Below are 460,671 nucleotides of genomic sequence, written 5' to 3' on the forward strand. Positions count from 1 at the left end.
ATATTGAACTCTGCTTCTTAGTCTCCTGAAAGCAGCAGGTTCTACTGAGTTCAGAGAAGCGGTTACCACGGAACTCGCAACAGTTGGTGGGGGGGCAATACGTAGGATAGAAGTGATAAATGGGGCTAGTTTAAGACACAAAAAGTCCCGGGAAGGGAGAGAAAGGGGCAGCGGTGGCCTTGGGACACAGAGTGAAGGCGGCGCAGGATCGGGGGTCCAGGCGAGCTTCTGCCCCGCGAAGGCGCCTTCCCGCGTGGCCAGAGCTGGCAGCGGCCGCGGACGAGAAACGTGGGGACCGCGGTTGAGCGGCCTCTCGAGGCCGAGCGCCGAGGCGGCGCACGCCCAGGCAGCCGCCGGGACCACGCCGGGGCCACCGCGAGGTGAGGCCGGCCCTGCCCCCGCGCCGCCCCCGGCGGGAGGTGCGACGCCCAGGCCGCGGGTGCGTGCGCGGCCCCGGGCGACGCGGCTGGGCGTGCGCGGGGCCGCGGAGGAGGCAGGGCTGGGCGGGCGGCAGAAGATGGCGAGGGTGTGTAGGCGGCAGCAATGCTCCGTTGAGAGACGCGGCTTTCGGCAAGAACTGGACTCGTGGCGCCACAAGCTCATTCACTGTGTAGGTGAGACCCTCCCCCGGCCGCTTCCGGCCCTCGGGCCGCCCCGCCACCGCCTGCCCCGGACAAGGGAGGGAGCCGGGGCAGAGGCAATTGCTGCTCCGGCCCGCCCGCCCTCTTTGGCTCGGGCGTCCCCCTCCCCCACCCCCCGGAGTGCGGGCGCGCGCAACCTCCGGGCGGGCTCTCCCCTGTCTGGCCTGAGCACGCGCGTCGGCCCCTCCCCTCCGCGCGCCTTCCCCGGGGCGGGCTCTCGGGCGGGAGCGCGTGCCCCTTCCTTCCCCCGCTTCTCCACCCCCCACCAGCCCGGCGGCCCGGCGTCGCCGCCGGCTTATTGTGGAGACTCGCCCCGCGGTGCTGCCACTTGACCGGGGGCGCCGCCTCCGGTTCCGGGGAGCTGGGGGCGGGAGTGGGGGGACCTGCTCAGCCCCTTCTACACGGAGCCTTTCCCCTCCCGCGCCTCCCCTCCCCCACGCGCGGCGACGCGCGCCCCAATCCCTGCGTGCACGCGCGGCGGCGGGCGGGCGGACGCCCGGCGCTCGGGCGTGTGCGAGGCGTGAGGTGGAGATGGGGGCGGAGGGAGCCGGAGCTGTCACAGGCCCCGGGTCCGCCTGACCGAGCCAAGTAGGGTGTCATGGCCGCGGGGGGCAGCGGCTGCACTTCCTCTGCTGGCGGCGGCAGCGGCGGCCGGGGAGTTAATCCTCGACGCTCGGGTCGGTGTGTGCGTATTTGTGTTCGGTGTGTGCGCGTCGGGGAGGATGGGGGGTGGAACTGGGTCCGACCGAGAAACCGGAGCGGGGGGTCCCTCTTGTCCCCTCTCGGGGGATTTGTCGGAGCCGCCGCCTCGCCGAGAGCCTCGACCCCCCCGCCCCCAATCCTCCCAGCCTACGGGGCCTCGGGTGGCTTTTTCCCCACGGGCAGAAGGGAGTGTGGACGGGGGCGCCCCGGGAGGGGCCGGGCGGCCGAGCTGCGCCTCTCACACTGTGTGTTTTGTCTGTTTTTCTCTCCCAAGGTCCCGTTTCCCTCTGTGCGGCGGCCGGCGGGACCATAAGGGCTTAACTCATATATTTAACCCCCCTCCAAAAAGTAAGTGGCCCGTGTGGTGTCTCCGCTCCGCCCGCCGCCCCCTAGCCCCAGTCCATCCTTGTGTCTGACTCTCCTGTCCTCCAGCATTGTTATTTCCCCATCTTTGCTTCGGTGCTGCTGCTCTGTGGGGAAATGCTTTTCCTGCTCCTCTGTTCCCCAGGCCCAGTCTTGGGGAGGCGTAGAATTCCAGCCCCTTTCCCCCTTCCGTCCCCCCCCCCCCCCCCCGTAGGGAATATTCTTGGGAACCAGGTCTTCCCCAGCAGAATCTAGGAGATTCTATCCATTACGCTTGGGCCCCTCATCCCCTCCTTCCCGACAGGGTTTCGTTGGAAGGAATTATGCAAATCCTGCTTTCTGGTGTCCATTCAGCGGCAATTTCATGCGGTGAGAAGTTCTCTTTGTTGTGCGAGGGGGAGAACAGACACTGATTTAATAGACATATCTGTTGGGGGGAAGGGTGGAGGGGGTGTGGAGAGGCTCAGTTTGGAAGAATTACAGCACTTGGTTAGCTCTGTGTCTTTGTGTTTGAGCTTTCTGGCTTGACAGGAGGGTATGCCCTTTACAATGTCCCACAAGAGATGTCTTCTGTAATAGATTAAAAAGCAAAACTGAAACTTTAAGTAAGTGAAACATAAGGTAACCTTTACCTAGAGAATATAAGCCTTTCCATTTTTGCAGTGTTTCATTTTGAAAATATATGTGAATTTTGTTAAGGATTAAGACTGTAACATCAAAATTAACATAGACAACAATGCTTTAAGGTATCTGGTATCATTTTGGTTGTCCACAGGTTAAAAGTACATTTTTAAAACATGCTTGTGTAAGTAATAAAGGCATGAAACAATTTTTGGTGTAAGTTGACTTGTGGATAAATTTTAAAATTTCCCTCCTGCCAATCCAAGCTCAGCTCTGCCTTCCAGAAAGCCTTTTGGCTATCAGTTATCATTTACTCTGTCTCAGCTTGTATTGTTTTCAAATCTACCCTACATTTGCTAAAATGTTACATCAGATTAAGCTCTTTTTGAATTATTAGTTGTAACCATCATATGAAAGAGTTTATGAAGGTGTGCAGGTTTTGCACAGTGTGAAATTAATGAGTTTTCAGAATTAAGACTATAAAATCCTGAAATTTGAAGAATTTTTAGTTCTTGTATTTGGTTCACTTTTTTTTGAGATTTTTTTTTTGGTAGGGCTTTTTAGTTTTTAAAAGGTTTTTAAATTGACTGTAACCCTGTAGGTTTGGAAAGTTGCTCTTTAGTTCAGATGGTTTTAATGAGTTGTTTATCTTATTCTATTTGTTTGCTTTGAATCCTTGCCTTCTGCCTCAGGCCCCCTTTTTATCAGTCATTGCTAGTGTTAGTAGTAACTTAGTGCTGCTTGACAAGGTGGTGGTCCCCCCCCTTCCCTTGATGACTAACAAAATTCTGTAAATAACTTAATTGAATATCAAATTTTGATTCGTTTTATGAAGGGGGATTTTAATCTGGTTATCAGTTTCTTTAGCGTACTTTTAACTCCAAATTTCAACTTTGAAGGTAGGAAAGTTCAGGAAATCTAGAGTGCAGATCAGTAATACATAGTAATTGATAGTCTTGCAGCTAAAATCAATTTGGTTTCCTATTTTCTCTTTTGTTACATGTAATTTCTTTAAGAGGAAAGTTCTAAATAAATCAGTAGTAGTGTTAACTTTCTATACTTAAAAAGGCTGGTAATGATTCTGATAAAATGCAAAAGGCAACTATGTTTGTCCCTGGCAAACATAATAATTCCTCATTTATTTTAATGAGATTGGTTCTGAACAGTTAACCTATTTGATTCTGTTGACTGATTATCTTAGTACTTTAGGGTCATTTGGTTTCTAAATGATACTTAATTTATAGCAGTCTTTGTGTTAAAAATGAATTCTCATTTATTTCCAAAATCTGATTCTATTTTGGGGGACTGTGTGGTGGGGTGCATCAGGATTGTGGAGGTGTTTGTGTTTCCATTATTATATTTTAGTTGAATTGGAGACAGGAGCAGTTTCAGACCGTGATTGTGATCAAGATGGGTGTTTGGTACCCCGGTGATTATTGAGGTGTCCTCTGGGACTCTGGCGGTCCATATTCCAGGAAGATCGAGGTTCTTGATCTTGGTGTGATGTGACCTATTGCTTGGCTGCTCCTCATCCTTGCTGTATTCTCAAAAAGCTCTTCCCAAAGTAGGGAAAGTTGTGTTGATTTCAGCTTACTCAACTTGGCTGAAATAGAGCACAGTAAGTCTTTTTGACTTAACACAGAGTTATTTCAAATTTCCTTGATTCCCTCAAATGTGCTTGTAGCCAGAGCACTTCTAGGAAGCCTCTGAATAATGCCTTTTTTTTTTTTCCCCTGCCTTATGGCTATACTGGATGGCCTGTAATTTCTTTCAGTGAGGATTAGGTGTTCAGAGTCTGTGGAGACTTGCCACTTCAGAGCATCCATCTAATTATTTAGCTACTTGTATTAGTGTTGTTTTTAGAAAGGAAAGGCAGTTAGGTAAGTACTTCATTTAAATTTGTACCTGGCATTGTGGGCAGACAAAAGCTATGCTAACCTTTAAGAACTTTTAGTACTTAGAGAAGATACAGTGCATTCATTTATAGTACAAGGCAAAATGTGCCATGCTGTGGTGCACGCAGGTGCTAGGCATATTTAGAAGTGAAAGAAATCCTTTGAAATGATGTAGGAAGGCTTCATGAACAAGGAGGCAGATTTTTGCTTAATTTTGATGAATACGTAAGAGGCATTCCTGTCATGAGAAACAAATAAAAGTGGCAAAGGACAAGAATGAGTTGAAACTGTTTAAACTGCAGACCATGATTCTTGTAGGAGATGGATAGATGATAGGTTTGCAAAGATAGGCTATAGGATTTTCTTTTCTTTTGTCTTTTCTTTCTTTTTTTTTTTTTTTAAGATTTTATTTATTTATTTGGCAGGCAGAGATCACAAGTAGTCAGAGAGGCAGGCAGAGAGAGAGAGGGATAAGCAGGCTCCCCTCCAAGCAGAGAGCCTGATGCTGGGCTCTACCCCAGGACCCTGACCTGAGCCGAAGGCAGAGGCTTAACCCACTGAGCCACCCAGGTGCCCCAGGCTGTAGGATTTTCTAACATAGGTTGAAAAGTGGGGTCTCTTTGTTAGCCACCTTGGGGTTTCCAGTGCATTTCTCTCCTTAGGAGAGGAATGTTTCCTTTATTTGACGATTTCATTGTGGAGCTCAACAGTGACACATACTTTTTTTCACATAGTCTTGACAGGAATGATGTTGTTATCCAAAAACAGTATCTCTTTTAGGTAAACTCTCTGGAGGCTATACTATATTCCATTGCACAAAATGTATTTTTGGAATTGCCTAAAATCAGTGGCATATGTATTCTTTGAATATCCTTAATATTGACAAATTTTCATCCTTAGAGGTCGCATTTGGTATTTGGAAACAGCTGGAAAGTATCTTTTGTGGCAAATAAAAGTATATGTTAAATAATGAGATTGAGTTTTTTTCCTGTTTTGCAAACTGGCTAAGAAGCCTCAGAATCTCTTTCTTTATGTCTACCCATCTGCTGTATGGAATCTGGATATTGGGTAGATGTGAATAAACAAAGCTGTTGTTTTTGTAGTTTCAGGTTAAAAACTTACACCGTCACTACCCTCTAAATTACTCTGCGGACATTTAAAAAATTCTTTTACTGCTCCTTACAGTTGCACGTTGTTTTGGGGATAATTCCAATGTGAACTTTTAGTTCATTTTATTGTCTCTTGCATGCAGGAAGTATCCCAAGTACAGTGATCAATACCCTGAAGTTTTTCTTTTCTCAATTGAAATACAGTTTACATGCCATAAAATTCACCCTTTTAAAATATACAATTCAGTGATTTTAGTTTATTCGCTATATTGTTCAAACATCACTGTATAATTCCAGAACACTCATTGCCGGAAAAAGAAACCCCAAACCCGTTAGCAGTCATTTCCCATTCCGTCTGCACCTGGACATTGGCATCCCCAGTCTGCTTTCTGTTTCTGTGGATTTGTCAACCTTCAGTATTTCATATAGATGTAATCATACAATACATCGTCTTTTGTATCTGCCTTCTTAGCATGTTTTCAAGATTCATCCATGTTGTAGCATTTATCAGCACTTAGTGTTTTCATGGCTAAATAATACTGTATTGTATAGACATACTATGTTTTGTTTATCCATTAGTTGATGGGCATTTGGATTGTTTCCCTTTTTGCCTATTGGGATTACGTTGCTATGAACATTTGTTTTCACTTTTCTTGGATATATATACCTAAGAGAAATTGCTGGGTCCCATGATAACTTTTAACTTTTTGAGGAAATGTTAAACTGTTTTCCAAAGCAGCTGCAGTATTTTATATTCCCACCAGCAATGAATGAGGATTCCATTTTCTCTACTCCCTTGCCAACATTTGTTATTGTCGATGTCTTTTTGATGGTAGCTGTTTTACTGGGTAGGTCTGAAGTGGTATCTCATTGTGGTTTTTATTTTCATTTCCCTAATGACCAGTGATGTTGAGCACTTTTTCACATGCTTTTTGGGGATTTGTGTATCTTCTTTGGAGAAATGTGTATTCAGATCCCTAACTAATTTTAAAATTGAGTTGTTTGTTTGTTTTTAAAGATTATTTATTTATTTATTTGATGGAGATTACAGGTAGGCAGAGAGGCAGGCAGAGAGAGAGGGAGAAGCAGGTTTCCTACTGAGCAGAGAGCCCGATGTGGGGCTCCATCCCAGGACCCTGAGATTATGACCTGAGCCAAAGGCAGAGGCTTCAACCTACTGAGCCACCCAGGCGCCCCTGAGTTATTTGTTTTTTTATTGTTGAGATGTGAGAGTATATTCTGGTCACTAGAACCACATCAGTGTATGATTTACAAATATTTTTCTTAAACTCTCAATTTAAAAATAATTACAGACCAGAAGGAAACTTCAAAATACCTTGTAAAAGGAGTAATGTGTATAGTAGTGGATGATAGGCGAGAACTATCTTTAATATCTAACTATAATAACTATCTTTAATATCTTTTATATGAATTATGAAAATTGTGGTTTTTAAAAAAATACCGTATTTAGAGAGAGCACACGGAGTTTTGCAGAGGGAGGGGGAGAGAATCTCATCCAGACTCTGTGATAAGCACAGAGCCCCATGCAGGACTTGATCTCAAGACCTTGAGATGATGACCTGAGCCAAAATCAAAAGTTGGAAGCTTAACCGACTGAGTTCCCAGTCAGGAACTCCTCTGTGTTTTTGTGGTTTTGTTTGTTTGTTTTTGTTTCTTAAGATTTTATTTATTTATTTGACAGATGGAGATCACAAGTAGGCAGAGAAGCAGGCAGAGAGAGGAGGAAGTAGGCTCCCTGCTGAGCAGAGAGCCCCATGCAGGGCTCAATCTCAGGACTCTGGGATCATGACCTGAGCCGAAGGCAGAGGCTTTAACCCACTGAGCCACCCAGGCGCCCCAGTGTTGTTGTTGTTTTAAAGTAGTCTTTCTACCCATTATAGGGCTTGAACTCACAACCCCAAGATCTGGAGTTGCATACTCTACTGACTGAGCCAGCCAGGGACCCCAAATGATAAGAGTTGTGTGTCACAGCACAGATAGACTTTGCTATCCAGGTCTTTGAAATTCTTGCCTTTCTATAGTGAGGGTTCATATATCAAATTCAGATAATGTGGCAAACCACATTATTTAAATCTGTTCTATGCTTGAGTTTTGAATAGTAAATAACAAAAGTTTGAGTACAGAGGGATACCTTTATGTAGACATTTTGTCTGACTCATCCAGATTTGAGTAGTGAGAGAAATTTAAATAATAGTATTTTTGAAATTTAAGATTGTATCTTTTGGTTGCATTTTATGAAACTCAGATATTTGATAGTTTATATTTACTCATTACAAGTTACTGTATGAATTTATTTTCTGGTGCTAAACTATACTGTTTTAAAAGACTTGGTTCTTGTGAGTTTCTCAGATTTTTGAATTAGATTTGGTGTTACATATCAGGTGTAATGATGTCTTAAGGATGAAATTGAGACTCTTAGGAGGTAGGTGGGAGAATTAGTCTGAGAATCCTTAATGGATTCTGAGGGGTATTTTAGGAAGGCTGTATATGGTTGACACCTTATAATGATTTTTTGTATTTTTTTCCTTTTGTTCCACATTTTTTTGTTAGAGACAAATATGTGTTCTTTTGATTTATCACATAATCATTTTTCTGAATGTTATGTGGTCCAAGGAAGTTACATGTGCAAAGCCAGTTTTTGTTGAGTAACTGAATGATAATGAAGTTCTAATTATAATCCAGTTTTGGGTAATTTGTATTTTTGAATTGTAAGAGCAGGATAAGTCATAGGGAATGGCTACAAGAAAAAAAAGTGTGAACAGTAATTTATGGACTTCTATTTGAAGTTTTGGTATTTGGAAGCTATGTTTGAGATGTTTTTTGTTTTTTTTTTTTAAAGATTTTATTTATTTATTTGACAGAGAGAGATCACAAGTAGACAGAGAGGCAGGCAGAGAGAGAGAGAGAGAGAGAGGGAAGCAGGCTCCCTGCTGAGCAGAGAGCCCGATGCGGGCCTCGATCCCAGGACCCTGAGATCATGACCTGAGCCGAAGGCAGCGGCTTAACCCACTGAGCCACCCAGGTGCCCCGTTTGAGATGTTTTATACTAAAGAGGAAAAAAGTACTCAATTGTATCTCTCAGTTGTATTCAAAAACTTGTAATTGTACTTTACCATTTGAAATAAGGGAGTATTATAACTTCTAAATCATTAGAAGTTAGGAGGTTAGTCCATCACAGGTTTCTTTGTGTGTGTTTTTTTGTTTATTTTTTTTTACAAAGTTTGACCTGGATCCTGTAGAAACAAAGTTGTCTCATAAGATTTTTGGTGAGTGTAATAAGGTAGGGGAGTAAACAAATTGTCCAAAACTTGACATATAGAAAGCTTGGGGAAAATCTAAATTACTGGTGTCACCATCTTATATCTACATAGAACATTTTATACTTTAAAAAAAAAAAAACCCACCCTTTCACATGCACTGTTTTATTGCCTTTATTTAGGAATGTAGGAAGATAAGATGATTATTAAAAAAAATAATTGGTCAGTTGGGAAACATTGAGTAATAACTCTTATTGAAGCAATCAGGGGATTTCCCTTACCATAAATGCTTCCTCTTATCCACAGAAATAATTGTGTGATATTTTTAACGTTTGAAATATTTACCTAACTTATCAGGTAAAAGTAAAACACAGAATTGAACTCTTCCAGAGCAAACTTTTTATTTAACTTCCTGCAATTGCTGTATGAAGTTACATAGTAGTTTTCCACCACTGTTAAATATGTTAACACATCAGTACTTACGTTTAGGTTAGAAGATGTGAACACTAGTATTAACCTATGAGAGCTGCTGTTACTGGAAAACTGTTGTGTGATGAGCATTTTCATTCTCATTAGTAATACTAGTCTGTGACTGTTACTTGATTTTACTGTTAGCATAATATCAATCATTTTATCATCATTAATAAGTGATTATTGTGTATGTTTCTCTTACTCTTCTCTTCTAAACTCATTCTCTTCTCCCTCTTCTAAACTCATATTGTGAACAGGAAGAAAAACTAATTTTAAAAGGACCTATAAGGTATATTTTGCTTGGTGAAAGAAAATCCCACTTGTGAAAATGTGAAATATATGTATTTTTTATAACTGAATTCACATGTAATTTATTTATTTTTAGAAGAGATTTTATTTATTTATTTGCCAGAGAGAGCACAAGTAGGTAGAGCAGTGGGCAGAGAGGTAAAGGGAGAAGCAGGTGCCCCGCTGAGAAGAAAGCTAGGTGTGGGACGGGATCCCAGGAGCCTGGGATCATGACCTGAGCCCAAGGCAGACGTTTAACTGACTGAGTCACCCATGTACCCCCACATCTAATTTAATATAAGAAGCATCTCTGCTCATATGTTTAGAATTAATGGTTTAGGGGTATCTGGCTGGCTGAGTCAGGAGCGTGCGATTTTTGATCTTGGGCTCATGAGTTTGAGCCCCATGTTGGGTGTAGAGATTACATACATACATACATACATACATAAATATTGGTTTATATGAATTTCAAAAATAAGGGAACACTGTATGTAGAAGAATTGTTGACTTTGTTAAACTGAGACCTGTTATGAGCACTTTGATGCACGCTGGTTTTTCATGGGCTTTTTTTTGTTTTTGTTTTTGTTTTTTTGTCTCCATTACATGGGAATTTGTAGGCTCCTGCCTGGATGCTTTCCTTCCTCAAAATCAATGTAGGCATATTTTCTAGGTCATTTGTAGGCATTTGTCTGTATACCTCTATTCTCTCTTTTTAGATTCATGATTTCGCAAAGGTATAAAGCGTGCTAGGACTTGTTTACTTTTTCAACTGTATTAATTAAAGAGAAAGGAATTTTTTTTTTTAAAGATTTTATTTATTTATTTGTCATAGAGAGAGAAGCTAGAGTGAGCACAGGCAGACAGAGTGGCAGGCAGAGGCAGAGGGAGAAGCAGGCTCCCCGCCAAGCAAGGAGCCCGATGTGGGACCCGATCCCAGGACGCCGGGATCATGACCTGAGCCGAAGGCAGCTGCTTAACCAACTGAGCCACCCAGGCGTCCCAAGAGAAAGGAATTTTTAAAAACACCTTTCATTTTGGAAAATTTCAAACATACACGAAAATAGAAAGAATGAGAAATAATGGCCAATATTTTATTCCCACTGGATTATTTTGATAAAAATTCCAGGTATCATATTTACTATTGAATCTCTCTTAGCAGACTTTCGTATAGTATGGTTTCCTCCTTGCCACCACCTATCCCCATTGTAAATTTAAAGAAATAAATTCCCTATGAAGAAGACAAGTTTTTGTTGTTTTACTAATTCTTTAAAAAGCTAACAGATACTGAGCTTTTCTGCAGTGCCAAACGAGATCCCTTTGATATCACTATCTGTTATACAGGTGGAGGAACAGATTTGGGAAGATTAAAGATTTTATTCATGATCACTGAGCTAAAGAGTGGTAGACCCAGGAGTGGAATTCAAAAGCCTGTGCTCTTTAATCTTAAACATTCAAGCATATGCCCTCCTTTTAGACTTTTCTATTTGGTTCTATCACATTGCTCCTTTTTTCTTTGTTTATAACTTCTAATTGCTTATTTGATTTATATTAAAGAATTTTGCTTTCTCTCCCCATTATCTTACCATAAATCGTAAGTAACATAATTACTCTTTCAATTCTCTATCCTGAATGCCTTGCCCCTTTCTCTTTAGCATTATCATCCTGTTTGGCTTTCTTTATTCTTCTTGGTTTTTTAATTTTGTGGGTGGTATTCAGAGCTAAGTAGGTTTCTGAGCTGAATATTTCCACTGGCTTAGTTTTTCTTCTTATGTTGCTAGACTGGCCTTTCTTCTAATCATTGGCTGAGAATTGAGCATAGGCTGACAGAGGAAAGGCTGTCTGAGTGATACTCATTCTGGGCCTTAAGCTTGATGAGCCTTCCATGTGGACTGGCCTAGTCCAAGGCACTTTGAAGTTTGTAACAAAAGCCTTTTAATAACAGTGTATAGGTGCCTGGCCTTTTCTTCTATTCATATCCTTCTCAGAGAGCTCAGAGGTTGGGGGTGAGGGTGGAGGGGCAAGCAGAGTAAAGCAGACTAGGGGTCAGGATTTAGGATTCCTGGACTTTAGCCAAATGCCTTCTCAGTTTTAACATTCTGTGACTTAGATTTGGTGAAGTTGGCAATAAATATTTTTAAATGTGTTAAAAAGGGAAGTTGAGTTGTGTGTGACTACTGAGAAAAGGAAGGAGCGATTTGGCAAATTTTAAAAATAATACACAGTTTTGGGGGCACCTGGTTGGCTCAGTTGGAAGTGCATGCGACTGTTGATCGTGGGGTTGTAAGTTCGAGCCCCATGTTGGGTGTAGAGAATACTTAAAAGGAATCTTTAAGGAAAACATGCTGTTTGGTAATTCAGATATCACTGATCTTGATAAAATGCTTCAGTAATAGATACAGGAAGATTGTGACAAAAGTAATGGGGAGAAATTCCCATCAAAATAAAATGTGAAGTTCCTTGCCTTTACTAAGAATAAAAACATGAGAGGAACATATATGTTTGTCTATGTGCTGTGTTGAAATGAGGCTTTTTTAGTGAATGATTAATGATATAAATAATTTAATCACAAGTGTTAGGTTATGTGAATTTTCATTCAACTAGTAAGGAAGTGGAGAAAGTTCATTTTGTATAAATGAGTATTGAGTAGCTTATCCTGATCACAGTACAGTGATACTTTAATTATGGGCAGGCATTAAGCAGTCCATAAATCTTTGGGAATGTTTAAAAAACCCTTTAAGCTGGTTATTTTTCTGTGAGTGTTTAATACAACTGACACATCTTCTAAAATGATTTGCTTAACATATCACCTATGTTCAATGGCCAGTATACTAAAATTTTACTTATTTACCTATTGGTAAATTGCCTATGGCAATAATATTTTTATGATACTGTGTTAACTACTTTATCTAGATTGGTTTCTATTCTAGAAAGAGAATATGTCAAGATAAAAATAAATAATATGCGTTAATTTCCAACAGTTTTTTAGGAGATACTAGAATTATTGCTTTATTGACCTTTTTAAAAGAAGTGTGATTGAAGTGATAAAGTTATTTTCCATGTGAGACTTGTACAACTAATTTTCTTGTGTATATTACTATATATAACTGCTTGGGTTTATTAAAATAGATTTTGGCATGTTAAAATAGACATGCAGAGAGTCAGAAATCCACATGTATATCTGTTAAAAATCGTTTCAAGACCCATTGCTATGGCTACCAATATATAATCTTACCTAAATGATGCTCCTTTTGGTCCCTTTCTCCTTAGGCAAAGAACTTCTGTTTAATCTTAACATATCTTTATATCAAAGATTAGTACATGTTATTGGTGCAAGGCAAGAGTACATTCATAAAGGGACAAAAGACAAAGAAGAGAAATTAGAATTTTCCGTATTAGGTGAGAAAACTAGGTAGGAGTTGTCAGGAGCTATAAAACGGTGGGACTTAATTTTTCTGTTAAGATAGTAGGCCACATAGTTTACAGTCTAACCTTGAGTGAGTTGTGTTGATCAAGATTGTTAAACTACTAAGAAGATTAAATTATCTACAGATTTCGATCTTTTAAAAGCAAGGAAATGGGATGCATGGGTGGCTCAGTCAGTTAAGCATCTGCCTTCAGCTCAGGTCATGATCCCAAGATCCTGGGATCCAGTCCCACATCTGCCTTCCTGCTCAGCAGGGAGTCTGATTCTCTGTCTGCCCCACTGCCTCGCTTGCGCTTTCTCTCAAATAATTTTTTTAAAGGCAAGAAAATGTGTATTAATGCAGAAGAGTTATTCTAATGTAGCTACATTGGTTAAAATAAATAAATAAACTGAAATTGTGGCAAAGATGGGGTGAGAGTTGTTGATGACCCAGGCATTTTTTTACCTTTTTTCTCCTTTTATAAGGATTTAAGCTTTACTTTGGAAAAAAATGGTAAGTTTGCTCTTGTTAAATGGTTAATGTTTATTACCTCTCAGACATTGAACAATTATTTTTAAAACTGTATAAAGATGTTTAGGTAAAAATACCTAATCCATATTTTGTCAGATACTGTTTAACAAGTAATCCAGATGAAATCCGCTGTTTTGAGGAATATGAATATCCACTTGCAGGTAAAGAATAAGTGCTGTATTAAGAAAAAGAAAAAAGAGGGGCACCTGAGTGGCTCAGTCCGTTAAGCGTCTGCTTTCAGCTCAGGGCATGATCCCAGATCATGATTGGAGTCCTGGGGTCAAGCCCTGCTTCAGGCTCTCCACTCATAGGGAATCCTGCCGCCGCCCCCCCCCCCCCCCCCCCGCCTACCTCTCTGCCTACTTGTGATATCTCTCTCTGTCAAATAAATAAATAAAATCTTAAAAACAAAAAAGGAAAAACAGAAAGGAAGGATCTGTTGTCAAATTGTGTTGCTATCAGTGTCTGATTTTTGTGACTCAAGAACAGAAGTATAAGCAATAACATTAATGGTACTGTTGCTATTATGTTTGACTGGAGTATGAAATAAGTAGTACACTTTAAAACTTGATGCTTAAAGGATACTTGCTCTCAGATGGCAAAATATGCAGAATCTTCGGATGTTTGGTCCAGTAATGCAGCCTAGGATTCTGCCAAGAATGTTCTTTTAGGAATGAGTAAATTGTATTTTTCATGATACAGTTTTTACTCATCTTTCTTCTCAGCTCTATACAGCTCCATCTCTTATGTTTCTTTTTTTTTTCTTTTTGTGTGTGTAAAATGATATATGTTTGGAAATGCATCAAATTAAGAAGGAAACGGAATTAACTTTTAAAATGAATGTATGCATAGGCAGGTTTCCCTCTCTTACCTGAAAGTAGAGCGTTACTATGAAACCTTCAGTGAGCTGAAATGGTGTAGAGCAAAGAAGCAATTACCTATTATTTATATGGAGAATATTCTGCTCATTCCCAGACCCAAGAAATAAGCTGTCCTAGGTTTTTCTGATACCCTGGGACTCATCTTGTTAATGGATGCAAGAAATAAGTTGAGATAAAGTACAGCTGCTAACCGACAAATTCAAAGTTAGGGTGGCTTGATGCTGAGTGTAGTTTAAGGGAAGGAGCTTGGTGTTGCCACTCTAGCTGCTCAGGGTGCACACTCCTCCCTCTGTACCAGCCTGCTGTGAAACAGATGCTGACCGCTGTTTCACTTTTTGCCATTTTTCATAAAAGCAAGACGGTGTAATGCAAACTTCAGAAAAGTGGGAGATACCTGTATTTTAGTCCGGGGGAAAACAGATATCTTCAGAAGCCCATGGAGATAAGAATGACTTCAGAAGTTGAAATAATCGTGGTCATATTAAAAGATTGATATTAACTAGACAGTTCAGTAGTGAAGCATACATGTTCAATGAAGTCTTTTTCCTTTCTAGTGAATGTTTTTTTGCTCTGTTTGCATCATTGTTTACATTAAATCTAGAAAACAATTTTATTTTGATATAATGCAAATAGTTTTGTCTCTTCTGGCTTTTGTCCATTTATGAATTTTAAAAAATTAAAAGTTGCAACTTTTCTTGAAGTTAACCATTGAGTCTCTCTTTTCTTTTTAAAACACCAGGTTACATGAGGAACATTTTTACTTCCAGAGAAATGCATAATGTACAAAAATAATTTTAGACATGAATTTGCATGCTTTTCAGATAGTACCAAAGAGTAGCTAACCCTTTAAAGATTTTATCTTGATAGGATGGAAGAGGTTGTTAAATATATTTTGAATTCACAAGTTTAATTCCTCTCATCATTTCTCCAATTGTTCATCACATTTTTAAGGCCCATTCTAGAAGCACTTGAATATAACAACAAAAATGTGACTTTGGATCAGGCAGACCTGGGTACAAATTTTATCTTCACACTTTGCCAGCTGTGAGATGTAGAGAGAACTAATTTTAGTTCATTATTATATGAAGTATTAATAGTAAATACTGTTTAGGAGGGTTGTGAGAAATGACTAAGAAACAAAGACCTTCATGTTGGCTTAATAAATAATAGATCCCTTGAAAAAAATCTTGAAGCTGAGTCACAGAATTTGTTTTTTAGATGTAATCTTAAAATTATAACATAGTTTCTTTTAAATATTTTTGTAATAAAGAATGTTGATTTTACACTCTGGAATTTAAATTGCATTGTATTTGGTCTGTTCAAAACTTTTATATATTTACAGCTTCTTTGTGTAATGGTGTGGGTGATGGCAATTTACACATTACCACATTTATTGCTACATTCTGTAGGATAGGGTGGCAGAAATACTCGTTTGTATGCTTTTTGCCAACAGCACTACCAAATACTTTGTCTTAGAAAAAATAGACTGATCTTAGGCAGTGTGTGCAGTAGGAAAAACCCTGGGGGAGGAGCACTGGTTCTAGTACTAGGTTCTAGTACACGTATGACTCTGTGTGGTTTGAGTAAACATACTTAATCGCTACATCTCGGTTTCCATATCTGTAAAATAAAAAGGTTTTGGAGAGCCTTCTAATTATGATATTTTGAGAAAAACTTGTGTTGATTTTCATTGTTGAATAGACATGCATTTCAGGACAGAAAAGGTGACATGATATTAGGAAATACTGTATATATTGGGGTATGAAAACTAAAATAATGTACTCAAAGTTGGTTTCCTTATAAAATGTTCATGAGAATAAGGGCCATTTATTTATCTTTAGGACAAAGCAGGATATGTAAAGAATGGGCAGTAGCTCCCTAAACTCATGTAAAAATACATAACTCATTTTTCTCATGAAGAAGATGTAGCTGTGGTGGGAGAAAGTTTGCCTCATTCCGCTAATGATAATTGTATCTGTATGTTTCATATGATGTAAATGTGGTTTCTCCCCCCACCCATACTGTTTCCATGGTGGCTGCACCAGTTTACATTTCCACCAAGAGTGCATAGGAGTTCCTTTTCTCCCCATCCTTGCCAATACTTTCTACATTTCTAGTTGGTAATAGCTATTCTAATAGGTATGAAGTGATAGCTGATTGTGGATTTGCATTTCCCTGATGATTAATGATGTAGAACATTTTTTCATATAACCATCTATGTATCTTCTTTGGAAGAATGTCTCTCTAGATTTTCTGCCCGTTTTCTAATTGGATTATTTGGGGGGATTTTTTTGCTTTTGTGAGTTCTTTATATATTTTGGATATTAGCCCATTTTCAGACACATCATTTGCAAATATTTTCTCCCATTCAGTAAGTTGCCTTTTCACTTTGTTGATGGTATCCTTTGCTCTGCAGAGGCTTTTTAGTTTGATGTAGTCCAACTTGTTTATTTTTGCTTTTTGTTGTTTTGTTCTTGATGTCAGGTTTAAAAAAAAGATTACCAAGTCCGATGTCAAGGAGCTTATTGCCTTTGTTTACTTGTAGGAGTTTTGTGGTTCAGATCTTATATTCGGATCTTTAATCCATTTTGAGTTAATTTTTGTGTATGGTTTAGGATGGTGTCAAGTTTGATTTTTTGCATGAGGCCATCCAGTTTTTCTTTCCTTTTTTTTTTTAAAAGATTTTATTTTAAGATTTTATTTATTTATTTGACAGATAGAGATCACAAGTAGGCAGAGAGGCAGGCAGAGAGAGAGGAGGAAGCAGGCTCCCCGCTGAGCAGAGAGCCCGATGTGGGGCTCGATCCCAGGACCCTGGGATCATGACCTGAGCCGAAGGCAGAGGCTTTAACCCACTGAGCCACCCAGGCGCCCCCCCATCCAGTTTTTCTAATAACACTTACTGATGAGACTGTCCTTTCCCCGTTGTATATTCTTGGCTCCTTGTCACAAATTAACTGATCGTATATACATACGTTTATTTCTGGGCTCTCCTGTTCCTCTGATCTGTGTCTGTTTTTATGCCAATACAGTACTGTCTTAATCACTAATAGCTTTGTAGTATAGTTTGAAATCAAGGAGCATGATGTCTCCAGCTGTATTCTTTCTCAGGATTGCTTTGGCTCTTAAGGTTTTTTTTTTGTTTGTTTTGTTTTTTTAGATTTTTTATTTATTTGACAGAGAGAGAGAGATCACAAATAGGCAGAGAGGCAGGCAGAGAGAGAGAGGGGAGGAAGCAGGCTCCCCGCTGAGCAGAGAGCCCGATGTGGGGCTCGATCCCAGGACCCTGGGATCATGACCTGAGCCGAAGGCAGAAGCTTTAACCCACTGAACCACCCAGGTGCCCCTCTTAAGGGTTTTTTATGCTTCCATACACATTTAAGGATTATTCTGTTTTTTGTTTTGTTTTGTTTTGTTTTTTTCCTTCTGGTGTCTTTTTAGTCTCTATTTCATTAATTTCAGCTCCAATCTCTGTTAATTCCTTCCTTCTACTAACTGTGGGTTTTGTTCTCTTTATCTTCTTTTGAGTGTACAGTAGGTGGTTTTCTTGTTTCTTGAGGTAGGCATTTGTCACTGTGAACTTCCCTCTTAAAATTTCTTTTACTGCATCTCATAAATTTTGGCTTATTACATTTTCATTTCCTCTTTCTCAAGGTATTTTTTTATTTTTATTTTTTTAACATTTTATTTATTTGAGCGGGAGAGAGAAAGCGTGTGCACTTGTGCATACAGAAAGGGAGAGGGGCAGAGGGAAAGGAGAAACAGACTCCTAACTGAGCAGGGAGCCCACTGTGGGGCTTGGTTCCTGGACTCTGGGATCGTGACCTGAGCTGAAGGCAGATGCTTAACTGACTGAGCCACCCAGGTGCCCCGGTTCCTCTTGATTTCTTCTTTGACCTATTTGTTGTTCAGTAGCATGTGGTTTAATTTCCACATTTTTGTGAATTTTCCAGTTTTCTTGTGTAATTAGTTCCTGGTATACCATGTGGTTGGAAATGTTGCTTGATATGATTTCAGTGCTCTTAAATATATTAGGAATTGTTTTGTGGTTTATCTTGGGAAATGATGTGTTATGTAATCTATCTTGGATCTGTTTGTACTTGAAAAGAATGTATATTTTGTTGGGGTGCCTGGGTGGCTCAGTGGGTTAAGCCTCTGCTTTCGACTCAGGTCATGTTCTCAGGGTCCTGGGATCGAGCCCCACATCGGGCTCTCTGCTCAGCAGGGGGCCTGCTTCTCTGCCTACTTGTGATATCTCTCCCTCTCTCTGTCAAATAAATAAATAAAAATCTTTAATAAAAAATGTATATTTTGTTGCTTTTGGATGGTATGTTCTTTAAAAATCTGTTAAGCCCATCTGGTCTAATATTTGCTCTCAGACTAGGGTTTCCTTATTGATTTTGTGTGGATGATCTATCATCCATTGATGTAAGTAGGTTATTAAAGTCCCCTGTCATTGTGTTGCTGTTTATTTTTCAATTTAAGTGTGTTAGTATTTGGTTTATATATTTAGGTGCTCCTATGTTGAGCTCATCAATTTTTTAAAAAAAAATTTTATTTAGAGAGAGAGAGAGGGTGTGTGCATGAGTTGGGGGAGGGGGAAGGGGAGAGGGTGAGAATCTCAAGCACATTCTATGCTGCGTGTGGAGCTGCCTGTGGGGCTTAATCTCAGGACCCTGAGATTATGACTTTAGCTGAAACCGAGAGAGGGACACTAAACTGACTGAACCAGCCAGGCAGTCCAAGTACATAAATATTTAAAATGTTTATCTTCCTGTTGGATTGACCCTTTTATCATTCTGTAGCATTCTTCTTTGTCTCTTAGCACAGTCTTTGTTTTAAAGTGTTTTGTCTGATGTAAGTATAGCTACTCCGCTTTCTTTTGGTTTCCATTTGCATAGAGTATCTTGTTCCATCTCTTCATTTTGTGTGTGTGTGTGTGTGTGTGTGTGTGTGTGTGTGTGTGTGTGTGAAGTGAATCTTTTGTCCATAGTTTAGAGATGGGTCTCCTCCCCCATTCAGCCACTCTTTGTCTTTTGATAGGAGAATTTAGTCCATTTATATTTAAAGCAGTTACCAATAGGTTATGTGCTTGTTAACATTTTGTTAGTCATTTTCTGGCTATTTTTGTAGTTCCTCTCTTCCTTTTTTCTTCTCTGGCTCTCTTGTGGTTTCATGTCTTTAGTGATATGCTTATATTCTTTTCTCTTTATATCTTGTGCATTTACTATAAGATTTTGCTTTGTAGTTACCATGAGGCTTGCATATAATAACTTACAAGTTTATTTTAAATTGATAGCTTAAGTTTAATCTCATTTTAAAGCTCAGTGTTTTTATTCCTCTTGAACATTTTTTTAAAAGGTTTTATTTATTTATTGTTTGAGTGAGGGCATACACAAGCAGGGGGGAAAGAGAAGACGGAGAGGGACAAGGAGGCTTCTTGTTGAGCTCAGAGCCTGATAGAGGACTCGATCTCACAACCCTGAGATCATGACCTGAGCCAAAATCAAGAGTCAGGACACTCAACCTACTGAGCCACTGAGAATCCCCCAACATTTTATTTTTGATGTCGCATTTTACATCTTTTTTTTTCCTTGTTTATCTTTTAATTATTGTAGTATTAGTTCTTTTCACAGGTTCTGCCTTTTAATCTTTGTATTAGCTTTAAAAGTGATTAGTCCAGGGGCACCTGGGTGGCTCAGTGGGTTGAGCCGCTGCCTTCGGCTCAGGTCATGATCTCAGGGTCCTGGGATCGAGCCCCGCATCGGGCTCTCTGCTCGGCAGGGAGCCTGCTTCCTCCTCTCTGTCTCTGCCTGCCTCTCTGCCTGGTTGTGATCTCTCTCTGTCAAATAAATAAATAAATCCTTTTAAAAAAAAGTGATTAGTCCATTACATTTATTATATATTTGCCTTTCCAGTGAGATTTATCCTTTCATATGTGCTCTTGTTATTCATTAGCACCTGTTCTTTTCAGTTTAAAGAAATTCCTTTAGCAATTCCTATAAGGCCATTTGAGTGGTAAACTCCATTAGCTTTGGCTTGTCTGAAAAACTCTTAATCTCTCCTTCACTTCTGAACAATAACTTTGCTGGGTAGAGTATTTTTGGTTCAGAGTTTTTTCTTTCAGCACTTTGAATACATCATGCTGCTTTCTTCTAGTCTGTAAAGTTTCTGCTGAGAAATCTGCTGGGAGTTGCCTGTATGTTTCTTGCTGCTTTTAATAGTTTCTCTTTTTTGCTTTAACTTCTGACATTTCGATTATAATATGTCTTGGTGTGGGTCTCTTTCAGTTTCTCTCATTTGGAACTCCCTGAGTTTCCTGGATGTGGATGTTAATTTCCTTCCCCAGGTTAGGGAAGTTTACAGCCAATGATTTCATCAATTAAAATTTCTGCTCCTTTGTTTCTTCTTCTGGGAGCTCTGTGATGTGAATGTTAGTCCATTTGATTATTATTCCATAAGTCACTTGTGCCATTCACTTTTTGTTTGTTTGTTTGTTTTCTTTTTGCTGCTCTGGTTGGTGAGTTACACTGCTTTGTCTTCAGATTGAGTTTTCCATGCTTCTGCTTCATTTAGTTTGCTGTTGAGTCTTGTGGTATATATATATATTTTTTAAAAGATTTTTATTTATTTATTTATTTGACAGACAGAAATCACAAGTAGGCAGAGAGGCAGGCAGAGAGAGAGAGGGAGAAGCAGGCTTCCCGCTGAGGAGAGAGCCCGATGCGGGGCTCGATCCCAGAACCCTGGGATCATGACCTGAGCCGAAGGCAGAGGCTTTAACCCACTGAGCCACCCAGGCGCCCCTTGTGGTATATTTTTTTACTTCAACTCTTTGTATTCTTCAGCTCTGTAATTTCTATTTTCTTGTTTTCATTGATGTTCTCACTGTGTTCTTTCTTCTCCCCAGTTCAGTGAGTGTCTATGACTATTACTTTGAAATCTCTATCACATAAATATTACTTATCTCTGTTTAAGCTTTTTTCTGAGGTTTTACCTGTTGTTTTGTTTGGAACATGTTCCTCTTTGTCTTCATTTTGCTTGACTCTGTTTTTGGGTTTTTGTTTAAGATTTTATTTATTTGAGAGAAACTGAGTGAGAGTATAAGCAGGAAGGGGGTACAGAGGGAGAAAGATTCCCATCTGAACAGGGAGCCCAGTGTGGGACTTGATCCCAGGATGTTGGGATCATGACCTGACCCAAAGGCAGATGCTGAGCCAGCCAGACACCCCTCTCTGTGGTTTTTATACACAGCTGAGCCACCCAGACACCCCTCTGTGTGGTTTTTATACATTACATGAAAAATCCACATCTCCTAGTTTTGAAGGAGCCTCATGTAGGAGATGAACCCTATTGTACAATCCTGTCTCAGCTCTTGGATGTCTCCCAAATCTTTGTGCTTATCCAAGCAGCCTGTCGTGTTTTTCTCCCATTTCCAACAGTTTAAAAGTATGTTTGGATAGTAAATTCAAAATTTGGAGTCCTATTCCATCTGCTGATTCCAAATCTTAGGGATGGCATGGGAATCTGTATTTCTAACATGTCTCAGGTGATTCTTGGACACATTGAAGTTTGAAAATGACAGACATAAAAGATAAGGTTGCTTTAACCAGTATGTAAGACACTCCAAGATATCTGATCCAGCCTACTACTTTAGTCTCAACTTTCTATATTCTGCCCATCCTCCACCCTAATACCTCAAGTCCTCTTACCACAAAATACAAGTCACTTTTTCTAGTGTGCAAGTATTACTATACTTCTTTATCTCCTTCCCTTTCTTTTTCCAATCGTACCTCTTCTAGTTTGAGAGATGAATTCAGCAACCATGTCATGTTTTTCTTTATATTTTGAGTACTAGGCAGAGTGACTGGCACACAGTGGATGCCCAGTAAAGATTTGTGGAAAGGTAGAAAACAGAAATAAGGAAGCACTTTTTCAAGCTACTACTTGCGTAATGTCTGCTAATATTTCATTGGCTAAAGCAGGTTACACAACTGAGCCCAGAGTCATGGTGGGGAGGGTATTACAAACTTAACCTGACAAAAGGACTACATATAGAGGGATGAAGAATTGGAGCCAAAATAGAAAGCATGAATTTTCACGTGAATATTTGTGGTAATAGGTATTTGTCAAGCACACAGTATGTGCCTAACAGCTGTTTTTCTCACTTAATATATACAGTTAATCTGCAAAGAGTGTGGTATCCTTTTTTTTTTGGGTACTATGAAGAAATAATTAGAATGATTAATGACGGGGCACCTGGGTGGCTCAGTTGGTTAAGCATCTGCTTTCGGCTTAGGTCATGATCCCAGGGGCTGGGATTAGGCCCTGCCTCAAGCTCCCTGCTCTGCAGGGGGCCTTCTTCTTTCTCTCCCTGTCATTCTCCCTGCTTTTGCTCCTTGGTTCTCTGTATCCCTCTGTCAAATAAAATCATAAAAAAAGGTTTAATGATTAAATAATTAACAAATGTGATGGAACTGGTGGTTTGAATTTGAGATTGTCTGACTTCAGAGTCTGTATGCTTTCACATAGTTATAAACATGTAAGTTATGTTTTTAATTCCCCCCCGCATAAGTTTTTTCTCCCTTATTTTTGGGAAGTAGATATTTCGGACACAGTATGGTGTACCCTTAATGGCTTCAACACAGTGATTTTTTTAAAGGAGATTGGGTGGGAGAATTTGCCCCTTTGAGAACCACTGTATTTATTATGTGAGATATAAAGAACTAGTTTTCTGTGTTTGTTGAGTTATGTGGAGTAGCTAGTGATACCCAGCCTTTAATAGATGAAACATATTTTTAAATTTCGTCTTGTCTTATTTCAAAATGTAATTTTTTTTCTTTTTGCTCAGAACGTGTGTTTTTGGAATTTCTGAAATTATCAGCAAAAGCGATAGGAAAGGGCTGGAAATTTCCCAGAGATAAATGTGTAAAAGTTGGAGGTGGGCTCTAGGTGAAGAGAGTGTTTAGATTATATAAGAATATAAGGTGTTGATGATTTTTCCAGTAACCTGGGAACATATATTAACATAATATGTGTGTGACACAGTTTGCTTGAGATAGAAGCAAAGAAAACATGGACAATGATAGCCATAATAAAGGGCAAGACTGTCACAAATGTTGTGAAAGCGGTGATATGGAGAGAGAAAGAGATACTTCAGTATGACTTTGTCATTACGTTGATCTATGACATAAGCTTTAGGGATGGTGGTGATGTGCAGTGGCATTAAGGAGGAAAAGATTTTACTAATGCTTTTTTTTTTTTAAGATATTGGTACTTTGGTTTTTTGTGATTCTGGGAAGGTTTTTTTTAAAGTTTTGTTTTGTTTTAAATTAGTTTAACAGAGAGAGACATTGGGAGAGGGAACACAAGCAGGGGGAGTGGTAGAAGGAGACACAAACTCCCTGCTGAGCAGGGAACCTGATGCTTTGACCCCAGCCAAAGGCAGAGGCTTAACAATGGAGCCACCCAGGTGCCCCCTGAGAGTTCTTTATATTGTTCAGATTTTGCTATAAGGAGCTCACAGATCCACACTTTATTTAACAAGCATGATGAATTTCTTTGTAACTTTTAAATTGTACAACTTTTTTTTTTTTTTTTTTTTATGTGACAGACAGAGATCACAAGTAGGCAGAGAGGCAGGCTGAGAGAGAGAGGGAGAAGCAGGCTTGGGAGATGCCCTGGTGGATAGGGAATGGAAATGTATACAAACTATTTTTTTCTATTGGCTCTTCCTATCTCTTTGCAGTTAGAGAAAATAACCTGAAAAAAAATGAAGCCTTTTTTTCAATCCTATGGTATTTTGCTGTGTTCTGCTATATCTATCAGGACTCTTTCTATTGCAAGTTCAGAAAACCAATTATTAATTAATTAATAAGTCAGAAGGTCATTTTGTAGGCTTATGAACTGGGAAGTTCACAGGATAAAGCTGTAGGTAGGATTTTAATGTAAGTGGAATCAAAGGTTTGATGTCATCAGGAATGTATCCTTATCTCCCTTTCTGAGCATTCCTTTTCAGATTTTGTGTGAAAGAGAGCAAGTGCAAGCAGAGCACAATAGCAGGGGGAGGGAGAAGCATACACCCATCCCAGGATGCTGGGATCATGACCCGAATGGAAAGTAGCTGCTTAGCCCACTGAGCTACCCAGACGCTCTCTCAGCATTCTTTTTCAGTTTTGGTTTCCTTTGTCAGGTATGGTGGTAAAGATGATCAGTAGCAGCTCTCTAGACTTTGTAATTCTTAAGCGTCCACCTGTGTTTCCCTGTATAGCCCCAGTCAAATTGGTGGATGGAAGGCCAGGCCTGGGTTGTGTGGCCTATCCCTGAACTAGTCACTGTAAGGCTAGAGGAGTGTGATCCTCTGACCTGACCAAGGACATGTGCCTGGTTTTGGAGAGAGGCTTAAGGTCAGCCCTCTCTTGAGGCTTAAGGGAGGAACCTATTGATTCTTCAAAAAAAATCAGATGCTATTCCTTAAGAAAGAAACATGGGTTCGGGTTAGGCAAAATCTATAAATATTCCATGTATGAATCTAGATCTGCTTTTGAAGTTGATTGATATGGACTGTGTTGAGTTAAATTGTGTTCTCTGCAAAAAGATGTTGAAGTCCTAACTTGCAGTATCTTTGAATATGACTTTACTTGGAAATAGGGTCTTTATAGTTGGGTTCAAGTTAAGATGAGGTCATACTAGATTAGAGTGGGACCTAATCCAATAACTGGTGTTTTTTATAGAAAGGGGGAAATTTGGACATAGGTCCAAATGGGAGGAATGCCAAGGATTGCTCACAACCACCAGAAGGTACAAAGAGGCAAAGAAGGAGTCTTCTCTAGAAGAAGGAGGGAGAATTGCCCTGCCAACACCTTGATTTCTGCCTCATCAGTCTCCAAAACTACAAGAGAATATATTTCTGTTGTTTTAAGCCATCTAGTTTGTGGCAGTATGTGATAAAATTCACCAGCTCTAGAAAACGAATATAGACCATATTTGGTACTTAAAAAATTTTTTTATTCATCCCATCTTTTTGTTTTGTTTCGTTTGTATAAGTAATCTCTGTACCTAACATGGGGCTTGAACTCATGACCCCAGGACTGAATTGAATGCTCTTCTGATTGAGCCAGCCAGATGCTCCTCAGCCCATCTTCTTAAAATAAAATGCTGACCATAAGTTTTCCCTGTGAATACCTTTTACATTTTAAAAATGGCTTTAATGGGGATTTAGGATGCCTTTGGAATGTATAGGTTTGGCATTTGAAAATATATTTTGTTAGAGTTTTATTGTGTCCATAATGATGTGAGATGGTACTTTGTGATTGATTTTTTGACCTCTACTTTTTTTTTTTTTAAGATTTTATTTATTTACTTGACAGAGAGAGATCACAAGTAGACAGAGAGGCAGGCAGAGAGAGAGAGAGAGAGAGGTAAGCAGGCTCCCTGCCGAGCAGAGAGCCTGATGCGGGACTTGATCCCAGGACCCTGAGATCATGACCTGAGCTGAAGGCAGCGGCTTAACCCACTGAGCCACCCAGGCGCCCCTGACCTCTACGTTTTACAGAGTCTGTAGTTGTGGTTTAGCTGAAGCCATTGTCCTTATTGATGTACAGCTATATTTCTCAACGTGTTTGACTCCCATATAGCACAGTGCCATGTGAGAATCAGGAGTGGTAATAATTAAAGTGAAACACCCAGAGTAAATACGTTCTAGTAGCTTGAATATGGAAGAAAGAATATGTCTTAAGGCAACTGGTTATCAAGGTGGGAATAGTTAGTATTTTAGTGATACTAAAAAAAACATAAGAGTAGCTTGAACAGTATTTCTGGACTCTTGTTCATTTTCTGCAAACTGGGAGAGTCAGGTAATACCTCCAAAGTTTGGTTAAACTTTTCTTCACTTATTGTTCCTATCTTAAACTAATAATGTTGCATGTAATACAGTTATTATTTTTTAAAGATTTTACTTATTTATTTGCCAGAGAGAGAGCAAGGTAGGGCAAGAATATAAGCAGGGGCAGCAGCAGGCAGAAAGAGAAGCAGGCTCCTCGCTGAGCAAGGAGCCCAAGGTGGGACTCAATCCCAGGACCCTGGGATCATGATGTGAGCTGAAGGCAGATGCTTAACTGAGCCACCCAGGCATCCCAGATTTTTAAAAATAAATTATCTATCTCTATTTACTTAAAGTAAGCTATACACCATTTAATGTGGGTCTTAAACTTACGACCCCCCCCACCCCAGATGAAGCGTAGCATGCTGTACCGACTCAGCCAGTTGGGCACCCCATAATTTTCATTATAAATATTTTTGACAGAGATACCTTATATTAAGTTTAGTAATATTTTCTCAATTCAAAACTCACATACTAAGTATGTAATGCCAAGTATTGCTCTGCCATGTTCCATCTACTATAGATTTACTTTCTCTAACCATTTTTATTATGTATTCTTTCAGCATTTTTTATAAAAATAAAAGCAGATGTTAATTTTTTTTTTTACTTTTTCTGTTTTCTTACATACAACAGTATATAAGAAATACTTTGTACTTTGCTTTTTTTCACTTTATATGTTTTAGTTACCTTTCTGTGGCAGTATGTAGAGAGCATTCTCATTCCTTTTCACAGTTGCATTGGATTCCATTGTGCGGATATGCTGTAATATATTTAACTTGATGGTTATTGAACGTTGGAGTTTTCACTTGTTGCTAACCATCCTTCAGTGAATAATACATTTTTTTTTAAAGATTTTATTTATTTGACAGAGAGAAATCACAAGTAGGCAGAGAAGCAGGCAGAGAGAGAGAGGAGGAAGCAGGCTCCCTGCTGAGCAGAAAGCCCGATGTGGGGCTTGAACCCAGGACCTGGGATCATGACCTGAGCCGAAGGCAGCGGCTTAACCCACTGAGCCACCCAGGCGCCCCGAATAATACATTTTTTAAAGATTTTATTTATTTGACAGGGAGAGAGATCACAAGTAGGTGGAGAGGCAGGTGAGGGGCGGGGGGCAGGGAGGAGGGGAGCAGGCCCCCTGCTGAGGAGAGAGGCCGATGCTGGACTCATGCTGGACTCGATCCCAGGACCTTGAGATCATGACCTGAGCGGAAGGCAGAGGCTTAACCCACTGAGCCACCCAGGTGCCCCTTCAGTGAATAATACCGTACATAAGTTTTTTGTGTGCTGATAGCTGTAGGATACGTTCCCAGAAATGGTACTGTTGAGTTGAGGGGTAAAATATATTTGTAATTTTTCTAGATATTGCCAAATTGCCCTCTACCTGGGTGATAGAACTTTGTAGTTCCTCCATTATTGTAGGAGAGTACCCATTAGGAGAATGTTTATATCCCCACAGCCTTACCAATGTAGTAGTGTGTCTGATTTGTGGATTTTTGCAAATTTGATAGGTAAAAAATACTCTCAGTATTGTTTTCGTTAGCATTTCCTTTATGACTGAGGTTGAGCCTCTTATTTTTAAGGAAATTTCTATTTACATCTGATCTTGAACTGATTTCTTGCAGTGATGATTATGACGTTGCCAGTGGTGAAAGTAATAATAATGTTTTAATAGGGGAGGAAAGGGAGGAGATGATTGTTCTTAGAAGAAAGATTTCTGGGTCCTTTTTCTCCAAACTCAGGAATTTTCACATATTCAGAATTGGTTTTTAAAGAATTGATTCTGAAAGTTCAGTTGCTTTGTTATTGCTTTAGGAGCCCTGCAGTGTGTAATTGGCACAGCATGGCCATCCGGGTTTTTCTGAGTGTGCCTTCTCCACCCTTTCAAGAAAGCGTAGATTGATGTTACACAGTTTCTTTAAACTGCTTCAAAGGATGGTAGAAAAATATTCAAATTTGCTGAAGACCTTTTGTATTTCCCGTGGACATTTGCTAAAGTATAGTTCTAATCTAGTTGGCGTAAGTAGATTTCTATAAATGTTTTTGCTTTTTTTTTTTTTTAAGATTTTTATTTATTTATTTGAGAGAGAGAGACAGAGAGAGCATGAGCAAGAAGAAGGTCAGAGAGAGAAGCAGACTCCCCGTGGAGCTGGGAGCCCGATGTGGGACTCGATCCTGGAACTCCGGGATCATGACCTGAGCCGAAGGCAGTCGTCCAACCAACTGAGCCACCTAGGCGTCCCATGTTTTTGCTTTTATTTAGAGTATCTATAAAATGTTATTTGCCGCCCTTCATGATGCTGTTTTCATCTCCAGCTTGCCTATTGTTTATCTTTTTTTCTTTTTTTTTTTTTTTTTTTTTTTTTTCTCGGCATTTCATTCTTTCTGTGTTGATATTTTGTTTACTTAAATGTTAGAAGAACTGTTCTGAGCTTTTGGGTGGTAATGTCACTTTGCATTCTGAACTGAAACCCCTGTCCGTAAAAGTTACGGTTGTTTCTACAGCTATTAATACCATTTAGATATGGTCTTGACAGTAGTTTATGAAAATTGTTTAATGTCTAAAAATTTAACATCTTGGAAAATACAGAAGAAACGGTAAAACACACAACAGAAATTGAACATCAGAATACATGTGCTCAGTTAAGGGATCAACAGGTGAAATAAGCATAGAAACCAATGACTCAGTGGAAAACTTATACTCTGAGAGCCAAGATGAGAAGGAAGTAGATATTCAGTGACTCACAGGTATTGATCCAAAATAAATATCTCTGTCAAATAAATGTATATTGACTTATAATGGCTTTCTCAGGCAAGGATAGCCTTTGCTTTGGGGACAATCTCTGTTTAGGTGGTTTGGTTGAATTGTGTTTTTAACTTACTCTAGTAGACTATTCCTGTTGCGTGTGGCACTTAGACTCTAATGGGAGAAAAGGGACATTAATCATACGGAGAACCTCTAACTACACAAGATAAGAGCTCTGAAAGGAGTTGTGGTTGTGTGTATGTGTGTGTGTGTGTAATTGTGTTTCTAGAGTTGGGCAGAGAATTTCTAAGAAAATTTTCATTTGAGAGGTGAAAGTGAATATGAGTTAACTGCGGAAGGAAGAGAAAGGTGGTAGGTAGAGAGGATTCTTCTAGACAGGGTATCAAAATATGTTTTCAGAAGACAGGAAAAGAAAAAGTAGACCTTGGTTTTCCTCTTAGGATCTGGTTTATGTAAATACATTTCTTTCTTGCCACTTGGTGGCACTTAAACATGATTAGGCTTAGTTTGGGCTGTGGAATATTCTGTGAGTATTTTTTAAAAGTTAAGGAAACTGCTATGTGAAAATTAGAGGGGTGTGGAGCACCAGATGAAGTTACTATTAAAATTTATGGGAAGAAAAGTGTACGGAGGCTCTGTGTATTTCCGTAATGGACATCTGTACAATCCACTCCTACTGGGGAAGGGTGAAGACATTCTTTGTCATGTACTCTTAGTTTTTTAGCCTCTTTTCTTTCCAGGTTCAAATAGGAGTGATTTTTTTTTGCTAATTGAGATATAATTAAAATTTAGAAGTCTTTATACCCCTGGATCTCCATTCAAAATGAGGTATAGAATATTTCAAGCCTCATAAAAGGTTTACTTCTGTTCTGTTCCAGCCAGTTGCTCATTACTGCAGTAACTGTTTTCTGTCACCATAAGTTAGTTTTGCCAGCATGTGCATTTCTTATTAAAGGAATCATACAGTATGTACTTTTTTGTGTCTGGCTTCCTTTGCTTACACATAATGTTTGCGTGTGTTATGTTATTAATAGTTTATTCTTTTTTAAGTGGATTTACTGAAATAATATAGCAAACAGTATGCCCATTTAAAGTATAAAAGTCAGTGATTTTTACTATATTCACAGAGTTGTGCAGCCATTAATATAATCAGATTTTAGACCATTTTCTTCACCCCAATGGGTATCATCATATTCCATTTAGAGATGAGAACCCATACCAGTTAGCAGTCACTCCTTGTCTTGTCCCCCTCTCCTTCCATTCCCCAACAGTGGACAATGACAAATTTATTTTGTTTGTAGAGATCTGCCTATTTTGGACATAAGTTCATTCTTTTTTATTGCTGAGTAGCATTCCATTGCATGGAAACACTACCATTTGTTTAATCTGTTCATTGCTGATGGACATTTGAGTTGTTCCCAGTTTAAGGTTATAAATATGGCTACTCCATAAACATTTTTATATAAGTCTGTTTTCATTTCCCTTGGGTGAATACCTAGGAATGGAGTTACCAGGTTACAGGGTAGAGATGTACATTCACACTATGTAAGAAACTGCCAAACAACTCTCCAAAGAGGTGTTATCTCCACTTTACATTACTCTCTAACAGTGTATGGAGGGATCACTTACTCTGCATCTTCACAAATATTTGGTGTTTGTCAGTCTTTTCTATTTTGACTAGTCTAGCATTTGTGAAGTTTTATTTCATTGTTTCGTTTTATTTTAATTTCCCTGAGGACTAAAGATTGCTTTTCATATGCCAGTCGGGCTTTCTTATATGTTTTATTTTGAAGGATCTAAGTCTTTTGCCCATTTAAAAAAAAACTGAGTTAATCTTTTTGTTGATTTGTGAGAATTTTTTGTATAAGTAATGTATAACTATATAATTGATATTTGTTCTTCAATAAGTGTAAAGATAGAAATATCTATGTAGGATTTATTGTAACATGGGGTTTTTTAGTCTCAGATTTTTCTAAAGAATCAGTAGAAAAAGGTCACTTTATTTAGACTTTTTCTAAGTAGATTTTCTTTACAGTAGTTTTCTTTTTTTTTCTCTTTGAAATTTAAAGAAAAAATTTATTGAGGATCTGAAAAACAATTCCTAAAAGATTGACTTTTCCAGAAAACTGTAGCTACACAATGCATTGCGTCTATTATGTTAAAACGTGCAGTTTTTTCTTGCTCTTTGAAATTTAAAGAAAAAATTTATTGAGGATCTGAAAAACAATTCCTAAAAGATTGACTTTTCCAGAAAACTGTAGCTACACAATGCATTGCGTCTATTATGTTAAAACGTGCATTTTTAAAATTTTATTATTATTATTTTTTTGCTCTTTAAATTTAAAGAAAAAATTTATTGAGGATCTGAAAAACAATTCCTAAAAGATTGACTTTTCCAGAAAACTCTTTACAGCAGTTTTCTTACTGAACCATGAAATGATTCCTTGCAGGTGGGGAAGAACAACAGCTTTAAAAATAACAAATAAACCAATTCAGTAACTTCAGTCACAGTACCTGTACTCCATAGAGTTCGGAGTGGAACCATGGTCTTGGGTTCACCTCCATAGGAGGTTTTTTTCACTTTTGGTGGAGTCCCCAGTGGACCCAAGTAGTCCATGCCACATAAAAGCAATCCTTCTGACCTCTAAAACACCTGAGAACTGCCAGTAAATTGCCTCTGTAGTTTGCCCTCCAGAAGTTGTCCCACATTCTCTGTAGCTAACTCACATTCCACGTCTGTTAGTCCACATAGCTGGGATTAGATGTGAACTCTGTTGTTAGAGCACGTGTGGCTCACACCATTACTGTAGCGTCAGTAGAAAGTATTGATGAGCCTGCACACATTTTAGAGATGCTGTGCCAGTATACCCGCAGAAGCGACAGCCGTAATTTAGCTTTTGGTGTTACATCATGGAGTCTTTGGAAACCCAGCCTTCTGAGAGACTTTCATGAACTTTCATCAGTCAGTCTTGCTTGTGGAAAAGAGAACATGGGGCATTTTATGATTCTGAAATGATTTTGTTGAAAATGATTTACTTAACTAGATATGTCTTTACCGAAATGGAACGCATTACAGGCAGTCCAAGAATATACTATTAAATGTTTATATCTTTATACATGCTATTAGATACCTGATACCTTTTAGTAAAAGTCAGTATGCTGACTTTTTAGGTCTTGCAAGAGGTTTGCAGATTTCCCTCTCTTTATAGAGGTTTTTTTGTGTGTTTTTTTTTTTTTTAATGGGGGAGGGAGGGGTAAAGGGAGGGAGAGAATTTTAAGCAGGCTCCATGCCCAGCACATAGCCTGATGTGGGGCTTAATCCCACAACCCTGAGATCATGACCTGAGTTGAAATCCAGAGTCAGACGCTTAACCAACTGAGCCACCCAGGCACCCCTGAAAGTTTTTTTTTTTTTAATCATTTTTGCATTCGAGATTCTTTATGATTCTTGCCTGTCTGTATTCCATCCAGTCTTTGATTCACACTGTCAGTGTAATTTTTCTAACACTTGCACTGTCCTGTCAAAAGTCTTTCATTGCTCCCATTGTCTTCAGGATAAAATTTAAACTTTAGCTGGCTTTCCAGGAGCATCTTTAGCCTATATCTTAACAATTTTACCTAATTTATCTGCATTTCCCAATAATCAGCATAATAAGAGCAAATGTTTATTTATATAGTACTTCTCTATATGCCAAGCACAGGCCTAGGCATTAATAATAAATTTCTTATAATTTTTTAAAAATTAATTATTATTTTTTTAGAGATGGAGAGAGTGTGGGGGTGAATGGGTAGAGGGAGAGGGAGAGAGAGAATCTCAAGCACACTCCACACTGGAGCCCGATGTAGGGCTCAGTCTGATGACCCCGAGATCATGATTTGAGCTGAAATCAAGAATCGGATGCTTAACCAACGGAGCCACTCAGGAGCCCCTAAACTTCTTGTAATTCTGCAAATAGATCATGTACCCCCACTTTCTGTACTCTTTGGCGTGTCCTATGCTCGTATGACTAGAGTACTGGCTCAGTCTCTTTATTTAATACCTACTTCTTCTTTTTGAGCCCATTCAGACATCACTTCTTGGAAGCTGAATCCTGTATTCACTTTCTGTGCCCCACCCCTTTCCTCATTTCTTAAAGTTGTAGTGAGCTGTCAGAGCAGTGCACGTATCATCTAGTATAAAGTACAACACAGTTTTTCTCTCTCTTCCAGCCTTTCTCCTGAAGTACGGACAGTTCAGTAGGGATGAGTTGCCCTAGTTTAAGAACAGAAAAGATTTGTGGCTGTTAATCATTACCACCACCTGCCTCTAACCCTGTATTTGAAAACACATGGGTTCACAGGCAAGATGCTTAGTCTGGTAACAAAATGAGTAAGATAGTCCTTGCCTGAGAACACGGCAAATTCTAGTGGGATAGACATACTTAGAAGCACCTAATTATATCTTGCTGGGTCAAAGATGTAAACACTAAAATAAATAAAAAATAAACCATAAAAGAATTAGGAGAAGGTTAGGCTTTTTTTTTTTTCCCCCTCAATCATATTGAAGTGGAAAGTCCTTTCTGTAGGGCAGGCAGGGGTCCTGGGATCATCTGCCAGGTTCTGGAATGGAGCCTGCTGGGTAGGGAGCCTGCTTTTTCCTCTCTCTGTCCCTCCCCCTCCTTCTATGCATGCACACTCTCAAATAAATAAATAAGAATTTTAAAAAAGAAAATAGGGAATTCAGAGATCAATAAATACATGAAAATTGTCTGATCTTCATTATAATGGAGGAATTGCAAATTTAAACTGCAAGTTAAAATCTTTGGCCTGTCAGGTTGGCTAAGATATTTGAAGTGTCTAAAGTTCATAGAGGCCGTCTAAGGTATTTCCACTGGCCTCAGATGGAAAATTTGAATATAAAAAGAATTACTCCAATATATTAAACTATATTGAAATTAAAATCTAGACATCCATAATGATACTTTTTAAAACAGAGTAACTATTGGGACGCCTGGGTGGCTCATTGGGTTAAAGCCTCTGCCTTCGGCTCAGGTCATGATCCCAGGCTCCTGGGATTGAGCCCCATATTGGGCTCTCTGCTCAGCGGGGAGCCTGCTTCCTCCTCTCTCTCTGCCTGCCTCTCTGCCTACTTGTCATCTCTGTCTGTCAAATAAATAAATAAAATCTTTAAAAAAAAACATTAACTATTGATCACTTTTGGAGGTTTCAAGGTTGTCACTTCATTGTTCTGAAAACTTTCGTATAGAGAGAAGAGGCACTTACACTGCATTTCATTGTGACATGTTTTAAGGTAGCCAAATAGTTGATGGTAGAAATCTCTCTTCCTTGAAGAATTCCAGGTAATAAGTAAAGAAAGAATGAAAATTATTAGAGAAGTCACTATTTTGTGCTCACAGCACGGTAATAGAACTAGGCATATACTTGATGTTTGCTAAAATTATTAGGTGAAAGGTGATTATTGGCTATAATGGTGGGATCAAGTTGATACAATGAATTCACTGATCAGTGTTATTAGCATCATTAAAAGTTGAAAAGGAAGGCATATATCTCCTGACTGATGAAATAGGAAGGACCCAGGTCTCTCCTGTATTCTCTAAGAAACGATCAGATTCAATTGAGAAAAGTAACAGCAGATGGATCATATAAGGTGTATAGATTATGGTGCTTTGTTTTGTGTGCGTGTGTATGCATATGTTGGGTGTGGGATATGTCTCTAATGGTCTTTTTTCCTTTGTAGCATACTTAATACTTTGAGGAAAGCTCAGCTGCATTTTGTCACTTTAAACCTTCTTTTCATTCTTTTTTTAAATTAAGACCTTTTTTAGAGTTTAAGGTACAGAGCAAAATTGAGGGAAAGGTAAAATTTTATGATTAAAATAAGGAATATTACAAGTGTTTGATAAAGAGTGATGGTCTGGTTTAGTTTTAACACAGTAACACTGCTGTGTCAAGAATGGGTGGGGAGGGCACCTGGGTGGCTCAGTGGGTTAAGCCTCTGCTTTATGCTCAGGTCATGGTCTCAGGGTCCTGGGATGGAGGCCTGCTCAACAGGGAGCCTGCTTCCCTTCTCTCTGTGCCTGCCTCTGCCTACTTTTGTGATCTCTCTCTCTCTGTCAAATAAATAAATCTTAAAAAAAAAAAAAAAAAAGAATGGGTGGGGAGCAGGAGAGCAGGAGTATTTGCACCAATGTCAAGATGGAAGCTGTTGCATTGGTCCATGCGGGAGGTGAAGGTTGCTTGTACTGGTTGTCATAAAGGAAGGGAGAAGTGGTTAGGACTGTGAATATATTAGATTGATACAAAACTGGTTAGGATTGATAGATCTAGCATAATTTAATGTGGAGAGTAAGAGAAATAAGATAAGGAGGATTATAAAGTTTTGGGTTAAAGCAGCTTGGTGCAGAGCTGTCTTTAACCAAGATAGTAGAGGCTGTGGGTGGAGCAGGTTTGGAGGAGAAAATAAATAATTTCGTTTTGCATATCTTTCACATAGTAGGTACTCATTGTGAATATAGTACTGCTGAATATTAAGAACCAAGAATAGGGGCACCTGGGTGGCTCAGTCGGTTGAGTGGGTGCCTTTGGCTTAGGTCATGATCCTGGGGTCCTGGGATCGAGCCCCGCATCCGGCTCTCTGCTCAGTGAAGAGTCTGCTTCTCCCTCTCCCTCTGCCTGCCGCTCTACTTATGCTCTTTCTCTCTCTCTCTCTCTCTCTCTCTCTCTCTGTCAAATAAATAAACATCTTAAAAACAAACAAACAAAAAACCAAGGATATGAGACAGCAGCCACGAGAAGGCATATTGTCAGTCTTTAATATTCATTAACTATGTGAGTTCTCCTTGACTTGTTGTTTCTGTGTTGTGTATTTGTTTTGTTTTTCCATGTAGGATGTGTATATAGTACCTACCTACTTTATGTGAGATACTGTTCTAATTTTTCAAATACTAACTCACTTAGTCCTCATAAAAACTTTATGAGGTAGGAGTGTTATTACCAGGTGCCTGGGTGGCTCTGTTGTTGGGCATCTGCCTTCAGCTCAGGTCATGATCCCAGGGTCCTGGGATCCAGCCCTGCATTGGGCTCCCTCTCCCACTCCCCCTGCTTGTGTTCCCTCTCTCGCTGTCTCTCTTTCTTTCAAATAAATAAATAAAATCTTTTTTAAAAGAAAGTGTTATTACCATGCCTGTTATACTGAAGAGTCACTGAGAAATTAAGGCATTTATCTGAGGTCACAGAGCTAGAAAAGGGAGAATTAATTAGGACTCAAACTCACACATTTAGGTTGCAGAGTCTGTGTTCTAAACCACTGTAGAATTCTGCTTCCCTTTTTATTATCCCACATGCTGATTGATTGATTAGATTGATTTAATTGAAGTGTAGTTGACAATGCTACAGTAGTTTCAGGCCCCTGTGATTTTATTGTAGTTAAGGATGGAGAGTGAGGATTCAAGCAAAGGACCAGAAGCTTATTTCAAGTCATCTGTGTGGAGGTTATGGCTAATGGCTATTTCCATAGCTTTAAGAATTATAGTTATTTTCATAATAGAAAATAAAGTCAATTTGAGAGGCTGCAAGTTCTCATTACAAAAGCCCTAGAAATTATATCCTGAGGTGTTCTTAAACTGTGGTGGTTTTTATGTGAGACTTTTTGGAGTGTCATAGTTATTTAAGTTCAGAAATATCTATCAGTATTGCATCCTTATGATTCTGTTTACATCTCTGACATATTGCAAGAAGTACTGATTTGGAGTCGTGGACTGTTGGTATTCTGGGTGCTCCCTGTATTCTGTTTGATAAATGTTGCTTTCAGTTGCTTGACTGTTAATGTTGCAAATCCTTAAGGAGTTGACTTTTTTTTTTATTCAGGTATTGGTTATGCTCTCTTTGGCTTAAATTGTCATTGTCCCCAAAAGGCAGTGTAGCTTTTTAGTTCAGATTCCTCTTTAATATCCTCAGTGACCTTTATAGGTGTCGGTTTGAAATCATACAACTTTGCCAAGTGTTTTATATCATTTGTTTTTCCTTGAGGGTATAATCAGACTCTACAAGGTGATGATGTTGGTAGGTGACCTTCAAGCATTGAGAAAATGTATTTTAAGGCCATCTTTTTTAGGTTATCAGGTTTTTTGTTTTGTTTTCTTAAGGTTATCAGTATCCTTAATGAGGACCATATAAAGGTGAAACAACACTGTGAGATTTAGTTCTGCTTCTCTTTGTTAGCATTAGTGAGCTATCATACACAGTTTTTTAAATTTTTCCTTATTTTTCCAGATGGAGAAAACATAACAGAACTTTTTTTTTTTATTGAATGCAGGTGAACCAGTTGAATGCAGGTAAACCACTGGACACAGATGATTATTTAACTGTCTAAATTCTTCTGATTCTCCTGAAGGTTATATTAATGGGTGAATCCCATTCTCCACCTAGAAAGAGCAGCAAATTTGTTACATACAAGGATGCTATAGGGCATTTGTGGTTAATTCTTTCAGGGAACCTGTTGAGAAATGCTGATCTGGGCTGTGGTCTGTTTAAGGCTCAAGAACTAAGGATGATTAAAAAAAAAAAAAAAAAAGGAACAGAGACTGTATATGGCCTGCAACAGCTAAAATATTTACCATCTGGTCTTTTTATAGAGAAGGTTTGTTTACTGTTCTCTAAGAAGATAATACTTAAATTTGAACGCCAGTTTCTCTCTCTCTCTCTTTTTTAGCTCTTTGTCCTCAGTATCTGACTCTATAAATGGGGGATAGTAATAGTACTTATCTCAGAGTTGTGAAGAGTGTGTAAAATAATGTCAAGTTTTAGAATACAGCTTAATGAATGTTAGCTGCTATTATTAGAGTACTTAACATGAACTATAAAATGGCATGTATTTGTTGTTTCCTAATATGGTGTATAGCAGTTACCAAATTCATTCTTTTTTGTTGTTGTTAAAGATTTTATTTATTTGACAGACAGAGATCACAAATAGGCAGAGAGGCAGGCTGAGAGGGAGAGAGGGGGGAAGCAGGCTCCCTGCTGAGCAGAAAGCCTGATTCCGGGCTCCATCCCAGGACCCTGGGATCATGACCTGAGCGGAAGGCAGAGGCTTTAACCCACTGAACCACCCAGGCACCCTTCAAATTCATTCTTATGTTGTGATATGAAGCAGTAGTATTTCAGTTAAGAATATTAGCCAGTATCTGTGGTGCCATGATATTTTACAGATTCTTACATAGGAATGTTCTCTTAAAAACTATCTAATCTGTTACACATTAAGTGTTACCACATTTTGGTGTTTGATAATTCAGTCTTTTTCAAGGTAGTGTGTCTCTTTGGATAGCACAATAATGTACTGACTCTCCCTTTTGAGTTTTGATGCCTTAAAGAAGCAGTTTTCAAACTTTCTGGTCTTGAGATCCCTTAACACTTAAAATCTCTTAAAACTTACTGAGCTTTTCAAAGAGTTATTGTATTAATAATTTATTTTAAAATAACAGCAAACAGCCCATTACATGTTAAGCAGCATTTTAGTGAAAATCATTGTTTTTATATTTTACAGATTTCTTTAACATCTGGGTTAATAGAAGATAGCTGTCTCAGTATACCTACTTTTTCGTTCAGCTGTTGCATAATATTATTTTGTTTGAAGTATATGAAGAAAATCCAGCCTCATATATAGAAAGATTGTTGGAAAGGGGAAAACATTTTAATAGTCTCTCAAATAATTGTGGATATTTTTCATGGATTAACACCAAAACTTGGTAACTGGTGTGTGTGTGTTTAATATGAGTTTAATTAATAAACTTTATTTTTTAGAGTAGTTTTGGATTCACAGCAAAATTGAGCAGGGAAATTACAGCGTTCCCATATAAGCATAACCGCCCTACTATCCACACCATGGCACCACGGTGGTACCTTTATTACATGGATGAACCTACATTGATCCATCATTATCACTCAAAGTCCATGTTACATTGTGGTTCACTCTTGGTGTTGTACATTCTATGGGTTTGACACACGTCTCCACCATTGTAGTGACATACAGAATTGTTTCACTGCTTTAAGATCTTCTGTGCTGTGATTGTTCATTCCTCCTTCCCTTTCCACAATCCCTGGCTGTACATTTTACATTCCTCTTAGCAATGAATGATTTGCTCCACAGCTTCCACAGCATTCTGTGTTAGTGGTCCTGATTTTGGCCCTTTTAATAGGTGTGTAGTGGTATCTTGTTTTAATTTGCAGTTCTCTAATGACATTGTGATGTTGAACATCTTTTCATATGCATTCTTGCTATCTGTATTTTTTCATATGCTTACTTCCATCCATATTTCTTCTTTGGTGGGGTGTCCAGGTCTTTTGTCCATTTTTAAATCAGGTGTCTCATTTTCTAATTGTTGAGTCTTAGAAGTTCTTTGCATATTTTGCATAAGTCCTTTATCAGATGTGTCTATAAATTTTAAAACAGTGGTATATGTAGCTCACATATAAAGTAGTAAAATACATATATATATATATACATATATATATATATATATACTATGATTAGTTTGTAATAACTTTTAAAAACAATCATAACAGGGGCGCCTGGGTGGCTCAGTGGGTTAGGCCGCTGCCTTCGGCTCAGGTCATGATCCCAGGTCCTGGGTTCGAGCCCCACATCGGGCTTTCTGCTCAGCAGGGAGCCTGCTTCCTCCTCTCTCTCTGCCTGCCTCTCTGCTTACTTGTGATTTCTCTCTGTCAAATGAATAAATAAAATCTTTAAAAAAAAAAAAAAGAAAAAAAAAGAAAAACAGTCATAACATTTTAAGTTCTTGGGGCTTTCATCCTTCTGTTTACTGTCTACTTATTCTTTTGATAAATTCTTTTCTCTGATTTTATGTTTGTTTGTTTGTTTTTTCATTGTGGGTGGGCTTATGTTTGATATCCGCCCCCCCCCCCCCCCCCCCAAGAATCTTGTGTGGGCAGATCCTGAGAACTTTTCTCTAGGGAAGGTCTGCCTGCATTTCTTTCTGCTAACTGTCCCCCACCCCAACCCCTTTCAGTAACCTAGAGAACCAGTTTTATGTTAATTTTATAATTAGGGGATTCCTAGATAATTCAGACAGTGCAGTGGTTCTCAAAGTGTGGTCCAGAGACTCCTGGGGGGTCCTGGAGGTCCGAGTATTTTCATAATAATACTGAGATGTTATTTGCCTTTTTTTTTTTTTTAAGATTTTATTTATTTATTTGACAGAGATCACAAGTAGACAGAGAGGCAGGCAGAGAGAGAGAGGGAAGCAGGCTCCCTGCTGAGCAGAGAGCCCGATGCGGGACTCGATCCCAGGACCCTGGGATCATGACCTGAGCCGAAGGCAGCGGCTTAACCCACTGAGCCACCCAGGCACCCTGTTATTTGCCTTTTAATTATTTTCTCTCTCTCTAGTGGAGTTTTCCAGGGGTTATCAAAGATGGTATCATTACTCTGATAGGTAAGAGTATGAGTCTTGTCTGTGTTCTTGGAGTTTTAAATTTTTGTTTTAATTTGTTTTTATTTTAAGTAAACTCTGTACCCAGTGTGGGGCTTGAACTCACAGCTCTTGAGATCAAGAGTTGCGAGTCCTCAATGATTTTTGACTATAGAGTGATCCTGGAACGAAAATGTTTGAAAACTGCTAAAGTAGTGTGTTTGAATTCCAACCTATGCAAGTCACAAGCATGGGATTCAGTTTCTCTAGGGAGATTCCCTTATAGTCTCTCTACCTAGGAGGAGAAGAAGATCCCTGAGCGCTATTTGCAGAGATTCTGATTCAGTAGGTCTGGTTTGGGATCTAAGGAATTTTATTTCTACGGAACAAGTGTTTCAGATGTTGTCATGGACCACACTTTGAGTAGCAGTGCTTTAGCGTCCTCAGTTTCAACTCACTTTCCTTAAGGCCTCTCTTCTCTTGTCCCTGCATCAGTGTTAAAACTCAAGTTACCCATACTTAATCATCATCACCTATTCTGTGTGTCAGCACACTCAGCTCTGTCTTCCAGATTCTCATTCATTTTTAGCACTTAAGGACTTTCTTTTTTATTTTTTTTTTAAGATTTTATTTATTTGACAGAGAGATCACAAGCAGGCAGAGAGGCAGGCAGAGAGAGAGGAGGAAGCAGGCTCCCCGCTGAGCAGAGAGCCCGACATGGGGCTCGATCCCAGGACTCTGAGATCATGACCTGAGCCGAAGGCAGCGGCCTAACCCACTGAGCCACCCAGGCGCCCCAAGGACTTTCTTGCCAACCTTTTGAGCTTAGCTATGCATTGAGAGAGAATGTTTATGTTTTGAGAGCAGGAGAGAGAAAGAGGAATATAGTCCTTATACAGATTTTATTCATTATAAATAAAGTATCCATGTATTTTATCTAGGAGTTTATAATAACAGGACTTTTAAATTATTTTGACATGTTTCCTGGAATTTTTTGGTCCAATCTATAGATCTATCACTGAGCAACTAGAAGTTTCCGATAGATCTTTATAGGCCTTTGGGGGAAACTTTCTTAAATACTGCCTTGGTTAAGGATGTGAAATGCTTTAGAGTTACTTAGAATATCATTTTTCATTTGAATATCCATATAGTTATGTAAAGCTTTCCAAATTGGACTCAGTGTGTTTTGAGCTTAGTATATAATTATAAATCTTTCTAAAATTACATTTTTTTTAAAGATTTTATTTATTTATTTGACAGAGAGATCACAAGTAGGCAGAGAGGCAGGCAGAGAGAGAGGAAGGGAAGCAGGCTCCCTGCTGAGCAGAGAGCCTGATGTGGGACTTGATCCCAGGTCCCTGGGATCATGACTTGAGCCGAAAGCAGAGGCTTTAACCCACTGAGCCAACCAGGTGCTTTAAAATTATATTTTTAATAGTTTATTGACTGGTCATTTGTTTCTCTTTTAGCATTAGAATGTTAAGTGTTTTTTTTTTTTTTAAGATTTTATTTATTTATTTGACTGAGAGAGATCACAAGTAGATGGAGAGGCAGGCAGAGAGAGAGAGGGAAGCATGATCTCTGCTGAGCAGAGAACCCGATGCGGGACTCGATCCCAGGACCCTGAGATCATGACCTGAGCCGAAGGCAGCGGCTTAACCCACTGAGCCACCCAGGCGCCCCTTAAGTGTTTCTTTCTTTTTAAAGATTTTATTTATTTATTTGACAGAGAGATCACAAGCAGGCAGAGAGGCAGGCAGAGAGAGAGGAGGAAGCAGGCTCCCCGCTGAGCAGAGAGCCCGATGCGGGGCTCGATCCCAGGACTCTGAGATCATGACCCGAGCCGAAGGCAGCGGCTTAACCCACTGAGCCACCCAGGCGCCCCCCCTTAAGTGTTTTTTAAAAGGCATTCAAGTTGAGAATTTGGCTTGATTGGGTTCTATTTACCCTTGTACTTTGTGGTATTTTTAAAGTTTATTCTGTATTTTTGTCAAAAGGAATGCCTCATTAAAATATTTCTTGATATTATATGTTCCTCTTAATGATTATAAAGACTGTCATATATTGTTTTAGTCCTTTGTATTTGCTCTTCTTGAACTATATACATACATAATTTCAAGAATGAATTTATCACTATGTAGTAAGGATACTATTTAACGTAGAATAGTCTTCCCAAAGACATCCAGGAGTTTTGGTGTGCTCTTTTAACTGTAATAACACAGTTATTTTTAGTAAATATAGATACAGAGAAGAATTTACAGTGATACCTAGTACTCACTGATTACCCAGGGTCAGTCATTATGTAAATAAATATACTTTGGGTTTTTTTCTTTAAAACATTTTAATTTGCACTTACTCAAAGTACTAATTTCTCTTCTGCACAGCTTTTACTGCTTTTCTGCAGAGATTTTACTGGTCTGTTTATCTAGTCTTGGGTACCATTTGTAAACTGTCCATTCTGCATCTCTGTGAACATTTGTAATAATTAGACTAAATGCTGAATTATGCTACTGCTTACACTTCTCTAGTCAAAAGTGCCCATTTGTTTCCAACTTTTAAACCAGTCCTCTAGCCAAATCACCTTATATTTTTTCTTGAGCATACTGAGAACTAAAGAAATGTTACAGTATTCTGAAACTACAACTGTTATTCCAACTATAATAAGTAGGGCAAGAAAACTGTGCAAAGATGGATTGATTTGGTCATTGCAATTCTCAAAGTGTGACCCCCCCCCCCACCACCAATGGTTCCTGAGACTTTCTGAGATCTGCTTGGTCAAAACTATTTGCATACTTAACACTAAGATGTTATTTGCCCTCTACACTGTATTGATATCTGTACTTAATTCAGGAGTATGGTGGCTAAACAGCTGGTGCACAGATCAAGTTAGTGGCACCAAACTATTATAGTAGTCTCTGTAGTTTTTCACTGTCACACACAAAGAAAAAAGTGCCCTTGATGAGGCCGTGAGAAATGCTGCTTTTACTAAGTCTTCTCCCTAAGTACATGTTTTGGTAGTGCTGTGTGTGATGAAGGGGCAAGTATGCATAAAGCACTTACGTGACTCAGTTGTAAGCTGAACTAGATACTTTTTTCATGGAACACAACTTTGAGGAATGTCTGACAGTGGTTTTTCAGACTTCAGTATTTGACAGACATTTTCTCAAAAATGAAGTGAGCCTGTCACATCAAGGAAAAAAAAGTAACAGTATTTGTTGCTAGTGATAACATTCCAGATTTCAAGAGAAAATTTGGAATATTAGAATATGTTTTATCCTCCACCGTGAGGCTGACAACTTCACTTAAAAAAAAAAAACCTTTCTGTTGAGATTGGTGGTGATGCTAAGAAACATTTTTTGTGAGATATTGTACAATGAAATATGTCATTTGGAAGATCCCACATAACTCAGTGAATTAATACTTTCTAGATGGTCAGTACCTGATGTTTAAAAATCAAGCATTGGTTAAAGATCCTTTCCACATGCAAAACAGACCAGTGTGTTTTTTGTAACACAATTTTATTTTCAGATTATCAGGTAGAAAACTTGACATTTTTGTGTACAGTTCTGGGAATTGTACTATGTGTGTAAATTTGCATAGGCACCACCTCAGTCAAGATACAGAATAGTTCTATTACCCCAAACAGCTCCCTTGTGCTCTTCTGTTGTAATCACCCTTCCCCAAACCTCTGGCAACTCTCATCTGTTCTTCACTATAGTTTTGTCTTTTTGAGAATGTCATAGAAATGGAATCATAGAATTATACCATTTGAGACTGGCTTCACTAACTCACCATAATGCTGTGAAAGTCATACAGGTTGCATGAATATTCATTTTTTGGAAAGATTTTATTTATTTATTTGACAGAGAGCGCACATGCATAAGCAGTGGGGAGAGGCAGAGGGAGAGGGAGAAGCAAGGCTCCCTGCTGAGCAAGGAGCCCTATGAGGGGCTCAATCGCAGCACCCTGGGAACATGACCTGAGCTGAAGGCAGACACTGAACTGAGCCATCCAGGGATCCCTCATTTTTAAAAAATTACAGTAGAATTTGTCATACATACAATGAAATATTAGTCATCAAAAAAATGAAATCTTATATTTGTAATGACATGGATAGAACTAGAGGGTATTATGCTAAGCAAACAAAGTCAAACAGAGAAAGACAATTATACGATTTTACTCACATGCGGAATTTAAGAAACAAAATAGAGGATCATAGGGAAAGGGAGGGAAAAATAAAATAAGATGAAATTAGAGAGGGAGACAAACCGCAACAGACTCTTAACTATAGGAAACAAACTGAGGGTTGTTGGAGGGGGGATGGGTGGAGGATGAGGAGGGGTAATAACTAGGTGATGGACATTAAGGAGGGTTCTTGATGCAATGAGCACTGGCTATTATATGACTGATGAATCACTTACCTCTGCCTCTGAAACTAATAGTAGACTGTTAATTGAATTTAAATAAAATAAAAGTAAACAGTCATATAAGGCCTTTTGTGTCTGGCTTCTTTAATTTAGCATTATATTTTTGAGATTCCATGTTATAGTACATTATCAGTATTTCATTCCTGTATTAGCACAGGCTGCCATAACAAAGCTTTGGATGGCTTAAACAGATACTGATCTTCTTATAATTCTGGAGGCTGGAGGCCCCAGATCAGTATTCAGCAGGGTCATTTCTGATGTGTACTCTTTTCCTGCCTTGAGATGCCCATCTTTTCACTGTGTCTTCACATGGCCTTTCCACTGTGCTGGAGTGTGAAGGAGTGGGGAGCTCTCTCTGCTGTCTCTTTTTATTAGACACTAATCCTATTGGATCAGGCCCCTTTCTCTTAAAACCTCAATTAACCTTAATTATACATTTATGTTGGCAGTTAGAACTTTCAGCATATGAACGGAGGGGACAATCATTCTGGCCATAATAATTCCCTTTTTTTCACTGAATATTATTCCGTTATATACTTATGCCCCATTTTGTATGATCATTCACCAGCTGATGACATTTGGGTATTTTTGCTTTTTGGCTCTTATGAGTAATGCATGTCTGAACATTCGTGTACAGATTTTTGAACACCTGTTTTCATTCTCTTAGATTTGTGCTTGGGAGTGGAATTGTTAGGAGACATGATAATTCTCTTTTAACTTTTTGGGGAACCACCAGACTCTTTTCCACAGCGTCTGCACTATTTTGCATTCCTATCAAGTGTGTAAGAATCCAGTTTCTCCATATCTTCACCAGTGCTTCTTACTTTTCCTTTTTTTGTTTTTCAAATAACTATCCTAGTGAGTATGAAGTGGTATCTCGTTTTAATTTGCATTTCCCTAGTGACTAATGATATTGAGCATCATTTCCTGTACTTGTTGGCCATTTGTAAATCTTCTTTGGAGAAACATGAATTCAAGTCCTTTACCTATTTTTAAATTGGGTTATTTGGAGGTTTTGTTTTGTTTTGCTTTTTTTAGATTGATTTTATTTGTTTATTTATTTATTTGTCAGAGAGAGAGAGAGCGCGCGCGCAAGTGAGTGTGCGTGCGCTCACAAGTAGGCAGAGTGTCAGGCAGAGGTGGAGAGAGAAGCAGGCTCCCTGCCGAGCAAGGAGCCCCATGTATGGGACTGGATCCCAGGACCCTGGTGTCAGGACCTGAGCTGAAGGCAGCGGCTTAACCAACTGAGCCACCCAGGCGTCCTGGGTTATTTGGAGTTTTGTTGAGTTTTAAGAATTCTTCACATATTCTACATATTAGACCCTTATTAAAAATATGATTTCAAAAATTTTCTCCTACTTTGTGGGTTTTTTCACTTCATAATATTCTTTAAATAGTAGTAGAAGCTTTTAATTTTAATGAAGTTTAAAATTTTGAAATTTTTGTTGCTTGTACTTTTGATGTCATCTAAGAATCCATTGCTACATCCATAGTCACATAGATTTACCCCTATGTTTTCTCCTTAGAATTTTATCATTTTCTCTCTTGTATTTAGATCTTTGGTACTTTTGGAGTTTGTTTTTGTTTTTGTTTTTAAGATTTTATTTATTTGACAGACAGAGATCACAAGTAGGCAGAGAGGCAGGCAGAGAGAGAGGGGAAGAAGCAAGCTCCCCGCTGGCAGAGAGCCTGATGTGGGGCTCGATCCCAAGTCTCTGGGATCATGACCTGAGCCGAAGGCAGAGGCTTTAACCCACTGAGCCACCCAGGTGCCCCTGGAGTTTTTAATGTATGGTATGAGGTAAGAGTCCAACTTGATACTTTTGCACATGGCTGTCAGTAGTCCCTGCACTGTTTGTTGAAAAGGCGATTCTTTCCCCCACTGAATAGTCCTAACATCCTTGTCAGAAATCAATTGACCATTGATATGTGGTTTATATCTGGACACTGAGTTCTGTTCTCTTGGTCTATATGTCTATTTCTGTGCCAACACAGTGGCTTTGTAATAATTTTTGAAATCAGGATATCTGAATCCTCCAACTTTGTTTTCATTTTTTTTTTTTTTTTCCAGCTTTCTTCAAAACCAGACTGTTTTGGCTCTTTGGGCTCCCTTGCAATTCTGTTTGAATTTCAGGATCAGCCTGTCAGTTTTGTAAAAAACATAAGATAGATAATGCATTAAATCTGTAGATCAGTTTTGTAGGGTGTGTGTGGGGGTGTATTGCCATCTAAACAATATTAGGTTTTCAAATTCAAGAACATGGGATATCTTTCCATTGATTTAGGTCTTTAGTTTCTTCCAACATTTCATGTTTTGTAGGTGTTTTTTTTTTTTTTTAAGATTTATTTATTTGACAGAGATCACAAGTAGGCAGAGAGGCAGGCAGAGAGGAAGAAGCATGCTTCCCACTGAGCAGAGAGCCCGATGTGGGACTCGATCCCAGGACCCTGAGATCATGACCTGAGCCGAAGGCAGCGGCTTAACCCACTGAGCCACCCAGGCGCCCTGTGTTTTGTAGTTTTTACTGTGCAAGTCTTTCACCTCCTTGGTTAAGTTTATTTCTAAGTATTTTATTCTTTTTGATACTCTTTCCTTAATTTCAGATTGTTCATTGTTAGTGTGTAGAAATACAACTGATTTTTGGATGTTTCTCATGTATCCTGCAACTTTACTGAACTTGTTTATTAGGTCTAGTATAATTTTTGTGTGGATTCTTTAGGATTTTCTAAAGTTTTTTGTTTTTTGTTTTTTAGATTTTATTTATTTGTCAGAGAGAGAGGAGAGCAAGCGAGCACAGGCAGACAGAATGGCAGGCAGAGGCAGAGGGAGAAGCAGGCTCCCCGCCAAGCAAGGAGCCCGATGCGGGACTCGATCCCAGGACGCTGGGATCATGACCTGAGCCGAAGGCAGCTGCTTAACCAACTGAGCCACCCAGGCGTCCCTCTTTAGGATTTTCTGTGTGTAAGATCCTGTCTGTGAAAAGAGATATTACTTCTTCCTTTCAATTTGGATGCCATTTATTTACCTAATTGCCTGGCTAGAACTTCCAAAAGTGTTGAGGGAAGTGGCAAGAAGGAACATCCTTGTCTTGTTCTTCATCTTAATGGGAAGCTTTCAGTCTTTTGCCATTAAGTATGTTCATTGTGAGTTTTTCATAGATGCCCTTTATCAGGTTGTGAAAGCTCCATTGAGTGTTAGCATGAAAGTGTGTTTGAATTTGTCAAATGTTTTTTTCTGTGTCAATTGAGGTGATCATGTTATTTATCCCCCCTTCACTCTATTACTATGGTGATTGATTTTTGAAAAATCGATTGAGCCACCATGCATTCCTGGGATAAATCCATGGTGTATAGTCCTCTTAGTATGCTGCTGAGTTTGGTTTGCTAGTGTTTTGTTGAGGATTCTTAGATCTGTGTTCATGAGAGATTGTGGTCTGTAGTTTTCTTGTGAAGTCTTTTTCTATGGTATCAGGGAAGTACCAACCTTATGCAGTGAATTAGGAAGTATTCTTTTTTCTTCCATTTTTTGAAGAGTGAAGAGCATTGGAATTAATTCTTCTTTAAATATTTGGGAAAATTTATCATTGAAGCCATATGGGTCTTGGCCTTTCTTTGTCAAGGTTTTGGGGTATTGTTTTGTTTTGTTTTTTTGCTGTTTTAATCTCATTATAGATTTACCAGATTTTTTATTTCTTCTTGAGTCATCTTTGGTAGTTTGTAGGAATTTGTCCATTTTATCTGTGTTATCTATTTGTTGGCATACAGTTGTTCATAGTATTGTCTTATGATTTTTTTTTTTCTTTCTGTAAAGTCAGTTGTGGTATCCCTACTTTTGTTCCAGGTTTTAGTAAATTGAGTCTTCTCTCTTCTATTTCTTGGTCACTCTAACGGTTTGTTGGTATTGTTAATCTTCACAAAGAAGTTTTGGTTTCACTGATTTTTTTTTTTCTTTTCTTTTTAAAACCTCTGCCTTTTATTATTGCCTTTCTCCTGCTTGCTTTGTATTTAGTTTCTTCATCTTTTTCTAGTTCCTTAAACTGTAAGGTTATTGATTTTTGATAATTCTTTTTTAATATAGATGTTCACAGTTGTAGATTTCCTTCAGTACTGCTTTTTTTTTTTTTTTAAAGATTTTATTTATTTATTTAACAGAGAGAAATCACAAGTAGGCAGAGAGGCAGGCAGAGAGAGAGGAGGAAGCAGGCTCCCTGCTGAGCAGAAAGCCCGATGTGGGGCTCGAACCCAGGACCTGGGATCATGACCTGAGCCGAAGGCAGCGGCTTAACCCACTGAGCCACCCAGGCGCCCCTCCTTCAGTACTGCTTTTGAAGCATCCCATATGTTTTGGTATGTTTTGGGTATTTTTAGTTCTTTTCAGTGTATTTTCCAATTTCCATTGTGATTACTTTTTTTGACTCATTGATTAAGAATGTGTTGTTTAATTTCCACATACTTGTGAAATTTCCAATTTCCCCATCCTTTCTAATTGCATTGCATTATTGCTGAAGAAGTTACTTTCTATGATTTTCAACTTTTTAAATTTATCGATAATTGTTTTTGGCGACCTAACATATGGCCTACCATGGAGAATGTCCCATGTGCACTTGAGACAAATGTATATTCTGCTTTTTTGGGGTGCAGTGTTCTTTGTATGTCTTTTAGGTCTAGTTGATTCATGGTGTTAAGTCCTCTTTCCTTTGTATCTTTTACCTAATTGTTTGATCCTTTATTGCAAGTGAGGTGCTGAAGTCTACAATTACTGTTGAGCTGTTTCTCCCTTCAGTTCTGTGTTTTTTTTTTTTTTTTTTTTTTTTTGCTTCGTATATTCTGAGCTCTGTTAGGTGCATTTGTGTTTTTAATTGTCAAATCTTGATAGATGACTCTTTCATCATGTGTCTGTCTATTGTAACAAGTTTTAACATGTATTTTGTCTGATATCAGTGTATACACTCTTATTTCTCTTTCAGTTGCTATTTTTATGTATTCTCTTTTCTTTCACTTTCAGCCTTTGTCCTCAGAGCTAAAGTGAGTCTCATGTAGACAGCATTTAGTTGGATCATGTTTCTTTTATCCATTCTGTCCATCTCTGCCTTTTAATTGGAGGGTTTAACCCAACCATTTACATTTAATGTAATTACTGTTAAGGATCTTTGTCGTTTTGCTATTTGTTTTCTACATGTCATATATCAGTTTGTTCTTAAAGCCCTCCATTTTTACCTTCTTTTGTGTTATATAAGTATTTTCTAGTGTAACATTTTAATTCCCTTTTTATTTATTTTTTTAATGTACAACTAGTTTTATAGTGATTTTCTTAGTGCTTGCCCTGGGGATATATAATTAACATCTTAATTTATAAAATTCTATTTCAGATTAATAACAACTTAGTTACAATAGTATACAAAATATTTTCCCCCTGTGTGGTTCTGTTCCTTTATTCTGTTATTGTCTTAAATTACATTTTTGTATATTATATGCCCTTTAACATAAATTTTTTTTTCCAAAGGAAAAAGAGTTAATATAAAGATTCAGGATTCACATCATGACAAATCATAAAATTGAATACACTTCTCTCTCTCTCTTTTTTTTTTTTAATATTTTATTTATTTGTCAGAGAGAGAGTGAACAAGCAGGGGGAGTGGCCAGCAGAGGGAGAAGCAGGCCCCCCCCTCCCCCTGGGCAAGGAGCCTGATGTGGGACTCCATCCCAGGACCTTTGGATCATGGCCAGAGCTGAAGCAGACTCTTAACTGACTGGACTACCCAGGTGTCCTTTGAATACCCTTCTCTTGATAAAAGTTCAACTTTTGCATTCTTTTTTTCTGTTTAACTTATCTGCCATCTTTTTTCTTGTGCTTTGCTATTACTTTCACCCCACCTCTTCCTGTCTGTGGTTACATTGACAGATTCCCTCCCTTTTCCCAGTAATTTAGAAAGTCTACTCATATATAGGCTATGATGATTAATATTATTATTTTTTTAGGATTTTATTTATTATTTGAGAGAGAGAGGGAGAGAGCATGAGTGGAGAAAGATCAATGGGGGAAGCAGACTCCCTGTCAAGCAGGGAGCCAGATGTGGGACTCGATCCTGGGACTCCAGGATCATGACCTGAGCTGAAGGCAGTTGCTTAACCAACTGAGCCACCCAGGCACCCGGTTAACATTAATTTTAATACCCTCTTTAACTTCACCACCATCTAAGTAGTATCTGTAACCTTCCTTTCCCCCACTTCCCAAGTACAATTAGCTGCCCATCCTCCTGGGTAGAAATGTGGCATTTTATTTTCCAGCTTTCCTTGTTGATTTTCACACCCCCAACATCAACTTACTGTTACATGTAGTCTTTTATTTTTATTATTTTTTTTTAAAGATTTTATTTATTTATTTGACAGAGAGAAATCACAAGTAAGCAGAGAGGCAGGCAGAGAGAGGAGGAAGCAGGCTCCCCGCTGAGCAGTAAGCCCGATGTGGGGCTCGACCCAGGACCTGGGATCATGACCTGAGCCGAAGGCAGCGGCCTAACCCACTGAGCCACCCAGGCGCCCCACATGTAGTCTTTTAAATCAGAAGGAAAAGAACAGGAATTACCAAACACAACCTCCTTCCTCGAACACTTCATAATACAGTGCTTCCATTATAGTTTCAGATACTATTTCAAACAGTTTGAAAATATTGAATTACCTTAAGTTTTTAAAAAAGATTTTACTTATTTATTTGGCAGAGATCACAAGTAGACAGGCAAGCAGAAGTGGGGGAGGGGAAGCAGGCACCTTGCTGAGCAGTTAGCTTGATGTGGGGTTCCATCCCAGGACCCTGAGTTCATGACCTGGGCCAAAGGCAGAGGCTTAACCGACTGAGCCACCCCGGTGCCCCAGAATTACCTTAATTTTTAAAGATCAATACAATTTTATAGCCAAGGAAAGTGAGGAATAAATAAGACAATTTACCTAAGACTATAGAACTGTTAAAAGGCAAAGTCAGAAATTTGAACCTAGGTTATTTGGCCCCACAGTCCTTGCTGTTAATCACTAGTCTGTTACTCCCTAAGTACTAGTGTTCATTCTATTACATTATAACACTAAGTATAGAATTCAGTTGGATACATAAAACATGCATTCATGTTGAAAATTCAGGACAGATAAAGTGAAGGTTTGGGGAGTCAATTGAAAGGAAAGATAACAGTTGGGAAGAGCTTTTGATCTATGGCCTTGAAGACAAAGCAGGATCAAGACTATTGAGATTTGAGAGAAGGCTTTTTAGATGAAGGAACGGGGTGAGGGAAAGGAATTAAGACAAGCAAAAGCAAGTTGATTCAAGAAACAGAACAGTTGGGGCGCCTGGGTGGCTCAGTGGGTTAAGCCGCTGCCTTCGGCTCAGGTCATGATCTCAGGGTCCTGGGATCGAGTTCCGCATCGGGCTCTCTGCTCAGCGGGGAGCCTGCTTCCCTCTCTCTCTCTCTGCCTGCCTCTCTGTCTACTTGTGATCTCTATCAAATAAATAAATAAAATCTTAAAAAAAAAAAAAAAAAAGAAACAGAACAGTTGAGTGTGCTTGAAGGAAATTGGGAGAGAGTGTTGAGGAATGGTTCATATTGGAATGATTTAAAAGCCACACTTCATAGTTTGGATTTTATTCTCCAGGCAGTAGGTAGTCATTGAACATTATTAAAAATTTACTTTATATGTAAATGTGTATAAAAAATCTGAAGGCTAACTCGAATTTTGGGTGTAATTTAAGATTTTCTAAAACATGTGGAAACTTATTTCAATAGGGACCAGATTAAAGTTTGATCTTTTGTACTGCCATATATCAAGGTCTCTTGGAGATGTGTTATAAAGTAGTGATTTTTTAAAACATAGATATTAGAGATATTTAAAGAAATGTGTTTGATTATATTGAAAAAGATGTGGTTCCCTTTCAAGATGATCTTGTATGTGAGGTTGAGAGGTAGGATATGCATTTATTTTAATTACATGCCATATGCTAGTTCAGATCAACTGTAGTATTTGTTGAGTCTTTACAACTAACTTGTTTGCCAGATGCTGGAAATAGAACCATAAATAAGACCTGGTCATATTTTCAGTCTGGTTTTTTTTTTTTTTTTTAAATATTTTATTTATTTATTTGACAGACAGAGATTATAAACAGGCAGAGAGGCAGGCAGAGAAAGAGGAGGAAGCAGGCTCCCTGCCATGCAGAGAGCCTGATGTGGGGCTTGATCCAGTATCCCGGGATCATGACCTGAGCCGAAGGCTGAGGCTTTAACCCACTGAGCCACCCAGGTGCCCCTTCAGTCTGTTTTTTGTCCTAATTGGTAAACATTGGAATCCTTCAGTGTCCAGTCCTCTTTCCTCTTTTCATTTTATCTGCCCTCATTAACCGAATGTGATCTTGTCTAGTTCTAAGACCTTAAATTCTGTCTATATTTTAATGATTTCCAGTTTTATATCCTTGATGCCAGTGTATCCTTTTAAATTCAAACCCACCTATCCAGTTGTCTCCTGCACATACCCTCTTTGATTTCTAAAAGGCATCTCAGATTTACCATGTCCAAAACTATTTGGACTAGATTTCTCTCTGCTTAAGTTTTTTTTTCCTTTAGTACTCTCCATCTTAGAAAGTTACATTACCATTAACCCAGTTCTCAAACCAAAAGCCCAAGTATTGTCTTTAACACTGTTCCTTCCTGTTCCATATCATCGAAGCAAACTGGTTTTATCTTCAAAATATACTCTTATGTCCAGCCACTCCTCTCTACCTTCATGACTCCCATACTAGTTCAAGCCACCATCATCTCTTGCCAAAGCTGTAGTTATAATAGTCCTTTAATAATGTTCTCCTCTTGGGACGGGTGGGTCAGTCAGTTAAGCGTCTGCTTTGGCTCAGGTCATGATCCCAGGGTTCTGGCATCAAGTCCTGCATTGCATCAGGCTCCTTGCTAGGCAGGGAACCTGCTTCTTCCTCTGCCTGCCACTCCCCCTGCTTGTGTGTGCTCAGGTGCACCAGTGGTCTCCCTTTCTCCCTCTCTTTCTCACAAATGGATAAATTTTAAAAAATCTTAAAGTATGTTTTCCTCATAATCAGTTATCTGTGCCTCCACCTGGGAATCTTAACATAAATCTGATCATGTTACACCTCCACCAGTACCCAAATGTAAAATTAGTTGATTTCTATTAAATTCAAAATCCTCACCATGGTCTATAGGATCTTGCCTCTAGATTTCTGACTTCATCTCCTACTTTCTATCTTATTCCCTTTGCTGAAACCGTATCCTCTTTCTTGCTCCTTCTCAGATATACCATAGCTCATACTACATGCTGCTTTAGCACTGTTCCCTCTGCTTAGAATGTTCCTATCTTGGTTATCTGTGTGGCTTGCTCCCTCACTTCATTCAGTGCTCAAAAATGTTGGCGCTTAAAGTTTTTTCCTGACCTCTCTAAAGATTCTCCTTCCTAAGTCCCTGCCCAATATTTCTCAATGTTAACTATCAGGGTTTATCAGGGCTTAGCTGTTATCCCCTTAACTCTGCTATTTTCTTCTTCAACCATTACTTCTTTTACTTACCCTTATCATACATCCTCATGATCCTCCTCATCATTTATATCATTTGTCTTCCTAGTCAGAATTTAAAAGTTCCATGATAGGAACTATTGTCCTATTCACAGCTGCATTCCTAGTGTCTGATTCTTAGTAGACACTCAATATTTATATAGTTCACCAAGAAAAGGAGGCCCCAAAACAGTAGAAAACCTCTTTAGTTCATTTAATCTAAAAAAAAAAAAAAAAAAGGCAAAAGAAATTGCCAGTCTCCCACCTTCTATTATATTTTTAATGTTTGAGAAAATATGTAATAACAGAAGGTTATTATGAATTCAGTAATCCTTTTTAAGGAAATATGTATTTTGTTTACAGCAAAATGGCATTTGGACAAATAGCGGCTGTATATACAAGCACATTTTTATTTAATTTACAAACAGTGCTCATATGGATTTACTGACCTTGTAATGATGGAGTTCCTCTAAGGAATTGTGGCCCACAAATTGTGAACTCCTGGTGTAATTGACTCATTCCTAATCAACTTCAGATTTGCATTTAAATGGCTTCTTTTTAGCATAATTACGCTACCCAAGACAGTTTGATATAACAGAAAAAAATGAACCCAAACTGCCTTTGGATTTCCAAAGAATTAAATTCATCTGACCTAGCTACTTACTACCTTTGTGCTTTTGGTTACTTAACATCTTGGAATCTCACTTAATGACATTATGTATGTAAATATAATTAGGAAATTATTTTGGTAATGTTGCAGCTACTCAATACATATTCTTTTACTATATTAATACCATTATTTTTTTAGGACCTCATCTTTCTCAATTTATTTCTGTCTTTGCTGTGATTACAGCTTTGTACAAAAAAAAAAAAAAAAAGAAGAAGAAGAAGTCTCTGTCATCTCTCTTCATGACCAGCAAAGCAAGCTATTAATTATGTTCTGGTTTTAGTTCATAGATACAGGGAACTTAGTTGAGCTCAAGTAGAAAAATCATCCTTTTTTCCCATCCAATATCAGTTACCCTTCTGTTTTATTTACTTTATTTAACTATTTCTTTGGGGCTTCAACATACCAGACACAAAATGGAGTCATTCTAAAATCTCAGACCACTCAAGTGAGTATAAGCATATAGGCATTAAAAAGAGTGTGTTTGCATTCATTCAACAAACATTGCAGCTTAAGGAACAGGCTGATATTAAGAGAAACATAATAGACTCCAGTTCTTCGCTCAAAATCTGGTGGATAGAATGCTAAAAAATAACTGTAGAATAGTTTATAAGTAGTAATATAAGCTGCACTGATGAGGATGTTCCTAGCTTTGCCTAGGGCTTGAGGGATGAGATAAAGGAGGCCTTAAAACAAACTAGATTGAGGGTTGCAGGAGAACATTCTAGGCAGAGGACTTCCTGTGCTTAAAAGGCATGGAAGCATTGACATGTATATAGTGATTGATAAATCAGTCTAACTAGAGCACAGTGTATATAAACAGAAAATGGTGTCATGGGAGATTGAAAAGGTAGTTTGAAACTAGACAGGCCCTCAGTTCTATTGGATATCATCCAGGAATTTGAAGTCTTCACTAGTATTACTGGAAACCATCAGAGGTTTTTATTTATTTATTTTTTAATTTTTATTTTTTTTAAAGATTTTATTTATTTGACAGAGACCACAAGTAGACAGAGAGAGGCAGGCAGAGAGAGAGAGAGAGGAGGAAGCAGGCTCCCTGCCGAGCAGAGAGCCCGATTTGAGGCTCGATCCCAGGATCCTGGGATCATGACCCGAGCGGAAGGCAGAGGCTGTAACCCACTGAGCCACCCAGGTGCCCCATCAAAGGTTTTTAAAACAGAGAAACGATGGAAGAAGTTTGGCAGCAGTGTGAAGGATGGATAGTGTTGAAAATGGTCATATAGGGGATGCTGATATAGTAAAATTAATGAAAAGTTAGAATCCACTAGTGGGCAGTGGATTAATTCCAAAGAGCCTGAGTTTTAAATCTAGGCTCTGCCTCTCTATAGTTATATGAAAAAATGAGCTGCTTCAATGTTTAGCTTTCTTACCTGTACTAGGTAGTAATTTACAGTGTTCCTCTGAAGATTCGTTAGAGTGGGTGTGAAGTACCTGATACAGGGCTTGCCTTATGCCAGCTAAGGACTCAATGATAACATGAACAGCATGTAATTATTAAGGTAAAAAATGGTGAAGACCTGAATTTAGGGGTAGAAAAGAGAATAGATTTGGATGGATCTTTCTGAATTAGAATGAGTAGGACTCACTGACTAGAAGAGTTGATGACTGATTTAGGGAACGAATGAAATCAGACAGACTTAGATTTGTAATCTGAATGATTTAGGGTGAAGGGTTTCGGGATGTTATTTTCCTAGTAAGGAATACAGAAGGAATCACTGAGATGAGGTAAAAGGAATGAAATTATTTTGATTTGGACTTTTTGAGGTATTTGGGATATCTTGGTGATGATGTGAATGAAGCAGGCAGTTAGAAATAAGGTCTGGGACAAGAGATAAGAGATTGGAGTTATCAGGATATGCATGGTAGCAGACATGTGTGTAAGTCTTAATGGCAGGGCATATATTTTAAATACATCCTCTATTCCCACACTGCTGGGCTCTGTAATAACACTTGATTGGTTCTTGTTATTAAATGTGAGATTTAAAAAATACTCTTTAGGTTGGCTTTGTATATAAAAGATAATGCATACTTTGATTCCTAATTTAATGTTCACTTTAAAGTTGCAAATATAAAACCTAGTTTCTTAAAAAACAGATCTTACTCTAATTTTGAGCTTGTAATAAATATTTTAGTTTAACTTTTTATTTTATTTATTTTTAAAGATTTTATTTATTTATTTGAGAGAGAGAATGAGAAAGAGCATGAGAAGAGGGAGGGTCAGAGGGAGAACCGGACTCCCTGCCAATCAGGGAGCCTGATGAGGGACTTGATCCCAGGATCATGACCTGAGCTGAAGGCAGTTGCTTAACCAACTGAGCCACCCACGCACCCTAGTTTAACTTTTTAAAAAGTTTCAATCTGTAACTATGAATTATAACTTTTATATTTTCTCTTTAGATATTTTACAAAATCTCCCTAAGTACTTAAGTAAATCTAATTAATCTAATAATTTATAGTTATAAACCTGATTGTTCTTAAGTTGTACAAGTATCTAAATATAGTATGCAAACTTAATAAGATTTCAGCCTAAAACCACATGTCTAAATCAGCTGTTCACTTGTACATTTTTTTTTTAAACATGATTTTATTTATTTATTTGACAGACAGAGATCACAAGTAGGTAGAGAAGCAGGCAGAGAGAGAGGAAGGAAAGCAGGCTCCCTGCTGAGCAGAGAGCCCGATTCGAGGCTCGATCCCAGGACGCTGAGATCATGACCTGAGCCGAAGGCGGAGGCTTAACCCACTGAGCCACCCAGGTGTCCCTCACTTGTACATTTTAAATTAGAATTACAAAGTTATCTCTGTAATAGGCAGCATTTCTTTCTTTTTGTTTTTTTAACGATTTTATTACTTATTTGACAGAGGGAGCACAAGTCGGGGGGAGGAGTGGGAGAGGGAGAAGCAGGCTTCCCTAGATGTGGGGCATGTTCCTAGGACCCTGGAACCATGACCTGAACTAAAGGCAGATGTTTAACTGGTTGAGCAACCCAGGTGCCCCTAGGCAGCATTTTCTTAAAACATTACAAAACATGCATACTTATTTTAACGGCTTTACTGAGAAATAATTTACACATCTTATAATTCACCCATTTTAAATGATTTTTATTGTATTTACGGAGTTGTGCAGCAATCACGAACTTCAAATTTTATAATGTTTCCATCACTTCAGAAAGAAATGTGGTGTTCTTTTGCAGTCATTGCTATTTTCACTCCTACCTGTAGGAAACCACTAATCTCCTTTCTGTTTATATAGATTTGTCTTTTCTGGACATTTCATATAAATGGAATCATATAGTATTGTGGTCTTTTATTTCTGGCCTTTTTCACTTAGCATAGTGTTTTGAAGTCCATTCATCCATACTATAATATTCTATTGTATGGATACATATAGTACATTGTATTTATGCTAGATTACTTCTTTAAAAAAAAAAAGATTTTACTTATTGGACATAGAGAGAGACACAGTGAGAGAGGGAACACAAGCAGGGGAAGTGGGAGAGGGAGAAGGAGGCTTCTGGCTGAGCAGGGAGCCCAGTGTGGGGATCTGTGCCAGGACGCTGAGATCATGACCTGAGCCCAAGGTAGATGCTTAACAACTGAGCCACCCACGTGCCCCACTAGATTACTTCTTAATACAAAATAAAGGTTTAGTTCTCTAAATCCATTCTTATACTTAATACTTTGTTTTAAAAAACAAAACAAAACAGGAAAACCCTGAAAATAAATATAAGAAAAAAAATCCTGAAAAAAAGTGAACCAAGCTTCTGTCATTAATTAGAAAAAGAACAACAGAATAAACCCATAAAGATAATGAAACTTGGAGTGAAAATTAATGAACCAGAAAGCAAAGATAGGATAGAGAATATAAAAAAAAGTCAGAGGTGGGCAATGGGGAATAAGAAAATCTGATAAGAATGAGCAAGGAATAAAAGACACAAATAATATTACAAAAATGAAGGCTAACTAGAGATAACGTAAAAGATTTAAAAGTTAAGAGATTTATAGCATTATTTGCAATAGCAAAAGTTGAAAGCATCCTAAGTGTCCATAGATGGATGAACAGATTAAGAAAATACATAATTTGTGTATCAGTGAAATATTATGCAGCCTTAAAAGGGAAGGAAATCCTGTCTCATGGTGCAGTATCCACGAACCTTGAAGACATTATGCTACGTGAAACAAGCCAGTCACAAAACGACAAATACTGTGAGATCTACTTCAGAGGTACACAGAGTAGTTGCATTTCACAGAAATAGAAAATAGAATGGTGGTTGGCAGGGCTGGGGTAGAGGGAATAGGGAGTAATTGTTTAATAGTGTTTCAGTTTTGCAAATGAAAAAAGTTCTACAGATGGATGATGTAAAAACTATAAATATATTTAGTGGTACACTTAATTTTATATTATGTATATTTTGCAAGTACAAAAACAATGAAGAATACTATCAAAAATCTTTGCCAATAATTTTGAAATTAAAGAAAAATAATTTTCCAAAACCGACTCAAGAAGGAAATGCAAAGCTTGAATGGTTCTGTAACTATTAAATAAATTTTATAGAGCTCTTCTTTCAAAACACCTTGATGGTTTTAGATGTGGGTGCGGCTCAGCTTTTAAGGAAGAGAGTGTCTGTCACCTCTTCCAAAAAATAGAAAAAGAGTGTATCTCAGTTCTTTCTATGAAGTCAGATACCAAGCGCAAATAGAGATATTATGAGAAAAATTAGTGGTCCATTTTACTTACGAAACAGATTACCCTTGGGGTGCCTGGGTGGCTCAGTGGTTAAGCGTCCGACTCTTGATTTCTGCTCAGGTCCTCATCTTAGGGTCGTGGGATCGAGCCCCGATTAGGCTCCTCGCTCAGTAGGAGTCTGCTGGAGCTTCCTTTCCCCAAGCCCCATGCACTCATTCGTGCTCTCTCTCTCCCCCAAATAAATCTTTAAAACAAACAAACAAACAAACAAAAAAACCCCACAAATCCAGTCAATATTTATTGTAATAAGTACCTGTTTGGTATTATTCCTGAAATTGTTTCTTGTGTTTCTTGTTTAGTATGCTTGCTTTTTTTTTTTTTTTTTTAAGGTTTTATTTATTTATTTGACAGAGATCATAAGTAGGCAGAGAGGCAGGCGTGGGGGGGCGGGGACAGAGAGCCTGATGTGGGGCTCGATCCCAGGACCCTGAGATCATGACCCAAGCCGAAGGCAGAGGCTTAACCCACTAAGCCACTCAGGTGCCCCAGTATGCTTGCTTTTTGTTTAATTTTTAATATTTACTTTAATAGTTGACGTTTTTTGTTATTCTTTATTTCCTCCAGTGGTTTGGAAATTCTTCAGCTTTACTCATACATTTTAAGCAAATTTATCTTAAGCCTGCATTTCCTTAACATCAAAGGTTAATGACTTATAAATTGCTCCCTTATCCCTATACACACTTGATTTTAACATACTTTACTTAAGCATATCTTATTCTTCTTTGCCTAAAATTTTGTTGTAGTAATTTGGGACGTTATTCCCAAGTCATTCATTTTAAAAATTATATTGTGTTCATCTATTTAAAGAGTTCTTTTTTTTATCCATTATAGTAAACTGAACCCCTGTGTTAGTAACCGTTACTTACACTGGACTATTAATTTTATTGGTATATTGCTTACATAATTTTTTATATAAACATTGTTTTCTTAGGAGGTCCTTGGTCTGAATCATTTTTTATTTGCTGAACTACTTACTTTAAGTAACTCTTACTCCAGAGTGAATGTTGTCCTGCTTTTCAAATCAGAGCATATCTGGTAATTTTCTTTTACCCATATCTTTGAATAATAGACTGACTAAAAAAGGGTTCTGTTTTTGTTTTTGTTTTATACTCAGAATTTTGTAAATGTACCTCCGTTGCCTTTAGCATTTACTTTTACTGATGAAATGACTGGCAGCCTAAATCTCTTTTCTCTTATTCTAAGTAAAAAGAAAATCTTTTCCATATTTGGAGCTTTTAAACTTTATTCTTGAAATTGAGATACTTTACCAGGAAAGCATTATGTATACATGCTTTCCCTACCCCCTGAGTATTCTGCGTATATATTTCTCAGAGCCCATTTGATACGAAGACTCAAGATAGTATTCAACATTGCAAAGTTTTCTTGTTGTTCTCCTTCTGCTTTCCTTTTTAAAAAAAAACTTTTTAAAAATTTATATTTGATTTTTTTCTTGTTCTGGAAATTGTGTTTTACATTATTAAACGTCTTGACCACCTCATGATTTCTGTGTCTTCAGGTTCACTATACATTATGAGGACATTTCTTTAGTTTTTAAATCACTAATTTTTCTACATAATACCTCTGTTTGGTTATTTTGACAGTTTTGTTTTTCTTTTTTTCCTTCTCTCCTAAGCACATATTATCTACTTTTTTCAAAGTAGCATGCTCTTTTTAAGATGCTATTCTTTCCTGTCTCAATAGAAATAGTTTATATTTTTTCTTCATTAATTCTAGTTTAGTTTGGGCCATTAGTTGTAATTAGATTATCGTTTCTCTTCATTGTATCTGGTTAGGTTTTAACATCAGTTCTTGTGCTGGGTAATTTAGAGGGTGATAAGTGGGCCACCAAATGGGCTCTTCAGAGTACATGAACCGGGAGCAGATGCTCAGGGAGAAAGGAAGAACTCTTAGTGAACATAGTTGTCCAGTACTGGGCAGATTGCTTTAAGCAATGAAAAAGGAACCTGGTTTTTATTATGTGTGGAAGTCCATCCACATTTCTTTGGTTAAATGATACACTGGGAAAGCTGGAACATAGTAAAAAAGGGATTCTTTACCTTATATTACCTTGGATAAAATATAAAAGATTATATAATCTGGTGCTTTTCAATTGTTTGGTAGCTCCCTTATCATGGAGTTCAGTGTGGTTGTGGCAACTTCTACACCTGAGTTTTAAGCAAAGGAACTCCGGACACTGTCAGTCTCCTTTTTACCAGGGTATGAGTTGATGATTGTTACCAGCAAGCACCTCTGAAGTGGTATTTTATAAAAGATTATGCTTTGTTGGGGAGTGAGCTCTTACACCAAACACCAAGTTTTACAAGATACCCAAGGACCTTGATGTAAAAATTGCTAATTTTCTGATGTGCTCCTACTTTTCCTTTAGTACCTTTTTGTCTCTCAAACTGCTAATCTCCAGTTATACTGGTTTCCTCAGACGAAAGGTTCCCAGGACTCATGGAACCCTTTTTTCATTCCATCCAAAATATTTTCTGTATTTCTTAAGTACACACTATATTGCTTACTGAAGTTGGCTCTGGACTTGATACGTTCCTGTCCTGCTATTTTTCATAACCTTTTCCCCTTTTGGTTACAAATAAAGAGGTAGCAAGTATGATTTAGATTGAAGAGGGAATATGTGAAAAATTTTAATCTTCTATCTTTTGTTTTTGAGAGCTATATGATTATTTAATCAGAAGCTTAAAACTAGGCATGTAGAGTCCTGGTGTAAGAAAAGAAATGTGGCTGGGGGCTCCTGAGTGGCTCAGTCGGTTAAGCATCTGCCTTCGGCTCGGATCATGGATCCTGAAGTCCTGGGATCGAGCCCCGCATCAGGCTATCTGCCTGGAGGGAAGCCTACTTCTTTCCCTCCCTCTGCCTGCCTCTCTCCCTACTCGTGTTCTCTCTCTCTGTCAAATAAATAAATAAAATATATTTTTTTTAAATGTGGGAAACAGGAAGACCTACGTAGCCTTCCCAGAGCATTAAATCTCCTTGAGCAGATAAGACATAAATGTATGAAAAGAAAAGGAAAAAAAAGGCTTAGATAGCCTATTACAAATTTTATTTGACAGAATACTTGCATAGACAGGGCTTTGCATGTGCAGAAAACAAAACATAAACAATTGACATTTAAAAAGGGAGAGTGATAAATGAATTCTGAGGATCAGGAAACTAGAAACCCAAGCTTCATGAGGGCGGGTACCATGTCTGTTCACCATTGCCTGCTCAGTGCCTGCCACTGTCCTGGGTGTAGGCTGTCAGTATATATTGAGTAAACAAATATGTATTTGTTGAACAAACTGAAGAGTCTGAAGAGTGCTTTGAGGGAGGTAATTTATGTGGGCCGAGGTGAAATGGAAAGGCTTGAGAAAATACTAGGAGGTGTAAGTGATGACTAAATACATCAGAATACCAATGTGATTGGAGCTGTGAGAATGAGTGCGAAGTTCTGGGACATAAGGCTGCTTATGGTAGCTTGGAACCAAATTATAAGCAGCTTTGATTGTTGAACTTAAGATTTTGGGATTTGTTTTTTTAAACAAAGTAGAGTTTCTCTGAATGGATAGTAGCATTGTCAAAAAGCAGTGTTTTAGGAATAGTTTGAAAACATAGTGAAGGTTGTGGTGAGGAAAAGACTGGAGACCAACATTGAGACCATTTGTGATGTTGGATAGGAATTCTTGAGACACTAAATAGGTCCTTTAAGATTATTAATATTTCCTTATATGTAATATATTACATAAAGATGCTTTTTAAGCCCTAGTGTTTGAACATAATGACATGGCTGTCTTTTTCAGTATTTATTTAATTTTCCTTGGCATTTTATTATTGATCTCATGGCTTTTCTGTGAGATCATGGTATAAATTTTGAATACATTTGTTCTTACTTGCTTTTTGTTAATGTCAAGCATAGCACATGAGGCATTTCTTGTTGCTGTGCAGCTGCTAAATTCAATACTTAATAAAACTGAATAGCATTAAATTCAGCTAATAGAGGGTAGCAAAATATGGCTTTATAGCTTCTAATTGATAATATTTGTAAGGTTTAACATATGTTACAGATATGAGCAAAATAGGGGTGACCTGTTTACAGCACTTTGATCAGAATTTGGTTAAAGCACCAGATTTTTTCTTGTTTGATTTCCTTTTGGCCTTTTCCCTTTCGTGGTTTTTTGATATGTGGTTCAGTTTTTGTTAGTGTCTATGTGTTATTGATGAAGTTTTTATTTTCTTATTTCAGATTCTGTTATCTTTTGTAATTTTAAAAAATTTCTTTCTCAAAGCTTTTGCCTTTTTTTTGTTCTGAGTATTCTTGATATATTTACATTTTTCCTTTTCAAGAATTTATGCTTAGTATACAAGTTTGGAATTTGTTATAATTTCATACAAATCAAGTGAAAGCGTAGTAGATGTGCTCTTTGGGACAAGAGCCACCTGTAATCTCCTTTAGCTAATTGCATTGTGTGCTTGGTACTTCAGGTTATTAAAATGTTTTCCTTAGTATTTGTATAATAGAGTTTTACAGTTGGAGACAGACTATAGGATTCATTTAAGGGAAGAAAAAAAAAACAACCAGTGTTGAGAATATCTAGTTTGTAGGCCCAAGATAGCAATTCCTTTTTCCTTCTCTTACCACATCTACCTAACCTCTAAACCCCCAGTTCAACCCTTTCTCCTCCCTAATGTGGGGAGGAGAGGCCATAGTAAATCAGTGGGAAAAGTTCTGATTATAGTAGGCAGATAGTAAAAGGCACAGATAACTCTAATTTGGTTGAACGGGTAGCTTGATTTTGTTAATGTCCTTGGAATAACTTTGATGGGAAGAAATTAAGGAGAGTTGAAAAACAGTTGCTTCTTGATAACAAATGAAAAATCGAGAGTCTAGAAAATAGTATAGAAAAATTAGCTCTAGCTACAATGTTGATAATGCAAACTCTGCAGATTACTCTATTGAAAACAGTGGTTTTAATATTGTGGACCAAAAAAAAAAAAAATCCTTTACACTGCATTATTCTTAAATTTCAGTCTTTTTATTTATTTATTTTTTTATGATCTTATTTCTAAGAAATCTCTACACCCAGCGAGGGCCTCAAGCCTACAAACCTGAGATCAAGAGTCTCATGCTCCACTGACTGAGCTTTCTAGGTTCTCCTGTGTTATTTAATGAAATAAAATACTCTTTCTAAGGACCATCCTTCTACCCCTTTGTCTTCAGAACCCTTTATGGTGATTGTGATAAAGAAATGCTAACTGTGTGTGTGGACTTCATATATCCACCTGGGTATAGTATTTTAAATTAGTGGGTCTCCCTTTCTTTTGACAATAAGAGTACTTTTTTTTTTTAATTTAAGTTTTATTCAGGTAACATACAGTCCAATATTGATATCTGGAATAGAATTCAATGATTTATTGCTTACATACAAAACCCAGTGCTCAATCACAAAATGTGCCCTCCTTAATACCCTTCACCCATTCCCCCACCCATATCACTCCATCAACCTTCCATTTGTTCTCTCTTTAAGATTTTCTTATGGTTTATTTCCCTCTCTCCTTTCCCTCCCTCCGTCCCATATGTTTATCTGTTTTCATAAATTCCACATGAGTGAGATCATAGGATATTTGTCTTTCTCTGACTGACTTTTTTCACTTAGTGTAGTAATATACTCTAGCTCCACCCACATCCTTACAAATGGCAAGATTTCATTCTTTATGCTGGCTGAGTAATATTCCATTGTAACTTTTTTGTTTTTAATTATAAACCTGTAACTGATAGTAGACTATGTGACAGGATACTTAGTGCCACAAAATACATAGTACATACTAGAAATTCAGTAACACTTTTTGTATTTTCTTGATTACAGTAGCATTTTTATGCATTTGAAAAGTACTATGTATACTGAATGTACAAGACATATTCTTTCTGAAGCTCATGCTTTAAGTTTATATGGATTCATGGACCCTTTGTAACTGTTTGAGCTCCCAGTAAGGTCCATAGTTTGGGAACCACTACTCTTAACCCATTATTTCTTTTATGTTATATAAAGGTACAGTCTGATTCCTTTCTTCTTTTCACTCCTTTTTCTCTTAATGAACCATAGGAAACAGCAAGATGGCCAAGATTTTAAAATTGTTTTCATTGAGTTGATCAGCAGTGTTTGAGGTAATAAATGAGAAAAGTTTTTATATACTGGTAAAAGGTGATAGATAATATTTTAAATATTGATGTATAGGTATATATGAATTTTTTGTGTGTATAGCTAGTGGGTTCTACCTTCATAAAAGAACCAGCAAGTAGTTACTGTGGCAATGTGGAATAATTACAACGTCGTTTTCTTTTAAAATACTATGTTGTGACCTTTTTCTTTAGTGATAAAGGTGTTCTCAGTGAGAATTTTGCTTCTTCAAAAACTGTTAGCTTGAAAAACCTATGACCTCAGTTGATATTCAGAAACATGCTATTTAGATTAATGTAGAATACTGTGGAAATTTGAGACAATTTGACCTTTTATTGGGAAAGGTGCCTTTTTAAAAATGGAGTTTGGGCATTTATGTAGGGAGGTATTGGGATTTTTGTAAAATGATAAGAGAACCCACGGATTTCCATTCATTCTTTGGTTATTTCTAGTGGTATCTGTTTTGTATTGTTCTTGAATGTGCTTTGAATTGGTATTGAATGTTAATCATGGACAGAACTGCAAATGCTTCTTTTAAATTTGTCATTGACACTCTTTCCTCAGCATCCTTTCAATAATCTGGGGATCCTTGAGAACTGGCAGAATACACTATCATTTTTTCAGCAACAGATTGATATTACATTACCATAGGGAGTATTATTGTAATTTGGATTTTTTCTTATCCTTTCAGGGTTTGAAAGTATTCTTGAAGGGCTGTTTGGACCTGCATTATTAAAAGATCTCAGTTTATTTAAAGGTATTCAAATTCTTTTTTTTTTTTTCTTTTGGTATTTCAAATTCTTCCTCGTGACATGATATTTTTGTGATTTAAGCCTCCATCTCCTTTTTATTCAATTTTATGTGAGTTAAAGCTGTATCCTTGTAAACATCTTTTTGTGTTGATAATGCAAATACATGTATTAAGATACATATACCAGTGAGCAGTTATTAAGAATTTTAAGACAAATAAGGAAACCGTCTACTATTTAGGGTTTTTGTTCTTGTTGTTAAAATAAATATTTTTTATATTCTCATTTGTTTCCTAAAAAATTCCTTTTCTTGACTGTTAATTAGTATTCCCACTATTTTTGCAGACTGTGAACCTGAAAACATTTCCGATTGGACTTTTGATGAAAATTGTCTATTCTGTTGCTTGAGAAGAGATAAAGTAAAGGTAACCAAAAAACTTGTGGAACTTCCCTAGAGTGGTGTTTTATAGTTTTTATTTTTTCAAAATTTGATTACTTTGTTGGAAGATTTATAGGAAAAGGAAGATGTGATTCCATATTTATTTATAAAAGATTTGATAGTAACTCAGTTTTGGTATTTAGACTGCTTCTAGTATGTTGATTAGCCTCTTGAGAAATCTGTATCCCACCATGCATTGCTTTATTTGTATAGTTCACTAGGCAGAATAATTAGCTAGATCTCAAACTGTTGGTTTATTTTAAATATGAAGTACATGATAATTCAAGCACTGGGAGTCATTTGTACTAAAAGCAGTAGCATGGATATGGGTCAAGTAGTTACAGTTCATGTAGCTTTATGACAAACTATGGTTTATGCTTTAGTATAAGATGTTACTTTATACTATTTGAGCATGAATGCTGTTTAATTGTAAAAATCAGCTATACCTTTGGGTTTCTGTTTTTATTGCTCTGTGTTAAATATTAATGGAGTTTTGGTTTAGAAACATATTTCAGTTGTTGGAAATATTTATTAATAATGGTTTCTTATCTTACTTTTTTTTTTAATGGTACTTCTGGTCCCTGTTTTGTTTTATTTTATTTTATTTTTTTAAGTAGGCTCCACATCTAGCTTGGATCCCAGTGGTAGGCTTGCACTCATAACCCTGAGATCAAAACCTGAGCTAATATCAAGAGTCAAATGCTTAACCGACTAAGCCACCCAGGTGCCTCTGTTCCCTGTTTTATTTATTTTTTATTTGTCAGAGTAAGAATGAGAGGGAGCAGGGGATAGGGGTAGAGGGAGAAGCAGACTCCCCACTGAGCAGGGAGCCCAATGTGGGATTCAGTCCCGGGACCCTGGGATCGTGACCTGAGCTGAAGGCAGACACTTTACCACCCAGGCACCCCCCTGTTCCCTGTTTTAAAGCTTCGGAAATGTTTTTAATTTCTCACCCTGCCTCGTAGGCTTCTAACAGAATCATTGACCAGATTCCATAAATTCTTCCCTCATATGGAGTTTTATTCTTTTTTTTTCCCCCACAGTCATTACTGTAGTTCATACCATTAGCATTATTTCTAGACTACTGAAATAACATGATTGGTCTTTTTTAGTTTTCTTCAGTCTTTTAAACACTGCTACAAGTTTAAACTCCTTCCCCCCAGCCCTCATCCCTCAAATAGTGTGGAAACATTATCCCATGCTCCGTTTCCAGTGACTTTTTTCATTGTATTCTGGTTCATTAGCCTAATGTTCTCTGCCTCAGTACTCTCCACAGGTCAGTCCACTTGTCTTTCTACTGCTGCCCTCTTTTTAATGATACCCCACAAGTCTTCTGTACAGTTTTCTTTCAGATAAACTGGTGCAGTCGTTTGTAGTAAACAACATGCTTTTACTACTTAGACTGTAGCATTGCATACCAATTGTTCTTTATAGCTTAAATTCTTCTGCCCTTAACTCTTAGCTTAAGCGTTCAACCTCCTATCCATATCAGTGGTATACTTCTGCTCTTACTGCTGTCTCGGCCTTTCACACTGTTGTAGTATTAATAACAATTATTTGTCAATTAAAAGTCTGCCTTTTTTTGTTCCTCGTTTTCCGTGTTTGTGTCTTATGTTCTGAAGTACATTGTCAACCTCTGAACACTGAACCGTGTTGTGTATTCTTTGTTACCCCTCCTTGTAACCACTGTACCATTATTTACCATTGTTAGCAAATTACTTTAAAATCTGAAAGCCAATTTAAGAGCTTTTCAGTGTGGTTTCCTTTTCTAGCTTACTACATGAAAAGTTGTTACTTTGGCTATCCAGGATGGTCTGTTATCACTGAATTAATGTGAACAGTGTTTTGAAATTCAGTGTGGTTTGAGAAAGACCATAAATTAAGTATCAGTGAAGTTGTAATTGATCACTTTAAACTGTGTGTGCATGCATATGCATGCATGTTGTGGCTATTGAACAAGTCATTTAAGAGGCATTTTCGTGGAATAGAAGGAGCAGCTATTAATTACCTTTTTTAGGGTAGGGTTGGGAAGAAAGCCCTTCTGTGTTCAGTAATTGAGTACAGTATATTCTTGTAATATGATTGAGTTTTCCATTGCTATGTGAGGTAGACTATTGTATGAGTATTTTTAGAAGACAGAAATAGCAAGGCATGGAACCATGTAGCATTTAGAACAGCTGTTCTTATTATTTTTATTCCTCAATTTCTAGTTGCTTTTCTAATTAGAAAGAATATTTCCATTTGACAATTTAGCTAGTTCTCGGAAAGCTGATATTTTCCGTTAGACACTTCACTATTTATCTTTAGCATTTATTTTTTTCAGACACAGCGAAAACATCTATAGCGGAAAATAGGAAAAGTAGAAAGCTTATTAGAAGATGTAAGTTATCAGCTATGTATCTCTAATTGTGTTAGACTTAAAGTGATTGAACTAAAACTTTTTGAAGGCACTTGGAGCATCTCATCTGAAAAGAACTAGAATGTGGAAGTAAATATATCCAGTGGGTTAAAGCTTGTGCTTTTTAAGTTTGGCTTTAAGAATCCAAGAGGAGGAAATCTCTGCAGAGTATGGTAATAGCCAATAGGTGGCAGCATAGAGCATAATAGTGGAATCTTGAGTTTGAAGGTGGCATGATGAGATATCCAGATATTTGGAAAAGCTGTTAGAAATATTGGTCTGATAGTTGGGAAAGAAATGGAGGTTATGCATGTTTTTTCTTTTGGACTTTTGTGTATATACAGGAGCTGTTAAAATGGATAGAGTAAATGCGTACCATTTTTTATACTTACATCATAAAATGTATAGGTAAAAAATACAGAGTAATCTCTTTGGAAAATAGAACAGGGGTTCACCTGGAGATAAGTAAAACAATTGTTGATCTACCCTTCAAGATTCTATAGTGGTTAGAAAATGAAATTTTTAAGGGATATGAAAGTAACATTTTTTGAATACTATGTGCCAGTTACTTTTACTTGTTCTTATTTAAATCCTCACAAGAATTGTATAAAGTTGGTTAAGGGCATCCCAGTTTTTTTTTTTTTAAAGATATTACTTATTTATTTGACAGACAGAGACCACAAGTAGGCAGAGAGGCAGGCAGAGAGAGAGAGAGGAGGAAGCAGGCTCCCTGCAGAGCAGAGAGCCCGATGTGGGGCTCGATCCCAGGACACTGGGATCATGACCTGAGCCGAAGGCAGAGGCTCTAACCCACTGAGCCACCCAGGCGAAGGGCATCCCAGTTTTAAAAATAAGAAATTTGAAGGATTTGAGAGACTATTATAGGCAACGTCATATGGCTAGAATTTGATCCATGTTTTTAGAATACATGCATTTTGATAACTAGGAACAGGGTCATTAACAGCAGGAATTAAACTAGAACTTGGAATGACTCAGTTTGAAAGAGAGAAGAGAAACAGAATGTAAATGGACATGAGTGTATTTGAAATAGCCAATCTCAGCTATGCCTAGGAATCTACTAGTGAGTACATGCCCCACTGGCTGCTTTCTTTCTTTTCTGTTGGACACATACTGGGCACTCTGTAAAATATTTAGTAAATGAGTAACTTTACTAAATAAGGTTTAATATACTTGACTTATATTAATAGCTAATTTTTGAGTGCTTACATGTGACAAGCATATACACACAGTTATGTTATATATGTACACACTCATCAGGCTTTTACACTTTTTTTAGCTTCTTTTTAAAAATAATTTTAGACTTACAAAAGTTGCAAAAACAGTAAAAAGAGCTAATGTATACCCTTTGCCCAAACTTTCCAAATGTTACCATCTTATATAACCACAATACAGTTATAAAAATCAAAAGAAATTAACATTGATGCCATATTATTTAATCTATAAACCTTTCACAGTTAGCCAGTGATCTCAGTAACATTATGTTTCTGGTCTAGGATCCAATCTAGGATCACACTTTATGTTTAATTGTCATGTATTCTTGGTCTCCTTTAGTTTGGAATAGTATTTTTTGCTTTGCCTTTCATAAATTCTGAACAATACTGACATTGGTTTATACAGTGTTGCTTCGATTTAGGTTTGTCTGATGATTCCTCATGATTGATTTTAGGTTATGCTTTTTTGGCAAGAATTCCACAGAATAACACATGATCCTTAGTGCACCCTATTGGGAAGCACCTGGTGATGTTTTCCTTGATCAGTTAGTTAAGGTGATGTCTGCCAGTTTTCTCTATTGTAAGGTTTTTATTTTTTTTCCACTTTCAGACTTAATAGGTATCTTGTGGAGAGGTACTTTGAGATTTTGTAAATATCTTTTTCATCATACTAGTTTCTCATCGAGTACTAATTTTGGCACCCATTGGTGAATGTTGCTTGAAAAATTACTACCTAGTGTTTATCAAATGATGATTTTCTATTATTCTGCTTCTCTTAGTTGGAATTCTACTCTAAGGAAGACCTTTCCCTTTTCTATATTTATGTATTTATTTACCTATCAATACGGAATCATGGATTCTTACTCTATGAATTATAATTCATTACAATCATTTTTATAGTTCAGTGTCCTAGATTTGGCCATTAAGAGTTCTTTCAAGATGGTTCCTCATCTTTTTTTTTTTACAAGTTTCTATAATTTTTTTTTTTTTTTTAAATAGCACCTCTTTTCTCTTTTGGTACCAGAAAATATCCCAGACTTACTTTTGCTTTCTCTGTCTCAGCTCTGGATTTCCCCAAGGAACTTTAGTTTCTTCTATTTAGAAAATTGTATAAGAAAGCAAGGTCTAGGCACTAGGTATCTTTACTGATAGGCTACTAGGTATCTTTACTGATACTAGAGGATCATTACTAGATCATACTAGAGGCTTTTATTAATTGTGTTGGTAGTATGAAGAGTCAGTTGAGAATTGTGAGAGGGGGTTCGAGAGATAAGAATAAAACATTGCTTTCAGTACTTATTGTCCCTAAAAATGGACTAACTCTAAGTGATAAATAAATCTATTGTATAGCTGTGCTTGTTTTGCTGAAGTAGAGTAGAGATAGCGCTTGTAGAGTAAAGAGCATGGATATTTTACTAACTAGGGGTAATAGGAGAGAAGATGTTATACCAAAATCTAAAATAATTGTGCTCTAAGGAAATTTGTTATAAGACTGTTAGTAAGTTTAGTATTTGACTAGCATTTTAGGACAGTGTTTTAAGAAGGCAGGTCTTGAGCTGTATTTTTGAAAAATACATAGGCAGAGGTGAGAGGGGCATGTCATAGGTGGAGCAGAACATTTATTTTTGGATTTAAACAGAGATAAGTTTAGAGCCAGATCACACAGATACCCTTCGTTGCCCAGCTAGCTGAGGAATCACATATTGAGATTCTTTTCATATTTATCATTAGTCTGTCATGTTGCATTTAGTCTGAACATTTTATAATTTCCTCTGGTTCATGAGTGTATATTAATTAGAAGTTTAGATACATCCTTTTAACATTTTACTTTTATTGCTACTTTAGCACATTGAAAGTTTACAGTAAGAGCAAATGATGAATCTTCTTACTGTTTTCTCATAGTATTCTACAACACGTATTTATTTCCAATATATTAGTTTGGGTATACTCATTGGTACTTGATATAACTTGTCTGTCATCTTGTCCCAGAGTACCACAGATCATTAAATATTCATAGTATGTACTATATGAAAGGAACATTGGGAAAAAAATATAGTGCATATCTATTAGGGATGAGAAAGAAATATGAGAGTTTTAAAGTTTACTTATTTATGAGATTTAAATAGACACAGGGCAGAGTTAAATGGATACCACAAGTTAGTACATGATGAATTAATTTCTTCATTAACTCTGTGGGTTTAAATTGTGAGACTTAACCTTGTACTTCAGAGGCCTTTTATATAGATTATTTTAAAAGATTAAGGAAACCCAGTTGACTCAGTGTATCAGTGCTCAGTGCAGGATCCCGTTAAATACCAAAGTGGAGTTTTTTTTTTAACTCCTACTCACCTGTAGATTTTTCCCTATAACAAAAGGCCTCAATAAACCTGTAGTCAGTGGTTATCTCTATTGTGTTAAATTTTATGTGGTCAGAGTGAACCAACAGACTAATGATTTGGCACATTTATTAAGTGTCTGGATCTGTGGTAGGCCAGAGGGTATACCATAGAAGTAAAACACTGATTCCTCCTTATGGACTGTTGGTGAGACCATGGATAACTAAACTAATGCTATTAAAGGAGATTTAAATTAGGGAGAGTTAAATAGGTAGGAAAATTGAGAGTAAAATCCCCTTCATTCTACTATATAATATTCTAAAAGATAGTATATACAAGAAAATTTAAGTACTAAAACACTTGAGAGGGGAAGTGGATGACACTTCATCAAGGAAATAGAACGCATCCTGAACCCTAAAAGGCTCTCTGTTTAGAGTGATTGGCTTGGTAGTCATTTTTAGGTTGTAATGTAGAGGAATTTATAATGAGAAAATTAGAGAAAGCTCTTGTAATAAACAGCAAATGACCTGAATTAAGGTTGTTGCTGTGAAGATACATAAGGAAGATGTGTATGTAAGGAATCTAGAATAAAGAAGTGTTGAAACTTAGTGATTAATGAGTTTATAAATAAGGACGAGAGAAATGATACTGACATTAAGCTTTCCAAGCAAGGATGACTTAGCATGGTGAATTAATAGAAGTTGAGAACTGAGAAGGGGACAGGTGTGGTGGCCAATTTTTATAGCGAGGATAATGAGGTTATTAGCAAAAGCAGTTTGTGGTGAAAGCAAACATTTAATTGGAAATGTCCAACAGACAAGGAGTTGAAATAAGAGGTCTGAGCTGAATACTTATTTGTAGGGTTTCTGAATACATGTGGTGATTGGAATACTTGAGCAGATCAATCTTTGATGAGGGATAAAATGCAAAATACTAAGAGCTAAAGACCTTCATTTTAGGAAGTAGAAGAATCAGATTGAAAGGAAGATAGAATCATAGAATGAATGAGTTGCCCATCTTGGATCAGATACCTCCCTGGCCCCTACTGTGTGATGAGTATGAGTTGTGTTTGTTGTACCAATATGGGCTCCTATGCAGTTTCCCCAAATGGGCCCTAAATGTGTTGACAGGGACCCCCAAACATACTGCAGTGGGGTTTGAGAGAATAGCTTCTCAAGAATATTGGCTGTAGGAGCCACACTATAAGTCTGACAGGGTTAATGAATAATTAGATGTTGTGGGAGTTAAGAAATGGGTAATAGTTTACTAGTTTCAAAAGTTGTCACTGACAGGAATGAGAGGAGAGAACAGGACCAGAGAAAGAATGGGCTGTTGGTTTAAGTAAAGGTTTTATGGGGAGCAGGAGAAAACTTACGTAATGTTTATACCCTTGGAAGAAAAGGATCTGGAATAAAGGAAGAGGTTAAGGTTATTAAAAGGTGGGAACAGTTGAAGAAAGCAAGATTGTAAGAAAATCAACAAAGGTATACCTGGGTGGCTTAGTTGGTTGTCTGCCTTTGGCTCAGCTCATGATCCCAGGGTCCTTGAATCATGTCCTGCATTGCACTCCTTGCTCATTGAAGAGCCCAGTCCTGCATTGCTCTCCTAGCTCAATGGAGAGCCTGCTTCTCCCCTGCCCCTCTCCCACATGTGCGTTTGCTTGCTCACTCTCTGACAAATGAATAAATAAAATCTTAAAAAAAAAAAAATTGACAAATTAGTTACTGAATAATAGTGGGAGATTCCTGTTGAAATAAGAATACAGTCAGTGTAATTATAGGAGTTAACAGTTGGCAGGAAATAAATGAGGCAAGAATACCTAAGTATAAGAACCCTGGCTAACTGCCTTGCTCACAGTGAGGTCAAAGAAAAGTGAGGAGGGGCAGAGGGAGAGGGTGAGAAAGTCTTAATGATGTTTAAAAAAACAATAAGGGAGAAATAGGCTTTAGTAACCGTACTCCTCATTTGATCGGCTACTTGCAGTTTTCTAGTTACACGAGCAGAAAAAAAAGATACTTTGAAAATTAGTAAAATTGCCTCTTCTGGCAGTGACATTTTTTAACCATTTTGTTGTTGTTTTTATTTTTTTTTTAATCAGAGATATAATTGACATATAACATTAGTTTTATATATATAACAATGATTCAGTATTTATATATATTGCAAAATGATCACCACACAATTACATAGTTAACATCCATCACCACACATAGTTACAGTTTTTTTCTTTTAATCAGGACTTTTAGGATTTACTCTCTTAGCAACTTGCAGATATGTAATACAGTATTACTAACTATAGTCACTATGCTGTACATTACCTTCCCAGGATTTATAAATGTAATTGGAATTTTGTCCCTTTTCCATTGTGTGTAGATAAATAGACCATATTCTTTTCTTCTTTTTTTTTTTTAAATAAATATTTATTTGAGAGAGAACTTGAGCATGGTGGGGAGGGGCAGAGGGAGAGGGTGAGAAAGTCTTAAGCGGACCCTGCGCTGAGCATGAATTCTGACATGGGGCTCAATCCCATGAGCCCAAGATCACTATCTGAACTGTTAACCAAGTGCATCACCCAGGCATCCCTAGACCACATTTTCTTTATATATTTCATCCGTCAACCCAGGTTGCTTCCATATCATGGCTATTGTAAATAATATAATGACCATAGGAGTGCATAAATCTTTTCAAGTTAGTTTTTTAATTTTCTTTGGGTACATACCCAGAAGTGGAATTGCTGGATCATATAGTTCTATTTTTTATTTTTGGGGGAACATCCATACTGTATTCCATAGTGGTTGTACCAGTTTACATTCCTACCGACAGTGCATAAGGATCCCCTTTTCTCCACATTCTCACCAACACTTGTTTCTTGCCTTTTTTGATAATAGTCATTCTAGCAGGTGTGAGGTGATACCTCCTTCTAGTTGTGATTTGCATTTCCCTGATGGTTCATGATGCTTAGCATCTTTTCAGGTACCTGTTGTCCATCCGTATGTTGTGGGAGAAATGTCTTTTCAGATCCTCTGCCCATTTTTAATCAATTTTTTATCCCTTACAGATACGTGATTTGCAAATATTTTCTCCCATTCAGCCAGTTGCCTTTTTACTTAGTTGATAGTTTCCTTTCTGAGCAGAAGCTTTATAGTTTGATGAAGCCTATTTGATACAGTTTTTTGGTTTGTTTGTTTTGTTTTGTTTTGCATTTGTTACCTTTGCTCTTGGTGTTAAATCTAAAAAATGATCCCAAAGACTGATGTCAAGGGACTTTACTGCCTATATTTTCTTCTGGGAGTTACACAGTTTTAGGACTTAACCTACAAGTCTTTAATCTGTTTTGAGATTTGTATGTATGGTGTAAGACAGTGGTCTAGTTTCATTTATTTGTAATGTGGGCTGTTCAGTCTTCCCAGCACCATTTATTGGAGAGACGGGCCTTTCCCCGTGGTACATTCTTGGCCTCTTTGTTGTAAATTAATTGCCTATATATGCATGGGTTTATTTCTGGGCTTTCTGTTCTGTTGTGTCTGTTTTTATGCCAATACCATACTGTTTTGATTGCTGTGCATTTGTGATATCATTTGTAATCAGGAAGTGTGAGGTCTCCAGTTTTGTTCTCTTTCCCAACAATGAATTTTTTTTTTTAAAGATTTTTTATTTATTTATTTGACAGAGAGAGATCACAAGTAGACGGAGAGGCAGGCAGAGAGAGAGAGAGAGGGAAGCAGGCTCCACGCTGAGCAGAGAGCCCGATGCGGGCCTCGATCCCAGGACTGAGATCATGACCTGAGCCGAAGGCAGCGGCTTAACCCACTGAGCCACCCAGGCGCCCCCAACAATGAATTTTTTAAAAATATTTTTATTTATTTATTTGACAGAGATCACAAGTAGGCAGAGAGGCAGGCACAGAGAGAGGGGGAAGCAGGCTCCCTGCTGAGCAGAGAGCCCGATGAGGGGCTCTATCCCAGGACCCTGGGATAATGACCTGAGCCAAAAGCAGAGGCTTTAACCCACTGAGCCACCCAGGTGCCCCCCAGCAATGCATTTTTAAGTAGGAAATTACTAAATCACTAAATGAAGTCTAGATTTTTTTTAATCTTATTTTTGTCAGTGTCATTTACATTTTGTCAGTGTAAAAACACAGGTTTTTTTCAGGTATTTAAATAGATCTTGAGGGGCGCCTGGGTGGCTCAGAGGGTTAAAGCCTCTGCCTTCGGCTCCGGTCATGATCCCAGGGTCCTGGGATCGAGCCCCACTTCGGGCTCTTTCTTTGGTGGGGAGCCTGCTTCCTCCTCTCTCTCTCTGCCTGCCTCTCTGCCTACTTGTGATCTCTCTCTGTCCAATAAATAAATAAAATCATTAAAAAAAAATAGATCTTGAGTTACTTTCCAACTCTAAAATATTATGATTCTCTGAAAAATCTATTTTGAAATATTGCTTGAGGTTTAGTTTGGTTTTATTGAGGAGAAGATTCTTAAAATTTATCAAAGCCCCAGACAATTTAGAATGTTCCTGGTTTTACAAAAATTTAGGTTAGAAAGAGTCATTTTAGGTGGAGCCCCCCTCAGGTTTTCATTTGAATGTCTTGTGCTGAGTCAGTTTTTCTTTCTGGCCTTTGGTGTAGGTGTGTCTTCTTTTTTCCTTTCAATTCTTAGGAACTGGTATTTGCATATTAGGCTTTCCTTGTGTTTTTTCACCTCTTAGAGCATGTTTGTCCTGCTTCTCTCCCCCCCCCCCTTTTTGCAAGATTTTATTTATTTATTCATTTATTTGAGAGAGAAAGCACATGAGCAAGGGAGAAGGGGAGGGGCGAAGGAGGAGGGAGAGAATCTGGAGCAGACCCTGTGCTGAGTGCAAAACCTGACACGCTTCCCCTGTTCTTTATCAGATTTCTGTCCTTTGCATTTAGATTGTGCCTTTTGTATTTCTTTTTATTTTGTATTTTGCTAAAATGTACATTAATATAATGTTTACTGTCTTAACCATTTTTAAGTGTTCAGTTCAGTAGTGTTAAGTATATTCGCAGGGGTTTTTTTTGCAGCCAAACACCAGAATTTGTTTGATCTTACAATTGCAGCTATGTCCATTAAATAATTCCCCATTTCCCTTCTCCCAGCCCCTGGCAATCGCTATTTACTTTTTGTGCCAGAGTTTAACTGCTGTGGGTACCTCATAAGTGAAATCAAGAGATATTTGTCATTCCCTGACTGGCTTATTTATTTACTTAGTATAATGTCTTCAGGGTTTCCTGTATTGCAGCTTTTGTCAGAAATTCCTTCTTTTTAAAGGCAGTGTAATATCCTGTTGTGTATATATACCACATTTTCTCTTCTCATCCAACAATGGACATGTGGGTTTGTTCCACCAGTAGTAGACACTTGGATGCTTCCACCTTTTGTAAATAATGCCACTGTGAACATTAGTGTACAAATATTTCTTCAAGACTGTGCTTTCAATTCTTTTGGGTATATACCAAAAGTGAAATTGCTGGATCATGTGGTAGTTCTATTTTTAATTTTTTGAGGGACGACCAAACTCTTCTTCCACATTGGCTGCAACATCTTACATTCTTACCAATAGTGCATAAAAATTCTAATGTATCCACATCCTAACGCTGGTTATTTCCTGTTTATTTGTTGTTTTTTTATAGTAGCCATTCTAATGGATGTGAAGTGGTATCTTATTGTAGTTTTGATTTGCATTCCCTTATGATCAGTAACATTGAGCATCTCTTCATGTGCTTGTTGGCCATTTATACATGTTCTTTGGAGAAATATCTATCAAGTCTTTTTTTGCCCATTTTAAAATTAAGTTGGGTTTTTGTTGTTGTTGAGTTGTAGACGTTCTTTCTAAATATTAAGCCCTTATCAGAATTGATTTGCAAGTATTTTCTCCTGTTTTGTTGGTTACCTTTTTACACCCTTGATGGATGGAAGCTTTTCGAATTTGATGTCCAGTTTATCTATTTTTACCTTTTTTTTGCCTGTTCTTTTGGTTTCATTTAAAAAATCATTACCAAATCCAGTGTTATGAAGCCTTTCCTCTATATTTTCTTCTAAGGGTTTATAGTTTTAAGTCATTGATCCATTTTGAGTTAATATTTGTGTATGCTATAAGGGAAGAATTTACTTTCATGCTTTTGCATGTGTGTATCCCATTTTCCCTATACCATTTGTTGAACAGAAGAGTGTCTTTTTCTCCCACTAAGTGGCACTCTGTCGTTTATATCTGGGCATGCGCTCTATTTTTTTTTTTTTTTTTTTAAGATTTTATCTATTTGAGAGAGCCCATGTGAGCGCAGGAGAGGGAGAAGCAGACTCTCCACTGAGCAGGGAGCCCAACGCGGGGCTCAGTCTCAGGACCCTGACATCGTGACCTGAGCCAGAGGCAGACATTTAACTGGCTAAGCCACCCAGGCACCCTGGGCTCTCTCTTTTATTCCATTATTTTATGTGTCTGTCTTTATCCCAGTACCATACTGGCTCTGTTTGTCAAAGAGCACACAAGCAGGGGGAGTGGCAGGCCAAGGGAGAAGCAGGCTCCCCACCAAGCAAGGAGCCCTACATGGGACGCAGTCCCAGGACTCTGGGATCATGACCTGAGCCAAACACATACATTTAAGCAACTGAGCCACCCAGGCATCCTAGTACCATATTGTTTTGATTACTGTAGCTTTATATTAGGTTTTGAAATTAGGAAGTGTGATACCTCCAACTTTCTTCCTTTTCAAGATTGTTTTGGCTCTTTGGGGTCCCTTGAGTTTCCATAGGAATTTTAGGATGGATTTTTGTATTTCTGCAAAAAAAAAAAAAAAAAATGCCATTGGGATTTTGATAATGGTTATGTTTTAAATCTATAGATAGTTTAGGTAGTATTGACATCTTAATATTAGTCTGCTTTTTTCTTTCTTTCAAAAAAAATTGTTTTTAAAGATTTTACTTATTTTATTTGACAGAGAGATATCACAAGCAGGCAGAGAAGCAGGCAGAGAGAGGGGGGGAAGCAGGCTCCCTGCTGAGCAGAGAGCCTGATGCGGGGCTAGATCCCAGGACCCTGAGATCATGACCTGAGCCGAAGGCAGAGGCTTAACTCACTGAGCCGCACAGGTGCCCCTCTTTCAAAAAATTTTGTCAGTTCCTTATTTCTAAAGTTAAAATCAGTAGCTATGTATTTTATTTTTTTATTTTTTATTTTTTTTTTTTAAAAGACACATTTATTCAGCGTCATGATTAGACTATTACATTTAGCAATCAACAGCATGGGTGCAAAAAAAAAATCTACATTAAAACCCTTTGTTGGAATGCTTTACACTTTCCACAGAACAGAAACTAAAATAACCTGTTATACAATTAGTCACAAATACAGTCCTCGGGTTTTTTTTGCCCATACACATGAGTATTGTCTAAAACATGTCTTCTTTGTAGCAGCTAGGCCCTGCCACCACTGTGCTTGGCTGAGTTCACAAATCTGTTGTAACCTGTAGCTTCCCTGTCACTTCTCTGGCTCTCCTCTCCTGCTAAGCTTTGTTTCCTGGCAGTAATTAAAACCTTCTGCCACTGCTGTAGCTGCTGCTGCTGCTGGAACCACCATAGCCACTTTGGTTTCGTGGTTTGGCGAAGTATTAGCCTCCACCACCATAAGGGCCAGAGCTTCTACCTCCAAAATTGCCTCCTTTCATGGGTCCAAAATTTGAGGATTGATTGTTGTAATTGCCAAAATCATTATAGCTTCCGCCACCTCCAAAGTTGCTTCCATCATTAACAAATCCGTTATAGCCATCCCCACTGCCACCATATCCACCACCACCTCGACTGCCACCAAAGCCACCTCGACCACTGAAGTTTCCTCCGCGACCAAAGTTGTCATTCCCACCAAAACCACCTCCACGACCACCACCAAAGTTTCCAGAACCATTTCGACCTCTTTGGCTGGATGAAGCACTAGCCATCTCTTGCTTAGAGAGCGCTTTCCTTACTTCACAGTTGTGGCCATTCACAGTATGGTATTTTTGAATGACAATCTTGTCTACAGAATCATGGTCATCAAATGTTACAAAAGCAAAACTCCTCTTTTTGCCACTGCCTCGGTCAGTCATGATCTCAATCACTTCGATTTTCCCATACTGTTTGAAATAATCTCTTAGATGATGTTCTTCAGTGTCTTCTTTAATGCCACCAACAAAAATCCTTTTCACAGTTAAGTGGGCACCAGGTCTTTGAGAATCTTCTCTTGAGACAGCCCTCTTTGGTTCCACAACTCTTCCATCCACCTTGTGTGGCCTTGCATTCATGGCTGCATCCACCTCCTCCACAGTGGCATATGTGACAAACCCAAAGCCTCTGGAGCGCTTGGTGTTTGGGTCTCTCATTACCACACAGTCCGTAAGTGTTCCCCATTGCTCAAAATGGCTCCTCAGACTCTCATCGGTTGTTTCAAAGCTCAGACCTCCGATGAAGAGCTTCCGCAGCTGTTCAGGCTCTTTGGGAGACTCTGACTTAGACATGATGGCGGTGGGAGGGGAGACTTTAACGATGCTTACTCGGCGGCGTCCACGGGCAGAAAGGCTGTATTTTATTTTTATTATGCCAAAAATTCCAGCTACTATGATTGAAATAAAGGTACTGTTAATAATTAAAAAGTAGTTTTAGCTTCAGATTCTATTTTCAAGAAATTTATAGTCTAGTGGAGGTGGTGAGGTAAGAAATATATACACACACAAAAATAATTGTTGTTTTTTTTTTTTTTTTTTTTAAGATTTTTATTTGTCAGAAAGAGAGAGAGTGTGCAGAATCAGGGAGAGTGGCAGACAGAGGGAGAAGAAGGCCCTGCTGAGCAAGGAGCCAGATGCGGAACTCAATCTCAGGGTCCTGGGATCATGACCTGGGCCAAATGCAGATGCTTAACCAACTGAGTCACTTAGGTGTCCCCACACATAAATAATTATAATACAGGTTATAAAACTAGTACTGTCAGAGTAGTATATAGATAATGTGCTGTAAGAGTTCAGAAAAAGGAAAAATTACCCTTAGCTAGGCTTTTATATTACTGCTCCAAATATTCAGTTGGTATCCTTCTGTTTATAATGGTCTTGGGCATCTAGGGACATCCATAGTCATAATGGAGAACAAATTGAAATTCAGAAGTTTTCTGATTGAATTGTGGATGATAATGGGGATAGTATAAATTTTTAATTTTCAGCCAGTGGAAGGATATAAGAAACCTTTGGTATTGACTGTGGATGTGGTTTACATTTGTCTTTTAATATTTTTAATGACTGTACAGGTATAAGGGAAGGAAAGCTATAACTGCAAATGCTGAATGGATACTGGTGAATTAAGTGTAGTGGTAATAATAGTCATTTGCCACTTATATTTTAGGCTTAATTTCCATAAAAAGTAGTAACAATATGATAAATGGATAAGAATCATTCATGGTAGGTTTGTTGTATATTTTGAATACCATATTTAATTCCTGATGTGTAGTCAAACTTCAGACTTTGTTTTTCCTATTCTTTAGCTTGATGGTTTGCGTAACAAAATTGACATATAGTAAGAATTGCAGCATTTTTTATCTTATTAGTGTAAAAAGCAATAATTTACATGAAGTAAGGTTTCTTTTTAGATAACTGACCTTAAAGAGTATGAGCATTTAAAATGGTGGAGCCATTTTCCTTAGACTTGCTGGCATTTAAAATAATAAGATGTAGGAGAGTGGCATTTAAATCAGTGAGTTGCATCTTGTCAGCTCTTTTTAGTTCATTGCTTGAAATGTCAGTAAGCCATAGGTAGCAGACATGGCTGCAGCTATAGGCCCATGATCTACTAGGGTGAGCTTGCTAACATAATTATTACAAAACTTTGCATGCACGCACATGCTTCTAAAATTCCTAGGTTTTTTATACCATATAGTATGATTTTTAAAAAAATTATTTAAATTTGGAGAACACCTGTAGAGAGCAAAGAATGGTCTTGAATTTAGATAGGGATGGTCCTAAAATGTTACCCCTCAGTTTTGTATCAGTATTCCTGAACTCTAGGCTCTCCTATCTTTTCCAAGTGAAATTTGTCATTATTTTTTCAGTTTCCTTTCCTGAAGTGTTATCTCTCATAAAGAAAATCAGCAACTATGTAAGTGTCCTTCCTCATTCTTACCCTCCAAAATACCAAAACTTGTAAGGTGACAAATGTCAGAGTTATGAAACAAACTTAAGGAAATGTTAATCTTTATATTTTGTTTAAAGTTTAATTTTATTAACTATTGCCCTAAGAACGAACTTCCATGTTGACATACTTTTGTTCCTTTATTTATTTGGTAATATCCTTGCTATTTCAGGGACTAGTGAAACTACTTTTGTTACAGTTTTTGGGGAAATCTAATAATTGGGTCAGGGGTCAGCAAACTATGGTATGTCTCCAAGTCCAGCCCATAGCCTGTTTTTGTAATAACCACAGGCTAAAGAGTTGGTTTATTTAAAAAAGGGGTGGGGGAGATGCAATAGAGACTGTATATGTCCTTCAGATACTAAAATATTTACTATGTGGCCCTTGGTAGCAAATGTCTTCCTCTCTTTTGAATGTCTTCTTCAGGTTGTTGAGATATTAAGAGAAGCCTGAAAGCTGTTAACTTCCATGTCTTATTTTTCTCTTTGCTTTTCTTCTGTGTATTGTAGCAGCTCATAACATAAGCAAACACAATTTAATGGCGAGAGAGCTGGGCTTATGAAGGAGATGATGGGAGAGACAAGGGAGACCTTGGCTTGTGGGAGAAAAATATGGCTTAGCATTTATCCACCTTACCTTTTTTACCTTTTTCCTTTGAAATAACTTCACTTTTTAAAAAATTTTTTATTAAGTAGGCTCCATGCCCAGTGTGGAGCCCAGTGTGGGTTGAATGCATGATCCTGAGGTGAGATCAAGAGTTGGATGCTTAACTAGCTGAGCTCCCCACATGCCCCAGAAATAATTTCACATTTATTGAAAAGTTGTAAGAATAGTATAAAAACTTTTTTCTTTAAAGATTTTATTTATTTGAGGGAAAGTGAGGGAGAGAGAAGGCACAAAGTGAGGGGGGTGGCAAGAGGGAGGGAGAAACAGACTCCCTCACTGAGTAGTTGGACCCTAGGATCATGACCTGAGCCAAAGCCGGATGCTTAACCAACTGAGCCACCTGAGTGCCCCAAGAATAGTATAAAAACTTTTAAGTACCCTTCACCTAGATTTACCAGTTGTTAACATTTTGCCACATTTGCCTTAATACTCATTTTCAGTCTTTCCTTCTGAATTAATACATAAAACATTTTCCTGAACCATATCAGAAGTTACAGACCTCATACCCCTCATACCTGTCTCTTCCTCCATATTTCCTTATACACTTCCCTATTTCCTAAGAATAAGGGTATCCACCTACTAAACTACACAGTACATTTACCAAAAATCAGTCAAGGTAACTTTAATACGGTATTTAATCTGTGACTCTCATTCAGATTTTACCAGTTGTCCCAGTGACTTTATAGTTTCAAAATTAATTCAAAATTCAATTTAGGATCACTAATTGAATTTGATTTTCTATTCTTCAGTCTCCTTTAATCTAGAATGGTTCTTCAGACCGATTTATTATTTATTTTAATTTTTAAAAATTCAATTTAGTTAACATATACTGTTAGTTTCAGGGGTAGAATTTGGTGATTCATCAGTTGCATAGAACACCCAATGCTCATTACATCAAGTGCCCTCCTTAATGCCCATTACCCAGTTACCCCACCCCATCACCCCTATCCCCTCCAGCAACCCTTAGTTTGTTTCCTATAGTTAAGAATCTCTTATGGTTTGTCTCCTTTCCTGTTTTCCTCTTATTTTATTTTTCCAGATTTACTTTTTTTTATTCCCCAGATTTACTTAATTTTTAATGACACTTGACATATTGGAAGAGTACGGGTCATTTGTTTTGTGGAATATCTTTCAGTTTAGGTTTTGAGATGTTTCTTCATGATTAAATTCATGTGATGATCTTAGCAGGGTATTAAATAAGTGCTGTTGTATCCTTGTCAGTGCATTACATCATGAAGCACACAATGTTAGTTTATTTTTTCAATTTATTTTTTAAGATTTTAATTACTTATTTGACAGAGAGAGACAAAGCGAGAGAGGAACACAAGCAGGGGGAGTGGGTGAGGGAAATAGGGGGAGCCCTATGTGGGCCTCCATCCCAGGACCCTGAGATCATGACCTGAGCTAAAGCCAGATGCTTAACGACTGAGCCTCCCAGGCGTCCCACAATGTTAATTTATTTAAAGATTTTATTTATTTATTTACAGACAGAGATCACAAGTAGGCAGAGAGACAGGCATAGAGAGAGGGAGAAGCAGGTTCCCCACTGAGCGGAGAGCCCGATGCGGGGCTCGATCCCAGGACCCTGAGATCATGACCTTGAGCCGAAGGCAGAAGCTTTAACCCACTGAGCCACCCAGGTGCCCCCACAATGTCAGTTTGGTAGGTGTTATTTACTTTGATCATTTGACAGGGTTGATGTTCACTAGGTTTCTCCATGGAAGTGGTTCTTCTTCTTCCTTGTAATTAATATAATTTGTGAAGAGATACTTTGAGATTACGTAAATCTTTCTTCTTTACTAAACTTTCATCCACTTTAGTTTTAGTATTGGTGGTAATTTCTTGCTGGAATCAGTCATTTTTCTGATGACTTGAAAATTGTTATTTTTCTATTATTCCTCTACATTTTTTCATTCTCTTTAGGCTGTGAAGAAGAGCTTTCCCATTCCCTCTGTCAGTTTGAAGTCAAAATTCCCAGATTTGATTAGTGGGAGCCCATTCAAGCCCATCTACTGTGTCCTTCTGACATGTCTCCATAATTTTTTTAGCTTTAATACTTTCTGGTACAGCAAGATAGTCTACATTCATCTCATCTTTTCCCTGCTCCAGTATTGGGGTTTTTTTGGTTGGGGGGGGTTCTGGTTCTTTTGGTGATGCACATACCCCTTTTTGGGGGAGTTTAGCCAAACTCCTCAAAAGTTTGGCTAGTCTGCATACAATCTCCTTAACAGAGACCAGCTTTTGGGCAAGACTCAGCCTACTTATCCTGCTTTATATCTTAAGATACAGCAAAAATAGTGAAAAGCCAACAGTTCATGGTGACTGACAGTATATCCAGATTACTATGCAAAAAGTAGGTGGCAAGTAAAAAATACTGTTTTTCAACCTAAAAATATGCTTGCTTGAGAAGGAGGTTTATATGAGGTTTTGAAAATAAGTGTCACATTTCTTCATGACTCTAAAAATGTCATTGAGTATCATTTGTTTGATTTCAAGTGCCAGAAATCAGTGATACGTTCACTGTCTTGTATCTTTAATACCATATACCTGTTTTTAATGATTTTTATGAGGTAATATTCATATAGCAAAATTAATCCATTTAAGATTTCAGATTAATAGATTTTGGTAAATGTATACAGTTGTATAACTACCAGCACAGTCAAGATCAGGACATTTCCCTCACCCTGAAAAGCTTTCTCATGTCCCTTTGTAGTCAGTCCCTTTCCTGGACCCTCCAGCTCAGTCACTCAAGTTTTACCTTTTCTAGATAGAATTTTATATAACAGGAGTCATACAGTATGTTGTCTTTTTTTTGACTGCTTTCATTTAGTATAATTTTTTGATATATTTTTATATATACTCTTATTCCTTTTTATTGCTGAGTAGGTCTCCATAGCATATATTTGCAACTATTTGTTTATCTGTTCACCTTTTTATGGACTTCTGAATTGTTTCCAGATTTTGGCTGTTAGACTTACGTATAAGCCTTTGGATATATATTTTCATCTGTCTTGGATAAATACCTAGAATCGGAATTACCTTGGTAGTATTCTAATTGTATATTTAACCTTATACTACCATATGGTTCACCAAATTAATTCAGCAGTTTTGTGATTCCATCAGCAATGTATGAGAGTTCTAATGTTCTCCATTTTGCCAACATTTGATATTGTTAGTCTGTTTTAACTTTAAACATTCTGGTGGGTCTGTAATGGTGTCTCACTGTGATTTTAATTTTCATTTCCTTGATTAGTGACGTTGGACGTCTTTATACATATGGTATGTGGAACATTTGCTTGAATCTTTTGTCCATTTTTCAAAAACTTAACTAAGTGGTAAAAGTCCTTTCTACATTCTATATAAGACTTTCTGTCATTTTTTTCTTTTAAAATTCATGTTCTTTATGTCCTGTTCAAGAAAATCTCATGCTTGTTTTTAGAAGCTTGTTAGTGGTGACTCTTATATTTTGATATCGGATCCATTTCTAGTTAATTTTTCTGTATGCTGTGACTTAATTTAAATGTTGAGGTTTATTATTTTTTGTAAGATAATCCAGTTCTGATACCATTTGTTGGGAAGACATTCTTTCTCCCTATTAAATTCCTTGGTACTTTTGTGTGTCAGTTGACAATATATCTGTGGGTATGTTTCTGGGCTCTGTTATTTGCCATAGAACTATAGGTCTATTTTTATACCAATACCACAGTGTCTTGATTAGTGTATCTTTATGTCTGAAAATCAAATAGTACAAGTTCTCCAGCTTTGTTTTTCTTTCTCAGGCTTGTTCTGCTAATCTAGGTCTTTCTGCATAAATTTTAGAATCAATATATCAGTTTTTGAAAAAGCTTTTTAGAATTTTGGTTAGGATTCCATTGAATCTGTAGAGCAATTTTAAGAAGATTACCATATTAGCAACATTGAGTCTTCCAAGTTTATGATCATAGTTTATATCATCTTTGTATCATCTTTAATTTCCCTCAGAAGTGGTTTATAGTATTGCTTCCCTTTAGCCTAAAGAATTTCCTTTGAGCATTTCTAGTAGTACAAAGACATAGCAACTCTTAAGTTGTAGGGGAAAGTATAAACTTATTTGAAAATATCTTTTGGATATTTGTTTCATTGCCATTCCCAAAAAAGGTAGTAAAAGATAATAAAAAAGTATATTGTATGGATTGTGTAGGTGGAGATAATGAAAAACTTAATAAAGAACTTGAGGTCTTTTCTATTGAAAATCCCAGTCCATTGGGTATTAAGTCTCCTTTTTGTACTTTGGGTGGTGGATCATCATACCACACAGTGTTGGCTTCTATACCTCTCTATTCCTCTGCCTCTCCTTATCATCTTCACAGCTCCCTTAAAAGAAATAACCTTAAAAGGACATTGGAAAAATTGGGGCGCCTGGGTGGCTCAGTGGGTTAAGCCTCTGCCTTCGGCTCAGGTCATGATCCCGGTGTCCTGGGATCGGGCCCCGCATCGGGCTCTCTGCTCCGCGGGGAGCCTGCCTCCACCTCTCTCTTTCTGCCTGCCTCTCTGCCTACTTGTGATCTCTGTCTGTCAAATAAATAAATAAAATCTTTAAAAAAAAAGGGGGGGGGGGGACATTGGAAAATTGACACAAACTTGTGAGGCTGCCAGGAAACATAGCAATTGAAAATAGATGACCAGTCTTTCCCTGAAAGCTGCATACAGAATTAACTTTTATACACACATACACATTTTTCTTCATTTATGGCAGCACTAGCAGTTAGAAAATAAAGGAAACATCCTTTTCATAATGACAGTAAAAATGTAAAATAAATATGTGGGAACTGTGTCAATAAACAACAAAATTTTAATTGAGATCCGTTAAAACCCACTTGGATAAATGTAAAGCAGCTCCTAAAAGAGAAGACTGAATATTTTTAAGGGTGTTACATTATTCCTGGAATACTTCCTACGTATTATGCTATTCATATCAAAACCACAGTGTCTTCTTTGGGGAGCTGGTGGTAGTGGGAAAAGAGTTGGCTAAGTTTTTTAAAATATAATCTGAAAAAATAAAGCTAGGCCAAGACATTTTGGAAAATATGAATAATGAGTAGGGATTTGCCTTCCCAAATACTAAGACTTATTATAAATACGTAATAATTTTTAAAATATAATAGTGATGGGGCGCCTGAGTGGCTCATTGGGTTAAGCCTCTGCCTTCGGCTCAGGTCATGATCTCAGGGTCCTGGGATCGAGTCCCGCATCGGACTCTCTGCTCAGCGGGGAGCCTGCTTCCTCCTCTCTCTGCCTACCTCTCTGCCTACTTGTGATCTCTTTCTCTCTCTCTCTGTCAAATAAATAAATAAAATCTTTAAAAAAATATATAGTGATGATGCTTTTTTTAGTTCTTTATTAAGGAGAGACCTTTTAAAAAACATGACTTCTCCCTACTATAGAGCTACAGAATCAAACACTTTGACAATATGTTCTAGGCCTATATGCTTTTAAGAAGCTCACAGTAGGGAAAAAAAAAGGAACAACATCTCAGAGCAGATTCTGACAGAATCACCTGTAGCTGTGAACAAACTAGTCTAGGGGGACCAATTCCTGAATTCTGAAGGAAGCAGTTCCTAGGGGATATAAGTTCCAATTCATATCTCCAACTTTATTCCTGTTAGATTCTGAGCCAGCAACTTGTTCTTTAATAATTAGGGATAATAACTGGCTTTTTATTTACAGAAAAGTATGTCACATCATTTTTTTTTTTTTTGCCATACCATAATGACTCGTTTTCTTTTTTTTCTTCTTTTTTAAAGAATTTTTTAAAAGATTTTATTTATTTATTTGACAGAGATCACAGGTAGGCAGAGAGGCAGGCGGTGGGGGTGGGAGCAGGCTCTCTGCCAAGCAGAGAGCCTGATGCAAGATTTGATTCCAGGACTCTGAGATCATGACCTGAGCCAAAGGCAGAGGCTTAACCCACTGAGCTACCCAGGTGCCCCCATAATGACTCTTTTTAAAATTCAGATATGAGGGAAGGGAAATGGCATTAATTTACTCTTCGTATCTCCCGGCTATTGTGTTAACTTTATTAGTTCTGTGTCATAGGAACTTTTTTGTTCTTGATGGTTCATTTAATTTTGGTATATAGTATGTATAGTGAAGGAGGATGACCTATATTTTATTTGTATATCATTGCTATAAATCTGGTTTTAAGATTTTATTTATTTATACAAGGTAGAGAGAGCAGGTGGGAGCACAGGGAGAGGAAGGAGAAAAGAATCTCAAGCAGACTCTAGTAATCATGGAGCCTGATGCAAGCTCAATATCATGACCTGAGCTGAAACCAAGAGTTGGACACTCGGAGAGGAAGGAGAAAAGAATCTGAAGCTGACTGCTGATAATGGAGCCTGATGCAAGCTCAGTATCATGAGCCACCCCAGAGCCCCACATCACTGCTATAAATTTTTAACTTGCTGATCAGATGCAGTCAAAAAAATTATGTGATATTGTGTTATATTTTTCCTCTTTGGTTATTATTCTGGATAATAATAAGCGAAATAACCATTTGACTGGTGAAAATTATTTTAAAACAACCATTTAAACTCTGGAAATAACTATTTTTTTTTAAAGATTTTATTTATTTATTTGACAGAGAGAGATCACAAGTAGACGGAGAGGCAGGCAGAGAGAGAGAGAGGGAAGCAGGATCTCTGCCGAGCAGAGAACCCGATGCGGGACTCGATCCCAGGACGCTGAGATCATGACGTGAGCCGAAGGCAGCGGCCCAACCCACTGAGCCACCCAGGCGCCCCTGGAAATAACTATCTTAAGGGCATACAGCAAATGGAGAATCATTTGTTCAAAAAAATCTAGATATCAGTAGGAACAATGGGACTCTGGCATTTGACCCGTGACCCACTCCCACCCACCTTACTGAGCTCAGCTTGAGGGAAGTGCTGCTGTGAGCAGGAGGAGCAGACTGTGGGCTTCTCTCGTACCTTTTAGCTTCATGTTGCAGATGCTTGCTTTCATGCAGCTGGGGTCAAAAAGCCTAGCACTCCCTTCATTCATTCATCCTTTACCCAGAGTAGGACATCTACTCCAGGTGGAACAGATTGAGAATACTGAGCTTTGGGCCAGGCATCATTCATAAGGTGGAAGTTCTGTGCCAGGAGAGGCAAGTCATCCAGCACCCCCCTCATAAAGCACAGATGTCATTCTGAGAGAAGTGGGTCATTGTCCCAGTCCCCCTTTTCTGTGTATTGGCGCAAAGTTTCTTCCAAAAGGAAAGGCAGGCTTTGAGACTGAGAACTCTGTAGCTCTCTTAAGGGAACTGACTTCATTTGGAATAGAGCTTACAAAAAGTTGTTGAAAATGGTGAAGATTTTTGTGGTGAACAATTAATACGACGCTGTTAGGTAAATGGTTCTAGTAGCAACAAGTGAAATGGCAGAGCAGTGAGAATTTTCACCAGAAAAGAGAGAACCAGAAAAAAAAGATAGCTAAAAGAGCCCTCCTGGGATTGGAGTAAGCCTCAAAGACTGGCAAAGAGAGCCTGCTTTTATTGGAATAGAGAGTAGTACATTTCATGCGTCATGGTATTGCAGAAACACACCAGTGAAACAAACTAGTAGAGGCTAACAGCTGGATGTGTGATACCACTACAGGCAGATCAGCAAGAAGCTTGTAAAGGGAAAACTTGAGAAACTGCCAGAGAGTCTGACTGAACCCACAGTCATTCCTGGTGGACAGGGAGACTGCATGCTCAAGACAGCATCCCCTGAGAAGTCATATCAGAGGCTGCACAGTGCTAGTGATATAGAGTTCAATGGACCTCAAGATAAAGAAGGACATTTTTTAATGATAAAAAGGTAAATCTATGAGGAAGACATAATTATATCCTTGCATAACAACAGAGCCCCAAAACGCATGAAGTGGAATGTGACAGAAGTGAGGGGAGAAATAGTTCTACAGTAATAGTTGGATATATTAATATTGCACTTTCAGTAATGGATAAAGCATCTAGGCACAAGATCAACAAAGAAGAAAGACTTGAACAACACTATGTATCAACTAGACCTAACATGATATTTATGTAGAAAACTCCAACCAAAAAAGAACAAATACTCATTCTTCTCAACTGTACATTGAATATTCTCCAGGAAAAACTTCCTGCTAGTCTTAAAAAATTAAAGGTTATAATCATATAAAATGTTTTCGCACTACCGAGGAATGATATCAGAAATCAGTTACAGAGGAAATAATGAGAATTCACAAACATGTGGAAATTAAATACCACTTCTGATATCAGTAGATCAAAGAAAAAATCACAAAGAAAATTAGAAAATATTTTGAGATAAATTAAAACAAAGCCAAAACATACCAGAACTTGGGAGATGTAGCCAATGGCACCTAGACCAGAATTTATAGCTGCAGATGCCTGTATTTAAGATTTCAGTCAATACCCTTCCTTAAAAGACTAGAAAAAGAACATACTAAATCCAAAGAAAGTGGAAAGAAGGAAATAATAATGATTAGAGCAGAAATCGATGAAATAGTATGGGAAAATAGAGAAATCAACAAAATCAAAGATTGGCTCATTGAAAAGATCTAACAAAATTGATAAAGGTTTTATCTAGGGCTGATCAAGAGAAGACTCAAATTACTAAATCACAAATGATAGAGGAAATTACTAGAAATAGAAAGAATTTAAGGAATAATGTCTATATTAGCAGATTAGATAATTTCGATGAAATAAGCAAATGCCTAGAAAGACACAAACTACTGAAACTGACCTAAGGAGAAATGGAAAATCTGAACCAAGCTGTGTTATGGGTTGAAATGTCTCCTCCACCCCAGTCACCCCCAAAAAAGATATGTTGAAATTCTCATCCCTGGTACTTCTGAACATGACCTTATTTGGAAATAGGATCTTTGCAAATTAATCAGATTAAAATGAAGTTATACTGGATTAGAGTGGGTCCTAAATCCAATGACTGGTATCTTTATAAGAGGAGAGATTTGGAGATTGAGACACACACAGGGAAGAAGGCCATGTAAAGATGGAAGTAGAAATTGGATTTATGCTGTCACAAGCCAGGAAATGCCAGATAGTTGGAAACTATCAGAACCTAGGAGAAAGCAGGGGAAGAATTCATTCATAGAGCCTTCAGAGGGAACATGGCTCTGTTGACACCTTGATTGGAGATTTCTAGATTCCAGAGTTGTGAGAGAAGAAGTTTTTGTGGTTCCTAAGCCATTCTGTTTGTGGTCATACAGTAGCCCGAGGAAATTAATGCAACCTAGAACAAGTAAAGAGATCAAATTTATAATTTTAAAAAACTTTGATCAAAGAAAAGTCCATGGCCAGATATCTTCACTGGTGATTTCTTTCAGATATTTCTAAAGAATTAATACCAGTTCTTCACAAGCTTATCTAAAATATAGAGGAAGACTTACTTATTTTATGAGGCCAGTATTATTTGAATACCAAAACCAGACAGAGAAATCACAAGAAAAGAACACGTCAGATAAGTATCGCTTATTTATACCAACAAGACCAATAAAATTCTCAGCAAAATATTAGCAAACCAAATCAAGGAACATATGAAAACTGTTATACACCCTTACCAAGTGAATTTATCTCAGGAATGCAAGGTTGGTTTACATCACAAAATCAATTAATGTAGTACAGTGCACATTAATGGGATAAGTGATAGGAATCATATGATCGTTACAGTGGATGTCCCCCCAAAAGTGACCAGATTCAGCACCTTTTCCTGATAAAAACATGCAACAAACTAGGAATAGAAGAGAAATTCCTTAGCTTGACTTTACAAAAGTACATAGCTATAGTGGAAAGCTGAACAGTTTTCCCCCTAAGATTAGAACAAGACAAGGTTGTCCACTCTTAGTACTTCTGTGCAGTATTGTACCTGAGGCTCTAGACTTGGCAATTAGGCAGTAAAAAAAAGAAACCGAAGTTACCCAGATTACAAAAAGTGTATTTGTAGATGACATGATGTTGTATATGGAAAATCCTAAAGAATCTACAGAACACTATTAGAATTAGTAAGTTCAGCAAGGTTGTAGAATACAGCATTAAAAAAAATGGTGATATTTCTAGACAAATAGCAATGAACAATCTGAACGTGAAAATTAAAACAGTTCCATTTACAGTAGCATCGAAAAGAATAAAACACTTAAGAATAATTTTTTAAGATTTTATTTATTTGACAGATCACAAGTAGGCAGAGAGGCGGGCAGGGGTGGGGGGTTGGGGAGTACAGGCTCCCTGCTGAGCAGAGAGCCCAATGCAGGACTTGATCCTAGGACCCTGAGATCATGACCTAAGCCGAAGGCAGAGGCTTAACCCACTGAGCCACCCAGGTGCCCCACTTAAGAATAATTTTAAGATGTTTAAGACTTGTACATCGTAAATTTAAAAAAATGTTGAAATAAAGAAGGTCTGAATAAACTGAAAGATCTCTCAATGCTCATGAATTGGAACATACTTAATGTTAAAAAGATAGCATTGCTTCCCAAAATAGCTTGTAGATTCATTGTATTCTCTATCAAGACCTCTGCTGCCTTCTTTGCAGAAATTGAGAAATTGATCTTAAAATTCATACGGAAATTCAAGAGATGCATGACAAGCCAGAGCAGTCTTCTACAAGAAGAGAGGACTTACACTTCCCAGTTTCAAAACTGTCTACAAAACTACTGTGATCAACGTACTGTATTACTGGCTTACAGATGGGAAATGTAAATCAGTAGAATAGAATTGGGTATCCAGAAGTAAGATTTATGGCTAGTAATTCATTTCTTTTCAAAGATGTTTTATTTCTTAGGGAGTGAGTGAGAAAGAGTATAAGCAGGAGAGAGAGGCAGGGGGAGAGGGAGAAGCAGACTGCCTGCTGAGCAGGGAGCCCAATGTGAGACTCGATCCCAGGACCTTGGGATCATGACCTGAGCCAAAGGCAAACACGTAACCAATTGAACCACCCAGGCACCCACAGCTAGTGATTCTTGACAAAAGAATTTGGACCTCTTCTAATACCGTACACAAAAGTTTACTTGAAATGGATCATATACCTAAAAGTAAGTTCTAAAACTATACAACATTTAGAAGAAAACATAAGAGTAAATCTTCATGACCTTGGGTTAGCCACCAGTTTTTTAGATAAAATACCAAAGCACAAATGACCAAAAAAAAAAAGATAAATTGAAATGTATTAAAATTAAATAATTTTGGGGGTGCCTGGGTGGCTTAGTTAGGCATCTGCCTTCAGCTTAGGTCATGATCCCAGGGTGCTGGGATCATGTCCGGCATCAGGTTCCCTGTTTCTCCCCCTCCATCTCCCTACTGCTCCCCTGCTTGTGCTCTCTATAATTAATTAATTAAATCGATCCTTAAAAAATTTTTTTTAGCTTTTATACTGCTGACAGTAGCATCAATGAAATGATAAGTTCACTGATGGCAGGAAATATTTGCAAATCTTACATTTGTTAATGGACTTATATCCAGAATATGAAGAAGTCTTAACCTCCCTGGTGGTCTAGTGGTTAGGATTCGGCGCTCTCAGAATATGAAGAAGTCTTAAAACTCAACATTAAAAAGGTATAGCCCAATTAAACACTGGGCAAAACTTATGAATAGACATTTCTCCAAAGAAGGTATTTAAATGCAGTTAGATGTTCAACATCAGTAGTCATTCGGGAAATAAATCTGAACCATGAGACACCACTTCTTGTGGACTAGAATAGATGTAATGAAAAGATAACAAGTGTTCTTGAGTATGTGAAGAAGTCAGAACCCTCATTGCTGTTGAGAATATGAAATGGTGTACCTGCTTTGGAAGATAGTTTTGGTTTGTTTTTTTTTTTTTAACTTCCTCAGGATGGTAAACATAATTAAGACATCCAGAAATTCCGCTCTGAAATATATATCCAAGAGAGATGAAAATATACATCCATACAAAAACTTGCCCACAAATATTAAAGGCAGTGTTATTTATTTCATAATAGCCAAAAAGTAGAAACCCAAATGGTACTCAACTGATGATTGGGTAAAACGGGCTATCTCCATACAATGGGATATTTTTTGAAGCTAGAAAGGAAAGAAGTACTGGTACATGCTACAACATGGTGAACCTTGAAAACATTCCAGGAGGAAGAAGTCATTCATATATATATATATATATATACACACACACACACACACACACACACATACATACACACATACACACACACACATACACACACACACGGATATTGCCCAATTCCATTTATATGAAATGCCTAGAATAAGCAGGTCTGTAGAAACAAAAGGTAATAAAGTGGTTGCCCAGGGTTGGGAGAATGGGGAGTAGCTGACTTAATTTATGGGTTTACTTCTGGGGTACAGAAGTGTTCTAAAATTTATTATGGTGATGGTCCCACACCTCTGTGAACCTACCAAAAAAAAATTTAATTTTACACTAAAAATGGGCGAATCGTATGGTATGTGCATTATATCTCAGTAAAACCATTAAAAAACAAAACAAATAGGTGTGACTAATTAATGTGAACCAGTTGAAAGTTATCTATATGTTTCAGTGTCCAGGTTGATTAAATTGGTTAAAACTGTTTAATTGAAGAAAAAACAGGTAGCACCTCCTTTACTGAGTGCTCTTAGTTGCTGTGAGTTGATTTAAATAAGACAGTAGCCTGAATGCAACATTAAACATGGTTGAAATGTAGATATTCTGTGCTCGCTTGGGCAGCACATACACTAAAATTGGAACAATACAGAGAAGATTAGCATGCCCCTGTGTACGGGTGACACACAGATTCATGAGGTGTTCCATATTTTTTGATGAGCACCAGGTGGTGTTTGTAAGTGTTGAATCACTAAATTCTACACCTGAAACGAATATTACACTGTATATTAACGAGCAGGAATTTAAATTAAAACTTGGGGGGAAAAATACACATTTTTGTAAACATGTATGTAGAATCACTCACTGGAACTACCCTGTGTACAATTCATCCTTCAACTAACATCTTCTCTAAGATACAAGTGTTCTAAACATGAAAAATAAACATAGATATTCTGCTCAAGGTCTAACTGAACACTGAATGCAGGACTATGGAGTTAAGTACAGTTCATGCCATGTAATGTCTCATTTTAAAAATCACTAAACAATGAAATGGCATTAAAGTGTAATGCAATTGAGGATTTTATTGGACTCTTTAATACCTATTCCTAATACCTTTTAGATGTTAAATCTGTATCAAAATCACCTTATTTTGTGATTCATTTTCAAAAGTTAATAAAAAGAATGTTGGCAAATAAAACGATAATAAACGTTTTTATAATGATTTATAACAATATTTTCTTTATGTGGCAGACTTAGTATGTCTAATACAGAAATTATGTGGCATGATTTTAGTTTGATTATGCAAGAGAGTTCTTTATGTGAAACTATTTGTAATGTATAATTGATGCTAAATGTGGTGTCAACACAGTTTGGATGTTGCGGGAATCATAACAAGCTGGTTTCAAATATCATTGGGTGTATTTGAAATCTTTAAGAAAACTGTGAATTATAATAGTCTCCAGTGTCTTGCTTACTACTTACTTTTCATTGTGTCAAGGCATGTCCTTATTTTCTTATTTAGAGTACTTTTAGTTTTCCATGACATAAGTAAATGCACATGGTGATACATTGCAATAACTTATATATGCTGGAACTTAAGGAACACTTAAAACATGTACTTTGCTTTTCTTTACACTTTTATTTTCTATTATCATAGTTCCCTATTTATTAGCTACAAGAGTGAAAGTAAGTGCAAAGGATTAATAACCTAGTCTAGTGCTCCTGCAGTCTAAGAACAGATTCTGGGAATGTTTGGGATGAGTCTAGTTCAGCATTTTGAAACTTTGTGATCAGGACTTAAATTTTTATATAAACATTTTTAAGCATAAATAGAAATGTTTACCTTTAGAACATGTAGTGTACTTTTATTTTTGAATTATTTTTTCTAGAGCCAGTTTTAACCTATTAATTTCACAACTCTAAATATTTGAAAGCTGTAGTTTATGAAATAGTATTCTAAGGACAGAATTATAAATTTAGATAACTTTCTCTTTGAGTTTTCCCTTATGGCTCTTTTAAAAATGTTTGTTTTGTGTCTGGAAAAAACATCTTGAACTTGGAGAGCAAACATGATTCTCAAATATTTAGGGTTTAAGGTATCTTTTTATCTGAGTTGAATTGTGTGTGAACTATTGCTATGTAGTATAATAAGAACTGATATATTTGAATGCTCAAGAAAAATTTTCCTTTAGTAGTATTAGAGTTTATCTTTAAATTTTAAACAATTCATAAAATAAATAAAAACCACCAAAGTGTATTTTTACATTCACTTTGCTTTTATACTTTTGTGGAGATAAGTTTTATTCTGATTTGTAGTTTTTAAAATATTTTAATTGTATTAAACTGATTTGTCTTATCTGTTACTAACATTTGTCTTTGATTTTGCATCTGTGCTTTTGATACTGAATGGGGAAAGATTTCTCTGCAAATATTTCACCAAATATTTTTACAGGGACACTTAGTCGGTCTGGATGAACCAGCTTCGGGAGCTGGGCAAGAAGCTCTGCTTAAACAAGAGCAAGCAAAAATCATTCGATTCGAGAGACAAGCAGAAGAGTTCCTCAATGCAGTCTTTTATAGAAAAGGTTGGTTCTAGTGAAGAATGACATTTTAGTATCTGCTTGTCTTATATTAATTTCCTTAATTTTAATGTCATTTTTAAAAAGTCACTTTAAAACATTTTTCTTTATTGATGATATACACTTAATATTCCTTTGGTCAAGTTAAATTTGGAATAGGTAAGGCAGCCCCTCTCCCTCATTTTCATTCTGAAGTGATGGTGTCATATAAGTTTTTGTTAGTAAGATAGTTCCCGAAAGTATTATGAACATCTGAAAAGTCTAAGGTTTCAGGAGTACAGTATTTTATCAGACAAATATTCTTTTTTTTTTTTTTTTTTTTAGGATTTTATTTATTTTTTTTGACAGACAGAGATCACAAGTAGGCAGAGAGACAGGCAGAGAGAGAGGAGGAAGCAGGCTCCCCGCTGAGCGGAGAGCCCGATATGTGGGGCTCCATCCCAGGACCCCGGGGTCATGACCCGAGCCAAAGGCAGAGGCTTTAACCCACTGAGCCACCCAGGTGCCCCCAGACAAATATTCTTACATGGTTATAATTTTAATCACAAATAACCATAAAACCAACTGTATAAAATTTTAGTAATTCCTGAGTGAAATTCATTTGGAAAAAAGATGCGAAGTTATATCTTAAAATTAGATTTGCAAGCATCTTTTCCTTGGTACAATCTTGTTTCACTAAAATTTCATTGAATTATTAAAATTGGAGAAAGAAACTCATTATTACATAGTAAAACTTATACCCCATATAATAGCTCCATCTCTTAGATTTTTCCATTTTTCTTTCTCCTTGAAATTATTGTAGACAGGTTTTACATCTCTTTTCTCTGCCCACAAAGCACAATTGTCATTAGCTAAGACCTTCAGAAAGTTTCTCTCCATTTTCCATTCTAATGAAGTCTTTACCTTCAGGAAACTCTGAATGGATTTGTATTCCTTAGTTATTTCTTTCCTCTAGTTCCAAGATGGAGGTTACTATGAGAGGTTCTTAAAAAAAGTTTCCTACAAACTCCTCATAATCCTGAATATTCCTTATTTAATCTTCCAGCAGACTCAATGATTTATACATTCCAGTTTACACCTCTTGTTCTTCTGGGAATTCCCTCCAGAGTTACAAGGGTGATTTTTCCCTGTATACTGGTTTAAAGTCTGATAAATGCTATTCTAATTGGTTGTTTACAGTTGGAGAGCAGCTGATGTTCTGCTTAATGTGGTCAATATTTTCAAAATGGAGTATGAAGTCAGGCCTCATATAAAATTAAGGAGTGAAGATTTTTGTTTTCTGTGGCACTTTTTTCCCTTCCATCCTCACTTCTCTTTTCATCCTCTCAAGTACCCTCTGACCTAAAGCTCCCAACTGAGGCTCCCATGCCCACTTTATCTTCCCTTTAAAGTATGCTGAGTTCTAAAATTATGTTCAAAATAGTAATTGACTTAGTTTTACAAACATTTGATTGTTTTATTAAAGTAATTCACATTTAAAGTATAAATGATAGATCAGTTCTGTCAGTTTATTAACAAAATAAAACATCTTTACAGTTCCTCTGTTGTTCTCTACTTTAGGATGTGTACTGAGTCATGGGTCTAATTCTGCACCAAACTTCATTATTTGAAAAGAGCAGCTCCTGTCCCTAATATACGTGGAGAAAGAACTTTTCATGCAATCATAAGCATATTCTGAAAGAGAATTCTAGCCGCTTTCTCTGCTAGTCCTATCCCTTTGTCATGTAGGAATAACTTAAAGTTCTTAAAAGTTTTCTTACTTAAACATTAAACTTTTGGGCACATGAGGGAATTTTTACCTCAGAGTCATTCTTAGGGTAGACTTTAAGAGATGGGAATCCTCTGAAATTGTATGTATACAAAGTTTTGTATTTGTATACTGGTGCATGATGCTCAGAAAAAAGGAGTATTGCTTTGTTATTGGAAGTTCCTTCCTCCTTGTTTTATGCATTAATATTGTTATTTTTAGATAGTATATTAATCTTCATGAAAATGTCTCAAAGGTGACCATTAGTACTCTTCAGGTTAAACCAAAAATGTGCTAACATGAAGAGAATGACAGGCAATTTAGTCTGAAGGGGATTTTTTTTTTTTTTTAAGATTTTATTTATTTATTTGACAGAGATCACAGGTAGGCAGAGAGGCAGGCAGAGAGGAGGAAGCAGGCTCCCTGCTGAGCAGAGAGCCCGATTCGGGGCTCGATCCCAGGACCCTGGGATCATGACCTGAGCCGAAGGCAGAGGCTTTAACCCACTGAGCCACCCAGGCGCCTGAAGGGGATTTTTTTTTTTAAATAAATAGTTCAGAGATTTGGATTTAGTTGTTACTAAATATTGCAAATGAATGTTTTTTGTTTGTTTGTTTTTTCCTCGGGAGGAAGGAGGAAGGACAGAGGGAGAAAGAACATCTTAAGTAGGCTTTATCCCCAGCTTAAGATCCATGAGATCATGACTTGAGCTGAAATCAGAAGTTGGATGCTGACTGAGCCACCCGGCCACCCCCAAAATTTTGTTTTAAAATAATTGAGCATGGAAAGGTACTGTAAGCTAAGTAGGAACATAGATGTAATAAAAGTAGGCTTTTGTGGTGTGGACTCTATAATAAATTCCAGCTTATGAACAGTATATCTTCTAAAGTTGTCATATTCTTTCAGCTTGCTTTGTCACTTGTGTTAGAAAATTTGACACTTTCCTGAAAGTTTTTTCAATTTTTAAAATTTTTATTTTTAAGTTTAAGATTTTGAGAGAGAGCACGTGTGCACATGCATGCACACAAGAGTGGGCTTGGGGGAGGAAGAGTCAGATGATCAATCAACTGACTCTGAACCACCCAGGCACCCCAGATTTGCAGTTTTAAAACACACAGGTGGCTGGCGATGTAGCATTTACTTGTTTTCCTGTTGTTTTAATTGTGACTTGATTTGTTGTTTTTATTTGACTCAGTTGTGCATGTCCCTCAAGGCATATCTAGGTTTATAGAAGTTGTGTTTTAAGTAAGTGAGGGAATGAAATGTGTTCAGGAAACTTCAAAAGATATAAAAATTCACATGCCAGAGATGTCATCAATCTGTGAATATGAATTGTGCTTTATGATTATGTTCTTCATTCAAAAAAGAGGCAAGACAGACTGCAGCCATTTAAAGCTCAGAGATAGCAATTTATGGTCTTTATCCTAAAATCTCTTGACTCTTCACAAATCTGTTAATTACATTTATGAATCTGATTGACCAGATATCTCATAAATTCATTTTGCTTCCTATTTGGACACTTTGTTCTTCGAGTGTTACTGGGGATAGGAAGATACACTAATATATTAAAACTTGAAATTATATGCAGTCTTTCATTTGGAGGATGGATCTTAAGTGGAAAGTTAAATGAATATGAATATGAATATTTAGTGGATAGAGAGATTTAAACAGTGTGTGGCTAAATATTTATTAAAACATTTAAGGAACTCGTCAGTGGTTGCAGTAATTTCTGAACTTTACCTAATTGAACACCTCAATTAAACCGTGTAGCATACTCTATAGAGAAGAAACGTAGGGTTAGAAATACTTGTTAGTAGAACAGAAATGTTACTGTTGGTAAAGCAAACCTCATTAGACTTCAGAGAATTAAATATTCTGATTTTAGACTATCTTCTGGTATTGAATGTTATCGTTCAGGGAAACAATTGTTCTTAGGAGTCCCATGAGGTTTTGATATTGTGTGTGTGTTTGTTTGTGTGTGTGTGTGTGTTTTTACTGTAGAGATTTTAGATTTTAATTGTAATAAGTCATATTTCTCTAAATTTACAAAGCAACCTAATTCCCTTCCAGCTCCAGCTGTATTATGGGTAAAGTAATTTACTTTCTGTAGTTAAATCTTTAAAAGACCAAGGAAACTCAGGTTTTCTGAGAACTGTCTTCTAAAACTTCTGAAGTATGGTGGGGAAGTAGAGATCACAGGTGGAACATTAAGATCACGGGGAGAGTTTTAATCAGGGGTCTATACCACTAACCATCTATACAAATTTGAAGAGGCCACTTATTCTTTAGAACATTAATTTCATTTGTCTAAAGAAAAACAAAACCTGATGAGGATTGATTGATTGAACTGATCCATTTATTACTCAACTAATATGAATGCATTCTTTATGTCAGGCAAGATTAGGTGCTGAGTGTACAGAGGTAAACAAACATAATCTCTGCTCTTGACAAGCTTAGTCTCCCTGAGAGTATGGTAACAGTGGAGATGTGATGACATAGTCATACCAAACATTTTCCCTTTGATTTTTTCCCCTATTTGACCTTCAAGGTGTCCCTTCCAGTGCTAAAAGTTCTATGATTTAATGAATTCATGTTTTTAAAATTAACATTGATTAGAAATTGATAACTTAGGTGTTTATTTCATTATTTCACTAGCTGTTCTGTTTAATGATTGATAGAGTATTTTTAAGGAGCTCATGGAAAATATATGGGCTTAAGCTTTTGAGATTTGGCATTTAAACTCCTAGCCTAGGGGTTCTAAAATTGTGGTCCCTCAACCAGTTGCATCTAAAAACTTACTAGAAATGCCAGTCCTTGAGCTCACCCTAGAACTGCTGAATGAGTGACTCTGGGGATAGGGTCCCGCAATCTGTTTTTATAAGCCCTCAAAGTGATTCTAATGAGCCTGATAATGGGAGGCTATTGCCCCAGTCTACCATGGATCTTATATTAAGGATCTCCTTTTATAATTTTGATATGCCTTCAGTTTTGAACAGAAAGTAAATTAAACACTCATGAACTGAGTAATCCATTCTTCAACAATTCAGGAAGAAGTAGCTGAGGAAAGGTCTAGGAGAAACCAAAAATGATCTATAGGTAGTAAACAGAGGGGTAATTATCTCATAAAAGAAAGGTTTGAGATTTCTGTATCAGGTAAGTGATTCTTGCCCGTAAGATACACTATTTGTTGTCCCTTTATTTAATTTCATAATATTGAGGGGGTGGTGTTTAGAAATGATTTTATGAAAATTTCATTTTTAAAAATTTGAAACTCAAGCTTAGAGATTAAAAATACAATTCTGAGAGGGAATACTACTTTTAGGGTATTGCATTATAAGAAAAAAGATAAAATGAAATTTTATGTTTGCTTGAAAGCTGTCTTTTTTTTTTTTTTTTTTTAAAGTACATTGTCCCAATTTAAAAGTAAATAAATCTTTGTTTACAGACAGTCCCTGGGTCTCCGACCCCAATATTCCCCTAGTGGCCCGTGAGATCATGCAGCGAATGATCCAACAATTTGCTGCTGAATATACCTCAAAAAATAGCTCTACTCAGGACCCCAGCCAGCCCAATAGCACAAAGAACCAAAGCCTGCCGAAAGCATCTCCAGTCACCACCTCTCCCACGGCTGCAACTACTCAGAACCCTGTGCTCAGCAAACTTCTCATGGCTGACCAAGACTCACCTCTGGACCTTACTGTCAGAAAGTCTCAGTCAGAACCTAGCGAACAAGGTATGGTTTGATGTCAAGGTCTCCTCTGTCCAATCAGAATACTTTAATTTGGGGAGAAAAAAATTATTGGCAATTAGGGCACCAATAACAATAATAGGATAAAAACTAATGTGATTCTTAAATTATTCCTGACTCTGCAGTAATAGAGAAGAAGTACAGATAAAATGGCTACGTTATGTATCAATAGTTCGTAGTCATGATTAATGTACCACCCAGGAAAGTTAGGTGGTTACAGTTGTTGCTGATCTTTTTTTTTTTTTTTTTTTTTTTAAGATTTTATTTATTTATTTGACAGAGAGAGACACAGCAAGAGAGGGAACACAGATGGGGAGTGGGAGAGGGAGAAGCAGGCTTCCCGCTGAGTAGGGAGCCCGATACGGGGCTCGATCCCAGGACCCTGCGATCATGACCTGAGCCAAAGGCAGACGCTTAACTACTGAGCCACCCTGGCACCCCATTGTAATCTTTAATTTACTTGATATTTATATGAGTATTTTATGCCTCCAAACCTTTGCCATATCCCTTGTTTTTAAAACCCCTATGAAAAATGAAGTTTTCCCCCATCCATCAGTGTTCTAGGATTAGCACCTGAGAAATAAGTATGTCTTATTCGGCAGAAGTTATACTGTGCAAATGAAATTATAAGGCGAGACTATGTATTGTTTGCATTTTTTTTAACTTTTATTTATTTTTTATTTATTTATTTGACAGAGATCACAGGTAGGCAGAGAGGCAGGCAGAGAGAGAGGAGGAAGCAGGCTCCCTGCGGAGCAGAGAGCCCGATGTGGGGCTCGATCACAGAACCCTGGGATCATGACCTGAGCTGAAGGCAGAGGCTTTAACCCACTGAGCCACCCAGGCGCCCCTTGTTTGCATTTTTTAAAAAAAGAAACTTCTGGGATTAGATACAATGAGGAAGACATTAGACATACCAGGTGGTTCAGTGTATTCAGTATTTTATAAATACACAAACACATCCGTGTGTGTATATACTGTATTATGAGCTAACCTTAGAATATTTCCAAAAGGTAATTTTAATTGATGAGGATCCTGATTAAGGGAAAAGGTTTAGAAGTTACCAGTTTTGCTTAGCACATATTTCTTGAATTTATGAAAAGTTTACTCTCTTAAATAGATTTAATATTTTTGTTGCTTTATGATCTCATTTTACCTTTAATTTCACGAAGATGAAATGAGTATTTGAATTCTGCCGTTGGTGATATCTATTCTAATAAGACTTCCTTGTCATAGAAATCTCTTAAGAGTGTGCAGAAAGTTATGAGATGTGTAGATTTATTGGTGAGAAATACAAGTTCATTTTGCAAAAAGTTTAATGCATTGTAAAAATCTCTGCAAGGACTTTCTTCTGCTTATTGTAAGTAATTTAAGAGGGATTTATACTTAATGGACCAGCTTTAGTTTATTAAAGAATGTATTTTTGAATTAGTTTTTATTTTTTTTTTTTAACTGGTTATGGGTAATGAATAGCAATCACAATCTTAAAATTCTGAGAGATTTCCTGGTAGAATTCCTCATTGTCATATGTTCACATCAGTCAGTGTACTTTTACTTTCGGTTACCAAAAACCAAATTGTGCTTTTCTGTGCTTTTTATTTCTGTTGAAGATTATCTTTACCAAAGATTGGTAGCTTTCATTAAAAAACTCTTTGCCCAGAATATTGCCTTAAAAACTTCAGTTGAGAAGAATGACAGTGTAGAGGTTGTATTTAAAGTATTAATGGTGGAGATTAACATAAAAAGATACCACCTAGTCTAATTTAACTTCTAGTTGGTGCTATGCTTAAGAGATATGTTGTACTAATGGTATGCTCTTGTCAACAGAAATTGAAGCTAGATGACGGGATTATAGTGCATAGTCTTTAAGTGAAACAAAATTTTAGAAATGATATTTCCCAAAAGAATTTTCAAATGTTTCCAATGAAATCACAGTATATTTAGTATATTTAAGTAGACTTAAAATACATTGCCTGTTTGATTAGACAGACTTGGATGTCTTAAATAATAGTGTCTTTGGTTGGAAATATTTTAAGCAGTGTATTTACTTGTTAGATGTCTCACTGGGTTAAGATGTCTAAAAGGACACTTGGTTCTATAAGATTACAGTTATATTTTTAGAAATATTAGTAACTCTAAAGGACAACACTTACTCTGTATGAGTGTGGGATTTTTGGTGTATTTATTTCTCACACCATGAAATCAGGAGTGACAGTGTCCTCAGACACAAGTCCTATGTAGATTCTATATTGGAGCAGTTTTTAACATAACTGGATAGAAAGTCCTCTCTGCTGACCAACTGAAAATCAAAGGCATGGAGTATTAGCTTGCTTTGTTAATTTTGAACAGAATGGCGGCTTTAAAAGTTGTCCAGATGATGAGTTTTCCTTTTTAGACATGTCTTTTCGGGGAAAAAAGTCTTTGTGGGAAAAGAAGGTCTTCTAATTTTTTGTTTTATAGTGTAAATTTGTTATGTGGTCTAGCTTCAGTTAAAAAAAAAAATGGCTAAAACATCTAGGTTGTCATCAGTATCGAGACTGTTTCATTCTTTCTTTCCCTAAAATTTGCTCACTAGTTTGTAATGGCTTATTAATTGAAAAACCTTGATTTTATAGATACCAAGAGTTTCTGCAGATTTTTTCCAAAAGATTGTCCATATACAGAATTTTTTTGCAGATGTGTCTAAACAGTAATTAGGACACATGAAAATTATAAACAGTTAATATCTGATTCATTTTATAGACTATTTTGTATTATATGTAATTTAACCATATAAACTTATATTTTAAAATGATTTGTGTTATAAAATTTTCTAAATCCAACTTTTATATACTTACAATGTTTTGGGTAGACTTAGCTCTTAAGGAATTTGGTTTTATAATTTGTATGATGTGGCATTAAAACTCACATGCTTTGATGAAGGTGAATTTAGAAAATGGAGTCTAACAGTTCTGTTACAGAACTTAATACAATGTAAACTGCGATTTCTGTTACCTCACTATATCCTAACATGTTCAGTAATATGCTGTACCTTTTCTTTTGCCCTACTAATAAAATATTTAACCCTTGGAGATATTAGCTCAAGCTTTGCTAAATGTATGTCACTGTAGGAGGAAAAATAGTCCTGATTCTTTAATGAATTGACTTCATAACTTCATATATGGCTAGTGTATTGGCATGGTTGACTGGGCCTATTTGTCATTTTTGGTCTATTCAGTCCACATTTGTTCGTAGTTTTTAATATCCTCAGGTGTTTGTTTGTGTCTCTACAGACGGTGTACTTGATCTGTCCACTAAGAAAAGTCCATGTGCTGGCAGCACTTCCCTGAGCCATTCTCCAGGCTGCTCCAGTACTCAAGGGAACGGGTAAGGGAAAATATTTGTAGCCTTCCACAGTTTTATAGGGGGGGAATTTATCAAAGATTGGTACTAATCTCCATTGTATGTTTTAAAAATTAAGTCTTCAAAGTAACACTCTTGTAAGTGGGCCTTTAGTAAATTACTTGGTCCATCTCTCAAGTAAAAGCTCAGTCTGTGAAGTCCAGAATTGACTAGGGTAGATGAGTTTTGCCCAGTCACTTCAAGTAGTGAGTGAATAAAAATATGGCAAGAATGTCTTTGGCCTTTTTGTTGTTGAATGTTTGAGAGTGGGAAACCCAACCTAAATAACTCCAAGGTTCAGATGTAAGGCAGTATTACGTGTGCTGAAGTTGTTGAATGAAAATTGGGCTCCAGTACTTAACTGGGTATCTCTAATGGAGTGCGTGGGTATGTGGGAGCTGTTCGTTTTTTTTCTTGTTTGTTTTGGTTTGATTTGGTTTGGTTTGGTTTCATTTGTTGATTTGAACTGCAGTTTTAATACTGTGGCAGTTCAGAAAATGTAATTGTATGTATTTTTTGTTTTTTAAGTGGTTAAAACTATAGATGTTGGGATAACCATCGTATGGTACCAAGAGATTATTACATGCTCAGTTTTGATAACTCTTAGCAAATTAAAGTGAATTTTCTGACCACCTAATTTTCTAGTGTAAGAATTGTCTAAATTCTCTCTGCATGTACATAGAAGCCATTTAGAAAAGTCAGGTGTTAATGAAGACATTTAAATACCATATTGGGAAGGATTTCCATAAAATTGTACTGTAACCAAAAATCAACTTCATATATGAAAAGTAACTTTGGTAAGTTAAATTAGTTAATATGTAGGTTTATTTAACTTTCAGAGTACCAACGTAGGAAAGTTATTTAGATGTTAAAGGAATAAGTACATACTAAATGGGCTAACCTTTTTCAACTTACTCTTAATTACCTTCAAATTGAAGAATTCCTTTACTGACTCCTAAAATGCTGCCTTTATTTTCTCTAAAATTCCATCATTTTCTTTTTTCTCTCCTCCTCTATTCAGTCTAAAAGTAACTTACTGATTTAATACAATTTGCATAGTTTACTAATCTTTTTTTCTTAAGCCCTTCTTTTCACTATAGTTTATATTAGATACAATTCATTATGGTCCCAAATCATTGGGTTCCGTTTATAGATCAGAAAACGTGAATTGTGTGATTAAGGACACATGTAGAAGAATCCTAAGTGTGGTGTGCATAAATGAATCCCTTGCTTAAGATTTACTTTAAACTTGGCCACCAAGTTCCATGCATAATGTGGTTGAAGTTGCTGTGGTTTACCCCTCTGAATGGAAAGTGTTTTTTGTGTGGTATTGTTTTCTGGAAGACATAAGACTGCCCATCTTTTAGTTGAATATTCATTGTTATCTTTATTATGTTATTTACTGATAACAGCACAGAATCCCTGTAGACTTTTGGAGAACATAGCTGGTTTATCATTATTTCTTCAGAGTTCCACTTTTGTGCCTAGTAAATGTAATTATTACCCTTGGGCATGCTTTACCAGTCACCAGTTTTATCATTGATAATACTTAACTATTGTGAAAATGGAAACCTTATGAATTAACTTTGTGTAAGTAGTAGTTGACTTTTTAAAATTATTTGAAAGCTATCCACTTAAAATTTCAAAATTGATGCTTAATATTTTGAGAAGAGACACTTTTAACTAAAGAAAACTGCTATAAATTGCTTGCATACCTCTGACAGTAATTACTTTGAGTAGAATTTAAGGAACAAAGTTTGGGGAAAATAAAGGGCAGTTTCTTTAAAGATTGGATTACTTCAAATGGAAAATTAGTGGTACTCATGTCTGCAACTAATAGTGTTTTAAAATGAAGAAGTGTGGTAAGTTATAATGTGATGGGTATTTTGATTTGTTTTGGTTTGGGTTTTCCCCCCCTTGGGGCTGGTAGCCATATTTTTTTTTCCCAAGCAAAATAAGAAATGTTATTTGAACATGTTTGGTTTTTGATAATGAACATCAACTTGTTTGTGGGATAAATGAGCATTTATCTATGGGTTCCACCACTGTAAATGGTTCCAGTTTTATAGCTGGTTGTCATGAATGTTGAATATGTTGCATTAAAATAAATAATTTGGCTTACTCTTTTATTACTGTACTTGTTTAGTGGTAACGTCACATTGGTAACACAATTCTGTGTAGATCTTTGGAGACTTGATGATTACTTTGTAATTAATAATTAAGGTGCTATTTTCAGACAGTTGCGCGAAACTTTTTCTCCGAAAATTTGTGAACCCAACCAGAGACCAGCTGACAGGTTTAATTTTTCTTTGCCCAAAAAGCTCCTGGTTTTTTTTCTTTTTTCCTTTTTCTTTTTTTGTGAACAAGTTCTAAAACTAACTGCCGAGACAATTTTTTTTTTAATTTTAGAGAAAAATAAATAAATAACACAAAGTGATGTTACCCAAGCAAGGCCTTCTAATAAAGGAGTGGTCCCCTCACCCATCCCTCCCTACCTGTGCAAGTCCTGCTCACATCAGTTTCCTTCCATCCAATTAGGCGACCTGGGAGACCCAGCCAGTACCGCCCAGACGGACTTCGGAGTGGTGATGGGGTACCTCCAAGAAGCTTACAGGATGGAACCAGGGAAGGTTTTGGACACTCCACATCTCTCAAAGTTCCATTGGCTCGATCCCTGCAGATTAGTGAAGAACTACTGAGCAGAAACCAATTGTCCACAGCTGCCAGCCTTGGGCCATCTGGATTACAGAATCATGGACAACACTTAATATTATCCAGGGAAGCCTCTTGGGCAAAACCACATTATGAGTTCAACCTCAGCCGTATGAAGTTCAGGGGAAATGGTGCACTCAGCAACATCAGTGACCTTCCTTTTCTTGCAGAAAACTCTGCCTTTCCAAAAATGGCACTTCAAGCAAAACAAGATGGAAAAAAGGATGCGAGCCATGCATCGCCTGTAGATTTAAAGATACCACAAGTTCGAGGAATGGATCTTTCTTGGGAGTCTCGCACTGGTGATCAGTACAGCTATAGCTCTTTGGTAATGGGTTCACAAACGGAGAGCGCGCTTAGTAAAAAGTTAAGGGCTATTCTTCCAAAACAAAATAGAAAAAGCATGTTAGATGCTGGACCCGATTCTTGGGGCTCAGATGCTGAGCAGTCTACCTCTGGACAGCCATATCCCACATCGGATCAAGAAGGAGACCCTGGCTCCAAGCAGCCTCGGAAGAAAAGAGGGCGTTACAGACAGTACAACAGTGAGATACTGGAGGAAGCAATCTCAGTGGTTATGAGTGGAAAAATGAGTGTTTCCAAAGCTCAGAGTATTTATGGGATTCCCCACAGTACACTGGAGTACAAAGTAAAGGAGAGGCTGGGCACTTTGAAAAACCCTCCAAAGAAAAAGATGAAATTAATGAGGTCGGAGGGGCCAGATGTTTCTGTAAAGATTGAATTAGATCCCCAGGGAGAGGCAGCACAAAGTGCAAATGAATCAAAAAATGAGTAGGAATACTGTAGAGTGCCAATTACTGTACAAACTGGGTGAGCACTACTGCATTGTTCAGCTATCATTGCTTACACCTAACTTCATTCACTGTGACACTTGTTTCTTTGCAGAATTTGCATTGACTTGTGTATACAGAGGTGAAAGGTGCATTCTGAATGTTGCATATTTTAAAATTTTCATGTGCAGTATGGCTCGGGATATTGTTTGGCCTTTTTGCATGTTTCTCTACAAAAGAGAATTGAGTTACCTCACAGAGAACAGATACATGGAAGTGGACTCCTTGCCTGTAGAGCCTGCATGCTTTTCTTTTCTTTTTTCTTTTTTTTTTTTTTAAGTTATATTTGCCTTTATTTAAAAAAAAAAAGAAAAAAAAAGGAAAAAAGCCCCCTTTTAGAAACCACCTCTGTCATACTGGGAGCTTTATCATTACAAATTGGAAAGCCATCTTATAAAATCATTTATGTTACTCTTCTGCATTTCACCTAATTGAAGGATTAAACTAAAGAAAAAAGTCCTAGGAGCAATGAACCTTGGAATTAAAAAAATCTGGTTATTCAGTGATATGTAATTATTTAGGTCAATTTACATTTTATGATTTTCTTCTATTAAATTTACTTAACAAATCAGCAATCTGTTTAGTGCTCACCCAGTAGGAGAGGAGGTGGAAAATGTGCACACACTACCTTCAGAAATGCTTCGGTTAATTACTTTGTAACACTACCTTTGCTGTAATTTTATTTGGTATTTTCTAAGGGTAGAATTTGGTCTCACCAACAAGTGAGGATATAGCCTTATCTCATGGAGGACGAGCTCCGTTCTTACTCAGGAGCAGTCAGGGTACATTACATAAAACAATAGAGGATGCCTCATTTTAACAAACTAAGTTTCTTTGTATTTTTAAAACCTTTTACAGATTTGATCATGTACTAACGACTGGATATCATTGCAGCAACTAGTTTAAAATGTTCAAGATCTTTTTATTGGGAAAAGGGAGAAGTAAGGAAAGAAGTGTGTTTAAGTAATTATAATATTGCAGAAATGGTATCTAGATTTTTACAGCCTCAGTAGTCTGCCCAAATATCCACACAAATGAAGGATACATGTTTGTGGTGAGAGAAAAAAAGAACCCGAAGGTAACCTAATATAATTTAGGTTGCATTTCACATCTAATGATAGTTCAATCAGCAATTGAGCTCAGTAGAATTTCTTTTTTAATTAATTCAGATACTAGATCGGGGGGGAAGTGTTGTTTTTTAGTTTTTATTTAATTTGTTGCTTTCAACATTTCCATCCCTCCCTCCTTCCCTCCTTTCCTCCCTTCCTTCCTTTTTGGCATCCTGTATTCTATCCCCTTCTTAACTTTTTCTGATATTTAGGTGATTTTTATGGTTGTTTAGCACACAATTCAGGACTTTCCAGATCATGTTTATATAAGCACTCCTTTGAAAAGCATCTAAACTTTTTTTGAGATGGACTTTTCAAATAACAGTAATCAAATTCAGAATATTTATTTCCTACAATTTTTTGCCAGATAAATAAAGCCCATGAAATTTAATTTTGCCTTGTGACCAAATTAAAATTACTTTTGGTACAAAAACAAAATCCACACCACACATACCCTATCTAATCTGCTGAGAAAGGTGGTCAGGCCCTTCTAAATGCTTAACCAAAACCAAACAAAAAGTCATTGGAGTTTTTGTGTAAAATAAAATAAGACTTGGAGCATTAAATTGAGGCTGATGATTTCAGATAGATACTAAGAGTTTGAAGAGAAGTAGGTCCAGATATTCCCAAGGCATAAATTCTTGCCTAGCAACTTTGGAGCAGTTAATTAGGTTAAGGATAGTTTTCCCTCCGCAGCCTGTGTTTTCAAAGGTTAGGCACACCATTGCTGTTATTGAAATACATGCACTGCTCATTCTTGACATAGCCTGGGCTTGGGTTCCTCTTTTGGTTTGGTTATTTTGTGTAGCAGTTTAATCTGTGGATGACTGAGCCTGTTTCCTCTTAGCTTTCTAGTCTCAACAGAAAAAGCAGCTTAGGTTCAGAGCAGTATATGACTCTGCAATATTTTCTAGCCTAGCTAGAAGTTGCAATAAAAATATTTTATGAAATATATGGTTTTCATCTGCAGTTGAAGGAAGTTATAGAAAGTTTGCTGAAAGCAAAGGGCTAAGCTTGTGAAGGAATGCCTCCTTTGTTCCACACTCAGTAATTTGACACACACAATTAATTGCAACCATGGTATCTTTTTGCCTGATGTTTGGGGTATTTGGTAGCCCAAATTGCTGCAGAAAGGTCCTTTGAGCAATTAATTTGTGCTTGCTTTTATCCCCTCTCAGAAAGGCATCATTAAAGGCCCATTTAAAAATCTGGCCCTAAAAGTTCAACTTTTGTAGTTTTACTGTTCAGAGAGGTTTAATCCTGTGTGGTAGTCTATAAAGTGATGTATGAGTTGAGTTATGTAAATTTTGTCATTGTAGTGTACATGGAGTGATCATTTTACTAACATAAATATTTTCTATGTGTGTTTCAGTGGATGACAATCGAGCAGCAGAAGAATGGTGTGCCTACCCTTTAATGCTGCAGTTTAAATAAGAGAACTTGTATTGTGTCATTTCAGATTGTAGGCTGAGACTTGTAAATAGTGAAAATTTGAGTACTTCTATTATTTGTTTTGGTTAGAAAGTGAATTTAAAAACAAACCAAACTCTAAACTTTCTCAGATTAAAAGTCCTGAGACCTGAAGATTGTAATATTCATGTCTGTGAAGCTTTTAAACATTACACTTGAGATCAGTCATGACTTGATATTCAGGTAAATTTTCTTTTCCAAGAAGCTTTTGAATAAGCATATTTCCTCCAAAGGTCGGTCGGTCTCTTTTTTTTTTTTTCTTTTTTCTTTTTTGAGTGTAGATTATTTTAAAGCACTAATTGCATTACATTGGTAACTGCAATATAAAATAGCCATTATTGTTTTGTGAAGCATGGTTGAAATTAGATAGTGGTCCCTTTTAAATTTCATGAGCCTCTCAGAAAAAAAAAAATCTTTAAAAAAAAAAACAGAAAGCTGCTGAATATTTCAAAAGATATATATTTTACCTTATTGTAGGTTTTGTAAAGTTAGTTGGTAATATTCAGGTGCACTTTTAATGTTAAATTTTGTGTTCAGAGTTCCATTATACCATGTATTTCTTGGAGGTGGCTCATCACATGGCTGGCTGTCAGTCTTGGTGCCGCAGTGATCTTTTAATATTTGATTTCTCTCTTGATTTGCCACTGTTCTGTATTGGCACTTTCAGTGTAGATATTCTAGTTTGGGGACGTCCTCATAAATGTGTAATAGAGATTGGTCTATTCGCATGCTTAATTTCTGCTAATCAGAGTTTTGCGTGGCCCAAACAACAGTTGACCATTTTTATGGTATTGGAAGGTATAGTTCACAGCTATCTTTGTCACAAAGCCTTTTCTCCTCTCATTTTCCAGTAGGCAGATGATGACATTACTCACACTAATGTTAGGAGATAACGTGTTGAAAATCAGTTCTTGCGGGTTTGTTTGTTTGTTTGTTTGTTTTTAAATGAGAGAACATTGATATTATAGAGTAGATATGGCACTGTAAAGTCAAAAATACTGAATGATCCTATGGAAGGATATCTAGTTGGTATTTTTATCGTTAGCTTTCTTATTTTTCAGAGAGTTGGGTCATGAAACTTGACAGTAATGTAATGTACTATATTTCTTAGTTCAGGAGGCTTTCAAGTGACTCTGAACTGTATGATGAGCTATATACTTTTTTCTGCTCCCCAAATACCATGAAGGACAAGGTCTCTCTTTCAAGAAACATAATTTATATTTGTGTAAAATACTTTTTAATACTAAGTTTGTTGTTACTCTGAAGTTTAGGTGTTGCTTGATAAACCTTTGCTGCAGCACATCATGAATATGAGTAAGGCTTTGTGTGATAATAGGGGTCCTTATGTGAAGTTAATTACTGTTCAGTTCTGGTGAGCAAGCTCAACAAGTGTGAAGTGTGTATTAGCTTTATGTGGTACACTTTTACTTTACAATATTGAAGTGCTTTTAGAACTCTGGTTATCTTATAAACCATTACCTCATCCAATTGGCATTTTCATTCCCCAGCATTTTACCTGAGCTATAATATGAGCTATATGGGATCAGATAGTAAAACAATAAGGCACAATGAGACGTTTCGTTCCCAATTTTCTGGAGAGAACTCTAAATTAGACTAAAAATGACTACCTGCAAAGGCCCATATCATAACTACCTTCTGTCATTAGGCAGTACTTAGCAACCTTTGAGCTTCTAGTGAGCTATGTGTTCTCCCCCTGCCCAAGTAAGCACATGGTGCAAGGCCTGGTTCTAAGCCTTTGTGATTCTCTTACATTTCACTGACCCGTAATAGTGAAACTTGGATTCATTTAGTTATTTTTACAAAACAAATTAATGAGTCAGCCCAGTGGCAGAACCTGAAACTATTTTGAGTAGTTATGGAGGATAAATGACTGGTGGGTGTCATTTTCTTTAATAGCCATTGTCCCTGTAGATTTAATTTTGAAACCACCTATTTTTTCATTTGTAATTATTCTTTCTTTAAATGTTAGAGGTTGTCTTGTATGAGCCATCCTTTTCTATATATTCAGGTTGCTGTCATTGGTGGTAGAATATGACAATAGACTGAATTGCTCCACTTAATCTTTTATGGAAGACATTGAAAGTTATAGGTTAAATTTTGACCTTCATTGAAGATAACAAAAATTGTTTTCCTTGTTACCTTTCCATTGTAATTAGGTCTTCATTAATACTGTGGTCAGGCCAGAGTTATTAGAAACGTAATGGCTTTAGCCAAATGGCCCATTTAGGAGACTATTAAAGCTATATAGGGGCTTAAAAAATTGATTGCTTTCCAGCTCTGCTGAAAAGGAAAGAAGTATAATTCTGGTACAAGGAATGCAGACCTCCAAAATCCTCTTAGTTTTTTGTTTGTTTGCTTTTGTTTTTGATTCATTCTGTCCTGGAGACACAGGATTTGTGAACATGGTGACTGAAGGGAAAATAGAGGAAATTCTCTGCTTGTCCTCTCTCTTGTTCCCAAATAAACTCACAGTTGCCTTTTGAAAAAGCAGACATTAGCCCTGTAGCTGTGTGCCCTAAATGTTATGAAGGAGATTGGGGGGGGGGGTGTTGGTAAGGAGTAGGAGGGGAAAGTATATAGACTTGAGAAGAGGCTAAAGATTCTGTACTACGATACTAACAATGAATCACAGGATAGATAATGTGGTGAAGTTGGGCCACCTTCATTTTGATAGAAAAATCTTTTAGATAGTTTGAAAATGAGAATCAAGGCTAATTAATGTTGATTTGACAATAAAACATGAGTTAATGAGTTAATTCTGCAACTATTTGGGGGGTAATTTTAAGGTTTCCAGTTCATTTAGAGCTGTATCGATAAACACTAAAAAACAAGCACTTTTAGTTAATCATCGATTTATTGGATGTAGCAAATATTATAATCATAATATTTAATCCTTATAGTTTGACTATGGAAATGAACTATTTACCCCATCTTGAACTGTCTTTGAACAGACTCAAGGTGATCTTTTCAACACTGGAAATGACCCTACACACATACCAAAAAAATCTAAAGCAGTAAAACGTATTTGAAGATCCATACCTCTTAGACTTTTTAGATTTGTCTTGGGAAAGAATTTATGAACCTATAACCAGTATTAGTGCAGTCTTGGGTTCCTTGTTCTGCATAATTGCACCCTTTCTCAGGTATGTCCTGAAAACATAAATTTTAAAATAATCTCTTTAGAGATTAGATTCTCAGTGGATAGTGTGTAAGGGGACTGGGGGAGGGGGGTGGGGGGTTGGCCACAGGACACTGACACAGTAGAGCAGGGATTTTTAACATTCAATAGCCAAATAGAATTTCAATCTAGAATATTTTTACCCCCTCAGAGTAAGTGAAACAACATCTGTTATTTGGTAAATACCCGGTGCTACACTCCTAAAAGTCTTTTCTTTCATCCAGGTAACTTTTTTTTTCCTGCTTGGTGGAAGGGTATATAGTAAACTTTACTGTCACTAGGAAAGCACTTGTCCGAAATGTTTAAAGTACTAGAAAAGGGATAATTCAGCACTTTTTCTGTTACAACACTAAAGTCTTAATTTATCTTCAGAGTCTTAGGTACTGTAAGTTTAGCGTGATTATTTAAAAATATAAAACATAACTACATTACACGGGGTCAGATCACATTTATATAAATAATTCTTATTAAAAAAAAAAAAGACAACTTTCTGTACCTTTCAAGCAATTCCAAATGATTGCCTCATGTTTCCCATTTCATTAAGCATTTCAGGTTTAAGAATTTGGAATTTGAGAGGAGGTGAGGGGAAAATTCCCCAACATGAAAAATTGTGTCAGACCATTTTAGAAAAATAAATCACTAGGAAAATGGGTAGGGATTCTCTCTCCCTTTAAGTCTTCAGGGAATGAGCAGTATTTAGAATCTTTGGCTGAAATTCAAGCCTTTTTACTGTGTAAATTTTTAATATTAATTCACTGACATGCTTTTTACATCAGAGGACTGAAAATGGATCTTAATGTTTTTAAGTTGTGGAAGGGTATATTTCTAAAATGAGGGGGGATAATTAACTAGGTTAGTATACCAGCATTAGTAAGTTTAAGGAATTTTAGTATGTAATAGCAAAGTGTTTGATTAAAAGTCTAATCCTATATTGCTAGTCGAAATTAGTTACCTTCTGATATTAGGAAAGATAATAGTCATTGGATATTGATATGCTGTGCTGTCAGAAAACCAGGCTAAGGTAGAAACCTTTATCTGACTCCCACATGTTGCTTGTTCTGATGGGATGTATACTTTACAGCAGCTTATTGCTGCTTTGAGAAGAAATGTATAAACTATCCATTTGGAGTGTTTGCATATAATTCTTTATAACCTCCTCTTTAAACTGTCAGACATTGGTATTTTATCAGTCCACACTGTTAAATAAAACTAATGTTCTTAGGAATCCAGCTTGTACACACTGTTTAAAAACCCTCAGGGACAGTTTACACACTATTCTCACTCAATTCAGGTACTTTGATGCTATTCTTAAACCTAACAGTGACTTGTATTTTTCTGTTTTGCTTTTATTTCGACGTGCTGGTAGCACATCCTTGATGAATGTCAACTTAAAAACTCAGTTCAGGTATCCAGGTATAACTCAGCCAAACAGATTTTAAAGCTGCATATAACTCTCCAGCACACGGTGCCTCACACTCTTATAGTGGCATTCTATATATTCAGTTATTACTACTGAGCAGATAATGTGGGGGTTCCTGTTAACAGTGTATTTAAAGAAACAAAATGTGCATAAGTGTATAACCAGCACACATGTAACACACACACACACACACACACACACACACACACACACAAACTATATGTTTTTAAATGCCACTAATAGCCAGCACAATTAAATGACATTCCTTGCTGCTTCTGTCAACTATAACAGATGCGGTTACTCCTCGATGTGGCTCTTGCTTCTTCACCACACTACTACTAAATTCAAGCACTGGTCCTTGGGTGTCTGACCTCTACATTCTAGTTTATGCAATGTCTTTAGAAAATTCTGTGCACTGGCCACTGTGATGGAACCGTTGGGCCAGTAGTGCTCTGAGTTTATTAGTAGTGATTCTGCCAAAGGTGGTGTTGTAACATGAGTATGTAAATGTCAAAAAATTAGCAGAGGTCTAGGTCTGCATATCAGCAGACAATTTTGTCAGTATGTTTTGTAGCCTTGAAGTCCTCAGTGACAAGTTTCTAATGATGTGAAGTTCTAATTCCAGTGTGTTAGCCCTTTGCATCTTTACTGTTAAGACTTGTCTCCTAGAGGTCTTTATTCTTTACGACGACTCCATTTGTTTTCTACAGTACTATCTGTGGTTAACAAAATAGATTATTCCTCTGCTTTAATATTTGATATCTTACATCTAAAAGGAACTCTCCATATATAAAACCCATAGCCTTTGAAGATAATGGAAAATGGCATCTTTCAGATTTCTAGAAGTTCAAGTGTCATGCGACAAAACAGGAACCCCCTTTACTCTTATGGACCTCATTTCAATATACTGTTTACAGTTTGACGGAATTGTATAATTTAATATTTCTCTTGTACTGTAGTTTATATTTATTTACAGATTTTTTTTGTACTGTGTGATTTGAACTTTTTGTTTCTTGCTATGATCAATGTTTATGTAGTAGAGCACTTATGATCACAAATTAAGTTTTTTGGTTTGATTGCACTACATTAAATTTTTTAATGCAGTTCTGATTTTTGACTGGACTAAAATAAGCTGTGTCTTAATGTATGTGATGAGTACTTAAATCTTTAATCCATGTGGTCCCCTTTTTTTTGCATTGTATGTCAGAAGCGCTAGTTCTTTCGTGCATGTGTAAGATTTAATGGTTCCATTGTATTATTTGACCATGACATTTTGGAGAAACATTCCCAGCTGTAATGTTGTGTATGGTAGTTCTCACTGGATGCTAGACTTTTCAAAACCACTATTCTTCTAATAAATTTTGTTGTGAAAAGCTGTTTTAAAAGCTTGGTTTCTACTTCTTAAGATTTCAGTGCATTTTTAAAAAATCCACAGAAGGGGTGAGATTTCTGGGTGTACTGTAAATGTATGTGGTAATTGACGTTGGTAATTTTTTAATGGTAAAGTCTCTCCAGATGACCTCTTAGATAACTAGAAGCTGATGTTTCGAAATTGTGCTTCAGTATTTGGGTGCCACACTGCCTTGTAACCCTGTGCCTTTACTAATTTGATGCTCTCTACCTCGATTTTACTTGTTTGGACTATTCTCTTTAAAAAGTTTTTTTTAGCTAGACAAGATATGTATTGATATTTTCGTAATACCTGTTTGCTGGGCTTTTGTAATTATTTTCTGAAAAATCATTTCCACAGAGTAAAACTTTATGCTTAGTTGCTTGCTAAAATAATGTCTTACTGAGTTTTGTTTGCTCTTTTCTTAAAGCACAAATATGAAAGCAACACTGTCAAGTAGTTGAGGTTATTATAGTTGTTCTGATTCTTGGGAAGGTACTGGCATTTTCTTTTACTTGGACAAATAAAGAGCAGCCTATATGTTGCTCAATTGTGGTTTTTAGAAACTAGGTGTATAAAGAAGTTTTGGATTATAAAGTGATTCCTGTTGTAAAGTGGTAAAGGGAATAGCTGAATTACAGTGATAAAGATTAGAAATGGTATAGCAAAGTATTAGAGGAAGCTTTTTCAAGCTTTTGAAGTATGTAATTAATTGATAGATGTGTAATTAGTGTCCATTGAAGTGATTTCTGATCATTTCTAATGGCATTTTATATTAAAAAGTGAGGCTATTTTTGGTAGTTGCTCCAGATTATCTTTAAGTTAGTATCTTTGTCTGTTTTCTTTGGCTATCTATTTATGCCTTTTGGTCCAGTGTTTATAATTTTGGAAATTTTGTTGGTACTGTAGGCTTGTTTATTGGCTTCCTTTGTTCCCCTTACTCAGTCATGCCACGTTTTTATAGAACATTTTTCTGGAAACCTAATTACTGCTACTTTGTAAATTTCAAAGCTATAATTACTGTTTTTGCCATTAATCCATTCTAAACTGGTGGCCGGATCAATATAGTAGGTTTATAATTTGGCATCTCATAAATGATTCATTTTAATGGTCCGTTTTTGAATTGATACTTAGTTCTCCAGTTATTATAACTTTAAAAAGGACTTACTCCTGCTAATCCAGGATTTTCTTCTCTGATTCTGTTGATACTTTGGAATTAATTCAAAGACTTTCTGTGTTAACAAGGTGTCAGAGTCAGGGAAATTGCATAAGGGAAATGGAGTGGGAAAATGGGAAATGTGTTAGCTTTCTGCCATTTCTCGAGTTGTATAGTTCTTATTTTCCTCAAGAACTGTCCTTTTCTCTCACCATTCACTTGTATTGAAATGTAAAAACATACCTACATCATATGGTGTTAGATTTTGTCGCTGAAAAGAGTGCAAAATCTTTTTTTCTTAATAGAATTTACTAAGTAGTGCGGTAGATAATGGTTCTTGTATTCCGAGTGTACACGTTATCATCTGCTTCCACTGGTAAGCATTTAGCACAGGATTTTATTAATCCTATTCAATTTACAAGTTATTGGACTTTTTGCTGTTTTTGGAGGAAGTGATATATCAAGCTAGAAATGTACCAAGTGGTATTTACAATTGAAGTAGAAAGGCTTTTTTCAGACATTAGTGGAAAAGAAATGTTCTAGAAGAATAATTAATAGTTTAAGTCATGATTTGGTTGGAGTACAGCTTGGAAGGAATGAACCTAGGAAGTCAGCAAAAATATATATAAAACTCATAAAAATTAAATCTTGAGTCTGAAGCTTTTTTATAGGCATGTAAAAACACTGTTGTTTATTGACTAGTAGTTTCAAGATGTTAATTATACTCTCGGCCAGCCTTATTTAATCAGCAGTGTTGGAGCGATAAGGGATTATTTGGTACTTTAAAATTCTGTCAAGTTGGTTTTCTAGCTAGATCACTCATGTTTTCATCTGGAAAATCATAGTAGCAGCCTGAATGCCGTTTAGGCCTCATTTCACCCCTGAGTCTATTAAATGCAATTTCCTATTAACTGTGAAACAAATACACTATAATTATATCTGTTCTAACATTGGGAAATAAAGTAGAAAGCCTTTATTGAATAATAAGGTATAAACCTTAGGTCTCCCCTTTGCATTGTAGCATTTTCTAAAGGAAAAACAAATAGATTTGGGTCTCATTTTTTTAGTTGGCTTTTATTTAAAACAAGTCTGCTTTTTAAAGTTTGTATTATGAACTGTATGAATGTGATGATACTTCTGTAAAAATTATAAGGTATGTTAACTTTAAAGTATGTTGTTTATAATGTCTATTTCAGTTGTGTGCAGGCTAGTTCTGTCTTTAATGTTGGAGCAACAAAGAGTCTTGGGGGGATCATTGGATGTAATCAGTCTCAGTTAGAATCAGTCTTTAAGAATGCAGATGCTGGGGGGCCTGGGTGGCTTAGTGGGTTAAAGCCTCTGCCTTTGGCTCAGGTCATGATCCCGGGATCCTGGGATGGAGCCCCGTGTAGGGTTCCCTGCTCAGCAGGAAGCCTGCTTCCCTTCCTCTCTCTCTCCCTGCCTCTCTGCCTACTTGTGATCTCTGTCAAATAAATAAATAGATAGATAGATAGATAGATAGATAATCAATCTTAAAAAAAAAAAAAAAAAAGAATGCAGATGCCTGGGTCCTATACCAGATCCACTGAATCAGTTTATAAGCGTGAGGCCTGTACATGCTGTATATTTTCAAAATGTAACAGGAGGTTTTTTGTTTTGTTTTGTTTGTCTTTTTTCTTTTCATATTTTTAAAGTTTATTCAGTAGATCTTTTTCTAGTTGTAGCAGAGACATAAAATTTACCATCTCGGGCGCCTGGGTGGCTCAGTGGGTTAAGCCGCTGCCTTCGGCTCAGGTCATGATCTCAGGGTCCTGGGATGGAGGCCCGCATCGGGTTCTCTGCTCAGCAGGAAGCCTGCTTCCCTCTCTCTCTCTCTCTCTCTCTGCCTGCCTCTCTGTCTACTTGTGATCTCTCTCTGTCAAATAAATAAATAAAATCTTAAAAAAAAAAAAAATTTACCATCTCAACCATTTTTAAGTATCCAGTTCAGTAATGTTAGGTATATTCACATTGTTGTGACCACAGGAACTTTTTGATTAGCTCCCCCTTATTGATTAAATACTGTCCCATTCTAATCTTTCATTTTTTCAAAATGAAAACCATGGAATGTGGGGAGTTTAAGGGACTTGCCCTCCTCACATAGTATGAGTTTTTCTTTAATATTCATGATTCCAAGCCATTATACTTATCTCTGTACCACTTTGGCACTCATGATTCAACCTTAGAATGAGAGGTTTAATAATTTTCTTTTAGGTTCACTTATAACTTAATTAAATCTGTCACCTGAAATTACCAGTTAAGAAATCATATTAGAAGCTTATAAACTTTATTGTTAAATAGAAGTTGGGGTTGTTGACTCGGTGGTAGAGGAAATGAATCTTGAAGAGTAGGTAAGGCATAGAGAGGAGAGACTATCCCAGGTTTAAGAGACAGAATTTTGGGGCACCTGGGTGGCTCAGTGGGTTAAGCCTCTGCCTTCAGCTCAGGTCATGATCTCTCAGGGTCCTGGGATCGAGCCCCGCATCGGGCTCTCTGCTCAGTGGGGAGCCTGCTTCCCCCTCTCTCTCTGCCTGTCTCTCTGCCTACTTGTGATCTCTCCCTGTCAAATAAATAAATAAAATTTAAAAAAATAAAATTTAAAAAAACGTAAAAAAAAAAAGAGAATTTGATGGGCCTCGTTTAAAATCCCAGCCCTTCTAATTTCTTTGTACATGATCTTGAACAAGTTATTGAAACTTTCTGAGCCTGGATTTCTTATCTGTAAAAGGAGGCTTGTACCCACCTGCCTCAGAGATTTGCTGTGAGGCTCAAATGAGATTCTGTATATAAAGATACTTAGTGCTGTGCTGGGCTCTTTGCAGATGCTCAAAAAATGCAAGGAGTGAAAGCATCTGGCAGGAGTTAATTTAGTGTGAGGGATAGGGAAGGTGAGAAAATCAGATTGAAAGCTGTAGAGGGAGTCATTTGTATTGATTAGAATTTTGAAAGAGGCAGGTGAGTTTGTATTAGGGACACTGCAGTCAGAAACCTAAAAGTGTTGGAACTGTGATTAAAACCTGGAATGCTGCTTTTCTGCATTTCTTGGTCCTGTTCCACAGGCATATTATCAAACTTTGTTTCTTTTCAAAGACTAGACTAACAGTTGTTTAGAAAGTAGATGTTTAAGATTAAAAATTACAAAGTTGGGTAGAATTTATCTGCATTTCTGTTGTACACTGGGTTTTTTGTATAGTCAAGGTTGAAGTTTTACGTGCTTTGAAGACTTCTCTTTTTACGTGGTAGTAGTTTGAATAACAAAATATAAGAGCTAAGTGTGAGAGTGGTCATGTGAGCATGCGTGTGTTTAATCAGCAGACCATTAGTTTTCCAGTGAAAGAATTTGGGAACTCTTCTGCCAGTGATTTAGTGATTTTAGCTATACTCTTATCGAGGTTCTGAGCATTTCAAACAGATCATAGCCAGCACAGTTTAATGTTCATTCCAGTACCTATTAAATCGACTAGAAACATTTTGCCAGGAGAACCTGGCAGTGTAGCATTAGCTAGATAAAGATGAATTAAGAAGAAAATAACCAGTATAGCAGATTCTTAAGAGGTGCTAGGAATTGGTAAGTCTTTGTAGACCAGTTTTTCAAACTGGATCAACCAGTTGAAACCCTTAGTTGTAAGCTTAGTGGGGCCTAACCAACATTTTAAAAAGAAAAAAAAAGCACATAGCATATAATAAGGATAAAAACTGTTTCATTGAAATGTGTGTGTCATCATAGATAATGCAAACTGAGATGTGTACTTTGTCATTTTGTAAAAGGTATTTCTTGTTCTGGTTTGCAGTCAAAGCTCTAATGTAAACCATACCTTTTCATCCCAGTAATTCTGGTACCTTGGAGAGCATGCTAGCAACTTCCTATGTGCCTTCAGTTAAGAACCTACACCTTTTACTGTCTGATCTTCAAAACTCCCTTTTTCCTTTCCCTGCCTCATTGGTTTGAATTCATGTTCATTGGAAGATTATTCTTTTTTCCTATGTTTTCTTTTTTTTTTTTTAAGGGTTTTTTTTTTTTTTAAGATTTTATTTATTTATTTGACAGACAGAGATCACAAGTAGGCAGAGAGGAAGGCAGAGAGAGAGGAGGAAGCAGGCTCCCCGCTGAGCAGAGAGCCCGATGCGGGACTCGATCCCAGGACACTGGGATCATGACCTGAGCTGAAGGCAGAGGCTTTAACCCGCTGAGCCACCCAGGCGCCCCCTATGTTTTCTGTTCCCTTGAAAAATGTCTTAGGGAAATTATTTTCACTACATAGTAATTTATTTGGTTAGGTTATTTATTGCTTACTTACACCTGAAATTATCTGAGCCCCATGTGTTAGGCAGTGATGCTGTTGAGTTAAAAAGGACAAAGTCCTGTCCTGTACCTAGAGAAGGTTTAGAAACCAGTGGAGAAGATAGCCATGTCAGCCATTACAATACGACGCCACATAAGTGCTATTTAATAAAAGGTAGAAACAAACCGCGGGAGTAGAGTAAGAAATTCTGACACAGCCCCCAGGGAGAAGGTGCTAAGGAGGATGGAGTATGAGCAGTGGGAAGTTGACAGGTTTTAGAGGTTTTATGCACCCCCCCCCAAAAGTAAAATTGGGTGCACGGGTGGCTCAGTCAATTAAGTGCCTGACTCTTGATCTGAGGGTCATGAGTACAGGCCCTGTGTTGGGCTCCACGCTGGGCATCAAGCCTACTTTATTTTTTACTTCTTTAAAAGGTTTTTATTTATTTGACAGATCGCAAGTAGGCAGAGAGGCAGGCAGAGAGAGGAGGAAGCAGGCTCCCTGCAGAGCAGAGAGCCTGATGCGGGGCTCCATCCCAGGACCCTGGGATCATGACTTGAGCTGAAGGCAGAGGCTTTAGCCCACTGAGCCCAGGTGCCCCTGGAGCCTACTTTAAAAAAAGAAAAAAGTTAAGATCGCATTTGGACTTTAAGAAGACGGCAGTTGGGTAATGTGAAGCAAACTCTAAAATGAGGAGAAACTAGTGGCAGGGAGCTTAAAATACAGTATTCCCCAAGGAAAGTTGGGTCTGTTTAGTTGAGCTGGATAGTGATGGGAAGCAAGAGGAAACAGGGAACCTTGGGATAGGGAGTGAGGTAAAATACCTAAGTTGAGTATGTTGTGTGTGAGTGTGTACATTTAGTTACATTTTTGTCTTCAATGTTCCTGAGCAAAGACTTGAATATACAGATGATTCTGCTTAGTTCATCCCACTCCAGCACATCTCCCAACAGTAGACTTGAGTTTCCAGAGAGGTGGAGTGGAGAATGATGATAAAGGACTTCATTCCAAGAGTGCCCCAGAATGGTAGATACAAAAATGCTTTGCTTATCCCTATGCTTTAAATTTTTAAATATTTTACCTCCTCTAATATTCACCTCATGAATTAAGTGACAGTAAATTAAGAATCCCTTTTTAAGGTTTTAAAGTGATCTAGTCTTCAAGTGATTACAGTTAATTAGGAATGCCTTCATGATTTACTATATGACAAAAGTAGAATTTTCCACTTTTAAGGCTTACACTGCAGATTTGTATGGTTTCGAGAATGGAGATTAAGAACCTCAAGAGAACATGAGAAAAGTTAGGATCTAGAAGATCCCCTAACAATCACGAAAACTTGAGGATACTATCAAATATTTATCTGCTGCTTATTATAATCTGCTAGTCTCCCTCTTCCTTTCACCCAAAAAGAAAGAGAGTATCTGTCAAAAACATACCACCCTGTTTCTGGAGAGGAAAAAACATTTTTGTTGCTGGGATCTGTCATGTGAGCTGTTGAGTGTCCTCTTGTTTGTTTCTGTGTCAGCCCCCCACGCCTCCTTTAGAGCCCCCTGTCCATACACACTGCCTGGCAAAGTGGTGGTATGGGTATTGAGTTGATGGTTGTTGTTACCACTCTTACTAAAGAGGACATACACCCCCTCCTAATGGAGTCTTGTCTGGGTGCCAGGGAAGCCATGCACAGTTCTTGGCTTCTCCTGGGCCTTGACAAATGCTTCTTTCCCCTTGCCCAATGATGAGGGGATTTGAAAGAGCCCCACAATACAGTGTATTTCCTCTCGTGGGGAATGAGCACCTGGTTTCTGCTTAAGCAGTGGCATTTTTCTAGTCCATCATTGTCCTGGTCATTTAAACTGGGAATGAAAGGGCAGTTATCCCCCAAAAAGCAACATAGATTTTAATCCTCTGACTAAAATTAAAAAGAGAAATAGGTCAGTCAGCTGTCTGGTCACGAGCTCTCATGTAATCCTGACCTCCTAAATGTCAGTTAGGCTTGTACTCTCTCTCTCCACTCTGGCTTTATAACTCAGGCCAGTGATAAACTTTTTTTTCAGTTCAAAGTAGCCTGAGACAGCGGTCTGTCCTCTTGGTCTGAAATTATTATATTATTTCCTAAAGTCTATTTTAAAGTGTTTTCTAAGAATTCTTTCTTTTTTTTCCCTAAGATTTTATTTATTTATTTAACAGAGAGAGAGAGAGAGAGAGAGAGAAATCACAAGTAGGCAGAGAGAGAGGGCGAAGCAGGCTACCTGCTGAGCAGAGAGCCTGAGGTGGGGCTCAATCCCAGGCCCACTGGGATCATGACCTGAGCTGAAGGCAGAGGCTTAACCCACTGAGCCACCCAGGCGCCCCGGATTCTTAAAGTACTCATTAGATGAATAATTTAGGTTAGTGCTCTCACCAAACCAGTATTTAGCAATATCACTTAGGGATATTTCTTCCCTCACTTCCAGGAACTATCACTTTTTAATTTATGTCCTCTGGTCCAAAATCCTATGTCTTTCATAGCCTATGAACCTTCCCTCCTTTTATGTAAATTAACGTCGAGATTTCATGTATTTGGTCTTACATGCATAGTCTTACCTGAGATGATAGAAACAAAAATCAATCTGGTAGAAAAAAAAAACTATCAGCTATAAATGGTTTGGCAGAAGCATCTGTGAACTCATATTCCTAGAAAGGAGACAAAGGCATTGGGCTGTGGTGCTTATGACCCCTTGCTCTGACTTCTATTCACCAAGTAACCTTTCGATTGTATTTTGGCTTCCAGGGTACATTTGCCTGTAAGGTGAAAATATGTTAAATAAGAATTTCCTTGGTATTTATATTTTTATTGTAATTTAAGAAATTTGACAATTTGGTTAAGTTGAAAAGAAATAGGAGCTACAAGCCTTAAAAGGCTTCTATCTTTAGATCTACTCTGAATAATAGACTTTTATCAGAGGTATTAAGCCCTGAGATACAGAAAAACTAGCAAATTACGGCTTCATGCTTGGTAAGCAGCCCCGGATGCATTTCTCCTTTCCCCCAGTTTAGATTATTCATGGTTTTTGGAATCTTTGTTCTGCCCTGCTTCTAGTAAACTTGGCTAGGAACATAGTAGACTTAGAAAGCTCTTACTCAGGGATTGCATGTCTTGTTTTAGATCAGTAGTTCTTCACTATTTTTCTACTTTGCACCTGAACAAGGTGCTATCAGCAATCACCCAGGGTTTGAAAACCCACACACACCCCTCCTCTGTGTTTTTCATCTCTAAGGGAATGATCATTCTCCTTAACTGCAGTTTTGAGAAGTGCTTTTTCTAAATCCAAATCCATCTAAATTCTATTTTGGATTTCAGCCACCTGCAAGTCAGGTATTAAACTGCCTGATTTTAAGAGGTCACTTTCTGTTCTGTGATCTTATGATCTCATTTCTCACATTTCTTTGTTGCCTTTGTCTACTGTACCCTCTTATGGTTTCTCCTCGTTCAGTCTGTGGAAGGAAAACTTGGCCATTCCGTAGTTTAGAGGTTCAACTAAACTATATATGGCTTTTGGAAAATCACCATACTCCATACTGCCCACCTTCTCCACTCCACACACACGTACACACAGTGGATGTTGTCATAGTACTTGGAATATTCCTGTATCCAAGTATGTGACCCGCAGATGTGAAACAGCCAGCCAAGGGTAGATACATTTCCCAGTGCAGAACAAGGACTTGTCAGCTGACCTATCCAAGCCCTTGAAACACATTTTCTGTGTTCAGAAGACCAGAAAATAAGGAATTAGGGAACATAATTTCAGATTATTGTCTAGCAAAAAATACAGCTCTTCTTGCCTTGAGGGGAACTGATGATGCATTTTTATGTTTTCTTGTATTTAAGTAGAAAAATCAAGCCAAATTAATCTACATCTCTTAACTATTCGGTCTGCTCTGTCAGGGTTTGTCTCGACCTTTCTATCCCTTTCTGTTTTCCCAGGACTGCCCTTCTCTGATGATCCAGACATCATGCAGTGTCTTCATTGATCAGTCATCATTGATGGTGCATTTGCCATCATGAGTTTTGTTGGAAGTTAGTAGATATTCGAGAGACTACCTGAAACCATCAATCCCAGAGTCTAGACTCTTAAAATTGTCCTTTCAGCTCTCTGCCATCCCTCTTCTAATTTTACTTCTTTTAATTTATTTATTCTTTAAATTTATTTTTATTTATTTGACAGAGTATAGAAATGGGGAGCAGCAGAGGGAAGGGGAGAAGTAGGACACTGGGATCATACCTGAAGTGAAGGCAGACACTTAACTGACTGAGCCGCCCAGGCACCCCTCATTTTATTCTTTTACCCTAAGATAAGCGTTGACAATCCACCATTTACATTAACCATAGGAATGCTTTTCTTTGGGGACTTAAGTATTGCAGTATTGACCAAGTAGGTGAGTTCAACTGTGTCTAACCTCTGATCTGGAAAAACATCATTGAGTAAATCATTATAGACAGGGTTGTGAAACAACACATCACTCTTAAACTGTACCTTTCAGAGTTGTTATGAATATTATCTTATCCTTTGACCACACCCTTAAGACTTAGGCATTGAGCTGGGGATAGAAAGACAGAGTCAAAGTCATGCAAGCGATTTCTCTCCAAGGAGAGACACTCAGAACTAATCCAGGCAGTTGGAAGACAAGTTTCCCTCTTTTTATACAGCCCTACCTCCCGTTTCCCAGTCCCTGGGAGCTTACAGCTCTCTAGTGGTGAAGTATTTCTGATTGATAAATCATTTACTTAACTGTTACAGACTCCTGTTGTTGAGCAGGAAGAACATGAAATCAAACGAGCGATTTTGAAATCTGTGATGAATTATTGTTCTTGTAAAGATCTTACCTCGTCAGGTGTGAGGGACATAACATCCTACCAGCTGTAGTCACTGAGGTACTACAGTGCTCCCCCTTCAGTCGAGTTGAGGGAATGGGCTGCAGGAAAGAAGCTTGACCCTCTCTTACTTACCTTCTTAGTGCCTGAGAGTGTTCTAAATCAGGGCAAATACATATTTGGGCTCTTTCAAAGGCCTGAGACTATAGGAAAAAATGGAATAACTGGAAGCAAAGGTAAAGACTAGCTGTTTAAAACTCAGGCAGAAACTAGCTGGTTTTTAAAAAACTTCACCCCCCCTTTAAAAAAAAAAAAAAACGAAAAAATTATAATAGCATTAAATTTCAAGAAGTTGAGGTTAACTTAAAATTAAATATTCAAATTGTCTGAAATTAAAATTCATCTAAACCTAAGATCTTACTGAAAAATTTCTAGAGAAAAGGTAGGAAGCTTGACAAGTTAGAGGCACAGTCAAAAGCGATTTTATTACTGTAGTTTAAAGTTAGCTATTACAACAAGACCATTTAATGACACTTGGACAAAGGTTAGTATTAATGTGAAGGTTTTCAGATCCAAGTGAAGCTACCGGTCCAGTTGCCTTCCAGAACATCTCAGATTCAGAATTTTAGAAACAACTCCGTCTGTAAGAAAAGGAACTCATGAGACACATACCTATTGTAACAATCTCCAGCCCCCTGCTTCATTCCCTGTGTTCCTGTCTCAGCAAATGAAGCTGCCCAGGAAGAAAACCCAGGAAGCATTCTTGATGCTTTTTCTCTCCCCTCATTTTTGCTCAGAAAACCCAGAAGAGCATGAAATGTGATCCCTGCCTGTTCCTTACATCTCAAGTAGCTCAGGTAGCTTAACATTTGCTTGGAAAGCTAAGACAAAGACAAGTCAGGGGCGCCTGGGTGGCTCAGTGGGTTAAGCCGCTGCCTTCCGCTCAGGTCATGATCTCGGAGTCCTGGGATCGAGTCCCGCATCGGGCTCTCTGCTCAGCAGGGAGCCTGCTTCCTCCTGTCTCTCTGCCTGCCTCTCTGCCTGCTTGTGATCTCTCTCTGTCAAATATATAAATAAAATCTTAAAAAAAAAAAAAGACAAGTCAGTAAAAGAGACAAGATACAAGATGTATAGAATAAATATACATGATTCCCTATGATTGCCAATGTAGTTTGCAAACCACTATGGCGTAAGATTTCAGGAAAAGGTGCAGTCACTCCAGGTGGAGTTTGTTTTGAGGTGGCCCAGGACCTAACTGATGAAGAGCTCCCTACTTCTTGCTCTGATGACCTGTGGCTCACCAGTATGTTCTCCCTGATCCTTTTTGCCAGGAAAACGCACCTACAAATGACCCTTTGTTAATGTCTCTTTCTTTTACACAAGGTTGCCATTTGCAGTTTTAATCTTCTTGTCTCTTGGACTCCCTCTCTGATGCTGTTTTTCAGCACCCGAATGCTATACCGCTGTTCTAGGTTTGGTGGGTGCTGATGTTTCTGCAGTGCGTGTGCCTTGGTTGTGAAGACCCCATTTCCCCTTTCCGTAGTGCTGTGAAACAGATTCATACCTACCTGTAGTTGTCTGTTCTGTCTTCTGGGACTAGCTCAGCCATATTGCCACAACCATTGCTTCAGGGGTGGTTTCATGGCCCTTTGGAAATTTTACTTAGTTGAGACTAATTAAAATACTGAAGCACTATTAAATTATTAAAATATAGAACAGTAGCACATGTCTCACGACCATAAAAGAGGTTAGATCTCACCTGTGGATTCTTTATTACTCAGTTTTTTATTCCGTGTGAGCATCACTTTAGAAGAAAGTACTTTCTCAGTTTCTTTCAGAGCATTCTGTCCTCTTATTGAGTATACATCTTGATTTCATTAATCTGTAAGCATATTGTTAACCCCAAATACTAAAACCTACTTTCCAGAGCAAAGCCATAGGCATGGAGCAGTGTCCAGATTTTCACACTTTGTGATAATTGTGCTTCTTAAGTTAGAGGGAAACATTTATCTCTAGTTTTTTTCTGCAGTAAGATACCAGAATATTTCTTTATCTTTTTTGTAAACCTTGATCAACCTTTTTTTTACCTTTTTTCATGTATTGCTAACGTACTTTTTTCATGCATTGAAAAGGCAGTGATATCCCACTTTATTTATAGTCGCCTCTCTCAGAGACATCAGGAACACCTCCAAAAACCAAAAACTGAGAAATAAAGGGCATTGAGCAGTTGAAATTGTTAGAAAATCCATGTACTTTACTCATAAAACTGTTCCTGAAGCCTCCATTCAGAATCTTTTTTACCTAAAGTACCAGTCTAGTTCTTGAAGTAAGGCTCCTAAACACAGCTGCTATTTCGCAGCCAATTATAAGAAAGATTTTAATAACATACAGACTGCCAGTGTGACTTTTTTGTATTAAGGGAGTCAGATTTACTTAATTGAATAGCCCCCAAAGCTATCTATATATTTTAGTTCAGTATAATAAAACTTACAGCTATGGCACACGTAGGTGGCTCAGTAGGTTAAGCATCCAAGTTTTGATTTCAGCTCAGGTCATGATCTCGGGTTATGAGGTCAAGCCCTGTGTCCAGCTCCACACTGGGTGTGGAACCTGCTTAAGATTCTCTCTCGGGGTGCCTGGGTGGCTCAGTTGTTAAGCGTCTGCCTTCAGCTCGGTTCATGATCCCAGGGTCCTGGAATCGAGTCCCATATCAGGCTCCCTGCTCAGCGGGAGGCCTGCCTCTCCCTCTCCCACTCCCCTTGCCTGTGTTCCCTCTCTCACTGTCTCTCTCTCTCTGTTAAATAAATAAAATCTTAAAAAAAAAAAAAAGATTCTCTCCCACTGCCCCTCTCCCCACCCCACTCACACATGCCCTCTCTCTCTCTCTCTCTCTGTCAAAAAAAACCCACAACAGCTAAACTTTAATAATAGTGAACATGGTAACAACCCTGAGTCATTAAGAAAGAATAAACTATGTACAGAGGAGGATATAATTTTTAAAAAACTTCCATCAAAAGTACTTTTTAGAATTTTAAATGTTTGGTACTTGAAGTGTAAACTTTATGTGGAAAATTCACTTTAGGTTGTGAGAAAGCATTAATGCACATCTCTGAGTTATTTTTTTATTCAAGTATGTTTAACGTGACTGGCTGACAGTAATGGTAACTGATAACTTTGTAGGTTTTCCTTTGTACTAATCCTAAGTGGAAGAGAGGGCACCTCTGTTAAGACCAAAAATAGTTAAGTGTTCTGGCCAAGTTTACACAACTAGTAAGTGGCAGAACACTCACTACTGTCTTACAATACTGTATCCTGTTACACATATTATGCTGTTGGTACCACCTGACAGACATAGCAATAAGGGGGATGAGGAAGGCAGGAGACCAGTGTAGGCTGTCTAAGGTAAGCTTTCCTGGAAAGGCACCTCATGGCTGGGAGATAAAGTCAGACTTTGAAGGAAAAGGAGAATTAGCTGGAAGATACTATCAAGTAACATCTGTATAACACATGTTTACTAAGCTGCCTTCAGTGCCCCGACAGTTTCATAGTCAGATAATAGTCTTCTTAGGGAGACTCAGGAAGACAGAGAGAGATTGACAAGTTGTATAAAACTCCAGAAAACTGGATGGGGTCCCTGAGTGTCTCAGTCGGTTAAGCCTCTGCCTTCAGCTCTGGTCCATGATCTTGGGGTCTTGGGATCGAGCCCTGGGTCAGGCTCCCTACTCAGTAAGGAACCCGCTTTTCCCTCTCCCTCTGTCCTTCCCCCTGGCTTGGGCTTGCTTGCACTCTCTCTCAAATGAATCATCTAAAAAACAACAAACCAAAAAAACCCCAGAAAATTGGAGCTCTCCAACTGCTTGAATTTAGTAAAACCAAGACATCCAGAAACACTGAGCAGTCCTTGACAACCCTCAGCTGTCTGAGTGGGACTTGCTTTTAGCTTATTTTGAGTCTAGTATCATCCTTGCCCGCCACCGCCTACTGTCCAGGTTAAACTTCAGAGTTGTCCTGGATAACTTACGGAAGTGGTTGTCTGATGAAGAATGATGTCTTGTGAAGTACTGTAAAATGCTTGTTGAAGGTCTAGGAGAATGTAGCAGGCGGGGCTTGACTGAGAAGACATCCGGCTGCCTCCTTGCAGTGACAGAACCTTGCAGTTTACAGTGGGATTTCCGGTTTCCTTGTTTAGAGCCTAGGAAATCAGCAATTGCTTGTAACTCCATCTGTCATTGTGTCTGAAATGTGAAATTACCGATCTTAATTCTCATTGCCCCAGGAAGGGGGCAGAAGAATTCCTGTATTACTGTTTGCAGAATTATAAGTCCAGCCAATTAGTCATGCTGAGAAACCATGTTAAAACTATAATTTCTCTAAGTCCAAAGTTTGTGATGTAGTGCGTCTGAATTTTTGTCAGTGTGGTGGACTTATAAATCAATGACTTTTTAATAACAGGAATACCCAGGCCTAAAACGAAAGTATATGTTAACTGACTAGAGTTAATAATGTGGCCAAAATTTTATTTTCGGAAAAATTCTTATCAATGATATTTCTTCTCTATAAGATAAAAATTATTATGAATGATCACTTAAAAAGTATGAAGGATGTTACTAAAATTTGGGAATATATCAGGGCTGGCCTTATTTTAATTAGGTAAATACTTATTAAATGAAATTTATATGGGCGCTTAGAAACAGTTTTAGAGTGTCTGTTCATTCTCTTTATAGCATGAGTAAAATCTGGTGAATTTCATAATGTAAAAATGTTCTTCAGAAAATGACCATACTAATTTCTCCTTTCTCTTTGTCCGTCTAGTGAGAACTCAGCAGAGGCGATAGCAGTAGATTCTAACAATCAGTCGAAGTCCCCACTGGAGAAGTTTATGGTCAAACTGTGCACTCATCACCAGAAGCAGTTCATCCGCGTCCTGAACGATCTGTACACTGAATCCCAGCCGGGCACGGAGGACCCGTGGCTTGATTCTGGAGCGATGGATGCATCCAATTGCAATGCTGGCTGTGCCCAGCTAGGCGCCAGACATAAGGAAAAAGATGCTGCGTGTCTCGATATGAAGTCTCATCCTTCTGTAGATTTGTTCGTAGACTCATCAGACCCGCACAGCCCTCCACACTTGACAGAACAGGCCCTGAAGGAGCCTCCTCCTGAGATAAACTCTGCAGATGGAAGAGAGAATGCCTTGACTATTATCCAGAAAGCTTCCTCTGAACATCCAACCACTAAACCTAATTCTGGTAGTTCAACGGATAGTTCCACTCTGGGATACCTCACCGCATCTAATTCTTCCTCATTAAGCTTCCACCACACCTCTAAGAGCTTGGAGGGGCAAACCACTGGACAGGAGCAAGACACAAATGTGAAAATATGTGAGGATGGGAAAGACCATATGCAGAGCTCAGCTTTAGTAGAAAGTCTGATTGCAGTGAAAGTGGCACCTGAGAATAGTGAGGAGAGCAACAGCTGTATTGTTTCTCAAAGAAATTCATTCAAAGCTTTATCAGAAGAGGCTTGGGACTCAGGGTTTACTGGGAATTCACCTAGAACTGCTGACAAAGAGAATGCTTTACTCTGTAGCTCAAAAACACCTCTGCGCCAAGAGTTAGAGTCCAGTGAACAAGATTCAAGGCCAAAGCAAGAGAACCATCTTCACTCACTAGGAAGAAATAAGGTGAGTTATCACTTACATCCCAGCGATAAGGGTCAGTTCGACCATTCCAAAGATGGTTGGTTAGCCTCCAGCCCCATGCCAGCTATCCACAAAGCATCTAATGGACATTCGCGAACCAAGATGATATCAACCTCCATTAAGACAGCTCGGAAGAGTAAGAGGGCATCAGGGCTGCGGATAAACGATTATGATAACCAGTGTGATGTCGTTTATATCAGTCAGCCAATAACAGAGTGCCACTTGGAGAATCAAAGATCAATATTATCTTCTCGGAAAACAGCCAGGAAGAGTACTCGAGGATACTTCTTCAATGGTGATTGTTGTGAGCTGCCAACTGTTCGCACGCTGGCCAGAAATTTACACTCTCAAGAGAAAGCGGGCTGTTCAACAGTGGAGCCAGAGGCAGTGGTCACTCCCAAGCAGACCCTCATACTTTCCCCCCCTGGACCTGCTGTGGATGTGCAGTGTCCCAGAGAAGACGACCATGAAGAACCTAGTAAAGAAATAACCTCCTTCAAGGAAGGAGAAAGAGAAGCTTCCTCTGAAAAGGAATCTCAGGAGCCTGAGGTTTGCCCCATGACAAATAAACCAAATCCGAGCAGCTCTCCCAGGTCAGAGGAAACGACAGCCTCCAGCTTGGTGTCGCCTCTCCCTGCTCACCTTCCCGAAGAGGACACGCCAGAAGGCAGCTCCATGGTCTCAACTCCCACAGCAAGTGGGGTGGCTTTCCCGGAACAAGATCAACAACCAGTCCAACTGCTGGATATCAAGGAGGGGACTGTCATCCAAGACGGTCACCTGGTTTCCTCTGCTGAGAGCATTTCTGAGGGAGGCAGTGACGATGTGGTTTCTAGGCCTCATTCTTCTCCTGAAACAGTCAGCAGAGAGGAAGGTCCTCTGGGCTCAGAAAGTCAGAGTCCGCCCGTGGGTTTGGAGCCTCCCCTGAGCCTGGGAAAAGCTGAAGACAACCAAAGCATCAGTACTGAGGCCAAGACTGAAGAAGACACTCAGGAGCTGGATACCTGCCCACCCTTGAAGGAAAGCAGCACTTTTACTAATGAAAACCCTGGAGAAATTGAGGACAGTGAGGCAGCAGGTGGTACAGGAAAATCAGAGGGACAGAGCAGTGATGTAAAACTTTGTTCAGAAAAAGATACATGCGATCAAAACATTGATTCACCTGAAGAGAATGTGGACAAGAAGAAAAAAAGTAAAAAACTCCCTGAGGCCTCTGACAGGTGCCTAAGGAGTCAGCTTTCAGATCCTTCGTCTGCCGATAGGTGCCTGAGAAGTCAAAGTTCAGATTCTTCCTCTGCTTGTCCTGAGATCAAGATTTCTAAAAATCCTGGTATGAAACGTTCTAAAAAAGAAGGGTGCCCTGGGGAGACAGCATCTGAGGGCCTTCTGGCTGACGGCTTCCATACAAAAGGTCTGGAGGACACTGAAAACCCAGGTGTTGATGAAAATCTCTCTGAGAAAGACACTGAGCAGGAGGGTGAAGGAGGTGGGATCATCACCAGGCAGACTTTTAAAAACATGCTGGCAAAAGAAGTCAAGGGGGAAGAAGGAGATATTTTCCCCAGCAATGATCCCATAACCACAGTGGGACAGCCCCTGCCTGGAGAAAGACTGGAAATCTATGTGCAGTCTAAGTTAGGGGAGAAAAATGCTCATGACCCCTCAGAAAATATTCCTTGTACTTTCCCAGAACAATCAAAAGAGAAGCCAGAACGAATTCCCACACAAGATCTGGAGGAGGTTGTGAATGAGGTCGGCACTGAAAACACCCAGTGTAAAGATGGTGAAAATGACCTGCCGTCCAGTGCACTGGGCTTGTCAAGTAGTGGAAGTGGTGATGCTGCTGGGCCCCCAAAATGGGTACCGAGGCTTACAAGACTGACCTCTTCAACCTACAACCTAAGACATGCTCATTCTCTGGACTCCTCAGACACTGCAAGAGTGACTTCAGAAAAGGAAGCAGCACAAGCAAACCCAATGCCAAAGGAAGATGAAGCTTCGGAGAGTGGAGATCCCTTAGAAGAGGAGGATTTGGACCCTGTGGTGGACGACCAGCCAAAGTTTGTGGAATGGTGTGCAGAGGAGGAGAACCAAGAGCTTATTGCCAACTTCAATGCCCAGTACATGAGAGTTCAGAAAGGCTGGATCCAGTTGGAGAAAGAAGCCCAGCCAACACCAAGATCAAGGAACAAGTCAGATAAACTGAAGGAGATTTGGAAAAGCAAGAAAAGGTCACGGAAATGTAGAGGTTCATTGGAGGTTCAAAAGTTTTCTCCTGTTCAGATGCTGTTTATGACAAACTTTAAATTATCTAATGTTTGCAAATGGTTCTTAGAGACTACTGAAACCCGGTCACTGGTGATCGTGAAGAAGCTCAACACTCGTCTTCCGGGAGACATCCCCCCCGTCAAGCATCCTCTTCAGAAGTACTCTCCTTCCAGCTTGTACCCCAGTTCACTACAGGCTGAGCGCTTGAAAAAGCACTTGAAGAAATTTCCTGGAGCTACTCCTGCTAGGAACAATTGGAAAACACAGAAGCTCTGGGCCAAATTTCGAGAAAATCCTGACCAGGTGGAGCTGGAGGACACCAGTGATGTCAGCCTCGGTCCCAGTTCTGAAGACAGAGTAGAGGAAGTCAAGGAAGGACGAAGTAGCCATCCTCCCACAAACTCACCTACCCCAGCCAGTACCCGGATCCTCAGAAAATATTCCAATATTCGAGGAAAGCTGAGAGCCCAGCAATGTTTGATCAAGAATGAGAACACGGAAAGCCCGTTTGGGCAGGCTGTGGAAAGTAAACAGAGTTGTAAGAGCGTATGCATCAACCCTCTGATGTCCCCCAAGCTTGCCCTGCAGGTGGATGCAGATGGGTTTCCTCTTAAGCCCAAGAGCACTGACGGAACGAAGGGAAGGAAAGGGAAGCAGATGGCTGAAGTCTTGCCGAAAGCAGAAGTGCAGAATAAACGCAAGAGGACAGAAGGCGGCAGCACTCAGGACAGGAAGGACAAGGGACCGGTGGTGAAAGCCAGCAAAGACAAGCGTCCTGATGGAACCGCCAAAACCCCTGCTGCTAAGAAGCCAGCTGCCAGGGACAGGATCAGCCAGCTGCCCAGAAAGACGTCCTTAAAAGAGAATAAAGTGAAGATCCCTAAAAAGTCTCCCGGGAAGAACTGCCCTCCCTCTAGAAGGGAAAAAGAGAATACAAACAAAAGACCCACACAGCCCCCTGCCTCGGAGGCAGGGACGAAACCTGCAAAGCAAAAGGGGGCAGGTGAGTCCTCTTCAAGGCCACAGAAAGCCACCAACAGGAAGCAGAGCAGTGGAAAGACTCGGGCCAGACCCTTGACAAAAACCCCAGAGAGCAGTGCAGCCCAGAGAAAGCGAAAACTAAAGGCAAAGCTGGACTCTTCTCACAGCAAACGGAGACGGCTGGATGCAAAGTGATCAGAAGGCTGGCAGCCATGAGTTAAAACTGTCCTGCAGAAGTAACCCTGCATTGTGCATTAACTAACTCTGCTTTTATAAGCTTATCCAGCCTTTCAAAGCTGCAGGTAATGGAGAACACCACAACTGAAGATGCCAGAAAATGCATCTCAAGTGGAGAAGGGAACTTGCAGAGTCTTTCTCTGAGGCTGAGTAAGGGAAGTTATATATTATATTCTGGTTGTTCCTTGGGTTTTAAACTTGGAACCAAGCAGTTTTAGTTTTTAAAAGTACAGTGCCTTATTTATCCTTTTTGTTTTTAAATTTACGAAAGCTAAAAAGCTGATCTATGTGATAAAGGCTTGTATTTTATACTTGATGCACAAGCACTTGTAGCCAAGAAGATCACCATCATGCACAGAAAAGTAGCTTTTCAGCAGCCGCCCTGCAGCGTCTGTCCATGAGCAGACGCTCCTCTTTGCAAACCCAAGCAGTGAACTTCCCTCTCTGTCTTGTTTGTTTGTTTAAATGATATTCGAAAGCTAAACCAAATCATTTTTATGGTATGTGGAGATTGCAGAGGGAATTTATAATTATTATGAAAGACGAGTATTTCTGTTACTCCTTTTTAAAAAAATCAGATTCATTGTTAGTCACTCCTCCCACTTTTGACTTTATGTCATTTAAAAAAATGTATTCTAAATGATGCACCCATGGGACAAAAGATGGGTCACAAGGTGTTACTATTGGGTTAGGACCTCTAAAAATTATTTACATCCCCCAGGTGATTCACATAACTGATTCTTACCATCCTTTTCATTTTTGGCCTTGCAAGCTTGCTGGCATTCGACTAAGGCTTTCACCTGACTTCGGGGGGGAGGTGGGGAATGTAGGATTTTTTTTTTTCATCCTGTAACTGTAACTTGACAATTAGGATGAGAGTGACGTTCTAATCTTCTTTCTTACCCTGAATATTTCCATATTTGAAGAAAGCCAAGTTGTTATTTCCAGTAATAGAAAAGTTTAGGAGTTTGTGTGTGCATGTACATTTGGGTGCATTTGCCTGTGGTTATCAGCCACAGATGTCTCCCAGCCCCAGTACAGTAAAATTCTTTCTTCCCCATGCATTGTGCTAGGGTGTTCATGAGCTGCATAAGTAGCACAGGCCAGATGGTTCAAATGTGGCCCAGGGTCTCTACATGAGTATCCGCAAAACCAGTTTGGCGCCAGACTCAGAAAGGTCTAAACAGCGCTGAGTCACGTGAAGGTCAAAGCAACCTTGCAGTTGGAGGAAGCAGCTCAGCATCTTGTAGCTGGGCCCACGTCCCTCCTCCCACCTGGAGCTGATGTTCAGTTGGCTTGTCCCAATGTGAATGTACGTGTTTCGAGTGGGTGTTAGCATTCTGACTGATGAGCACTGTACTGGTACTTAACGCTTAGAGTATCACTCTTGCCTCTCTCACGGCAGGTTCTGTTCCTTGGCTCAAAGGTGAGAGCTGCAGTGTTTGTAACTAATGTTGTTTGCCTTTCCCGAATGACGCCTGAGGTGGTTGCATTGGTTTTTACCTTGGTGCCTGTAACTTTGCTCCATTACAACGCAGTGTGTACTCAGCATTTCCACTGGTCCACTCTGCAAAGCAGGCTTGGTTGTGAGAGCTCCTCTGCTCTGTGCTGTCACAGAAGTAGGCTTGTATGGACAGGGGCTCCTCTTTTTTACTAAAACGTTTCCATTTAGATTGTTCAGATCTGTTTAGGTAAACCCAGATGGACTTTTTTCATGCATAGTTCCATCAAATCATGATAAAACAGGGCTTCTACCATTCTGTTAAAGGTTTGCTGTATATAATGAGAACTTCTGCTGACTGGATAGGACTGGAGAGAAAGTTCGATTCATGGGAAATTGAGAATTGTGTTGAATTTCATAGACTATCTTCAATGAAGCCTTGACTTTCTTTCCCTTTATGTCTCCTCTATCCCATGAGTCTCTTTTTTTTTTTCGTTTTAATATCTTTGACTTTGGCCATTCAAGAGCTACCTATATGAATGAAACTGCTGAGTGTGTATGTTGGGCAGCCCTTTCTCAGCATTAAATTGCACAGAAGCATTAGTATGTTTTGAGTAGGTTCGGTTAATCTTTGAAAGTGGTTTTGAAGTTTTTAAAAAATATTCTCATATAGTCGTCACTGGATCCTGTTTTTGTGGTGACTTAAACAGCTGAGGTTTGCTGAGGCCACATGTGCTAACTCCAGGTGCCCCCCTTAGCGGCACGCAGATGCCTTGTAGCGCTGCTTGGGTGAGGTTAGGGAGAGGTGTGAGGCAGTGAGCAGGGGCAACCCGTCCAGTTCCAGGCTTATAATGCATTCCATTACCTTCCTAAGTTCTTTTTCATTTTAAAAAGCGTGCTTCAAGGTAATAGCCTTTCCTGTCATTTTAGGCCGCAGCTGAGAAAAGGTATCCGTGTGGATATGCATTTTTTTATATATACATACACTGCAGTGGTCATCCTTAAAATCAACATTTTATAGTAGTAACAACACTTCAATAGACTGAGATTCTACATAATTAGAACACTTAAAAGTTTAGAGGTATTTTTATATTTGTTGAATCTCATTTTTGCTGATTCAGTTAATTTTGCTAATAGAAGAAGGGGCGGGGGGAAATGAACTTGAGGGCTGGCTCTGAAATGCCCTTTTACACTTACAGCCAATGCTGTCTAGCCGCTCCTAGACACCTCCAAGCCAGACCTGCAGCTGACTCAAGTCTTCCCTGGTTTTCCCTTGTCTTGCAAAGATGTCCTCTTTATAGCTATCGTCACAGTATGGCTGGCCGCCAGATGCAAAGGAAGTCTGTCCCACATTCCAGATTCCAAATCACGAAAGAATTCTTCTCCTGGGGCTAGCACCATGACTGACCCAGCACCAGAGCTGAAGTTGCTGATCAGAGAACACTGGTATTACCTCTGAGCTTCTGGGAGAGCTCCAGGGAAGCAGTCTCGGAAGCTCTACCTTAGCTCCCCAGAGCTGGGCTCTCTTTGGGAGACCCCATCTTCTGGCTCCCACTTCCTGGCCTCTAAGGCTCCCTGGGTTTGGGAGGACAACATGCAGACCCTCCCTAGTCAGGGCCCAGAGCCTCACCACAGCACTCCCTCAGACCCCAAACAAGCTACAGCACACAGGGAGGCAGCCACCCTTTATTCTGCTCTTAAGGCTTCCTGCACAGGAACGTCACTGCTGTCAGTCTGCAGTTGCTAGATCCTTGGGTCCCATAGGTAGGCCAGTTCTGTCACATGTGTATTTCAGTAAAGATGTCTACACAAGCCTTCTCTGAAAACAATAAAAATCTTGGGCTGTGGGTTTGGTTCTTGTGGTAGTATGGATAGGAGAGGTGCATGTCGCATCCCTTCACAGATGTGGTGCTCCTGACGGGCTCCTCTGTGCGCTTCTCACTGTTCATGTAGGATATCAGTGGAACATGTCACTTCAAGACAGTTGCTTTGAACTGAAGTTTGGTCTCTTTCCTGCCTTGTGATGGGTTGTGTAGTAAGGGCTGTAGCTGTTACTTTCCTCTTTGGGCGGCGTCTTGCTGATTGAAGGACCTGAGAGCTAAGTAGGAAAGGACAGCATGTGACACAATGCAGACATCACCATCCGTGAGTCTGGTGGCTTGTCACCACACCTCGGACTGTCTTGGAATTTCCCAGGGTGCTGCGTCCAGGAGCCACCCCCGTTCCTTTTGGTTTCCTGTCAGGCCACACAAGCCATCTTTTTTACAGACACCCTATCAAGGGTCTGTAGAATATGGGCTGGTCGCTCTTTTGTAAATAAAAGTTTATTGGAACATAGCCATGCCCGTTTGTTTATGTATCTTTCATGGCTGCTTTCCAGCACAGCGGAGTATCTACAACAGAGACCATATGGTCTGCAAAGCTGGAAAGATTTACTGTCTGGGCTTTTCAGAAAAAATTTGCCAACCCTCCTTGCTTAAGAAAATAATCCTTTTTCAAGAACAAACTTTGCATGGTTGATCTTGGTTTTGCATCCCCGTCCTTCTTTTCTTTTCTTCTTTCTCCTCCTTATCTTCCCTCAGTTTTGTTCTTCCTTTTAGATTTCCTTCTTTCTACTTGCTGCAGAAGAGACACGGTGTGTTGTTACAGCACACTGAATACGTCTCCTAACACTTGAGCTACCGCAGCCTCCCATCTGCCTTCTCCAAGCTGCCCACAGTGAGGCCTCTGGCAGCCTCCAGAGTCAGGCCCCACAGGCAAGGAGGGCTTCAGAGTTCTTCGTGCAGCCCAGGCCTCTCATTTCACTCGGTCCTTATCTTAGACCTGACTCTGGCTTCACATCTTGAGTGTTACTCAGACAAGCTAAGATTTGGGTTTTGTTTGTTTGTTTTCAAAATTGAGAATACTTCAATTAGAGGCTCAGTTTTCTGAGCCCCATGTTTAGGGAAAATATGGAAAAAGCCTTTTCACAGAAGGAAAACAAAGTGCAGTCACTAACCCAAAGTATTCATTATGTAATGTTTTTGACCAACTTCTAGGAAAATAAAAATGTATCAGTACTGATATTTTTTTAGTCACATTCTCTCCTTTCAAAATAACTTCATTAAAGGCAAGCCAACAAATAAAAAAATAGGGGCTTGCTTGAACATGCTCTTAGGAAAGAATAGGAAATTGGAGCACATTAGAACCTGAGTATGACTGCGAAGTTGTCCATTGTGTCTTTGGATCAAATCCAGTCAGCCTCCAAGCTGTTGGTCTTTCCTCTCCCCAACAAGTCAAGGATAAGCTTCTATACTGTTCTGCAAATGAGTTGAATGCCGTGTTAATGAAAAAATTTCTGTCAGTGGCTCCAGAACAGTGATGATTTCAATTATTTTGAAACAGTTAATTATTATTTTGACTTCTCAGCTATTAATTTTTGTTTTCTTATGGCTTGATGTCCACTGAAATGCTGGAATTTTTTCCTACAAGTTTGAAATTGTGTCTATGTATATCTCATTGGGAAGGCAGTCCTCACATCCCCAGCAGTAAGCATTCTTCCCCCGGCTTGCTCCCACATCCTTTTTCAGGGAAGAAATGAAAATTAAAAAAATTATTATATTTAAAACAAGCAGAATTGTGGAAAGCCTTTTGAGGTAACCTTCAATACAGTTCATCCCTTGACATGTCAGAACAAACTGCTGTTCTACAGTGGACAGATTGGAAGACTTGAAGGTCTGACCTCTCTCCTTTAACGATATTAAGTCATCCTCAGGCAGAAACCCAGAGCTCTCTGATGCTGCTTCCGACTTCAGGCTTTGCCATGTTGTGCCGGGGGACCCAGAGGACCACCCGGGGCACTTCTGCAGACGGTATGCTTGCTCATGCCTTTGCTCTTGGAATTGAGGCAGCGCTGGTCAGTCCCTTCCATTACCTCCCGTCTGCCTGATCTTCCCTTTCCCAGAGCACTGGTGGTGTACTGCTCGGTGCTCAGGAGACATCCTCGACTTCGGTGTTCAGCGGGGCAGCTGTGTGGTTATGCCCACCTGGCAAGCACAGTGACGCACAGAGGCTTTCTCCCCTGCCTGAGACCAGTCCACGTCACACAAGGTACTCAGCAGTAGGCAAGGTACGTGAAAGAACAGGTTGCCCACGAAACAGCCAGCAACAGCAGCAAAAAACAGGTGCTTGAGGTTTTATAATATACCAGAGGTTGGAGGAATGCATTTTACCTTTTTTTTTTTTTTTTAGAAAGGATTGTATTAAAAGAAAATAAATTACCGGGACCTACTGTGTAGCTGACACATCCTTAAATAGAAAATATCCACCACCTGGCTATTTACAAAAAAGGTTTCCTGGCCCTTGTAGTGTGTCATTCGAGGTCAGTTGTGCAGTTAGGCACAAACGTTTTTCCTGCATTCCAGCCTCGCACCGTCTCTGTCCTTTCAGACAGACGGGAGGGCATCTTGCCACGCCGTCTCAGCACACAGCTGTTGTTGCACGTTACTTCTGAGTAATGCTTGTGCACTAAAGAAAAAGAAAATATTCCCCTTCGTTGATTGAATATTTGTTGAATCATGATCTCATCTAGTAGGATAAGTAGTTAAAACTAGAAGTACAATGTCTTTTAAGTCTTCCTCTGTGGCAAACAAATTTAGTAATGGACCTGAAGCTGAAATAGTGCCTCTCCTGGCCAGCCCTAGTGGGCTCCTTTTCTTTTCCATGTATAGTATATTTGCAAGCTCGCTCCCCAAGCTTTGGTCACTATTTGCGAATATAACTGGCCGGGCTGGGCCTGTTTGAACCTCGAATCCAGCCTAGCCGTTCTCAGCTCTCCTAGAAACACCAGCATGTTGATGGCCCTGGTTGGCACACCAGCAGCTGTAGCTTGAAGCAGCTCAGAGCTCTCCGGCCTGGCTCGGCTCGTGTGGGGGAGCCGTCCTAGACACCTCACCTCTTCCCTCTTCTGCTTAGGCCACCCCGCCCCCTTCCAGGAGGTGTCTTCTCGGAGATGGTCTCCCATCTCCTGAGCACGTCATTGACCACAGACGTGTCATACTAGAAGCGTCTTCCTCTCCGTAACTCTTTATTTTCCTTCTAGAATTTAGCCATTGGGTCCGGATGCTCTTCAGTTTATCAGCTTTTTCAGCCCACTTGTTTTCTACAATCTGCACTTCATGCTTCTTGCTGCTGAAGCTATATGTAGTATTTGGGAGGTCGTGTGTGGGAAAGATGCTCTACAGACAAGATCCGCATAATTTTGTATATTTATACCACAGATAGGGATTCGTTTTAGAGCCGCTGTAGCTTAAGGCTATTAGTTTCACCAGTGTTCTAGGAGACTGTGATATGGACTATGGTTTCAAATACGTTATATAATACATAGTTATACACACCACCGTGGAATTTATTTCACTGTGTAAATAGTGATATTTTCCTGTTCAAATGCTTCTATAGAAAATATTTATTTTAACAACAAAAAATTAACTGTCAAAAGGGCTTTCCAAAAAAGTGTTCTTTCTAGCCTCTCATCTTCCCCAATTACCATGCTCATCCATTAAACCCCCAAACAACAGCGTGAAGGCAGAGGGTGCAGCCTTGAAACCTTCCCTCTGTTTGGGCATATGCAATGTGGATTGGGAACCTGAGTGGTTCCCCCCACTGTCATCCCATCCCAGAACAAAGTGGGTCTCCCACCACCGGTATGACTGTGCCAGGCATGGCACCAGGGCTCGCCTCAAGCAGCCCACGTTTTGCATACACAGTTAATATCTTCCGACTGTCCAACAGCCTGTAGAGGGAAATGAGCCTTAGTTGTAACCCCAAGGAAATCCAAACCCATACCTGTGGGATATGGAGAAACCACTGGCTGCCTAAAGAAAGCATTAAGATAGGTTTTAGTCTTTCTCATGTTTGTGAAAGACACACACCTATTCACATTCATTAACCATGGGAGATAAGCGTGTTTCCTTCTGCACCTTGGCAGCACTCACGGGCACCTCAACTCTCCTCCTCCTCGTCCTCCTCCCTGTCTCAGCAAGCATCTGTGCAGACGTGGGCCAGTCCCACCCGTAACCCGTGGTTACAGAAGGAGACCGTCTGTTCTAAGATGTGTGCAGCTTTTACTTCTCAGGAGTCTTGGTCTGCGATTCACAGCACCCCTAGGTGTAAAGGAACTGATGGCTTTATGATCATGTTCCTCTTCCCTGTGCCCCATTCCTGGGCACCTCTGTCTGAGTCATGATTCTCGTTCCGCCCAGCGGCTGGACTGGGAACCGAGGCTCTGGGACCGCAGAATGCTTGGGACTGGACACAAGGGGGGGGGGTTTGTCCTCCAATTGAATTGTAATTTGCATGTTTTCTAATGGCCTCTCTTTTTTCTAACAAATGAGGAGGACACTTGAACAGTAATGCTGGAGAATGTTTTTTCTAAGTTACTATTTGTAAGCAAATCTGATTTTAAGATGAAATGTGAAAGGGTAACCAGGTGCCAGGGAATTTAGCACTGAACTAAACAGTCAACACTTTTTTAACCTTTGCAGGAGGAAATAGATTTTGCTCTCATCTAATGTTCACAAGAAGTAATGTTGTAAATAGTTTTTAAAAAATATTTATTACGTGTGCTGTATACAGATTCACGTTCTGAGTGGTGTTGGTCTGCACTGTAGTATTGTAGAAGGATATATTTTGAGCAGTGGACTTACTTTCATAACACAGTTCACACATGGAGAAAGAACAGAAACCAGCAGGTTGAGAGCTGTTTGGGGCATTTGATCTGTAATGCTACATCAGTCCAAGCTTTAACTGCCCCCTCTTCTCTTCTGGTTATGTTATATGTTATATATATTATACATACATATATGTATGTATAATATATATGATAAACTGGTCAGTTCCCAGATCTGCAGAGCAGATTTCCAGGTGTTCTTTCTGATGTGTTGCACATAAGCAATAAGATCCTAGGAAATAACATTTATTCTGGGCTCTGCGTTGGCCCTTGTCTCAGAGGATAGGGTGGGGGTAGAACAGCTCTTGCTAAGACCTCTTGCCTTTGCCGGAGAGGTGGCTATACTTGAATTGTTGCTTCTGTTTGTCTGCACGCTTCTTCATGTCATACAACTCTAGCAATGGATGAGAAATCTGCCAGCACCAGACACATCAAAATTTGGGCATGGAGATTGAAAAATGGTCATTTTTCCATGAATTTGTAGGGCTTCTCGAATCTAGTTGAGGCAAAGCTCATTTGGCTGTAAACATAAGAATTTTTTATGTTAGGAATTTAAATTGCCAGCTAAAAGTCCTTTGAGTCTATCTGCCCTGCCTTTGAAGACTAAGCCCATTTCCTGGGGTCCTCCTCTGTGCCTGGGTTTGAAATGTCTGGGGTAAAAACCCTTTAGAGCTGAGCGAGGCAGGCAGTCCCTCTTCCATGGCTTCCAGCGTGTCCAGTTCCACAGCTTTCTGAGCTGTTGAGCAGCCTCTCCTGTGACCGTCCTAAACTTTATGAAAAATACCCCACACCCCAATAACCATGAATAGAATAATGTAGTTTTTTAGGCTTTTGGGATATGTCTTCTCTTTTGTATTTATGATGGTGTTTGGAATTTTTCACTAGTGTTTTTTTAGATTGAAGTGGGTGCGTTAGGATAAAACTTTCCTTTGCTGAGCCTGAAAGCAAGCAAGAGGAAAGAAACTGACCTATATTGTGTCATTGGGAAGGTGACTACTCGTGGTGGTGGGAGGGCAGGGAGGGGGCATTGTAGATTATGTGGGAGTAAAATAGAACTATGGCCTGAGGCTCCCCAAGTATTATTACCTTGTAATAAATAATCCCCTTATTAGCCTCACTTAATCTCAACAGAAGCCTGCTGTTTACCCTCAGGGAACAAGTAGTTTTCAAAATTGAGCTCCTCCAAGGTCACTGGCCAGTGCCTGTGTGGAGGCACTGGTCGTCTTTGTGAACTCATGGCATTATTTTCCCATATGCATTATGATACTAAGAAATTCAACCCCAACCTGTATGAAAAGCACAGCCCAGGGTCCTACTTCAGGCTAGAGTCAATGCCTTTCAGGGGCCAGGGGGGCATAGGAGGCCCATGCAATTTAACTGAAGCTCAGGTGCCGTGTTGGGTTTTTATTCTTTTTAGGCCACGACCCTTCAGAATGAGATTAGGGCAGGGGCTGCTGATCCGGCTGTGGATCCAGGGAGCTCTAAGATGAATCTCTACCGTTCCTTTAAGGTCTTTCTGGTTCCTCCCAGTGTTTTCATTGCCGAGGTCAATCTTGTAGTTGTTCAGATGTGCTCCTTTTTGCTGTCTTGTGAGTCTTAGCCAGTGATCCAGATGCCCAAGGAGAGAGTCTCCGGAGGGACTAGCCCCTGTCTGGTACCAAGCGTGTGCTCCTAACCTATGTGAGGGTGGTCTTTCCAAGAGCAGTGAATTGAGAAATTCTACAGATGGTAATCTGGATGATCAGCGTGTATCTCTTGGGCCTGGATTTCCATGATGTTAGTGAGTGTAGGAAAATACTGTGTCTTTAATGGATGAAAATTCAATGTATGCTGTGAATTTGTTGGTTTGAAACATTGAAAAATTTTCATTAGACAATGTTTACATACCTCACCTGAAGAACCTTTGAGAGTGTATATATGAAATTTAAAAATATATTAAGTTGCTTTAAAACAATATGTATAGCTATAAAAGTTGGAGTTATTTTAACTTTGAATATGTACCACGTCTCTTAAATATTGGAATCTGTGGATTTTTTGTGCTTCTGTGTTTTACTTTCCTATTAGGCCATATAGGAAACTGTGTTCTTGTTACTGGTAAAGGGGCCCTCACTGAAATCCAAGCTTGGAAGGATTTCCTTTGTTGTTTCAGATTTTCTTGTTTGGGTTTGAGGGATGGGGTATGGAGCTAGAGGATGTGTGGGAGGGATTTCTCTAACATTGAATCTATTCCATGAGCTTTTTCTAGGCGCTTATTTTATTGCAGCGTATTAAACTTCTTTGATATTAAAGTGTGTTTGTGTAGTTACTGGAGAGGGAGCAGAACACATGGAAGCCCGGTATTCCACTTGCAGCCTCTGGCGAAGTTGAGAAGTTGCCAGAAGGAACAAAAAACAGTACTTCTTTGTACTTTTGCCTCAACCGCGGTGTCGGGACTTAACGGAGCACTGTTCGGTAGATCTGTGGCCATTTTGTGAGGTATGCCTAACTTCAGGGGCAAGAGAACACCATGGACGAATCCTTGGGAATTCCCACCGCAGACTTGGAAAGGCGCCCGTGCTTCATCCTAGGGGCAGAGAGCAGCTGAACCAGGTAAGCCACTGTTAAATTTGGGGGTGATCCGTACAGCCCCCGAGGAGGGCTGCCCCCATTCCCTAGAGTCCATGTTGGGGCCTGGCAGAAAGCTGGAAGGAAATTCTTGCATTTCCTAGCCTTGTGACCTGTTCCACTGTATTCTTTCAGTTCTGCTTGAGCAGGGTCCGTGTAAGCATCCAGGGGGCCATTGATTTCTGTGGAATCAGCCATGATTTCATTAATAAGTTAGAGGACGGTGGCCACTGACACCCAGAACTATATCCAGTAAACATAACCCTGCAGCTGACAATTGGGCTACCTCCCAATCTGGATTAGGAGAGACATCTTGTTCCATGTTAGGACTTTTCATTGTTAAAAGAGACTTCTTTTCCTCCCATACTGATCCTACGGTAGAATAACTAGACTTTATCTCAGAGGTGCACACTGACTGGCTGGGGGTAAGAGACCATCTGGAGAATTCTCTCTTGAGAGCGCAGGGCATCGGGACAATAGGGATGCATTAGCGCCGATCTCAGGAAAACTAGGCAACGCTAGTTGGAAGCATGGTCATTCATTCTTTCTGTTGCTTCCACTCCCCAGCCAAGCCCTGCTATGCCCATTTCCTTGGCTGGGGATTTCCTTTGAACTGTTAAATTTGCTCCTTACTTCACTTTAACTCAGAGGTTGTAAACTGGTGGCTCACAGATGTGTTTTATTTAGCCTAGTGTTTAAAAAATTATACACTATGAGTGTTGACATAAAATTTTGGTTTCTGGCTTCTCTTTTAGAAAATGATAGTGAAGATCTGGTAAAGTTAGTGCATGGTAAGAATCTGCTGGAGCTCAGTAGATTGGGAAGTGTGCCTTTAAGGTCACCACAGTCCCTTTTTTCCCTTTTTAACAGTAGGGAAACAGGTCTCTTTATCAGAAGATACAAACAGGGGCACCTGGGTGGCTCAGTGGGTTAAGGCCTCTGCTTTCGGCTCAGGTCATGATCCCAGGGTCCTGGGATGGAGTCCCGCATCGGGCTCTCTGCTCAGCAGGGAGCCTGCTTCCCCCTCTCTCTCTGCCTGCCTCTCTGCCTACTTGTGATCTCTGTCAAATAAATAAATAAAATCTTAAAAAAAAAAAAAAAAAAAGAAGGGACGCCTGGGTGGCTCAGTTGGTTAAGCGGCTGCCTTCGGCTTGGGTCATGGTCCCGGCGTCCTGGGATCGAGTCCCATATCGGGTTCCTTGCTCGGCAGGGAACCTGCTTCTCCCTCTGTCTCTGCCTGCCTCTCTGCCTACTTGTGATCTCTCTCTCTCTCTGACAAATAAATAATAAAAGAAAAAAAAAAGATACAAACAAGGGGCCAGATGGGCATGTAGCTGATTGACTTACTTAGGTAACCCACTGTCCAGACACCTGAGCTTACAACCGTATTTTAACCCATTTTCTCTCTTATACCCAGGTCATTACATTGCTTCCCAAATGGCTAATTGCTTTGCAGGCACTGCTGTTAACCATCACTGCCCACTTTCAAGGTGACCACGTGCTGTTAAGGTATGACTTGGGCAACCATCATTATGATCTAGTGGGAAATCAGTCTGTAGTTGTGGCAACAGAGGAGGGCCAGCTGGGTTCCCTTGGTGTAAGGGCCTTGCCCCGCCTGACTACCAGGGCTCAGTCTCCCCTAGACGCTCATATCACGTATCCTACAAAACTCCCAAGAGCAATTTTGCAGTCTGAAATCATAGTGGAACTACCATAGAAGTATGTTTGCCTTCTTTCTCCTCTGATCCCTATGTACCACTGGTTCATGGTGACAGGTTAACCTTATAGGACAGTTTCAGAAGCCACATTGCTTTCTAATCTGTAGCCCTGATGAACTGAAACCTTCAAAGCCAGGTCAAATGTGGGTGTGGCTCTGGTGGCAAACACAAAATGTGGGTGTGGGAAACACTTGAAGGGAAATAAGGCTGAGTAGCCTCTCCATGTCTCTGTGTGTGCTGTGCTGTGCCATGCCAGGGTCTGCCTGTCCTGACATCCCCAGGGAGCTCTGACCCGTCCTGACATCCCCAGGGAGCTCTGACCCAGCCATCCCCTGGAACTCCCCTTCCTCCTTCAGGAGGAACCCATCTCCTCTGCCATTTCAGGAAGACCAGAGAGTTCCAAGGGCAGATGTCCTATATGTGCTGCATCTGAGGGCCATCTCTGGATTATGGCCAGTGTGTGGGCAGCTCAGAAACCCCCAAGCCCTGGGAGGCAGCCATGTCAGCAGCCCCGGGCTCATCCTTGGTGCAGAAAAAGAGATCAACAAGGCAGAACCTGAGTGAATCAATGTCATGTTCACATGGAAGACAACAGACAATATCCAGCACGTTCTAGAACAATTCTAGGGAAAGGGTAGGTGTGGCTCCCTCATGGGCCTGTTCTAAACCAGTCTCTCTAAAAGAGTGACAAGACTACAGAAACCCCTAAACAAAATGTCACAACCACACCGCATCTGAAAAGCAAAACGAGACACTAGATATTGACTTTAACATATAAAAATACTGTAACAAAATGAAATACAAATATATATATTAGAATCTGTTAAGTATTCTGTATAAAGAGATACTTTCGTGGTTAGGCTAATAGCAGGCAAAAAGGAGACGAGTCTGGCCTTTTCCTGACATCTTCACAGGAAGCCAGGGCTGCCGTGGCCAGCAGTGGCAGCAGCAACCCCAGGACTTGTCCTGCTTGTGTCTCTTCAGCGCGTGTTTAATGGAGAGAGCCAGTGGCGACATCAAAGCGATCGAAGGTCTTTAGTGAAGGGGTGACCAGGTATGGAGGTGGTTTAGCAGAGATGATCTGGCCAGAACCTTCTGGGCCTCAGTGTGAACAGGCAAGCGGAGTGCTGATCTGGCTCCTTAGCAACTTGCAGATTGGTGGGTAAGCTAAGGAAATGTGGATCTGGGCCATGGAGCTCGGCCCCCTGCTGCCTGCACAGCTGTGGCAGAGCCCAGCCTTCCAGCTTGACAGAGGGTGAGCGTGGGGCCAGGCGGCCAGGCTGGGATGTGGGGTGTCATGGAGGGGTGGGTGAGGGCCATGGCCAGCTCACAGGGCACTCCCTGTGAACAGACCCCCCCCAGACCCCCTGGCATTTGGGAGTGCAGGACTCCTGGCAGCCGTCACCTATCTGCAGGTGAAGAGGCTGCTGTCAGTCGGTGCCCCTCAAGCCCAAGGAGCCTCATCTACTCCAGGGCAATGGGGAACAGTGATGGCCAAAGGCAGGTAAGTGTCTCGGGGCCGGTGGTCCCAGAATGCCTGTCTTCCACACAAAGTGAGCTAGCTACACTTGAGCTTTCGTCCATAGATCAGCACCTGCCTCGTGCTAGAGCTGCTCGCCGCAGTCCCCCAGGGGCCCAGAAACTGTAGGTAACAGAGGGATGACATGCAGGCCTAGGAGAAGCCTCTCAAAGCCCCCACTGCTGTGCATGGAGGGGAGGGGCACCGCAGCCTTGCTCAGAACTACAGTAGAGCCCTGTCCCTGGTGAAAAGCTGAGCCCGCCATGAGAACACCTCTGCACTTGGGCAGGACAGATCCCCTTTGCGTTATAGGACTTCTGGGACTCAAACTCACTGGCCGGAGTCCCAGTGTAGTGGAACATGCCAGGTTTCCCCAGTTGTAAGGGGCTCCAGCCCTCTGCTGTTCAGCATCCAGAGCTCCTGCTTCTCCTCCCCTCCCCACCATGGTGGCTAAGGATATGGGCACAAGACCACCTCAACCACACCACAGCCTGCTCCCCCAGCCCTGTCTTCTGGTTGTAGATGGAAGGGGCCAGGAAAGGGACATGCTCACTCCCCTTGCCCACTGCGGTCCCCTGGGGCCACACACTCTTGGGGAGACATCTGGGCAGGAGAGTGACCTATCTTCTAGCCAGTTTGCTATTTAAAGATAAGCTTTTTGTGTTTTCTGCATGGAAAAGAAGGATTTGTGGTCACGTGGCCATTCAGTGACTCTTCAAAGAGTCATTCCTTGCAAATGCCTAAGTGAGCAGCTCTAGGTGGGCCAGTGTCTGTGGTTGGTGGTTGGAGCCTTCAGCTCCTCTCTTCCCAGGCATCCTATTTACTCCTGGGATGCGCTACATTCATTCATATCTGTCCAGTAGAGCAGCCCTGTACCAGCAGCCCTTAGGCAGGTAAACACTTGTTGATGTGATTAATGACAGTGGATCTTCTGGCTCCTCCAGCCTCCCTTCTGGAGCCACAGTGGGAGGGTCTACATTGCTCCTATGTTCAGTCAAACCACGTCACCATCTGATGGCTGAGGAGATGGAGGCCCAAAGTCACAGAGTCAGCAGAGGTTTCATGGTGCCTGTACTGCTGCTCCCTACTGGTCTGCACTGTGAGGGATCTGAGCCCTGTGTCCATGGGAGCAGACCCCTCCCTGGCTAGGGGCTAGGAGAGCACAGGACCAATACCCCTTTGGTGGTCAGTGTCTGGATGGGGTGGTTATTCAGCTGGAGCCAAGAACTAACCTCCCCTCACTTCCCCGCCCCCCATTCTCTCTGGTGGGATCACCACCCCAAACAGACCCAGGGGACACTGCCTCCACCTTCCTTGAAGCTACTGTGGTCAACCCCTAACTTTAGGATTTAGAGGACTGATCCTAAGACCCACCTCCCTCCCCAGCCTCCTTCCCCATGGAGCAGTGGCTTCAGGGCTCCTCAGCCCAGGGGGCAAGGGTCAGTCCCTTCCTGGCCAGCAGGAGGGGCCCTTTCCCTCTGCAGCCTGGCCTACTGCTAGCGGATGCTGCAGCAGCAAGTGGAGCAGAGAGCCAGGCTGGCTACCCCAGGGGAGGCTTCCAGGTCATCCGCAGGGGGCAAGGGCCTTCTGAGGCCAGTATGGGCCACAGGTGAGAAGGAAAAGCTGGTTTGGGAAGGGGCCAGTCCCTTCTTCAGACCCAAGTAGTAAGCAAGCAGGGGGTGTCACCATTCTGCACTCTTGGCCTGACCTCAAGCACACATTCATTCAACAAATATTTATTAAGCGCCTATTTGTGCAAGGCACTTCCGGAGAGGGCAGCCTGCAGCCCGGGCCGCGCCCACCCATCCCACCCCCAGTGCTGTTGCTCCGGGAGGTCGGCCCAGGAGCTGCTCCGCTGGCCCACACCCCCAGCCCAGCTGCAGGCCACCGGGCTCCGCTGCTGCCGTGTCCCCTTGCCCACCTCACCCCTCCCTGTCCAGCCAGGCACTACACGCAGACAGCACAGCCACACTTGGTGGGCTTCTCCACCTCCTCCGCAAAAGAGGTCCCGTCGCTGCACTCAAAGGTGAACTTCCTCCGCTTCAGCCGCAGGCCCTGGCAGCAGCCCTGACCTGGGCATGAGCCCCGGCACTCCACCCACGACAGCGGACGCGTGGTCTGGCAGATGGCATAGCCCCTCTGGACCTGGTGAAAGTCCCGGACAGGGTCCCCCCGGCACTCGGACTCTGGATAGGACAGACACCAAGAGAGAGCCTCAGGGCCCACCCGTGGGCCAAGGCCGGCCCAGGGGGAGGGCAAGAGGAGGAGGAGAGGCAGCCTCCAAGGACCAGATCCTCCAGCGCTCAGACTCCACCTCCGTCCCCACCAGACATGCACATGCACGGTCTTCCTCCTGGGCCCACAGTCCAGTGAGTAGGAAGGAAGAACTTTCTAGCTGCCAGGACCCTCCAGGACAGCGTGGGCTGCCAGGTAAGTGGGCTCCGTGCAAGAGGAGGCTGGCAGCTGGGAAAGCAAGAATAGAGAAGGAAATTGTGCCAGGAGCAGGGGGTCTGCGGGACCCTGAAGGTGCTTGCGTTCTGGACTTCCCTCTGCCCAGCCTCAGCAGTCTCTATTCCAGCAGAAGCATCTTGGTCACAGGGGCCTGGGAAAGAGTTCCCAACCCTCAGGCTTCTGCTGCTCCCAGGGGCCCAAGATAACAGAGCCAAGATGTGGAGGTTTGGATAGGAGCTGTTACCCTGGGCAGTCTCTTCTGTAAGGGGAGACCCCCCACCCAGCTACAGGGGTCATGGGTAAGGGGGTACATGCCCTGGGTAAGGGGGCTTCAGGGCAAGCTGGGCCATGTATCTGGTGGTGGGGCTCAAAGCCCAGAGGTACTACAGTCCAAGAGCAGTCCAGGGTGCAGGAGAGGGGAGGGGGCACAGAAGGGGATGCCAGGTTTGGAAGAGGAAAAGTCAAGTCACTACTGCAAGTTGTGGAAAGGGCATGTCAGGAGGGGGGCCCCTGACCTTGCTCACACAGCTCGCCTGAAAAGCCAGGGTCACACACACAGTGTGCCCCCTTGGTGGCCAAGGCCTGGCAGTGGCCGTGGAGGCACCGCAGGCCCCCACAGGGGTCCACAAGTGCCCCGGCCTGGTTGCACAGAGCCCCCGAGTACCCATCCTGGCACTGGCAGTTGTAGGAAAGAGCATCGAGGGGCACACACTTCCCGTGGACACACCTAGAGGGAACGGAGAAAAGGTACTATGAGAATAGGCTGCAGTCAGTCCAGTCCTAGGGCACCCCACAATCCCAATCATGGTGTCAGGGGATGTTCTACTGTACCCAAGAGCAAAAGGGAGCAAAATGGGATTCTGTCACCCCTGGCCACCCCTAGGGCCCTCTTCCTATTAATAAAAACTGGAAACTAGAAAAAATCATTTGTTGGGCCACATGTTCCAGTTTGGAAGGGTTTAATACAGTCCATACAGCAGCCCTCACCCTGGGGATAGGAGCTGGCAGGCAAGGGAAGGGAACCTGCAGGTGGGGCAGGGGGCCAGAGCTCACTTGTGGCCATGGCAGGGCCCGTCCGCTGGTTGGTCACAGTGTAGGCCCCCCCAGCCGGCCTCACAATGGCACACGGGCCCCGGGGTGGCGTTGGGCTGGCAGATGCCATGGAGGCAGTAGAGCTTCCGGCAGGGCTCACAGCCCGGCACCACGCCTGGCTTCATCCGTGTCTTGGTGAAGTCCTGCAGCTCATTGTTGATGTAGAGGTTTCGGATGCAGCCATGGAAGCTGGTGCCATTGAGGATCTGCCACAGGCGGAAGGCGGCGGAGTTCACATCCACAGGCATCCCTGGGGGGGTGGGGGGCAGGAGGGGACAGAGCTGGGCTGAGGCAGGCTCAGACCATGCCTGGCACTCATGACTGAGGTCTGCTGGGCATCTGCACAGGGTTCCCTCCTGCCCTCAGCCTCTGTCCTTTGGCCTTTGCAACCCTGGGCCAAGGTCCTTGCCACCTTGGAGGGTCCAGACTCCTTTCCCGGAAGAAAAAGAAAACCTGCGCCCTCTAGGACTAGAGCCCAGGGGCGCCAAGCCTGTAGCAGCCAGCTGACAAAGAGCCCCGGGTGCCTAAGCTCAGGCTGCCCTCACCCAAAGCTCCTTCCTGCACTGCAGGACACCAGCTCTTACCTCCTTACTCCAAGAGCAGCCAGAGGACCTGGGTCTAGAGCTTTGTCACCTGCTTTTGTGGTCGTTGCAGCAACCCTCTGAGGTCGGAATTGCTAAACCCCATCTGGTACTCAGTGACTTGCCTGAAGTTGTACAACTAATAAACCACAGAGCTGGAATGAGAACTCAGGGTTCTCTCCTCCCTTCCTGCTCAAGAGTCTCACCAAGGCCCTCCACAGCACCGAGAAAACCCCACTATTGCAGAAACCTGACTTATCTGCACCTGGAAATGTTTGCAGGTATAAAGCATGGAAAGCCAGCTGGAGCACCCCAGCTGATGCGGGGACTCTGTGCTGGAGCCTCATGCAGCAGCTCTGGGCCACAGAGAGCTCTGAGGACCTGAACACTTGACAAGCTCCTGGTGGTCCAGAGCCAAGAGGAAAGGTGCCCACTTTGGAAAACAACTGGGAAAGCTCCAGGCTCCCCAGACCAAACCCAAGGTACCTGTCCTTGGTCAGCCTGGACTCCAGACGGGAAGGGCCATCCACCAGTGGGCTGGAATACCCCCCAGTCCAGTGGCCTGGGTATCAGCCCTCCTGGCAAGCCTTAGGCCAGAGAGCAACAGAGGCCCCACCTGGAATGGCTGTCGCTATCACCTAAGTGAGCCTCAGCCTCTCCCTGGGCCAGGTCCTTACCTCCCACATAGAGGGGGGCCTCGCTGTTCAGCGTGTAGTGTTTGCCAAAATTGTCCATGGTCATGGGACTGCCTCCATCGATGGAGAGATTCACCATCTGGTCAAACGTGACCAGCTCAACGGTATGGAACTGCCCATCATTGATTGTCTCGGCACTGGAAGAAGATGGGGTGCCCCCACCCCAGGGAATGGGCTTCAGTTTGGCCCATCTCTGCCTGGGCCCTTTCCCAGAAAGGCCACTGGTACGCAGCTGCTTCCCAAGGAATAACATCTCTAAGGAAGGAGGGTGTGTAGACTGTGGCCTAGGGCCTAGTCCCTCCTGCTTCCCTCCTTGGAACTCCCTGGGCAAAGCTGAGCAGTTTGGGACAGGGGTTTCCAACTTACCATCTCTCCCTTCCCCCTAAAGAAACCCCAGTGAGAAGATGGGATAGGGAAGGGTGGGCCCACTGCTCGGGCCTCAGCTCCAAGGTGGGGCTGCACTAGATGGTTCAAAGGCCCTTCCCACTGGAGCAGCCCAGTTCTGGTGGTCCCGATAACTGCCTGCTCTTGAACCAGGAGACCCTGAGGGAGGGCAGTGGGCATGATGGACCCTTACCTGTAGATGGCAGAGCTGGGGTAGCTACCTGGGTCATAGCTGACACGCACATGACCCTGGTATAGCTCCACTGCAATGTGGTCATTGTCCCCATTGTACAGCAAGATCCCATTGTCCTCTGCCGTGGAGACCTGTGGGGCAAGGGCACTTTCTCTCCCACGTAGCAGTGGCCCAGGGAGGTGGGGCAGATGGGGGATCCACATTTGGAAGACGAGTGCTATGTGCAGAGCAGTGGCCCCTGACAACCCAGCCTACCCAGGGGACACATCCTCCAAGGGATGCTGACAGAAGCTAGTAGCCCCTGGTTCACATGCCATCCACTGCCAGTAGAAGGCAGATGGACCAGCTGAGGCCTGGAAACTGTGCTAGGAGGGGCAGGTAAGAGACCGAAGGGCATCTGCCCAGAGAGGAAAGTCCAATGGACGTGAGGTAGCCCATTCTGTGGACCTCTGGGAGCCACCAAGAGGACAAGTAAACAAAGGCTCTTAACAACCATGACCACCCCAAGCCGGAAGGAGCCATTCAGGAGGTAGTACCTGTCTCCGGAGCCATGCATGCAAAAGCTGGAGCTATCTTGGGAGGGAGAGCGCTCTACAGTGCTGTAGGGGCCGTGATCCTGCCTTGTCCCTCTTCCCCCACCACTTCTTGGTAAAGTGGTAAAGCGACTCCCTGGTCGCATAGGGCTGGCACAGGGCCCAGGCTGGACCCAACATAGCACCCCATCTGGCTGGACTTCATGGCTGGGCCAGAGACAGGCAAGTGACTGAAGGCAGGCCAGTCAGAGATCTTCCCTGAGGTCGGTGACTGCTGTCCAACCAGCTGGCAGGGCAGAGCCCACAACAGGACAGCAGGGCAGACCCACCTCTCTGTGGAGGTGCCGAGGACGTGGGGGAATTTATTTTATCGAACAGTTAGGCTAGCTGTGTTCTTGTAGTGCAGACAGTGAACGTGGGTGGGATGTGGGAGAGGTGATGAAGTGGGGGAGCACAGTGAGCATGTTGGGAGGCTTAGGGGCTCTGGGAGCAAAGGAGGAACACGTGGCTGCTGGGGTGGGGAGTGCAGCTGGAGGGAGAGAGCTGGCCAAGGAGGACATGTGGACTTTGATCATTTCATCATGCACCATTCCCTCTTCTCCGTCCCCAAGAACTGCTGGGCAAACAGTGCCGTTCAAGTGGGATGTGCTTTTAGGCCTCCACAAACTGACCTTGGGAGATGAAATTCAAGACATGGAATGACAAAGTAAGGGCCCCAGGGCCAGGAGGCTAAAAATACAGGGCCAGAGCTGAAGCCCAGAGCCAACTCTGGCTGTGTTGCAGCCATATGGAGAGTGTGCAGTGCTGGAGACTGGTGCTGAGGAGCAGGCGAGACAGGGTGGCGAGAGGACCCGGAGACCACTTCCCCTGTTCCCTCCTTCCCTGATCGGTGATTGCTTTTGTGACCCAGTAACCTTCCCACATCTGCTTTACCCACATCCAAAGGGTTTTAATTAACACAGGCTCCTCCCAGTTCTCCCAGGCAGGGATGCCCCTCACTGCTCTGACCTGCCTGACTCCCTTCTCTGACCGGGCACCCTGGGCATGACGCACCTGCAGCGTGATGTTGGCTCGGGGCCAGTTCTGCAGGTCCGTGAACTGCAGGTAGGTGTCCCGATCCACGAAGTTGACACTGAGCAGCTTCTCACATTCAGGGCCGCCGAAGCCTGGGAGGCACTGGCACACGGGCCCGCTGCCCTGGTCCACACAGTTGGCCCCATTCTGGCACTCAGTCCCCTCACAGGGGCTTCTGGGGGTGGGAGCGGGGGAAGGTACCTCACAGAACTGCCCACTGAAAGGGGAAAGATACAGGTCAGAGAAGGCTGAGCTAAGGGGCAAGGGGACAGCTTTCTCTCCCATGGTCCTGGAGAGAAATACTAAACATCATGGGAAATAGAAGATGCTCCTAATGAACATTTTTCCCGAGAGAACTAGGAGCCAGAAGGATACTGAGAACAAGGTGAGAAACAAGTGTGGTCCCTGGAACAGCATCATCGCTCTCCCCTGGGCATCTGTCAGAATAGAAAACCTGAATCTGCTTAATAAGGTCGTGTGCATATTAAAGTTTGAGAAACACTCACGACTCAGGGCAGTCAAGTCTGCCGGCAAAATTTACTATTGCCACAGGAGAAAAAACAGACACAAGCAAGAGAGAGAAGACTCAAATGACTAAAGAAATAAAAGGGGACAGGACCACCAGCAGGGAGTTCTGACCCACGCTACATGCCCAGCACCAGGACTCACGGCCTCCGAGAGCGGAAACGACTCAAAGGTCTCTCTGCGGAGGAACGGATCCACAACTGTGGTCTGTCCATACAGTGGAATACTAGCCGGCCACAAAAAGAAAGGCAGTTCTAATGCATGCTGCCACGCAGATGAAGCCCAAAACCATGATGCCAAGGGAAAGAAGCCAGTCACAGAAGACCACAGATGGTGTGATCCCACTTATAGGAAACATCCCGGACAAGCAACTCTATAGACACAAGTAATAGATTATTGGCTGCCTGGAGCAGAGACTGGGGTGGAGGGTGACAGATAGGAACAGCGTTTCTTCCTGGAGTAATGAAAGTGTTGATTATGGTTAATAGATGCTCAATCCTGATAGTATACTACCAGCCACTGAATTATATACAGAAACTGGGTGAATTATAGCTCAATAAAACCGTAAAAAAAAAAAAAAAAAGACTCAAGGAGAGCATGGGAGGTAGGTGGCCAGAAGGAGGGGAGGGATGCCCCACCCCTTCTCTTTCAGAGAAGCCACCTTTATGCCAGGACGGGTCTTCATTGGCTCACTGGACAGATACGTGGCAGGCACTGGCCAGTACTCTGTACCCACTTCCCAGTCCCTCCACCAAACAGTTTAGGGACCCTGTGCTTACAATCTCAGTGACTGGGGAACTTTCCCAGGTCACACACCTGGGGAGGGCATAGCCACAGTTGGACCCCCAGGATCCAACTTCCAGGCTCGGACCCTTACTCCCTCCCACCAGCTGTGCTTGGGCGCTCCTGCCAGCTCTGGGGCTGGAGGCTAGGAGGCCTCAGTTGCTCACGGTGCCCTGGGGCCACTCACCTGTAGCCCTCAGAACAGAGGCAAGAGTAGCTGTTGACTTCGTCCACACACTGGGCCCCGTGCTGGCAGCGGTGGTCCCTGCAGTCATCCTCCTCCTCACTGCAGCTGTCACCTGCATAACCTGGTGCACACTCACACCTGGGAGCCGAACGGGGTTGGGGGGATGGGTGGAGGGGTGAACAGGAGTAAGGGGCAAACAGGTGAGGGAGAGGATTGGGGGGGGGCGGTCAGGTCTTCAGAAACCTGTGGGGCCTGGGGGCCATGTGTGTGACCGAGAACCTTAAGGCCCATGCATCTGTGGGACAACCAGGAGGTCAAACAGAGCCCTAGAGAGAAAGATGTCCCCCAGCGCATCCTGGGACCCTTTTCTGGTACAGGGAGAGGCTTGTGGGGGCAGATTCTGGGCTGGGAGGTTGGCTATGCAGTGGCAGGAGAAGGGGATCTTGTCATGGAGGACCCACCCTGACCACTGACAGCACATCCAAGACCAAACTTCAGCCCCTCTCAACCCGCTCAGCAGAACAAGGCCCCGCATCGTAGGGCTCAACTAGCTCTCTTCAGCCTCCCCGAATCCACTGGACCAGCCTCCTAGCCCTGCCCCAGCAAACCTAGCGCCCCCGCTCAGGGATGCCAGGCCAGTCCCCAGCCCCCAGCTCTGCTGTGCTGCTCCCATCATCTGGAGAGCAGCCATTTGCCTGTCACAGACAGAGCACACTCCACCTAACTTCAGTCACAGCCTTGCAAGACACCCCATGTCCTGCCCCACCCCAATTAGGCCCACCCTGTGGTCAGACCTGTCTCCACTGGCAGCAATCCCCACCCCACCAGCACTTCCCTGCCTTCATGCCTATTGATTCTCGCACATCCTCTTCTCTCTCCCTGCCTCAGTCCAACCTGGGCAACACCACACCTCCTCCAGGAAGCCCTCCCAGCTGCCATCAAGAGATCCTTGTGGGAAACTCCTCCAAACTAAACTGCAAACTCCACAGCTCAATCACACAACCTGGCAGGCAGATGCTCTGCTCCCGCCTGGATGTTTTTATTCCCAGTTTTTCAAGCTGTTAAATACTTTTCTACCCAAATAATACATATACGTACATATATGTACACACACACACACACACACACACACACCCCTAAAGCCAGTTTACACCATAATGCTACTCCTTACTACATAAAATGGCATGATTTTCAGATAGTTTCTCTATTTTTGTTTTGTTTTATTTTTTTATTCCTGAGAGAGAGCACGAGCAGGGGCAAGAGCATAGGGAGAGGGACAAGCAGACTCCGCCCTGAGCACTAAGCCTGAGATCACAACCTGAGCCACCAGATACCCCTCTATTTTAGTTTTTAATGTTCATCTTGACCCACCGTTTGGCTCACAGGCCACGACTAGGGCTTGTGCTGCAGTCTGAACAATGCTGCGGTAGCTAAGCCTCTGCCCACGTTCACCTTTACTCACTCGCTCAGTGAATGTACTGAATGCCCGCTGAGCCCCAGGCGCAGTGGAGTGAGGCCCGTCCTCCCTCCAGAGGGGAGGGAGGGGGTCAGTCCTGCTTTAGTCCACTGCCTGAGGTCCAGCCCCTCATCTGAGCAGCCGGTGAACCCCTTGGTCTGCCCCTGCTGCTCGGTCTGCCGTGCCAACTCCACCCCAGCAGCTCACCGGCAAGCGCGGCAGCTTCGGCTCCCGTGCACCCCCTCGGTCTCCGACCAGGCCTCAGGAACCCTGCTCTCTTGCTTCCTGCCCCTGTCTGTGGGTGGCCCCAGCGGGACTGTGGGCTCCGTGGGAGGCTCCACTCCCCACCCTCGCCTGAGTGCCTGGGGTTTGGTCCCTCAGCCACAGGCTTTCAACCCCAGCCACCTGTGCTGTCCTGACTGGTGGAACGGGTCCCATAAATGGGACTGTGTTTACAAAACTGCAGTTGGAAACATTTTAAAAGCCCATGACCTTCATGTAGTCTTCTTCTTGTGACCGTACACTTCCATATAAGCCAGTAACAAAGAAGGCGACAACAGTCAAAGACCTCTTATTCAGACAGGTTTTGCAATTCTGAAATTTTGGGATTTTAGAAAGGTTATACAAGGCCTAAAGCATTATGTAACACAGCAATGGGATCTGGGGCAGCCCCTTAGTTAAACATGTTCACATTTCTGCAGCAAATTCTATGAACGTTCAAACTACATGGCAAGTATAGTGACCCTAAGTAGCTTTGTGAGTGTGCGGGTCAGGTCTCACTACCACGTCTGGTCTGGTCAGACCAGATTTTGCTATCAAATGGGCTTTTGCCTTTCAGAGTTTTTTTTTTTTAAGATTTTATTTATTTATTTGTCAGAGAGAGAGAGGGAGAGAGAGCGAGCACAGGCAGACAGAGTGGCAGGCAGAGGCAGAGGGAGAAGCAGGCTCCCCGCCGAGCAAGGAGCCCGATGTGGGACTCGATCCCAGGACGCTGGGATCATGACCTGAGCCGAAGGCAGCTGCTTAACCAACTGAGCCACCCAGGCGTCCCACCTTTCAGAGTTTTGTGCATTTTGTATTTGGGGAGGAGAAATGGTGGGTCTGGAAAGCTAAGAGCCCTTTACAGAGCACCTACCAGATGTCAGCCTTGGAGCAAAGCACTTTCCACGCGTTTGCTCATCTGACCCTCGCAACCACCCCAGGAGGAAGCCACAGGGGGGCCCACTTTGCAGAGGGGAAGACAGGCTCAGAGCAGTCAAGGCATCCACCACTACCCTGTCCCCACACTGACTCACAGGGACCCTGTGTAGCCAGGACCAAACCCACTTGACAAGTAAGGAAATAAAACAGGGAGAACAGAGATGAGGGGACTTCAAGGCCCATGCCCTTGTCTGGCCCTGAAAACCCGCAACACTGACCTGGGCCCGTCTGGAGTACCCACACACCGGGCCTCGTGCTGACATGGGTTCAAATCTGGGGAGCAGAAGTCCACCAGCTGCTCACAGGCCCTTCCTGGGGAAGAAGGAGGAAGGGGGAGAGAAGCTGCTGCCATGCTCTGCCAGGCAGCTGGGCCAGCAGAAACCTGCCGCGGCCCTTCCACAGCCAGGAACAGGCTCAGGGCATGAAACCCACCGCACTTACCGGTGTACTGCAGGGGGCACCTGCAGCTGTGGTTGCCCACACCGTCCACACACACGCCCCCGTTGGCACAGGCGTGTTCCCCACAGTCGTCCGTATTCACCTCACAGGTTGGTCCTTCAAAGCCGGTGGGACAGGAACACCTGAGGGCAGCGGGTGAGGAGAGAGCGCACCAGGTGGGCCGGAGCCAGGCCAGCAGCATTCCTGAGGCACTGGTGGAAGCCCATGTCCCCCGGGGACCATCCTCATCCCAGAGCTCTGGTCCCCACCTCGGGCCAGGCCCTCACTAGGTGCTGGGGTTAGAGTGAATCAAACAGCCCTGGATTCTGGGGGCTCACTCACAATCTAGTTGGAGAGACAATGAGGAGATAGGCAACCACACGAGAGTTGGGAAGTACTGGGATGGTACCACACGGAGGCTGGGAAGGGTGGACAGAGGCCGGGGACACTTAGCTCATACATCAGGGATGAGGGGAGAACAGGGCTGGAGGGGGAGCAGGAGTCAGCTCGTGGAGACTTCCCCCAGGGAGCACCTGGGGTCTTCCAAGTGACAGGTGGGTCAGAGAGGTCTGAGAATTTTCCAGATCCTTCAAGTTCTGCACAGAACTTGAACTGTTGCCTGAAAAGACCTACTCCAGAGCTTCAGAAATGCACACACACCTCCCCAGCCTGAGTGTGAGCTGGGACTGCTGGAGCCTAAAACCGTTGCGCACCAAATAAAGGGACAATTAAGAAGACAGAGGTTTCCCGACAGGACAAACACTTTTGCGAGACATTCCAGTTCTGTGTATTTAAAAAAAAAAAAAAAAATCACTGACTGGTCAGCTGACCGAGCATTAAAAACTTTTTTTTTTTTAATTTGTCAGACAGAGATCACAAGTAGGTAGAAGGGCAGGCAGAGAGAGAGAGAGAGGAGGAAGCAGGCTCCCCGCTGAGCAGAGAGCCCGATGTGGGGCTTGATCCCAGAACCCTGGGATCATGACCTGAGCCGAAGGCAGAGGCTTTAACCCACTGAGCCACCCAGGCATCCCCAAGCATTAAAAACTTTTGATGACAGATCAGTCTGGGGTTTGGGCATATAAACTCGGAAGGGTTTCAAATAATTGAGTGACATGCTACAATAAAACTTCTAATCCCAGTGATTTATGTGCACAAACTTTCCAACATTTCTAGCTGTACACATAGATAAAAAAAAGGAACATGTTGGATGCTGAGCCTTCTCTCATTCTGTCCCATTCATCCTGAGACACAGGAACCAGTTAGAAGAAAAGCACACACAAAAAGCCCCCCATCTAGCTCATTACAAGTCGTAACATTTTCCTTTCATGTGTAACAATTACCGAAGTTTGTGGAGTTGGGTTCCGATTGTTGCTGTCAATGTCATTACAATTGTTGACAATTGTAATGACAACTCTGCAAAGGATACTTTTCAGAGGTTGACGGTGACAAGAAACAAAAATCTATAAACTTACATCCCCACATGGGTGGCAGAGAAGTAGGGCAGCGGGTTAAGAACAGACTTGAGCATCAGAACATAGACATTGGAAGAGAAATGGAGGTGGGGGTGAGGAGTAAAATCGAAATACTAGTTCGAGGAGAAAAGGAAGGCGATAACAGGTTTAAGCTGTTAAATGAGCTTGTTGGGGTGATTTTTAAAAAATGGGATCAAATGGCTGTGTTCATCAGATTCCACTGGAAAATGATAAAAGTGAACTAAAAAGGGAGATTTTTAAAGGTTCATATTTACAGTATCTTGGAAATTAACTCTTTTATAATAAACAGTTCAACTTACACTGAAAAATGCTGGCTGTCACTCTAAGAACGTACAAGAGGAAATGTAGTTTAAACACCTGTTTGGCGCGGTGAGTGTGCACAAAGGTAAGAAGCTCAGAGTTCCAGCTTGGAGGGGGCTACCCCAGCTGCACCCGTCCTGTGCAGAGGGGTCCTCTCAGCCGCCCAAGCTCCATAGAACACCCCTCCCCAAGAGTCCAGCGGAGTGGGGGGGTGGGCTGGATGGAGTGGTTGCCAAAGCCCAGAGAAGGAGGGAGACGATTGTAAGGACGAGGTTTCCAAGGTGATGACCTGTGAGAGCCTATTTTACGTTTTATTTTTTACATTGGGCCATTCGGGTTTGCAAGGCAGGTTTGGCCATATTGCCAAGTAGATTCAACATCATTTTCCAGAGAGCAGATTTGTTCACTTGGCAGTTTATTTTCAGCAACTAAACACTATATATTCCTCTGGAAAAACTCTGGGTCCAGGAGAGCTCTGGGGGTGGGGGTGGGGGGGGCTCCTTGAAGGGGCCTGGGGGAAATCCGTGGTGGGGGCGTTTACGTGGGAAGGTCAGACAGGAGTCAGGAGGGCTGGCCCTTCACGAAGTCCAAGGCAGGGTAGGCATCGGCTACCCAGGTGTGACCAGTGGGACCCAGATCATGGGGAGAGGCCACGGATGGTGCGCCTGGGACTTGCTCCCACCTCTGGGAAGGCCTCCCCACCTGTCTGGCAGGCTGCCTGATACCAAGCAGCGGGTGAGGGGCCCTGCCTTCAGGCAACATGGGCACAGCAAGCAGCTGTTTGACTTCAGGTCAGAGGCCTTGGGAGTTAGTGAAGATTAAGGGGGTTTAAAACACCCCTGCACTGCCCCTCAGCATTGCCACCACATATGCCCTTAGCAACGGATTGCCAGGACCATCAGAAGACCCTCTGGCCCCTGGCACGAGCAGGGAGAGACCTGGGGCAGGGATGGGCATGCCACACAGCTCTGAGCCCCAGCCCTCTGTGCTGCTGAGACTCAGCAGGCCCCCATCTCTCCGGGCAACAGGGGTCCGGCCTGGCATGGAGGGGTCTCTAGCTACCCTCCCCAGCACAGCCCCACCTCCTCCTCCAACACAGGGAGCGCGGGGCCATCCCACTTGGAGGAGGGAAGTACCCAGGCTTGGGTGCTAGAGCCGTCAGTACCCCTCCCACCAGGTTCTGGCCCCCACCAGGCAACTCACATGAAGCCAGCATCCTCGCCCTCTTGTGGATGGCAGGTCCCTCCGTTCCCACAGGGGCTGCTGGAACAGCTGTCCAGGGACACCTCACAGTTTCGGCCCTGGGGGGCAAAGTGAGTGATGAGGACCTCAGAGACACCCAGGGATTGCTGTGAGCCAACAGAAACAGCCAGCCCCGGGATTGCTGTGAGCCAACAGAAACAGCCAGCCCCGCAGCAGCAAGCCGCCCTGGCCCAGGAGTTACCTCTTCCTTCCTTCCTTCCTTCATTCATTCACTCGTTCACATGCTGGGTCATTGATTAAACACTCCCTCACGTGCCTGCCCTGGACACGGTGGGCAAAGCGGTGAACAAGCCAGCCCAACCCCGTCTTTCCTGGAAAGAGCAGCCCTCCTCCCCGGGCCCAGCCTCCACTCACCTTATAGCCGCTGGAGCAGGCGCACCTGTAGCCCTCAAGGGGGTCATTATGGCAGGTGCCCTCGTTCTGGCATGGACTGGACAAGCAGGGATCACACTTGGCCTGGACAGCCAGGGTTGGGGGACCTGAGGCAGGGGGGAGGTATTAGGGCAGAAGGGAAAGGAGGGCAGGACAGCCCTCAGGGAGAGCGGCGGAAGTCCTCTCCCCAAGGAAATTTTGGGCCCTCCCTCTATTTCCTCTGGGTCACGCTCATGCTCTCTCTTCTCAGCCCGCCTCCCCTCGGCCTCTATAAAGTGAGGTTAGTCACAGCACCTGCCTCGGGGGCCATGAGGACTAAATATGCTAATTGGAATGTACTCAATGGGCGGGCACTGGATGCCCATGGAGCCCCCACATAGTGGTCAGGGCAAAGCCATCAGTGTGAGGGCGTCACAATCACAATGACCGAGGTGGGCTCTGGCTCCCCACCCCAGCCCCATCCCAAGGAGCAGAAGTCCGCAGGCAGCCACCTCGGCAGGGAGGGGCACGGCTCTGCGAGGGGCTATGCTTAGGAGGAAAAAGTACATTTGCCTTCAAGTTGTTTCTCTCCAAGGCTGAATGGGGGGTGGGGGGGGGACTCTGTCCCATTACCACAGGCAAGACCTTCTCCAGCCCCTGCAGGACTCACGCGTCCTCTTCCCTGAACTTGGAAGTGGGCTAGGAGCCAGCAGCCAGGCTGCCTGGGGCACCACCTGTGAGGGGAATGAGGACCTCACAAGAATAAAACTCAGGTTTCCACTCAGGTCTCCTTCTAGAAATGGAGAAATATTGGTCCTGCTGAAGAGGCATGAGCCTTAAAAGAGACAAACACTTTTCACTGGAAGGAAGCATGAGTGGATTTCCCAGGTACTGGGATTCTGTTCCTTCCTCTGGGTGCTATTTCCCTGGTGTGTTCAGTCTGAGAAAATCCAGGGAATTCCCCCACCCCCCCGCCCCCACTTATGATCTGCGTACCTTGATGTTATGCATGTTATATTTCAACAAAAAGTTTTCTTAACTTACCAATACCATCTAATAACCACTAGTTAAATACCGAACCAATGTTTCGCTGCCAATCAGGGCCCTCTGAAAGGTTACCCCCGTGACAGCAGCCTGCACGCCAGGTGACCGTGAACCCAGGGCTGTCAGTTTCATTTCCGATGGAGGGCTGTGAGCTTGCAGAGCGCAGGGGCTGGGCCCCCTGCTGGCCCCCGGCGCACACAGCTGGACCTGGGGCAACCCTCAGCCCCCTCCCTCGGCTCAGCTGGGCTCCCGGGCCATCAGTCAATCAGCCAATCCACCTCTGAAGGAGAATTTCCAGACACCCCAGGTGAGGCAGCTTCAGGGCAAAGTGTGTGGAGTCTCCAATCACACTGGGGCCCTGTGTTTCTGCAAATGTCAGGAGAGTGGCATCGGGGTCCAGTGGCTTGGGGTGGGGAGGGGGGGATCAGGGCCAAGCACAATTTCTACCAAAGGGAGCCCTGAGCCCTCCTGCTGCTGAGAGGCTGGGAGTGTCGGGAAACGCTGCTACTATTTTTATTTTCCTTACGTAACCCCAGGGAGAGGGATTAAGGCCCTCACAGCCTGAGCCGTTCTACCCAGCTTTTCTCGTTCGCTGGACATCAAGAATAGAAAGAAGGTAGCCATGCTAACAAGCAGCAGGCCCATCATTCCTACCACCTGACACCCCACTCGGATAGTCACCATGGGGACACAGGAGACCCTGGAAGGCCCCAACAGAATTAGGTCCCGTAGGCCCCTGGCAGCAGGTGGTGGGGACGCAACCGTGTACCTGCAGCCCCGCCCCAGCCCCTGCTCTCGTGCTCCTGGGCTCACCTTGGCATTCAAACTTCTTGGCAGGCGTGGTGAGGAGCAGCTTGCCCTCCATGTCTGGGGGCCCCGCACAGCGGGCAATGCCCGGTTCCTTATAGCCTGTCTTCACCCAGCCGGACAGCCAGCGGAGGTGGCAGTCGCAGTACAGAGGGTTGGCCCCAATGGCCCTGCATCAGAGAGCAGAGGGCAGCAGTCATCCCGAATGGGGTCCTTCACCCAGCAGGCACTGAGCTTGCCAGGCACTCAGCCAGGGGCTGCCAAAAATCCTAATGGTCCCCATGGTGTGAGTCTTTACTGCACAGTCGGCACTGCTCTAAAAACTTCCTATGTGTTATCTTCTTTTTTCTTTTTTTTTAAGATTTCATTTATTTCTTTGACAGAGCACAAGCAGGGGGAGAGGGAGAGGGAGAGGGAGAAGCAGACTCCCCGCCGAGTAGGGAGCCTGAGGAGGGACTCGATCCCAGGATCTTGGGATCATGACCTGAGCCCAAGGCAGACAACTAACGGACAGAGCCACCCAGGCGCCCCCTTTGTGTTATCTTCTCAGTCCTCCCCACAGCCTGCTCTTCTCATGGCATATGTTGAAACAGGCTCGAAAAGGTTGGGCACTTGCCTACGATGGCACAGAGGAAAGGGGGAGGTGGCATTTGAACCAGGGCTGTTGAGGACAGGGCCGCCTCCAGAGTGCATGGGGGGCAGGGAGCCACTTTTACTGCTGAGAGGAACCAGCTGCTTTCCCATGGCCCCACATCGAATCTTCTCATTAGCCCCACGGTGTGAGCTTTCTTCTCCGTCTCCAGCAGGGGGAACTGAGCCTCACGTGGACCGAGTAAATTCCCTGGGGTCACACAACAGTGAAGAAGGGCAGCCCCCAGCTCCAGACCCAGAGCCGTCTGACTCTGAAGCCCATACTCTTGCATTTTTCTTTTCATTTTTAATTAAACAAGGAGTCATGAACGCATTCTCAGTGTTAACCCCTTCCAAGTACTGCAAACAAAGTCCCCACCTCGTGGCGAACGTACTAAATGCCACTGAATTGTACACATTAAAATGATTCATTTTATCTTACGTGAACGTCCCCTTAGTTTTCTTCAAAAAGGCTCATTCCTATGACTGGTGGAAGAGCAAAATGGCATTAACTGCGACAGAGGGGGTTTTGTGATGTCTATCAAATCACCCATGCAGTGGCCTTTTGACCTAGCGATTCTGTTTTTGGGAGTTTCTTTCATAGATACACCTGCCTAGGTGTGTAAAGTCATCTGTGCAGCGGTACTAATCACGGCACTGTTTGCAATAGAAAGAAACTACAATACATCCACGATGCAAAGAAAGGCTGCCCACCAACCCCCCCAAACCCATCACTACCAAGCACAGAAGGACCCGTGTCACAAGGTCACCATGCCCAGGCCTGTAGCCTTCCGGTTTCTCCCAGACTTACACTTAGGGCTCTTTTTAAAAAAATTATTTTAATCCAATTAATTAATTTATAATGTGTTATTGGTTTCAGAGGTCCGGGTCTGTGATTCATCAGTCTTCTGTAATAGCCAGTGCTCATTACATCACGTACCCTCCTGAATCCCCATCCCCCAACACCTAGGGCTCAAAGTATATCCACCTCCTGGATCATCACCAGGCAGCTTCTTGTCACTAAGTGGCACGTCTTGGAGATCTTCCCAGGTCGGCACAAAGGGACCCCCCCCCTTCATTTTATCAAAGCACTTCATAGCATCCCAAAGGAATGGATAGCTCTTAGCTTACTGAGCAATTTCCCTACTGCCAGACATTCTGGTGGCTTCCAATGGCGTGAGCATTTCTCTAGAACAGGTGCCTAGAAGTGGGCTTCGTGTCACAGAGGAAGCTCAGGCAGGATGTTCAGAGCTGCTCTTCCAAACAAGTAGCAGCTCATGCTGGCCGGCAGCAGCGTCAGGCCAGGCCTGCCCCCTCACCCCGACCCAACCCAGCACCCCCAGCCCTGCAGTGTTCACCAACCAGCCGCCACACTCAACACCTCCCTGACAAACAGTGGGAGATTTAGAGAAGAGTGAGAGCCGGCTTTGGGAGAATGCAGGGGCCAGAGCTCCTGGGTCCAGCAAAGAGAAAAATCAGAGCTTTGGGCCTGCCGTTCATTGATATCAACACTATTTTCTAAGTATAAGGCTGTGGGATGATAATGAGAATGGGCACATTATTAAATAACGGCTGCGCTGCCCTTTTCCACCTGTTTCTGGGTGATAGAGAGGAAGCGGCTCCCCCGAGGTATGTTTGGTCTGATGAAAACAGCAGCAGCTCTGAGCAGGAATTCCCCAAAATAGGCCAGCGGATGACTGCACAGTGTGACAAGGCGGCTGGGCAAGACTTGGCCTCGGGCCCCAGCGCGGCTGCTCCCTGCCCGCTGACCTTGAGCAAGCCGCGTCCCCTCTCTGGGGCTCACTTTACGACTCGATAAAGAGCCTGCAATCTGAGGGGGGCAGGAAGACAAGCACAAATAACCTAAGATGGGCACCAAGGGAATAACGCAGCATGGAAAAGAAGGCCAGTTCAACCTCAACGTGTGTTTCATTTTTTCTGTCCTGATTTGCTGACAGCATCCCTCCTGGCTAATGGGACAGGGGGTGACACCTTCCTTTCTCCACTGAACAGAGCCATGGCTGCCAGAGGTCAAGGAAGCTCAGAGGCTCTGATTTTTCTGAAGCTGTGTGTGTTTAAAATTAAAAAAAACTTTTTGTGAATAACAGGAATACAAAAATTGTGCTATATTTAAAATGTTTATGTTAACCAGATTAATATTTTTAACATAAAAAGTGCAAGGTGATGTGATTACGTTATTCAAAATATCAATACAGACTTTAAAAAATTTCTTTTGTAGTGCACTTGCAGGAATGTGGTTGCTAATGAGCCATGAGCTGAAAGTTTATTATGAATGACTTCTTCTTTCAGTCCTGTAGCTAGCTCATTTCGAGAAAATGCCCCAGAGACTGAAGCCACTGTGAATGTGGAGACCTTGACAGGTCAGGACTGTCACAACACTGAGTCCCCCTATGTCTACCCGCCCCCCATAAAGGGCAGCAAAAGGGCACCTCAAATCTTTTCTTCAGGTTTTTTATTATTTATAAGTCATCTCCACAGCCAAAGTGGGGCTCAACCCTCAGCCCCGAGATCAAGAGTCACGATCTCCACGCACTGAGCCAGCCAGGCGCCCCGTGTGCCCCTCCGGTCTAAGTGTCCCCTTCTGACTCTTTACGTAAAAATAACAGTAAAGAATAATAAAAACTCCCAAAGTCAATACTGCTATTCTAAAGTTAAGTCGGGGTTGACACACGCGTTTTCTTTGTTCGTCTACAGAGCCAGCTCTGAGCCACACCTGGTTTCAACCACTCACCCTCTCCACTACCCGCAGGCTGAGGTTTCGAGACCCCTTCACTTTCGCCTGGGGCCATTTTTCCCATCCAAAGTGACTGAGAGCTTGGGGTGGAGTGGAGAGTCACTGGCCCAGCCAAGGCGCAGTGGTGGGGACAGTAGGCAGGCTGCCTGTCAAGCCAGAAGGGCTGTGATTCAGGTTTACACCCTCGCCAGGGTGTAAATAATCCCGTGTTGTTGATCGTCGGTGTAACCTGGAAATCGCTGAAACAGCAGACACTCGGTGTGTCCACGCCAAGACCCTGATGGGCTTCGGCTAATGTAACTGCGGCCAAAATAGCTCTCCCATGGCTGTTTCCCAGATTTAGCACGTACTAGAACTTCAGAATTGCCTCCACCCGAGCCGTACCTCCTCTGCCTGTTCTCTTCTCAGGCAACGTCCTCATGCCCTGCACTGTCTCCTTCTCCTGCCCTGAAGCTTCCTGACACCAGTAGGCAGCCCAGGAGTGCCCGTGAAGCAGCCTAACCCTAACCCTGCCCAAAAGCATGAGGAACGCACGGAGCTCGGTGTGAAAGCAAAGCAAATTCACAAAGAAAAGAATCCTCCATTGTCCCATAAATGTAACTAATTTAATTTTTGTGTATTCCCTTCCAGGTCTTGTGTTCACACATGTGTGTCCGTGAAATCCGAGTGTCGGGTCTTCCTTATGCCGTGTTTTCATCAAATAGTAAATTACAGTACCATAATGCTCTAACTACTTGCTATGCTGTCCTGTGGGCATGCCATGATCTAGTTCATCAGTCCGTATTTACTTTTCACACTGAATTCTTTTTTTTTTTAAGATTTTATTTATTTATTTGACAGAGAGAGAGAGATCACAAGTAGGCAGAGAGGCAGGCTGGGGGCGGGGAGCAGGCTCCCCGCTGAGCAGAGAGCCCGATGCGGGGCTCGATCCCAGGACCCTGAAATCATGACCTGAGCTGAAGAGGCTTAACCCACTGAGCCACCAAGGTGCCCCTTCACACTGAATTCTTAATGAATTCGGAATCTAGCTTCCTGACATGCAGTAAATCAGACAACAAAACGCCAGATTAGAGAAATGAAGAATGATGTTTGGAGCACTGGCTCAGGAACCGGCACACAGTAAATATTCTCTGATGAAGAGATGGTTGGATGGATGGATGGATGGATGGACAGACAGACAAGTGGAGGAAAGATGAGCTAACTGCAAAGTGAAGAGCAAAGTTAACAACAATAGAGAAGTGTGCAGGGTATTGGAACCTAGGATGGTGATGAGCACTCACAATCATTATGGTATATGGACCATAGTGGACCTTAGAAATAACCTTTGTACAGGCGAGGAAAGAGGCCCAAAGAGATGATTGAATTGTCAGAGATCCCACTGCAAGTTGATGGCAAAACAAGGCCCTAACACCACACATCCTGATCTTCTAGAGTTTAAGAGGTTTAAATATGGTGGACCTGAGCCTCTACCGCACCCTCTGCCTACTGGCCCCTCCCTGCCACATACTGCTAGTGAAGAGGAGAGGCCCAGGCCAGAGTCATAGTAGGAACAAAGGGCACCTCCAGGAGCCAGGGACACTGGATGCCAACTCTTGGGCGACTTCTGCCCTGGTGCCTGCTAGGACAAGCACAGATACACTCTGGAGAGGAGCATCTCTAATTTAGGTCCTCAGGATTCCAAACTTCAGCAAAAAATGAGCTCACAACCACTAACCACCAAATACTGGTGGAAGCAAGGCCCTGTTGAATGGGAGTCATCATGAGTAATGACCAATGTGGCCCCTGCCTGGCCTTTGTCTAGAGCCACTGTCTGTCTCTAGCCAGGCTCCCTCCTGCTTCGTCCCATGCCAGCCGGCCTCCACACGTCACCATGGCTTTCCAGGACCTTTCTACAACTCTACTGTACCACTATTCCCTTCTATTTGTAACATAAAGTCCACGCTCCTTAGCATGGCACAAAAGGTCCTTCACAATGGAATTCCAATGCCCCTTTCCAGATTCATCTCTTCCCACCCCACACTCTTCACCCAACCAACCCCCTATTATCCTATGTTGGACAACATCCCTGAATAGGTCATCTACTTTCTTGCCATCTTGCCCTTATACATGCTGTTCCCTCCTCCTAGAATGTCTTTCCCTATCTTCTCCAATGGCAAATCCCTAGCTAGTCCATTTCTGATGGCAGCATCCATGTCACCCCCTCTGTGAAGCTCCTCAGACTTCCCCAAAGTTAGTCACTGCTGCCTTTAAATTTGCTTTATAATATCCTTGATGGTCACAGAAGGCAGAAAGTTGGTGGTAGTAAATTCTTCAGCACTTGGCTCACTGAGGTTATAATTTATTGAGGCAATATAGAATAAATAAATAGCTTTGGAATAAGATAACCTAAGTTCCAATCCTGTCTCTGTCATTTCCTAGCTTTATGACCTAGGGAAGTGGCTTCATTTTTCTGAGCCTGGGCCTGAGTGGAAAATATAAATAATAAATGTAAATAAATGCAAATAATAAATGTAAATAAATAAATGTAAAATGAAAATAATAAATCCTACCACCTAGAACCTAGAGCCCTTTTTCCCTTTCATCCCATGGCAGACATCACGAGTCAGTCACTGCATTCTTCCCACGGAGTCCAGACCGGCACTGGAATCCTCGCTATGGGCTCAATCAGTCCCCGTCAAACTCGCAGAACTGGTGAGCACAATACCTACTTTTCACTTCAGTCTTGGAGTAAACGAAACACAACAGATAAAGTATTCACACACAGTTAAGTACTGGCCCTCAATAAATAGTACATATTACTATTTATTTCCTCAAGTCTAAGGTTAACACACTACTGATATAACATGCTTCAGGAAGTGAGGAGAAATATTATCATATTAAATAGATCATTTACTATAGGTAATAGTTTCATTCCCTACGCTACGATACACTATGATTTCAGAGATGAGCATGAAGAAAAGGCAAGTCTTCTCAATGGAGAAAACCCAGTGAGATTATGGGAAGAATGAGCCTCAGATGGTGATGCTGAGGGCTCCAGAGGGCTCTCTGAGGGAGTGTCAGCGCTCCACTGTGCACGTGAGTGTGGGTCCCAAGAACCCCCGGCGCCCCGGCTGCCGTGCTCCTGGCCTGATCCTTGCCTCGGCCTAGGGCTGGGACCGAGGACCAAGAGCTCAGCACCCAGACCCACCCCCAGAAGCAGGATGGGCCTGTCATGGCCCCGCTACTTTTTCTTTCTTTTTTTTCAGTTGTGGTAAAAATACACACAACACAAAATTTGCCATTTGGGCCATTTTAAGTGTACAGTTCAGGGGCATCCATGAGCACAATATTGTGCAACTCTCACCACTCTCGGGCTCTAAAGTGCTTCGTCACCCCCGAACAGGAACTCCCAACCCACTGAACAAGACTTCCCCACGTGCTCCTGCTCCCGGCACCCGGAAGCCTCCTTTCCCCTGCCTCCAGGTGGGGAGTCGACCATTCTGTACCCCACATCAGAGGAATCAGACATCTGTCCTTCCACGTCCAGCCTACGTCCCTCAGCATGTCACCAAGGCCTGGCCTTGTTTGTAACGGAGCCAGGCTTTTCTTTCTTCTTTCTTACAGCTGGAAAACACCCCATTGTATGTGGACACCACCTTTTGTCCAACAACTCGAGTTGCTTCTGCTTTTTGACTACCGTGTGAAGGATACTGCTATGGCACGGGTGTACGAGTTTTCTGTTGTGAGAATCTGCTTCTGATTATCTGGGAAAGACGCTTAGGAGTGGATTTGCTGGGTCACAGAGTAATTCCACATTTAGCCTTTTGAGGAACTGAACATCCTGCCTTTTACAACGCCACATGGTCCTGTCAGCTAAATGGCTCTGGAAGCAATCCTGCATCGAATACAGCATTTCTTGGGGGTAGTAAACGTCCAGAGCTCTTCCCCCACCCTGTGAAGTCAGAGGCTCCAGAGAGGAGCCATGCTTAAGAGCACGGGATTCTGAGTCAGAAGACTCTGGCCCCTACCAGCTGTGCAGCTTTGGGCAAGCTTCTCCCATTTTCTGGGCCTGTTTCCTCATGTGTAAAATGGAGATTATTGTACCCACGTTGAGGGAAGGCTGTGAGGATTAGGTCAGCTGACGCAGTCCATAAGGGCATTACTCCTCATAGGCCTGCTTAGGAAGAACAGTCCTCAAGCCCCACTGCTGGGACTGAGGAAACAACATGTAGGGTCTGAGATGGGGGCTGCTTGAAGTTCATGAGCTTGACTAGCTTCAGGGTAAAAGCCATCAACTCTGCCAGCTCCGGAGGTGGGGGGAGGGGTCTTCCTCAGAATCCAAGCTCTGTTGAAATCCAAAAAGCCCTCGAGAATTGGCCCGAAGTTACTTACAGGTGAGACAAGGAGGTCACGTCCGTGAAGATGCCCTCTTGGAGGGTGGAGATGTCATTGCCATGCAGGGACCTGAGGAGAGAAGAGGCTGTCGGTGCCTCACCCAGGGACAGAGATCCGAGAACTGATGGAGGCGTGTGTCGTGCTCCTCCATGGGTCTGTCATGGCCAGAGGGAGACGGCCCTCAGCTCAGAGACCTGGCCCCGCTAGCCACTGGCAAGGGAGAGGGAGCCCCTCATAACCCAAGTAGACGACCCCGTGGCCCAGCCCTCCTGGAGGGCTTGTTTTTGCCGGCACAAATAACTCAAGGCTCTGTTTCTGTTTACGAGGCCAATGGAACGTGTGCAGCCCCGTGCCCACCCTCTCCTGGCCGGTGAGCCTGAGGCGTAGGCTCCCCCTGGGTGAACAGGTTACCCTGGCCAGCCACAGGTTGAGGGTAAAGAATGTCCCCATGCCCCAGGCTCGGCTGCTGGGGGTGGGTCCCATGCATGAATCGTCAAGGGGCCCTCCTAACAGGCGTGATGGCGGGCTTTGATCACAGGGCAAAAACCTCCCAGTGGGAATTCTTAGAAAAGGTTCACAAATCTCTTGCGAACATTCTCACAGGCAAACAAGGGGCCACCTTATGTTCAATGGCACTCCCCACACACACTGCTCCCCCAAACACAATGTGGGGCAGATCACAACCCCCCATTTCTCAGTTTCCCATTCGTTCTTCAGCCTCCGAGGGGCTTGAATGAGCACGGGCAGGCCTGCTATCTCGGGACACTATCGGCCCTGCTGGGGCCACACACATGGAGACATGTCTGCCCACCAGGTGGGTCACAGTCCCCCCACCCCCCACGGTGGGCTGGATTTTCATGGAGGAATGAAGAGCGGGGAGACTTACAGCAGGCGCAGGGAGCGCAGCCCCTGGAAGGCCAGAGGAGGGATGCACTGGAGGGCGTTGTAGCTCAGGATCCTGTGAGAAGAGAAGGAGGATGAGGGAGGACCGGGGGTAGGGGGCGGGGAGGAAGGAGAGACCAGGACAGGGAGGGGACGGTGCCAACTTAGGGACCCGGCCCCTGCAGGCTGGCTGCAGGGGGTGGGATGTTGCTCAGCAGCAAAATGAGGGAGGCCTGAGCATGGGAGGGGGCACAGGCTGAGCCCCAGGCTAGTAAGTCCTGTGACCTGGCCACATGCCCCAGCCCTTTTATGCCTCCTTCAGTTCCCTCAGCTGCAGAGCAGGGACAAAAACGATGACAACTTGGTAGGGCTTTCCTGTGGGTAAGGGGAAATGACCCAGGTGAAGTCTTCACCGCGCCGTGCCCAGCTCCCCATGAGCCTTCAGTGAGGACACTGGGCACACTCCCCTGCAGAGGCTGCCCCAGTGATGGCCGGAGTTGGTGTCCCTGTTAAGTTGTCCCCTAACCAGTCCCAGCCTCACTCCTGGAGAAGACAGGTGAAGTCTGGGACCACCTAGTGATGTGCTATTAAGAAGCTGTGATGGGGGCACCTGGGTGGCTCAGTGGGTTAAGCCTCTGCCTTTGGCTCAGGTCATGATCTCAGGGTCCTGGGATCAAGCCCTGCATTGGGCTCCCTGCTAAGCAGGGAGTCTGTTTCTCCCTCTGTTCTCTCCCTCTCCCTCTCTCAAATAAATAAATAAAATGTTAAAGAAAAGAAAAAAAGACAAAGAAGTTGTGACAGTGTTGGCAAGGGGCTGTGACCACCCCCCTCCCCAACCCCCCCATCATAAATATGGGGATTGAGGCCCTACAGGGAGAGAGAACTTCCCCAGGATGCTGTAATTAAGTCCCTAAGCTGGCTTTTTAAGTCACCTTCTCAGCTTCCTGGGTCCACAGGCTACACCACTCTCCCCCATAGCTTCCAAATGAACGAAAGAGCAAGCGCAGACAGGCAGGTTGACGGTAAAGGAAACAACTCTCACGACAGCCCCACACGTCCGTCAGTGGTGTGACAGATATGGAGCCATACAGTGGGAGACCACCACTCACTGACCAGGAGCAGGGAGCGACCCCGTGCAGGGACAGGGAGGAAGGTCAGAGTAACTATGCTGGCTGGAGAAGCCAAACAAGAGAGAGGACTGTGGGAGGAGTCCCTTCATGTAAAACTCCAGGTGGTTCACACTCGTCCATAGAAGTCTGGGTGGGCAGTGTGGGGGCAGGAGTGGCAGAGGAAGGGCTGTCACAGGGCGTGAGGAGACTTCTGGGGGTGATGGAAGAGGTCACTGCATGGATGGTGGTGATGGTTCCGTGGATGGGAACATAAGTCAGGCTGTAGCCACCTGTGGGCTTTCAGTATGTACAACTGGTTTTTCTAAAATAATGAGAGTGAGGAGATGCTCCTGTCCCAGGGACGGGCTCTGTGTCCCCTTGCAGGGGCCGGAATCACTGAGAGCAGGACTGCCCAGCCCCGGCACTATGGACAACTCTCTGTTGGTGTTTAGCAGCAAAACCCTGGCCAGTGGCTCCCCTGGCCCCCCCAAAGTGTTTCCAATTGACCAAATGTCCCCGAGGGGGCAAAATCAGCCCAGCTGACGGCAGCTTCAGCACCGGCTCAGAAAGGCTCTGACAGGGGACCCGGTTGATGTTAGACCCCATGGCAAATAAGCACAGGTGCGGAGCCAGCATTTCATGGCCTCGAGCCCACGTTCTGCTCCAGGGGCATCTGGCTGGGTCATGACCCTGTCCATTTTTCTGGGTCTTGGCTCAATATAAGTTCAAAAATGGGCAAAATGAAACTCCCTTGTATGGACTGCATAGGTAGATGGCAAGACTGTAAAGAAAATCAAAAAGTAATTGCCATAAAGGTCAGGTGAGGCACAGTCTGGAGATGGGGAGAAAGGGGGAAGGATCAGGAAGGGATGGGGGAACTTTTGGGGTGTTGAGTTCTATTTTTTTGCCTTAGGTATTCACATATGGGCCAGCTTTATGACTATTTGTTAAATGGTACATTTATATTTTTTGCATTTTTCTGTGCGAATGCTATATTTCCCTTAAATAAAAAATTTAGTTCTTTTCTTTCCGGCTAGCAGGCCTCAGGCACACTCCCCGGGGGTGACGCCGTGGGTGCCAGTGGGGCTCGGGGGATGTCTCAGTGGCCAGAGCGCTTGTGCCCTCCCTCCGCCTCCCCGCCCCAGGACTCACAGGGTGGTGAGCTGGCTCATGTTGGTGAAGGAGGAATTGCTTAAGGAGTTGATCTTGTTGTTACTCAAGTCCCTGGAAGACAAAAATACATTGTTTAGAAAGGAAGAACTCTAGCTTGCTCTCAGCTATGGGCTCCTCCCCTCCCCCACTCTGCCCATGGCAGCCCTCCCTCCGCCAGATGGCAGCGAGGGGGCGGGGTGCAGGAGTGGTAGAGAGGGGCATTGGGTGCACAACTAGCTACAGCGCTCTGTTCTGCTCTCCGAACCCCCACTCCATCTCTAGGGCTGCCTGTCTCCATTTCCTTACCCCCACCCCAGGCTTCTGCCCCCTTCCTCCCTGGAAATGCTCCCACGGAGGAGACGGGCTGCCTCTGAAGGACCAGATCTAGTGGGTTCTGTGCTTTTCCTCTTACTAGCACTTAGCTAGCTCCTTCCTAGCCCTGCCCCAATCCAGTGGGAAGACAGTAACCACCGTTTTTCAAATGAAGACACGAGGTCTCAGATGAAGCCCGTCCAGGGTCCCAGCTGACACCCCTCTTCTCAAACTTCTCGCCTCCCCTCCCCATCTTTCCTTCCTCAGACCCCGGACTCGCTTCCCACACTTCCCTCCATCTCCTTGGCCATGCCTCCCAGCCAAACCTGCCTTCAGACCTTCTCCCTGTAGTCCACTCTGGGAGCCTCAGGGGACAGGGATGGGTGCTCTAGGCTTTCCTCCCCACCACAGGCAACAGTGCTCTCTGGGGGGCCAGCAGCCTGGCTTGTGAACTCCCCTCCAGAGACACTCAAAGTCCAGTCCACATCTTGGCGTCTTCCCCCACCCACCCAGAAACACCAGCCCCAGCAGCCCCACCACCCCCTCTCTCTCAGCCTCCTCTCCCCTTCTGCTCCATCTCTCTCCCAGCTTCTGGCTCAGGTGCTACCTCATCTCATACCTGCAGCTTTGCCCCCTTTCAACCCATCTTCCACGTGGGTGGGCACCACCACCATCCTTCTAGACACAAATCTAAGTCACTTCCCTGCCAAATCCTGCAGCGGCCCCCACTTGCCTAAAAAATTGGCCCAGACACCTGCTAAGTGCTCTGGGTTCTGGCCCACCTCTCCCTCACTGGCTCCCGCATGCCTGGTGTGGATTTGCTACCCTTCCTGACATTCTCTTGCCCCTGTTTCCTCTGCCCACTGGTGAGCTCTGCCTCCGCCCCAGCCCTCCACACTGAGTCCATCACCACCTGCCGCCCCCCAACCCCGCCACTCTGAGCCAGAGCCCTAGTGTGCATTTCCCTCTGTTGGAACACTCATCAGTCCCATGACTTTGTATGCCCCAAGTCTCCCTCTGCATGCCCCCCAGACCACCACTTTTAGGGGGAGGGCCGTGACTTAGGGGCCTTCATATCTCCTCACTTCATGCCTCTCTTGGCTCAGGAAATATTTGTAACATGAAACCATATGCCCTGCCTTCAACTTGCCTTCATGAACATTCTTCTAGCTAATCTCATTCAAGACCAGTCCCTTGTTCTTAGGACCCACTGAGGTTCTTCCCCTGAGCACTCAGCACACTGGGTGGCCCCTCCTTGTGATGGGCAAGGATTGGCTGCACATCAGTCCTCTCTCCCTCCTTCCCTCCCAGGTGTATCTGAGCCACCAGTGCAGCTGCCCCAAATCAGAGCAGAGAAAGGGTATCTACGTCTTTGCTACTCTGTCACCAGCCACCAAACCACTGCCCTCTGTCCCCTCCCCACCATGGGAACGGGCAAAACACATCTGCTAGGTCTTTAGCAAAGACAGATACACCAGAGCTTCGAGATTCTGGAAGCCAGTGCTACTCAGAGTAGCCGGTCCCTGAACCAAATGTCCCACAACCAGGAACTTCTGCCAAAGTCCATATCACTTATGACACTGAAACACATGACGCAGTTTAGCTAATAGGTTTGTCACAGTAACACTTTGTCAGTGAAGGAAGCAAGACATTGATTTACCTTCTGGTGCAAGTTTCTTATCTAGCTGTGGACCCGTGACCAACAGTCCTCTAGGGACCCCTGGTCTATTTGCCGCACCTGCGGAGCTCCGCTCCAGGCCCGACTGAGATGGAAGGCCATCTATCTGGACTTCTTTTGGGGGAGAATCTGGCCAATGAGCAGACCAGGACAACTGAGGTGAAGTGTTAATTAGGCTGGAAGGCTAAGAGGAACTGAAGTTATTCTGAGGCTTATCTCATGTACTTTCGTGGGGTGAAATAACAGAAAAAGACGTTAGCCTAAAGAAAAAGAGTCACAGATGTGAATTTGTAGCTGCCATATTTCATGTTCGGCCTGGGGACCATGGTGGAACTGAGAAGTTTCCCATCAGCCTCTTCTGCTCTGGCTCTCTCCTTCGCCAGGATGACCCTCATTAGCAATCATTCTCAGCCCAGAGGGAGGCTTGGGGTGATGGGCTGGGCAGAAGTGGACAGGGTCCAACCCAAGGGAGCTGGGAACATGCCATTCCCAAGCACGACCACTAGGTGGCAACACAGCTCTATGCAAGGACCTTCTAGGTGCGAAGGGGCAAAATTCAAAACATGATCAGTCCGAAGTGGGGTGGTAGGGAATCCCAGGAAACCTGGAGCCAGAGGGTTAGATACCAGGGGCCCCCTGGCCTCTGAGGCAGGCCTGGGATCCTTGAGAGGCCTGGATACTCACACAAGCTGCAGGTACTTGAAGGTGGACAGCTGTCCCGGAACAAGTGTGAACTGATTGCCGTCCAAGTAGCTACGGGAGAGAACACAACCGTTAGTGGGTGCTGGGAAGCCTCCCTGCCCCAGCAGGCTTGCCGGCTCTGCTCCAGTCCACTCCGCTCCTCTCCTCCCCTCCACGCAGGCCACACAATTGGTCCAGAATCGCTATCTGGAGGAGAAAACATGCACTCTCTTAAGCACGTGGGTAGGTAAAAGACCTGAGACACAAAGCCTCCCTCGGCTTCCTTCCTTCCCCTGCCTCACCCTCTCGGCCTCCTCCCTGTTGGTGGGCAGCCCCCCTGGGGGCTCACTGCTGGGCCCCTCACCCATCCCCTCTCTGCCCCCAAGGTTTTCCTGGCCAGACAGGACTGATCTGCACATTGGTCCCTCCCAGGCCCACCTGCCAGGCCAGGCCCCTCACCAGCTAGCAGGGCCCCTCTGCTCCTGCTGGCAAAGTGTGTGAGGCTGGTCCTGTGGAAGCCCCAGACCCAGACAGGCCCAAACCTGAGCTCAGTGCTTTTCCACCCAAACTGGCTTCCTCTGACTCCATCAGCATCGCACCCATGTCCTACCCACCTAGGCTCAGGACCCTGTTGGGGATGCTCCCACTCACTCAACAGTGCCCCAGGGCCACTGACTCTCCCGCCTACTGGTCGCTGCTCATTTGCTGTGTTCCAGACTCACATCTCCCCTGACTGCACATGATCACCCACGCCTGGACTCCTGCAGCTGCCTCTGTCTGTTCCCCCACCTTGGTCTCCCTGCTGGGACACACTATATACACCACCTCCCAAGTTGTGGTTCTCAAAGCCAAGGCCACCAGAAATCCTAACACTCCCGAAGCTTCCCCTTGTCTGTGGGATGGTGCTTGGGATTCAAGATGCTGTGAAGGTCACCTACCTGCCCCCAGCCATCCTTGCTAAGCAGTGGCCCAAAGACCAGGAACTGAAATCGCATCTGGGCTCCCTGCTCTGGACCCCCACCAACCACAGCCCTCAGGATGGCCCGCCCCCAACCTCCAAAGATCCAGAGAAGAGCAAAACCAGGGCCTTACTCACTCTGACCCATCACTGTGTCATACAAAGTGACTTCCCACCCATCTCATGCGACCCTCTCAATGAATCAATACACCCATTGTCAATACATCCCAGTGGCCCCATTTGACAGCTGGGAAAACGAAGGCTTAGAGAAGTCGAGTGACCTTCCCAGCCTCCGCACTTCAGCAACCTCTGTCAAAGAAAGCAGGCTGTCCCCCCTGTCCCATTATGCTCAAGGTTGCTATGAGGCACCAAGGAGAAAGCAGGTCACTAATGGGATGACAGAAAACTGGGCAAAGGACAGGGTGGCAGGCCACAGGACAAGGACAGCAGTGGTTGATGTGCTTGGGAGGAAAGAGCCTGCCTCACTGGTAAAGATAGAAACACAAATGAAAACTTCATGTGCTCCTTGCAAGGGAAGAAACAGCCTGGAGGGACCAATCCCAGGGGAGGGACCATAGCCTCTTATTTGGGGGTGTCTGTTGAAGAAGCCCAGCTCTCCATCTCTGTGTGTCACACACACAGACATCTACACCCCCGCGCAAGCTCAGATACCACATTCAAATCAACAAAGAATTTAGCACCGTGACGCCCAGAATTGACGGTGGTAAGGGTGGGGAGGTAGTGGTGGGAGGAAGGCCATTTCCATACCCGGCCAGTAGGGGGTGCAAAGGCAAGGACTTTTCTGGAAGGCTGTTAATGCAAAAGGCAGCAAGAGTCCTAACAATGCATTATTCTTTAGCAGCTTCACTGAAGGGATAGTCACCTTGGTACTATTTATAATAATACAATCTAGTAAAACATTGGAAACGACTCTCCAGCAAAGGGGGATTTGTTATGTAGATCATAGTAGAGTCATGGGGTAGAATACCATATGGCCAGCAAAAATACACATCTGTGGGAGCTTTCATCACAGAAGGGGACGCTGAGGAGGTGATGTGAAGTGGAAAACACACGTTACTTCTTATTTGAACAGCAGACATCAGCTGAGAATGAGAAAGCAGCCACTGTGGGGGACTCAGGCTGGCAGGTGACTACAGGGGGTGTCACTCCAAAGCTCAAAGCCTTCTTGGAACCCGTGTCTCCTGAAACACCCTAACTCCAAGCCCTTGTCAACCACTGTCCGTTCTCTGTCACCTTGTCCCCCCCGAAGCCAGGCCTGGGACTACTCACAGTTCCGTGACATTCTTGGGGATGCCCTTGGGCAGGGCCTGGAGGTGCTTGTTGCTACATCGGACCACCGTGTCCAGGCAGGAACATTCCTGGGGGCACTGGGGGCGGGGCAGGCAGCCCCCCTCCTCCTGGCCTGGGGAAGAAGGCCCGAAGCCACGTCAATGAGGGGACAGGCCTTCTTAGGGCCTCGTGCAGCTGGGGCCCTGCTCCACGGTGCCTGGGAAGACCTTCTCTGACAGATTCCCAGGCTCCAGGAAGTCTCCTCTTAGCTGTACCCCTTTCCCACCAGGAACAAAGCCCCCCCGGCCTGTTCTGAGGTTGAGATGGGTCTTGGGTCAATCTCCTGCCTCAGATCCAAGGTGGACGAAGGCACAGCACAGAAGGAGGATGGCAACACACTGTTTCTTGAGCACCTACTGTGTGCCAGACACTATGCTGACCATCATCTCTTTAACATGCACTAACAGGCCACTAGCTCCCCTAGAACGCATGTACCAAGGACAGAGGCTTGTCTCTTTCCTTTTCTTTGCTCCCAGAAGGAGCCCTGCCCCTGGAGCAGAGCCTGGCACACAGCGGCCCTCAAAGCAGACCAGCTGAGTGAACACATGAATGGATGTGTACTTTACTGAGGCCTGGAGAGGGTCCCTAACCTGCTCACCTCCGAAGGCTGCTCAGAGGCCTCACAGGGTCCACCCCCACATCCGGCCGACGCAGAACCGGCTCCTGTCACACGTCCTTCATGTATTCATCCATTCATTCAGCAAATACTGCCGAGAGGCCTCTGCCTGCCTTCCCTTCTTCTGACTGGGAGCAGGACGACTAATAAGGACACCGTGGCAGGAGTGGCTGTGGGCACTAGATGACCGTGACAGTGGGGAGGCTGGCTGTGGGCAGGCACCGTGCAATATGGATGAATTCCCTGAGTCCTCAAGCCAGCTCTCTGGCAGGTGTGCTATGAGCCCAATTTAGAGATGAGGAAACTGAGGGCAGAGGGGTAGGGTATCTTGCCCAATGTTCCCCTAGCCTTGAAGCGGTGGCACAGGACAGGAATTGAAGCCGGCCGCCGCCAGAGCCTGCCTGCTCGGCTGCCTCGTTCTACCTCCCAGCAAAACATCACATCTTTCACCTCGAGGAAGTTCTCCTGTGGGGCTGAGTTGAAGAGAGCTGTCTGCCAGGATGTCCCACCAGGCAGTGTGTGGCATGAGAGCAGAGCTCTGGGAGTGTCCGAACACCAAGCAGCAGGGGTGGTTAAATCCATCCTGACACTCTCCACACAACGAATTTCATGTCACAAATGTCCACACCGACGGCACCGCATGACCCTAGGTGTGTCAGGTGTGTTTGCACATACACACACACACACACACAGCAAAGCTCAGGAAGGTCACACAGCGAATAGTGACAAGAGTCATTCAGGGCTGGGAAGCAGGAGGGGGGGACATATTTGTGATCTTTTTACTCTTTTGGATTGTCTGTGGTTGCTTTTGAAGGAAATGATGATGCCTCCCTTTGTAATAAGAAAAGTAAAAAGAGGGGCCGCCTGGGGGGCTCAATTGGTTAAATGTCTGCCCATGGCTCAGGTCATGATCCTGGAGCCCCAGGATCAAGTCTAGGATCAAGTCCCGCGCCAGGCTCACCCAGACACGGCTGTGAGAAGTGACCGGGTTTCCCATAGGGAGGAGGGGGGCCGGGGAAGGTCCCACTGCCCCTCACGGACACGGGGAAGCTGTGAGCCTGGAGCGCTGAGGCACAGCCAGGAGGCAGATCTGTCCCTGCGTGAGGCATACTTCTATTAAAAAACACACTAACGGGGCACCTGGGTGGCTCAGTGGGTTAAGCCTCTGCTTTCGGTTCAGGTCGTGATCCCAGGGTCCTGGGATCGAGCCCCGCATCGGGCTCTCTGCTCAGCCGGGAGCCTGCTTTCTCCTCTCTCTCCGCCTGCCTCTCTGCCTCCTTGTGATCTCTCTCTCTATCAAATAAATAAATAAAATCTTTAAAAAAAAAGAACAAAAAAAACCACACTAACAGGTGAACTGTGATTTTTTTCTGAGTGATGGAATAATAGGTAATGTTTATTTTCTTCTTTTATCCATAGTTCTCCATTTTTTAAACAATAAGCATATTATTGTTTTTAAAATCCCACGAAGCCACTGCCAGGCAGGGGTTGGTGCAGGACGAAGAGGGGGGTCTCCCTGCTCTCCCCCCCCCACACACACCAGAGCCCTCCTCTCCAGGGCTGCCAGCCCGCCTCTCCCCTCCTGCCCAGGAGCCCACAGCTTACCCTCCTCACACCTGAAGTCCGGGAAGGCCACATCCTGTAGGGGGATCTGCCTCAGAAAGTCTGGGTTCTGGCACCGCGGGTTCCCGGTCACGATCTTCCTCCTCCGCAGCCAGTCGCCCAGCCAGGCCAGCTGGCAGTTGCAGTTGAAAGGGTTGGCCAGAAGGTTTCTGGAAGAGGTGGCCGTGTGACCAGCAACACACCCTGCCAGGCACGGTTTCCCTGCAGAGCCCTCTCGCACCTCCGCGGACAGGCCACGCAGCCACACAGCCACCCGGGGCTCCCTCCCAGACGGCCAGCACTTATGAAGACATGGCATCCGGACACAGTGGGACCCCAGGGAACACGAGTGCCCGACACCCCCCCAGTGAGTAACAACCATCAGGAGGGCGGGTGGCCGCCAGGGAGCGGACGCTGCTGTCAGAGCCCCAGGCCTGCCCGCCCTCCCTCCCAGCCGGACTTACAGCGTGGAGAGGGCCTGGAGGGTGTCGAAGGCCCCGGGCGAGATGGTGGCGATCTGGTTGTCATAGAGCGAGAGGAGGCGGACGTTGCGCAGGCCCGTGAAGCTGTCATTGTGGATGCAGCTGATGCGGTTGTTCCTCAGCATCCTGGGGGGCAGGAAGGGGGCAGCCCCCACTGTGCCCTGCCGCCATCCAGCTGCCCGCACTGTGCCCCCCCCCAGATCCCCCAAAAAGTCTCCTCTCAAGGCAGTGAGCCAAGATGAAGGACTACAGCACCAGGACCCCCTGCACCTGTGCCCCCCTCCGGACCCTCCCCCCTAGATGTTCCCCTGTCCATCCTGCCACCGCCTTCACTCCCTGGGTGCCCAAGGCACCCCCAGGCCAGCTCCACATTCACCCCCAGGGACACTTGCTTAAAACCTACACCTGGTTGTGTTCCTCTCCAGTCTGAAGCCCCAGGGGTGCCCTTACTGCCCACAGAACAACGTCTCCCCTCTTTACTGTGACCTGGGGGAGCCTGTCTTACTCAGCCCTGGACAAGCGTCTGCCCACTCCCCGAGAGAGCGACACACCTGCGCTCATCTGGCCTGCGGGCGTGCCATCCGGGCCTGCATCACCACGCCCCTCCCTGGCTATGGTTTCCTTCTAGAATGACTCCTTTCCTCATGTATGTCTGTGAGAATCTCTGTTCACCCTCAAAAACCTGGCTCAATCCCCCCCCACACAAACAAAACCAAGCTTGACCCAGGATAGGTAACTCACAAAAGAAATTAAGATGGCTTATGAAAGTTGATAAAAAATGTTTAAACTTACTAGTCATCAAGGACACATAAGCACATTGAGTCTTTGCCTGACAAATAGCAAAATAAATAAAAATATAATAATAATGCCCAGGGTCATTGTGGGGGAACGGGTACTTTGACACTTGGGCTGGCAGGAGAGTGACTCGGGGCCTCCCTGGAAGTGACAGGCACCAAAGACCCTGAAAGGGCCCTTCATGCTTTCTTCCAGCCAGGCTTCTAGGAATTTATCAAAAGGGAAGAATCCTGGGGCACCTAGGTGGCTCAGTGGGTTAAAGCCTCTGCCTTTGGCTCAGGTCATGATCCCAGGGTCCTGGGATTGAGCCCTGCATTGGGCTCTCTGCGAAGCAGGGAGCCTGCTTCCCTTCCTCTCTCTCTGCCTGCCTTTCTGCCTACTTGTGATCTTCTCTGTCATATAAATAAATTAAAAAAAAAAAAAAAGGGAAGAATCCTGGAGGGGCACAGAATTTCGTGATAAAGATATCAATCACAACATTGCTTATAACAAAAATTAAAATAGCCCAAATTTCCAATAATTACATAATATGTAGTCCTTCAAAATAATGTTGTAAAGGAAATTTAATGATACGTACAGGTGCTCGCATTGTGTTTAAGGACAAAGCAGGTCACTGAATAAAATGGATTCTAGGGTTCTGTTCAGAAATAGCTACATGGAATCATCCCGTGTGCGGTGGACGGATGCGTGTGAATGCCAACGTACATGGGGGTGCACGAGACCGGAAAGGTGGCTGCTCGTTACCCATGGTAGCAGCAGTCATTTGTGTGTGGTGGCGGGGTTCTGGCCTTTCTCCGGTGCCTGCACCGTGGCTCCCGTGTGCTGTTCTGCCCCAGCTCTGCCCCAGCTCTGCCCCAGCACCCCCTGCCCCTCTCCTCCGTCCCCCTCCAAGCCTCCCTCATGGGGACCCCGAGCACTGAAGAGCCCACAACACCCTCATTCGAGGACGCCCTGGCCAGGGTGAGGACAAGCAGGGCAGCCCTGTAAGCACAGCCTGGGAAAGCAGCCCCACCCGATTCACACGTGACAAAAGCAAGTGGTGAAACACAACACAAAAGGAATCCCCGTTTTGTAAAACAAGCCAACAGAAAAACACAGAAAGGCACAGGAAATCCCTCCATGTATTCATTTCCTTTACATGAATCCCACGGTCTGAGCTCGGGAAACAGATCGCTAGCCCTACAGCCGGGCGGGGGGGAGCTGTGCTGCCCAACGTGGTAGCCATCAGCCACATGTAGCTGTTGATGATTAAGATGAAATGAAATTCAGAATTTTGTGTCTTAGTGGCGCTAGCCACATGTCAGGAACTCCAGAGCTACCCGTGGCTACTGACGGGACAGTGTGGACGTGGGACATTTCAGTCAACATAGGAAGCCCGACTGGACAGCACAGTCTACTGCACGCTCGGAAGGTCTACATGGTCATCAGAAGGGCTGGCGCTGTCTGGGTGGAAAGAGGGTGCTCCCTGAGGGAGGGATTACCCCAGGATCCTACTGAGTCCTGATGTCTGGTCAGCTCTGGCCAGGCTCTGGGTCACAGGATCCTAGAATTTCAGAGATGATGGGCCCTCCCTGCTCCCCCATCTGTGCTGGCTGAGTCACCTCAGCCATGTGCCCCTTGGGGCCACCCAGCCCTCCCACCTCCATCCCTGCTGGCCACTCCTGAACGAACACACAGGGGAGCTCTTGCAGCCTAACTGGAGGGCAGCTAGAGGGGAACCCCCAATGGGGCCCACCTCCGCTCACCCCTTCACTGGGCATCAACCCCACTCCCCAGGTGACATCTGATCACTGGCTCCACCGGCCCCACCACAGGCAGGGTCCCCAGCTGTCCCTCGGCCGCTGCAAGCTGGGGTTAGGGGAAGAGGGAGTCTCTCATCCTCTCAGCGCAAACGCCCACACTCTGGCTTTGGTTTGCCTGGGGCAGACCGGCCCTGCTCCCTGGACTGCACACTCACAGGGTCCTCAGGCCATCCAGACCTCGGAACATGCCACTCCGGATGGACTCCAGCTGGTTGGCGGTCAGGTGCAGCTCACTCACAGAGGCTGCGCCCTCGAAGGCCCCATCTTCGATTTCTGACACCTTGTTGTTGCTCAGATTGCTGGACAGGAGGCAGCAGTGGGATGATGGAGCTGGGGATCCCCCCCCCCCCCCCCCCCCCCCCCCCGCCTTCCAGTACCCGCCCCCTGCACAGGAGCCCTGCCTCCCCGCTGGGAGCTCCCCCACACCCAGTATCTGCCTTCTCCCTCCCCAGCCGGGAGTCCTCACTGCCACCTCCCGCCAATGGGTAACTCACATCTTCTTCAGATGAGTGAGTTTTTTAAATATCCCGGTGGCCTCCAGGATGGAAATCTCATTGTTGTTTAATCGTCTGTAAGAGGCAATGAAGAGAACTCACACATTCATAAATGACAGACATGAGACTATCTTCTAAATTGAGATTATTTGGGACTCAGACAGGGTTCCCAGAATTTATCTGGCAAGGCAAACGGATCCTATTTCAAAGGAAGGATGGATGGGCATACTGGGGGGTATTTTTAACGTTAAAAATGCCACAAAAATGTACCTACACAAATGACAGGCATGTGTAGCTATTCACGGACGCGCACACACATGAGCACAAATTTACATTTTTAAAGAAAGAAAACAGCTGAAGGATGGCTTAAGAGCCAACTTGATCTGATGGGATCATATCCCCCAGAAGAAGGCAAAAGCATGACTGAGAATCGCTCCCCCAGTTCAGGCTGCCGACCTGCCTGTGGGCCCGAGATTTCTTTGAGGGTCTGAGGCTGTGATTGGGAGCAGAGGGGCTGTGGGGGGTGGCGGGGGGGTGGGGAGCCGCTCCCTGCCACACCCGCAGCTGCCACGCTGGGGTCTTCCGCACTCCCCGGCAGAGCTGGACCAGAGGGAAACCCAGAGCAGATCCAGGGGGGGTTAGTGGGGCTGGGGGCAGGCAGGGGCGGCGTGCAGAGGGCAGGGGGCCTCACAGTTCGGCTGTGGACTGGGGGATGCGCTCGGGGATCTTGGTTAGCTTCAGGCTGGAGCACTCAGCCAGGCTGGCCTCACAGCGGCACTTGTGGGGACAGACAGCATCGCTGTTGCACTCGCTGTTCAGCTGGTAGTCCTCCGTGCCTGCGGGGACAGGGCAGGGGCTGGGGGCTGAGCAGCCCAGGGCAGGGCCTCCCCGGCCCCCCCACAGCCTGCTGCCCCTACCCACCCACTGTCATCGGCCCCCCCGACTGGCCTCAGTCCCCCCCATTCTCCTACCTGGAATGAAGTACTGCTCTTTGGCTGGGGAGAGAAGCAGAAGCACCATGAAGCTGCCATCCTCTAAGACTTGCAGAAGAGCCCAGGCTCCAAACCCACTGCCCAGGTGAGGGCACCCCAGGAATAACACTGGGGTCCCAAATCCGGGCTTCAGAGCCCACCTGCCCAGCCCCCAGCTGGAGAAGAGCACGGATGCTCCCTGGCTGGGCTGAGGCTGGGGACAGTACCAGCCCTGGCTGAACCTCTCAGGGAACACCAAAAACACAAGAAGACTCATGGGCAGTGGCCCAAGCAAGGATGGGGCTGCGAGGCGCCATGTCCCTGACCAGGATCCAGGCTCAGAAGCTGACCCCCACTGTCCCCAGCCAGTTTCTGCTGCCTCCAGAGCCTAGAGGAGGCAGTTCTCTCACTGAGGAGAGGTCCCAGGCTTCCTGAGTCTGAAAGCAGTACATGAGAGCAAACTGGCCTCGGAGCAGAGGAACCCGGGTCCTTGCCCGGGGCAGGCCTCCCTCAGGGACCTTCGGGCACACCCAGAAAAAGCCTCCGTGCAAGGCGGGGTGGAGCTAGCCGACCACTCAGATCTGGGGCTACGATTTGGGACCCTCTGGCGAGGGTCTGGAGTGGCCAAGGACATACTGTTGGGGCCATTCAGAAATCATCATGGGCCCCTTAGCAGACTGAAGACAGGCCGGCCGGTGGACAGACTGGGGCGCGGGATGGGCGGATGCTACCTGAGCAGCGGAACTTCTTGCTCTTGATCTGCCCAATGCGCTTGTTGGCGAGGCGCCGGGGGCTGGCGCAGCGGGCCCCACTCGTCTCGATGGGGTTGGTGCGCAGGAAGTCTGCCAGCCACTTGAGGTTACAGTCACAGATGAAAGGGTTCTGCGCCAGATGCCTGTCCCGGGGGTGGGGGGCAGAGCGGGGATCAGAGACAGAGCGGCAAACCATGCTGACCTCTGCCTGGAGGTCGCTGCTTGCTGGTGGCTTGAAGCACACGGCCTTGGGCCACCGCCTGGATTCGCCCACCAACTAGGGAGAAGCCTTGCCAGAACCTGGCAGCGGGGAAGGCTCTCCACAGGCTCTGGAGCTTCCCGCTGTCCCTGCTGAACCCCCGGCAAGCCTCACTCTGTCCTCTGTCCCTCTACCCACCCGTACCCACCCCCCAACACACTTCATGGACACGAGCAGAGGCAAGAGTGACCTGGGGACTGGCCAGACCACCCCAGCCTTCCACGGGAGAGGGGACAGAACGGGTATTAGAGCCCAGGACTGTCGGTGCCCAGAGGCATTTGTCGTGGGTCGTCCCCTCCCTGCAGCCTCGGGCAACAGCAGCTTCTCTCCATAGCCTTTGTCAGGAAGGGAATGGGGCCAAAAGCCATGGTTGAACAGCTTATTGGGGAACCACTCATATTCTCCTACCAGGCTGCCTGTGCGACCAGCAGGATAAATGTGGGAGGGGATAGCCGGCAGGCGATGCTGACTGTAGGAACCCGAGGTGCTCTCAGTGACCACATGGGTGGCTTTCCCATCCGTGGGCCCTCCCCACCCCAACAAGGCTCAGACCAGCCCCATCTGAACTGCCAGCAGCCAGCTTGCCGGCCTGTATCGTGGCCATCACAGCACTGGGCAGGCCCTGCTTTCTAAACTGACTCAGGGAAGAATATTCTAGTACCTGTACCTGAGAGCCAACGTTTCTGCGTGCAAGTACAGAGATAGAGCAGGGGCCAGCTCGAGGACTCGCCATGGACGGCTGCTTTTCTCCACTGAATGCCGCCAGGGTAGGCCATCTACTTATTGGCCTCAGCTCAGGGCCCTGATGGGGGTCCAGGGCTGTGCAAACAGAGGCGTGAGCTCTGCCCAGGGTCTGCATCAGCTCAGCTCTGACCTGGCCACACTCTCTCCTATTCGTCACCTCCTGGGCTCTGCTTCCTACTTGGGCTACCTGGTCTGAGCCTTCTCTGCCCAGATGTCCCTGTCACTCCCCTGGGCTCGCCCTCACTTTCCTGCCTGAGTCCAGGCTCCTGTCAGCATCACCAGGTGATCCAGCCCCACCCCCACCCCTTCTGCATCTCACTGGACATTTGTCTCCCCATTTAAACTGTCAGTTTGCACAGAGAAGACGCGTTTGCTGACACCCCATGGCAGAGTCCGTCAATGACTGAAAATACATTAGGATTCGGGCCCTGCTCCAGGATCCGCCCAGCTGCCCAGCCACATTGGCTCAGGCCACACTGCCAGGCCTCTGCCTGAACTAATTGCTTCCCTTTATCACAATCTCAGTAGAGAACTCTGTTTAAAATCAATGCAATTATGTTGTTCAGGCATGTATTAAAATGTTCAGTGGGTGTGGGGTAGAATATATCCTTTCTAAGAACAGGTTATTTGTGTCAAAGCCAATTTATACAAACTTGAACCACCCACAGAGACAAGTGGCTTAGGTATTTGACACAAATTGGAATTTTTAACAATCCTAAAGAGCAGGGAGCTGAGAAGGGAAAATGCTCAGGAAGAAGGAAAAAAAATACCTGCTTGGGAAAATAGCATCATGCTAAAGGCACACCCGGAAATGAGCTGCTCGTGGGGCCATGCCGTTCCCTCCATGAACATTTGTGAGAGTAGAAGGCAGAAGGGAAGATTGAAATACGCATTAAGACGTCCCAGCTAGGGGCGCCTGGGTGGCTCAGTGGGTTAAGCCTCTGCCTTTGGCCCAGGTCGTGGTCTCAGGGTCCTGGGATGGAGTCCCGCATTGGGCTCTCTGCTCAGTGGGGAGCCTGCTTCCTCCTCTCTCTCTGCCTGCCTCTCTGCCTACTTGTGATCTCTGTCTGTAGATAAATAAATTAAATCTTAAAAAAAAAAAAAAAAAAAAAGACGTCCCAGCTAGAAACCTTTTGCGGCAGGTGCTCAACATCACTAGTCAAATTAGACCCACAATGAGACACCACTTCACACCCACTACAGTGGCCATAATGAAAAAGACAAGTGATACCAAGGATGGGCAAGGATGCAGAGAAACTGAAATCCTCAAAAAACACCGCTGGTAGGGATGTAAAATGGGATTTACCTCCGCTTCGGAAAACTGACAATTTCTTAAAAAGTGAAACATACATTTCCTATGAGACCCAGAAAGCCCAAGAGAAACGAAGACATTTGTCCACATAAAGATTTGTAAGCAAATATTCACAGCAGCGTTGCTCATAATGATCCCAAAGTGGAAATCCAATGGCCATCAATTAGGAAGGATAAACACAATGTGGTCAATCCATTCAGTGGGAAATCGCTTGGCCATAAAAAGGAACCAAGCACTGATACATACCGAGGTGCAAATGGACCTCAAAAACATGAAGTCAGTCACAAAACATGACATATCATGATGATTCCATTTTTTTTTTTTTTTTTTAAGAGAGAGAGAGAGCTAGCAGGGGTGGGATAGGGAGGGGCAGACAGAGAGAATTTTTTTTTAAAGACCTTATTTATTTATTTGACACAGACAGAGATCACAAGTAGGCAGAGAGGCAGGCAGACGGGGAGGGGGAAGCAGGCTCCCTGCTAAGCAGAGAGCCCGATGCAGGGCTCGATCCCTAGGATCGTGACCCAAGCCGAAGGCAGAGGCTTAACCCATTGAGCCACCCAGGCGCCTTGAGAGAGAGAATCTTAAGCAGGCTCCACACCCACTGCAGAGCCCAACTTGGGGCTGGATCTCATGACCTTGGGATCGTGACCTGAGCCGAAATCAATCTTCAGACGTTTAACTGACTGAGCCACCCACGTGTCCCACGATGACTCCATTTTTATGGAATGTTTAGTAAAAACAAATTAGAGAGACAGAAATTAGATTATGGGTTGCCTGGGGATCATCAGGAACTCGGGACTGACTGTAAAAGGGACACAAGGGAGTTGGGGGAGGTGAGGGAAACTTTCTAAAATGTGATCGGGGTGATCACGGGACAACTGGAAATCTACAAAAAATCATGTATGCTTAGAACAGGTGGATTTTATGGTATATAAGTTATACTTCATTAAAACTGTTAAAAAAAAAAAAACACTTTGAAAAATCTCTTGGAACAAGGAAAACAGCAGCAAAGTCAGGAGTGGGTCCCAGGCACTCGGCCACAGATCTTGGAGAGATCAAACAGGCTGTGGGTTGTATAAGTCCACTCAGGCCTGACCCGTGACTCAGTCAGGGCGTTTAACCCTCCAAACCTGTATTGAGAGGATCTGATTATTCCTGGGTCTGTGTTTCCTTTATTCTTCTTCCAAACTGTACTCTGGTTGTTAATACGTAATAGTTGTTCATGAAAGTCCGGTTCTGCTCTCCCGCCTTAAGTAACGAGGTCTATTCTGATGGAAAAAGCACAGTCGAGGGCAAAGCTAACTAACTTCTCATGGATGATGAAGAGGTACCTGAGACCAAATCCCTGTTCTGTGAGTGTCGTGTGACCTAGAGTGAGTCCCGTGACCTCCTGCCTTAGTTTCCTCATCAGTGAAGTCAGGATGACGGACCGTATGCCCAGCGGCCACTGTGAGAGCTCAGGAAGTTAACACACGGAGCGAGCCGCCTGGCACTGGGTCAGGGCTAGACAATCAGTAGCGACTGCTGTTGTTCTCAGGGTCCCACTGTTTCTGTCTCGCCTGCAGGAAGACTTCCTGTTCCAACGTTCTGCCCCAGCTCTGTCCCCACTAGTACCTGCCGGCAGTGGCCAGGATCTCAGGCCTGGTGTCTGGCAGGCAGAAGTGCTCTCTGAGATCCCGCGAAAGACAGAGGCCACCTCCAGGAAGGCCATCATGTGATGTGTTCGCTCTGCTTCCACCCACAGAGGGAGACAAACTCCTCAAATGAGACCCTCGGTCCTGGTCCCTATCTCCCCAGGCTCTCCTGTGTGGCGGTCCCCAGCAACGAAATCTCTTTCGTGCATTTCCCTTGGACATCCTGCCAGCCGCATAAAACCTTCCACCTTGCCCGTGTCTCCCTATAACTTCTGATTTCACATATTTGGCAAGATTTCCCTGTTGCGCTCCATCTTCCTCTCCCTGCCAGAAGTAAGTTAATTAGCAGGAAGGGGGCTGCAGGCGGGCGTGTGTGGGCTTTAACAAGTTTGTCTTCGTGGCTCACATCCTTGCTGATGCACAGGGTCTCCAGGGAGTAGGAGCTGAGCCTTTTATTTGACCTGTTTCACACCTGTGTTGCCTCCCCAGTGTGGATATTATTTGATGGACAGCACTGTCCAGCAGATAAACAATGGCTGTGACAAAATTCATAATAAATGCCCATTAAGCATGCACTTAAGAAGCACTTACAATGAACTCAGCTCTGTACAAACGTCCCCTTTTGTCTCCTAACAACCCTACGAAGAAAAGAGTATCCTCATTTTATAAATGAGTGAACTGAGGCCCAGAGAAGCTGATTAACTTGACCAGGGTCACACAGCTAGTAAGAGGCACAGCTAGGAGTTGAACTCAGGACTATCCAACCCAAATTCTGTGCTCTTTCCTCTATAAGAGAACACTCCTGGTGAGCAAAAGGCACAGGGCAAGACAGCTGCCTGTCCCCAGAGTCCGTCCCTTTTCCCTAGGTCTTCCTGCTGGGCCTGAGGGGAGAGGGCAAGAGGGCACTCACAGAGTCTGGATGGCCCGCAGGGAGGTAAAGGTGCCCTTGGCGAGGCTCTGGATCTTGTTGTCATACAGGGAGAGAAGTGACAGGTTCTGCAGATCCTGGAAGGCATCGGGCCGGACACAGTTGATCTTGTTGGCATTCAAGAGCCTGTGGGCAGACCAGGGCCAGGTGGGGGTGGGGGGAGAGGTGCAGAATCGGCTGCATCAGCATGCCCTGGGCAACTCCCTGGCACCAAGCATTATTGTGTTGGGGAGAAGTGCCCAGGAGCAGGCACAGGGAGGCTGGCCCTCGGGACGTCCACTGTATACAGGAAGCCGAGAACTCCAACTGCCCTCTCTGTGCAAGGGACTCTCCTGCCCACCCCCGCTCCTCTCCCTTTCAAGGAGCTGCTATGAATGCTCACAAGATTCTTGGGAAGCAGGGAGCACAATGGTCAGGCCATCTCCCAAAGGCATTTTGGAGGCTACCCTCCTTTCCAGAGTCTGCTGTGTTGCCAGGCATCTGAGATGGACCATTTAGGTTCTGCGCCTCTGGGATCCTGGGAGGGAACCCCTGCCTGAACTCTCCTGCTTCACGGAGCCTAAGCTAGGGTGTCCCCCTGCAGGAGACAACACTGTCCCCAGTCCCGCTGACTTCCTTGGGAACACAGGCTGCCTCTCAGGAGCCTCTCAGCTCTGGCGTCCTGCGATCAGCTCTGAACCTGACCCCCTTCTCTCCCTGGCCTCGCAGAGCCCCAAAGTCCCTCACAGCACCCCCAGCTCTGCCATCATCCAAGCTCCTCACCTCATTGAGTCCTAAACCCCAAAGAGGCTGGCAAGGCTAGTCTGAGAGGCCAGGGGAATACCAGCCCCCTCCCTGCGCGCCACCCAAGGACACCCGCAGATGGGTCCTTACAAGAGCTGTAGGGTGTACAGGCCTCCAAACACACCCCGGGGGAGATCTGTGATCTTGTTTCCATACAGGACCCTGGAGACAAAAAGCAGCAGAAAGAGAGAGTAAGAGGAGAGCCACCAGGTGGACATGACTTTGCAAAGGGCCCCCACACAATGGCACCACCTCTAAACCATTCACGGGGCAATGTGCAGGTGTGTAGGTCGGCTGTAACAAGTGGCCAGCAGGTGGCAGTAAAGTGTGTTAAGATAGGAGCCTCCTCTTGTAGTTTGGGAAAGGTACCCTGTGGGTTGGGGCAGCCATGACCCCCACTACTGCGGAGCATTCCCCCAATACCCACTCTCTGCCTCATGCATGGAGCCCATAGAAGCCTGCAAAGGGGCCCTTTGGGGAACTTCACAGGTATAACCTGGCCCCGGATGTAAAAAGAGACAAAGAGGAGACAATCCCATGGGCAGGATAATGTGCATATTTCCAGAGAATTAAAAGAAAAAAACCACGAGTGCCAGACATTATACACGGAATGAGCTCTGACGTCAAGCAACAGATAACACACCAGAAAGAAAGAGGTCAAAGTTTAGCTGTGCAGAGGTCTAGGCAGTGGGGGTGCAAGTGGGTTTCTTCACCTTAGTTCTCTGTGTTGAGCAGGAATTCCATGTGTGATTAGGAAAAAAGCAAAGGTTCCACAAAGCCATGCAGGCAGGAATGGGTTCAGGCAGAGGGAGAAGTATCAACGGGGCTTGGGGACAGGGTGTACTCCATTCCCAATATTGCAAGCAGCCCCCACGATCCACCCCGGAAACAACTCAGCCTGTGTAAAAACAGTATGTGCTTCAAGATCCTTTCTGGAGGAGGGCATGGCAGAAGCAAAGGCCCCTCAGTGGGATCCTGGCTGGCCTGGAGGTGGGGTTGGGGGGACTCAGTGTGGCTTGAGTAGAAGAAACAAATGGAATAATAGCTTGGGTTTTGCTGGGGGGGAGCACCAGGAAGCCTCTGAGACAGGATCGGATTTGCATTTGGAAAGATCAGAGTGGAGGAGGCAGGGGCTGAAGCAGGGAGACCAGGTCAGGCTCTGCCAAGGTGGACACTGTCAATGAGGTCTATTAGCATGACATCAGCACACAAGTTCCCGTATAGTGGGGAGATGTCTTTGTGAGCAACAGGAACCCACTTAAATGGGTCATTGTCATGTTCCAATTTAGGAAGGGTGTCATTCGCTTCTCAGATGAAGAGCCCTGCATTTTGGCAGGCCACCTCCAGAATCTGATCTCCTCAGCCAATGAGACCCCCGTCACCAGGCTGTCAGGTACAGCTGTGTAGGTTGTGCACTGCACAACTTAAGGGGTGCCATTCACAATTGGCCCCACCCACTAACTCATGGTCCACTCCAAGAGAAGAGGGTGCACACAGAGGGACTGAGCTGGCAGCCTCCTACAGGCCCCAAGGGGAAGTTCCGTCCTATTTCACTTCCCAGGCCCCTAATCTAGGCATGGCATGTGTCCAGTGCTGCCAGGGATAAGCAGAAACACTCCCTCCTCAGAGTAACAGAAGGCTCCTCACAATGGGGGGCTCACCCAACTATAGCATGCCCTGAGTGTACTCTGTATAGACAAGTGCTGTGCACTTCAGACAGTGAGGGGCTTGGTGAACCTGGGGGGTGTGAGCAAGGGCACTGGGAAAAGAGATGAAGTAGCATTTCCAAGAGAATGTTTGACACTACATGGCATTTTGTAGATTCACGGACAACACCCCGCCCCCCCCCACCCCCCCTGCCCAGGTAAACCCTCCAGGGAAGGGAAATGGGGAGAAGTGGAGGAAAATGCTTTTTTCTTGTCTCCTGCCACAACTTGGGAGCACACCTGGGATGAAAGGCACAAGGTGTGGTTGATGTCACAACTGGAGCTGGGAGAGGAAGCCCTTATCGGGGAGCTGAGTAAGGTTTAGGAGCACAGAACCCTGGGCCTCAGTGGGGAGGCAGGGCCAACATGAAGGCTGGGCCACGTCAGGTGACTGCTGCAAAGAATGCTAGGAAAATCCCCTTCCTGGCAGGAGGAGCATCAGAGTTGCCAGGGGCAACAGCTCTGCCTGGATTCCCTCTACCTCTTCCCAGTTGCAGAGTGTCCACAAGTGAGGAAGCGGGAGCTGGACACAGCCTCCCCCTCAAGAGGGGCCCTGGCACAGGGGCGGGGGCACCCTGGACCCTGGGAAACTTGGCATGGGTACTCACAGCGAGTTCAGGGAGCGGAGGCCCTGGAAGGCATCGGGCGCGATCTCTGCAATCTGGTTGTTGCTCAGGTCTCTACAAGGCGAGCAGGAGGGAAGATGGCTGAATCCCTTGGCAGCCACCAAGCCCTGCTTGGCCCCTTCTCCCAGGTGCCACAGGAGGGCAGGCATTTCTTTGACATTAGAGAAATAAGAGGCCAGTTCTGCCATCTACCTGAAAAGCCCCTGGCTGCTGTTTCCCTGTGCAGGCTGAGGCTCGTGCTCCGGCTGGGCCATCCAGCCTTGGCCTGCTCTTGAGGAAACTTTACCCCGCATCCCAGCTGCGCCCTACATCCGAAATTGCTCGTAGGAGTGCCCCCGCTGAGATGGGAGGATGACAGTCAGCTCTGATCATGTGCCAGACGAGGGCTCAACACCCCACGTGGGCCTCACGCTGACACTCTGAGGAGGTCACACCACTGCCCTCCACACTCAGAGCTGAAGCTGGAGGTAGAGTCAAGACATGCGCTGTGGCCTGCTAGCTCTAGACCCTGCCGCCTGCCCCAGGCTGACTCCCAAGAAGCAGCAGGAGACACTCACATCCTCCGCAGCTTTCTGTAGGGAGAGAAGGCTCCTGGGGGGATGGACTTGATCCCATTCAGCTCCAGTCGGCTGCAGAGCAAGAACACAGAGGAAACCCGGGGTCCTGACTGTTGCCTCCCAGGCTTACCTGCCCAAACCAGACCCTTTGCCCCTGCTCCCATCCTCCATCTGGAGTAGACAGGTTGGCACAGGCAGAGGAAAGGAGCTGCTGTATTTGAGTCCCATTACCCCAGATTTTGTGGCCGAAAGGAGCCCACAAATCAGGCTACTACTGAGAAACCGACTCCAGCAGGCTCACCCCGCTGGGCTGGACAAATGGACCACAGAGGGACACCCCCTCCCAACTCTCTGGAGCTGCCCAGCTTTGGGTGGAGGGCTCCGGCCAGCCGAGGCCAGCTGTCTCTCCTCCGTGTGTATGGAGGGGCCTCAGGTGAGCTGTTCACTGGGCCACCAGAGCCTAGTCCGGCCCCAGGGCCCACATCCCAGCACCCGCCCTGGCCCATACTCACATTTCCGTCATGGTCTCAGGCAGGTTAGCAGGGATGGCGGTGAGGCCCTTGCCACGACAGTCCACAATGCCATTGCCGCAGGTGCACATGGCTGGGCAGGAGCCCGAGGAGAGGGTGCAGGAAAGCGATCGGCCTGCCTCCCCTTGGCCTGAGGGAACAGTGGGCGGTGACCTGGGGACATCCCTTGCCCGCATCTCCACCCCCAGACATGGCGTCAGGGGTGGGGACAGGGCAGACAGTGTTTCTCTGAATGCCGATAAACTGGAGGAAATCACTGGGAACGACCATGCAACTCTGCGGGCGCCCCGCACACAGCACGTGCTGGCTGAATGTTTGCCGAACTTGAATCTGAACCTAACTGTGCTGCCTGAGAGTGTGATTCACACATGAGGAAATCCTGGCCCACACTCTGAAGCTCCAGGTTCTAGTCTGGAGCCTCAGTCTCCTCACTGGTCACCAGAGAATGACAGGGACCCCGTTTATCGTTCTGGGACACATGCTGTGAGAAGGGTTGTACACGCAGTACCTCATTTAACCCACCATGGCCATTTTACAGGTAAGAAAACTGAGTCCTTAATATTAATTAATTTGTGGAAACCCACACAACACTGACAGGTAACAAAACCAGGATAAAGCATAGTGGCTGGTATAGGTTTTTTAAACTGAGGTATAACACACTTGTCACCATCTTCAGTGCACAGCGGCTAAAGTTCTCAGAGGTGCACCCACCGAACCGTCTCCAGACACAGAACATTTCTATCTCCCAAGAGGGCTCCCTTACGCCCCTATTCCAAGGCAGCCGCTATTCTGAGACCTGCCACCAAAGATCTGGCCTGCTGATCTGTGGACTTCAAATAAATGAAATCATATTCAAATAAATGAAATTGTGTCTGGCTCCTTCCGCTCACTGCAAAAACTCTGACATTTGCCCATGTTGTTGTGCATCTCGGTAGCTTGCCTCTGTCACTGCTGGGCAGTATTCTATCATACGGACAAGACCATAATTAGTTTATCCAGTCCCTTGCTGGTGGACATTTGGGTTGTCACCAACTCTGGGCTAATACGAAAAAAGGCTGTCTTGAATATTCTCAGACATGTTTTTTGCGATGGGAGGTGATGGAAGGGGACAGGAGGTGATGGCCAAGGACAGGAGATGTGGGCAGTCCAGGGGTGGTGGGTAAGGACAGGAGGCGATGAGCAGAAAGTGATGGGCCAAGAGAGGAGGTCACGGGTGAACCGGATGTTAGTGCAAGGTGAGGGGGGTCAGGGGAGGGAGCAAGACATGGGGGTTGGGGCGGGGAGCAGAAGGCAGGGGTTGGGCTGTGGAGAGTCTCAGCAGGGCTGGCACCCACCTGAGCAGCTGAACTCGCTCTTCTGGACCTCAGCCACATTGAGGCCACGCAGGCTGGCGGGCCCCGAGCATTGCGTGAAGAGCCCGATGGTTGGCCGCTGCCTCAGCCACTGTGAGAGCCAGGCCAGGTGGCAGTCGCAGAACAGGTGATTGGAGTGCAGGCGGCTGTCAGGGGAGAGGGCAGCTCGCAACCCACCTGCCTGGGGCCCTAGCCCCACAGTGGGAACCCCCTGCCAGGGAGCGGGGTGCTGCACGTAGCCCCAGCCGCCCGCTCAGGCTCACTAGGGGTCACCAGCAGCAGGATGCTTCCGGCGGCCGCCACCTCCCTCCCAGCTCATTTGGGGCAGCCGCTGGCCTGAGTGTGACCAGAAATGATTCATCTCCCTGAGCTCACACAGACCCGCTGCCCGAAAGCACATAAGTCATTTTTAAACACAAAAACAAGTCACTTGTCTTCGGAGGAAAAATCAAATAGAAATGACATTCAACATCCATTTTAGGTCACTTCCCTCTCCCTTGGATTCCGACACCCTCCCCCGCCACCAGCCTGAGTGGATGACCCACTGCTGAGAATGCAAAGAAGAAGAGAGAGCTCTTTCTCCCACCCATGGAAGCCTTTACCCCCTTCCCGGCCACCCCCGGCCCCCACTCTGCCGCCCAGGGGCTGACTCACAAGGTCCGCAGCTTGGGCATGTGGTTGAAGCTGGACACGGGGATGGTGGTGATGTTGTTGTTGTTCAGGGTCCTGGTCGGGGAAACCAGAGTCACCGGGCGTCTGGGCGGTAGGCCAGCCCTCAGGCTCTCACACCCAGATCCGTGGTCCACCTTTCAGGGGAGCCAGCACTGGGCTGGATCCTGGGGAGTCCGCCCCGCCCCGGGAGGAGCGGGAGACACTGAGCTACCCTCCAAGGAAGGCCTGAGCTGGGACAGTGGTGATAAGGCAGCCCGGACAGGGAGGAGGAGGGAGAGGAGGGAGAGGCTGCCTGCCTGCCGCCTGCAGCAGGTTGGGAGGCAAGTGCAGGCTTTCACAAAGGCAGGCAGGGGGGCCTTCAGGCCTCTCGTGTCAGAAAGTCCTGGAAGACACAGACACTGCCCTGGGCTTGGTCGTGAGCAGGGTAAGCCTGGATCATACACTATAGGCATGACCCCATGAGCAGGTGTCCCCACCACCCTGGGTGGAGAGCCCAGGAGAGCAGAGAGTGTGGCCTCTGCCATGGGGCTAGCACAGGGGGGTGAGGGGGCGCTCCCACCCCTTGGGCTGCTCCCAGCCCCAGTCTGGCTGCCCAGCCCCAGCTCCCGCATTCCCAGGCTCTCCAGCCCCTGCCACTCTTCCCTTGTTTCACTTACAGCACTTCCAGCCCCCGCAGGGCCCGGAAGGCCCCTTCTTCGATGCAGCTGATCTGGTTCTTGTCCAGCTGTCTGTGAAGCAAAAGAAAGTTACACCAGAAATCATGCTGCCTAGGGCAGGGGCGTCCCAACATTTTGATCAAGCACTCCCTTAGTTTAAAGCAAAGAGGCCTGGCCCCACCCAGTCCTTTGTTCAAGATATAGGTGTAGATCTAAATAGCAAATACTAACAAAAGCTTATATTCTTTCTTATTTCGTTAAAACAATAAATATAGGGGTGCCTGGGTGTCATGATCCCAGGGTCCTGGGATGGAGCCCCGCATGGGGCTCCCTGCTCAGCGGGGAGCCTGCTTCTCCCTCTCCCACCCCCCCTGCTTGTGCTTGTGTTCCCTTTCTCCCTGTCTCTGTCAAATAAATAAATAAATAAAATCTTAAAAAAAAAAAACAACAATAAATATTTAAAAAGTTATATCCTATTCCTCCACCTGACTTTGGATATCCTCCGGGGAGCAGGCGCCTGCCCCCCGGCCCACTTTGGAGACCACCGGAAGGTGCTGGCGGCTGGACGAGGAGACAGCGTCTCCTAAGGGCAGCGGTAGCCAAGCTCGCTGAGACTGACCAGCCGTGGCCACCTGGAATGCCGCTTTTGGAATAAACTGAAGCTGTGATTGGGGTCCCTGGGAAAAAAGGCAGTGCTCAGTTGTCTACCACAGATGTGGGGTCAGGCAAGGACAAGCATGTTGGGCATTTGCCATTCCTGCCACAGTCAGAGCTCGGAGAGGTGCACCAGGATAAATGTGAGTAGTAGGAAGAAACCTTCACATTTAAATAGCACTTGAACAAGCCTGGGAGCTTGTTATTAATATATATATCGTTATAATATGTAATATAACTTAATTATAATTAAGTTGTAGTATATATTTTATATATAATGTATATATTATAACTTACTATAACTTAATATATAATTATCGTTATAATATAACGATAATATATATCGTTATATTACAGAACGATATACTGAAGCTCAGTGAAGTTAACTGACTTGCGGCCACTTCCACGTTATGTACCTGGAAGAGAAACTCACACCAGGCTCTCTCTCAGTCTACTCAAGGGCAAGCGCATGCAGACTGTGCCATTCAAATGGACCATAAACTTCACCTAAACACCCACAGTTCATGACACTCCTTTCTACCCAATCCCCAAAGGCTGCCTGTTTCCTTCAACCCCAGACTGTTTCAGAAGACCATGCTGGCACCAGCCATCTCAGGGCCCATACCAGCTCCTGAGCTGCCTGGACCACAGGGCTTGGGGAGGTGCACGGGGATACTGCGAGGGGCAGCCCTCCAGCCCCTATACCCTTCTCCTTCCCAGGCCTGGACTCACAAATTTTTGAGGTCTGTAGCTCCACGAAAAGCTTTTCTGGGGATGGCCTGGATTGTGTTCTCGCTCAGGTCCCTGAGAGGATAAAGCCAGAGGGAGAAAAACACTGGTCAGAAGAGATTTCTCTGGAGTGCCCCGATGAGTCAGGGAGGCCGGGATGGCCCAATGGTGCTCGAGCATCTGGAAGAGTGCTGGGCACCCAAAGGCCTGCTCGGAGAGTATCTGCTGAATGAATGAATGAAGGAAGGAAGGAATGATGGAGCTGGAGAGAGGTACCCTGCTCTGGAGGGAGGTTTGTCCCCAACCACCTCCCCTCTCTGCACAGAGGTGGTTGCAGCTGGAGGGACGAGCTTCGGGCAGCCGTGACTGACTTCGCCAGACCCCAGCCCTGCCCACAGACCCCCCAGAGGTCAGCTCAGCGCCCAAGGCATCATCCAGCACTGGGAAGAAGCAAGCAAAGGAGGGGTTCCTTGATGAGCTCACAGCTATCTGACACCTGTGGTAACCCACCCATGACCCACTCTCTGTTTTACTGATAAGGAATGAGGGCTCAGGAGGAAGGCACCGCTGGAAACCCAGCCAGTATGTGGCAGAATCAGGTCATGAAGTCCGGCCTGGGTCTGACTGTGGATCTCGTGCTCTTGGGCCTGCCGTCCGTCGAACCACCTCCTAGAGTCTGAGCCCACGCTGGAGTCGGCCCCATGCAACCTCGCCCTCATGCTGGCGGGGGGTCACAGGGCTGCCTCCCTGCCCCACAGCCTGGATAGCAGGGGTCATCGAGGATATTAGTCTCCACATTATCAATGCCCTGACGGAAGGGAGGAGGAACCGCAGGGACTGAAAATCCCTGGCCCCTGCAAGCCCAGAGTAGCTTCTGGACACCTCCTCTGGCCCCACGGAAAGACAGGACCTCAGGCACCTGCCCACCAGCCTCCCCCTTCCCCTCTCAGCATCCTTCCTGTAGACTTTCACAAAGGCCCTTTTTCAGGACAGCTTTTGCTTGCCACAGTGGTGGGCTCAGCTGCCACTATGTTCCAAGCATGTCCCCCAGGCCAGCACATACGAGAACTCACTTGACTGTGGTACTAACCACGGAGCAAACACTCTTACTTTCCCCTTTTCCGAAGGAGAAAAGGGAGGCGCAGAGAAATCCAAGGGAACACAGCTGGTGAGTGGTGGCTCCAGAGCCCGAACCCAGGCAGTGAAGGTCCCAGAGCTAACCCTTTGCACAGCTGCCCCAGGAGCAGGAACTAGAAGTCGGGGGATGGACGCCCTCCCCTATTCTGCAGAGGAGGGCGTTGAGCTCCAAGAAGTGAGGCAATGTGCCTAAGGTTAAAGCAGGATGGGACCCAGGGGGGTTTACAGGAGAGCCAGCCTCAAATGTGCCCTCAGGGTCCTTGAGCTGGACAGCTGGGGACTGCCCTGATGTGGGATCCAATGCTGGGCAATTCCACAGACCCTCAGCCCCTACTGGGCTAGGCCTACAGGGTTTTGACCATGACCTTCCTTTCAGCCATTCACCCCACAGGCCTTAGGTTTCCCTGCCAGCCCCATGAACACCGCCCACGGGGCCCCCCGGCACACAGTCCCTGGGCTGTGAGGGCACCACCCCGCCATCCGGGTCTTCCTGCTGAGAGACTGAAACAGAAGCATGAGGTAGCAGAGTGTACAGTCCCTGAGCTCAGAAAGGCCATTCTGATCCCAGCCCCCCGGCCTCCTGGCTGTGCATCTGGAGGTCGGGCCCCTTTCCCTCCTGAGCCACAGCATCCCTGGCAAAGTGCAGTCTCCCACGTCCCCCAACCCTGTCCCTCCAGGATAGCCTGTGATCTCTCTCCCCTGCAAACCCTAGCTTCTCCTGTTCCCCAAGCCCCTAAGTGGCCCCAGGCACCTGTGGTCTGAAGCCTTCATCATCACCAGCAGCCTGTGCCCTGTTCTCTCCCTCCTGGAAGGAAAGCATCTCAAGCCTGTGACACAGACACTTCTCTCCTTCAAAATGATATCATTTTCCATTACAGCTCGGGCCCTACTTCACTACAGCTGGCTGTCTCTGTCCCTTAATGCAACAGTCACTTCACATTGGACTCCCACCTCCGGCCAGGTGGCAGTGGGTTTTGGGAGACGCTGGTGCCCACCTTCCTCTCCTTCCCCCACCCCACAGGTGGGTCTTCCAGCTCTTTCCAAGGGGCTTTGATCTCAGCTGTCTGCAAGCATCTCAGGCACCTCTGTTTAGTCTGTCCCTATTCCCAGAGACACTCTCCACATTCTGTCAACAGGCTGCTCCCAGAACTGCCCCAGCACCCCCACCCCACATTACCTGCCCAGCTGCCCCTGGTGTCCCCACCCTCTGCTACCTGCCACCCTGCCCCCAGCGCCCCCAGCCAGCATAGCCGCTTCCCCCCTTTCTCCACAACTCCCAGCAGCCCCTTGGTCTTGAGAGGACGGGAGAGCCATTCCTTATCTGCTAATCCTGTTGTCACCTCTTCCTTGCCTGGAGACAGCACCTTGGTGGCCCTGTCCCCTGCCCAGTTTCCGTCATGCAGGTAATTGCTCCCGGGAAGGTACACCCTGTACTGGCCTGGGCCTACTGTCCCCGTTCCGTGACCTTGATCTCTCCCGCTTCTTAAGTAGATGTTCGCACTAGCAGGGTGGTCTGATGCATAAACTTCTGACTTGGGAGCAAGGCTGGCCACACAGGGAAACAAGAGATCGCTGGCTTGCAGGGGCACACAGTCACACAGGTTCCCTCCTCACGCTCTCTGGGAAAAGCCAGCCACTGTGTCAACGACACTCAAGCAGCTCTCTGGAGAAACCCACATGGAGAGAACCAGCAGCCTCCTGCCAATGGCCAGCACTGGCTTCCAGCAATGTCCATCAGTCATCAAGGAAACAGATTGCCCAGCCCCAGTCAAGCTTCTGGACTCTGTACTGATACGCCCCCCAGAATTCAGACCCTGAAATCTTAAGTGTGACAGTGTGACAGTGTTGGGAAGCGGGGCCTAGGGGAGTGCTTAGGTCTTGGGGTGGAGCCCCCGTGAACAGGATGAACGGCCTCCCCGGAGAGGTCTGAGACGGGAGGACACAGCGATGAGCCAGGAAGTGGGACCTCCCCAACGCCAGCCTGCAGGCACCGCGACCCGGGATTTCCCAACCTCCACGACGGTGAGGAACAAATAGTGCCTGTTTATAAACTACTCAGTTTATGGTATTTCTGTTACAGTAACCGGAATTGACTAAGCTACAGCCCCAGCCAACGTCTTGCCGGCAATCTTGTCTAAGACCTCCCAGCCACCTACAGAAACTGTGAGACAGTACATGTTTGTTGTTCTTTTCAGCCACTGTGTTTCAAAGTTCAACAGTCAATGGCTAACACAGGGCTACTTTGGGGGGATGGTCCAAGAGAGAGGCCTGGATGCTGTGCTGGAGAGCCTGCTCTGACTGGGAGGGGACAACGGCCCCTGAGAACCTCTGAGGAAGGCAGGGTCATACTCAGACTTGACGTGAATGAGCCGAAGTATGTTCACAATGTGGCCCCATCGCTTTGCACTTTGGGCCTCAGTTTTCTTGTCTGTCAAACGCACAGACTGAACCAGATAATCTCTTCCTCCCCCCACCCCCAACACAATCCCACCACATGCTGACTACCCCAAGCCACAGCAAGCCACACTGCTCCCACACAGCAAGTTTGGTTCCTAGAGCATCTGAGATCCCAGGGGGAGGGGAGGGAAGGGGAGAGGAGGGAAGGGGGGGCCATCGCTGACAGCACACTTTCTGAGAAAGGCAGGATAAGAGAAGACAGACACAGCCATCCACTTTCTCCTCCCCACAGGGAGCCAGGGAGAACAAAGCATGGATGGCGAGGACAAGACAAGGCAGGGAGGAGCAGGGGCCTAGAGACTTCTACAGAGTCAGGACTATGGAGGGCGCACAGGAGGTGGGCAACTCCAGTGGGACAGTCATCTGGGCCCCAGCTGGCAGCTGACCCTCCAGCCAAGCCTGGGAGGGAACTCTGGGCTGGCTACTCACATCCACTAACCTGTTTAATCCTCACCACCACCCTACAAGGAAGGTTTTTTATTTGTATCGATTAGTTTATTGATTCAAGCCAACCTTGTTTCAGAAAGGCTTTAAAGTGGCTTATAGGGATTTACAAAACAGCAAGAAAGCAAGAGTGAAAAGTGGGGCAAAGAGAAGAAAAATCAATGGCAGAGACGAAGAACAAGGCAGGATGTCATCCAGGCACATCTGCCAGGTCCGGGGCAGAGCAGGGGCTCTGGACTCTCTGAGAGCTGATGGAACAGGGGGGACTCGTCCCTTAGCAGTGTCCCCAGTATACGTATACATTCAGTTTCTCAGGAGGATAGCTGCTCAGGGTAGTAAGATGAGACAAGAATTCTCCAGGGATCCTTATAAAAAATGACAGTGTGGCCTAATCAATGATACTAGACCCTTATAATAAATGGGTTTCAAGTGTCTGGTTCTTATAATAGTATTGCATCAAAGTACAATTCAGGAAGTGCAATTCTATAAGGACTCACACGGGGAGCTAAGTAGGGAAGGAAGGGGCAGAATAGTCCATGTGAAGGCAGGAAGCCTAATCAAGGCTAGCACCACCCATGAGCGGGGAGGTTTGCCTAGAGTAGAAAGTGCCAGCAACAGGCCAGAGAAGGTGACAGCTTATAGCAGAGAGGTATTTGATCCTATGGCCTTTTAGACACCGTTCGGGAGCCCCAGAGCTTACGGAGGAAACATGCTGCCCCCAGGGCAGGTAGGAGAGGTGACATCAAGAGCCCATCCATGAAGTGAGGGTGCAGGGGTGGGTACAGAGGGGCCCAGGGCCAGCCCCCAGGAGCAAGCCCCTCCCACAGGAAGGAAAGGGAACTTAAGGGAACTTGGGACCCCGGAAGAAGCCAGCCTCTAGACCTGAGGAAAGGGTGGGCCTTAAAAGCCTGGGGAAAAGGCAGTATGCCTGAGGCACAGGAGGTGCTGGAAAGAGCCAGAACTCTGGGAGAAGCGGATCTGGGTTCGAAGCCTGCTGGTACCACTAATCAACTGGGCCCCTGGAAGGTAGGTGCTGAGTCCTTAAGTGTCCCTGCTTATACAATGGAGATAAAAACATCACACGGTGGTGGGGGCGCCTGGGTGGCTCAGTGGGTTAAAGCCTCTGTCTTCGGCTCAGGTCATGATCCCAGGGTCCTGGGATGGAGCCCAGCATCGGGCTCTCTGCTCAGCGGGGAGCCTGTTTCCCCCTCTCTCTCTGCCTGCCTCTCTGCCTACTTGTGATCTCTGTCAAATAAAAAATTTTAAAAATCTTTAAAAAATACAAAAAAAAAAAAAAAACCCAAAAACAACACCACACGGGTTTGGAGAAGATGAGTTCTTGCGATTTCGCTTCTGTCCTAGGACCTCCATGGCAGTACTTAAGAAAGCAGGCTTCTGTCCCTCATCCAACGTAGTGGGCCGGTCCCTTTCCCCAGGGTCTGACTGTTGTCCCCAGTTTGCTCACTAGGGGGCACCAGAAGCCTGCCCCGGCCTCCAAAGCCTTGGCCACTGCACAGACCCAAACAAAGCTATTCTCAGGGGGTTTTTTGCTCCAGTTGACCTCCTATCTGGTCAAAAATTGTCTTGTCTTTCCCAGTCCTCTTTGAAGTAATGTTTCTCCCCTCCATTTTGCCTACATCTTGTGTTTTTGCTCTACCTTCATCCCGCAGTGACCTTGCCACAGACCCAGAGGTGAACATGGCCTGCGGTTGGTCAGGGCAGAATGAGATACACCGAGACAGGGAGGGTGCCAGAGCTGGAAAGACAAATCCAGACTGGGAGCCATGGTGGCCGGACCCTAGCCAGGGGAAGCAGAGGGGGCAGAGCCACGGGGCAGATAGGCGCATGGAAGGAAGTCCCAGGCAGGACAGCGAAAGGCAGACTGGAGAGCAAGGACATAGCAGCCAGACAAGAGTCAGCCTGGGGAGATAAATAGAGGCCTGGGGCCAGATTCTAAGATTAGAATCAGAATCTAAGGTGATTCTAAGGGTGAGGATGAGGTCTTGGGCTTTGACAAGCTCCCCGGGGATACGGATGCTGCTGGCCCAGGAAGCACACACTGAGAGGCAGTGTGTGGACAGGAGAAAGCCCACAGCAGAATGTCATCATAGAGATGGGTTCAGTAAGCCCTGGCTTAGCCACTTAAATCACGTGGTCTCGGGCAAGTCATTTAAACTCTCTGGCCTCGGTGTTCTCATCTGCAAAATGGGGTGGGGATGAGAAGTGGCACCGACTTTGCAAGATCTGATGTGACAGGTGCTGTGGTCTGTCATCCCTGCCTATTACTCCACTTAGGCTGTCATTCCTTCAGTTCCTCAAATCCCTCCTGCCACAGGACCTTTGCCGTTGCTACTCCTCTGCCTAGAATATTCTTCCTCTACCCTTTACCCAGTAAACTCTTACTCATCCTTCATATCTCAGTCTATAGACACTTCCCCTGACTGCTCCCTCTGCTTCAGATTCCTAAGACCCCATGCTTTTCCTTCTTAGCTCTAATCCAGGTTTATAATGAAATATTAGTATACCGAATAATAATACTGACTTTGGGTTAACATCCTTCTCCCACTCCAGACCATCATCTCTCTCTCTGTCTTTTTTGCCCCAGACCATTCTCTCTTAAAAGAACTGTCTCCTGTGCTCCCTACAGTATCACCAGACCTAGAACATTGGAGCTCACTAATTTTTAACTGAACTGAACTAATGTGGATGTGATGTAGGAAAGACGTTATTAGGGTTCAAAGCTGACAGCCAAGAAAGAATTCTTGAGATGTCTTTGGTGAGAAAAGGGTGATTTTATTAAAGCAAGGGGACAGGACCCAGGAAGAGCTGCCCCGGGGTCATGAGGAGTGACCCATTATATACTTTCAAGTTGTGAGGGGGTTAGGGACAGTGTGAGTCTCTAAGAAATTGTGGAAACAAGGTTTCCAGGGGGCCAGCTATTGTTGGGAAAAGGTAATTTATTACTGTCTTAATAAAACCTTGGTCATGAAACCCTTCAGATGTATATCGGTGGGTCATATGCTTGGGGGATGGTTGCCAACATGTACCTTGGGAAGATTCCAAAGGAATTTTTAGTTAAGGTAGACTTTCGGGATCTTGGGGGGTTGGGGGTCAGGCTAAGATTGCCTTTTGCCCTTAGCAAAGTCTTAACATCAAGGCAGTTAAGTCCCTAGAGGAATGTCACTCTGTCTGCTTCAGAACTTATCAGTGGGCTCTAGGTAGTAAAGAAATTTAATAATTTTTCTTCTGTTTTTGTTTCCCATATTAGATGCATGTTCTCTCACTGTGATCCATCTGCATTTTTCTGGCCAAAACAAGGAAGAGTGACTGAGAGCGGAAGCCAGGAACTTGGAGCTGGACAGGCTGTCTTTGTATGGTCTTTGCAAGAAACCTAAGCCTCCTCAGTCGGGCACCGGGTGTGCTTGACCTCCTCGGCCTAACGTGGCCTCAGCAGACCCAGTGGGAGCTCAGAAACAGAGAGGAGGTGCTGGAGAAGCACTGGTCGCTCTTGTTTTTCTATCAACCCTGCGCTTCCCTTCACGTACCCTCATGGAGCCTCAGTAACTGAACACCCTTGGGTAGTTCTGAGCTGGCACCAGCAACATGAGCAGGGAGGTCTGGGCAGCATTGGAGGAAGGTGACTCCCGTGGGACCCCACAAGATAGAGAGGGAGCTGGAGTCCCTAGGAGTCCACCTGGGCTGGGTGGGGAGCTCCAGTTGAGAGTCCTGAGGCCAAGATCCTCACGGTCTGAACCCCACAACCCAAGATCAAGGACGCTGAGAGGCAACGGTCCGCCAACTGCAGCACCCCCCGGTCTGGGAACACCTCCAGAGACCCAGGCCTGGCCCCTTTCTGTGAAGAGAAGGGGTCAGCCAGGCCCACACCCTGACTTGGGTGCTATCCCAGTGGCCCCCTCCTCCCACATACTCTGCCAATCCCTCCAGCTTCAGCCAGGGCTGGGGAAAGCAGGGCCTAGGAAGCCGAGGTCAGGACCCCATGTTCTTGCGCTAATCCCCCTTCACGCTCTAACCAGATTGGGCCCCCCTGGCAGACCGGCCTCTGAGGGGATCAGCAGGGGGCCCAGCCAGGGACTGCTGGGCACCAGCCAAGGCCAGACTCAGCCCTAGGATCCCTGCCGCCAGCTTGCCATCCCACTGCAGAGCTCAGGACCCGCTCTGTCTGCCTCTCAAGCCACAAGGAAGCTCCAGGCAGCCCCGGTCTGTCCCCTTGCCCTCATAGCCTGACTGGTGACCCAAAGCCCACCCAATTAGCAGCCTAGAGGGGAGGGAAATAGGTCACCTCACCCAGGTCTTCCTTGTTGGGAGACTGTCAGGGAAGGACTTGAGCCTGGGAATGGACAGCCAGCCAGGGACCCATTGTGGGGACTCACACAAGTTTCCTAACCCCTAGAGGCTCCTTGGCTGTGAAGCAGGCATTGTCACAGGCTTGGGGGCGTCACTGAGGCTGTGTGCAGGGCTCTCAGCAGACCTGGAGCTATCAGCTGCCACACCTGGCACTGGAGGGAGGGGCGGGGAGATCAGGGTTGGAAAATCCAGGACAGGAAATCCGGAGGCTGAGACTTGAGGACAGTTCTGCCATCAGCCCCCTTGGCAACCGGGGATGAGACCTGCAGTCAGTTCCCAGCCCCTCAGGCTCCCCTTCCAACAACACGACCCTCCCAGCAAGGTGGGTGTATGGCGGCCCGGCTTGGGGGTGGGGGCTGGCTCCCACAGCTACTGCTAGTGAGGAGTCCCCCCCCTTAGCCCCTGGCTCGTGCCCACATCCCACCCTGGGCAGCTCAGTGCCTGGGCTGGCCACAGCTGAGCCCCCAGGGACTCTGTTAGAAGTCCGGATTTCCGGCCCCACCTGCTGCAGCAGAATCTGCATCTCAGCAAGCCGGCCAGGTCATTTGTAGGCATATTCAAGTTTGAGAAGCCCCACGAGGGATGAGGGACGCAGGGAAGTTTCCAACATTCTCTAATCCTTAACTAGGGCTAACCTGCTCCCAGCCAGCATTTCAAAGCGAGGGGCAGAGGCACCAGCCCCTATGCTTGGGGTGCGCCCCCTCCCACCCCAGCACTTGGACACGACCTTCCCACGGTGAGCGGACAGAGAGAAGAGCAGCAGCCTCTGGCCGGTCCCCTTTGGCTTGCCCCCGCCCGCTGTCATGGGCCAAGAGGAGGCCCCCACAGGAGTGGGGAGAGTGTCAACCACCCCGGCCCCATAGCCTTCCTTGCTTTCTTGGTGGAGTTTGCAGGGCAGGGGGGCACTGCCTGGGGGCCTTGGGGAGAACTGGGCTGTGGCTGGAATCAGCACATGAGTCGCTGCTCCTGGGAGACTGAGCCCCCTGGTCCCCTCTGCACCCCACTCGCTGCAGGATGCACCCACTGCAGTGTATACTGTCGGGACAGAGGGCGGCAGGACCTCCTGGGTGGGATACTGGGGTGCTCACCCTCCTCTGAGGTGCTCCTGGGATCTGGCAGGAAATTCCCACCTTGTCTCTGCCTGTCCTTCAAGCTTGCCCTCAAACTCTACCCTCCATCGCAGGAGGGAAATTAGTCCTGCAATTGCCCCTCTCTGTTGGCTCTCCCAAGCCCATGGGATGACATTCAGGTGCCCCAGGTCTACCTGGTAGGTGAACTGCCCATGTGTGCACCTATCTCTGGCTGACCTTCAAGGTCAGTCTTTTAGAGGCATTTGGTGGCAAGGATCTAAACTATGCTGCTTCATCCTCTGACCTCAATGACCTTAACGACCTCAACAACCTCAGCTACCTCAACATAGGGAGCAGGGCTTTGTCTGCTTAGAAATCTCAGGTACTCCCAGGAGATGCAAACTTTCTCAGGGCTGATCTCAGTGTGAACGAATTTGTTTCATTGTCTCCGGAAGTCAAGTTTGAATAGGAGGAAAGAGGACGGGGCAGAAGTGACCAGGGACCAATGTCAAAGGGGCACACGGTGTGGGGGGAGGGGGGATGAAGTGGAACTAGTTTCCTCTGGCCTTGGCCAAGTGCCCCTGCTGTTGTCAAGACAAAGGAAAGACCAAGGGAGCTGCCTTTTTCTCCTGCTTGTGGGCTGACTGCCCTCCTAAGTAGCCAGTTCCCCTGCTAATCCTTGTGTGCCCTCCTGACCCCCTTTCCTCTACTCTCCTAATCAGCAGAATCAAACCAGCAAAGGGCTGGGCCAAGAGATAGACCAGTATTCGGGGGGTCTGGGGGTGCTCAGTGATGGTGAGGAGCTGGCCAGGCAGGAGCCAGTCTGGGAGGAGAGAGCCAGGCGACCTGGGTTCAAACACAAGCTTCTTTGTGCCTCAGTTTCCTCATCTGTAACATAAGCTTGTAAGAAGAGTAAATAAACAGAAGTGTGTGAAATTATCAAGAGGAGTGTCACGCGCAGTAGGTGACAATGGCACCGCCGGCAAGGCTTCAAACTACCCCTGGGAATTATTGCTGGGCCATCCCCTCTCCTTCCTCTCCTCTCCCCCTCCTAAGCCATTTTTTTTCTTTTTAAAGATTTTAGTTATTTGAGAGAGAGTGCAATAGGCACACACAGGTGCTCCCAAGAGGAAAGGGGCAGAGAGGGAGGGAGAGGGAAAGGAAGAGAATCTTCAGCAGACTCCACGCCCAGCACAGAGCCTGAAGCAGGCTGGATCCCACAGCCCTGAGATCAGGACCTGAGCCCAAACCGAGAGTCAGGTGCTCAACTGACTGAGCCACCCAGGCACCCCGTCCCCCTCCCACGTTGGTTTTAAGATTCACAGAATTAAAGCTCACACGTGCTCTGTGAGGTCTTGAGATTTTTAACAAGTGTTGAATACCCAGGTTCTTCCCAGGGAACCCTTGATATCCAGACTCTTGTGGGTGGTTTTAAAGGCTGACATCATGGATGGCAGGGTTTGAGCTTTGCAGGAGAAATGGGCTGATCTGAACACTACGTGCCAGGTGCTGTCAGCTGGGGAGATATCCTCCCTTCTCTGCCATCCATACTTCCCTGAAGCCACACACTCTCCGGGGGCTACGCCCCTCCCTCCAGCCCTGCAGAGTTAATGTTGCAGAAACCTCATTAGGAAGAGACATTATGCAGCCCTGGATGGCTGCACCATAAAATCAGCCTGGGTAACTTTTCCTCCAACTGGGCTATTTGTTCTGCAGCCGCTGAGCATCACTGTAATCAATTCCCACAACAGAGATCTCAGATGAGATGCTCACACCCCAGAAAGCAACCTCAGAGCCCTGCCAAGGACAAGCCACCCCGAGGCTGGTGTCCCACTCAGAAGTGAGTAGCTCGGGAACAAGCAGGAAACAGAACCAGCGGGCATGGGTCCCAGCAACCACGGCAAGAACAAAGTAATGGCAAGAGGGTAAAGAAGGCAGGGAGGGGGGATGCAGTCCCCTTTTAATCTGAGTGCCAGGGCAAGGCCTTCCCTATACACAACCATCACACACTGACCGCCAAGGAATCCCAGGCATTCTACTGAGCCCGAGCCGAGATGCACGGGGCAGACTAAAGCTCTTGTCCTGGATACCTACAGGTTGGTAGAACCAATAACTTCAGGCATTCCCAGACCTGACACACAGTGGTGGGGTTGCGGGGGAGCACAAGTGCAGGAGAAAGAGTCACGATCTAGAAGAAAGAAGGTGAGGTCTGGAGCCAGACAACCCTAGGCTCGACTCCAAGCTCTGGCACCATTTACTGCCTGTGTGCTCCTAGACAAGTTACTCATCTCTCTGAGCCTGGTGGCTCATGAGTGCAGGGGGGTTAAAAACAGCTCCCTCTTGTTGAATTGTGGTAAGGATTATAAACCACACATGCCTTTTATATAAAGCACAAAACTAACCGATGTTGTTAGAAGTCAGAATCATGGTTACCCTTCGGAGTGGGGAAAATCAACAACCAGAAAGAGGGACTGGAAGATTCTGGGGACTCCAGATGTTTTAGTTCTTGGTCCCGTGATGGGCACATGGGTGTGTTTGCTTGTGAAAGCTCAAGTGAGTCATAGATATGAAATATAGATATGATATACAGATGATATATAGAAATATAGATATGAAATACAGATATGAAAATACGTGACACACACATGGATAGCTGCAGCTTGCTGTTTGTATGTTACACTTCAGTGACAAGGTTTTCAAGATAACATATGCAATGCTGCTCCCAGTCCCTGGTGCTTTGTAGGCGTGCAACCAACACCAGTGCCAGGCCTCCCTGACCCCTCACTGGAGGAGGCAACTGGGGGAGAAAAGCTGCCAGGGTGACAAGTTCCAGAAGAATTGGGGCTCATGATTCTAAGTGGGGGGATATGCAGACTGAGGGGATGGTGGGGCAGGAACAATGCCCACCCCAGAGTGAGGAGGGACTAGAGACTAACTGCAAACAGACACCAACGTGGGAAAGCAGTCTCAGTGGGCACATGAGGAGTTTGTGCTGGGCTAAGATGCTGCATCACCCAAGGAAGACACAGCAATGCATGTTTTGGTTCCATATCTTCCTGAAGACAGGGGGTCTATGCCCTGCCCCAGGATCAGACCTCAGGTGAGCTAAGATGCTGCTTCTGGAGGAGCAAGGATCTTGGGGAGCTCAGGGCAGGAGTGGGGGGAAATGGACCCACAGAACTGCCTTCAGAACAGGTCTGGATTCTTTTTCTGCCTTGTTTCAAGAAGGTGCTAATAATGAAGGATATATTATTAAATGGAGTAAGGTAACAGAAACCAGAAGAGGTTAAAAAAAAAAAAAGGACAAAGAGACAGACAGAAATGGGTAGACATATATAAAACAAGAGAGACAGGGGTGCCTGGGTGGCTCAGTGGGTTAAACCTCTGCCTTCCGCTCCGGTCATGATCCCAGGATCTGGGATCAAGCCCCGCATCGGGCTTTCTGCTCAGCGGGAAGCCTGCTTCCTCCCTCTCTCTCTGCCTGCCTCTCTACCTACCTGTGATCTCTCTCTCTGTCAAATAAATAAATAAATAAATAAATAAATAAATAAATAAAACAAGAGAGAGAAATACACTCTGTAAAAGCCTTTGCATCTACTTACACAGGGGCCCTGGCTTCTCCTGACCAAGGGGAATGTGGAGACGGAAGTGCTGTGCACTTTATGAACCTGCAGACGAAAGCAAGCTTGGGAGAGGCATGGCCTTTCTTGGTTCCAAAACCAAGCATCGAGGCCTCCTGCCAGTCTCCACAGAGAGGTGGCCAAAGGATGGAAAAGCAAGACCCTCATCAGCATCTCCAAAGGAGGCCCAAGTGTGCTAGGTCACTCGCTTCTCTGTCACTTCCCAAGAAGCCTAGTCACAGATCAGCTGATTCTCCAAGAGGTCAGTTTGCTAAATTTCATTGTTTCCTTTACCAATTTGGTTTTCGCTGGGTGGTTTCCCATTTGTCTTCCCAGTGGCCTCTTAGAATCAGTTGGATTGCCCCTGCCCCACCTCCCTGCTCTGCAGCCACAGGAAGAGACTAGGGGTGGTTTCACCATAGTTCAAACACCAGGAGCAGGGGCAGAGACAAATGGAGCAGTCCTGCAAATACTCTAATAATGACAAAATGCAAACCAGTCAACGCACACCAAACAGTTAAAGGAAGTAAGTCAAGGTGATGAATTGGTCATTTGACAAATTGGCCATTCTGTGAATTGACTTTTGGCAAATTGGCTTTTAGCAAAATGACATTTGTTTTAAATCGGTCTGTTTCTGACATAGTGATGTGTTTCACAGGACAATTAGTTACACTCCCGGTCTGGTACCAGAGCTTAGGAGAAGCCGTTTTGCAGAGTAATTAGCCCCACACTATCTAATACACTGCCTTCCACTGGACTGGCCTAACCCAAGGTGGAATTTAGACTACTTTGAGGGATACACACACTGCACAACATGCGGACCATCCCTCCCCTGTATCATTTTCCTCAGTTAAGCTCACCAAAAATCTGAGGGGCACACTCTTTGGGTTCTCCCAGGTAAGGACCTGGGAGTGGGATGGGTGGGATTGAGTGTGGTTTGGGAAGGGAAAGAACTAGGGAGGGGGGCAACAAGGCTGGGCAACTAGCATCCAGGCTGTGCCGAGGGAGGGGGCTCCACTTGGTGCCAATGACCAAGTGGCCAGTCTGAGCTTCCCCATGGAGAAGATAGGGGCCCTGACCAATGTGATGGGGAGCTAAGGCCAGAACAGATACCTGATTCTATCTGACTGAAGCCTGTGGCAGAAGCAGTGAACCAAGGAAGCCAACAGAGTTTCACCAAGTCCCTGGGCCATTATCAGTCCTCTATTTCCTGACCTCCTTTTTTTTTTTTTTTTTAACCGAAGGCAACACCCAATGTCTCCCCATTTCTTGCAGTATACTCCAGGCACTGTAAGTCTTGGCCTCTGGAGTTGTTCAGAAGAAAAGGGGAGCTTGAGGGAATGGGATGGCAAAAGAGAGGTCAACCTCCCCTAATGTCCCTTCCACATAGACACACAGAGGCGCCCAAAGAATGTAAGACCCCTAACCACTTCCCAGGCAGGCAGAAAAACAGAGCCCTGGCTGGTTACAGGGCGAGGATGGTCTTTAGTTGCTGACAGTGATCCACAAGGGGCCACCGTGGGAAAGCCCAAGAGCTAGGAGGAGCCCTCGCCCAGAGGAGCTGTCCATGGTCCAAGGAGCCCTCATCTGGAGGAGCTGTCCGTGGTCCTGACCCCTCTTGGCTGCTCTTCTTCTGGTCAGGACTGAAGACACATTTTGGATCCCATCCAATTTCAACCTTACACATCTGGCCCACACACTAGACCTTGTCTATTGAGCTTTTTTCCCAAAAAGCCCACAGGACTTTTAGCATACACAGAGAGGGTCAGGTAAGCATCATTATGAGTTGCAAGGGACCCACTCTTAGAGAATGTGCTAAGCCCAATCCACAGGATGAAGCTACTTCCAGATAGGGGTTATGTTCGATCCTGCCCCATTTCTCCAGAAGTCAGACCTCCCATTGCCCGGACACAGACCTAAGCACAGAGAGGTGTTGAAAACTGGCTCTGCCCCCAAACACCTTCCCTCAGATCCTCCCACCAAAGCCACTTAACTTTAATCTTAGGACCCTAACGGTCATCACTGACTCTTGTATAACACACAATTATAATTAATGATAATAATGATAACTACATATATTTGGCACATTTATTATGTGCCTGGCACTGTGGTAGGTATTTTATGTTTTTTTTTAAAGATTTTATTTATTTATTTGTCAGAGAGAGAGGGAGAGAGAGCAAGCACAGGCAGACAGAATGGCAGGCAGAGGCAGAGGGAGAAGCAGGCTCCCCGCCAAGCAAGGAGCCCGATGTGGGACTCGATCCCAGGACGCTGGGATCATGACCTGAGCCGAAGGCAGCTGCTTAACCAACTGAGCCACCCAGGTGTCCTGGTATTTTATGTTTTATATATATTATTTTACCCAATCTTTAAAACAACCTTCTAAGATAAATACCCCTACCACTTGGCTGTGCTGACTGTTGACAGTGAGGGAGGTTGGGCATGTGTAGAGGGTATGGGAACTCTCTGTGTTTTCCAGTCAATTTTGCTACACATCTAAAACTGCTCTAAAAAATAAAGTCAGTTTAAAAAATTATCACCATACCTATTTTCTAGACAATGTAACTGAGGCAAAGTAACTTTCCAGGCTTTCTGACTGCAGACCCCACAGCTCTCCCACTACACTACACTGGCTTAGCACGTTGGAATCATCAAAGTGAAGGACAGGTGGGCGGGAGGCATCTGGATGCAAATACATGTCAGCAGTGACATTTGATGAACTTGGCGGAAGGAGGTGAAAACCTAAAAAGCAGAGTGTGATAATGAACACTCATAATGTTGACATTGAGTCATCAAAAAAAGGTTAAATTACGTTCAGGGCCCTCTGTTTTAGAACTGAGGTGACTGCACAGTAACTTTTAGACATATCTCATTTTTACAAATGGCAGGAGGTTCAAGTATTTTTCTCTGAGCAGTCATGCCATGGGGAGAGCAGAATGGGATGAGCGTGGTTGAGGGACTTCTTACAACCGGATTCCTAAGTCATTCCTTCCAACCCCCCTTGTGGTTGAAATACAGGGAGGCATGCTTTGGAATCCTGTGGTGAGGGACTTCAATCACAATCAGTGCGGATAGGTGTGTCCCCAGCCCTCTCACCCTGCCCCTGTTCCACTCTCCTCATCACCTACCCATTCCTCCTTGCTTCACAAAAGCATCTGTTGTTTCACATTGCATATCTTGAGTCTCTGGCTGTCAGTAAGGACAGCACAGCTATTGGGAAGGACACATCTGCCCTCTGCCTGCCCCCTGGAGAAAGGCAGACTAACATGAGGAGACAGACCAACATCTAGGCCACATCTACAAGTGGGCACAGCCACGCCACCACAGAATGCCAAGTGCACTGCATGCCAGCCTGAGCTTGCCAATCATGGCTTTTGGTTCCTGTGTAGAGCATCTAGCCAGGAGACAGTAACATCCCAGCTTGCAGAGCCCAGGGCCTCCAGCCCAACCCTGTGCTCCAACCCACATTTGCCAGAACTCTGCGCTGGAGAGATTGTGTGGATCAGCACACAGCCAATATTTCCCATTTTTCATCTGTCATTGTTTGAGAACAAAGCCACATTGGAAAATATGCAGTAAAAACTACAGCCTTATTACTCACAGTGTGCTCAGAGAGGCACACTATTGGCATTGGAAGAAAGGCAGAATCTCAGACCCCATCCCAGACCTTTGCCCTTTTTTTGGAGAACAAGCGCCTCAGAGGAACAGAATCAGACTCTGCATTTAATAAGGTGACTTGTATGCACATGTAAGTTGTGAAGCACTGGGTAGAGAATTAGTGCTTAAACTTGGCTGCACATTAGACTCTGGGGAGCTTTAAAAAATACTGAAGCCTGGACCCCACCTCAGAGATTCTGATTTCATTGGTTGGGGTAGAGCCTGAGCATTGGGACTTTTCAAAGACCATCTCACCCATTCCAGTGTGTAGCCACAATGGAACATCCTTCTTCTACACATGTGATCTTTAACCCTGTCCTCTCTTCCCCTCAGACTACTCATCTTGTCCTCCTCTACTCAGTGTACCTCCCCTTACAATGCTGTTTGCTTCTCCAACCCTTTCTTTCTCAGGATTTCCAATCTACCAGGATTACTGAAACTAATTGAGTGTCAACAAAAGTAGTTCAGGGGCACCTGAGTGGCTCAGTGGGTTAAAGCCTCTGTCTTCGGCTCTGTTCATGATCCCAGGGTCCTGAGATGGAGCCCCGCATCGGGATCTCTGCTCAGCGGGGAGCGTGCTTCCGCCTCTCTCTGCCTGCCTCTCTGCCTACTTGTCATCTCTGTCTGTCAAATAAATAAATAAAATCTTTAAAAAAAAAAAAAAGAAAGGAGTTCACACTAGAGGGTGAATGACTGACAGCCTTGATGTCCATGAAGTATGTGCATTTTCAAAAGAGGAGGATTCCTTCATCCCTGGTGACATCTGATCCATTTGAGGAATGTAAAGAAGATGCTTGTAGCAGAAAGGGCTTTTCTGGTCTCTCGAACTTACTTTTTCTATTCAGCTAAACTTATTATACAGGAAAAGAGCTATTTATAGCATAGGTAAAAGTTTACTATTAAATTCCATGGTTAAGCAAAGACACCTGCCTGTTTACCCGTGTGTATGTGCCACTCTTTGTCTCCTACTGATGGGGGTCTGTCCTGAGACATTTTTGGTGGGAGGGAGAAAGAAAGAAAGGGGAGAGGGTAAGAGGGTACTTTCAGAAGTCAGGAGCAGAGCCTGGGGGCCAATGCCATAGGTGACAGGATCAGATGGTAACCACATCTATCATAACTTTTTTAAAAGATTTTATTTATTTGAGAGAAAGTGTGTGAGACAAATTGAGAGCACTTGAGCACGAGTGGGTGAGGGGCACAGGGAGAAGCAGGACCCCTGCTGAGCAGGGGCTTGATTCTAGGCCCCCAGGATCACATCCTGAGCCGAAGGCATACGCTTAACCAACTGAGCCACCCCGGCGCCCCATCCCTCATACCTTTGTGGTGACTCTGGTGCCAATGTTTCTGCACGAGTACACTCCCCTCACTCAGGAGCTGCCATGGGGAGGGTCCAGAGACTGAGGGAGGTTAGAGGCCAGACCAAGTGTATTTATCACATGAGCAGCAGAGGCTTGAACCGAAGCCAGAATCCCAGGCAACACCTCTGAGCCCACCAGCACACCTTGGGAGGCACCCCAGAGGAAGACCCCACGGGGACGTGATGGGCCACAGCCCCAAAGCTGCAGAACCCACCCCCAGGCTCAAGGAACAAGGCAAAACCCCCTGGTGGAAAGGTAAGGAACCCAGAGACAGAATGAGAGACACGGAGATGAGAGACCAACAAAGAGAAATGGGCGAAAAGAGAATGAAGGAGAGAGCAGCTGAGAGAAAGACAAAGAGAGCCAGACAGAAAGAGATGGCCAGGCCGAGATCCCCTGACTGAGGCTGAGGCTCAGAGGCAGGGACTTGGCTTTTCACAGTAGCCAGAGGCGAGCCTGTGTCACAGCCGACAGCCGCTGAGGTGCAAATGAAAAGAACCAGCGTGTGAGCCTGCTGGGGCCCTAGGCTCTGGGCTCAAACACGCGCCCCCCCAAACCCCGGCCTCTCTCCTTGGCCGGCAGAGCTGCTGGGGTAATTTGCCCCTGGCTGGAGGTGTGAGGCTCCAATGATGAGTGTGAAGCCTGCAGGTGACCTGCCCTCAGGGACACACCCTGTGTGAGTAATCACCCGGCAGAGGTGGGAATGGAGCCCGGGCTACCGCCACTTCTTCCAGGCAGAATCAAGTCCCGGGGTGTGCGTGTGTGCACGTGCGCACGCGCGAGTGTGCACATGTGTGTGTACATGTGTGGGAGGGGTGCTGTCCTCACTCGTGGCTGGAGAGGGAAGGCTTTTACAAAGAGAAGGACCTGAGGGCTAGCGGTAGGCTGGGGCCAGAGCCAGTAGGGACAGGAGATTGTCGTGGAAGGGTGGGGGGGCTCTGGGAAACAGGGGTGTGCTGGGTGCACCGTTCATGTTCTCTCTTGCGTACCATAAGTCCAACAAGCACTTTCCATGTAAGCTAAGAACAGAGACTCTGGAGCCAGACTGTCTGGGTTTGAATCCTGGCTCTGCCCCTTACTAGCTGGGTAACTCTGACCTTGTAGCCCAACCTCTCTGTGCCTTAACTTTCTTCTTCCTTAGACTGGGAATAAGAAATAATAATTCCATCGAGCTCATGGGCTCCTGTGAGGATCCGATGAAGGAATATGTGTAAAGTGTTCAGATCGGTTCCTACCGGCCCTCGGTAATTGCTGCGTGTGTTAGTCATCGGTATCCTCGCTGCCGGGAGTCATGCAGCCACTGGAAGTGCCGGCCAGTGGGCTGGGGGCTCTGTCAGAGCAACAACCAAGACAGAAGAGGTCCATGCTTCCGTGGCTTTCCATTCGGGTTGGGGAGAGAGAGACACTAAAGAGCACAACCGAAGACCTTCAGGCTGATTTCCAAGACAGATGAGCGCCATGTGGGAACTAGCACAGGACACCCTGCTAAGGAGTGACTGGGAAGGAAGAGGTTTTAGTGGCCAGTGTGGTCAGGGAGAGCTGCCCTGTTTGTCCAAGGGGAAGCCAAGTGGTGAGAAAGAGGGAGCCAGACAGTCCTGGGGAAGAGCATTCCGGGCAGAGGAAGCAGCAGGGGAAAGACAATGAGAGAGGAAGGAAGTGTCAGGGGACAGAAAGGAGGCCAGTGTGGCCAGTGTGGCCAGTGTGCCATGAGCAAGTGAGGAGATGTGGCTAGAATGGAGGCAGGGACTAGCCAACAAGGGCCTCGATTGGACTCTATGTGGGTTAGAAGGTGTTAAGTAGGAGACAGGCCAGGTCCCACTGATACCTTCAAGATCGGCTGCTGGGAGGTGAATGAATTATGAAGGGGGTGCGGCAGGGGTCAGGGAAAGCAAGAGTTGAATCTTCTTAACAACCAGGGAGGGAGGGTTTTTCGGATGAGGAAGCTGAGGCCCAGACAGCAGCTCCAGGATGAGGGGAGTGCAGGCCCACAGCACTACTCTCCACAGAGTGCTTACGTCTCCCACGACTTGGTGCATTCTCTGTCACCACTTACAGAACAAGTTCAGTTGGGATCCCAGGGTCATCCAGTTGGTCCAGAGTAATGGTCAGGTCCCATGTACGGCTGGCTCCAAAGCCCCTGCCCATGGAAGCTGGCCCCCTGCTGGTGCTGAGGAAGGGCAGAAAACCTGGTTCTGAACACAGAGCTCTTTCCTGCCCCAACCCCAGCACACCTGCCCCCATCATAGATGGAAATAACTCACTGTGATGGGAGGAGGGCTCTTCAATGTCAGAGGCGGTGCAAGGGGCAGAAAACCCCTTTATGATGCGTTTGAGGTCATTTCCCTAAGCCGAGAAGACACCTACCTCCCCTTCTTTGGTCTCCAAAGGACCCTCCGGTTTGATGAGATTCTATCCCCTATCCCCAGAACTCAGCATCTGTCCCTTGCAGAAGGCAAACACTATAAATTCAAAGCAGGGATTTATTTTGATTTTTTTTTTCCCCATTTAACATGGACTTCCCAGCTGCATCAGAAAACCCATGACTGTGGGCCTGTTCAGACACATCCCCTGCGTCATTTCCACCATCCTCTCCCTGGAAAGGAGCTTCTCTTGATGTCTTCCCATGAAGCCTGCCAGGCTCCCTAGGGAACTTAACCTTTGTTCATCTCACTACTACCAATTAGGGCCTCTACTCTGTGAAGTTACCCGCGATGTGGGAGACTTTTGTGTGGTAGAGTAGCAAATTATTACTGCCAGGCAGGGAAGATAACCTCCAGGGTTAGTTACTGCCCTGTAGGACACTAACCAGCTCTGTATCTCTCGCTGTCATTTTACTTCAACGTTCTCTTTCACTGCGTCTAAGCGCTCAGTGCCTGAAATTCTCCTTGAGACAACTTTACCAGCCTGCTGGCTTTCTCATTAACGACATAAATAAACCTTTGGCACACAACTACTTTCTATTTGTAGGAGAGTCAAGTTTCTAGCTTTTTTACAGTAATGCTTGGGCCGTCGTTTATCTTCGTCTTGCAGGTGAGAAGAGTGGGGCTAAGAGAAGCCAGTGAATTAGCTGAAGGGCACAGAGCCAGCAGGTGGATAGGCAGGACCTGGACGCCCCACAGTCTGCTGCCGAAGCCCACAGTCCCAGTGCCCCTGCAGGTCTCATGGGTCATCTGGGTGGACAGGGGGCCTTCGAATGACCTGATTAAACTCCTTTAGGTTACAGGAGCGGACCCGGAGACGATGAGAGTGAGAAGGCTTGCTGGTGAAGGGCAAAGGACAACTACAGCTGAAAAGACATTTCTCTCTTAATGACTGCCTCTTCTATTGACATTTAGCTCAGGTCTTTGCTGCGTCAAGGCCACCCACAAGGAGCAAAGAATGCCAGCCACACAATGAAATCTCACCTGCCTGCTGGAGAGGTGAGCCATCTCCAGCAGGGAGTCACTTCTTAGAGAGTTAGCAGGGCTCTGACCCTCTGACCCAGAGGCCGCAGGGGCCCCAGCGGACCAAAGAGGGGTACGCAAAGTCTGCACATCTCCTGGGATTGTGTGCACATTTTGCTCTCTGTGTACATTGCCTCTGATTCTCAAAGGGATACAACTGTGAAAAGATGACGCATCCTGCCTTGTCTGCAGAAAGCCCCTGTCAGAAGCAAATGAGCTGCCTGAGAAAGAAACACATTCATCTCCGAGCACTTGCATAGGTCAGCCTGCCCAAATGGGCCCATTTGTGACTATGAGAACAAAGCCATCCAAAAGTCATTGTTTTTAATTGGGTCATTTCATTGGTCAAATACCTAAAAGGCCCAAAATCTATAGGACTGCCTGTGGAAGGTCCAGGCCTAGGGACACATATACCCACTCAGATGCCACTTCCAGGAGCACAAGAGCAGCCAAAGGCCACAGGGCCTCACCCAGCAGAATGGAACGTCAGCTCCCTGAGGTAGGGATCCTCGTCGGCATTGTTGGCCAAATACTTCAGGACTAGAAGGGAGCCTGGTACATCTTAGATGCTCCGTAAGTGTTTGCTGACCAAATGAGAATTGTCCAGGAGGAAAGAGATATGTTACTGACTGATGAGACCTCTAAAAGCCATGCCAACGGCACAACCCAAAAATAAGATTAATAGCAACAAATGTTTGTCCAAGATCTCAGAGATGGGGAGCCAAATTGACACCTGGACCAGGTCTGTCTCAGTTCAGGTCTTAACGACACAACACTGCCTCCCTTGATTCGTGGGAGAGGTGGCAGAGGACAGAGCCACAGCAGGGAGAAAGGAAGCATTAAGTGGGGTGAGAAGAGGGCAGTACAACAGTCAGAAGATGTGACCTGTGTTGCTGGGACAGTACTTATGAGGCTCATGGAAAGGAAAAGGGGAGAAGCAGCAAGATGTGACAGAGGCTGCCAAAATCCATTTTTCCCTTTCCCTTCTACTACAACTATGATTTTATTTGGCTAACAATTTGTCCAGATAAAAGAGTACATTTCTGGCTTCTCTTGCATGTAGGTATGGTCAAGAAGAGATAAGCAGAGGTTGCTCAATGAAAAAGCTTCCAGAAAAAAGCTTTTCTGGAAGCTGTTCATTGGTAGAGATCCCCTTTTATCCTTCCTTACCCTCTTTCCTTCTTTTTTCTGCCTAGAACCCATATGAGATGACTGGGGCTCCAGCAGCCTTCTCGAGCCATGAGGTGACCTTAAGGATGGAAGACAAAGCCTAAGGATGTTGAAGCGAAAGGTAGGAGGACCTTGGGACCTTGAATCTCAGCTGGTTCTGGAGCTACCATGCTTTGATGTGAGAGAGAAACTCCTATACTTAGTTTAAGCCCCCTTTTCAATATTAAAAAAAATATTTTTTTTAGTTTTCTTTATATAGACTCAAACTCAATCCTCCCAACTGGCACAGAAATCACCTTTGGGAAGAAGACCAGCAGAGTTGTGCAGCACCCAGCACTCTATCTGCAGAAACATCAGATGGAGGATCTGCAGGCTTTGACATTGGGCTTGACCACAGCAGGAAGCAAAGTCCTGAGATGGGGAGTGGATATGCTTCCTTCACATCCCAGACTCACTCTTAACGCAGGTAACAAGGGAGGGTGGGAGGACACAAACAATGATGTTAAAATGAGAGTGAATGCCAGAGAAGCTGATAACTCCAAAGATGAGGATTTTCAGAAAGTTCCAAAAGCATGTTAATCTGTGGGAATAACTGTAGGCAGCAAGTTCCGGGGCTAGTCCTAAAGCCAGAACCTTCAGGACCACTGCCAGGCCACAGGGGACCTTTGTGGGAATTGGAGAAAGGTGCCCCTTCCTCAAAACACTTTTATTTACTTGGAGACTATCAAAATAAATATACAAATCTATATCTATAATGTGACTGGTATCTCTTAGAGATGGTGCCCTTGGACAGTGCACAGCCTACACAACTGTAGAGTGACTTTGCACATCCATCTGGTCCCACCACACCTGCATCAACCGCACGGCTCCCAAACTGGCTGAATGCTGTGCTCCTAATGATGTCTCAGCCTTATTAAGTGACGATTGCATAAGGCCATGTGGGCCCTGGTTAAAAAGGCAGGAGATATTTCCACCCTAAAAAAAGATGCAATGTCAAGTTCAAGCACCTGGTTAAATGTCCTTCAGAAAGAAAACACAGCTATGCGGAGCAGGGAACAGTTACACTAAGATCAGAAGTTACTATATCTCTTGTCCGTTAAGTGTGATAAAGACCAAACACACAGCTTACGTAGAAAATCACAGTCTAATAATCTGTGGACTGCAAGAACGTATGGCAAAATGAGAGGGGGCATGGATACCTCCGGATTTTATTGGAATTAACTAAAGCTTGTTTATATCATTTTATTGGTCCAGCCCCCAGCCCCTTGGAGGGAAGAAAGCACTTTTTACAATTTATGGAATTTAAATAAATACAAGCAAATGATAGATCTCAAGAAATAAATTATTCCAACGTTAATTCTCTGCCCCTGCTCCAACTACCAAAAAAACCCCCAAACCAAACCAAGCAAGAATGAATTAAACTCCATCTGTGCTTTCCAGCTGGGGCCCAGCTGCCGATGTCGTCACACCTTAATGCTATTCCTGCACTAACCACGTTTCCCAAGGAAGGTCCCTCTGCTTGGGGCTCTCCAGGCCCACCATACCCCTGTCGCACTTCACATCTTCGGATGCCAGCTCCGGGACAGGAGAGGAGAAGTGAGCATGCCTCAGATGAAGGGGGGCAGGGCTGAATTAAGTGCCAGTGAGAGTCTTAATGAGAAGAGCTGGAGTTCACCCATCAATGCCAAATAGTTCCTGGAACTAGTGCCCAGGACAGAGACAAGCCATCCCACTGTGGCAGGGAGAGAAATGACAGCCATCCTTGTTGAACTTGCACTTGTGCCCAGCACTCTAACGGATGGGGCACTGTTAGGAAGCTGACAGGGGAAAATGCTCTGCACCCTGAGGCAGAGGCTTTGTTTCTTGCACTGTGTGACCTTGGGCAAGTCCCTCGGCCCCTCTGGGCCTCAGTGTCCCCACCTAATAAACGAGGGCCCTAGCTATATCTAAGGCAATGTTTCTCAAGCTGTAGTGCGCACACAGGTCCTCTGGGGTCTGGTTCACAACATAGGGTGGTCTGAAAGTCGCCTTTCTGACAACACTGGTCCTTTGCCTCGTTCTCAGCAGTCGCACAGGGAAAGCAAGCCTCTCCCTGAGTGAGCTTGGCAGCTGGTCCCTCTCCAGCCTCTATGATTTCATCCCAGCAGACAAAACAGCGAGCTGTGGACAGAGCCCAGCGAGCTAGCCAGCTGCCTTCTGCATTTCCCTTTCCAAATAAAATTTGAGATGTCACTTTTTTTTTCTCGATCACAGAACAGCTGAGGAAAGAAAACAAGTATTTCCTCCATCTCCATCTCTGATTCCCAACCCCAATTACCACTTGCCAGAAACTAGCCTTGATATCTTCCTGTCCTCTTCTCCCAGCCCCCGCACCCTCACCCTTATCTGACAGGGTCCCTCCAACTCCTCAGGCCCTCCCCTCCACTCTCTGAGCTCACCTCTGGCAGAGGCTAACCAGGCTTATTTTTAACAGCTCTGATTGAAGCTGGGATCCCGCTGCCATTTATACTCCCTCCTCATTATCAGCTCAAAGCTTCCAGCAGCCAAGCTAAAAAGGCTTCACAGAGCAGGAGGGGCCAGAATGAAATGTCAGCAGCTCCACACCCGTGCCTCCGCCTCTTGCAGAGCTGTCCCACCACCTTACGGTGGCCATGGTCCACCACCAGCCCCCCACCAGCCCCCCACCAGCCCAGTCCGGTGGCCAGTGGGGTCTTGTTCTTGTGACCACATTTTCTCTCCCAAGCATCAGGACACGTGGTATGATTTAGAAATGCACCAATGTGAAAAGACTCATAGAAGCAGAAAAATTAAATCCCATTTAGTACTGTACTGAATGAGAGCCACCAAAGAGCCCCTCCTGGGCAGCTTTGTCCCCATTTAGACATTAGGCACATGTAAACCACCCACCCATCACTCTGCTGAACTCACAGCCTTCTTGCCTCTCTCTTGAGTTCTGCAATATCCAAAGCTCCGTTTTCTCCTCTCTAAAAGGGGATCGCCATCCCCACTCTTTGGGCTACTGGGACAGTGAAATGAGAAGAGGCAGGTGCCTGCAGTCGGGCTCCGCCAGCGCCCCACCTTCCACGGCCACCTTCTCCCTCAGAAGCCTCCCTCATGTACACCTCAGACATCAAATGCTATGATCACCTCTGGTCCTTGAAGCTGCTGACCTGTTGAGCTTCAGAAAGAAGAGACAGGCGAGCAAGGAGCGCCTCGACACTTCACTGTCTCTGAAGAAATTCAAGGTCGTGTTTTACATCTGCTCTGCAAGGTCAGGGTTCATGGGAGTGCGCCGGCCTCACCACGAAATAATTTACTCCTGGGTCATCAGGGCAATAATTTTTACAGAGAAAGCATTTCCAACTCAGTACACTAAAATGTCAGTTCATTAGGGTCGTGGGGGTGGGGTCGGGTTTAGAGGTGAGAATTAGGATCTTGGCGACTCTTCTGTTGGGAGGAGAAATGAGCTGTTAAAAGCGCAGAGACAAGATAAGATGGAGTGAAGTGAACCACATAGGCACTGGGACATAGCGTTAGGTCGCCACTGACTTTCTGACCATACTTTCTGACCATCAGGAGGATCACCTGCTTCTGGCCCAGAGTTGACCATAGGGTAACTAAAACCGTGGAGGTGAAAAGCATATGGGTACCGGTACAAAAGAAAACAGTCTAAAATGTATGATAAGTGGGTATCTTAAAAAAAAAAAAAAAAAAAAAAGCCTGTGCATCTCAAGGAGACCCCTCCAGGAAGTCTTCCCTGATTTACCCCAGTCTGATCACTGAAGAAGACTTTATAGTCTTTCAGCACTTGGCTATGTGGTCTTGTCTGCAATCCATTGCACCTCAAGAAAACATTAAATTTCTCCTTGTTTCCAGCATTCAGGGAAGCCCATCCCCAGCCACACACTGTCCACGGGCAGCCATGGGCCTTGTCCTCTCTGCCTTTCCCACACATACCTCTACAATCACCAGCATAACAATTTTGTTAAGTTATTGTTTTGATATTACCATTTCAAGTGAACCAGGAAGCCCAGATTATAGTTCAATTTGCAAAATTCTGATCACACTACCGGCTATCAAATGTCTGGCAAATCCAGTCGCCTTGAACTGTGACAGCCGGAATGAACGACTATTCCTAGAGTGCTTTCCACATCAACACAGTGACTGGACTGTGTAAGGAGTACAAGCAGACATGTCCTCACAGAGCTCACCGACGAAACTAACGGCGATGAGTGATCCTAATAGCTGAGAGTTCTGGAACTCTCTCTGCGCTCTACACCACATTTCACCTTCCTCAGAGCCCTACAGTTCAGTGCTATCACGCTCCTCAGTTCAGAATTGGGGAAATGAGGCTTACTTAGGAATGTGGTAACTCAGAGAAAGCTGCACCGCTAGAAAGCGGAGGCCGGGTTTCCAACTCTGATATTCTTACTCCAGAGCTGAAGTATTAACCGTGATGTCCATTCTACCACCTCAGACCCTGACTGAGACAGGACCCCGAGTGACAAAAAACCCGGGGGTAGGGGGAACCCTGAGAAAGAGAGAGAGAGAAACTAGACTCTGAGAAAGAAAGAGACTAGACCCTGAGAGAGAGAGAGAAAGAGAGAGAGAGAGACAATCCTGAGTGAGCGAGAAAGACAGATCTCTGACAAAGAAAGAGACAGGACCTTCAGTGAGAGAGGGACAGGATCCTGACAGAGAGAGAGAGACAGGACCCTGACAGAGTCAGGACCCTGACAGAGAGAGAGAAAGACGGGATCCTCAGTGAGAGACAGACAGGACCCTGAGTCAATAGGACAAGCATGTAACAGTCACCCAGCACCCATAGGCACGGCTACCCCCAAAAGGAGCTGACTATGGAAGGAAGTCATGTAAAAGAACGCCCCTGAGCTGGAGAGGCTTAAGAGGGTGACTGGAAGTCAGGTGAGTGTTGAGGGGAACGTGAGGATTCAGAAAGGCAGAAGATGAACCGCGCCCATGGTGCTGTGTGCTGGGACAGAGCTGAAAAGTGGGTCTGCCGGGGTGTATGGGGAGAAACAAGCCTGGAAGGGGCCTGTGCCAAGGGCCCCCTGAAAGCCAGCAAAAGGAAGGTGGACCTGAGCCAATGCAACGAAAACCACTGAAGTTTCAAAACCAAGAATGGACTGATTGGAGTGATGGCCAGGCAGGTGATGCCAGGCGCCCTGAAAGGGGAGGGCCCAGGAGGGAAGGGGGCCATCTGGCTTCCCCCAGATGTGGAAATGTCTAGGGCAGCAGATCAGGGTGGCTCTGGAGCTCTCCAGCTGTGTGGCCCTGGACAAGACAGCTAGCCTCTCTGGTCCCGTATTTCCCGAGCAGTGAAATAGGAACAACCGTAGCCCCTCACGTGGGGCTGCTAAATGATAGAATAAGCTCATGTGCGTGAAGCACTTAGCCCAGCACCCAGCTCGCAGTACCTCGAGGTCATCGGCTCTTATGACATTAACAGAAACACAGGCTGGCAGGGAGGTCCTGGGATCTGCTGGGACTGAACCTCCATCAGGCGGTTGGGAGTGAGAGGCGGGGCTGGGGACAAGGGTCCGGGCGAGCAGTCTTGATTTGCAGGTCACCTCGGGAAGGGGAAGGCTGAAGTCAGAGGAGGGCGGGAGGGGTCAGATCTCCCAGGCACCCAGGGGACACCCAGAGCAGCAGGTTCAACAACAGCAGCGTGCTGCCACTGCCCCCGGAGAGTTTCCAAAAGCAAGAATGGCAGAAAGGTCGTGAGACTCTCCAGGGGCAGAGGTCCAATGTTACTGGATCTGTTGTGCATCTACTCAGGTGTCTGTCTATTTGCTCCCCAGCGACCGCTGGCTCGGCCCCTTTCCACCCCTGCCCTTTCCCCAGGCCCTGGCCCTCTATCCGCATACATGTGTTAGGTCTTCAGGGCGGGGGGCACTTTCAGTCGTTTGTTCTGCTTTTCCTTTACAAGCAAATTTAGTTCGATGGCCCTTGAGCAGCTGCCCTGACCCAGAAGGGGGAAAGGCAGCCCCAGGAGGAGAAGGAGACTCTGGCAAGCCTCTGGCCTGGGGGAGGCCACACACCCAGGCAGCGGCCCAACAGCGGCTGCCTGCCAGGAGATGGAATTCATAGATGAAATCAGAAGACAAGCGGCCCCAGGCACCCCCAGCCTGGCTCTGACAGCACTGACAGCTAATTAGAAAGCTCCATTTGAGCCTCACGTTGAAAAGCCATTTAATAATTAAATGTCTTATCTGTACTGAAATTCCTCTGACAATATATACTTAGAGTGTGGCCAGAGAACACATTTTCTCACTTCCGTCACCCTACAAGACACAATATTTGAATCCAAGCATCTCCCCCACTGACAATAAGTGACACCATGTCACACAATTTGTATCGAGAGTGTTTGAGCGTCAGGGGGACTCTTCCTCCAGGCCTGTGGATCGATGTGGCACAGAGAGACTCACACTCAGAAACAGGCTTGACACGAACATGTCCCTGCACAACTCACTGAGCTGGGAGGCAGGGGACAGGGGAGGGCCAGCAGCCTCATGGGCTATGAGGAGGGGCAGTGGGATCTGCATGGACCCCCGAAGCTGCACCCCATCCTGCTGGCAGCAGGGGTCATAATGTCACCAGCATCCCTAGGTGTGCTCTGAGGGCCATGCAGAGCTGCAGGCAGAGGATAAACCCCAAAGAACACACAGAAGTCTCTACAGGGTGACCAGATTGAGGTGGGAGGGAGTCCCAGATGGTCCCAGTTGGGGCACAGAAAATAAGAGAGAGGGAGACTTCCCACATCCTCCTGCTATTGGTTTAGAGCTCTCCTCCTGGGACAACCTAAGCACTGCTTCCCCCTTGACTCCAGGGCAGGCTCTCAGAGAGCACAAAGCTGTGACTCTGTCTCTGCTTCTGGAACTTTCTCTTGCCATCCAAGCCAAGGAAACCCCAGCAGAGACTGCATACTCAAAGGAATAAGACCTGGAAGGGAATTTAAACATGACCTCGTTCAACTCTCTCCTCTGACCAATGTAAGAAACCCAGAGAGGTCAAGGGCCTTCTCCAAAGTCACCCAGCTGGTTAGCTAGTGCTCTTCTCACACCCCCGCCTGCCATGCCTCCGGGAAGCATTATGGCATTGTAGGGCCTTTGCAGTCAGCACGTGCAGGTCCAGATCCTGCTCTCGTAGTACAGCCGTGTGATGTGGTCTACACCACCAGCGCTGCCCTGCCTTGGGTAGTAGCCGGGACTGGTGGCTGGCCTGACAGTGAGTGTCTGTGCAGGGCCCCAGGCCCGGACAGCACCGCCCTGCTTCGGGGCGTTTATGACTTTGCATATCAGGGATGCTTGAGTCACAGCCAATAAAACCAAGCCTCTCTCTTCAGTTCATGCTGTCCGCTAACCGTTGGAACTGTCCTGGACTATCATAACTCAGGGACATCAAGGGTCTTCGAAAACACTAACTGTACCTGCCCCAGCTGCGATCCTGCCCTCAAGGTGCTTTCCATGCTCTTGGGTTCAACTGTTGACTTACTGTGGGCTCAAGTGCTGTCTCGCCATGTGTGGTCCTTGGAGCAAGAGGGTCCAATCGCCTGGGAAAGGCAGAGCAGCAGGTCCCTCCCGGACCTGCTGGTTCAAGCTCTGCCTAGACAGGAGACCCCCAGGGGACTTGACGCTCCTTCCAGCCTGGGAGGCCCTGGTTTAGGACACCGTGGAGAAACCCAAAGCTGAGGGCCCCGGAGCCAGACTGGCACCCAGCGCACCATCAGAGACCAACACAGACCATGTGTGACATGGTGCCACTGTCCCTCTGCTCTCGAACAGGAGGGCAGGAGAGGCCCAGCTCGGCAAGAGCTCAGGAGGAGAGGTTCTGAGTTTCTGCGGATGGCAAGCCTGCTCCAGCGGGAGTCGTGGCAATGCGGCCAGCCACCGAGTCAGGAAACCGTTACACAGCGTCTGGCGGGTACAGGTTCCAGGCTCCCCAACCTGGGTCTGCATGTCCACTCCTTATTCCCCAGCCCTGGGACCGATGCAGTCTGCTCAGGGCTCCAGGACTGGTTCCCACATCTCCACTGTGACGGACAGATGCTGGGAGAGCCCGCAGGTGAAAATCTGGCCCTGGCCCAGTCCCTGATCGGGGCTCCAGCACTGACAGCTCTGACTGTGATCAGGGGCTGCAGAGACTAACTGCTGCTCCACATATCCTGGGGGGGCAGAGCTGGGCTGGAGAACAGCGGGTGCAAGTCCCAGGACAGCAGTCGGTGCCGAGCACACAGGCCGAGCAGGAGCCACGAGCTCTCCCACAGGGAGCATGCATGGTGTGTGCCGGGGTTCAGGACAGAGAGGGGGGGCCATGGGGGGCCAGGTAAGACTGAGAGGGACATCCTTTCTCCTCCTTTCTGTCTCCCCCAACACACAAACCGGCAGCTGCGCATCCTCTCTGCCTGCAGCGGGACTCAAGGCCGGGAGGCTCGAGCTGCCCTGGGGTAGAGGCGACCGACAGGCCCAGAGGCCCCAGAACACTGCCCCGGACTGCAGCAGACAAGCAGCTCTCCCTGTGGGGCCAGGAACCAAAAACCAAGGCACCACCTGCCTCCCTAGTAACCACCTCCTGGGCCCCTCTGTCATGATTTTAACAAGCTTCCACACAGCTGCTTAATTTTTACAACAGCTGTACTCTTTTTCTTTTTCTCCTTGAAATGTTCGTTCTAGCACAACTGAACAGAACACTGGAAATTCCAAACCTAGTTAGACAGTGATTTCTTCAGAGGGCCATGCTCCAGGTTAACGAGCCCTCCAGGAACGGAGTTGCTTCTAACAAGGATGCCATTAAACACAAAGTCTCCCAGAAACCTCACACAGCCCCTAAGTGTCTGTCACCCAGTCACAACCAACTGACAAGAAAGTGTGTCCAGAGCAGGTTATGCGGACAGCTGGGAGCAGGGCAGGCCCAGCCATTCCTGGCTGCTGAAAGGAAGGGAACTAGATACACGGATATCTGGAAGAAAGATTGTTCTAGGCAGAGGGAACAGCCCATGCAAATGTCCTGAGGCTGAAGTATGCATAGTGTTCATGGAAAAGCAAGGATGTTAGGAAGGCTAGAGTAAGAAAGGGGGAGAGTGGTAGCCAGCTAAGGATTTAGGATAACACACAGAAGGAAGCAGGAAGCCATCTTATAGGGTTCTGAGCAGAAGAGCAACTTGATTCATAAGATGGCACAACTAAGTCACTAAGAACAGTATGTGGTACGGAGTCAGTGTTCTATTAATATTAGCTATTGTTAGACTTTACCCCCTGAATTTCCATGTATGCACCCCATATATGCAAATGCGTATATCACTCAAAGCCCTTCAGTAACACCCCTCTCCCTACTAAGGTGTTCCAGGTCCTTCTGTCTGGGATTCAAGCCCCACTATCCTAAGGCCCCATGCGCACTTACCAGCCCAACATATGCCCAGCTGTAGACTCACTCTCCCTAGACCTGCACACCTCTCCTCCTCTTTGCTTTCCCCTATACATTTCCCTTCCTCCTGAAGGCCCTTGCATACCGAATGTCACATCCATCTCAAAGGCCACTTCCTCCATGAAGGCCTCCCTCAGCCCCAGATGGATTTCAAGTCTCCACCATTAGCCAAGCATGCTGTGCCACTCATGGACCTTCTTATCCTTGGTGCCCATTTCATCCCCCCACCAAACCCCACCTCTGGCCCCTGCCACCATCCATGAGGAAGGAACCTACCAAGCTCCCCGGCCGGGCTTAGACCAAGCACTGGATGAGCCACTTTGACGATCAGCAGAATAACACAATAAATGCACAGCCCCTGCTCACCCCCGCCCACTTGACGAAGACCTGGCCAAGACTCCTCCAAGCAGAGAGGGGCAGCCTGCTCTCCTAGGCTGCCAGGCTGCCTGAGGGGCCAGTTAATTATAAATAGAAAAGGTAGGAGGGGAGCTTCTTCTTCCTTCAAATATAAAACTTTTGTCAACAGACAAAAATAAATGTAATAACTGCTCCGATCAGAACTGTTCACCTCTTAAGCCTAAAGGCTTTGCCCCACACCCCATGAGCACAGATGCAGGCATTTCCCAAGACAAAGAACAGCCATGTTAAAGAGGAGGAAGGGGTTCAAAACCCCAGCCCAACACCACACACACACACACACACACACGCACACAAACACACGTCTAGCACAGCTGCATGGCCATGTTCAAGCTCTTGCATCTGGAGAAGGGACATCCTTCACATGTCCGGGAAGGCCCAGAGCAGCCACCAGGCACAAACCTAATGAAAAGGAACTGAGGCCATCCTTGGAAAGTCAGCGGTAGGCAGCACTTCCCCTCTATCACAGAGGCCTCCAGGGACCATGGTGTGATGACGGCGGGGAACACGACTCACCACCTGTCTTTACAGAAGACATATTAAAGCGCTCTGAACTCCCACACAGTTTTCTAAAGCAGGCAGAAGAGTACGGCAGATCAAACAGGGGTCAGAATCTTCTAGAAGACTAACCAGGTGTAGATAAATCACAGGACCCCAGAGCAGCTCCAGAGGGTCTGAATTAACGAACTCAAGGTGAAAATGGGGCCAGGACTCGTGAGCTGTTTCTCCCCAGGTCCCTAAGGGAGGCTCTGGCTTCTCTCTCTCAAGCTACTGTACCAGGTTAACCCCTGCCCATGGCCAAGAACCCAAGAGACAAAGCTAGACAAAGCCAGCCAGAGAAGCAACTGGTACCCAGAATCTGTTCCGAAGGCCTCCACCGAAGGACAGTCTGTTGGGTCCCCAGTCCCGTAAATGCACCCATAATGGACATCTAGTGGTTTTGCTCTGCTTATTATCATCTGCAGCATGGGCTCACTCTACTTCCCAGTGATAAACCCATTTTTTGTGTGGGGGGGGATCTGCCCACCCCCTGCTCTGCGCTCATGGTCAGGTAGATGTGACTCTACTCCCAGCTCCAAGCCCTGCCCCCATCATCTCCCTGGCCACGGTGGCTGGTTCGAGATGGCCACAGAATCCATCAGAGCCAAGAGAATGGTGTGAGACTTTTGGGACAGAGGCTAACACTCTTTCCTGGTGGATTGGAGCTAAAGGCTGGAGCTCCTGTGGCCACCTTGAAGCATGAATGCAGGGAGTGCTGAGAAGGGGGCCAGTGTGGAAGAGACTTGGGGTGGGGGGGGCAGAGACAGAGAAGAGATGGGTGGATGGACAGATGAGTGAATGAATGAATCATTACTTAATGAATGAAACACCCTGGTATCATCATTTGAGCCCCTGATCAGGCCTCATCTGATTTAAACTCAGGTCTGCTTGATTCCAAACGAGGGAAGGAAGGTAATGGGTAGTGAGTGTTTATTGCTGGACACGGTGCAAGTGTCATTGCATTTAGTCTTCACAATAACCCTGTCAGGGGGGGCTTCTTTCCCCCCTTATTTTACTTGTAAACAGGGAAACTGAGGGGAAAGAGGTTTTTTGAACTCTCCCAGGTCAACCGATTCACTACAGGCGAAACCACAGCCAAGGGTCCTTCATCTCCAAGGCTGTGATCTTCAAGCTGTGCCGCTCCACCCCTGGGCAAACAGGCCACAGCTCCAGGCCAGAGCCCTAACAAGCTGCTCAGAGGGCTGCGGACCCAGGGGAGTTCACATTTTGGTAACTGGGCCAGAGGAGGGCTGCCAGTGAAACACCTGTGTGAGGAACCAACAGGCATAATGTTCTCTGGGAGACAATGCCACGTCGGCTAGAACATGCTCCAGAAAGATCTCTGAGGGCCATAGAAGCCTGCAGAAGAGCTGCTGACGATGTCAATGCCCACAGTCCTCCTGGCACTGGGGCCAGGCTGGGGGTGGGGGGAGGGAGACAATCACCTAAACTTCCTGAACAATAGTGACTCCACTCGAAGCCCTCAGTCGCAAGGCCAGAGGGAGCCCTCAGAGTCTTCTGTGGGGATTGCCAAGGACACAGACCAAAGCCAGAAAAGTCACAAAGCAGTAAACACCATCAGGAAGGTGTCAGCAACAAAGACAAAGCCCGTCACATCCTCACCGTCCCATCATCACATCAGGGAACCCTGCTGCTCCAGCAGCCCACCTTGGGCTGTGGGGAAGCAGGGAATGCCACGGGCCTGTGTTCCACCACAGTGTGCTGTAAAACGCAGAGCAGTGGTGTTATTTTAACTCTGCTTGGTTTGTGAAGACTCAACCTCCTTTGTTAAGATGACCCCACAGCCTTTCCCCAGGGAGGGCAGGGCAGCTTGCCAAGGATGCCACCTCTATTCCCTGGGTGTCCCCTCTCTCTGGGTACCTCACCTCTAACTATACCACACAACCCCCACAGGGCTGCTGATTCTCCTTGATGTTCAAGCCCATTTGGTCTTGGGCCAGATCTTATTCCCTACAGCATAGCTCTTTGCTGCCCAAAGAGGAATAATCAAGAGCTGCAGGAAAGACTAAAGAAACAAAGGAAAGAGTGAGGAAGCCACCTCCGCCAGGGGCTGGCTGGGAAAGCTTGCCCCCCACCCCAGTCCTGCTGATGTTCCCCCTCCAAGACTGGAAGGCCCTGTCCCATCCCTCGTGCTGCCATCCCAGCTAAGAGTGGGGTGAGCCAGGATGGATAAGGAGCCTGCCAGCAGGGCCCGTACTGAGAATAAAGCAGGAGCCAGGCTGGGCTTGGAGAGGTCCCAGCCCCCGCAGAGGGAGCCCCGAGCACCCCACTCACGTTTCACCCACACGGGAGAAGTGCAGAATTGCTAATAGGAGGGCAGAGCTAGAGGCCGCTGCCTGAAGGCTTGGGAGGAAACAAGATCCTAAGTGAGGCACAGTCGTGCCTGAGTCTTCCCCGCCCTGGGGTCCTTGCCCTCCTCCCCCAGCTGCCCAGGAGATCCCTCCTTCAGGAAGTCCTCTGGGACGTCCACCCTCCTCCTCTTTCCACCCAGCCCCTCTCCACAACCAGGGGCTGTGCCCTCCCCTGGGACTGAATCAGCACCTGGCAGATACCTGCCTGAAGCACTTTCTGGAAGGTAAGAAGCAGAGGAAGTAGGGGTAAGAAGGCAGGCTCTCCTTGGGTTCACACCACAGCTCTGCCACTTTCGTCATTTTAACCAAGCCACTGAACCTCCTCGCCTCATCTGTAAAATGGGGAGAATGGAACTGAGGCGTGAATGAAATCAATCATGGAAGGCATCTGGCTCAGAGCCTGTCTTATGCAATAAACTTGAGTTTTTGCATCTCTAACTCATCCCTTTCCTCCACGGAAAGGAGAGCTCCTCAGGGGTGCGGGCTCTGTGTCACCCCCACCAGTGTCTCCAGCACAGAGCCAAATCCACTTCCCCAGTAACGACATGGAACAACCACTCCACAGGATGATCAGGAAAGGTCAGAAATGGAGTGAGGGACCCAGGCAATGACTAAGAGCCGCACCGAACTTAGTGGTCTTGCTCCGAGTGGGTCCTGGGTCAAGTACAAGAGCAGGTTCCTTTACTCCTCTGAACTTCAGTGTCCTCATCTTTAAACCTGAGATAAAAATGACAAGCTCACAGGGTTACTGGAAGGAGTAAATGAAAGGATGTTTCTAAAGAACTTAGCACAGTTCCTGTCCCACAGTAAGTCTCAATAAATGTAATGAGTTCTGTCACTTTGGTAATAATAATGCTGGATTGCTATCAGTAATGAACACTGACTACCCTGAGGTCATTTGTAGCCACAGCTACTCTCTCAACAGGTACTTAAAGGAAAAAAAGCAGAACAGAGGACTGCCTCTGAGATGCTGGGGGAGGAGAACTGCCTACTGAGGGCCCAGATCAGAAGAAAGTTCTGGAAGCATCCTGGCAGGGACCCTTTCCAGTGAGAAGCTGTGGGCCCCTGCCGTTCTCGGCATCTCTTCTCTAATTCTGCCTTTTTCCCTCTTTGCGCTGTTAGCCTTGTCACACTGAGAGGAAGGCGTGAAAGGTTGGAGTCTGGAAATTAACATTTCAAAGTCAATGTTGGCTGAGCTCTGCCTCCCGCTTCCGAGCGCGGAGGAGGGTTGAGGGGCGGAGCTGGCATGTGCGGTCCCCACAGCTTTTGTGCCTGATCAGTCATCTCTCATTTTCCTTCCGCAACACATGAACGAGAAACATCACTGACAAAGCTGCCCCAGCCAAGATGAGCCAGCCTTCAAACGCAGCTCTGTCCTCTCTGCTCAGGAAGACATGGAAACACCTCTGGCCTCCTCTCTGCCTGCAGACCTCTGTCAGACAAACTGGGCCAGAACTGGGAGGAAGAGAGCAGTGTGTTCAGCCCAGTCTGCTCAGATACCCACCCCAGCAGCCATTAGGTCAAACAGTGATCGACCTCCCAGACCGGCCCCAAATGAAGCACAGAAAAGCATCAAGCACTTGCTCGTGGATCCGCTGTCCCTTCAACAACCCCCACGAGTAGATTTTACCTAGAAGATATTTGCTGGCTCATTCTCTTCCCATCTGAGAATCATGCCTGGGGAGAAGGCACCAAGAATATTCTATGGCAACCCTACAAAGGGATGGCTCAGCCCCTCACTCCGTGTGTGGTCAGAACAGTCACAGTCCCAGGAGACTCCTCTGAGAATGACACAGGGTGAAAACGCACAGACAGACTGGTACAACCATTCTGTAAAACCATTTGCCAAGAGCCAGTAAAGTTGACAACACTCATGCCCACATCCTAGCAACCCCATTCCCAGGAATTCACCTGAGAAACTCTCCCCAACGGGCACCGGGAAGCACACGTGAGGACTTTGTCAGCCGCACTCTCTGCAGCCGAAAAACCTGGAAACAAGTCAAACATGTACTGGCAAGAAAATGGATGCGCTGTGGAAATTTATACAGTGGTGACAATGCATGAGCCGCAGCCGCCCATGCCATCATGGGCGAACTTCAGAGACATAGTGCTAAGTTAAAAAAAAAAAAAAAAAAAAAAAAAGAAAGAAAGAAGGAAAAAGGAAAAACCTGATTGTAGAAGAATGTACATCGCTGGGCTCCTTTTATAAAAACTTAAAGAGTAAGCAAAACTTAAAGTAATGCTTACATACACATGTCTTAATAATACAAAGAAAATCAAGAAAATTACAAGCACAAAAATCAGCGAGCTGTTCCCCCTCTGTTCCTGGGACGCTGCGGTGGGGTGGGGGGAGTAGGGGGCCTTCCAACAGCATCCTAATGCTCTTCTGCTTAAATAAGTTGGTGAATTCATGGATACTCATTTTATTAGGATGCTTTGCCATTAATATATACATTATTTATAACACATTATAAATATTCTTTTTGTATTATGAAAAATTCACCTAAAAATCATTTTCAAAAAGAAGGCTGGCAGTGATATCGGTAGGGACACATGAAGGCCAAAACGGACTGAAACCCCATAGAATGCTGAAGCTGAACCAGACGATCACTGACAGTCCTCCAGCTGAGGGTTCAGGTTATAAAAACTGGAGACAAATGTACAATCATACGCTGCTTCTGCAGCTGCCCGCCGTGTCATCGGCACACGCTGGGCTCGCCACAGGGTTGACTCTAATTCCCACTTGTGGACACTGGGTGCCATTCCTGCCGTGGAAAATGTGGCTCTGAGAGGTGAAGTGACAAGGCCAGGGTCATCCAGCTGGTCCTGCCGCAGAGTGAGAAAGCAGATGCTCCCCATCTGTCCGCGCCTGCAAAGACCGCGTCTTTCCACAATGCCAAGCAGCCTCTCAAATATTTATAGACATAAATGGTGAATGAACCAAAGCGCAATTCAGTCCAACACATATTTATAAATATTTATAACCAAATGTTTTGCTTTGATAAGGCCTATTCTCTGAAGTGCCTGGCGTCAGACACACGGGGCTCTTTCCGCGGGAGCAGGCTGTGGCTCACCTGGGGACGTTAACTCATTTCCATGAACGCACACTTACGTCTGCGCTCACATCCTACACAGATGGCACTCCGCCCCGTTACTCATCATAATCAACTTAACACACCATGAAAAGAAGGCTCGGGTGCTTTGGGACCACAGGATGCTGTGTTTGTGAGGGAATTCATGCCTCTCTGTTGCCTAAAATCTGCCAGAGGCTCCCCACCGTTTTCGGAATGAAATCCAAACACCTCGGCAGAATGACATGTCCTGGCTGAACTCATATCTTTCTGCTCCCGGCTCACACTCACACCCTGAAGGGAAGGCTGGGCTCCAGCGGCAGGTTCTCGAAGGCCTCGTGCTCCCCTCTTGCCACCTGTCCTTGTACAGGCCATTCCTTCTGCCCTTCCCCTTTTCTTCACCTCTCCACAGGCCGAGCCCATGCCCACCGCGCTCAGAGCCCAGCAGTGGATCCTCCTCCCACAGGGAGCTGGGCCCCCACCACTCCTGCACGAACTGTCCCCTGGGTCTCATCCCTCTGCACCAGCTCTCAGTTTTCTTGTCCATCCTTCACCACAGACGCTGAGCTCCCCTTTCTATATCCCCAGCCTCGAGGCTGGGCAGATATGAATTCAGAGCTCAGCAGAAGCCATGCTGTCACCTGAGCCTCCTGCCCCGGGGCCACAGAAACAACAGGGGGTTGGGACATGCTATCCGTGTTAACGGGCCTGTGCCAGCCTGTGTTGAGCTGTGGCAGCATGATCTGCCTTCAGTCCTCACAGCCACATGGTGAGGAGACCGAGCTTTAGAAAGATCCCAGGACGGTAACAAAATCATGCAGCCAGCTGCCCAGGCTGCCAGACTCCAGAGCCCGTGATCTGTGGGTAACCTTTGAATAAATACTGAATGTCCTCAGAATCCAGAAATCGGAGGACGTAAGCCCTGAAAAGCATCTTGGGAAAGCAGTAACAACTTTTAGTTGTCCCTTCTGGGTGCCTAAAAGTCTTTTATTTTTTAATCATCTGCAAAGAGGGCTAATGAGGACACCTTAGAGATTTGTACTGCTTTGTAATTTCAAAGGATTTTCTATCTAAATTGGCTTTTCTGAAAATTTGCCTTTGAGGACTTTTGAGGTGGGTTTTATGGGTTGTCCCAACAGTGGGACGAGGCGATACAGAGACCTGGCCACAGACACATGAAGAGACTCACTAGCTACCTGCCCTCTCCACCCAGGGGGAGGCAAAGGATGGCGGTGAGGCCCAGTGGAGGTTAGAGGACCCTCCCCCGCCCCCCACCAGCATTCTAGGCCCTCCATGCCTGAAGCCACACCCACCCCTCCAGGAGTTCAGGACACCAGGGACCTTCCCCCCAGGACAGGAGATGAGGATGAGTGACCCAGAAGAGGAGAACCATCTGCCCCGAGAATTTTTTTTTTTTTTTAAAGATTTTATTTGACAGACAGAGATCACAAGTAGGCTGAGAGGCAGGCAGAGAGAGAGGAGGAAGCAGGCTCCCCACTGAGCGAAGAGCCGGATGCAGGGCTTAATCCCAGGACCCCGGGATCATGACCTGAGCTGAAGGCCGAGGCTTTAACCCATTGAGCCACTGGGTGGCCCTGCCCTGAGAATTCTTGACCACTTCACAGTATGACTATACGCCAGGGACCAATGGGACAGGTAGGAAGAGCAATTCACCACAGTCTCCAGGGTCAACCTGGGAGCAGCCAAGGCCGCAAGTGCCCCACAGAACAAAGCGGGCTGGACACAGGGTGCGTTGGGCCAAGGCCAGGGCCTCCAACTCTGGGGCCCGCCCAAGGGATGCCACCCCCACTGAAAGGGGACCCAAGAGAGCCCAGAAGCAGAGAAAGGATCACTATTGGACAATCCCAAATCTTTCCCTAAGGACAGCAAAGGCCCTGGGAGAACTAAGCCTGGACCCCAGGAGTCCTGCCTTGGCCCAGAAAGAGGCCCACATAGGCTCGGCCTCCCTGCCTCCCCCACCGCTGGCTAGTCTGAGCCTCGGTTTCCTCCTCTATGAGATGCAGATATTAACAAACAATTCCAACCTCATAGGCTTTTGAGACGATTAAATAAGACAAGGCATCGAAACCCCTTAGCACCCAGGAGGCCCGGACACACAGGATTCAACTACTGTTCGGAGGTTCTGCCGTGACATTCAGGCTTGTCAGCTGCACATGGCCTGGGAACAGAGACCGTGTCGACCTTGTCACCATTGAATGCCTGCATACGGACTAGGTCCTCAGCAAACAGCAAATGACTGACCCATCTGGCCATCAGAGGCTGTTCAGACCGGGAGGAAATACCTGGATCACAGAGTGTGGGGGCTAGTCGGGCTCAGGAGCCCCTTCCTGGCTTTCCTGGTGGGGGGGGGGTGGGGCTGGCGGGCTACCCACCAGGCTCTGCCTGATCACCCCCAGGGCCAGAGTTCTCCGTACTGCAGGAAGCCCAGCACCCTCTCTCAGGCCGCTCTTCCTCGGACTCGACCTCCGCCTACCTGCCAGTGCTGATCCTCCTTCTGGAGAATGCAGAATAAGCCATGTCCTCCTGTGCCTGACCCCCTTTCTCAGCAGCTCTGGGGACCACCCCCCCCCAGCCTACTAGTCATTGGCTGACATCGCTCCAGTTTCTTCACTGACCCTTCATGGGCCGATGCTGGGTGCCTGTGGGTCTGGCAAACTTTCCAGGCAAGAGCTTGGAGCCTGGCAACACACGCTAGGGAAGGAGGCTTCCTACCTCAGCTCCCCTATTGGCCTCCCTGACCCCCAGTCCTGGGCCTGAAAAACCTTTACAAATCCTGTCCCTGGAGTCTCTCCTATCCCTCTGCGGGTGTCATGTCAATGTCATGTCAGTGATTCAGGTCACTGATTAGGAGAAGGCCAATAAGCAAGACCCATTACTGGGCACCCAGGTGTGCTATGACCTCTCCCCTAGAAATCTAATTCACCTATGAACCACCCCATTCTCCCATAGCACCGGGGAAATAGTATTTTTCTGCTCTTCCTTCTAAGGAGCCAGGTTCAGAGAAGAAGCCTGTGTCAGATTCCAAGTTTGTGAAGAAACATATACTCCTCCCAGAAGGACTAAGGGGTTGAGGAGAGCTGGGCAGCTGGAGAAAGCTGCCTTTCCATGAGGGCAGCGGGCTCTGTCCTTGTCAGGAGAGTGTGGGTATCAGGGGTGAGTGACCTAGCACAGACTTTGGAGTGAAACTTGCATTCAAGCCTTGGCTGTGTCAACTCCCTTGCTGTGTGACCTTGGGCAAGTTGCCTGACCTCTCTGAGTTTGAATGTGAAAGGAGACTCAACAAAATATACTTCACAGGGCTGTTGTAAGAATACAATTAGATGATGTATGGAGAGTCATTAGCTGGCCTGGGTTAGGGCCAGTACTAAAAAAGTCTTCAACTATGATGATGATGAAGAACCAGGAGAAGGGGGAGAAATAACCATTCATCACCACACCACCCCCACCTGAGAGGATGGCTTCCTGAACTGCTGGAAGCCCACTGCAAACATTCCAGGTTCCTCCCTGCCACAAGCTGTCCTGAGGCTTGGGGTCAACACCCCTTCCCCACCTTACAGAGCCTGGAAGAGTGGAGACCACCCACAAACATGCACCCACTGCCCCCAGGCCCAGCCTGGCCTCCTGGCCCCTCTCCACAGTGTTGCTGACCGGGAGCCTGCCCCCACTCCCTTATAAGTGAGGGTCTCTCCCTGGCTCACTCATTCTGGAGACAGTGGGACCTGGGGCTGGGCACCCTGCCCAATTAACACTCTCAAGAACGCAGCTGCAGTGGCAGCTGGACCCCCCCAGGGGGTGGGGGGGAGGCCCAGGTGTTCCTGCCTCCTCTCAGGTGCAGGCTAGGGGGTTCCCGAGCACTGCCAAGGAGTGGAGAAGACAGGGTGCCTGCCAAGAGCCTGCACTAGGCCTAGGCCCCACCCCAGGGCACCTGGCCTTACCCTGTAAGCATACGGGGGGCCTCACGAAACCCTTGTCCCTTCTGTGACAGGCATACCGTGGAGACAAGAGAATCGGTGGCCTCTGGAATGAGCAGACCTGGGATTCCCTGCTGGCCCCAGCTTACCCCCCGTCTGGAAGGTGACAGCACACTCTTCCCCATGTTGTCACAGAGTAAAATGAAGACACAAGGCTTGGAACTTGGTCCACAGTCAGCACCCAGGGAGGTGCCAGGGTCCTCTCTCCCCTTGCAGGCGGCAGACACACGCCAGTGCTGTGCTTCTTAGGGAAAGAGAAGATGGTCTCGGAGCCACACACAGAGAAGCAACTTCATCTCTGCCTCAGAGAGACCAGCTTGAAAGAAAAACACTTGGCATGAAGAAAAGTAAAAGAGGCTCTGATACCAAGGAACCTACCCTGGCAGGTCTGAGAATAAAACACACAAACGGAGTGTGCAAAAAACTACGTAGGCACAAAAGGAACCAAATACAGGGAGAAGAAAGATGGGGAACAACATCTATTTAAAAATCATAAAGACAGATTCTCGCCTCTAATAATTTTCTTGCTTATCAACATACTCTCCACTTCAATAGCTAATTGATGTTTGCTTGCACTGAGCTAGTTTAATAAAGCTATTTATCTTTGTGTTTAACAATAACCACAACAACAAAAACAGGATGTGACGATTTCCAGTAGTTTAACCCTCAAGGGGTTGGAACACACTACCGCCACCTCGTGGCAGGTCACCTAAATTGGAGGGACAGAATCTGAGAAGTATATTAAATCCCTATGGTGGCTGAATCTAAGAAAGAGCCATGAGGCTTTGGTCATATCACCCACATACAGGTCATCCCTCAGTTACCAGCAACTAGTTAGAAAAATCAGCAAACTGGAGCACCTGGGTACCTTACTCGGTTGAGCGTCTGACTCTTGATTTTGGGATCGGGCTCCACATTAGGCTCCACACGGGATCTGCTTGGGATTCTCTCCCTCCCTCTTTCTCTCCCTCTACCTCACCCCCGCTCTCGTGCTCTAAATAAATAAATAAATAAATAAATAAATAAAATCTTAAAAAGAAAAATCACCAAACCATGCTCCATTCCCAGCCCTCCTTGAAGAAAACTCACTCTGTTTCTTTTTTTTTTTTTTTTAATTTTATTTATTTCTTTGACAGAGACAGATCACAAGTAGGCAGAGAGGCAGGCAGAGAGAGGAGGAAGCAGGCTCCCCTCTGAGCAGAGAGTCCGATGCGGGACTCGATCCCAGGACCCTGAGATCATGACCCGAGCCGAAGGCAGAGGCTTTAAACCACTGAGCCACCCAGGCACCCCTCACTCTATTTCTTATCTATAAAAATGAAGGTTCTCTGCTGGTTCTGACATTTGGAAGTTTTATAAATATACTTCAGAACCTCCAGGAGTGTCTGTTAAAATGCAGATTTCTGGAGACGTCTGGGTGGCTCAGTTAAGGATTTGCCTTCGGCTCAGGTCATGATTCCAGGACTCTGGGATCCTGCATCAGGCTCCTTGCTCAGCGGAGAGCCTGCTTCTCCCTCTACCTGTGCTCCCCCTGCTTGTGCACAGTCTCTGACAAATAAACAAAATCTCTCTCTCTGACAAATAAGTAAACTCTTAAAAAAAAAAAAAAAAAGAAGATGCAGATATCTGGTTCTAGCCTCAGAGTCTAAATCATAATATCTGGGGAAAGGCTCTAAAATCCACATTTTTAACAAACGGGCTCTTATCTCTTTAATGTTTGAGAATGGCTACCCCCAAGTCCTTGCATGTAATATTCAAGATGCCACTTAGTTAAATCTAGAAGTTTTGAGATACCTGGGCATATCATGGCACCCTAACATTTCCTGAGGGCCTGAATATTACACAGCACTCAGTGCAGTTTCATAAGGACTCCATAGGGTAAATCAGTTTTAGACCCATTTTGCTGATGGAGAAACTGAGGCTCAAAGAGGCCCCATGAATGGCCAAGAGCACGAGCTGAGTGAGCTGGGTCTAAAACTTCATTTTTCGAATATCCATCAACTTGCCAAGAAATCCAAAAACTTCTTGACTCCAATCTCCATTTCGCAGTGTAGTGTGGCTGGGGTTCCCAGAAAGCAACGGAGTTCAGGACCTGCTCCCAGCTCTCAAGAGCTCTTAGCAGCCCTGTGGGACATCAGACTCCACCCCAAGCTAACAGAAGATCGTGTCATCCTGCGCCATCGTTCAAAGCATTCCTCTCACTCCAAAGCAGTCACTGTGGGTTTTGACATTCAACTTAGAAAGGCGAGGCTATGACCAAAACCTGCACTCATCTCTTCTGCCAGGAGAACACATGTTACTTGAGGAGGAAGGAAAGGTGCCTAATCTTTGCTATGATAGCTACCTACACTTTGCAGCTAGAAGCCGTGTGCTTAGGGATTTGAACTCCAGCTCTGTTGCACACTGGCTCTGTGACCTTGGGCGACTTTCTCTCTCTGCACCAGTTTCCTCATTGGAAAAATGAGGAAAACAAAATCTGACTTCAGTGTTGCTGTAAAAATTCAAAGAGATAATAGACATAAGGCGTTACCATGATGACTGGGATACAGGAAGTGCTCAATAAATGGTAGTTTAAAAAAAATATTCACACATATTCACAACATACGGCTCAGAGAGAAATGGAAATAAATCCCGTTTCCCAGACAGACACGGAGTCCCCCAGAGGCTGGAAGGACGCCACACCGTGTCGGTTACGGGCAGGCACTGGGCTAGACCCACATCTGCTCTGCTAGAGCGCCAGTTTCCTAGACTGGGAAAGGCTTTCTGGCTCCACTTAACATTAGAAAGAGTTCCCCTTCCCCACTGCCCCTGCCACCTTCCTGTAAACCCACGGGAAACTTCTCTGGGGAACCCGACCTTCCACGTGAAGGTCAGGGCATCCGCTCATCACCATCTTTATTATTACACGAGATGGCAGGCAAATCCCCTTTTCGTGATCCTCGGAGGGATGTGGGGGGGGGGTCTGTTTATCTTTTAATTGAAACAGGAGCGGGGGAAGGGAGCCGCTCCTGACCAACCTAACCACCGCCTCTGTGTTCTTCAATTACTGGTACAAAATGATTTGATGAGAGGAACCAAGCCGACATCTGGGTTTCAGTGAGCATCTGACATGGGGCCTCGCTAATTAATCTGGAAACATGAATTGACAAAGGCTCAAATCCAAGTGCAGTCAGGGAGAAAGCCGACTGACGGGCCGTGAACAGAAGGTGGTATGCGGCAGGCGGGTGCAGAGGTCACTGGGAGTGGCCAGAAGGACTCTGAGATGGCGCCTGGCTTTGTCATCTGACCCCCAGAGGACGGGCTGGAGGTGGCCCAGGAGCAGCTGGGAGGGGCCCGGCTGACGCCCCGCCTGCTCTGTGTGGGCAGCCAGGGAGGCAGACAAAGGGACCCAAACATTCAGCCCCATCGGCCAGACAGGTCGTTATGTTCCCACCTGGCCTGATGCCCACACATTGTTCCATCTTCCCCAGTCCTAATTCTTCCTCATGTAGTCTTAAAGGTTAAAAAAAAGAAGAAAAAAAAGAAAGAAAGAAAATCATCTGTATATACAAGAGTACTTACCGTTTCATAGTTGTTTCTCCGTAAGTCCCTTTTGGAGTCGATCCCTTACTAGGCACCAGACACAGAGCTAAGAGGTTTACATACATTACGACCTTTAATCCTTTTAAAATCCTTATAACCAATGTAATGAAGTCTTATTTCCATTTTACAGTTGAGCCAAATGAGACCCAGAGGGGTTAAGCTAGTTGCCTAGGGTTGCAAAGCTAGTAAGTAGAGAGCCAGACTCCAGCCCAGGACTGCGTGCCAGGCCCTTGTTAACCTACAACAATTTCAGTGTGACCGCCAAGGGCGGGGATGCTGGAGTCCCAGAACCTCTGCCAATGAGAGCCAAGGAAACCCCAGAGATCATGGGTGACCGTCCAGCTATATCCCATGCGACATTGGAGCAGGGCCTAAGGCTGAGGGGCAGCAAGGGAGTGGCCCCGGCCCCTGCCCTCCCCGCCAGTGTCTGTTTTATATCTTGGGTTCCCTGTGAGATTTATTTTGACCGAACAGGTTGCTGCTTCTAAAATCCGTCCCCTGCTGATTCAAATCCACTACTCACATTTTAGAGTGAAAGGTACACAAATCTGGGAGCGTGCAATGACTCATCTCAGAGCAGAGGAGCCAGAACCCACGTCTGCAATCCTTTGTGCTCCACACCATGTCCAGAGGGGAGTCCACACAGAGGCACAGGCTTCCCTGGTATGGCATTTTCACAGGTTGTGCCCCTACCTGTTCGTTTGTCCTTCTGAGTGCCTGGCACCCAACAAGTGCTCTGGAGATCCTCACTAGCATTACAGTTGTCTTTCATTGTTCCCTGGTGCTAACATAAAGCCTCCCAGCACCCCGACTCTGGCCCAACCTCCCGACCTCCCACCACCACCCAACGGGAGAAGCTGTGTATCTGAAACAGGGCCCATCTAGTCCCTGGCTTGTAGCTTGTTGTCCCAACTTCATTACCTGCAAGGCTCCTCTCCCCTCCTTCCCACTGCGTCTATGAACCATCAAGATCTGTGTCACCGGCCCGGGAGTGCCAGCATCTCACACCTTTCTCCCGGCTGACAGTTGGCACTGCTCTACATTGTCTCCTTCTGTAGACCTATTCATCGCTCTCCCATTTCCTTTGGCTTTTGAAAATTAATTATCAGTGATTTGTTAAGTTCATTAGCTCTGCCTCTCAACAGCATGGAAGGCCTGCCATCTGGACCCGTATTTTCATTTTCATGCAAGTTGCTCCATAATTACATAATAAGTGGTGTCACCCTGCAAAGCCACGCTGAACGCACGCAGCTCACCCCTCCTTTCTTCAGACTTACACAATCTCTTGCCAGGGCAAGGCAGGTCTGTCCGCCCTGCTCCTGGAGCCCCCGCCATCTTGCTCTTAAGCATTTACTGACCCCATCCTAGGACTGCAGCCAGTGTAGGCACCCTTACATGTGCTTTCATACGTGCCTGTTGTTCTAGGAGGTTACTATCATCAACCCATTTGCAGATGAGAACACTGAGGCTCAGATGAGGAAGTCACTTGCCCAAATAATGCTGAATTTTCAAGTAGTGGAGATTTGAATCCAAGTCCTAGGTCTACACCAGAAAGCCCCCAGGCTGAAGGTGGTATGATCCTTCAGGGCCATCCCTGCCTTTCCACTAAATCCACATTCCCTCCTGCCTTCTAGCACAGGACCTTCTGGGTGTGTAGCCCTCACCTGAGTTCCATTTTGTCACCCATTCCTGCCTGATCAACTAGAGCCCCGGTAAACGCCACTGCCTCACAGACACCAGATTCTTGACAGGGTAGATGCACGTGCAATGATATGACGAATAAATTCTATTCATTGAGCACTCACTACATGATAATTGCCAGATGCCTGGATTACCTCATTTAAGTACACAACACTCTTGTAAGACAGGTGACGGGGGGACGGGGTTATCGTACCCATGTGACAGAGAGAGTAAGATGAAGCCCTGGCCGTGGTCACCCAGGAGTAACTTATGGAACCGAGATTTGAACCCAGGTACTCTGATTCCAGAGCCTTCTAAACCATCCTCCCTCATAAGGAAAGAGCCGACTACATTCCTGAGGCCGCTACACACGGAAGGACCCTAATCAATAAGGAAGATGGGTCTGGGGACACCTGGGTGGCTCAATCAGTTGAGCATCTGCCTTCAGCTCAGGTCATGATTCCATGGGATGGAGTAAAATGTCAGGCTCCCTGCTCGGCGGGGAGCCTGCCTCTCCCCCTCCTCCCTGCTCATGCTCACTCTCACTATCCTTCTCTCTCTCTCTCAAATAAAAAAAAATTTTTTTAATCTTACAAAAAAAAAAAAAAAAAAGAAGAAGAAGGAAAATGGGTCTAAGCAGGTCACAAGGTAGGTGCAGACAGACTCCCACGACTCCACTGTGAGCACATGAATCCCTGTTTTCACGTGAACAGTTACTGACAGGGAAGATTCCCAGAACACTCATTCCACAAACATCTACTGGATGTCCATTAGAGAGCAAGGACCACACTGGATGTTGAAGACACTGAGGACAATAGATCTTCATTCCATCCTTCAGGAGCCACAGATGCTGGACAGAGGATGACAAGTGTCCAAGCCTGATACATGTTACAAAGAGGTAAAGTCAGGAGTGTTGAGGGAACACATGGCAGGGGACCCCACCCAGCCCATGAGGTGATGAGAGAAGGCTTCGCTCAGTAAGCAGTGTCTCTGGTGAGACCCAGAGGATGACAGGAACTGTCACATGATGTGTGTCGGTGTGTCTGTGAGAGTATATTGTGCCTCTTTCCAGGGAGCGCATGTTCTGGGCCAGGGGAACAACAGGAACAAGCCCAGAGAAGCACGAGGACAGCACCCGTGAGGAGCTCAGGGAGGCTGGTACCCCGCACAGCAGCAGAGGTGCCCCCTCATTCATTCAACAGATGCATACCCGGTGCCGGAGACACTCCCTGGGACCACCTTGTCTGACAGCTGCCTTGCAAGCCCAGCAAACCTGGTCAGTCCTGGAGCTGCCTTATTTTTGGGCTCCTCAAACCGTCTCTGAGTCTGTATCTCGCCCGCTCACAGCTCTCCCCGAAGTCTATTTTATCTGTCTCTGTCTCGAGAGTCACCCCCTCTAGCACCTCCTAGAACTTCAATGCTGGTCCTTGTCCACAGGGGCTGTAGCCACTTCATCCAGGAATGGAACTCAGCTAATAATGTTTACTGAAGCCAGTCCCACACCAGGGACCTCCAGGTGTGACACCCTCCAGTGAAGCCACACTACACCCCTCGGAGACCCGTTATCTCCCTTTACAGATGAAGAAACTGAGCCCAGGAACGGCGTGACATTTGCACCACCTCACAGAGCTGGTCATCTCTCCCCAGCCTTGCTTGCTCCCTCTTTCCCAAAGAAATGACCCTCCAAAACCAACGTTCTGTCCTCCCTGAAGGGACTGTGGCAAAGTCAGGGACATGAGACTGCTTCTCCCTAATAACTTGACATCACTCTTCAGCAGGCCACATTCTAGCAAAACGAATGGATTCCTTCAAAAGTTCTGTGAAATGTAATCTGTGAGCCACCCACCCAGCAAAGCGGAAATGAGGGGCCCTCCTTTCGTTTGACAAAGAATATAACCCGTGGGGAGATGAGACAATTAGATTCCTCTGGAACAGCTATGCCTGGACAATCCAGAACAAGAACCTACTACGCGCCGAGCCCAGTTTCCAGGAGAAATCTAGTCCTGAGGTCCCCCTCCTGAGAAGTTAACCGCTGGCCACAAAAACACCAGAAATACACGTCAAAGCAAAGCCCTAAAGCTTCGTTCTCATCCAGAGGTTTGCCAGCCCTCGGGCAGCGTAGGACACACGCCAAGGAGGACTGAAGCCCTCCGTCAAACAGTGTCGCCTGAATAAACAGTGAGCCTTCCCCATGCACACAGACTCCAGCGGGATGAGTAAAAACAAACTCACTTAAAAGCATTTCTGCAACGGAAGCCTCGGGGATGAGACCACACAGGATTTCACTTTCCCTATGACACAGTTCTGGGATCTCTACATTTTTAAAGTGAGTATGTATGACCTTCATGAATTTTTAAATAACCTAAATTAAAATGATATTAAACTCACAGTAGCTTTGTCCCTGTATTTTCTGAAATGACACAGGCTCCAAATCCACTCGTGACCAGGCAGGGCAGTGGAGGCAGGGGAGGTCTTCGAAGTCTTTTGACATTGGGAGGGGCCCCTGGCCTTGGGAAGGTTGGGCCCCAGGGACAGGGGCTTTTCAGCCCTGAGCTCCTCCTTAGCACAGCGGCTGCCCTCCCCCAAGAGCCCTGCTATTCCAAGGCTGAGGCCATTTCATGCCTTATCAATAATTCACGGCTACAAACAATAGTACCAGCTGGATATCTTCGGGTGGGGGAGGGGGCCTCTGAGGAGGCTGGCAGGAGAAACCTTTAACTGCCTGGAAGCAAACAACCACACATGTGCCCACACTGCCTACTAGAGAGAAACAGGACCTAGAAGCACTTTAAGAGTCAAGGTCCAACCTGAGAGGGCTTATGCTTGGAAACCCTCTCAAAGACCCCCACATTCCTCTCAGGGCCAAAGGTATTCCTGAGAACGCCCCACATGAGATCCATCCCCCTCCCAGGGACACAGGGTAGGGCTCCTCCAGCTCTCATATAGGAAGACAGCCTGGGCACTAGAAGAACCACTAGATCCGAAATCAGAAGAGTGAGTTCTGGTCCCGGCTCTGCCATGTGCCTGCTGTGTGGCCTAAGATAACTGAATTAACCTCTCTGAGCTTCAGTGTACTCTTATACAGAAGGCAGTCAATAGAAAAATGGGCAAAGGACTCAAACAGGAGGTTTAACAGAAAAGGAATACAAACAGCCTTAAAAACATGAAAAAAGGATGTCCAACCACACTTATAATTAAAGAAATAAAAATTAAAGCAAGATTTTTTTTTAGCCCAACAAACTGGCAAAAATGAAAACCTTAACGATACCCAAAGAGTGTGAAAAATCAGAGATCCTCATGCACTGTGGCGATGGTACAGCCTTCCTGGAGAGCAATTTGGCAAGAGCTATCATAAAATAAAATGCATTTTGACTTAGCACTTCCACTGCTAGGAGTGTGTCCTGTAGACCTATCCATAAGGGCAACAGACAGACAGACAAGGATTTTTCTTTTTGTTTTGTTTATGAGAGCAAAAAGAACACAGTTCAGTGACCCTCGACGAATACACAATGAGAGTTCACAGTGCCAAGGAAAAGAACAGCAGCTCTACATGCGCTGATACTCAGCACCCCTGAGCTCTGGGCAGAAAGAGAGAAAGAGAAGTGGGAGAGGAGTACATCTGTTTTTCCATGCACAGAATATTTCTGGAAGTCTCCACACGAGGCTGTTTCAGTAGCTGCATCTGGGAAGAGGACCAGGAGGTCTGGACTGGGACCGATTTCTTTTCATTGTATAGGCCTTTGTCCTAATCTATGTTTTGAACCAGGTATTACATTTTTAAGAACTTTAAGACACAAGGGTTTTGTTCCGCTTAGATGGGGAACGTCTTACCGGTGTGGAAATGCAGTGCCCCTGCTGGGAGTGTCGTTTCTCAAACCATAAAGGACCATGGATGTGCCAAGTGCTGTTCGTTGGCACACATGTGTCAAGTTCCACGTGCAACGTGGGCATTTCGGAGGGAAGGAAACCACCTGAACGTCTAGGGGAACGATGAGTTCGGACAGACTGCCCAGTGCTTCCATGCACTCACACCTCACTCATCCCCAGAGATGTTTCAGGGGCCACTGACAACGACAGGGTGTGAACTGGCCGTCACCGGGTTCCAGGTGAGGACGGGGACTAACCGATTCTGTCTGATGAAGGCACCCTAGGGCCAGAGGCTGGCTCTCCTAGTGCAGGGCACAGGGATGCCTGAGGGTTTCGTCTCACTGACACCAGGCTGTCTGAGCATGCCACCTCACAGCCGGAGCGGGGGTGTTCCCCAGGCCCCCAACACCCGGCTTGCTGCCAGGCACAGGCACCCACCAAGCAAACATCTGTGGAACGGATGAATGAGTGCCTATGAGTGGGCTGCCTGCCTGGGAGCTCACAGACAGTTAGATGTGGAAGGTCTTTCTGGAAGACCCAGTGCCCCAGGCACAAGTGGGACTTGCTCAAGGCCCATGGCAAAATGGGACAGAGGGAAGCCTGGGACCCAAGATCTGCGACCCTCCCCGAAGCTTCCTGGCCTGCTTGCTCCCTGAGCGTCCACAGAAGTCACCTGGTTCCAGATCCAATGTGCTCCCTCCCTCTACCCCCTCCTCAGGCTTTAGAGGTTTTTAAGGTGGTCTCCGGTCTGAGGTTTTTGTAAAGCATCCCGACCCACCAGCAGGGAAATTGTAGCACTGCCCTGTGCAACACCCCCGTTAGGCCCTGTCATTCCAGACCCTGCAAGATACCAGCATCTGCAGCTCACTGTCTTTAAGAGGCAGACTCAAGGTCTCTCCCCAGCAGGGTCACTGCAGGGCTGAAGGCCAGGGGACTAATCAGAAACCATGTCCTCTGGGTACAAAGACGAACCCAGTGAGCTCTATTGGTTCCCTTTTCTGTCTGCAAGTGGTCCTTTACAAAAAACCACGCACCCAGGTAGAAATCTGAGTCTGGGGTCCAGCTCCCAGCCCTGTTCCCAGCCCGCTAAGAGACTGAGTAAGTCATGCCACGTCTGTGGGCCTCTGTTTCCGCATCTGTAAACATGGGCTGTGGATTAGAACCTCTCTCGGGTTCTTTCAAGTTCACGAAGAACTAAAGCAGTAGCTCCTCCACGATGAGAGATGGAAACCCAGAGACAAAGATTTGCAACTAACTGACAAGCAATGGCCCTGGACAGACACAGCTCCATACCAACTTCCTAAACAATGCCAGCAAAGAAGGCCCTTGGAAGCCACCATGGGGCATCGGGTGCTGTCCAACCTGCAGGAGGCCAGGCCCTCCACCTCCCACCTCCCACGAGAGAAGAGAGCCTCAGCCCTGGCCCTGGATCTCTTCTCCATCCTTTGTCCACACCGCCCTCTCTCCGAAGACCTCTATGGTCCCGGGGTCCCAGCACTCCCCTTCCGCGCAAAGCCTGAGCCAGAGTCCCAGGGAGCTCTTCATTGCATTTAAGAAACAAGCCTTTTGAACAGACATGTGTAATTGGAAAGATGGGCCCAGCAGGAGAACCAGGAGTGTTTGCCTCTCACCTGGCACAATGCCGGCCTCAGGCAGCCCAGGCCGCTTGGGCTCTGCATGCACACACGCGCGTGCACGCACACACACACACACACTCCTCAGCAAAGAGCCGGGAGTGAGCGTCCACCAGCTCACCTCTTCCTCCTAACTCTCCCCTCCCCGCTCGGCCTCCAAGAGGGAGCCCATAACGTGCATTGTGTGTGCAGGATCCACAGAAAGTATTACAGCAAAGAAAGGCACGCCTGGAGCCTGGAGCCCAGAGCCCAGGGCTGATGGCGGTTGCTAAGAGACAGAGGATGCCCAGCTGGAACCGTGACTGCAGTTTCTTGTGTGTGCAAGAGCAAGATGAAGAGGAAAGATGTGTTTGCTGTGATGAATTTCAGCTTCCACCAGATCCCCTGCCACAGGAAGAAGAGATCTCACTTGAAATTATACCCAATGACGTTCAGTCTTTCTAGCCTTCTGGCAGCAGAAAAAGCTAAAAGCCCCATTCTTTCCCTATTCCTTAAATATATACCCCAAATAACTCAGCATCACCTCCCCCCCAAAAAAATCCTGGAAGAGGATAAAAGCTAGCCGTTCTATCTGTCAAGGTGCAGTGCTATAGGGAAGTAGCTTCAAGTCCAATCCATGGGCTTGAATGGTCTCCATTCAGTCCCAGCTTCTCTGCTTACTGGCTGTGTGTCTTTGGAAAAACTGCTTAACTCATCTGTGCCTCAATTTTTACTTACACAAAATGGGACTAATACAAGTGTTGTGAAGATTAAGTCCAGTAACCCTTGAAAAGTACTTAGCACAGCCCCTGGCTCTCAGATAAGACCCACAGATGCTCACTTTTACTAAACGTGGCTTGTCAGAGCTAAATCTTCCAGGATCCTTATTCTGAGCAGAAGCATGTGAGCTGCAAAATGGTCCAAACCAGGAGTCCTGTGACTGATTCATACTGGGTTCGGGGAAGATAGGGCCGCCTCCCTGCCCCTCCACCATCCCTTCTCTCCCCTTCCCTGGGAGAGGCAGCAGCCCAGCTCCCCTGCCTGCTGAAAAGGGAACCCTGAGCCACTGCCACTGGAGCCTTCTCTGCCTTCTTCGTGTCCTCATCTCTGGCCAGCTGGCACCACCTCAGGCCCTGGGCACAGCACAAGAAGAAGGTGACAGAGCTCTGCTCCCCACCCCCAAGCTTCCCACCTATAAAGCCCACAAATGTCCCTTTACCACCAGATGCAGCCCAGACACTTCCCCCTGCCCCCCAACCAGACCCTTAGCCAGGAAGAAGGTCACTTCTCTCCTCACCCAGGCCCTGTGGCCAGTACGCACACCCGCCTGGCCAGGCCCCCAGATCCCTAAAGCAGGGAAGATAACAAGAAGAGGGAAATCGGAAGGAAACAAACTCCTAGCAGGGGCGTCCCTCTCCCACCTGCGCAAGGACACGGGTCGCAGGGAGAGGGGACACTTGGGAAAAGGGAGAGTGTCTGGACAGCACCCAAATGGGCCAGATAAGTGAAACTTCTAAATCCTAAATCGGACATGTCCTTTTTTGTGTGTAAAAAAGTCTGGCAGTATGGCAGTTCCTCAAAAAATGAAATACAGAATTACCATTTGATCCAGCACTTCCATTTCTGGGCACAGACACAGACCAAGTGAAAGCAGGGACTCGCGCAGATTTGTGTACCCATGTTCAGAGCAGCGCGATGCAAGCCACCAGGTGGACATAACCCAAGTACCCGTCATCAGACGGACAGGTAGGCAAAACGTGGTAGAAGCACACGATGGAATATTCCTCAGCCCTAAAGGGGAGGCAGTTGTGTCCCACGCTGCATCGTGGACGAACCTGGAGGACACTATGCTGAGTGAGATCAGCCAGTCACAGAAACACAAATACTAGACAAGTCCACTTCCGAGAGGTGCCAGGGTAGTCACACACAGTGGAATGGAGGCTGTCAGGACCTGGGGGTGTGGGAGGAATGGGGAGTAGTTAGACTGTACTGGGTACAGATGTCACCTGGGGAAGGTGGAGTAAGTCCTAGAGATGGACGGTGGTGACGGCTGCCCCAATGTGAAGATACTTCTGTCACTGAACTGTATACTTAGCATAGTTAAAAGGGTCACTTTTATGTTATATACATTTTACCATACACGCAAAAACCGTCTGGCAAAGGTTTCCTACTAAATCCCATTTAGCTGCATACTGAACACAGTACACTTCTGGAAAAGACTGAAATAACAGGCCTCTTGGGAAGAGCCCAGAAAATACAAGAGGGTGAGTTCTCACCTGTGAGATGGAAACTTCCAGACAACATCCCATGAATGAAGCTCACAGAGTACCCAACCCCCGGCCCCAGCTGAGTCCCACATTCTCCAGAGTAGCTGGAACCAGGAAACAGGTCTCCTTGGCCGCTGACTAGGAGACTAGGAGGCAAGGGGGAGATCACATGTCCCTCACGGAGCAAGCAGCAGGGGTGCTGGGGCCCAGGTGCCACCAGGAGGGGCCATGCAGACAGGGCTCCAGAATCCCACAGAAAGAGCCCACACTGGGGCCCACATCCCACCCAGCTGGGGGACCTCAGAGGCCAGTTACTCTGTGAGCTTATTGTTCTCAGTAGAAAGAACAGGGGAAATGATCCCAACTTTAGAGAAGTATTAAGAAGATTAAAGAAATAAAGAGAAACCTAATATAATGGGAAGGAACAGGAATCCTGGAGCCAGATGCCTGGGTTCAAATCCGGGCTCTTCTACTTTCTAGCTGTATGATCTTCATCTGGTTACTTAACCATTCTGTGCCTCAGTTTCCCCACCTGTACAACGAGGATAACTGCGTTTTCTTTGCAGGGCAATCGGGAGGATTAAATGAGTTGATGTATGTCGAGCATTTGGAACACAGGGAGCACATGGAAACACATCAGCACGTTACTGTGATCGGTGGGGGCAGTGGTGTCATTCTACCCAGAGTCTGGGTGTCTAAGGACATTGCTGTCTTCTTTCCTTCCGCCACACCTCTCCGCACACACTCCCCTCCCAGGCAGGCCCACTCAGGCAGCTAATCTCAGCCAGTACCACCTGCGTGCTGATTGCCTCCGGTGGCCAGGAAAATGCAAACAAGGTCTTTCCCCGCCACCCACCCCACCCTGCATGGGGCAGGAGGGCTGAGCAGCCGCCCTCGGCATGCAGGCCCAGGCTGCTGCCAGTAGGGCCAGATGCGGGCCGATGGCACCATCCCTATATGTAGCAAGCATCTGTGGCCACCCCATTCTGAGCCAAGCTCTGGAGAGCCCCTGTGAACAATGGACCGAGTTCTGCCCTCTGGAGCCCATGGCATTTCTCCGGCAGCTCCCCCCAAATACCCCAAAAGCCAAGGACAGCCGCTCCTAGCACATAACTTCTTGGAAGCCTTCTGCTCTATGTCACACGTTCCAGTTCATTTTGCATTCTCCTTAATGGCCCAGGTTTGGTTCTACCAATGGTCAGGATAAGAACAGCCACTGTCTACAGAGAACTTGCCTTGTATCAGGTGCTTTCCTGACCTCTTTATAGGTATCAGTTCACAGGCTGTAAGAAGCCTGTGAGGAAGGCACTGTTGGCACCCTCGGGTCACAGATGAGGGCGCAAAGGCCAACAGAGGTCAAGCAACACACCTGGGAGTCACACAACTTGCAAATGGCAGAGCAGGGATGCAGAGCCCAGCCTGACCCGTAAGGCCACTTCTTTAACCACTATCTAAATGTAATACGCAAAACCATTTTTAATCTCCTAAATACCCATCCCCCCCCCCAAACTTTCAAGCAAAATTGAAACTCCAGGATAATTGCCCCATTTAGCCCTAGGACTGCATACCCATCCTGGCTCCCTGACCCGGCCCCCAGGGCATCCACTCTCCTCATAGGTCAGGTTCTAAGCACCGTGAACTGGGGCTCTGGCTTTGCTGCCTTCTGCAGACTCCAGTCGGGCCCCTCTGCATACTCAGGGAACCCCAATTCTTAGGCAGCCGCCTCAGGGTACCCCTATAGTCTCAGTGCCTCCCTTCTCCACCACAGCAAAAGGATTGAGACTTGTAGCACATCTTCTTTAGTTGCCTTCTTAGGGGTTCCAAAGCTGACCCCCTCATTTCCCAGGAAGCCCCAGCCCAGCCTGGACTCCTGAAAGTAGGTTCCCTAAGCCTCGGGCCACCTCCCCAGCTGCCACCCTACAACAGATGCCTGTGCCACAGTCCCACAGCCAAGACCTTGTACTTGAATTGTCCATGTGAGCTCCACCTTGCCTCCCACCCCAGGCTGTCAATCCAGTAACCAGCCCATCCCCCCTCCCCTGTTCCTATCTTTAAACTCCAAACTATCATTTGGACAAAACTGCAAAATACCAAATGCTCCCTCACTGTATTGCCAAGGGACATACACCCCAATTGTTCATTGTGCATTCCCCTACCTAAAGGGGGCTGAGTTATTACCAAGCTCCCCAGTACCTGCCAGTATGCTGGGGAGCCATGCACCTGAGATGCTGGGCTTTGTCCCCCTGCCGACATCCCCAGCATTTGGCCAGCCAGCACTCCATCTCCCAGGCCTCCTCCCCCTTCCCTGCCTGAATGAAGACACGAAGTCATCAAGCAGAAGGAAACAGCCAAAGATGAGTATCTTTGGTAAGCATGAAAGGAATTACTGCCCGTCCTGCTTTCAGGAAGCCTGGAGTATTTGGATAAGGAGCAAGGCAAACAGTCACCTGCCGATGTCCCTAGTCATAAAAAGAAGTCAGAGTGAGCTTCAAGATGAAGGAGAGGCAAGTTTGGAGCAAGTTCACAAGAGCCAAAGAATGGAAGCAACCCACCAACACACACTACAACGTGGGTGAACCTTACGGACATTATGCTAAAGTGAGAGAAGCCAGTCACAGAAAAGACAAGCTCTGTGCGAGTCCCCTTCTAAGAGGCACCGCAAGTAGTCAAATTCTCAGCAATAGAAGGTAGAGGGGCGGTTGCCAGCAGTTGTGGGGGAAATGGAGAGTTGTTTAGTGGGGACAGAGCGTTAGTTTTAAGATGAAAAAGCTCTAGAGACTGGTCGCCTGGCGGTGTGAATGCACCTGACCCCGCCCCACTGTGTGCTTTCAGATGGTTAAGACGGGAAGCTTTATGTTATGTATATTTTGACACAACTAAAAATCTAAACAAATACAATAAAATCAAAGTGAGAAGAGGGCTATGTGGCAAGCTGATCACACATACCGGAGCTCCTCTCTGGGCCCTCGACACCGCCTCTGTGAGAAGCTGTGCATGAGGGTTGGGGGAGGATCTGGGTCTGTCGTGGGCCTGCTATGATGTGATGTCCCTGTCCTACCCCCAGGTTTCCCACGGCCCCTGCCCACGGCTGGGTCTCTGATTTGCTATCATTTTTGGACAGCCTAGTGTCCTTGGTACTGGCTTTGGATAGTCTCTTGCTGAGCGGTGCCCCTGGGCTATCCGGGCTGGGGAGCAGAGGTCCCATTCAGTTGGTGACGATTTCCGGGAGCATCATCAGGCCTGAGGTCTGGCGAGCCCCCAGCTCCCAGCAGGCAGTCCCGGACCTTCATCAGACCCTTCACAGGCCTTCTGAAATCTGGGGCGGCCTCACTTCCTCTCCTCAAAGGGGTATGTTTGCTCTGCTCTGGGGGGGAATCATTAGCCTGCCCCATCTCGTGCCCCTGGCCCCATCCAGACCCCACCCACCTCCTCCTCCAAACCCCCGTGTCTCCACTGTCGTTGAGAACCGCAATTGCGTGACAAATGACTGAGGAGGTCCCGGGGACGCCATTTCATTCTGCAGGCGTTATTGTGCCTGACCTAAACCCAAATACCCAGGCGCCAGTCTCCCGGGTGACACCTGAAGGCCCCAGTTTCCTGGCAACTGGGAACAATGGCCCCTGGGAAAAGCACACACAGATTGGGAAAGGGCAGCCTTTTTTCTCTGCGCCCCTGGGTAGGACAGGGAACTCCCACTTCTGCAGGCAGAGTCTGGAGGGAAAGTCAAGCCATGAGGGTATTTGGGCCTCCCATGCCCACCTCCCCACCCTAACCCTGAGCTGCAGGAAGTCTCCCAGGCGAGCTGGAGCTCACCCACCTGGGGCTGCCTCTTCATGGGACAAAAGCCCCTTTGAGCAGACTCACTGTCCCTCTTTTCCCCAGAGCAGCCCTCCTTGCTAGTCCCCAGTTGTCCTTGCTTCCCGGAGCTGGCCCAAACCATTCAGACTTCTGTTCTGGTGAGCCCTATGTCACCTTTTGCCTGCAGAAGTGACATTCTCTTTCCCCTCTGAATGTCCCCAGAGAGTGTTAGGATTCACAGTAGCTCAGGCACACGGCAGGAGCTCAGTACCCAGCAGTTGCTGTCAAGGCCACTTTTCTGGGTTCTGGAGTAGCCCCTCTGACCCAATGGAAATGGAAAACCGAGTGACCTGAAAGAGACTGAGGAGGTCCGGGGGCTGACCCCGGCCCTTCACTATCCACCCCTCAAAGTGCAGACATCCAGGGCGGGGCTGGACTTCCTGGGTGTGGCATCACAGCCCCTGGGCTCCCCCCAGATGCAAGGGACTCTGATGAGAGTCCCAGAAATCTCCTTTCAAAACCAGGAACTTTCTGGTGAATTCTACTGTGTTGTAAAGGCTACTACTTGTGAAATAACGCTTGCCTGCATGCTAGGAAAAGATCACAATTTGTTTTAAATTCACCCAAGTCCTGCTCGTCTAAAAAATTCCTTCTGAAGGAAACCCCACAAGGCAGCTTCTGCAACATGAACTAACTGAACTTGGAGTAATGTCTTTTCTCTCCAGCCATTCTGCCGTGGCTTCTGGGGCTCGATGTTGCTGCCCATCCCCAAGAGGTCAAGGAGGGAGGAACAGTGTAGCTCCTGTTCTGCACAGGGGATCCTGGAGTACAGGACACTCAAGGCCAGCAACGTCTCAGCTGGGTAACATCACAGCTGGGACCGGGCTCGGCCATCCTGTTGGCAGAGATGCGAGGAGCAGAGACAGGAGCCCTGAGCACATGTTAGAGGAGAGGCGGGGCGGGGGCGGGCCAGAGGAACAAGACCAACTCCCAACCAAGGATGGAGGGAGCAGATGAGCAGCAGCAAAACACTAGAGTCAGAAGACGCCATGGCCAAGGACGTCCTAAAGCAGGAGGGCTCTGGGCATCCTGAAGTGCTGGGGAAGGTGGGACAAGATCCTAGGTGTTGCAGATCTGACCTCCCGAGGCTGGGCCCACAGACACAGAGTCAGACAGTGCAGCTCGAATGAACAGGAAGGCAAAGGGCTGGACTCCAGCATCCTGGCCCGTCCTCAGCTCCAGGGCCCCGTTTTAGCTCCCAGTGACCTACAGCCCTTGCCTTCGTCACCCTCATTGTTCCCAATTGGAGTGCCAGACCAGGGGCTGTCTCGGCCCTCGGTGGCGCAGTTCGGTCCCACACTGCCGGCCAGCGGAAGTTCTGAATAAAACTCTTTTCCTCTAGGTCTCACTGATGCCCATCTCCAAAAGGACCTATCAGCTCTAGAAAGCAGATATCACTCCTTTCTTTTCTCATGGCTCCGCTCCCCAGAGACTGGAATGAGGCTGGCAGAGAAATATTTGGCCAGTGTTACAAATGAAAGATTGAGGATCAGACCCCAGAAGAGCCAGCACGAGGCCCTGGGCGTGCCGACTCCCAGGCATGAACTTCTCGAACAGCAACTACACAGGACTGCAAAGCATTCTGGGAGCATGTGGCCCAAATAACTTACTCTGGATTTTGTTCCCAGCCCTTCTGTGTGCCCCTATGTCTTCACTAGATGGATGATGACAGGTGAGCCCACTGACGTGCTGTTCTGGCAAATGGAGGCCAGTGGCTACGCACCGTATGACCCCATCAGCTTCTCCCTGGGAGAGCAAGACAAGGGGCCAGCCCATTCCAGCCTCTGGCCTAGAAGGGACACCCCTCAAAGACAGCAGTGGACCTGAAGGGCCAGGGCCACGGAATAGCCATCACTCACACCAGAGCTGCCATTCACAGAGACCCAGGCACGGCCCCCTCATCCTCCCGTCACCCCACGCTGGAGGCCTGTTCATATCCCCAGCCCGCAGAGGACACAGGCTGGGCGGTTACACCGCTGGTCCACAGCCACGTGGCTACCAGTGGCAGCCAGGGAATTTGACTTCAAAGCCCTCTCTGGCAACCCCCACAGCCTAGGCCTTGACATAGGATCCCCTCAGGAGGCAGGGAGTGAGAAAGCAGAGATCGCGGGGCAAACTGGAATCAGCAAGGATGAGACCTTGGGAACTGGACCAACATTGTCGATGCCCAGGGGGTGGTGGTCTCCTGCAGGGCAGCCCTGAGGTCCCAAACCCGAAACTGAAGCAGAAGTAAACACAGGAGAGGTGCCGCAGTTACCTCAGCTGAAGAGCCCTTCAGCCTCTGCCGCTCTCACCGGACCCTGGCCTCCAGAGTGCGTCTGCAGGGGGAGTGGGAGAGGGAGAAGCAGGCTTCCCACTGAGCAGAGAGCCTGATGCGGGGCTCAGTTCCAGGACCCTGGGATCATGACCTGAGGTGAAGGCAGACGCTTAACAACTGAGCCACCCAGATGCCCCAAGGCCCCCTCTTTCTAAACAACGGCAATGACTTGGGGGTGGGTCTTCCTCTACAGATATTCCCTTTAGGCAATCCTATTTCGTCTGCCCTTCAGAAAAACCCCTCATGAACTAACCCAGCAGGCCCTGGGTGGGGTTCAAGAAGAGGTGGTGGCTGCATGGGGACTCCAGACCCCCGCGTGGGCTCCCCGGGGGTGCCCATGCTGGGTGGGACCCCAGGGCTTGCTAGCCTGAAGCCTCCGTGTCTGTATTCCGCATTAGTGATAAAGACTAGGGACTGGCTAGTAAAACCATGAGAAAACCCATCTCGCTCTCAGATGAAAATATAAACCAGCCATCTCTGTGGAGCTTCCGGCAGAGCACTGACAGGTGGGATGCTCGCCCCTGAAGGGCTGCCAAGGCTGCGAACTGAGCAGAAAGGAATGATGCTCCCATGTTCACAGAGTCCCTAATTTCAAGATTCGGAGGCACATTCTTGGTGAAGAAGAGGCAACACCGTGTCCTCGGGGCATGCTGGGACATGCCTGGGGGCTGTGGCCTCTGTCACATGGGGGGGGCCGCATGTCACCCCAGGACCTCCCGGGTGTGAGCTAATGTTCACAACGGGGACAAGGGCTGGAACTCACTGAACAGGGCGTAGTCCTCCATGTTAGAGCCCAAACGGGCACCTGCCCAGGCCTGTACCTCAACCACGCCCAACGTTCTCCGAGTCAAAGGAGCTATGATGAGCGGCGTCTGTTCACCTGGGCCACGTGGACACCGGAGGAGTCTCATAGGAGGAAAAGGAACCATTTCGCTGGTGAAGCTGCCATTCCCAGAGCCAGCATTAAAAACCATCACATTTCTGTTTTATTTCTTTAAAAATAATGGTTTTCTTCTCCTAAATAATAGAAGGAATTCTTTACCACACAGCTCAGTCAGGAAACATTAGTGATTAACAGAACCATTTTGGAGAGAGGCACTGTTTTCATGGCTCACTGCCGTCCTGCTTGAAAGACTCCAACATGTTTACTATCCAGAATGAATTTCCAGAATTTCAGTCACCTTTGGTTTTCTTTGTTTGGGGGGGGGGGAAGCAAATTACAAACTAACAACAACAACAAAACACCTTTGGAAAATTTTGCTCTGACAAATTCTAGGTATAGAATGATAATAAGAGGCTGATTACTGGGTAATGGAAATGTGACTTTTCCTTCTTTCCCTGCGTTTCCTACTGGGCAAGGAGCTAGGGCTTAACTATGAAGGAAAATACAAGCTCAGTGTTTCCTGGTGGTTCACCACACGCAGAACGTGGGCCAGAATCCCAGACCCCACCCTTGGCATCATCTTATTTAATTCCTGCTCAGCAATCTGAGATGTCTTTATGATGCCCTTTTCTCAGGGGAGAAAACGGAGTCCACACAAGCTGAAGCAATTTGCCCAGTTCCGTTCGGTAGCAACAGGGCTGTTGGATTCCAGAGTCCAAACTCCTAACTTCCACGTTATGTCTGACCCCCAGCTCTGGTTATTTTGGCAGCCCAGAGGATACATACACATGCAAACGGACGCCACATGGGGCTTCTCACAGGGCCCCTGGGTCACCAGTTCCCGTGCACCCCTGCCATCAACAGATGGTGCTCACCAGTAAGGGCCGCACCCCTGCAGGGAACCCTGGGGGACCGAGCCATTTGCAGTCTGTGGTCAATGTTCAAACGACTACAGCTTTCCCGCAGGGACAACAGAGGTCTTGTGCTGTGTCCAGCTGGCTGTGAAAGATGCTATTAAAAATCATCGATAAATGAGGTCTAGCCTCTGCTTCCACAGTTTACTGTAAGTACCTATCAACAATGATTTCTTACCCTTTGTTTCCTATCAGTGGAGCTGATGACTGTAGGAAACTGGGTTGTATCTTCCAAATGCCTTTAGAAGAAGGGAAATGGGAAATGCCCGGGTGTCATGACATTTCAATACAGTGTGGGGAAATTCATGTCTGAACAATGGTGTAATTGATGCATGTACTTTTGTCCCCATGAAATATGATTTTTCACTTCTATTAGTTTTCTTTCACATTTCTTTCTTTCTTTTCCATTTCATGAGCACTGAGGAAAAAAGCCAGGCTACAAACTGACCATCAAACTCTCACAGCTAAGCCCACCACCCTCTTGAGGAATCAGCAAACACAGAATCACCAGTCAAGCTCCAGCCAAGCCCTAGACCATAGATAATTCACCCTGATATTCCTTGAGCCCAACAAATAACAGTGCACAGCAGGTTTGTAATAAGTTTGTTGGGTGAATGAATCCATCCATCCATCCATCCATCCATCCAGGAAAGCTAGACCCAGAATCCCCACTGCCATGCTGGGCAAAGTGACACTCAAAAGGAGGGTTGCCTCTCAGCCAGGCAGCAAGGCCAACCACTCGGGAGCCGAGAACCAGTTGCTGTTTTGCAAACATCGAGCAGGACTTGCATTAAGGATTCCCACCCTCAGCCGAGCACCAAGGAGGGGAGGCTCCGGACGTGATGCCCCTTTACTAATGCCCCAGACCCGCACCAGGGGCAGATGTGTCCCCACCCCCCACCCAGGGCCCTCTCTTCTTTCTTCTACATTTCCTAAGTGTTATGAAGAGCAGAGCTGGTCACACATCCAAATAAATAGATAAAAAGTTGGTTTGCTGTTTTGTTTTCTAGTAAAAGAATATTAATGTGATCGAAAACTGGTTGCTGTGTGATGGACGAAGAACTAAAACCTCCACCAGTGAGCCACCATTCAGGACTCCGGGATGGCCCTGGTGGTTTGGGGGAACCTCAGGGAGGCCCTAAAAGTCCAAATACCAACTGCTAAATGGCTTCCTCCAAAAGCCCCCAGGAAATAGCTACCTCCCCCTTGAGTTCTGACACATCCAAAAGATTCTTCTAGAAATGATGGGCAGAGTTATGGGGCTGGTGAACTAGGGCCATGATGTCTTGGGTCATCCTCCACAGCAGAGGTGGGCCAAAGACAAGGGCCTGTGGCACCCCCTGGCCAGCTGGGGACTCCTGGGGGTCTGCCTGGGGGACCCACAAGTGGGTGCCCTGGGGTGGCACCAATAGGGGGCGAAGCCTCAGCTGGGTACATCGCCCTCTACTATGCATGGAGAGGTGGCTGTTGGACCCCTCTTCTTTGCACTCCTTTCTGTCCCTCAGCCTGGGGCCTGGACTTCTGCAGGGAACACTCTTCCCTTCCTGTGCATCCTTTCGCAAGGCCCCCTTGGGCCATGAAACCCCAGCTCGCTGGTCCCCTCCCAGCCATCCCTCACTATGGCCTCCTTCCTGGGAGCGGGAACATCTCTGGCGTTGGCACTGGGGAGGGGAAAGAGTGGCCCCTGTCCCCCTGCCAAGGGGGATGTCACGCCACCAGAATTTATGTGCCAGCTCTCCTTGTACCAGCTTTTCCCAGGTTCCTCCCCACCCATTACTACCCCATTAGTTGCCCCATGTTTTCCCCTAACTGTCACCAGCCCACACTGCCTCTTTGTTAGCCCGAGTCGCTCAGGCTGGCCCCTCCCCAGCCAGGGGCTGAGCATCGGGAACTGTTTCCTCCCTTGCTCCCCGCCCCTCCCCCGCCACCCCTGCCCCAGGGCCTTGAGTAAAACAAACCCACCAAAGGGCATTCTGGCTCTGTTTGCACAGCACAAGCCCCCACCCCCCAGTTGCCTGGCGCCCTTCATCCTCCATGAACACACTCCCCTCCTTATTGGTATTCAGTCAATACCGTCCTTTTCTGACCCTTCCCTGCTTGGCCCCTGAGATCTGCTGACAGAAGGGCCTTTGTTGAAGGAGCAGAGGGTGCAAACACCAGGGCTCTGGAGATAGCACACCGGACTTCAAAGGGGGAAATGAGTCACTGCTCATCTGGCTAGGTGGAGGGGACCAGGAGTGCGGCTCCTCTGAGCACCTCCAGGACCAGACTCTTCCTGAGGGCAACCCTTCTGTGACTTCTCACAGGGCAATACCGTTTCCAAAGCAGTAAAGTTATTGTGCCAGGAATGACTACAACATGTGGGCCAGCCAGAACCCGAGGTCTGGTAAATATTCTGTTACGGAATTCGCTGGAAACCCTTTGCTGAGAAGGATGGCCTCCAGCACCGAGGCTCAGGCTAGGAGACTTCCAGGCCTCTGCCGCTGGCCAGTTTCGTGTCTGCAAGCAGATCACCTGTCCAAGCGCCCCTTGGAGCCAGCCACTCCCCTGCTCACTGGCCACCCCCGTTAAGCTGGTTCGAGGGCCCTAGATCCACAAGCCGCCGCGGCTGCGAAACCCAGGCTCAAGGCATCTTGGGCACATGGTCCTAGCAGAGGCCAATTCCGCTCCCCCTTGAACTCTTCCAGGGATGAGGCAGAAAGCAGAGTTGCCCAGCCGCCTGCAGCCAGCTCTTGACAAGCCTGCCTCGCCCAGAACAAAATCCACTTGCCCGCCTTCCACCCACTGGACCCACTTCTGCTTCTGCAACCAGTCAGCTCCCTTGTTCTCAGGACAGCCCTTCAGATAGATTAGAAAATTGCTCTGAGTTCCTCTACATTTGTTTTCTTCACACCAAATAGCCTCAGGCTGCTTGACTACATCTCCTGTGAAATGTTTTCCAGAGGCTCCCAGTGTTAACCAACCTTGTCCAGAACACATGTGGTGTTCTCCCTGCAGCTATCCATAACACAACCCAGATTCCAGTACGGATCCCGTTCTCCGCATGTGCGCAAGTCAGCACAGACTAAAACAGGTCTATCCCCTCCCCCAGAGAGGACACCTTGCCTCCATTAATTCAGCCTGTGACCACGTTCCCTCTTAGAGCCACCTTCCCACACTCAGCTCATCCTCATCTTAAAGTCACAGGCCCTTTTCCTAACAAGTGCTCCCAAACCAGGTCTCCCCCTTTCAGCGCTTTCAAAGTTGTCTTCATATTTCTCAGTATTTAATTTCACCTCATTGATTCCAGCCCCGTTCATGGAGTTCCTTTTTCAGTCTTCTGTCACTTTGGCTACAATGCTTGTCCCTTTGCTGTTTTGTGCCACCAGCACATCGCTGAACATCCCTTCTGTGTGCTCACTCAGTCCATTAATAAACATGACAAATACAGCAGTGTGCAGAGATGCTGATGACTTGTCCAAGGTGTCACAGCCAGAGGGGGACAGACCCAGATCTCGAACACAAGCATCCTGGCTCTCAATCCAATGCTCATTTCTGTCACACTCTGCCAAAAAGTCCCCAGGCCCCCTCAGACTACTCTCTTTCCGGCCCTCTAGTACCCTCACCTCCTTACTGGTCTATGCCAAGAAACCCTGATTACAGACAGGAAGGTCTGATAAGGGCTGGCTTCCTGAGAGGAAGATGGGGAAATTACCCCCTACCTAAAGGATCCTACTTTGTTAAATTATGCCTGCTTCCGGAAGCTATGGTCCTGCACTTCTCAAGGGAGCCTCTGAGTAGCCCACCCAATAGACCTGTTCAAACAGGGACAGGAAGATGAGGAGGTCCTGGGATAGAAAAATGGGTTAGAACGAGGAGGCCAACAAAGATTCTGAGGATCGCCCTGAACTTGTAAAAGATTGTATATAACAGACTGTCACTTAAAGATAGCTTCAGCCCTAGAGCCTCTCATGCAAGTCTTGCACGGTCCCTTGAAGATAATGAAGATAAACCTACAACCCTGCTCTGAGTAGAACTCTAGAGAACAACACCAAGGTCACTGGGTGAACATGCCAGGAAAACAGGTCAAGGTTAGTATGAGAATTCCTACTCATCAGAGCTACTTGCCACAAGACCCACTGTCTTGTGAGCTCCCCATCACTGAGGTGGTTAAGTGGAGGCTGGAGCAAATGACTTTTGTCCCGTTTGAATCCAGAGATCTAAGTTTCTGTAGCCTCTTTTCTGTTGTGACAGGTCTCTTGTGCTTCCAAGTAAAAAGCCATCACTGGACCCCAAGTGATTTTGAAAAAGAACAAAGTTGAAGGGGGGCGCCTGGGTGGCTCAGTGGGTTAAGCCTCTGCCTTCCGCTCAGGTCATGGTCCCAGGGTCCTGGGATCGAGCCCCACATCTGGCTCTCTGGTGGGCGGGGAGCCTGCTTCCCCCTCTCTCTCTGCCTGCCTCTCCGCCTACTTGTGATCTCTGTATGTTAAATTAAAAAAAAAAAAAAAAAAAGAACAAAGTTGAAGGACTCTTACTTTCTGATTTCAAAGCATATTATAAAGCCATAGTGATCAAACGGTGTGGTATTAGCATAAAGACAGACAAATAGACCAAAGGAATAGAATGGAGAGCCCAGAAATACACCCTCACCTGGATAGTCAAATGATCTTCAACAAGGGTGCCAAGACCATCCAATGGTGAAAGGACAGTCTCTTCATCAAATCGTACTCAGAAAACTAGATAGCCACACGCAAAAGAAAAGAAGTCAGGCCCTTATCTTTCACCATATATAAAAATTAACTCAAAAAGGATCAAAGACTGGGGTAGCTGGGTGGCTCAGTTGGTTAAGGATCTGCCTTCTGCTCAGATCATGGTCCTGGGGTCCTGGGATCAAGTCCTGCATCAGGCTCTCTGCTCAGCGGGGAGTGTGCTTCTCCCCTTTCTCTACCCTTACCCTGCTTGTGCTCTCTCTCCCTCACTCTCTCTCAAATAAATATTTTTTTTTAAATGGATTGAAAAAAAAATTTTTTTTAAATTAAAAAAAATTAAAAATGGATTGAAGACTTAAATGTAAGACCTAAAACTCCTAGGGGGGGGGGGAAACAGGAGAAATGCTTCACAAAATTGTACATGGCAATGATTTCTTCAACACGACACCAAAAGCAAAGACAAGAAAAGCAAAAACAGAAATGTGGGACTACATCAAAAATTTCTGTGCCTGTAAGGACACAATCAACTGAATGAAAAGAAAACATATGGAATGGGAAAAACATTTGCAATCCATACATCTGACAAAAGCCTAAATACCCAGAACATACAAAGACATTTCTCCAACAATGACATACATGTGGCCAGCAAGCATACGGAAAGATACTCGACATCATTAATCATCAGAGGAATGCAAACCAAACCCACAATGATCTATTGTCTCACACCCACTAGAATGGCAACTATCAAAAAACCCCCAAAAAACAAAAAAACAAAAACCAGAAAATAACAAGTGTTGGCAAACTGGTGAAATCTCTATGGAAAATAGCATCTGCCCCTCAAAAAATTGACAATAGAACTACCAGAGGATCCAGCAATCCCACTCCTGGGATTTACTCGAAAGAATGGAAAGCAGGGTCTCGAGATATCTGCGCACCCGTGTTCACCGCGGCTCTATTCACAATGGCTAAGGCTGGAAACAACTAAAATGTCCATCAACACACGAGCGGATACACGAGACAGAACACCTTTCAGACCAAAATATCAGAAATCCTGTCGCACACGGGAGCATGGGTAAGCCCTGAGGACATGATGCTGAGTGAAATGAGCCAGTCACAGAAAGATGGACATTGCATGAGTCCGCGCCCGTGAGACCCCCAGAGTGGTCACATCCATAGACAGAAAGCAGAATGGTGCTTGCGGGGGGCTGGGGGAGGGACATGGAGGACTTGGCTAATGGGTACAGACCCGCAGGATGCAAAAGTTCCAGAGCTCCCGTCATAACAGTATAAACACACTTACCACTGCGGAGCTGTACACGTAAACATGGTAAAGATGCCAAAATTTATATGATATGATTTTAGTCACAGTTTTTTGGTTTTTTTTGTTTGTTTGTTTTAAACCACATTTGACAAGAGACAGGACAGACTAGAACTGGGAAGGGCAGATGAGAGCCTGAATTTAATGAAGCAGAACTGAGCGTCAGATACGTCAGTGAAAGCTGAGGAACCTTCTGGAATATCTGGTCCTTCGTTCACATGTGACAACCTCTATGGCCCCTGTGGACTTCTGGGGCCAAGATGGCCTCAAGTCCCAAAGTAACAAAGCCACGTGTGTGCTCTTGGGCGAACAGCTGATGCTAAGAGGCTCAATGTTAGGGAAGTTAAGAGCAGATGAAGCAGAGATCACCACCGGTCAAGAATTCACAAAAACGGTAATGAACAGTATCCAGCATTTCCCTCCTCAATCCTGTGCTATCACAGATCACAGATTTAAACGTCATGAGTTATATCACTCGTGTTGATAGTCACGCCAAGTTCATCTACTAAAGTGCTCTCCATTAGCTGAGCTCCTGGGGAAGGCACTCAGAGAAAGAGGCTGTAGAAATAATTCTTCCATTGGTATGAAGTCACTCTCATTTTCAGCCTATAAAACCAAGAAAAGAAGAGGCTGCGTGAGTAAAACTCTCGGGCAACAGGCTAAGCTGCCTGCCAGACCCAGAGGGAGTTTCGACAAGATGCAGAGGCCAAGCTCTGGCCACATGGAGAGCACAGGTGCTGGAACGGAAACAGGCCCTGCTCTGAGCCAAGGAGACAAGCAAGAAGGCAATCAGGACCTTCGCACCGGGCCTAGCCAGGATCCTCCCACTGAGGCCATGAGGAAAGGGGATCGAGAGAAGCCCACCAGCCTGAGGCAACCCAAGAAGACTTCTAGAACAGCAGATCATTCTCTACATCCAAGTAAGACGGCTGGAGGGGTCATGCGCGCTCACCCCCTCCATTGCTTGCAGGATGACGGTTTGGGTGATGATGGCATTCACAGCACTTGAACTGGGTGGTCTGTACAAAACACCCCTAATTCTCACAATATCCCCCTCCCCATTTTACAGATGATGCAATAGAGGCAGAGAGGTTAAGTAACTCACCCAGAGTCCCACAGCTAATCAGTACCAAATGATCATCGGAGGGAAAGAGAGGGCTCAATGTTGATGAACCTAACCATGACCTGGAAGGGCCAGGAAGACTGCCCAGAGGTGCACTTCTCTGGAGAGCTTCTGGAACTACGATGGTATGTGCCCATCATTCCATAATCCCAGGCAGGGAGGAGCTACGCCACGCTTCTGGTCACTGAGAGATACTGTCCTCCAAAGGGAAGCCGCAGTGCAGTATTCAGAATAATGTCACCCGAAGATGTCCTTGTCCTTACCCCCCAAGGCCTCTGAATGTGACCTTACATGGCAAAAGGGGTTTTGCAGACATGGCATTGTTACAAATCTTGAGACAGGGAGGTTATCCTGGCTTATCCAGGTGGACCCCATGTAATCACAAGGACCTTACAAGGAAAAGAAGGTTCAAGAGAGATAGGGAGACATGGCAGCTGTAGTGGTTGGAGAGAATGATGCAGCCACTGGCCAAGGAATGTGCCTGACCTCTAGAAGCTGGAAAAGAAAAGGAAGAGATTCACCCCGAGCCTCCGGAAGAAACACAACTCTGCCCACACCTTGACTTTAGCCTCACATCGAGAGCTGTTTCAGATTCCTGACCTCCAGAGCTGTGTGATAACACATCTGTGTTGTTCAAAGCCACTGAGTTTGTGACAGTTTGTCCCAGCAGCATAGGAAACAAATCCAGACAGGAGGGCAGAGCTGCCTGTGGCTGTGCCTGTGTCCCCTCACACGTCCCTGCTGGGGGAGGACAAATCCCCCAAGCAAGTCAACGTCCTTAAAGGCAAAAGTGGTTGCAGCTTCATTAAACCCACGAGGCAGTATGGGGAGAGGGGACCTGTGCTCTTTATCAGCTCAGGGAGCCAGCAACCTTTAGCCAATCTCCAGTTGCCTCCTTAAGGGTAGAAAAAATATGCCATATACCGACTCCAAGAGGTTTGCTAAGAAGTTTTTTTGCAAAGTGTTAAGTGGTCTGAGAATATACAGTGTCCATTTCATGATGCCCACTTTTCATAAAAGACCAGCGTTTCCTTTCAGGTTAGTGCACACTTTTACTGGCTCTCATCAGGACCAATTCTGACCCTCCTCCCTCCCCGGCCAGAGTCCACTCTCTCACCCAGGGTCTACACCGGGGTCTGCTCATGCCGGCTCACTTCTCAGTGCCCACAACTGGCCAGGTAGAGGCCTGCATCTCTTCAGCAAAGGTCTGGACCCCACAGAATTATGGGGAACAGAGCCAGAGATTTGGGAAAGACTTGGGATAGGTTTATCAGCTCCCTGCCTCTCCTTTACCCACCCTGTACCACTCACCCCGCTCCCCACCAAGAGCAGGAGACCCAGAGCTGTCCTGGGACAAAGACTGAGACTCTGCTGAGAAGCTCTGTATCAACACTGGGGCCAAAGCCACACTGACCACGGAGAAGAATAACCAGGGGCTCCTTGCCCTTTAGCATGGGGTGGCGGGGGGCGTGGGGCGTAGGAATAGGTTCAAACATACAAGCCAATGGTTCCCAGCCATTTGCCAAAAGAATGCCTTTTGCTACTTCCACTTCACACCCCCCAAACATCTGAAATGTCTGGGCCATTAAAATATCTTTAAAAAATAATAGTAATAAAATATCTTTATTAATAATATATCTTTCCATATATTTTTTTAAGATTTTATTTATTATTTGACAGATCACAAGCAGGCAGAGAGGCAGGCAGAGGAGAGAGGAGGAAGCAGGCTCCCCGCTGAGCAGAGAGCCCGATGTGGGGCTCGATCCCAGGACCCTGAGATCATGACCTGAGCCAAAGGCAGAGGGTTTAACCCACTGAGCCGCCCAGGAGCACCTACCTTTCCATATTTTTATTATTACTCAAGAGCCAATTAATCAACTGCCAGTTGGATCTTCTTTTTAGCAAAAGATGGCCAGTGTTACTCCAAACTGATATATGATTCCAGCCAAAAATCAAAGAAAATATAATTGAGTTAGCTCATTTGGCCTGACTACACACACAGCAAAGAGCTTGAGGAACCCCAGGGTTTCTTCTCTGAGCTTCTCAAGCCCTGTGGGCAGCTGGCCAGAATCCCAAGTAGTAAATAGAACCACCGAAGCCACAGAGTTCCGTGGAGGGGAGGGTCTCGGCAGCTCATGCAAGGGTCTGGCCCAACCTAACAAAAAATGGAGTCAGTCAAACCCTGCCAGGCATCACCTGGGGACAGTTTCTTGCTGACTCGCGTCCATCTCCACCTCCTCCTTGGTTCCTTCCTCCCTCAAGTTCTCATGGCCTCCCAGAAACAGGGGCTCCCTATAACTACCCTCCACAGCCCATTTCAAGCAGAGGGATACCCCCTGCCTGCTTCTCCAGAGACTCCATCCAGCCCACCCTCAGTAGAATTCACTTCTCCTACAAAACGTCACTAAGCCCTTGAACAACTGGCTTCATATTTCTGGGCCACAGGTCAAGGTCAACCACTAGTGAAGTAGAACAGAGATCGGCCGGCAAGGACTGAGTCTATCAAATCCATGAAGCTGACACACAACACACAAGTGTGAAACCACGAGCCCCGGGATCAGAGAAGGGAGGATGGAAGTCCTGGACCCCCTACAAAGAGCAGAAGCCATTCATTCTCCTCCCATAGCGTTTGGGACAATGTCTGCCACCAGAAAGACACGGCTTGCCAGCCCTGCTAAAGCCACATGTGCTGGGGTAATGAGGACAGGCAGGCCTTCATCCCCGAGAACACCAGGCTGGGTGAGTAAGCCAGCCCCAGAGGGCAAATGTCGTCTGCTACCACATGCATGTCGAACTCAGGAGACGCACATGCATGGAGACAGAAAGTAAAAGAGAGGTGATGAGGGCTGGCGGAGGGCCAGGAAAGGGGAGTTACTGTTCCGCGGGATGGGGATGATGAGGAAGCGTGGGGCACAGACAGCACCGACTCCCAACACAGGAGTATATCGTTAATGCCACTGAACCGCACATTTAGACACGGTTAAAATGGCAAGTATTAGTTTATGTTTATTTTACCACACACACACACAAGTTATAAAGGAACAAAATAGAAAGCTCTGAAGAGCCAAGAGTCAGTTCTGCCTGGGGAGGGGGGACGTGAGGAGCTGTGACCGGGAGGTGGCATTTCAGGCAAGCCAAGGAAGGGATGGAGGCCCATCTGTCCCTTACGTCTCAGGTACAGAGACTGGGAGCGGGGGGCCTTCATTGAGAGAGTGGGGTGTTGAGGAAAATCATATTTATCCTCTGCTCAGTTGCTCTGCTCATAAGAACCCTCTGTGGCCCCCTCTATCACCCTTTCCAGACTCTTCACTCTAAAAAACAGAGACCGTCTACACTGCCTTCTGCTGAGATCCACACAACACTCTAGATTGTGGTGTCCCTGCTCTTAGGCCAACTCCATCCTCTCCACCCACCCGTGTCTCCCACAGCCTTCGACTCTGGAGTCAAAACTTTTTTTTTTTAAGATTTTATTTATTTGAGAGACAGAGACAGCATGAGCAGGGGGAGAGGCAGAGAGAGAAGCAGGCTCCTCGCTGAGCAGGAAGCCCCACAGGAGACTGGATCCTAGCCAGGACCCTGAGATCATGACCTGAGCTGAAGTCAGACACTTAACCGACTGAGCCACCCAGGCGTCCAACTCAGAACTTCTTGCCTCCCCAGAAGACTCCTGAGCAATCTCTTTCTGCTTCCTATTTCTCTGTTTCCTATCACAAAAGTCAGGATAGCGTCGAGAGTTAGAGCGTGCCCCACATTCAAAGCCTGGATCCGCCGACAATAGCTACATAATCCATTTCTTCACCTCTCCGTGCCTCAGTTCTCCCCACTGTAAAACAGGATAATAGTTGCATAGGACTTTGACAATTAAAATGAGAAAATCCACAAAAACTGTTCGGTGTACAAAAGCTTAACAAATGACAATTACTGTTACTGTAACGGTTATATATTGCTTTGGTATTAAACTAATTTTAAAAAATATTTGAATGAGGGGCGCCTGGATGGCTCAGTGAGTTAAAGCCTCTGCCTTTGGCTCAGGTCATGATCCCAGGGTCCTGGGATCGAGCCCCGTGTCGGGTTCTCTGCTCAGCGGGGAGCCTACTTCCTCCTCTCTCTGCCTGCCTCCTGCCTACTTGTGATCTCTCTCTGTCAAATAAATAAATAAAATCTTTTAAAAAAAATATTTGAATGATAGCTCAAGTATTTTTAAATATCTTATTTAATTTAAAAAAAAACATATCTTTATTGGCATGGCAAAATTATTTATATAATTTCTGAAATGGCTTAAAAACAGTCCTCACTCTCCTAAAAGTTATTCACAATAGCCCCGTCCTGTGTGCACTCTTCTCTGTTCAGAATCTTCTTGATGCTTATGGATTCAGTTCATTCCATGATGATTTTTGTAAATGCTGTAAGAGAGGACCTTTCATTCCTTTGAGCCCGTGAAAAATGTCCCCAGCAGAGCACTCTGTCTTCGCCGGGCATTCTCCTGGGGGCTGACCCATCGGCACCTCTTCCCTCCAGCCCTCCTCCAGGCCCCGGCTGCGTGTGTTTGTGAAGGCCTATGTGGTTCTGAAGCTGCGGGGTCAGAGCCAGGGGCCAGCGCTGCGCTTAGGACATTAAACCATGCTGGGCGCATCAGCCCTCTCTGGCACTCAGGACGTCAGTCTCGGGCTGGCTGCCCTCTTCGGCAGAGGTTCCCGGCCAGCCCAGTGGGACACTTGCCTTTTTCACTTGAGTCTTGACAGCAGGCACGGATTTAATGATTGGAAAGCACTTTGAGAATTCAGAGTGCTCCATAATTGCTAACTCATAATCCCCAAATTGTTCTTGGTGTGGCTGCAGGAGGCAAAGCGTCTGCCCTCAGGAGGGCCTTTGTTAGCGTGCCCCCGCCCCCAGCAGAACACAGCCGGGCAGGGGCAAAAGGGGGCTCTGACCATAGAGGAGTGTCTACCTAAGGCTCTTCAAAGTGTGCTGAGAGCAAGGCTGTCTAAGTGTGAACCAGATAAAGAGGGCCTTGATAAGAATGCAGATTCTTGGGCCCTTCCAAAGCAACTAACTCAGGGTCTCTGAAGATAACCTGTATTTTAATAAACTCCCCTAGACAACTCTCATTCACACTAATTAGAGCACTAACAGGGAGAGGTAGGTGCATGGGTGTGGGGTCAGAAGGACCTGGGTTTGAGCTGGCCTTGACCCTCACTGTCAGAGCTCCACAGGCTCTTAAGATCTCATTTGGGCAATGACACGCGCCCCTCCTCCCACCCCCATCCCCATATATGTGCTTCATAAGGCACACAGCAGGTTAGAGGAGCTGAACAGTCCCTCTACAAAGAGCCCTATTTGACCCAGAACTTCCCAAACTGTCTAACCAAGGAAGTTCCTTTCCATCGTTAATGCCAGAATCATCTCACAGACTTCCTATCTCATGAGACAAAGCCCGTGAAGGTCCTTCCTGGGGACCGTGAAGCCTAGGGAGTAAGGGACAGCACCTTACGGAAGGGGTTCTGGCAGGAAGGAGGCCCCAGCCAGTGAGGGGCGGCCCCTGGAGCCCTCCTTATCCCGCAACTAGGGTCCTGGGCAGCATGGCTTGTTCCGTTTTCCACAGACCTGCCACCTGGAGTGGACGTGTCACAACAGCGAGGTCACCTTCCTGCTTTGGGTGATTTCCCTCAGAGGCAAGACAGATCCATTTTTAACAGCTCTTCATTTCAGCAGAGAATGCCCTCCTGCCTCTGATGGGGGCTGGGGACCAGGACTGGAAGGGAGTCTTTGTTCTTCTGACCAGTGCTGACAGTTTAATTAAACCCAGCTCTAGACAGGGTCGGCGGGGTCAGGCATTCTTCAACAGGACTCCTGCAGGAAATCACCTCCTCGCCTCTCCAGACACCAGGGCCCTGTTAATGAGCTATCCTGCTCCTCCTTACAGCAGGGATATAAATAAGGGGAAAGAAGTGCCCTGGGCTGCCCTTAATCACCCACCCCCACCCCTTCCAGGTCCAGCAGAGACACAAAAGGTTGATCTTGTCCAGACGCATATCGGTTTCAAGGCTAAAAAGAAACCTAGAGGAACTGGGTTGCCGGAAGTGGCTTCTGGACAAGGAAGGGAAGGCAACCAGCGAGAGGAGGGAGTGCAAGGCACAGCACAGACCCTGCCCCAGATCCAAAGGACAGAGGCACAGAGTCTGACCCTCACTGTTCTCCACCCCAAATGCGTGTGGAGACTGGGTGAGGAGCCATGAGGTTCAAACCCTGTACGCATCCACAAAACATCTCCACAATCTCCTCTGATCGACTATCAGGGAATGAAGCACGCCCCAAACCCAGGCCACCTGCCTCCAGAGTGGAGCCACCCTTGCAGGGGACAGCGATCCAGCCAGGGGAGAGTCCACCCCACCCACTGCATCCTGCTGCTGGTCAGACACAAGCCGATTGTTCTCAGAAAGCGCTGATGATAACCCTCCCCTCCCAGAGAGACAGCGCCTGCCCTCTACCCCCCTACACAGCCCCCTCTGAGTGTTCTCAGCACCTAGAACAGCGCCTGGCCCACAGGAGGCCCTGAGTAACCATTAAATGAATGGGTGGGCGGGGGGGGGGGGGGGGGGGCGCGTGGAGGATGAGTAGGATTATAGGTAGACCGATTGGTACATGGGTCGGTAGAAGTTGAATGGGTGGGGAGCTGGCTGGGGATGGTGACGGTTGTGGGTAAGTGAGTGGGAGAATGGATGGGAAAGCAGATGGAGTAGGGGGGTGGGAGTATGTTCGATGGAAGGATGGGTGGGAGGAGATGGGAAGATGGAGGGATGGTACAGGGTATAGAGATAGATGAGCAGATGGATGGGATGGGTGAATTGGGAGATAGGTAAGTAGGAGTGCAGATGAGCAGCGGGTGGGTATGTGACAGATTGATGGGGTTGGAGGATAGGTAGGTGGGTGGGTAGGTGAGTAGGTAGACGAGAACAGGAAGTGGATGGGTGGTAAGGAGATGGTGGATAGAAAAGGGGGGTGGATGACCAGTAGGGAAGGATGAGCTTTAGCATCAGAGAGACCAGGGTTTGAATTTGACTCAGCACCTTGGGCATGTCCCAAACCCTCTGAGCTCACATGTCTTCATCTGTAAAATGAGGGAAATGCTGACCACAGAGATGTTCTGATGACAAAATCAGATCATGTTTGAAGACTGTCCACCCCCCTGCCATGAGCCTGGAACAGAATGACCTTCCATTTGTCCTAACAGTTACTGTAACAACTGTGGTTCCTGAGACCTTTCATGATGGTCCTGGGAGACCCAGGCATCGAGATGTCACAGAATAGGCATACTTCTGCAGGGGCTCCAACTTCCTCTACCCGCAGACAAGGGGTGGGTGGGCGCTCTCTTCTAAAGAGGTCATGGAGTGAGGGTGCTGAGCGGGAACTCAGGGCCTCCCCAAGAAAGCAAAGAGCACACAAGTGACTCCAGGGCCCTAAGAAACATTTCAGGGCAACATCACCTACCAGCTCCATGCTTGCCCAGGAAAGTACCCGAGAGTACAAAAGGCACATTCTCTTTGGCAGTTCCTGGGCCTGAGTGACGCCAGTCCCAGGTCACCCCCCCACCAGCCCCGTGGCTGCAGGAAAGCACACCAGCCCCCCTCCACAGCCCCTAGGGGTGTCTCTGCAGGTGTGCCTCATGAAACACAGCCTCTTATAGAGAAAAAAAAAAAAAAAACAAACATTTAAACCTGTTGGGAGAGATCCCTGTCATGGGACAAGATGGTTCTACATGAAAACAGACAGATGGACAAACGCTCAAGTGCAAGGTCAACTTGAAGACAATGATGCCGCCGCCAAACCAGTCCTCATGTGGATTCATCGCACATTCCCTGAGCATCTATCACTGGCCACAAAGTTTACACCTGCCACAAGAGTAGGTTACATCTTTCTCCAATCCCCACAACAGCCTGCGAGGTAGCCGGAATTCTCTATCTCACAAAAGAACAAAGCAGGTTTCCCCAGGGTCGGAGGAAGCCCTCCAACATCACATGGCCAGCGCTCAAAATAACTCCAACCACAGAGGCTTTCCAGCACTTGTAAAAGCTGGGAGGTCTCCTACCATAAAAGTCACACATGCTTCTTCTTCTTCTTTTTTTTTTTTTTTAAGATTTTATTTATTTATTTGACAGACAGAGATCACAAGTAGGCAGAGAGGCAGGCAGAGAGAGGAAGGGAAGCAGGCTCCCTGCTGAGCAGAGAGCCCAATGTGGGGCTCGATCCCAGGACTCTGGGATCATGACCTGAGCTGAAGGCAGAGGCTTTAACCCACTGAGCCACCCAAAAGTCACACATGCTTCTTACAGAACATCTGGGAAAACCAGAAAAGAAAAAAGTCACCCAGAGACAACCCTTGTTGGCATTTTAGGGTCTTTTTCCGTGCCTTCTTTACAGTGATTTATTTAGTGATTTTATCATCAGTACAGTTTTGCATCCTGGCTTTTGGTAACGCAAACATTTGTCTGTGATACTCTACATCCTCCATAAAGACCACATTTGACGGTGATATAAATATTTCTTCAAGCAGCTATATCATAATTTACTGAACTGTTCCCCCAACATTGGACATACATTTCAATATTCAGTATTCTATATTTCTTTTTTTTTTTTTTAAAGATTTTATTTATTTGTCAGAGAGAGAGGAGAGCGAGCGAGCACAGGCAGACAGAATGGCAGGCAGAGGCAGAGGGAGAAGCAGGCTCCCCGCCAAGCAAGGAGCCCGATGTGGGACTCGATCCCAGGACGCTGGGATCATGACCTGAGCCGAAGGCAGCTGCTTAACCAACTGAGCCACCCAGGCGTCCCAGTATTCTATATTTCAATAAAGGAATATTCTACACTTCAGGGGCACCTGGCTCAGTCGGTTACATGTCTGCCTTCAGCTCAGGTCTTGAACTCAGGGTGCTGGGATCGAGCCCCACATCAGCCTCCCTAAGCAGAGAGCCTGCTTTCTCCCTCTCCCTATCCTCCCTGCTCTTACTATCTCTCTGTCTAATAAATAAGTAAAATCTTAAAAAAAAAAAAATATCCTACATTTCAAAATTCTAAATAATGCTGCAATGAACGTGTTCGTGCTCATGTTTTATTATTTCCTAGATCCCTAAATGTGAGATTTCAGGATCTTCAAAGGCCTGGTATCTAATTCCAGCCCCATCACCAAATGGCTCTGTGGTCCAAGGCAAGTCACGTCTCTGGGCCTCAGGTCCCACATATGGAAAGCAATGGACAGACCAACCCAACAAAGCGGAAATATTCCTGAAGAATAGCCAGTAGCAGGATTTTAGCACCTGACAGCCACACACACAAAGTCAACCCAAATATGGACTGTGCCATCTGACCCACTCTGTGAGCACACGTCACCTATGCTTTGGTCTCTCTCAAACGTGTTTCATGCTGATTTAGCATAATGGCCTCTGCTAAAAGTCCATGATTTGCTCCAGGTGGGAAGGATTAGCAACGGATCCCTCAAAGCAGCGGGGAGGTCAACAGAACTACCAGGCCCTGCCTCCTAAGGGAATGTGGCCCCCCTCCAGTTCCTAGAGGAGTGGGCTCCCCGGTAAGACAGCACCAGGCGATCCCACGAACCCCCAACCCAGCTCCTTGACCCAGGAATGACCTGATGACCAAAGGTGAGCCAATCAGATTCTTTCCCCAGAAATCTGGAGTTGGGACCTGAGACACGGGGATTAACTCCAAGGTCACAGGAAGTAGGAGGGGAGTCAGCACTGGGGCTAAGCAAAGTCATGGCGGAGCTGAGATGCTGCCCATAAGCCCAGGACACTGGTCTGCAGGGAGAAGCAGGAAAATAATGAGATATTCAGAAAGAACTGGAAACACCCTTCACCTCTCCGTCTGATCCCAGCAATACTTCACTTCCTGTCCTGGGAACGTGTAAGTCTGCTGGTTGTGCCCTCGCAATTCCCCACCACCCTTCCCGTCACCAGCCTGCGGGGGTTTCTGTTTTCAGAGCCCAGAGTGTCCAAGCATTCCTCGGCCAGACCAAGCGGACTGCGACAGTTATCAGAGACGTTTGCAATACCAGATGCTCAAGTCAATAGACTGAGGGTACAGTTGTGACAAAGAATATCAGCAAATAAATCTTTGAGCACCTGGAGCTCCTGCATCCTTCCTCAGCACGACAACAAAGGTAAAAAACCCAAGAACAGGGCGCCTGGGTGGCTCAGTGGGTTAAGCCTCTGCCTTCAGCTCAGGTCATGGTCCCAGAGTCCTGGGATCAAGCGGGCTCTCAGCTCAGCAGGGAGCCTGCTTCCTCCTCTCTCTCTGCCTGCCTCTCTGCCTACTTGTGATTCTCTCTCTCTCTCTCTCTCTGTCAAGTAAATAAATAAATAAAATCTTAAAAAAAAAAAAAAAAAAAAAACCAGGAACAAACAACCAGATCAATAAAAGGGTCTGTTTAACCATTTCCCCCAGGATGTGCACTTTGAGATGGCCTGACTTGGACCGGTGTCCAGTGGCACTAAAACAGGTTGGGCCCAGCCCTAAACTCAAGTCCCAGCCTGACCTGAGCAGGGACACTGCACAGGAGTCCTCCCCAAAGTGCTGCGGACTGCCACACTTGTCCCTTCAGCCGAGCTCCAGAAATATTAACAGGAGATCTGAAGAAAATAGTTTCCCTCCACCAGGTCTGGCTATGCTCCTGGATAAAAAACATCTCCTGCCAAGAGTTAGGGACCCATTGCCTAAAAAGAAAAAGCAATAGGACTGGGGAAATGTTCTGGCTCTAGAGCCTGGAAATACTCCCCAAAGAACCACCAAGCCTTCTATCAGACGTGCCCTTCTCCTGGAAGTCCCTCTGTTGGCTGCTGACTGGCCCCCTCCCCAGGAGAGCCAGCCCCAGGTCACAGGGGTGAGAACATCTGGTGTTTCTGGAGGCCACTGCCTCCCCTGGTTCCCAGGGCCATAGGGTGCCAAGAGCAGGAGTCAGGCAGACTCCTGTCCTCTTCAGTGGCTTTTCCACTCCTTGAATGGAGTTCCTAGTGTCAGCCTTTACACATAAAATCCAGTCATTTAAATCTGTTAAAGCAGGGGCGCCTGGGTGGCTCAGCGGGTTAAGCCGCTGCCTTCGGCTCAGGTCATGATCTCAAGGTCCTGGGATCGAGCCCCGCATGGGGCTCTCTGCTCAGCGGAGAACCTGCTTCCTCCTCTCTCTCTGCCTGCCTCTCTGCCTGCTTGTGATCTCTCTCTCTGTCAAATAAATAAATAAATAATCTTAAAAAAAAAAAATCTGTTAAAGCATAGAAGTACTTTTCTCCAGTAAAATACGAAACCATGAAGAGCACTGAGCGGGGAGTCCTAAAGGGACTTGAATTCTGACCCTGAGAAGGTCACTTCACCTCTCCAACTTCAAGACAAAACTTGAAGGCGGGTCCAAGGACACAGGGGCTGCCTGGGGACCACTAGGCTCATCGAGAGCTCTGGAAATCGTGACACATATGCAAAGTACTGGCTGTGCTGAATCCAGATTCCAGGAACCCACAATCATGCCATCAGCACTCAGGCAGTACTGGGGTGCCGTCTCCCTCCCAGCCCCACAGCCTCAGGCTTGTCAAAGTCACTTGCTACCTCTTCCTCTACCTACGTGCCGCCCTACAAGCTTTTCCAGGCAAGACCAGCAGGCTCACTACCATGCACACAGTGCTCGGCTAGCCACGCTGAAGGTCCCAACCAGTGGTCTTTCAGGTTGTAAATGGCAACAACTAAAAGGACTCAAAAACCTCCCAAGTCAAAATTCAAAATCCAGACAGCCCTTCAAAAATCTAACAAGCGGGCGCCTGGGTGGCTCAGTGGGTTAAGCCGCTGCCTTCGGCTCAGGTCATGATCTCAGGGTTGTGGGACTGGGCTCTGAGCTCAGTGTGGAACCTTCTTGGGATTCTCTCTCCCTCTCCCTATGCCCCTTCCCCCCTTCCCCCATGCACTCACTCTCTCTGTCATAAATAATAAATAAATGGGTTGGTTTTTTTTTACTCTAACAAGAGTACACAGTTGTTCTAGATGCTTACAGAAAGCAAAGCTAAGAAAAACAAATTGCTGGGAAACAGATTTAGGGCTCAAACTTAAAAAAATTTCTAATATGCAGATCTGTCCATTAATGTAACTGACTATCTGGAGAGGGAGTGAACTCTCCATCATTAGAGGTAGCCAAGCAAAGAATGAAGGACCACATGCTAAGGAACAGCAGAGGAGATTCCTTAGGGAATCTCTAAAGTCCTGCCCAAAGCAAGACCCCCAAAATGAAATAAATGGTAGAACAATCACCGCCACATTTAACAAACCATAGAGCAGCAGAATTAGACACTACCCTTGAAGCTTGAAAGAAGTACATTTACAGCAAATAAAAGTATGACCTTATGCCATGGTTGATAAGCTTCCCGATCTCGTGACTCCAATCTGATAATAGAAAGAGGTCCAAGAAGGGCTTCATTGAATGAATCAATATTCAACCCAAGGCAGAACACCAAAGGCTGAGACAGATGTGCAGGGCTGGAAAGCCTGGCATCATGGCTGACAAGAACCCCCTCCCAAGAACATTCTCACACCCACACTGTCAAAGGCAGCACAGAGAACTGAATGAGCCTTGGATCCCAGCGGGCACGACCACTGAGAAATGCCCCGCGCAGCACCTTCGTACAGGAAGGCCTGGCCTTTCGTGCCCGGCACGATTCCGGACAGGTGGGGAGCAGGGGGTCACGGTGGCCGGAAAGTCCGGCCCCTCTGACCAGACACGTCCCCTCCCACGGGGTGAGGGACAAGACCACAGCCAGAGCATCAGTCGCCGCATCACTCACAGCCTTGACAGAGCCTGGTTATTCTGGAACAGCAGTTCTGGTAACATATGCAGCTGGTTCCGGTTCAGTCGTCTAAAAGAGAGAAGAAAGGAAGGGTTGGAAGATGCCTCGCAGTCCAGGAAACACAAAAACTTTTCAGAAAGCCCTGGGTTCAGAGTGGGAGGGCGTGGGGTCCAAATCCTAAGAGGGTTGCTGTGTTACCCCCAGGAAAATGAGCTTCCCTGGGCCTCGGTTTCTATGAGTGGGAGTTCGGCATCGACTCTTGGGGAGGAGAGGATGGACACTGAGCACCTGGGGAAGCTCCCCGCCAAGGACCCGATGTGTGGTGGGCAGTCAACCCCTCCCAGGATTTCTGCCCAAGCTCCTCTCGTCATCACGTTACATGCACGACACCCGTTGTAATTCATAAGGCACTGATTGAAATACTATGCTGGCTTTGTGAGCTGGAACACCTGATTCCACTTGAAACGGGAGCAGGGGTCGGACTAGCCCCACGGTTCTGATTCTTCCTTGCTTTCACCCACATTTAACTCAGGGGCAGCTTAACTTTCTTTTATTATTTGCTTTAGGTCTTTTTCTCAAAATGAAAAGAGTGCTGTTGTTTTTTTTTATTATTTATGAAAATGCATGCTTAATTCTTTACAAACCTCAAATATTAGAAGAAAACGGATTCGGCCACCTGCATTTTCCTCACCCAACAATCTGCGGATGTCTCTCCACGTCAGACAATAGAACAACCCCTTTAATTTTAATGACTGGTATCGTCCATCGTTTCTAATTGCTCTACTAGGGGACTGAACAACTACTAGGTTTTATACACACAGGCAGGAGTGGGAAGCCTGGTTCTGCAATGTGACCTGGACGGGAAGATACAATGTGGAAAGAACCCAGTCTCGTCCTAGGAAAGCAGCCACACCTAACCGCACGTCAGCAGCTCGTTCTTGGACACGGGAGAACGGAACTCCCGCCAACCGGGGGTGGGACCCCTGCAAGTATGGAAGCTTGGTGCTCACGCTGTGGTCCACGGGCATCTGCAGGGGCTTTGCCTGGGAGTTGCTAAGAGCTGCGATATCACAGCCTCTCCCCTAGACCAGTGGAGTCAGACTCCATTTCCCCAGGATCCCCAAGTGATCCGGGAGCACCTAAAGGCTGGAGAAGCTCTGGTGTAAAACCCAACCTTGGGGCACCTGGGTGGCTCAGTGGGTTAAAGCCTCTGCCTTCGGCTCAGGTCATGGTCCCAGAGTCCTGGGATCAAGCGGGCTCTCAGCTCAGCAGGGAGCCTGCTTCTTCCTCTCTCTCTGCCTGCCTCTCTGCTTACTTGTGATCTCTGTCTGTCAAAATAATAAATAAATAAAATCTTTAAAAAAAAAAACAACCCAGCCTCGACCCTACAGACTACAGCACAGTTCGGATCTCACACAACTGTGTCCTTTAACAGTGCTGGATGAGGATAAACCAACTCGGCAAAAGCTATCTTGTGCTGGGAGGGAGGAAGAAACATAATTGTTTGTGGCCAATAGTAACTGGCCTATGGTTATCTCCTAGGAGGTCACCCTTCATCTGATATGTGAGAAAGGCATCGTTTTCCAGCACGGTGCAGACAAGGAGACCAGCTGGAAGAAGTTTACTCAAAAGGCCAGGCTCCTAGGGAAACACATCACTGCCTTGGTGGGGGAGGGGAAGACCACCAATAGAATCCTTAAAGCACAGGAGTGGACATCAGATTACCCCAAGTTCCTTAACCTTGTCCAGTAAATTAATTCTGTATTTACATTGCCTGGTAATCATCGGTTTTTGTTTTGTTTTGTTTTCCCCCAAGACTTTCTCATTTTTCCAGCTTCAATTTCTGCAAACACTGGAGAGGGGAAAAAAATTCAAGAGCCAGTATAAAGTAGAAAATCAAAGAACACCAAAGGAAGGCCCCAGCATGGTGAAGGAGGGGCAGGTAGCTAAGAACAGACAGCAGTAGTGGTGACCGGTCCTTAGCCCTCCGCATGTGCCAGGCATGGAGACGAGTGTTGTAGGGGCGCTGCCTCTCCATCAGAGGGAAAGCAGAACGCACAGGTGGATGTCTTTCTCTCGAGCATGACAACAAGGGCTCACATTCACGCACGTACCCTCCCGTCTCTTTCTCTCAACAACCTGCGGGAAAATTTTACCTCTACCGTCTTGCCGTATGGCTTGGCTCTTAATTAAGGTGCTCAGGATGTTAACCGAGTCCACTGAGCTGTCTCTGTGATCGCTGAGGAAGCTGGGATGCCCAGAGGTGACAGACGTCACAGCCAAGTATGAGAGCTGGGTTCCGAAGAGCACCTTTCCCCCACAATTCACAGAGGCCCCCCACGGCCAGCGCAGGGCAGCTGAGCGTGCCCCTCCCCCTCCGTGCCCATGGCACGCCCACGGCCACGGCCCGCGCGACTGCACACTTCCACCTCTGTACTCGGGCCTGCACGAACTGCTTACAAGAAACAGAATGTCTGTCCCCAAACCTACCCATACCAGAGGCGCTTAGAGTTTTACAAGGTAATTAACTGTGACAGAGGGGAACAGAATACTCATGTGAAAAGAGTCATCTCTGGGAAAACCAAATTGGAGGCTTTGGAGAAAGTCAATAAACCAAAAGCTGTTCGTTGAAGGGCTGTTGAATTAAGTAAAACACTGGGCCAGGGACAGGAGGGTCACCAAAAAACTCGGGGGCACCTGGGTGGCTCAGTCGGTTAAGCATCTGCCTTCAGCTCAGGTCATGATCTGTGGGTCCTGGGTTTGAGCCCTGGATCGGGCTCCCTGCTCAGAGGGGAGTCTGCTTCTCCCTCTTCCCTGCTTGTGCTCTCTCTCTCTCAAATAAATAAATAAAATCTTAAAAAAAAAAAAGGAATTCGGAATTCTTAACCCAGATTGCTTTTAGGGGCCTTTTAAACATCTCCCTCTACATGGGGCGCCTGGGTGGCTCAGTGGGTTAAAGCCTCTGCCTTCGGCTCGGGTCATGATCCTGGGGTCCTGGGATCGAGCCATACATCAGGCTCTCTGCTCAGCAGGGAGCCTGCCTCCCTCTCTCTCTCTGCCTCCCTCTCTGCCTACTTGTGATCTCTCTCTGTCAAATAAATAAAAAAATAAAAAAATCTTAAAAAAAAAATAAACATGTCCTTCTACCTTAAAGAAACCAAAACCAAAAATCATAAGCAAATCACTTGTGTGTAGTGTAGGTGACAGAAGCAATACAGAACTCCAGTCTCATACTAAGAAGAAAAGCCTTGGTTGGGGGGGAAGGGGGGGAAGAGGGTCAATAAATGCACACTTCCATGTTTGTGCTCCAAAGGGAACGTTTAGAGTATGTGTGGTGTTTATGACTGCCCGCTTTATGCAACTTGTATGATTAATGGATCCACCACTGGTCTCCAGCAAGTCAGAGGAGAGGGTGCCAGGCAGCCTTGGTGAGGGCCACACCCCCCCTAGACTCGGCAGTCACACCCCTCAAGAAGAACCACCTGCTGGGAACTTGTGGGGCACCCGCACAGGAAGAAAGGTATAGGAGCAGGAAAGAAGGGACAAAGTCTGCAGTGACAAGTCTTGACTCAAAAAGGAGGGCCCTGCCCCCTCCCGGAGGCAGCGGCAGACATGAGGCGGGCACCCCCATCGGGTGTTGACACCACCCCCCCACCCCCCACCTTTCCTCCTCCAGCACCCAGAGCTGAAGCTGCAGGGGTGGGTTCAGTCCGGGTCCCAATCAGGCCCTCATAGTCAGGTCAAGAATGTGTACTTTGTCCTGAGCCTTTGGAAGAAAACAAACAGCACCAGTCCTCTATTCTCACTGCAGGCCCCTTATCGCTCACTCTGGGGCCTGAGTGAAAAAAGCAAAAGACATGCCTTGATTTTCTTCCAGGCTGCAGGAAGGCAAGGCGACAACCATAGTCTTCTCCCATTGTTTAATACCCTACTTTCTTTGAAGTAAAAGAGAAAAGTGAGGTATTAGGTCATAGTCCTTAAGAGCTCAGGCTTCGAAGGCAAAATGATCCGGGTTCTAATCCCCTCTTAATCGCTTAATAATGCAAGTGCCTTAACTTCAGTGCCCTTCTGTTTCTCTTCTGTAAAATACCACTGACCACAGCGTTGTTTTAAGGATTAAATGAGATATTGTAGGGCAACGAGCTTATCTTGGTGTCTGGCACAGAGTAAGGCAATCAACTGTAGCTATAGTTATAAACTCATTGTAAGAAAATCCATAAAAACAATAAGCACAAAGAGTAAAATTAAAGTTACCTGATATCCCACCACTCAGTGCAATGGGAGTTAATCTTCCCAATTACTTTCCTCCTCCTGTGTTTTATATACACAGAAGTTAATGCGATTTACATAAACATCACTTCCTGCCTTTTTCATTTAATATTATATTGTGAGCACATTCCAATGGCCTTAACTATTCTTCAAAAATGTGACTTGATACCCCATGTCTCCACCAGAATGGCTTTCTCCATTTTTTTGTTGCTGTGTTTAAGCGATGTGCAAAAAATATCCTGGATATATACATTTTTTAGCCATATCTCTGATAACTGCCTTAAAATAAAATGGACTTTCTGGTTCAGAGGGCATGAACTCTAAGACTCTTGACACCTCTTGAGAGCCAAACCAAAGCGAAACATTGAGACTAGTGACCCCAGTGAATGGGTGTCCCTCTCCCACCTCATTCACACCACAATCCTTTTTTTTTTTTTTCATATTTGCCAACCTGAAATGCAAAACTTGATCAAGACCCACTCTCAAATGCAAAAACCCTGGGTTTAGAGAAGCCATGTAAGTCAGAAACATCACCTGCCAGTGTCTGTGCTGTGGCCCTGAACGTCCAAGACCCAGCTTCTCAGGTGGCCACTGGGTCTCCCTGACAGTCCCCTTGGCATACCCATTCTTCCGCACTGCACACACACAGGAGCACAGACGGTGGTCACGCCTGGGCTATGAAATTATAGGAGGCAATTTCACTTCCTCTATACTGCGTGGGGTCTTTGCCATAATGCATTATCAGGGAAAGACAACAAAGAGACTTGCATTTAGAGTGTGGGGTGCAGACACGCTCCAGCCATGTCCTCACTGTCACCTTGTGATGACAGTGTGACCAATTCCCTGGCTGTGGCTGCCCCTGGCGCCCATCAGCCAGCAGGAGGAGGTGGGGTGCAGGGGGGCATGCCAGCCTCTCCCAGCACCCTGTCCTCGCTGCTGGGCTCGACTGTCCTGTCCCGTCAGCGCCACCCTGCCACCCTGAGCCTGAACCCGCGGATACTCACAGCCGCTCCAGCTCCTTCATGTCGTCAAAAGCCCCCCGCTCCACCACTCCAATCTGGTTCTCCATCAGCTGCCTGGGGAAGCAAAGACACAAGGACAGCTAGAGGATGCTGGACGGGGACCGTCAGCAGCAGCCGGCAGCAGGCGGTGAAATGGGAGCAGGGTCCCAGACACACACAGACCCAGGTCCCGGCCTCGACTGCCCCCCAACCTTGCAAATTCCCAACAGGTATCCTCAGCACCCCCAGGCCTGACAGCAAGACACACTTCCAGGCCCTGAGCCTGTGAGGAGCTCTCTGCAGCCACCAGGGCCACGGCGTACCAGGGCACCAGAGCACCAGGCCATGGCTCCAAAGGCATCCTTGCTCCGGGAAGCCGGGAACCCAGGCGGCAGGAGCGACTTGGGGCTGCTGGCACATGCCCTCGTTTGGCCCAGAGGGCGCATGTCCAAGGGGCAGAGCAGGGGGACGGGCCCATAGCAGAGGGAGGGGAGGTTGTGCCAAGTGGACATAGCCCACACATGTAGCACACACACTCTTCAGTTGGCAGGCAACACCCCCTCTGCCTGCACCCCTGCACTACCTGGCCTCTTCTGCTGCCAACTCAGCCACCTGGCTCCATGAGACTGTACGTCCCTACAGCCCAGAACACCCGCCTGGCAGGCGTTTGCTTGTTGCGTGGTACCTTCTGAGATGGTCGAGTGTATTTTTCTCCCTGCCTTTCCCCTGTCCACTCCTAAGCAGGTGGCTTGAGGTTCCATGTGGACCCCACACCCTCCTAGGGAAGGAGGCAGAAGCTGTTACTGCACACTTCTCTTCCTCCACTTTGTTTCCAGAAGCCTGAGCTGTTGAGGAGCTCAGACTGGAGGACAAGGTGGATGAGGGACGCCAGGAGGGAAGGAGGGTTTCCCCAGACTCAGAAGACACTCCTGGAGATTGGGAAGGAGTCAAGGGTCAGTGGGTTCTGGAGCAGCAGAGACCCTTGCCCAGCAACTGAGAGCTAGGACCCCAGAGAAGATGGAGACACAAAGTCCCCAGCCCCACCAAAGGTCATCCAAGCTGAAAAATAGTTCTGAAAGAATTGAGGCCCCAGGACACTTGCACTACCCTGGGAGTAGGGGGTAAGGATCCTATGATTGTCTGATATAGAATGTATCAGAATGCATGCATGTGTCTGAGAGCCGCAGTGCAGGGAGAGGTGAAGGGATCCACTCCTTCCCCTCCTCACACCTCACCCCTGCCCAGCTCGACTAGGGAAATGCTACAGATGGCTCCTTTGCTGGCTACTGACCCCAGTAGAGCCACACCTGCCACCTCCAATATCTGCCACTGTCAGACACCCGAGGAGAGCCACCTCTGTCCTCAACTGTCCCCACTCACCTACCCTCTCAAGTCAGCGGGAACTGTAGCCTCACTGGGGAGTTTGTCTGAGGCACAGAGTCAAAAGAACTATGGAGATGGTCATGGACTAAAATGCATCCCCAAAATTTGTACACTGAGGCCCTAACTCCCAGTATGATTTGGAGATGGAGACTAGGGAGGTAATCGATGTTTAATGAGGTCAGAACGGTAGGTCCCTAATCTGATAGGACTGGTATCCTCATAGAAGAGCAAAAGACACCAGAGACCTCTCTCTGTGCACACATGAGGAAGGTGGCCCAGAAGAGAGGCCTCACTATGAATAGCCTGGATGGCGCCTTGACCTCAGACTTCCAGCCTCAAGAACTGCGAGAAAATACACTTCTGTGTTTAAGCCCCCAGTCTGCGGTCTTTTGTGTTGACGGCCCCAGCAGACCAAGCCAGAGGCCTAAAGCTTCCTCACGGTCAGCCAGGCTTCCCTCATTCTAGGATAGGACGCCCCGTCTGCCCGGCCTTGGTCCTGCCAGGTGGCAACCACTGGGGCCTACACTATGCCCAGCTCCTCAGCCCTGTGCAAGGCGGCGGCTGATCCGACTCAGGCCTCTCCATCACTTCCACCCCAGACCCCTCGGGGCATCTTAAGACTGACTCCACAGGCAGGGGCCCTACAACCCACAGCCAGGGCCACTGCCTGGACGGGGCAGGAAGGAGGCAAGGAGCGTGGGCAGCAGCCCATACTCACAGCACCCGCAGCTGCTTGAGCCCCGCGAAGTCGTTCTTGTGGATCCGAGTGATGTTGTTCCCGTTGAGTTCCCTGGTGGAGGAAAGGAGAATGGAATGGTGAGACGCCAGGGGCAGGCCCCCAGGCCAGGGCTCAGCTCCATACTCCCTTCCACGGAACTCCAGCCTATCTTCTCACCAGTGGGGCCGGGTGCTTCCCAGCCAAGCCCTGGGACCCCCAAGTCCATGTCAAGGCCCAACAAGCCAAGGCCCATCTTTGCAACAGATGCCCAGCCAGAGAAATGTACAGGGCCCGGGCTTGCTGCTGGGAGAGCTGTGCGAGCCAAAGTCATGGCTTTTGACCAGAAAGAGCTCAGGCTGATTGGAGAGACAAGACATTCCTGCAGGGAAGAATTTGGAAACCAGCAATTGGAGGTTATTCAGGTAGATCCCCCATCTATAAAGTGGGGGTAATAATTGCGACTATCTCCTTGGGTTAGCACAGGGCCTAAACAGTAAAGACCATGGCCTGTGCCAGGAAAGGGCCCCCTTGCAGACACCAAGGCTCCTACGAGTTGTCGGGAGTCTGAGCAGGAGAGAGCAGGGTGGGCCATGCATTTTAAGGAGACTGAGAACATGGGGCTCAAGCTGAGGCCTAAAAGACAAGGCAGATGTGCCCAGTGAGAGGGATGGAGTGGACATTCCAGGAGATAACACCCGGAATATCTGGGGGCTGAGGGAGGAGACAGGCTGGGAGTCGGGAACTGCAGGAAGCAGGGTTGAGGGCATGTGAATCCAGATCACAGGGGGCCTGAGAAAGCAAGCAGAGGAAGACAGGGAGTCAAGGTGGCCCGCAGGCAGGAGGGCACCACGAGGACAGTCCTCCATCGACGGGAAGGATGGCAGGGCCAAGGAAGGGAGGGGGCCCGCCGTCTGGACCCCAGGGCCAGGCCTGAGCTTCAGGGGATCCTCTGCCCACACCACCCCGGCCTCTGGCCCTTTCTCCCTTCCAAGGCTATATGTGGTCCTCCTCAGCCTTCCCCAACCACAGACTTGGACATGGAGCCACGTTAGAGGCCATGGGGCCCCTGCTGAGCCTCCCAGGGAAGCTCACTCGCCTCTGTCAGGCCGCTTCTCTTCCCAGGGAGCTGGTGCAGCCTCAGATAAGCAGGTCCTTCCAGGAGGCAGCTACAGCACTCCCCAGAAAGCTCTTCCACTGAGCCACACACAGCAGAATCTCCGTCAGGCCTGGCCCCACACCCAGCTGTCACCTCCGCATCTGATCTGTCTCCCTGTGGCGGCTCCGTGTTCACATCCACGCCATCTCCTCCTCTTTCTCACCACCTCACAGTCACTCAGGGTCTTGGCAACAACCTAAGCATCCCCATCCCAATGCGCATGCGCACACACACATCCTGTTCCCCCAGAGCTTCCTCACTTACGAGCCCCGGGCAACCCAAATCCCAGCTGCTTTGATAAACACCAAGATCCCTCTCCTGTAAGCATTTGGGGAGTACGCTGGGCCTAGATGGTGTTCTAGAGTTGCACCCACTACAAACCCCATATTTTAGTTTCCACACATTCCAGACACAGGGCTCTGGGGCCACCATCATGAGGGGCTGGAAAGTCGTGTCAGCAGCTATGTTACCGACGAGGACATTGTGCCTCAGAGCAGTCAGTTGTCTTCCAGAGGTCACCAGCTGGGACATGACAGAGCAGAGATCTGGCCGTCTGATCCGAGGGCCCACGCTCCTTCCAGCAGGCTGGGCCGCTGACACGCAGGACACACATTCACCCATCACTCTCTCTGCCCTTCCCCTGAGCCTGTCTCCTGATCCCAAGGAGCAGCTGAAAAACTCATTCCCTGTGCATCTCTTTCAAACGGGATCTCTGTTTGAAGAGAGAGGATTGTGCCCTCTCCAAGGTGATGGGGCCCCTGATGAGAGCTCCAGGCTGAGCCACTTCCCACCCTAAATCCTGTGAGGAGGTCTTCTCCATATCAGATAGGCTCTTCTCTTTCTTTCCTTTTTTTTCTGTTTTGTTTTAAAGATTTTATTTATTTATTTGAGAGAAAGAGATTGAGATGGAAGAATAAGTAAGAGGAGGGACAGAGGGAGAAGCAGACTCCCTGCAGAGCAGGGAGCCCGATGCGGGACTCGATCCAGGACCCTGGGATCGTGACCTCAGCTGAAGGCCCTCGCTTAATAGACTGAGCCACCCAGGCGCCCAAGACAGGATCTTTCCAACGTGAGGGTCTTTTCTCTTGAACGAAGTATTCTTTCCTGAAAGTACCACCTGTGAGCCTCACCTGCGCTGCACCCTAACCTGCTCCTTCTGCTGACAACCACGCTTCAAGCTTCGAGAACATCACCAACAAATCCTTCAGACTGGTTCCCTCTGCAAGCAGGGCCGGTTTCCTTGGGCCAGCCTGCTGAAACTTCATCCCAAACCCAGAACCACATTTTTAGTTGTTTTAATTTTTAGTTGTTTTAATTTTTTTACTATAACGACACATCGGCACTGATGACAAGAACAAGAATGTTAAGCTTAAATAGACGTCACCAGAGCAACGTTTAGTGGACCTTCCAGCACATCTGAGAAACCAGATACTACGCAATCGTTTAAAAGGCCACAAATCATCTTGTACTAACAGGGAAAGATGTCCATGATACAGTCTGTGGTGAAAGGGTCACAAGCCAGCTTGTATTCTATGAGCCCGCTCAGGAAAAATCTGCACACATGTCCATCCTGGTCTGTGCACAGAGCAAGCTCCCTGGGGGCTGTTTGCCACACAGTAATGCCTAAAATTGCTAAATGGTGGTTTTAGTTTCCTTTTTATGCTTTTCTGTACTGCTTGAAATTTTTTAAAGATTTTATTTATTCATTTGAAAGAAAGAGAGAGGCAGAGGGAGAGGGAGAAGCAGACTCCCTGCTGAGCAGGGAAACCCAACACAGGGCCCAATCCCAAGACCCCAAGAACACAATCTGAGCTGAAGGCCTTTGCCCAACCATCTGAGCCACCCAGGAGCCCTTGCTTGAATTTTTAAAATTACATCAGTATTTTTATAAGCCAACATAATATTCAAGTTATTGCATTTAAAAATTAGAGTGATACAGAGCACCTGGGTGACTCAGCTGGTTGGGTGTCTGGCTTTTGATTTTGGCTCAGGTCAGGATCTTGAGGGCCTGGGATCAGGCCTCCTTTCAGGCTCTGTGCTGGGCGTGGAGCCTGCTTGGGGTTCTTTCTCCCCTTCCCCACCCATGCATGCTCTCTCTCTAATAAAATACATAAATAAAAATAAAAGTAAGAGTAATACATGCACATTGTTTAATTTGTTTCAGTTTTCTGAATAATAAAGAAAAAAATTCAAATCACACATAAATTCATCACCCAGAACGAAGCCCTGTTAACATTCTGGAGTAGTTTCATCCAAGCCTGTTTCCTTTGCACACAATCTTTATATAGTTGAAATAATTTAATAAATATTGATTGAAGACTTACCGTTTGCAAAACATTTTGCAAGGTTCTGAAGATGCAGGGACGAGTAAGATATACATGGTATGGACTCCTTCCACAATGTTATGCCCTGTTCGTTCCCCACTGATGGTTTTTGAATGGCTATCAGTTATCCCTGCATTCGAATATATCACGTTACTGGGGCATTCCCTGAACCCTGGCTACAGGACACCTGGGCTTTTTGATATCATTCAATTATAAACAACACTCCGCAAAGCTTGATGGGTATTTGGGAGGACTATATTCCTCAATACGGATTATGCAGCCAAAAGTCATGAAAAAGCTGATGAGCTTTACAGTAACTGGCCCATTCTTTCTCGGACCAAGCACAGTTTATAAGACAATTGACTTCAATAACTGTTCATTTCACGGGCAGCAAAACTGAGGCAAACGAAAATGTTAAGATTTGTCTGAACAAGGCAGGGCCCAACATGGAAATCAGGAATCCCTGAGGATGGAATTCCCATGAGGTGGTGGGGGGTTGGGGGGGCTCACAAGGACTTCTGGTGACATCATCGCCAAATGCCTCTCTTCTTACCCTTTGGCACAGGCCCCACTGCTCAGACCCCAGACCTGTTCCTTAGGCCAGTCAGGTGGCTCCCTGCCCTCCTCCTCACTTCCTGCTCCCCACTCCACCCCCCATGCAAGAGAAGACCTGGGACAGGCAGGCGAACAATGCGGCAAATACAGCCTCTCTCTCAGGAGGCCCTGCTGCTTCCGGACAAGAATGTCCACGGACACCCAAGCCCACCCAGCCCCCGCCTCTCCCCATCAGCCTCTGTCTCTAAGCTGGAGCTCAGTGCCTCCTCTCAGGGGAGCGCCCTCTGGAGGCAGCCTGGGAGGCAGCCACTTGGGCCCAGAGAATGACCTTCCCTGGGCAGCCCACCCTTGCCCCATCAGCAGGGCAGCCCCTCACCAGGATCGTGTTTCCAAGTTGGACCGACCACTTCCCCTCAAACCTTCAGCAGAGGCCGCTGGAATGAGGCAAGGAGGTCATTTTTCTCCGACACCTAATTCCTCCAACAGGTGGTCCTTGAGTGTTGCCGTGGAAACACTCTCTCCAGCAAGCCGCCCAGAAAAAAGAAGCTGGGAGAAGCTGCTGTGACCTTAAGACCTTCGCAGCCAGAGAAGCCAAGTGGGGTGAGCCTCCAGGGGGGTCCCAAGGTGTGGTTTCCAGGAAGAACCCTGATCCCCAGCTCCCCAGGCTCCCTGAGGTTCTTGTTGCCGGAGCCCACATCCGCCACTCCTCCCGACTGGGCACCCACCGGGTGCAGGCTCTGAGCCCAACTCCAAGCACGCTTCACCTCACTCCCCCCTCACCCTCACTGTGAGTCGAGTTGTATTCTCTCTGCCTTGCTGAGGAGGAAACTAAAGCACAGAACTGATGAAGCCATTGCCCAGGGCCACACAGCTAACTAGGGGTAGGCCTAGGATCAAACCCAGGCCCGTATGATTCCATGTTCTTTCCCCCCACCCCCCACCATCATGATGCCTCCTGCCAACGACACTTTCAAGCCCACCCCTCACCCCAAGTGCTCATGAGAAACAACGTGGAGGCTTTGAGTAGGAAACCCTGGGGCCCTGTTCTAAGGCCCTGTGCTCTGCTTAAGCAACAATATCAGGAGGTCCCCAGCCAGCTGTGTCATGTGTGTTCTGAGTGGCTAAGAGCTTGGCCTTTGGAACTAAACTGTCCGGCTTCAGATTCCTGCTCCACCATCCCTAGCTCTTAGCTTAAATGCTCTATGCCTCAGCTTCCCCATTTGTACAATGAGGATAACGACAGTACCCACCTCTTAGAGGTGTGGTGAGGTGTAAATGACTTAATATTACTTTCTTTTTTCCTTTTTTAAGATGTATTTATTTATTTTAGAGAGGGGTGGGCAGAGGGAGAGGGAGAGAGAACCTCAAGCAGTTCCCCCCTCCAACCCCCCGAGCCTGGAGCCCGACACGGGGCTTGATCTCAAGGCCCCGAGATCATGATCCGAGCCGAAACCAAGAGTCAGATGCTTAACCAACTGAACCACCCAGGCATCCCCATGACTTAGTATGTCTGAAACACTGAGACCAATGCCTGGTACACACAAGCCCACACAAGGGCTCTCCACATGAGTGTTACGTACTGAGATTAGTTTACAGCTCCTGCTCTAGCTGCCGTTTCCCTCAAGGACATGGCTCCACCGGGAGGGTGGTGGCCCAGGCGGAGCTCGGGCTGGTGCTGGCCGGGCCGGGCCCTGCTGAGCAGGGAGGGGCCAGCAGCAGCCGGTGGCCTGTAGGTCCTGGGATGGGAAAACCCAGAGAAGATAGCCTAAGACAGTTCTCTCTCTTCCAAAAGTGAGGAGTGTTCCTCCATCCTTCTCTCCCTGGAGAAAATATAATCTAGTGGCAGATGGCCCTGATTTCTATCAGCTTCTGTGTGGTCCTAACCTGAAAGAAAAACCTCAGTGGTGGAAGATGTTGGAGAAAATTCTCTGAAGCCAAGTAACCAAGATAAAAACAAAAGCACACAACGATTTCTTGAATCCTGTCAGGAAACAAAAATCTGATCCCCAGCACCTGTTTGGTGCTGGGTGTTTGGGGATACACTGAAAGAACCCCTCAGAGCTCCTAGAGCTGCAGGAATAAATGGCCTGGGTCGCTCACGGTATGTTCTGGGGGTCCCATGGGCCTCACGAGCCCTTCTTGCCCTAGAGCTCCATCACTTCTAACGCCAGTTCCCTAAGGGACCAGAACCTTCCCACAGCGCCCCAAGTCTGCAATGGCAGCGGAGAGGCTCAGGCCACCCTCCAAATCCCTTCCTGCCAGATCTCCAAAAAAATAAACACGCAGCTCTGACTGGGGCTGAGACAGGCCTCTCGGCTGGGGAACTGTACACCTCAGCTCTGTCCTTTGAAATCCTACACTGGCCAAATCCACGGCAAGGAGCACCTGCAGAGTCAGAAGGGAGATCAGAGGGGAGGGAGAATTTCCCTACCCAGCCAGGGCCCCTGGACGGCAGGTCGAACACCCCAGCCTGCAGGCCACCCAGTGCACGCCCATGCCCGTGGGCCTGGAGTCCCATAGAGCCACCCCCTGGGTACCCCACATTCTCCCTGGCTCCCCTCCAATCTGATCTCCTAGCCACAGCCAGAGGGCTCCTTTCAAGGTTCAGATCTGATCGTGTCACCCCCCACTTAAGCCCTTCAATGAATCCCCATTGCTCTTGGAATTGAGACAAAAATCTTCTCACCAAGAACTACAAACCCCAGGTGGCCTGCCCCACATGCCCCATTCTGATTCACTCCCTCCTGTTGCAGGGCCTTTGAACAGCCATCCCCTCTGCCTAGAACACTCCTTCCTCTTTCCTGATCCCAGCTCTTCCTTCCAGCAGGTCAAACTCCCTATCACAGGCCTGCAGAACACCCCAGCCTCTCTCCCCCGCAGCAGGAGCCAGAGGCCATTTCATATGGTCTGGGGGCTTCCTTGACTGCTATCTCCGCCCCTGCAGAGGACATGGATTGTGTTGGTTTCTTCTCACTATCATATCCTCAGGGTCTAACACAGTACATGGCACCTCAGAGATGCGGCAGGATGTAGTCCTTGAAAGCATGAACAGACTTGCATTAAAATGGACATATTCCAAACAGCATAAGCTGAGGGGGTTTTCTGAGTTTCCGTGCCCCCCAAAGCAAAAAAAATACACTAATTAAGGAATGTTCTCCCTTGGGGCACCTGGGTGGCTCAGTTGGTTAAGCATCTGACTTTTGATCTCAGCTCAGGTCTGGATCTCAGTGTCATGAGTTCAAACCCCATGTTGGGTTCTACCGTGGGCGTGGCGCCTACTAGAAGGAAGGAAGGAACAATCGGAGGGAAATTCTCTCCCTCATCAAATCATTATGTTGTACACCTGAAACTAATCTATCACTGTATGTCAATTACATTTTTACTTAAAAATAAATAAATCTGGAGGCACCTGGCCAGCTCAGTAGAGCATGCAACTCTTGATCTCAGGGTTGTGTGTTTGAGCCCCATGCTGGGTGTAGAGATTATTTAAAAATAAAATATTTTTAAAGTAAAAAATAAAAAAAATAAATATTTAAGTAAATAAATAAATATTTAAATAAATAAAAAAATAATTTTTTTTTTTTTAAATTAAAAAGAGGGGCGCCTGGGTGGCTCAGTGGGTTGGGCCGCTGCCTTCGGCTCAGGTCATGATCTCAGGGTCCTGGGATCGAGTCCCGCATCGGGCTCTCTGCTCAGCAAGAGGCCTGCTTCCCTCTCTCTCTCTCTGCCTGCCTCTCCGTCTACTTGTGATCTCTCTCTGTCAAATAAATAAATAAAATCTTTAAAAAAAAAAAAATTAAAAAGAAAATGCTCTCCCCAAATGGATATCCACCAAGAAAATCTCCACACACAGAGGACACTGTAGTGTTCCCAGTGACTTCTCACACAGTTCAAGGTTAAAACACGGATTTTTCCTTAGTACCTCTCACAGGAAAATACCAGCCCCCAGGGTTTCTGAGGCTCCGCTCCTCTACCTCCTTCAACACACCAACACTCCTGCCACAGAGTCTTTGCCCATGCTGCTCTCTCAGCCCAGAACTGTCCAGAACTGCCCAGAACAGTCTTCTCCTCCTCACCTGTCCACCAACACACACACCTGACTGACCCCAACCGTCCTTCGGGACTTCAATGGAAACATCCGTTCCGGGCCAGCCTCCCCTCTGTGTTCACGCAGCTCCTCTCCCAGAGCTGAGACTGGGATTTGGAGCCATGTGCAATATGATGTCCTTTGTTAAAGGCTAGTCTCTGTCCCGCAGGGCTAGGAGGGGAGAGGCGACCTCTGGCCTGCTCCCGGCTGACACCCTAACCCAGTAAGAGTGAACACAGTGAACACATAGAGTAAACACAGGCTGAAGGAGCCGTCCTGCCCCCGAGCCTGGCTGCTGCTGGCGTCTCACAGCCGGAGGGCGGCCCACACTCCCACCAGCAGGCAGAGCCTTGCCCACAGTCCTCAGGTATCAGTGAGTGGGTCATGATCCGGAAGCTCCCCCAGCCTCCCCCAGCCCCAGCAGAGCCCACAGGCCTGGGACCAACCCCAGCGCTGGGACTGCCCTCCAGAATGGAATAAATCGTGAAGCCCCAGGGATGAGTGGTCGGGAGCCTCCAGGCCAGGGCAGACTTGCCACTGGTCCCTCTCTGCCCCTGGCTCCTGGGGACCCGTCTTGTTGCCTTGGCTCGAATTCTAGCAATAACTATACTGTCACAACCAAGCTGACTCATTGAAGCCTCATGATAGCACCTGATTCCAAGGTTCATTTTCTGCCTGGATTCACATCATGAGGAGACCGAGGCATGAAACATTTAAGTGACTTGTTCGAGATTAGCCCACTGGTAAGTCGGTGGAGGAGGCAAGCCCAGGCATGTCTGACTCCAGCGCCTGGCTCTTTCTTTCCTTCCTTTTTAATTCTAATTCCAAGAAAATACACATAACAAAATTTACCACTTTAACCATTTTAGGTTCAGTAGTATTAAGCACATTCACATTGTTGTACAGCAGATCTCCAGAGATTTTTTTTTCATCCTGAAAAACTGAAACTCTGTTTCCATTAAACAATAGCTCTCCATTCCTCCCCCTTGACCCAGGTAACCACCATTCTGCTTCTGTCTCTGTGAACTGGACTATTTTTTTTTTAAGATTTTATTTGTTTATTTGAGAGAAAGAGTGAGTGAGAGAGAGAGCACAAGCTGGGTGGAGGGGCAGAGGGGGAGGGAGAAGTGGGATGCAGGACTAAATCCGAGGACAGCTTCTGGACCCGTGGTGGTGGTCCAGGGTGGTGGACCCTGGGATCATGACCTGAGCCGAAGGCAGACGCTTAACCCACTGAGCCACCCAGGTGCCCTGTGACTATTTTAGATAACTCTTATCAGTGGAATCATATAGGATTTGTCTATGACTGGCTTATTTCATTCAGCATAATGCCTTCAAGTTTCATCCACACTGCAGCATATGACTGGATGTCCTTCCTCTTTTAAGGCTGAATTGTATCCCACTGTGTGTGCACTCATCCCCCTGGGTTTAGCCCTTTTACTGCAGGAGGACACAGGTGCTGCTTCCCCCACCCTGCTAGCCCTTGTGAACAATGCTGCAAGGAACAGGGGTATACAAATATGTTCGAGACCTTGTTTTCAGTCTTTTGGGTGTACACCCAGAAGCAGACTTGCCAGATCATATGGTAATTCTGTTTCATTTTTGGAGGGATCAGAATGTTCTTCAGAGGGGCTGCCCCATTTTGCATTCCCAGAAATAGCACACCTGGGTGCCGATGTCCCCACAACCTCACCACCAAGTGTTATTTCCTGTTTCTTGAGAGCAGCCATCCTGATGGGTAGGAGGGGATCAGGGGTTGTTAACCTCAGTTCCGTGCTGTATTCTGTTCTGAGGTCCAGACTGTCCTCAGGTCTCTTCATTACCAAGGCCTGGCCTTGCTCTTGCCAATCCCCTTCTCAGGTCTGACGCCCACCCCTAAACCATAACCCTGCAGCCAGCACCCCACTGCCACCCACCAAGCCTCTGTGTCCACTGCCTGTCACCCCCTCCCCACCACTGCCCACTCCAGGCCCCCGAGAAGTCATCCACCAGCTAATTCCCTGACCCCGACCTCCATCTGTAACACCACCTCCCTGCATCCCCCCAACTCTGCTCATCAACTCCCACCTAGAAGCAGGACAGCCCTCCCCACACTGGCCTGCACCCATATGGGTCCACCCCGTAAACATGTGCAGGTTGAGCTCGGTCGTGGCCAGTTTGCCTTTATGCTCCAGTGCTCGGCCCTGACGGGGGTTTTATAGATGCTAAACGAATGTTTGATAAATGAATGGACAAAAGAAGCCAGGGCTTATTAAGATATGTGGTGTGGTAGTCCAAATTAAAAACTAAACATGCACATGTCTCAGAGCCTCGAGGAGCACCCAGAACCTGGGCACCCCTCTCACCAGCCATCTTGCCCCCCAGCCCATGATATGCCTCTCTGACCGTCTCCTCATCAGCAGACTGGTGATAATACCTTCCTCCCAGGACCATGGTGAGCAGTAAAAGAGTAGAGGGGGGTAGAGCATCGCTCTGAGCCTGGCCCAGATGGGGGGCTCTCGGCGGTGACTGCTGACACCACCCCAATTCCTCACTACCACTCTCATTCTCTGACCCACCTCCCCCACCCCCACGTGTCTGGTTCCTCCTTTCCAAATCACCTCCCTCCCCTCGGTGCTCCAGTCCACCGGCTCCCCCTCGGAGCTCCCGCGTGTTCTCTCCTCCCACAGACTTCCTCACCACTGGCTGGCTCCCACCCATCTGTCTTTGCCTCCCACTTCTCCCAGGAAACTGGCTGCCCAGCATGGCCAGTGACCCACCCACCACCACCACCACGGTTCCAGAAGCTGTCCTTGGCCCTCGTCCTCAGACAGCCTGGACGCTCTCCCAGGCTAGGCCTCCTCCCCATCAACGAGCTCCTTCTCTGGCACGGGCAATAACTCCCCCGCCAAGTTCCGATCCACAGACGGCTAGGAGCTCCTCCAGCCTCTCCGCCTTCTCCTCCTTATGGCCTGCCCTCTTTCTTTTTTAATTGAGATACACAGCTGACATACAACATTACATTAGCTCCAGATGTACAACATATTGATTGGAGGTCCGCATAGATTGCAAAATGATCAGCTCAGTAAGTCTAGTTAACATCTGTCATTTCATATAGTTACGTTTTTTCCCTCGTGATGAGGACTTGCAAGATCTACTCTTTTAGCAACTTTCAAATACACAGTAATACACAATAACGGCTGATTAACCGCAGTCTCCGTACTGTACATCACCTCCCCAGGACTCACTGGTTTTATAACTGGAAGTCAGTACCCCCGACCACCTTCAGCCATCTCACCTCCTGCCATCTTACTATGGGCAGAAACTGAAGGCGGTCCTCATGGGTCCACGGAGCATGTGCCTTCCTCACCAGGGAACCCCAGCCAGAAAGAGTGTTTCTCACATGGTGTTCTAGGTACCTCCTGCTTCTGCATAACCTGGATTGCCTTTGCCAAAAACCTGCTGAATCAGCATCTTTGGAACGGGCCTGGGAATCTGCATTTATACCAGCTCCCCAGGAAGTTTTCTCTCTTTTCTTTTTTTAAAGATTTTATTGGGGGGGGGGGGCGCCTGGGTGGCTCAGTGTGTCAAGCCGCTGCCTTTGGCTCAGGTCGTGATCCTGGGGTCCTGGGATCAAGTCCCGCATCAGGCTCCTTACTCGGCAGGGAGCCTGCTTCTCTCTCTGCCTCTCCCTGCCACTCTGCCTATTTGTGCACTCTCCCCAAGACAGATAAATAAATAAAATCTTAAAAAAAAAAAAAAAAGGAGTTTTTTTTTTTTTGAGTAATGTCTATACCCAACACGGGGCTCCAACCCACAATGCTGAGAACAAGAGTCACACATTCTACCAACCAAGCCAGTTAGGTACCCCGCCCTCCCCCCAGGAAACTCTTACACCCGTTGAAGTTTCCGTTCCCACTCTTCCCCAGGAGGCCCTCCCAACTGTCTCTCCAGCCCACATACTCTACAGAGTAACCATTCCCTATCCCTAGCCATAGGGTCATCTTTTCCACGTAGCTGATTATTGGTCACTCAAACAAAAGAGAGAGAAGCCAGCTTCACGACTTTTCCTCCAGACTCAGCGGCTCTCCCCAAGTTCACTCCACTCACAAAATCATTCGCTCAGGCTGGAGCCTTGGGGCCCCATGACCCTCCTATTTGCTCTCTCTGCACCTTCTGCCTCCATCTACATCTGCTTCTTCCTGCCTCAGCCTCTGCGGCCGAACTCCATGAGGACTGTGGCCACGGCCTACCACTGATGTGACAAATTACTCGCTCAGGGGCTTCAAACAACACAGACGTATTCTCTTACAGCTCTGGAGGCCACTCTTGGCCCGTGGCCCCTCCTGCCACCACTCCCACCTCCTGCTTCCATTGTTACTGCTTCCATCTCCCTCTCCAGTGTTGACCCTCCCGCCTCTCTCTTACGTCACCCAGGGATGATGTCATGCCTGCCCCAATAACGCAAGATCATCTTATCTCAAGGTCCTCAACTGCATCTCAGAGCCCTTGTGCCATGTAAGGCAACACAGTCCCAGGCTCCCAGGATTGGAACATAGACATCTTTGGGGACCATGATTCAATCCACAATGACTGTATTTTCTTTTTTCTTTTTTTTAAAGATTTTTTAAGCTTTTTTTTTTTTTAAAGATTTTATTTATTTATTTGACAGGCAGAGATCACAAGTAGGCAGAGAGGCAGGCGGAGAGAGAGAGAGGTGGAAGCATACTCCCTGCGGAGCAGAGAGCCCAATGTGGGGCTCAATCCCAGAACCCTGGGATCATGACCTGAGCCGAAGGCAGAGGCTTTAACGCACTGAGCCACCCAGGCGCCCATGACTGTATTTTCTAAAGCAAAGGTCAGAAACATAACATGTCTTACCAAATGTTAAAAAAAAAAAAAAACAATTCTTGGGACACACCTTTTGTGAGCACCTACCATGCACCAGGCAATGCGAATACAAAGATACATGAGACACAGCCCCTGCCCTCAGGAAACTCAAAACCCAAGGTACTCACCAAAAGAACCAGCTTCTTAAAAAGCAATAAAGTGCTCTTCCCTACAGAAGAATTCCAATTAATAAATGTAGAAGGAGTGAAGGAAATAGAAATTCAAAATTGGATAATAATGGTTGCAGGCAAGATCCATTAATGGGTGCTAAAATTAGTAGGTGAGAATTTGAGGACAAAAAAGCTATGGCAATCTCAATGTATCTCCCCTAGATAGTTATTAACTGTGGATGCAAATTCAGGAATGTCACAGGGAAGAAAACTGGCCCAACACCATCATAACCAAGAGGTCAAGGTTAACATCACCAGGAATGAGAGGTATCAGTGTCACTGACCCCCCGATGGGATGTCCCAAGAAGGGCACACCATCCCCATCACATTCCTGCCAAAAATCCATAACCTCAATCCAATCAGGAGAAAAACACTAGACAAAGCCAAAGTGAGGAGCACGCTACAAAGTAACTCACCAGTACTTCGCAAAAGCATCCATGTCATGAAAAGCAAGAGGAGACTAAGGAATTGTCACAGACTAAAGGAGATAAAGAGGAAATGACAACTAAGCACCATGCGGAATCCTGGACTGGGTCCTGGAATAGAAGAAAGATATTAGTGGAGAAGCTAGTAAAATCCCTAAAAAGTCCACAGTTCAGTTAATAGTCTTGGACTTGTGTTAATTTCTTAGTTTTGATCATTGCACGATGGATAAGAAAGACGTGAACACTAGGGGAAGCTGCGTGAAGGGTATATGGCAACTCTCTTGGTGCTATTTTTGCAACTTCTCTGCAAGTCTAAAATTATTTTAAAATACAAGTTTTCAACATTTTTGAAGCATAAAAACACAGCGATGGCAGGAAAACTGTTGTCACAGACAAGCCAGAAACCACAGTCATGGTCACCATAACCAACTGGTCTCCCCACTGCCAGCTGGTTTCCTTCTCCATTCATCCTCCACACCAAAGCCAGGCAACAGAGTGTCTTAAAACACTATTTTACACTTGTCACCCTCCACTCAAAACCCCTGTGCCTAAGTGCTCAAAGGGTCTTTCCAAAAGGACACAGGGGCAGCATGAAGGGGCTCCCACCAGACAAATGTGGGACACTCTGAACAGCAAAATAAATAGTGATAGTAATGAATTATAACCTAAAGAATAAAACAGTAATCCATGAGTCCCTACTGTAATAAACTGACAAACAGATGGAGGAGAAGGGAAAGTTCTTTCTTACAGTAGAATGCCAGCTAATAAACCAAGAAGAAAAGAAGTTAGAAATGTCTCAACAGAGAGTCAATTATCATATGGTTTCACTTATTTGTGGAGCATAACAAATAGCATGGAGGACAAGGGGAGATGGAGAGGAGAAGGGAGTTGAGGGAAATTGGAAGGGGAGGTGAACCATGAGAGACTATGGACTCTGAAAAACGATCTGAGAATTTTGAAGGGGTGGGGGGTGGGAGGTTGGGGGCACCAGGTGGTGGGTATTGTAGAGGGCACGGATTGCATGGAGCACTGGGTGTGGTGCAAAAATAATGAATACTGTTATGCTGAAAAAATAAAAAATTATTAAAAAAAAAAAAAGAAATGTCTCAACAATATGTATTAACACCAGTGAAAGTCTGATGAAGAACAGGATATTTACGTAGCCCCAAAGTACCTGCCCCCACAAATGGCTTATCAACAATTAAAGGGGGAAATAGTCACTTTTCAGCAGAGAAACCTGGCAGACACCCACTTACTGAGTGATCAAAATGAAAATCACCAGTACTGGGACAAATTGACATCATGTGTCTTCCAACATGACCCACTGAGAAGGGCAGAACATCGCTAACTTAGCATTCCTGCCAAAAGGACATAACCTCAATGTGATGGTGAGGAGACCTGATGAAGCCAAACTGAGCAACATTCTACAGAGTAAGTGGTCTGTATTCCTCAAAAATGGAGAGGTCAAGAAGAACAAAGAAAGGCCAAGTAACTAGTCCAGATTAAAGCAGACTAAAGAGCCGTGACAAGTCAATGTCATGTGCGATCCCACCCTCTGATCACCACAGAAGACCCTGTTGAGACAATTGATGAAACACAGACATGAACAATGGTGTAGATAACAGTACTGTATCAATGTTCAATTTTCTGATTTTGATAGCCTTATTCTTTTCAGAAAAACACACACCAAACTATTTAGAGGAAAAAACTTACATCTTCAATGTAATCTTTTTTTTTTTTTTAAGATTTATTTATTTGAGAAAGAAAGAGCATGCATGCCCAAGTGAGGGGGAGGGAGAGAAGCTCCATCAGACCCCCTGCTGAGTCGGAGCCCAACATGGGGCTCCATCCCATGAGATCATGACCTGAATAGAAACCAAGTCAGATGCTTAACGAACCGGACCACCCAGGTGCCCCTAATCATTTTTGTTTTAATTTTTTTTAAGGAAACACTATTCCAATGCCCAATATGGGGCTTGAACTCATGACCCCGAGATCAAGATTTGTACACGCTACCAACCTAGCCAGCCAGGCACCCCTCCAACCTAATCTTAAACAGTTCCCAAAAAATTGTGCATGTGTATAATACATGATAAAGCAAATGGGGAAAAATATAGACAATTGAATCTGAACAACAGATATATAGGAGTTCCTAATACTTTTGTTGCAACTTTTCTATAAATTTGTAGTTGTAATATAATAAAAAGTTACAACAAGCACAAAGGATTCTTTTGGGGTGATTAAAAAATATTCTAAAATTGGATTGTGGTGATGTTTGCACAACTTTGAAGATTTTTTTAAAAATCACTAAATAGTAAGGGAAAAAAAAGAAAGAAAGAAATTATAAAAATACACATACACTCCCTCGGATGGCCCCCTATTTCCCAGCCCCATGACCCAGTGCCCACCCTTCACTTGAATCTCCTCTCTCGGAACTCACCAACCCAAAAGTGCACCCCACCAACTGTCTCTGTTCCTCATTCTCCTCCCCAAATGCATGACACACACTTCCTGATGCCCCAGATTCCCCCACCCTCGCTTTAGCTCTGTGCCTCCCGAGGTCATGCCCAGGCCTCAAGCCTCATCAGTGCAGGGGTCCAGCCTTTCCTTCCCACCCGCACGCCCGTCTCCTCATCTCTAATACTGATAGAGCCCCTTCTGTGCGCCAATATTATTCTAACCACTCTACACCCAGTATTTCATTCGAACTCCCAGCCGGATGTGGTAAGTGCTATCGCTGGCTCCACTTTACAGATGAAGAAACTGAGTCACTAGGGAGCTGGCTGGGATCTCTCAGGTGGTCGTTGATGGAGGCAGGATTCAAAAGACGCCACTTTCACACCAAAGCCTGCGCAGGCAGCCACTGTGCTTTCCCTCCCTAGAGACATCTTGACACATTTGTTCTTCTGCAGACAGACCGTTCTCGCACACCAGCCTGCAGGCTCCCTGGGGAGTGGGTCCACGCTTTGGACCTCTCTCTGCACTACACACCCGGCAGGTGCCCAACAGCTGTTTGTCCGCCACAGGCTGGGTTCCAGAAAGCAGAGGAGGGGGTCGCAAACTCCATCAAAAAGAAGAGCCAGTTCTCCACCCACCACCACCACCCCCCCCCAGCACAGCCCAGCTCCCTGGCTACTGCCCAAGGCCCGGCCGTCATCTGCTCTGGGTAATAAGTATTTGTATGGCGATAATTACAGCATTTGGGGAGAAAATCCCATTAAGCAAGAGCCCTGCCGAGCTGCTAATGCCGGCACAGAACGGGAGGCGGCAACTCCGCCAAGCTCCCGTCTGCTTCCAATAATGCAGGAGCTGCAGGTCCCCACCGCCCTTCTCCCGGCCCCAAAGAGCACGGCCGCCCCTGCTGGCAGCCTTGGGCAGCCGGGACAGCCAACAGCCAACCCCCTGCCTCAGAGCCCGGACAGAGGCAGGGGCAGGGTTCGCTGGGGATCCAGAGCACCGGGGTTGCACAGGGAGGAAGAGGGAGCAGAGCCAGGCTGGGATCCATCCCTGAGTGGTGCCCCAGCCCCTTTCCTGTCCCTGCAATTCTGTCATCTTAATAACAATAATAATACTACCACTCACAGGGCCTTCGCTGCTGTGCGCCAGGCCTATGCAAAGTGCAGCTCCCAGCCCGGCCTGTAGGCAGTCCTCACGACCAGCCTGTCCTTTCAACCAGCAGGTCCTGTCATTATCCCCACTTTCAGGGCAAGGAAACAGGGGTGCTGAGATGTCACACGTTCCTCCGGAGCACTGACCCCGCTTTGCAATTATGTGTTTTTTCTCATACTGTGCCATTCATCGCTTCCTCCCTTGCTGGACTAAAACTCAGGGAGGGACAGCAGTTTGGGTTTGCGTCCAGCCCTGTTCTCTCAGCTGCATGCAGTCAATAGACAGCTATCTGTTGAATGAATTCATTAAACCCACAATTTGCCCAAGGTCCCCCCAGCTGCTGCGTGGCAGAGGGGGGCTAACAACGCAGGCAGGCTGGCTCAAGGACCATGCCATCACACCACCCACCCTGCAGAGAATCCCTGCCTGCTACCCCCTGCTCCTTCTTGCAAACACGGGAGACCGAGACAAAGATGTACAGGGACAAGGAAGGAGAACCCTGCACAGCCAGACGCCAGGAGAGCAGGCTTGCACTACGGCCAACTCTCCCGTGCTTATCTCCCAAACTCTCTGCTGCCCCACTGAACCCTCAAACCTTCACTTGAGCTCCTCAGATAACAAAAATAATCATAATATCATCACCTAGTTATATCACGAAGCATTTCCACACACCAGCCCTGGGCCAAGCATGCCACCAGGCCCTCTACGTGCACTGGCTCCCTGAATCCTCGCCACCGACCTACAACACAGTCATCCTCCCCTTTTAAGATGGGGAAACTGAGTCTCACAGCAGATGGAGTGATGGCACCAGGGGCCTGCCACCAGTCATGCAGAAGCCAGCGATAAGCCCAGAGCACGTGCTACTGGAGACACAAGCCCCACCCAGAAGCAGCCTCCCCAGCACAGTGCAGGGCTCTGCCCTAGGAGACCCCGGTGCACACGTGGCTTCTGTCTTCCCTGACCCTTCCCCAGGACCACCACCCAGTCATGATTTGGCTTTCCAAACAGGCTCCCAGGCAATCCATCTGGGGTGCCCTGGGAAGTCCCAAGCCTGACCACCCAGCTCCATTGAATGTGGCCTCCACTTTCGGGGGCCAAGTCTGGAAAAGGCAAGGGCCTTCCAGGCCTCTGCAGCAGGCAGTGGGCTATGGCAGTGGACCAACTGGCCAGGGGGCAAGAGAGTGACCCCCAAAACTGATAAACAGCAGACCATCCTGGGCTGGGGGAGCAAATGGAAGCCAGAGGTCCTTCCCCAAGGCCTTTCCTGGCCATACCACCATCCTCGGGCCTCTCCCATCTCTGCACCTTGTGCCCACAAGCCTAGAATACAAGTGCCTGAGACAGAAGGGAACAGCGGTGTCCCCCCCCCCCACACACTATATACTCTCTTACCACTCTCTCCTGGATACTCTAGCCTAAAAGACTTTTTTAATTTAAAAAAATCCAACTGAAAGTCAAAGTCCTTGAGTGGAAGAAAAGACAATTAATAGTGGCCACGGCTGGGTCCCTCTGAGGCTGAATTCTACAAAGAGAGGAAGCTTCCAGGCCTCCTCCACCACACCCCTAACCCTCACTCTGTATTTTAATTGTTCCACTGCAGTGAATTATTCAGCATCCCTTCCTCAGCCCAGCCCACCAGCCCCACAGCCCCTCTGGCTCAGCCAATTTCCTCAGCAGCCCTGGGGCCACACAGCTTCTTCCTAGAAGTCCCCACAGCACACCAATTCCTTCCCACTTGGGGGGATAGGTCCAAGCCCAGAGTCATGGGATAGAGGATCATAAAGTTGCCGGGCCTCCCGGGCTGCCATAGAAACTGCCCATGAGACAAAAGGCGAATGCACAGCTGCAGTCTCTCCAAATATCACGGCCTCAGAGGCTGCTGTTCTGGGCCCCAGGACGGCACAACGTCCATATCGATGAGAGAGAGTTTTGCTATGGTGATTCTGAGTCTGCCTGAGCTCTCACCAAGGCCTCTTTTCGGGGTATTCTTTTCTTCCTCAAATGGCTCTTTCGAGGCCCGCCTGCTGCAAAGGCAGCCTCCCCCTGCTTTCTACGTCCTTTCCCTACCCAAGAAGTTTTGCCCACAGCAAAGACCAGGTCTCCACTGACTCCCCCACAATAACTCACCCGTGGATCCCATCCCTGAAGTCCCCAAAGGGAAAATCCAGTGAGAAAAGATTGCCTGACTCTTCCCAACCTTCCCAGCCTCAAGCCCCATCACATGGGACTGGGCCCAGCCCACTGCAGCCCCGGCCAGCTGGCCTGCTCACCCATCAGGCAGGCTCAAACACACCTGCAGGCCTTTCGCTCATGTATTCCCTCTGTATGGGCTGCCTGCTCTCTCCGCTTAGCACACTCCTACCAACCACTGTTGCGTCCCGAACTGTGCTAAAAAATGACCCATCCTCTGAGAAGCACCTTTCCCCCAAGAAAAGTGCTTCCCACCCCAATGCTCCCCACCACAGCCCCATCACATTGCCAGCCTTGCCCTCTCCCAAAAGCTTGCAGTTAGGTGTCCCCTGTCTGGGCCTCTCAACTGTACATCCCTTAAGGGCAGGGACTTGCTCACTCCCTGCTGGAGCCTCAGCACTGAGGGCAGCTCCCAGCTCTGTAAATGTTTGCTGAATTAAATAATGAATTAAATAGGATCTTCTCCCAATCCTATCATAATGATGTCTCTCACACAGTGAGCATCATCATGAACTAGGCACTTTTCACACGTTATCTTTGGTCCTCACAAGTACCACAGACTTTAGTATCAGCACCCCCATTTTCTGCATGGAAAGCAACTAAGGCTCAGAGAAGTTCAGTAACTTGCCCAAGGTCACACAGCAACCTAGGCAGCTGGACCTCTTTCTTTTGCACTAGGAAATTTCACTTCCGTTCCACTCTGATTGCAAGAGAGCTCATGAGTTCCTGAACATCAAAACAGACACTGTCCTCAGAACTAAAGATGGAGAGAAAGAGCAAGGCATGAGATGACTTCAAGATTCAGATCCAAAAGCAAAGGCAAGGGGCTGCTGTGTCTCAGACCTAGGCTGCTACCAGGGTAACAACTGCAGGAGAAACATCCTGTGGGCAAAGGAACAGAGAATAGATCCAGAGTGAACAGGTATAGAGAACGACCCTGCAGCCTCAGGGGTTCTCTGGGCAGATTTCAGACCCTCAGTCCCTCTCCACAGCCACACAGCATAATGCACAGGAAATTTGACTTGGTCCACCCTCTCACCACACCAGCATCTCTCCCCAGCCCCACAATACACACTGTACACACACACACACACACACACACACACACACACACACCAGTTCCCATCTAGATTGCATCTAGATTGCAAATTCTCTGAAACCTCCACGGGAATTTTTCAGACTCAGCCAAGAGGAGTCTGGGGCAAATGTGTGCTCACTAATTGCTGACCTTGGTACAGAGTTTGATCCAAGAGACAGCTCTCCCCAGGGTCAAATTTCTGCCTCTGGCCAGCTGGGAGCCATGAAAATGTGCTCAAGTTATCAAAATCTGTACGCCTTTCCTGAGAGCCACTGCAGTTGCCCAGGAGTGTGGGAAGGAGCATGCAGGTTTCAAAGGAGCCGGCAGCCTTCTCCAAAGTCCAGTTCAAAAATCTCCTGAGGCAGTCACCTCTGCAGGCAGCACAAAGGCCCAGCATGTGACCAAAAATCACATACAAGGACTCTCACAATCTCCCATTACTGAGGTGACACCACAGATACTAGGAATTCACACAGATGCACATTCTGCAGGAGAACCTTGGAAGGTAAATTATATTGGTCCATAAACACACACACACACACACACACACACGGTAACCATACACACACACACACATACACACACACACACACACACACACACACACACACACACACACACCCTACAAAGCTCTGAGGGTCTAGAAAGAGCCGAGTTTCCTCCAGAATTTAAAAGTGAGAGAGAATAAGGGAAGAAAAATTATTTTTTAATGACTTTTCATGGTCAGTGTCTCCACTCCAGGCTCTTGACCGCTCGGCATGATCCCGGGGCTCCCAGGCCAGGTCACATCTACCCCTTCCTGGTGTCGATGTAACATACCCCAGGCCCCAAATCCAAATCCCTCAGGTCCCATTGTCTGCCTGGGTTGGCGATGGCTGGATGTGAGTTGGGGGACCAATGCCTGACACCTGCAAGAGAAGAATTCTTAAGGCTCTGGGGCAAACAATGGGGAGGAAGGGGAAGACTGGAAACTTCAACTCCATTCCATCTGGCTGCCCATCACCTGCCTGCTGGCCCTCAGAGTCCAGTCCACAAGCGCTGCTCAGAACACTGCCCAAGATCCATGCCCCCGAAAGGAGATGTGGTGCCTGGCAGTGTGAGGAGCTTCCCCACCCTGGGTGCCAGGAAGGCTTTCTGGCACCAATTCATAGCACCCTGGAGGAATAAAGTGCTGGCGCAGTGGGAACGGCCTGTCAGGGCTGAGTGCAGGGTGCAGGTGTGAGGCTGGGAGCTGACAGCCCCGCCAGTGCCCTTTGAATCTCAGCAAAGGGAAACAGTGATGCTGCCGGCTCCTGGCTCCGGAAGGACCCTGGCAGGCACTGACCCCTCTATTGGCTGCAGAGCCCGGGGCCCCAACGGTCCTGCCTCCACCCCAGCCCCGAACTGCGTCTGGGTGGGAGGGCAACCTCGGGGGCTCGTTGCGCACTGGGGACGGGGCCGTACTCACAGGCGCTCGGTGTTCCGCGGGATGTTCTTTGGGATGGCCTGCAGCCCCGTGCCGTGGCAGTCCACCGTGGTGCCGGTGCAGGTGCAGAGGGCGGGGCACGCGGTGGCACCCAGGCGCCACGCGGCTGCCCACAGCAGCAGCCAGAGCTCGGGCCGGACGAGACCCGCCGAGGTCCCCCTCCGGGGCGTCAGCGCCATGGTGCCCTCACCGCGTCCCGCTCGTGTGCCAGACGGCGGCAGCCGCTTACCATCCCCGTCCGGGGCGGCCTCCAGGTGCAGTCCCGGGACCGCGCCGCCGAGCAGGCTCGTGCGCGGCGGCCTTACGGGCCGGGAGGCACCTCGCTCCTCCAAGCGACGGCGCTTGTGTGCGGACCGAGGGAGGGCGCCTTGGGCGGAGGGCGCTCGGCTCCTCTCCGGTTTCTCGCTCCCTCCCTCCCTCCCTCCAGCTCCCAACTGACTGCTGCGAGGAGGAAAATGGGCAGGCCCCGCGCGCGCACGCACCCCGCGCACACACACACACACACACACACACGCACAATCACACACTCACACCCCCACGCTCGCTCCCACCCGGCAGTCATCCATCAATCGAAAAGCACACATCCAGAGCCAGACTCCTCCCCGCCCTTCCCCAGCATCCCCCTCCCCCGCCTCCCGACGACCCCTCGGCGGCTGCAGCGAGTCGCGTACAGTTTCAAAGGTGGAACCTTCGAGGCGGCAGGCGCGGGCAGGGGACTGCGCGGGGGATGGGAGGATGGCCACGGCCCGACCTGCCCAGTTTTGGCCCTGGCCGGTTGCAAACACACACGCGCGCGCGCGCACAGGCACACACACACACACACACACACACACACCACGAGTATGTGCACATTGAGACTCCCGCACTCAGAACGCCAGCCGGGGCAGTTGGGCCAGAGTGGGGAGGGAGATTTTATTTGGCCGCCTGGACCCCTTCCCTGGGGCCACAGACCTGCTTTCCCCCGACGGCAGAAACGCTTCCCCCGGCCCACCAGACTTGCCTTGTGAATACTTGCTGAAAGCAAGCCCCCTACTTTACTTAGCCTGGGACCTGGAGGACAGAGCTTGGGAGTGGGGAGGGAGGAATGTATAAAAGCCCTAGGTCGAGTACAGTCTTCTCCCCTCCACCACCAAGATGGCAACAACCCCACTTGTCTGAGGAGAAGACTGAAGCTAGCTGCACCCAAAAGAAAATTGCCCTGATTTGGACATTTGCCCCATGGAGAGATGTCATTTCTGCCATTCGGCTGGCTCCCCAGGTCAGAGTTAGGGGGTTGGCAGAGTAGCAGTGGGGGTTGGAAATCCAGCAAATACCTTCCTCCACTCGCACCAGCATTCTCCCATTTCTGACAGGTGCAAAGGAATATTCATTCCTGCCATCAGAGGACAGCAGAGATGGCTGGAAAAGGGCAGGGTGGCCTGCTTGGGAGAGTAGCTCCACGGGCCACCACTGTCAGACCCCAAGATTTTACCCTCCTTCTGGCAGCGACTCTTCTTACTCTAAGGAAGGCATAGACACAGATGTGGGCGTGGGTGTAAACAGGAAATCCCGGGAGAGAATCACCCTCAAGCCCAGAAGAGATGAAGGACCTCCCCAAAATCAAGAACAGCGATGGCTGTCTTACGCTCTGTCGGACCCAGATGTCCTCTGTCCATCCGTCCCCTGATTCTGGGCCGCCTACAGGCTGGCAAGGAGAAACACTTGAGCAGCTCACCAAGCATCTTCCTTCCCAGGAGTAGGCTACCTGGGTTTCCCCGTGGGAGAAACCAGAAAGAATCGTAGCTGGTCCAAGAGATGCCAGGAGAAGGCACAGCATGGACACTGCTTGTCACAGGGGTGGTGGGCTGTGTGGACACGCTCCACAGGATTAAAGCCTTATCCACCAGGTGTCCAAGACTTGGGGGTTTTCTTTGTTTTTCTTTTCCATCTTGATGAAAATTTTACAGTTTTTTATCTCTACGGTCATAGCGCAGAGACAACTGTGGCCAGCATCTCACAACTAATATGGCTGGTCTTACGGGCTTTTGACAGTGCTTTTTAAAGTTTTTACACACTCCTAGCATGACCTCCATCCAAGGCCATGGGTTCTTCAGCATCAATTCAATGACAACTGAGGAGGAAGGGGCTTTCTCACGGGTCCCCAGGGGGTGTGATCTTAGAGAAACTTTCCACAAATGAAGCCAGAGCTCCTCACTCCTCTCCCTCACAAATTTCCACTGCTTCTCCGCAGGATGCTCAGCCCCCCTCTCCTCACGGGCCCTCCCCAGCTGCCTCAGGCAGCGTTAAATCCTCATTCCTCAGAGCCTGCTGCTTTGTTTATCCCCTCTTAGCTGGAGCTGTTTACACATGTGGCTCCTTCCCTGACACTCCTCCTGGGGCAGAGCCCGCCCTTCCCCCAGAGCTTACTCATTTCCTCACTTTGGCGATTAAGCCAGCACCTGGCACTTAGTAGGCGCTCGGATTGTTGAAGATGTCCGGTTTCCAACCTTTGGCTCCAGCGGTGTCTCTCCAGCCCCGTAACCTCAGAGAGCTCCTCAGAAGCCAGGACCCATGTGGGGAAGAGAGAGAGTGTTGATTAACTGGGACACATGCCCTGGGGGCTTCAGAGTAGTCCCTTGAAGCAGTGGAAGGAGGGGTGGGATGGGCAGGGGGGCGGCAAGATCACCCCTGCCTGTGTCTCCCAAGAGTCAGCCAGTGCCCTAGAAGCTTCCAGACTAGACTGGACAGTGAAGCCCAAATGGTCACCACCTGGCAAAGTCTGCCCTTTCCTATAAAGGGGAGGGAAGGAAGGAGAGCTCCCTCAGATCCAGGACAAAGACTCCCCACGCCAGCCTCGTCATGGGAGGCCCTGCCCCAGTAGCCAGGCAGCTCCCCAGCTTGGCTCCTATCCCCAGTTCCTCCACCCCAGAACCTGGCTGGATCCCCAATTTGGGAGGCAGCTAGCCATGAATGAACGCAGCTCATTAGCGTTCCTAGCACATTTACTCGGAAACCACCGCCTGGCCAGCAGCTCACCCTCCACCCCTACACCGCTTTGCTTTGCCCGTTCAGTTTCCTCTCCCAGGCCCCTCCCTCTGCTGGATCTCCCTACCCCCTCCCTACAGCAGGGCCACCTGCTCCCTCAGCACGGGTGGGGAGGAGGCAGCCCTGTCACATTGCTTCTGCCAGGAAATGTTATGCCAAAGCCCACTGGCCACCATCAGGTCAACCCCTGGGCAGGGGGTGGGGTTGGGGGGGCAACTTGGGACTGGGTCTCCCCACCCTGGTGGCATGAATCTTCTCCAGTGCCCTCAGCCATGCATGCTCAGGGTTGAGGGCCACCACCTCCTGCCTGTGACTTGGGGAGATTTGGGGGAGTGCCTTGTTCCAGCTTTCTGCACAGGGCCCTGTCCTCTGCCTCCAACAGCCCTTCTGAGACACCAAGAAGCAGAGAGCCTGGGTGAGGCTGCAGAGCCCAGCGGCTTAGCTCTCTGGGCTGCAAAATGCAAGAATGAGACAAAATGCCTGCTGTCTGAGCATTGATTAAACACCATTTATTACGTATCCATGTACTATGTGCCCAGAACTGGGACTTGGCGATTCAACAGGGCGTAAGAGCTGCCCAGGCCTGCACTGGGCTCACAGTCCAGTGGGGAACAGAAAGAGGAGAGCCCACTCTGCATGGTTAGTTTGGTAACAGGGAGCGTGGGATTGCAGGGAAGGCCCAGAGTGCGGGGCTCAGGGCTGGGTCCGAAGGGTCCCTGGAAGAGGAATCATTTGAGCTGAATCGTAAAGGATAAGTAGGCATTGGCTGGGCAAGAAAATAGCAAGAACTGTTTTCCTGGACAGAAAGAAGTACAGAGGTAAGGCACACAAATGATAGCGGTGTCCTCAGTGGCTGAGCTAGGGCAAGTTCAGCAAGGCTAGAACATGGCAGGGGTTCAGGTAGGAAATGCAGGCAGAGGTCAGAGAGGTGTGGGGAAGGAGAGGAGGAGCACATTCCAGATGCCCTGGTGCAGCCATTCTGGCTTTACTGGGTTTGCAGAATTTCCTGGCCTATCCCTGGGCTCCAGCATAAGCCCCTATACGCATGCACCTGCAATGCACTATCTCAGGACCCGGAGGCTGTGGTTGCTCCCATGGAAGGGCCTGGATGATGGCAGGGAGACAGTTCCAGCATATGCTTCTACTGTTAGGATTTTTTTACCTATATAGTATGACTTAACCTCTCCATCACCACCAATGCATTTTTTTTTTTAATCACCAATACATTTTTAAATCCCCTTGAATGCTTATTATAAATGCCAGTTCTCAGGACCTTCTTAATCAGAATCTTCACTATTAGCACAGCGGGGGCTGAGGCAATATGATTCTGATGCAAGATGCCCCAGAGACCATGCTCTGGAATCAAGGCCTGGGGTGCTGGGTTAATGAGTTTGAACTCAGACCTGAGAACTCTGGGAGCCACTCAAGGAAGGGGCCCAGCAAGGACAAAGGGTCTGAGGCCTGTCTGCCTCCCTCCTCTTCATTTTCCACATGTTCTTAGCAAGGATGAGACATCAAAGAAACAGATAGCCACAAGGGACTGGAGGGGAAGGAACAGAGCCATGTGACACTGGTACATCGAGGCTTCAATCACAAGATGTCAGAGCTGGAAGAGGATAAAGAAATGATCAAATCCGGGGCACCTGGGTGGCTCAGTGGGTTAAAGCCTCTGCCTTCCCCTCAGGTCATGATCCCAGAGTCCTGGGATAGAGCCCCACATCAGGCTCTCTGCTCAGCGGGGAGCCTGCTTCCTCCTCTCTCTCTGCCTGCCTCTCTGCCTACTTGTGATCTCTGTCTGTCAAATAAATAAATAAAATCTAAAAGAAAAGAAAAGAAAAGAAATGATCAAATCCAAACATCACCATACAGCTAGCAGCCCAGAGAAGTGAAACTAGCAACCTAACCTCACATGGCAAAGGCAGAGGTGAGCCATGAATGAGACTGGATCTTGCTCTGCTGGGCCATGCATCTGGGGAGAACCCAGCATTCAATCCATCCTGGGCACTCCTCCTGACCCTGCAACCCCCATAGGAACTGAAAAGCCAGGGGTCTCTGGGAAGTAGTGCAAGTGGTGCTCAGTATATTTTACCTTTAATCCCTAAACGCCTCAGATTTGAAAGAGGCTGGCTGGATTGCTTGAGGCTTTCAATGAAAAAGCCTAAAGCAGAAAGAAACTATTACTAGACTTAAGATCAGTGGCTTTTACAGAGGCTACCATATGCATGCAGAACGAATCTGACAGATAAGAAACAAGAGAGAAGCAAAGAGGGGAGAGAAGAAAGCAGGAGAGAAAATGAAGGAAGAAAGCAGGGGGGAGAGTCTGCAGTCGGCCATTTGCTCATTCATTTATCAGACATCGTTGCGTGCCAACTAGGAGCCGGGCATTGGAGTATCAGAGATTTTTTGCTTGGGATTCATTGGGCTTCTTGTATCTTGCTCATGGTTTTCATCAAATGTGATATTTTCAATCATTATTTCTTCAAAAGTTTTTTTACATCTCCTTCTCCCTCGCCTCTGGGCACCCCACTTACGCATATATTAGGCCACTTGAAGTTGTCCCAAAGCTTACTGATGCTCTGTTCATTGTTTTAGTCTTCTCTGTGTGTTTCATCTTGATGAGTTTCTACTGCTGTGTTTTCATGTTCATTACCTTTTCTTCTGCAGTGACTCATCTGTGGTTAAGCCCATCCAGCATAGTTCTATCTCAGACATTGTGGCTTTCATCTCCAGAAGATCTATTTGGGTGTTTCTTTCTCTTCCATGTATCTTCTTAATGTGTTTATGTTTCCTCTGCCTTCTCATGCACAGGGAACATAGTTGTAATAACTACATCTATGAATGCTAATAACAGCATCATTTCTGGGTCAGTTTTGATTGTTTGCTTTTTTTTTCTTCATTTTGGGTCCTATTTTCTTACTACTCTGTATCCTGGTAATTGCAGATTGGATGCCAGACATTGTGGATTTTACCTTATTGGGTGCTGGATATCCTTGTATTTTTAAAAAATAATCTTGTGCCTTGGTCTAGAACAAAGTCAAGTTATTGGGAACAATTTGATCTTTTCAAGGCTTATTTTTATACTTTCTTAAGCAAGACCAGTGGAGCCTTTAGTCTAGAGCTGATTTTCCCACTACTGAGGAGATACCCTTCTGAATATTCTACCCAAGGCCCTGTGAATTCAGAGGCTTTCTCCTCTAGCTGGTGGGAACACCAAATCTGTGGGAGCTCCAAGGATTGTTTCTGCCTACTCCATTTGGGTGGAACTTTCCCCAGCTTCAGGTGGCTTACAGTATGCCCTGATTGGTGCTCAGCTGAAGACTGGGGGTGGGATGGATCAGAGGAAGGAAACATCTGCAGATCCCTGGCTGCTCTCTCTGCAGCAATTTCCTCTCCCACCTCCCTGAGAACTCTAGCCACCCCGGCCCTCCCAAACTCTCAGCTTCAACTCTTCCACTCAGCTTTGTTCTGTGCTACACTTGGGCACCCCTCTTGCCCTGTGTCCTGGAAACTCTAGCCTATATGCCAGGTCAATTATAATGTTCACCATACTTGTTTTCCCTCTCGAAGGAATCACCATCCCACATTACCAGTTATTCAATGTCAGAAAACAGTTGTTTCATTTTTGTTTGTTTGTTTGTTTTAGTTTAGTTAAGATGGAAGGGTAATTTGGCCCATTACTCCATCCTGCACAGAAACAGAAGTTTGTAAGAGGTTTTTAGCAACACTTTGTACCCTTTAAACATTCCCAGCATGCAAGGGAGCTACAGCCAAGCAAACAGTCACTTGACTCCGACAAGTACCATGAAACTGGCCAGAGAGGAAGGGGACTCAGCCACACGGGGCTTCTCTCAGTTCATAAAGCACCTCACACTCCTTGCATGGCACAGTGCCCATGCCAGCATGTTCTTTCTGCCATTCTCGACCTGGCTTAGTCCTTCTCACCCTAAGCAGCACCTCCTCTGGGAAGCCTTCTCTGACCCTGGGTTTAGTCCACCTTCTCCCCTGTCATGCAGTCTCCTGGCTCCCTGTGACCCCTTCAGAGCACTGATACTATTGCTTGTATGACTTTGTTTATCCAAGATCTCTCCTCCCTCCTAGGTGGGAGCCCCAAGAGGGCAGTTTCCCATTGATCTTGTTCCCTAATGCCAGGTTTAGGGACTGGGATGCAGAAAATGCTGAAAAAATATTTTTTACTGAAGCATAAGGGCTCATTCAGGGGAGGTGTATCTTGAGAATAAAGGTGCAAAAAAGGCAGGTCTCCTGTCAAAATCAGGGCAATGAAGAGTCACATTTGGCTTGAAAGATAATTCCCCAGGAAGCAGTGAGTTAGGGTGTTGGGGTGAGACCTGGATGCTGAGGGACCCAGATGCCAGGCTGAGACCCTTGGATGTTATTCTGGAGGCCTTAAAGAGCCAGTGGGTGGATGGGAAGAGTCAGCACAGGGCACAGGTTGGGTTCCCTACGAAGAGCCTCTGGGATGAAGAAGAGCTTACAGAGCGTTTATTAGGGAATGCTCTCAGGATCAAGGTTGTGGGAGGAAGGGAAAGGCAAGATTGCACAGAGGTGATGCTGACCTACAATGCCGGTTCAATGGCGGACTTGATAAGCTCTACAGAAAGTTCTGAAGAGAGGCCCCTTTGCAGTCGTCCCAAGTTATGGCAAGAGTGCTGGGCCTTTATCCCATGGCACTGACCAGTCACTGGACCAAAGCTGCTCCTGAAGGGAGGTGTAGCCTTGTGTGAGGCGGTTTTTCAGCTAAGGGCAAACACCAGAGAGGACTGACAGCTGAGAACCATCCTCAGGCAGCTTTTCCTGCAGCTGGGGGAGAAGTCCTTCATTCCTGAATGTAGATCGGGGAACAGGGTAGGAGAAAGCCCAGAGGCAAAAATAGGCACAGGGCCTTTGGCATGACTGGGAGTAGCTTTCCAGGATGGAGATGAGACTGGAGTGGTGGTCAAAGAGGGGCAGATCTTAAAGCACTGAGTAGATCTGTTGAGGTGTTGGGTCAAATCCCAAAAGGAATAGGAAGCCATCTGGGGATTTTAAGCTGAGGAGTAAGCTATGATCCATTTCTCTGCTCTACTTCTCCTCTGACTCAGCCCCTCTGCCTCCTTGGCATGTAAGAAAGGAACAGCCCCGCTTCAAAGCCTGTCCTGTACCCATAACCAGCCATGAAAATGAGGAGGTATTCTCTATTCTCTCCAAAATCCAAGAATATGGCAGAAACTGTTACCAGGGAGCTCATTAATCCTCCCAAGTTTCAGGGCCATCATTTGTTAACAGCTAACCTAAAACTTCCATCGTGCCTGTACATTCTAAGAGTTTATACTATTCCAAGAGTTTTACATCTTAAATCATTTAGTCTTCCCGAACAAACTTATGAGGAAGGGACTATTTTTACAAACCAGAAGCTAGAAGCACAGAGAGGTTTAGTAACTTGCCCAAGGTCACACAGTATTTAAGGGGCAGGGGCAGGATGTAAAATGGGGTAAGTTCTACCTTCTGGAGAGGAAGTGGAATTGAATGAAAGGTACATATGAAAGTGCCTTGTGTGCTGTGCGGACCCATGGTAAGTGTGTTCATTTTTTTAAGAAAGACAAAACTGGTAATAATGACAACTTAGAGAAAAAGTCCATCTAGAGGAAGTTCTTTCTGATAAACATTGTATGGTTAATTTTAGAGGATTCCCTCTTCTCCTTTTTCCTCAACTCCTGCAAATGAATGCCCTCTGAGTCTGCTTGGCAACATAACCCACACAAAGACCCGATATCCTCAGAATTTTCTTGCCATCAGAGAATACAGGAATCTTCTAGCCTCAGATGTGGCCGTCCTTCTCAAACTGGCAAAGTCCCAAGTTCAGCAGGTTATAGCCTAAGAACATCAAATGAATTAAATGTAAATCTAATTTTCTTGCATATGACATGAACTTTTTTTAAATTGTAGTTGACATATTATTTTAGTTTCAGATATATAACAGTGATTTGACAATTATATGCATTACAAAATGCTCACCATAATTAAGTACAGTTGCCCATCACCATACAAAGTTATGACAATATTATCGACTCTATTCCCTATATTGTACTTCTCATCCTCATGATTTATTTTATAACTAAAAGTTTGTACCTCTGAATTCCCTGCATCAGTTTCACCTATTACCCTCTGGAAACCACCAGTTTGTTCTCTACATTTATGTTTTTCTTTTTGCTTGTTCATTTGTTTTGTTTTTTTTAGATTCCTCATATAAGTGAAATCTTATGATATTTTTCTTTCTCCATCTGACTTATTTCACCTAGTGTGATACCTTCTAGGTCCATCCATGTTGCCATCAATGGCAAGATTTTATTCATTTTTATGGCTGAATAATATTCGATTCCATATATGTATGTATACATACATACACACACGTGTGTGTGTGTGTGTGTGTGTAGCATCTTCTTTATTCATCTACTGATGGACACTTGGATTGCTTCCATCCCCTGTAATATATTGTAATACACTGTATTGTAAATAATTGCAATTATAAATAATTGTAATTTAATTGTACTGTAAATAATTGCTGCAATAAATATAGGGGTGAATATATCTTTTTGAATTAGGGTTTGGTTTGGTTTTGTTTTCTTTGGTAAATACCCAGAAGTGGAATTACTGAATGGTGCGGTATTTCTATTTTTAATTTTTTGAGGAAACTCTATACCATTTTTCATAGTAACTGGACCAGTTTACATTCCCACCAACAGTGCATATGGGTTCTTTTTTCTTCATATCCTCACCAACACTCGTTCCTTTCTTTCTGGTACTAGCCATTCTGACTGGTGTGAGGTGATACCTCACTATGGTTTTGATTTGCCTTTTCCTGATGATTAGTGATACTGAGTATGTTTTCATGTATCTGCTGGCCGTCTGTATGTCTTCTTCAGAAAAATGTCTGTTCTAATCCCCTGCCCATTTTTAAATCAGATTATTTGTTCTTTTGGTGTTGAGTTGTAGGATTTCTTTATAATTTTTTGGATAGCAATCCCTTATCAGATATATCATCTGCAAATATCTTCTCCCAACCAGTAGGTTACCTTATTTTTTGTTTATATTTTCCTGTTATGCAAAAAGCTTTTTAGTTTGATATAAGCCCAGTTATTTATTTTTGCTTTTATTTCCCTTGTCTGGGGGAGACATATCCAGAAAGATATTGCTGAGTCTGATATCTGAGTTTATTGCCTATGTTTTCTTTAGTTTTATGGTTTCAGGTCTCACACACAGGCCTGTAATCCATTTTTAGTTTTTATTTATTTATTTGAGAGAAAGAGAGAGAGTACAGAGTAGAGAGGGGCAAAAGAATCCTAACCAGGCTCCATGTCCAGTGAGGAGCCTGATATAGGGCTCTATCTCACAACCCTGAGATCATGACCTGAGCCAAAATCAAGAGTTGGTCACTTAACCAACTGAGCCACCCAGGCACCCCCATTTTGAGTTTATTTTTGCATACGGTATAAGAAACTGATCCAGTTTCATCCTTTTACATGTAGCTGTCCAGTTTTTCTAGAACCATTCGTTGAAGTGACTGTCTCTTTCCCATTGCATACTCTTGCCTCCTGTGTCACAGAATAATTAGTCATATACATGTGGCTTTATTTCTGGGCTCCCTATTCTGTTTTATTGATCTATGTGTCTGTTTTTACACTAGTACCCACTGTTTTGATTACTATAGCTTTGTAGTACATCTTATTATCTGGGATTGTGATACCTCCAGGTTTGTTCTTTCTGAAGATTGGTTTGGATATTCAGAGTAGTTTTTTCCATACAAATTTTAGGATTATTTGTTCTAATTCTGTGAAAAATACTGACATTTTTGAAAGAGATTGCATTGAATCTATAGATTGCTTTGGATTGTATGGACATTTTATTTTTTTTTTTTATTTATTTATTTATTTGACAGACAGAGATCACAAGTAGGCAGAGAGGCAGGCAGAGAGAGAGAGAGAGAGAGAGGGAAGCAGGCTCCCCGCTGAGCAGAGAGCCCGATGCGGGACTCGATCCCAGGACCCTGAGATCATGACCTGAGCCGAAGGCAGTGGCTTAATCCACTGAGCCACCCAGGCGCCCCTGTATGGACATTTTAATATTTCTTCCAATCCATGAGCATGGTATATCTTTCCATTTATTTGCATCATCTTCAATTTTTTTCATTAACTTCTTATAGTTTTCAGAGTACAGATTTTTTACCCCCATGGTTAAATTTATTAATAGGTACTTTATTCTTTTTGATGTAATTGTAAATGAGATTTTTTCTGAATTTTTCTTTTTGCTAGTTCATTGTTAGAACTAGAAGAAATAGTGTATAGAAGAAATGCACAGACTTCTATATATTCATCTTGTACCCGTAATTTTACTGAATTCATTTATTATTCCTAATAGTTTTTTGGTGGATTCCTTATGGTTTTCTATATATAGTATCATGTCATCTGCAAATAGTGAGAGTTTTACTTCTTCCTTAGCAATTTGAATGCCTTTTATTTCTCCTTCTTGTTTGATTGCTCTGACCAGAACTTCCAGTACTATGTTGATTAATCGTAAATCTAATTTAAAAAAAAACTTACCAAACATTAACGTTATTGGGATAGCCTCTTCTTTTATACTCTTTTATATTTTCCATATTTTCTACAATAAAAAGGCTGTAACAAAAAACATTATTTTAGAAATAAAGATGTAATCACTAAATCTATAATTACTGCCTAAATAAAATTGCCATTAAACTTAATATTCCAAATTTAATTATTTTATGAGCAAACTAAATACTGAATAATACATTTTACACTCCTGCATTGAAGAGCTGTTATAAATCTGCAAAGGGTGCTTTAAAAATAAGTGATGTCTTCTATGAAATATCTAGAATAGGCAAACTCAGAGAATAGATTAGAAGTCAGCAGGGGTGGGAGGGAAGGAGGAATGGGGAGTTATTGCTTAATAGGCTCAGAGGTTGTTTGTTTGAAAATTGGGTGATGTTGCACACACAATACTGCAAAAGTAATTGATGCTACTGAATTGTACACTTAAAAATGGTTAAAATGGAGATAGATAGATAGAAAGATAGCACAATAAAAAATAACAAGTGATGGGGCTGTTAAGGGAGAGGCTGTGTTATAGAATGTCTGTCCAATCACTGGTCTGTCACCAGCTGCCCAGGATGGACCCAATAAATGAAAACAGCAGTTATCACTAACAATAAGCAACTGCTACCCAGAGGTAAATAAGCTGATCTTCCTCATCCACGGACAGGGACAGGGGACAGAACCCAGGCAAGGTGACTCCCGATGTCACACCTTTAACCCATCTCACCGTACTCCGCAACAGCTAAACTGTCTGCTTAAGATTTCACAGGACATGAATCATCTGTAGGTGACCCTGCAAGGGAGGTGTGCTCTTCCTCTTTACAGACAGAAGCCGGAGGCTCAGAGCCAACTGCTTGCTAGGTTATTCAGCTGGTGGGGTCAGGGTCCCATTCTCAGGCCCAGGCCAGTGCCTGCAAAGGCCTGACAACGGTGTAAAATGACTGCAGATTGGAAACAACCCACCCAGTATTTAAAGTGAATTGGGGAGGGGCACCTGGGTGGCTCAGTGGGTTAAGCCTCTGCCTTCGGCTCAAGTCAGGATCTCAGGGTCCTGGGATCGAGCCCCACGTGGGGCTCTCTGCTCAGTGGGGACCCTGCTTCCTCCTCTCTCTCTCTGCCTGCCTCTCTGCCTACTTGTGATCTCTCTCTTTCTGTCAAATAAATAAAAATAAAAATTTTAAATTGAGTTGGGGAATGGGGCGGGGCTGGAGCTGGAGGAGGCTTGGAGGGTTTCCAGGCAGGGCAGAAGGAATTTTTAAAATCAACTGTTAGGTTGTTTGGGGCTTCTCCCAAGCCAGGCTGGGTCCCTGCAGGATCTCTCCTCATCAATGAGTGTTCACTAACTGGCTCTGGGTGGCCAGGGCAGCGTCCCAGGAGCCAGCGTCCTGAGCAGGTTAGCAGACACTCGCTCCTGCAAGCTCTGTCAGGTCACAGATGGGGTGCTACTGCGGGTGTCCCGGAGAGAGGGAGGCAGGTCAGGGTGGCAACATGAGGACGTGGGCGGGCGGGGTGGGGCCATCTGGACCCGCCCCCTGGGGTGGGCAGTGTCTGCTAATGGCGGGGGCGGGGGGGTGGTGGTTCCCAACACACAGAAAACACGCACTTTTCTCCGATCAATCAGGACAGTGCCCCTGGACAAATGGTGATGGGCGCGGCGCAGAGGCCCTCTGGGTGGTTTCAGGCACCATCTGCGAGGAGCTGAGGGCAGGGAACCCTCAGGGAAGCACCGAGCTGGTCCAGCTCTGTGACCAGTCCTGACTCCGGCCACCCCGTCTTCAGTTTCCCTCTGTGAAGACAGATGCATAGCACCTCAGCATAGCACAGCTCAGTGCTTCTCCAGGGATAAACACTTCAATCCTCCCGCTTCAGGCCCATTTTACAGATAAGGAAATAGAACTCCTACAGGAGAAATAACTAAACCATGGTCACAGAGCTTATTGGCTATCTATCAGCTTGTGCACTGTTCATGTGTGCTGCCTAGCACCTTGCCCACTACCTGGGACCTAGCAGATTCTCAGTAATGTTTATGAAACCAAAATGAACTGGAATGGGAGCTGAAAACACAGGTCCTCAATTCTTGAGGAAAGACAAAATTTAGAAATCCTGTGATAATGACAGTCCAGAGACAAAGCAGCTAGTGGCTGACTAAATGGGCCCAACCAGGGACCCTGGACTGCTGCCCAGGCATCTCCACTCTATTCTGCTGTGGAAATTAGTTACTTACCCTTCCTCCAGCTGCCTACGCCAGGGGCTTAGGGTGAGGAAATCACCTGAGGGCTTTGCCTTAAAAACTTTGAGCTGGGGGCGCCTGGGTGGCTCAGCGGGTTAAAGCCTCTGCCTTTGGCTCAGGTCATGATCCCAGGGTCCTGGGATCGAGCCCCACATCGGGCTCTCTGTGAAGCAGGGAGCCTGCTTCCCTTCCTCTCTCTCTGCCTGCCTCTCTGTCTACTTTGTCTGTCTACTACTCTGTCTGTCAAATAAATAAAATAAAATCTTAAAAAAAAAAAAAAAACTTCGAGCTGGGAGGAACCTTCCACAGCCTCCAGTTACAGTTCCGTGTAATGTTTTCTTAAATGATTTTCATTAAGTTCGTTCAATAAATATTTATTGTGCATCCACCATGAACAAGCCTCTGTGTTGCTGAAACGAGAAGTGTGATCTTTGTTAAAATTAGACACAAGTTTGTACGTCAAGAATTTTCTACAGCCAGAGGTATTTAGTGAGCAAACGTAATCAACATTCAATATAAATGGTATATACAGCAGCTCATCGTTCAAAAAGCAAAGAGTTAAAGTTAAAAAGAGGTCATTTTTTTAGAGAAACTTCTGCCTTCTGGATGCAAAGAAAATCATAATTTCCAGGCATAGAGAACGGATCAGTGGACGGGGGAAGTATCCCCAGGCTTTTTCCAGCAGATATGGGCAAGATCTACTCTAGGACAACAACTCAAGAGAGCTAAAGATTGGATGCCTGGGTGGCTCAGTGGTTAAACCCTGTGCCTTCGGCTCGGGTCATGATTCCAGGGTTCTAGGATCAAGTCCCGCATCGGGCTCTCTGCTCAGCAAGGAGCCTGCCTCCTCCTCTCTCTCTCTCTCTCTCTGCCTGCCTCTCTGCCTACTTGTGATCTGTCTGTGAAATAAACAAATAAAAATCTTTATATAAAAAAAAAGAGGGGCGCCTGGGTGGCTCAGTGGGTTAAAGCCGCTGCCTTCGGCTCGGGTCATGGTCCCAGGGTCCTGGGATCGAGCCCCACGTCGGGCTCTCTGCTCACCAGGGAGCCTGCTTCCTCCTCTCTCTCTGCCTGCCTCTCTGCCTACTTGTGATCTCTGTCTGTAAAATGAATAAATAAAATCTTTAAAAAAAAAAAAAAGAGAGAGAGAGCTAAAGATTTGACATCTGGCAAAACAAACCTAGACAAGCCCCTGAAAAATCAAGAAAGAATTAGAGGTAATTCCAGATTTATTCAAGCCTGCAGAAAACCAAAGTTTAATCATGTGATTGAAAATATGAAATATTATAAAAATATTAAAATAGTGAAAGTTTAGAAAAGGAGCTGCCTGGTTATTAAGTGTTTGCTTTTAAGTCTTATGCGAAATTGATGTCCAATCTCAGAGTCAGAGTTCAATAGCTCCACATGGACTGAGAGCCCAGCACCACGTCTGATGTGCACAGAGGCTGGGTTCACATCTGATGCAATTCAGTGCTTTGTGAGTAGAAATCCAGCTAAACATTCACCCACCTATGAACCAGCTAGTTCTCTTCTAGGTAGAATTATAGATATAGATATATCTATAGAAATAGATAGAACTACAGATAGAGATACCGATAGAGGTAAAGTAATGTCTTAGCTCTGGCTGCTATGATAAAATATCACGGACTGGGTAGAGTGGGTGGCTTGAACAACAGACATTTATTTTTCATCGTTTTGGAGGCTGGGAAGTCCAAAACCAAGGTGCCTGCATGCGCAGGTCCCTTTTCCTGGCTGGCAGACAGCTGCCATCTTGCTCTATCCTCACACAGCAAGAGAGGAAGGTCTGGAGCTTCTTCCTCTTCTTGTAGAGACACTAATCCCATCATGGGACTCCCTGTCGGGTCTTCATCTTAACCTAATCACCTCCCAAAGGTTCCACCTCCTTATACCATCGCATCAGGGGTTGGGGCTTCAATACAGGAATTTGGGGGGAGAGAAACACTCAGTCCAGAACAATACCCAAGAGAAATGAGGGGGTTGGTCAACCAGAAGGCACATAGAAGAATAGTTGCAGCCGCCTCATTCATAATAGCCCAGACTTGGAGAGGATTCCAGTGCTCATCATCAATGGGGAAATGGATAAACTGTGGTGTGTCCATACAGTGGAATAATGAGTAAGAACATTAATAAATCACACAGGCATTATGCCGAAAGAAAGCTTGACACTAGAACACTGTTTAATTTTTTTTGTTTAATTCAGTTTATAAGAAGTAAAACACAAGCAAAAGTAATCTATGGTGATAGAGGTTAAAATCATGGTTGCTTCTGAGGGAGGAGTGGCAAATTCTTCCAGGCTACTGGAAATACTCTATTTTGATCTAGATGTAATAACATGTGTGTGTGTAAAAAGACACCAAGTGGTGCACTTAAATTTAATGTACTTTGTGGAGGTTATGCCCCAAGAAAAAAGGAAAAAGATGTTTTTATCAGGGATGATAAGTACATGGTTGGCCGGCTGCCCTTATCCCCTCCCTGGGGATACTGATTAACCACCATACTCCTCGCTGAGCTCAGTTCAGAACCGTTCTCAGTCCAGCATTCTGGCCAGATTGTGCTGACTCAGAAACTACTACCATCTCCTGGTGTGCACACACGGGCACCTTAATTAAGATAGGTCATCATCTTTGATTCGTTTGACCATGCTTTGAAGAAGCCTGGCTTCTACTCGCTGACTTGTGGCAACCACTCCGAGGTGCAGTTCCCAGGAGGAAATGGCTTCAGAACAGCAGGCTGGGAAGCTGGAGAATGAGAGCAGGAGGGACCACAACTATCCCGAGGTGATGACTCAAAGCTACAAGTAACACCGGCACCTGGCAAAGGCTACAGTTTGATGGGGGCCGGCATTCTACTATGTAGAACAAACTGGCTTTTCTCTAGTAGCAGAGAACAGAGAGGGACAAGAGGGAAGAAAAGGCTGGACTGCAGGAAATGACAGCCTCTTGATTTGTGCTAAGACTTCTAGCAGCTGGAAATATAGCCTCCTTGTCAGATCTTATCAGGGATGCTAACTTCCTGTGGTTTCACGTCTCACGATTCCCAAAATCCCCTCTATCCTCCATCAAACAACCATGTGATCTGGACAGAGTGGGAATCTCCACCCCATTTTAAGTAAGAAAACTGAGGCTCAGAAGCAAAGATGTATGACCCACAAATACCCTCTTAGGCAAGTAAGGGATTCAGGATTCATACCCAGGTCTGTCTTCCTCCAAAGCCCATGCTCCTTCTTTGTCTTCTCTTTTAAGTTTTTATTTTTACATCAAAGTGGTACACGCACCAAAATGGCCAAATCATCCTGTAAGATTGGTTTTGAAAATGGCAGGTGTCCCCACCCCCTACCACCACCACCATCATTTCCCCTCCTGAGAGCTACCAAATTTACCTCTTACGACTGGTCTTTTTGGAACTTATCTCCACAATGTATGAAAACAAATCGACACCAAGATAAGCCACTTGTAACATCTCAGCATCCTGAGAACACAAAGAAGATCCCACAAGCTTCCAGAAATAGTAAAAACAACATCCCCCCCCCCCAAAAAAAAAAAAAAACATCCCCTACAAAGAGCTAGGGATGAGAATGGTCTCAGTTCTCTTGACAGCAACAACACTAGAGCACAGAAGGCAAATTGTGAAGGAAAAGGATTCCCAACTTAGAATTCTATACGCAGCCAAACTATCAATCAAGGTGAAGGTAAAATAAAGACATTTTCACATATTAAAGGTCTCAAAATATTGACTTCTCATGTACCTTTTTCTCAAGAATCTCTGAGGATGACGAACCCCTTACAGTGGATCCACAGTTGTGTTGCTATTATCCCTCTTTTCTCTGTCTTGCACCTTCAAAATATCCTTTTTCTGTCAATTTAGTAGAATTTTAAAAGGCTGAAAATGGACATATTCAATCAATTTACATTACCCATCATCTCTCTCATTCCTTGTTTTTAAAGCAGTGGACCCTTTCTTCAAACAAACTTTTATCCAAAAGACAAATATCTAAAACACACCAAACCAATATCACATTGGTTGCAGTACTGTTTGTCTCCTATGGTTAACTGTTAAGAACGTTGCTGCAGCTAATTAATGAAAAAGAAATGAGCAAATTAGAACAACAGTATTTTGTGCCCACAAATTAATGTACCCAAGTATTGAATATCAGCTGCTGTTAGCATCACCCCTTACGTGCACACACATAAAATGACAGCACATTTTGAGCACCTTTTTTTAAAAAAAATATCTTATTTATTTATTTGTCAGAGAGATAGAGTGAGTACAGGCAGGCAAAGTGACAGAGGGAGGGGTGACAGAGTGACAGGCAGGTAGAGGCAGAGGGAGAAGCAGCCTCCCTGCAGAGCAAGGAGCCCGATGTGGGACTCGATCCCAGGATGCTGAGATCATGACCTGAGCCGAAGGCAGCCGCTTAACCCACTGAGCCACCCAGGCATCCCTATGAGCACCTTTTGATGGAAGAACACGCCACCTATAGTTGCCAAAAAATCACAACCTGAATTGATCAGGCCTCTGTATCCTACTACCCACTGATTGGAAATACAGATGCTGAACTTCATGCATCACCAGTATACAGTCAGCGAAATCCAGACTAGGGAAGGCCAACTGGTCCAATGCCCTGGGATCTTCACCATATAATTAAAAGAGTGGGGGAAGGGGCACCTGGCTGGCTCAGTGGGTTAAAGCCTCTGCCTTTGGCTCAGGTCATGATCCCAGGGTCCTGGGATCGAGCCCTGCATCCAGCTCTCTGCTCAGCAGGAAGCCTGCCTCCTCCTCTCTCTCTGCCTGCCTCTCTGCCTACTTGTGATCTATGTCTGTCAAATAAATAAAATCTTAAAAAAAAAAAAAAAAAGAGGGGGGAAGGTATGATGGGAGAATCTTGGGGTTAAAAGAGACTTTGAAGACATATCAAATAAAAAAGTAGGTAAGTAGGGACACCTGGGTGGCTCAGTTGGTTAAGCGGCTGCCTTCGGCTCAGGTCATGGTCCCAGGGTCCTGGGATCGAGTCCCATATCGGGTTCCTTGCTCGGCAGGGAACCTGCTTCTCCCTCTGTCTCTGCCTGCCTCTCTGCCTACTTGTAAGCTCTCTCTCTCTGACAAATAAATAAATAAAATCTTAAAAAAAAAAAAAAAGTAGGTAAGTATACACCCGTGTTCACAGCAGCCTCATTCACAATGGCCAAGAGGTAGGAGCTACTCAACTATCCTTCACACAGATGAACGGATAAACAAAATGTGGTACATACATACAACGGCCTGTGATGCAGCCTGAAAAAGGAAGGAAATCCTGTCACATGCAGCAATATAGATGAACCCTGAGGACATTAATGCTGAGTGAAAAAAGCCAGTCACAAGAAGACAAACACTGTGTGATTCCACTTATGTGAGGTAATCAAATTCATAGTAGAATGTAGAATGGAGGTTCTCGGTGGGGAGGGGAAGGAAGAGGGGATAGAGAGTCGTTCAACGGGTGCAGAGTTCTAGTTTGGCGAGATGAAGTTCCGGAGAGGGACGCTGGTGATGATCGCACAACGTGAGCGAACTCAGCACCACGGAACTGCGCGCTTGCACGCTTGAAGTGGTTAAGATGGTGAATTTTAGGCTGTGTGTTTTTTAGCTACAATTTTTACTACTAATTTGCAAAAGCAGGTAAAACTAAATGGTAGAGTTTAAGAAGGTGCTCTTGGGTGGTGAAGTTATAGAGAACTGCAAGGCAATGATCAGCATAAAAGTTGGGATGGGGAGCCACTTTTTGGGGAGAGGAAAGATGTGCCTTTGGGACAGAGCACAGAGAAGCTGCCGCGGGCCCACTTCTTGATCTAGGTGCTGATTTACCAGAATGGTCCCCTTATACAATTTCACTCTGCCTCTGTCCTCTGTGGTTTTCTATATCTGTTTCAAGTATAATTTAAAAGTAAAGGGGTTTTTTAAAAAAAAAAAAACCCGTGAAGAAAGAAGCCTGCTACAATCCTGTCAACCAACATACTCCAGTAAGACAACCACTTCACCTGAATTAACAGAGGAGGATTTGGGAGCGAGGCCACCTGAAGCCAGGCCTACCAGCTCTTTCTCAGCTCCCCCTTGCTGAACACTTGTGACAGCCCCATGTGTACCCGGTCTCCTCCCTGTATCTGAGTCTCTGGTCCTGTGTACCACCTGCCTCTGCCCCTGGGGACTTGCTCACAGAGCTTAAACAGCTGAGCTCTGCCAGGTCACAGGGAAAGGACTCAGCACCACGACAACCAGGGTCTCCCCCAGAGGAGCACAAAGTTTTAAGACTCAGACGCCTCTGTTGTCAGCTGTCAAATTCCATTTTCTGGTTCCCAAATTCTCTAATGTGAATTCCACTAACATCTTAGTGCCACCATAATGTGCCGTCACAGCGTCAGGATTGGAACAGCTTCCTGTCAGTCTGTGGTGAGGAGCGACCCAACATGGGGTCCCTGAAGCTCACACAAATGGTACGGTGGCGCAGCGGGTAAGAATGCAGGGTCCAGATCTGGGCTCTGCCCCCTGACCTCACACAACAGGCTACATAGGATCTCTGGGCCTCTGTTTCCCCGTAGGTGAAGTGGGCAGTTACAACAGTGTTTATTCTTTGGGGTTGGTACAGGACCTCGATAAGCTGAAATATGTCAAGTCTTTAAAAAAGAGAGCCTGGCTCTGGGTAAGTGCTCAGTGCCTGTCCTTACTTCACTTAAAGACCAAGCCTCAGGCTCACAAGGGCCAGAGATGAAAAACTGGGAAGAGGGGAATCTACCCATCTACAGAACTTCCCCATGTCCTGGGGATGGGAGAGCTGGAGAAGTCTAGCTGCTTCCAGACCTATTCATCCAGCTGCCTGGCTGAGCACATAGCTCAAACTCAACAGGACTGAAAGCCCAATTCTTGAGCTCCCCCTGCTCCTCTCCTCCAGCCTGATTCTCTTCCAGTGTTTTCCATCTCTCTGAATAGCAGCCATATCTATCCAATTCGATGAGCCAGAAACCTGAGGGGCGCCCCATACTTTCCTCTTTCCCTTTTCTCACCTCACTGCTGACCTGTCTCCATGACCTTACCTTTTGAGCACATCACAAAGTCATTCTCCTGTCTTCCTCTCCCTGCCATCTCCCCCTGGGGGCTCATGCCGCTCACCTTGTCACTACTATGGCCACCATTTAAACTCCCCCCTTTGGTTGTTTTACTAGGATCTGCCTCTCCCACTAAACTAGCAGTTCCAGGAGGATAGGCGCCATGCTGGTGTTACTGACCTTTGAGTACTCACCAGCTTTCAGCACATGCTGGGACATTGCAGGTGCTTGGTGAAGATACATGGAATGAGCTAAATACTGGAGTAAAAAAGGAGCATGTTTCCCCCATTCACATGCTGTGGCCCAAGCAGCCACCTCTGTGCCACCTCTGCAGCCCTTAGGGCCTTCCCTGGAGGAGCCACAGCCCCTCCCTTCACCTGCTTCCTCCTTTCCACCCGCCTGGCCTGCCCCTCGGAGCCTCCAGACCAAAGTAGGTGGACCTAGATTGTTTCCTTGAACTGAGGCAGCTGTGGAAGCCTGGCCCCTCTGGCCCTACTGAGCCAAAACCTCCCCTGCAGGCCCCACCCCCATCCGTGGCAAGCCAGTGAGTTCGGGTACCTCCCCAAAGGCAGGAGGAAAGACACGGAGCCACAGTCATCTGAGGAACCTTGCTCCATGGCAGAACCTCGTGCTCCTGCTCTGCTCTGACAGCTGGAGCAGCCCGCTCACAGTCACTTGCTCAGTGAGTCCTTACTGAGCACCTACTACGGCCGGGCACTGTGGAAGACGGTTGGGGCGTCTCAGTGGACAAACATGGCAGACGCAGTCAACAGCCATTCTCCCCTTCCTCCTCGCTAACAAAACCAACGGTGTTCAGTCCCCTGCCCCAGATCCCTGGGGTGGGGTTACTCTATTCCTCTCATAGCTGCTGGTTTAACAAAGGGCATATGACAGTTTCAGCCCACAGAACTTGAGGGGGAGTCCACTGAGGAACTGCTAGGAAAGTCTCCTCGCTCGTACAAGGAGAGATAAACAGAAACACTTCCTCCTCAGGCCTACACCAGGTGATGCCTGCAGCTGGCTGGCCACCTCGAGACCCTGAGGGAAGTGGACAACGCTCCGAGAGTGGCAGGCTGAAAGACAGGAAGAGCCTAGACCCCTCACGACTCTGCTGAGCTTCTGAATCCACTGCCCTGGGACTGCCCAGCCCCTGGTCTATCACATGGTGATTAAAAGCCTTCATGGTTTAAGCTACTCTCCCATGAGTCTTCTGTCCCTTGCAGCCAAAAGCCACCTAGAGCGCTTCCTGAGCAATTGCGGGATGGCAGGCACTGAGAGTTCCTCTCTCAGCGCTTCCCACTCCTGCCGGAGAGCTGAAATCAATCATGCCCATTGCACAGCTGAAGAAACTGAGACCCAGAGGTGGAAGACAACTTGCTTTGTCACATACCGAGGGCCAGTGCAGGTGCACTTGGAACCAAAGCCCAGGTGGTTGGCTCTCTTGCCGCCACACCAGTGGAGCAGCTGAGTTTAACTGCCATGTTGGTTGGAATTCTCCATTACAAGTATGACGGGTGGGAGTCAGCCAGCCTAAGCTCTAGAGACATGTACGGGCTCCGTTCCCACCTGCAGACAGGGCAAAGGGATGGCTGGATCCAGGAACTCAGACCATTCCCTCTCGTCTTTGCTTCTCTCTGACACCATGCCTTCAGACCAGCTCCCTGCTAGACTGGAATCATGACCACCAGTAGACTTGGTCTCACATGCCAATGGCCAAGGGCCAAAAAGGACAGGGGCCTCCCTTTCCCCGGTTTGAGTTTTATCAACTCCAAACTTGGGCCCCACACCTTCACTGTAAGTCTGGATCCTGAGTGCCACCTTTGGGTTCCGTGGCTTGGCCCCTCCAACCTCTCTATGCCTCAGTTTACCTGTCCTGAACTAAGCAGAGTAGCAGCACTTGCTCTGCCAGGAAGGTCATTCATGTGTCCAGCAAACACCTCGTGCATGCCAGTTACCAATCAGGTGGCATGGGAGGTGCTGGGGCCCAATCCCTACCCTTGTGGGACCCAATCCCTGCCCTCATGGAGTTTATAGTCTAGCAGGAAAGACAGATATTAAATCAACAAACACAGGAAATTATATCTCTGTTTTAACTCTGCTAAGTGTTCTAAAGGACAAACACAGAGCACACTGGGAGAGAAAGAAAAGAACTGAGCTCAGATTGAATGCGTAGCCTTAGAAAGACTGACTCCGGGCATGGAGTAAGCATTCAAGTCTAGGGTAGCTATTACCGAGGTTTTCACTTGGCCTCTTTCCTGTCATCTCCCGCCCAGTGACTTACTGTGAGGAAAAGAGCTAGGTAACCTGGTGGCCCCGCTCTCCATCGCTGTAACCAATTACAAGCCTCCTAGGGGCTGGAGCGCAAGTGTGACGCATGCACTGGGACAGCACGAGCACAACAGGTCCCAGGGCAGCCTGCTCCTGGTGGATGGCACACACCCAGCTCTCGGCAGCCCCTTCCTGGCTCTGGCTGAGGCTCCAGGGGCTTCTCAGGCTCCAGGGTCTCCCAGGCTCCTTCCGCTGGCTCGGTGTCAAACCCTAAATGAAGGAGTTGCTGGAGAGAGATTTACTGCTTAACAAGCCAACTTTCCATTCACTATTGCCAGGCTCTGCTGTCCCCACAGCTCCTGGCCATAGGGACAAGGGCCCTGCCCCTGTTCCAAGCCTCAGGGCTGTCTAATCATGTCCCGGTGACTGCCTCTGGAGGGACCATTTGCGAAAATCTCTTTGTGATCAAAGGAACACACTCAGGCCCCTCTGGGGTTCCACTGCCACCTCTCTCTCGTACAGACATACTCTTTTTTCAGGGAAGAAGAATGAAGAGCTGCTAGGTTAGATTAATTGCCACAAATGCTAATGCTATTCCTATATCCAGGACCCTAATCAGGATGGTGGTGCCAGCCCATCTGACCTCCCGGCCCCCAGCTCTCCTTCTGCAACCATGGAGACAGCCAAAGGGGTTGACTGGCACACACATCACTCCTCCATTTGCCACCTTCCGTGGTTCTCTGGATCTGAACAATCTGAATCATCCCCCTTAATGTGGGAGATTAAGTCCCCCTGTGATCTGGTCCCCCTAACATTTCCAACTGTGTGTTCTCAGGAAACCAGGAGGGGTTTTCCCAGAACATCATACACTTCTCTCATCCAAGATGTTTCCAGCACATGCCTCCCTCTTATATGAATCTGTCCATTGAATAATGAATGCTTCCTATGTGCCAGCCTCGGTGCTGGCTCTGGGATGCGACAGTAAGTCATACAGAACGTCCCTGCCCTCAGGAAGACCATGATCTAGTAGGGGCGGCAGACATCAGTGAAAAACAAAGAATCGCCAGAGATTATAATTACCAAAAGTAGCAAGAGCTATGAAAGAACCATGTAGGATGCTGGGAGCCCAAGGCTTCCGTGAGATGATGTTCAATCTGCCATGGGATGACACATAGGTCCCTCTGGGTGGGGTCTGGGGGTGGGACAAGTCCTGATTGTGGGACAGACAAGTCCTGAGGCCAGAGGGCATCTGCAAGCTCTGGGATCCAAAAGTCTGGGTAGCAGATGGCCAGAGAATGTGCAGATAGGCTGGAGGAGAAAGTGGGAAGAGCCCCACAGATCATGTTAGAAGGCACTCCTGAGGGACGCCTGGGTGGCTCAGTTGGTTAAGCAGCTGCCTTCGGCTCAGGTCATGATCCCAGCGTCCTGGGATGGAGTCCCGCATCGGGCTCCTTGCTCAGCAGGAGCCTGCTTCTCCCTCTGCCTCTGCCTGCCATTCTGTCTGCCTGTGCTCGCTCTCTCTCCCTCTCTCTCTGACAAAAAAAAAAAGAAGGCACTCCTGACACAGAGGACCTGGGGGAGCGCTGAGCTGTTACAAGGAACTCAAACAGGGCATGAGCCCTCTGGACTGGGAGGGGGTAAGAATGACAAGCAAGGCTAGGGTGATATGTCGGGGACTAGACTGACATCACCACAGTTGAAATGCTGGGTCAAAGAGGACTTCATTTTTAAACTTTGTATTATGTACAGAGATTTTCTACTGTGTATGTGGGGGTGTGGGGTAGCACCCCAGCCCCCACGTTATTCAAGGGTCAGCTGTACTCAGAGGTACCCTAAAGTTGCAGATTAGCTCTTTTGCCCCCACTTTGTAGCAGCAACCCAACTTCCTTTGGTTCAGAGGCACAAGTAGCCCAGCATGGCTGGATGGCGGTCTCAGTTCAAGGGACTCATTGTTGTGTCCCCTGATGGAAGCATACCTCCATCACAATTAAGGCCTTCAAACCAGCCAAGCTGCAAGTTTCTGCAGGTAAGTTAGAGGAGCGACTTGCCTCAAGGTAACTTGACTAGCTTAACTGACCTTGACTGAGGGTAAATTAGAGGATAAGGAATAGCCCTCCCCTTCCCACCCCTTGACAGCTATGGGAGACAGTCACAGATTCAAAGCATAGAGTGTGCATCCCTTACATCAGAACTCAACCTTTCAGGACAACTGGTCCCATAACTAAGCCTTTAGAGGATCATCCCACGATCCATCAGGCCAACTGCTTCCAGGTTACAGGGCATGTGGCAAGACTAGTGAACTCCTGTGAGCACAAATCTATTGTTCCCCTTACACTGCTCTGGGAGGAGACGCCCCTGGTCAGAAGCAACATCATGTAGAATACCAGGACAGTGAATGGGATTCTGTGAGCACACAGATGGTTGAGCTGGTGGAAGCATTTCAGGAAAGGGTGGAAATCCACATCCAGAATAAGTGTTTATTGCAGTGATGACCAAACCCATGCCTTCCATGATGGAAGGGGTCCAATGTGATCAGTCTGCCACCAGATGGATAGCTGATGGGTCCCTGTCACCTTCAGGAAGGATGAGCTTCTAAAGTGTCTGGAGGGCATTTCTTTCCTTCCTTTCCTCATTCATACAATGATTTTCTGAGTGTCTCCCTGCGCCATTGGCCCAGCCCTAGGCTTATTCTATAAATGGCACAGCAGGGGCTGGGCTCTTGGCCATAGTGTGAGGCTCAGGGTTTTTGTACACAGACACAGAGAAACAAGATGGCTGCAGCTGCCACCGCTTCTCAGATGGAATGACATGATGGAAAGAGCCCTGGACAGGGAGTTGGAGTGCTTGACTTCTAGTTCTAGACCAGCTATCTGCACTCCTCTGATGTGGAGAGAGGCACATTGCCTTGTCAGCCTCCATTTCCCCATTCTTTTTTTTTTTTTAAGATTTTTTTTTTTTTAATTTGACAGAGAGATCACAAGCAGGCAGAGAGGCAGGCAGAGAGAGAGGAGGAAGCAGGCTCCCTGCTGAGCAGAGAGCCCCATGCGGGGCTCGATCCCAGGACTCTGAGATCATGACCTGAGCCGAAGGCAGCGGCTTAACCCACTGAGCCACCCAGGCGCCCCGATTTCCCCATTCTTAGAGTAAGGGGCGCCCGGGTGGCTCACTCAGTTAAGAGTTGACTCTTGATTTCGGCTCAGGTCGTGATCATGAGATCAAGCTCCACCGCAGGCTCCGTGCTCAGCAGGGAGCCTAAGATTCTCTCTCTCCCTCTCCCTCTGTACTTCCCCCCTCTAAAATAAACAAATAAATCTTTAAAAACAAACAATGAAAGCCCCAGGACAGCAGGTACCAGTGGTACCAAGCGTGGGATGGTCAGATTGGTTCCCCTTGGGTGCAGGCAACGAAGGAATCAGTTGTTTATGGAGAGTTTTTTTGTTTTTAATAATGAACTAGGAGTTGGTCTGCTTTTTATTATCACCAAATACCTGCAATTCTAAAGAGTATCAGTGAAAGAATACTCCTCACCCAAAAAATCCTTTTGTTTGCCTAAATTCTAAACAGTTGCTACTGTTAGTAGTAAATTGTAGTTTTATAAATTTTACATATATGTATATATATTTTGTATTATATATAAAATATATATATACATACATAATATATATATATAACTTATTTATAAATAAACACATTTTTTACTCCCTGTCTTTTAATGAACACGGCAATTTACATGGTTATCATTGTAGAGAAATCCCAGTTATATAACTGGCCCCAAACATACACAGATCCCCCCGGCAGATGTTTATTTCTAGAGTACGTTCATAATGGTTTGCAATCTTTCAAGCTCACTTCTGACTAAAATATAAACAAATAAAGACTGGGAGATTTAAGAGAGGTCCCTGCCCACCCAACCTCTAAGGCCAGATGCATTAACTGGGGGAAGGTCACCTGCGCCATCTAGTGGTAGAGGTGGTGATTACAGGTACACACACTTCATAGGAAAGAAAGAACAAAACGGATTGCCGTGGAAATGATAGTATTTTGGTGGGAGTGGGAAACAACCAGGGGACTTAGTTAGTCAGCCCCAGGGCTGACTGTATCACAGCTTTGCCTAGATAACAGTGAGCAAGTTCCTTCACTTCTCAGGGCCTTGCTTTCCTCATTCTTAAAATGGATTAATGATACCTTTATCATGGAATTGTGATGATTAAATGTGATAAGGCGTATAAAATTCCTGAGATGCAGTAGGTGCTCAGAAGGTGGTTCCCTTCCTCTCAGAGCTGATCAAAATGGGAGAACTAGAGCAGGCGGTCTCCCCAGGTACTGTCAGAGGCTCTTGCCTTACTTCCCTCGTCCCATGCTCTCACTAAGCTGTGGGTGCCATGGCTGGGGACCAGCTCCAGCAGTAGCCCTCCTGGGCACCGCACCAACTCGCTCCCCACTCCACCAGGCCAGGCTGAATCTGCCTCTGCCTGGCTGCCACGTCCATACACCTGCTTGTCCCCTCCCATACAGCTGCCCCCTGCCTCTCCAGCCCCCATATTCCACACCCATGACTGGTCCCAAATTTCTCACCCACTGCCACCTCTCCATTAGCAGTTCTCAGGGTGGTCCCTAGACCAAAAATATTAGCATCACCTGGGAACCTGTTAGAAAAGCAACTCACCAAGCCTCAGACCAACTGACTCGGAAATGCCAGGGCGTGGGCCCAGCAATGTTGTTACATATCCTTCAGGTGACTCTGAAACACAAAGTTTGAGAACCGCTGCTCTACAAAGAACCCCCTCCCAAACCAGTCCTATTCCTCAGATTCCTGAGGTTAGGTCCCACCTTCTCCTCGGCCACCCCCTCCATCCAGTGACCCCCCTCTCCTATTATGGAGAAACTCTCCCAGCACCTAAAACCATCTTACACTCTTCCCCTCGCCCACTTCACCTACAGTAATGTTGAGCAAACCTGTCATTAGCAAACCTTCAATATATTTATCACAGAAGCAGACCACTTTCTTATTTCTTGCTCAACATTTTTAAATTTGACACTAATTCAAACATACACCTTACCCTGGTCCTAAACAATCTATAAATTTGGATAATATGTGAATTATAGTTTTGTTATGCATTGAAATAAACACTATTAAAAATTCGAGCGGTTCATCCAAAGTACCACCTAAATGTTATTTGGGGGGGAAACAATGCCTTAAGTGTAGTCTGGCTCTCTCAGAACACACACAGACCCAACCTGTCCATTCCCCAGAGCTGCATGTCCCCTTTGCCTCTCATCTAAACTGCACACTTTTGTCAGTAATAACTTCCTGGGCCATTTAGCACCCCTATTCATTAACCCTACCCATGACTCTGTTACCCCTGAGAACTCCCCATGAAACATCACCAGTTCAGGAAATATATATGGAATGACTCAACTCTGGGGACCCAAGATGTCCCCTTCTGCTCCCCAGCACCCAAGTCCCCAACACTGCATATTCTGCCTAAGCACGACCTCTAGGAAGGGTCCCTGGGCCTCCCCTGCCCCCATCTTTCCATCTTCTCTCTGGACCACCCCCTCTCTCTCCTGACTTTTGGCCAAGAGCCAAACACTTAAATAATTAGTACCCAGTTAAAAAGCAATCCCTGGGGCGACGGGGTGGCTCAGTGGGTTAGGCCATTGCCTTTGGCTCAGGTCGTGATCTCAGGGTCTTGGGATTGAGGCCCGCATCAGGCTCTCTGCTCAGCAGGGAGTCTGCCTCCCCTCCCCCTCTACCTGCCTCTCTGCCTACTTGTGATCTCTCTCTGTCAAATAAATAAATAAAATCTTAAAAAAAAAAAAATCAGTCCCCTGGGGCACCTGGGTGGTACAGTAGGTTAAGTGCCCAACTCAGTTTCCACTCCGGACCTGATCTCAGTGTTGTGAAATCAAGCCCTGCATTAGGCTCTGTGCTCAGCGCCAAGTCAGTTTGGGTCCTCTCTCTCCCTCTACCTTTGCAGCCCCCAACTGGCACACATGCTCTCTTTCTCTCAAATAAATAAATCTTTTATAAAAATCAAAAAAATAAAAATAAAAAGCAATTCCCTTTATGCCCCTCAAAATACACACATATGCATACATACTTTCTATCAAAGCATAATACACATAGAGGAAAGTACAAATATTCTAAGAGTATGGCTCAGTGAATCTTCACAACCCGAACACACCTGCATAACCACACGTCCCAAGTGCCTCACGCCCACTGCCATCTCACTAGCACCCGCAGGCCACCCTCAGCCCAGAGTAACCTCTCTCGTATCTTCTAAAGTATACATTCATTTTGCCCATTCTTGTACTCACGTAAATGAAATCATACAGTGTGTTCTCAGGCACACGGGTACATGTAATTGCCAATCATTGTTCTCCTTGCTGTGTAGTATTCCACTGCTTGAATATTTCCTGTATTAGTTTCCCATTCCTGCTGTAACAAAGTACCACAAATTTGGTGGCCTAAAACGATACAAATTTGTTATCTTACAGTTCTGGAGGTCAGAGGTCAGAAATGGGTCTCACTGGGCTAAAATCCGGGTATCAGCAGGGCTGTGTTCCTTCTCAAGGCTCTAGGAAAGAATGTTGCCTCACCTTTTCCAGCTTCCAGCGGCCACCCACATTCCTGGGCTCACGGCCACTTCCATCTACAAAGCCAGGAATGACCAGTTCAGTCTAATACTATCACCTCTGGTTCAGACTCCTCTGTTTCCCTCTTCCTGTTTAAAGAACCTGGTGATACAGTTGGCCCATCCTAACAATACAGGATAATCTCTTTATTTTAAGGTCAGCAGATTGACCTGTTATTCCCATTTGCTACCTAGCCACCCCCCACCTCCGACCCCACCGCCCCACCCTGCCCGGCTATGTAACACAACATGCACATGACGTGAGCCTTGTTCTATCACGTCCACCACGCAGGTTATCACCGCTGCGGATGGCCATCTGGGTGGTTCCAGTACAAGCCTGTTAGTGAGCGTGTATGTCTGTCAGGTATAAACAGATCAGGGGCACAGCCACGTTACAGGCTGGATGTTCTGCTTAGTAGATGTTGCCAGTTTTCACCAAAGTGACTGAACCAATGTAATGCTCCCACCAGCCACACATGAATTCCAGTTGTGCCCAGTGTTGCAACATTTGGCATATCCCACAGCTACTTGCTGATACCGGGGACTTCCTTGCCTCTCTGCCTTTCTTCATGTCTGCAGGGCCCGGCCATGTTTCACCCTGACCATCCATTCCTTTCCATTTCTGTTCCCCGGATAAAAGACCTTGTTGGAGAAACTGGCCATTTTCAGGGCATTTTCTGGCCCAAACCTCAAGTCTGTATGGATATTTGTGGGCATTTGCAGCCATTCAACTAAACCTACTACTTACAGAATCTTAGGATGACAGTAACTTCAGGAGCCACGTGTGGTCCATCTCCCCCTTAAGAACAATTACGTCCCATGAGCCAGGGTCTCTCACGCTGCTGCGCGTTTCCTTAGGCTGTTGCTCCTGCGCCAAAATCCCTTTCCACCGGCTACTTCTCACCATCCTTCATGGCACATGCCCTCCGCATAAGCTTCCCTAAATCTCTCACTTGGACTCTGTGCCCCACCCCTCTGCTGCCACAGCACTCAGCACTCCAGACCATCTACTGGAACGTAGTAGAACCCACCATCTCTCCCACTGCCCTGCACCACCAGGTCAAACCAAGATGACTGGACATGGCTCTTGCTCTTGCGTCTATCATGCAGGTCGGAAAGCTCAAACTCACCTGTGTTCATGAGTGATGGCACCACCGTGGCAGGCACATTTCATCCGGGAAGGAATTAAACAGCTTCTCCAACAGGTAATCATCCCCTTCTTGGACAAATCTGAGTTCACAGTACATTTACTAGGAGCCTCCTACGTGCCAGGTGCTGTCCTAGGCATTGCAGAAACAGAAAATAAGGAATAGCTCCTGTCTTCAGGGAACTCAGGCTTTCACAAACTAGATTCCCTCTTTCCTGCCATTGGCCTCAGAAACAGAAACAGGTAACAAGGGCCCCCTTCTTCCTCCACATGGGAACACTCAGATAAAGTCACCCAGGCAGTAAAAGGAAGCATGGTCAACACTCCGAATGCAAATCAGGCAATGGGATTAGAGGCAAAAGTAATCTCCAGTGATAGAAATGAGATGGTAGCCTGGGACAGGCACATGGGGTATTGACTGTAAAGTGGCAAAAGAGAACTTTCTGGAAGGATGGAAATGCTCATCTTAATTGGGGTGGTGGTTACAAGGATGTATACATCTTATCAAACTGTATGCTTAGAGTTGCTTTAAAAGGAAACATGGGTTCAAGTCCACACACAGGGACTCGCAGCCACTCATTGGGTGTATCACCTCATTTCTATTTGTAAATCTCCATTTCTATCTGTAAAACATGGTTTGTGAGCTAGTTCGATGACTTTCAGGTCCCTTGTTTAAATAAATTCTTGCTGTGAACCAGAGACAAAGGAGCTAGCTCCCTGGCTGAAGTGGGCAGGGGCGATCTGATGGTGTCCTTCCAACCCCTTTCCCTCCTCACAATGAGAGGGCATCATTGTCTTCAAGTCCCACCTAGCTCTGACAGGTACTGCTTCTGCCTCTGCTGAGGATTTGCCTCAGGCTAAATATATCCCTTCTTTCTCCATACCATGGAGATTTCTAGATTCCTCTGGAAAGAGTAGGCTTTTGTGCTCCTGTAGAAGAGGGAAGCAGGGACAAGGAGAAGGGCCATGCCTCTCCTCTCCCTTCCCCTCCTCTTCCTGGTTCATTCCACACAATACCCACAGCAAGTGTTCAAGAAGTGGCTGCAACACGAGACCTCTCATTAATGGTCAATTCCAGTTACATTAAAGTACTTAATAAAGCCTGGATTACTGGGTCATTAGGTTTCTCGTAAATCCCAGTGGCCTTTCAGCAGGGAGAGGCAGAAGGCCTGGCCCTAGGCCTCTAAGCTGAACAGAAAAATTAATGGGTCTTTATGCCCAAGATAGTTGGTCATGGGGAGGGAGGTCACATTTTTAATGTTTCTCTCCTGCTCTGACCAGCCCAACTTCTGCTCATTTTGGTTTTAGAGAATTTATCACTAGTTTCCTGCATTTGGGAATACGAAGACCCTTCTTAACATCCACAAAGCTCAGTTTCTACACTTTTACAGCTGCATTTTGATCCATATTGAAACTTGAGGACACACACACACACCCCTATTATTAGTTCATTAACTTAAAAAATATCTTGGTGGATCACAACATGGATAAACACTGAAGGACAGAGTCACCTCTGGAAGAGGCAGGCAGTGTTCAGGACACACCTTGACTTGAAGTCCCCAGGTAGCCATCAGCCCCCGGGGCCATGCACACCCACCAGCTGGATCTCGAGGAGGCACACTCCCATAATCAGCCATGACGGGCAGGAGCCAATCCCCCAAAAGCCAGTGGATAAACCTTTCACCACTTTCCTTGCGACCTTCGTCCCCTCTCCAGGGTGGTCTCATGACTAAAGGAAAAGAGAAGACGTGGCCACAAGTGCCAATGGAATTGAGGAGTAGGTTGGCGGTGGGGAAAGAAAGGATAGCCTAGGATTAGAGTCCCAGAGATTCTAGAACATACCAATATAACATGAGCCATTTATGTATTTAACATTTTCTAACATCCGTGTTAAAAAGGTAAAAAGAAAGAAAAAGAAAAAAAAAAGGTAAAAAGAAGTAAAATTAGTTTTAATAATATAATTTGCCCAGTATGTCCAAAATATTGTTTTGATGTGTAATACTTATAAAAATTAAGACATTTTAACTTTTTTGTTTTTCCTAAGGCTTTGAATTCAGGGGTGTATTTCACATGGAGAGCACATCTCAGTTCAGACTGCCACATTTCAAGGACTCAATATCCACATGACTAGAGGCTACCCTATTGGTGAGTGTGTATGAGAAAGCAGGGAAATGAGGATAGACTCACCCTCAGCAGTTCCCAGCACTGGCGGGCGTGGGTGGAGGGCAGGCAATGGTTGTGGTGGACGCCACCCTCCTGTAGCTCACCACCACTCCCGACAGGCACACCTACTGTGTCCCAGAGCCAGCACTGAGCAGCTCAGGAGCCAGGCCTGCGCAGACCTGGAGCCCAGCCAGAAGATGTGTAGCACAGTGTCCTATAGACCATGCTGAGTGCAGCTTGTGGGCCCAATCCAGGCCATGGAGAAGCTGCATTTGGCTCCCCGCAGTGTTTTTCGATCTCTTGAAGTAGTTGTTGTGTTTATAACCTTGTATTTCCTTCTTGGCTCTTGCAAACATTGAGTGTGTAACTCTGCTGTAAGACCACAGTTCTTGAAGACAGACAGTCCTGGATGTTAATCTTGACTCTCCCACTGTTTAGCTGACATTGGATACGTTGAACTCTTCATGTGTCTCCTACTATAAAACTGGAGATCACGATACTTCACAGATGTTTGACTTTGGTGAGATGAGGAATTAATTGGCTAGCACAAAGCTGGGTACATAGTAAGTACTCAATAAATGATGGTATTAGTTTTCACTCACAGGAGGCTTGAACTCCTTAGAGCCCCTACCACGGTCCTATCTCAGTATGGGAAAATTGGGAAGTGTGTGAACAGCAGGAGTTCTCAAAAACAACCCCCACTTATACACACAGATGTTGGCCAACGGTTCCGCACTCACAATTTTTAGTTTGTTTCCTTTCTCTGTTGCCCATAGGTATGGTTCAACTGAATTAAGCAATCTTCACTACTAAGGCACTACAAATTTTAAAAGGCTTATTTCTGGGAAGGTAAGGGGAAAGCTAGCAATGACACCAGCAGCCCCTCCTGCTAACCTTCATCCTGCTTCCAAGGTGGAAAACTCTTGGAATTGGCACTGAATGCTGCTGGTGAAAGATATTAACGACCAACTTGGACCAAGAATTAGTAATTGTTCGACCCCCATTTTTGTTTTTTGTTTTTGCTTTTTATGGGGGAAATTAAGAGTCAGGGACTTTAAAACATCTAAACCACTAAAAAAATTTTTTTAGAAATAAAAAAACATCTAAACCAGTCATGATAAACTCTATACCATGACCCTCTAGCCTGGGGTTCAGCCTTCCTGACCATCTCCACCGCCATATGCTTTAAATTCAGAAATGTAGGTAGGAGCAAAACATGGACAGCCAGCCACAGGGAACAGAGGCCACAGAACTGGCCCATGAGGGAGACTAAGGAAAACTCTTCCCAGGCAAACTGTGTTCCCATCTTCCCTTTCTGCTGTTTAATGCAAATTTGCTTCTTCTTTCCTTTCTACAATTCACATATTGACTATGTGCTCAGCACTGGCCTAGGCATTTTGATCCTCCTATTTTTCAAAATAACTCTTGTCCCCTCTACCACTTTTTCTTTTCTTTTGCATTACTCAGTTTCCTGTGGGTTTTTTTTTTTTAAGTCTCCATGCTTCACTCTCAAGAAAAAGACATGGCTCCTTTCTTTACAATAAACGAGTTGTTCCTGGGGGATTAGAAGAGGGACAGTCAGTCTGAGCAGCACCTAGAGAGCCAACATGGAGAAGAAAAAAAAAAAGGAGCACGTGGGTAGATAATGGAGCAAAGACAACTGCAGGGTTTTTATCTGTGCTCCAGATTTAAGTAACTCTTTTGTTATCAAAAATAACTATGTCAGCATCAATAACCTGCTGATTATAAAATGTATTCTTGGCAGAGAGGGGGAATTAACATCTAATGAACACTTGCCATCTGCCAGGCACTGTGCAAGGCTAGTGATTCTCAGTATTTTAGTGGTCAAGGACTCCTCTGGGATTCTTGTGGAAACTATAAAATCTCTCCCTTAGAAAAACTCAAATGAACACAAAATTTTACAAAGAATCACAAGGGCAAACAATGTTCCAAAGCATAATCAGACTCCAGATTAAAACCCTTTGTGTTAAGCCCTTAAGATCCCAGAGCATGTCATTATTGAGACAAGATACCATTATCCCCACCTTACAGATGAGGGGCCATCCCTAAGGTCACATACTAAAGTGGCAGAAACATTTCAGACAGAGTTGTCTGAACACTACTTGCTGTCCTAGATAAAAATGTCATTTGATTTTTACTGTTATTATAACTGTCACTCCTTATTTTTAAACAAAGAAGTAAGATTATGTGAGAAACTGAAATCTGTGCAAAATATTCTAGACTCAGCCACAGGACATCAGAAAGCTCAGAATTCCCAGGGGTTCCAATCCCATTTCCTATCAGCCAAAAGCCCCATTCCTCCTGAACTCACCTGCCCAGAAAGGAAACAAGCCAAAGAGGTGCTTTTCTTAGCCAGGTTTCATAAGCCTCAGAACAAAAAGCAACCTGTCAATATCTCAATAAAACTAGGGGGAAATTTTTTAAAGAGGCAACCTCTCTTTAAGATAATCTATCAGTCAAAATGGGAATTGAGAGGGACGCCTGGGTGGCTCAGTTGGTTGGACGACTGCCTTCGGCTCAGGTCATGATCCTGGAGTCCCGGGATCGAGTCCCGCATCGGGCTCCCGGCTCTGCGGGGAGTCTGCTTCTCTCTCTGACCTTCTACTCGCTCATGCTCTCTCTCACTGTCTCTCTCTCAAATAAATAAAATAAAATCTTTAAAAAAAAAAAATGGGAATTGAGAGACCAGTCAAAGCCTATGGATATAAAACAAAAGAAATTTAATTTCAGAATATTACATGAATAACAAAGACAATGCATAGGATTGTTTCTTTACAGTTACATATATATATGATATATAGTCAAATAAGAATGAAAGACAAAAAATGGTGAAACAGTTAAGAAACCTTGTTTCACTTGCTGAGCAAGCTCAGGGAGAGCCAAGGGCGACCCCTGCTACGAAAGGCCCTGGGGCGGGAGTGTTTTTCCCAACAGGCTCTGCCAGTCTCCAAGTGTCTGGGGGAGTGCTCAATGGCTCTTCAGCACCCCTGGCTGTGGCCTCGCATACTCTAGTTTCCATGGCAACCCAAGCACTCAGGCTATTATGTACTCACCTCCTCACTAGCCCCTCCACTGACTCTCCATGAGTGGAAAGATGTCGGTTGGCACTGGCTGCCTGGGAAAACTAGCTTTTCCGTGGTGAGTTTTAGATTGGGCTAATTACCACTGGTATGAAAAGCTTGTCCATTTTAGGGACCCAAAATTTCCCCAAATTCTACAGCAGTCTTGCCAAATGCCAATACCCAGGTTTAGATCAAGGTCCTGTCTTCAGTACAAAAGCTTCAGGGTGGAAGGGACAGGGATGAGGATCTCCCTGGGAAAAGGAGTTCTATTTAGAAAAGATCTTCCAGCATTTGTGTGAGGCCCTGTACGATGTAAGGAAGCAGCAAGAGTTTAGAGAAGTCTGTTGCCAAAGATGGCTTCCCTGGCTGTGCATGGGCCACATGGCTGGTCACTGCAGGGCACAGGTGCAAGGACCACGGGTTCTCTGTATCCAAACAGAGGCTCCTGGGAGGGAAGCTGCACAAAACCACCACTGTCCAGGCGGAGAGAAGGGATTTGCTGGCTTCCTCACAACCCAAGAAAACGGCCACCTCTGGATCACCCAGCAGTCACCAGAGTCAACTGCCCTGTACTACTCCATTTCCCAAGAGTGCTCCCGAGAAGGACATTTAGGGTGAAGAGTTGGGGAAGGAGCGGCTGCAGTTTGTTTGTTACAATTCGTTAAGTACCAGCTCCTTGAACATGTGCTGGCACTCAGATACAAAAAGGTACAATCAGTATCTTCTAACGTTTCACTGTGGCACTGGAGTTTTTCAAACCAGATTCCCTGGTCCCAGGGCAAAAGTCTATCACACTAAAAGGTTAGAAACTCCAGTGTCTATGGTTTTCCCGGTGATCTGAATCGAGGAGGTGCTCTTGTCTTCACGTTAATGCTCGCTGGCACGAAAACACTGCCCTGTGCTGACACCCCATCAGAACCATCACAACCGACCGCAGAAAGAAATGAAATGTTAAAAGCCATAAAAGGAGACATTTCCAAAGAGACTGTTCCAACATGAAAAATAAACATATCAGATTTAAAAAAAAAAAAAACTTATAGATTAAAAAAACTGTTAAATACTGGCTCAAAAATACCCACCCACCAAGTCAAAAGGGAGACAGTACCCTGCTGTGGCAAATGATAAAGGGCTTTTGTCTTGTAGTTAGTTCTCCGCAAGATTCCACAGGATAGGAATACTTACATATTCCAAGACAGAAAGTTATGCTGTTTATTTCTCAAATTTGATTCCAACTGGATCACAGCTTCAACTTAAAAATGACCTATCACACCCTTTAAGCAAGGGAAAGTATATTTAATAAATAACTTAAATGAAATACACATGCCCAAATTCACACACAAAGTGCCCAAGGGGGCAAGCTATACAAAAGCATGTGTGCGTGGTAAGCACCTCTCCCACCACTCTAGGCCTGGCACACTTCCCTGGGGTACCAACCCATTCAACCAGAGAAAGTCTCCTAAGTCTTAGCTGCCTCCTCAAATAGAAGCCCAGGACAAAGCTGGTGACAGGAAGGTATCAGGTCACTGCTCTGCGCTCTCCACCTGATGCCACGCCATTCTGGGAGGAACCACTTAGTAAAGAAAGGAAGCTTCAGGTTAGGGAGAACACTATTTCAGTCTGGTCCTATCAAAAGCAGTCTCTGTCTGCATTCACTCGTAGCTGGTGCTTATTTTCTCAATAAGGAAAAGCTAACTGGAAACCTACACAAATAAATTTGCTAACAAGTATTTTTAAGAAAGACATATAAATGTTCTGAGAAAGGGCCTTCTAAGAGGCTTATAATCCTCACCATCTATTGCTCACAATCCATCGAGCTGGAAGGCCAAATCTTACGCTTCTCTTCACTATTGTTGGAGTAGCCAATGCGACAAGAAGTACGGAAGAGAAGACGAACAGCTGGACACAAAACCAAACCGTGCTCCGCCAGCATCATCCTCCGTTTCAGCAGAAATGCAGCTTTTTCAAGAGTTTAAAGATAACAAGTCCCACTTTGCTGGGCAGCTGCTCCCCAGGAGCCTGACTGGGATCTGGCACAGGGTGAGGGCAGCTCAACGGCTCCACAGAGCAGGCCCACTCAAACGCTCCCGCCACTGGCCACACGCCCCCAGGCAGTGAGTATTTACACCAGATCAAAGCCACGCTGCTGCTTACCTCTAACACACATGAACATCCTCAACCCCGTCAAAGCCCCAGCCCCACCTCCAAACTACTCCTTTGCCCACCCTGACAAGGAGAGGGGTGGTGCGGCAACCCTCCTCCAACACTGGTGATCAGCCAACAACCGCTTGTAAAGGAGGACGTGCTCTTTCAAATCCTCTCAGCCCTGCAGAGTGACGCGCCCTTCCTCCCCGGGACTCCAGCTTGCCCTCAGCGGACAGTTTGACCTGCACACCTGATCCCTTAGAAAAATGCAATATAATCCCACCCACCAGCAGTCACCCTGGACACAAAACCAGCCAGTCCCATCCTAGTCACACTCCAGAGTTTCCAGTACATTCAGATATTTCAGTAAATCTCTATCGAGCTGTCGGTGACTTCCCTTGAGTCACAGGGATCTGGCACAGAATATTGGCACCAGAGATGTTTTAAGCGAGGGGAGACTGAATGAAGGCGACGAGTTTGACAACCACACAATTACTTTGGCACCACGGAGAAAAGTGGGAGAGAGGGAAGGGAGGGAGGAGGGACAAAGTTTAATAACTGACATTTGTTAAAATATGGTACCATTCTGAATTCTCCTTTTTCAATAACGCAGGTCAAATATCCTACACCCTCAGGTCCAAGAAATTATTTTTGTAATTCCAGGAAAGCTGGAAGTTCTTTGGACAAATGGTATTGAGGAATACGGCCTCATGAGATACGGCCTCATGAGATCAAGAGCTTTCCCAAAGCTTATGGTGAAAAAACAAGGGAAAGATATCTGTCTTAGGCATAATTTAGATGACCTATCTAAAAAATGGCTTTAAAAAAACAAACAGCAAATTAACAAGAAACAACCAAAATAACACCCATACTATCAAAACAGAGAAAAGCCCCAAGTATCAGTTAAAAATAATATCAATCCACCAGGACTGACAGCACTTTTAAAAAAAAACAAAAACTGGTAGTTGAAAGAACTTTCAGATTTTTAAAAATAATATCTGCTAAAACAAATTCATGGAATGAGCACTGGAGCCCAGCTGGTTCTGCCCATTTACTGTGCTGTGTGAGCAGGCTGGCTGCTTAGTGGTTGGTTTCCCCACAATGCTTCAAAGACAAGAGAAAGAGAGATGCCAGCGCCCGTTCAGTAGACAGAGTCTGCAGACATTATCCAGTGAGTGCGGTTAGCGGCGTCAGTCAGGTCACAGGATTAGTTGACTTTCACAGTGCTAAACGCAGCGAGCTGCAAGTCCAAGCTTCTCTGTGAGCAGTAATGACGTATGGCCCACTAAAGAGGAAATTCCGGGTGGACAACAGGAGCACTCTGGATCCTTCAGAGGAATCCTAGGTTGAAGAAAAAACAAGAATATTAAGCACATTCATAAATATTTCTTTTTGCAATCATCCCACCTGAAAGCTAGAGAGGCTGTACTTAATATTTTCTACAAACTGAGGATTAAAGAGCTTAATTGAGAATTTATGACTTCTACCAAGTAAACATTACTTTGTCTAGTGCCTTAATCTCAATGCATTAAAACAACTTAATGGCAATAACAGCTACCGCTGTACTAAGCGCACATTTTGCACCAGACCTGCTCTCAGTTCCTTGTGTACATGATCTCATTTATCTTCACAACAATCTGTGCATGAGATAAAGCTCTTGCCATGTTACAAGTGAAGAATCTGAAGCCTACAGAAATTAACTTTCCCCAAGATAAATAGATACAAGCAGAAAAGCTGGTAGTTGAACCAAAGCCTAAGTGAATGCAGAGCTCCTGGCCTTCCCACCACTATGCCTCTTGCTAGCAAATGTTTACTAAATGCCTAGTAGATGCAAGGTACTGTCAGCACCAGGAGGAAGATAAGAACAGAAAACAGGAAGTCACAAACCTATTCTTAAGTCTGGCCCTTGTCTTCCAGAAGAGAAACTAGCTACAGATACCAGACAATACATGTGAAGTCAGTAACTACAATAAATCATACTAAACGTCAACGTTTTAGTACCATCAATAAGCAACGGAAAAGGTACATCTGGCTGGATTAGCCAAAGAAGGTTTCAAAGAGGAGATATGCTTTAGGTTGGGCTTTGAAGAATGGGTAAGGTTCTCACTACTGGCGTACTGAAATAATGCCCATTAATAAGAAAATAATGAAAATAATGCCCATTAATAAGAAGGTGCTAAATTGGGAGTTCTCATCTGGAAGTAAGTTTGCCCTCTCCTCCCCAGCAGATACCTGGCAATGTTTGGAGGCATTCTGGTTGTCCGAACTGAGGGAAGAAGGGTGCCCTGGCATCTAATGGGTAGAGACCAGGGGAAGCTGCTAACCATGGTACAATGTACAAGGCAGCTCCTCATGACAAAGATCTGACCCAAAAGGTCCACAGTGCCACCTCGAGAAGCCCTGTGCTAAAGAAATGCCTTTATGGAGTGCGCTCTTGATGATGATAGTAAAATGACATTATCGCTTTCAAATAGTATTGCTTTTACAAGATCACCATCAAAAACCTCCAGTTATAGTCATTGCATAAAAGAATTAGATGGCAGGTAAGTGGATCTGTGGCCTTGGAAACTGGAAGAGAGTTCAGATCTGGAGATGCAGGTCTGAGAGCAGTTATCCTACAGAGAAAAGAGAGCTGTGGGTTAGCCCAAGTTGCTGAGAGGTAAAAACAAGAGCAGAGGTAAGCAGAGAATTAAAGATAGAACACTTAAAAACACAAAGAGGAGGGGCGCCTGGGTGGCTCAGTCAGTGGAGCGTCCAACTCTTGGTTTCACTCAGGTTGTAATCCTGGGCTGGGGAGAGTGAACCCTTCATTGGGCTCTGGGCTCAGCACGAGGTCTTCTTGTCTGTCCCCTTCTGCTCCTCCTCAACCCCACTCACATACTCTCTCTCTCAAATAAATAAAATCTAAAAAAATTAATAAAATGAAGAGCAGAGGGGTAGGCCAGCAGTAGTAAGCTACCACAGAGATGGAAAAGTCACAAGGAAGAACAAGAATAAGGTAGCATCATGACAACCAAGGCAAGCCTTTCGGGCTATAGGAGGTGACCAAGGAGAAAACAAAATGGAAATGTCACTGCCTAATCTAATTCCAAGTGTTCGTTATCTGTAGACCCCCACTTTTCTGAATCACTAACATTTTTTTTTTCTAATTTTAAAGTAGGCTCCATGCCCAATGTTCAGGGCAGGAGGACTGAACTCAACCCTGAGATCAAGAGTCGCATGCTCTGTTGACCAATCCCAGCTGGGTGCACCTGATTCACTAACATTTTTGAGAATCTAATAAAACTATACATTCTGTCCTCCAAAAAGGCACCTACACATAAAACGACATCAACAATATCAGGAACTTGAGGGGTGCCTGGGTGGCTCAGTGGGTTAAGCCACTGCCTTCAGCTCGGGTCATAATCTCAAGGTCCTGGAATCGAGCCCCGCATCGGCCTCTCTGCTCAGCAGGGAGCCTGCTCCTTCTCTGTCTGCTTCTCTGTCTACTTGTGATCTATCTCTCTGTCAAATAAATAAATAAAATATTAAGAAAAAAAAAACAATATCAGGAACTTGATCAGAGCCCTTAGGAGGTCCACACATAACAGCTCAAGAATCCCGGCTCTAAATCTTTTTTTTTTTTAAGATTTTATTTATTTATTTGTCAGAGAGAGAGAGAGAGAGAGCACAAGCAGGGGGAGGGGCAGAGGGAGAAGCAGGCTCCCCGCTGAGCAGGGAGCCCAATGTGGGACTCGATCCCAGGACCCTGGGATCATAACCTGAGCCAAAGGCAGATGTTTAACCGACTGAGCCACCCAGGTGTCCCTGCTCTAAATCTTCTTGCTAAAATGAACTTGGCTTATTTCCTTAATGCATTTCTCTCTCCTCAAAGTATAACTCAATATAAAAAGACTTACATTTCTTGATTCTTTTTTTTTTAAGATTTTATTTATTTATTTGAGAGAGAGTATGAATGAGAGAGATCACAGAGGGAGAGGGAGAGGATTCCCTGCTAAGCAGGGAGCCCAATGCAGGGCTCGATCCCAGGACCCTTGCATCATGACCTGAATCGAAGGCAGATGCTTAACTAACTGAGCGGAGCCACTCAGGCTCCCTTCTTATTATTTTCAAAAAGGAAAGGTATATATGTCTGATACAAAACAATGTATCCTTTAAAAATAACTTACGCTTAGGTTTGATTCACCAAAACCCATGTAGAAATACTTAGACACACATAACTCAAACACCCAACTCCCCTCAATCAGACAGCCCTGCCTACAAGTCAGAAGCAAGATGGAAAGAAAAAAGTGCTAAGATAATTCATTCAAGGATAAGGTCTGAGAAAATACCAAAATCTAATCTTCTAGAGAAGAATAAAGATTTCTCCATAAGGACTGGACTTTAGTTCTCTTCCTACTGCTGATGTCTCAAATCATAATTACGTTCCTGTCTCAGCAGTAAAAAGCACATGTCAAACCAGGGATCACTTCACCTGCCATGTTCTCTCCAGTCGTAACTATTGCTACTTGTTAATGCTTCTAAAACATTATTCCAATTAAGACTCATAAGAAATCTGTGAACTCAATATAACTATTATCCTTATTTTCAGAGGAGGAGACGGGCTCAGAAAGAATGAATGGTTTTCCTGGGCCAGAGGAATGATGACTCAAATCAGGTCTAACAGCAAATCCCCTGGTCCTCCCCATGGACCACACGGCTTCTTCAGAGGAAAGTAGAGCAGCTGCTGCCTTTTACCAGAAGAGCCTGGGGCAACTGGCACTCTCCACGCCAAATATTCTTTTTTGTCCTCAAAAATATGTTGTATGGGGACGCCTGGGTGGCTCAGTTGGTTAAGCAGCTGCCTTCGGCTCAGGTCATGATCCCAGCGTCCTGGGATCAAGTCCCACATCGGGCTCCTTGCTCATCAGGGAGCCTGCTTCTCCCTCTGCCTCTGCCTGCCATTCTGTCTGCCTGTGCTTGCTCTCTCTCCCTCTCTCTCTCTGACAAATAAATAAATAAAAATTAAAAAAAAAATATGTTGTATGAAAAAAAATATGTTGTACGGTATGATTTCCAGGGTCCGTCAGCTGTTTATTAGCTAGAAAGCCTCACTGAAGTCTACACAGAAAAAGAACATAGCTATTCCATGTTTTTGGAGCAGATTCTAGCACTTCTGTACTTGGTTTCACAAATTAGTTTACACTTGCTTTTAATTTGCTTAACAAGTGTTCTTAAGATTTCTTTCATTTGTGTCCCATCTGTCCAAGAATGCAGGGACTGTGTGGGTCTGTCTTCAGAGCTCTCTACCTCTCGGCACCTGGGATAGTGCTGAGCAGATGATCAATAACCATCTGCTGAAAAAGACCTAGCCTGGCAACCTGACATTGCTTCCGACACTGGGAATTCAAACACTACGACTGACAGACTAGACGCAGAAAGGACTTACGCTCAGTAAGAACACAGAATAAGTACAATCAGTACCTTTTTTCCCTTCTTTCTTCCCCTCAGGCCATTTCAATCTTGTTGGTGTCATCGTGACAGCTGGAGAGCCAGAAAATAACTGTAACAAGAACATTTTATAGTGGCTTAAATCTGCTAATGTCATTCCTACAGACAGACTTTACTAACAGAATTATTTGCTTGTTCAATTTCCATGTGAAGAGTTTTACTGAGGCTGATTATATTTATATATCATTAGTTTAACTGACTTTACTGCTGGCTTAATGAAGCCGCATGTGTGGGGCCCCTAGAAGGACTACCCAACAGATACCGCAGTGCCAGCCAGGCCCAGCTCAATGGTACCAGCCCCACAGAGTCTCCCAGCAGGAACTATTCCCTTCAGCACTGTTTGTGGAGGTCCTTCACTGTATTTGGCATCGCCACATATGACTGGCTATATCCTTCTGGAACTCCACGTGTTTGTTTTGACCATCAGCATAAATGAAAGGATTTAGAAAAAGGCACCAGAGAAACACAGTAAAACAGGCGACAGTATATCAATTTCTCCTTTCTACAAAGGTACACAAAGAGGAAGGCCAAAGAACAGTATCTTACTAAGTTCACATTTTCTTTGCTGGCTCTCTTCAATTCACCAATGGCTACAGATTCCGGAGTAGGATACTTGTTTTTCTTTTCTGACATCATCTGATTTCCCAGGACCTTCCGCTGATTTAGGAAGAGAAAATATGTGATTTATAAAGATCTATTATATCCATATTGTAGCTAAACTGGCTGGTCTTTAAATCTATAGTTTCTTAGTTTAAAAAAATTTCAGAATTCAAATAAATTTCAGATTTCTGATAAATTCTCCCAGGCCGTCTTATGCAAGGGAGGCCAAAGCATGTTACAAAAAATCCTGAAATCACTGCCTTCCTTTAGGTGATCCCTTTTCCTCTACATTTGAAATACCTGAAATATAAGAAAGTTTTACAGTTGATTTAAACTAGCTAATGCAGACAAGTTACAGTGTGCTTCTAAGACCATTAAAAAATAAAAAAACAGGGGCGCCTGGATGGCTCAGTGGGTTAAAGCCTCTGCCTTCGGCTCAGGTCATGATCTCAGGGTCCTGGGATCAAGCCCCGAATCGAGCTCTCTGCTCGGCAGGGAGCCTGCTTCCTCCTCTCTCTCTGCCTGCCTCTCTGCCTACTTCTGATCTCTGTCTGTCAAATAAATAAAATCTTAAAAAAAAAAAAAAAAAGAACAGAAAAATAAATATATATCTATATAAAAACAGTTATTTAGCAGTATAATTTTTTTTAAAGTTTTATTTATTTGACAGAGAGAAAGAGTACAAGCAGTGGTAGCAGGAGAGGGAGCAGCAGCCTCCCCGCTGAGTAGGGAGCCCGATGCAGAACTTGACCCCAGTACCCTGAGATCATGACCAGAGCCAAAGGCAGAGGCTTAACCCACTGAGTCACTGAGGCGTTCCTAGCAGCATAATTTTTCCCCCAAAGATGTGTCATCCCTGGCAGCTGTTAAGAGCCCCCTCCCCACTCAGGGATACTTCTGCTAGGTCCACTCTAAGTCGGCTTCCCTGTCATGTCTTTGCACAGGATTAGAAAACTTGGAGAAAGTCCTTAAGAGTTTCTAATATAGCACAAGAGCGTACAGGCCATCTTAAGGGGGTCACATGACCATACTGTCATTCAGAGTACGACTAAAATCACTTTCATCTCTGAACAGCTTAGAAGCTGACATAACTTACTGTAATGGCTGATAGTGACAATTCTACCATCTTTGGGGAAATCTTCCCTTTTTTCTTCTTAGAGAATAAGTTTAAATCCCCAGAAAAGAACTTAACAAAACTAGAACATGAAACTCTACAATATAAATCTTAGCAGCAATTTTTTAAAAAATTATTTACTTATTTATTTGACAAAGAGAGACAGAGAGAGAGGAACACAAGCAGTGGGAGTGGGAGAGGGAGAAGCAGGCTTCCCAAGGAGTGGGGAGCCCAATGCAGGCCTCGATCCCAGACGCTGAATGACTGAGCCACCCAGGCACCTCTCTTAGCAGCAATATTAAGAATATTCCAATATAGGGGCACCTGGGTGGCCCAGTGGGTTAAAGCCTCTGCCTTCGGCTCAGGTCATGATCCCAGGGTCCTGGGATCGAGCCCCGAATTGGGCTCTCTGCTCTGCAGGGAGCCTGCTTCCTCCTCTCTCTCTCTCTGCCTGCCTCTCTGCCTACTTGTAATCTCTCTCTGTCAAATAAATAAATAAAATCTAAAAAAGAATATTCCAATATAATAAATTATTTACATGAGAGAAATTCTGGAGGAAAAAGTCTAGCCCAAAAAAGGGATCAAAGAAGAATATAAATCAAATAGCTAAAACACAGAAATGCTGGAAAAATGAGACCACTACATCTTCCTTTCAGAAATCAGCTATCACCTCAGAGTAAGCTCAAATGGGGATGGCAGGAGCCACAGGACTGGCTATAAAGCTTCTAATGAACATTTTTTAAAAAGATTTTATTTATTTATTTGAGAGAGAGAAAGAGCAAGAGAGAACACAAACAGGGAGGAAGGAGAATAAAGGAGAAGAGGGAGAAGTGGGTTCCCCACCTGAGCAAGGAACCCCATGTGGGGCTCCACCCTGAGATCATGACCTGAGTCAAGGCAGCCACCCAACCAACTGAGACACCCAGGAGCGCCTCCAATGAACTTTCACTTTTTTCATTTTTTTTCCTTTTTTTTTTTTTTATTTATGTGATGTTAGTCACCACACAGTACATCATTAGTTTTTGATGTAATGTTCCATGATTCATTATTTCCAACAAACTTTTAAAAAGACATTTCAAGGGCACCTGGATGGCTTAAATGGTTAAGCATCTGACTCTTGGTTTCGACTCAGGTCTTGATCTCAAGGTGGTGAAATCGAGCCCCAAGTAGGGCTCTGCGCTCTGCAGAATCTGTTCAGTGCAGAATCTGCTGGAGATCCTCTCCCTCTTCCCCTCCCCCAGCTCTCGTACTCTCTCTCTGAAATAAATAAAATCTTTTAAAAAAGGAGGAAAAAAAAGGAAAGTATCTCCTTAAAAAAAAAAAAGACATTTCATTACACTATCACTATTGAGCAAAAACAATTATCTATTAATAGCTCAAAAGTTTCTTCATTCATAATGAAAATATCCTGTTTCATAAAATCCATTAACATTTATATTTAAAATTACTGTTCTAAAATGTCCTATACTGATAGAATTATAAGCTCTTTTATAATTCTAAAGTCCTAAATTCTCTCTCCATAAAGAAACGGGCAGCTGCCAAGAGGATACTCCATATTCACATTTCAAGCCACACTAGGCAATACATCTAGAGCCACTGCAGAACTTTCTTTCACTAGGATGAAAAAACTACACCCCTCTAGCTTCAGTTAAAGAAATATTTGACTAATAACTTTTTAGTTTATTTGACTAATAACTTTTTTGTTATCAATCAGCTCAATGACAGGAAATCAGAAGAAATGACAGACTTCCAAGTAAAATGAACCAACAAGGATATTCATTTTATGAACTACATGTCGCAGGTGAATATACTGCTAGGGTTCTAGAAAAATAAATGACTTTTTAATTATAGTAAAATATATATAATACAAAACTTACCATTTTAGCCATATTAAGTGTATAGTTGAGCAGCATTAATTCCATTCACACTGTTGTGCAACCATCACCACCAGCCATCTCCAGAACTTTTTCATCTCCCCAATAGAACCTGGGTACCCACTAGACAATAATTCCCAATTCCCCCCATACTCTTAGCCCCTGATAACCACCATTCTACTTTCTTTCTCTATGAATTTGACCATTCTAGTTATCTCATATAAGTGGAATCATATAGTACTTGTTCTTTGTGACTGATTTATTTCATTTAACATAATGTCCTCAAGGCTCATCGATGTTGTAGTATATGTTAGAATTTCCTTTCTTTTTAAGGCCAAATGATATTCAATTGCATGTATATACAATATTTTGTTTATCCATTCACCTGTCAATAGATACTTGGAGTGGCTTCCACTTTTCACTTACTGTGAATAATACTGCTACAAACATAAGGTGTGCAAACATCTGTTTATGTCCTTGCTTTCAATTCTTTTGGGTGCATACCGAGAAGTGGAACTGCTGAATATTTAATTTTTTGAGGAACTGCCATCCTGTTATCCATGACAGGTATACTGTTTTACATTCCCACCAACAGCACATGAGGGTTTCAATGTCTCCACATCCCCACCAACACGTGTTATTTTCTGGCTTTTTCCATAATAGTCATCCTGCTGTGACTTGCTATCTCACTGTGGTTTTCATTTGCATTTTCCTAAAGATTAAGTGATACTGAGCATCTTTTCATTTGTACATCTTCTTGGGAGAAATGTCTAAGTTCTTTGCCTATTTTTTAATTTTTTTTTCTTGTTTTTGTAAGAGTTCATTATATATTCTGGACCTTAACTCCTTCTCAGACATGTCTTACAAATGTTTTGTTCCATTCTGTGAGTTGTCTTTTCATTCTGTTGATCACAAAGGAAATTTTGACGGTAAGCAAGACTAATGCCTCAGAGGCTACTAGCCCCCACAGAATTGAGAGTGAATTCTAAACTTCTATTAATGATAATAGCTAAGACCAAAATGAGATTTAGATAATGTAGCAATGGTTAATAACTGCAGCTTAAAGAAAAAATATACATATTAATTTTATTTTTCATTTTATTTTTTTTTAAGATTTTATTTGTTTATTTGACAGAGAGAGATCACAAGTAGACAGAGAGGCAGGCAGAGAGAGAGAGAGAGAGAGAGGGAAGCAGGCTCCCCGCCGAGCAGAAAGCCCGATGCGGGACTCGATCCCAGGACCCTGAGATCATGACCTGAGCCGAAGGCAGCGGCTTAACCCACTGAGCCACCCAGGCGCCCCTTATTTTTCATTTTAATCAGAGCTCCTTACTCTTGCTGGATTTATAGATTTTAATAATGTTAAAACAATTTTAAAAAGAAAAACAGCAGGACACAGAACGGGGCTTAATCTCTCTCCAAGTTAACCAGAACCTTGCCTTAGTTTATGCCTGAAAATTCGAACCCCATTATCATGTTATCTACTGCCATCTGATGGCAATATGCAGTAGCTACAAGTTCAGATCGTCCACAAGGATGTGTAAATTGAACAAGCATAACGACGGCATCAATAGCACAGAAGCAGATATTGTACTTGTTTTAAAAAATATATTTTTAAGGGGCGCTTGGGTGGCTCAGTGGGTTAAGCCACTGCCTTCGGCTCAGGTCATGATCTCAGGGTCCTGGGATCGAGTCCCGCATCAGGCTCTCTGCTCAGCAAGAAGGCTGCTTCCCTCTCTCTCTCTGCCTGCCTCTCTGTCTACTTGTGATCTCTCTCTGTCAAATAAATAAATAAAATCTTTAAAACTATATATATATATATATTTTTTTTTAAGTAATTTGATACAAAGGAAGAGAATATACAACTGAATTAAAATGTTAAGCTTACAAAAATTTCAGCTACCTAAAACTCACTAGCCTATCGGAAAATCCATTTCCTAACCATTTCTGAAAGTCTGTCAACTCCCTCACTTCTCCATAGCTTCTGCAAATTGTGCAGTGAACCTTGTGGCACAAAGCAAAGAACTCTCCACACTGCTCAGGAATGGGGACTCTGTCCTCAGTCCTAAAGAGAAGGAAGGACCTTTCTTTTACTCTCTAATCATACAGCCCCTTCTCCAATTTGAAACACAGCAAAATGCTGTAAAAATTAAAAATGTTTTTCTAAATTCTATCTTTATCTTCTTACAAATGAACCCTTTACAGGATCCCAAAGAATAGAAGAAAACTGTTTATGCCTAAAAAAAAGTCAGACTGTTAAGCTTTCTCAAAGTCAATGCTAAAAATGACAGCATAGCTTACCAACCTTAATAAGGCCACTGAAGGAACGTGAACGGGCTCTTTTCTGTACCCGAGGAGTAGGAGATTCTCGCCCTGGCGTTTGGATCACAGACTGTTTATTAAACTAAGAGAAAACAAACATTTTATTATTATTTCCCCCCATCAAGAGCTAGGATTCTACAAGAATCAATAGCTAAGTGTAAATATCCAGACAAGTCCAGGAATAAGTAAGTCTGTACACATATGGATTAGTAGGTTAGAAAGCAAATCTCAAAGGCAGAAACCATGTTGCCAAAAAAGTCAAAATTTATTAAATTACTCTAAGGAGATCGCACTTTATTTTCCTTTTTCTTATGTACTATAAAGTTGGAAGTATTAGCCCTATTTTACAGATAAGGAAACCAAAACCCAGAGAGTTATGTAATTTGCCCACGATCTCAGCTGGTAATCAAGATTTTTTGGCAGAAAGTATCTTGGACATAGAGAGTGACTAGCACAACTAAAACAGTTCTTTTTTTTTTTAAAAGATTTTATTTATTTATTTGACAGAGAGAGATCACAAGCAGGCAGAGAGGCAGGCAGAGAGAGAGGAGGAAGCAGGCTCCCTGCTGAGCAGAGAGCCCGATGCGGGGCTCGATCCCAGGACCCTGAGATCATGACCTGAGCCGAAGGCAGCGGCTTAACCCACTGAGCCACCCAGGCGCCCCAAAACAGTTCTTAATTTAAAATAAATTGCATGCAGAATAAAGAAGTTACTAAAGCTCTTTAAATGGACATCTATCATGATTGCTTGCCAGTATTATCAGAGGAAATACATCAAAATAAAAAGTGATTAATTTTATCAATATCAGCTGTTTGATAGTATCTAACATGGAGAAATGCAAGATATAAAACACTGTATTGTCTCTATGTGGAAAACCCAGAAGTCTCCACCCCCAAATTACTAGAATTCATATAGCAATTCAGTAATGTGGCAAGATACAGTATCAATGCATAGAAATCAGCTGCTTTCTTACACACTAACAATGAAACCATAGAAAGAGAAATTAGAGAATTGATTCCATTTACAATAGCATCAAAAAACCATAAGACACCTTGGAATAAACCTAACCAAAGAGGTGAAGGATCTCTACTCTAGGAACTTATGAAAGAAATTTAAGAAGACACAAAACAGTGGGAAAACATTCCATGCTTGTGGATCGGAAGAAAAAACATTGTTAAAATGTCTATGCTGCCCAGAGCAATCTATACTTTCAACGCCATTCTGATCAAAATACCAATGGCATTTTTCAAAGTGATGGAACAAACAATCCTAAAAATTGTATGGAACCAAAGAAGACCCCAAATCGCCAAGGAAATGCTGACAAAGAAAAACAAAGCTGGGGCATCATGCTGCCTAATTTCAAGCTCTATTACAAACCTGTGATCACCAAGACAGCATGGTATTGGCACAAAAACAGACACATAGACCAATGGAATAGAATTGAGAGCCCAGATATGGACCTTCAACTCCATGGTCAACTAATCTTCAACAAAGCAGGAAAAAATATTCAGTGGAAGAAAAACAGTCCCTTCAATAAATGGTGCTGGGAAAATTGAACAGCTATATACAAAAGAATGAAACTGGACCATTCCCTTACACCATACACAAAGATAAACTCTAAATGGATGAAAGACCTCAATGTGAGACAGGGATCCATCAGAATCTTAGAGGAGAATATATGCAGTAACCTCTGTGACATCGGCCACAGCAACTTCTTTCAAGACACATGTCCAAACGCAAGGGAGACAAAAGCGAAAATGAACTTCTGGGGCTTCATCAAGATAAAAGGCTTCTGCATGGCAAAGGAAACAGTCAACAAAACAAATAAGCAACCCACAGAATGGGAGAAGATATTTGCGAATGACACTACAAAGATCTATAAAGAACTTCTCAAACTTAACACCCAAAAAACAGACAAGTCAAAAAATGGGCAGAAGATATGAGCAGACACTTCTCCAAAGAAGACATACAAATGGCTATCAGACACATCAGAAAGTGTTCTCATCATTAGCCATCAGGGAAATACAAATCAAAACCACACTGAGATACCACCTTACACCAGTTAGAATGGCAAAAATCGACAAGGCAAGAAACAACAAATGCTAGAGAAGTTGTGGAGAAAGGGGAACCCTCTTACACTATTGGTGGGAATGCAAATTGGTGTAGCCACTTTGGAAAACAGTGTGGAGATTCATCAAAAAATTAAAAATAGGGGCGCCTGGGTGGGTTAAGCCTCTGCCTTCGGCTCAGGTCATGGTCTCAGGGTCCTGGGATCTCAGAGCCCCACATCGGGCTCTCTGCTCAGCAGGGAGCCTGCTTCCCTTCCTCTCTCTCTCTCTGCCTGCCTCTCTGCCTACTTGTGATCTCTGTCTGTCAAATAAATAAATAAAATCTTTAAAAAAAAAATTAAAAATAGAGCTACCCTATGACCCAGCAATTGCACTACTGGGTATTTAGCCCAAATATACAGACATAGTGAAAAGAAGGGCCATAGACACCCCAATGTTCATAGTAGCAATGTCCACAATACCCAAAATCTGGAAAGAGCTAAGATGCCCTTCGAAAGATGAATGGATAAAGAAGATGTGGTCCATATACACAATGGAATATTACTTAGCCATCAGAAAGGATGAATACCCAACTTTTGCATCAACATGGATGGGACTGGAGAAGATTATGCTAAGTGAAATAAGTCAAACAGAGAAAATCAATTATCATATGGTTTCACTTATTTGTGGAACATAAGGAAGAGCATGGAGGACACTAGGAGAAGGGAAAAATATAGGGAGAGAAATCGGAATGGGAGACAAACCATGAGAGACTATGGACTCTGGGAAATAAACTGAGGGTTTTAGAAGGGAGGGAAATGGGAGGGATAGGTGAGCCTGGTGATGGGTATTAAGGAGGACATGGATTGCATGGAGCACTGGGTATTATACATAAACAATGAATCATGGAACACTACATCAAAAACTAATGATGTACTGTATGGTGACTCACAACACAATTTTTAAAAAACCACGGTATTGTCTTATTTAATGCTTTGATTAGCCATTCATCTCCCCAGTTAAAAAAATAATGACCTAGTACTTAATTCTTCTATAGATCTGCTTTTTCTAACTATAGTTTTTAAATATGCAAATTATAATTTTGCAAATTTTTATCCATTCAGATTCAGTTCTGGAGGTTTAAAAAAATGACAATTTTTATACATATTATACGGGTACCAAAAAGTTCTCAAAGTTAATTATCAGAAAATTTAGTCACTTCTAAAGAGCTTAGAAAGCAAGCATCCCTCCTGGATATATCGAGACAACTGACAAACCATCATTTCTGATAATGTTGGCCAGGTACAATAAGAGGGGCTCTCTTGTATCCAGCTGGCTGGAGCATCGATAGTTTCCTAGGAAGCTGTTTAGCAATGTGTGTCCGGGGTCTTTTCAAAACACATACTGTAGTCCCCCTTTATTCATGATTTTGCTTTCTGAGGTTTGCTACCATAATCAACCACAGTCCAGAAGCAGATGGTCCCCCTTCTGATGTATTTTCAGAAGGTCAGTAGTAGCTTAATGCTATGTCACAATGCCTATATATCATTCAGCTCACTTCAGCTAATCACATAAGCATTTTACCATCTTTTTTTTTTAAGATTTTATTTATTTATTTGACAGACAGAAATCTCAAGTAGGCAGAGAGGCAGTCAGAGAGAGGGGGGGAGGCAGGCTCCCCGCTGAGCAGAGAGCCCGATGCGGGGCTCGATCCCAGGACAATGGGATCATGACCCAAGCCAAAGGCAGAGGCTTCAACCCACTGAGCCACCCAGGCGCCCCAAGCATTTTATCATCTTACATCATCACAGGAAGGGTGAGTATAGTATAGTAAAATATTCTGAAAGAAAGAACACATTCACATAACTTTTATTATAGTATACTATTATACTTGTTCTATTTATTAGTTACCATTGTTAATCTCGCACTGTGTCTAATTTATAAATTAAACTTTATTATAAGTATGTATGAAAAAAATCATACATCCATGATTTTCAGGCATATACTGGGGGGTCTTAGAATGCACCCCCCACAGATAAGGGGCAGGAACGACTGTATTAAAAAATACACACCACCTATGAAGTCCTTACTCAAAAACTAAATAAATAAATAAAACTAATTGGTATTCATATCAAGTTTCTAGAATTGGATCTAACTACAAATTTATCATAAATACAGTGAACTGAGGAACATGTTCAATAACACCACAAGGGTGCAACCAGCAAAATCTAGACTGTGGAAAACAAACTATATGGTTTCTTTCACAAATAAAGGGCAGAGAGAGAGAGGGAGAGAGAATGTGTGAATATGTGTATTTAAATGTGATATAGTAACCTGGATTAGATCCTGGCACAGAAAAAGGGCATTAGCAAAAAAACTTCTAAAACCTGAATAAAATCTCTAACCTTAATAGTAATAGACCAATGTTAATTTCTTAGTATTAACAATGTTAACATTAGGAGTAAAGGGTTCCCTTGGTAAAGGGTACGTGAGAATTCTCTGTACTATTTTTGCAATTTTTGACATCTAAATTATGTCAAACTTAAGATTATTCAAACAAACTTTGGCAATTTTTTAGGGGGAAAACAAAAAGAGGGGAGAGAAAGAAGAACCTATACATTAATAGGGACCCAATAGCTATATCCAGCAAAAAAAAAAAAAAAAAATGCATACCCTTTGGTCATGCCACTTCTAGGAAAACTCTGCAATGAAAATTTATAAACTAAAAAAAATCTAATTCCCAAATATGTCCAATAGCAGGCAAACTGTATATACATTAGGTTATATGTTCACAGCCTTTTAAAGACATGGGAAATGATCATGATATAATGTTAAAAGGATGGGAATTTTAAAAACTGAATATATATTATGACCTCAAACAAAAGAAAAAAATGTTAAATACATATATTCATGGAAAGAAAACACTCATAGAAGAAAATACTCCAAAACTTTTATCAGTGGTTATCTCAGGATGATTACAGGTGATTTTTCTTCTTTACACTCTTCTGGAGGTTGCACTGCTTCTATAGTGAATATTTACTATTCTTATAATCACAGAGAGAAAAATCAGGAAATAGTAAAATTATAGTTTCACCAAAACAAAGTGGCAGTATTTTAAATGTAGGCAAGGAGTTCACAAGGAAGCATGAGAAAATGTTTATGCTATAATGTTTAGTGAAAAAGAGAGAGAAAAGAAAGTATGTGGTATGACCCAAACTATGTCGAAATTTATTGACAGGAAAAAGTCTGAAATACTGAAAATGTAAGCCCTGGTGGGATGAATGATTTATTCTCTTCTTAACCTTCCTCATGATTTCCTATTTTTCTAAAAAGAGCAAAAATGATGTCAGTTTTTCCTTTGTATTATCTCTAACCCTCTGCTTTCTTGATGACAGAAGTCATGACACTTGGCCCTGAACTGTTGTCTTAGTTCCCAACAAGAATTAAATCACTACACCACTCTGAAACTGCAATAATACTCAGCCAACACCCTTGAAAATTTCAGTCATAACACGATTTGCTAAATCTCAAATTTCAAAGAGCATAACAGAAAACTTCTCTTAAAGGACTCTATCAATTGTTAAGAACAGCTCAGTTCAACATTTTTCTGAGCACATGGTTATGTCTGGTCCTATGCTTCAGATTAGGCATAAAAAAATAAAAACACAGACTTCCCTCAAGAAGGTCCAGTTGAATAAGAAGTCAAGAGGCTGACTATGCCTGTTCAGCTAAAATCCAAGAGGGACTGAGACAAAACAAATTTCCCAAGAAAGAAACTAACGAAGTCACGGGGATTTACTCAAACTACTTTAGTCTCAAAATGGCAAATGAGAGACCTAATTTTGCTTCCATTAACTCCAAAATAAACAAACTTAGCTACCAGAATTTCTACTTTCTAATATCGAACTAGGTCCCTGAATTTACACAGTGTTTTCTGACTCATTAGTAAGAACTATCACTTTTGCTCTACTGTGCCAGCCACTTTATATAGACTCTAATCCTTATATAGTCATGAAACATGGATATTTCAATTACTATTTAAAAAACAAGGAAATTGAAATCAGAAAGATTAAATTATTTGCCAAGAAAATCTGAAGGATTTAAACTTTGGAACAATATATTGCAGCTGCCGGTTCTCTCTCAGCATGCTTGGTACATGACCAAAATTAGAGAAACTCTAACCATATTTGGATCCTTCTGTTTAACTCTAAAAATCCAAGAGCCTCCACTCCTTTCTTTAATGGGACAGTAGTTCAGAGACTGCCATTGAGGCTCCACTGACAAGTCTGCTTTCCTGGCCAAGCCAAGCTTGGGCCAATAAGAGCCAAAAATTAAATGAGATTCTTAGCAGTATTCGTTAGTGATTCCACAACCTTGATCACATTCCAAAGCCCCACCACTGTTTCCCTGCCTTCGGGTACCTGTCTAATAAGCTGTTTCTTCTTTGCTGACTCTGGCATATTGTGAACATGTTGGAACAACTCTCTCAATGCCTCTTCCGTACGCTGCTGGGTCTCCTCCTGGTGAGAGCAGGAATCTACCCAATTCCGTTTCTGAGATTTTGTCAATTGGAAGGACTTTGTAGGACATGAAGCTATCAGATCAAGATCATCCTAGAGAAAATTTAAAAAGAAAAGCAAATTAATATATCCTGCCAGCTTTGTTTTCAGGTTTCTACAACCCTGAAACAAAAAAGGAGGAAGAAGTGGGGAGCATGGTATGCTCATACCTAGGAATAAGAAAAAATTTAAATAGAATTATCACATGAAAAGAAACCTATTAATTACAGGCTATATTAATAGCCCACTCCCAAAATCTGCCTAGAGAACCTAAATTTATTTAGAATATTGCTACTGCAGGACGCCTGGGTGGCTCAGTTGGTTAAGCGCCTGCCTTCAGCTCAAGTCATGATCCCAGGGTCCTGGGATAGAGTCCCACATCGGCCTCCTTGCTCAGTGGGGAGCCTGGTTCTCCCTCTGCCTGCCTCTTCCCCTGCTTATGCTCGCTCACTCACTCGCTCTCTCTCCTCTCTTTCTTTCCCTGATAAATAAAGTCTTTAAAGAAAAAAAGAATATTGCTACCAAAAATTATATTTATGTAAGAGTACAATTTTCAAGGATGCCCGGGTGGCTCAGTGGGTTAAGGCCTCTGCCTTCAGTTCAAGTCATGGTCCCAGGGTCCTGGGATTGAGCCCTGTGTCGGGCTCTCTGCTCAGCAGGGAGCCTGCTTCCCTTCCTCTCTCTCTGCCTGCCTCTTTGCCTACTTGTGATCTCTGTCAAATAAATAAATAAAAATCTTAAAAAAAAAAAAAAAAAGGATCTCAATTTTCAAAGCATCTTTTAATTACACGTAACTCTCACTGCTTTCCTATAAGGTAGCAGGGAAAGTATTATTTCCATTTGATAGAAGAAAAAATTGAAGTTAAGCCCTATGTTTAAAGTCATTTAGATACTAACACGATGGAGCCATCTGGAGACCAAGTGCAAAGGCTCTTGGCTGGTGCTCTTTCCTCCCTCCAGAATATGATGGGATAACTACATAAGACTGGTTGGAGGGAAAGAAACAACTCTAAGAAAAGCTACATTGCAGTTAAACTAGTTGACTAGTTGCAATTATACTGTTTTCCTGGTCACACCAAATATTTACTGAATGAAAAGCGGAAAGAAAGAGGAGCAGACACAAGAGCATAAGATATCAGCGTAAGTTCCTAACCAAGAAAGGCTAAATAGAGATCATCAAAAAGTACTTGTCAAGTTTTTTAAACTGCTCAGTTTTGAAGCTTAATAATTATATAGTCTTATTTTTTTAAAAAAGATTTTATTTATTTATTTGACAGAGAGAGAGTACAAGCAGGGAGAGCAGCAGAGGGAGAGGGAGAAGCAGGCTTCCCGCTGAGCAGGGAGCCCGATGCGGGATCCCAGGACCCTGGGATCAAGACCCAAGGCAAAAGCAGAGGCTTAACCATCTGAGCCACCCAAGCACCCCTATAGTCTTATTAATAAATACCACACATTTGCTTTCTAAACCCCTGTGGTCTCAAGTCTTTGAGACATTTGACAGTGTTACCACTGAACCTGAAACGAGAATGTATTATAGAAAACCGTGATTTATTGCTGTAAAATATTTAATACATTTGCTATTTACAGCCTGTTTATATCGTATGCTATAAGAATGCACAGGGGGTGAGGGGCACCTGGGTGGCTCAGTCGTTGGGCATCTGCCTTCAGCTCAGGTCATGATCCTGGCGTCCTGGGATCGAGCCCCATATCTGGCTCCCTGATTGGCATGGAGCCTGCTTCTCCCTCTCCAGCTCCCCCTGTGCTTGTATTCCCTCTCTCACTATCTCTCTCTGTCACAAATAAAATCTTTAAAAAAAAAAAAAATGCACAGGTGCTTTATGGAACCCTTTAAGCATGCAGTCTACACCATCACTTATATGTATAGGATACCATCCAGCAGTGGTGCATCTCTGAGAGGAAACAAGATGACTATGTGGGGGCACTCTTATTTCAACATGTAACTTTCATCTCAGTCTTTCTCCTTATCTCAAACTGACTAGATAACTTTGAACTATAACAGTAACAATATTTTGGAGCGCCTGAGTGGCTCAGTCGGTTAAGCATCTGCCTTCGGCTCAGGTCATAATCCCATGGTTCTAGGATCGAGCCCCACATCGGGCTCCCTGCTCAGCAGGAAGCCTGCTTCTCCCTCTCCCACTCCCCCTGCTTGTGTTCCTTCTCTTGCTGTCTCTCTCTCTCTGTGTCAATGAAATAAATAAAGAAAATCTTTAAGAAAAACAAAAAACAGTAACAACATTTTATTTTCCATGTTCCAAAAAACATTTATTTTCCATTTTTATTTCCCATTTGCCTTTACTCTGATTTCACACTTTGTTTTAAAAACTCCACTAATCGTAATTAACTCTCTCATTGTTTGGGCTAAGATCAATTTCCTATTCTTACCTTTGATGCTTGAGTTCTGGAGCCCAAATAGTGCAATCTGGCACATTCCCGAATATAAACAGGAGCCTGGGCAGGATATAAAAAGAAAACCAAGAACGAGTAGTTAGCAGTATCTAAAATTCTTTCAGAGCACAAGAATAGTGATTCTTGAAATAATCTGACTGGCAGATTATTTCAGAAAATCAAAAGATCCTTAAAATGCCCTATTCCATAGCTTCCTTTCTCTTGCCACCAAATGGCATCTCAACAGTTTTCTGATAGGAAAACTGTTTTTGAAAAGATACTACTATAGTTTAAAAAATCAAATATGGCATGAATATACTCAAATGAGCCAGAAACAAAAATACAGACATTTGTAGTAATGTTTATCTTTGACAAAAACTACCCCAAAAGGGGCACTTTGGTGGCACAGTCGGTTAACAGGCAGCTCTTGATTCCAGCTCAGGTCACGATCTCAGAGACCTGGGACTAAGCCCATGTGGGGCTCCGAGTTCAGTGGGGAGTCTGCTTGAGTTTCTCTCCCTCTGCCCCTCCACATTCACACATATGCTCTTTCTAAAGAAAGAAATCTTTAAAAAAAAAAAAACCTTACAAATTAAAAGTGGTCCCTAAGTCACATTTTAAAATCACTGTACAGAAAATACCATTTAGAATTACTATGGGAAATAAGAAAGAAGAGAGGGAGTAAGGGACAGAAGAAATACTTTATGAACTAATAGGAGAAATTTCCAGTATCTACTGTTGAGTGAGACAAGTTCGAAACAGTATATAAAGTACCTGTGTAAGAAAGAAGAGGAAATAGGAACATACATACACATACACACTTATTTATTTTTACAAAAAGAAACACAAGGGGCGCTTGGGTGGCTCAGTGGGTTAAGCCTCCGCCTTTGGCTCAGGTCACGATCCCAGGGTTCTGGGATGAAGCCCCGCATCGGGCTCTCTGCTCAGCAGTGAGCCTGCTTCCCCCCATCTCTCTCTCTCTCTGCCTGCCTCTCTGCCTACTTGTGATCTCTGTCTGTCAAATAAATTTAAAAAATCTTTAAAAAAAAAATTAACTGGGGCGCCTGGGTGGCTCAGTGGGTTAAGCCGCTGCCTTCGGCTCAGGTCATGATCTCAGGGTCCTGGGATCGAGTCCCACATCGGGCTCTCTGCTCAGCAAGAAGCCTGCTTCCCTCTCTCTCTCTCTGCCTGCCTCTCCGTCTACTTGTGATCTCTCTCTGTCAAAATAAATAAAATAAAAAATCTTTAAAAAAAAAAAATTAACTAATCATTTCTTTTTAAAAAGAATTTTAAGAATTTTAATCTACTTCTTGCCCTCACAGAGCCTAAAAGCAATGATACTCCAGAAACAATGAGTGTAACTAGTGTCACTCAAAGAAACCAGGGCTCCTTGAAGAAAATAAGTGATTCCAGGCCCAGGGCAGAGCAAATGCAAAGTGAGCTGGGGACATTTTTATACCAGGAAGGAAACAGATTAATGGAATCCTGTCAAAAAGACACAGCAGGAAGAGCTTGCCAGGGCTCTCACTGGCCAAATCTGAGACAAGTTGAAAATTAAAATTAACTGAAATTGACTAAGACTTGGAGTAACTACAAGCCTATGAGTCTATAGAGATGTTCGTTGAAACTGAGGAAAGGAAAGCTCTCTTCCAAAGAAAAAAGTCAACTAATAAAAATTAAACAGTAGAATTAGAAAACCACTGTTTTGTAATACCCAATATAATCACAGATTCCAACAGGATTATCAATGGATGCTAAAATCATTACATTAGGTAATCACCCTGCAGGTTACTTACTAATTGCGAAGAGAAAAGTATACCTTTATAACTGAGAGATGTGGCAGTTAGCAAAATTAGCGTCCCTGAGAGGGAGACAATCTGACATCCCGCGCCTCCTAATGTGATGCAATCTGACGCAATACGATGTACACAAACACCACCTGTGAAGCTTTGCCAAATACGTTTAACGTGAATCTAATCAAGCCTCTAGACCTAACTTACAGTTTACAGGAACTACAAAAAAAGGGGACAGAGAACATGTCAAATAACCTTGAGAAAACAATAAGACAAATTTAGGATATGGAATATTCTATAACTCAACTGGCCTGAATGCATCAACAAATCAATGACATGAAGGAAAAGCATCAGGACTGTTCCAGATTAAAAGTGTGATAATCAGGGGCACCTGGGTGGTCAGTGGGTTAAAGCCTCTGCCTTCAGCTCGGGTCATGATCCCAGAGTCCTGGGATGGAGCCCCACATTGGGCTCTCTGCTCAGCAGGGAGCCTGCTTCCTCCTCTCTCTCTGCCTGCCTCTCTGCCTACTTGTGATCTCTCTGTCAAATAAATAAATAAAATCTTTAAAAAAAAAAAAAGAAAAGTGTGATAATCAAAAGCAATACATAAACCTCCATTACCTTATGTTATTAAAAACAGCAGTTATGAAATACACTCTTAGGATTTACTGGGGGAATTTGAATCTGTGCTGAATATTAGCTAATATGCAATTCTTATTACTCTTCTTAGGATAATGGTACTGTGACTATTAGGAGAATGTTTGCAGGAGATGCATGCTTCAGTATTTATATATGAAGTATTACGATGTCTGCAATTTACTATCAGGGGTTCAGCCAAAAACAAAACAAAACAAAAATGAATATATGGAATAAGATAAAGCAGATATGGCAAATGGTAACATTTGTTGAACCTCAGAACAGTGAGTGTTCATTGTTTTACAACTTATCTGTATTTGAAAAACTTCAGAACAAAGTTTTAAAAAAAGAGTCTTGAGACAAAAACCTTAAGACACCTACAGTTCAATTTTCTTTTTAAGATTTTATTTATTTTTTGACAGAGACAGCAAGAGAGGGAACACAAGCGGGGGGAGTGGGAGAGGGAGAAGGAGGCTTCCTGCCAAGCAGGGAGCCCGACACAGGGCTTAACCTGAGCTGAAGGCAGACACTTAAAGACTAATTTAATTTTTACCTTGGTAAACTATAAAGGCAGAGCTCAAAACCAAATGAAAGTTCCTCCAAACAAGACTATGACAGAGTCCATACCCACTTATTCTACGAAATTCACTTTAAAAAAAAAAAAACAGGTGTCTGGTGGCTCAGTCAGTGGAGCATGTGACTTTTGATTTTGGGGTTGAGTTCAGGCCCCATGTTGGGTGTAGAGATTACTTTTTAAAAAGTTAAATTTAGGGACGCCTGGGTGGCTCAGTTGGTTGGACGACTGCCTTCAGCTCAGGTCATGATCCTGGAGTTCCGGGATCGAGTCCCGCATCGGGCTCCCAGCTCCCTGGGGAGTCTGCTTCTCCCTCTGACCTTCTCACTCATGCTCTCTCTCACTGTCTCTCTCTCAAATAAATAAATAAAATCTTTAAAAAAAAAAAAAAGTTAAATTAAAAAAAAAAGAAAAAAGAAAAACAGCTCTGCCCCCAAAAGACACTCTCTCTAAAAACAAAGCAAAACATGGGGTGCCTGGTGGCTCAGTTGGTTAAGCATCCACCTTCAGCTCAGGTTAGGATCCCGGGGTCCTGGGATTGAGCCCCACATTGGGTTCCTTGCTTAGCCAGGAATCTTCTTCTCTCTCTCCCTCTGCCCCTCCCCCCACTCATGCTCTCTCTCAAAACCTTTAAAAAAATAAAATATAATAATAAAAACAAAATAAAACAAAAAACATTCTTTGTCCTGTTGTCCTTTGTCTACTGTTCTTTTTTTTTTTTTTTTTTTTTAGATTTTATTTATTTGACAGAGATCACAAGTAGGCAGAGAGGCAGGCAGAGAGAGGGGGGAAGCAGGCTCCCTGCTGAACAGAGAGCCCGATGCGGGGCTCGATCCCAGGACCCTGAGATCATGACCTGAGCCGAAGGCAGAGGCTTAACCCACTGAGCCACCCGGGCGCCCCCTTTGTCTACTGTTCTAATCCACTTATCTAGATCTTGACCTCTAATGGATGAAAATCTTTGACCTGAGCACCCAAGCCTGTGATGCAGCCCTCTGTGTGCCAGCCTACTAAGATTCTGATTTTTCATTTCTAAACTCTGGACTCTGGATCACTCACCATCCTACAGTCAATAAATCCTAGGATGGCCTCTATGTTCACACCCTGCATTTACTACAAAACTATAGTCATCATAATAGTATGTTACCGGTATAAAGACAAACATATAGACTAACTGTATAAAACAGAGAGTCCAGAAATAAACCCTCACATATATGGCCAAATGAGTTTCAATAAGAATGCCAAGACTATTCAATGGAAAAAGGACAGGTTTTCAACAAATGATGCTGGGAAAACTAGATATCCACAGCAAAAGAATAAGGCTGGACACTTACTTAATACCATATAGGAAAATTACCTCAAAATAGATCATAACCTAAATATAAGGCCTAAAACTGTAAAAAAAAAGTTTTAAAAAGCATACAACAAAAGCTTTGCAGCACTGGATTTGGCAGTGATTTCTTAGATGTGACACAAAAGGCACAGTCAACAAAAGGAAAAATATAAACAAATGGGAGACTTCACAAAAAATTTTCAATTTTGTGTACCAAGACTCTATTAACTGAGTAAAAAGGCAACCCACAGAATGGGAGGCAATATTTGCACATCATACATCTATCCAGATATATATAAAGAACTCCTACAACTCAACAATAAAAGAGCAACCCAATTTAAAAATGGGCAAAGGCCTTGAACAGACATTTCTCCAAAGAAGACAAGCAAACAAGCAATAAGCATGTGAGAAGATGCTCATCGACTCACGAATCATTAAGGAAATGCAAATCAAAACTACAATGAGGGACGCCTGGGTGGCTCAGTTGGTTTAGCAGCTGCCTTTGGCTCAGGTCATGATCCCAGCGTCCTGGGATCAAGTCCCACATTGGGCTCCTTGCTCGGCGGGGAGCCTGCTTCTCCCTCTGCCTCTGCTGCCACTCAGCCTGCCTGTGCTCACTCTCTCTCTCTCTGGCAAATAAATAAATAAAATCTTAAAAAAAAAAAAAAACTACAATGAGATACCACCTCATAACTATCACCAAAAAAAAAAACCAAAATAACAAAATAACTGTTGGTAAGGATGTGAAGAAATGGGAAATCTTGTACATCACTGGCAGGAATGTAAAATGTCGCTATAGAAAACTGTATGGCAGTTCAGTGAGAATTACCATGTAATCTAGCAATTCCACATCTAGATACCCAAAAGAATTAAAAGTAAAAGCAGTGTCTCGGGGCACCTGGGTGGCTCAGTGGGTTAAGCCTCTGCCTTCGGCTCAGGTCACGATCCCAGGGTTCTGGGATCCAGCCCCACATGAGGCTCTCTGCTCGGCGGGAGCCTGCTTCCTCCTCTCTCTCTGCCTGCCTCTCTGCCTACTTGTGATCTCTGTCTGTCAAATAAATAAATAAAATCTTAAAAAAAAAAAAAAGGAGTGTCTCAAAAAAGATATTTGTATACCCATGTTCATAGCAGCATTATCCACAGGAGCTAAAACATGGGAGCAACCCAAGTGTCCTCAACAGATAAATGATAAGCAAATGTGATATACACAATGAAAGGGATATTACTGATCCTTAAAAAAGGAAGGAAATTCTGACAAATACTACAACGTGGATGAACCTTGAAAACATGCCAAGAGAAATAAGCTAATCACAAGAAGTGTGATTCTACTTATATGAAGAACTTAGTCAATTCTCTCTCAATTCTCAGCTTTTCCAGTTGGCAAGACACTAAAATTGAGAAACTCACTATTAGGAAAGTTTGCTCTACAGAAAAAAACAAGAATATGACTGTGCAACTTTTTGTTTGAATCTTAGAAACATCAAAAGGTCAAAATTTCCAGTCATACAAAGGGCCCTTTCAAGAGAATAAAGATTGTCTCAATCAAATCAGAGGGCCTCTAAAGCAGAAAAGGTATTCCTCAGTCTTCTCAGCAGGAGACCATGGTAGAAAAGGGTTTGTCTTCAAAAGATCTGTATATGTGGGTTTTGTCTAATGGAGTGACTCCCTCTGAAATCCATAGAACCACAAAGTTGAGAAAATTATGTGGCCAGAAATATTGACAGTTTGGACTAAAAGGGACAAAGTACAAAATGAAAAGAGATTGTCAGACCCTCAAAACCCTACTGGCAGGAAGCAGGCAGGATAAACTTACCCAACTGCCAATACACACTGGCTTTCATGAAAAAGGAAAAATGACTCAGTGGAGCCAATTAACCTACTCAGCCTCCAGATACCTTCCTATTCCTCCCCACCTTGGCCGTTTTCTCTGGGTTTTGCCACTGTCCAACCTGGTTTCAAGTCCCAATGAGGACCTTTTTGGTTGTCATCCTTATATCCCTGATGAGAATCCCACCATGCTTCAACCTCCTTATCTTGTTACCACCCAAATCCCATCCCTTACTTACCTTAAAAAGTTTCTGGGAGTGTTTAATCATAAAAGCCATCCCATTGTTTAACTTTGTGATATTTTCTTGAAGGTCATTTGCAGTGACCTATTCAGAGAGAAAAAAATCAAAAGAGGGGGATTAAGAGCTGGGAAATGGGGGCGCCTGGGTGGCTCAGTGGGTTAAAGCCTCTGCCTTCAGCTCCGGTCATGATCCCAGGGTCCTGGGATCATGCCCCACATCAGGATCTCCGCTCAGGGGAGAGCCTGCTTCCTCCTTTCTCTCTTTCTGCCTGCCTCTCTGCCTACTTGTGATCTCTATCTGTCAAATAAATAATAAATAAAATCTTTAAAAAAAAAAAAAAGAGCTAGGAAATGGAAGAGATACTCCATTTACTTACCAATAAGCTTATTTTTTCAAAGACACAGTGGCTTTTTTTCCCTAACAACAGTGCTTCTAATATAATGTTTAATTCTGGAAAGGCCTTTTGGTTCAGCAGGTTTCTACTGAAAATGACATAACCTAGGAGAAACCAGGTGTCCCTGAAGTTACCAAAAAATCCTTGAAAAACATTCTTTGTTTCCTGATTCTGCTCGAGAATTATACATGCAAGCAGAGCTGCTAAAGAGAATCTAGTCTGGGATTCAAAATGGGCAGGAAGAACAGAATCTATACCAATCATCAAGGACACTGCCTCTTCAGAGAAACTGGAGTTTCTCCAAGAGGTGAGAGAACTGTCACTACTAGTTGATACCAAAGGTGACATCTGTTTCTTAAAAACACATACGGTCATTGATTTTCTTCTTGTTTCTCCTGCCTCTAAAAAAGAGCACTTGAGCATCTCTACTATCCCAAAGCCCTCATATCTCTGTTACTTAATCTGTTTGCTCTTACCAAGATCTCTTAATATTTTTCTATAGGCAGAGATTACTCACTTTTTTCATAATTTCAGTTGGCTGGTTCTAAAATTCTTTCAGTAGGAGGCTTGACCTCCTTAATACAGACAAATGTTGGTGTGTCCTTTTATTCTACCCACCTTCCCCAAAACCTTTGTCTGGGTAGAGGTTCTTCCTGGCCTGGAAGATCACATTTTTTTCACTCGTTACTTGTTATGTAAAATATTCCATACTACTCCTTTCCCTTTTTTTTTTTTTTTTTTGTAAAGTAAACTCCATGAGCCCATTGTGTGGCTGGAACTCAGGACCCCAAGATCAAGTTTCAGCAAGCTCTACTGACTGAGCCAACCAGGCATTCCACAACTGCTCTCCTTAATCTTCCTTTTCTCATTTTTTATAATCCCAAAAATCTTTTATAAGTCACCATATCTTAACTATTTCTAGTCCAACAACCTTATGAGATAAGTGATAAAGTACTAATTTATGCCTAATTTACAGAGGAAGAGCCTAAGTATAAAAAGGGCAAAGGATGGACACCTGGGTGGCTCAGTGGGTTAAGCCTCCGCCTTCGGCTCCAGTCATGATCTCAGGGTCCTGGGATCAAGTCCCGCATCAGGCTCTCTGCTCAGCGGAGAGCCTGCTTCCCCCTCTCTCTCTGCCTGCCTCTCTGCCTACTTGTGATTTCTCTGTGTGTGTGTCAAATAAATAAAATCTTAAAAAAAAGGGGGGGGGGCAAAGACACAGATAATATAGCTGGTTTGCAACTTCCAACCCAAATATTCTGGCTTCCAATTCCATCATGCAATAAAACCCACATTATGAATGGGCAGGAACAGGGGCAGGTGGGTGGCTCAGTCAGTTGGGCATCTGCCTTGGCTCAGGTCATGACCCCGGAGTCTCAGGATTGAGCTCTGCATCAGGTTCCCTCCTCAGCTGCAAGTCTGCTTGTCCCTCACCCCTCACCCTGCTCATGTTCCCTCCCTGCTTCCCTCTCTGTCAAATAAACAAATAAAATCTTAAAATATATAATATATAAAAAATATATCTCATATATATATCATATATATGGGCAGGAACATATATATGATATATATATACAGGCAGGAACATAAAGCTCCAGGTCAAAAATTAGTTCAAAAGACTTTTATAATTTATTTCTCACTTAAGTCACTGAGAAAGCCATGGTCTCAGTAATAAAAAACACATTCAGCTTTTTCCAAGGAAAGCATATCTACAAGAAATAGAAAAGTCAGGATAAGGCAGGATTGTTCTATATCATCTTACCTAAAAGCTTAGTGACATTATCCTGTAAAACTGTATGGTTCTAGTCTAAATTTATACTACACAATCTTCAGAAATCAATCTCATTTTTCAAAAGCCTTTCCTGTTAAGAAGGAATATACAGTGACCAGCCAAAATGAGTATTCTAGTTTAGTTAGTAGCTATAATTTTCTACTAAGAGCTTCCATTAATAAATGATCTTTCAAATTTATCAGAGATTGATTTATACATGAGGTTACTAGAATTGGCCCCTTCAAGTTTAATGACTCCCAAATGAACTAACAAAGTATGTCCCTAACATTGTAAAGCTGAAGAGTAGACCTTGGACCCTTGATAACCTCACCAAGGTACAGCCCCAGGATGAGGCCAAGCCCAAGAAAACCAAGCAATCTTTGCTCTTCCCCTCAACACTCACATTTTTCGGCCACAGGACATGGGGTGCAAACATAAGGGCAAGGTTATAGGCAGACATCTTATTCTTGTCTTGTTTCTTTGCTGTCTGGTACAGGAGATCAAGCAATAACTTCAGCAAGTTACGATTGGGTGGAGGGAGAATGAGGAAGAGCAACTGGAGAGCCTCAATTTGCCGCTCCTTATCTGGAACATTGGTCTTGTTTCCTTTATCATCAAACTGCATCAAATCTTGAGGACAAAAGAAATGATTGCAAAGGAGGGAGAAAATACAAGGAAGAAAAATCAACATGCCTACTATTATCCTCCCCTCAACTCCAATCCAAAAAAGGATGAAAAAAAGAATCAGGCATAAACACAGATTATAGCAAAATATAATAGTGTCAGTATTCCATAATAAAAAAATAAATTAAAAAATTTTTAAATTAAAAAAAATTTTTTTAATAGGCAAAAGACTTGAATAAACATTCCTCCAAAGAAGATATACAAATGGCCAATAAGCATTTGTATATTCTATATCACTAGCTATCAGGGAAAAGTAAATTAAAACCACAATGAGATACTACTTTATACCCACTAGTATGGCATAACCAACAAACTGAAAATAACAAGTGTTGGCAAGAATGATGAGAAAATTAAACCCTCCTACATTGCTGGTAGGAACGTAAAATGGTGCACTTTGGAAAACAGTTTGGCAGTTCCTCAGAAAGCTAAACATAGTGTTACCATATGACCCAGCAATTCCATTCCTAGAAAAATATTCTTAGGGATATAGAGAAACGAAAACATGTCCACACAGATCTTTGACAATGCCACCCCCTCACTTTTCCTTACCCAGATATTTTACTGTTAGAAGAAATATGACAATGAATTATGCGGGGATAGGAGGATGATCCACACAGCTCCCCCATGGAATCAGAATCACTGTTTCTCCCCAAAGAAGCTACACACGTTATAGATAAAAACAGTCCCCTTGATAATCAGAACTTCAAAGGACACAAATAACCATTTGGATATAATTCCAAATCCTGAAAATGATTATGCTGTGTTGTTTAAACTATTTAACTTCAATAATAACTCCAAGTTTAGAAATGGCAGATAATATTTCTAAAAACTGTTCTCTGTTAACATGAAACTGAAAACAGAAATCCCTTCCAGTTATCAGCAAGGCATACCAAATGCTACAATTGTGCCACACCTCAATATGATCACAAGGAACAGTGAGTCATGGGGTGGGGGATCTGAGGATTTCAAATATTGCACTAAACTAACTCAACAGAAAAGTGAACAGGATAAGCATTCTTCATGTTAACACTTATAAAAAAAAGTATCAGTATTTTCTATATCTTTTTCGAGATCCAACTTTATTTCTCTCCAAAATAATTATAAAGTTATATAACATTCTAATAGTATTTATTCATTTGTATAATTCAGATTGCCACTGAGAGTGCTAAAAAACAAATCTACCCTTCTGAGATTTTACAAATTCAAAGCTAGTTTTTTAAGTAGTAAAAATTAGGGACACCTGGGTGGCTCAGTCACCTGAAAGTTTGCCTTCAGTTCGGGTAGTGATCCCAGAGTCCTAGGATCCCAGGCTCCTTGCTCAGCAGGAAGTCTGCTTCTCCCTCTGTCTGCAGCTCCCCTGGCTTGTGCACTCTCCCTCCCTCCCTCTCTCTCTCTCTGACAAATAAATAAATAAAATCTTAAAAAAAAAAAAGTAGTAAACATTACTCAACAGAAAAACTTGTATTTTCCTTAAAATTAAAAAGAAAGAGGAAAATGGCCAAGGGCAGAAACCAAGTGAATGCAGTACGGATTTTGATGCCCCATGCTCTGAGTGTCTATAGCAACCTAAGAGCTGTGCAGTCTAAGAATGAATTCCCCACTGCACAGACATAAAAGAGAATGAGGGAAATATGAGCTGAAAATGGAACAGCCACGAGAGAAAAAGAATATATGTATTTGTTTGTAAATGTGTAAAATACCTCTGAAAGGATACACTAAAAATCAATTGCCTTGGTTGCCTTCAGGAAGAAAAACTGGGTATTGGGAAACAGAGGTGGGAGAGGGGCTTTTTGCTGTATACTTTTATGAATCTTTTGAATTTTGAACCGTGTGAGTGTACTGCTTATTTAGAAAACAAATAAAATTATTTTCAAGAAACAAGTTTCCAAGATTACAGATGATCTCAACTGAGCCATGGTAAGACTTAGCTAAAGCCCCAAACCACCACAAATATAACAAACCTGCAACCATCTCAGGTACGTGAATCAATCCACAGAAAAGCATTCATTTATTAAGCAACTAAAATATTCAAAGCACAATGCTTTGTGATCCATCTTGTATCCCTGACTCATCAGGGATACGAGAATAAATAAAACCCAGAATTTATCATCAAAGAATCTGATTTAACAAGAAAAACACCTGAAAACCTAATTAGCCAACACTACCCAGAGAGCTTAAAATATCATAAGTCTTAACCAATTTTGGCAGAAGTACTGCTATGGGTTACAAACAACAGAAAATGCCAAACAACTTTACTCAATCCAAAGAAATGTATTCATTTACACCTCCTTCTCACCCCCTATACTCACCAGCAATTTTGAGGTGTGCATGGAAATGTTTATGAGTCAGCAGGGGCTCAGGTAACTCTCCCAGAAACATCTTCAGCAAGGTAGCAACGTCATTTGAATGAAACTCCCCTGATTCCAAGTCAATATCAGTTCCATTATTGAGAGCATCTCTTAAAATCTGCTGTCGGACACTATTCCCTGGAACTCTAAACAAACCCTCTACTCTCAAGTCTGTTTAGCATGGAAAAAACAGAGGACATGCAAAAAGAAGTCACAATTAAAATAAGTCATCTAAAAGGCTATGCTTGTAAGACCTTTTATAAAGACCTTGAAGGAGGTTTTCTCCTCATTTCCCAGAAAAGTTTTAAATCTACTGGCCCCTAAGGAGACTTGTCTGAACATCCCTGAGCACCTGGAGATAGTCTGCCCAGAACCATGCACATTCAGAGACTGAATTTTACCTAAACAATGACTGGAATGAGCTTGAAAAATAAGTTGGGAGAAAGCCAAATCTCCCAAGAAGGCTCCTTCCCTTTGGTTATCTCAGACTTTGTCTGGAGGGAATGAATTCATCTGTGGTAGTCTGTTGCTCCTATAAACAGTTCCTCAGTCCAAAATGAATCTAGAGTCTCTGCACTGCCCCAGAAATCAGAATTCTAACCTGTCAGATCACCTTTCGGACTGAGACTCCCAGAAGCTTAGGATCACCCCAACTGAACTGTTTTTCCCTTCCAACTAGGTTCTAAGCTAATCTAAGAGGATAAAGAAAAATGAGAATTAGAGTTTTGGTTCAATCTGGAAGAACCATGAGAGTTCATGTTTTCAACTTAGGTACATATTTATTTTTGGATAGCCCCCTAATTCAGGGGTTCAAGTTCAAATGCCTTAGAGGGCCAGACAGATATTAATAAATGAATGAATGGGAACCAGAACAAACTAGAGAGTACATACTTGTGCTCCAGCTGATTGTGCCCAAGGGAGGGTCCCAAGATACTAGATCTTCCTATCACCCAGAGAATTCAAAAACCTGGACTTTCCCCATTCCCCACTGATAACTGATTTTATTTTTACTTTAATCCTTTCCCAACCAAACAAAATGTGAACGTAAAGGACTCAAGTCCTTACGCCATCAGTTTGCAACCTCTTCTCTAGCTCCTACCAGAATGCCCCACATAAAAAAGTCAAAAATAAGCATTTGCATTGAATTTATCAAAGTATCACATACACCACACATTTCACAACACTCAACTGTACCAAGCACTTACAGTAAGACATAACCAGCATGACCACAAAATAAATAAGCATTAAGCAAAGAATATATATATATTTTTAAAGATTTTGTTTATTTATTTGACAGAGATCACAAGTAGGCAGAGAGGCAGGCAGAGAGAGAAAAGGAAGCAGGCTCCCTGCTAAGCAGAAAGCCTGATGCGGGACTCAATCCTAGGACCCCGGGATCATGACCTGAGCCGAAGGCAGAGGCTTTAACCCACTGAGCCACCCAGGTGCCCCCAAAGAATATATTTTAATTATAGAATTCCAGAGATGAAAACTATCTTTAGTGATAAATCATGTTCCCTTGAGTAAAGATCATGATTCTTTATAATGTATTTTTCCAGAAAAAAAAAAAGCCTGAGTCTAGAAGAAAATGTGATTTTATAGATGCTAATTTATCTACATCTTTGAGAGTATAAAACAAACCAATATATGAGATGAAACTTAAAAGAGAATATATTTAGGGGAGCCTGGGTGGCTCAGTGGGTTAAAGCCTCTGCCTTTGGCTCAGGTCATGATCTCAGGGTCCTGGGATCGAGGCCCACATTGGGGGGAGGGGGGGGGGTCTCTGCTCAGCAGGGAGCCTGCTTCCCCTCTCTCTCTGCCTGCCTCTCTGCCTACTTGTGATCTCTCTCTCTCTGCCAAATAAATAAATAATAACCTTCAAAAAAGGGGGGGAATATATTTAGAAACATGCCACCTAAAATTATCATTGGTTAGTATCTTTTGTTCACTGGCACCTACTTACTAAAGGAAGTTAGCTTTCAACAGAAAACTGACAATTCTTCATTATCAAAGAATAATAAAATCTTGAGAACTCTTACTTTTGTGTAGATACTCAATTAGCTGGTATATCTGGGCAATGCCTTCCTCCGTCAATGGGGATCCAAATACTACTCCTTTTTCTAAAAAACCATACAACAGGACAGAGCTATATTTTCCATATCTAGTACAAAATCATCATTCTTAAAGCCACTCATGCATCCTATATTACAGTTCAGCAAATGCTTTCACAGATTCAATAAACAGAACCTTAAAGCTAGAAGTACACCCAAAAATTCAACAACTCTCAATCAACTCTCCACAAGTTTAATATTAGTCATAGCTTCCTTGAAGGCAAAGACCATCTTCTTAGTTAAGTAACAATACCTAGTGTGTTGATATTTAACTCAAAAGAAAAACAGTGAGGCGCCTGGGTGGCTCAGTCAGTTGAGCATTCCATTCTTGGTTTCAGCTCAGGGCATGATCTCAGGGTCCTGAGATGGAGCCCTGCATTGGGTTTCAAGCTCTCACAGAGTGCATGAGATTCTCTCTTTCCCTCTCCCTTTGCCACCTCCCCCACTCCAGCCCATGCACTCTAAATAAATAAAACCTTTAAAATAAATAAATAAATAAACAGAATTTAGAACCACGACTGTCAAAGTATGACAGATTATTTACTGGCATTGGTATAAGCCTGATCTGTTATAATGTTCAAACTTTTTTTCTACCATAAATGATTTTCTTATACTTAATAAAATAGTACCTCTTTAAAATCTTATCAAAAGTAGTCCACAATTTATTTTCTAGGAAGGCTTTTATTTTGGGTGACTCAAAGATATCTGCCTTATCAAAGCAGTCCATAGAATGAACACATTCGAGAACTGCGATAAAGAAAGTTCAAACTTTCTTTACTGTACTCTCCAGCTATGTCATAGGGCATGAAAATCAAGGTGACTACCTAAACTGAATCATGTCACCTTTCTCAGGGACTGATATACTTGCTTTAGTTTAGCTACTTTATAAATTTTTATTGCTAATCTGAGATTTTACTACTTAAGAAAATGAGAAAAATGCCCCCCCCAAAAAAACAAAACCAAAAAACCTTTACATAATAGCAACTCAGTGAAAGTACAGATGTGAGGAGGTGAAGCCCAGGGAGCAGCTGCGACCTGCCCACCCTTCACAGACACATGCCCTACCCTTTCTCTTGAGAGACATTAGAGACCGGAAGAATCCTGTCGCTGGGCCAGCCCCACCAGGCAATTTAAGGTCCACTTCCCCCATCAGCTGAGCCAGCTCAGTTCCAGGTAAGTCAATGAGCCTTGTGATATTGCTGACCACCAACTCGGTGAACACCTCAGGTTTCTCATGTCGGAGTTTCTCCACAAAAAAGTCAGGATTGAAGATAATGGGCTGCCCTCGAAGGGAAGAGTCATTGCAGATAACAAAATTGCAGATGGCATCACTGAAAAAAATGAAACAAGACACTTTAGGGGGATCATTTGTGCATGCTTCTCGTGCTCTGTAAGCCATACAATTATTCACTGTTTCTGTGGGTTAACCTACATATTGGTTTAAAAAACCTAATCCTTAGTCTGTTCAATGTACAAAAGAAGACAATTTGAGCTTGTCGCTATTTAGGTTATACCCACCTAGATACTTAGGAATTTCATCTAATGAAAAGATACTAAATAACCTCTAAATACAACTTGACTCCCTGCTCAGTGGGGAGTCTGCATCTCCATCTCCCTCTGCCCCTTCCCCTCCTCCTGCTCATTCGTGCTCTGATAAATAAAATCTTTAAAAATAAATAAATAAATAAAAGCCGATTTTGCCCCTTAATTTCAGGTGTACACCGTAAGACATAGTTCCTTAGAGCCTCCCTAGCCCAATGGTATATTAAATTTGGTAGTCACACAGAGCACATTTCCTTATTAAAACAGCAAAACCCTGAATTTTTACTGTTAAATACTATTAAGATGCCAGACCTGCCGCTGTTCTTCCTAACACAGCATGGGTAATAGTTAAGGCCTTCTTGGGACTATAGCCAGTACCGTACAATATTTCCCATGCAGTGTCCCAACTGTTGACAGTACCACATTTAGGCCAGTCTCAAATGCCACGGAAACCACATGACAGAAAGCATGAAACTATTTAAGAGCTAAAACTACATCTAAATAGTGTAGTAGGCATTTTGGAGACATTTACTCTACCCATACAGTTATTTGGTTCCTGGGTCCCTACACAGGTGTTTGTTTTCTCTTCCTTCCTTCCTTCCTTCCTTCCTTTTTCTTTTTTTCTTTTTTTCTTTCTTCCTTCCTTTCTTTTTCTTTCTTTCTTTTTTTTAAAAATTTTATTTATTTATTTGAGAGGGAAAGAGAGGGAGAAAAAGAAGCAGACATCTCCCCACCCCTCACCCCCACCAATTAGGGAGCCTACACAGGCGTTTCCTAATCAGCCCACTTTTTTTTTTTTTTAAGATTTTATTTATTTGACAGAGAGAGATCACAAGTAGGCAGAAAAGGAGAGAGAGAGAGGGAGGAGGAAGCAGGCTCCCTGCCTAGCAGAGAGCCCAATGCGGGACTCGATCCCAGGACCCTGAGATCATGACCTGAGCTGAAGGCAGAGGCTTAATCCACTGAGCCACCCAGGCAGCCCCTAATCACCCCACTTTAATTGAAACAGCTGCCCTTGGATTCTGTCCCTCATAATCAAAAAGCCTTCACCAGAATGGAAGGCATTTACAAGTATATAAAACAGATATTAATTCCACCTTACCCGGGTCCAGAAATAGATTTTATTTTAAAATCCTTCAACTCTGGATGCCTCTGCCCCTCATCTAAGTCCAACCTTTGTTCAGGCAGGTTCTTCTCTCTAGGGCACTTGAAAAAATTCTGTATCTTGCTCCTAATTTCACTTCTCTGTCACTGAATAATTCTAAGCAGATACGTTCTATTGGCCTCTGATCTTAGCTGGTTTTCCACTCCTACACTACCTGGACTATATTCCTGGCAAAGCTCCTTTGACTCTCAAGAAATATTTTCTTCCCCATTCACTGTTTTCCAATGCCTAACTACTATACTGCTTTGTACTTTTAACATGTTATGTTAAAGTACACAACACTACTTGTTTGTACCCATTATCAATCATCTCTAATGGCTTATTCTAATCCTTATTATATAAATAGTCATCTATTATATAACCAATGAGTAGACAAAACACAAACCAGAAAGAACAAGTCATCACATCTGTCAGGCAAAGCTGAAATTCACCTGACACATATAAATATTCCCATGATAAAAACAAAAAAAAAATAATTACAACTTAAAAGTCTTCCACAACATCCTAGGTACCGAAAAACTGTTCCAGGAAAAATGACACTCTAAATATTAAATATTAGTAATCTATAATCTACTTTGTCAACACTACACAGATAATTTCTAATAATGATATAATGAAAACAAGGCATGGGAAAACTTCAAAGTTCATCACTTCTTCCTTGAAAAATTACTAAATAGGGGCACCTGGGTGGCTCAGTGGGTTAAAGCCTCTGCCTTTGGCTCAGGTCACAATCTCAGGGTCCTGGGATCGAGTCCCGTATCGGGCTCTCTGCTCAGCAGGGAGCCTGCTTCCCATCCTCTCTCTCTCTGCCTGCCTCTCTGCCTACTTGTGATCTCTGTCAAATGATAAATAAAATCTTTGAAGAAAAAAAAAAGGAAAGAAAAACTACTACATACAGTCCAAGTTTTCAATTGATAGCTACTAAATTCTTTCTTTTCTCTGAAATGATAATAAAAGAATTCACGTAAAAATTTAAAATTATAAACATGTATTCTCAAGCCAAAAAGTCATTAAGAAAGATATCTAAAACTGCTTACCGACTTAACATTTTTATATACAAGGAAAGGTTATTTTTCTTGTTTAAGGGTGCAAATGATTATAAGGCAATTAAAATCAAAACCACGTGTATCCTAAACCATTGACAAAACCTCTTTTTCTTTTAGTGTCAGCTTATTTCAGTGAAGAAACATGAGTCAATATAAAACTACTGTTTATAATCACTGACAATGAGAAATCACTACTCTGAGAGAGCCAGAAAAATCATGAAATGTATTAGCACTGAAAAGAGTCTTATAATTTACTGAGTCTAAACTATCATTTATGGACTTCAGATCCCTTTTAATTCTGAAAAACTGATTTCAGATCAAATTAGTTCTCACACATAAATATGCATAAATAGCATCCATTAGGGGCGCCTGGATGGCTCAGTCAGTTAAGTGGCTGCCTTCTGCTCAGGTCACGATCCCAGGGTCCTGGGATGGAGCTGTGCATCAGGCTCCCTACTCAGCAGAGAGCCTTCCTCTCCCTCTCCCTCTCCCTCTACCTGCCGCTCTGCTACTTCTGCTCTCTATCTCCCTGTCAAATAAATAAATCTTACAAAAAAAAAAAAAAATAGCATCCACTACATTCCTGAAGCAGAAACATACAGAGACATATAACCTTCAGACTTTAATTTTATTAATATCCCAGAGCAATATTCAGTTAAGATCCTAAAACTTCCATCACAGGGGTGCCTGGGTGGCTCATGGGTTAAGCCTCTGCCTTTGGCTCAGGTCATGGTCTCAGGGTCCCAGGATCGAGCCCTGCATCAGGCTCTCTGCTGGGCAGGGAGCCTGCTTCCCCCTCTCTCTCTGCCTGCCTCTCTGCCTACTTGCGATCTCTCTCTCTCTCTCTCTCTGTGTCAAATAAACAAATAAAATCTTTTAAAAAAAATTAAAAAATTAAACTTCCATCACAGATGACACTCCAGCACTAAACTGGATCAAATACAAAAATGAGAAAGGAGCTAGAAGCACAAAGCCCTAGCTACATAGTTTCTCAATAGAGTCCTCCCTACCTGACCATCATCTTCAAGTCTGTCCCCTCCTAAATAGGTAGAACAGATAGAAGAATAAGTAAGTTCAAGGCTCCCTCTACCCATTCACAAAGAATACCAGAAAAAGTTCCCTTGGAAGTCCTAACCCATAGGTAATAAGCAATCTGTTTCTTTTCACCTTCTGCTTTTTCTCCCCTTCCTTCCCATGACCATTCATCCTCGTTTTGCCCCACTTGAACATCTTTAACCTAGTTTTTTATTTCTCCTTTTTCACTTTTTCTGAGTGGAGCACCTATCTGGTAAGACAGGATGTAAGAGAGAAAAATGATTAAAAAGGAAGTAAAATGGAAGATGGGAGATGGAAAAGACAGATACACAGTGGGTTACATTTTTTTTAATTACCCCCATACCACATAGCCTGCTAATCCCTTTCCACAGAATACACAGTATCACAATATAAAGTTGAGAATATCTAGGAACATGATTAAGAACTTAAGAGATTTCTAGGACTAAAGAAAATACTACATTTAAGTAAAAACAACTTCATACTCTACAGTATCTTATTTTAAAACAAAGTCTGTTTGCTCAAGTTCAAGAAAAAAAATTTAATTTCTTACATAAGTGCTGAAAGCTTCTGATGAGGCATTGGTAAAGCGAAGAGACTGGAAAAAAAATTTTCTCCTTGTTTGTTGTGACAAAGGAACCCTCCTTTCCCTGCCCCATTACAGCCTACACAAATTCCAGACATGTTAGAGGACACAAGGACACATTATGGGGCCTGAAAGGCAGTACTTATCAGGACTCTAAGCACTCATTTGCAAGCAGGAACAAAACAGAAATAAAAAATTGGACCAGTTCATTGTATTTGCCAACGTGTAGATAAAGCTCAACAGTAGCCTCCCATCACACTAAAAGTTGTATTAGACAAAACAATCATATAATGTAAGAGTATAAGGACAAGTACTTTTATAGTATGGAGGGAAGAATGATCCCTACCTCACATCATACACAAAAAATAGAAAAAAGATCAAAATATGAAAAGCTAAACTTTAAACAGTTTAGAAAAGAAGAATGAATAATAAATGAGGCAGAAGAAATGTCTTAAACAAGGCATAAAAAGTACAGTCCACAAAGAAAAGACTGACACATTTAACTATATTAAAATTTTAAATGTTTGTACAACAAATGACATTTTGAACAAAGTTCTTTAAAAATGAAGTCAAAATGCCTCTGGAGAGAGGAGCTGGATGAAAGAACAGGAGTGGGAGAAAAACTTTTCACTGTATGTTCTTTCGTTTTTTCTGGATTTTTGATTCATGTGAACATACTACCCATTCACAATAAATACATAAATAGATTTAAAATTTTAAACTAGAAAGCTATAAACTGGGGAAAAAAACTTGTCATGCATATAAAAGGATTAGTATTCAGAATTTATCAATCTAAAAATTTATATCTAAAATTTAGAAGAAAAACATACTCAAAGAAAATTAGACAAATGATCAAGTAATTCATAAAGGAGGAGCCCTACGTGACTAACAAACATGAAAATAATCTCAACCTTAAAAATTACAAGGGTTGGGGTGCTTGGGTGGCTCAGCTGTTGGGCGGCTGCTTTCAGCTCTGGTCATTATCCCAGGGTTCTGGGACTGAGCCCTAGATCAGGCTCCCTGCTTAGTGGGAAGCCTGCTTCTCCCTGTCCCACTCTCCCTGCTTGTGCTCCCTCTCTCGATGTGTCTCTCTGTCAAACAAAAATAAAAATAATTAAAAGTTACAAGGTCGGGGCATACTGAGCATGGAAACTAGTTAAGATTCTCTCTCTCCCTCTCCCTTTGCCTCTCCCCCAGTCATGCAAGCATGCACACTCTCTTTCTCTCTCTCTCTTTCTAAAAAGGGGGAAAAAACTTACAAGTGTAAGCAAATTGAAGAATGGTGTCTTTCCCCATCCGTCAGTTTGGCAAAAACTATCAGATTCAGGCAATATCTTTTTACTCCTAGTTTGCTGAGGGTTATTTACTATCATGAGTCAGTGTTTAATTTTATCTATTTGTTATGCAGCAGTTGATATGATTTTGCTCCTTATTTTGTTAATGTGGTGAATGACCTTGATTAATGTGAAACCAATCTTGCACTTCCTTTTTTTTTTCTTAAGATTTGACTTATTTATTTGACACAGAGAGAAAGACAGTAGGAGAAGGAACACAAGCAGGAAGAGTAGCAGAGGGAAAAGCAGGCTCCCCACTGAGCAGAGAGCCCAACGCAGGGCTACATCCCAGGATCCTGAGATCATGACCTAAGCCGAAGACAGACGCTTAACAACTGAGCAACCCAGGTGCCCCAATCTTGCATTTCTAGAATGCTGTTATATTATCATCTTTATATATTGCTGAATTTAGTTTGCTAATAGTCTGGGTTTCCATATAGATTCATAAGTGAGACTGTCATGGAACTGCTTTCTCAAAGTAGAGAGTTCCTGTGAAATCTTTCATGAGCCAAAATGGCATTAAGTGAAGAAGCCATTACCATTAACTTATATGGAAAAAATTTTTTGCATCTCCAGACCCCAAAAATAGCCCCTCTTAGCATTTTTTGATCCTACATTCCTGGTGGATGCACAAAATAAATCAAGATAAAGCAAAGATACCCACAGACACAGTTCAAACTCAGGACAGCTTGCTGCTGAGATGCTGAGTATAGTTCTTGGGGAAGGAGCTTGGGGGGGCCGCTCTCAGGGTCTGAGCTGCCTCTATAATGGCTCGCTGGAAAACAAACGCTAAATGCTAGTCTCACTTTTTATCTTGCTTTATAAAAGTGGAAATCCTCTTTGGGTGTCTTTCAGTTAGTGAAAACAGGCTCTAACATAGGTCCCTCCTAAAAACAAAGAGGCCTAACACAAATGTTCAAAAAACAGGGGATACCTGTACAGAGCGCAACCCCCTCTTCCACCGTTTCACTTTCTGTGGTCCACAAGCAGATAATCTCCCTCTTGACCTACCATCAGAAGGTCAACAGTAGCCTGACAACTACCAAAGATCCCTACATCATTCACCTCACTTCATCTGATAATATAGGCATTTTATCATTTCACATGATCACAAGAAGGTTGACTATAGTGCAAAAGGTATTTTGAGAGAAAGACCACGTTTACCTAACTTTCATTATATTATTAAGATTTTATTTATTTATTTGACAGACAGAGATCACAAGTAGGTAGAGAGGCAGGCAGAGAGGGAGAAGGAAGCAGGCTCCCCGCTGAGCAGAGAGCCAGATGTGGGGCTCAATCCCAGAACGCTGAGATCATGACCTGAGCCGAAGGCAGAGGTTTAACCCACTGAGCCACCCAGGGGCCCCAATTTTATTTATTCATGAGAGAGAGAGTACGTTCCCATGAGATCACAAGAAGGTAGAGGGGCAGAGGGAGAGCTGAGCAGGGAACCTGACACAGGGCTTGATCATGACCTGAGCTGAGGACAGATGCTTAACCCACTGAGCCACCGAGGTGCCCCTCCCTATGTAACTTTGTAGTTCTTAAGAGGAACCATTAAAAAGTTCCTAAGAGGGGTGCCTGAGTGGCTCACTTAGTTAAGCTTCTGCCTTCAGCTCAGGTCATGATCTGAGTCTGTCTTAGGTTCAGGGTCCTGGGAAGGAGCCTCCCCTACTTTTCCCTCTCCCTCTGTCTGCCACTCCTGTTTGTGCTCTCTCTCTCTCAGTCTCTCTCTCTCTGTCAAGTAAATAAATAAATAATCTTTTTTTAAAAAGTTATCTCCTCCTCTTTGTTCATGATGTTGACAATTTTTCTTTTTATTAATTTACGAATCTTATTAGAGGTTTATCAATTTTATTAGCTTTGTCAAGTTTCCAGCTTTTGATTTTGCTGAATCCCTCTATTACATGTTTGCTGTTTATTTTATTAATTTCTGCTCTTATCTTTATTACTCCCTTTCTTTACTGGATTCAGGGTAAAGGTGGTGCTACCACTCTGTGGAATGGATGACCTTTTCACTAAGTGGTGCTGGAACACTTGTGATACCTACAGAGGGGAAAAGTGAAATTTGATTATCTATCTCACACTATACACAAAGATCATCAATTCCAGGTAAATGGCAGATCTAGAGATGAACAGAACAATAAACCTACTAGAAGGTAATACAGAAAAATACACTCTTGAACTGAGGCTGGGGAGATTTTTTAAATAACTTTAAAATAGGGCGCCTGGGTGGCTCAGTGGGTTAAGCCGCTGCCTTCGGCTCAGGTCATGATCTCAGGGTCCTGGGATCGAGTCCCGCATCGGGTTCTCTGCTCGGCAGAGATCCTGCTTCCCTCTCTCTCTCTCTGCCTGCCTCTCCATCTACTTGTGATCTCTCTCTGTCAAATAAATAAATAAAATCTTAAAAAAAAATAACTTTAAAATAACACATTAAAAATATTAACCACAAAAAAGATTAATACATTTGAGTTCATTAAAATAAGAACTTGTGCTTATCAAAAGACATCCTTAAGAAGGCCACAGAGTAGGAATATAGCCCAAAAAAGGGCTCACCTGATATACTAAGCATTCCTACTATCAGTAAGAAAAAACACAATCCACTAGAAAAACAGGCATGAAATTTCAAAAAAATCTCATAAAAAAGAGTTGCCAAGGGGCACCTGGGTAACTTAGTAGGTTAAGCACCTGACTCTTGGTTTAGGCTCAGATCATGATCTCAGGGTCAGCATGGAGTCTGATTGAGAACTCTCTCTCCCTCTGCCCCTCCACAGGCTAGCAAACATGCACACACGCTCTCTCACTCCCTCTCAAAAAAATAAACAAAATCTTTTAAAAAAAGGTAGCCAAATGCAAAAAAAAAAAAAAAAAAAAAAATGCCCAATATCATTAGGTATCAAGGAAATGTAAATTTTAAAACAATGACATACTACTACCCAACAGAATGACTAAAATTAAAGAGAATGACCAAAGTTTAGAGAAACTAACAGTTAACTCTTTTATACTGATAGCAAAGCTATAAAACTGGTACAACCACTTTGGAAAACTGTTTGGTCTTATCTACTAAAGCTGAACAAAAGTGTGTCCTATGACCCCATCAGTTCTAAAACATGCTTAATGTGTGTAGCCACAGGTGTACCAAAAATCACAAACAAGAATGTTCACTGAGGTGCCCGGATGCTCAGTGGGTTAGGCATCTGCCTTCAGCTCAGGTCATCATCTCAGGGTCCTGGGATCGAGCCCCGAATCCAGCTCCAGGCTCAGTGGAGAAGTCTGCTTCTCCCTCTCCCTCTGCCCCTCACCCAGCTCATGCTCACTCACATGCTCTCATTCTCTCTCATTCTAAAATAAATGAAATCTTTAAAAAAAAAAAAAGTTCACTGAAACATTAATTTGTAAACAGCAAAACATCCAGCAGAATGCTTTTATTAAATTGTGGCATATATAATGGTATATTTTACAGCAATGAAAATGGACATACTCTAGTAAGATGCGCCATCATGGATGAATCACATAAAATGATGGGAAAAGAAGTCTCACACACACCCACCCGCCCACACACTACTTACTAAGTATGCGCTGACATTTATATCAAATCTTAAGAACAGACAAAAGCATATCGTTTAGCAATACTTGTTTAAGTGTTAAAATTGTAAAGAGAAGCAAAGATATATTTACCATAAAATTCAGGATGATGGCTACCTTTGGGGGACAGTGATTAAGAGTAGGCAAGAGGGCATGAGGGGAATTTCCACAGTGCTAGCAATATTCTTGTGATAAATCACTGAGCTATGGAAAAAGGGAGATTCATTGGAAGTAAATATGGCAAATGTTAAGGTATGTTGAAGCTGGGCAATAGGAAAATATTGACTATATTATCCTACATACTTGTATGTAGAATCACATCTTTCTAGACAAATTTTTTTAAAAAACGAACAAGTAGCTTTGACCTAAATCTTGCTACTACTTGATGTAAATATCATAGAAAATCAAAGTTAAAAGTAAAGGTTGGGGAGCCTGGGTGGCTCAGTGGGTTAAAGCCTCTGCCTTCGGCTCAGGTCATGATCCCAGTGTCCTGGGATGGAGCCCAGCATCGGGCTCTCTGCTCGGCAGGCAGCCTGCTTCCTCCTCTCTCTCTCTCTCTCTCTGCCTGCCTCTCTGCCTACTTGTAATCTCTGTCTGTCAAATAAATAAATAAAATCTTAAAAAAAAAAAAAAGTAAAGGTTAATTTCCTCGTCAAAGAAGTTTTTGCATAGATGACCAGAACCAGGAGAATTAGTAGTCAGGTATGTAGGCATACAGAGATAGCAAGGACTCTAGTATTTTTTTTTTTTTTAAGATTTTATTTATGTATTTGACAGACAGAGATCACAAGTAGGTAGAGAGAGGCAGGCAGAGAGAGACAGAGAGGGAAGCAGGCTCCCTGCTGAGCAGAGAACCTGATGCAGGGCTTGATCCCAGGACCCTAGGATCATGACCTGAGCCGAAGGCAGAGAGAGGCTTAACCCACTGAGCCACCCAGGCGCCCCAGGACTCTAGTATTTAAATGCATGTATTAGGTAACCATCCCAAAGAAGGATAAGAGGCAAAGCTGATCAAAAAGGATAATTTGGGTGCAGGATAATTTGGGGGCACCTGGCTGGCTCAGTCAGTAGAGCATGCAACCCTTGATCGCAGGATCATGAGTTCAAGCCCCACGCTGGGTATAGAGCTTACACTGGAAAAGAAAAGGAAAGAGTAATTTTTATTACCTACCTGACTGCTATGATTACTCTTACCACTAGATGGAACTCTACATGTAAGGCGATCTGCTTAGTGAAAGGACCAGAAAGAGAATCCACAGCTGAAAAATCAATTACAGAATACATAATGCAAGTGCTTTTCAGGCATGTTGAACCCATGAATCTGCAAAATTGAAGGCAGTGGGGAAAAAAAACAACTTATCCTGCAGATGTATCTTTTGGCTGACTGCTACCAAAATGCTACTGCATACCCACAAAACTAAATGTTTCCTCCCTAGTGAATTGCTTAACTCGATTTGTTCTCCAAGAACCACAACCTTGGCAACATCTATCAAAACAGGAGCTATATTTAAAGCTGTCTAAATCTGACTTACCACCCTAAGAGAAGTATGCACTCTCTTACTACTTTTTCAACCCTCTGGCTCTGAAACATGGCTTTCATTGTGTTGCTTTCTGGGAGAGCTGTTAATAAGAATACATATAAATATTAAAGAAATTATTTTTCTTCCTTTTTCTAAATATATATCATATATATATATATATATAAAATTTAAACTGGTATCATGAAAGTTGTATATAGAGAGAAAGGATAAAACAGGTCCCATGTGCACAAGCTGGCAGAATTTTTAAGTAACAGAAACAGTTCAAGGTTGATTAGTATCACAAGATTTCTGAAAATTATATCCAATTTCTTAGACAAAAGTTTTGAAACATTTATATTCTAAGGGCTGCCCTTTGAGTAGTTGTCCATGGTTTTGTAATTAGGATCTCATCTCTAATTTAGACTCCAAAAGTCTGCAAAAGCATATCTGACCCCTATATTTGATCTCAAACTCATTTCAAAGTACTTAATTTCAAGGCAACTCAATCTGAATTAAATTAAACTAGTTAGAAATTAAAGAATTCCTGATTGCTTATCTTTTTTTAAATTATTTTATTAACATAAAATGTATTATTGATTGCTTATCTTCTCAACCTGAACCTTTTTTGGAAACCTGACCTGAGATTTTGTCCTATGGAATGACAATGCAATGTCCTCAGTCAAGAAGGCGAATTATGCTTCCTCCAAGTATCAATAACACAAAGTTATTGATATCTATTTACTTGTCAATTTTTATCCTTTTGGGTGTCAAGAGAATTGGTATTAGTTCTTTTTTCTTTTTAAAATTGTATTTATTTATTTGACAGAGACACAGAGAGAGAGCACAAGTAGGCAGAGAGGCAGGCAGAAGGAGAGGGAGCCCGATGTGGGGCTCAATCCCAGGACCCTAGGGTCATGACCTGAACAGAAGGCAGACGCTTAACCGACTAAGCCACCCAGGTGTCCCGAATTGGTGTTAATTCTGTTGCCATTACCTCTCTTAATTTTTCTCCTTCAGGCAAGCGTACAATAAGAAGAAAGTTTATTTGTATTTATTTGTATTAGAAAAATAACATCTTGAACCTGGGTGGCTCAGTCCTTAAGCTTCTGCCTTTGGCTCAGGTCATGATCCTAGAGTCCTGGGATCAAGCCCCACATCAGGCTCCCTGCTCAAAGAAAAACCTGCTTCTCTCTCTCCCACTTCCCCTGCTTGTGTTCCCTTCCTCACTATCTCTCTCTGTCAAATAAACAAATAAAATCTTTAAAAAAAAAAAAAAGAGAGAGAGAGAGAGAAAGAAAGAAAGAAAAAATAACATCAAAATTCCCTATTTATTTGGAGAAATTTCTATAAAATGCTTTGTTGACAATACATTATCTCTCTTATTACCTAAAACAACTTTTACCTAAAAGTTGTTTACCACTCAGAAAAGTATAGTCCAAACTTCAGAAGACTCTTTTCCAACAGACTTTAAATGACACGAGCCTCAGGCAGCTAATACACAAAGTACTTCTATGTATGATCAGATTAGGTTACAAAAGACTACGTCTAAATCCGTTTGTTCCAAAGTCCAGAGTCATCCTATCCAAGAGAGACAGCAAGTGCTTTTGCTCTGGCATGTGACATTCATCTCTCACACAACTTCTTAAAAAGAGCTTTTATTACCTAAGTCAGTAGTCATAAGTCTCTTCATCAACTAACATAATAAGGTGAAATCACAGTTACTCAGGTGAAATACACAGTTACTCAGTCATTTAAAATCAAACTAACCACGACCTACTGAGTGCTTTGTACTTTCATGAAATTCTAAGGTATAGGTACAAGAATCTAAGCTAAGTTGCTGGTCTCCGGAAGCTTAAAATTCACCAAGCTTTTATTCTTTTTTTTCCCCCACTATCTCTATTTTCCAAGATACAAACAGCCAGCTGCAGGTACAATTAGCACATGAGCACCTAGGAAGCCCAATGAGATAACTTTGAAAATTAGGAAACAATTTTTGTTTTATTGCATTTGCATACACACACACACACACAGATGTTAGCCTTTGAAGCATCACTATTTTTTTTTAAAGATTTTATCTATTTATTTGACAGAGATCACAAGTAGGCAGAGAGGAAGGCAGAGGGGAGGAAGCAGGCTCCCTGCTGAGCAGAGAGCCTGATGTGGGGCTGGATCCCAGGACCCCAGGATCATGACCTGAGCCAAAGGCAGACTCTCAACCAACTGAGCCATCCAGGCACCCTAATATATGAGATTTTATGGTGCAGGTCTCAATCCTTTATCAAGTATGTAATACTTTTGAAATTTTTTGAAGTATTTCAAAAAAAAATTTTTTTTTAAAGATTTTATTTATTTATTTGTCATAGAGAGAGAAGTGAGAGTGAGCACAGGCAGACAGAGTGGCAGGCAGAGGCAGAGGGAGAAGCAGGCTCCCTGCCAAGCAAGGAGCCCGATGTGGGACTCGATCCCAGGACGCTGGGATCATGACCTGAGCCGAAGGCAGTTGCTTAACCAACTGAGCCACCCAGGCGTCCCTCAAAAAATATTTTTAAAAATTTAAACATTCTAACACCTTTTTAACACTTCTATTTCTCAACACCTAAAAAGAATGTATTGTGCTGGTTAAAATCTTTACGCTGCCGCTGCCTTCGACTCAGGTCATGGTCTCAGGGTCCTGGGATCGAGTCCCGCATCAGGCTCTCTGCTCATCATGGAGCCTGCTTCCCAGTGCCCACCCCACTTTTCTGCCTACTTGTGATCTCTGTCTGTCAAATAAATAAATAAAATCTTTAAAAACAAAAAACTTTACACTTTAATAAAATTTAGGCTTTATCCTCTGTACAATCTTAATACACATACGCTGTATTTAAATTGTCAATAAAAACATTAACACAATGATGTAAGTATATGTTTAATCCTGTAACTGTATTCAGCATGAAAATAAAACAAGTGAAGAACTTTTTAGTTATATTATCCCAGTATCTTTAGGTTAATTTCTAAATTAATGAGTTTCTCCCCTCCCAAAAGGTATAGTTAAAATATATCTAGCAAATGTAGCTCTCATTATTGCATGCAATTATAAATTTAATATTAATAACTATGTGATTTCTATATTTCATTCATGAATTTTTCTTTTTATTGTTACTGATAGAACCCAGCTAAGACATTTTATCTCTGTTCGGATGACATATTATCTTAAAGCTGTCAAATCAAATCATGTTTTACTTCTTTATTATAACACGTCTCAGAAACTTGGACAAAGATCAACCAAACTATTCTAATTTTATATGGGAAAAAATAAGAACAAAAAAAGAAAATTGGAATCATATAATCAGGAACATTTCTAAAGTGGATATAGCTTTATGTGATATCTTGGACATTTACTGTTAAGTTGGGAGAGGTTTATTTGTTATGGATTGGCTCAGATTATTATTGTAGGTTTTTTTAAATGTAAGTTTATTTTTGAGAGAGAGTGAGAGAGAGAGAGAGAGAGAGAGTAACTGAGTAGGAGCAAGGGGAGGGGCAGAGGGAATCTCAAACAGACTCTCCACCAACTGGGGAGTCCAATGTGGGGCTCCATCTCCCAACCCCAAGTTCATGACCTAAGCCAAAATCAAGAGTTGGACCCTCAACCAACTGAACCACCAGGTGCCCTTATTACTGTGTTTCTGTAATCTGAGTCCCAAGAAATTAGTTTTATGCTATATAATACACTCTAGTCAGTAAGCAAGAAATTTATTTGAAACTGATCTATATGCCTTTAAAGGAAACATCTCTTTTCCATACTTGTGTATATAAGCAATATTTTAGTTAAAAAACCAAAGGGTTAATACTTCAGCACAGCTAAATTCAGCAGCCAGGTGACTGATTTTTCTGTGGTTCTATTTCATTCTTGCAGTAATAAAACACTGGTGTCTAGCTTCAGGTAATAATTCAGCTTGACAAATCACATATATTTAATCTGGCAAATGATACTGTTATTTATTATGTTTTCATCTGATTATCTTAAAAACTATGGCTTTAGGGGTGCCTGGGTGGCTCAGTGGGTTAAGCCGCTGCCTTCGGCTCAGGTCATGATCTCGGGGTCCTGGGATCAAGCCCCGCATCGGGCTCTCTGCTCAGCGGGGAGCCTGCTTCCTCCTCTCTCTCTGCCTGCCTCTCTGCCTGCTTGTGCTCTCTCTCTGTCAAATAAATAAATAAAAAATCTTAAAAAAAAACATATTATCATCAACCCACTTTATACTTGAATAATTATTTATAGGGTAGAACACAAAAATTGTGAGCATCTGAAAAAATTGTTTTCCCCCCACTATATCACCATAGTTTTATACTTACTTACAGAAAAGAATGACAGTTTTCCTACAAGATTTTAAGTAATAACTAAAGACCACAACACAAAAGATAATAAAAGATCATTAACTGCCAAATCCATGCTACACACAATAAAAGATGTACAAATTCAGAAAGAGAAGAGAAACTTTCACCCTTATACAGGAGTTGAGATTTGAGGTAGGTCTTAAAGATGAGTAGGGTTTGGACAGTGGAAAAAATAAATAAGAAGTACTTAAATAAGGGGCCCTTTTTAAAAAAAAAGATTTTGTATTTATTTATTTGTCAGAGAGAACGCACAAGCAGGGGGAACAGCAGGCAGGGGGAAAGCAGGCTCCCTGCTAGGCAGGGAGCCCAATGTGGAACTAGATCTTGGGACCCTGGGATCATTACTTGAGCTCAAGGCAGAAGTTTAACCGACGGAGCCACCCCAGTATTCCAATAAGGGGCCTTTTTGTTTGACTGCTTTTTTAAAAAACATAAAATGTGTTCTCCATATATTAATGGCAAGCCCTTTTCAAAACATAACCTTCAATAAATGGGGGTGTACAGAGGGTTCACTAAGATTAATGCAGTGGACATCTGTTATTTTTTCATCCCCAACATCTATCTTCTCCTTCCTCTGATAACATCATACCAATTTTCTTTTGGGCAATAACCTCTCCCCCTCTTTCAGTGGATGTGGTTTGGTGGGTTGACCCTACTCCCTGGGCAACAAGTGTGAGCACAAGACCCAGGCTTAACTAACCGAAACAGTCTATCCTCCTCATTGATTGAGCAAAGGCCCACAAAGTCAAACTAGAAAAAAAAGTCTCAACTCCAAGATTCTTGCTGGATGCTAAGATTGTTAAACCTGTGGAATGCCAGACTGAAGCTGCTTGTGGTCCATTACTGCTATCTTTGGTGAAGAACTTGGCTTTTCAAAAAGCAAATACACAGAAAATCAGATCTAAAAAAGTAAGAGGCAGATGCCTAGTGACATTGAGTTGAGAATTTCGATACGGATTAACCATGCTTAATCTAGCCCCTGGACTTTCCAGTTTCTTGAGCCAATCAATAGCATCTCTTTACTTAAGCTAGTTTAAGTTGCTGTCACATATAACTGAAAGAATCCTAACAAAACCATGTTTAAAATGTCAGCTGCTAGGGTGCCTGGGTGGCTCAGTGGGTTATGCCTCTGCCTTCTGCTCAGGTCATGATCCCAGAGTCCTGGGATCGAGTCCTGCATCGGGGGCTCTCCTCGGCAGGGAGCCTGCTTCCTCCTCTCTCTCTGCCTGTCTCTCTGCCTACTTGTGATCTCTGTCTGTCAAATAAATAAATAAAAATCTTTAAAAATAAAATAAAATGTCAGCTGCTAGGATAAAGCCGAGCCCCTCTTTGGTCGTTTTGGTTCTTCTGCCTCCCTACCTCCTTCTTGGGAAATCTCTGTTCTCTGAGATCACTTCTTCTTTTTTTTTTTTTTTTTAAAGATTTTATCTTTAAAATATTTAAAGATTTTATCTTTAAAATATTTAAAGATTTTTAATCAAGGTATAATTAGCAAATAAAATTGCAAGATATTTAAGATATACAGCATAATGAGTTTGATATATATATATATGCTAATTGTGATTATCTACTGTTTATATAATCTTTAGAGATCTCTTTTCTTTGTTCAAATTACTGTATAATTTCTGTGTCCTAGTTGAACCCTGACTGATACACCAAGTAAAACTAGCAAACCAACAGCACAAAAGAGATGGACTCTGGCATTTCTAGAAACAACCTATCCTAAAAGATGGTTAATAAAAGTATAGTTAAGGGGGGCTCAAGCAAGGTAACCAGAGAGTATCTTCAAGAAGAAAATGCTGATTGGGGCCCCTGGGTGGCTCAGTGGGTTAAAGCCTCTGCCTTCGGCTCAGGTCACGATCCCAGGATCCTAGGATCCAGTCCCGCATTGGGCTCTCTGCTCGGCAGGGAGCCTGCTTCCCTTCCTCTCTCTCTGCCTGCCTCTCTAACTACTTGTGATCTCTGTCTGTCAAATAAATAAATAAATAAATAAAATCTTAAAAAAAAAAAGGGGAAGAAAATGCTGATTTTAAAAAAGAAAAGAAAAGAAAGAGCAATAATCTAATCAACTGTAATATGTCCCTCCCAAAGATAAAATGGGACAAGCTAAGGGGCACCTGGGTGGCTCAGTTTGTTAAGCATCTGCCTTCAGCTAAGGTCGTGATCTCAGGGTCCTGGAATCAGCCAATTGAGCCCCAAATGGGCTCCACCACTCAGTGGGGAGTCTGCTTCTCCCTGTCCCTCTGCCCCTCCCTCGAACCCCCCCCCGCCCTGCCCCTCTACCCCTCCCTCCAACCCCTCTCTCTCTCAAATAAATAAAAGCTTAAAAAAAATGAAACAAGCTCATATACCTACCTTGTATATTCTTCATGCAAATTACCAAGTTTGCATTTATCAGTTGGCTTCTTGTGAACCCAAATGGAGTTAGTCTCCTCAAACCCATCTAATGAACAAAATAGTGTCTCGACTTGAAATAACAACAAAAAGACTGCCATTCTCTGATGACCTTCCCCACAACCAACCAGCAACCTCCATCTTTAACATTTGTTAATTTCACAAATGCTACCAAAGGTTAGAAGCAAAGAAAAGTAAGCCACTTACTGATTTATGAGGATTAATTTCAAAGATTTTTATATTTATTTTTGCGAGAGATTGAGAGAGAGAGAGAGAGATCTAGCATGAGCAGGAGGGGGTGGGCAGAGAGAGAAGCAGACTTCCCCTGAGCAGGGAGCTGGACCTGGGACTCAATCCCAGACCCCAGGATCATGACCTGAGCCAAAAGCAGACACAACCAACTGAGCCACTCAGGCACCTGAATTTTAAAATTCTATTCTTCTTCCCCTCTTTCTGCCAACACTGGCCCTATCTATAAGTATAATGATCAAATTCTCTAATCCAGGTAACTGATAAAAATATCAAATAAAATTACTCCGGTTCAAGAAAGACCACTGAAGAATCTATTCAAGATTACCCAGATAGGATTTGACAGCACAAATACAAAACTGGATTCATATATTTTATTTTTATTATTTTTTTAAAGATTTTATTTATTTATTTGACAGAGAGAAATCACAAGTAGGCAGAGAGGCAGGCAGAGAGAGAGAGGAGGAAGCAGGCTCCCTGCTGAGCAGAAAGCCCGATGCGGGGCTCGAACCCAGGACCTGGGATCATGACCTGAGCCGAAGGCAGTGGCTTAACCCACTGAGCCACCCAGGCGCCCCTGGATTCATATATTTTAAATCATGTTTACCCACTTGTGCATGTGAGAACAGGCAAGTCTTCCTAAGATCAGTAAAGATTCCATCTATCACTTTTCTTGAAGGGCCACACTGTTGTCTTATTAGAGAAAGAACACTTTAATTAAAAAAGCTTCAGGAAATTACATGTTTAGTAACCAATATTCCATATCTAAGGTGTATGTAAATTAGCAGAATATAAGATCCTTTCCCCATCTATGGGCACCTCCCTAATCCTCCAAAACCACTTGCAAAATGGGATGCAAGCATCCAAAAGTCTGTTCCTAAATTTCCTGCTGTTCCTAAGTTCCAGAAGCAGGCTTGGGCCCCAAAACTTTGACACTGCTGACATAGGAATGACAACTTACAACAAATGACAACTTATGACAAATGTTATCACTACCACAGCTTGCTTTGCTTCCCTACAACCCTGTACATTCCCGTTTGCTTTTCCTGGTTCACAGCAGGTTTCTTTTTTCCCTGAATATTGAGGTTAAAAAGCCTGTGACTCAGGGCGCCTTGGTGGCTCAGTGGGTTGGGCCTCTGCCTTCAGCTCAGGTCATGATCTCAGGGTCCTGGGATGGAGACCCAAATCAGGCTCTCTGCTCAGCGGGAGGCTGCTTCCCCCCCTCTCTGCTTACTTGTGATTTCTCTCTCTCTGTCAAATAAATAATTAAATAATCTTTTTTTCTTTTTTAAGATTTTATTTATTTATTTGACAGAGATCACAAGTAGGCAGAGAAGCAGGCAGAGAGAGAGGGGGAAGCAGGCTCCCTGCTGAGCAGAGAGCCTGATGTGGGGCTCGATCCCAGGACCCTGGGATCATGACCTGAGCCGAAGGCAGAGGCTTTAACCCCCTGAGCCACCCAGGCGCCCCAATAATTAAATAATCTTAAAAAAAAAAAAAAGGCCTGTGACTCTTTGTCATCAATTTTCCCACTTCATCTAATAATAGTTAGCACTTTCTTTATATATCTTTTCAATTCAAAAAGTACCCTACTGCCAATTATGTGGAGAGGTGGCTTTAATTCCTTCCTGCTTTATTTTTTTTATGATTTTTAATTTAATTTAATTTTAAATTTTTTTTATTATGTTAGTCACCATACAGTACATCATTAGTTTTGTTTTTTTTTTTAAGATTTTATTTATTTATTTGACAGAGAGAGAGATCACAAGTAGGCAGAGAGGCAGGCAGAGAGAGAGAGGGGGAAGCAGGCTCCCGGCTGAGCAGAGAGCCCAATGCGGGGCTCAATCCCAGGACCCTGAGATCATGACCCAAGCCGAAGGCAGAGGCTTAACCCACTGAGCCACCCAGGCGCCCCTTTCATCATTAGTTTTTGATGTACTGTTCCATGATTCATTGCTTGCATATAACACCCAGTGCTCCATGCAATCTGTGCTCCTTTATACTCATCACCAGGCTCACCCATCCCCCCACCGCCCTCCCCTCCAAAACCTTCAGTTTGTTTCCCAGAGTCCATAGCTTCTCATGATTCATCTCCTACCCCAATTTCTCCCCCTTCATTTTTCCCTTCCTTCTAAAGTCCTCCATGCTATCCCTTATGTGATAAGGGATATTTATATTTCACAAATAAGTGAAACCATACAATAATTTACTTTCTCTGTTTGACTTATCCCACTTAGCATAATCTCCTCCAGTCACATGCATTCTTTGTGATGGCTGAGTAATATTCCATTGTGTGTACGGACCACATCTTCCTTATCCATTCATCTGTTGAAGGGCATCTTGGCTCCTTCCACTTTGGCTTTTTCTCTCTTTGGCCTTTGAAAGTTTTAACTATTTTTATATTGCTGTTGGTAAAGTGGATAGCTTCTATTTGTGGATTCCCCCTTAGAACTGTCCACTTAAGAGTAACTTGAAGGTATAATTAAAGTTAGTAAAATTTTAAAGCATTATTCTACCTGATAAAGACCAGAAACAGAGGGGAAAAGGTGTTTACCATCAACAGGTCAAAAGAGAAAATTCTTTACAGGCAGAGCAATTATTTTTTTTTTACACAACTTATTTACTTATTTGAGAGAGAAAGAACACACAAGCAGGAAGGTCAGGGAAAGGGAGAGAAAATCTCAGACAGACCCCACATTGAGTATGGAGCCATACTCAGGCTCATGACCCTGAAATCATAACCTCAGCGGAAACCGAGACACATAACCAACTATGCCACCCAAGCGCCCCCAGAGCAACTTTTTCTTATTTAATTTGATTAAAACAATTTAAAGCATTGCTAATTACTAGGAACAGGCTTAAAATAATGATGAAGAAATAGAAAGCTAATTCTTCTTTATGGAATGAATACAAGGTGCCACACCATCAATAGAACATTAGAAAGATCTTCAGGGAAAAAAATAATATGTATGGTATTTATCATCACAAGGAGTATTTTATGTCTTAGATAGGACTATTATTCATTCAGTATTGACCATCTACACAAAGCTAAGCATTGGGAATATGTAATAAAAATATACTTGTGTCCTGCCCTCAAAAAGCCTTACAGAAATCCAAATTCTCTTTTACAACATGAAATTAATAAAAGAGTTTCAAATTCAGATAAGATTCTGTGAATACCTGTTGATCACATAACTAATACTAGCAATTAAAATTTAAATTCTGGGGGCACCTGGGTGGCTCAGTGGATTGAGCCGCTGCCTTCGGCTCAGGTCATGATCTCAGGGTCCTGGGATCGAGCCCCACGTTGGGCTCTCTGCTCAGCGGGGAGTCTGCTTCCTCCTCTCTCTCTGCCTGCCTCTCTGCCTACTTGTGATCTCTCTCTCTGTCATAAATAAATAAAATCTTTAAAAAAAAAAAAAAAAAAAGAAAGAAAGAGGGTGGCTGGTACCATCAATAGATTCACTAGCAGCGATAGTGTATAAAACACCTTTCTTTAAAAAAAAAAAAAAAAAAAAAAAATTTAAATTCTGGGGCACCTGGGTGGCTCAGTGGGTTAAAGCCTCTGCTTTCGGCTCAGGTCATGATCCCAGAGTCCTAGGATCGAGCCCCGCATCTGGCTCTCTGCTCAGCAGGGAGCCTGCTTCCTCCTCTTTCTCTCTCTGCCTGCCTCTCTGCCTACTTGTGATCTGTCAAATAAATAAATAAAATCTTTTTAAGAAAATAAACAAAATAAAATTTAAATTCACTTGGCAACATCGTTGAAAGAAATTCAAAATACTCCTGCTATACAATAATGTTTTATGTTCTATCTTCTTATCACAATTCAGGATTTTAGAGCAGGATGAGAGATGAGCTGATCGAATTTAACAATCACCTCTACAGTTTCCAGGCAAAAATGATCAATCACTTATAGGCACCTCTGAGAGTGAAAAACTCTTCCGTTTAAGGTATCAACACATTCAAACATGTCTATCCCGGCGAGGGAAGGAATCCAGTGGCCCCTCATAAACCCAGCTTCCCAAGACTTGGAATCTCCCATTCAATAAAAAGGGTACCAAGGGACACCAAACCAAAGGGTCTGCACCTTACACTGAGACAATGTAAATAAGCTCACTCTACTCAATTCTATTATATGTAACCAGTTAAGACATGTAAGGTTTCAACAGTGTGGCCAGATCACCTGGAAATTCTTTCTAGGAAAAGCTACATTTTGCTGTGCCTGTAAAATTATGATTTTGTAAACTACAGATCTATTCTGTTCTTTAGTTCTACCAGGAAAAAGAAAATCTATCATGTACTGAATGGTTATTACCTGCTAGGCTCAGCGCTACGCACTTTAAAAAGACTGTCTAGGGGCGCCTGGGTGGCTCAGTGTAGGTTAAAGCCTCTGCCTTCGGCTCAGGTCATGATCCCAGGGTCCTGGGATGGAGCCCCACATCTGCTGAGCAGAGAGCCTGCTTCCTCCTCTCTCTCTGCCTGCCTCTCTGCCTACCCTCTGCCTACTTGTGATCTCTGTCAAATAAATAAATAAAATCTTTAAAAAAAAAAAAAAAAAAGACGACTAATTTATTTTTTTTAAAAGATTTTATTTATTTATTTGACAGAGAGAAATCACAAGTAAGCAGAGAGGCAGGCAGAGAGAGAGGAGGAAGCAGGCTCCCTGCCAAGCAGAAAGCCCGATGTGGGGCTCGAACCCAGGACCTGGGATCATGACCTGAGCCGAAGGCAGCGGCTTAACCCACTGAGCCACCCAGGCGCCCCAAAAGACGACTAATTTAATCCTGACATTCTCCAGAGTAGACATCTTATGTCCATTTATAGGTAAAGAAATTGAAGCACAGAGAGGTTTAAAAATTGGTCTGAGTATTTTATTCTTTTTGGTGCTATTGTAAATGGAATTGTTTTCCTAATTTCCTTTTCAGACAGCTCATTGTTAGTATACAGAAATGCAACGGATTTTTGCATGTTGATTTTGTATCTTGCAACTTTACAAAATGTGTTTATTAGTTCTAACAGTCTGTTAGTCTTTAGGGTTTACTAGATATAAGATCATGTTGTCTGCAAACAGGAACAATTTTAGTTCTTCCTTTCCAATTTTGAAGCCTTTTTAATCCCTTTTCTTGCCTAGGTGCTCTGGCTAGGACTATCTGCCTCATTCCTTATCACAGTGGGTTATTACCTCACACCTGTCAGGATGGCTATTACCAAAACAAGAACAAAAACAAAAGACAAGTGTTGGTGAGGATGTAGAGAAAATGGAACCTCTATACTGTTGATAGGAACGCAAAATGATGCAACTGCTAGGATAAATAGTAAGGAGGTTCCTCAAAAATATCAAAATAGAATTACTGTATGATCTAGCAATCCTGCTTCTGTGTATTTAACCAGAAGTACTGCAATCAGGATCTCGAAGAATTACTAGCACTCTCATGTTCACTGAGGCACAATTAATAATCACCAAGATTATTAATGTCCATGGGCAGAAAAATGCAATAGCAAAATGTGATATATACATAGAATGGAATATTACTCAGCTTTTAAAAGAAAATTCTGCAATAGGTGACAACATGGGTGAACCTTACAGACATTATGCTAAGTGACATAAGCCAGTTACAGGAAGACAAATGATTTCACTTACATATATGAGGTATCCACTGACATGAGATTATCTAAAATAGCCAAATTCATAGAATGAAAGAGTGGAATGCTGGTTGCCAGGGGCCAGAATAGAGGGAATGGGGAGTTATAATTAATAGGCATAAAGTTCTAGTTAAGCAAGATGAATAAGCTCTTGAGATACGATGTACATTGTACCTATAGTCAACAGTACTATCTTGCACACTTAAAAAATGTGCTAAGAGGGTAGACCTCATGTTAAGTATTCCATATATATTTTTTTTAATTTGACAGACAGGGATCACAAGTAGAGAAGCAGGCAGAGAAATGCGGAAGCAGGCTCCCTGCTGAGCAGAGAGCCCGATGCGGGGCTCGATCCCAGGACCCTGAGATCATGACCTGAGCCGAAGGCAAAGGCTTAACCCACTGAGCCACCCAGGCGCCCCTCATGTTAAGTATTCTAAAGCACGGTAAAAAAAAATATTTTTTAATTGGTCCAAGAACTCAAACCCACTAATAACGGACACTCCCTTGCTCCTACTTTAACACAAATAAACTGCCTCGAAGCAGATTAGAATGTACTAAGAGGACTCTCTCCCAGCACTGTGTGACGTTAGGGAATTCGCTTAACAGCTCTGAACTTGAGTTTCCTCACCACCAAAATAAGTCTCAGAGCAAAGACAAAAGGTCGGTCTGCAGTCTTGGCCACCGGCCGACCTCGCACGAGCATCCGCGGGACCAAGAGGAGGTCAAGCTGGATCTCAGATCCCGAGCCAGACCGCAGGCATAAAGGGGCGAAACGTTGTAGGAGAAAAGAACAAAGCCTCGCCCCGCTGGGTCACTATGACCCAAAGGAAAAGCGTCAGTACGACCAGCCCACGGCCTCGTTTCCTAGGTAGCTGGACCAAGAACTCGGCTCACCTCGGGCGGGAATCACTGGCTGGCACCTCCCCTTCACCCTGCGCCTCAGTCGCCATCTTGGTCAGCAAACTTCTCTCACCGCCCCTATCTCCGGCCCCGCCCCCACGCATTTGGATTGGCTAAAGTGTTCCCCCTCATCCGTGCGATTGGATGACTAAACAGTTTCATGATATTATTGGTCTATTCAAATAGCTAACGGTCATTGGTCACCCCCAGCCCGGGCGGAAAAGGGTTGGGGACGAGACCCAGCCCCGAGGCTCCTGGGAGTTGTAGTTTCATGTTTCGATGAGACTTTCCGAATCCACCCACTTTTTAACTTTCTGGTCAGAAATCCCCAGCCTACGCTCAAATTAAGTCTGGATGTGAAATCTCAGAATCACAGAACTGTCGAATTTGAAATTGACTTTAAGAACAAAGCTCTAAAATGTAAGATTCATTTTCTGTCTCGACACAGAGTATACCTAGAAGAGTAGGTACGGCGCGGCAATCAAGAAGTACTTGAGGGGCGCCTGGGTGGCTCGGTGGGTTGAGCCGCTGCCTTCGGCTCAGGTCATGATCTCAGGGTCCTGGGATCGAGTCCCACATCGGGCTCTCTGCTCAGCAAGAAGCCTGCTTCCCTCTCTCTCTCTCTGCCTTCCTCTCCGTCTACTTGTGATCTCTCTCTGTCAAATAAATAAATAAAATCTTTAAAAAAAAAAAAAAAAAAGAAGTACTTGACTATCACGTTTAGCTCACATACAGCCGCACAGCTTAGCGGTGGGTCACTTAAGGCTTCTTTCTACACGCGCCCTTCCGGCTACTCAGAGAACCCATAAGCTTTGCCTCTCTGATCTGAAACAAGGAACGAATAGCACCATAACCTTGTCCCTGAATGAGCTTTAATGCTCAATGGTAGAAATAATCGTAATTATGCTTGTCCTGGGATCAAGCCCAGTATCAGGCTCCCTGCTCAGCCAGGAGCCTCCTCCTCCCCCTCTCCTACTCCCCCACTTCTGTTCCCTCTCTTGCTGTGTTTCTCTCTGTCAAATAAATAAATAAAATCTTTTTTAAAAAAAATTATGTAGTTGTTTATGTGACTATTTTATTTCATGTGAGGTTTCCCAGCTAGACTTCCTACCACACTTGGGCGGAGACGACCTCTATTTTGCTCCCCATGGCTTGTGGCTCATAGCAACCTTTTCAATAAATAGTTTTTGAACAAACGAGTAAACAAGTCCTCAGATTATAGGATCCAAAATAAAAGTTGATTCACATGCTCTAATAGGTTATTTCAGTCGATGAATTCATAGTAAAAGTTTGATGAAGGTGTCAAAATAAAATTGCTTTATATTTATTCTGTGTTTTATGTTTAACAGATTTTCTTTGAGCAAATAAATACATGAAAAGTAACACAAAATTCAACAAACATGTATCAGTGAGATTATTCATTGAACCCAAGACAGTCTTGGAAAATCCAGGCTGCATATTTGGTGTGTATATATAAAGCAAGGAACACAAGGCTCAAATTCTGCAAAGTATTTCTCCAAAGTATGAACAAGTTTTTGTCCCAGCCTCCTGATACCCCACATCAACTGACTGACTGACTGACTGGATTAAACTGATGCTTTTACACAGAAGAAATGTTCAAAACTTTAAAGTGTTACTGTTACGGGGCGCCTAGATGGCTCAGTGAGTTAAAGCCTCTGCCTTCGGCTCAGGTCATGGTCCCAGGGTTCTTGGATCAAGCCCCACATCGGGCTCTCTGCTCTGCGGGGAGCCTGCTTTCCCCTCTCTCTCTGCCTGCCTCTCTGCCTACCTGTGATCTCTATCTGTCAAATAAATAAATAAATAATCTTAAAGTATTACTGCTACAACCAAGTAGAATACCACACAATGCTATTTCTGGTTTACCTGTTTGGATGACATTTTTATACAAAGTCCTTAATGTCTGGAGAAATGGTGTCCAGTAATTAAGAGCAGTAAGCCTACTTTCAAATCCTAGCTCCATTACTTCTAACTGTGTGACCAACAACTTAACTTTGATTCCTTTTCCTCCTCTGTAAAATGAGGATGATAATAATTCTCAGAGCAGTATTGTGAAGATTGAAACGAGATAATCTCTGAAACGCTGCTTACCTGCACAGTGTCTGGCATGTATTGAAACTAGATATATAGTCAAGGTAATGTGATAAATATTAAGAATGCTAAACTCCGGGGCGCCTGGGTGGCTCAGTGGGTTAAGCCGCTGCCTTCGGCTCAGGTCATGATCCCAGGTCCTGGGTTCGAGCCCCACATCGGGCTTTCTGCTCAGCAGGGAGCCTGCTTCCTCCTCTCTCTCTGCCTGCCTCTCTGCCTACTTGTGATTTCTCTCTGTCAAATAAATAAATAAAATCTTTAAAAAAAAAAAAAAGAATGCTAAACTCCCTTCTCAGATAACATTTCTATCTCCATTGCTGCATGATAAGGACCATACTTTACACTTATAGTTACAGTTTAATCAGTTACGCTGGAAAGGAGAATGTTTCTTCTGAAAACCAACTATTCCTCTGTGACTTCTGATGAAAAGCAAGTATTGTTGCTGAGTACTGTAAAAGTACTCCCCAGCCAGCAAGACTGCCCTGTTTCTGCAAGGATGTCCTGGTCCCCCTGAAATCTCACTCCATCGAGGTACTACTGCTGGCCAGCCTCGTGATAAGCATGGCTGTCCAGCAGGTAGTCATGAAAAGTTCAGAAAGTCATCTTGTTTCCAACAGTCTGGCTGAACAAAAGGTCACAGGATAGTGGCCCCAGCCCTCAAGGAGTTACAGACTCGGAGATAAAATGAATACACATAAGTCACATACAATGGAAGGCAGATTAGAATTACCAAGAACGAAATAGTAAAACAGAGAAAAGACTCCTAGTAATTCAGAAGTACGGAGAAGGGAAGAAGGCCAAGGCTCCAAAGGATGGTTTATGATCCCGGGCATGGATTCGAATCTACCCCCAAATGTCATTGCATATCAATCTATCTACCCCCAATGAACTTCAAACACCTTTTGCATTGTTTAATTACACAAATAACATATGAAAATGCTTCCCTTGCAAATAAATAAATAAATAATACAGATAAAAGCTCCCTTGTCAAATATCCCTACATTCTAGTCCTTCCTCTAAGAAAATACCATTTTCAGTTTAATATGTGTCCTTTCAAGGGCACCTGGGTGGCTCAGTGTGTTAAAGTCTCTGCCTTCAGCTTGGGTAGTGATCCCAGGGTCCTGGGTTCCAGCCCCACGTCAGGCTCTCTGCTCTGTGGGAAGCCTGCTTCCTCCTCTCTCTCTCTGCCTGCCTCTCTGCCTACTAGTGATCTCTGTCTGTCAAATAAATAAATAAAATCTTTGAAAAAAAAATATGTGTCCTTCCAGATCTTTCTCTATTATAGTACATTCCTTCAAAAAATATTTACTGAATGCTACTATGTGTTAGGCACTGTTCTAGGTCTGGAAATAGAGATGTGAACAATGCATTTGTTCAAGCAAAGAATTGAGGCATTTCTTTCCTTTTCTTATTTTCCCGTTAATCTTTTTTTTTTTTTTTTTTTTTTAGAAATCTCAACACCCAACATGGGGCTTGAATTCATGACCCCAAGATTAAGAGACACATGCTCTACCAACTGAACCAGTCAGGCACCCTTTAATTTTTAGATACATGGTGATATATTGTACATATTATCTTTTTTATTTTATTTTATTTATTTATTTGACAGACAGAGATCACAAGTAGGCAGAGAGGCAGGCAGAGAGAGAGAGGAGGAAGCAGGCTCCCCGCTGAGCAGAGAGCCCGATGAGGGGCTTGATCCCAGGGCCCTGAGATCATGACCCGAGCCGAAGGCAGAGGCTTTAGCCCACTGAGCCACCCAGGCGCCCCAATTGTACATATTATCTCTGTAGGAGCATCTCAGAGATCTATGTCAGTTACACTTTTGAACTGCTATGTTTGCCATGTAATGCTCTGCCATCACCCTTTTGAACTGCTGTGTAGTATTCCACCTTATAGATGCTCCCCAGCTTACTTAAACCACCTCCTCCAGACATAAATTCAGTTTACATCAGTCTGGATTGCAAGCACTGGAAGCTGACTTCGCCTAACATAACAGAAACTGGATTTGTTGGAAGGGTACTGGGGTAAAGAGCTGGCAGGAAGGAAGGGGGCTGGGGAGCCAAAACCCCAGCCAAGGTCACACCATTCAGTGCCACTTGACTCAGCACAGTGACCCCTCCTGATTTCCTATCTACGCTTGGGTCTCCATATCACTCCAGGGAGAGGAAGAGTCATGGGTGAAAACATCTGATTGGATGGACCACAGTCACCTGCCTCCACCCTTCTGCATGGAGGAGAGCCCTGTCTCCCACCAAAGTTCTCCCAGTGGGGAATTACCTACAAAAGGGGGGAAAAAATCATAGGACAAATATGTGCTACACATTTCTTGCTTCCTGGGACACCTGTTTATTGTGGGCTGGGGCAAAGTTTAACCATTCATTCTCCTTCAGACACACCAGAGACTAACACTTACATTATTCCATATGCAAGGGGGGAAAAAGCTACCTGCAGCTTTGCTGTAGAATCCCCTTCAAATGTGGTATATATACACAATGGAATACTATGCAGCCATCAAAAGAAATGAAATCTTGCCATTTGCGACGACGTGGATGGAACTAGAGGGTATCATGCTTAGCGAAATAAGTCAATCGGAGAAAGACAACTATCATATGATCTCCCTGATATGAGGGATAGGAGATGCAACATGAGGGGTTAAGGGGGTAGGAGAAGAGTAAATGAAACAAGATGGAATTGGGAGGGAGACAAACCATAAGTGACTCTTAATCTCACAAAACAAACTGAGGGTTGATGGGGGGAGGGGCGTTGGGAGGGGGGTGGGGCTATGGACACTGGGGAGGGTATGTGCTATGGTGAGTGCTGTGAAGTGTGTAAACCTGGTGATTCACAGACCTGTACCCTTGGGGATAAAAATATATTATATGTTTATAAAAAATAAAATTAATTAAAAAAAAAAAAAGGAAGGAAAAAAAAAAAAGAATCCCCTTCAAGACTGGCCATAGGGTGAGTGGAAGAGGGAATTCAATGAGGTGAAGAGAAGAGCAACCCATTCTGTGCAGCTAAAAGCGACCCAGGTCAGGGCTGGAACCGCAGGGGAAGAACCCCGGAGGTCATTGTCCCCAGCCGGGATAACAAGCTGGGAAACAGGTCACAGGCAAAAAAGGCTGGTGGAGAAAAACACTGGAAGCACACTCAGTCACAGAACGTTCGTGACTGGATTCACCATCAGTCAGGCACTGAGCTCAGCATTGAGCACTGAGCCATGAATCCTACCTCTGAAAGCTCAGACTGGTGCTGGAGGGCACGGGGGCCAGGCTTCCTGGGCCTTGAGAGAGGCAAGAACACACTCTCTGAAATCCTGAAAGTACAGGAAGTAGCCAGGCCCGGCGCAGGGTATGGATCCGAGGAAGGCTTGAGGGGGTCCTGAGTCTTGCAGGGTGAGTTGAAAGTCCTGAACACTGGCCAAATCATTTGGGGGTTTTTGGTTTTTTTTTTTAAGATTTTATTTATTTATTTGACAGAGAGCGAGATCACAAGTAGTCAGAGAAGCAGGCAGAGAGAGGGGGGGAAGCAGGCTCCCCGCTGAGCAGAGAGCCCTATGCGGGGCTTGATTTCAGGACCCTGAGATCACTACCCGAGCTGAAAGCAGAGGCTTAACCCACTGAGCCACCCAGGTGCCCCAGCACTGGCCAAATCATTTTGAATTGGAATGTTTCTGGCCCTCGAATCAAAAACACCCAGGCCTCAGGTCAGGAGGCCCCAGGTGCTGATGGTAAGTTTCAAAGCAGTAACATATATGTGACATTCAGGAATGGGCAGGTTCATTGTGAACTCACTGTGTGGGGTGTTATCTCCACAGCCATGTGAGCTGAGGCCTGGATGGATCCTTTTTTCTGCCACTATAGCCCATTCTCATGGAGATGGTTTTGATATGGAAAGAAGTTTTGCACATTAAGCCTATACAGTTATTAGGAGGCAGGGTGACAGTCAGAAAAGGCTCCAAGCCTTCCCCAACCTATTTCTTCTCTAGACAGGAGCCTTTAGAGTCAGCTTCCAAGATTCACCTATTCAAAATCAGGAAGTAAAGGAAATTGTCCTTTAGCCCCCTGTAGGCCTGTATGGTCATCCCCACCCATATGACCTATCTTCTTTCAAGGATGTTAGAAGAGAGAATTCCTTTGTTCATTCATTCTTTCATTTACACACACTTCAGTGTGAATTAAGCCCAAGGGTACTTCATTTGGAACATGTGAATGTAAAAGACCACTTCTAATTGTAAGATAAAAGGGTTCTTGCGCAGTTAAAATAACTTCACACAGTCATTTGGATTAGGAAACATGAAAACCTTCTGGGGACTCAGTTGTGTCTCAGATTACCATGGCTGCATTTCTAGATTTGTTTACTGATGGCTTGATTAGTTTTGGCTTACCCCTCTAGACGGTAAGCTCTGTGAGTTAAGGACTACATTTGGTTTTGCTATATGTTGAACTATATGTAGAAGGAATAAAGGATCAAATAAATCAATGAAATCAAGGAAGTAATAAATGAAACAATGAGGTTACTCAGGCCTTATGGAAAAACTACATCCTGCCAATACTGGATATAGGTTTTTATTTTGATGTACCCAGAATCTCTTAAGGAGTCCTCTGTTTCCCTAGGTATGACTGACCCTATTTCTGGCTATAGAGGTGAGCAAGAAGTCAGGCCTGGTCAATCAGAGGACTCTAACCTCTAGACTTAAGAGTCTTACAGTCTAGACCAGCCCAAGTAACTACTGAAATGAAGAATGCTATAAGAGCCCCATTGAGGGAACTGAATGGAATGGGAGAGCAGAGGGCAGAGGAACCTCGACCTACTGGGGAGAGCAGAGACAGCTTCATGAAGGAGCCCCATGGACTGAGCAAGACTTAAATGGCTGGAGATTTCGGAGAAGGCATTCTTTGCACAAAGAACTGGACCAAACATGGGAGATAGGAACATATCAGATGTGTTTGGAAGTTGGCAAGGGCCCAGTCTGACAGCACCATGTGGGTGAAGGACAAGAGAACGTTAGAAGAGTGGATCAGGGCCAGGTCTCTGAGAGCTCTAGATACCATGTTAAGGAGCTGAAGGTTCTACTCAGGAGCCCATGTGGACATATTCAGAGTGGGAGTGGTGAGTCACCTGAGCAGGGTTGGGCATTAGGAAATTCATCTTCCAGAAGAGTGGATTAAAGGGAAAGTGGCTAAGGTCCGGACACAAGCTGCTCAATCTTAGCCAAAGAAACATGAAGGATGTCGGTAATGGAACCAGAAATAGGGCATGACTGACTACTGGCATAGGCACTGACGGCCCTGGGGAATAAGAACGAGGCTGAGTTAAAGGACCAGATTGCAGAGCTTGGGTAACAGCCTGTGGATAGCGGTTTGAGAAGGGCAGGTTTTTGGCATCATCCAAAACTGAGTTTGAATCCTGGTTGTTGCGCTGGTAGTCTGTGTGATCTTGGGCAAGTTTTCTTATCTGTGGGGCTTGATTTTCTTATCCATAAAGAGGATAAAACTAAACTCAGAGGTTATTGGAAGACTAAAAGAAATAATATCTGTAAAGCACTTTTTGGTATTGCTAATAGGTATGAAGTTTCTTTTGGGGGTAATGCAAATGTTCTTAAATTAGATTATGGTAATGGCTGCACAACTCTGGAAATAAACTAAAAGCTACTTAACTCTACAACTGAAATGGTGAATTTTATGGTATGTAAATTAGATCTCAATAAAACTGTTACAAAGAATAATCAGTATGTGGCAGCTGCAATTATGATCTGTTTCAGCTCCTGATCCGAGTACTTTTAAAGGCCTGCCTCACTGGAATTGCTCTCCAAACCACCTCCGTAGATTTTCCTGCTGTTGTTTTAGAGAGAGAGAGAACAATGGGGAAGGGGCAGAGGGAGAGGGAGAGAGAGAATCTCAAGCAGTTCCACACCCAGCACAGAGCCCAATACAGCGCTTGATCTCAGGACCCTGAGATCATGACCTCAGCCAAAATCAAGAGGTGGACGCTTAACTGAGCCATCCAGGTGGCCCCCTGCAAATTTTCTGATTATAGCAGCATTATCTTTAAAAAGTTTCTGGGTGGTATCAACAAGGGAGAATGTTATTTCTTCCTCACATAAAAAAGATCCAGAGAAGGGGTGCCTGGGTGGCTCAGTGGGTTAAAGCCTCTGCCTTCAGCTCAGGTCATGATCCCAGAGTCCTGGGATCGAGCCTCACATCAGGCTCCAGAGAGCCTGTTTCCCTTCCTCTCTCTCTGCCTGCCTCTCTGCCTACTTGTGATCTTGTCAAATAAATAAATAAAATCTTAAAAAAAAAAAAAAAAAAAAAGATCCAGAGGTAGGCAGTCTAGAACTGCCTTTATGTCTTTTTTTTTTTAAGATTTTATTTATTTATGTGACACAGAGAGACACAGCGAGAAAGGAAACAGAAGCAGGGGAAGTGGGTGAGAGAGAAGCGGGCTTCCCTCTGAGCAGGGAGCCAGATGCTGGGCTCAATCCCAGGACCCTGGGATCATGACCTGCGCCAAAGGCAGCTGCTTAACAACTGAGCCACCCAGATGCCCCATCCTTTGTCTTCAGAAATTGTTTGAGATTCCTTCAAATGCACTGCTCTCACATAGTTCAGTATGGCTGTTGAAGCTCCAGCTATCACATCCATGTTCCAGGCAACAAGATGAAATGAAAAAAGAAAGGTTTGCTCCCCCTCCTACTAGGGATACTTCTGACATATCTCACTGGCCAGAACTGAATCACGTGGCCCCATCTAGCTGCCAGAGAAGCCGAAAATTGTGATTTGGGGGCTCTGGTGTTGCTGCAATGTGGGGCTCATTGAAGGGGAGAGTGGTACTGGGAAGTGAACAACAGTTTCTATCTAACGAAGGGAGGCAGAATACAAAGATGATAGATAGACAGATGATAGATAGATAGATAGATAGATAGATAGATAGATAGATAGATAGATGACAGATAGATCTTTGAAAAGAATAAATATTGCATAGTTTGCCTCCAGGGAGGGAGGCTGAAGACAGGGATGAGGCTGGACTTTTCACTTGGCTCCTTTTGACCTTTAGAATTTTGAACCATGTGTCTGTATTACCCTCTTCAAATAAATAAAACTAGAATATTTTTTTGAGAAGACTGAATTGTGCTACCCGATCTACCTGATTTCCAGTTCTGTGGATTCCACAGCTGTCCCAGGCATCCAGACCGGCACAAAACCTCTGCAGATCCAAGACCGCCTAGCTCTTCCCTTCCTGCTGTCATCCGTTGGGCAAGGGCAGCTCAATCTTTTCTGCAGTTCCATAAATGGGAGTGCTAACTGCATCAGCCTAGAGGGGGTCAGCCTGAGGAGATGCGCTCCTGATCAGGCCACTGTTTACCCATGACAAACACTCAGTAAGGGTTTATCGGACCCTTGTCTTTTTATCTCTTCATTCTTCTCCTGTGCCAATGGTAGATGTCCCTGAGCCTAGCGTAACTCAACAGCTAGCAGACAGGCCCTCAGCCCTTCAGTTTTTCCATTGATTCTTAGAATTCCCCCAGAACCTCAGTAAATTTCTCCATGGCTTACACATGTTACACAATCCCTTGAAATGACTCACTCTAGTTCCCTAGCACAGCTCCAACAAATCTCCAAAAACTTGGGGGACATCTGGGTGACTCAGCCGGTTAAGCATCTACCTTCAGCTCAGGTCATGATCCCAGGGTCCTGCGATGGAGCCCCACATTGGACTCTCTGCTCAGCGGGAAGTCTGTTTCTCCCTTCCCCTCTGCCCCACTGTGCTCTGTTTCTCACTCATGTTCGATCTCAAAAAAAAAAAAAAAAAAAAAAAAATCTCCAAAACTTTGTACCTTATAACAACAGAAATTGGGCGCCTGGGTGGCTCAGTGGGTTAAAGCCTTTGCCTTGGGCTCAGGTCATGGTCCCAGGATCCTGGGATTGAGCCCGCATCAGACTCTCTGCTCAGCGGGGAGCCTGCTTCCCCCCACCCCACTCCCTCTCTGCCTGCCTCTCTGCCTACTTGTGATCTCTGTCAAATAAATAAATAAAAATCTTTAAAAAAAACAAACAATACAAATTGATTCTCTCACAGTTTTGGAGGTCAAAAGTTGAATATCAAGGTGTCAATTAATAGGTTTATTTCCTTCTTGGGGACTCAGAGAGAGAGGCAGCTCTGTGCTCTCTGTAAGCTTTTTCTTTTTTTTTTTTTTGAAGATTTTATTTATTTATTTATTTGACAGACAGAAATCACAAGTAGGCAGAAAGGCAGGCAGAGAGAGAGGGGGAAGCAGGCTCCCCGCCGAGCAGAGAGCCCCATGTGGGGCTCGATCCCAGGACCCTGAGATCATGACCCAAGCCAAAGGCAGAGGCTTTAACCCTTGAGCCACCCAGGCGCCCCTCTCTGTAAGCTTCTAATGACTGTTGGCAATCCTTACAGTTCCCTGGCTTGTGGCGGGATCTCCAATCTCTGCCTCTCCAGACACACAGCATTCTCCCTGGGTGTTTCTGTGTCCAAATTTCCCTCTTTCATAAGGAGGCCACAGGGTGCCTGGGTGGTTCAGTCATTAAGTGTCTACCTTCAGCTCAGGTCATGATCTCAGGGTCCTGGGATAGAGTCCCACATCAAGCTTCTGCTCAGCGGGGAGCCTGCTTCCTTCTCTCTCTCTGCCTGCCTCTCTGCCTACTTGTGATCTCTCTCTCTCTGTCAAATGAATAAATAAAATCTTTTAAAAAACAAACAAACGGGGCACCTGGAAGCCTCTACCTTCAACTCAGGTCATGATCCCAGGGTCCTGGGATCAAGCCCCACATTGGGCTCTCTGCTTGGCAGGGAGCCTGCTTCCTCCTCTCTCTGCCTGCCTCTCTGCCTACTTGTGATCTCTGTCAAATAAATAAATAAAATCTTTAAAACAAACAAACAAAAAACTAACTAAATAAATAAATTAATTAATTAAATAAGGAGTCCAGCCACTGCTCTTGAGTCTACCCTCATCCAGTTTGACCTCATCCTAACTTGATTACATCTGCACAGACCCTCTTTCCAAATAAGTTCCCATTTGCAGGATCCTGTCAGACAGGAATTTGGAGGGGACTCCATTCAACTCAGTGCACTCTTCAAGTTTCCACCTGCCCTGCTGCGTCCCTCTCAACCTCATCCTGTCTTGGGTCCTTTCTGCTTTTATAAACAGCAAAATATTTCACACTCCGGAACCCATGCTCGCTCAGAGCCGTTTATCCAGTTTAACCACCGAGTTACAGACCCCGCTGCTCCTAGCACCCTGCTTAACCAGCGGCCAGTTATCATCCCTGTCCTACCAGCAGCCTCAAGACATTTTCAACTTCTGACTTCTCCGTTTCCACCTTCCTCATCGGCTACTCTGCTGAGAGGTGTTTAATATCTCATTAGCACCTCTTCGCAGCTCGGTGTGAATCCCCTAATCTCTTAAATTCTCTGTGTACAGGGGCGCCTGGGTGGCTCAGTGGGTTAAGCCTCTGCCTTCGGCTCAGATCATGATCTCAGGGTCCTGGGATAGAGCCCCGCTTCCCTCTCTCTCTCTGCCTGCCTCTCCACCTACTCGTGATCTGTCAAATAAATAAAATCTTTAAAAAAAAAGAAAATTCTCTGTGTACAAATCCCTCCTCCCCAACCATCTCAGTTCCTAGAGCCTCCGGGTCTGGGCACTGGGCAGCAGTGAAGGGACTGGTAAGGAGGGGATCCCGTGTTTGCCTTGCTGCAGCTGAGGCCCATCGCTCAGCCCTCAGGGATGCTGCTGGCCTCTGAAACAATGTCAAGCCTCATTCCTGCACAGAGGGGCCAAGAACTTAATCAAGCTGCAGCAGACTGTCTACAGCCTTTCTGCACTGGAGAATGCGTCTACATGGTTCCCAAGCCGGGTGATAGGCAACCCACCAGCCCCATGCCTCCTGACTCCCTTCCTTCCCTCTGGCCAGCTCTGCGCCTCCCAAGCCCCGGGGTAGTTCTCAAGGAAAGTCATAACATTAATCAACTCTTTTGTGTGGCTTATCTTTTTTCTAGCATTTGATTCTAAACAATGTCCATCAACGGAATTGAAAGAATTTGACCATGATCTATCCTATTACCCAGCACCTAGATTCTACCATTAATATTTTTTAGCATTTAAAGAATTGACATATACTTTTGAAGTGTCTGCTTGTGGTCTTTACTATATTCACCACATTGTACAAACATCACCACTAATACCGAAACACTTTCATCACCCCACAAGAAACCTCCTACCCATTAGCAGTTAGTCCTAATTCCCTTCCCCTCCCATCCCCTGTCAACCATTAATCTACTTTGTCTCTACGAATTTGTCTTTTCTGGACATTTCATATAAATAGAATCATATAATTCGTGGCATTCGTGGCCTTTCGCGTTTCATATCTTTTATCTGGCAAAGGTCTTCAGGATCCTTTGATGTTGTAGCATAGAAGAGTACTTCATTCCTTTTTATGGTGAATAATATTCCTTTGTACGAATAGACTACGTTTCATTCTTCCATTCATCATCCAATGAACTTTTGGGCTGTTCTACTTCTTGGCTATTACAAATAAGGCCATGAACACTTCTGTGCAATGTGTCGTGGGGAGATAGGTTTCCAATTCTCTCAGGTACATATCTAAGGAGTGGAATTGCTGGGTCATATAGTAACTAATGTTACATTTCACTCTCATGCTTTACCCTCTATCTACCTGTCTCCGGTCTCAACCACCCTTCTACCAAATATTAATCCATCTCACATTTGCATACACTTGAGAATAAGTTGCAAACATCAGTACACCTCACCCCTAAATTCATCAGCACGTCTATTAATTAGAATTCTAGTATTGTTTAGTTCTTTTCTTTGCAGGTAAAATGTACATCCAATGAATTCTATGTGTACAATTCGATGAGTTTTAACACATGCATACACCTGTGAAACCCAACCATCGGGCCCCTTCCAATCCCATCCTTGCCCCCACACACCCTCGCCAAAGGCAATCTGTCTTCTGATTTTTTTCCCACCAAAAGTTAATTTTGCCTCTCCTGGAACTTCATATAGTATCATATACTATGTGCTCAGTATACTGTCTCTGAGATGCACCCGTGTTACAGGATGTAGCAATATTCCAGTCCTTTTGGCTATGGAAGAGGATTCTGCCAACATCACCAGGTGAATGGGCCACCATTGAGCTGCTGTTTTTATGCTGTTTCCAGCTTTTATGAATAAAGCTGCTATGCTCATCATCGGCCATCGGCTGCAATGTGAACCTAAGTTTTTATTTCTCTTAGGTAAATGCCCACGATTGAAATTCTTTCATCGGGTAAGTATATGTTCAGCTTTCTAAGAAAACTCCAGACCTCTTCCCAAAGTGGTTGTACTATTTTTCATGCCCAAAACAATGTATGAGGGACCCCTGGGTGGCTCAGTCAGTTAAGTGTCTGCTTTCGGCTCAGGTCATGATCCCAGGGTCCTGGGATGGAGCCCCACATCAGGCTCCCTGCTCAGAGAGAAGCCTGCTTCTCCCTCTCCCACTCCCCCTGGTTGTATTCCCTCTCTCTCTCTCTGTTCAATAGATAAAATCTTAAAAAAAAAAAAAAAAAAAGGTAACAGATCGAAAAAGAAAAGACACATTATTTTTTAAAAAATGTATGTGGCTTACAAACTTTGAACCAAAGAATAAAAACACTATTTCCATTTAAATTTCTAAATAATTAGGTGCAGAATATTGTAGTTAATGTCTGTCTTGACCACACTTTCAAAAGAATGATTTAAAATGAGGGGATGCCCTTTCAAGATAAAAAGTGCTCAACAGGGCTTCCTGGGTGGCTCACTTGGTTAAGCATCCGCCTTCAGCTCTGGTCATGATCTCCAGGTCCTGGGCTCTAGCCCCACACCAAGCTCCCTGCTCAGCAGCAAGTCGGCTTCTCTCTCTTTCCCTCTGCCCCTCCTCCTTGCTCATTCTTTCTCTCTCTCTCTCTCAAATAAATATCTTTTTTTAAAAATGCTCAATAAGCCAGTAATAGAAGGAAATGTCCTCAACCTGATGAAGTCATCTTTTTATAAAAACCCACAGCCAACATCATACTTGATGATGAAAGACTGAATGCTTTTCCCCTCACCATTTCTACTCCACATTGTTCTAGGGGTTCTAGGTAGACAACTAGACCAGAAAGATAAAAGGCTTCCAGACCAGAAAGAAGTAAAACTATCTTTATTTGTAGATGTTATTATCATATAGAGAGAAAATCCTCAGGCAGCTACTAAAAAGAAGTAATGAATTTTATGACACCCTGTAGACGTCCAGATTTCCAGGGCACCTGGGTGGCTCAATGGGTTAAAAAGCCTCCACCTTCGGCTCAGGTTGTGATCCCAGGGTCCTGGGATGGAGCTGTACATTGGGCTCCTGCTCAGCGGTGAGCCTGTTTCCTCACTCTCTCTCTCTGCCTACTTGTGATCTCTGTCAAATAAATAAAATCTTAAAAAAAAAAAAAAAACCTGCCCACCTATTCCCTCCACGCCATTCCTTCATTAAGGTTTGCTCCTGTTATTACGCATCTTGGAACTGCCCACCAAAGTGGGCATCTCTTCATCTGGACCCCAGAGTTCCCCTGGCACTGTTTCTGAATTAGATTACTGTCCTGCTCAGTATTTTAAGCAGCTCCCTACTGCCTGGCTTCTGTATTTGTGTGTCCATGTATTGTGGCTAATTTTTTTTTCAAAGATTTTATTTATTTATTTGTCAGAGAGAGAGAGGGAGAGAGAGCGCGCACAGGCAGACAGAATGGCAGGCAGAGGCAGAGGGAGAAGCAGGCTCCCCGCTGAGCAAGGAGCCCGATGGGGGACTCGATCCCAGAACGCTGGGATCATGACCTGAGCCGAAGGCAGCTGCTTAACCAACTGAGCCACCCAGGCGTCCCATGGCTAATTTTTTTTTTTTAAGATTTTATTTACTTATTTGATAGACAGAGATCACAAGTAGGCAGAGAGGCAGACGGAGAGAGAGGAGGAAGCAGGCTCCCCGCAGAGCAGAGAGCCCTATGTGGGACTCCATCCCAAGACCCTGAGATCATGACCTGAGCGGAAGTCAGAGGCTTAACCCACTGAGCCACCCAGGTGCCCCTGTGGCTAATTTTTAAAACAGCTTTATTGACATACTTTACATATGAAACTCACTTAGTTTAAGAGAACGTTCAATGATTTTTAGTAAATTTACTAGTTATTCAACCATCACCATAATCTGGTTTTGAATATTTCTCTCACCCTAATAATATTATCTCCCCTGGTTGGCTCCTAAGGACTGGACCACCAAAAGTCTACCTACAAGCTTAGAGTTTGGAAATTAGGCCTGAGGGATTTGGGATTTTGAATAAAGGTCTAACATCTCCAGGCAACAACACAGTAAAGGATCATTTTTCCATCCCTCCTCCTTTTTAAAAAAAAAAAAAAAGAAAGTCTTGGTTAATCATTAAGCCAACCACAGTCTCTTGAAGGGTTAAACTCATCCACATCTCCATTATCATCCAAATAGTTCATTTTCCCCTCCCGCTTCCCCCGCCCCCCAAAGAGGATACTCCCCTGCTGAGCTGAGGCATTCTTTAAAAGAACTTTGTAGCTCACTTCACACCCCCGCCCTAGACCGACGACCTCCTCTCTCCAGGAATGCCAGCCCCGGTCCAGGCCCGCTAGTACCCAAGCTCCCGGTCAAGAAACACTCAGGCCTTTCTTCCCAATTCTAACTCTGCCACGGCTCCCCCGTCCCCGCCCCCACTGCCATCGAACCGCTAGGGCCCCGTCTTCCTTTTCATCCCTGTCGGCCTCGTTTCCCTAATCTCCAGACAGATCCCGAGACTGAGATCTCCATCCTCGCCTCATTCGCCGGGTCAGCACTTCCCAGACGCTGGCACCCGCACCTCTAACGCGCAAATGCCAAAACCAGACGAGTTGACGCGCGTAGAGGAGGGGCGTGTGTGGGTGTAAGCGTCGGTGCTAGTGTGTGGAAGAAACCAACTAAGTCCACGCCGGTGTTCCTTTCCGGGAAATGCCGCCCACGCCCGGCTGACAGAGCGAGCATCCGCACCCCAGCGCCTCCCGCACACACCGTTCCGGGTTGGCGAGCTCAGAAGCAGCTAGGCTTCCCCCTGCACGCGGGCCGAGCGGGCGCCCCGCCCCCCAACGGTACGGCGCACCCCCGGCCCGGCGCGGTGGTAGGGCCCGGCGGCGACGTCACCCATTGTTTACAAATCAACCCGAGCCGGTAGGATTCCGGCTCCCGCGGCTGCAGGCGCGCGGCGCGAGTGTCTGGCGGACTCCCGCTTCCGCGTCCGCCCCGGCCCCAGGCCCGGCCCGGGCCCCGCTTCGGCCTCATCCCCGCGCCCCGCTCCGCCGCGACCCACCGAGTCCTGCCGGCCGCCGAACTCCGGGTGCCCGGGCGGGGGGCCATGCCGTGCCGGAGGGAGGAAGAAGAGGAAGCCGGCGAGGAAGCGGAGGGGGAGGCGGAGGAGGAGGAGGAGGACAGCTTCCTCCTGCTGGAGCAGTCGGTGACGCTGGGCGGCTCGGGCGAGGTGGACCTGCTGGTGGCCCAGATCGGCGAGACGCTGCAGCTGGACGCGGCGCAGGACAGCCCGGCCTCCCCGTGCGCGCCCCCGGGGCAGCCGCTGCAGCCCCCGCGGCCCCCGGCGGCCGTGCGGGCGGACAAGGCCCGGCCGCCGGCGCTGCCGCTGCTTCTGCCGCCGGCGCCGGCCGAGCCGGTGGGCTCGGCGCCCCTGGGGGCCCTGCGCTGCGCCCTCGGGGACCGCGGCCGCGTGCGGGGCCGGGCTGCGCCCTACTTCGTGGCCGAGCTCGCCGCAGGCCCCAGCGCGCTGTCCGCACTGGCTCCTCAGCCCGGCCTTGACGGGCCTTCGGGAGCGGACAAGCCGGGCGACCCGCAGCCGCTGTCGGGCCCATGCCGCCGAGGTTGGCTGCGGGGCGCCGCCGCCTCCCGCCGCCTGCAGCAACGACGCGGGCCCCAGCCCGAATCCCGCACCAGCGACGACGACCCGCACCGGCTCCTGCAGCAGCTGGTGCTCTCGGGGAACCTCATCAAGGAGGCGGTGCGGAGGCTTCATTCGAGACGGATGCAGTTAAACGCAAAGCTTCCCCAGCACCCGCTCACCGGGCCTCTCTCGGCCCCAGTGCATGAGCCCCCTTCGCCCCGCAGCCCTCGCGCGGCTTGCAGCGACCCGGGAGCGAGCGGGAGGAGGGCGCAGCTCAGAACTGGCGACGGCGTTCTTGTCCCTGGCAGCTAACACCCTGGGAGTGGCCACAGCGCCAGCCTCTGCCTGGAGGGCAAGGCATTCCCCAGAGGGCTGCATCCCTACTCCTACGGGTGAACTCGCGTTTTTGGAAGCGGGAAAATAAGCTAATGCAGACGGGGAAAGGAAAAACCGCGAATATTTTCGTGGGGAACTAATGGGGGACCCCGATGCGTTTGAAAAACCGAAGGACTTGGCCCTCTTTGAGGCGGATTACAGAACGCACCCCAAGCTCACATTCAGTAGTGCTCCTTATTTGGCGTGACGAGTCCCAGCGGCGTAGCGTGCGGTTCCACGCAACCTCTCGGGGCCCTCCAGCCCGGCGACCATGTGGCCACACTCCACGCGCCTCAGGATCGCCGAGCGCCCAAAGGACGAGGACGATCCCAGTTACTTGCTTTACCTTTTCAGGGCTGGTTCCTGATCCACTGGGGGGAGGGAGGGAAACAGGAGTAGACCATCATTTCAGGGAGAACCTCAAACTGCCAGACTTGAAAATTTACGACTCTAAAAAACCCATCTCGCGTCTTGTGGGTGCTGGTTCTTAATACAAAACACGCGGTACCAAGAAAGGACCATTTGGGGAGTTGGATAGGAGTAACGCGTGTTCTGTCTCCACTTTGCAGCTGGCTGCTGTTCTCAGAGCGGCGGGGGAAGGGCCCCCGCGCGGTGGGGATGGGAGGCGGGGGCGGGCGGTGCTGCGGAAGGGTAAGGTGAGGCTCAGAGAGAACCCTCCTTCCTCTCTCAAGTGTTTGCGCAGCCGGCCCCCTTCTCCTTGGGTTCAAGGTCACCGTTTCCTCCGCGCCCACAGGGTTCCGGGGCTCTAGTAGTGCACAAGAGTTGCCGGGTTGTGCCTGTACTCGGGAGAAGTGCTGGGTGTTCTGCAAGTGCTGGAGTCTCTTAAGGACACGCGCACCGCGGCCACCGCGGGTGTGGGGAGGCGGGGACATGCCGGGCGCCGGTGCCTTCCGAGGCGACCCCGCCCTGGGCTTTCATAGAAACGGCCCAGTCTTACCTCGGGTCCCGGCACTCCCCCGCCCCTCGGCTCTGCTGTCCTACTCCAGGCGGGTGGCGCTGGCGCTCCTGGGGGCCCGGGCTGGGGGTTGGGGAGACGCCACGTGACGGGCACTCCAGGGACACAGCCTCTCACAGCAGCTTATAATGGACTCTCCGGGGCCATTTGCAATAACAGCTGCAATTCCGTGGATAGACGGAGTTGATTTCCTCCCTCTGCCCCTCCCCCAGCCATGCCAGCTCGCCTTTGTAAGTGAAGGAAACCGAGTAGAAAATGTGACCCTCCAAACGGAGAAGCTGCAGGCTTTGCCATTGTGAAGCGTGGTGAAGTGTTTTTAACATACTGTTCGCTTACTCTGAGGGATCGAAAACCGTGTCGTTGGTGTTTTAGTTTTAAACAATTCAATGGCTTGTTCATCGTCCAGATGTGGCTGTTGAGGTATCTACACTTCGCACCGGAGTGTCAGGAATTGTGGCTGTCCTGATTGTAGGATTTTAACTTAACTGAAATACTTGTTTTTAATAAATGCATTGAGGTTTTTGTTAGGGTTTTTGTTTTGTTTGGTTGGTTTTATCTTATTTTTGCCTCGGGTGGGAAAGATGCACAAAACACATTTCTCTAATCCATAAACCTAAAAACACTTGGAATCCTTGTCAGCCTGCCTTGGGGATGGTAATTAGAGCGCCTTTGTGTCTGAGCAGCTCACTAGTTAAGCAGGGTCTGTGTGGCTGGGTGTGTATTGGTGCTGGCAGGAAATTAAATGAAAGTGAGGTCAGGTTTGGGACCAATCCCATTCACTAAAACCTTAGATCCTTTTGGATTACTAGTCCATGATGGATATGTTTTATGAAGCTGCCTCTGACTGTATCAGCAGAGGACATCAGATCAGGCCATCACGGCAGACTGGGAGGCTCTTCACCTTTTTTGTCCCCCCTCCTGTGGTCACTGAAGTGGACTTGTTTCACAAGGCAGTTCTTAAGGCTGGGGCAGCTCTTGGTTAGGGGCCGATCACGATACAAACCCACAGTGGGAAGGCTAGCTGGCAGTGTCTGAAAGGACTCCTCTCTTTGCCCTTGGCATGTTTGCTGCCATTCTCTCCTAAGCGCTGACCTAACAACCCGTCTCTGTCTCTCCCTCCCTGAGTTACTTCAGTCTGTGCCCTCCTGGAAGGAGCCACACTAGGCAACAGATTACCCAGGGTTTGAGGCTACTTATTAAATGGGGTCTTTGGACAAGTTGCTCAACTTCTGTGGTCTCTGGTTTCCTCATCCGTGCAACAGAGAAGTGAGATGAGGAAAAGGTTCTCGGCAACTGGCATGTACTGGAGATGAACAGTCTCGTCCCTACTCCTTCCTTCCCAGCACTGCCCCTTGGCAACCAGACGACTGGGTCCTCAGTTTCTCATGAAAGAGGAGCACGCCATCCATGGTCCTAACAATGCTTTCTGGATTGACTGCTGTAGGATACAGTCTTAATTTTCTAACACCCTTTCGGACTCTGTGCCTGGTGTCCGTACCTCCCCATTCTCTCAAATACACTCACCACCCCTAATGGCCTGTGAGAAGTCCCTCCTGAGCACCCCAAGCCAGCTGTTTCCCACCTGTCCAGGAAGTGTGGGAGGCTTGTCCAGTGCTGCTCAGTAAGGGAAGGCTGATTACAGAGGCTCTCACACAAATGGGTGGGGGGGGGGGGTGCTCCAGCCCTGCAGGTGGCTGCCACCTCTGGGCACTGAGCAGGAGGAAAGTGGTCAGGTGCTGGCTGCCCCTGGCACTGCAGTAGCCCTGAGCTCCTTGGCCCCACTACTTTAGTGGGGATGGGATTTCCTGGACGTCAAAGGGTTAGGAGCAATCCAGGGCTGAACTGGCCCATGATTCAATGCCCCTTGCACAAACTGTGCTGGTTTGTAATGACCTGTTAAGGCTAGACTCAACCATGGGGTTCACATAGTACTACTCCCTCCATAAAAAAGGAAGACTGGAGAAAACAAATGCCTACTATCACGCACTTTAAATACCCTATAGCCCTAAGTGTCCCTCTTTTTAAAAATCCCGCAGCTCTTACTAGCCACCCCCAAATCCTCTTTTGGAATAAGTCAAGGTTCACACAGTGATTTTAAGTTATTAGACCATTTTATAAGTGGAAAAATAGTCCCAAAAGGAACAGGGTAGAGTGACCTACTGAAGTCACTTATGAAGTCAAAGGCCTATGAGAATCTAGAACCCAGGTCTCTGGGCTCCCAGCTCAGGCCTATCTCCAGGAGCCTAATACCATCACACACAGTCCAGTACTGTTCACTGCACAACTCCAGACGTGAATGACACCCCTGTTGTCCAACATGGCGACCCTGCCCCCAGAACCCAAAAACCCTACCCCAGATTCCTAGGCTGAACTAGGGAAAGCCGGGTATGGGCTACAACCATTTTCTTACAAAACGTTCAGGATCCTATGAAGACAGCTAGCTGGCCACAGAAAATGGCCTGGATGAACTAAAAGACCAAACTCTAAAGTGAATGAAAAAAATACAAAATAAATTAAAACACAGAAAGTGGCAAATGACAAGCACCATGAGGAAAAGAATGGCCCATCTCACGGAGGACTGTAGAGTCTGCCGCCCCAAAATTTCGTTCTCAATTAGGTGCAAATGCTACAATATTTGGATTCAATTTTCACCCTTCCTTTTTCAGCTCATAAGCAGAGACATGGAACGAAGATCAGACACCACTTTCCTATCCAGCAAAGTCTGTGTTGAACCCTGTGATCCCTTCCTTCCAATCAGGAAAGAGTTACCCTGGCAACCAAATTACTAACTCACTCAATTAGCTCCCCCCTCTTCCCCCAATGCTCAGTAATAACAGAATGTCAGCTCAGGGAGAGCTAAGCCTTAGGCGGTCTAGTGCTATTGCCTCATTTAGGCATGGAAGCCCAGAGAGGTTTCCACTCAGAAGTGCCCTCGTCGGAACACCGTGCAGGCTGGTCCAGGCAAAGGGTCAAGACCTGTCCCACACAGCACGTCCTTCTAGTCTTCCATCCATAACTGAAGGGAGAACAAGTGACCTGCCCTTTACAGTTTCCCAGAAGCAGGAGAGAGACAGGCATGGGCTCTGCAGGCGGCCCTCCTCTGCCTCCACACAGGCAACTGTGGGATTTGGGGCAGGGTCCTTAATCTCCATGAGTTCAATGAACTCATCTGCAACATGGGGTAGGAATGGAGCCTACCTGGAAAAATCATGTGAGTGTTCAACTAGATAATATAAGGGAAGCAAATAGTAAACATTCAAATAATAAAACATCAATTCTGGAAGCTATTGCATGAAGGCCAATACTTTGTTTTCTGTGGAAAACCCTGCTTTTTAAAAACTTCTTCAATCTGTTTCTTAAAAGGCATAAACCTGGGTGTCTGGGTGTCTCTGTCAGTTAAGCGTCTGCTTTCCCCTCAGGTCATGATACCAGGGTCCTGGGATTGAGCCCCGCGTCAGGCTCCCTGCTCAGCAGTGGGTCTGCTTCTCCCTCTGCCTGCCGCTCCCCCTACTTGTATTCAGTCTCTCTCAAATAATAAAAAAAAATTTTTTAAAGATTTTATTTATTTATTTGACAGAGATCACAAGTAGGCAGAGAGGCAGGTAGAGACAGAGGAAGGGAAGCAAGATCACCGCTGAGCAGAAAACCCGACGCGGGGCTCGATCCCAGGACCCCAAGATCATGACCTGAGCCGAAGGTGGAGGCTCTAACCCACTGAGTCACCCAGGTGCCCCAATAAAAAATTTTTTAAAAAGAAAAGCATAAACCTGTTTCCTCTGAAGATCAGTTGCTTGAGCTTACGACCCTGTTGTTTAGGTAAGTGCTAAGGCAAGTTCACAGGAAGGGAACATTCAGTATAGAAGAGGTTTAATCTCAAAAGGGTGGCAATCCCCTTGAGCCCAAACCTTGAATGCAGATCAGGATTAGGACTGGTAGAGTAGGAGCTGCAGGGAATATTACAAAGGGGAGGGTTTGTGCTGAGGATAGCCTGGGACCACGGCTCTTAATGCCGCCATCAGAAAAACCATCCCCTTCTAATTCAGATTTAGTGCTCGGCTGAAGGTCTGCGTGCCCACCCTGTCCATTCCTATTCCTAATTTGTACTGAGAAAATCATGCAATTTCGTCACAGGGAGTGACTTTAGAGTTCATTTTGTTCTTACTCTTCATTTTATTTACTGTCATTAGAGGGTTATCTCAGGAGCTCATATGTGAATGTCTTCTTTCCCCAAAGAGATTAGATAGTCTTTGATGGCAGAGGACAAGAGAAGGAGGAGATGTTGGGCAGTTTATCAGGCTACTCGGCATGGGGGACGGTCTGAGGTTGAGGAGAACACCCACCACATCAGCCAGATCGGTTGAATGACTGTTATAACATCCAGGCACAAGGTGATAAGGGCCTTGGTGGGAAGAGAGGAAAAGACAAGACACACTTTGAAAAGGAAGAAAAAAACAAAAACAAAAAAACGACCAAACCCATAGGCCTCCTGTAGTACGTTGTGGCATCTCAAATGTCAATTCTGGAGCCAGACTGCCTGGGTGGCCACTTCTGGCTCTTTCCTTTAAAGCTCCTTCTGGTGACTTCATGTCACCTAACCTCACCTCCAGTTCCTTGTCTGTGAATTGTGGTAGTAATGAAGACCCCGCCTCATGGGGTTTAAGGATTCGCTGAGCTAATGCTAGTAAAAATGCTGAGACCACTGCCCAAAACAGCTGCATTGAGTAACGCTGCCTGGGAACTGGCATTTAGTAAACATTTGCAGAGCAAACAAACAAGGAGATTTCAACAGACTTGTAGAGCCCAGGGAGTGGGGTGCTTGGGGTGAGGAGCTGTGGTTCCTAGAAGTTTGAGAAGATGGAAAAGGAAGGACAGCAGCTAAAAGGGAAAAACTGGGCAAAGGGACGGATCTGCTCAACCAGGAGGGACCTGTGCTTGCTGGTCTCCAGGAGGGACATGCAGAGGGAGAAACTGAAGGGAAGGCGCTCAAAGGGACAAGGCCACCTGAGGAGGCAAGAAGGCACAGCATGCCTTGAACGGCAGGGTTTGGGGGGGCCACAGGGGTGGCTGTCCCACTTGACAGCGCCTTATGTCACAAACTGTTCTGCCGCGGTGGGCCAGGGACCTGACTGCTGGCCATCGGAACCACCGTGTATCACCCTTCGTGCCCAGGATTGCTACATATGCTTGTGTTGTTCCTGTGTGAAGGAATCCTTCTCTGCAACTTAATGCTCCAATAGAATGGAAGCTCAATTTGCTCTCAAGGAGTTGATTAACCGCTGCCCCTTATCAATTAACTGACTCATAGGAGGTAAAATTCACAACCCCCAACTGATAGGCTGCTCAGGCAGTTTGTTTGACTTATTGATTTGAGTGGGTTAAAAAAAAAAATCACAAGCTGGTTATCATCTTGTTACCTTTGGCCTGCCTTTTGCCTGTTTCTTTTTCTTACTAAATGAGATGCCACAACCTAACTTGGTTAAAAATTGATCTCCTAGTTTTTTCCAAAAATCTTCCTCGGACTGGAGTCATAATCAGCTTTCTCCAGACACACCAGGCACAGGACTTTGCTTCAGCGGGGCTAAGGAGGCGAAGAACTCTCAGTGCACATATCCAAGACACACGGCTTAATGGTGCCGAGGAGGGAACGTAACTTCAGGGTGCAAAAAAGATAGTGAAAGTCACTGAGCACGTTCTGATTCCATATACTCTGATTCCATAAGTATACTCCATATACTTAACCACAGAGGATGTATGCAAACAGCTACAGCTCTGTGTGTGTGTGTGTGTGTGCACACCCACGCGCCTGCGTAGACACACTCACCTGGCCACCGTCCCTTACCGTCCACCCTTCAGCCTCCCTCAGTTCTACTCTTACTTTCCGTCCCTTTCTATTAGTTACTTTTCTTCCAGCCACGTAGTTGGGAAGCGTTGGTCTTCATAAAGTACTTCGATCGGACCCTGGCCCCTGGCAGGCACTGTGTCCATTTGCCAGTGTTAGTACTGCTTCTCGAGGGCCAGCGTCTCCCCGGCTCCACCTGTCCTCCTTAGTTCTAACTGCCGGATCCTTAGCCCAGCCCTGCTCTCTCTCTCCAGCTTCTAGTCATTTTTGAACCACAAGGCTGCTGTCCCTATGGCTTCCCACATGAAACTCCTCATCGAGCCCCATCCCCCCACTCCAACAACCAGCTTCTGCTTGCCACTTCCCTATTGTTCTGGACCTTCTGGGCTCAAGACTTGCAGAATGTTACCAGGGAAACCTAGGCCCCAGCTCCTTCAGAAGATGAGAGCTGCCTCAATTCTGCCGGCTCCCACACCCCCAGTTCTGTGCCCAGCCACTCCAAAGGGCTAGGGATAGCCCAGGCATAGTCATTCCTGGGCCAGGTGCTAGGAATGGGTGATCCCAAGGTGCGTCCCCTTGGAAATGGCCATGCCTCAACACAGACACACTTGCCCAGGCCCAGGCTCTCTACATTCTTTGCAAATGGCTGAATCAGTAGCAGTGAGATGTGTGGTAGGTTCAGGCAGGAGGCAAGAGGATCAGCTCAAGAGCCATGAGTACAGATCCCGCTCCACCACCAATAATTCCTACCTCTCCCCATTATAAAGAGCAAAGTAACGTCTTATAAAAAGAGCCCCCACAGTACCTGCCCTTAACAGGTATCAGTTTTTCCCTCTCTCTCCCTTGCTTCTCAGGTCCTAGAGATCCTCTCTCCTTGTCTGCAGATACAACCCTACCTTCATGCCCGAGTGCTGTTAACGGCAGTAATGCGGACTGCAGCATCTCAGCCCTATGCCCTCATCCTACAGACAACCTGAGGTTCTGCAAACAGCAGCCATATACCATTTGCTATCTGTGCCTCTCTGATGTGATTCCTACTACCTTACTGGAAGGCCTTGGCCCCAAACCTGCTGGTTAATTCTTCCAGGATGTCTCAAACCCTGCCCCATCCCAGATCCCCCAGGCCCAGGACCTTGCACATATGTGGCTGGCATTTAAGAGAAGTTTGAGAAAAGGGATGCTACTGTGTTAAGGTACTTAGTGGGTCAAGGTCTGTGGGATGCTCTTAAGAAAACTTAATAAACCCAACATGGGAGAAAATTGTGTCAAGAAAGTCTCATACAGGTGGTACAGTATCCTGGACAATCTGGTTGAGGAACAAGAGATCCCAGAACCAGGATGCCTGGGTTCAAATCCCAGCTCATCCACCTAAAAGGTGGTGACTTCCAGCAAGTCACTCAGTCTCCTGGGCCCCATCTATAAAATGGGTCCTCATCTATAAAATGGAGAAAACAGGGGCACCTGGGTGGCTCAGTGGGTGAAAGCCTGCCTTCAGCTCAGGTCATGATCCCAGGGTCCTGGGATCAAGCCCTGCATCAGGCCATCTGCTCAGCAGGGAGCCTGCTCCCCCCCCCCCTTTCCTGCCTCTCTGCCTACTTGTGATTTCTGTCAAATAAATAAATAAAATCTTTATATAAAAAAAAAGGAGAGGGCACCTTGGTGGCTCAGTGGGTTAAAGCCTCTGCCTTCGGCTCAGGTCATGTTCTCAGGGTCCTGGGATCGAGGCCCACATCCGGCTCTCTGCTCAGCAAGGAGCCTGCTTCCCCCTCTCTCTCTATCTGCCTCTCTGCCTACTTGTGATTTCTGTCAAATAAATAAATAAATAAATAATCTTAAAAAAAAAAAAAGGAGAAAACAGTGCCTACCTCATGGCCCATCAATCCATGACCTAATGAAATGACAGAGTGATTACCCAGAACAGTACTTGGCACACGTGTGCCCAGTGAACACTACTCCCAGAATGATGAAAGCAGAGGGACACTCTGGTTTAGAAGGCCATGTGGGTACAGCCTTTTGGGAGTTAGAAAGAGGGACTTGTAGGGTACAGTAGCAAAGGCTGGGGACAGCTTGTGCTCATGGTAGCTGAAGTTAGTGAGGGCAAGTTGGGACACATTTAGGACACAGATAGGGCCCCCCTGGGAGGAAGGGACAGTGGTGGTGCCAAGAATGAACACTACCACTTTTTGAAAGTGTAGTTATGTAAGTTATCTCAGACACCCAGATCTTAATTTAATCCTGCCAACCACCCTATAAGTAGTATTGTTTTATTAACGAAAAGGAAAAAGCACAGAGCAGTGACTTACTTGCTCATTATGACATGGCTGATGAGTCGCAGAGCTGAGTCAAACCGTCACAGAGTACCAGCTTTCTCCGGCGGCCCGAGCGTGGGTGAGTGGTGGGCAGGCCAGGAAGAGCTGCTAAGCCGACCACCACCTAATGCGGCTGGCTGGCAGACCTCTGGGCTGAAGCAAGTAGGAAGGAACTCAAGAGTTCCACACCTGGGAAGATGGACCCGACCGAGGTCAGGAAGCCTTCAATTCAATCCAAACCCCGCCTGCTCTAACCAAACCATTTACAAGACCAAATGCATGTCTATGAAACCGTTTTTCCTTTCCTGGCCCATAGCTCAAGACTGGGTCAGTGGTGAGAGAGAGGAAACAGGGCGGCTTTGCCTGTGTCCTCCCCATTCTTCACATACAAAAATCCAGATGAAAATCAGCTCCTACACCCCCTCCAGACACAGCGAGTCACTTGGCCTCTGCCCTCCAGCCTGGAAAACATTTCTGGAATATGTTATTTCACAAAGGGCACGGAAGCCCATCTAGCAGGTTTCAAAAACCTGGACTTAATCCTCTGATCTCGTGGAACATCAACCCAGAAACAATGAGGGACGGCAGCCCTACCTACACTGCGCAAAGCTGGCTCCCACCATTTGCCCAGGTACCCCCCCCCACTCTCCCTTAAGAAGATAGCCCCTAGGTGTTCTCCACCCCACCACCAAAAAGCCAGAGCACGCTCCAAAACAAAAACCAAATTTATTCAGCAGACATTTTAATTAAGAAATCCTATAAATCAGGACCACCACAATTTCTGACACTCCGGTGCGAAGTGTACGTCAACAGCTACATCTGGAGGATGAACAAGCCATTGAATCTGTTTTTTAAAATTGGTTTAGCTACCTTAAGTGTGGGGGTGGCACTTTACTTAAAGTGCCGTCAAGTTTCACAAGGGTAAAGCCAGCTGGTTCTCCTCTCGGAGAGTCACATTTTGAACACAGTTTCATTCACTCACAAGAAGAGCTGGTGACAGGAGAAAACTGTGAAGGGTGAGGACCCACACAAAGGCTCAGGCCCACAGCTCCACAGACGGCCAGAACGGAGCAGAAAAACGGCCAGGGTCTCATCTATCCCATGCAGACAGCAGAACGGGTGGAGTAAGAAAGTCTGGCTGGGAGGACAGGGGAGACTGTTTATGACTGTTTCTGAGAAAGCTCATGGCCATGGCCAAGCATGGCCCCACGGGAGGAGAAGGAGGAGTTGTTCTGGAAAGAGGAAAGCACAGAAAAACACAAATAACTCTCCCCCATTTGTCCCTCTCTGCCTCTGTTTGTCCTCCACGGACTCCAAGAGGTAGCAAAGCACACATGGCTCTTCTTGGAGCAAGAGAAAGAAAAGTCACAGGGGTGAATTAAGCTCTCCCAGGAACCCCACAGCCTTTTGCACACAGCAAACTGTGACCTTGAACCACAGGTGGCAAGGTCAAGTCAGTTAAAAGTCCACATTCAACTCCAACTCTACCCACCTTTAAAATTCTCCACCTCCCTCCAACCCCCAACAGGACCTCCCATCTCCCACCCCGACCAAACACCAATTAGGTGGGAAGAAGGGGTGATGGCAACCCACACACCAACAAGCTTTGACGTTCTTCTTCCCTCCCGAACTTCTTTGCACAGCAGTTGTAGCACCATTTCCACTAAGCTCTTCCACCGGAAAATAAAGAAAATGTATGCGTATCATTAGTTTTCAAGTATTGTTATAAAGCCCGGGCGATACCCGCCCCTTGGAGCCCAATCTTTAAACAATCCAAGTACACGACGCCCCCAAGGGTTAAGTCAGGTACAAGTAGATGCAAGTAGCTGCCACAGTTCTCCCAGTTTATCCCAGGTCCTTGGCGCCGAGGTGGCCAGGGAAATTCTCACGCGGCACGTCTGCGCCCTGGCCGGTGTATTTCTCCACGCTCTTGTTCTCCGACAGCCTCGCTGGGGCCGGTAACTTCTCGCTTTGAGGTCTCTCCCCACGCGTCTCCCGCAGCCTGGGCGGTTACTCCCAGGACGGCAACGGCGGCTTCAGCTCAGTGTTGGGGAGGGCAGGATGCTGTTGGGTCTGCGCAGCGGCGTCCTCTTCCTCCTCCAGGGGCCCCGGGTCAGTGTAAGGCGCCGGAGGGCTGCAGGGCGACAGGGTCCAGTCCGCTGCGGCCGCCTCCGGGCCCAGAGGCGCCCGCGGGGCTCGTGGCTGCCACGGCGGCGACGGCTCGCTGGAGCCTCCGCACGGCCTCCTTGATGAGGTTCCCCGAGAGCACCAGCTGCTGCAGGAGCCGGTGCGGGTCGTCGTCGCGGGCGCGCGTCCCGGCTGGGGGCCATCGTCGCTGCTGCAGGCGGCGGGAGGCGGCGGCGCCCCGCAGCCATCCTCTCCGGCACGGCCCCGGCAGCGCGCTGGGGCCTGCGGCGAGCTCGGCCACGAAGTAAGGCGCAGCCCGGCCCCGCACGCGGCCGCGGTCCCCGAGGGCGCAGCGCAGGGCCCCCGGGGGCGCCGGGTCCATCGGCTCAGCCGGCGCCGGTGCCGGCGGCAGAAGCAGCGGCAGCGCCGGCGGCCGGGCCTTGTCCGCCCGCACGGCCGCCGGGGGCCGCGGGGGCTGCAGCGGCTGCCCCGGGGGCGCGCACGGGGAGGCCGGACTGTCCTGCGCCGCGTCCAGCTGCAGCGTCTCGCCGATCTGGGCCACCAGCAGGTCCACCTCGCCCGAGCCGCCCAGCGTCACCGACTGCTCCAGCAGGAGGAAGCTGTCCTCCTCCTCCTCCTCCTCCTCCGCCTCCCCCTCCGCTTCCTCTTCTTCCTCCCTCCGGCACGGCATGGCCCCCCGCACGGGCACCCGGAGTTCGGCGGCCGGCAGGACTCGGTGGGTCGCGGTGGAGCGGGGCGCGGGGATGAGGCTGAAGCGGGGCCCGGGCCGGTGTCGGGGCCGGGGCGGACACGGAAGCGGGAGTCCGCCAGACACTCGCGCCGCGCGCCTGCAGCCGCGGGAGCCGGAATCCTACCGGCTCGGGGTGATTTGTAAACAATGGGTGACGTCGCCGCCGGGCCCTACCACCGCGCGGGGTCGGGGTGGGGTGACGCGCGAGCAGGGGCTGGGCTGCGGGTGGTCGCGGGCGGTGCAGGGCCGCGGGAGGAGCCCTCTGGCGTTTGCTCCCAGTACCTACCCAGGAGGGGGTCCCGGGAGCGGGGAGAGCTGCGTACTTCCTCCGCCCGGTAACCAGCACGAAAACACGCCGACTCTGAGGTGGTCTGGTTGGTTTCTCCCACTCGCGGACACACCCACCCACACACCCGACCCCTCCTCCTCCGACGCTTCCTCGCTTCCCACGTGTCAGCAACGCCTGGGCCCGCCCCGCTCCTCCCCCGCGCACCCGCAGTCACCCGGACCTGGCGTGTTGGGGGAGGGGAGGGCTCCGCCGGCGTCCCGGCTTCGCCGCGGTGGGGGCAGGGAAAGAAGGAGGGGATTGGGGTGCAGAGGGGACACTGCAAAGGAGGGCAAGTTCGTTATGGATCCGCTCTCTGAGACTTCCCCTCTGCCTTGTCCTCCAGTCCGCACGGACACTGGGAGAGAAGGACGCGCCACCGCAGGGCTAAAGAGGAGTTGATTTTGTTCATTAAAAAAAAAGTTAAATAGACATATAGGATGGTGGAAAAAAAAACTTTCATAATCATTGGGTTCAAACATGTTCACATTAAAATTTTTTTTTCCTTTCCAGCCTTTCTCTTATCAGAGTGTATCATACAAACAACCACACACACAGTGTTACACGCTTTTCCACTTCTCATTACACCATAAATGGTGTTTGTTACTGCATGCCCTTTGAAAACCTATAATGATTACATAAGTTTCCATCAAGTTGCTGTTCCATAAATTATTTAACAATTCCTTTAGCGTTCGCTGTTTACCAAATTGCACCACTCTAAGTGTGTGACTAACATTTCTTTCCCTAAAACTTTTTCCATATTCATGATTCTTTTGCTAAGACCATATTCCCAGGAGTGGAATTTTAGGTCAAATGATATGGATATTTTAAGGTTTCTGATGAAGGTACCAAACTGCTTAGTGTTGATTACTACAGGTAAAAAAAATTTTTTTTTTATTATTTCATAGGTGAAACTGACATCTCCTTTGTGTTTTCATACCTCTGATTTTTAGTCAGGTAGAGCAGTTTTCTAAATGTTAACCACCTGCACTTCCTTTTTTGACGAATTGTCTGTTTCCTAGTAAGTTTTTCCTCTTGAGCTTTTCTTACGCATGCATTTGCGTGACTCCTCTACACACCAGAAGTTAATTTAACCCTTTTCTTTCACATTTGGCTCTATCTCTTCAAGTTTTTGTTGGCCCCGTACAGTCATTTTTTTCCTCTACTAAAACTTAACGAATTTTAACGTAAGACAAATCCCTTTCCTTCAGACTTCTAACACAATGCTAAATTTAGAGTCTTCTTGTCTCCAGAAAGTTATTAAATATTCAGTTCTATTTTCATTAGTTTTTTTTTTTTTATGCCTTGTGGTTGTTTTTTGTTTGTTTGTTTTATTTTGTTTGTTTTCCAACCCATCTGGGATTAATTTTGGTCTTTGGTGTAGGGAGATGATATGAATTTTTTTTTAATTCCCCGGAGAGTTTGCCGGTCTGGGCTGTACATCTTCATTAGAACAGAGGTGTGTGGGCAGCGTAAACACAAGCCCCATCCTTGTGAGCTCCTAGTTGCTGGTTAAGTGATGGTTGTGAGGACAGGGTGGGGCTGGGAATATTTGGATGGGTCTGCGCTGTGTGAAGTCAAAAGAGCCCTGAACAGGTTGTACAAAGACCTGGATTGAAGTCTCTCATTCCTGCCACATCCTGGGTGTGCGGCTCCTGGCAAATCAGTTTACAAGTGTTTTCACTTGTAAAATGGAAAAATAATCCCTGCCTGCCTCCCTCTGAGGATTGTTTTCAGGATCAAATGAGATAATGGGAACAGGCTTTGTCAGGCATTACACAAATGTAATGTGGGATTAGGTGCAATGATTTACTAACAGAGACCTGGCTCCGTTCCAGCGATTGCCCCCAGGGAAACGGCTAATATATTAATGATAAATGTTCCCCCTTGCAGCCCACTAAGTAAAATGAACCCGGAGGGCATTACTTCCTCGCGTTTACCCTTGAATTCTGCCTCCTGTCTACCCTGACCTGTGCTTCTTTGAGGCCTTCTGGAATCAGCCCAGAGTCTCCCAAGTCCCGAGGAATGTCACCACAGCCATGGTTTCGCGGGTTTGGCGACAGATCCTTTCCCAGCTGGGAGCCTTCCTCCCCTCGTCTCCGTGGAGGGCTCTTCACACACTTACTGATGAGGACTGGAAGCCATTCCCCCCAGAGAGAGCGATTCTCATTTTCATTCTGATGGTACTTACTGGAGAATTTCAGTGGTAATAAAAATTAGGGGAGGGCTTAAGGATTTCACTAGAGTTAAATGGTAATTTTTTTCCCCTCCTCTCTGTAAGATGATGCCTGCCTGTAAGTAGAGAAAAGCAGTTTTATGCTCCATTGACTTTAAACATTAATGGGGCTGGTGTAGCTATTGTCTCTAACCCAGCATCTCTGGGAGTCGGTTCTGTCTTCTTGTCAGGGTAATTCCCAGAGTGTTCTTAGTACTATAAGAAATGGAGCTTTGAGATGACATTCTTTTAAAAATCTTCCCTTTGTAATGTTGCTTTTGTGTGGAGATTGCTATGTAAATATGCCAGGGTGCTTGGTTATTATACTCTTCATTATAGAGACGAATTCATTAGAGAAGACCAACTCCATTTTCTGGGGGCACTTCTCTGGGGAGCTCTGAGAAAAGGAAGTGCTGTGCTGGACCAGTGGGAGGCGGAGAAACGCCTTGGATTAGGAATCAAAATGCTCAGAGAAGCTCAGATGCAATTTAAAGTAATGAGAGGGCATCAAGAAAGGACTTGATGAGACTTGTGTGCTGGGCATGGGGGCTGCCTGCCTGGAGAGAGATGCTCACAGAGGGTATTCAGAACCCCTTGTGGAAAGACACAGAATTTAAGGGTTTTCTGCATTAGTCTACACTGCATTGAATTCTTCTCCAAGGATTTGCTTTCCACATGGACTGTTTTCAGTTACCTGCACTCAGAGATACCAGCAGGGGTGCAGTGGAATGGACTCTAGGCTTATAAGCCATTTGGATCCAGAAACTTCATCCTTCTATGCCTCAGATTCTGAATGTGTAAAATGGGAGATGATCCTTTCTTTACAAAAATGTTATATGGCTATGAAAACATGTATGGAAAAGCTGAGCACATGGGCCCTTGGGGTGACATTGGAGTTAGGCTCTGGGCAGTAAAAAGAATTTTAGTGATGTTCAAATTAAACAGAAGGCAAATTCTGTGGGCCACCGGCCATCTGTGGCATAGCCATACCATGGAATATTACTCAGCCATGAAAAAGGAAAGAACTGCTCATCTGCTACCTTCCACTGAAGGGAAAGAAGCCAGACCCAGAAGGTCACATATGATCCAGCTATATGAAACATCCAGAAGAGGTCATTCATAGAGCCAGAAAGCAGATTGGTGGTTGTGTAGGTCTGGGGGGTGGGAATGTGAGGAGGTGCATAGAGATGGCTGCTAATGGATACAAGGTTTTCTTTGGGGAAGCTGAAGGTGTTTGGGAACTTGACAGAGATGGTTGCTACACAACACCGTGGGTGGAAATGTCACTGAATTGTACGCGCATGCTCTCTCTCTAAAATAGATAAATAAATCTTTTTTAAAAATTGCCTTGGACAAAACTGTAAGTTCAGATAACAGAACAGTGGTTGCCAAGAGCTAAGAGAGGAGAGCTCCGGGGAATTCTGGAAGGTGATGGGACCGTTCAGGGTCCTGATTGTGATGATGGGTACATACAGCTATACATAGGTCCTAACACTCAGAAGTGTGCACATGTGATTAAGTCAAACATCTTGAGATGGGGAGTTTATCCCAGAATTATCCAGGTGGGCCCAGTGTAATCACAAGGGTCCTTATAAGAGGGAATAAGAAGGGTCAGAGGCAGAGAAGGAGACATAGAGGTTGGAGGACTGTGAAGGCTGGCTTGGAAGGTTTGTGAGCCAAGGAGTGCAGGAAACCCCTCACACTGGAAAAGGCAAGCAAACAGAAGCCCTCCACCCCCACCCCGGGCCTCCAGAAAAGAGCACAACCCTACTGACATCTTGATTTTAACCCAGTAAGACCCACTTTAGACATCTGACACTAGACCTGTAAGAAAATGAATTTATGTTGTTTTAAGCCACTAGAGTGTGTGGTATAATCTGTTACAGAAGCAGTAGGAAACTAATACACATTCTAATACAGAAAACTGTATAAATAAATGATTATTGCCCTCTACCTTCAAAATGGGTTCTAAAAGAATTGGCTTCCAAGTATAGTGTTTCAACCCCAAAAGGAGCAGCTCAACCCAGTCAAAATGAGTTAGGAAATAGTTTCTGTGAAAGTGACTCGGGCTGACACTCAAGGATGGTGTGGCGGTGTTGACAAAATCCCATTCCTTCTTCTCCAGGAACATAGCTAGAATGTTGCCCAGACCCCCTCGCGGTGAAGTGTGGCTAAATGATGGAGCAAAAACAGTGTGCTGACCCGTCAAAACCTCCCTCGTAGGATCGTCCAGCACTCCCTCCTGTTGGGCAGACGGTCTGTCAATGCCTGGGGCATCTTCCCCACGAGGAAAGATGGCAGCCCCCACCCTCACCGCCATCACGCAACATCCAGAAATATCAATCCAGATCGTTAGGAGAACCTGAAAACGATTTTGTGTTCAACACGGAAGTTTTGAAATTTGTTACAGCAAATGGCATCACCCTAACCAGTAGAGATGGGGAACGGCTAAGAGGGGAGAGAGAGGTGGGGAGAGTAGCACACTAAAGCAACTTGGAAAAGCTCAGGTGGTTGGAAGCAAGCGTCAGAGGTGAGAAAGGGGACCTGTGAGGGATGGGGGTGCTGCGCTGCAGGGCACAGGGTCCACTTAGGGACCCTGATCTACATTTGGAAGAGGGTAGTACCACCCAAGGAGTTAAACCCCAAAGAAGTGAACTCGAAGGCCAGATGCCTGTTTAGACTCATGGCAAGTAGAGGCCTCCCGGTGTTAGGAAGGTCTCCACCACCTGGACGGGTGCAGCCCAACTCTTGCCTCTCCCATGCCACAGCTTTGTGTCACCCTGGCCTTCCTCCCAGGAACACAAGTTCCATTTCCCAAGTCTCAGAGGCCCTGGGTTTCACAGAATCTTGATTAAGTTTGTCCTAGAAAGGGCACGTTGCTTCAAGTAGGCCATTCTGCCGTTCTGAGTTTTCCTCCCCGAGTACCTTTGTTTCTGGTTTCAGGGAGTGGGGGGGGGACACAGGTGAGTCTATGCATCTGTAGACCCCAATCTGAAAGGACGCTTGAGGCCTTCTCTTTCCCATTTCAGATTCCTGCCGGCAGATCTCAGGCCCTCCCTGGAGACATTGCTGGTCTTATCACAGAACTACATGACCTCATTTGGAAAAACATAAATCCCGCCCCGCTACCTGCCCATTTGGAAATGCAGACTTGAGGGCACTGTCTAAATTCATTCTTAGCTATTTCTAGCCTCCATCCCTAGGTCTAGCGAGCTGCGCATGGCCTCCGGCTTCCCTGTGTAGTCCTGACCGCCTTTAGCGGAGGACACCGGGTTGGGAGTTGGTGACCTGGGTTCTAGTCCTGGTTCTTCCAGTACCTGGATGCTGAGAAGGGCAGTCCTTGCTCTGGGCTTCAGTGTCCCCATTTGCAAAGCAAGGGGTTTGGACTCAATTGCTGGAGGCTTCCGTGGCTCTGGGAGCCTGGGTGGGCAGCTTGGTCGATACACAGGCTCATAATTTCTTGAGACTTCCTCATATTCTTCTTACAAAATTAGGATGGCCAGAAGCTAGTTTCAAAAAAGATGATGAGGGGACAAACAGGCTTCTCTGTGTTATTTACTCTGTTTCCAACTCTGTAAAATAGACATAATAAAAACATCTAACTCAGGACCTGTTTTAAGCAGGGAAGGGTCAGCTTCATCTAGTGACCAGCTTCCCAGCCCCCAAGTAAATCATGGCCCTTTGCCTATCAAATGCACACTTCTAGATACCTATTAGCCTGGATTTGGGGTTCATTCTTCTCTCTCTTCTACTATGTGGTTTTATTTTATTTTATTTTATTTTATTTTTTCAAATGGATTTTTTAAATTGAATTTTTTTTTAAAGATTTTACTTATTTATTTGCCAGAGAGAGAGAGAGAGAGAAAGAAAGAGCACAAGTGGGGAGGGGGGAGCAGGCAGAGCAAGAAGCAGACTCCCCGCTGAGCAGGGAGCCAGACAGGGGACTCAATCCCAGGACCCTGGGATCATGACCTGAGCCAAAGGCAGAGGCTTAACCGACTGAGCCACCCAGGCGTCCTTAGTATGTCCTTAGTATCCTTAGTACGTCCAATATTTTCTTTTCTAGCAGTCTTGCTGTATTTTTGGCTTGGGTTTATATATATATGTGTGTGTGTGTGTGTGTGTGTGTGTGTGTGTGTGTGTGTGTGTGTATAAATAAATCTGTGGATGTAGATGGGCTATACATTTAAATAAATAAAAACTGTTGTGTTCCCAAAAGAACAAACAAAACCTGCAAGGTTTAATTGGATAAGAACTTAGGTAATGATATCTAACACTTATTTGTTTTTTGTTTTTTTTTTTAAGATTTATTTATTTATTTGACAGACAGAAATCACAAGGAGGCAGAGAGGCAGGCGGAGAGAGAGGAGAAAGCAGGCTCCCCGCTGAGCAGAGAGCCCAATGCGGGGCTCCATCCCAGGACCCCGGGACCACAACCCGAGCCGAAGGCAGAGGCCCCAACCCACTGAGCCACCCAGGCGCCCTAACACTTATTTGTAGTTAACATAGGCCATGTACTGAGCTTAATGCTTTACGTATGTTTTATTTTATCCTTAAAATAAATGTACAAGTCAGATATTATCTCTGAGAATATTATCTCTGGAGAATAGAGAAGTCAGAGAAGCAGCCAATCCCAAAGAAGTGGGTCGCACAGTTCACAAATGGCAGACTGTGGCTGGGTTTCTCTTGGTTCTAGCATCGGAAGTCCAGTGTCCTGGGAAATCCCCCAAGTCGCAGGCAAGCCAGGACAGTTGGTCACAACTCGGGTTCTCAGCGTATTGTCTCAGGAGATATTCTGCAAGTTTTTATGAAAATGGAGGTCATTATTTTTTGTATTACAATTTTTACCAGGTATAACTTTTTCATCTCTTACTCTCCTGTCCACCATAATATCCCTAAGAAAGTATTATTAGCTCTGTCAAACCACTTTCCGTGCTTACAGGAGGAGGAAAGGAGTTTGTTTAAGAGTACCCAGGGTGAAGGGTGCCTACGTCTTACCTTTAACCAGAACTGATTTTTCTGGCAAGACAGGGCTCCTTGGAACCTCCTGCTATGAAAATCAACTGACTCAGGGGCCCCTGGGTGGCTAGCTCAGTCAGTTAAGTGTCTGCCTTCAGCTCAGGTCATGATCTCAGGGTCCTGGGATCGAGTCCTGCATCAGGCTCCTTGCTCAGCAGGAAGTCTGCTTCTCCTTCTCCCTCTCCCTCTGCCCCTTCCCCTGCTTGTGTATGCACTCTCTCTCTCTCTCTCTCTCTCAAATAAATAAAATCTTGGAAGGAAGGGAGAAAGAATAAATCAATTGGGCCATTTCTCTGGGTTCTGAGGACCTGGTTGGGAGTTTTAAAATGTTACCTGGGGGGCGCCTGGGTGGCTCAGTGGGTTAGGCCGCTGCCTTCGGCTCAGGTCATGATCTCAGGGTCCTGGGATCGAGCCCCGCGTCGGGCTCTCTGCTCGGCAGGGAGCCTGCTTCCTCCTCCTCTCTCTCTGCCTGCCTCTCTGCCTGCTTGTGCTCTCTCTCTGTCAAATAAATAAATTTTAAAAAAATAATAAATAAAAAAATAAAATGTTACCTGGGATACTGGTTTTATACTGGTACAGTGAAGTCAACAGATCAGTAAACTCCAACCACCGAAATGAGAGTTTGTTACTCATGGTTCCTAAGAGTTCAGGGCCTGCTGCATCCCAAGCAGCCTTCAGCCAGAACACCAGCTGCATGGGAAGAGTGAAGGCAAGGAACAAATCAATGAGTAACCCCTGAGCTCCTTAGTGATGTCCCCTAAACCTGGATCCTTAAAGGGGACAGTACCTTTTTCCTTTCTGAACAATGAAAGTACATTGCAAATCAAGCCATTTTGAAACGTGGTTGATTAGTGGTTTCCATACAAAGAAAAAATCCTCTAAAAGCTAACCAGCCCAACACGAGTGTAAGATAGTAACTTTGGGGGCCCTGTGTCCTAAAGTGGTAGCCACTGCCCCATAGAAATAGTTCTCTTTTTTTCCCCCACACCCCACTGTGGAAGTAGTTCTAAGCCTCAAAAAAAGTCAACGGAATTTGCCCTATGATCCCGCAATTCCAATTCGGGGCACATACCCCAAATCGGGAAAGTGGAAAGCAGGGACCCAAATAGATACTTGAGACACCCGTGTTCCTAACAGCCCTATTCTCAATAGTCTCCACTTTGGAGGCGACCCAAATGTCCACCAACAAAGAAATGGAGAAACACATGTGTGTACATATCATGGAATATTATGCAGCCTTAAAAAAGACAAAAATTCTGGGCGCCTGGGTGGCTCAGTGGGTTGAGCCGCTGCCTTCGGCTCAGGTCATGATCTCAGGGTCCTGGGATCGAGTCCCACATCGGGCTCTCTGCTCAGCAAGAAGCCTGCTTCCCTCTCTCTCTCTCTGCCTTCCTCTCATTCTACTTGTGATCTCTGTCAAATAAAAAAAAAAAAAAAAAAAAAAGACAAAAATTCTGACACATGCTACAATGTGGATGGAATTTGGGGACAGTATGCTCAGTAAAATAAGCCAGACACAAAAGGACAAATGCATCATGATGCCGTTTACAGGATGGATGTCGAGGAGTGACATTCAGAGAGAGGCATTGAGATGGTGGCTTCCAGGGGCTGGGGGAGGGTGACAAGGAGTTAGGATATAGTGGGTATGGGGTTTCAGTTTGGGACGATAAGAAGTTCTGGAGCTGGGCAGTGGTGACGGTTGCACAACAAGGTGAATGTACTTCATGCCCCTGAACTGTACGTTCAATACGGTTAAGATGGTGAATTTTAGGTTCTGCATATTTCACCACAGTAAAAAAGAGAAAAGGACTGCCATTTGCAAAGAAGAGGGAGGAGGAGGAGAAGTAGCAGCAGCAGCTGGTGGTGGTGTTGGCAGGGATGTGGAGAGACTGGAGGCCTTCCCATACCTTGCTGGTGGGAATGTAAAACAGTATAACTGCTTTGGGAGTCAGTCTGGCAGTTCCTCAGAAAGTTAAACATGAAGGTAGCAGAGGACCCAGCACTTCCGCTCCCGGATGTACACCGGCCAGAGCTGACAGCATGCATTCACATGTAATCAGCATTATTGACTGGAGCCCCAAAGTGGAAACAACCCAGATGTCTATCACCCGACGAATGAATAAACAAAATGCACTGATTATCCACACACGGAGTGCTATTCGGCCACAAAAAGGGTCTAAGGACTGATACGTGCTATACCATGGACAGAACTAGAAAATATTATGCTCAGTGAAAGAGCAAGAAAAAAAGGCCATATCTATGATTCAATTTATACAAAATGTCCAGATAGGCAAATCTAGAGAGACAAAGTCAATTGCAGGGCATGGGGAATGACTGCTTAATCGGTACAAGTTTCCTCTTTTTTTTTTTTTTTTTTTTTTTTGAGGTTTATTTGAGGCAGGGAGGGGCAGAGGGAGACAATGAATCTCAAGCAGACTCCCTGCTGAGTGTGCGGCCTGACTTGGGGTCCATCCCAGGACCTGAGATCAGGACCTGAGCTGAAATCAAGTCAGCCGCTCAGCTGACTGAGCCACCCAGGCGCCCAGTATAGGTTTTCTTTTTAAGGTGATAGAAATTTGTGGAATTAGATGGTGGGGATGGTTGTGCAACACTGTGAATATACTAAAAAAAACACTGAGTTCCACACTGTAAAAGGGTGAGTTTGGGGGCATCTGGGTGGCTCAGCGGATTAAGCACCCTCCTTTGGCTCAGGTCGTGATCCCAGAGTCCTTGGATTGAGTCCTGCATCGGGCTCCCTGCTCAGTGGAGACCCTGCTTCTCCCTCTGCCGCTCCCCCTGCTTGTGCTCTCTCGCTCTCAAATAAATAAAATCCTTTAAAAACAAACAAACAAATTTTAAAAAGGGTGAGTTCTATGGTATGTGAGTTATATCTCAATATAGCTGTTATAAAAAAGATATCACTAAGAAAATAAAATACCATTAACCAAGTGAAAATTGGGTAGGGGCGCCTGGGTGGCTCAGTGGGTTAAAGCCTCTGCCTTCAGCTCGGGTCATGATCTCAGGGTCCTGGGATCGAGCCCCGCATTGGGCTCTCTGCTCAGCGGGGAGCCTGCTTCCTCCTCTCTCTTTCTGCCTGTCTCTCTGCCTACTTGGGATCTCTGTCTTTCAAATAAATAAAATCTTCAAAAAAAAAGAAAAGAAAAGAAAATTGGGCAAAAAAATTGAATAGACATTTCATTAAAGAAACACAAATGGCCAAGTAAGTACACAAAAAGATACTTGATGTCGTTAGTCATTAGGAAAATGCAACTTAAAACCACAATGAGATTCCAGTGTACAGCCACTAGAGGGCTATTAAAAGAGACAGACAATGCCAACTGTTGGCAGGGATGTGGAAAGACAGGAGTCCTCAGACATGCTGGTGGGAACACAAAATAGTCAGCTACTTTGGAAAGCAATTTGGCAGTTTGTTAACTTTTTTTTTTTTAAGTAATCTCTACACCCAACATGGAGCTTGAACTCATGACCCCGAGACCAAGAGTCACATGCTCTACCGACTGAACCAGCCAGGAGACCCTGTTCAGCAGTTTCTTAAAAGATTAAACATAAACTTAGCATATGACCAAGGAATTCCACTCCTAAGACTCTACTCAAGAGAAATGGAAACATATGTCCACACAAAGACTTGGACGTCAATGTTCATAGCAGCATTAGTCATAGCTCTAAATTGGAAACAATCCACATGTCTATCAACCGGTGAGCAGATAAACAATGTGGGCATAGCCGTCCACTGGAACACTAGTCAGCAATAAAAAGAAATGAAGTACCGACAAGCGCCAAAACAAGCAAGAATCTGGAAAACGCTATGTTAAGTGAAGAAAGTCAGAAGCCAACGATGACACATTATACGATGTCATTTACATGAAACAGCCAGAAAAGGATAATTTATAGACAGAGAAAGAAGACCAGGGATTGCCTGGGGCTGTGCATGGGAACAGAGAGTAACACCAAAGGGTCCATGAGGGAACTTTCTGGGGTGATGGAAATGTTCCAAAATTAGAGGTGGGTAATGGTTGCACAATCTGTAAATTTACTAAAAACAGTAGAACTGTACACTTGCAATGGGTAAATTTTATGGTAAAGAAATTATATCTCAGAGGTGCTTGGGTGGCTCAGTCAGTTAAACATCGGCCTTCGGCTCCGGTCGTGATCCCAGGATCATGTCTCACCTGGGGCTTTTCTGCTCAGTGGGGAGCCTGCTCCTTCCTCTGCTGCTCCCCTGCTTGTGTCCCCTCTCTCTGTCAGGGGTCCCTGGATAGCTCAGTCAGTAAAGTGTCTGTCAAATAAATAAATAAAATCTTAAAAAAAAAAGAAAGAAAGAAATTGGGACGCCTGGGTGGCTCAGTGGGTTAAGCCTCTGCCGACCTGAGTCTGCTCAGGTCATGATCTCAGGGTCCTGGGATTGAGCCCTGCATCGGGCTCTCTGCTCAGCAGGTAGCCTGCTTCCCCCTCTCTCTCTCCCTGCCTCTCTGCCTACTTGTGATCTCTCTCTCTCTGTCAAATAAATAAATAAAATCTTTAAAAAAAAAAAAAGAAATTATATCTCAATAAAGCTGTTAAAAATGGTTGCAAGGGAATTTATTGACTCAATAAAAGAAAACTCTAGAGCTGTGGCGACAGTTTGCTAGTCGCCAGCCACCCAGGTCTACTGAACCCTTGAAATACAGGTAGTCCAAATAGAGACACTAGATGTCATACTTAGCATGAACAACAGAATGTCAGATGGTTCATTAATTGTATTTTACATTTTTTTTTTAAAGATTTTATTTTTATTTATTTGACAGAGAGAGATCACAAGTAGACGGAGAGGCAGGCAGAGAGAGAGAGAGAGGGAAGCAGGCTTCTTGCTGAGCAGAGAGCCCGATGTGGGACTCGATCCCAGGACCCTGAGATCATGACCTGAGCTGAAGGCAGCGGCTTAACCCACTGAGCCACCCAGGCGCCCCAATATATTTTACATTTTTTTTATGTTAAAATGCTTCTATTTTGGATATTGGGTTAAATAAAATATATTACTAAAACTATTTTACTTCTTTTTAATGAGGCTGCTAGATGATTTACCCAGATGACTTACGTTATATTTCTGTTGGACGGTGCTGCGCTAGAGGCAGATCGAACTTCAGATGGACCTTGATCTAGCAGCTTGATGGTGTCACCCAAGACTTGATTTCTTTCCAGTTCTCTATTTGGTCTTCTACGGGGTGGGTTTCATCCTATAGCCAGCAGCTCTTAGAGGGACAGTCTTCCTTATCCAAGAGCAGAGCCTGTATATCAGCATTTTCCAAAAGGGCTAGGATTCACCCATTGGTCTAGCTGACGTGCTCACCCCTGAATCAATCCTGAGGACAAGAAGAAAGACTCACAGGGCACCTGGGTGGGTCATTTGTTAAGTGTCTGCCTCTGGCTTGGGTCATGGTCCAGGGGTTCTGGGATTGAGCCTTGCATCAGGCTCTCTGCTCAACAGGAAGCCTGCTTCTCCCTCTCCTACTCCCCCACTTCTCTTCCCTCTCTTGCTGTGTCTCTCTCTGTCAAATAAATAAATAAAATCTTCAAAAAAAAAAAAAGAGAGAGAGAGAGAGAAAGATAGACTCAGTGGATGGCTTACATGCCTCATTCCTAGGCTGGTCATGGGTCAGCCTCCCCCGAACCATATTCTTACTAGAACTGAAATTAAGAGTGTTGAGAAGGGAAAAGGATGGAATGGGTGCCAGAAAAGCAACCAAGAAATGTTCCCCATTGAAAAAAGTTCACAAATAATAATAACACAATGTGACCAGTGAGATCATAGAGGTGTGAAGAGATGTCCTGAGGTATATTCTTGTTATTATTTCTGCTTTTTCTCACTCACACTTTACTGTCTCCTAGTATGCCTGGTTACTTTTGATTAAATACCATATATTGTATTGAAGACTTACTTGTAGAAATAAGTTGGAACCTAGGATGATGTCGCTATGTTTGTTTCTGCAAAATTCCTGGGGACACTAGCCTTCCAGAACCATCTAAATCCAAGTCCTAGCCTCAAGATTCCCAGACCATCCTGACGGCATGATGGTAGTTGGCAAGCACGCGCCATGCGCTCTAGATTTACCCTTCTGCCTCGGCGGTGGCCCATTAGGGTCCCAGACTAAGATGTGCGTGTGTCGTTTATTTCAGTTTCTGCCCTTGGTGGTTCCCAAACTCCAAGTTCTGTCCCCTTGACCCCATGAGGCCTCTGAAAGTGCACTTCGGCCTTACAAGAGACTCTTCCTACTCTGCCCTATTCTGCCCCACCACCCACCCACCCAAGCTTAAGTTCCCCTCCTGCGGGGCTTTTCCTTGCCAGCTCCTGTCCACTCCTGGGGCTTGGTTAGGTAATTCTTTACTCTCCAGCTAGCTCCTTGTTGCTTTTAAGAAGTTTATTTTGGGGGCCGCCTGGGTGGCTCAGTGGGTTAAAGCCTCTGCCTTCTGCTCAGGTCATGATGCCAGGGTCCTGGGATCAAGCCCCACATTGGGCTCTCTGCACAGCAGGAAGCCTGC

At 45.3% G+C, this 460,671-nt stretch overlaps 5 protein-coding genes and 1 non-coding gene across 26 annotated transcripts; 3 read left to right on the top strand and 3 right to left on the bottom strand.

The window, feature by feature from the left end:
- Nucleotides 1–479: 479 nt before the first annotated feature.
- Nucleotides 480–144,730, top strand: LCOR (ligand dependent nuclear receptor corepressor). Of its 16 annotated transcripts, none has more exons than XM_047701974.1 (9): nt 480–614; nt 1,618–1,691; nt 2,011–2,075; nt 66,532–66,597; nt 66,935–67,014; nt 98,383–98,515; nt 103,702–103,989; nt 107,277–107,370; nt 134,658–144,730. In XM_047701974.1, the coding sequence occupies exons 3-9, from the start codon at nt 2,030–2,032 to the stop codon at nt 138,988–138,990; spliced, it is 5,040 nt and encodes a 1,679-aa protein (XP_047557930.1). In that variant the 5' UTR covers nt 480–614; nt 1,618–1,691; nt 2,011–2,029; the 3' UTR covers nt 138,991–144,730. The 16 variants fall into 16 exon arrangements, with proteins under 16 accessions (XP_047557930.1, XP_047557931.1, XP_047557942.1 ...); XM_047701975.1 differs by having other exon boundaries at nt 489–610; XM_047701976.1 differs by lacking the exon at nt 480–614 and adding an exon at nt 929–1,318.
- Nucleotides 96,539–96,644, top strand: LOC125085330 (U6 spliceosomal RNA). Its single transcript, XR_007122863.1, has one exon. It is a non-coding gene; the product is annotated as a U6 spliceosomal RNA (small nuclear RNA).
- An 8,028-nt stretch (nt 144,731–152,758) lies between the features above and the next one.
- Nucleotides 152,759–338,135, bottom strand: SLIT1 (slit guidance ligand 1). The gene is made up of 38 exons (XM_047701989.1): nt 338,129–338,135; nt 319,189–319,615; nt 297,279–297,350; nt 295,181–295,252; nt 289,905–289,976; nt 206,414–206,485; nt 205,028–205,099; nt 204,354–204,425; nt 203,682–203,845; nt 202,330–202,477; nt 201,818–201,889; nt 201,243–201,314; nt 199,019–199,090; nt 198,128–198,271; nt 193,245–193,408; nt 192,514–192,537; nt 192,234–192,378; nt 191,543–191,617; nt 191,204–191,347; nt 188,434–188,577; nt 187,973–188,139; nt 185,692–185,824; nt 183,447–183,515; nt 180,773–180,844; nt 178,516–178,587; nt 177,627–177,698; nt 169,877–170,040; nt 168,023–168,147; nt 167,609–167,706; nt 164,616–164,755; nt 164,393–164,486; nt 161,519–161,656; nt 160,003–160,240; nt 158,417–158,547; nt 157,822–157,976; nt 156,525–156,813; nt 155,987–156,198; nt 152,759–155,206 (listed from the first exon to the last, which is right to left on the bottom strand). The coding sequence occupies exons 2-38, from the start codon at nt 319,383–319,385 to the stop codon at nt 154,968–154,970; spliced, it is 4,605 nt and encodes a 1,534-aa protein (XP_047557945.1). The 5' UTR covers nt 319,386–319,615; nt 338,129–338,135; the 3' UTR covers nt 152,759–154,967.
- Nucleotides 338,136–355,100: 16,965 nt separating this feature from the next.
- Nucleotides 355,101–417,203, bottom strand: ARHGAP19 (Rho GTPase activating protein 19). 6 transcript variants are annotated; one of them, XM_047701993.1, is made up of 12 exons: nt 417,117–417,203; nt 392,794–393,059; nt 391,657–391,737; nt 389,579–389,788; nt 386,989–387,215; nt 384,418–384,504; nt 378,013–378,078; nt 375,472–375,663; nt 368,985–369,083; nt 363,638–363,748; nt 363,065–363,143; nt 355,101–358,942 (listed from the first exon to the last, which is right to left on the bottom strand). In XM_047701993.1, the coding sequence occupies exons 1-12, from the start codon at nt 417,170–417,172 to the stop codon at nt 358,932–358,934; spliced, it is 1,485 nt and encodes a 494-aa protein (XP_047557949.1). In that variant the 5' UTR covers nt 417,173–417,203; the 3' UTR covers nt 355,101–358,931. The 6 variants fall into 6 exon arrangements, with proteins under 6 accessions (XP_047557949.1, XP_047557952.1, XP_047557948.1 ...); XM_047701996.1 differs by lacking the exon at nt 417,117–417,203 and adding an exon at nt 416,851–416,959; XM_047701992.1 differs by lacking the exon at nt 417,117–417,203 and adding an exon at nt 403,572–403,633.
- Nucleotides 417,204–433,236: 16,033 nt separating this feature from the next.
- On the top strand, nt 433,237–436,079 carry FRAT1 (FRAT regulator of WNT signaling pathway 1). The gene has a single exon (XM_047703400.1). The coding sequence runs from the start codon at nt 433,665–433,667 to the stop codon at nt 434,508–434,510; it is 846 nt and encodes a 281-aa protein (XP_047559356.1). The 5' UTR covers nt 433,237–433,664; the 3' UTR covers nt 434,511–436,079.
- Nucleotides 436,080–444,404: 8,325 nt separating this feature from the next.
- FRAT2 (FRAT regulator of WNT signaling pathway 2) lies at nt 444,405–446,918 on the bottom strand. Its single transcript, XM_047703342.1, has one exon. The coding sequence runs from the start codon at nt 446,513–446,515 to the stop codon at nt 445,811–445,813; it is 705 nt and encodes a 234-aa protein (XP_047559298.1). The 5' UTR covers nt 446,516–446,918; the 3' UTR covers nt 444,405–445,810.
- Nucleotides 446,919–460,671: the final 13,753 nt, after the last annotated feature.

The sequence above is a fragment of the Lutra lutra genome, chromosome 14, assembly GCF_902655055.1.
Source record: "Lutra lutra chromosome 14, mLutLut1.2, whole genome shotgun sequence".
NCBI lineage: Eukaryota > Metazoa > Chordata > Mammalia > Carnivora > Mustelidae > Lutra > Lutra lutra.

Bases quoted from the DNA above. Each gene is read 5' to 3' on its own strand.
- LCOR (XM_047701972.1), top strand. From the start codon at position 1,240: ATGGCCGCGGGGGGCAGCGGCTGCACTTCCTCTGCTGGCGGCGGCAGC. The intron at 1,323-1,617 runs GTGTGTGCGTAT...TTCTCTCCCAAG, and splicing joins AATCCTCGACGCTCGGGTCG to GTCCCGTTTCCCTCTGTGCG. The intron at 1,692-66,531 runs GTAAGTGGCCCG...TTATCCTTTCAG, and splicing joins ATTTAACCCCCCTCCAAAAA to GGTTTGAAAGTATTCTTGAA.
- SLIT1 (XM_047701989.1), bottom strand. From the start codon at position 319,385: ATGGCGCTGACGCCCCGGAGGGGGACCTCGGCGGGTCTCGTCCGGCCC. The intron at 202,478-203,681 runs GTGGGTGCCAGC...CTGTTCCCTCAG, and splicing joins GAGCGAGTTCAGCTGCTCAG to GCCAAGGGGAGGCAGGCCGA. The intron at 178,588-180,772 runs GTGAGTCCTGGG...CTCTTCTCACAG, and splicing joins ATGAGCCAGCTCACCACCCT to GATCCTGAGCTACAACGCCC.
- ARHGAP19 (XM_047701992.1), bottom strand. From the start codon at position 403,630: ATGTTTCAGAGCCAGAGGGTTGAAAAAGTAGTAAGAGAGTGCATACTT. The intron at 369,084-375,471 runs GTACCCGAAGGC...GTTTTCTCTTAG, and splicing joins AGAAACAGCTTATTAGACAG to TTTAATAAACAGTCTGTGAT. The intron at 363,144-363,637 runs GTAAGATACTGT...TTCTTGTTACAG, and splicing joins GCAAAGAAAATGTGAACTTA to TTATTTTCTGGCTCTCCAGC.
- FRAT1 (XM_047703400.1), top strand. From the start codon at position 433,665: ATGCCGTGCCGGAGGGAGGAAGAAGAGGAAGCCGGCGAGGAAGCGGAG.
- FRAT2 (XM_047703342.1), bottom strand. From the start codon at position 446,515: ATGCCGTGCCGGAGGGAGGAAGAAGAGGAAGCGGAGGGGGAGGCGGAG.